The sequence below is a fragment of the Netta rufina genome, assembly GCF_964035555.1.
Source record: "Netta rufina genome assembly, chromosome: 4".
NCBI lineage: Eukaryota > Metazoa > Chordata > Aves > Anseriformes > Anatidae > Netta > Netta rufina.
The window spans coordinates 40,470,608-41,047,323 of NC_140127.1; positions in this window are offsets into that span (position 1 = coordinate 40,470,608).

A 576,716-nucleotide genomic window follows, 5' to 3' on the forward strand; every position below is an offset into this window, starting at 1 on the left:
AGCATGTCTTCTGGGATATTATACAGAGTGCAAATACCATTTGATTGAGACGTACTAAGGATCACGCTCTCAAGATTAACAAGAAGGGCTAAGGCAAATAAAGAGCTCCACGGTATGGCACAGTTCAGCAGCGTTAAAAAGATGGAAGGATTATCAGAACGGATTAGCTCAGCAATTAGACTGTAAAAGAAAATACCCAGTCAGTTCATATATTTACAGAACCCTTGGTTCAAACAAAGAAACAGTATTGGAACATGAAAACCTACAAGCCCCAAATTGCATCATCTCTGTCACCAGTGCACACAATGTACTGCAAGTTCATAAATACCAGCAAAACACCAAACTATTTTAGCATTATTTGAAAAATCACCTCTTCAAGGGTAGATCCTCTTTGACTGTGAAAGTGTTTTGGAAAATGGTACATATAATACTAACAGAAGGGACGGGAATCAAACTCATCCTTAGTGACAATACAATACATGGCAGAAGCAAAGAAACTGACAAAAGCCCAATGAAACAAGAACATGATCTCAAAATTTTCACATCAAATGTCAATAAGTATAGAGCAAGCAAGTTACTTTGGTCATATCTTCAAAAAAGATGGCATCAAGTTTGATTGAAAAAATACATCAGTTACAAATACTACACCAAGGTCTGAAGGAATGAAAGCACTCCTGTGCTGAAAGACACAGGAAAAAGAGACCTCGTGGAGAAAGACAGAAGGACAAGAACTGGTACTAGAGACAGCCTATAATAAATAACACTTTACCTGACATACCATCCCCCTGTGTAATACAGAAACAAAAGTGCCCTGCTGGATTTTCATCTTTTGAAGAACAATATAAATAAGTGAGAAACAAAATAAACAATTTACTCAAGATTATAAAGGCAGTCTGTAGAAGAGCATAATGGAGAACTTAGATACTCAGGAATTAGTTTCTTCCTTCTTGCTGTCCTGAATTTGAGATTGGGAATCAATGCATAGCATATAAAGAGAGAACCAGATTAAATTACATAGATGGTCAGCAAGTAGCAATCCTACCATCAAAAATTCTTTTGCTATAGTGAGCAAGGAGCAATTTGTACATGCAAAGTTGCAGGTACGCAAATAAAAGTCCTATTAGTCTAGAATTATATGTCCCTCAGGTGTGCTCAGGAATAGCCTGATCAGTCAGTGTTGTTGGAAAAAAAAAAAAAAAAAAAGCATTTCAAATCCAGGAAACTCACATCACTATTTAGCTGATAAAAAGCCCATGTTGCAAGGAGGTAGCTCTTCTTACTGACCTTTTATTTTCCTTTCCTTTACACTTCATGCACTCTTTATTAGTTCCATAATAAAATAGGCTTTTAAAGGGGCAAAGCATAAGGATTTAGATGTAGTAGATAAGTTTTTTGTTTGTTTGTTTGTTTGTTTTTCCTACAAATTCCCTACTGATCTTACCAGGAGTACTGCAAATGCTGTAAGGGCAAAGGATGGCTGATATTTAATCTGCTTTCCGATTAACATAAACCCATGTGATTTTTTGTTTCAGTGTTGAACTAGAATTGCTACATGCTATTGTACTAGTGACATCCATCAACATTTACTTTGTACAAGATGATTAAGTGCCTCTGTAGAAGTTTTGATCTATGCCCAAGACATATCTAGTCATGTATTGAATACCCTTTTTTATTATTATTATTAATTGTATTGTGTACTGATTACCAAAATCATAAATACAGAGACATTTTATAAGCATGAATGCTTATTTTCAAACCAGTGCTACCAGACAAATATTTCTGGATTAGGTATCATAGGAAGCTTTGGTTAGGGATGCCAGATTTGGCTTCTTTCTGATCTCAATCCACAGTGAAGCTCCCCTGTGTATAAGCAGGGGTATAACAGTGGCAGTCTATACCTCTGTGAGCTTAAGTAAAAAATTAAAATCACATCTTTGTGCTCCAAAAAGAAAGAGAATATAACCAACCTGCAGAAGTTTTAAAATATTTAGGTTATAATGATCTTCTGTTGTGATGTGTTGATGAAAAAAATGTTTTCCTGATTAAAAAAAAATAATAATTCTAATTTAAAAAGACATACTATTTTGTTTGTGTGTTGCATACTATAAGGTATGCCTCGGAAGTGTTTATCAAACAGCATGTCACACAGTACTAAACCAATTCTTCATGCGTATGAATATCTGCCTCATTTATAGTCTTTGAAGTGAACCCTAAGGGAATATTCATATACATACCCTAATGCTGATTATTTTATCAGCCACAGGAGCAAAATGTGCTTTATCACAAAGACAGCAATTAATGCAAAAACAAAAAGCCCTTCACTTTTATGTCTGATGTTGAAAGAAACTCAGTTACAAAATAATTAATGGGAAATGTAAGCTTCTGTAATACACATTGTGAATATACGCTCTCTGATGCTTTGCATAAATAAAAAAAAAAAAAAAAAAAAAAAGTGCTCCATTAGGATTACAAAGGAAATATGTATTTTGTTTTTCTTTTCTGCTGCTAAATATTGTATGCATATTATTATCCTTTCATGTGCCATACACAGCTGCACAGCTTTATGAAACACACAACCTATGGAGTAAATGACACTGCAAGGCCATCCTGAAGGCCTCATACAAGTAATGTTTAATAAAAGAAAAGACCTTAACGCTACACCAATCATTCAAAGTTTTCTCCTATGGACCTGGATCAACATTTTGTTATTTATTTTGTCTATAACACTCTTTTATCCCAAAACAGCCAGAACTCTCTCTCTCAAAAAAAAAAAAAAAAAAAAAACAAAAAAAAAACTAATTAAATGTTTTCAAGTTTCTGAAAAAAAATATCTCTGTAGCTCATACTTTATTTACTGCTGTTTGGATTTTTTAAATGGCTCCTTAAATTGCCCTAACTTTCTTTCTTCTGAAGTGTCATCTGTTCTGAAACAAATGTCAGCCCAAGGACGTAAACTCTTGCAAACTGAAAATTAGATTCATATCAACACGGCTCAGGCCAACCACACACTCCTGTTTGACAGAGGAATGGTGTATCATGCTGCTTGGTTTGCTGGAGAAATATTCATCACACATGTAGCAAAGTGATAATTTGAACAGTTCTTAGTAGTCTGTCTCAGGAAAACAAACAAACAAACAAACAACAACAAAAAAAAAACAAACTAGCAAAAGTTACAGTAAAGCACTTCACTTTCCCTATTAGAAGTCAATGTTTACAGTGGTCTTTGCCTTATCAACGAAGTTCCAGTGGCAGTAACCAATTTCTGGGAACATCATACAGGTTTTAGTAAACATTTCTATTTGTGATTGTGCCTAAACTCTGACCATCCCAAAGTCCCACTGTGCCAGAGTCTGCACATCACAGATGTGTTCCAAAGAGTTTACAGCCTAAGAGTCAAGTCATGTTTGCCCAACTCATGCACTGTGCATCTAGTCTCAGTAAACAAGGATTGTTGGGCACTTGTAAAGAACACCCCCAGAATGGTGACTCTTACTTGTAGACCGTCCCAGAAATCACTACAATTGATAGGTCTTCAAGTGAGTGTTAGGTCTTCAAGAAGCACTTTTGTGACACTAACGAGGTTGATTCTTTTCTGTTGCTCTTATTCACATACCTAATTTGCTTGAGATGTACATGGATTTTTACGAGTGAAAAAAAATATATATCCCTGCTCTTCTTATGCCAAACTAAATACATAGATAGGCTGTTTTCTTCATGATTCCACGTCTTCTTCCTTTGCCCAAAGTGCAACACTTAAATCTGAAGAAGAGTTAAAGCAGGGACATAGGAATACCATTAACCACTACAAACATGACCAGGGAGTTTCATAGGCATCTACAGATTTTCTTCTTATGCTGGCTAGAAAACCACCAGTTTCAGATTTTATTTTCCCATGGTTCAGACCTAGCATATTCTTATTCTTATTCTTATTCTTATTCTTATTCTTATTCTTATTCTTATTCTTATTCTTATTCTTATTCTTATTCTTATTCTTATTCTTATTCTTATTCTTATTCTTATTCTTATTCTTATTCTTATTCTTATTCTTATCCTTATCCTTATCCTTATCCTTATCCTTATCCTTATTATAGAGAGTGCCCTTAGTAGTAATCTGTCAGAACTACTGGATCTGTTCATATCCAAGTTCGAAGAACCTTGTTCTCTGAACCAGCATGCCTTTTGCTGATTTACAAATATGCTTGCAAGGCTGGCAAAGTTAATTAAAGTTAATAGAAAATTTTTAAGCAAAAAGAAAAAATAGAGCAGTAGGAAAAATTAATTAAAAAATGATCTATCATCTGAAAGCTGCAGCAGGGACTGCATTCTCACAGGGGATACAAATGACTGCCATTTTATACTTTAACTTCTTCCAGACAGTACAGCACAACAGACTCATCAACTCTGTCCGTGTAATATCTTCAGACTAATGATTGGGCTTAGGTTGCTAGCTAGGGATTTCCTCATTCATTACGCTCAACATATCTACCAGGTCTCAAAACAGCACAGACATTTTTTTTCTTCTCATCTTCGGCAGAAAGGAAGTAAAGTTCTGTCATTGTGGCTTAGCACAGGCTCAGATGTCCTTTCCTTCCTTAGCTTACTTACCTTTCTTAGATCTACTCATCCTCTGAGAATTTTAGCATGTCATCAACACTGTGTCCCTTTATCTGTCCACCTGCATAACACAAAGGCCCACAGCACACAGAAGAGAAACAATTCTCTAATTTTTGTAAACTGGTTACGATATCCAGACGCAATGTAATGCAAAACTCCAAAATTCTTATGACACTATTTGAAACTTTTTGCTGTCACAACAGAGTACTTATAAAGGGTCAATCTGTATATACATAAATGCTATGGTTAAATACAGAGAATGCATTTCCAAGATTATTTTATTTTAATGTAAAAGCACCCATTATTATGGCTGAGAACCAGCAGTAGCACAATTTATCACTGCTTCATCCAATACTTTTTTTAGGCCATGGATAAATCACTTCTGTTTTCCAGAATTTATCTTCTTGGGAAATGAAAGTATTACCTTGCAGAACTATTGTAAAAATCAAAATCACCAACAGTCTCATGTTCTTAAGATACAAAGTATCTTAAGTATAAGTATGGAAGTAGTAGGTATGTATCCTGACTCTATTCCTTGCATGGAAATTGAATGTTGGAATTGAATGACCCTAAATAGGACCTGAACTTTCTTAGTTCCTCTAAGAATCAGGCTATCCTTGTTTTACTATGAAACATTTGCCTAATAGGCAGAATGTCTTCCTTTCTGACACGTAAAAAAATAAAATAAATAAATAATAAAAAAACATTAGAAAGAAATACCAATCTGGATTTGAAAAAAACTAAATATATATATATTATGTTTATATATATATATTTATATTTATATTATATATATATTATATTATATTTATAATATATATATATTGTAATATATATATATTGTAATATTGGTGACTCCTTTCTGTTGTTTCAACACCATTAGTCTGGGGAATACCCAGATTCTGTCCAAATTCAGCATTTACCTACTTTTCCATCAAGCCCTAGTGAAATGGTAGCTTGGGAAAACACAATCAGATCCTCCTCTGTATACTGATAAGAAACACTTCATATATTGCCAGGCCCAGGTAGAAGTTTTCTTCAATAACCAATGGCATATATCAATTCAATTCAACCAGAAATGAAAGAGATACAAACTTCATTCCCTGTCTTTGTGATGTCAAAAGGTTAAGAGAAACCAAACACATTCTTTTTCAACGGAGAAAGAGAACAAACTTTCCTCAGAAATTTTCAGCTACATTGCCTCATCAATTTCCCAACTTTTATTGTTTCAACCTACTCTCCTCAAAAACAGAGAAGTATTCATAGCATAAGCATCCTATGTATTATAACCATTAAAATACTGTGTATTTCTCTTCTAAGTATAACACCCATGCTGAAAGAAATTAAGAACTGAGCTAGTTAATCTGGCACAATCTTATCTCCTTTCTTCTAGCTAACACCAGTATAGTATGTGGCAAACCAATTGTAAAGCTAAATTTTTATGGTCACCAGAGCTGAGTCTCCCCCTCCTCCAACATTCTGGTTTTAATCTACTTGATATGGTTAAACACTGCTTAACTATAATCACCAATGTTAAATTTTCAGGTAATTTTCAGGTAATTCAACATTTGATTACTTATTCCAAGAGTTCACTGTATGCTACACACCCCTCTCAGTAACACTCAGTCACTGGAAAATAAAGAGTGCAAGATTTTCTAAAACAGTGAAAACGAATTTGTGAACTAAAATAAAAGAATTAGTTATAAGAAAGTTTTTGCAATACTTATTAGGCTGTAAAGAAGCAAAAATCTTCCATGTCGTCTGGATTAGTTTTAAGAAGGATTAAGAAGGCTAGTTCTATAGTACACAAAGTGAAATTTTGTCACTTGCAGAAAAAAAAATCTCATATTTCAACACTGAAATGAAAGCATCACTTCAATAAAGAACATTGTGTTTCTCTGGCACCAAAATGCCAGCCAAATTCTTGACAACGCTGGGGAGAATATGGATGCTGTCAGAGCATTTTTATTTTTCCACCCTTCTATCAGCAATTTCCATATGAATCCATTTTCTAACTCTAGGCAACAACAATGCATAATGTCTTGAATATAAATATACATTTTGTTGATAAACAGCAAGAAAATATAAAGAGGTTTCATATGTTTACACAAATATATTGCCTGATACCCTCATTAGTTCAAGTCATCTCATAACCTATATACCATGCTGTAAAGGTCAACGAAGTTGGAGAAGAAGGGGAAAAAAAAGAACTGAGATAAAGTCCCCTATAATAAATACATTGGATTCATATCAATGAGTTCTTACCAACTACGACTGTACAGGACTGAACTAAAGAATATACTGGGTTACTTCCCCACCCAAGATGTATCACCCTAAAATTGTATCCCAAGTTCTTTTTCTTTCTTCCTCAGAGTTCATTTTTCCTTTGCATAATTTAATTTCAATTCTGTCTCCTACCATTCCACTCAACACACAAGTACATGGATGACCTGGGCTCTCTAGGAGGAACCTCTCTAGGTTCTAAGGAGGGAGTTTATTTAGGGCTGATAAGAAACTCATTGAAGCACTTGAATTCACTTCAATTCACTTTTATTCTTTAGCATCTTTTGCATATTATTTGTTTACTTTCAGAAAATATTACTTTTAAAGATCAGAATCACAGTCTCATGTAAATATTCCAAAATGAAATGGGTTTCATATTTCTCATCAGTACAAATAATAACATTTTTGGTCAATTATATACAGACAATTCAATCATCATCCAAAAGGAAGAATTAAAAATAGAAAAAAATAACATTATTTGGAATAGCATGTCTCAAGACAATATTTTGAATGAAGTGATAGCTCAAGAAAGACTGACATGGCCAGATTGATAAGAATACTCTTAAAAGCTATCATAGTGTTAGATAATATAAAAAAATAAATAAATAGAGTAGGTTGTCCATTGCAAGCATTTTGTTTCATAGCAACAGCAACTTTCAACTCCTTATTTTAAATTTAGATAGTAAAGCTGCAGTATTTCAATCAGAGCAGAACAGCGTTCCAGACCATATTAAATTATTTGTATTGTTGTTAGACACTTAACTCCACAGTACTTTCACTGAATGAAATACTTATCTATATCATACTGTTTAAAACAAATCAAATGTGTAAGACAATACACAGGAAGTCATATTAATCTATTATGTTAAAATAGAAAATTAATTAAATATCAATTGAAAAATGTGCTTAACGCTATTCAGAATGAAATGTGATTATTTTACATTTAGTATTGCAGTAATAGTAGCATGTTTCTAGTTAGAGTACCGTTACGAGTTTCAGATTGAGATAAAATTCTCAATTGATGTGAAGCCATCATAGCCATACTTCTTCACATTAGCAGAACTTCTACACATCTCAATTCAGACTGAATTTTGAAGCCATCAGTAGACTGCTCACCTGTTGAGAAAAAATCTTACTTCTAAAAATAGTTTTCAACTACCTTTGAGCTGTTCTTGACTGGCTGATGGGGTGAGAGGAATATGTTATTAGTCTGTACCAGAAATCTTAAAGTAAATGAGTTTGACTCAATCACAAAGCTACCTTAATTCCAGCAAGACAGCTTTCCAATGTTTTGCTGGTACTATTTAAGCATCAGAAACTCTATTCACAGACTTTGCTAGAACAAAAATTTAGCCTTTGCCTCAGAGACTTCAAGCCTCCGTTCAAGGCATTACAAACTACAAGAAATTATAGGAAAGAAAAGATCATGGCCCTTACAGTTCATCCAATGGCACAACTTTAGATGATATATCTAACGGGTGTTCTAAAGGTGAATAGGTATTCTAAGAAGGGATATTTGTAGATGTTTTCCATCCTAGACAAGAAACTTTACTGTTCAACTTGCCATGCTCTTTTAATGAAAGCATCTCTAAAGCTTGATTTATCATCAAAGCTTCACATACATCAAATTTATCTGTGGATCTGCTTCAGGGAAATTATTTGTGGAGTCTAGCTCATTCAACAGAAATGTGCCACTTACTCCTTTAAAAGAAAAAAAAAAGAAACTATGAGTTAAAAGGGAGATGGCATGCACTGGTAATCCTGCTGATTTCAGGGTGCATGCAATTAAATGCATTACCTCATGTAAGCAGAGGCCTATACAAGTGTCTGAGTACAAACATCTTCACATAAATAAATGTGCAAAATCAGGAACTTCAGTTTTGTAAAATTAATACTTTCCTTTGATTAGTAATAAATGCATTGCTGGCATGTTTAATATGATTCTTTATTCAGATAAATTACCATTAATTTGAAAGCATAAGAGAATTAAATTCCATGAAGGAGGCTATAGGTCAAAATTAAATATGTATTGGCCTATTTCTGTTGTTTTCTTTATACTCAGATTGCTTAAGCAGATACAAGTAGTCTCTGGGAAAGGAGAAATATTAGGAGAAATAGTTGAAATATAGCAAAGCACACAGATATAAAAAAATAAATTGTGTCCATTTCAATTACCTTTTTGGCTGTCATTAAATAGAGCGAGAATATGGAGATTCTTTTAAGGCACTACGTGATACTGACACTTTAATTATGTGTATGTCCTGTCAGAATGGCAAAGCAGTTAACACACAGGTGACACCAACTTCGTCTTTTCTCTTATATTATGTCATTAATAAATGTAAGTTCATGTAATTAGGTCTGTTTCCATGCTCACCAGATTTTACCAATATTAAAATATGGTATGTATCACTACTTGCTTAATACAAGTAAGCTCATGCTTTCCACCTAGCACTTCAAGAAACTCTGACTAAGTATTGTAAAGGGTCTTTGGGGGTTACAATATTCTAACTAAAACAAGTTACCATATTTCTAAAAAATACCAGAAAACATCCTCTACAGCAAATTAATCCCTTTATTACATTACAAACCTAACACGTTAGTGACCAGGTGACTTCCAGAAATAGCAATGAAATGGGAAGGTATGGACAAAGTCAGCTTTAATAATGCATTTTCAACTCTTGCTTATGTACAGCATGCATAAACAAGGTAAATTAAAATCTACATAGAGAACAAATGTGTTTATAATAAAATTTGGGAAGTGTGTCGATATACTAAAAGCTGGCTAGATCTCTGACAGGCATGTACTTTCACAGAACTCTTATATTGCAATCTGAAACCTTTAATGTCTATGTATCTTAAGACCTCATTTCAATGCATCCTAAAGACAGTCCTTGCATTACCTTGGTGGATCTTTTGACTGGGCTTTTGAAGTATAATGCAACTAATTAAAGTGGTTAATTCCACAGACTTGCAAGTACCACCAGAGCCTTATCATATCATGTCTTACAATATCAATACTTCCATAGTTTTCTTCCTCTACCCAGCTGAAACTACTGCATAAACATTCTGCAGCACAACAAAACCTGCAAGACTTATGCTGTAGGAAGAATTTGCAGACTATATTCTGCAGGACTTATGGGAGTGCAGAGCTGTGAATATTCCACTTCTTCACCCATCTACTATCAGTAAGACTATCAGTGCCTTCCAGCCAAAAGGCAAGAGCTGGCTAATAGTGAGCAATGCCATAGATGTGCCAAAGGGCAATGAGTCAGTATCAAAATCTAGGCAGACTAATACAGATTGCTTTGTTACTAGATTCTGACTGTATTAATGCAAACCCATCTTCTGGAGCCTTAAATAGCTCACTGATTAAGTCAAATTAAAAAGCAAACTGAAGGAGAGGAAGGCCTTTGTCTATGGTGCTGCAGAAAAACAAGGCTCACCAAAGGAATGAGTAAGATGCTTCTCAAAATACTGTAACCAAAAAAAAGCAATACAGTGTATAATTCTCAAAATACTTTTCTAAATAAGAATTGTTATCTGAAACTAATATTTCACCCACCACAGCTGCAGATATTCAAGATGAATAATTCCCAGCTCCCTCAAGGAAAAAGGAAAAAGAGAAGAAAAAGAAAAAAGCAATATCTAACTTCAGGTTCTTCCAATAATTTCTTCATCTTTGGAAAAGTCACACATTTATACAAAACACATATTTAGTTTTTATCTTTCTTTAATGGAATTTTCTGTTAAAGCTACTGGAGCTGGAAACTAGAAGCAATTTCCATAAATTTACTTCTGCTTCTTTTGAAAACAAACAAAGCAATATTTTTCTCCTTGTTATATATAATTTTCTCTCCTGGCTATCTAATTTAATTTATATAACTATTTTTATAAGTTCTTTTTCTCTTCATATTGTAATAAAATGGAAAATCTATTGTTTTGCTGTATAGCCTCTCTTAAAAGCTCTTATTGTTGTGTTAAATCAATGCGTATCGAGGCTAATCTCTGTAAGTGGATTTTCTCTCTCATGCTTCTATCCTTTTTCTCTCCGTTACAGCTCACTGATCAACTTCATGATGAGAAAGGTAAACTGCAGAAGAATACAGCCTTGTCCACTCAACATCCCAAGGGTTTTCACATTTCACACAATCACTATGCAGAAACAGAGCACGGAACATGCTCTTCTTACTAATAAGAGTATCTTTGTCAGTTCAAGGTCAATACGTGCTTGCTTCAAAGATGATCTGGAATTTCAAACAGCTACTGAACAACCTATGAAGTCTATCTCGGAACAGAAGATTATACAGCCAAAGAGTTTAAAAGACTGGGAAAGGACCAAGAAGTGACAGATCTATAATGACAGAAAGTGCCTACTATCAGTAGGCAGTTGCCTATCAGTAACTGCCATGCTTACAATTCCTTCTGTTCCTCTTTGCATCCTCTCACATTAAGTGACCCCACCTGCTCACACAGTTCCAAATACCAGTGCTCCACAGACAGCTTCCCAAGGCCAGTTTTCTTTCCATAACATAAACCACTGCAGGCAAATCAGCTGAAAAAGTTATTAGCATTACAGGAAAGGAGAAGGAAAAAAAAAAAAAAAAAAAAAAAAAAAAAACTTGACAAGGTGTTTGGTAGGTTAAAAGACAGCAACTATGGGAATGAGTGTTCTCTTCCCAGTAAGGCTATTCTCTTCTTGTCTGTGAAACAGTGACACCATCAAATATTAAAGAAAGGGATTTTTCAAATGTAGTGTTATTTAAAATACCAAAACTAAACTGAGTGCAAATGAGAAGAATCCAATGCACTGGGACTCACCAGTACCATGTATTGCCATTATTTGAAACAAAGAGTTGTAGTTTAATCCTTAAGGCTTTTGGCTTGTTTGAATTAATTTGATCGTTCATTGAACACAAATGCAGGTAATAAAAGCTATGTTTTATCTCAAAATAATTTTACCTTTTATTGTAAAGAAATTGATTATATATGCCTCAGACTCAAAAAGGCACTATCACACGTAAATTTAAGAGTGACTTTTGCAAGCGTGGACAAGGCATTCACAACTAAAGTCTACAGTTATTAATTTGTTCAAAATTATGAACACCTTCAAATATTTTGCTAAGTCAGTTCTTTAATCATCAAATCCAGCACTTCCCAGAGCTCAGTGCTGACCACCAATTATTCATGGGTATCAAGGTACATTTAATTTATTTCTGAACAATGTAACTCAATATTAGGAATGGAATATTACTATTTTTCCCGTTAATTTTATTTTTAATGTGTAATTTTCAGAAAAATAACTTGAACTTTTAAAAAAATATTTTAGAATTTGTCTGTTTGGAAATTGATATTAGAATTGGGAAACTTCTGTTTCCACTGTGGTAGATTTGAGTGCTTTATAATAAATATCTCACAAAACAAAAGCCAGTACACCAAGAACATTCACACCTATATCAATGTCTATCAACAATTTTTTCTAGCAGGTGCTCCACTAAAATATATTAATGAATGGCACACGAACTGGTCTTTTAACATATAATAAAATAAATATTTAAGAGGGAATCCTAACAGAATTTAATTACAGGGATTAGATGTCATTCATGAAGAGGCTTTTATTATTTATTTGAACAGCAGATATTCAATGTAACTCATTTAATCATGTCTATAAGGTTATTTAACTAGCTTAAAATGTGAATTAAATTAATCCCATATTCCATAAAAACATCTTAATTAAATAATTAAAAGCTACCTCTTCTAAGCTGATTAACAGCATTGAAGAAAAAATAGTTTGATAGTTGAAAATCATATTCTGGGGGCAGCATATTAACTATGGAGAATTTATATTTTAACTGATTAAACTCACTACAGGGATCTAAATATTTATGATTATTCTGGGAATGACACCACCATTAATGGCTCTTAAACTCCTATGGAATGACTAAAGTGTGCTTGTTAACACAAAATGCTTGTTAAGCAATTCTGAAAATGCAAATGATGCTTCCCAAATGACATTTTCTTTTTTCACTCAGTTTAATCCCCCTGGAGCTAATACAGGTATAGTCAAATAATCACATATAGGGAAAAATATTTTAATGCAAACATATATTTCAATATTTGAAATTGTTCCTCTGAAACACTTTTTCTTTGCTTTCATTCTTGGAAAATAAAGAACAAGTGAAAAAGCTACTGATCATCATTAGAGCTGCCAAGGAAATTTCTAGTAAAATTATTTAATTATAAAAATATCAAATTCATTAAAGCCTTTGGTGAGTTTCAGAGCGTCTAGATTTATTATTATAGCTATTATTATTTTGACATAAAAGAACAAAAAAAATTTAACCAGATTATACAAAAAATGATTATTCAGCCAAAATAAAAATATTGAGAAACTAGTAAATATTAAGTTACATAAAGAAAAATAGTTTAACATTAATCTTGAGTAATCTCAGTGGTTAATGAATTTGTCTGTAAAGTGGATAGGCTAGTGCTACCAGCCCTGGCCCATATCCTTGAAAATTATTAGAAAGAAGCTTGTGAAAGGAACCTTCTGCAAAGGTTTATTTACTTAAGGGATAGCTGATGTCAAAATGCCCACAACTTCATGTTCTGCTGATGATCTAGTCAACATGATCATTTGACTCAGATTCCCAATCAAGTAAACTCTTGATCACATGTATGTTGTAACCACATTACTCTTCTTATCATCAACCACTTAAATTTTGTTTTAAACTTTTTTTTTTTTTTTTTTTTTTTTTTTTTTTGTTAGTGAAGATTTAACAGAAACTTAGCATTTCTGCATAGCCCCAGCCATACAAATTACCTTCCTGGCAGAAAGCAGCAAGATGACAGGCATCCTCTTAAAAATGCAGTCTTATTCACATTTCTTGAACAAATTGATATTCTTTCCCTTCCAGTATTGATCACCATGCACTTCATTTGTTAGCATTCAGAGGCAAAATTATTAACACTAGACCCAGTTAATCCTCAACTGCATTTTACTGAATTCCTCAAATTAACCTTTAAGGAACTTATGGGCCACCATCCCAGATAGCACTAGCACTGCAATCTCCCTCCTCTTGCCTCCCCTCACCCTCAGCTGAGAGGCTGGCTTTTCCTGACAGTTGCAAACAAATTATTTGTTCCTATTATTTGTTCCTCTAAGTGAGCACACACCTAACAATCAAATGAAACAAAAATAAATAAATAAATAAAACAAAAAGCACCACAGAATAATGAGAAAAATAGGGGGGTAGGGTAGGGTAAGGTGAAGGGAGAAAAAAAAGAAGGGGGAAAAAAAGAAAAGAAACACCCTCTGGCACTTTTTATACCAGGTAGTAAATGTTATGTTCCTTAAATACGAAGCATTCAAGAAGCAGCACCAACTACATTGGTCGATGTTTGTTACTGTATGCTGTGAGTTGTTTCAACCAAATATATGAGATCTACAATGATACATCCCTATATCCAACGCACAAAAATTTCCACTGCCCTCTTTTCTCATGGTCAGATTCTCTTTCTCCCTGCACATATCCACCCTTTGGTCTGCTCACCCCTACACTCCATGAACTCTATGAGGCTTGATAAATCATGATAATACTTTGATTTAAGAAAAAAAGTTAAGCAGGCAACAGAACTGATATCTAACCGATAGAAACATAATTTGCCTGTGAACCAGTATGGAAAACATCTTACTAAGTCCTATTTCCAAACAAACAGCAATCCAATGAACTCTAGTATCTAATCCAGTGAAGCTTGGTATCCTATAGATTTGTGCCTGTGGTTGATTGACCTTGCTGTTTATTGAAGATGTAAGCCCCAACTCAATCTCTTTCTGAGCCTAGGACATTTATTTTGTTTTTACAGGATAATAAAGTAATGCAGCATCTGTCTCATTTGAGCATGTTATCCACCTACTTATTTTAATATTGTTTTGTCTCTGAGACCTTTATCACACTGTCAAACATGGCCAAAATAGATGTGTATGGCTGAAACACATCTAAAAATTATCAGAGACAAATACTATATGACTGAAAAAATCTTGTTTCTCTAGGAAAACAGACTGAAATTACCAAAGGAACATTGTTTCTACACCTTCTCCAGCAGTAAGGTCATCTCAGGTTCCTTCTGATTCTGAAAACTTTTCTCCATGTTTTTTCTCCATTAAGTATTTCACATCCTATTAACTCACCAAAAATCATATAAGCTAGCTCATTTTGATCCTACTACACCATAGACCCTAGTTAAAATTTATGCAAAAGATGCCAATTCTTGCTCAATTGCTACAGTTCTTAAAATTTTTATGAGTTAGGGATACTTTTTCTAATGTTCCATTTCAACTTATAATATTTTTATCTATAACAGAGTCCATAATGAAAAAAGGGAAATAATTCCTTTTTGTTCTTAAACATTTATTTAAATCAGTATCAAAACCATATGCAGAACTGTGGTGGTTTTACCGTACTAGGCAGCTAAACACCACAACTGCTCTCTCACTCCCCTGCCTTAGATGAGGAGGGGAAGAAGTAAAGTAAGTAACAACTCATGGGTTGAGATAAGGATAATTTAATTAAAGGGAAATAATAATAATAATAATTAAGGAAAGATTATTATTAACTAAACAATTTAACTAAAGGGGAAAAAAAAAGGAAAGGAGGAAATAGAGGGGGAAAAGAAAAAAAGGGAGGAAAACAAACAACCAAAACAAATAAAGGCTATGTGGAAGTGCAGAAGAAAGAAATTACTCTCTACACTTCCCACAAATAAGTGATGCTTGACCACATCCTTGAAGCAGGGCCTCAACGCACGTAGCCAGTGTTCAGGAGGAGGACCGACATTTTCACAACAAGAGTCCACCCCTTCCCCCTTCTTCCTGTTTCCACATTTTATTGCTGAGTGTGACACCACATGGAATATCCCTTTGGTTGGTTTAGGTCAGCTGCCCTGGTGATGTTTCTCTTCTCACTTTTTTGCCCACCCCCTAGGAGGGTTAGAGAGAGTCATGATGCTGTGCCAGCGCTGCTCAGCAGTAGACATAACACTGGAGTGATAACACTGCTGTTCTAGCTACAAGTGCAGAGCACAGCACAGGCTGCTGCAGGGAAAGTTGACATCCCAGCCAAACCCAGTACAAGTACATACAAGATTTTCGTTAAAAAATGGTATTAAAATCTTTAGGAAGTTTTAGAAGAGCTACAGAAATGCTGACTATCACCTGCAAAGCAATAAATAATAGACAAACTGTTATTAGCCTTAAGTACAATCTCCAGTCTTACTCCTAGCTTGATAAAGCCAGAGTGGCAACTTTTCCTCATTTTCACAAAGCCCCAAAACTTTACTTCCTTAAGAAGAAGAAGAAAAACAAAACAAAACAAAACAAAACCTCTAATTGCATAGTAATACTTATTGTATCTTTCAAATCAACTACCTACCAGAAAGCCAATTAACAACACGTGGTAGAAAAAAAATGTACACAGATCTGCAAGGACTACTTTTGAATGTGGAAAACTTGGTCAGTCTCATGAGAGAAAAACACAGGGAACACTCTCTCAGTAAACTGAGTAGCAAGTAAAGACTACTGAAATTGTTTCAAGCTACTTATGCTGCTCTTTAGCATAAATGCTCATAAATCTCATAGACTATCCTTCATTTAAGCAGAGCAAAAATGTGAATGTTTAATTTTCATGACAGCTAGAAAAAAAATGATTTTATGATGAATTTCCAGCTTTTGAGAATCTTTTGGACCTTTACAATTGCATAATTTGTTTTCCATTTCCTTTTTTTTATTTTTTTTCTTCTGTCTTCAGCTTACAAGTGCTGCATCTCAGGATACAGGGATTGTAAATTCAGTTCTCCTTGTGCGTTTAAATACACGGTTTAAGAAAAAAAAAAAAAAAAGAAACAAAAAAACTATGGATCCAGTGACAGACATGAAAAAGTACAAAATATCCCATTGCTCCCTTTACGGAAGTAGTATAACATATGGTTAGCGTGAGGCTTTTCTCATCAGCTCAGAATGACGCAAAATGATCCAGTTAGAGTCAATTTGCATGTATAATAACAGAGCAGAGTGTCTACAGATTTGTAAGCCAAAAGAAAAAGTATTTGCAACTTTGGGAAATGAAAACTTCGAGTTGCAGACAGCTTTAGCTGATCTTAAGTCCCACACAACTACTAGCTAATTCTCAGTAAGGCATGCAGGGAATTTAACAAGCAATTCACATCATTATCAAAACTTGCTGCTAACTCTGAGTCCTTATATGCTGAAAACCTACCCTCTAGTGTTTACTAATAGCATCCACTTAGTATAGCAGGTGAAATACTGATTACTTAATTTATTTCTTAGTCATTTTGAAAACCTCCCACCACATTTATTTTGCATATTCTGCTTTTCTTCATCTTCTGATGAAGGCCACTGAGAAATCCTCAGAGATAGAACAGGACTGTGGCACAGCAAACAAGCATCACAGCATGCATACATTAAAGGGCACTAGGGTGCAACACAAAACTCTTCTCAACAGTCCATTTACATACTGTGAACTAAATACAGTCACTGTATTTGTATAAGAAACTTCCACCTACCCCTGCAAGGCCAATATGTGCATACTCGAGAGCACGCTTCAACCTTTGATTGCTTTACCATCTAGTTTGTAATTTCACTGATACAAAAATAAACCAAACACTTCAGAAGCATTATATAAAGTAGAGAAGGGAAGAAATACTTTGCTACATTAAGATTTAACAAGTTGCTTTTCTGAACAAGGGCCAGATCCTGCATATTCTATACTCCCTATTATATGAAATAAACCTCAATTTGTTATTAGATGAAACTAAAATCCAATTTATTCATTATTTCATGCCTTTCAGGCTCATATAATCTCGATAGTGGCTTTCTATTCTCTTAGTAGTGTTTAGATGTAAACAGCATTTTGTCAGGAATACATACTGATCAGAGTTTTTGCAAATAATGAATAAGGTGACCTACAGAGAGAAAAGAAATGTGACACTTTCAGTTTGATGCTGCCTCTTTCAACACTGCCTTACATTAGAAAAGGGAACAGAAACCGTGATGTGTGATGGGTTGTTCTTATTTCATCTTGTTTTATGAAGACAAGCATGTAGAGACTGATAAATAAATAAATAAAACATTCTCAAGAATTTTCAATAGTACTCACATCAATATAGCATTTAAGCTCTTCTCAGATAAGACTTTAATGGATTTTACATAGTCTCTAGTCTTTTCTAGTCTAGTCCTTTCCCTTACTGCAAAAAGCAAGTTGTGGTTCTGGTCATCCTTCTCAATGATTCTCTTTCTATAGAAGCACTACCTTTTTTTTCCAATAAGCATCTAAAATACAATACCAACCTTCCTAAACAAAAATTTTATTGCTTACTTGAACCATACTTTTAGTAATAGATGCTGAGGTACAGCTCACATACAGCAAAAATCCTTGTTTCATTTTCTCTATTTCCTAATTTTAAAGAATCTCACTAGTTCCTCTCACCTCCATCTTTTCCCCATGGTTAATGATCTTATTTTATAATAGAGTGGGAAAGATCTGCTTACCTACCAAACAACTAGTTTGCAACCTGGCGTGTTGCATAACAGAAGATGCTTAGCAGATTTCTGTCCTTCCCGTTCTCTGGATGTTTAAAAAAAATAACTCCACTGGCTTGCTAAGCAGTGTAGGGATCATGTAAAAGAAGATGTGATCAAATGAATACCTTTCAGGGACCATTTGCCACCAAACTTATTTTATAATTCATCTGCTCTCTGATACCAGGAGTTACACTACTCTGTAAGGTACAACTGTACTTTCAATGCACTACTTAAATGTTAATGGAGTGCAATTGCTCACATCCATATTTTAACAGGCTTAAGTACGTCAGCTCACTTACTTCTGGAGAGAAATATATCTCAAGATATAAGAAAAAAGTCTATCAAAGAAATTCAACCGAGAAGTTAACTACAAAAAAAAAAAAAAAAAAAAAAAAAAAAAAAAGTGTAACATTGGCTATTTCCATGTGGACTGTGGAGAAAAGTAAAGGCCTTGAGCTGTGTTTGGTTTTATTTATTTATTTATTATTTTGGATGTGGACTTAAATACTTGGCCACTTTTCAGTTGTGCTCCCCTTCTGGAGCAGTCAAGCAGAAGATTGCACAGCTTGTGCTTTCAAAACTTTCTTCTGCTTTAGGGATATGTGAAATGTTTTTCTCCTTCTATATGGTGACTTTTTGTTATGCATAGATTAGACTAGAATATTTCAACCAATAAGAGGTAAAATGTGCATGACTTGCCTACTATTTTGATGCTACTTGCACGTGTTGGGCTTTCAGAATAGAGACAGTTGTGGATGTAGAAAAACACACACACACACACGCATATAATATGTACATGTATAAACACACAATATCAAACTCCGTAGCAAATTCAGTCAAAACTTAGGGAAACATTTTTTAAATTCTCCAATACCATCAACTGCAAACAAGTCCACCATTTTATTCATTGGCCTCTCCTTGATACAAACATTTGAGACAGTTAACCAACCACGGCAGGTATCACAGGAAATAAATGGCAGACTGCCTCAGTAACAAAGCTAGCAACAGAGGAGAAGCATATGCAAACAATGGGTATGGGAAAAAAACTCAAGGGAGGCCTTATCGATTGAAAAAAAAGAAAGTGAGGCTAAAACTTCCCATCTTGCTTCTCATGCTCAAAATCAAATCAAGTTTCAGTAATCAGACAAATCAAGTCACAGATGTACAACTGTAGTAAGCAACCAGAGACAAATTTACAATGTACAATTTTACTAAGCAACATTAATAGTATCAGAGGTGAAGATGACCTGGTTAATATATTTTTTTTTCTCTATAATTATTACGATTTTCTAAAACTCCTTCTCTCATAAGCTTAGTCAATCTCCTTTTCTTGTGTGAGAAGACAATAATTCCCTCTCAGTGAGGACTGAATACATTGAGCTATCTGTGGGTGAGGGCCATTTGAGGCACCTATTTGAATTAGTGACATTGCAAACAAGAAAAGGCAATATAAAACAGACATGCAATGCTTAGAGAAGAGGAGTCACCTGACATCTCAGGTTTTCTTGTATGCAACAAAATCTGACAATCTTCACTGAGTATCTCAAATGTGGAAAACTAACTTCAGAAGAATTTTTTGTTTAAAATACGTCAGGTCATTATGGTGTACAAGACAAGTGACAGAGACCCAAGAGTATCAGAAATTTAAAAAGAGCAAAGTGATACAATTATACCAATTCAAATGGTATCTAACCATTTGAAGTCATGGCAGTAAGTGGCCACATGGACAAGATACTTCATGAAAAGGGAAGAACAGAGAATTTATAAAAATAAAGTGACTATCCAAAGAACAGAATAGCCCAGTTAACCTTACTGTATAACAATGTTTTAAACTGTGCAGCACAAAGAACAAATTAATATTTTTAAGTCTGAGTACAGTGACCTAAAGATCAGACCATCTATGTGGTCTGGGGCACACGTAACACAATTGCTAAAGCTGATGAAGAATATAAGAGAAAAATGTAGAATAACAACAACAACAAAAAAATCATGAACAGCAATTCTTCATGCAGCCAAATCAAAAAAAAGCATAGATGTGATCCTTAGACACTGTACCCAACTGAAGTACTTGCTCACTACTTTATAGAATTACTTCTTTATTGAGTGCTGAAATCCAGTTTCTCTCCAAGGTCCAAAGATTTCCTATTATGTAAGTATATAATAAGAGATAAACTGCAAAGGATGTATAAAAAAGTGTTTGGGTATTGCTTTTTATTGATGGGGAAATATATTTTGAAATGCTGAGTATTTCTCTTCTAAAAAAAGGTTTGGAAAAATCTCATTTAGGTTCTTCCTCTGCAGGCAGAAGTTGCTACAGGTACACTAAAGAAAGGATATTCTTAAAGACAAATGCCACCTTCAAGTAATATTATCCTATATAATCAGATATAAAAAAAAAAATACTTTCAAATGTAATATAGTACTTTGGAATACTGAATATTTTTCCCTAAGAAACTGTGTAATTCATTTTGCAGATGCTTCTTCCTCTTGTGAGTTATTGTGCTCAACACAAGAAAGGAATTACTTTTCAAACAGAAGTTAGTATCATGAGCTTCGCTACTACTGTAAGGATGGAACAGGTGAATGCATGTGAATGTGCTTTCTGCATATGAGTTTGAAATCCAAATATTTCTGTCTATAACAGAGATGGGTCCGACTGATAATCTCCTTACAAGTCACGAGACATCTATATCATTCAATGATGGGAACTATGAAAAGAAAGAACAAGATTTGCCTTTACAATGTAAATATTGTGATTCATCCAGAGAAATTCACACCTCCACATACAACTTCAAATACTTTAACTCCTGACCTCACTGAAGCCTCAAGTCACAGGGGAGAAAGGGGAAAAAACAAGTACTGTTTCTTGAGATTTCAATAAATTTTTACCTAAAATGTTTGGATCAGACTTTGAAAGGCATTTTGTTATCTAATTCCCATTAGTTTCAAAGTGGGAAAAACATATAAACACATTTCAGTGTCTGACACATTTCATATTTCTATTTTTAAATTATTTTCTTGCTGCTGGTTGTGTACACACTATTTCCTTTTTTTTTTTTCTTGTATCTCCAGTGAAACAGCTTTTATATTTTGCTCTTTTGTTCTAGTGTGTTAAAGGCAACAAAAAATCCCCCCTCCTCCCTGCCCCCCTCCTTCGGCTGCAGGGGGTAAAGGAGAAACAAGAGTACTCAAATAGGCTGTTAAAATATTAAAATATGCATATCAATTAATGACAAATGAGAAACTATTAACATAGTGTTACCATAATTATAGATAAAAGTAATAAATGGTAGGATACAAAAAGAGCAAATCTCTTATCAAAACATTTTGAATTTTGCATATATTACGCTATGTACATTATACTTTAAAATTTCTGCTTCCAGAAGCAATGGCATGTTCCTTACAGCTATATTTGAAGTAGGACTGAATATCCAAAGGGGCCAATACATGGCAAGATTATCAGACAAAGCACATAACTAATCATAAACCTTAAAATGTTAAAAAATAAAAATGCATTGTTTTCTCTTTGTGTATGTATAAACTTTGTGCTACTCAAGTTTTGCTGAGGAAAAAAACACATGCACTGAAGGTCTGATTTTGCCTCCTAAAATAAATAATAGTGCAACAACCCAACACATTATACAAAAAAAATGCACAAAGCTACCCTGAAGGCATTACCTTGTCATTTGAGTTTGAAGATATTTATTCCCTCAAATACAGGTTTGTCAGAATCCAATACTCTCAAACCAGGCTCTTTTAGATATTACACACATGAAAGGTATGTTTTACATGTATATCAAATTTGCTTGTTGGAAGACATTTGATGTTACGTGGGATTTTGGTTTTGAGAAGTGATACAGCAATGTACCGAAATACACGAGCCCAATACAGCAATTGCAATACGCAGCATGGCCACAGCACCAGCGTATTACCAGTGCCAGTCTCTGTGCTCACCTTAACCACCTTGGGTATCCCTACCCGGGGTGGACCACGCTGGTTGAGGCCAGCTCAGGCTTGGAGCTCTCCTCAAGTTCAGCTGCTGCCAGAACAGGCAGCACAAGTAATCAGGTCTGGGCTGAGACCCCAACCCTGCTCTGGGTAACTCAAGGAGACATTTGAGCTCCTGTAAGAGCATTTCCACCACCAGCTGACCCACTGCTGATAGCTGTTTATAAAAACAAAGGCCACCCTCTGGTCCCCTCTGTGTTGAAATAGTCAGCTTCTTTGCCCCAGCTGAAGTCAGTCAGACACATCCTGCACTATTCCCTGAGCCACATTGCCCACACCCATAGTAGATTCTAAAGTGGTGATATTTTCCAATAAAAAGCAAATGGTTAAAAAACAAAAACAAAAACAAAAACAATTAAGATAATAAGTCATAACATTAATTGAATTTGAACAAGGAAAAACATTCTTAAGAAATTTTTAAGTAATTCTTATTCCTTACTAGCAGCACCTCAGTTATTTCTGGGAAATTAATTTATATCATATCCAGCAATTACAGTTGGTTTTCACTCTCTCACAGCTTACATACTTCTGGACAACTGCTATCAATTATATGCAACTTCAGCTGTCAGCTGCTAGATGAGGTTACACCTGTGTTTGCTAACTTGAAAAGCATTCTAATATCAGGAAAGGTCTCCGAGTATACGATGTACAGGCATTGATGTTGCTTTTTTTTTTTTTTTTGTCTCACGAGAACTTAAACACAAGGATTTATAAAATGTTCTCATGTACTTAGTAGGCACATCTAAGGGTACTCTGCCTTGGAACCAGATTGAAAATACAAGCAAGGAAGCTACACAAGGGTAAGTTTTACATCTGTGTCAGGCCTCCTCAGCGGAAAAAGTTGGTTGTTCTGTTGTCACAGAGAACACTCAGTGTTATATAAAGAAGTCACAGCTGTCAGGCTTTCCTTTAGTAAACCTGCTTTCCCACTGCCATAAACAAGGTACACAAAAAGGTGGGAAAGTCTACACGTTTGGATTTCAGAAGCCTTCATGGGCCTTCGTGGAGCAATTCTGCAGCCAACAAGCCTATTAATATGTCCAGTAACTCCCCTGAGGTAAGTTAGAACCTAACCCAATTAAAATGTAATAATAATAATAATAATAATAATAATAATAATAAAATTGTCCCTTACACTTCAGTAAAGATAGGGGCTGCAAGAGTTTCAAGTACTGTGCAAGTTCAAGGTTTGAATCTTCAATATTATCTAAAACTTCAGGCAGTGCAAAGTAACACTGAGTACTAATTCACTGAGTACTAATTTAAACAAGAAACAGCTCTAGTTTCATTTCAAAAGTTTCATCTTGCTATGTAACCATTATAGGCTAAAAGCAGAAGTGACAGACCTTTTTTTCTACAGGGTCAACATGAGCAAGTAACAGGTCATACTAGCTTTATTTTAAGCTCTTTGTGTTAATGCATACAGAAGTTAAACACAAAGGTAAACAGAAAAGTAATACACCAAAGACTGCCTTATATAGAGAGAGTCCTGGGTGACAAGCAGGAACAGATTGGTAGATGGTAGATATATTTTCAGAAGCTAGTACTGTTTGTATAATAAACCTGAGATCATAGAAGAATAATCTTTCAAGAAAAATAAGCTCATGAAAACTTTTTATGATGAGAACTATTTCATCATTTCAGATGAGCCCTGTGATATTACCCTCTCTATAATTTGGGTAAAGCATTGTGGAATCAGTCGCTCTTAATAAACTTGATTCAGAAATCCTTGTATAACTGTAAAAAGATCCCTGTCTCTCCTCAGCACATGTATTTATTTAAGTTTACAGCACTTAAACAAATCAACAAGAGTACAGATACATTTTCTATAAATTCAAACATAGGAGAAAGGACTAAAAATGATCTGGGGTACTCAATGATCAAATGAACTTTCCCAAGTTCAGTCTGTTCTGCCCCTGGATGTAGCTGGTAGGCAATCTCCCTGTGCTTCACTCGATGCCTCAGCTTTTCCACCATTTTCTCCCCCATCCTAGAGAGATGGGAGTGAGAGAGCAGCTCGGTAGGCTCTTAGCCAAACCTGGCTTCAGCTTCACCTTGTTCCTCATCTGCAGGTTGATTTTTGCTGGATACTAGAACATTGAGGATAATCACATGCAATGATAGAGGATACGTTTAGTACAGTAACCCCAGTAAAAATGCATTTCATTACACTTCTTTTTAGAAAAGGGGAGGAAAACACATACAATCCATGTTCCAAATATAAAATTAGATAATATGGTCATCATTTAAGAATTGTCTGCTTCTATTACAATACGATTTTATTACTATGTTCTTGTCTATGGACATATCACCATTGGAAAGAGGCAAACAGTTTAAAAAACAGTTTTCATTCTGTTTAAGTTCTTGTTGTGAAACTATCAGTTGTCTGAGCTGATGCCAGTAATCAGAAATAACAATAGTGGTTGCAGAAAAGGAAGCGTCTGTTTCAGATGGATTGTTTCTGCCTGCCAAAACCTGATCAGAAATCAGGCTCATGAGGATATTGTCATTTCCAGCAAGTATGGGGAAAATTTTGTTTCTCAGATGGCATACCAGACAGACAAACAATGAAACCAACCATCAGCCAGATGTTTGCTAAGAACACACAAGTATGAAATTTCTGACCACAATCAAAGGAAGAATTTCTCTCACAAGTTCAGAACAAAATGGCATTTAACTGTCCATCTGCCTCAATGAGCAAAGCCATTGTCTCATCCTGTATTTAAAAAGATGTAAACACAATCAACCCCTCTTTCTGAGCCCCATCGCACCTTGCTGGGTTTTACTCACTTAAACCATTTGGGCATCTAGTAGCTACTGAAATTAAGTGCCAACTGTCATTTCTTCAGAGCTCCTAAATTACAGTATACGAAAACAACTTCAGAAAGCAAAATCAATAACATTTATCAACCTTAGTGGAGTCAAATACTTTGGTGAAGACCGACTAAAGATCTAGATCTCAGCTATGAGACAGATGATCTCACCTTAATGTCAATGTTAAATGCTCACAATGTTTATTTAACGGTAACAAAAGAACAGCTAAAACACTGCCAGCTATTTTATCAATATCCTTTTAGAATAACAACACCTGTGCTAAGAATATGATGAGTTAAATTAAATCTTCTAAAAATTATTTCTCAATACATAACACTATGCTGTTATGTCATTGCACTCCAGCTCTGCTCTAATACAATGATTTTTAATATTGTATTCCAGCCCCCCCCCCCCCCAAAAAAAAAAAAAAATGCAGCAAGGGCAGGTTTAGGCATTCAGATAAGAATTTTTTGCCAGTCATGCAGATTAAAAAAAAATAATAATAATAAAATAAAATAATAAAATAAAATAACAGATATATGTCACCTATGTGCCGATCACATCAAAGTGCACAAATACCTTAAGGGAGGGTAAAAAGAGCCAGGCTACTTCCAATGGAGCCCAGTGACAGAGCACAAGGTAATGGACACAAACTGGAACACAGGTGGTCTCCTCTGAACATCAGGAAGCACTTCTTCACTGTATGGGTGACAGCGCTGGCACAGGCTATGCAGTCTCCTTCCCTGGAGATCTTCAAGAGCTGCCTGAACATGCAACCTCCTCCAGCAGATGTCCACAAGAGGTGCCTTCCAACATAAACTGTGTTATGATTCTGTGATTTTATGTCAGACACGCACACATTCATGCATGCATCTCAAATATCAGAGGAATGGGCTTATGGGTAAAAGCATATAAATATAAGCTGACATTAAATAAAGACTTTTCTCTGAAATAGCACTAAAAATAGACAAATGAACACATTTTTATCACTAATAAAATGCAACTGCTGCACCTGATTTGGAAGATTAGCTAGAACATTTGTGGGCAGCATGCATCAGTTACACATTTTTAAATAATGAAACACTACACACAGTTGGCTTTTAATTTTCAACAAGTTTCTTAAATCATTACTTATTATCCTATTTATGGTTCTTCAAAAATCAATGAGGGGTGAGCACTTAATTCACACAGCAGCATCATACGCAAACACACTAACACATAATTAGCGGGTCAGTTATACCTACAAAGTAGGCATATGTGCTTTAGCTATTTGTAATGCCAGATGTTTTACTAGCACTTAACAGCTCTAACCGTCTTTGGCCTGATGCATTAAAGTTTGAGAGTACATTTAATGTCAATTCTTGCTTTGAAAATGCCAAGGAGACTGGTTGAAGAAGGGTAAAAGAATACAAAGAATAATTTCCAATATAAGGCTCACAGAACCTTAAAAAAGTAGGTAGAGGAACTTTTATTAGTTTTTTAATGTTTTGGCCAATATAGGTGACAAGAACATCATGAGCAAAAGCAATATTGCTCTGAAATTATGTTGGTATTAGAAACTGAGTATCTTGCATTTGAGCTCATCATCTTCAGATACATTGCTGAGCATTTTTTATTTTGTGCAGAGACATCAGTTGTTTTTTCCCCTCCTTTTTATAGTTTTTCAAGCCCTTCCAATGTGTTTGATATATCCTTCCCCACTCTCAGCTCTTCAGTCTCGTATCAGTGAATTGAGAAACACAAAACTTATCCTGAGACTACCTCCTGCTTCATAAAAATAATAAATTGGCATAATCTAGGTATCAATACTAACTTAAGTATTTCATAGCAGGCTTTCATAGTTTCTACTGAACCAAGGTATGTTTCAATCATCACAGGTTTATGGTGGTTTATCACAAACCATTTTGATGGTTTATCACAGGTTTATAACTTAGGATACATCAACAGCCTCTGTTTCAAAACTGCTAGCTGCTTGCTAACCTATGATTTCACATAATTTCACTATACTGTGCTAAAGGTACAATGTCTAGTTTTACTGATTAAGATACAATAAAAACTAGGAATATAATCTATGAACAAAACCCATAATCCACTGAAATTTCCACACTCACCCCTTCTTTTTTATCTTTTTTTTTTTTTTTTTTTTTTTTTTTACAGGGAAGATATGGGAATGAATGTATTGCACACACAAATTTGAGGAGTGTTTAAGACAAAACTGTAAAGGCTTTATTACCTGTATTAGCTAATTCTGTTAGAAATTTAAGAAATTGAACTTCAAAACCAAAATAGGATCTTCAAGCAAAGCATCCATCTTCTGTCAAAACTATCTCCTCCCCTTAAAAAAACTTTATTAACATGTAAGCAGACGGTCAAAAGTATTGACTTGAAGAGTAATAAAGAGCTACAGCTTCAGGTGTGTCTTAGATGTTAAACTTTACTGAAGAAATAACTCCCCTTTGGTTTCTCGCTTGGTTGCCTGAGACACTAATTCTCAGCTCAAAAGATTATCTCACACTTCACTAGCTCTGGTACCTTAGTATAATCATCTGCTGTGAACTCTTTCTGCACTTCACAGATACACTGCAGGGAACAGAGCAGTCATAAAAGATAAAAAAATAAAAGAGCTATAAAAGGCCACAGCCAGTTTAATCATAATAGCTACTGTTTTCTTTAGATTTCAGACATACTTTCCCAAATTTTATTTTAAGTATTATTCAGGATCAATATAGATAAGAAGTCTAAGAGTTTATTTTTTCCTATTCTCTTGAAGCAATTTCACAAGTCCTTGCAAGGTCAGGCACTGCACTTAAAAGACAACAAAGTTTCCTCTTTAACTGTAATTAATGCCACTTGATTATCAGTCAACATACTTGAAAACAGTCATGTTGCAGGTGTACACTATACACACTGTGTTTACTCAAGCAAATTTGTATCTATATGTATCAGCCTATGCACTGGTGACATTCAATTTAGTTATGTAGAAAGTCTTAATCTGTATAAATATTATTTCTAAAGGTTATGGGTTGATATACTAATACAGTTTTCTTATGCTGCCCTGCTGACAGAGGAGTGCACTATAACCACGCTGAAGAAGGACAGAAGGCTTATGCTGAGATCAAGCAATCAACTTATCAGACCTGACTGTCATTCTCCCATTTATTTAATCACTGCAAGAGTATAGAATTATTCAGCCTTTTGGTACACTGAATACTTTCTCTGTTTTTTTTATTTTTTTTTAAAGAAAGTACCAGTGCGTAAAAAAACAGAAATTCTCTATGATTATCCTGAGAGATTCAGTACCTGAGGCACCTGAATGTCCCACAAAGCTGGCAAAGCTCCTCTTGGCATAAAAACCACAAGGCTGTATAAATTAGAGTTGACTGATTAAGAGATATTTTTATTTTTTTTAATGACACGGATAAAATAGCTAGAACTGCAATTTGTTAAGAGATGTACATGAAAAGCTCATTTTCAAACAGGAATTGTATCAGTTACTACTTTTATTTGAATAAAATACCTGATTCCTCAGGTTAGTTGGGAATTTGGGCTGAGTATTTTTTCTGATAGGAAAAAATGAAACCTAAACCTTCAAAAAAATGAATATTACATTTATAGTAGGAGAAGGGACACTGATCTGATCTGTTCTGATCAAACACAGAAAAACTAAAATCTGTTCCAAAATAATTAATATCCTAGTTTCAAGATATGGCAAAGGAAATCTTTATGATATGGCAGTTTTATTCTGGTGTTCCATTTTCCAGGGGAAAGCTATTTCTAAAAACACCTAGGTGAAACTAAACAACATTCATAAATGTATTTATGTTAATAGCACTGCCATAAATCCCTTTTTATTGTTTCCAATGAAACAAAGATTTTTGTCATCAGGTATATGGTCTCAATTCCCATTTTGTAGCTTGACTGTACCTTCCTTGACCTTCCTCTTCTAAGAAACCTATTTATTATGTATTTGCATTAAGATCTGGATTTTACCTTATAGACTTATATTATTTCCTTTACAGCACAGTAAGCATCAGACCTCAAGCCCACAGCCAGTTGGACTCATGCTAATTCAAATTTGCAACACCTTACTTCAGAAGTGCTGTCTTTAAAAATCAATATTCATAGCATTATGAATATAGATTATAAATAGATAGTATCAATGAAAACTATTTAGTCACGTTTACCACACAACTCTGTAAGCCTGAAACAGTATGCAAATGTAGAGGACATCTAAGGGCAAAAAATCAGATGCAGCCTTTAATAAATGAGAATCCCTTAATGTTGCACAATAATTTCAAACTAGTGCTTGTTTAGACTAGATAGTCTAATAAGATTTTATTTCTTCAACTGCTGTAATTTAATTTTATGGAAAATTATCTCCAAAGCCAGAACCCAAAATAAAATTAAACATGCAGAAGTTCTAGATAATCAGAATAAAATTGTTCTGAAAAAAACAATTATCTAAATAGTTTAATTCCACTGTGTATGGTGTATGGGTTAAGTTCTCATGTGGCTCATGTGTGTTTTTGTTTTTTTTTTCCCTGTTTGTGTATTTCCAAGCACCAAGCAGTATGGGGCCAGAGCACAGCAGGCGCTGAGCTGTGACTCAGAGCAAGTTTTGTCTTTTTTTCCCTCCCCCCTTACCTTCAACAAATTAAAACAGAACTCCTCCGTGAAGAGGGCAACAATCAACTATGTAGGAGCAAACCCACTGTTACATTTCTTTCCCACAGTCTCACATAATATCCCTGCCTGGTATATTATGCATGATTCAGATGATTTGGGTACACAAGAAAAATTCTTATCTCCTTTGGTTCTTAGGCAAAACATAACCAGTATCAAAGCCTGACTTGGTGGCAGTAATTCAATTAACATATCTGTTGGTGGGAACTAGAAGATTTTGTTCACTTTGCATTTATCATAAATAGCACATATTCAAAGATTTTTGACTAGGAAAAAGCATAGAAGAAGATGGAATGGGATGACCACATAATTGACTCTGCTTTTTATAAGGTCCACGTGTAAGAAAAATAAATAATTAAAACACTTCAGTTTCCTCACGTCTTTTCCAAAAGTTATACATGAAAAAGAGCACAGCTGCAGGATAATCTAGGCTGAAATCTTTTTCCTGTGACAAAGGCTTCAGAAAAGATATTCCATGCAATTTTTCAGAGACACATCCCAAGTGTGAACGCTTCGTATTCTCCAGTTATCATAATATCTGCATGCTTAATTCACTAGTCACAACAGCAGATTGGATTCTGAAAGTGGGAAAGTTACAACCTACAAAGTGAATGCAGTTGAATCCCTTGCCACTAAAATCAATAAGGTAACCAGTTTTAAAGCTGAGCTGTTTTATTACATAGAAATTAAGCTTAGTTAGAATTTTTGTCAACCACCACAAAGAGCTGGGAAATACCAAGTACTTAAAGGGAAAGAGTTTGGTAGCCTTTTTATTTAATTTATCAAATTATTCTACACAGATATACAGATTTTCCAAATTATTATAATGTAAGTGGAATATTTTTTTCAAGGCATGTAGAGCTATACCTGAAATTGGCTTACTTTGAAACTATAAACATGAAAAGCACAAAGAAGTAGAATTCACTACTGGAATTAAGAAACTTCACCTTATACCTGTGCAGTGAAGCCCACCTAAATACCAATAAACCACAAACCTCATGTGTCATTTATACATGTATTTAGAGCGACAAAACTGAAGCTGTTTAAGAAGCTCTGTTGTTATTTTTACTGAAAATAAAAATAAAAATTCTGACTCTTTGTGTAGCACTGCCTGTTAAATATACAGGGTTTCTTTTACTCAGAATTCTACTCAGAATTTGGAGGACAAACAAAAATGCATAAATGCCTACACTTGTATACTTTGAACGATTTCACCCATGTGCTATGTGTAATTTTAGAATTTTAACTCTTAGTACCATTGGAGTCTTCAGTTTGTACATCCAATGTGCCACAGAGAGAAGATTGCCTCTTCCTCCTCCCATGTTTTGTTTTTGGTCTGAAGGTATCTTTCTATTCTCTTTTATGAAGTATCGATATTCCACTGTATTCCACATCCAAACAAAAATAATTAAGATGTGCTTCCATTTGGTAGAAAACACAAACATTTCCATGGGAAGACAAAGAATACAGCTATTTAAAACTTTATACAAACCCATTTGTGTCATATTTCTTTATTTGCTCATTTTAATCCTGTTATATAGCACTAGCAATTTACAGCTCTGTTTTCAACTTTGATGGCTACCTGAATGCATAACAACATTAACACTTTTATTCACATCTCCATGTTTTCAGGTTTGTCACATAGCAAAGGGAGAGAACACTTAGGCTCCTGTCTCCCAGAACACTCAAGCTCTTCCTAAATTTAGTTGCTGCTGATTGCATTGCTTGCTTTCTTTGCCTCATTAATTTCTGATATCTACTGCATGGCTTACTGAACAATAACATATGCTCTCTGATCTTCCACTCTTTCCTGCAACCATTTCAAGTACACCTAGGAGGAGAAAACTAATTTGTTTGTAGGTTACCTCTGGAGGAATTGCATTACATTTGGCACAAGTGTGAATACTCAACTCAAGGCTAAATATTGTCTGGGCAATTTAGTGAAATTGATTTTCATCTGAATATATTTGATCATCTTCCAGTGAAAGATAGGTACATATCAAATGTGGTTGAAAATATATATATCACTGTTATTGAAAACTACCTTGCATGTATGTACAAGTAATATATTTTTCAGTTATTACTTTTTATGTTCAAAGACTGAAGTCATTCTCACAGTTATCACATGACTTTCATTAAGAGTTCAGCAATGCATAGCCAAAATTTTGAGGATTTCCTTGTTCCAGCAGCCAAACCCCTACATTGGAAAGGAAACTCTACAACCCAACTGAATTTGATACACTTTTTGTCAGTGGAACAGGATTTACTATTGCATCTCTACAAAAATATCATTCAATCAGAAAAAATATATTTTTGTATTTAATGTGCTCACAGAAAAGGCTTCATTGCAAGCATTTGTGAGAAAACTGGACTTTCATAGAATCACAGAATGGTTTGGGTTGGAAGGGTGTCGTGGTTCCGCTCGAGTGGGCAGCCGAGCTCCACCACAGCCGCTCTCTCACTCCCCCTCCTCAAAGAGGAATGGGGAGAAAATATGTGAAAAGGGCTCAAGGATTGAGATAAGGACGAGAGAATCACGCAATAATTATTGTAACGGGCAAAACAGACTCGGCATAAGGAGATAGTAAGATTTATTGCCTACAACTAACAAGCGAGAGAAGTGAGAAAACAAAGAAAAAAAAACAAAAGCACCTTCCCCCCCCATCCACCCTCTTCCACCTCCTCCCCCCGAGCGGCGCAGGGGAACGGGGAATGGGGGTTATGGTCAGTCTACAGCACTTCTTCTCTGCCGCTCCTTCTCGGCCACTCTCGTCCCCTGTGCTGTGGGGTCCCACCCACGGGATGCAGTCCTTGATGAACTGATCCGGCGTGGGCTTCCCACAGGCAGCAGCTCTTCCAGAACTGCTCCAGATATGGGTCCGTACCACGGGGTCCATCCCTCAGGAGAAAACTGCTCCAACCTGGCTCCCCTACGGGCAGCAGCTCCTGCCGGGTCACCTGCTCCTGCGTGGGCTCCTCTCCACGGGCTACAGGTCCGGCCCGGAATCTGCTCCGGCAGGGGTCTTCCACAGGCGGCAGCCTCCGTCGGTGCAGGGCCACCTGCTCCACCGTGGTCTCCTCCACGGGCTGCAGCGTGGAACCCTGCTCCACCGTGGTACTCCATGGGCTGCAGGGGGACATCCTGCTTCACCATGGTCCTCACCACAGGCCGCAGGGGACTTCTGCTCCGGCGCCTGGAGCACCTCTCCCCCTCCCTCTACACTGACCTTGGTGCAAGGCTGTTCTCTCGCTCCCTTGAGTCTCCCGGCTGCTGTGTGGCGCAGCGTTTTTTCCCTGTCTTAAATATGCTCTCACAGAGGCGAAAAACAACATCGCTTATTGGCTCGGATCTGGAAAACAATGGGGCCCTTCCCAAACATGGGGCAGCTTCTAGATCTTTCTCACAGAAACCACCCCTATGGCTCCCTGCTACCAAAACCTTGCCACGTAAACCCACTACATTCCACCCCTCGCCTCTGTTAAAAGCATATTTAAGACTACTCACAACATACTCTTACTTTACAATTATCACAACAACCTTCACAAAATTCACTTAAATCAAAACGAAAAAGAATTCACCACACCAAAATAAACATAACATCATCACAGCACCGACAAGGTGGACATTTTACACACACACCACCCCTCGTCCCTTCACCACACTAATATATCACAGTTACTGCTTTCTTAAATTCTTCACAACTTGTACATTCCTAACAATCATCCTGCACATATTTTTGCCCGTTACTTCTACTAACTATCATCCTTATCTCAAATTCCTTCGTGCCCCACGTTGGGCGCCAAAAAAGACTGTCGTGGTTCCGCTCGAGTGGGCAGCCGAGCTCCACCACAGCCGCTCTCTCACTCCCCCTCCTCAAAGAGGAATGGGGAGAAAATATGTGAAAAGGGCTCAAGGATTGAGATAAGGACGAGAGAATCACGCAATAATTATTGTAACGGGCAAAACAGACTCGGCATAAGGAGATAGTAAGATTTATTGCCTACAACTAACAAGCGAGAGAAGTGAGAAAACAAAGAAAAAAAAACAAAAGCACCTTCCCCCCCCATCCACCCTCTTCCACCTCCTCCCCCCGAGCGGCGCAGGGGAACGGGGAATGGGGGTTATGGTCAGTCTACAGCACTTCTTCTCTGCCGCTCCTTCTCGGCCACTCTCGTCCCCTGTGCTGTGGGGTCCCACCCACGGGATGCAGTCCTTGATGAACTGATCCGGCGTGGGCTTCCCACAGGCAGCAGCTCTTCCAGAACTGCTCCAGATATGGGTCCGTACCACGGGGTCCATCCCTCAGGAGAAAACTGCTCCAACCTGGCTCCCCTACGGGCAGCAGCTCCTGCCGGGTCACCTGCTCCTGCGTGGGCTCCTCTCCACGGGCTACAGGTCCGGCCCGGAATCTGCTCCGGCAGGGGTCTTCCACAGGCGGCAGCCTCCGTCGGTGCAGGGCCACCTGCTCCACCGTGGTCTCCTCCACGGGCTGCAGCGTGGAACCCTGCTCCACCGTGGTACTCCATGGGCTGCAGGGGGACATCCTGCTTCACCATGGTCCTCACCACAGGCCGCAGGGGACTTCTGCTCCGGCGCCTGGAGCACCTCTCCCCCTCCCTCTACACTGACCTTGGTGCAAGGCTGTTCTCTCGCTCCCTTGAGTCTCCCGGCTGCTGTGTGGCGCAGCGTTTTTTCCCTGTCTTAAATATGCTCTCACAGAGGCGAAAAACAACATCGCTTATTGGCTCGGATCTGGAAAACAATGGGGCCCTTCCCAAACATGGGGCAGCTTCTAGATCTTTCTCACAGAAACCACCCCTATGGCTCCCTGCTACCAAAACCTTGCCACGTAAACCCACTACAAAGGGACCTTAAAAACCATCTAACTCCAACCCTCCTGCCATGGGCTGGGACACCTCGCACTAGATCGGGTTGCTCAAAGCCCCATTCAGCTTGGCCTTGAACACTTTCAGGGATAGGGCATCCACAGCTTTTCTAGACACCAATCTCCTTCATCTTCTTTTTATCATTGACGTACCTGTAGAAGTCTTTATCATTTTCAGTGAGGCATATCATTTTCACTGATATTTTCATGACCCCTGAGAATACCACTTTTCCCTGTTTTTAACTGACTGGTGTGCCAACATTCCAAATTACTATATTGCCTTGCAAAATTGCTCATATCACCAATTTTATCTACAGATAGATTTTCTGTTGATTATATGCATAGAAGGAACAAGTGTACCAAGCTCTATGTACTCAATTTCATCCTCTGTCTGTAAGTGTAAAACTTTGTGATAGATTTTTTTTTTATTATTATTATTATTTTTAATGACTATAAACCTGTTCTTATTTCCATTCGGCTAAAGTCTACTAGCTTGTTTTATTTCCTTATGTTCCTTTAAGTTGAGATCTGGCTTCTTAAGAGGCATTCATCTCCTGTTTTGTCATTTTGTTCTTTCTAGCAAAAACAGCCCTCATATATTTGCTTTCCTGAAGCCTTCTAGGAAGCCCTTGGTTAGCAGCAAATACTACCTTGTCACTTTTACTGAGGTTACAACTCTGTAGCTGCTGTGTATGCAAAACTACCACCAAGTTCGGTGGTGTTCCTTTGTAGCAAAGGCTGCTACAAAGAACAGTGTCCTCTAAGAACACCAGATTGTAAACAGATTTATTATATCAAGGTGTCACCAACAATATAGAGCCCATTTTTGCTTCTGCCTCTTCCCAAGGCTGCAAAACACATCCTTATTTTTGAGAGTACAAAACCAATGTGTGAAAACCAACCAAGAAAACAAACAACAAAAAGACAAAAACAAATGAAACTCAAACCCAAAATAAAATCCTTGGTTTTGTACCATCACGGAACACAAAATATACTGACATATAAATACTTTTACCAATGCCAGATCCTTGCTACAAAGCAAAATTTATGGGCCTCCCAACACAGAGTATGCTCTCTCCACGAACAATCTACAGTACAGTTTAAATTGCAAGAATAAGGAATCATCCAGAAATATTTTCCATGTTTCTAGAGGTTTGGCCTGAAATTTTATTAAGGGTTGACATCTGGAAGAGCTGAGTTTTATCTCATCTTCATTGTTTCAATGATTTGTTATCACTACAGATGTTAAAACACCACTTTACTAAAAGCTTAAATATATGCACATGTTAAACATGAAAAAATGCTCACCAAAGCAAAATCCCTTTTCAAAATAAGATTTTTATATTTTTTTACAAGAAAAAAAATCACACTATTAAAAGGGAAAGGATGATTGTGAATTCTGTGATCATTTTTGACCAGAGCATTAAGATACTGTGGTCGTTTCCATAATTCATATATGGACCAGAATTCTTAGAGTTAAGTGCAAAAAGCATATAGTGTTGTCCATTCTCTGTAACTGAAATCAATAACAAACTTCCTCCTCAACAACTGATCACATTTGAACCTTAAAAATGTTCTTCATTGTCTCACTTTATGAAAGGGAAACCGTCTCATACATACACAAATCTAAAGCCTGTTAACCAAGAAATGAGTAATAGGAAAACCTAGAACAAGATGGTCTGAAACAGATGTTGAAGAAAACTAAAGCCTATTTAGTTCAAGAAAAAATAATTATATAGCACATAAAAGAAAAAAAAAAAAAAAGAAAGAAAAAAAAACATATTTTGTCATTTAACTCCAATGCTGTTCTGATACACATTTTTATTTGATCATTTTACATATTAAAATTACTTTCTAGTTAAAGAGGAAGAAAAAACACACTTAGATTGTTGTTCATTTAATGATTCTACAGTTAGGCTTCTAAAAATTTAGACCATGATGTATGATTCTAAATTAAACAACAAAACTAACTTTGTATGCAATTCATTCCACAATGTTATAACGAATTTTTTGTGAGAGTATGTTCACCTGATTATGACCAAAGGAAGTGACTGAGAAAGCTCTTGACCCCTCTAGCACTCAAGAGCTGACTTTGTTAGCAAATTCTTTCCCCTGAGCCTCTCTGTGACAGTTACAAATAAATTGCAGGTTGGATTCCCACATATACATGTCTAAAAAGCTAAAGGGAAAGTCAGATAAGCTCTATACCACTAAACTACTGTACAACCAAAGCAGTAACGACAGCAAAAAGACATTATTCAAGCAGTGTCACTATGCCTGAGAATCTAATAGTGCTACTAGACATACTGTTGAGGAAATTCCCATCAACAGCATGGAGTATTTTTCACACTTCTAAAAGATTTTGCAGTACCATTTACACTCTATGCAGCAGAAGTTTTAGTCAAAAGAAAGAATACAGTATGTGGGAATAAGGAAAAATCCTGATTTATTTCAGCATGATTTGAAGTACTGCCTGCAAATCTTGTAAATTCTACCAACTTAGCACACAACTTAAAATCCATACAAATAGAGCAAGAATGCTTAGTTGTATTTTCCATCATGTGTCATCAGACTATCATGTAAATTTTAATTTACGAATCACTACTGTTATCAAAACACAAAGCTTAGTTTTCCTGTTTTCATGTCAATCAGAAAAATCCATATTGACCCATAATTTAAGCACATTTAATACAAAAGTAACAGGAAAAAAGAATACCATTTTTCAGTTATTTTCTAAGCAAAGTTATATGTTGCTGTAAAACACAGCATTACAAAGTATAACAGCATTAACAAACTTTAAAAAATAATATATTAGAAAGTTCAACTTAAAAGCATTGAGAATAAGGGAAACGGACATTTTTTCTTGCTGTCACTTCCCTTATTTCATTTTGTTACTGTTCTTTATCTGACCTACAAAGAAATGCTTTTGTAGCCTAACTAATGTCATACCTTAATTAAAGTAACTATTCAGTGAACTTCTTGCCATTACCATCTCCATCATCTCAGGGAGACCTCTCTGTATATATAATTCACAGAATGAGGAATGAGAAATGGGTTGTGAACTGTGAACACTGTACAGCCAAGAAAGATTTAGAGCCAGCAAAAGAATGACTGCAGAAAACATTTAAAAATATTTACAGAGGGGATAGCAAGTCTGTTCTCATAATACAAAAATTAGCTGGCACTCAATGAAATGGGCCTAGGTTTTAGGAAACTTTTTTCCCCATACTCCACAACTGTTTGTAGAAGCATTGGCACAGTTATTTTTTACTGGAAAATCTTTTTAAATGTTCAAAAGTAATTACATCAATTCATGAACTATGAACTCAATAACAGTATTCTGTCCAGTTTCATATAGACCTCAGATTAAACTAATGTTAACTACTGATACGAAAGTAGCAGCAGCTTCGGCTTGGCTTTCCTCGTTCTTTGTCATGTTTCACTCTTCACATCTGAGCAACAATGCTCTCAAGGTCCTGTTTTGTGTAATCCAATAATCTTATAATGCATTCATTAAAAGCTAAAAGTAGTAGTTAGTAGCTGAAAGTTAGTAGTAGTAGTTGAAAGTAGTAATTAAACAATACAAAACATACAAAAATATTATTAAAGATAAAAAAATGCCATATACATATACCTTTCACACTTGCTTTTTTCATTCTGTCACAAATAATATTATTTAATGATAACCATGGTACCTTACTACATACACTGTATTATTTTGTACTGGAAAAGCTCAAAGGATCTGAGACAAGGCAAAATACTGGGTACCCTATACTCAAAGAAAATCACTTCTGATTTCTTTGTGATTTACACTTAGTGTTTCTTACATGTTTCTTGTCCTGTAACAGCACACATTTTTACACTCAAAAACTTGTTAACATCAAAGGGGAACATACCATGTATATGGAACCAATAATTTATTGCTCTTAAGTTCTAATGACCTATTCAAAATACAACAACAAACAGCTATTATTAGTTCAGTTACCATAATACATACACCTAGAATCCACCTTAACTGCTAAATACAGAAAAGCCTCAATTAATTGAAAAATGAATTTTAAAGCTCTTACTGGTAGCTACCTTGTTTTTTATAGTGTTTCTCTGGCTCACACCTGTGATGCCCTCCAGGGTCCAAAGGCTGCCAATCCTCTGCAGGAGGCAGGTGGGGGTGGCACAGAAACAGCAAGTTTTCATTGTAGTGGCAGGGCCACAGGACTTCTTTCTTGGTATCTGCTTGGGTTTATCTAAATATGCCTTCTGAACTCTCTCTTCACTGATCTTCAGTTGAAGTCTACACAACCTGGTGGTATGCATTTTCCTTTTTCCAAGTACAGAGTTTTGTACTAAGCAGGTCACTTAATCTTTCTTTCCATTCCTTTGCTACAAAATGACATTAAAACACTACTTTTTTAAATCTATTTTGTATATATTTTGTAAACACTTACATGTATGGTTCCTAATGTGGTGTTTTCCCCTTACAAGTCGGGTTCTGATGTACTAGTGTCATACAGCTAATAAGTAATTGTCTGGGATGTATGTGGTATGCACTCACATCTTTCTCGCACACAATTCCTATCTAGTCTAGAAGAAAATATAGATTCACATATCTGTAGGTTTATTTCCAACTTTTCAGGACCTATCACTTATAAATACATTTTTCTATAAAAAATAACAGCCATCAAGACAAGGCAGTTACTTTATCAAAGAGTCATTGAGATCAAAAAACTGTAAAAACATAAGCCTGAGATAAATAGCATTTGAGTCCTCATTTGGTAGTTCATATTCAAAATGAGGACCTTTGTTCTACCTGGATTCTATGCAGAAAGACTACAAATCTGTTTTTTTCAACATGCTCTGTACACCTGCAGGTATGAGTGGTTTTCTGATTCTCTCTACCTGAAACAAAATTATCTAACTAGCTCTGAAAGATACCATAATTCTCTTTGAAAAGATGGACTAAAGCCAGCATAGGGGTAAAAGACAGATCTCTGTGCAAGGTACTGATTCACATGAAGTAGGAAGCTGCAGATTCTTGTTTAGAGAAATATATATTGGCAAAATGATTTGTATCCATTTGTGCATAGCTACAGAGGTATTGTTGAAGCTTCTACACAGTGTACTTACACCCATTTAAGTCTTACTGGATTTACAACACCGATCAGAGAACCTTCAGAACTTAACTTCAGATAAGAATTAGGCCTTAAGATGCCTATCAAAAATATCACACCTTTTACTGCTACCTTTATGGTGACTCATCTTTCTTGTTTCCCTATTTGTTGCAATCAATGTTTCAACCCACTTCGTACCCAACTCTCTCTTAGAGAGCAGCAGTAATTCTAGGACCAGTACCTAAAGAGAGGAGGGTTTTCTATTCTCCTTCCCCTCCCTTTCACTCTCAATTATTTGTTTATTTATTTTCCTCCCTCAACTAGATAAATAACTCATTTCTGTTCCTGGTTTATTTTTCTCTTTCTCATAGCTCCCTAGTTAGAATTTTCTATTTTTCTGACATCTAAGGAGGATGAACACTGGTACACATCAGATTATCTTACTTAGCTTTTAAAACATTGAATAGCTCAAAAGATTGCTAATGGCTAGAAGTTTTTTTTTTTGTTTTGTTTATATGCTGTGGTTTCAATAGCAAATCATGGCTGTGATGGCCTTGAATCAGTTTTATCTGATGTCTTTTTCATGAGGATACATAATATGAGTTGTTGAGTTCAATGTCAGTTTTTAGAATGGGAAATGATCACATCCAGCACTTCTGTTTTCATTCTTGGGGAAAGGCTGATAGCAGAAATAAAAAGCAAGGGAACGTTTTACAGGTGCAGAGATCCTCAAACCAGCAAGGACTCCTGTTACTAGGTCTACATGATGCTGTGTAGCCTAGTGTCATGGAAAATTACCAGCTTTGTCCTAGAAGAGTTCACTGTTATAAATACATCAAGCTGGATTTATTAATCATTAACAAAGGTATGCTTTTCAAGACCTAATGTGAATCATAAGCTTATGTATTTATCTAGAATGTACATGTACATGTCCAAGCCTGAGTTAGTGCAGGCAGAGCTGTCCTTATTTTGGGGGAAAACTGCCTTTGGATCTGCTTCACTAACCATAGGCAGCAGTTTCAGCTCTGGTTCTGTACTCATTGGGACATAACACACCCAACAAACAATAATGAAACCTTTCCTTCAATAAATAAAACATGTGTCTTCTCCTTAAGACACATGAAAGAAAAATATGTTGTTAACCGTTACGTACAAATGGGCTGTTCAGATATCTGTTCACTTGCATAGGAATGTACTGGATTAAAACAAGGGCCCACCTAGTTCATTGTCACAGCTCCGGCAGCAAGAAGTGTCAGACATTAGGAAAGAGCATGAGCCATGCTCCTTGCTAAATGCTTCCAGCAGTCTGTCATTCCTAAACTTCTAAAGCTGAAGGCTGCATCTGAACACTTAAATAAACAGCTACCTAAACACTACCTTCAAATATCTGACATCCCTCTTTTTTAGATTTAGATATATAAAGAGGCACAAACAGCTAAATTGGTAATTTATATTAAAACACATACAAAGACCAATAACCAGGAAACAAAGAACATCCAAAATAGTTTCTTAACTTTGGAACAGAACCTAAATCAAGAGCTTGGTTACACCCCACAGACTTTTCCCAGCAAAAATATTCCCACTCTGAATATCTGCCCAACAAAAAGGGAACTGGATTACCTTAATTAAAAAAAAAAAAAAAAAAAAAAAAAAAAAAAAAAAAAAAGGGATAGTCCTGTTACGGGTCCAGCTGAACATTGTGGGGGATGGGGGGTGGGATGGGGGGTGAGGAGGAAGGCATGTGTGTGTTAGGTTTTCTTTTTCTTCTTCTTCTCCCAGGTAAAGTTAACTGGAAGAAGGCACTTTATTTAAAATGGAGAAAAACTCAGACCTCTCCTGAGGAGACAGTGTGTGAATAGCTCACAGCTGCCTTAAACCTTCCTGAGATATGCATAAACTACATTTTTATTAGAGCTGGATTATACTAGCTGCTATCCAGGAGGTTCAAATGCCTAACCACTGGAGACAATCAGAAACACACAAAGATCTCTGCATAATGAACATAAATATCCTTTCAAACAGAAAATCATAATCTACTCTGCTGTAATCAAGTCCATATTGTTGCATAAAGAATTTTAAGCAGAAGAACGATAGGACAAGAAAAGGATGAACAAAAGAAAATCTGATGTTTCTTCACGATCACTCTATTTCAATCTTTTTTTTTCTTTTTTTTTTTCCCAATAAAATAGTTATATATGATAATTTATTAGTAGGAAGTTTCATTTGTCTCCTAAGTATAAATTTAACACTAACAAGGTAGTATTTCATTGTATTTTAAATCAAAACTTCTCTCATGAGTTTCCAAGTGGGTCTAGAATTTGAACATGCATTTTTGAGACTAACTGGTGCCTGCAAAGCATACAGATATTAGTGCCTACTGCCAGCCCTCTGGAAACAGCTTTGATAGAGTTTAGCATCCTTTAAAAAAAGGTTGACACCAACAGACATCAGATAAAACTTTAAAAAAAGGTGCTGAACATCAGCCCAGATAAAGTACTGGATGCCAAAGATGTGTGGAACAATTCTTTATTTATTCTTCTTCATCCATTACCTCATCCCCTTTTCTGCCACAGAACAACTTAACTGGTGCTGTGTTTTGGCAAGTGACTTTTCAATATGTATTTTGAATTTTACGTGCCTCCTCTGCAATTTTCAGGAAAAAAGATGCAACAGGAAATCTAGGAACAACTTACAGTAGAAAACGTAAGGACAGTATATAAGGACTACTTTGGACAGTATTTACCCCTCTTCCTATAAACCTATGCCCTGAACATTTTGAGAAATCAAAAACGTAGGAATTTATATTATTCCAGAACAGCATTTGGTTTATTGGCAGCAAAACCCATTCAGAGACGTTACCTTGACAAGATCCCAGGATCAGGAATTAAATAAAATAGAACTTACAGAACTTAGGAGGTGTATTTGCTCTAAGAAGGAGTACTGCTGCAGAAGGAATGCATTGATTGTTTTAATTCACTGTACAGTAAAATAGTCAGAAGAGCATTTGGAAATATATATTTGAAATGCCTCCCTATGACCGCCCAAATTATTTTCACAAAAATCAGTTATTTATTAAATTAAACCAATATTTCATATTCACATTTTAAGCCTATGCATCTCTCTAGTGTGTGCTATTTATGGGGCACAATTAAATGACTTCTCTTTCCTCACAATTCTGTTAGTATATCCAAAAGATATAAAGACTTTCTAGTACCCTGCATAGCCTTTTTTAGGATAGGTAGTGATAGCTATATCCAAATATGCAACTGAATATTTACAAAATAATAGCAGCACTGTTTATTCACAAATATTTAACACTATAGGCATGAAATATGTCAAACATTTAAAAGGAAGAAAGTATTCAATTTTAGGGAACAGAAACCTATCAATCATTTTCCTTCAGAAATTATTTCTATATAAAAGGTTAAAATAAAGCCCTTTTAGAAAGACTGTATTAAAGAAAAATGCAAACCAAAGCATATAAGCCCAAATTCGACTTCAGGTCAAGCTATTAAGACACGTAAACCTAAGTTACCTCTAGGTAAGTAGGGTGCATTTCAAACTCCTGAGCAATCTATCCATCAATAGTGGTGATATTTCCACTATCTTATTTATTAACAAACCCAAAATTCAAATAAATAAAGAGGTGTAATACTCTACAGTTTATGGATTTTGAGAGGAAACTGGAAATACTGCTTAAATGAGGCTTTAAACATATTAGGAAAAAAGTGGGAGAGAGAGAGAAATTTTGGCTGATGCACAAAATAAAAATTTCCTGAGAGTGGGACAAACTGTGCTTTATTTTTGTCTACCAAGATAAAAACTGAAAACATCATCATTTAATTTGTTAAAAACAAAGCACCAGGAAATATTCATTCTAAATATACCAAGGCACTCTTGGAGTGGACAAGGTTGAACTGAATGACATAATACATATTTTCTGATTCTAATTTTTTTGATTATGAAAATATTGCATTTAAAATGGAAATGCAGTACCATTGGCATGTACAGAGCTTAATAATTTACTATCAGCTTTTATGCTGCCTCAACAACTCAGTATATCATTTCATTAGTGCATTCAGATCCTGGCAGAGACTAACCAGCAGAAAGAAAAAAAAAAAGCACAGTTCTTCAAGAACATAATAGCTATTTACAGCCAGAAGACATAAGCAAAGAGCAATAAAGTATAGCAGGTTCTGCTTGTAAGGCAGAACTCAGATTTGAGAAGGGGAGGAGGAAGAAAGATGCGCACCATGTCTTAAGGAAAAAATAAAGCAGTTTTAGATGTTACATGACAAACTCAGATGATATTAATTGATTCAGGTCTGCTATCTTTGCAATGTTGGCTTTGACTACATAAATGTAATAGAAAACTGCATATGCAGTCTGCAGACTAATTTGCAGTCATTTAAACCCATCTAGTGCTAATGTCTGTATCACTGAGGGAGATCACATACATACAACTCAATATCTCACACAGGAAAAAAAAAGTTGAGAGAAAGAAAGAAAAGAATGGAACAGAGGATTTAGGAGGAGAAAAAAAAAAAAAAAGACTTCTCTTTTCTTGAATCAACCCAGAAAAAAACAAACAAACAAACAAAAAACAACAATGGCATACTTAGTACAGAGAGCTGGAAGCCTTTTTAAGGTGCCTACTAGCGCTACCTAAATACAAGGGAACACGGGTACTACTTAATGTACCATACCTTGAATATTACCAAAAACACACTTAGTAACAGCAGTACAAACCATTAAAACTCTTTCATGGAAACATCCTGACAACAGGTTAATGAAAGACAAAGGCTGGATACAGCTACACAAAAGCTACTATCTGATAGCTAATACCTGATAGCTACCTAATATCTGATAGAAATACCGTGGTATTTCCATTAAAATACACAAAAAGGGAAAAATATTTCTTAAATAACATACTAGTACTAGTATGTACCTGTGACAAGGCTCACTAGGCTCTGAGCATGCTTTAGCTCTGTTTTCACATATATGAAACTGTAAAACATCTTCAACTATGGTCCTCATTAAACTCCTTATGGAAAGGAGTTGAGCACTGTCAGCTCCATGTTTACTTCTTAACCAGGCCATTTTGACAGCCTGGGGGGAAATTTTCTGCTTCATTCTCCCCTGCCATTAACCAGGCCAGGGAGTAGTTTAATCTAAACATTTGTTAGAGATGACTAATCATGCTGCCTGGGTCTCATCTGTCCAGGCATGACTACACCATGAAAAAAGGAAGGAATACAGATCTATGAGGGGAATCCTCAGTGGCTAATTCAGAACATCTTTGTATTATCCAAGTTGCGTAAAAGGACTAGGGTCTGCAAGCCACAGCACATTTCATATTCCTTACCTCTTTAACAATCTTTTTTAATCATAGAATTCTATGTTTAAATCTGTACACTTGGATTTTTTTAATGTAGATCTCCAAAATATGCATGACAGGTAGTTAGGCATTTGCTATCAAAAATGAAAATAAACAAACAAACAAAACCATGAGAAGTACAACTGTCTAAGTGACAAATAACAAAAGACTAGGTTGGTGGCATTCCCTCTCACTGAGGCATTCATACAGCTTCCCTGCAGGAAGTACTGAATCCCTAATACTGACAAATCATTTGCATTTAAAACACACATTCCCTTATATTCAGCAGACTTTCCACATAAAGAAGTCCAAATTACATAAAGATATCCAACATATTTTGACACTTCTCTTTATAGAGAGTAACTACAAAAAACTTTAACAGAAGCCAAACACTTCCATTGTCCTAAAAATTGTTAAGCAACATCACTGATCGCCTGCGTTTGTATGCTTTCACTGTAAAACCACAGCACTTTTTGACTATCTATTCTCATTCAGTACAGTGGACAGAGTTTATTATCCCATCTTTCAAAAATAAATGGTGTCAATGAAGTGAAACAATGACAGATTGTCAAATACCTATTTCGTCTATATAAATTATACATCCCCCTCTGCCACCTGTAAAGGCAGTGCTGTACCTTCCTGAAAGCATGCATGTGACACTATTTTTCAGGAATAAAGCACGTGCATGCTTTATACCCCAGCAGTCGACTAACTAAAGAGGCATCCTCTGGTGCCTCTCTGCTCTTGCATTCAAGAGAGCCTTCCTGCAGGCTCTTTTTCTACCCTTTCTAACCTCATTCCCCTTTGCACACAGACACACATTACATTAGAGACCAGAGGGCAAGGACTAAACCCCTAAGTATGCATTGAATTAACTCATTTTAAATTTAGAGACGCATGGACATACTAAACTATATAAGACTTGGTCTCAGGGGCAACATTTTGTACTGCCACTGTGTTCTATTTTCACTGTAGTACATCTCTAAATGGAAAGCCAGTAATTTTGCTTAGTTCTAATCTGATATCATAAACTTTAAATTAAATGGAAATATTTAAAGTAGGACTCAGAAGAATAGAATAAATTTTTAAGAAGTGCATGAGATGAGCCTATCCTGAGATAGGTATTATTATGTAATTGAACATCTATCAGGGCATTTGACAGACTAAAACTTTTTAACAATCTTTTAAAGTCAGGGTTATACTTTACTTACAGTTAAGTGTATTCAGCTGTAAGGCATGGAAAGTTTGAATAGCACTCCATCAAATAAGAGAAGGTGGTGATTTTAAATAGTCATATATGATCATAATGCATATATATGTATATACGCGCACATTTAGCAAACACACATATATAAACTACACACACACACATGCACTTTTAAAAGCTGAGTTTTTCTCTGGAGTTCCATAGCCACCAGATTTCCATAACTGTAAGCAGTCCTCTGCAAACCAGATAGGAGAAAACCCTCTAACCCTCTGCCTCATTTGGAAGTTTTAAGCCTGCTAGGCTGCAGTTTCAAAACTGCTCTACCAGACAAAAGCAAGCTTAAAAACTGGTGATTATAATGTCACAGCTGTGGCAACACTCAAGTTAGGGCTGAGATGGTGCTTCCATTCCTGCTATAACTTTGTCAGAAAATAACAATTAGTGCTGAAACTTCTCATGCTTGATCTCACTACAAATGTTTGCATTGATAGATTTTGGTTTGTTTGTTTTAACGAAGAGTGAGTATTTGAAGGGGTGGAAAATAAGAAAAAACTGTAGGCTGCATATACAGCTTTTATTCTATAAAGACTGATATCCCATTTTTTTAAGCCATAATAATGTCAAATTAATTGTAGGCCACATTCTGCTTTCATTGTTAATCCTACTGTACTTCGTTGACTGAGCAGAATTTAGACTTTTAATTTCAAAACTGGAAAGTGCCTTCAGCACTTAAGTACTATATAGCGTGACATTGCGCAGTTTCTTTTCTCTGCTCACATATGCCTCATTAGCCTTCAGAGACCTTCCCAAATCCTAAATCCATATTCAGTCTGGAGTGAGTATATGAACTGAGAGTTAGCTGGAGTATTTTGAATGACTGAACTGAATTTTGAGGGTATAAAAAGATCACTTTCCTCTTCCAAGGATTCTCAGTTAGTCTAATCCCAAGTGTTTAGATCGGGTGAGAGCTGCCTCACATTTGTATGATGCAGCCCACAAGTTCAAGTTCCTCTCATAGAAGGGTTATATACTAACGATATCTACGAAGCAATCCCATTGACTTCAGGATCCGTACTGCCCATCCTGTAGTAATAGCCTCCACTCAATACTAAGTACTTATGCAGATGAAATGGAAAAATTTCAGCATATCCACCCATCACCATAACATTGCATAATTGGTAAACCTAGTGGCAATACAATGAGAAGTAAAAATCATATGAGAATTTCTCCCAAAGAAAGCTTTTGCAAAGCATCATACTAAGTGCACAAATTTACTTAAGTAAACAAATTCACTTAAGTGCACAAATTTAATTTAATTTTCAAATACTAATATTTGCCACAATTTTTATTTTTAATGTAATTCAAAAAATGATACATCAACACACATCAATCACCAAAAGTAATGAATTCTCAGCTCACGAGAATTTTATAGAGCTTCACTTTATGACTTACTACTTTACTTAATGTTATCTACTTGCCATACAAGTATAATATTAATAGCTTCTAATTATACATACTATAATATCCATGATTTTAAATATCACTACAATGTTATCTCCCCTGTAATTTGCATCAGGTTCACTGATTTATGGACTCCTGACCCATGAAACTACAGAAAAGTATTCAGGGACATCTGTTACCATGCACACATTTCAGAACAAGCAGGGAAGGACTATTCTCTGCAATGTTACAGTGACTACCATACACGAAGGAAACACAGCATCCTGTTTGCACAGAAGTGTTCATAATCTATTAGGTGTTCAGTAGTTAAAATTCAGAGCTATTTGTACTGCTGTATAAATAAAAAAAGCAACCAGCAGAGTTATTCTTTAATTAATCTTTTAAATATAACTTCAGTTTATGTACATATATATATATATTAATATTTATGCATTCATGTGGTATAGTTGTAAAATAAAGTCCTTCATTGCAGTACATACACTCAGGGGGATGAATATACAGTTGTACTGGGAGAAATTAACTGTGAATTTCTTGACTTGTGTATAATAAAATATCAATTTAAATGTTAGTTTAATATTCATATATTTGATTCTGTAATTGTTTTAATTGAGAGAGACCAATTAGTGAGGAAGAAGTGCCTATTAGCCCACAATAAAAATAATACATAGAAGTACTTCACTTTGTAAAGATGTCTCTGTTGGCTTTTATTGAAATTTCCACTTAGGGAAACTGCTGTTGTTTTTAACCTGCCTTTTTAAAGCCTTTTCTGTTTTTAACCAAAGAACTTGTCATTAATTATACCCTAAAATTGGGGGAGCTTTCAGAGCTCTACAATTTAAATTATGTCTTCGTAAGTAGATACAAAAATAAAAAGAAATTATTATTGATATTTTTACGTGTAAATGATCTTCTGCTAAATTCTTCATTGCTATTTCTCTTAACCTCTGTTAACTTACAGAGCAGGCTATTAAGACATAGCAAGCATTTAGAGTCCACAAGGAGGTATTATTATATGAAGAAACACTTTAAGAAACTTTTTGAGTATTTTTGTTTCCCACATAGCTTTCCTTGGGAGGAGAGAAAGAAACAAAAGCAAAACTTGTCCTTAAAATTTATTCTCAGTTTTAAATAAAAATATTTGTAACAAATAAAATGTATATTAAAACAAAATGTAAAATGTTACGTTCAATGCATTTATGGACTTACCCAAACACTTCCTGCCCTTTGAACTCTTGTAATGTTTCTACTGCCAACAATTCACCAAGTCAAAAAGAATCTATCCTACAGGAAAAATAGAAATGAAAAACACTATCATCATTTTGAGAAAATAAGAATTATTGATAGCACAAATTAAGACCAAGTAGAATCATACTACTAAATCCCTAGGGCATAAGGATGAATACTGACTGCTGTAATCTTTGCCAGTGTCTTCCTCCTAAAAAAGGATTTTCTATAATGCATTATTTGGATTTTTTAAGGGATACCTTGAGATTTAGATGATGGGGAAAGAAAGGGTAAATATGTACAGGACTACCATTCTAGCAAATACTTCCATCACATGGGTATGTATGTAAGCACATGCACACACACACACAAATAGAATCTTGAGGAAGGCCATCCGAGAGCCAAAAAGGCCATTGTACTAAGCTAATTTCAGATGACTGTAAAACGTCATGACTTGCTAATTAGCGATGCTGTAAACAGATTTATCTGTGACAAGCTAACTTAATAAATCCCACTTCACAGCATGGGATGAGATCTTGGAAGAGACAGCAGAGCAGACTACAGAATGCTCTGTGTCATGTTTAAGTAAAATTATTTTACTATTAAATGCAAGCATTTAATGCTTTTAAAGAACAAGTATCTTTTCTTATAACATAGCTCTAGCACACCATTGGCACCTAGTAGTATCATCATGATTGATTTTGTATCTTAAAGTGATCACTGCATTAAAATTTTATATGGAGAATAAAAGGAAGGCAGGTTTTATAAAGGTTCTTTTAAGTTGCCTTGGGTTGTTTTCTTGGTTAAAATATGTTTACATGTAGGGCTTTATTCAACAAAACCATGTATACTTCTGAAATATGATAGTCACTGTACACTGATGGTATTGAGTAAATGGAGACACTGAAAAGACATCTTAAAGAACACTAGTAGAATGAGAGTAGAACGCTTCTCAACTTGAAAATGCAATGAAGAGAAGGATGACTTGATAATGGGATAATGATACACAATGCATTAAAGTCTGTTTAATTGAAGGTTTGCCATGACCAGTGAATAACATTCTTTGTAAACGTCTTGAGAAAAAAATAATACCCTGCTAAAAGTAGAAAATGATCAAAAGGAAGAAAATTGTAAAGGAATGAAAATTAGTAGACTTTACATACTAAAATATAATGGTAGTTCTATGAGACAAGAATGGCATACTGATTTTCCAAATTAGACTGGTTATTTAATTGTACACTTGAATATGCCAAACATTTTTGAATAATATTAAAAACAATCACAAGTTTGATGGAGAATAAAAATCATCTAAGAATTATACTAGCTTAAAAACACACATGTGAAACAAAGATGAAAAAAGCAGACTAGCAGATAGCTTTACTAAGTATACAAGTAATCATCTGGTTCAAATCTGAGTGCAAGTTTGCAAAAATATTTTTTATTCAAGAGTTGTTGGTATCTCATGTTAGAATTTCATCTATAAGAACTGGAAAAGAAGAAGAGAACCTTCTTACGACATTGAGCAATGAGAAATATTATCAAATTGGAAAAATAGTGATTTTTAACATATATGCTACACACAAAATACGACACTAAAAATGGAATCACACATATACCTTCCTCTGAACTTGACTGGGATCATTTAACAATGTAGTATTGTCTACATGATGATATACACACACAACATATGATCACACAGCAAAATGTACCGTTTTTGGTTTTGCTGTGACATGCTGCCAGAGAAACAAATTATTTTATTTCTTATAGAATAGTATTTGGAAATGCTAAAAAGAAAGCTATATTTGAAGTACATTGTTAAAGACTAACATGTACATAGAAATGACTGATTTTTAACCATTTCTTTATTTAAGTAAGTCAGGACTGGGATCTGGTAATCACTGCAGAGGAACAAATGATGATTTTTCTACAGTGTCTTATAGTACTCAGGAAACTGTACTTCAAGACAACTGATGGGGCAGCGCACAGTTTTGAAAAGGCACAGTTCCGAGAACAACCATGAATTTGACTGGGAATAGGTAGGATGATTGGCTAACCAGATCAGGACATGATACGAAACATTAAAAATAACCAGGCAGGAAACCAAACACATTTTAAGAGAGAGAATCTATGTGTCTGTTTGTATGTAGAGAAGATAAGTGAAGGATAACAGACAAAGAGTGGCTGAGGGAGCTGGAAAAGAGAAGGCTCAGGGGCGACCTTATCACACTCTACAGGTACCTTAAAGGAAGCTGTAGCAAGGTGGGGGTTGGCCTATTCTCCCATGTCCCTGGTGACAGGACGAGGGGGAATGGGCTAAAGTTGTGCTAGGGGAGGTTTAGGTTGGATATTAGGAAAAACTTCTTTACTGAAAGGTTTGTTAGACATTGGAATGGGCTGCACAGAGAAGTAGTTCAGTCACCATCCCTGGAGGTCCTTAAATGGCATCTAGATTTAGCGCTTAGTGATATGGTTTAGTGGAGGACTGGTTAGTGTTAGGTCAGAGCTTGGACTAGGTGATCTTAGAGGTCTCTTCCAACCTAGACGATTCTGTGATTCAAATCTGACAAAATAGTAAACTTCTCTAAATTTTCTGTTTAGTTTTAGAACTTCACTTTAAAACTTCAAAACACCAGAAGGGTACATCCTGCAAAACCGCCAGAGAGAGAACAGCATTAAAAGAAAGTTATCAACATGAATGCAATCAGCTTTTGGAAATCTCTTTTTCACAAGGTATAACCAAGGCCAAGTGGTTAAAAGGATTAAAAATAATAAGGCAAATGCACATAAATAATGAAGGAATCCAGAATTACAACAGCAACTTAATTCATAAGTGTTTATTTCAAAACTACAGGGAATCCTTCATCTTCTAAAATAATGTTGTGTTGGCCACTGTCTGAAAGAGACCTCTTTAGCCATAATGTTATTTTCACATGAACAGCAAAATAATACCATTTCTCCCAGTCAGATGCTGAAGCAATGGCACCATTAAAGAAAAAGATTACTACTGAGTACACATTGCTGTGCTGCAGTACAAGATCCAGTAGTTGGGCAACTACTGAAGAACAGCCAGGTTTCATCCTCTACAGACCTACAAAGCTATCTATAAACTTTTTACGTACTGTTGGCAATTGACATTGTTACAGCACCTGGATCACAAGCTATGGTGGTTTTTCTCAGGTGGGGAGCCGAGTTCTACCACAATCACTCTCTCACTCCCCCTCCTCAAAGGAAAAAAGAGGGGGGAGGGGGATAAAATACTATAGAAAGGGCTCAAGGGTTGAGATAAGGACAGGGAGATAGCTCAACAATTACCATGACAGGCAAAACAAATTCAGCATAGGGAGATTAACAAAATTACCTATTGCTACCAAGCCAGAGAAGGGAGAAACAAAGAAGACAAACTAAAAACACCTTCCCCTCTTCCACCCTCTTCCACCTCCTCCCTCTGAGCAGCAACAAAGAAGACAAACTAAAAACACCTTCCCCTCTTCCACCCTCTTCCACCTCCTCCCTCTGAGCAGCACAGGGGAGTGGGGAAATGGAGGCTGTAGTCAGTCCCTAACGCTTCACCTCCTTCAAGATCACTCTCTACCCCTGCTTCATGTGGGGTCCATCCTACGGGATGCTGTCTTTCCTGAACTGATCTTGTGTGGGCTTCCTACAGGCAGCAGCAGCTCTTCAAGAACTGCTCCAACAAGGCTCCATATCACGGGGTTGATCCTCCAGGAGCAAACTGTTCCAGCACAGGTCCCCCACAGGCAGCCACAGGCAGCAGCTCCCCCCAGACTCCCTGCTCCTGCGTGGGCTTCTCTCCATGGGCTGCAGCTCAGGCCCAGGGCCTGCTCCTGCAGGGGCTCTCCATGGGCCGCAGCCCCCCTCCAGGCCACAGCCACCTGCTCCACCATGGGCTCCTCCACAGACTGCAGCATGGAGATCTGTGCCACGGGCTGCAGGGGGACAGCCTGCTCCACCAGGGGCCTCTCCACAGGCCACAGGGGAACTGCTGATACATCCCTGGAGCACCTCCTGCACTGACCTTGGGGGCTGCAGGGCTGGTTCTTACTCCTCACTCTCCTAGCTGCTGTTGCTCAGCACTCAGCATTTTTGTTTTTTGTTTTGTTTTTGTTTTCCTCCCTTGCCTCAATCTGCTCTCACAGAAGCAGAAACAATGTCGCTTATTGGCTTGGCTCTCACCAGCAGTGGATCCTTTTGGAGCCAGGTGAAACTGGCCCTTACTGGCATTGGTCAGCTCCTGGATTCTTCTCACAGAAGCCACCAGTGCAGCCCCCTGATACCAAAACCCTCCCACGTAAGCTAACTACAACAGCCTACAACCAGACTGCTGTTGAGGCTTAGATTTGATTTTAGTTTCCAGAACTGTAAGTAGGAAAGATACATTCTCCCATCTGAGAGGATCAGTCTGATGCAGCACGAGAACAACAATAAAAGAAACACATTTGGTAATTGTTCTGAACCTTGTAACCTTTACTCAGCTTTGGATGTGGTTCTGTTGCATCTAGCCAAAACATTTTTCAGGATCAGGATAGTAAGATGATCAAAGCAGTCGTGCTATTATCCCAGAAACCCAAACTGCAGCAGAATGGCCAGTTCATGTTCACTCAAGGATCGTCAAGCTATTTCCCCTTGAATAGGCTTTAAAATTTGCAGACCTTTCAAATAGTTCCAAGTAACAGGTTAGGTTGGATTTGGCAACAACTGATAGAACAGTATGACCTTTATATCAGTTAATCATCTGCTTTCAAAATGTATGTTTTGTATTGATTGTTAGAGTTAAGAGTTTCCAAATTGGGTATCTAAAACTATGCTCTGAAGGTTGAGATTTTCAAAAGCACAAGTCTGTTTTAGGTATCTGAATAAAATGTACTAAGAAAACCTGTATCACGACTCTCCACAAAATGCATTCCAATACAAAGAAAAACAAAACATACTAAGGTAAATTACAAAATGGCAGAGGATTGTACTGTTTATAAAGAGTTTTATTCAAGCTATTTACTCATGTAATCAGAATTTATCTAACACCTACTATAGGATAGTTTTGGAATGTGCTGAAGCTGTTTTTGGAAAAGTGCAGAAAAAAATTATGCCTCGGAAGGCATAATTCAGAGCATTCCTTTTCCAGTTAGAAGTCTAATTTTGTTTTTAGTTCAAGTATCTTGAAGAATACAATGCAAGATAGTTGAGATTAATAAGACATTAATAGTATGTAAATTTATTGCAAAGTGCATACAGTTCTTGCATGCCCTAATAAAACTGGTTAAATAGCAAACTAGAATAACATGACTTATGATTGCTGTTTGTCTAATTGGCTACATACAGAATGGAAGTACTTCAGGAGAGAAAAAGGCAGATATAAAGTACCTATTAATTAATCCAGCATCAGTTAAAGACAAGTTCCCCTACAGTGTATTATTTATTAGCATGTTGACTAGCCAAGATCGTAGGTATTTCAACTGTTCAGTTTCAAAGCACTTCCACTATGGGGAGCTTCCTGGCTAATATATGACATCATTGCAAAGATTTTACTCATCACATTATAAGACAGCTGTACGTTATTGCAGTATATATTCTTGGTGATTATATTCTTTCAGTTCCATCACTCTCCTTACTGCCTTTAATTATTATCTATCATAAATCATCTTACAAAGCTGAGTGAGGGTAGAGGGGAACAGTTTGACAATGTTTCACATTCTTAAAACCACATTTTACTCTACATTCATACAGTGAAAAAAATCAGATAAATTAGCTTAGGAGGCCATCTATTGTGTTTCATGGATATAACTGATTCTTCAGGGACTTACAGATCCAAAAATTAAAACAATAACAAGACAGATTGAATAAATATAGAGACACTTTAAATTGAGTTAAGTTCAGGAATTCGAACTGATAGGACAAATTTTCTTGTAATATGTTTTGTCTGGAAAAACAAATAGTCCTTGCTAGCACTTTTGGGAAGACATTAAATGCAAAAGACCATAAAAAATATGGTTTACTTGGGCTTTTCTTAAAAACACAAAAAAATAAAAATAAAAAAAATGATCCTCTAAACATGTTTTACTAAGAAAGGCAGGAAATAGACTAAGAAATTGTCTATTCTACAAAGAACAACTTTTCTCAGGATGTATGATAACATAAAACAATCATTCATCTTTCCTTAGCAGAAACCCATCACTATCCATGTAACACAGTTAACTATTAAAAGCTGAAATTAATTCAACCCAAACATTCTGCACAGAGTTCCAAACTAAATAAAAGTTACAGAAAAATGTCAGAAAGCAACATGAACTACCATCTACACTAATCAGTTCAGGATTTTCTGCCCTGTAGTATAGAGCCTCCTCAGCAATGAACTGACTTACCCTCATCACCAAGACCCAGCCTCAAAGCTGAATGCACTAAGATTCCAAGATTTCATCTAGCTGTCAAGAACATTTCTAATTTCTAAGAACCCATTGTACTTGATGAAATGAGCAGACATTCAAATCTGATGGCCAAACAGTAAATCAATGGAAATATACACACACACAAAAAAATAATAATAAATCAAGAGACTCAGGTGCATGTTTAGCTTTCATTGGTTCACATTTTTCAACTTCAAACTATGGAAATCAGGAATTATTTTATTAATGAGTGTCCACTGTAAGAACACAGAAGTTATGATACACCTCAGTTAACTTTAATCACCTAGGAGCAGCAAGCAACTGAAGTTAGAGTTGTCCTCCTTGTAATTAACAGAGAAAGAGACCCCCCCCTAGAGAGGATAAGTCACCTCTCCTTGCTTTCAGTTAGTAGCTTAGCAGAAGAAAAGTCAAATTCTGGATGTGTTTCCAAGCGATTCAAGGACTTAAAAGTATTACTTGGCTTATTATGAAGAACAAGGAACTCGTACAAAATCTGGGCCCAAGATCAGCTGTTACTGAGTAAACCCACCTTCATCCTTCAATACCTGCAAATACAATCTGATACAAGACACCTACAAGACAGAAGATGTGTGACAGCTGTCCATAGCTGAGGTAATTCATCAGGAAGTTGAGCTCCTTTTGGTAGAGCTCCTACCAAAAACATATTGATGGGAAACTGTATTTGCCTTGCTAGATCTCATTTCTGAAGAACTACAAGGAATGACATTCCCTGGTAATTTTTAACATCTTCAAGCAATCAAGTGGGCTGATCAGAAACATTATGAATCTCTGTTCCAAGTGTAAGACACATCTCATAGATATCTCTAGCACATACTGCTAAAACTAAAACAACCATGCAACCAGAACAACAACAAAATCCCAATTGCTAAAATAACACTGCACACTTGCTCCCCTAGGATGAAAGAAAAGAAAGAAGAGTTGACCATACAAATTGATGCACAAATGAAAGATACTCTGATACAATAAGGACAAGTGAAATTAAAAAAAAAAAAAAAAGTTAATCTTCGTATCGCTTTAATCTCTCTCTTGCAGTATCTTTCAGAAATATCACTCTTCCCCATCAGAAATATAAATTACATTAATGGATAAACTATCCACTGTATCGTATATCGATTGTATGAGCCTGCTACAGTAAAAACATAAAACATGATACTAAAACATGATACAGGCACTGGCTCTAGAGATTCCCACAGTTATTGCACAACATATTTGAATACTTCAATGTGAAAAAAATTAACATCTTAATAACTAATTTTAGCCAAGGAAGAAAACATGTAATCTGCTAGACTACAGGAACAGAGAAAGGATAATCTAATTCTTCCCCTGCCCCCCAAAAACAATCAAACAAAAACCCAAACACATTAATAAAAACAAACCCAGCCTCAGACAGAAAACAGAGATTATATGTATGATGGAAATTAGTGCATAGTGAACTAAACCAGAAGGTAGAACAGCATTTTGAGAAGCAGATCTTTTCCAAGCACAGATGTGCTACTCTATACCCCAAAGCATTGAAAACTGAGAATGGAAGAAGTTGTTTTCTAGCTGCTAGCTGTGCTTCCCCTGATCCGATTGCCTTCTTGTCTAACACAGTCTGCATCTCAGCAGAGAGCTTCTAGCTACTGCCAACCTCAAGTGCCCTTCATGAATCTCTTTTCTTTCCCTCCAAGAATTCTGTCTCACATGTTCGTTCTCATGGCAAGAGGTGACTGAAAAGCTTAAGCCCAGAAATGGTACTATAAAAAGCTTTGTGTTTTTGTTCCCCTCCCTCACTGCCCTGCTCCTCCCCTCATCTTCCCATCCCATTGCCAAAGTCAGCATTCAGCAAGCATAAACACCAATAGTTTATTGGTGGGTGACAGAATAACAGATCTTCAGATGAATTTATTCTTCAACAAGACCACACAAGATCAGATATTTACTTCTGGGACTATACAGGAAAACAACAGAGTAATAACAGCATTTTCTTGGAGTAGGTTTTATCTATCCTTTTAAACATGGTGTCATTCACACAAAACCTTTAGGCTTTACAACATACATGTAGAATACTTATTGAGCTTTATTTTTAGATTTGCTTGGCTTGGGTTCTGTTACCCTCACAAAGTGCTATTCTTGACATAGAAAAAAAAAAAAAAAGATATAATTACGATGCTTAGCTCAAAATAATGTACTGGGATTGAAAAATATATCCATGTATATACTAAACGCATTTTTCTTTTCAAACTTTTTTGTACTAGTATATATTTAGTTATAAAGTATAGTCTTAACTTTTATTTTATCCCCATATTCCTCCTTTCTATTTTAAAGCAAAACTAGGTGAAGAACTTGGAAAAATGCAGCAGAAAAACATTTACTCATAATAACTTTCTGCCGAAGTAATTTACATTAACACTGAATCCTTAAGTACTTGACGGTACTCTCTCGAAGAGATATGCTGCCATCTATTGGTAATGAAAATACACTATCAATATTATTTGAGAGCTTGGGAAAGCTAATGCTCTATTAAAAACAACTTTCCTGCATTTATAGATCGCTCATGAAAACAACAGTTCTTTCCTTTCCCTTTGCTGCTAAATACATAATGGCTAAGTAATTTGTATGGAATCATCTGTACAATGTATGAATGCTGAACGTTTCACAATGTTTAACACTTGAATGAAGATCACTCAACTTCTGTACACTTATATACATATAGTCAAACCATAATTTTTCTTATAGATTTGATCATGTCAAAATACATTCAGCACTGATCACAGTAATCAGCCAAATATATGCACATGAGGCTAAGCATTTGACTTAAAAAAAAAAAAAAAAAAAAAAAAAAGGCAACATAAGTCATCCTAATTTTCACCAAGAAAACTCTGTAACGGGGGATCTCCAAACTAATTCACCCTTCCATGATACTATGCAGTATTTTAGCAATCATCACCATGAATTCTGTGAACTGCACTGAATTCCTGACGCTGGCTGCCATATTCTTTATGCTAAAAGCGATTATCTGCTGCAGTAAAAGTTATTTTAAATGAGTAATTGTTTCAAAAAAGGAACTCAAGAGTGTTATTTCTTTTATTTCTTATATAGCAGACCCTGTTTGCTGCGTGCCTTCACTTTGGTGTTTTTGTTGCTGTTTGGTTGGTTTCTTTTGTTGGTGGTGGTGCTTTATGTTTTTCTATTTTTTGAATCACCACAACACACACACTTTCAGGGAACAAGAACAGCAGCTGGCAGCAGAGATCCCAGAACACTTAGACATTATGAAAACTACATGCTCAAAATACCAATATTTTTTTTTCTATCGCCAATAGGTTCTTTAAAACTTATTTTAGGAGACAAAATAAACATCATCTGTTATCTCTGAGAAACTGAAAAGCCTGATCCTTATAGTCACCTTTGCTAAAGATGAAATTTGGGAAATACTTTCAACATAAAAATGTTTATTTTTTTTAATAATATATTTTATTGGGATGTGACCAAGAATATTACACATCATTCAGCATAATTACACACTGAATACTGAACTTTAAAAATGTATTGTTCTACTTTAGTTAGACTTCCATTTGGAAAAATATTTGAATCTTCATTTTGTTTTCTCTGTGACATACACAACAAGAAGTTAATCCTTGATACACTGGAGGCTGTAATAATTTTCAGCTGGTGACAATCCTCCTCCACTACAACTCATAGCTGCTCAAGTGTAGCGCACTTTCTGCTGTAGTGTGTTCTGATGCTAGTGCATCCATGAAGGCAACCATTAGCCTAAGCAGAAAACAGTGAAACTTGTTACTTGAAGTTATTAGTGTGTGGTGGGGGTGAACTGCACTGGCCCTGTGCTGACAAAAAAACCTGGCTGCATCTACTCTTCTCTGTGCCTCATCTGGCATCTACTCTCTTCTCCCTCCCATACACCAATTCTAAAATATGTAGATGCATTTTTTGTCAAAAATCTCACTATTTCACACAGGTGCTGATTGCTACTTACTTCAAGCCTGTGTGCAAAGGCTAAATTCCTTGAACTCAGATCCATCCCAGCCAAAGACATTCCATGCTCTGAGAGGCTGAACTGTCAGTGCAGTGGAACAAGGGGTGCTGGGGAAGCCTGGAAGAAGGGAAGGGGGTGAAGCCTTCTCCAAAATAACAAACACAGTAGAAAATGCATTCCAGGATCCCCATATAAGAAGATTATGTGTATTTGTTTGTACTCTCACTATAACTGTTAGCCAATGTCATATATAGGCATACCAATTATTTCACTGATTGAGACCCCGTCAGCTACTTTGTGCCCAGCTGGTTTTAATAAGATCATGAAAGACTGGATATTATCACTTAAAGAAGGAAAAGGAGCATACAATCACACACACAAAATGTAACACTGTTTAATGAGATTTTGGTAAAATAAGGTACTTTCTCAACCTAGGAGGCAAGGGTTCTTTAAAACCATTTTTCACCCTTTGAATGTGTGCACTGCAATTTATTATTACAAAGCAAGATAGGGGAATCTTATTTGATACACTTCATTGTATTTTATATTAAAATTCAGGAATTCTAAGCCTTTTTAATGCATAGAAATGCAAAAGAATTTACATCTTCTACTTTAGTAATCAGCCATGTTATTGTCTGTTACCCTTAGCTGAGTCTAATGTCAGAAGTAATACCCTTATCAATGAATCATGGGGGACCAAAACAGCATTTTTTACTCATGCAAAACTACCATTGAATCCAATGTCTAGAAATTACTGTACACGTAATACGCAAAATTAAACTGTGATCTAAGATTTCTGCCAAAATTAAGCCCAAGAAGCATACTTACTTTTTAAAAATACATTATTACAATCTCACGATTTTTAAATATATTTAAGATATTAAAATCCTTTGTTACCAACGTTAAGGGGATCTTTGCTTGAATCAGACTGGTCTCTGTTTTCATTCTAACTTTTTAATCCCATTTAAGTACTTTCTTCAATGAGCTTTCTATTCTGAGACTCTTCTTTTATAAAATACTAATTGATACCGCAAAACTATTTGGCACAAGATAACATCATTTCTTCAGGGAAATTCACCTTAAAAGTGAATAAGAACTGCAGGTCAGAACTGAAGGATATCAGTGTAGTAGTGCCTGCAAAATATAAACTGACTTTCTGTATTATAACTGATTCTAGAAATCAATATTAACTATCTATCAATATATATATATAAAGATAAAATCTTTGCCAGCAATAAAAAAATATTAAAAAAATAAGACATGCTGGGAACAAATGCAACAAAGAGGTACAAAACATACATAAATTGCCAAAATAAACAGAAATTAGAAGGCCAAGACACAGGTCCCATCTCACACAAGATGAAATATTGGTCACTGTTAGTAATATCAGCATGCTTCTTTTTTTAGGGACGTCAAATGATGTTTTATTCCCTAAAAAACTTTTAAGAGAACAGATCAAATGGACATATTTTCAAAGCAATATATGTGGAGGATTAAGGGAGGCCACGGAGCTTTGAAAATGTTCCTAACTCACAGATTCTATTTCTGATCCACTATTTTATTTTCTTCTTTCCCCTGAGCCTTTTTTCTCCCTGTCACACCAACTCCTTCTTTATTTGGATTCTCTTCCTTTATATTTTCTCCCCACCACCAACAATTTGGAGTTACTTGTCTCCCTGTTGCCTCTTTTTCCTTTCTGTTTAATCTACCTATTGGCTGCCATGCTGTACTTCCCAAATTATCTGTGTTATTCGGCATTTGAAAGCATTTCCAGATTAATGTTTCAAGCAGAAGGGCCCAGCAGCTGGAGGCAAAAGGAAATCCCCCTGAGAAGGTCAAATAGTTCAAAATTAGTTTATTTCTAGTGACTTCCACATACTCTGCTTCAGCTTACTGTCACATTGCAAGGAGCTGGTGTATGCTCCAGGCACCATTACGATAATAGAACACAACAGAGATTATTATTATTTATTTTTTTTTACCACTGTGGTGAAAAGGCTACATCTCAATGCTATTTTGGCAACTCTTTAAAGCAAGAAGCATGAATTCCTACCAGTAGTTATCCTTCAGTTTTGTTGGCTATCTCATTAGGACTAGGGCTTTTATTTTTTCTTTATTTTATTATTATTTTTTCTTCTCTCCAATCCATGCATGTTATGTGGATGTTGATTCAAATTGCTTATTTTTTTTTCTACAGTTAATTATCACTCTTAGCTGCCAAATGTGAAGAAGAAATCATCAGAAGTAGAATCTCAATACTACTTCATAAATATATGTGTATTAAGTCCTGAAGGTCACATCTAAACTACGTGGCAGGATGCAAGGCATCCATGGTCCTTCAGTCCAGGAAGATGTTTTCTCTTCCTCAGGAGAGTTGCTAATTCCCTCTGAACTTCAAAAATTTTGATTTCTTTCCAGCAGAAACTGACTGAGAGGGTGAGTGATCAGGATGAGAGAGGATTTCAATCAAGCACCAATCTATATTTTCAAAAGACCATAATTCAAACTAGTTTCAGTGGAAAACAGGCTCTACACAAGCCTTTGGTGAACTACCATCCAAATATTGCAGCAGGTTAGTTATCCATAAATAAGTAGGTAAAGCTTATACCTTCAAGCTTTAATGGGAGTTTTAACTCAAATGTTTCATAGCACTTTTTTTTTTTTTTTTTTTTTTTTTTTTTTACCATCAGCTAGGCTACCCAGTAATGTTACTAAATGCATTTTTCCACTTCCCACATCAGGCAAAGTATATTATGATTAAACTACGCAATTAATTTATTATTTTATTAACATTTTACCTCAAAATCAGGGTTCTTAATCCACTTTCCCCCTGCCCCCCAACCCTCAAAATAAATAAATAAATAAATAAATAAATAAAAGGAATGGATGAGCTATTGCATTTCACAGGGCCTTCACGGGGTTTAAATACACTGGCCACTGAGGGCTTTTTAAAGCCTTGGTGGGTGGGAATGGAGAATTACCTACCATGATGTTATTAAGTTCCCATGCTTCTTCCATGACTCTTAAAATTTAACTTGCCAATGCTTTCTATTTTAAGCTAAAGACCACGTCACAGCACTGATTTTTTCAGTATCATATTTTAACTGGTGAGAACAATCTCTAGGCTGATCGGTTCTTTCTTTTTCCCCAGAGAGACTACAACTAAACAAAGGTACAATTTTTATTTTAGTCTGAGCATGTCCACTGACAGTTTCAGTTTCTTCTACTTTCTCAAGCAAAAGCAAGTCCAGTTACTAATTACCTTTCATAGAAAAGATGAACCTACACCAGATCTGCAAGGGCAGAGGAACTACATCCCCCTGGACCTTCCTTTTCCTCTCCATTATTACTCTCAGTGTACTAGGAATAGATAAAGGTTTGATAAACAGTTTTGATATGCTCTATTATTGACATGGAACTGGACCAAGAACACAGGACCACTTCTGGGAACACCACCAATGTGATCTTGCTTTCAATTAGGATTCAGCAATGGTTCCATTTAAAATAATGGCAAAGAACCAAACTGATATGCTTTATCCCATCTCTAGACTGGGCAGACAGCATCAGTCCCCATGTTTTTTACCTGACTCTAGGCCTTCTGCCTTTTTTTAGAGCAATTTATTTTATTATTATTATTTTTTCCTTAAATTTTATTCCCCCTTTCTTGCATTCCTCTGCTTTAAGATAATGCCAGAGTGATGATGTGAAATACCATTCACCTTAGCTGAGAACCTCTGGTAAGGTATATTTTTTAAATAAACAGGCTGGTAAGGGAGCAGGTTCTGTAAAATACTAACTTCATGTTTCCTTATAGGATGGACTGCAATTTGCAAACCACATTTTAATTTTTATCTATGTTGAACAGTGTATATATTTGCAGTCATCACACATCAGACAGATACAGAGTGACAAGCAAACAGGTTAGACAGCATTAGATTAACATTGTGTAAATAATTCATTCTTAAAATTGGTTCTTGATCAACTCAGCAGCTTCATTTGATCTTCTCAGGGAACTGAACAAAACAGAAAAGTAGTTTCAACATTAAGTTGACTTAAACATTTTTGAAGTTGTAATCTTTTCAAAGAAAACTTCTTTAAGTGAAAAAATAATGCCATGCATCATCTCATATACTTCACAATATTTATACTTTCAGGAAAAAAGAATTACATTGCATATGAACGTGAAAGACAAATACTCATTTAACTCAAAACTTTTGTTTTAATGAATTATTCAAAACAAACAAACAAAACAAACAAACAAACAAAAACAAAAAAAACTAGGTTACTCAGTTCCTCCTGAAAAGTTCACAAATGCATAAGCTAAAACTTAAGAGCTGAGAGGCTATGGGATGTAAAAAATTGCAAAATCTTAACTACTGCACAAGATCAGGAGCTATTTCTATAGCATTGGTTATGATTTTCAACCTGTTTTATTTATGTATTTAATTCATAATAATTGAGATTATAGCAGTATATTTGACTGCAGATCATATATCAAGAGTTCATCCAATACATCTCTGCAAACAGCAATAGTATTTGCATACCATAAAAACTATTATTACTTATTGATACAATTGTATGCAAAATATTACATTACTTAAATAGCAATATTTATAAATTAATTCTGAAGTTCATTTTATTCACAAGAATATTTTCCAAAATACACTTACAGAATCTTCTTACCACGAAGGCATATAAATATATAAAATAAACCATAATAACTTGTTTTAAATACTCTGTTTTATAGCACACATGGTAAAATAGACTTTCTAAACCAAGCACGGTTTATTATAGTTAAATACATCTGGTAAAAAAGAATGCAGGCCATACTCTAGCAAGGCTTATGTATAAACAAAGGAGTAGAAAGGTAATTTTATGTCTGAATAAAATATTACTGGGATAAACACTGATATATCATATCCCCTTCTGATGTTCACTTTTTGAAAAGAAATTGAAAAATTAAAGATGGTGTTAACATAAAAATAAAAAAAGAAGGAACCTTAAGAATTATTCAATGATTGGACAAAACATCTCAAAGTGAGAGAGTGAAATAACTCTATCTGTTTATCTTATCAAAAAGAAGACTAAGTAGCTACTCTATTCCAGTGTGTAAGTACATTCACAGGGAGAAAGTATTGGGTGCTGAAGTGCTCTTCAAATCTAGCGGAGAAAGGCCAAGCATTAAGAAAGGGCTTGACATTAAATCCAGACAAATTCAAATTAAGAATAAGTCATAAATATTTAACAGTGATGGTGATTAACCACTGGTACTACTGAAGCCATTTTCCTTCTCTCAGTAGTTTCAGGTTAAACCTGGGTGCCTTTTTGAAAATATGCTTTAAATAGAGAAGTCACTGGTCTCCAAATGAGGCTATATGGGGGAAGTTGCACAGGCTACAGAACAGGAGGAGACAAACTAGATTTTCTTGCCTTACGTTCTGTAAATCATACTGGCCTTTATCCTAAGATCTCCCTATAGGTGAGTCCCTACAGACTTCAAAAGCTACTTTTGTGAATGTATTAATGAAGTAAGAAGCAGTTTTCTTCCAGGGAACTCTCTGTTGAGAGAACTGAATATGTTCCTATTTCTGCTATAGGACTCTGTGAAAGCCTTTCTCCACTAGCCAACACATACAGGGCTTTGTCCACAGCCTAACTACACTCTTTCAAACAAAACATAAAATAGACATTACCTGTACAACAAGCCAGGTCAATAGCTTATGCCAACACAAGGGTGAGCTCACCTTTATGACATTCACTTGAATTCACAGAGGGTTAAACAACAAAGGGGGATTAAAAAAAAAAAAAAAAAAAAAAAAAAAAGGAGCAGAATTCTCCCCCAGTACAATTTAAGATCATCTTGATATACACATTTCTACATTTTGTAATTAAAAACAGTTTTAAAACACATTTTCAAAGAGATGTCAGTGACATCAAGAACTAGAGCATTAAATACAAGACAGACTTTTACCAGTGTCAATCTTTTTTTAAAGAAAAGAACTTTAAAGGGGACCAATGTGAGAAAAGCAGACTCACATGCAATTACTTCATTCCTTACCCTTCCACATGACCTATCAAACCACAAGAGGAGCAACTAGAGGAGTCACGTGTGTGTGCACTTGTTCAGAAGGCTACTTGTTCACCATTATTGCATAAAAGCAGTAGAACCTCTTTTAAAAGATTTACAAGACTGCCAGTGCAGTGAGAGTAGCAATGTATTATGGCCAAAATCTTTTAAAATTGAACTTCTGCAGGGGTTTCAGCCATCATTAGATTTAACACAGTCCAAAGATAAACAAACAAAACCAAAATGAGTCGCCTCATTGCCAATACCTGATGGCAACTAACTCTCTCCATTCAGCAAAACATGATCTGTCAGGATTCACATTTCTTTTTTTTTTTTTTTTAAATGAGAAGACAACAACATAGGAATTTCCCATTCCTGATCATCTGCTTTCTCTGTTGGATAAAAGGTTGAGAAAGGAGGTTAGCAAACAACCTGTGTTTGTATTTCCTGGCATTCTCCAAAACAAATACACATATACTTAAGGCTGTAGTGATGGGCCCTATGTCACTAGAAAAATAAGCATTGTCAGTGTGCCTGAAACAAATCCAGACTAACTATTGCACCTCTCCAGTAGTACATGCTCATTTTGATTATGATAGTTCACCCTGTATAACAAATCTGTTTATATATATCTTATATATAAGATATATAAACATATCGATATGATATATAGATATATAAGATATATATATATCGTATCTAAGATACATCTTAGATAATGAGATATATGTAAATATAAATAAATAAATATATGTATATAAAAGATATATATATCTCCTGCTAATACCATTTCTTGGGACAAGAAATGACAGGAAGGCTTGTAAGGCTCACACATGTCATTTACTGTCAATTGGGCTAGATATTTGGTACCTCATACTTGTTTCCACATTGAGCAGTGGGGTTGTGCTACTGTGCTTCAAGGTCATGGATCAAAGATTGTCCAGAGTAGATTCCTTCCTGTAGCATACTTCAACTCCCCTCTGACCTACCTAGGTTTTCTTCTCATAAAAGGCTAAGCATATGGGCTGGGATCTTGTCCTAAGACTGAAGTCAGGCAGCAGCCAGAGTCTAACTCACTTGTCAAAATTTTTTTCTGAGCCTAGCATTCCAGATTGAGCTTTATAAAATAGGCATGTTGCTGTGAGTTGACCCCAGCCAGTAGCTAAGCATCACACTCATTTTCCCCTCAGCAGGACAGAGGAGAGAATAGGAAGAGCAAAAGCAACAAAACCCATGGGCTGAGATAAACAGTTTAAGTGAAGAAAAATGGAAAAAAAAAAAAAATAGGGATGGAAAGACAATCATTCACAACCTCCCACCATCATAACAATGCCCTGTGGCAGTCTGAGCAATGGCAGTCTGACCAAAAAAAACTCCCCCGGTTTTTATTGCTGAGCATGACTTTATACAGTATACAATATCCCTTAGGTCAACCTGGGCCAGCTGCCTAGGGTTACATCCCCTCCCGGCTTCTTGCCTGCTCCCGGATTACATGCTGAGGGAGCTGGGCAGAACAAGAAAAAGGCTTGATGCTGTGGAAGTACTCAGCAGCAGCCAAAACACTGGTGTGTTATCAACACACTTTCAGTCACAAAGCTGAAACACACCACATGGCTTCTATGAAGAAAATGAACTCCATCTCAGCCAGACCCAGAGCACACAGGTGCATTTAGTCTTCAGCAGATAAGAGCTGGAATGACCACCTCAGCTCTTAAGGTCTCGCCATGAGACTCAACTGAAAACAAGAACTAGGCCAGAACAATAAAAAAAAAGTTACAAAATAAAAATAACAACAGGAATTATTTATATATCCAGGAGAAAATATTTTTCTTGACCTTCCCAGTAGCAAATCACTCAAGACTTGCTCTGCAATAGCTTTGAAATGAAAGAAGGTGTGGGAGGGAAGATGAAAGTAACTGAAATTCCACACATTTTTCATCACTGTCATTTCTACACACAGTCACTCTATCAGCAATCCCTTGTTCTCTCTCATACAAAACAGACTGCCAAAGTTTACTTTCCTTCAAACTCTTTCATGGCCACATATGGCAGGTTATGACATAAAAACGCAGGGTGAAAACATATTGTTCATCAGATCTGGAACCATTAGCATTATTATACCATAAATAAGAATAAAGAGTCTCTAGAGAGGACAGAAACTCCTTTTTTGTTTGTGGTATGTCTCTTTCACAGATGAAGGAAGGGCTTCACTTCTTCTGGCTGACAATTGTGTTCCTTTTTCATGAGCATTAAAATTCACTTCAAAGTTTGAATAAGGATTACTGACCCTTCTACATTGATAAAAATAACAAAATGTCAGTCAGACACCAGTTTATTCACACAGGTACAGAAAACTTTTTTTTCTTCCTAACCACACTGCACAGTTTTATTCTTTAAGCTAATCAGAATTCAAACAGAACAGAAATCAAATGTCATTCTGCTACACTAACATCCATCAACCACAATGATTACATCTACATCAATCATTTGATATAATAGGCGTAAAGTCATTATAATAGAACGTTGTCAAAAGATCTGGAATTGGTCTACTATTTAGTATTCCATCATATAGTAACTACAAGATGATTTCAAAGGCAGCAGTGCCTCCTTTGAAACTAAGACAGCTTACTTCAGCATTTTCCTGGCAGCAGACCGTTATATTCAATGACAGCATTCTCTATGAAGAAGCAACATTACCAATTTGAGTTTTATAAAAGGGGGGCATTACATTTCCTGTTCTAGCAGTTTTTAAACTAAACCTGACAATTAAACAATTACATCACTTTTGCATACACAACATGCAACATACTAAAAAGCACCTTATCTTGCAACAGAAATATTGGTTATATCACATATGTGGAGAGAATTCAAGTAGATTTATTCCAGTGTCCCCTTTTCTTTGCAAGACCCATTGACTTCGTCTCCTCCAGCATCTGATCACAGAATCTTCTAGGTTGAAAGAGACCTCAAGATCATTGAGTCCAACCTCTGACCTAACACTAACAAACCTAAAAACTAACAAACCTCCACTAAACCACATTGCTAAGCTCTACACCTAAAAGTCTTTTCAAGACCTCCAGGGATGGTGACTCCACCACTTCCCTGGGCAGCCCATTCCAATGCCTCACAACCCTCTCAGTAAAGAAGTTCTTCCTAACATCCAACCTAAAACACCCCTGGCGCAACTTTAGCCCGTTCCCCCTCATCCTGTCACCAGGCACATGGGAGAACAGACCAACCCCCACCTCGCTACAGCCTCCTTTAACGTACTTATAAAGAGCGATAAGGTCGCCCCTGAGCCTCCTTTTCTCCAGGATGAACAAACCCAGCTCCCTCAGCCGCTCCTCGTAGGACTTGTTCTCCAGGCCCCTCACCAGCTTCGTCGCCCTTCTCTGGACTCTTTCGAGCACCTCCATGTCCTTCTTGTAGCGAGGGGCCCAAAACTGAACACACTACTTGAGGTGCAGCCTCACCAGAGCCGAGTACAGGGGGACAATCACCTCCCCAGACCTGCTGGCCACACTGCTTCTTATGCAAGCCAGGATGCTGTTGGCCTTCTTGGCCACCTGAGCACACTGCTGGCTCATATTCAGCTGACTATCCACCAATATTCCCAGGTCCTTCTCCACCTGGCAGCTTTCCAACCATTCCTCTCCCAGCCTGTAGCTCTGCTTGGGGTTATTGCACCCCATGTGCAGGACCCGGCACTTGGCCTTGTTGAACTTCATATAGTTGACCTCAGCCTATCCAGATCCTCCTGCAGAGCCTTCCTGCCCTCGAGCAGATCGACACACACACCTAACTTGGCGTCATCTGTGAACTTACTGAGGGTGCACTTGATCCCCTCATCCAGATCATCGATAAACATATTAAAGAGAACCAGCCCCAGTACCAAGCCCTGGGGAATGCCACTAGTGACTGGCCTCCAGCTAGATTTGACTCCATTCACCACCACAACTCTTTGGGCCTGGCTATCCAGCCAGTTTCTAACCCAATTAAATGTACACCAGTCCAAGCCATGAGCAATTTCTTGAGGAGAATGCTGTGGGAAATGGTGTCAAAAGCCTTACTGAAGTCAAGGTAGACCACATCCACAGCCTTTCCCTCATCCACCAAGAGCGTCACTTTGTCACAGAAGGAGATCAGGTTCGTCAAGCAGGACCTGCCTTTCATAAACCAATGCTGACTGGGCCTGATCACCTGCTTGCCCTGCAAGTGCTGCGTGATGACACTCAAGATAATCTGCTCCATGAGTTTCCCTGACACTGAGGTCAAACTGTCAGGCCTGTAGTTTTCCGGGTCTGCCCTCCAGCCCTTCTTGTAGATGGGTGTCATGTTTGCTAGCCACCAGTCAACTGGGACCTCCCCCGATAGCCAGGACTATTGATAAATGATGGTGACCAGCTTGGCCAGCTCCTCTGCCAGTTCTCTCTGTATCCTTGGGTGGATCCCATCTGGCCCCATCAACTTGCATACATCCACGAAATGTTGTGTAAAATCTCACTACTTCATTCCCAAGTACCGGTTTTCTGAAAAGGGTAGTGCTACCTGAAGGTTTCATACATGAAAACTGTGTAATAGTATTTCAAAATGTGAAGTTCACATATGGCATCAGAACACATCTTCTCAGCTTACAAGTCAGGGCAGTATTACACTTTGTGGTGCTAAAAGATAACTAAAAATTCCACATACCAAATATGCATATTGCATCCAGGGCTGTGGATAGTCAGTCTGGAGTAAAGAGAAGAATGTCCAAGCAGTGCAGAAAGCATGCCCTTTCTGAACAAAATGGAGAATGTCAGAAAGGGAGTAAGGCACTGGCACTTTAATCAGTTCTGTTGAGGCCACACCTCAAGTAGTGTGTTCAGTTTTGGGCCCCTCGCTACAAGAAGGACATGGAGGTGCTCGAAAGAGTCCAGAGAAGGGCGACGAAGCTGGTGAGGGGCCTGGAGAACAAGTCCTACGAGGAGCGGCTGAGGGAGCTGGGTTTGTTCATCCTGGAGAAAAGGAGGCTCAGGGGCGACCTTATCGCTCTTTATAAGTACGTTAAAGGAGGCTGTAGCGAGGTGGGGGTTGGTCTGTTCTCCCATGTGCCTGGTGACAGGATGAGGGGGAACGGGCTAAAGTTGCGCCAGGAGTGTTTTAGGTTGGATGTTAGGAAGAACTTCTTTACTGAGAGGGTTGTGAAGCATTGGAATGGGCTGCCCAGGGAAGTGGTGGAGTCACCATCCCTGGAGGTCTTGAAAAGACTTTTAGGTGTAGAGCTTAGCAATGTGGTTTAGTGGAGGACTTGTTAGTGTTAGGTCAGAGGTTGGACTCAATGATCTTGAGGTCTCTTTCAACCTAGACAGTTGTCGTGGTTTAACCCGGCCGGCAGCTAAACACCACACAGCCATTCGCTCACCCTCCCCCCTCCCTCTCTGGGACGGAGGAGAGACATGGAAAGTGAAGCCCGTAAGTTGAGATAAAGACAGTTTAATAAGACAGGAAAATAATAACAAGAACAATAATAATAACATTAATAATAACAATACAATGATGATAATAGTACTACTAATAATAATGTGTACAAACAAGTGATGCACAATGCAATTGCTCACCACCCGCTGACCAATGCCCAGCCTAACCCCGAGCAGTCTGGCCCCCTCCCCCGGCTAGCCACCCCTATATAATGTTTAGCATGACGTCAGATGGTATGGAACACCCCTTTGGCTAGTTTGGGTCACCTGTCCTGGGTCTGTCCCCTCCCAGCTCTTGCTGCACCCCCAGCCTGCCCGTTGGCAGGACAGAGCAAGAAGCTGAGTCGTCCTTGACTTAGTATAAGCACTGTTGTGCAACAATTAAAACATCGGGGTGTTTTAGCACTCTTCAGCACTATCTTCTCATCCTAAGCCAAAACATAGCACTCTTCTCATCCTAAGCCAAAACATAGCATTCTACCAGCTACTAGGAAGAAAATTAACTCTGTTCTAACTGAAACCAGGACAACAGTTCTGTCATTCTGTAATCAAAGGCAAAGATTTAAGTAAAAACAACCTTTCTGTTCTTGAATCACCTTCATGACCACGGAGATGCTTAACCAAGCTAATCTTCTAAAATTATGTTTTCTTTACACAGCAGGATTTGCATGAAGAAAAGATGAAGACAACTACTAAAATAAACAAGAAATAATAAACAAGGAAAGACAGTCCTTTACATCAACCACTACAAGAATGAAAACCCTGGAGATCTTATTCCATTTGATTTGGAAAGCAGACTTAAAATGAAAACCATTTAATGTTAAAACAAAATGAACATCACAGATCAGTTATACAACATCTCCTAAGCTTTTATTAGTTTAATGGAGTTTTTTTGAAAGTAGTATGGATAGTAGTAATAGTTTCCCCCAGATATAGCGGTTCACAAAATCAATTCATAAACTTATATGAGAGTTTGATAGAACATCTGTCACTGCTGAGCTTCCTCACAGGCTATTTGTACCTTGACCCCCACTGGCTGTTGCTCATCTATTCATAACAAGAATCATTCATAACTGCAACCCACACCAATTGACAGCACAGAAACTTATAATCATATGTAAATCCTGTGAGCTTCAAACCAGTCTTCATTAACATGTAAAAGCTGTTAGTGTCTTCACAAAGATGAGTTGGAGAAACCGCATCTCTGTTTACACTGCTTGTTATTTGTACTTCCATGCAGACATCTCTGTCCAGTCAACTACCTACCCTGAGTGCAACCATAGAACCACTTTATTTGGTAATTAGAATACAGCAATAAACCTGACCCAAACACTGTTTTCTAACAAATAATTACTTAGATCAAGCTCATAGATCACACTTATGAATAAACAAATTTTAATAAATACTTTCTTTCAGGCATGATACTGTAAAAGCGCACAAATCATGTTTACCATGTACACATTTAGAGTCTAGCTGGCTTACAAATCAATGACAATTCCTTTAATCAGTGTAAGTTCATATTTGCAGTAAGTGCATTACAGATGTTAGTCTCTTGGGAATCAGAATCCATCACAGCAAAATCCCCACTAATTTAGAATGCAAATAAAACATTTTCTGCCAAAGGCCATGATACTATTAAATAATTGAATATAATTGTAAAATTATCAAGTCATATTTTAAAAGATGTGCTTCCATTACTAAACAATCTCAATCCATGAAAATTCTTTTTACACACTTACTATGACAGTCATATTTTATATATAAATAGCAATGGCAGCATTGTATATATATCCACAGAACCATCAAGACTTAAATGGTGAACATTGTATATTTACTTGGTGTTTCAGTGAACATTAAGGTTTATAGTTCTCTGAGGTAAATATTGACTTTGGCTTTACTTCAGTCAATATTTATTTCTCCTTTCAATAAACATTGATGTTTGCCTCAAGAGAAGTCAATACGCTGTTAATGTACATTACTTGAATAACATTTGGGAATTCCTAAACAAATGAGTCAAATTCAGTGAATCAAAGGTAGTGGGACCAGGAGAGACCTTACAGGTCATTTGTTTCAACTTTCAGTCTTAGCAGAACTATGAGAACATTACATGGAACACTGCTATGAACGATCCCTTCTTTAATCTTCAGCAAGCTAGTACCACAGCTAACTCCCCAGCTGGTACAGCTCACTGTCCAAATGTTTACAGACACAAACTTTATCCTACACCCTTCTTAAATGTTTCCCAAGCTAGCTATGTAGACCATAACTGCATTTTCTTATGTTTTCCTTACATACATGTTTTTTATGTTTTTATTTTATGTTTTCCTATCATACACAGGTTACAAGATATTTTTTCTTCCTCTCTGAAAAGTATCACTGGAAAGGAAACATAGGTATGACTAAGAGATACAGACTTGATCAGTTGCCTTCCAATTCATTTTTGTTAGCTTCCTCAGACATTTTGAACCAACTCACACATAACAGAATCAGAAATGGGGAGATAGGTTGCATAATGGACATCAGAACATTTCAAATGCAGCCTGTTGTTTCTTACTACTTTTGAGAAAGAAACTTCACTGGGACGTGAATTAGAATGCTCACCTTCACATCTATAACATGCTTTTAGCACTTCAGAGAAGAATGACCAGTTTGTAAAGGTCTTTTTTGCTTTCAGCCCTCACCTGGAAGTGGTCTCAGAAAAAGCAGTAATCAACTGGCTGTAATATAATACCTCACATGGCCCTCATACTCTTATTTTTTAGTAGGTTGGGATCTTGAAGAGAGACGCTGCTGTCATTGTGATCAGCCTTCTTGCATGTAAATTTAAACCAAAAAAAAAAAAACAAAAAACAAAAAACAACAACAACAAAAAACAGGATTTGAAAGAATACATCTCAGAGCTACAGATGAACTCTAGATAAAAGTAGGTGCACAGTAAGAAGACAGCAGCAGGACCGTCTGTGCTGTGTTCATTCCTTGCATAACTACTGTCAGATTCCCAGAACTGTCAATCCAAAAGTACTAAACCTTTTACAAGTCAACCTTAAACCTAATCTTTCACCTATCAGCCTTTCTCAAATACTAAATTCACAGTAAGTACATTAGGAATGAAAATAACCCTCTATTCTAATAACTAGAAACTGCCAATTAAATCCATAATGTATGGACATTTTCCCCTTCCTTGCCCTTTTTATGCAAAATAACATTGTAGGAGGTTGCATGCAATACCAACATGTTGATCATTTTAATTATTTCTGGGTATTTGTCCATACTGCAGTAGATTAATAGTCTGAAAATGATTTATTCACTCACTTGTAAATTGCATCTTGATGCATTCACAACGTTAGCATTCATAAACAAAAGATCTAAATTAGAGTTCATTTCCAGTAAAAATGGACCAGCTTATCTTCAGAAATTATGAAGGTGCAGTTAAATGCACTTTTAAAAAATTGCTCTGTATTTGCATGCACATGTTTTGTGCCATTTTATGAATGTGAGTGAAAGCTGTTCAAAACTGTTACAGTGGTAGGCTTTTACTTTTTCTCAATACCTACAGTCCTGTGCTAGTATTTGCTTTCCTTCTAAGTTGATCTTTATACCATGCTTGTGATTAAAGACAACTTTATCCTAGGATGAAGGCATGGGGTTTAGATCTGGTAGAATTCTGGTCCCTTTCGCTGGTGGTAATATAAAACATGCTTAATTTATTTTAAGTTAGTTAAACATAATACTAAGTTATTTTAACCAAATTTCAACATTTTGTACCCATCTGGAAAAATGCATTGATTTTTGTCTGTAATGATATATCTCTCACATTCAGGCACACAAATTGGCAAAACACTGGTGAATTTGCAAAAATACAATAAGCAGCATACACTACAGTGAGCCATCGAAAGGTAAGAATCAGCCTCACACAATTACAATTGCTTCAGGTTGAGTTTTTAGTTTTGGCTCTTGCACCAATAGCTAGTGCTACTCCCTATAGTTACCGTCTTCAAAAATAGAGAGGAAATAAACACCCTTCTCCTTCTTCACCTGAATCAAGTTTTCAAACAGAAGTTACCTCAGAACCAAAATACCTGCATGGCAATAATATATTATGACTGAAATTGTTCGTTGTCCTGCTGATTAAATAGCAGGATACAGGTTAAAATTTATTAATAGCCAGGATAAAGACTGAAGTCGAGAAATTAGGCACTGAGCTTCAAAGTTATGTAATTTTAGTTGTATGCAGGAGATATTTGAGTTCCAACCACAGTATGAATTACATAGGAGAGGGTGGCTGTAAAAAGCACAGACAAGGGGAAACAGTTTTAGCCTAAAGCCTATTCCTTTAGAGAAAGTGATTGAATCTGGTTACTCAATAAAAACATCTCTATAAATGATATAACATAGCCCCCTTCCTTATTTTTTCTATCTTTAGTAATAATGCTGAAAACAAACAAACAAATAAAAAAACCACACAGCTACATTTGAATGAAGTGCAACCCCTAACTCCCTTACAAACTACCGTTAGTTTAAGAGCAGTGGTGTTTCTTCCCTGTTGATTCACTGTTCCTTTATTTCTAACACATTTTACTATCTTTAGAAGGTCCTGTCACTGATTATAGCAGTAGTATCCAGTGAAATCTATTAGCTACTCAAATAGCAAAGCAAAAAAATTTCAAGAAAGCAGGGTATGTCTGCTAAATCACTGCTTTGAATAGGAAACTCTCATATACATTTATTCCCATTGAACTTGTCTTAATCTTGTTTCTTTCATTTCATCTGGCCATTCCTATTCAAGACCAGAGTTTCTCCAAATGTTAAATGATACTGGGTTTGTCCAGCAACAATCAGTTATACCGAAGACACTCACTACAGTGGAACTCCTGCTTCTGTCCTATAGCTGAGATAACTTTTTTGAAGGAAAATATTTCTCACCCTCAAGTCAGCCAAAAGTCAAAGTCAGTCAGCTATTACATTTCTTCTGGTTGTGGTTCCATGACTGAGTGATAATCAGGTGAAACAGATCTTTGAGATATCTGCTATAACGCTTACAATCTGGACCATTTGTCCTAGTCTGGCATTGTTTAATTCATGCAAGGGCTTAAATTTGCTTGATTTAGGTGAAAGGAGACAAGTGTCAAATCCACTGGAACTGGAGATGAAAGTTATTTAGCAGATATCCAAAGCGAAACATCTGTTCTTTTTACTTATTCTTGTTTGTTAAATAGCATCTACATGAAAGATGTGAACAAACATATCTAATTCCAGAGGAATATTTGTAGTAGCGTAACTTTTTTTATTTCCTATTTAAAATATTATTGTATATTATTTATTTTCATATTTGATGAAAATACTCTATTTGCTTTCACCTGCAATTTAATTTTAATGGTGTTTACTATGACAGAAATATACTTCATTCAGTCAATACACTTTCCCCCATGTTTTAATACCCTGATTTTTAAGTACAGAATATTTTTACTTTTTCTTGCAACTTCAATATTCCAAAACATCCATTTTACACAAAGCATTTCACCAAGTAATCACATGAGGCTGCTCCCTGACTACTGGCTCTATTTTTTATTTTTTTTTTCTAGATAAGTGTTTTATTTATTACAGCTCAAAATGCTTCATTTTCACATTTTAGTCAATTTCTAGGCTTTCTAGTCATCTTTAAAAAAAAAAAAAATGTTACATTTATATTGTTGGTTGATTTTTATTCACACCTATGCAAACATATTTCTTATTGAATTGAGTACTTTTTTGTTGTTGTTGTTTGTTTGTTTTTTAATTTCAGGAGACTATGCCCATGCCTGATACTCCACAACAAGAAATAACATTGTCTGCTGCTCATAACTTGCACTTTGATTTGTAAATTATCTGGAAATACAAGTACAGCGATATGTGCCACACAAGTTGGATCATCATGCTATCTACAGGTTACATATTGCATATGTGATTCATCTTTTTCATAAAAGCATTCAAAATCAAATTCATCCACTAGTTACTGAATAGTGTTTTAATTAGAGATTATATTAATATATATTAAGTAATACATACATCAGCATCAACATTTTCTGTTACCCTTAGTAACATATCCAAACATATTTGTGAATATGTGCATACAGTTGCATGCTAGAAACAGCTGCATTCAGAGTGCCTGGCAGAATGCTCTGTGAGGAAGTCACCACTGTGAGGCAGGAAGGTCCCATTGAAGGGACTGATCCCACTGAAGGATCTCCTAGCAGAGTCCCTGCCATGCTCTACATCAAACATCAATGGCAGTATAAAATGGAACTTCTTCCATCAAGGCCTGCTTGAGAATTAAGATTTCCTGGCTAATCAAAATTTGACATAATTTTCCACTCAAAATACTTCAAAAGGTCCTCACAGAAGTGGGGAAGTACAAAAAAAACACTGATACTCAACTACAAAACTGCAACAACTTGCTGAACAAGTGCTTACTGCACTTTTCTCTTGCACTCCTTTTTTCTGCATTTCCAGGAGTAAGTAGCTATGCAGAGCTCTTCACTGTGATTAACTGACTTTTCAGCTCCTAAGATATGGCAACCACCCAGAAGGTGTGGCCCTACCATATAACACAGTAAAAACACATCTAACTGCTTTAGATTTACACAAGACATCTTTATGGCTGGACAGTAGCATTAGATTTATTTGTCCCTTATAAAAAGTGAATGTTGACAGTAAAAGCTCTCTCCCATCTGTAGTCTCCCATACTTACTATATAGTAACATAGTTTTGAGGAAAAAAATGGAATAAAGAGTAGGAAACAAATGCAGAAATACTAACTTTCAACTAGCCAACAGTACAAATAGGAATTGCACTGTCTACATTTTCTATAACACATGAATAGTATTATTTCAGTGAAGAACATTCTGCGTAGTTAAAATGAAGCATTTATAGAAAGTGTTACGTCAATGACTTATGAGCTTAAGTATACAGACTCATTTCTCAGACTTCATATAGTATTTTTCCAGCTTTCTTGACTATCAAAATATGCTACATTTACTGCAGAGCTGTGTATTTTATTAAGGCTGCATCTTTCCCATACATGACTGTGGCTTTAAGCTTAATAGTTAAAAAGATATTCAGTAGCTTACACATTCAAGAGCTCATACTACCTTCTTGCAAGTGGATTTTAAGATAAATACCGGTAATGAGAGTAGAACAAAGAGGTTAGCTGTATCATTAATCTTGTCAAATACCCTGCACCAACAGTCAAGAGTTATCAGACAATGGAACAGAAGGCAGAATAAAATACTAGTTTCAGCTTTACCTGTGATAATAGAAGATTCTCAGCTGAGAATATGAGGACAGAGATAAGAAAGGTTTGCATTTCTTCAGGAACTTTTTAAAGTGTGATAATATTTAGCTAGGTAGATTGCATCAAAATCAGTGCACTTAATTTACATATACCATGAACAGACTATGTTAAGTAAACATGCAGAACGTGTGTATAACATAATATTCAGAAATAAGCCATCCACAAAATGTTTGAGAAATTGTGGTGTTAACAGCTGATTTTGCAGAGCTCCAGTTCTTCTCTTTTAAAACCAGAAAAAGGAACACACTAAAGCAGAAATGAGCAAAGCCACAGAGTATGGGTGATTGCAAACTACACTGGAATTTGAAAAGTGCAATGAGCGCAGGATCAGGCCTCTACATGGCCTATAAAACTAAATACTGTTAAGGCCATCTTGGTCATTAATACTTGTCTATGAAAAATTAGTAAGAAACCTAAAGGTATTTCACTATTAATCAAACTGACCACTAAAACTGATTAACACTTCAGTAGAGTGTTTGCTTTAGCAACCATCATAACTGCCTATAAACATATGTGTATATACAAAACTTTTTTAAAGAAGAATTTGAGATATGAGGCTGTTTATATTCAATTCAGAATTATTTTGTCAAGTGTTTTATACCTCAGAAACTTACCTTAGGCATTACAAAATGCTCTTTGCATCTCCCTAGTGTTTTTTTTTTTTTTTTTTTTTTTCTTAATCTTTATTGCCTCCATTAAATAAATGAAAAGTAGTGAGCTACCATCTCTTTTGTACAATACTTGCTGGTGTAGTGATATAAGACTTGCGCACTGTGTACTATTATCCTCATTTTCCGTGGCATGCAGTGAGAAAAAGGTATTGTTGTTTTAAAGAAAAACGGTAATTAAATGAGTTCAATTGAAGGGCTAGCTGATAAAATAAGCAGATTGTAACTTCCAACTAAGGTGTTTCTCCAGCAACAGAAAAGGGAAATATGCATTACAGGTTTTTGCGTTGAGGAAATAATTTATGATCCATTCCATTTTTGACAAGAAATGCATGCAAAAGCTGTATTTATTACTCACACAAACTCCCTTAACATTTCTAACATGTATACAGAAGGTACCATAATGCAGAGCATATTCAGGACAATGTTCCACAAAAGAGCTTTGAATGAGCAAGACCTGCAACAAGAAATTAGCCGTAGTAGAACATATACTCTCTATAACTTGTTTTAAAACATTGGTTTTGAACAATGAACATAATAAATACTATGTTCCTTTTCAATTGGGCATTGAATTAGAGGCTCCAGTTCTATTAAAAACACACCATATTTTACTTTAGCTACAACTATTTTTGTATTTTATGTATTACAACTTCTACATTGTTCTAGAGCTTCAGGTCAAGTATTCAATCCATTGTTGCCACTTAGCAGTAGGTAAGAAAGCATTGTTTCTGTTTCAGGAACTGCTGGAACGTTGCAGAGCGAGCAACAGGGAACACTGATGTCTAATGTCATCCCTTACGAACATATTGACATAGAATAATAGTATTTTCCTACCTTTATAACAGTAGCCTACTTTGTATGAATGCAAATTACCACCGTGAAGCAGCATTTCCTGTTTCAGCTTGGGGTTTTAGTTCAGCTTGTTTTATTACTACTCAGAATATTGTTTTTTCAAATGCATTCAAAGCTGTTTGCTGTTCTGTGAATTCTCTTAAACTGTAAGAACAGGAAATTCACTATGATGCAACTGGAGTATTGTATATAGTGACACTTCCAGTGTTTGATTGTATTGCCCCTTGCAGCACAGAACCAAGTAAAAAGCCTTATATCATCAGTTTTTGGAATGTTATTATACTTTGAAAACACAAATATAACTGCCTGATGCTTTGTTCACCTTTTAAAGCACTCAAGAGAACTACATTCAGATATATAACATCGTGCCCTTATTTTATATATTCAGCATAGATGTGTAGAAGAAAATAGATTAACTGAATTTACCTAGCTATTGGAAAAAAAATTTCCTTTGCACTACAGATGAAGGCCAAATGTCTGCATATTAATCAAAACCTGAAAAAGTATCTGGACAGACTCACTGCACTTGAACACTACAGATTTTAGCAGGAAAATTAACGAAAAGCTTTGCCTTTGTAGTGAATAAGTTCAAACAAAGGAAGCGGACGGAAGGGAGCACACAACACGTGTGCATCAAAATAGCCCATAACAATAGAGTTCAGACTCATTCTCGGAGATAACATTTTCCCATGATTGCATCACCCAGCTCTCTCTGCTACCATATGAAACAATCACCTCTAATTCCATTTCTTCTGCCAGGTCTTCTGTTATATTCATGAAGGCTAATAAAAGTGGTAAATGGAAGAAATGAAAAAAGTAAATAACACACTTCTGTTCACTATTACCTCCTATTACCTCCAACAAAATATTTTATTATGACAACGGAAGTACAGTAGCTTGTGCTGCTTCTTTTTGTTTTTCTATTTAACTAAATGCAAATACTCATCTATTGAGCAGATGTATTAATAGTCTCTCTGAAAGTAAGTATGAGCTGTTAATAAAACCTGGTTACACATTTTAAAACAAAAATAGCATCACATTGGTCTTACTTAATGCTTTGAGAAAAATCCTAATTAGAACTATGGGGGAATAAAATCCTTCTCACAACATTTTTGACTCAATTCATGGTTTTGATTATCTGGTATTGACCTAAATTAACCTACACCCAAAATGCAATTGAGCAAAATGTGTAGAGCCTTGCTTTTCTGTAGTGGCATGTAATAACACAACCTGTGGGTCTTACTTTCTGTAACAGTGTCTAATTATAACGTATATGTTATGCAGACCATGTAGCTAAGATCTGTTTCATGCTTCCTATCTCCTTGCTTTTCACTTCTTCCACACTGTTCATTTTTCTCCCCTGAACTTAGACTTCCCTTTCCAAATCAGTATATAAAAACTCCATTATGTCGATGCAGTTATCTTAATGGATAGAAAAATTACTGAAGCATGAAGGTGGACCCTGCAGAGACTGCAGTGATTTGGGACTCCTTCAGCTTTTTTGCAGCTACACATGCACATTGTCTTGTCCCTGCTGTGACAAAGTTGGCTTCCACATGGTAAAATCAGGATTCATGCTGTTAAGAACAGTTAGGAAGGCAGGCTGCTGAAGCTACTCCACAGGAGAACCAGCAAGGATATTTTCACAGAAACTAGCCACTGTCAGAACTGCTAATTTCATTTTGCACTGATACTCTACTGTCTTCTTAAATGACCAAGAGCAAAACTAAAATAAATAAAGACATAGTAAAGATGCTACACTCTGTCCTGCACTTTCACCCTCCTGTGGCAGACACAAAATTAGGCAGTGCCGCTGTCCTCCAGTCCCTCCTCTCCCTTGTCCAATACTCTTATTTCATTTATCCCATGCAAAAGGCCAATCTTTTGACCTTTTTTTCCACATCAAGTATGAGATACCATTACATAATTTGTCAAAAGAAAGCTGGAAGTTGTGACAGCCGATGCTTTTAGCACTTCAGATAGACAGTGGGAGCTGGCTTTAGTTTCTTGTATCCAAGAGACAGTTAAAATGCTCAGTACTGAGGAAGGCATACATTTTCACTTTTCTTTTTCCTTAACAGCAGAAATCCAGGGGACCAATTTGGAAAGCTGAATTTTAACAACTAGCCATCCACCACATCCCAATGCAAGTCTTGCCATGTTATCATCAAGGTGAATGTGCTTGTTTCAAGGTTGTGCTGAAGTGGTCAAAGCTTCCTTCAGTGCAATGCTTCTCAGCAGGCATTAAAACAAAGTTTCTCTCAACAGTTTCATAGAAGCGATGTTCTGTTTTTTCTGTAACTTTTTTGTTACAAGTCCACAGTGTATTTTCGTTAATTACATGAATTTCTCTTCCCCAGAGAAACCTTTCTTATGAGTCAAAACTAGCTAAATGGAAATACTCACTATGGAGAAAGCATCTAAAATTCCTGAGCAAAATGGAGCACAGCAAACAGCGTAACTGTGAAATGAACTATAGGTCTTCTTTTCTTAAGAAAGGCATGTGACAAATCACTTGAAGGAGTCTGTGGAGAAGTAGGTGGGCCTTTGACCTCTAAGTTCTTAAAAAATGCAGTCTTGAGTTTATGTAAGACCTTTATTATTCAGCTAACACGGTTTCACATTTTGAAAGAGCGAGCTTTTCTTAGGGGAAGAATGAGATTAAGGGTGCAACCACAATTAGAAGATTACATATTTTTTGAATGTATTGTCAAATTTTCACTTTTTTTCAGAGCACTCACATATAACTACGCATTATTGGATTATACAGTACAGATTCTTAGTAAGGCAGGCTATGAGACTCATGTATGAAACTGAAAACAATCTGAAGCAGGTTCGATACACAAAAGTGATTTTATAAATGTTGCCTGTGATAGCACAAGGCAGCAGTCAGTGACCCAGAAGATTTAGGCCACTCCTTTGTGTTTGCAACAAGCATCAGCCATGCAAAACAGTCTGTTGTAGAGATACATTTCATTCTTAACATTTGACTTATTCAGACATCTGGAGAGTAAAATGTATGCAAATACTGATTTTGAATGCAGTTATTGAAGGTAACACATAATAACCATTATTTACAATGAAAATATAAAAACTTTGAATATCATCCTTTTCTACTTTGGTACAACAGACTTTTTTTTTTAAACAACAAGGGCTACATGTACTTAAAAATTTCTCATGAATCAAGTCTAAACAAGTCACCTCAGCTTATGTTAAAACAACAAGAATTATATTAAATTAGAACCAATATTAATTAAATATTATTTGATTTCTCTGTTCAGCAGACAATGAAATAAACTCTACATTTTGTTTCAGACTAAGAGTCTACTAAACATATGGTTTTATTCTCAAAGAAATAAAGCACTTAGGATCATTGTATCCAGCTCTCCACATCCAACTTGCTCTTATATTCCCTAATGATTTATTACCAGACTCACATACTTAAAATACCTAATTTTAGAAAACCAGGGCCAGAATCATTTGGATTAGAGTTGTTATTCTATTATTTTTTTTGTCAAAAAAAGGCAAACTTTAAATCCAAAAACATTGTCCACAGCTACCCACACTCTCTTCTCTGATGCTATGATTCTTATACTCATTACAGAATCGCCTTTTGAGCCACTGAAGGAACAGTCCAACAGCAATCAATCCCAGTCACAGAATTTTGTAGCATACAGAACTACTCTGTTAGTAGTGTGTGCTTTATTTATTTATTTATTTTTAAATAGGTTTTCTTCCCCCCTATGTACTGGATGTAATAATTATCCTGCAATGCACATGTCTCTGGTGGGACAAAAGAGAGCATAAATTGACCTCACAAACAGTTCTGGCATAAGATTCCTACACCAAAAGGAATCAGTTCCTTGTTTAATAGTTGAGAGTTCATCTGCATGAGAAATAACATATTCCAGTAAACAGCAGCACAGAAACTGCAATATAATAGCAGGGCAGCTGTGAGTGGCCAAAGTCACTTACTGTTAACTCATTTACCTGGCTGACATCACAGCCACCTGATTTTCAAATAGGATTAGGATCCCGTTAGAAGGTGTAAATAAGAACCTCAAGGAGCTTGCTCTGTAGATGAATAGATGGTAGAATAGAAAATTATGTGCATTTTAAGATGTAGATGAAGATGAAGATGTCTCTCCAATGGAAAAAAAATAAAATAAAATAAATAAATAAATCTATAGAAACAGAGAGCAAAACTCTCACCTACCATATCTTAAAAGACTAAACCCTGATGAGATCTATGTTCTACCTCCCACCAGCTAACCTGTCCCAGAGTTAAAAGAGTCTAAACCTAACTGATAACCCATACAAGACAGGACATTCGAATGCATTTAGCTAAAATGAGCTAAAACAAATTTCACTCTCCCTTTCACTCACTCTCAGGAAAATTCTACAAGAAGCTAATGGGATATTATCACCTACTGCAACAACAAAGGTAGGTCATGAACATTTCTGAAAGCCCTTCCTTTATTTCTGTCATCCCGTTACCCTAATTTCTTGTGTTTATTTAAAATTTTGTTTTACAACATTTGTGCCATGTCTGTAGCATTAATAAAATTCATTCTGATAAGAAAAAATAATCTGAAAAGTCACACCACAGAAACAAAGGTTACTTCCTATTCCTCCTTTCAGTGAGGAGATATATATATATATATATATATATATATATATATATATATATATAGTGAATGGCTGTGTGGTGTTTTGCTTCTGGCCAGGTTAAACCATAACAATATATATTTTAAAGATTATTTTACTATGTATTGGTAGAAAGAATTATCACTCACTCTGTTCACAAATAAATCAAACATCACCCAGAAGTTACAAAAAAAAAAAAAAAAAAAAAAAAAGTCTTCAAGTGTATCTGTTAAACGCTACAAACTACTAAGACATGCTTGAAAGTGAAGTGCTATATCCTAAAGGTTATTTATCGCCAGGAGAGGAGAAAACATGCTGTGTGTTTATGCCAGACTGGCGAACGAAGGCTTCACAGATTATAAATCTTTAGTTCCACACATGAAGTACTCAAAGCCGTAGTCCCCAACCACAGCAAAAACAAGAACAGTTAACATAAGGCTAAACTAACTGGGCCTGGACCCAGTAGGAATACATTAATCTGCAGAGTGTGTCTTCAGATAGAATGAAATGAAGAGAAATCAGTAAAGAAAACAAGCCATTTATAATACACTGTGAAAAATCACTAAAACAATAGCTTTTGGAAACCTTACATCTGCAGAAAACCTTCTGGGCCTAAATCCAATACAAACCTGTCAGAGAATATTGATGAAAAATGTGCATTTACAATTGTAAATAAAACATGAATATGGAACCTGTTCCTAAATTCAATTTTTCCAGAAAGGAAATAAGGCTTTTTTTTTTTCAGACTGTTATTCAGTTGATTTAATTAGACACTGTTGTTGGTAAACAAAATTACTTCAGAATGAAGTCCCCCATAATAATCATTGACAAATCAAATGGACATCAAAGACTTACTGTGTTTAGTCGCTTCTCTCATAATAGCTTATTGAAAATATCTGTAAGAGTCTAGTATTATGAAAACCACCTTCCCAGAAGAGAAATATGATCAAAGCAATTGCCAGATGGCATAAGGCCAGCCTTTCATATACTACACAAGGGATTCTTTCAACTTTGTCTTGAAAGACCCTCTGATGCTCCATTCCATATTCTAATCTAACTCTGCATGTGAAAGGTTAATGGAGTGCACCCTTAATACACAGGCACATCTTAACATAGACTAACATAATAAAAATACATTTTCATTAAGGAGTGTTCTCTTTTTAATGTATTAAAGTAATAACAGGCCTGACACCAGTACACTCAAGCAGCTACTCAATGCTACAGATGCTAAGCCTCAAAGAAAACTTCCTAATTAGACTCATTACATCAAATGCTCATCTGACACATGCCAGTAAATATATTCACTATCAACCTGTACAACTAGATGTCCATTTCTGAGTGGGCAGTAGGCAGTTGGATTATTTATTTATTTTACTATTATTGATGGTGAAAATAACTTTTTATTTAAATAGATACCAATTCAGTTTCCACAGTATGACTTTCAGAAAGGATTGGATCAATCCATGTAGCATTGAGTCTCAAACTAAAAGTACAAAGATGGCAAAGAGTACAGGAATGAGGACTTAAAGAACTCCAGTAGCAACACCTTTCTGGATAATTCAAGCAATAATGTGACATTTTGATGAAAATATATATATGAAATCAAATGTCAGATTTGGATAAGGAAATAAAAAAAAAAAAAAAAAAAAAAAAACAACCAACCAACCAAAAAAAAAAAAAAACATAAAATGACGGCCAGTTCTCAAGAATCTGCAAGTCAGCTCAATACCCTTTAAGTCTCCTTCCTGACAGCAACTCAGAAGCTGGTTAGTTTCCTGCATGGAAAAAAAACTAAAGCAAGAACAGAAATTAAGTTCTAGTGCAAAATAGTTTAGAAATATGGTCTGTGGGCTGAATCAATAGGAAATTATGTCTATCACAGTCAGCACTAGAGGCAGTACAAGTCACGGGAGTGTGTCATTGTACAAGGCTACACACATTATTAATGAGGTAAGTTTTCATTTCCTTGCTAGTGCACTTGCATTTATTTAAACATTATAGACAGATACAGGAAAAAAAATGGCTAAATAGAGAAATACAAACACATTCCATTTTATCAGTTATTTTAGATTACAGTTAGTAACATTTAAACTGCTCAAGCAGACTGCTCTAGTGCAGTTTTCAGAGGACTATTTTGGTTTGTTTTAAAAATGAGTAATGGTAATGAGAAAAAAGTGGTTTGTTTGTTTTTAAATGTTCTCTTCTTTTATGTGTATACATTGTCAGGCAGAACAATTATAAAACTTTCTTCATGTAATTTCAGGGAACTGAGATGCAATAAGTCTTCAGTTTCCATCTAACTGTCCTTGTATCTAACTTGCCACCCTTTCATACAAGGAGTTGAGAGACTCCAGGTTGACCCCTGAGAATTAACACATCAAACTGCATACAGCTACGAGGGTTGACCTTGTGGTTAAAATCAATGTGAACGAGACTTATGCATCCATCAGGACATATAAGAAGAAATTTCTGGCTTGGTAAAAAACAGAATCAATACTGTAAACAAGTCTCAAAGTATGCACTTCGATTCCAGGACAGGAGGGGATCACCACATTCAGTCCAGTCCCAAGCTATAACAATCACTGTGTAACATAATCCTTTTCATAAGGTAATCAAACCCCTTCCTGAGTGATTATGTTTCTGCTTTGGTTGAAAAACCATTCAGAACATAACTGCTCTAACAATTAGAAACCTTCTTTGATTTTCCTGCTTGAATTTATTCATAGCCAGCTTACATCCATTAGTTCATGAACCAATATTGTCCTTTATTTTAAGTAGCTCTTCTCCTTCCCTGGTGTTTACCTCCCTCATGAATATAATTTCATTCAATTACATTTCTTAGGACTAATTGTTTTAAAATGAGAGAACACACTTTATAACACCATCAATGGCATATTACACAAGGAGAAAAAATAACTTCTTTAGCAATTACACATCCACAGAAGTTGAAAAGTGCATAGTAAGGCAGCCACAAGCCTATGGAAAATTTGTGTTACTCCAGGACATGAGAAAAAAATTCAAAATAAAGGTATTAAAGTTGATAACATGAGAAGCTTTAGAAGAATACTGGAATCAAAACCAGTTCTTATGACACAAAATATATTTATTCTTCAGCTCTCTTTTATACAATACTTTTCCAGAAGGACTTTCAATCAATTTATGAATCCTTTTAATGCCCATTTCCCTGAACTTTGCAAAGTTAGGTGAAAAAAGACAAGTTAAAACAGTAAAATAAAATAACACAAGAGCCTCAGGAAAATATACACACACACACACACACACATATACATGCAGAGTTCTGTTTGTTTTTTAAAGGCTAAGGACACTTTTTAACTTCCACTGGGACAACTTTTACTGTCACTTTGGTACCCCTTGATAGTTCCTATAAAGGTCAATCCAAATTGTTTGTTTCTTGATCAACTCACAACCATGGTAAAACCAAACCACCTTTTAATAAAAGATCTATTTATTTTGGGTAACAGTTAGTCTTCTGCTTTGTGACTCATCTGATGCACTACCCTGTGGAAGAAAATCTTTATAGCAGCATTTCAGAATCACATACTGCTTAATTTCAGGAAATTGTATGTTAATAAACCCAATCATTTCATATATGGTAAAAAAAATATGAAAAATTACTTGATCTAGAGAAATGCAAAATCTTTGTATGCTTAGTTATCAATTTGTTCCTATTATGTGCAGTGTGAGAACAAATGGAATAACAATTCCAACACAATTTTCACATTAATAATTGAAGAACATCCAAGAAGTCACCCTACCATTTCTGTAATATGAAATTCAGCTTTCTCTTAACTTTCTTTCTGTTTAGTGAAGTACACTACTAGCTCCCTTTTACCTGAAGTATGAGCTCTTTCAGTAAGTACAAGATCCTGCATCAAAGTCTTCTAAACTTTGATAAACTAAATATTGATGTTTCTAAATATTAGAGTTCTAAAAGGCTCCACTGTTAGGGTAATGAAGTGCTGGCTACTTATTTTTATTTTGTGAATTTTCAAGCACAATTTCAACAACTATTGCTAGAAAAAAAAAGAGAAAAGAAATTCACTTTCCAATTAGAATATGAAACCTCAGTGGCATCAGTTAACTATTCTCAGCTCTACAACATACAGGAAGAAATGATGATTTTACTAAAAACTTAATTCTATATACACACTATTATAGGTGTGCAAAGTATTTATTTTTATTTTTTTTTACTTAACAAAAGTCACAAGTTACTACTTCTCTATAAAGACTGCCAGACCTAAACTTTCTGCCTATGTTTGTGGTGTTATGAAAATACACTTCATTAAATTATTCTTTTAAAAAGACTAACTATTCTTCCACCTGTATTACTGTAGAAATACAAACCATGCAGATCAGATCCATATAAGATCCAGGTTCAAACTCATTCAACTGAAGCATATGAGCTTGAAGATTTGATTTTGTCCATAAGGGAATGTGCTTTCACATTAAGAGAAAACTTCTGTTTGCAGAAGTCTCAACAAAAACTATAACACACAAAGAAAAAATAAATAATAACATACTTCCTTGATTTTGGTCATAATTCTTTTAGCCACTCACTGATACTTGCTTTTCTTAACAAAAGAAACAACACTGTGCAGTTTTGCTTTGTATTTTAAAATTTGTAAAAATTTCACTGTAAAAGTACCGCCGGTCATTTTAAAGTAGTTTATCAACAATGAGTTCATGTAACTATTTAGTTCTTCTGTAAATTATGTGTTCTAAAATATAAATCAGCTGCACTCAGCCAGTTCATTTTCTAGAAGAAAAACAATGAAAATCAAAAGATTTGATCATGGGAAACAAAACAAAGAAACAAAAAGACTGAAGAAAATAAAAGGCAGACACCTATCTTCTTTTGCTACCAAAAGAAAATGATAATAAAAGAACACCTGCATTTACCTACCCTGAAAGGAAAGGCTCTCCTTGTTACTGAAAAAAAAATAATAATAATAATAATAAAAAAAATGCTTTGTACTACTATGTTTTTAATACCACCACACACCTTTTTTTCTTCTTATAGTTAGGGAAAGAAAAAACAAATAGGGAAAGAAAAGTGAGTAAAACACTGGTAATTTGTTTAGCTGGTGATGCAGGCCGTTCTCTGATCAAATTTTGTTTCCCAAAGGAAGATATCAGTTTTAAATTACACAGCAAGCAGGCAAGAGAAAGGAAGCAAACAATCAAAACCTTCCCAGGAGGGGTAAGAATAAGGCAAGAGCTCCAGAGATCCTATTTAATAAATAAACACCTTCATTTCTGTAAGTTAATTTCACCACAGGAAATAAGTTTAGTTTTAATTATATTGCCTTATGTCATGTTTTATAAAGGGTACATGAGGCTCATTGACTTTCTCTTATTAAAGCCTTTACATGCTGCAGAGATGTTGCATGTAGATTAAGTCTCAGTAGAGCTCTAGCAGAGTGCACGGTGATGTAAAATGCAATATTTTTATTGTTATCCCACACCTGTGACAACTGCTGAGATTAAAAACAAGATGTTGTTGCAGTTGACTTTTTTCTCTTTCCAAAAACAAAAATAATTAGACAAAGAAAATATAAACAAATACCTGTTTATGCACTGATAAAACATACCATCAACTCAAAGCCATGGTTGCACAGTTAAATCTAAGAGGTTATGTACATGTAAGAATCAAACATCCATGTAGTGATTTCTGTAGCTTCCAAAAGATGAGAACACATCCCTGTAATGAACACAACCATGGAGCAGATGAGAAGTCTATTCATATGCCAGACTGCTGCTTATGTAGGGAAGGCATGAACTTCTGCTATCGGCCTAACACTTCTCAGGATTAAACAATTATTTTAGAAAGGGGTAAAACTCTTACAACATTGAAAATTTCAAATGAGATGTAAAATTCTGAAACTAATCCTTCATGTTTTTCTTTACTTTGCTCTATAGGACGTTCACCTATTATCAAGATAGATTATTTTTATTTTTTTTTTTCTATATCCATCTTTAATTCCAATTTTAAAAGTTTGCAATTGAAAATTAAATAGGTAAAGTATTTCTTAACAAAACTACCAGACTATTCCTACAACTCAGGAATAGAGATTGAGCAAGACATAGCTGCACACATTCCCTTTAAAGCAGTTAGACAATACTGTGCCTTGGGGATTCTATTATTTTATCAGTACTGAATACTGGAAAGGAAAAATACTATTTCTAGAGAACTTTGTATTAACTAGAAACTAGTCATCATCTATGCTTGTCTTGAGAAGGAATTCTGAGGTTGCAAAACTCTGATGAATTATTTTTTTCACACTTCTCACAATATCTGCTCATAAATTATTTTGTTTTCACTTAGATACTTTAAGGCTTGATTGCTAAAGATTATGTAAACAGAAATCCAGCTAAAAATGTTCACAAAAACTCTGCATAGCTTGAGGCAAAAGAGTATATATAAATAACAGCAAAACACTGTTTAGTGTTTGAGGAATCGGTTGTAAAGGAAGGCTTGCAAGTGACTGCATTTTATTTTACCAGTGCAGGATCACTAGGTATAGAGCAGACACTCCCTTTTTATCACTGTTGAGGCAAGATTCCTGAAGGTCAGCCTTGCCAATAAAAACTAAGGTGAAGAAGGCATTCAGTACCTCTACCTTTTCCATGTTCTGAGTCACAAGGGCCCCTGTCCCATTCAGCAGCGGTCCCACATTTTACCTAGTCTTCCTGGCAGGGAAAGCTGCTCCAACACCTGCTGGGCAACTTGTGTGCTGCCGCAGTAGCTGAGAACACCTCTGGCTGGTCTGGTTCTTTGCATCCTTGCATGAACTGCTGCATGTAGCATTTACACTCCAGGAGCTGTGCACCAGCTGCAGGTGAAAGGGTGCTTCCCCCTCCCTAACCAAGGGGCAGCTGCAGCAAAGGCTGCAGGCCAAGGGCAGCTGACCAAATTTGTTCAAAGCTCCTAGAGCTTCAGACCCTTGTGCCTCCCTTTACCTCGACATTATCTAGCACTAATGCCAAAAATTATAGAGAACTCCTTGGTTATTTATTCTTTTACTTGCCGGTTTGGGGAAAAAAAAAAAAATTTCAAAAATAAAGTTTAAGGACATTATTTTCTGCTACATATTGAGAATCATGCCCTATGCAAGCTGTTTTTCTTTCTTTAAACAGAGAGTGCTTTCACACCACAGGGCATGATTTTAGAAGTGCTTATTATTTCAAAAAACAAAACCACTGGAATCTGTGGTGCAAAAGTAATGTACAACTCTGTATAAACAAATGGAAGCTGACAAAGTAGTAGGTGTTTCCTAAATGTTAAGACATAATTATTATCTCCCCGGAGACAGAGGAAAAACGTGTGGAAACGTTACCAGATCTGACACTTACTTACAAAACTGCAAACAGATTTTGTTAAACAATGTTATGCAACTTAAGATAAAGGATGTTCTGCACTTGTAGAGCTAGGCATATGCCAGTTTTTATATTATTTTCAAAACAATTTTGACTGCGAACACATCAGTATCCTTTACGTTCAATTAGCATCACCCTCCCTTCATTTGATCTGCAAATTACAAAATTGAACAGTGTTTGCTGGCATTATTAATTCTCCCAAGAATGAAGAGGATATAAACTCATTAGATGTAATAACATGAAATCCACATAAATGAATGCAAACATTTTTATTATTTAAAAAGATAAATTAGAGGTTTTGGAACAAATATGCTGTCCTTCACCATTCAGGAGGATTACAAAGCAAAGTCAAACAAGGGGCTAACAAAATCATGGTACTTCATAGTCTTCATGTCAAACAAGACTAGAATCCACTGGAATAGCATGAAATTCAGAAGCCTTTTGTCACAGTGGAATGTTGTGCACTGACTGGTACGTGTTTGCAAATATACTAAAACTTAATTCTTACTGTCCATAGAATTTACCATTGAACACTTCAAAGACACTAATGGAAAGCCAGCTGGATGAATAGGAGAACGTATGTAACCCAAAGTACCAGCAGGACTGGGACAGTGCAGCTGGGCTTGGATTATGCAGTGAGAGTAAATTCAGACGATGTTTATACATATTTTTAATGTCCCAATTAATTTCCCATTGAGACATGACTTAGCTTTAAGATGAGCTGCACAAAATTCATCTGATTTCCATACCATATGTAATGTATGTTACAAGAGAGAGACTAGGTTATGCTTCATTACTTTAATTACTTTCCCGTTCTACAACATGTACAAGCCTACTGTTCTTGTTGGTGGCATGGTCTAGAGAGGACAGTTGGGAAGCTGAACTGCATTTCTACTTCTGTTGCTGAAGCATCCAGTAACTTTGGAAGTTTTCTAAACTTTTATTTCTAACAGAACACCTACAGGCGTCACTGAATGTTTCTAGGCATAATATCAGGTCAGCTAACAGTTGTATCCCATAACTACTATTGCTAACATGTGGCAAGTACTCCAGACTCAGCTAATATACACACAAAAAAGGCCTGATTTACACCTTATTCACAAGTCATATTGATGTAGATTGGAAAATAAGATAGTGAAACCACACAGATACAAAAACAGTGGGAAACTAGAGTAATGTGTTTTCTCCATCCATGCTTTTAATGACCTCCTCATACACAGCACAACAGATAACACATTTTCAAGTTCACTTTTATACCAATGTATTCATGCATATAAGCATAAAGCAATACAAGAATAATAATTTTAAATTACAGCATTTTTATGATATAAAATTAGGCTTCTATCACATTAAATCTTTGAAGTATCAAAATGGTATAATGTGAGACTTTTCACCAGAGCAGAATTTTCAGATTATATTAGCATTTAGTGTTTCCATTTTCCAATAATGGCTGCAAGCAAAAGGAGAATATTCACATTTCTAAGCTCTTAAATGCCACAATAATCACGCAACTAATAGTGGAATTTAGATTTTAGCTGTAGATCTAGTAAAAATGAAGGAGTGGAAAAGCGAAGCTTCATGGAAAGTAAAAATCTCTCAACAATTCGTCGCTGTAAGAAAAAGCAGCTACTATCACTCAGTAGCACTTTTAAAGCATTGCAGACAACTGATTTCTTGTTGCCTCCTCTACGAGCACAGTAAGGCACTGGCAGCCAAAGCAACACAATCCTTGTCTGCCTATCTTCTCACACCCCATCCAAGCCCTTTTATTGTGCCAATATATCCATTAATCACGTAAAAAAAATAAATAAAAGAGAGAGAGACTGAAAGAGAGAGAGAGGGAAAGAAAGAGGAAGGGAGGGAAATTGATCTGTCTGAAAAACAGGCCAGGTCCCTTAAAAAACAAGAAAAGCACCACCAACAAAACAAGGCAAGTGACTTTCAAGCAAATCAGCCCTCCCAGTCAGCCTACATGACAATGACTGAAATACTTGTGCCTCCACAATTGAAACAGCTTTTCATATAAAGGAGACAGCTACTACTATTACAGAAATAAAGATTACTGTGAAATTAAAAATGTAAGTGATATCAAGTTCATCATGTTCTCAGGATCTAAATTCTAAATCAAGATGCCAACTTGCAACTTGGAAAGAAAATTGTCTGCATATAGAGAATAAACTAATAAAACATAACACATGAGAATGTTTTGGTGTTTTTTGTTTGTTTGTTTGTTTTACAGTTTTAGTTTGCTATTTCACATTCAGAAAAAAAATATATATTACTTTATTCTTAAATTGGGTTTAATTGGTACCATCAGGCTATCCAATGGGGTCTAATTTTACTTTGCATGCATGTAAATAGCTGCAATATGCAAGACTGATTAAATCTCAGATTGCCTGGTAGATTAGCCAAACACTCGTCCAAAAAGCTTTTAAAATATGTTGCCTTCATATTCTGTAACTAAGCTCTTAAAAATATTTTTGGACAGGTAGTAGTAGCATTTAATGGCCACCTATCAGTGAGAGCTACTGTTTGTGAAGGGGATCATGCTTTTCATTAGGTATCAAGGTCTTGGACATCGCTATTGTCTACTATTTTGTAGCTAGTAGACTGGATGTAGTTTTCATTTTTGTGAAACATCTTGATGATAGCCAACTATATGTCTGTGCTCTACCTATTTGGGTCATATCTGCCCAGTATCATGTCATAAAATGTTTTCACATTTTGAAAACTACTACATGACTGTTTTTCATAAAGCCTTTTGCTACCAGATCCCACTCTACTGATGTCAATGACTAACATCCCTCTCCCTTCCTCAGCTCTTCCATTTGTTGTTTTATAATTTATGAATTTCAACAGGAACATTGTCTATGCAAAAATATAATATTCAGCAAGTATCTCCCGCTGCACGGTGTGATGGTTATAGCCTTAGCTGATGTCTTACTCCACATACAGTGCTAAAATCATAGGTAAGAAAGAGGACAGAAGAATTATATATATACTGGCAGTCAGCAACATAGTGTCTTAGCTAAGTGTCTGCATTCTCCCTTACACTTCTGCTCTCTAGCTCCACGAATTAAGAACTAGTACTAGATGAAGATACTGGAGATCATAATGGAGTACAGATTCTGTATTCTTACACTTAATTTCATCATCAACATACACGTACCTAAAACAGGAACCAGAAACGCTTTCACATACTGTGAGTTTGCAGAGAGAAACTCTGGAACAAGTACCAGCATTAAGCCACATGTGCACAAAAACACAACCCCCAAAACCTAAAATATTAATAACTTATAGTGGCAACAGAAGACAGTGTGCCACTTGTAAAGGAAAAAACATATCTTTCTTAAAATGCCTTGGTTCTTCCACCCAAATGCCACAATTCCAAACACTTCTGAATCCCAAACAAACAGCTCCTACACAAGAGCAACAATGCCAAATATTCACTAGGTCTGGTAGAAAGAAAATAATAACAGAAGGAGTTGCATTTCATAAGTGTTATTTTACTAATTTGTAAAAGCAAAAATTCTACAGATGTGTCATTAAATTATGTTCTCTTTGGAACCATGCACAATCCTGGCAAGAAATAAACAATACATTTAAAGTCATTTAATTATAGCAATATTAATTTCAAATTGGTTCCCAGCATCTGCATTGCTAAGAGGCATCTGAACATCTCAGGTAGCAGCAGCCAAATAGTTATCAATATTAACCACTTCTCCATCACTGTTATTCAACAACTTGCACATTCTACTAGTCAACTTCTGAGTGAAACGAAAGGCATGTTTTTCTTAAATTTATAATTGTTTATTTAGCCAACTTATGTTCCAAATGGAAATTTATAGTACGATTCTTCTGCCTGATGCTGCATAATGAGACAGCGGAATAGTTAGCAGGACACTCATTTGGGATGAAGAGGTTTAAATTTTGAAATAGGTCAACTAATGGCTTAATGCATGGCAACAGGAAATTTGTCTCTTGTGACTTGGTCTCCTGTCTTTGAAAAAGGAAAATATTTACACGATCCATTGAACTGCTCTTTGAAGCAGAGTTTAAACACCTCACATTCCCATCCAACCTAATAGCAGGGCTGATCTCTTGAGATGTAGCACATTTTTCACCAAATACCACCCTTATATAGGAACATTTCAACTTGCAAAATATCAGTGATGTGCAACATCCAGGGACCCAATCCACAAAGCTCACTTAAAGCAACTCTGTGTTGTAGAAACAGTACCTCTTCATATGATTTATGGGAGAGGTACAGCATCCTAAAAGGAAATAATTTTGTTATTCCCCCTCCCTCCCCAAGAAAAAAAAAAAAAAGAAAAAAAAAAAAGAAATAAAATGGGTCAATAAGAAATGCCTGATTAATTTGGATATTTGACTCATTTAAAAATGCTTTCCTATCAAATGCTTGGTGGCAATCAAAACTAGAACTTCAATAACATGCCTGAAGAACAACAGACATCAAATCTGCTATTCTCAGGACTGCTGTGAAATCACTGAATATTGTTTTCAGTGCAGCATAGGAAGAATGATGTGTAAACTCTGAAAAACTGCTCACAAAGATATGCAGGTGTTGTTTTCATGCAAATCACGTTATGCATGGCACAAAAACAGAAGATCATTTTAAATATTTGAGAGCATCTAACCAAATTGTTCTTCAATCTCTACATAACTACTTCCAGAGATTACAGACCTCTTAAAAGCACTATAACCTCAAACCATCAGTAGTTGTACAGAGCCTGAAATGTAATGGCAAGGTTCAGCATTAAGATGAACCTATTTTTGCATTTGTTGCAATGTAAAGCTAATAAATGAATACTGTGAATTTGGTGGCAGTGAGAGATGCCATGTTATCTGACAGATTAGCATGTGAAGTAAATGAAACTGTCACGCAGAAATGTCTGCTAGCAGAATCAAATTTAGATTTAAAATGAGCCCTGGAAATATCTCTTAGAAAAGCTTCAACAACGATGAATTCACTGACTTCCCAGAGGGCAGGAGGTCATGTATTACACCAAATCAATCAGCTGTGCCCCTCCACTGAAATACAAGAAATGAAGAGCTAAAAGTGACTGAAATAAAAAGAAGTTCTTAAAAGAAAGAGTGAAACTCTATAACTAGGGTCATGGGTCACACCATTTAAAGGTAGAAGCAGCACTATTCCAATGAGTGCAAGAAGAGGTCCAGAGTGATCCATTTCTTTCGGAAGATCAGAGCAGTCTTGTATGCTGAAGAAACCAGACATAATGCCCTTGTTACATATAACATTCAGAAAGCTCTCATAACTTTAGCAAACCACTATAGAACCCCAAAATGTCTGCAAACAGAATCTAACAACTAGTGTTCCTTATTCACTAGACATAATCATTTGTTTTCTAGAAAAGGTTACTATATCTTGAGCTATATATGGGTAAGAAATAACACTGCAAAATTCCAAAATCTGAGCTTAATAGAAGGATTTCCCAAATTCCTAACTAGACAGAATAAACAATGAACACAGAACCCATAATAAAACTAATAACAAACTACCAAGTTACTACACGTATCACCCAAATCCCTGCTGCATCTGAGGTGACTGAGGTTACTATAAGAGTATAACCTATTTGGGATGAATCTCCAGCAAGAGACTGAGAAAAAGGCCTCCCAGGTCTGATGGTCACTGGTGTCTATCTGGGATTTGAAACAACTAGGTACATACCCTCAGACTGAAGGACACACATGTAGCCCCCTTCAGACTGGAATTCACTGGAACCAACCAACTAACTGTCCATTATAAAAGCCTGTGTATAGTGTATATATATCTATATCTGTGTATATATATCTATACACAGATGGGTAACTCTGATAAAGCTCCCTGCCCCCACAAAAACTTTTTTTTTTTTTAAAAACTGTCCAAAATCCCTTACTCAACCTAGCATAATCTGTTTTCGAGAATTCCTTTAAGTGTTCACCTCCTCAAGTATTCCCAGAGCAAAGCATACCTCTTTTCAACATTTTTTTTTTCTTAAACTCTTTTAGTCTACATTCTTTCCCTCTCCAAAGAACACAGGACAGAGATTTTCAGAACTGTTTTCAATACAGAATGCTGGGCTATTTGAAGAATTAAAGTGATTATTAAAAAAAATAATAAAAAATCTATGCAATTAGATAGCTAAATTAAGACTTGTTCAAAAGGAATTAAACAACAAAATATATTAACCTGTCTGTAAAGTCCAGCAGAACTCATTGTGATGGCCAACCAGAAAACACAGGATTTCAGCATAAAGCATCAGTGCTATCAGAAAACCACCGTAGAGGACTACAGTGTAAACAGAAATTTTCACTATATTCTGAGTATGTGCAGGCTCATATTCAAAAATCATAAAGCCGTTTTGAACAAGCATCTTAGAGTTCCTCCTGTGGCACACCATAGCCAGCTACAGTCCATCTGCTCTATAATACCTTTAATTTGATTTTTTGGGTAAAGAAGAAGAAAGTAGGGTGCAGTGGGGAAGAAAAAAAAAAAACACAAAACACAACACACAAGTGACAGAAACATGCTGTCCAACAGAAGCCAGTGTTGCAACAGCCTCTGCAATATTATGGCAAGACAGCCTAGGTTGTACAAGCTCCCAGAGTGCCTCCTTGTAGTTCTAGGTATTTAAGTAGCAGAACACAATCTTTCTTCTTTCATCTTCAAGAATATTTGGCCTTCGAATTTTTCCTGCAATATTAAATGCAAAATAGAAAGACCTAATTTAACTGAGAGTATGTATGAGAAGAACCACCGCTGTTCTCAAGATATTTGTGACTACACCTTAACCAATGATAAGTGATTTTCCAGCATTTTAAAGCATGACAAAGTTAATTTGTTGTATTTTTCAAACGTGGAAAAATCAAAAGCAGCATTAAAAAGAAGTTGAAAAATCTGCATATGTGTGCATAAGTCATCACAGTTTAAGTCAGAATTATCTCTTCATCTTCAAAGATTTCCTTTGATTAAAATAACAACCCTACATAATTCTACTGAGGCCTGAGTGGAAAGCATACATCAGTTACAAATATTTATAAACGTCTTCCCTAAAGACCACCTTACACTCAATTAAAGTTAAATAACCTAGATACCTGAATGATCTGAGTTATGAATACTAAATAAAAAATTGCAATCTCAAAATGAATACAGTAAGCTGTGTGCTATTAATGGTCAATTTGTCTATTATTTAGCCGTTGTTTCTAAATATCATCGCTCAATCAGCTATTCAAAACTCATACTGATTTATTTATTTATTTATTTTTTTTATGAGAACTCACCACCATTAAAGAAATAAAGGAAATGAGGAATAGCTCTCCAGGATCCAATGTATTTTTGGGTTTGGATTTAAAAACATATGCCAAAAATTAATGAGGCAGAAATGGAAAATGAGTGGGTAAATTTTGAAAAAGCTTAAAGTGAAAGATATTATAAATTGCTTTTGTAGTTTGCTGAAATAAGTCAAGAAAAACACAGAGGTAACAATACACTTGTGCTCAAGGTAAACTTTAGTTCAAAAATATCTGATATATAATTGCAATTAAGAGATCTGGCAAGAATGCTGTCTGAAGGTTGTATATTCTAGCTCAAGTTTCTGATAAGGAAATTCTGGGAAGAAAAAAAAAGCAGGCATATTCAATTTAAAAACCTTACCTTCCTAGTTTCATCACCAATGCATTTTATTTACCTATGCTACCAGTAAATCAATAAAATAGGTAAATAGACAAATCTGACAAAGCATTTTAAAGACTGAACTTCTGTCAGATTCTGCATAACATAAAATCTACTTATTCTCAGAAAATAACATCACATGAAGACAAGTGTGAGAAATAATCTCTGCACTACTGACAAACTTACTTTTTCTGTATTGGACTTGCTTGGTGTGATCTGATTGCCTTGTGAATATGAAGAGCTCTAAGGGCGTCCAAAGCAAAAGAGAGTCTTGAGCTTTTGAGACAGAAAAGTCTCATCTTATGGATTTTGGACAATTTGTTTATGGAATAAACAGGACACATGAACTGATATTAAACATTCCTGATAGGTGGTATTTATTGTCTTTTTCCATTCCCTTCTATTTCCTATATAAATGTACACAAGTATGTCACATCAACCTTCTGCTTAAGGAACGTCATCAAGATTATAACAAAAAAAAAAAAAAATGTAATTTTTCAGAATTATCTTGACTGGGCCTTATGAGCCTCCATGAGCCTCATGAGGAAGAATATCACAAGTAAAGCATCACTCTGCCCTTCTAGCAAGTCTCTTCAAAGTATAAAAGTGCAATAATATCACTGGAAAAAGGACAGAAGTCTACCTTATTTTTTTATATGTTGCTATGTCAAAGTAGAGCTGTTCTTTACGAACACAGTCTAGCATCATATCCTTAATTCGGAAAAGCAATTGGGATTCAAATAACTTTCACATACAATTAGACAAATATAGAGATATGTGTTTTCTTGATATAGCTGAACCTTCTAAATCCTTCCCATTAGGCGCTTCAATCTTCGTCAGTTTTCACAGTATCGTAGTCCTAAAATTCTTCATCAGGTTTTCCTGAAGGATCTCAACATAGAAAAGATCAGTCTCTCAATTTGAGAAACTATACAGTAGTAACAAGAATGTGGGTGTGTTAATCACATGCCCACTGAAGCATGAGGCAGCTCCATCTAGAGAAACTCCAGAGCAGTGGTAAGTCCTTGTGAAGAACAGAATTTCTGGTCAAACAGAATTTCATGAGCAGATTGCCAACACTAGTAAAGTTTACTTTTCTGAACAGTAAAGTATAACACGTAAATTACGAAGTTCAGAGTAATCTTATTTGGTTGGTCAAGTGCCAGTCTTGGAACAAAAATAAAAAATGAAGGCCCTAAAATTCAATTACTTGTTCAACAGCATCAGATCATGTATGTATTGCCGATATTATGACTAATGTCTCTGCAATTGCATCTATTTTCCACGAAGCCATTTAACTGGATCTAAAAGTTGGCTTCACAATTAGAACTTTCTCTCTAACTAAACAAATATTATTTGACTACTAACTACTGGATTGCTGGCTTGTGTGGGCATTTCAATCTAAACAGATACTTGGATCATTATAAAACATGTCCCATCTCCGCCCCCCCCCCCTTTTTTTTTTTTTTTTTTTTTTTAATTTTTATTACTGTAAAGTTTTGTTACAAGGTCTTATCCTTAAGCAAAGGGCACTCTGTAACTTTTAAGCACTCTTAATAGGTACACAAATGGAGTATTCACCTGCGAATCTAGTTAAATAAAATGGCTTTTTCTTATGTGGACACAATTAACACTTTAGACAAAGTTAAACAGAAGTTTGCACAAATAAAGATAAACGTTTTGTAATAGATTTGAAGTACTTTCCATTTTGTAGTTACATATGTTATTTATCTAGCCTTCTTTCTGCTTCTCACCAGCTATATTGATTAGATACTGTTGATATCACATTAATGTTTTCCATACAGGAGTATGTGGATAGGGGTGGTGTTATGTCATTAATGAATAGCATAAATAGCATTTCTACAGTACTGTCAGCATGATTAATACTTATAACTACAGTTAGCAAAACGACCTGTGATTTAGAAGACTTACTTTTTAGGCTAATAGAGTAAACTTTGTTATCTGATGTAACAAACTAATTTTGATGCCAAAAACTCAGCCTTCATCATTTTCACCCTCATTGAACAATACTCTTTATGTGATATTTAGATATCCCTAAAAGCTGTTTGAGGACACTGAGATTGACTTCCTAGAAATTCCTCAGAGAGGAAGTGGTTAGCACTCAGATATATGAGGGAAGCTACCCTAAACAAGTCAATTCTATAACTAAATTCAATAATTCAATTATTTTACTAGAGAATTCAATTGGCGGAAAGTTTTTGGTGGTACCTCTCTACAAACACACAGTCAGATACAAAAACAATCACACAACAGAATGTGAACACCCTAAACTGTGATAGAGTCAATTAAGCACTGCAAAATAAAAACAGTGGTTCACTTAGAACTGAAGAAACAAGTATCTTGCTTAATAAAATAATTCAAGTTTTATACAACATCTTGTTCTATGCAGGAATGAAAATAAGAGCTTTCATATTCTTAATTTAAAAGAAGAAAACTTTCAAGTACCATGAAAATCCAGCAATACAGTGGTTAGAACATAGGAATAAAAGCTTAGAATGGATGCCTCAAAAATCAGTCCATTAGATTGAGTCTCCCTAGCCTTCAGGCCAATCTGTTATGTAGATGTAAGTCCTGCTCTCTCTTCCAGAGCTCCATCCCCCATTTGATAAATATTCCCCATCAAAATAAACAGAACAATCAAATTTCTATCAAACACTGGATTGGGGGGGGGGGGGGGGGGGGTGATGAAAGTTCAGGAACTCTATTCTAAATACATCGTTTACATTTCATTCATTTTTTGTCTCTATTTTCCCTCCAAACTGGTCACAGTTCCAAATAACAGAAGTATATTTGCAGAGGCATGCTCGTCATCTATGAGTTCTTTACAAACACCAAGCTTCCCGAAATTGTCTAAAATTATATAATGTTCTCACATTATCCCATATTTTGTTGTGCATTCTATATTTAAAAAAAAAAAAAAATTGCTATAGCCTCCTTTGAAGTGCATCAGTTACTATAGAAACAGTCATATATGCAAAATCTAAGTTGAATCCACTAGCATAGAATAAATATATATATACACCATTTGATTTAATAGCTTGAAATGCATATTTTGGTGGAATAGTGAAATGTAAGAATTCATGTGTTGGCTAATATTCATGTCTCAGCTAGGATCAATATTGGGTACAAATAGTCAAATGTTAAAGGATGACACTAAAGAAACATATCAATGTTTTGCTTAATCCCATCTAACAATACCACCGAATTGTGTATTCTATTGCACTGCTCTTGAAGTGAGAAGACTTAAATGTAAAGATTCATTACATTGCAGAACTCCAGATGATTTATCATTTGAGTAATTTGTATTAATTTAAAACTACCAGATCAATGAAAGCTTAATAAATTGTCTTGTGATGTTAAAAAGGGACGTATTGGGTCTATGTTATCAACATTAATATGTTTAAATTTTCTTTCAGAGCTTTATATAAATAAAAAGCAAGGCCAGGGTGAGATTTTGCAATTCATTTTTCACCAACTCCTTCATGAGTTAATATGTTAGATTTACTTCTTTAATTTTTTTTAGGTAAATATATAGACATAAGCAAACATAATGCATGTTTGCATGGATACGCATGCACATGGATATTCATGCATACACATTTAGGAAGGAATTCTCACCTGTTTGTAAATTACCCTTTGTCTTTCAGAATTATAAAAACTCACAATTAATTGGCTTCTATAAGATCCCACAGCTGGTTCAAATTGGAATCGCACTCAGTGGCATCTTAGCTAGTTCTCCTTTAGCAAGTAATTACTACAATGATTAGAAACATACACTGAAGACAAAAAAAAAGGCTCTTAAGAGCTTGCTCCAGCCTTCAATACTCATGAGGGTTTTTACAGGTGACAGCCTTTCGAACAGCCAAAATCAAGGATGACAGCTGACCTTCCAGCCAAGAACCGTGCTAAAGAGGCTTTGATATCATTTCTGTGTGCACTACCAGACCCCTGCACTCCCCAAAACCGATGCACTCCTGTTTCACAACAGAATATAAATGGCCAACCTCACCCTCTAGTGAGTACTGTTTCATCACTCAAACCAGCCACGCTGAAATTTTCTAAACATATTCCATTGTTTGTTTCACTCAGGAACTTCTCAAAGTGAGACTATTAATTACTATTATTTGTGCTAACGCAAAGAAAAATATCCCATTGACTTCAAAGAGCGCTGAATCAGGCCCAAAGGACTTATATGGGATTTAGTTTATTCCTGAACTCTTAGTGACCCTCTGCACACTGATGATTTAACCTACCTTGAAATTATGAATGAAATAGGCCAAGGTTATACTTTTAAGGCCTTTTCAAGTTGAAAATACAATGAAAAATTTCATCTGTGCTTTGATCAATCATTTGGACATTTTCTGAAATCATTTCTGGGTCTATATTATGCCCTCTATTTTATTATTATTATTATTTTTACATCAGTCCATTATTTCTGAAGCAGTAGAGACAACTGTGAATATTATATGCTGATTAAAGAAGATGCATTCATTGTCATGCAAATGACAATGACTTTAAATTTTAAGATTAGGGAAACTGATAAAAATAGAAGGGCATAATTCAGGAAACAATTATCCACCTTAGATGAGGGAGTTCTACAGATTTAATTAAAAAATACAGAATGTATTACTGTCAATTAGAGAACACCCTGTGCAACTCATTAAGGCCCTCTCCCTTGTGCAGGTGACAAACACTTCATTATGCATGGGAGAAATGAGGCAGAACACAAAGGGACTAATGTCAAATTAAAATGGGACTGACCTGTTCATAGCACAAAATTATATTATTCAAAAATTAAGAAATATGGACAAAAGGGATGAAACAAAGAAAAAAATGCATAAGGAGAGGTCTAATTTGTTTATGGAGCAGTTAGGATGGAGATTTAGTATGGTAATTAAGCTATTATTCAATGACAAAAAGAAAAAAAGAAGCAATTACTAAAGAAAGCCCATGGACACTTGGCCTAAAAAGATACATAACTTGGTTAGAAAGAATGTGGAATAAACAGCTAGAGGACTCTTTTTTTATGCTGTTGTATTCCAAATCAAAAGAAACAAGTTAGTCCTGTCATTACTTCGTCTGTCACTTTACTGATCTTCTCCATATTTTTTTCTTGTTGGGCTAAAGTACCTTTCAGAGCTCCTGTGTGTGCCAGTAGAGATGCCTTCACATAGTTTGGAAGTACTTCAATATAAATGGAAAAAAGGATAAAGGTGAATGCTGTAGGTCCTAAAATGCACTAAAAAGCATTTGTGCCTTTATTAATCTTTCTGAATTCCTTTATTCTTGGACAGAAACTAAATTTGCAATGGAGTCTTTTCTCAGTATGCATCTTCAGTATATCTTAGCTAAATTCCACAAAAGCAACCATTTCCAATTGAAAGTATTTTATTAATATTAAGATGAGATTTTCCACTCCAACATATTTCCAAAGTAACATTTCCAAAGCTACCCTAGGTCAATAAACAGCATGTGTGTGTGTGAGTACAGCATTGAGGTAATAATTTGTAAAACAGAAGCGATTGTCACACAAGAAAACAAGATCCGGTGCAGCAAACTCCTGATCTCAAGCCCTTACATTTTACGCCTACCTTTTAAGTTATAACTATTGCTGTCTATTACAGAATTTAAAATCAATGCTAATTGCTTATAGTCACTTACCTATTTTGACTTAAAGCTGTAAGAGATTACTTTGGCACTTTTTTTTTTTTTGTAATTCACTTCTTCTTTCCAAAGCTATTTTAAGCTTTTTGGTACCCTGCTTGGACAACTGCTGATAGAAAAATATCTGCTATATACAGAGTTGCACGCAATCTGCCTAATTTTAGTTACAAACTCCAATACACAGCTATGCAGGCAAAGGAAGAAGGGAAAAGAAAATAGTAAAAACTTGTTTGCTATGAACAGACATATTAGCTAAATTCCAATTAAAGAGTCAATTTAATTATACAGGGAATTGAACACAAGCGTCTAACTGCTATGATACCACAAAGGAGCTCCTTCTCCTTCTATATACTCCAAAATATCAGATACAAATCAAAAGAAATCAAGGGACAGTAACACACTTAGATGTACTCAAATTCAAGCATAACGAAACTACATAAGTGGTGTCAAAGCTGATCTGTTTCACTGTAATGCTAGTTCAGATACTAGCCCTCTGCACTATGCAAGAAAGCTTCTTAGGAAGTCCTATAGTCAGGCTTCTTAGGAAGTCCTATAGTCAGGAACAATTAACTGAGTTGGAACAGGGGAGGGAAAGTTGTTCAACTTTCCTTAAGACTTCTCTCAAACCAAAAGCTATTATTATTTTTTTAAATATAAAAATGTTAACAACATGGAACAATTCTGCAGTATTGTACAGCATTTTCCTGAATCTTCGTCAACCTCCATATAACAATAGTCAGATTTGGCAAAACCACTTTAACTTTTCAAGCATAATGAAGGTCAGGTATAAACCTTTGCTGCATATACCACAACAGCTATTTTGATGATACCTCAGGGTCAAGATTCAACATCTCATACCTCTTTTCTTCAGTGCTAGAATTTCTGTAGCAACAAGCCTTGTATCCCTCTCTTGTTAGAGGTATAATAGACAACAACTGGAAAGTCAATCTTCAGTTTACCTCAGTCACGTTCAGACTGCAAAAGGGAAAAGGGTCAGCGTGAACTGGAAGCAAAGCAATGCTCTTGACTAACTTCAAGTCAGTTACTTAAACAGTCAAGGAAGCTCAGTATTTTCAAATGACCTTTGACCATTAATAAACAGATTGGCATCTAAAAGAAAAAAAAAAAATCACTTTTCTTAGATGACTAGTATGAATGCATGCACTTAGATGTAGCTATACCTTTCCTCTATATACATTTTCCCTGCTCTGATAGAAGTATGACTCAAACTTACCATAGGCATCATATCAAGACTACAGCTGGTTCTTACATGTGTCCCAAGAAAAGCTGAGGTTAAGCTCCTTAAACAGACTATGTACGTAAGCACTTAAAAATGAATATTTGAGCACACATTGCTTAAGACAGAGGGAAAAATGTATTATTGAATGAAAAGCACATCTAATACCAAAAATATTACTCATTTCATTGCAACAGAAGTTTCCTGGGCAGATTATTGTAGTGGATATCACACTTCAGCAAGATCAAACACATATAACAAAATATTCAGAAAAACAGTGATCAAATTCCTTGATCTGCCATATTCCAGTCAGTGTTCTGGGACAATATGCTTCACTCCTAAATACTGTCTCAGTAAACAGCAACACTCAGGCCAAGTTTAATAAGTACTTCAAAGTTCATCATAAACTGCTACCTAACTCTGGTGAAATTTGACAAAAATCCAAAGTGGCTTGATTTAGCTCCCATCTTCCAAGAACTGTATCACTGAAAAGTTTCAAATTTATATTTGCTCCATCACTGTTTAATCATTTATTCCAGGTGACTTTAAAAAAGAAAGATGTTTTCTTGCTCCAGCTAATTACTATAAATGATCAATTACTTTATGTGTAAACTAACAAAAATTCTTATAATCTTAGTTTCATTTATTTATATTTAATGAAATTTAAATGCATAGGGATTACAAAAAGGAAGCTTTTTAAAACACTAATTAGGGATGCAAAATTCATAAATGAATTTGCCACTTCTAACTAGGTAGAATTAGCTGCTCACTGCATTTCAAGTAAAAACTAAAAGCAACCTTTCTTTCTCTTCAAAAGCATAATGACTTCAAGCAACTAAAAATTGCTCCTGAAAGCTTTGAACAGTTTGTGGAGGTCTCAAGTAGCCCATTCTGCTTTATTTAGTACAGAATAATATTTTACTTCTTTACCACAGAATAGTGTTTTATACCACCTCAACACTGAATGCTTAACTTCCAGATCTTGTTTTGAAGCTAGGTAATAAAGCCCTTGTAATAATTACCATCCTTAGGAATTTTATCCATCTCACTCAAAACACACACCCTTTCTCTACTGCAGACATGCATCTCTCATGAAATTTGTGGTAGGCTAGTTTGGAAGAATTTTGTGTGCATCTTGAGATAAAGTATCCTAGTGCCCCCATATACAGTATTGAGGTAACTGGGAGCACACATCTAAGGACTGAAGTTATTGGGCATGAGGGGAAGGAGGAGGGTCACCGAAGTCCCTCATTTTTCTTTCACAAAAAGGACATATGCCATAGCGCTGCCTTTCTGCACTTGATTAGACAGACAAAACACTCTCCTACACTATCTGTCTTGGGCCCTGTACCATGCTCAGGGTCAGTGCCAAACAAGACCCCCCTGCTTCAGTTTTAACTCCTTTCTCAATACATGCACAATTCTGAAAAAATCTGCAGGCACAAACTGGCTTAAGAGGAACTTGCCAACAACTTCTTTAAGTCCCTTGGTCAGACTACTGCCCAGGATCACTTTCCTTTTTGAAACAGTTTGTTCACAGATAGAAGATCCTGAGTGCCAGGGATGTTTGTAAATGACTTATTTGCAAGTCACATAGTTACACATGCTATATTTTCTCCAATAAACTAGTATTAGTCATGTAAATATAGTGCTTTATGACATTTTATTCTGGAAATACCATATATTTTATGGCTTGGTACTGACATAAGTAAACTTTATTATTGTGAGTATATTTCCCTTGGAAATATAGGCTTCTTCTAGGCTTTAGAAAAATCATTGTTTTGTTTGTGTGTTTTAAATTTGTATGTTTAACAATGCTTAAGCATTTGTTGTTTATATTTCACCAGGGGAGGTTTAGGTTAGAAATTAGGAGCCTTTTCTACTCAGAAAGAGCAGTCAGGCATTGGAACAGGTTGCCCAGGGAAGTGGTGGAGTCACCATCCCTGGGGGTGTTCAAGGAAAGGTTGGACTTGGTGCTTAGGGACATGGTTTAGAGGGTGACAGTGGTAGTAGGGTGATGATTGGACCAGATGACCTTGAAGGGCTTTTCCAACCCTAATGATTCTGTGCCTTTTTAACAAGGATTATGGAGGTACAGGAACACAAGTCTTTTAAGGTCTGTTAAAGACATTAGCTGAAAATTAGCTGAAAAAAGGAGTTTGGAGTGAGAAGGATAGAAAGCATGCAATGCAGGCTTCTTCAAACAGTTAAGGGTAGGGACATTCTTTGGAAGTGCAATTGGCTATCTTCCCATTTATGTCAAATGCAAATTGATCAGTTTGGATTAGGTACAATTATTCAATTCATTAGTGACTCCAACAACAAGGTGAGGGTGAGAAGAGCATAACATACTATAAAATAAAGTATACTTTTAGCTCATAATTCAGATCTGGAGTCTAAATGCCTAACAGCTGATGCCAAAAACACAATTACAGGTCTGAAGGAACATCAGTCAATATAGGTAAGAAAAAGAAGAGAGATGAAAAATACAAGACAATACAAAACAAGTGTTGCAAGTATATGAATAGGAATCTTGATCTAATCAAGGCAAGAAGAAAGCAAAGATAACATGATTTCCATTCAGGTATCTCATATACCCGTAGAGAAGACCACCATATGCAATAAGGGTTTACCCATGGTGACTTACTTTCCAAGCAGCCAGCTGCAATGTGCTACAGTTCTTATGACAGTTGCCAAAGCAGAGATTAATAATTTACACACAACAATATTTTTTTAATCTAAGGAATCATTATATCAGTAATGTGCTTTTATTTTGCAAAGAATAGCATTGCATGGTAGCCATTGTGAACTATGATTTGAACATGAAATTATGGATCTTGTTATATTAATTGTATAAAATGTTTTTTAGAAAAATATTACATGTATCTCTAGATACATTTTGGTTACCAGTGCTGTTTTTGATTCTGAAAAATAATACAATTCATCTTGCAGAATGTATTTGACCAGGTTAAATAGTATTCAGAAAGTAAAACATGCCTCCCTTTCTCAAATGTAGAAAGATCTGTTTTACACTAAATTAAGAATGTTTAGACTTTACAAGGGATACAGAATAGGACCCTAACTCAATCCCATATGCAAAAAAGCACAATGCATATTTATCAGGGAAAATTGTTTCTTCCCCAGATGAACACAATTTCTAAAGGGGATTAGGAGGTGTTATGGGAGAAATATTGTGAATACATTAATTGAACACAAACTTGCCCTTTACTTCTTGACACTTCATTTTGAAAACATCAGGTATGTGTTAATTAAGATAACAAGTGACCCATATTTTTCATCTTTTGCTTTAATGACTGATGAGAATTTATGAACTTTAATGCTATTACTTCACTGATGTAGAGAGTTAAATATATAATAAAATAAAAAAAAAAGGACAATACTCCCCCAATTTAAATAGTAAAAATTAGGAGTAACTTTTAAGAGACTAGTCCTCCATCTTGTTTCTCTTCTTGCTGAAGAGAAACTGTATAGGAATATTTTTCTGTATAAGACTCTGTTCATCTCTTTTCAACATATTCCTAAAAATCAAGTCCAATTCCACAGTCTGGGAAGCAGGTGACAATACACCATCTTCATAGAAGAATTACCAGCTCATTACATGGTTTTGGAAAGACTCTGAACTCTGAAAGACTGGAACTAGTATGCCTAAAAACTGCTGTACTAAAATCGTGTATACATTTATCTGGCTAAAGTTTTCATTATGCAACAGAAATATGCCTCTCTTCTAACTCAAGTATTTAAAAAAGCCCATACCAGAAAATGACTGCACATTTATCACATAAAAAGAACACGCCAGTTATTTATGTACTTGGCCTTTATTCCTTTGACACTGTTATTAGCTTATTTATCTCAGGAAAGAAGAAAGGGGAGTAAGTTATCCGTTTTTCAATCAACAATGTAGTTTAGTACTTTCTGTAAAAATAAATAAATAAATAAATCAAAAACAAGGCTTACATCAAGAACAAGTATTCTTATTTTTTTACATAATAGGTACTTCAAAACAACAATGCATCATACATGCTTTACTCACAGAGTGAAAGTACCAAGTATTTTTCCAGTGTTTGTATTGCTGCTTCAGATGTATGTCTAAATACTGAAGTTCTCTGAGTTTTGTAGAACTACATGGTTGTTGAGCTTTCTGAGCTTGAAGGCAGACAGGCCATTTTGAAAGCAAACCAGCATAAAGTGGGGAAAAAAAATACCTCACCAACAACTTTGATTTGCTTTTATAAGATTAGTGTGCAGTAGTTTACTGAGAATCATCATTGGCTCCAAAGCAGGTAACTCAAGCTAACGCCTCTCAGCAAAACACCAAAACACTGTGTTTTAAATAAGTTTGTACTAAACCTTATCCCAAGCTGAGACAAATACCAAGATTCAACATGAACCATAAAAACACATCCTATTCTGTATTTGTGTTTTTACAGCAAGTGGAACATTTGGATTTTGCCTTTTCTTTAAATGTTTTAGTATAACATAACACTGTGCAGATACATTTAATTGTGCCCACTTGCAGCAGCAGGATTTAAAGATCATTGCATTTTTTGATGTAGAGAATTTCTTTGCAACTTTTAATTATTTTCTGCAGACATAGGCAGATCATAAATTCAAAGTTATATGTAATACTCTTATAAACCCCAGGTAGAAATGATATCTTACCGCTAAGAGGCTCTTTTACACTGTGGAGCATGGAATAGCTGAAGCAAAAAAGGGTAGCCTTCATCTTGATGTAGTGAACATTAGTGTTTCCCCTTGCCCTTTTCATAATGACCACTCTCCAGATTAGCTCCAGGAAAACAGTCACATACCTTATTAAACCATCATAAACTACATTTACAAGTCATTTGGCAAACTTCTGGTCTCTGTAGACCTTTGCCTGCCTGTATTTCTCAATGATTTGCATATTGCTAATCATTACACTCAGCACTGGAGTTTTCTTTGTAATTAGTTCTTTTAAGTGCATCAAAGCTTTAGAAGACATTCATTTGACAGTTTTCTAATTGCTTTTTATGTTGTCATCTTTATGGCAAAGGAGCTTTACGATCTTAAACCTCTAGAACATTTTAATTTTTCCTATAATATTAAAAGGCTAAGAACTGTGATCAGATTAAAAAAGTTTAACTAATGTGAAGATATGTGAGGTCTCACCAATGCATCAATTCAGTCAGTATCAGACATTTTTAACCCTAGCTGTGACTGTCAGACTATACAGAAATACAACAACCCAGATCTTGCCATTCAAAAGCACCAAGTTGCTTTATATTTTTTATGATCTAGACCAGATTAATTCTAGGAATTTATTATGCATACTAGTAAAACACATGGCCAGATTGTTACCATTGATTCTAATATTAAATGGCCTTTTCTTTCCTCAGTTGCCTGTTCTTTTTACCTGCCATGATTTTTCCTTTCCTTTGCAGCATTTGCCTCAGTTGTGTGTGGGCTCTCCCCTCCATTATTACTCAGTGGGGTTATATTATTCAGTCTTAATAAAAGACCCCACAAGCCTTTCACTCCAGTAGCACTAATCACTTTTATCATTCTACTTTCAACCTTTTTATTAACAAAGGCTGTGCTGACATTTGCAATTCAGCAGAACAGGAGATCAGTAGATCAAAGTAGATCAAAGCAGATGGTGCTGAGCACACTACATTGCCATCCTCACTTGGAAAGTTTCAGAGTTTCACTTTAGATTACACAAACACATGTGCTGTGCACCACGCAATCCAAACACACACTTGGCTCAAGGCAGTCTGAAGGAGCAAATGGTTTCAACCTCATATTTCCATTACAAATAGGAGAGCATTTGGTGAGCTCTGACATTGTATAAAATAAATAATTTCACACACTCGGTATGAAACAAAACCTGCTTTTCGGACCAAATAATGAAAACTAAACTGGGATAGGCAGCGGACAACACTTCAAAACACTTTCTCCAAACCGAAGTACTAACAAACATGCAGGCACACTAATATAACACCAGTAAAACATAAAAAAAAAAAGAAAAAAAGAAAAAAAGAGGCTTCCAGATTGTAAACATCATGACTGTAACAAAGAGATAGATACATAGATACACTACTATTAACTCATGTAATTTTTGGTGTTGATTTGCTGTTTTGGAAGTTTAACCTAAGGCCATAAACCTTACATATATAATGTGTGTGTGTGTCATGCTGGCCATTTTGTGATTTTGGTAATGACTATTACATAAATTTTGAAAATAGTACACTTTCAAGCTTATTGACTTATTCAAACTATTCATAATTGCTTTACTTTCATTGGCGTATCTCTTATTTGACTATGGCAGTTATTTTTAGTGGTAAAAAAAAAAAAAAGAAATCTCCTTAGGACTTAAAACACAGTTGCAAACATTGAGAATTATAATTTTTACTTTAATAGAAAGTTATTTTCTTTTGCTCCATTTTCTGAAGTACAGGGTAAAGCCATCTAATAAAAAAAATGAAGCTACAAAATAAATTTGCAGCTTTTTTAATCCAAGTTTTGATTCATCCAACTGTTTCAATCTCTGCTTTTCAGTTTAAGAGGAAAAAAAATCAGCAGTATAGACTGCTTAGTGTTGCTATTTTTGAAATAAACATTGCAGATGAAACTCATTTTTATGAGAGGTAGGTAGCTGACACCCAAGAGCAAATTAATTTTTCTCTTCTTCAGTAACTGGGAGACTCCAGAACTTCAAGTTGCAAACCAAGGCTGCCCCTGGTTCATCTGTAAAGTCTATCACAACTTGTCAGTTCAAGTATGTTGTGAAATATTCTAGATGAACTTCAAGAATATTTAAAAGCTTCTAACATTTTTGTAGATGGTGGCAGATGAACCATGGAAGCGGGTTATATTCAGGCAGCTAGCGTGAACCTGCAATTCAATAAATCTCATTAGTTCTAGTGACAATGTTTGCTAAATAATTTATCTCTGAACAAATGAAAAGCTTTGGAACTTACCACAACAGCTTACCAGAAATCTGGTATTGTGTCATACATAATGTTTTTTACTGCATTGGTACTATTAAAATAGTTTTGCACAAGAATCCTAAGTAGGATGCAACTCGTTTTCTGTTCAGGTCAGCTCATTCTGACCTTGGTGGATACAAAAGTGAAGTCTTTTGTTTGCCTGATGGCATTCACAGTCACTTTGCTTATTTCAGAACCTGTAGCACTGTTTTCCCATTTTTAATTTAGTTGCTATGGTATTTTCATAGTAAATCTCAAAATGCATGTGGTTTTATTACATGTAGATAACTGATGTTTTCACCCCCTCCTACCCTCCCATTTTTTGTTGTTTTCAGAAATGTAGAATATAAACAATTGTTACAGAGATTATTATTCATCTGTTCTTTTTTAGATAGAAAATAAAACACGGATCTTGTGAAGAGTATTTTATTTTTACAATGTCTCTATGTATAACTACTTTGACAGAGCAAAAACATGCCTTTTTAATGACCTCTATGTAACAACCAACAGTATGTTCATTGCATATAACAGATCCAAGTAGATTACTTACATGTGAAGACTAGTATGAAATTGAAAAATGTCACCCATTTTTCAATTCAGGTGTTCTCAGAAGCCTGCATTAATCACAATTGCATAATAGATTACTGAAAATGTTTCAGATCCCCTGAAAGCTATTTGCAAGGGTTTATCCAGAGTCATAAACATCTAATTTGTTGATAAGGTGTATCAGAAACCATACAAACAGTTCTTCCCCACAGTTTAAAATTTTATTCAATAGTAATAAGAAAATTTAGTCAGAGTTAGAATGTCCTGATACTTTTCTTCTAAACAGAAGGACAAAGAAGGTTTCAACAACCATTAAATAAATTACCATAGTACAGTAATGCTATTACTGAAATAATACCATACATGAATAGAAATTTGAATGTGAGTCTTACAAATAACTTCAGATCCTCTGGATATTTCCAGTAAGATCAACCATAACCTAGAACAGATCCACTTGAAAGTAAACATTTTCTTTTTCTGACTCATATGCGGGAAGATGCACCATTGGCATGTCTACAAAAATATAAAAAATTGACTTAGTCAGAAAAGAATCCAAAATTAAAAGTCCATGGTTTACTAAAATGCAAGAACAACAACAGACCCAGATTTTCAGCATTAATCAGAATAGTTCCATTGAGGTCCAATTTATGCTAGCTAAGAATCCAGCTTTCAATTTAATGATCTCATTGGTAATGAAGCAGGAAGATGGGTTTACAAAAATCAACAGCAAGAAAACAGAAGAAAAAAAGAAAGAAACACTCTGGCAGCAATCCAGCATTTATAACTGAGCTAATGTTCAATTACTGTGAAACACTTTATGGAAATAAATGTTAGTTCTACATGAATCCCAAATTAGTTTATTACAATCAGTGCTATTAAAATGATTAAAATAAAGTGTTACTAATATGCCAAACAACTGTGATGGCAGTTTCATAGAACTAATGGTTAATATCTATCAGAAATAAAACCTTTTTTTTTTTTCCTGTAGTAACTAAACATAATGATGTGTCTAAAGCATTTGAAATTATGACATTGATGATAATTTTATTTAGCCTTAATAGGAATGAACTTTATGCAATTGTAAAATACATTATCTAGAGGTTACTTAAGTAAAAACAAAACTACTCTTACTAGCTGCTTTTTGTCAGCATAAAAGTACATGAAAAATCATTATGCCATCATTACAATCACTTTTTTTTCCCCCAAAACACAAAGTGTTTATGATTATATTGGTTTTGCTTAGAAATGTATTGGTTATTATGTTGATTTAATTCAATGGCTTAAGCATGATTTTCAAAACCTGAAATGACAAGTTTTTTTAAAAAATTATGTACTTACACGAATATACACTATTAATAAATAACAGTTCATCTTGACAGGGGGCTAGGGAGGGAGACAGACATGAAATCGTGTTAATCTGTTCAGCCTCAATATTTGAGCCTGAAAGGCCTGAAATATTTGAGCCTTTTCCAACAGAGAATAACAAATTTTGGTTAGAGCATAATGTGTAATTTTATTAGCAAATATGTTTACTAAGCAGTGGTACAGATTCCACAGCCAGTGATGAAATTTTCCTAATGAAAAAGGTTTTATTAAAAATATACACATATAGAACTTAACAAAAGATGTTAAACACCGCACGTCTATGCAGTCAATGGTTGAAGCAGAACTATGAGGACAATACCTACATACATCCATTCATATTTTTTTAAAGATCTGCCTTTGTCACAAAAAAATAGAGACTATTAAACATTTACTTTCCTATCTAATTTGGAACTGTGCAAATTTAAATACCATCCTTTTTAGTGTGTGCACAGAGTTCACAGCAAATATTTAAGACCTATTTGGACATCTTCAGAATCATTTTCATCTCCCTGGTAGTAGATGCTACTAGGATCTGTTCAGATAACTATTTCATAGTCTTTTTTTTTTTTTTTTTAATAGCTTTACTCAGTGTAAATACTGCAAGTGCTCTGGTAAAGAAATGTGACAACTTCTGGCCTTCAACAGCCACCTAACAAACCTTATCTCCTATGGCAATTTCTTGGTGAACCATGTTTTTAGTCCCTTGCTCTGATATTTGAACTGTAGTTTCTTGCTGCTTTTACTTCCACAATTATTTTAACAAGTACTCTTACTTTTTTTTCTTCTTGACCTTAAGAATTTTCATTCTGCCATGGTTTCTTCAAAAAGCAGCCTTTAAAAAGTTACCACATGAGCAAGCATGAAACCTTTCCCCCTTTGCTGAGTGGAAGGTACTTCAGAAGTCTGTGAAACAGATGAAAAAGTGACTAACAGCAAAACTGTACCATTTTTAGACAAGCTCTCTGAAAGGACAGATGTCTTATATGAGCCTGCTAAAGTCATAAAAACAAAAGTGACATTAGATAAATACCCTTCTTTCAGCAAAATTCACTTCCCACTCAATAAAGAGATCACGTGTTCACTTAAGCCATCATGAGCATCCCACATAAGAATTAGATGAGGATGGCAGATGGATGAATGCATCAAAGTTTCCACAATCTTCGCATGCCAGGAAAGTCATGTCTAACCTTATACCACAGTCACAGTTGATTAAGAGAGACTGGAAATGACTACAGAATGAGACAAGTTGTTACAGGTGCATGACTGGGACCTCAGTGTCCACAGTACTGATTAGCAAGTCAGTGACATCCCACTGTTCCAGCATGCTGAAGGAGCTGAGAGATATGGGCACTGCTTTCTGTAGGCATTGGCACCAATTGTGAAAGGTGAATTTCCTGATCTGTTACCCTCCCTTCTCCTATTAGTATACCAACCTCACCTACTTTGTACAGCATGAAGTACCTCTAAATTTTTTCCATTCTCTGCAGATTATTAGTTTCCCTAGGTGATGAAGAAACACTTAGTTCTGTGTCCTGTGGTTTATTTTTAAAGCCAAACCACATTCACTGACAGGTTAACAGTTACAAACAAGTCAAAACCAAACAATTTTGAGGGAATCTGAAGTCACGAAGACTCACCTTTTTAAAAGGCTTTTATCCAAGTGGTGTCTTTTGCATTAAACAATAACTGAATAGAATACTTGCTTCTTGAAGCACCAGCTGAAACTCAGGACCCCCAGCTTGCAGGTAATTGCTAGTCTACCAAGTCATACCATCTCATCTGCTCTTTTTCATATTGTAAATTAATTATTTGCTGTGCATTGACAGATTGAACAGAAGACACATTTCTGCTACTGAAGCCCATCCATAACTGCCAGTTAACATACTTGACTGGAAAACAAGAGATGTGATTCTCTGCTGCTTCAGACAGAAAGTAAATCTCCACTTTCTGCTGAATTTTGTAGATGCTGAAGAAGGTAATCTCAGCACCACTTTTCCTTGACTTGGAAAGGTTGCTACGATTCAGCTTCCAAGACAGGAGGAGGGTGAAATGAACGGATAGACTGTAAGCCTAAAGTCCAGTCAGGAAAGTGCAAGATTTATTATCCCAGGAAAGGTGAGCAGGCATTGAGCAGGCTGTCATGCTCCACACCTACCTGCAGAGGCTGAGCTCTAAGATTATCTCTTTCAAAGACGTTTCCCTGTCTTTAACCACTGTTCATTCAAGATGTCAGAAACAGGTCGTAAAAATGACCAAAAAGATAATTTTGAGCATCGTAGACTTAAAATAAATAAATAATAAAACCAGACATCCAATGGCAGCAAACCAACTTCTACATCTTTTTCAAATATCCTCTACCAAAAAACAAACAAACAAACAAACAAACAAATTTTATTAAAGGATTGAAGGAATGATAAATAAATACAATACAGAGCATAGCAGGCTCTTCAGAAAGTCTAATTCCTGTATAGTGGAAACTACATGTATATTCACACAAATACATTTTACTTATAATGCAACAATTATAAGTATTTTTTTTAAGTGGTTACAGAAACAAAGATATATATATATTAATCTTAATTGCAGGAAAGGGTAAAAAATCCTACAATAAGTATCACTGATAAAGTGTGAGAGATGGTTTACTTATGTGTTTGTCTACATCCTCAGATTTTGTGTCCCGTCACTAGGTTTTATGTATTGCTTTTTGTAGTAACAGAATACAGAACAATTCTAAAATTGAGTTAACCAGAACACAGTACACCTGATCACTGTTAGCAACAACTGTATGTTGGAGTTAAAGAACTCTGTTTCCAGACAATATTCAGATCTAACCAGTACAATCTATTTCTAAATGCAGAAAACACAATATTTTTTCTTCATGCTTAGTGCTCTTGAAGTTTAAAATTGCCTTGTAAGACAAGTGTAGTATACTGAAAGTGATTGCAAATTGCCAGAATAGAAGATTCCAAGTACACTTCAAGAGCTGTTCAGACATACCAAAAGCTTTGAAAATTGTTTTTCATAGAGTTGTATTTATATATATATTTTTAAACAAATCATATTCTAGGATTGTTCTCTGAGAAATTTACACTACATATTTTCTAGTTAAAGACTATTAGTACTGCATAATAATGAAATACATAAAGTACTGGGGTACAGAAAAATGGACTTCGAAAACTGAAGAGTTTTCAGGATTCAAAGTATCCTCTACAAGGAATCCACTGGGGACAACTCAGACTATACTGAAAAGATGAGTTATTTTGTAACACATAGAGGAAAAATGAATTAAAATGAATAGTCATTAGGACAGATTTTCAGAACAAAGCATTTTGGCCTTAATGTAAAAAAAAAAAAAAAAGAGCATATATATGAAATAACATTCTGTAGTGTTGAAGTTCTCTTTTTCCTCTTCCCTAGTGGTTTTGTTCAAAATGATATTTAGAGAAAGTGTTTCATTAAATATAAGCTTCTCTTCCCCCAAATCCAATTTTCTCTCAGTCAACACCAACATCATTTTGGGAGTTGTGATTTTTATGATTTTTTTTTTATACCTTGTTATTGGTATAATTCATATGACAAGCCACTAACATCAGAACATACATTTGCCATTCTTATAACAACATTAACACTTAAAAACAGACCATACCTCATCTCACAGAGGAATAGAAACAATAGCACACACTCAGAAAACAGAACACAAAACACTTTGTATGGAGACAGATTTAAAGGTAGAGGTTGAACATAGCTCTCACATCTCATAGAAATAGTCCAAGCAGTAGGACTTCAGTCAGCTGTAGCCCAGTAAGTACATTTTTTGTCATTGCTAGTAGACATTGCACAGACCCATGCCATGGGTTGGCATGGTCTTGCTCTGGCTTTAGCTGCAATAACTGCTAAAGTGGGCAAGTGACCACTGTGGGCACTGGCTCCAGCAGAGCAGAGGGCAGGGAAGGCCTCATGCCCTCCAGGCCAACCCTGGGGAATCAACACAGCCCCATACCACCTGCAAGGTGCCGGTGCAGCTTGCAGACCTCACCCAGAAGCCAGGGAGAAGGGCACATGCTGGGATGAAGAAACAAACACAAGCAACTGAGAGCAAGCAGAAAGGGACAGCTCTTCTCCCACCCCACACCGTCAACCTGCAGCTGTGACACCCCTCACACCCATCATACTCATAATCATCAGCCTTAGGAAAGTTGTTCACAAGGGTGAGCCAGACAAACACTAGGTATGCTCCCTTTTGCCTATATTTTCTGTGTAACAGTTCTTAATCTCCATTCTCCACCTCCTCCCCTCTAACACTCCATTCTCCTCCCCCCCAGTTTCTCTGGACAATGTTAAATTATTACTACTTCAAATAAAGTTTCTTTCAAACTACCATTTTCTAAGCTATTAAAGGACAATGGTCTTTTGCGTCCTATAGTGAGTAGCATTTTGTACCAAAATAACCAGTAAAGTTATTAGAGGGAAAAATATGTTTTTGGGTTTTTTTGTTGGTTTTTGTTTCTTTTTTTTTGGAGTTGCTTCCTGATGGATCATGTGGCAGAAGAACTTCAACTTACCTTATTCCATTTTTAAATTAACTTTACAGAATTAAATAACAATGAGGAAAAAGGTACCTATACTTTTGAACATTAGGCAAAGTAGAAATTAGCAGCAATCATCTTGAGACACATTGTTCTTTTTTTTTTTTTTTTTTTTTTTAAATCAACATCTTTACACTTAAGAGCTAACAATCCATAAAATTTTGATTTATTACTGTTGAGGAAAAAAAAAAAATCTGTTTAAAAAAATAGGTTGCAATGTCAGGTTGCCAAATTGTTAGAAAGAATTAAGATAAAATCATAATAAATCCATGGGAAACATCCTTAAAAAAAAAAAGTCTTTTAAAATGCTAGCATTGTGTTATGTAGCATTAGTAAAATTGTAATTCAGAAATTGAGAAAAAACAGCAAAAATCACCATGTAAAGTATTTGTGTATGGAAAAACATTCTGGGCTTTCAGAATCATGAAATATTTTAAAGAAACAAATGAGGGGAAAAAATAATTTTATACAATTGCAATAAGCTTTTCCACTGTGGAAACTGTGCTATTCTCAGCAGTAACTGAAAGTAAAAATAATTATTTCTTGCCAAAATAAATTCAACTTTCCATTTTATCATTCCAACAGTTTTATTAACAAGATAACAGCATTTTTTCTTACAACTTGGAAAGCAGAACCATGCGAATTAATAGCTAATTCAGATTTAAAATTAATGAGCTTTACTGTGTTGATTTTTTTCCATTTTCTTGAATAGTATTTTCTTTAAGTAGTCTTTCACATAATGCACAATCTTATAAGTCCCAATTGAGTAACAATGAAGTCTCGTTAGTCTTTGTCACCTCATAATCATTCATGCTGCATTTTAAACAAGCAACATAAATTGCTGCCTTGGGAAATTATTTTGGAGTTATGGAAGAAATATGTGCCAGCTTAAGTTGTAGTTTGTTCTTGTAAAGCATTTTATATTAAAGAAGTTTTACCATGTGTACAGAAGTGTTTTCTCATTATGAATTTTTTCTGCTAAATGTGGGTTACTTCTCACATACGTTAAAACCTAACTGCCTACCTACTTTGTAACAGCTCTATTTAAAACCAACATTTTTCACAGAGGTGATAATGTCATATATATATATATATATTCATTTTTTTAAAAAAGTAACAGCTCTTGCAGTATGAAACTGTTCAGAGAAAAAAAAAATCAAAAGAAAAAAACATACAGAGAAAATTCTTCATGAAAAAGGAGTTTCACAGGACAAGAGTTTATTTTGAGGGTTTCCTTTAATTTTCCTCATATTTCACTGTCAAATTATCTCCTTCTGGCATTTTGACAGCAAATATAATGAAATCAGACCCATGTTTGTTGACCTACCAATTAAGCAAATTTGACAATTAAATGGAAATTTACCTCCAGGCAGAGGGCCAGCACAAATCTTACATACCACTTCAACACCATTTTTGACTCTTTGAGACTAGATTGTAGCTAAGTGATATGTACGTCTCACACTGCATGGATTAACCCTTAATGGATGCTGTCATTTACATGAGGATTCACGTCTTATCCTTCAACAGCACGCATATTGCTCACTATTTTGTTATTAGCTTTAATGCTACAGGGTAAGAACGTGTTTTTCCAAATCTAACTACTCCTAAATGTGGAAAGTAATCTACCACCATATATGATACCAGCTCACTGTAAATAGGGAAGGCACTTCTTTGAGTGTTGGAGCAAGAGCAGCTAGATGGCGTTTTTCACAGAGGCAGAGCCAGAAGAGTAATTATTCTTTTGTTTAACACAGAAAACACGCAAGGTGAAGGTGTAGTGTTGCAAATTCATAAAACTTTTAAGCAAAAGAAGCATTTGCTTAAAGCTTCTACAATCTTGCAGATCATCTAAGACATGCTTGCATCTTAGCAAAAGTAGCTTGAGGTTTATGCACACCCTAAAGATATTTATCTCATAAAGATAAAAGACTGAGACATTGTGCTGTAAAAAGATCCCTTTTGGGGATTCTTTTCCCTCAGTGTTTCCTTTCCTATACAACAGTACAGCTGAACAGACTAGCTGATTGCAAACATGATTTGTTGGTTCTAAAAGAACAGAGCCTTCATCAAAAAAAAAAAAGTCTTAAAACAGACCAAAGAAAATGAAGAAAGCCCTATGGTCTAGATGTATATCTCCTTTTATTCCATTTTAGCTGAGATAAAACTCTTCATTTGTAAGATCTGAACTTCATAGTTTATCTTTTGACAAAAGAAACAGTTGGCAGTGTTGTATCTCAAAATGGTCTTACAGTCTACTTCAGTGAAAGCTTTACATTAAGTACAGAAGTGTTTATTGAAATAGAAATTTCTGTAAACTCAAATGCACAGTTGTATTCTCTGATGAAATATTTAACCCAAGATACAGCTGCTTTAGTACCCAGCTGAATGACTCCAATACTCTAAGCCTAATGATTAGCTTTTTCCTATGGAAAAAGAGAAAGGTGGGTTAGATACCATCAAAGTTCTTAATGCCATACACCATCCCAAGCACTACAAGGATTGTGTGTCCTGAGAGACAGTTGTATTAGACATGCAGTTTTGTTACAGGAATCTGAACTGCATGTCTTCAGCAGTAAGATATAGGCCCCTGTAGCCCAGAAGTTCAGGTTATGACCTATGTTTCCTCACAGAATTTTATTTTGTGGAGCCTAGGTCCCACCTCAACATGCAGACTTTTGGGTATTTCAGTCTTCAGCAGCTAACTCCAAATACAGTAATACTACCTAAAACTCCTGGAGAAGTTCTGCATTCCATGAAGATTCAAAATGTTTAGAAGACAAGCTGAATTCTGAAATCACTTATTTTCATCTTGGATTTACCCACTTAGAGATTACTTAGATACCTAAAAGCCTTCATCAATCTGAAAGCATTAAATAAAAAAAAATAGTGGATGCTTTTCCCCCAATAATCTGAAAAACAAAAAGGTAACAGTATCAGGTAACAGAAGGTAACCCAGTTTAACATGCTGATTTGGCAGATCCTGTTACTAAAGCTTATGCAAAGGTGAGTTTTTATACCAGGAAAACTACAAAATCCCATTTTTCTGTTTAACTTTTCCATTTAACATCCTAACATGGTGGTTGTGGTTTTGTAGACTGTGTTTATTTTTTTATTCAGCTACTTAACGTAGGCATGAGAAGCAGATTGAAAAGTCTCCTAATGGAGATATCTTCCACCTTTAATCACTCACAGCATCAAGACAACCTCCAGCTACAGACAGTGATACCAGCGTACATGAGAATTGACCAGGAGGAAGCTTTCTTGATGAAAACTGATTTTCTGTGTCATCCCTTCCCCTTGTAGAAAACAAATATAAATCAATGAAGTATGTTATTACAGAGTCATCTGGGTTGGAAGAAATCTCCAAGATCATCTAGTCCAACCTCTGACCTAACACTAACAAGTCTTCCACTAAACCATATCACTAAGCTCTAAATCTCAACGTATTTCAAAGACCTTCAGGGATGGTGACTCAATCACTTCCCTGGGCAGCCTATTTCAATGCCTAACATCCCTTTCACGTGAAAACTTACAAATAGAAATACATATTTTCACCTCTCATTCACCTATGAGCTTTTCTTTTGCCTTCACAGGAGATATAGGTCCTTAGTTCCTTCTCAGTCCTTAAGGCTTAAAAGGTAGAAGTCAAAGCTTCAAAATAAGCACTTCCAGTTCTGCACCAGGGGATGTGGAAAGGCAGAGACTTTAAGATCCCTAAAGCACAACTGGAAAACTTGACCTGCTGTTAGATTCTGTGACATGGATTTGGGAAGCTCAGAAAAAACTAGTTCTTGACTTAACTCTACAGTGTTACCTGTAACTGTAAGAAAAAGCCAAAGCTCAGAGCTGACCCTCCCCAGCCTCATTCTGTGAACACTTCAAAAAAAAAAAAAAAAAAAAGATTTCAAAAGCTTACATTTCCCAGCAGAGCAACGTTGATTGGTTAGAAAGCAGTTAGATTTTTTATTATTATTATTTATTAAATAGAAAATTTATTTGAAGAGTTATGGTCTTGTGAGGTACTTACTTGAAAGAAAATGTATTCCATAAGATGGTTCAGCTGGACAATTCCTTTACTGACTGTAGTCTAAAGGATCTGTTCCTGACAAAAGTGACATTAGTTATGTCACTCCTATATTCTTAAACATTTGCAGAAGAAAATTTTCAAAGAGATAAGTATCCCTCTTGAAATGTCTGGTGAAAGAGGAAAGAAGTATCTTTATACAAGAATTTGCAATTATTAATTGGCTTCACTTTTAATTAGTTAATGATCCAATTCAGCTGTGATCAAAGCACAACAGCTAGATAATTCAGGATAGAAAATGAAGTTAATTTACTTAGATGTGATACTACTTTTCCTAATGACTTTACTTCAATGGAGTTTCAATTAGTTATTAGGTTATTTTACTCATTAGTCCAACAAGATGTCTGCAGGCAATTAACATGTCACTCCTCATGAAAAACAGAACATGTTTTTTTTTCCAGAGGGATGTCTAAGGTTTTCATTACAGAGATTGAAAAGAAGTTTATGGAAAAAAAATAGACATTTATTTTTGTTTACAGAATTATAGAACATCCTGAGTTGGAAGGAACTCACAAGGATCATTGACTCCAACTCCTGGCTCCACAAAGGACACCCTATATCTGGGAGTGGTGTCCAAACACTTCTTGAACTCTGTCAGACTCAGTGCTGTGACCACTTCCCTGAGGAGCCTGTTCCAGTACCTAACAATCCTGTCAGAAAAGAAGCTTTTCCTAACATCCAGCCTGAACCTCCTATCACAGCTTTACACCATTCTTTAGGTCCTATCCCTGTCAAAGAGCTCAGTCCCTACCCCTCTACTCACTTTATGAGGGAGCTGCAGGCTGGCATGAGGCCTCCCCTCAGTCTATTCTGCCCTGGGCTGAACAACCAAAGCGCCTCATATGTCTTGCCCTGTGGAGCAATTGCCATCTTCGTAGCCCTCCTTTGGAGGCTCTTGAATAGTTTTTAATTTCCCTCTTACACATTTTGGTGCCTTGAACTACACACAGAACTGGAGGCGAGGCCACACCAGCACACAGCAGAGTGGAACCACCACTTCTTTGACTGGCTAACAATGTCATGCTTGATGTGCCCCAGGATACAGTTGGCTTTTTTGATGCCAGGACATTCTGTTGAATCATTCAAGTTGCCATCAACAAAAATCGTCAGAACACTTCGCACAGGGCTGCTCTCCATCTTCGTGTCCCCCAGTCTGTACATATATCCACAGTTGTTCCATCCAAGATGCAGAATCCAGCACTTGCTCTTGTTGAACTTTATGTTCTTGGTGATTGCCCAACCTTCTAATTTGTCAAGATCTCTCTGCAAGGACTCTCTACCCTCAAGGGAGTCAACTGCTTCTCCTACTTAAGTATCATCTGCAAAATTACTCTATATACATGAGTCCTGCGTCCAGATAATTTATGAAACCATTAGAGAGGACTGACCCTAAAATGGATTCCTGTGGAACCCCAGAAGTAGCTGGCTGCCAGACTGATGTAACCTCATTTAACCCTTTGATCCCCTTTTGTATGGGGATGACTAATTATTTTTTCATGTACAATTGGAAAGAGCCTCTTTTTCATACAAAATTTAGTTTTCAGTTCTGCTTGCCAGACAAGGCTTTGCCTTACCTAATCAAACAGACAACACATACTTTGAACTAGAACACAAATCAAGACATCTAGTTTTTATAATCCAGTCATTGTCTTAAGCAGCTGCATATCGCTAAGCAGTGATAAACCCCTAGGAACAGTTCAAAAAACAGAAACTATAGCAATTATTCAATCAAAATTTATTAAAATATTGAATTCAATGGACACACCATTCTCTAATACAGCTATAAAATTAAGGATTTTTTTTTCCTAGTGAGTAAAGATTTCCTCCCCCCCAAAGCTGTGTATTTAACCTCTTCATTCCAAAGTATTTTATCTTTGGAATTTTCTAAGTGATAACAATATTGCTATGTATTCTACCATTAATATCTGGAATGATTGAGCCAGATGTCATTTGCAGCCATAAGCCTAAAATCATCAAGAAAAGGTTGGTTACTAACATGTTTCCTGAGCACACACTTTCAGAAGACAGCTTCCAACATATCAGTCTTTATATTACAATCTCTCCTTAGAAACAGAAATACAAGCTCTTTACTTTCTCCTTAGCCAGAGGCCCAGGTCATCTAATTGCATTCCTCCAACAGTGAATAGGAGAAAGGATTTCCTTTCTCAGTTGTTTATTTATTTTTATTCTTACAGTAAACCCTAACTAAAAGCCCTTACCCAGTGATTCATGTAGGCTTCCCCATAACGAGCAGCATTTGAGTGTGAGCAGTTTCAAAAATCTGACCTTTGTTCCTTCATTGTGTGTTCAGTACTGATCTCTAATCACACAGCATGAGAGGTAGCTCTAACATTCTCCAATTGCCATACTGCTGTAGTAATTACGTACATACTAAATCTCACTTCCACACCAACTTGTGTTACCAAGCTGAGAAAATAAACCCCTCTCTTCAAACCTACCTATTGCATGGTGAACTACAGAGATTTATATTAGTTAAAAAAAATAACACAAGGACAATAGCAGGTCTTTTAACCTTCTTTCTTGATTTAGCATTTCTCAGTGGTTCCTAGGCTCTAAAGTACTCAACACGCACAAGACACAGTGCTAGAAAGTAGGATAAGTAAGGAAAGGGGAAAGTTTCAGCTGTGGATTTGCAAATCTTATTGCTTACAGGATAAACAATGTAGATTACCCAGACATACTGGCCCTGGAGAAGTCAGGCAGAACCGCTTACTGGAGAGAAGCAATATTAGCTTATCCTTCTAAATGTATTTCCCAAGAGACAAGACCCCACAAGCTTCATCAGCTTTGCAAAAGTGCACAAGAATGGGTCAAACCAACTCAGAGGAAGAAAAATGAGCCTGACAGACAGTACTACTGGGGAAGACAGCTGTGGAGACAGCAAGGCTGACAGGCTTTTTTTATTGTTTTGTTTATAATGGTAGTTTGATAAAATAGGACAATCAAATAGAAATGCACAGTCATTCTCTGACTCACTGAACCCTCTTCTCTTATTTATGGTGAGATATGAGGTCAATTCAGACAGGTTTTAGTTGATGAAGAAAAGCTGCAGGGAGGATTTGCTTGATTCCAAGAAACAGCAACTATCATCGTATTAGAAAATTAATTGCCACATCCTTAAAATCTAACAAGTTCCCAAAAAATCTGATCTCTAGATACGCTTAAAAACAAACAAACAAAAAAAAAAACCTCCAATACAGAGTATCTGACTTAATTTTCTAGACATGTATTTAGGAGGGATCCTCTGCTTTTGGCCCAAATAACATCACACTATATCCTGTATTCAGAGAATTCTTAGTTTTATTTACCAACAGAAGACTCATACCATTATGACCCACCTGCAGAAAGTCAAAATTTCAGAAGTTTCTGGAAAGGTGAACCTACGTTGAAGATTTTTCAGGAATCACAAGACTAAACTTTTTTCCTCTTGTGTGTCCAGTTCAGATATAACTGTCATATGACCACAGCAGTAAGAATTTACATTTAATTCTTTCAAAGGAATTGGCTTAGAGTCAGAATGGCCATCTGTGAAATTCCAAGTAGCTATGTGCTCAAATAAGTGTTTAACAACATTGTCATGCCATCAACATCCTTTAAGAAGTCTTTACTGCATAAAGTAATTACTACATTCTTCAAGCAACATTTAGTACCTTGCAGGAAGAAAGCGAAGGTTTAGCTTTCAGGATGAGAGGACTTTGAGTATAAATGATCATTTTGAAGAAAATAAATAAATGGTAATCAAAGAGAAAATTTATTGTCTAGCAGCTAAGCGGTTAACCACCATGAGGAATTTCCTGATCCTTTCTGCCCCAAGTGCTTCTGCAGGGGCTTTAAGCTCTTAGGAACAGCACGTGCATTACTATTCCTGAACTTTAGACCCAACAACCCTATCTGAATATCTTAGGTTCTCTCCGTGGTGCAGAATAACCATCAGATTCCCCCCTCTTTTCCCCCCCCCCCCCCCATCCCAGACCACTACAATTGTGGTTTCACAAGCATTTCTTCCACAGGCAGATGATTCACATCATCTTCTCAACTGGCCCCATACATCATTATGTAAGGGCAAAGGGTCAGTCAGTTAGGGAATGATGCTAGTTAAATGTAATCTGACAAAAAAAAAAAAAAAAAAAAGCATTTTCAATGATGTGCTGAAACAAGTGTACTTCTACTCACTCTCACTTTCTCTCAAAAATAAATCAAACCCCCTATGTCTTCTCCTCCAGTTTCTCAAAAGACAGGGAGAGAAAAGTGGACTCTCTGAATATGCACCTTCCAAATATGGAATTTTTTATTAACCAATTTCTACCTCAAGCTAAAAAGAGTCAAATCTAAATTTTCCCTATCTAGAAGAATACCTCAACCACTCTGCGATAGCCACTTCGAAGAATTTCAGCCAAGTAGCAAAGGTGATCTCCTTTGGAAAAGAGCCCTTACACTTTGAAGTGTTCAAGTCTTATCTTAAAAATGCACTAAATAAGTGTGCATGGAGTCCCTACAAAGTCTAAAAGCAGGTTGGAAGTGGTTGTCCCTACAAAAGAAACAAGTAACATCACACATCTGTCAAGACTAGACAATGACTGAAAAATCCTCTCAGGCACTTATCTCTGAGCAATTGCTTCTGAACAGCATGTAGTGTCATGAATACAGTAAACAAGAAAGCCGTAAGTAGAAAATGAGTTCCAATATCAAAAGCCCCGTCATTATGAACTCTTTGGAAGACAAAAAGAGCTACGTCTCTCTTTGATTCTTTTTCCACACACACAGAAAAGTAACCAGCAAGAGGGAACAGCCAGCAGCATTATTTTGGACAGTTTCTAATCCTGCAACATTTGATATGCTTAAGCTTTCAGTTAGCTCAGGCAGAGAAAGCTAATTATTAAGTTACTACAGAAAACAATACAAGAATACAGCACTCCACAGACACAAAACAGACACATATGGATACGCTCTTCAAATGGAGAGTTAGAAAGGAGCATAGAAATTGATAAACCAAGGGTGAGCCTTTTTTTTTTTTTGAGGGAAGAGGGAGAGAAGAAGAAAATGATATATTTGCAGATAAGATCAGACCTGATTTGATCTTTCAGACAAACTTGTCACAGTAAGTTAACACTGACAAAGCAGCTCAAATTACAAAGAAAATAAAGTTTCTTTAGCTAACCTTGAAAATTCTGTATGATAGGTAAAATTCCCTGATTACAGAAATTAGAAGGAAAAAATTACAGCTAGAAAACCATTAACATTCAGCATCTAAGCAACTGTCTGTTCTTAAGAACACAGTAAAAACTGCACATTTTTAACCATAAGATTTAACAGGGTGAGGAAGTATTAGGGTGGCTCCTTACTTCTTTCTATTCTGGAATTCACCTTTCTACTTTACATTCATACTTCATGGTTACACAGAGATACAACATACGAAGGCTTTCCCAAGAGCAGAGTCCACTGACATGGTATTTCCTCATGTTTGCTTTTGATTAAAGCTATTCAACATTGAAAAAGTAGTCATTGTACAGATGCTGTATGAATAACTTCAGCAGTTTTGAAGACATCAGTAAGGAGTAGTGTTGAAGCTAGTCAATGAACAGATCACTGAATTCTTCAATTTATTAACTTTTTTTAATCAAGGTTCTACCAAATAATAAAATACAGACAACAAAACAACTGGTAGAAGGACTGCATCAGAACTCAAAGAAAAAGCTGCATGGTACAAACAAAGTAAGCTATCTTCTCTATTGTATCTTCTCACTCTAAAAGTGAACCTGGATCAAGTATTTACTCTCACATAGGTTGTGCATCACCAAGTCACAACAGCAGCTTTATCAGTTAACACAGAAGTCATGTCCTGTAGCTTCATTTTGAAACAATTTCAAAGTTATTTGGAAGTGAGTAATTATTTGTACCTAATGAAAACTTATTGTCTTCTGGAAGTAGGCATATCGATTCTTTCACTGATGGACAGCTTTTAATTTCTAGGATTTTTGTGGGAGTTCAGGCAAACTCAAAATATTGTTCTAAACTAAGCCAGGTTTCTCTGCTACTTCTTCCCTCTGCTCCAACATGGGTCCTCCATAGGCTGCTATCCCTTCAGGGTGTACCTACTCCAGTACGAACTCATCCACATCCCACTGTCCCTTTGGTAAAATAGCTCCTCTGCAGAGAGCTCATTCATGGCCTGCCATCCCTCTGCGTGTGTGGGTTGCCTGCTCAACCATGGAGCACATCCTGTTTCAGCCTTGGTGTTCTCTCTGCTGTTTCCCACTCAGTTTGTTCTCTCCTTCTCTCCCTGTCCAGTGTTTTCTGTTCTTTGTTAAATCCCTTCTCATGGAGGCACCAGCAGCTTTGCTAATGAGCTCAACTGTGTTCTGGGCTAGCTCCACTGGAGAGCTAGCTGAAACCAGCTGTGTTCAGCACAAGCAGCTCCTGGCATCTCATAGACATCAGTCCTGCAGCTCTCCCTGCTTGCAAAACCTTGTTATGTAAAACCAATACCAATGTTCATTACCAAAAAAGCATTTTAGTAGGCTTTTCTTTTATATTTATATATATATATATATATATATATATAAAAATACAAGTTTGATGCAATACTAGAAATAGTGCATATTACTATAAGTTTAGCAAATGGATAACAAGGCAGACCATAGGACTTAAGACTCAAAAACCTTGGAAAATAGTCACCAGCTGTGAGCCTATTTTCCCTGGGTCACAAACAGACTAATTTAATGCAGTGAGTAATTCATATATAATGAAATCTAGTTTATATATTTTTTTCAGCTTAGTATTAATACACAACATTCAACCTCTGACTGCATTTTAAGACTACAGGTGGCCAACCCATTTCCAAGAAATCCTGATGCAAGGACAAAAGGTGAAATCTGTTTCCAAACATTCACGTTTTTTAGGCTTTGAGTTATAGGCAATTTTTACTCCAGAGATAATCTAGCTCTCCACCACAAGACCTGTGCATGAATTACTTCTTTTAGAAATCCCAGTTAATCTTTTTCATTATGGAAAAATCTCAAGGTGCAGACCTAAATCTGATAAATCTTCTCGTCCCATTTCTGTACATTTTATACATTTTCTAAATCATTCAAATTTTTTTTGTTGTTTTCTATTTTATTAATACTCCCCTCATATCTCAAATCAGTGAGTACAGTATTATGAGAAGCATTAGGTATTTGCCTACAACATCAAAAGAATGCAAGTTAGGAGACTTAAAAAAAAAAAAAAAAAAAAAAAAAAAAAAAAAAAGCAGAAGAACCTGTTGCTTTGAGCCAGTCATGTATTTCAGCAAGAAACTCTACAAGCAAAATGGTTCCCTCTGCTCACTCTGGTTGTGGGAACCTCATTTCTTGTTACCAAAACCCTATGAATAAAAATGAAGCTGAGTCTCTGACCTTTATCTTCTACAGAGGACCATAAAAGTCTTTCATCCTGTTCAACTCATCAAAGATACACTCAGAACATTTGACTAAATCTGACAACAAACCAGGTTCTGTAATAAAATATAAATCTGGTTATATTAATATAAGGCATCACAGGCCTTCAAAAGAAAATCATTAGGCTGCCTTATGAAAAAATCAAGCACTTAATGTTAGCGATACCAAAATTCTGACTGTAACCAAGAAAAAAAAATAAAATCAGAAGTTTCTTTACAACAACAGCTACTTTCAAGCACAAGTTTTGGAACAGCACCATTATAATGAGAATATAAACTACAGCAAAATTTCAAATGACTCTAAAATTATATTACGTTAAAAAAAAGCTAAGAGCTCTAAAAGTAGATTTACATGCATGTATAGCAGACAAGAAAAAGAAACCACAAAACACTTAAAACACAAAAGCCTATATATTATTCATTCTCACTTAATCTTATGTACTTCTCTCAACAACCACCTTTCATTTTGTTTTTGTAAACTTACCTGATGCTAGCAGCTCTCTGAAGAATTAGCTGGGTTTGCTGGGAAACTAGACACAAGCTGGCAAGCAAGAGTACTTATTAATTAGGCCCCACCCAGGAAAGCTAATTGCATTAATTGTGTTAATACAATTAACTGCATTAAGTGTAGGGCAGAGTAAGGTTTCTAGCCAGGCACCTCTACTTGTGAAAATAGTTAATGTATTTTCAGGGGAAAAGAAAAAAAAAAAAAAAAAAAAACAGATCTGAAAAATAAACAGATTATCCTCTCACTCTATTATTAAAATCATCTTCATGTGTATTCTGTAGATGCAGACCAGCTTATCTATCTAGTTGCAATTATCTGTCAACAGGTATCTTTGTACTAAAACATAAACTTTGTTAGGCTTGAGAAAAATGCCACTGTGTTAGATATATCTGTGCTTCACCAAGTCTTGTGATATGATGATACTCATGAGAGATGAGTATTCTTAAGTCTTAATCTAACTAGAGAGGTGGAAGAGGTGAAAGAACAGTTAACTAAGGAAAGCTCAGGAAAAAATATGACACTGTGTTGTACTGAAAGGCAAAGCATAGGGCCAAAAGGAGATTAACAGTGGAGGTCCTCTAGGCTCAGCCTGGTGAATTGATCTGATGTAAAATTTTCACTTGAGCATGTAAAGCAGAAGAATGGCAATGACATGACTTGATGATTCAAAACTATCAATACACAAAATGCTGAATATTATCAAAATAAAAGAGTGCCTGAGAAGTAGTGGGTCAGATTTAGAAGTGCAAAGTGCAGTGTTAAAAAAAGTGCTATTAAATAATATGAACAAGGTCCCAGAGTTATGAAAGGAAACTGAGAAGGCTTGGAGTATTTATCTTCACATGCTGAGAAAATGATTCATAAGTACATATTACAGAAAGATGGCATTAAGCAGACCTTCAGTAAGATGAGTGTGAAAACGTAATAGATTAGACCCTAGAACTGTGCTTTCACATGTAGTTTTAGGTCAAACTGCATCCACCTGTTAACCCATCCACCCATCAGGGCCAGGCTGGTTGAGGCCTTGGCCAACCTGATCTGGTGAGTGGGTGGCACCCCTGCCTATGGCAGGGGGGCTGGAGTAAGATGACTTTAAGGTCCCTTCCAAAGCAAGCCATTCTATGATTCTATGATTAACACCAGTTTGCTAAAATGCTAGAAATTTTGAAAACAGGTTTTAACAGGAAAATACTTTTCAATAGCTTTCACTTCTGTGTTGTGCATATTTACAACTTTCTTATAGTAAACACATTTTCACTACACAACTACTTCTATCCTGTCACTTACTCTTCCAGAAAAATTAAAAAAAAAACCACTTTCATACTGCAGGAATGGCAAATGGTTCTGTATGAAGGCTCTCTAAACTACCCCTTCCAATAAAGAAGCATGTTAATGTCATATTTTAGCTACTGACAGTTTCTATTTCACCATGGCTTTTGGATGCTCTGTCTGTATAACTCTATTATATCCGTCCCCTGCACCTCAGCTCAATTCTTTGCTATGGCACAAGACAGAGTATTATCCTTCTGAAAATTACCATCAAGCTTTAAATTTCAGGGCTGTCATATGCAATATCTTGAATGCAGGGATTAGCAAAAGTTTCTAGTGAGGTTCAGAGACAATACCATACAATTTTTATCAAAAAGATTTAACACAGCATTTGGAATCTTTCTTAAACTTGCTTTCAAATAAAACCTTACAGGTAATAAATATACTAGGGTTTTCTTACATATCAGAGGCAAAATGAGGAGTACATTTTTCCGCACTGGGTTACAACACAGCATTAAAATGTTACTGTGTTTTAATACACAAAGGTATACGTATTTGCTACTAATTTTTCCAGAGATGATTTATCATTCTCTCTGGTGTGGCCCTAAAAGATATTTTATTCTTTAGCACCTGACAAGAACAATCACTTCTCCAGGCTTTTCTACTCAGGAAAGCTGGCATACAGTCAGCCTGAGTAGGGCTTTACAGAGCACTAACTGGTCTTCCTAATTGCTTGCATGGATATTGTTACTGCAAAGTACAAAATAATAATAATATAAAACCAAAAAAATGAACAAAAAACAAAACAAGCAATCAACAAAACAAAATCAAAACAAACAAAAAACACAAACCAAAACAGAAGTAGTTTAGAATAGCTGATTAAGTTTAAATTCTCACCATATCTGACTGTGTTATTAACTTACCAAGAATATGATTCATTTTTCCTTCCCACAAATGAAAACAAAACAAAACAAAACAAACAAACAAACAAACAAAAACTATGATTAGACAAAGGCTTGTAGTTAGCAATATTCCTGTATGCAGGCTGGAACCTGGCTGGAACTAACTTACTAACTTTCAGCAAGAGGGCATAGGTAGTCTGTATTCAAAGCCAGGTCTTGCATCAATCAGAGCCCACAACACTACATTTCACTTTTGGAGTTTAACTGCCACTTGGGCACCCTGACTTTTTCTGGAGGCTTTTCAAGCAGCTTCACAAACCACAGTGGAGCACAGAGAATTGTTTCTACTTTTTCCCCCCCTGGGTTGTTCTTCATCTTTACTACATTTACTACACTGCTCTCCTTTGTCACCATATCTTATCAAGAATCCATATCTCTATTTTTTTTTCTTCCTTTGGAGCTTAAAAATTAAATAGTGCAAAATGCAGCACAAATTATAAGAATGAGGGCTGCTCCCCCTTCTTTACTTTTTCTTTAGAGAGCAAACACAGTCCTCAAATTAATGTTCTTCCATTTGCTGATACAAATGCAACTTCAGGCATTAAGCAGATGGCATTACACACTCAGTGTTTACATGACAGCTGCATCTCCTGAGATAAAGGCATCTTCTTCCCTTCACTACTCACTAGCCCCTTTTTTTCCCTTGTATAGGAAGCATCTGGATCTGACTGCTTGATGAGCTTCAGTTATCTTTCTGGCTCTAACAATTAACTCTTTTCTACCAGGCATCTTCAAACGTTTGAAGGCTCTAGGTTTGGAGAAGTTTTGCTTCCCGTCACAAATGAGAACTGAGAGTTTTCAGGCACTTGCTAGCTGATAATAATAGAAATGTTCAGGGAAAGAGGTAAGATTTTTATAGAGGTTACATGAAACTATCTGTATCAGCCAAGCCACGATTAGCGAGGAGAGGCTGAAATGCAGATTACTGGGACCTTCAATGATGCATAGAAATACCATCTCTTCAACCACATCTTCTAAAAAGCATTTCCCTCTTTCTCATAAAAATAAACTTTGAGAGGATTCATAAAGATATCACTTAAGCAGATACAAAAACAAAACAAAACAAACAAAAAACCAAAAGTGGATATGTTAATCAATGTTTTGTGTTTTTTAACATTCTTATGGCTTTGTATGTATTTTACTCTTTCACTGCCTCTGGATGATATTAGACGATTGCTGCACATATATATGAGAAAATTACTGCAACAAATGTGTAGCTGACAATGAAATATAATTTTACTGAAATATAGAGCAGTAATTCAGTAATTGTATGTTCTAAAACATGATTTTTCTGTATGTCAATAACATAAAACTGATGAGAAAAACAGAAGAGACTGATGTGTGGAGTTCAAATTCATGAAGCTTTAACAAATTTCAGTGAAAACCGCTACAGTAGTACATGTACCCTCAGATGGATAGAGTGAAAGGAGAAACAAATCTCTTGTTAGTCTTATGTCTAAGGTGAATTCTCTCCTGATTCACTAATGGAATCAGAATTTCACTATCTTAAACAAAGATAATAACATAATAATTGTATTGCAAAACTAGCAACAACAACAAAATTAAAAGCTCCATCCTATCTGATGGAGATTCCCACCCTGATGGATAATGGACAGATAATCAAAACAGAGATATCCCAGCACTAGAATAATCCTCATGAACATGACCATGGAAGAGACCCTGCTCTTAGATACGTGATTTACCAGGATGCCTCAGCTGATGTTTAGCTCTAAGCACAGTGTTACATTCATCCCTATGCAGAAAAGCCTTTAAGCATAGTCATATGTTTAAATATATTCGTAAATCACGGCCATAGCCAACTATCATAGAGCATCTGTTCTTTGACGCTGCCTCAACCCTGTCTAGCTCCCAATTTTTCTGTTGAATATAGGAAATAATTTAAGTCTATGCCAAGACTTGTTTTCTAGAGTTATTTGTTACCAGGCTGCAGATGGCTAATGTTGCAATTTGTAACTCGTACAAAAAAACCATTTTACCCATTGCATTTCTTACGCTATATGCTCTGTAGATCAGAAATACATGATTTCTACCTAGACCAAGACAGTTTTGACCCTGATTGGAGCTAGAGAAAACTCCTATGGACTGAAAAGTAAATGGTAATAGGAAAAAAAGATGTTTGTATTACTGGCATACTGTTGTGATATGTGTTGTCAACCTGTTCATCAAGAAATCATAAAAACAATTGGGAACACAAGTTTTGGGGTTTCAGTTACATAAGTAATATCAACTAAATTAATTTGTTTATTTTACATTTAATTGTAAGAAGTCAAAAGTGATAAAAATAATTATGTGAGGTAAATTTCTGAGACTATAATGATGGATTAAAGATACAGGGTCAGACTGACAGGTGATATAAATTGTTGAAGTAAATGGAGCTATGACAATTTCCTTTGCTTAGAATTTTTCCCATATATTATAAGTTCCTGATTATAAGATCAAAAGAAATAGAACTATTAGGTTTAGTTTTAAATTGAAGCGGCAAATGTTATGATATTCTTGGTATGGCTCAAGTAGCTGTCCTCCATACAGACCTTTTCATATCTTAAAAATTTTATGCATTATATGTAGATAAGTATTGCCAGAAGCACTTTCTATTACCAGATTCTACTGTAATGAAAGATAGGGATAGAATTTGGAAGGAGACATTCATCATATTTCTTTCTTGATTTAGTTAATATAAAATCTTTTAATGTAGCACTGAATACCAAGACTAAGCTTTTACATTAGCAGCATCGGTACTTTATATCAGGACCTGCTTAAGAAAAGGTATTATTTCTCTTCATAATTATTTCTTATTAATATTGCTAATATAATTGTACAGTATTTTAACAGAACTCTCCTTGATCAATTTTAAAAGTAGGAATGAAACTGCAGGCTGAAATTGTTCTTTATAACTAGCTTTCATTTGAAGTGGAAATGAGGGATTTTCACTGACCTCATTCTCTTTGTTCTTGTGGTGGTGGATAGTCATTTCTGGGGTGTGGATGAAATACTGTCATTGCTTTTGGCCCAATACTGCTATCTTTACGTTGATAGTATTCATTTGCACAATTAATTACAGTGAAGTGCTGGGATTTCTAACAGAAATAAGGTGCCAATGAAAGGCTAGGAGAATTAAGCCCTGCTGAGACTTGAAATAGAAAGTCTAAGTCCCTGAGCTTACTCAGGAAAGCCTTTTGAACACACTTAAGCCCCACTAAAGTCAATTGCTAGCCATAGTCCATTTCTTTCTGAATTCGTAAAATATGAAAGTTTAAACCAAAATCTTAACTATAAGTTTTAGGAAATGTATGGGTAGGAAATATACAGCTGAAGTAGCCCCGTATCTAAACTAGCAGAGAAGGGACCTCATCCTGTGCATCTTTCCTTTAAATTGCTTAGATATGTAAGGAAATGATAGAAATGCAGGTAACTAGATGTCAAGAAGGCTTTCTGTATGTCTGTCTTCTGTAGGTCAGGAGGCTGAAGAAGCTCCTCAAGACATTTCCTTTAAGATTTTTTTAAAGGAACTTAATTTAACAGAAGTTACAAATAGTAATAACCATGATGGTCTTTGTATATAGCTAACACTATTAAACTTTTTAGGGTTTTCCAACTCATAGCCTTGAAAAGCAAGCCAGAGCAGCAGCATTCACATTCTTGTACTTTCCTATTAATTATTCCTTCTTTACTAATAATTAATGTGTGCAATAAGTTAGCTTTAGTCACATCTCCTTTTACCCTGATTAATTATCCTAATTATTTCTGTATCTCTGTATTTTTTACTGCCATAAACAAGACTGATAACATGGGTGGTCCAGTTTATATGCATTATCCTTTATTGCATATGATGCATGGAGTTCTGGGGATAAAACTTGAGTTGACCTATTTATTTTAACAAGGAACAAATTACTCGGGCAAATCTCCCATTCAAATCAGTAGGAGTATTGCCCGAGTAATGATTTTATTTCAAAATTAAACTTTTTTTCTTTTATTTTCTCTTGAGGCTGCCCTTATGTATATTGCTGGAACCAGATGTATTTACAGTCCTCCATGTAATCCTTACTTTGTAGAAGTATAGCAGTGGTTGAGGATAAGTGTTAGCCACTAAGTCCAAATCAGTCAATTGTTAACTAAATACACTGTGTAAATACATTTCTTACTATCTACTGCATTGCTTTTTGTCAAACCCAAATGAGAACCAGGGGGAACATTTGTGATGCTATATTATTTATATATTAATAACAAACAATCCAATTGCCATACATTACTTCTAACAAATATTTAAACCATTACATTATGTCAGTAAGTTTATCAAGTTTATATTGTTCAACAAATGTTGATTATTACTTGTGATCAATGGTACAAAATTAAAAGCATAATTATAAAAGTGTATCATATATTTGTACTATGAAATTATATATGTTACCATATTGCTGATCATTCCTCACTAATACACCAGTTCCTTACTTTGAGATATAAGAGAGAAAATAAGCCCTTATTTTCAATATGTTAAGAACAAATTCTGAACAGAAAGGAAGCATTAAGCAGATGGTTATTTATTTTACTTTTTCACAGCAATGAAAAATTACATTAAACTACTGATGTTGAAAAAATACAACTCAAAATTGGGAAATAACATAAATAAACCTGTCCAGATAATCTTAACTCAGAGTTCCTTTCTGTAAGCTTTATAATAAGGTCTTCAACTATATGATCATAGCATGCATTTTTATGTCAACAGATTTCAGACTGTGAACAAGATGGCTGATGCCCAGAAAATATTTGTGGATGTCAACTAGGTCATGTTATCTTCATCACCTTCACCTTACTTTTTCAGATATTGAAAGCTATAAAATTAATTGGTATGGAACTGGAGGAAGCTAAAAGGACATTTATTTGCAGAACTAGTTAAAATGATTGGATTAAATTACATTGCACACACACAAAAAAAAAATGTTTATTTGACAAAACCAAAATGTTTCTTCGAAGGTCATTAACTTTACAGAAGACTTGGATAATAAATTCACAGAGTACTTTTTCCTTTTGATGTAGCTGAAATCTTTTGTTCTGAGCTGCTTAGCAATTCATCATGCAAGTTTATAATTTCAGTTTTACACCAAGACTGAAACAGCAATCTGTTTTCCAATGGGCTTTATTCCTACAGTTAAGACAATGTAATGCCAACTTAGAAAATACATTTTATATCATCATCTGTCACACAAATACCTTATGATTCAATGCAAGTGACTTAAACCTGATTTTTGAAAGGAAAGATGTTCCTCATACTTTCAGTGCTTATCTTGTCACAGCAAAGTTTTCATTTGCAATAATGCAGTATATTCACAGCTTCAACTGAGACGAATAAAAGTTGGGCTCTGAAAAAAATAAAGCGATGGACTATGAAAATCTTCATGTAGGTCATTTAAGATTGGAAAAGAAAATCTTAATTCTGGATTTTTCTAAAGTTTGTGTTTTCTAAATGCAGTTATGATTAACAAATTGTTCTTATTTAAAGACAAATAAAAATGAAAATGCAAATATCCTCATTTTGAGCCATTGGAAAACAATGACAAAAAATTATTGGAACCACAGTGATCAATGGACAATTCCATTCTAATGATTATTCATGTCTGAATTGTTTATGGCTAACTTCTAGAAGGAGAATCAGTCTCAGGTGATTCAGCTAAGATTTAAAGGACACTCACATGACAGCATTCAGAATTTTCCTCCCATTTCATATACTAAGCTCTTCTTCTCTGCTTGGGCACCTTCAGTATGTAATCCACACAACAGCATTTACATCCCATATCAAAGTTAAAAATACCAGATCAAATTATTTTTCTTCCCATTGTACTTCCTGCCTCCAGCATTAATTACATAAAAATGATTACAATTATTTATTAATTATAAGTTAATAATTCCGAGGTATGTGGAAATATCAAAGCCAAAAAGGTGTACAAGATGATGCTGATTTTAAGCTTGAAACCTGTATTCAGTAAGTGGTAAGACAACTATATTGGGGCACCTCTTGCCAAGCTATAGCTATTTGGACATGACTGTTCATTGCCTCTGTTATTCCTCTGACCAGAATAAACAACCTGTTGTGGACTCAATGCCCACAGAATAATAAACAGTGGGTTTTCTTGAAGTAGCCTTGATAATCTATGGCTACATTTACATTAACTATTCAACTGGACTTTAGGCTCCTTTATGACCAAAGATTTTTCATTGTAATTGACTGATAACAACCACAATTAAACAAACAAGCAAATCACAGAATCACAGAATCACAGAATTTCTAGGTTGGAAGAGACCTCAAGATCATCGAGTCCAACCTCTGACCTAACGCTAGCAGTCCCCACTAAACCATATCCCTAAGCTCTACAAAATCAATATATAAGTAAACAGGAGGAAAGCATCAGAAATATGAGTTATTCTACCAAAGCAACACTCCTGATAAATTGTGTTGATAGTTGTTTTTTTGTTTGTTTGTTTGTTTGTTTTTTGGTTACCTACAACGTGTGTGAGTGGCCAGCATCAAGCAATTAAAAGTGACAGCCGTACGAATTATGCTGTGTGTTACAGAAGTAAAAGGTTAGCAGTCCGAGCCTGAATTTCCAGTACTCTGATGTCTGCCATGAAGATAATTTATGCAAACAAGTAGTACACAAGCAGTAAACATAATCAGCAGGAACTTGTCCTGCTTTTATTCATATAAAAGCCTGTTCCTTTATTTCATCTGTCTGTTGGTATTTGTTTTTGTTATCACAATCCACTATTCAAAAATTACATGATAAAGTGCCTGTTCCCTGCAGATTCAGGCTAGTGGGACAGAAAAACAGCTTTGTTTCAATTACTTTTTTACTGAAAATGGAAAAATGAATTCAAGGTCTTATATATTACACATTTAATAGCAGGGACACTGAAGTTCAGCAAGATTATCAGATAGCTACAGACAGTACAGCTTCATAAAACAGAACATAAGAACAAAACAAATGGAACTTTTGTTTTGCTGTAATAGGATTTTCTGAAATTGTTTTGCTATCTTCCCTCAAACTCTCTCACAAAGTCAAGTCCTCTGGTTGCTTGTTTTGACCAAATCCTGCAGCTGGTAGCTTTCTACAGAGGAGCGTGAAGGTTTGTGAAATGTGAAGCAGTTGTGCACCAGACTATTTCTGGAAGAAATGGAGAAATTAGAACCTTGGATGATCAGTGACAAGCAGATAGGACAGAGGCACTGTTTTAACAATATATATAAATTTTATATGTATATATGAAAGAATAAATAGTGCTTGTGTGTCTGTGTCTGTAGAATGAAAGCAAACCTCTCATGCTGATACTGCAAAATCTTTTGCTTTCCTTACCAGATTCACTTGGAAATGATTCACTTCTACCACTGGGTAAGTTTTCTGATCATTTGATGCACTGACTCAGAGGCTCAGCTGTGCAATCCAGATAATTTAAGGCAAGAAGAGAGAATGATAGAGCCAAAAGCAGGAGAGAAAGAAAAAGGGAGTAAAGAAAGGAGACAATAGCAATTTTCCTTTTACCGGAGTTCTTCTGTTAGATCAGATCAGCTTTTTTGTTAGACTAAAATTTAAGAAAATTTATTACCTGAAAGACATTAAGAACTCACCTTGAAGCCAAATGGAAGATAACTATAATATGTTTCGCTGTTTTGTTTGTTGGTCACTATCTTCAGAGACAATATCTGCTTTCTTAAGCTTTCCTTTTCACTGTTAAGGACATTTTTTGTCTTTGCCATAAGGTTTTCCTGGAGTTAGGAGACATCATAGGAGTGAATTCAGGGAAGGTTTTTATGTCACTCACACTGATGGTGCTGAACTTTGGAATAAGGTCATCAGCCCCTGAGAATGTTCCTGATTGAGCTCTACAAAGCTGCAGAGCCAAGGCTGGAGGTCAGTAACATGGTGTACTGGCTAAAAAAGGAGTCAGCATTAGCACAAGGGTAAGCTGCTTGGTGTCCATCAAAGATGGACAAAGATGGGCAAAGATGAGAAGACCTGAGACTCACATGTACCCTTCAGAATTGTGTCAGTGATGGTACTAACACCATGAATAGCCTTGCAGTTAAAGAAGAGCTTTATTGGAGAAAGAACATGCAAGTGGAGAAGAGGCCAACAAATTTGAAGGAAATAGGTCAAGGGTTTTGAATAAAATTGAAATAAATATTTTCCAGTGCGTTTGATACATAAAGTGAAAACAAAGGTAGTTTTTCTGAAGTGCACTAATGCTTTTCACATGAAGTCTACCTTCAAAAGGTGCTGTAGATATATTTAAAGCAAACCATTTATTGGAAAACACATGAGGAAAGACAAAGGAAATCAGCATCCACCTTTTTCAGAGCAAATGCTTTCTCAGCAATTTGAACCATCATTTTTGTGCACTCAGAGAGGGAAATTTAATCCAGTGTCCTGAAGCTGCTTGTTTTTTGTTTGTTTGTTTGTTTGTTTGTTTTTAACATTGTGTTCATAGTGAAAGCAAGTGATTATTAAGAAAACTGATTAATCAGTTGGCACAAGTTTATGGGAAGACTCATTACAGCTGACACTCTGGGGATGCCGTACTGCTGCTGTAGTGCAGGTTTCAGAGCTCAGGAAGCAATAGAGAGCACCAAAGAGGGAAGCAAAGCAGTTTGTTTGCTTGTGCCTATATCAAAATAACTTTATTAGCAATAATTAATAGCACTTCAAAAATAATAAAGTAACAGTTTCAAACTATAGCAGTCATAATTTTCTAAATGAGGTGTGTGTGTGTGTGTGGCAAAAAGCCTGGCATATTATTACATTCCTCTAGCATTATGGTTTTCATCATTTCTTTGAAATCCATACCTTTCATGTACAGTTCATTAACACTGATCAAAGCATATATCTTTCTAATAAAGTCAATTTTTCCTTGTAATCTTTTGTAGATGTTTTATTTCACATAATATTTTGGACGTTCTTTATCCTGATCTCACTTTTAATTTGTGGCTACAGTCCAAAATGTGACAGTATATAAATGACATCAAGGTGTACTATATATCTCTCTACCAATGACATCCATAGCAACCTTCTTACTCTACAAGGCAAAATAATATTTTTATAACTGCAAGTAAGGTACTTTCAAACTGGTGCCTGCACGATCAGCTGTTTGTGCTAAAATATATAATTTCTTTGCGGTATATAAGGTTAACTTCCAAAAGAATTTTCTAACTTGAAATAAAGATATTGAATGTACAAATCTCAGTAATGAATGAAGAGTTGCACCTCTCACTAAGTAGCAAGGTTTGAATTTAGTTTGAATTTTATATAGGAATATCTGCTTTGCACATTGGAAAGACTGAAACGTGGCTATTTAGCCCCTACATCAGGTGCTGATTTATTTCTGATCCTTGATGAGGATGGTGGTTAAGAACATCTACATCTTTTAGTGATGGATTTCAGTAGGGATGTGGGATATGGTAAATGTTGTGAACCAACATCTCTAGTAATGGAAAGTTAAAAATTAAAAATATATATATATATTTAAGTAAAAGTAAAAAACCAAAAACGTTTGAACTGGGTAAGATGAGGTCAAAAGTGACAGAAGAATTAGAAGACAACACTCTGGAGGTTAAGTGGATGATGATAAAGAAAAACATATTAGGAAAGAATAAAGAGATTGAAAAGCACACAGTCAGATTGGTTTTCCTGCTCTGTCACAGCTTTCTTCACTGACTAGTTCTGTTACCTTCTCTGATTAGGGAAAGATCTTCAACACCTTGTTCTACAAATTTTCTGCTGATTTCAGTGGCACTGCTGATATGTAAAGCTCTGCAGCTCAGCACTAGAAAAGATAACAATAGGCTTGATTTACTCACATTTTTATTATTTAAAATTACTTAAAGTTTCATTATTAATAAAGAGGAAAGAGAAAAAATAAATAAAACAACACTTTTCCAGGTACAGAATGAAAGAAAAAATAAATTTTGTGAGTCCAAAATTCAATAATTATTTACTGTTAGAAGAATTGTTTATTCATTTTGAAACAGCAACATTTACTGATATAGGTAAGCCGGAATAATTTTTCAGTGATTCCTGAAGAATCTAATTTATTTTTTTAGAAGGTTTTTTGTTGTTGCTGTTATGCTTTACATACATTAACAGCAACCTTAGTAGAGAATCAAAGGTTTTACATCCAGTAATAAACTTCCCAGTTCCAGATTATTATTCTGTTGTTAAAATATATAGTATATCATTGAAAGGCATTAGAAAGGTTTCTATGCTACTTCTCTTTAATATCATTGTAAATAACAGTGTTTATGTGTCAATTTAGGTTGAAGCTTAAATTCTCTGCTTTGTCAGTGGTAAAAACACAACATTTTTTGAGAAGTTGTTTAACATTAATATTTCCACCTACTTCACCTTTAAAACTGTGCACTCATGGAAAAAAACTATGATAAAAAGAGAGTTATTTTGGTATGCAGTGAGGTATATAAACTCACAGAAGATCTTGTAATATTTAAAACGTAGAATGTGCAGCATGTATATTTACTTTATATATATGTACTTACGTACCTAAAGAATTGTTATGTCTAAAAGCCTGTGGATATGAAAAAATACAAAGACAGATAGAGTAGTGAGATGTATTCAATAGCACTGATTACAGTTAAGACTGAAAATATTTCAATGATAATACCCAGTTTTACCATGCTAATAACCTTCTAAGTGTTTCTCGTAAAGGTTTTCCATGCATGTTTTCTGCCTGAAGGGCTGTGTTATTAATTATTATTACTGTGTTTGAATAGAAAAAATGGTCTACTGTTAGGTTAAGAGTGCAGAAAGATACCTTCCATCCCTTAGAAGAAAATATTAATCACATTTTCAAACCAACTTTCAAAAGAATGGCTAACATTTGAGACTTCATAACTGGGCTGAGTATCATCTTATATGTAGAAGTTAAAGATGGCAAATAGCAGGTCATACAGATCATAGTTACCAGACACATATCTAGGTTGGGCTAGCATACTTTTAGGTTTTCAGAGATTAACTAGCCATCTCAGCACTATGGGATACTTCCAGCCCTGCTGCCCTTTTGTGAAGAAGCTCTTAACCTCCTTCATACAGACAACTGTATGCCTCATCACATGAGATGAGGAACTTCTCTCTTTCTTGTGCCATTCTCCTTAAATTCAATGTGACAGAGACACAGAATAGCTCCAACTTCAAAATCTCCATATCCAAGCACTTGCTTTATGCCTCCAGAAATGTGTGGTGTTTTTCTAAGGCTGCATCACACACTTTTAATTTGTTGACAGACTTATCTTTCATAAGAGATAGTGAGAACACTTCAGTGGGCTGGGCAGCTTTCTCATTTCTACTAGTGACTCCCTGCATGATCAAGCAAGAACAATGTCTTGCCTTGCTGGAAGTCCATTTAAAGTTTCCTGCTTTGGAAGAAAGTTCACACACGCTGATCTTCAATAGGAAAAAACAGACTTATCAACTCTCCAGGACCGAAGAGCCTGCAATAAAGTCACAAAAATATCAGAGGCTGATTTTATTTTTAACAGTGCTTCTGTTTTCTCTGGTTTTGATGCCATGGCAAATACAGTTCTTAACAATACATTAATTTTATGTGCACCACTGTGCTTTCCTTTTTAAGTCCTTGTTCTTCTGAATTTGGTATCCTACTTGGCCTCCTATCTCCAGCACCAGAGAAATCAACACCAGAAGATGATTTTTGCAGGTGAGGCAATGAATTCCCAAGGTCAGAAGCAGTAAGCTGTGCAAGTTCAGGTCAAAGAAAAACAAAGTCTTCACTGGATAGGACAAATGGCTGGGAGTACTGGCTGTCCCTGATCTGCATTATTTTGATATCATGGTATCTTTTCAAAGCTTGGGTTCTACTTTTATTATTATTGGTGTTATTATTATTAGTCAGCTGTCACGCAGGGTTCAGAAGACTATCCCTTGAAAACTACAGGATAGATGCATGGAAGCTATTTAACATGGACAGAGAAAGGAAAGAGTCCAGGCTCATTAATGCTTTTATATGTCTATACTCACTTCAGTAGACAACATCCTCTATATCTCACAACTTCTGTATCCAAATATTTAGAAGACAGAGACCTCACACTTCTGAAAATAATCCATCTCTCAGAGTTCCTGACAGTGCACGTAATATAAAAAAATATCACTTTCACTGAGAACTTAAAATGGGCATTCAGGATGTGGTAAATGATTTGCCTCTAGAGTGGGAGCCTGTCCCTCTTGATATATGACCCAGGCTAGGAACTTTCAGTAGTTCCTACCTGACATGGAAATGACAGATGTGAGTTTTAACCTCAAGGTAATAAAACCAAGAGAGAAACATAGTTGCATACAGAACCTCCTTTGTAAATTCTGCCTCATAAACAGAGATGTAAAGAAGAGTCACAGCCTTATCAGCAGTGCCTTGACTAGTAGACCACTTTATCATAGCTGACAAAAGGCAGAAGAGAAGAAACTTTGCTCCTGGGCACGTGCTGGACTTTCCTATTGCTATAGTGTATGTCCTTCCAGAGTTGCAGGAGGCTCAGTCAAAGCGCTGAAGCCCAATACATCTCACTGCAAAGAACAAAAGACATAACCACATCTCCTCATGCTGTTTGTAGTAACAGCTGGGGAAAGAATAAATAAATAAATAAATCAGATGTTAATGTTTTTACTAGTCCAGCTGGCTGGTAGAAAAATAGACATTTTAATAATTTTAATAATATTCAGAAATGTGCAGACAAATGCTGAAAAGTAAAATAAGGGTATCAAGATTTATTTTCAGCCTTTCTGTTCACTATATTGTGTGCCATCACACATTATCTTTTATTATACACACAAGTCTTTTTAGAACACTGTCTATATATTTTTTGCAAATGGGAGACAGCTCCTTCTAGGTTATTATTTTATTGATATAGTGCTGTAAATGTATGCAGCAAATGTCCATAAAGTGTTGTTTCAGTAGATCTACTTTACTGTGGGCTTTTTCCCAGGTGATTTCCCCAGTTCATGCTTACCTAATCATATTTCTTCTGATCACAAGTCTTTGATAATCAAAGCCCTAAATGTGTTTGTGTCTTTTGTTCCTGAAAAATACCTCTTTTGTGATGCCTTTTGAAAGGATAAGTGTTCATCCTGTCCTTCACTGATGTTTACTGGGGCCTGACCCACTGGGTTCAATCAAGTCTGTCTTGGATTACAAGAAATTCAAGGAGGACCCTTTAGGAGGACAGAGGAGTTGCTTTTGGCAGAATCATTTGCGCTTTTCAATATTTTATGAAGGAAAATAAATAGGCTCACAAGGAGGACAATGTACTTTGGCACATCCACATATTACAGTCCAGTCAGAGCAAATATAATCTACTTGTCAAGTCACTATACAGTGTGGTTTCATAATCATGATGATCTAAATAATTGACCCATGGAGAAATGACAGGGGTTCCTTGCAGTGACAGGACTGTTTAAGTAGCACTATGACATAAGTGAAAGTACTAGCAATTTGTTGAGCTAGTATGTATGAGCTAGCAAGTATGTTTCAATAACCTAACACTTCAGGCTGCTGTCAAAATATACCTATAAATAATTTAAGTATGTGAACAACAAAAGAAAGCACAAAAATTAAACTATGTTGGAAGGAATAAGTCATTACAGAGATTTTATATTAATAACAGATCATTATAAAATTAATAAGAATGAGGATGGGAATAAGTTATTAAGCATAGTCGTTAACTGAACATTAAAAGTGTGTTTGGGGGTCAGTGGATTTGTAGCATATTTGAAAAATGTGTAGCATATGAGGTTAATTCTATCTTTGTTTCCTCCAGAAACAAAGTTTATCATGCTGTTATAGTTTTGTTCATGTGTATGTTAGGCTGCTTGTTGTCTCACAAATTGATATAAAGGTTAAAGTTCCTTAAGCTCCTACAAAATTCAAGGAAATAGTCAGTCTGCAAGTTTGGTAAGTTCCTCAACTCAGGTTTCATCTTCTATTTACACCTTATTAAACACATGAAATCCCTACAGGGCAGGGCACACATAAGTGACCCAATTACAGAAAAACTGGAGCTTACCAGGCTTGAGACACCAAAGCCAGTCAACAATGAACAAACCTGTAGGAAACTAGAATTCATAGTCCTTCCTCACAGAAGTAATTTTTCAGTCTACTCCCCCTATGACCATGACCTTTTTAATTTAGTCTTAAAACCACATCTTTCAACTTAGAAAGATGAACCACAGCTATGATAGATGTTATACTCCTGAAACACCCTTTTCTGTAAGTAGCAACAAGCATAAAATATTCCTTGCCAACTTGCCTGTCTGTTGTCTCTTTGTAGAATTTCCTGTTCGCCAGATAGTCTCCACCTGTAATTCTGAAGCATAGTGCTGGGTTTGGTTCCCCTTCTGTCCTGTCCTTGAATGTGTTAACATGTCTTTTAGCTTTTATTCTTTTCTGCCTTTCGCTCAATTTACAAGGTCTTCCTTTCTTAGAGGAACAGCTAGCAGTTTCCATTCAACTGACAGGTTTCCTTCACAGTTTATGTGGAAAACAACTTTCCACCCCTCTAAACGAATCCCCCACCTCCCACCCCCCAGCCAAAAAAACCAAAACAAAACAAAACAAAACAAAACAAAACAAAACAAAAAAAAAAAAAAAAAAAGGAATGAAACCTAGATTTTACAATGCTGTGATCTTCAAAGACAGCATCTATTAAATCTAGCGTAATAGCAATGGCCATAGAAGGATCTAACTGGTGCCATACTCTTTTTCATGCCTGAATATCTTCTTTCAAATACATTCCTCGTGTCACCATGTTGTGTTATAGTCCTTACTAGAGAGAGAATAGCATGGCTCAAAGAGTGATTTGGGAATGGAGAAACTTACTCAAAACTTGGTTGAAACGTTATATGAAGTCCATGATACCCAATATAAATTTCTGGGGCTGCATTAACGTAACAGAAAACTGAATTACACTTCAGCTGTAGTGAGAAACTGGAGCTCACATACTGCTTTTCTCAAAAAGAATTTGTTTTTCTTCATTTTGTTTTTCTTCAACCCAATGCTTTTATCTTTGATTACACTTAGTACAGCACATGGTGAAGACAGCTACTGTATTCCACATCTAAATAGGAGACAATTCATATACAGCTAGAGCATAAATTCAGATCTCCTACAACTTAAAATTGAATTTAAGCTGAAGAGGAAGAACAGAACTGGTCCTCAGATAAATAAATATATGCCTTGTTCTCACTAGTCGTGTTTTTTGGCTATCACATGGGAAGACACTGGATAGTATGACACGATAAACAGACAATAACCAGAAGTACTAACTGTATATGTAAAACATATAACAGCAAACATAACATATGTATAACAGACATAAACATATAACAGCAAAACGGATGCCTCCCAATTACACAGCATGCCTTTGCTTTATTTCTTTGAATGACGTTCTTCATACACATATGTCTAACAGATAAGAAAGGAGGGATCAGGAATGGACCCAATGGGCTCTTGTGGAAGTAATGCTGCAGCCAGCAGACTACTAGTGACTGAATCACCACACACACAGATCCCACTACATGGGTATACTACCATTGTGCTGCTTTAAAATTCAGCCCTGCATATCCAGTCCCGCAATTACAAGCCAAGGATCTGCCTTCTTGCTCCTTTTCATCTCTTGCTATTCCCCTCAACAAACTTGACAGAAAAACAGACAGATTTATTTGATACAGTGCTAGATTGAGCTAATGTGACTCTTGTATAGTGTTTGTACTGTAAATCTAAGCTGACATTCCAGGAGCAATACAATGATGCTTTTAATTAAATTTTCCAGATAAGGGATCCCCATTCTTTTATCCTCACCTACCTGAGGAATCAGCTACCCCATTGTGATACCTCTGTGGATCTCAGGAAATTGTAAATGCAGCATACATGTATATTTTCCAAGACTCACTGATACATTTATACCTTGCACTGTCTTCAGCACATAGTCAGCAAGTATTTAATCTGAGTTCTTGATGGTTAGTAATGCCATTAAACTGCCTCCTTCTGCTGTGCTTTGGTGTGGAGCAAATGGCAGAAGGGTATGGATGAGCTACCCAGGTATTCAAAGAAAACATGGGAATTCCTGGCTAGACAGACTGAGATGAACACAATTGTTTTCACCTATTCCCTTTATTCTCCTGCCCTGAAGAATAATCTTTCCAATATCTCTCAATTGCTGAAAATGGCTGTTGTGAATTCTCTGAGAAGGCTCATTATTTCACAGAGTGTTTGTTGCTTTTCCCACAACTCTTTGCTTTAATGCCTAATAACTAAATAATGTCATCAGGTATATGGACATAGCTCCCACTGGCTTCAAAAACAAATAAAAAAGGGAAATTTACTTCATCTATGTAAATGAGGCCTTATCATGCTTTGCGATAGTGGAAGCACTAAGGAAGTTAAGCTAACAAAACTCTTTATAGAAGGCAATTCTGCTTAATGCAAGAAAGAAAAATGACAGAAATTGTGAGGAAGGGAATAAGAGTGCACATTTACCCCTCTAAAAGGTTGCAGCCATAAAACCAGTGCTTAATTCAAGAAGCTAGATACTAAGTGAAATAAGCTGAATATCAAAATAAAGTTTATCTGGCAGTAAACTGATGAACTTTAAGAGTGCAGTGAACCGTGTGCCTTCTATACACATATTAAGCCAAAAACCTTTCAGTTAAACTAACGTTCAAGGTACAATTCAAAGACACAAAAGCAAGAAAATGCTCAGGATAGACTAGAATTAATGATTTTGGGGTACTAAAACACAGTTTTTATGACATAACCTATTGTTTCTGGACCTATTCAGTACCAGTGGCATTAGCTTAGGACTCTCAGAGGAAAATAGCTTGACTGGGGAAAGAGACTTTCTATTAAAGACGTTATATTATAAAGGCATTTATTATAAAATTGGTATTTTGAATGACTTCAGTTTTTCTAAGCTTTAAAATAGTGCACCAATGTGAAGAATTTAATTTCTAATCATCAGCTCTCTGAACAGGCTGAAAATTGAATGTTTATTGTTACCATCATGTTTACCAGAGAATAAAATCCTCCACCTGCTTTTAGTTTCTCAGAAGACAAAGGAGATGATGACATTATTTGTAGGTTATCTTTCTTTTTTTCTTCATTTGCACTCATGACTTGTTTGCGAATCTTTCTGTTTGAAACTGCTCCTTTCTGCAGACATACTGCAGCGTTCATTATAGCATTTCATTAGGGTCTGGTATTGTTCCAGATACTTCATGTTCCACACAAGGAAATTCCTTACTGCAACTACAGAGGCTCTCTTTCTCCCTCTCTCTTCTCTGCATCCAAACGTCTCACCCAATATTCTTACTTATAACATCAACTATTACCACAGACCTGCTGTTTTACTGGGGTGGGGTACCTCATTCATGAGATTTTCAGTGCCAAGTAAAGCAGAGTGGTCTAGTAGTTATTGTTTCTATGCCTACAGAATGTGAAGAAATACTTATTGTTTCAAGCACACTTCCATAGGCACCCACCTGTGATCTCTGTCAGAAAAAGACTACCAGAGTAGCTGGCTCTTTGCTTTTTCCTCATACAGTCTGTCATGCATTCTTAGGAGCATGTGAATGATGAATGAAGGTGGTAATGCCATTTACATGCCTAGATCTTCAGGATTAAGCCTTGCTTCTGGAAAGAAGCAGAAATGGACAGTACTGAGAAGGCTTAAGCAAAGTTGTATCTTGTTCTCTCAGCTTTCTTCTGCACTTATGCTCTATCTCAATTAGATAAACAATCAGAAATGTTTTCCCTTGATGGACAGGAAACCTGACATTGTCTCTTTAAAATCTAAAAGACATTTATTCTTAGAGACACCTTTGTGCACAAACGTACTTAACTGGTAGTTGTAACAGAATAATTTGTGTGTGTGTTCAGGAGCAGTGATGCATGTGGGTGAGTATTTGTCTCAAAGATCGTGTCAACTAATACACAAATATCTTCAGTGGAAACAACGTGTCTGAAAGCATTTACAATTAATTGCTTCTTCCTGATACTTGTTGCACTGGCCTGAAAAGTTTCTAGATTAGATTTCTGCTAATTGAGCATTCAGGGAGAATTTTAATGTGACATCAACATTACTGACATATTGAACAGTAATTTAAGCACTGGTAAACTTGGGAATAGTCAGCAATTAATATATACATGTCTAATTATACAGTGGTAAGAAGCAATATGAAGGAAATTTTAAATTGCTTCCTTGTTATTCTTTGTTTATTTTTTGTCTGTGCCTGTAACAGGAATACTGTAGCATGATTCTCTATCTCAAGTTTTCAAGAATCTGTCCTGATGTCAGTTGGAGGGCTGCCAAAAATAATATATATATATATATAAACAAATTAAAAACAAAAATCTTAAAGTTATCTTATTTCTACAAAGTTTTCAACAAAACTGTATTTTTTGGAGGGGGAGGATAACAAGTCTTTCATGTAGAATTTTCAGTGTTGGGTATTTCTAATCATATGGATAAAATTATCACATTTCCTAAATACTAGGCATATTTCAGCAGTTTCATGCCCCAATTTCAGTTGTATGGCCCAATCTTCTTCATAGACCATATTGCCCCAGTCAGTATATTTAATTTTTAATAACATACTATTACTGGGAATCACAAAATATACTGTCATCCAAGGAAGAATAAGTAGAGAGAAAAGTAGCTTATCAGACTGGCAAATCAGTCTCTGGACAGAATGGCAGGAGGACGAACCTGAACCAGAAATCCCAGAAGGAAAGTGTTGTAACACTTCCACACATAAAAACAGGCTATCAATGCTGAATAATAAAGTAAATAAATAAATAAAACTCCACTGTTATAATTTATTTTCACTGAAAAGCTGTCTCTCATGTGAGTAAATCATCTTTTATAATAAACTCTAGATGTCACCCAGATAATAGGTTCCACAGAAGAAGTGATTGTTTTTCAGTGCAGACACTCCCAGGTTTTATTGGGTCCTGACATTTTCAAGTATGCTTTAACTCCAAATCTCATTATTTGTATCATATCCCTATTAAAACTTTGACAGTCATGATTTTCCTTCACATTTTTAGTTCCCTCAGTCTAAACAATCATAGGTCCTCATAAACTGAGATGACAGGATCCTAAAACCAGCTCTAATTAGAGTAATCTTGTTCTTTTACTAATTTAGAAGTCCAAACAGCAGTCTATCATCTTATGCAAATTGCATCATGTATGGAAAAAAACACCTCTGTATTAAAACAGACCTTATTGTTATTTTATTAATACTGTCAGAAACGAACAGCATTTTCAACCAGATAATTGCACAAAAGTTCTAGCATAAAATTAAAAATTATAAACAAGTATGTAGCTTTTCAGATTTGTACTTGCTTTAGCAGTCATCCAACCACTGCAAAATGCAAAAATATTAATGAAATGAAAACTAAATTGAATAAAATATAGTTTAATTTAAAATAGTTCCACAACCAGGCTGTACAAAGGAAAATTTCTTTTATCCCTTGCTTTGATGAATCTGGCCTGTGATCTTGTGAGCTTCTAAAGACGATCAAATTGAGCAGAGAACCCCATGAATCCTAACACAGCACTCTGACTGATGTCCTTAATGAAGACAGTATGAGGTATTTAGACCATCTTGAGGACAACTGCTTCCATCTACCTACTGATATCTTCAAACAGCTCTTTACTCAAGATACACTGTGGGGCAGCTATTGAAGCACTCATCTAGTAACATCCCCTTCTATGAAACACATTAAATTTGCATATTTTGCCATGTCTCGGAGTATGTCTGTCACTAGAAAGGTTTTGTTTTATTTTACTATTTTTTCTTACTGTTATTTACTACTGCTTTTGTTATGATAGTTTTACAGAGGAGAACTAAAAGGAAAGAAACAGCAAAACAAAGAATAAATGTCATTAAAATAATATTTTTAGTACTTCTCTCTGTATTTCTATTACCAGCTGTAAAATTATTAGTTTCACCTGAGCATTAATTTTTAACAGAATGAAATGGGTACATTTAACAGAATGAAGCGGAATACAGGCCAGCTGAGAGGCCCTAGGCAGCACATCCTCTTGCTGAGAAGTGTTCTCACCTGCACAGAGCCCTGCCTTTTACAGAGAGGAGCTGCAGAGGCTGGAGCATGGTGTGAACACTGACTTCTGCACCGATCAGGTTTGGCTCCACCTACCAACAGCATTAACAGTGCAGCAGGGCTCATTCAGAGCAGGTAGATACTGCCTTGTCTGGCTCTTTCTGCGCATGCACTGCTTCCATGCAGCTCATCCAAAGCCATACGTGCTGCTCACCTAAGCTGACAGCACAAGCTTGCAGCTGGGGCAGGAGCCACATACCATGTCCTGCATCCAGCACTGACTGCTCTGTGGGAGGACTTTGAGGCTCATTTGACCCAGCAACTTTACCCTTTTCATCACTTCTTTCTCAAGTTTCACTGTCTCTCCATTCAAAACTTGATTCAGCTGGACACATACAGCTTCTGAAGCTTGGGCTGATAAGAATCCAAGTTATCTCCCCCCCAGAAAAGAATAATTATGATATAATCACACGATTATACAGGTTACACTTCCCAATTTTTACTGTCTTGATTTTACAGTGATGTTAGCATTTTGACATGAATTTTGGTTTTGAGTAAGATGTAAAGACACCATTTTGGAGGTAACAGAGAACCATAAAAAACACAGACAAGTCCTGTTACATAAAATTTCTTCTGAGTTACCACAAAAGTTTTGTCTTCTCAATAACACAATCACTTCAGCAGAGTACTACAATGAAATGAAGATTGCCATCATATTGGAGAAAGTTTTGTGCTGACATGGAGTTTCATACATACAACTGATTTTCCTTTCTTGTAAAGCTACTGTGGCACATTATGGTAAGCAATATTTAATTTAACACATTCAATAAAATATCCTATATATCTTTTCCTTTGTGACATCTTCCTTCTTTTTCAAAATGACACCTTTTTGTTCTTTTTCACAAGAGAAAAAAATATTCAGTCCTGCTTTTAATGAGTGCGGAGAGTGAGTTTTCTATTTATCCAGCCCAGATTTATGCAAAATCCTTGCAGAATCTATGTAAAAATGACACTATCATTTACAGTGTGAGACCTATTCATTAAACAATGAAAGAGGTGCAACAGGCGATATATTCTCTGGAATATAATTTCCTGCTGAAGCATACACCTACCTTTAGACTAGCCAAACTGTTAACAGTCCCTTCTACTTGAACTGTGAAAAAGTAAGACTGGAAACACCGAGTAAGCGTGGCAACTGTAAAGCTGTTATTAGCAGAAGGAATTGGCAGGAACATGGTCATTGCTGACTTATCTTGACTCACAGATTTGGTAAAACAAAAATGTAAAGCCTCTACAGACTTTTTAAGTGAAGAGAAATATAAATATATAATTACAATGTAAGCTGTGTTATTTGTTTAAAAGTGCTGCTAGCAATCAATAAATAATAAAATGGGGGTATTGCACATACCTTTTCCAACAACTTCTAAATTATCATAAATTAATTCTACTGATGGCTTTTTGCAAGCTTCTTAGTTATGCAGCAGGCATTGTGTAACATTACAAATTCACTTTTGTGTGGCTCTTGATTTTTTGTGGGGTGGAGAGGTCACAGAAAACTTTGCTAGGTTTAAGATAGTATCATACAGAAGTTCATTCTAGGAGCACTTTCAATATAGCCTTACAGTTCTAAATAGCTATAGGGGTTATATTTCAAGGCAGAATATAATGCTTATTAGCAAGAACTTCAAGTAGCACTGTTACCTGCTGCTACTAAATTTCCTGTTAGAAGGAGGAGATCATAAACAGCACTCTGGTATATTTCACTCTATCTAGTGGAATTCGAATCTAATGCTTATCTAGGCATTTTATTTTCCAAAGTAAGTGTTTACCTTTTAATAGGTCAGTTACTTACATATATATGCATACAGCCCCATTCTTCAAAATTTTATCATATTGAGTAATGTCTGCATTGACTTCAGTGATGTCACTTGCAGGGTTCAGTAATATTCACTTTTGAAGAATGAATACTATTGAAGACTGTCAGTCTTAATCAGCACTTTATTTGAGAAGTAATTGTTATGTAACGGTTACCAGTGTGTGTGCTACTGGGAAAAACTTAAAAGGGAATCAATCTGCATATGCCTATTTACTCCTTTCAGACTTTCCTGATTGAATATGGCAGCCACATTAGGATCAATAAATTCTGTGAATTTTCTGAAGTATTCTTGGCATTCATGCCTCTAGGTAGATGGGATGTGGCTGACTAACACTGCTCACAGTGTATAAATTTTGTACATGGGTAGCAGCACAGATCTTTTTCGTGTATTTTGTACTTGAAGATCAGTGCCTGCGAAATACAGCATTAGACTCCTAATATATATGTCTAAAGAGACGTATAAGAAAATGTGGCAAAGCTCATCAATCTGTCAACAACTTTATTTTGAGAAAATAAAGGTCAGTGCAAGGCCTTCTCCAACACTGACACCCTGCTCAAAGGCCGTAGAGAGCTGCAGATGGGCACACAGGGGAAGTGTGCTGTGAAGAGCAGCCCCGCTGCAACCCTGGCAGGGCAACCTGCAGCCAGTAAATGCAACGTTGACACTGACTTTGTATTAAACAAAACAAACAAACAAAGAAACAAAAACAGCACAGGCCCCAGGATTTTTCTGGATTCTTTGCTTGTCTGCTGCTTTATCATGTTTAGCTGCAATGAAAATTGTCTAATGATCAGCTGTCTGTTAGCTGAACTATGGTAGCTTTTGCTTAGCTTTTACAACTGTGTGATGCAATGCTTATCATTATACATCTCCATGTGATGTGATGCTTATTGCTATATAATCTAGAACACCAAAGATTTGTAGCATAGGCCCATGTGAGTACTCTGGGACAGGCCTGTGAGGGGCCAGAAAATGAATGTTCACAGTTTGCTGAAAAAACACACCAAGTGAGTGTGAAAAGAAGCTGCAGCTCCTTCTCCATGTCACATGTTTGGCTGAGAGGCAGCAATGACGTGGTGGAGAAAAGTGATGAAGAAATGGACGCAGTGAAAATAAAGCTTGACTGCCTTCTACTTCCACAGTCATATTGCTTCTGGAGGGAAAGCAATGCAGTTCACCAGGCCATAGGGAAATGGTTGCTTTTTGTGTAGGCAGAGATTCTGAGACTGTACTGTTAGACCTTCATCTCTGTTCATTGCTTGATTGCCATTCCTCAGTCTCCAATGCTTGTGTTTTGCTATAAGATCCTTACAAAACACTCAGGCTATTTCATTCAAGCCACCATTTGAAAAAAAAAAAAAAAAGAAAGAAAAAAAGTGCTCCTTTTTAAGTTTAATCTAGGAAAGGGAGATCATAACAGATCCTTTACTATCTACATGACTTAAAGTCCTCCAGTTGTTCAAAAAGAAATGAGATGGATGTCTTTAAAGTATTCAACTTACTCTAAAGCCTCATAAATGAAACCACTTATCTATTTTCAGACTAAACAAAAGCATTACAAAATTGCAGCCTTCCTCAAGTATAATATGAGGTGTTTTCCATGGACAATCCTGCAAAAATATTTCTTATTCAGGGGACTATATCTCACCTTCAGGCTATTCAACCAAAGAATTACCATGTACCAACTGATATCTATATATCAGTTGCGCTAGCTGTATTCTCTTCTCTTCACAGAAATTCAGTTCTTCTTCACATCCTTTACAAAATGTATACAAAACACTTCTTCCAGATGCTTGTCTAAAATATTTGTGGTGAATTTTATTTAACCTCTACGTAAAGTGACTCAGCCAGTCTCAGTTTCTCTCCTCAGTTTTCCTCTGCTCCACAAAAATAATAAAAACTCATGTATGAACCCAAGACACCTTCACCAATTTTCCAGTTCACCTATTCAGAAACAGCAAAATGTATTGTACTCAAACCATACTGAAAATGAAAGAAACAAGAAAAGACATGATACTAGTGCTGGAAATGACTGCTAAGAACTGGTGAAAAGATAAGATCTACGAATGAAAGTATATTCAATGAAAAGCAAGCTAAATATTTGCTGAGGGATTTACTACTAGGATTAAGACTATTTAAGATTATATAAATTTGACGTTAGTTTTGCAGAAGCAGAAGCATATTACATTAAAAAGAACTTCATTGTTCTCTTCTGTAAGACTCTTCTAACATAACTCTGTTCATCACTGTGGATGATTAAGATAACAGGCTTTAATTTCTTGCAGGAGAGAGGGGAATTTCTTGCAGAAGTGCCTTGGAATAACTTGTGCTGCTCCTGACAATAAGGAAATAAGGGTAGTTTTGGCCATGTCATTTGATCTTGTGGCAATACCTTTACTTTACCTCGGGCTGATGGGAGGAGATCATAAAATGATAGAATATCCAACTTTGAAGGGACCCACAAGGATCATTCAGTCCAACTCCTGGGTCCCCAAAGGACCACCCAAAAATCAGACCATAGGTCTGAGAGCATTCCAAACACTTGAACGCCGGTAGACTAAGGAAGAATTAAAGCAGAGCTAAGAAATATTGCCTGAAATTTGAATCAAGTGCTGTAGGCAGTTTCATTCGAGTTTGAATATTAGTTTACATTGTGAATACGGCCACCCTTCCTTTCACTCAATGTTCCTCAACTCTACTGAGCAAACATTTCCATCTTTTTCTGAGTATTACAGTAAAGACTGTGAGTAGGCCTGGAGTACATATGCCTAGCTGTCAGAAGTTGAAAAAAAAAATGTGGGAAATGGCAAAACTCTGTTGTTGACCCATTCCCTGCCCAAGTGTAATAATGCTAGGACACTGGAGACACCTTCTAAAACCCATGTACTTCAGGTAGAGTAGATAAAATCAAGAGAGACATCAGTATCTATTTTTCATTGTACACCATGATGTGAAGATATTTGAGACAATACTAAGAGTTAAAGCAAGCATCAGAAGCAGTCTCCTTCTCAAACTCCTATCAAAGACTCATAATTCCCGGTGTCTCACTCTGGTGTCTCTGATACAGTGCTCAGTGGTACTCTCCTTGATAAAGCCTGACTTTCCTGACTCGTGGAAGCTCTGAAACACTCCCACAGTCAGACCTTAAGGCTATTTACCACTGCTTTTTACTGAGAAAGGTATGTGTGGGTTGCTGGTACTTTGCAAGAGAGAAAAGTTATAAAGAACTTTTTGTCTCGTACCAAAGTTGCTGAAGAATTTGGGCAAGAACAATTGGAATAGCTTGCTCCCACTGGGCCAGTGTGACTTCTAAGGAAAATTATTTCAAACAAAAAATAACTAACAAATTGCAGCTTTAAAATTTCTGGAATGCTCAATGACTCACAGTACTTATAAAGCTGTAGCAACTGCTCGTGGCTACACAAATTTAAAGCAAACAATTGTCATTTGCAGAACTTGCATCAAGGTTAAGTTTAGTAATAAACATCTGACTCGCCTATTTAGAGGTATTGTTCTAAACAATGTAAAATGCCTTTCCTATGTATGATTGACTTATAATTAATTAATGTTAAAACACTTGTTTGGCTAGATATTATGAATGTAACAAAAGATATGGGAGAATCTTCTTTTTTCTTATTTTACTTAGAGTTGCTATCATTTTTATTTTAGTTATTAAACATAACTATGGCACCAACAGAGATTTGACTGTCATCATCAGGAATTCAGTGACTGTTGTCATAAAAAGTTAAGCCAAAGTAAATACATTACTCTTTGCAATTAGGTGGAAATTTTTATACTTATGAGACATAACAGACATAAAGCTAGGCAAGGATGGTAGGACATAGTTTATTCACGACTGCATGCTAACTTAAGAGAAAACAATGTAGGGAAAATTCAGTGAAATATTACTCTGAAGGCAGGATCTACTGGGTTTATAAAGAGCTACAGCTAATTATCTCCCCCCAAAACCTGAAAAAAAAATGCACACACAGTATTTTGCTAATAGATTAGTTATGTACAGTTATATATGTATAGGTAAACATGCATAGACATAGTACCTGCAATGAACAGCTGAGGATAATTTGCATTTGGGATTGATATAATTTACACTTATTTACACAATTTACACAATGGAAAGATGACGAAAATGAAACAGAGGAAACAAAAAGGCATATTTTATGATGAATAAAAAGTACTGAACTTTTGTAGATATATACATATGCCATGTAAATAAGCAATAATGCATCAACACATGAGATGTTAAATTTCTAGCTTTAGGCTCTTTCCTCCCCAGAACACCCTGTAGATTTGGATACCCACAAGGGGTTTATGTGTATATGCACATATGCTGCCCATCCCTTACTGCATTATATAAATGAATTATGTGGCTTTTATGCTACACAAGAGCTTGTTCTGCCAAGAGCTCTATATGCATATTTTGTATGTGCAATGAATTACACAGACTATTTTGCCATTGTTGAACTGCTGAGGGGAAAAAATGATAAATGTTAATGAAAAATTCAATAATATAAATAGACACTACCAAATTCAATGGGACTTCTGTCATATTCTTCACTAGCACCAAGATTTCAGCTTTACTCTTTACCATGGGCAGACACAGGAATGAGTAAAGATGCTTTGTTATTCTCCAGTTCAATTTTTCTCTCTTCAAATTCTTCTTTTCCTCCTGTACTGCATGAATACTGGCACCCAGAGTTTAAAGAAACTAATCCTCATACCTTGAGAATACCTCTCTCATACTGAACTAGATTGCAAAGCTCTGAGCTGAGTTGAAAAGAAAACAGGAAAGTGAGCCAACTGAGAAATAGATTAAAAGAAGGAAGGGGAGGAATTTTCTCATAAAAAGGGCAGTGACTGTGCATTAGAGCACACACCACATTATTTCCTTTGTATGTATAGTGTATTTTAATAAGTTGAGGTGACGTTATTCGCAGAGACACTGTAGGAAGGTATATTAGTTACTGTAAGGAATTTACAGAGTGGTTGTGTATCTCTTAAGCCTTCTCCTTTTAAAAATGCATGTATATAGATACTTCAGGTTTCCCGTGTATTTAAACATTTTAATCCTTTTAGCATTATTATTACCCATCTTCAGAGCTTTCATAAGCAGTGAAAGACGTATGCACATTTCTGTTTTCAACAGTTTGGCAAAGTCCTCACTTGCTGCCCTAACTTTATGTATAAACTTCTGGTCCCCTGAAGGCCTAATCCAAAGATCTTCAAGTCAGCTGAAGGAGTCTCATTTGTTCCCATGGGTTACACAGCAAACTCTCTGTGAGGACTTCAGAACACAGATCATACTGGATTTCTTTTTCTCCTCTGACAGTATCTAATTGCAACCTCCTCTCTGAAAGCCATGTGCCTGACATTCCTAAAATACACATTTCCTCATTTATTGACTAGTGCTAATACTTTGGTCTGTTTCCTTTGGAGACCAATTACATTGCTCAAATTTAAAGTCTCTATCCTTCACTTAGAAAGACTGTTGACATACTGGAAAGAGTTCAGAAAAGTCTCACAAGAATTATCCAAGATCTAGAAGATCTATTTTAGAAAGAGCGATTATTTTGGTTAACAAAGAGAAAGATACCAGATGAATTGGTCCTGATCTGCAGAGACCTAAACATGGATATGATTTTTGACAGTATCAGACTCCATAGTATGCCAAAATTTAAAGACTGGAAGTTTAAACTGAACAAGCCTGTTTATTTATACCAGAAAAGGCAAGGGGGGCCTTGGAATTATTTGCTTAAGAGTATGCACACTCTCAATTTCTAAGTGTTAAAATCAAGCAACAGCCCATAGTCTGTGCAGGGGTAATGTCCTGTTGTGGAATCTTTTAATGAAATTCCATCACCTGCACATGCAGAAAATCTTGCATACATCTGACTAGGTTTTCTCCCCACCACCCTTTTTTTTTTTTTTTCTTAAAAAAAAAAACAAAAAAAAAAAAAACAAAAACATGTAAGTCTTTTAACCTAGATGCACATTTTTTTTTTTTTTTTATGCATTAACACATCAAAAAAATCAGCAAACATTCTAGTTAGGCTTCATTTTTATCAATTTCACATTCACATAAAATCTGTTATCTGAAGTTTTTATGGTGTTATTTGAAGTTTTTATTGATAAAGGAAATGATGTTGGGATCAGTCCTAAGCTTTAGGGATGAAAGTACATCCTCTTATTTAAAATCACAGGCATTGAGTCAGTTTGTTATCTGTCAATATAAATCATCTGTGAGTGTTATTCATGGTGTGACCTCTTTTTTGAAATACATAGACAAAACCTATTTGTCAATCTCCTCTTTTAACCAAGTGGGTTATGGAGACTGCTTTTAATGATGTAATGTTTTAGCAAGAGATTCTGTAGGATGCCCTCAAAGTACTGTGCTTGCATTATACTTTGTAACTACGTGTGTCATCCTTATACTATCTGGCACTTCCTTTTTTCCATTTTGTTGAGTAGCCAGGGGGCTACTTGCAATATAAGCATTATTCAACATGAGAAAGAAGGCAGAAAATAGGGCCCTTGTGTGCAAGTTAAGCTAAATTCTGGCCCATCGCTTCTAAGAATTTTCTGTCTTACTACATAATATTCTTCACTTTCATCTTTTTCCTTTATATTGAAAATTAATAAAAAGTAGCTTTTTAACATTTTTTTCATCCATCTCGGAGTCTTCTCATATACAATCTCTTTGTTACTATTCACTGCTCTCTTTCTGTTCTCTCTAGATATTTCTAGAATCCTTTTATATTTCTTTTACTCACCTAGGTAGCATTGTTATATTTGATTTTGCTTTCTTTGCTTCACTTACTTTACGTTTGCTTTGTTTGCCAGCCAGATTCCACCTAGTCCTTTCAATCTATTTGTGTGTTAGTTTGGGGGCTGTTTGGTCATGTGTTTTTGTGTTTGTTTTTTTTTTTTCCTTTTTTTTTTTTCCATAGGGTGAAATGAATAATGCAAATGACTTTGTTGCTGCCTAACAAAAAGAACTATGTAGCTTTAGGTCTAGTTCTTTATTGCTTTACTTACCTCCCTGCAGTGAGTGGCGTCTTTTGATTGACTTTCATCAGTCTTTACTTAAGCTAAACAGCTGAATTTAATTGACTGCACTATTTTATTAAAATGTATCTTGATTTAAATAGCTTAAGAAACAAAATAGCAAATGACAGTTTCTACCAATCATGTCTGTTTTCCCAAAGAAATGGCTTATTTATTTTAGAGTGAGAAAAGGAATTGCATGTTAAGGCATAGATAAAAGCTATTCAGATTCATATACTGTCTTGTATTTGAATTTTCTTTCGAATAGCATAGCTTTAGCAAAGAAATATATAAAAGCAAAGACAACATTGTAAGTAATGTACAGTAAATGCTAAATTGCCGTATATCCATTATACAGCACATCTGGCATGAATGCCAGATTTGTAAGCAATAACTCTTGTGATTAAAACATCTTGATACATTACATTGCTAATATCCTATTCCACAACAGTGTCTTTCAACTAAAAGACTCAGAGTGCTTTATGAATAGGAATGTAAAGTAGAACCTGGCTCCAAATATTATTGCCATTCAGAATTTAGTTAAATGATGAAGTAGCTGGAAAGTGTCTTACTCAAGATCCAAGCAAGTTTTCCTCTTCTATGTATTCTACCCATCTTTGGCAAAGCCTATGTACCATTTTGAAATTCACTTTTAGGAATTTACATTTGGATCCCTTCATTTACAGTGCATTCACAAACTCTTTCCTCTGTCCTTTACCCACTATACCTGATCATGTCCCCATTACCAATCTCTTAGCATACTGAAAGGTATCAAAATGCCATAGTCCCAAAGTTCCAGTATTGGTGAATCTTTCTGGAATTTCTGAACAGATGACAAATACCTTACATAAGGATGTTTACATAGGGATTGAAGCCTTACAAAACTCCAGTCAGGCTCGGATCAGTAAACCCTTATTGAAGAGAAAAAGAGAACTGTATCATTCCCAACTTTGAAGAATAAATAATAGTTCTCTAAAATTAGGTGAATATATTACAAAGATATTTGGGTCAATGCATTCCATTGCAATTTTTTAAAGGAATTTCTGTTTGTTTGTTTGCTTATTTTAACATAGACAGCTAGTGCAAGCTCCATAACATTTTAATTTCATGTTGAAATGTTTCCCAGCAAGCTTTGTGTTTTCATACTATACACAAGAATGCATGCAGTTTTATTCCTTTAACAGATCTTTAGTTCAGCAGCATACAATTGAGGCATATTTGTGAGCACACAGCACGTATTGGCTTGAACATTAATATCACAATGACATCATTTGCAAGTAATGGGGATTTCAGTTCTGAACTGTGATCACCTTCTTCACTGAGAATCCTTCATAGACTTGACTTCAGGTGTTTGGTGTCACGCTCAGGAATGAATGCAAAATACATCTGCCCATACAAGCTCATGCATTGCAGAAATCAACATTTGACTATAAGCACAGATTAATTTAAAATGTTTACCTTAAAAAGGAGGGGAAGGGGGAAGTAATTCAGGTGTTTTATTTCAGTAAATTAATAGAGATGTTGTATGTATACAGGTAGGATGTCAGTAAAAGACAAATATGGTAACAAGAAATGAAAAAGACACCTTACAGACAGATATATCAGCCAAGTCAAAAGCTTCTTGGTTCAGTAAAAGCTCCTGGCAAAAACATTTAAGACAAATTTTAAAAACATTATAGAAAAATGTCCTAGCGTACTTTATAGGAGCTGCTGGTTAGTGATGTATTAGACCTCATTTGATTGATTTCTGTTAAGATTAGGAACATACAACACACTGGCTTGCAAAAGGAAAACTGAAATACATAATAAAATAATTTATACAGGCTGTATATAGAAAGCAGTTTTACTCATCATAGAAATAAATCTACTTCACTGTCTGAAGCTATCAATTAAAATGGTAGCCATTATTCATGAAAATAAATACATAGAGTGTTATTCATGACAGGAGAATGTATCATGTATAAGTGGTCAATAAATCATTTTAAAGGAAAAGTGATATGGAAGGCAGTGGCACTTAAGCTTTCAATTTTCATTAAAATTGTAGCTGCAGCAAGGTATTCACCAGAGATTCAGTCTCTGCCACACAGTCCCATGTGAGGACTCCCTGCTGTTCAACACTGATCTCTGAAGTTTACACAAAACTCTATCCCCTTCTCCTGGACTTGACTCTGCTGAGTTCCAAAACCTTCCAGAGACACCGGAATGGGACAATGCAGGGCTGAGCTCCCCCATACCATGTATACAACTCCTGATCAGTTTTGAAACTTACACAGCTTTGAGTGTCAGCCCGTAACAGGCGCCAAATTTGCCAAGGGGAGCATGTAAAAATTTGCATGTGGACTAGATGCTATTAGTAAAATAGGACAACAGAAGGAAGTCTGTTTTACAGCATATTTAACTACATTTTCTTGTTTTCCTTATCTTCTTCTTCTTCCTTTATCAAAATGTCCTTAATCTGCCATCACTGCACCTAACTGTGCTCCTCTTTAAATCAATAGGCCACCTACTCTTATGTGATCACACTGTCATTTTCAAAACAGTTAATTCTACTTGCTTTGTTTTGACAAGATTTCCAACAGAGGTTTAATTTAGTGGCAGTTAACATACTGGCAACTCAGATCCTGCTAAGCCACCATCTCAGGCATATGCTGTGTTTCATACACAATATTACATGTAATATCATGACAAAAATATCACGTGTATAAAACTAACCCAATGCCAGTTATAGAAAAATGTTGCAAATAAAATTAATACTGCAATGCAGTTACATACCAATTGATCTTCTCACTCCTCCTCCAAACTTATCCCAGGGTAGACAGACCTTTTCCTTTCCCCAAACAGGGACACAGATGGAATGGCAAAGCCAGACAACCATTATTCTTTTGCAGTTCTCAAGTCCCAGAACCATCTTATTGACATTGCAGTGCAATCAAGAAGCTCAAAGGCTGAAATAAGTTGTGTCAGCCACAGAGCTCTCCCCTTCCACCTCTGCTTTGGGAGGCACAAGTGAGTTGCATAGTCTCCATTTCCTCTACTGATAAATACTGCTGAAAGCATTTCACAACAGGACTTGAAAATCATTCATGTAGGCGAAGAAAAAGAACGCAAAGAAAATGACCACAATCTCAGTTTCAGACTGGAATGAAAGACCTGATTTAGTCAGTGAGAGTTTTGTTAATGTCTCTGTATCCTGAATATATGAGTTAAATGGTTTATGGCAGTAAGATCCATATGGTAGCTCCCTTTTTGGCTAGTTATCAAGGCAATCATTTTTCAGTTAATTTTATTCATTGTCTTAATCTTTTTTTCAGGCTTAAATTTTCTACCTGACATTAATCTTCCTTTAGATTTCCATTTTCAGAGGTTTTATTTGAGAACAGGTTTTTTGTCTATGGATTTTTGCTGCTTACAGAGACAATTAAACTGCTGATGATAAGTGCAACAGTATCAGGTTTTACATGCTGTACTGACAATAGATCATCACAAATTCCTCCATTGCAGTTTACCTATGTTGTAAGCTATTGCCATTTATTTACAGCATACTCATAGCACACTGTTGTTAGCCTTTTCTGCATTGACCTTCCAGCTCAATGAAAATGGTTTGTTGGAATAAATTAGATTACCAGTTATGGTAGTAGAAGTTCAACTTCTCTGATATTTGCTCAGCTGCTATAGAGGCAGATAAAACTCCAAGTGATTTTTATTTGTGCAGGCTGTATATTGTCATCTAACATACCGACCATGTAGCTCTGCTGTAAAGCTACTCACATGATCCATCAATGTTTTAAAAATACTGCAACAAGTTTCCCCTTCCTAGGCAGAAAGCAAATCTTCAGGACAAAAAAGTTTCCTGGTTGGTTTCTGTCCATGAACCTCTTGTGACCCCTTCTAAATTCAAATTTGCTGTAGCATTCAGATAGAAATCCATAAGACTATCCAAGAGCAGAGATGATAGGAATGGAGAAGCAAATAGCCAACACTGCACGTTAGGAGATCTGTCTCTATATAGACCACAGTAACTGCCACCTAGTGAAACTCAACTTCTCCCTATTAGGATGAAGAAACAATGGTTTGGAGGAAGCTGGTACCAGCTGCTGTGGTGCTAGGAGTTTTAGTCACTAATTGTAAAACATTTCCTAACCCTTTTATATAGTTTTAATGTCTTATTTCTTCTACCCAGTAAAAATACATGTTTCTGGACACTGGATCTCTCTCTTTCAAATAGTGCTTTTCATTAGGAAGCAGGAGATGGCAAAAGCACCCGCACTGAGCTTAGACATACCTATTGCTTTAATTTATAAATATGCAACAGATTCATGTGCCCACAGAAAAATAAAGGCTTATACTTCATATTCAGTATTCTGTTTATCACACATTTCATAAGTATAAATATATGTGTAACTATGTGTATTTGTTTTCTCCAGTTGGATAGTATCCATAGAACATCCCAGTCTCCAGTTCATTTACGTCTAATGCAGTAAGAGAAATGTAACTAATAACATGATGACATGCAAGTTATCTTTAAAAACACAACAACAACAAACTGCCATTCAAGATCACTGCAAGTAGTGATATATCAATTAATAGAGGCAAAAGTAACTCAAAGTTTCACTGTTTACCAGCAATTTCCTGAATTGCCACTTTCTTCCTCAACAGTAGTCCTCGGAGTTTCAGGTTATAAAAGGCTCTACTCTAAAGTATTGATTCTATTTTGTGATCTCATTTTTTCTTGAATGTGGGTTATATTTAAGAGAACATGGTAAATTGGCATATATGGATGTTGGAAAAGAACAGTGCGTAGTTGTGGTCTAAAGACAATCTCACATGTAAGGGGTTATTGTACAGGTAATGGTGTTTTTGATGATGTCATAAAAGGAACAAGAAGGTTGGCACAAAAGAAAATCTCATAAAATGAGGGTGCCTGATGTCCTCTGCCAGCTGGATGAGGCTGGAAAGGGCTTGGGTGATTATTACTGAGCAGTTTGAGTAGATTTGTTCTGGTTTGGCATTTGAGGTTTTGGAAATAAAGCAAGCCCTGAGGAAGGGGATGCAAAGAGATGATGTATGGTAGGGGACTTCATTTTTCATTGTACAGCTGGTAAGCCTGCACGGTGAGTTACAATTAGCAATAAAGTCCAGACAGTGCTTTACAAATCATGAGCTAGGTGAATCCTTTACTATCAGAAGAATTGAATACCTTCAAAGAAAAAGAAGCCTTCAATGAATGCCTGCTGAAATTTAAATCTTAATTCATTCCAGCTATGCTTGGGCCCCTTTTAGTTTCTCTTTCTGTGAACATTCAAGAAAGCAATCATGCCTTGTAGAAACCAAAATTTAACTACATGGGTTCCATATTCATATCAGATGAAATACATTTTTATATGGAATGGAAAAATAATTGAAACAGCAAGGGGGACAAGGGGAGATGTCTTGGAAAAACCTTATCAGAGCCCTGCAACTGCTGCAACTGAGCACCCACAAAAAAAAAAAAAAAGCCATTCATATAGAAAGAAGCATATGTATAGACATCCCATAGGACAAGCAGGAAACATAATAATATATATATATGCAGAAATTTCCTATATGTTACATATATCTACACCTATACAAATCTATATAAATTACATACATTTTGCATCTGTGTTATTTTAAAGTTGACCTATAAATGTTTGGTGGTTTAATTTTTGGATTTTTTTCTCCTTAGAAAGAGAATTTCAGAATGATTGTGGATTCCCCAAAGTCTGCTGCAAATAAGTGCCAATATTAATGACCAAATGTACATATCCATGAGCACGACTGTCAAGGTGATTACCAGTGGTCTTTAAAAAAGAATTTTAAGATAGTTCCATATGCAATGCACATGGTGAATTATCACCCCCAAGGGCAGCTTCACAAATTGGCTAACTGTGGTGTCTCATTTGAATGTACAAAATGTCAGAGAACACACAAACACTCAAGCCTTGTTATTTCAACCGCAGATAGCCACATAACTGGCTGCTACTGAGCAATGGCTATTTCCTTTAGAAGTTCAATACACATTTTTATCAGACAATATTTCTTATTCTGAAAATACAATAAAATAAAAGGTAGTATTCTATTATCTGATGATAATATACTTCTAAAATAAGACCTCTTTATCTCATACATGTATGTGTGCACATCAAGTTTGAATGATCAGGCTAGAAAGCTCCATTTCCTCCTCCCTGCTTCCATACAGGAGGTGTCATAGAGCCAAAAATAGTAGTTTCAATTATTCAAAAGTTTCAACAAAGTGAATAACACATCGATTCTCCTGTTGCTTTCCCTCAGACTTCTTGGTACTGGGAACAAGGATTGTGCTGGCATTGCACACTCTTTCTCTCAAGCAAAAAAGGATTGCAGCTGTGTCCACCATTATCATGCAGAAAGAAGCAGTAGAGGACTATGATTTCAGATTTGAGGGCATGGATTTGTGAGTTTATGAGTGCTTTCAGATCCTGCTAATTCCAGAGGAAGTAGGAAATGCCTAGCACTCAACAGGAAGTTGAGGCCTTGTTCATGCTAATATCAGCTTTTATGTTTTAACATAACTTTTATGCCTGTGCAAGCACACAGATGAGATTTTCAAACCTGAAATTTTTTGACTGCAGATGGATTACTGTAATTACATCTCACTAAAGCAAGGACAAAATACTCCTTTCTTAGCTATGAAGAAAAAGGCTATAAAGGGAAAAGTTTTTTTCCATGCCAGAAAATGAATGCATTCCCTGGACTCAGTCAAATTCTGAAACATGTGTTGTCAGTATTCATGACTAGGAAAAAGACAATGAACAGTGTAGATACCCAGTCAACTCTTCCTTTAACCGAGTAAATTGCTAATCTGAGAACTTATTTCTCTTTAACAGGGATGACCTGATGAACATAGTCATTAAGACTTGAGACAAATTGCCAGGCATTGTACACTTCCTTATTGTATTGGATCTTTTATTTAAACTATTAAACTGAAATCACTTGTATACCAGTTAAAAGAATACCTACAGGGTGGTGGGGCTAGGAGGAAAATCATTCTTCCTATTTATTGAATTTTCATATTGAGAAAAACAGCTATAGGAATTGAAAGCACATTTGTTGGGGAAAAGAATTTGCTAAAGATAGAAAACACAGTGGGGCTTTTCTCCAAATTCCCTTGCTGATAAATGAACACTAATGCTTAAGCCCTTCTAATGAAGACAAGTTTACCATGGAATAAAGTCGTCAATGATGAGCAGAAAATAGAGCATTTGTAAATACAATGTAGCAGAGAATGATAAAGCACATCCAATTTATGCAAAGATGTGCTTGCAGCAGTATGATAAATAATATCCGCATAATCAATTACTGGAAGAAAGACAGACTGAATAAATTGTTTTCTGGCAATTTATGGAAAACAAGCCTAGCACAAAAAGGACAATTTGACTTTAGTCTTTTAACAAGATTGCCTGACGAGCACTAAAACCAAACTTACTAATGATTCAAAGGACACAATATTTGTAACTGCCTATTTTCATTAGCAATACAATAATCTAAGTAGGGCAACAACAGAATTCCTATTTTATTATTATTATTTTTTAAGTACGGTATACGATGTAGTAATAGAAAGATGCACATATGACATTCACCATACCTGAGATTCTCTGGTTTAAAAACAGGCACATTGCAAGGGGTGGGAGAGGAAGCAAGAAAAACATATTTGAGGCTCATCAGTAAGTTATAATAACGGGATACCATAGGTATTTGAATTTGGTAGAGTAGATGTGCATTTAATAGTCTGATCCTACACTCACTGGTCTTAGTGATGAAGTTTTTATTGAGCTGTGTGGCATAGAAGCAAGCCTTCAGGGAGTTTTCAGGGTAACATTGAAACAGAACTGAGGAAGTTGCAATTTATAAAACCACTCATTTTCAGAGACATTTATTTTATGATCCTAGATATTTCTAAGATGCAGAGAGTGTTTCTAGAAAACATCAGTAACAGTTTAGTATACTGAGAATATTAGAATGAGTAAAAACAGACATTTTGTATCACAGGACTAGATTTGGAAGACAATGTTACTGAAGAGAAACAATTCTCCAATTCCCCCAACTGTACACGAATCAAAATAAAATAAAAATTAAATAGAAAATATCTGGGAGCTGACAGCATATAGAGCATTTGCCTGTAAGGGTATTCAAATTTTTGTTAAAATCTGCATAAAACAATGAGATAACTAACTAACTAACTAAAAAAAAAAAAAAAAAAAAAAAAAACATTTAGCAGTTTATGACCTTCATTCTATGCAGAACATTAAAATTCACATAACCTACAGATTCACTTTCCTTATAAAACATTCAGTGATGCCTGTAGCACTACTTATACTATTAGTAAATAAAATACCGGTTTTATTTTGATGTCGATGTCATTACAGCATTATAAAAACCTCTCTCTTCATTCATCCACAGACAAGGTACATCCAAGTTCCAGCGGGCTAAAGTTTGTTATTTGTCCTACTTATGTGACACAGCCCAAACTTCATCAGCTAAACAGATTAAAAGAGAAAATCAATAGCCAGCTGATACAATGCTGAGTGAGATTGTTGATTGTGACTGAGAAGATATAGTATGAGATTGGACTCCCTAAAATTTGCTGTTGACTTTGGGATTTCGGTAGGTGTTTGTATCTATGCACATGATGCCATCCCTCTGTTTGGGACTCCGTATCAAATTTGATTTATTGGCTGTACAATTTGCATGTTTCAGGGTAATCATACCTTGATTAGCCATGGTCTGATTAATGGAAATACTTGGATGTTCAGAGGTCTAACATCTCCCCAGAGGTTTTGCATCAGCCCATAAATCTTCAGGCACTGGTCAGGCCTCACTGCCTACAGCGTTACTTCCTGAAGTCTTTATGCCTAATTCAGGACTTTAAGACTTCACTGCACAAAGATTTATACACTGAAGCATCCTCATGTTAAGATTTATGTACTAAAAACCTGAAAAGCAGTTGCTGTTTTCTTCCTGACCTAATTAACAGTTATGCACAGAGACAGAGGCTGTAAAAATCCTGAGAGTGGAGTCAAAGCAAGCCAAGCAAACACCCAACACAAGTCCCCAGGGAGCCTTCATAAAGGTTAGAAAGGTTTTGTGTTGGAGAAGCTATGCCTTATGTAAAGCGTTCATCTGTGAGACGGTTAAAGACTTCTTGTAGATTGGAAATGACCACATTGAATATTCAGAGTGTATTTACCTTTCAGTACACATGCAGATCCCTGAAATGTTAGAGCTTGACCCGTCACTAAAAAAAATGTGATTAAAATATACTAGAAATAAACTGTAAATATTTACATCCTGAACTTAATATACTGAAGTATAACACCATATAAATTAATTTCTGAAACAAAATAGTAATAGATAGTTCATTGTTTCACAATACTGCTTCAGTGTTTAGGATTCAACTCTGTAATATTAATAGGAAAAAGAATTTCAGCTTCATAGAAATATCACTTGCATTTTCCAAGTGTTATACTTGTGCAAATGGATACAGCACCAAGGCTAGGAAAGTCTTACGCAGAAAACAAGGATCTAGCCCCCATTGAAGCATTAGCAAAATTTCCAGTGAAAGTATATATTCACATCATTGTAAGCACATAATATTGGAGACATGGTCTAATATGCTGCAGTGAACCTCAAATGTAGACATAAAGGCACATTGATATTTCTGGATGGCAAAATCCCTCCATAAAACATGGGGGTTTTGTGTGTGTGTGTGTTGTTTTTGTTTTTGTTTTTTCCTTTCATTTTGTTTTTTCTTCACAAGAAAAAAAAATGTACCTGCTCTATAGAGTTGCTTCCTCAGAGAATCCTCCATTTCTAAATGCAACAGAACCCCATTTTACTAACTGTCCTCAGAATAAATCCTGCATCCAATTTTCCCTTCTAGTCAACCATGCAGTGTCAATGAAAGGCTTTCCTGTCACAGAAACTACAAGAAATACGTGTATTTTCATTTTAATAAAGAAACTGATACTGATTATAGAGGAAGTTACAAAAAATACTTTAAACCTTTATTGCTATGTTTCTCACGGTAACAAACTGAGTCAAAACAGAAAATATCTGATGAATAGATTTATGTTGGCATACCAGAAGACTATTAAGCATCCTTGAGAAGGTAAATCCTTCATTTTGATTTCACATTGAAGTAAACTATGGACATCACTCCCTTCGTAAACAGCAGAACTTTGTATGCAAAGACCTTAATTAGCATGGAAGCATGGGACAACCTTTTCTGATGCAGCCTTCTCTCAGTTTAGATCTATGAGGGAGTATCCTCTAGGGTCAAGAATATGCATGTAGAAAGAGGCAACAAGACTGGGCTAAGCAGAGATGAGAGGCATGTACCATTACCTAACCAGCACGATTCCAAATTTCCCTAGAGGTGAATCTAATCTGAGGCTTCTAATTGTTGTAGCTATTCTGACTTCTGATTAGAGTTACTAAGTACTACAGAACATCTTTCATAAGGAGTACACACTCATGTTGCTCCCAGACAAAAGTCCAAGCTTCAGTCTCCACTTAGATCATACTTGTGAGTGTTTGTAAAAAACATTATCGAAACTCAGGGGGACAAGACAGGCAACACTCATTCCAGGATGAATTTCCAAAATCCAAAGTTTTCAGACAGTTTAATGTTATAAGTTGTTCGTGCAAGAATTAGAATCAAACTCTCCTACTTCACTGAAGTAATCTAGAGAAAATGCAAAAATAAGAACTACAAACATTTGCAGCCCTCTGACCATATCCTTTTTTTTTTTTTCCTCCCTGCCGGAGGGCTACCTGAGCAAAATGTTAAAAGAAACATTTGAGTTTGAGGGCTTACCAGAGCCATCCACTACCCTGAATTTAGAAAGAAAAAATAGGAACAGTAAGTTGTCATTAGCAATTAAATACAGTTATCAACATGAAATTGTTGGTATATTTATTTTATTATTATTATTTTATTTTATATTTTGCTAGATAAGATCTATTTTTAAAATGCTAATAACTTCAAACTGACAGGAAATTGTACAAAGACTACATCATGTGAGGAATAGAAATAGTTCTACCTACAGTACATTCACCTGTGAAAAGCTGTGTGTATGCACTTTGCTGGTTCCCATCTTGAACAGATCAACCACAGAATTACTCAGGATGAGAAAAAGAGGGAAAAAAAGAGTGGGAGAAGGAGATATATTTCATGAATAAGACAGCATTAGTGTTCTAATAAACTTATTTTTTTATTTATTTCAAGATAACATCAATGACTAACAAAGGCATATTTAACATAAGGCACATGGGGAAATAAATGAAAGTAGAGAAGTTAAACATTGATTTCCTTTTATGTAATTCTGATGATGAGCATTAATCCTTTTTTGTATTTCTCCTCTAAACAGATACATGACCCAATCGTTCACAGCCCTACGATGTCTTAAAGACAACCTGAAACAGACTACCTGTGAAAACTTGGTGTGCAAGGAAATTTTAAGCATTAAAAAAATGTTTAAAAAAAAATAAACAACAACAACAACAAAAACCTTACTGGCTTGAAGTACCTGGAATAGCATGAATGTTGACTAATTAAACGCACTGAGTTTTTGAGGTCATGGGTGTCTCCTACCAATAAATGTCTGTGAAATTGCTCTCACAATATAGATGAAAAGAGATCTGATCATCCTAAACCACAGGCAGCATACAGTCATGAAATCAACCACCAATCTTTCAGCTGCAAATACTGTAAGAGCTATTAGAAGGTAGTTTTCTAGGTCACCTGTCCTGTATGGAGAAGCAGCCTGTTAAGAAATGCTGAAAGACAACCTTGAGTACCCTTCACCCAAGTTGCCTTGTGTGTTCCTTACCCGCAGCCAGGGGTCTGAGCTCAAACAACATAATCTACTCAAACTTTAACATTCCATTTAGTGTGAATTTATAATTGAAATCTTATGGAACTACAAAAGCTGTATTATTTTTATTAAAACCAAGTACATTTATTACAATCTGAAACTGCAGCAAGAAGATTTTGGGTTGAATATTTCATTAATGTAATTTTTCTTTTTTATTTTAAAAGAAAAATCTTGAGGAAATAGTGTTCATGAAGGCAAGGTCTTTAAGTCCTGCTTCAAGAAAGTACACAAATATTACAAATACAAAATTGTGACTTCAGTGAGACATTGTATGTAGTCCAAGGTAAAGTTCCACACAAGTTGCTTTTCAGAGCCTAAACCTGAGGAAGACATTATTAATTGTTTGAGAAAATGCTGTATAAATATTCTTCTACGTGCCTTGTCATATATTCCAGTATAGCCTATTCTAACACGTGCTATTCTGACTTCCTGACTACATTTTTTTTTACTAAGGGATGCTTTTAATTATTTTTTTTTCCTTTGACCACTTGTGTAAGTGGTTACACAAGGTGACAATGACATGATTAGCTACATTTTCACTTGCTTCTCATGTCTAAGGAGTTGATGGGCCTAGTCCACTAGCACAAGGTACCTCTCTCTGCTGCAATTTGCTTATAGTTAAGAAAAAAAGGCTTAGTGTTTCTATTGCAGCTAACAAGATATGCCAATCAAAAAAAAAAAAAAAAAAAAGTCTTAAAAAAATATCTCTGACAGTTCAAACTAGGAAAGTTTTCCACAAGCAAAAGACTCTCTAATGCATGCAGAAAACTGAAGAGATACTGAATGTGTAGTGCCTGAAAGATTTTCAAGTGTTGCTACAGTCTGTAGGAACAACCAAGTGTTGTCCCACATGGGGATCGGTGCTATGAGCTATGAAGTTTTTGTCAACTCTTGACAATTTTCCTTACTTCATAATTCTGAAAAGCATGTCAGATCGTTCCTTGCAAAATGGTCAAATCGTATGCACTTTTTATAAATGAAAGAACCAAGAGCACAAGAAATTTAATCTAGTATTTGTGGACTTATTTTTACAGGTAATGGAAAAGAAACATGAGGTCTGGAACATTTTGGTCATTTATGAAGAAAAGCAGCATATATTTTCTGAAAAATAAAAACTGAAAGAGAATATCCCTCCAGTGTTAGCAACAGAATGAAAGAAAGCATTGCGGTAGATGCAGACCCAAAGAACTATACAAAAAAACAAAGCCATTACTTTCAAGAGCATATCTCCCCACTTTTCTTACTGCATGGAGATTTCTCTATGGAGAAGTGGCTTGGATAACTACATACAGAAGGGGCAAACTTTGCTGGAGAATTTGTAGTCCACAGCTATTTCCAATAAAATTATATATAGCCAGATACTGCACTAAAGGAATTAGGCAACTTCTACTTATAAAATCTCAAAGCAAGGAAGAATTTATTAAACGTAAGACTAAGCATTTTCTAAACAAGCTGTGGAAATGAAGAGCTCTTTCTCTTCCCTCTAAACTGCTTTTGAAGTGTTTTCCTACAGAATTCCTGCAGAGCGTGAGAACTTCTGCACAGAGCACACCTCAGTGAGGCAGAAACAGGACTGAGATTAATTATTTTAGAGAAGCAAACAGCCATTCACAGAAAATCTAGCACAGTGCTCATGCTACCTAGTCACCAAGGTACAAAAGAAAGTGCCACTTCTCATTATGCTGGAGGAGTTGTCTGTTCTTTGTACATTGCTCTAGCACAGTGGGGCCTGGTAATAAGCACAGCTCCTAGGAGAGACTACAATATAAATAATAACGAGAGCATGTGCTTTAGTGTAGCTGTAAGAGCTTTAACCACATTCAGAGCATCTTTTTAATTGGCACAGTTTTGTTACTTTTAGTGAAGCTACAGCAATTTAAACCAGCTGAGAATCTGACCCAGAGTGCTAAGTCCTATTGCGAGAGTAAAGTAACTTGAAGAAATAATAGCCTCAGAAAATTTGATGGTCTGAAAGAATACCAGTTTTTAATATAATCTTTCTAAAACAATTAGGAAGGACTCCAGTTTTTAAGAAAAACTAGATATGGGCCATTTTATCATATTATATATTAAACTAATAATATTCTCAGAAAACTCAAGGTTTTTTATCCCCACAGTTGCTCTTAAGTTTCTGGCCAGTATGATTCATACACAAGCAGTATGTTTTTTGAAAAAGTAGTGACAGTCTGAAAATGGATTAAACAGACAGAAAGGAAGACAACTTGAACACAAAACTTGCAAACATTTATGTGGCTAGATCTCTACTCAGATCCCTTTGCAGAACTGTGTCCTTTGCAATTTGCTTATTGAGAAATAAGTGCTTGTGGGGATTTTATAAGAAATATACTCATCAATTTTGCACAGTCCCCTGTCCGGCAGTTTTGCTTAGCTGTTGTCTGAGGGCTTCTTGCTTATGTAGTATCAGATAATTTTCCCCATGTCCTATAAGCAGAAAGGGTATCAAAGATAGTATATCCTAGTCTCTACCTCAGCTGTCTTTAGGCTCTGAAACTTTTGATTTCTCATAATGTCACAAGTAAAAACTGAACTTGCCCCCTGAATTTCAATGGCTACTTAAAACATTTTTTTTTCTTTTACTGCTAGGGTTTCCAGGATTTTTGCTGTTTGATGTTGAGAAGTATGGACATGTAAAGAAAAGATCAAAGTACACTTCTGGTTAATAAAACTCAGCAAAAGTTACTGCACAAAATGCTGGTAAAATTAGACTTCATCAAAGAATCACGGATGGCTAAGGATAAGGGGAAAACATTAAAAATCAGAGTAGAAAAAAAAAAAAAAAAAAACAGAAGAAGGAAGTAAAAAATAGTTTTAGAAGAGCATGATGGAAAGATGTTAATCTAATTTCATATTTTCATTTCACATTTGTTTACAGATAAAGTTCTGTAGGGTATATGAAAAAGTTTGTAGCTTGATAACATTGATGGTGGTAAATGAGCATGCTCTCAGAATGACAAAAAATAATCTCAATATTTATGATTGCTACTGTAATTATTCATAGTTAGATTAGATTTTAAATTATGGAAAAAATACAGTCTTGTTTTCAGGAACAATAGCAATAAGATCTTTACAAAGTAAGACCTTTAGTTATAAACTTTAAGCTTAAATGCCTTATTATTTTTCTACTATAGAAAAAGGAAGGAACTACTTTAAATTAGACCATTTTTCCTTTGTAAAGAGTTCATTTGACAGGTTATAAATGAGAAAGCAACTGCATGTTCCATATTATACTAGTCCTACTTTGTCTCTCAGCATTGTCCAATATCTGTTTCAAGCAGCAACCATTGCTTTAATGGATATTATCAAAAACTATAAAGTTATCAAAGTTATCAAAAAATAAATAGTTAATTAATAGTCAAAAAGTTAATGAATACCTTGTTCCATAGGAAAATTATGCATCTAGCCCTCAGAGCTAAGATACACCCTATATAGTTGATTTGAAATCACGCTTATAGTACAAGTCACTGTCAACTATAATCAATCTGGAATCATACTTATAATAGTGGAAGTTACTATCAGTTTTCCTGTTATTATTGTAAATGACCAATCTTTCCAAGAGTGGTCTTAATATTTCCTGGCAATGACTTTCACATTCATTGCATTGTTTAAGGTGTGATTCCTCTTACTTGTTTTAAATTTCCATTTTAAATTTGAATATATTCTTGCATCAGAAAGGAATAACCAATTTTCCACCACTACAACAATCCCAGTCCTCTAAACCTAAGTATTGTTGTCTGTATTCAGTAATACAGAATGCCACTAATAATTTTGTCACCCTTTTGTATTCTACCTGGTTAATCCAAATAGGACAGGGAGTTGATCTATAATAAAGTTCCATGCTACTATTGACCAACTATTCTACCTCTTCATGTGAACTGAACTCTCCTGGCTTGGCTGTTCCAGGGCGCTGTAAAGGAGTTTTCTTACACCTGTCCAAAAAGATGTTAAATTTTGTTCTAGACAAGCAAGACACTGCCAAGTGGAATAGATTGCATCTGACAGGTGGAAGCATTATTGAACTAATCCCAAAGGAGCAGTAAAGAGATGTGAAAGAGTCAAGTCCTCCTCTGTAACCATCACAACTATTTAAAGAGTCCAGTCCACATAGAGACCATGGAGGAAGAAAAACTATAAAATTTGCACAAAAGTGCAAAGCACAAAAAAGCTTAGGATGATGATGCTGAGCTTTTTCTAGAATCTCAGAACAAGAATTCAGTGACATTAATAGCTCAGGGGTCTTCATCTTGTCAGATACTGGTTGAGAAAACCAGTGGCATTCCCCTGGAGTGAACAAAATTTAAAAGCACACATAGTCCCAGCCTTTCCTCTTGAACTGCCTGTGCAACCCGCTGCTGTGGGAGAGCTGAAAAGAACAAGTGAACATGAATATGTCTTGTCCATTGAGAAATTCCTTCTTTCTAGTCCAGGAATAAACAACCTGTCAGATTGTAGAACATGCCCAGGCAACCAGCAGTTCCCCTAAGAACAAGACATATGTATACATATATATATATATATGTATACATATATATATAAAAGAATAAGGGAAATTCCACTATGTGGGGGGAAAACAGCCTACAATCCTTCTTCTGGGGGAGCTAGGACAATATGCCTTGAAGACTAAACAGTTACTGCTTTGTACTGAGATGGCTCTCCTCTCCCTCATTGGTTACTTGTGGTAGGAAAGATAAAATGAAGAAAAACTTGAGGCAGTAACACAAATAAAAAGCTGTGGGCATTTCCTTGCAAATCCCTTCCCTGCAGAATTAACATTCCTACAATCCGTCTATCCTGTGTTTGTCAAACAAAAGCTGCTACTTTGCTGTGTTAGATGGAATAAATATTTTCCAAGTTGAAACAGTAGATGTCAGCAACAGAGATGACCACCCTGATGTATCCTTTCATTGTGTTTTGAACGTTGATTATAATTGCTATCACTCAGTGAGAACCAGAATGATGAGATGGGGATGTTCTTACTTTGATCTTTCTTTGCACAAATTATGCAAAAGAATCACCCAATGTACATGTGTGAATTTATTATTTTTTAAGATTAATGTCTAACTAGTGAAGAAAAATGAGAGCCAACTCCCTAAAATTCATGAAGCACTGACACAATTTCCAGAAGACATCACTGAGATGAGGTCACCTTTCACTTTCAGATTCACTGTTGTGGATTTAAAGTATTTTTAGTGAAGTTTGTGAAACTTCTCAGGATTTTACTGCCCACTCACAATCTATGAAAACAAATTGCTTTCAAACAATTGAATAACTTGCAATATCAGTTTCTATGAGTAAAAATAAACAGAGCTTTGTTCTCATTTGTGCAGGTTCCTTGGAAAGAATCTTATTTAATGGACATTGGCAATTTGAATTCCAATCCCCTTTACTTCCTGGTGTGCAATCACAGCAGAAACAGGATATTATTAACCAGTTACTCTCTGGAAATATTTTAGAAATCAGTTTTAGATCTGACATATTTTCAAGTAGCTAACTCAGATTGTATTTAAAGTCTTTCCTTACCTTGCCATGTATTTGCTCAGCTCGAGTTCTCATTTTTTTGGTGCCCCAATTTGCTTCCTTCTTTTCTGGTTTTCACATGCAGTGCATTTCATGTTCTCTTCCATTTCTTTCTTCCTCCCCCCTTTTTACTCCTTCCTTTTCTTTCACCAGTTCTTTGGCTTTCTTTGTGACTCCACTTCTTCCACTCCATCAATCTATTGATTGACAAGCCAATGTATAGCTTTGAAAGGGTCCTCTTAAGTACTTTCAGTACCACAAGACCTGCCAGGTGTATACAAGGCATGTTCATTTTAATTAAATCGTCATTGGACTACTGGAATTTCTGACGTGCTATGTCAATGCTTTGTTTTGCTTCTTCAGAGACATAAGTTTGCCAGATAGAGGCAATTCATGTATATCACAGTAATACCCATCAAAACTGTGGTCTGTATCCTGAACTGTTCAAATTAGAGTCTGCTGCCAGATTGTTTGAAAGAATATACAGGAAAGTACACAGCTGTCGCAGTCTCTTACTAAATGAATAATGCAATATCAACATCTGTACGATTTTTGAAATGCTAAATGTTCAGATATGAAGTCTCTGCTGAGGACACAGATGGTAATGATGTTGTTCTTGCAGTGGTTCCCATCAGAAAGAGACAGAGTTCCATAATCACACTGGACTGTTAATGCCTGAAACAATACTTTCCTTTAGCAGCACTAGCTTTCAGTGCATCTCAGAGTGATAAATGCTTGCTTTGTGGGTTGCATTTAATTCCAAGCTTTGTTAAGCTAAGGAAATCCAGTAATGAATATGGACGTCTTCAAGCATGAATACAGATGCCAACACCAGCTGATAGCACTCAGCAGGTGAATTTAAACTGACAATCCAAGTTAAGGTAGAATAATTAAAATAAATCTTTTATTCAGTGAAAAAAAGTTTAAGAAAGTCCTCTGTTTACCTCGGCAAAACACAAATAACTATGCAAACTTCTCCTTTATGCACAACAGTATTATTTCACAGGACTATACATATTTTTCTGCTGTTTAAAACACATCAGTACACATTGCCTAGTGAGAAACAAGAAATACAAATCATCTCTGGTTTCAAGCAAACAAACATAACTGTTTATGAAGTGTTTTAAGGTAGCGATGAAAGAGAGCACCATGTCTTATAATTTATTCTCTGTCTATTATTTTTTTCCAATCAATAAAAATTGTGTTCCAAATGCATTGAGCAAATACAAAACAGTACTTTTGCTCAAATTAGATGATGTTCCTGGAGTCAGAAGAAAAGCTAGAAGAAAAGACTGAAAATCCAACATAAAATTAAGCAGAGCTGAGAGGCAGAGGAATTATAAGAGGCTAATAAAGAAAGCAATGACTATATGAAACAAGCCTCAGAGAAGGCATGATGTCACCAATCAGCTCGTTTGGACAGTTGCAGACTGAACACTTGATCCCAAACACAACTTATCTTCTTAGCTGGGATAGGCTCTCCAGAAAGATCAAGGATTATTTTCTTTGTGCATTGACACAGCTGAGACAAGTTTAGCAGAAATTTTAAAAACTAATCAACTGAAGACGAATATTTGAAAGGCTTAAAAGACAGGGGAAAATGTCAAGATGCTAAACCAGAAATTCCAGGAAGTCTGTGTAGGCAGAGACAGAACAGAACGCATTTCAACAAATGTTCTTGATTAACCCTATAAGTAACTTAATAAATTACAATAACCCCCTTTTGTCTGTTTATTTTTTAGGAACAGATGAGAACTTCAGCCAAAAGAAACCTGATGCAAACAGCAGTCACCATTCCAATTTAAATGCAAGAAGCACCATCTTCAGAGACAGAACTACTCACCTCTGTAAATCTTGGAGTTCCTAATCAGTAGACCTCTTGGAAGGGATGGAACATGTGTATTCCTACTAATGTTCTCTAGAAAAATCAGAAACGGATTTTAAATAAATCATTTTTTTTACTTTTTTTTTTTTAAAGAAAAGGAAAGTCTTGCATCACCCATACTGCCATCTTTAGGAGTTGCCTAACAGCTTTGTCAGTCTCATCCTTGCATTATGCCCAAACTAATTGTCCTCTGTATCCTGTGAAGACAAGGAGCCACATGCTTCTTCGGCTTCCTGACAGAGATGTTAAGAAAAGTGGATTCCTATGTTCCTTTTGGGTATTTATCTTTGGGTTTGGCTCTTTCAAATATCTGAGTTGCAGTCCAGCAGAAGGCTGGCTTGCCTCTGGGATTGGTGAAGCCACCTAAGCAAAGCTTGCAGGCCAATGTGCCTTTATTCCTGCAGCAGAGAAGGAATTTTCCTATTCCTAGAAGTCCCATTTTGAAAAAGAATAATTGCTATTAGAAACACTGGGGGATGAGGGGACAGACAGAAAGACATAGAAAAGAGTGGCATAACAGCTTCCTAAAGTCAAGAAATCCTACAGAGCCTTGGAGTAGAAGGTCCTGGGGGACCATCAAATGGGTTCAGTAGTTTTATCACCTTATAATACCCCATGGATTGCAAAACTATGCACAAAATCCTCAGCTATAGATTTAAGAGTGAGAAAGTTTGTATAAAACAAAGCCTCTTAGGTTATACCATTCTTTTCCAGGAAAAAAAAAATAAATAGAAAAGAAAGGAAAGGAAAGGAAAGGAAAGGGAAAGGGAAAGGGAAAGGGAAAGGGAAAGGGAAAGGGAAAGGGAAAGGGAAAGGGAAAGGGAAAGGGAAAGGGAAAGGGAAAGGGAAAGGGAAAGGGAAAGGGAAAGGGAAAGGGAAAGGGAAAGGGAAAGGGAAAGGGAAAGGGAAAGGGAAAGGGAAAGGGAAAGAAAAAAGTATACTGCTCTTCCCATAGGAGAAAGAGAAGCATTCTTAGCCAAAAAAAAAAGAGGCAGACTGTGAACTCCAGGATCACAGAAGCTGTTATAGCCAAGATTAAAACCCGATGAGAGTTCTCCTTAAGTAGAGAGGCAAAACTCAGGACCTCTGTGCTGTAAACTGAAAAAGAACTTCTGCTACTGAAGCAGCAGATAGGGATAAAATGCCCAGACAGGGATTCACATGTTTTGAAACACAGAAAGCAACTGATGAATGTACATCTTGATGCACAAAACATTAGCATTTTGCACATGCATGAACATAAGCTTCAAACCAAGCCACAGGGGGCCTTAGCGACTTGCCCAAGGTCAAAATATAAAGCCTATCTAAGGCTCTTTGATTGTGATTTGCTTTCTAATGTAGATAAAGCTCACATGCAGAGGGAACTGAAACACTTTTCAGGCATACAAGAGCTCCATCTAACTAATTTACTATTCATGTATACTTTAAAGAATCTGATCCCAGTAGATGTTTGTTCACATCACAAAGCTACCACATATTTTGAAATAATCTGTTAGAGTTGGAAGACTCTGTAGAGGATAGGCCCAGAAATCCAGAACTGAAACAGGAGATATGTTACAAAGTAGGATCAAAGGATACACTGACAGATGCGGTCAGTAGGCCGCGATGGTGTTTCTGTGCTCTGGTAATAGCATGAATCCTGGGTATCTTGTGTCGATACTCATATGTAAAGCATTTATCAAAGACTTAATAATGGCATTAATATGGTAATACAATTTCTACTCTTTTGTGGAACTTCTTCCTAGGAATCTTCTACATTTTCCCTCTATCTCCTTCCATTGCTCAGTTTCTTAAATAAGAAACTCCTGGTATCTACTAAGGCACATTATCACATGATCTACACTATCTGGTACAATATACTCAGTGCAATAAGGGGCTCACTTTTCAGTAATACCAGCATACTGAAAAAAAATAAAAATAAAAATTAAAAAAAAAAAAATCTGAGCCAAATCTAGAAATGTCCCCTTATTTTTTAGCTACGTAGTTAACTCCAATTGAACACTCATTGGAAATTCATTCAAAATTACACATATTGTGAAATACTTTGCTGATGTCAGTCAGCAGCCTCACTGCTGAACCAGTTCAACTATGTGTCCCAAAAAGTGCATATAAGTTCATGCATACTGTCTGTTTCCTAAGAACACAGAACAACACACACTTGTCTTCTTGATTTGGCTGCAGGTGGAGCAGACGCCACTTTCTGCTGCACCTTTGCTGCCCAATTAAACGAAATAATACTGTACAGAAGAGAATATAAGCATTTTCCGTAACACCCTAATGCTAAACCATCTGACAGTTGTGGTGTTCTGGCAGTTGTGGAATGTAACTAAACACCTACCTAAATATCTAAGTATATTTATGTTTCCATAGACAAAGCACTTCCCTAACTGAGGACGCTGATCCATAACAGACAGTGATACTACAGATTGCCAATACAAAGCCAAAGAACAAATAACCTGTTTGGAAAGACTATGATTTGTAGATCTAGGATCTTAGGAGAGTTTCAGCATGTTGAAGAACCTAATAGTGAAAGAACAAAATGTTTTATAAAACCTTAAATTATGTAAAATACTGAGATGTATTATCTGAGGCATTTTAAATAAGGGCATAATAAAGGCTAAATACTTCTGAACTGTCTCAGAAAAATTAATCCTTCTTAATTCATGCACCATTACTAGACTCTGATATTAAAATGCTGCCTGCCTTTAGGATGATGTAGTTAATAATTATTCACTTGTTTTAATTCATATTTTATGTACCATGTATTTTTACACAGCCCCAACAGTGGTGGCATCCAACAATTAAAAACAAGCATAAATTAAACACTCACTTACCAGCAACTATCTTCAACTAATTAAGTAAAGGACCTTCTATGATAATTAAAAGTTCCAAATAAGCTAATAGATCTCCTAGAAATCTTTAAAAAAATCTAAACTTTTCAATAGTACCTTTTTGGCAATGCCATGAAGGCATGCCATGTTAAACCTGTTGTGAAAATAAGAGCCAGATCATTTTGTCTCCCTGACAATGACTGGATTCTCCAGGACTCCACAGCACCATCCTCCCAGCACCATTTTAGCAGTAGTTAGTGTGTTAAGGCCAATGTCAGAAAAATTATGCTCAATTTTTTACCACTGGCTTTCTGAACAACTCTGGGAAAGAAAACTGGTATTTTGTATGCAAGTTCTTTGTCTCACAGAAGCACCACGGTGCTAAGTCAGGGAGTTAGTTACAACATGATGTAGAAATTTCAAGTCTTCTGTCACCCTTATTGCAATCACTATAGTACACTTTCCTTAACAGAGTTTATCCTCAAACATATTTGAGGATTCTAGTGTGGGTAGAGATCAAGAGAGAGAGAGAGAGAGAGAACTTGGGGAAAAAAGCAAACAAACGAAAAACAGGTACCTTTCTGGGATGGAATGGCTATAATAGCACCCATCATAGTTATTAAATTTTTGCGTTCCCCGAATAAGCAACAGCATGCAGTGTTAATCATCAGAGAACAGATAATGTCAATACACCCAGCATTCCATAGGCTTTTCTTGTAGCCACACATGGCACCATGATGGCACCTGAAGAGAGGATATAGGATTTATAAACCTCTCAAGCACTCACACTCCTACATCTAGCACAGGAGGAAAAATTGCCAGCTATAACCCATACAAGAATATGCCGTGGGGAAGAAAAAATAATAATAATAATAATATTTTTTAAAAAACAGACTTCATGGCAAATGGCCTCAGGAAAACAGAAGAAAAAAAATAGAAATTCAGACACTGTTCCAACAGATTTAAGTTACATAATTCTTTTAGGCCTAATTTTGGACCATACTGGTCCCTGGTCATCCTTCCAATGAGAATAAGAGATCACGGCAAAGATCCAACTCCCAAGTAGCTGGGTCTTAAGCTGATTGGGTTTGAAAAATAAAAATCAATACTACCTTTACCTTAGAATTGGCCACAAATCTTGATGCCATGAGCTACCTCCTGCTGTACAGAGAGAGAATTCATTGTATTAGCATACGATTGGTGAATATTAAATTATCAGTATGTGATATAAATACTTTTCATGAGTATGCTATGCTGCATAACCCATATTACAGACTGAAATCCTGGAACGTATTCATAACTTGGTTGCAGTGGGAAACTGCAAACTTAATAAAATATGTAAGAGTGCCCAGGAAACAAGATTCAAATATACAATAGAAAAGTATGAGTATAAAGTCCTGATATTTTGAAAAAATACCAGTGAAGTATGCTATTGCTTTTAAAGTCCTTTGACTTTCCTCTGGCAAAGCTGCTATCTGCACTACTCATCGATATTTAGATTTGAGAGACATGTGAGGAGCATATCTATATTAAGCACCCTGTCTAGGGATACCGAAATACATTTATATCAAGAAATATTTAGTCTCTTGTCTAAATTATTAGTAGAAATTTTAAACAATTTACCACATTTCCTTGGGTAGCCAATTAGAATACTACAAATAATTAATTTGTATCATACTTTTTGATTACCTCTCATGCATGCAAGGAGATACTTTTCAGACATAAAAGACAAGTGTATTCTTTTAAGAAAAATGGTCTAATAACTTAACAGCAAAAATAAATTGCTCACTTAGGAGCCATGTAGGTTTCTCTCCAGTGAAATTCTGTATCAATCTGCTTCACATGGCAACCACCACACGTAGGCAAAAGAGTCCTGGAAATTAAATAAATCGTGCCATACAGAGCAAATAAAACCAAACAGTTCCATAGCACAAGTTCCATAGCAAGATGATGATAAAGCCAGATTTCACAGTGTTTCAGTCTCTCATATACTTGTTATATGTCCACTGTCACATACTTCCCATCCTGAACTGTACTCTATAAATCCAGTTTTCACTTTAAAAGTTACAGAAAAAGCCTATGCAACAGATTTGATTTTGAAGGGTACATATACATACAGACCCATACATCCAGTGTTGAAATAAAAAGATTGTATTGCAATTTAAAAACCAACACATTGATAAATGTCAAAAATATTTTCATTTACACATTCTGACCATATAAGCAGTGTTTAATTCCATTTTAACTTAATTTATTTTCCAGAGCCTCTTATACCTGACTTATCTTGGCTTATTCTGATAAACCAAACTCCCTAGGTCCCAGATCTGGTTTATCTAATCTAAGACACCCTGCCCAATTAATTCTCATTTATTTTGCAGAAGGATTTATTAGCTGGAGCATAATGACACACTTAATGCAATTCCTGGCCAACTCAGAAATCAGGCACAAGAACCTTGTATCTCCCTCCAAAAAGTTATATAGAAGCAAGTTTTGTTTTACCAAAATCTCTGTGGAGAGGTACTCTCTATTGCTGGTTCCTCTCCACAGCTCTCTCACCCTTCTTTTCTAAGCATACCTAGTTCTTGTTCTCTTTGCATCTACACCAGGCGGATTTCCTCTCCTTTCCCCTTGCAGCCAGGAACAGGCAACATCTTCACTACAAGATCTAAGTTTCATTTTTTACAAAAAGGAAGGCTGAAAAAACTCTTCATAGAACAGCAGTGGTGAAAAATAAGGAGTCTATATTTACCTGCTTGAACCTGGACAATTTGGGGCAAATTTTCAAGAGAAGGCAAAGGTCACAGCCCTGATACAGCAGACCCTCTTTGCCAAACTCTGATTTGACAGTAAGATTTCATAATTATTTTAAATTCAGACTAGCAAATATTTTTTCTATGGCAATGAGCACATACTTTTAGAATTTTCCAAAGTAATTCTGCTCAAGTAGTTATAGAGAGGCAAAATTTGAAGCAAATGAAAAAAGATTCTGAATATTAAGTGTCCAGTAACACAAACAGGTACTTCAACATCCCATACCCAGAAAAGTTGACCTTGAAAACCTTCCTACACAGACAAAAGTAAATCAAATGTTCTTACATTCTGCGGCTTTTAATTTCTATATCAAATGAACAATCATTCTCCAACACATAGGGCAGATGTACTGGGGATGAGCATGCTGTGTACATTTCTGCACAGTGCTATTTCATGAAGACATCAAACACTTGGCCCAAAGAGAAAAAAGGCATCAAACAGTTGTTGCAACTCTCTCAATGGAAGAACAGCAACATTACTCAAAAATTTAGTATCTGTAGTTTATTTTATCCTCTTGTGCTCAGGCAGGTGGACGTTATAAAAAGGACTCAAAGCTAAGGTCACACAGGGAGCAATAAAGCAAGGGTTCAAATACTGCTCTGTGCCTGTATTTCAGGCATTATCTATTATTTTAGAGGGACAAAAGAGGACACCAACTCCTTGTCTGCTCTTTCATGTCACTGATAACACTTCAAGAAATGGTGTCAGTGCCAATGGCAAAGATACATTTTGTAATGTGGAAGCTGTTTCGCTAGGAGACAGACATAGGTCATCAAGCTGGGACTCACATGAACATATTAAGGGATGTTAATGCAGGGAGTGAAACCAAACAATTTTTTGACATTTTTAAAAGCTATTAAGTTTCTACAAAAAGGAGAAATGTCATCTTGCTGTCAAACAATATGACATTGTTTGATACAGCTAAAAAACAACAACAACAAAAACAAACACAGTGTCTCTCCCTGTGACATCCCCACCACCTCTCCTTCCAAAACAAAAGAAAAACACCCACCCTTCTATCTGGCTATGAAATTGCATCAAAAGTTACCAAAGACACATCCTCATTTGGAAGCAGCAAAATTTGGTCCAGGGGTATCTATTTTAAAGTACATGAAAGCCTAATAAGACTGGGAAAAGTTTTGTCTTCTTGCCTGAAAATTTTTCAAAGCTCTTATTTCCTTGTCCCATAAAAGAACGAAAATGACTTAGCTTTCTCTCTTCCCTCCTCCCCGCCGCCACGTGAAATTATAATGTAAACAGAAATCAGAGTGATTCCCATTGCTTCAATTCAAAATCACAGCCATTATCTTCATAATATTAACAGGGCTAAACATTTTTTATAATGTTCCCCCAAATTCATATCTAAATGTAATCAACAGCTTTGCTCCTCTGACACAATGGATTTACATAGCAATAGCAAACTTCACCTTTGCAAGGTAAAAAAAAAAAAAAAAAGTTTACTTAGACTTGGCCTAAGATTGTGGAGTTAATCATTACAGACACTAACAACTATCTATCTACTGTATCTACTGCACATTTTGGTCACCCAAAAACACACACCAAAAATTCCTATGTACAATGGTGACATGAAGAGCTTGAAAAGAACACTTAGAATGGCTGGAGTAAAATGCTTATAATGGGTCATACTAAAAGAAAATAATATTTTCATTATCAGTATAAAATAATCACTTAAGACTGGTGGATGTATTGAAGAAATACAAGTAATTAAATCTTTTTTTCTTTTTTTTTTTTTTTTTTAAAGAAAGAAAAAAGACATTTTCAGCACAATAATCCAGTCAAAAATGATATCCTTCCTAGATTCTATCTTAATTTCATGCATAATGAAATGAATAGAAGATTATCATTCCATTTCAATGGACAAGTGATCAGGCCCTAGATACCCTTGCTGTAGTGAACTTCACTACTGAATTTCAATGGAGGGAACTTTACAAGCTGATGTTAGATACTGTTCTGAAAATTGTTTGGGGACAAGTTACTCACACAGCAATGCTGTAACATTTCCCCAAAGGAAGGAAAAAATCATATTATCACTTAAATTAGGAACTTTATATCTCCAGCAGCATAAGGTGCAAGCAATCCAAGGTAACACTTGCACCTTGGTCTCCTCTGCGCTAATGTTATCAGGATTTCTAGATGGTTCTTTTTTCTTTATCTTTAAATGAAGTAGGGACAAGATGTAGCACTAAGTCTTATACTTCAGACTTGATCTTTTTAAAAGCTGAAAGTCCTGAGCTGCTTTAGGAAAGTAGAACCACAGAGTTCAGAAGGCATTCTTGTCAAAAACCTCTACATAGCAGACTTCCAATACGACAAATCAGTTCTTGTTCTTGCCATTGTTCTGCACAAGTCACTGTTTTAAGATCACTGAGGATGTTAAATAGATTTATGCAGGTGGTTTTCTTCACAAAATTTATTAGCTAGAATTTGAGTGGGTACATTAGGTTTATGAGATGCATTACTGCCTCCAGTGGTGGGGAACATTAAGAACAAGCCCAATAGATACCAAGGCAAGTTTCTTACCTCTGTAATGTCACATATCTTATGTTCCTCAAGTTTTCTGCATTTTTTCACTCCTTCAAAACCCAATAAGCAACATTTAAGTAAAAACACTACACTTCTTTGAATCACAGGATAAAGTTCTTCCTCTTTGATTGCTGATCACTCTTGTGTAGGAGGTCATAAACATTATCTAGAAAATAAAATTGCATACATGGACCACCTAAACATGCTATGAGATGCATCTTTGAATCCTAAATAAGCCTCCAATATTTTCTTGGAGGTATGTTCTGTGTCATGTCAGGCAGTACTGATGCTTTCACTCACTCTTAGGCTTTCTGCTGGGAAAGGAAAACTAGACTGCAGTTTGTGTTCTGCAGTATGTCCACATATTTAACAGGAAAAACAGCAACTGTTTTTTTTTTATATATATTTCAACTTCCCAGTTGGCAAATATTCTGCCCAGAGGGACTGCCACCAGGGTTTATGCCAACAGAAGTAGGAATTAACTGTGATTAACAGTTTCCATGATTAACAGAATAAATTCCCCTTCCTACAAATAAGAGTCTGGATTCTATCAGAAAGGATATAGCACAGAAAAGCTATGACAAAGGCACATCATTACACTCAGGTGAGCTGGGGAAGTGACTCTTCAGAGGAGCTAATCCTGTTAACTGTGGACACTTAGCAGAGCTCCCAGCACCGTCTCCTCCTGGGACTGTTCTCTGCCACCCAAGCAGTAATCCTCCTCAGCTCCAGGCTCCTGCTTCACTTCCTCTTGCTCCAGCCTCTTGTCATCTCAGATCTAGTCTCTAAAAACATAACTGAGCTAGAGCTCTCCTTCACTGTGATTGAAACACATCTATAGTATGTTCCTCAGTAAAACTCCAGAAGCAGCCTGTATGACAATGGGATTGCATTACGTGCACAACTACAAAAAGTCATGCCTTACTGTTCTCAGTGTAAACTACATTCAGCCTTACACTCTTCTTTCACAAACTTTGCTGTTTTGGTGACAACTTCTCACCTCCTCATATTCAGCAACCATTTCTGCCCTTCACAAAATAAAGCCATAGTACAGAGTGAATGATGAAAAATCAGAAAACATGAGTGGATACACTTTTCACCGATTCAGTTTGCCTGGCTGCTTCTACCTCATCTAAACAATGAGAGAAAATGTCCTTTACAGTTCCTGGATAGAGTTCATTCTCTGCAAGCAGCCTCCGTTTTTCCTTTGCAGGGAGAGTAGGAAAGGGTTACATGTTATACTCACTCAACTATTTCAAATTCTCACTTTGTATATCTGATTGGGATACATATCTCATGTAGATTCATTCTAATCTCATCCATGTTCTTTCTTTATTGTAGCCACAAATTGCCCTATTTCAGGGAAGCTGAAGACATTCTTTTGACATAAGTCTACTCCTCCAGAAAATGCTCTACAACAGGGACAGGCTGTAGACAGCCTGGAGAAGTGATTTACTTCCCTTGAGTAGAAGAGAAGCTTGGAGAGATGTGCCTCCTTGCATGTTCACATAGATTAGGTAAGGTACATGCAAGTAGCAAAATTACTTCTGCTTCCTTCCCTCTTCTGAATCCTACACTGAGTATCCCATAAGGCATTTACTTTTGGGGAGAGTTGATTCATACACGTCAGCTGTAGGCCCTACTTCTATATTTTATGAATGATTAAGAGCAAAGCTCTAGCATAAATGTTTGTGTTTTTTTTTTTTTTTTCCTGCCCTCCTTAGCTTTTCTCACTATCTCTGTAGCTATTCATAAATACATACTTGTTACTAGTGGTACAATACTGTCTCTCTGACATCCACAACAAAATTGATCTGGGTCATAAATCAATAGTGCTGTGAAATGCAAGAATGCTGAGCTCTCATAGAAATCTCATCCAAGTTATGCTTTACAGTACAACCATGCATGCAACTGCCATGATTGTCATCTAAAGCTTGTCCTGAAGCTTAAAACCAAATTACGTTAAGTATTTCCTTCCCCACCCCAACTAAATATATAGACATATATTCAGGGCTTCCCATTAGTGACAGAGCTGGGTCAATATCACTCACAAGAAAACACTTACCTAAGTGCTACAAGTGCTAACACTCTCATTAAAGACCTGAGCTCACAGAAGTCACTGGCACCCTCTCAAATGACTTCATGCTGTTCACATCAGGCCCTGAAGTACCTCAGGAAACACCTATAGTACTGAAAATTACTGCCATTTCCAGTGAGAGCCTTGTATTGGTTTTACATAAAGTATTTATGAGAAAATATTGAACTGTATTTCACAGTGACTCAGTAAATAACTCATGTCATGCTCGGTGCTTTTGGGTGGTAATTAAAGATTTAAGGCATTCAACAAAAATGTCATTGCTTAATTAAAACCAATAAAAATATTTCCACATTAAAATATTTGCTTGTTGCCACTCCGACTTTGTTCTAGGTGTACTATAGGATTTTTGTGGCTAATCTTACTTAAAGCAAGCACTAAGCTATTTTTCCCTGGATGAAAGCTTTAAAAATCATATTGCCTTAATCTTCACCATGTTAAGAATTTTAATGTGAATTTATTCTTCAAATGTGTGGTCCCATATGCATTATTTAACTTCATTAGAGATAATGGGCAAATTGATACTCACTATATTTTCATACTGCTTGTATTTCTTTGTTGGAATTGTGGAGCTATAATCTGGTTATTATCAGACAGAGCATTACAGACTGCATCAGCCTCTGACTGGCTCCCAGGTCCCTCTCCAGTAGTTCTCTGGTCTATAAAACCTGTGCATACTGTTTCTACCTCCAAAGCAGCAGAAAAGTGACCTCCCTCCTCCCCGTCCCCCCAGGCAATTGACTCAATAAGTAACATTGACTGGTGAATTAACCTTGCAGAGGGCTTAGTTTGGTCACGTGCTGAGCAACCACATACTCATTAACACAAGAGAGACAAAATGCCAGAAAGGAAAGAAAAACCCTGAATCCATATGTATTGTCTCAGTGAGAAACATTAAGTGGCATTCTGTCATGACACAACTTCAAAGGAACGAATTACGTGTCTAAGATATCTTCATATGATGCATTAAGGATTTCTGAATAACAGAAAGATTCGGAAGCATATTCTAGATAACCTAATGGAAAAAAGGTCACATGGACCTTGATTTATGAGATAGAATGTCTATCCCTTTGCCTACTAACTCCTATTTTTTGGACTACTGCCATAAAATTATAAATATACATTATTTTAAAATACCTCAGTTAAGTATTTGTATATCTTCAGTTTGGTCTCTTTCCTCCTTCTTCTTTATCCTGGATGAACAGTATTTAGCCATATTCTGTGCAAAGAAAATGACAATTTCTACAAAACAAAACTTTGCAAAACCTTCTTAGTGAACCAATATATTTTCACAGAACAGATGGATTCAAAATGTAATTTTTTCACTGTATCACAAAACATTCTTCCAACATAGATATTTGAGCTAGATCCATTTGGGCTAGCTCCAGCACCATCATCAGTCTAACTATTCCAGTAAAACACTTAACTCCACTCAGCTGAGTACAAGTCAGAGACTTTCTTGATGTTCAAATATCCCATCATTGAATTCCTGTTCTCTACTACTTTTATTCTCACATTCAAAGAAGTTTAAGTAATTAGTAGGTTAGGCTTTTCTGTGTGTGTGTGTGTGTTGTTTTTGTTGTTGTTGTTTCTTTGTTTTGTTTTTGTGTTTGTTTGTTTGTTTGTTTGTTTTTCCCCCTCTAGCGTAACTGTGATGGCAAATTCAATCATATCATGAATTTTCAGGTGTAACATATTCTATATTTTAATTTCAGCTAATAAAAAGTTAAAGTATTAGTAATACCAAATATTTTGGCTGACCCTAGAATACCATATTTCCACTTTAAATGGTGGTATACACATTTTCATTAATTCACGTCTTTGCTTCTTAGCATCCTAATTTCCTCATAGACTTCACTTTTTCTATCTTTAAGAAGCCTCTGATCTGTTCTGCACCTTAAAATATTTAATCTTTTCTGATTTGATATAATCGTTTTTGGTGGGTTCTTTTGAAGCCTCCATTGTATTTATTGCTTTGCTATCTCTCTTTATTTTTACTTTCAAAGAGCTTTCTTTGTTCAGAGACAGACTTTACTACATTACTTTCCCAATGTTACCTTCCTGGCATGTTCATCTATGAGAGGTTTGCATCCTTTATTTTTTAATTTGAGGGGCTTTTAGGCTGCGCCAGCTTTTAATACTTACCTTCGTTCTATGACATCCTTTATTGCTAAACGCAATGAAGATGTGTCCTCTTGTATTTGGTGTCTGTACCACTGTTGCCTCTTGAGATCACTCCCACTTCAACAAAGGTTAAATAAAGAATAGCCTCTTCTTAGAACAGTGGAACAAGAACCACTTGAAATGTTAATAAAACATCTCTCTGCTTTGTTGTACTGTGCTATTGATGAGTTGATATACAGCTAGTTGAAGTCTTTTATGTTTTGCCAATTTTCTCTGTCTCTTAAAATCCAACTCAGAACTATGCAAAGCACATCTGTTTTACTAATCTAAGGAAAAATACAGCACAGACTACTGATGGCAGCAAGTTGGCCATCTAACCTATCTGCATACTGCAAACTGCATACTCACACCAAAAACTTAGGGGTATGGTAGTTTTCTATCAGAATTTTTAACAATAAATGGTGACACGCAACCTTTCAAGAACAACATGATTCTCTGATTCCCGTGGACTTTCTTCTGTATCTTATGTTTCTGATAATTGTCAACATCTGTCTCTAGGAACTGACGTGGAAGGGTTTATTTGTTTCTGTTGTTGTTTGCAGTTTTCATAGTATATCAAAAGCATCATCTAGTTTGAAACCAGGCAACAAAAGTAAGTCAGATGCTGAGCCCAGAAGTTGTCCGTGCCTCAAAGTCCATTACAGAGCAGATCATGGCCATTTGAAAGTATACAAGAATGTAACTTCTAACATAGTGGTACATAGCATCATTGCCTCTCTTAGATACATAGATTACATTCTTCTCTGACACAAAGATTTATCCAGAGGAAAAAAATCCCCAGCTGATTTATTCATATAGCATTAAGGCCTGTTTTTATGAGCAGCTAAAAAGGGATTTAGGACAACACAGGTTCTATACTGTCGTGGTTTAACCCGACCGGCAGCTAAACACCACGCAGCCGTTCGCTCACCCTCCCCCCTCCCTCTCTGGGACGGGGGAGAGAAATGGAAAGTGAAGCCCGTGAGTTGAGATAAAGACAGTTTAATAAGACAGGAAAAAAAAAAATAACAAAAATAATAATAACAATAATAATAATGATGATACAATGGGGATAATACGAAAGTAATAATAGTATGTACAAACAAGTGATGCACAATGCAATTGCTCACCACCCGCTGACCGATGCCCAGCCTAACCCCGAGCAGTCCGGCCCCCTCCCCCCGGCTAGCCACCCCTATATATTGTTTAGCATGACGTCAGATGGTATGGAATACCCCTTTGGCTAGTTTGGGTCACCTGTCCTGGGTCTGTCCCCTCCCAGCTCTTACTGCACCCCCCAGCCTGCCCGTTGGCAGGACAGAGCAAAGGCTGAGATGTCCTTGGCTTAGTATAAGCACTGCTCTGCAACAATTAAAGCATCGGGGTGTTATCAGCACTCTTCTCATTCTAAGCCAAAACACAGCATTCCACCAGCTACTAGGAAGAAAATTAATTCTGTGCTAACTGAAACCAGGACATCTATCCACCCCTTATTCCATACCATTTATGTCATGCTCAGGTTACACTCTTTTCCATACATTCTAATTAGTCACCTATAGTAATCATGGTAGTGATAACATACAGTATAATATACTATTTAACATGGTGCAATTCAGTTCATGGGCTATTCTCACCCAGTATTAAATCTCCTTGAGGTACACACCGGACCTCTCCGTTCTTTTGCATCACCCACCAAGTATATCCAGGTCCCTGAGCGAAAACAATTCCACGAATAGGTTTGCCTTTTCCTGAGGCAGGAGTAGCCCAGACTGTTTTACCCAGCATATTTTTTACATGCACTACAGGAACTTTATCCCCATCTACAGTACGTAACAGGTTTGATTGGGCAGGTCCAGCTCGGTTGGTAGATCCCCTAGTATTGACTAACCAGGTGGCCTTTGCCAAATGCGTATCCCAGTTTTTGAACGTCCCAGCGCCCATTGCTTTCAAGGTAGTCTTTAACAGGCCATTGTATCGTTCAACTTTCCCGGAGGCTGGTGCATGATAGGGGATGTGATACACCCATTCAATACCATGTTCTTTGGCCCAAGTGTCTATAAGGTTGTTTCGGAAGTGAGTCCCATTATCTGATTCTATTCTTTCTGGGGTGCCATGTCGCCATAGGACTTGCTTTTCAAGGCCCAGGATGGTGTTCCGGGCGGTAGCATGAGGCACAGGATATGTTTCCAGCCATCCGGTGGTTGCTTCCACCATTGTAAGTACGTGGCGCTTGCCATTGCGAGTTTGAGGGAGTGTGATGTAATCAATCTGCCAGGCCTCTCCATATTTATATTTCAGCCATCGTCCTCCATACCAAAGAGGCTTTGACCGTTTGGCTTGCTTGATTGCAGCACATGTTTCACAGTCATGAATAACCTGTGCTATAGCGTCCATGGTCAAGTCCACCCCTCGATCCCGAGCCCATCTGTATGTTGCATCTCTACCTTGATGGCCTGAGGTGTCATGGGCCCATCGGGCTATAAATAATTCACCTTTATGCTGCCAATCCAGGTCCACCTGAGCTACTTCAATCTTAGCAGCCTGATCCACCTGCTGGTTGTTTTGATGTTCTTCAGTAGCCCGATTCTTGGGCACATGAGCATCTACGTGGCGTACTTTCACAGCCAGGTTCTCTACCCGAGCAGCAATATCTTGCCACAATGCAGCAGCCCAGATAGGTTTGCCCCTACGCTGCCAGTTGTTTTGCTTCCATTGCTGTAACCATCCCCACAGGGCATTTGCTACCATCCATGAATCGGTGTAGAGATAGAGAACTGGCCATTTTTCTCGTTCAGCAATGTCTAAAGCCAGCTGAATGGCTTTCACTTCTGCAAACTGACTCGATTCACCTTCTCCCTCAGCAGCTTCTGCAACTCGTCGCGTAGGACTCCATACAGCAGCCTTCCATCTCCGATGCTTCCCCACAATACGACAGGACCCATCAGTGAACAGGGCATATTTCTTTTCATTCTCTGGCAACTGGTTGTACAGTGGGGCTTCTTCAGCACGACCCACCTCCTCCTCTGATGATATCCCAAAGTATTTGCCTTCTGGCCAGTCCATGATCACTTCCAATATTCCTGGGCGACTGGGGTTTCCTATTCGAGCCCGCTGAGTAATCAGTGCAACCCACTTGCTCCATGTAGCATCAGTTGCATGATGCGTAGAGGGGACCCTTCCCTTGAACATCCAGCCTAGTACCGGTAATCGGGGTGCTAGGAGGAGCTGCGCTTCAGTACCGACCACCTCCGAAGCAGATCGAACTCCTTCATATGCTGCCAATATCTCCTTTTCAGTTGGAGTATAGCGGGCCTCAGATCCTCTGTATCCCCGACTCCAAAACCCCAGAGGCCGACCTCGAGTTTCTCCAGGTTCTTTCTGCCAGAGGCTCCAGGTGGGGCCGTTCTCCCCGGCTGCAGTGTAGAGCACATTCTTTACATCTGGTCCTGTTCGAACTGGCCCAAGGGCTACTGCATGGACTATTTCCTGCTTGATTTGTTCAAAGGCTTGTCGTTGTTCAGGGCCCCATTCAAACTCATTCTTCTTGCGAGTTACTTGGTAGAGTGGGTTTACAATCAGACTGTAATTTGGGATGTGCATTCTCCAAAACCCCACAACACCTAGGAAAGTCTGTGTTTCTTTTTTGTTAGTTGGTGGAGACATAGCTGTTATTTTGTTGATCACATCCATTGGGATTTGACGACGTCCATCTTGCCATTTTATTCCTAAAAACTGGATCTCCCGTGCAGGTCCTTTGACTTTATTTTGTTTTATGGCAAAACCGGCTTTCAGAAGGATTTGGACTATTTTCTTCCCTTTCTCGAAAACTTCCTCTGCTGTGTCACCCCACACAATAATGTCATCGATGTACTGCAGGTGTTCAGGAGCTTCCCCCTGCTCTAGTGCAGACTGGATCAGCCCATGGCAAATGGTAGGGCTGTGTTTCCACCCCTGGGGCAGCCTATTCCAAGTATATTGGACTCCCCTCCAAGTGAAGGCAAATTGTGGCCTGCACTCTGCTGCTAGAGGGATGGAGAAAAATGCATTAGCGATATCAATTGTGGCGTACCACTTGGCTGCCTTCGATTCAAGTTCATACTGAAGTTCCAGCATGTCCGGCACTGCAGCACTCAGTGGTGGCGTGACTTCGTTCAAGCCGCGATAGTCCACTGTTAGTCTCCACTCGCCATTAGACTTTCGCACTGGCCATATGGGACTATTGAAAGGTGAATGAGTCTTGCTGATCACTCCTTGGCTCTCCAATTGACGAATTAGCTTATGGATGGGAATCAGGGAGTCTCGGTTGGTGCGATATTGCCGCCGGTGCACAGTTGTGGTAGCAATTGGCACTTGCTGTTCTTCGACCCTCAGCAACCCCACAACAGAGGGGTCCTCTGAGAGACCAGGCAAGGTAGATAATTGTTTAATGCCCTCTGTCTCTAAGGCAGCAATACCAAAAGCCCACCGGAACCCTTTTGGGTCCTTGCAGTATCCTCTTCTAAGATAGTCTATGCCAAGGATACATGGAGCATCCGGACCAGTCACAATGCGGTGCTTTTCCCACTCATTCCCAGTCAGACTCACTTCAGCCTCCAATACAGTCAACTGCTGAGATCCCCCTGTCACTCCACAAATATAGATGGGCTCTGGTCCTTTATAGCTCGATGGCATTATAGTACATTGTGCACCGGTGTCTACTAAAGCCTTATACTTCTGTGCGCGTGATGTGCCAGGCCATCGAATCCACACAGTCCAATAAACTCGATTGTCCCTTTCCTCCCCCTGGCTGGAGGCAGGGCCCCCCTAATCCTGGTCAGAATCTTCCTCGTTTCTGTGTTTGAAGGACTGTCTGCTGGAAGTTGGAGCAGCAAACTTTTCGGAGAATCCCTTTTTCCTGATTGTTTTCTTTTGCAACTCACGTACCCGTGCCTCTAGGGTCGCGGTAGATTTTCCATCCCACTTTCTCATGTCCTCTCCATGGTCTCGTAAGTAAAACCACAGGGTGGCACGGGGTGAGTACCCACCATATCGTCTTCCTTGTGTGGGTGAACGCCTACCCCTGACAGCTGAGACACTGCTTTGTACAGGTGCGAAGGAGAATAATCTCTCTTCAAGTTGGTGAACCTTTTCAGAAAGTTTCTCCCAAGTGTTCTCCTTTGGTCGGTGGGCACTGGTTGGTTCAGGTGGGGAGGACAATAGATTCTCTTCAAGTTGGTGAACCTTTTCAGAAAGTTTCTCCACAGCTGAGACGCAGGCCTGTAAGGAAGAGGAGAGACTTTCTTCGTACTGCCGGAGTTGTTTAGCCGCTTCACCCACTGTGGGTTCCTCATCCTCTTTCCAGGCCATTATTGCCAATGAGCTGGCATATGATGATGGTGCACTCCGTACAAACTTCCGCCACATGGGTCGTGTACACTTGACTTCATCTGGATCTGTGGATGTTTGATTGAGGTCTGGATCCTCATAAATCACTTCCCGTACGGCTAATTCCCTCAGGTACTGGATTCCCTTCTCCATAGTGGTCCACTTGCCTGGTAGACATAAAATATCTTCCTTGAAGGGATACCTTTCCCTCACAGCTGAGAGGAGACGCCTCCAGAGGCTGGTGGGTCGTGCTCCATCTGCAATTGCTTTGTCAATGCCGGCGTCTCGAGCAAGGGATCCCAGCCGCTTGGCTTCCCTGCCGTCTAATTCCACACAATTGGCTCCAGAGTCCCAGCACCGGAGCAGCCAGGTGACAAGCTGCTCACCTATACAGCGACCAAAATCTTTTCGCACATCTCGTAGCTCGCGCTCGTTTAGGCTTCGGGTAGTTACTGTTGCTCTTTCGGCATCCTCATCTTCCTCCTCCTGAATCCTTGACGGCCCAGCGTCGTCATCATCTTCGTCATCTCTATACTTAGTTTTGGCAGAAGCCTTACCTGGATTGGCAGAAGACTCTCTGCGTTCTAAACGACTTGAATTTCTGTACCATATTTTCACCTTCTCTACAGGGGCAGCTTGCACTGCTACTGCTCGTTTCTCTGACTTTGTTACAGGGTCTGCCACAGGGGTTGGAATGCCCTCTGCAGGGTCAACTTGCACTGCTACAGCTCGTTTCTCTGACACGGCCACAGGAGCTGGAGCGGCTACAGGAGCTGGAGCAGTTGCAGGAACCGGAGCTGTAGCGGCTACAGGAGCTGGAGCTGGAGCTGGAGCAGTTGCAGGAGCTGGGACTGGAGCAGCAGTAGGAGCTGGAGCTGGAGCGGCTTCAGGAGCTGGAGCTGGAGCGGCTTCAGAAGCTGGGACTGGAGCAGTTGCAGGAACTGGGACTGGAGTAGCGGCCGGAGCTGGAACTGGAGCGACTGCAGGAACTGGGACTGGAGCAGCTGCAGGAGCTGGAGCTGGAGCGGCTTCAGGAGCTGGAGCTGGAGCAGTTGCAGGAACTGGGACTGGAGTAGCGGCCGGAGCTGGAACTGGAGCGACTGCAGGAACTGGGACTGGAGCAGCTGCAGGAGCTGGGACTGGAGCGGCTGCAGGAGCTGGGACTGGAGCGGCTGCAGGAGCTGGGACTGGAGCGGCTGCAGGAGCTGGGACTGGAGCGGCTGCAGAATCCACCGTAGGGGTCACAGTGGCCGTTGGATCTGTCACAGGGTTTGGAGTGGCCGCAGGGTCTGTCACTAAGTTGACAGCAGTATCAATGGCAGCTCGATAGGCATGAGCCAGGCCCCAGCACGTTACAATGATTTGTGTTACTTTGGAACTGCCAGAATCATTACACCTTTTTTTCAAGCATTCTGCCAGTTTTTGAGGATTTTGCCATTGTTCAGGGGTGAATTTCCAACACACTGGGGGTGCCAACTGCTCTAGATGCCTGCCCATATCCACCCATACTCCCTGCCACCCACAACTATACTGCCTCCGGGCAGATCTCCGGATGAGCTTCATAAGTAGTTGTTTAACTTTAAGCAGAATCTGAAGTGCATTCATGAGGCAGAACAACAAGACTATGGTATTCTGAGTATTCCAGAAATATTCAATATCTTGGAGAGTTATTGTAACAAGCTCAGGGGATAAGAGGGTGGTGAAGGAGGAAGGCAGAGTGACCCAGGAGGATACAGGGGTGGTGAAGGAGAAAGGGAGAGTAAGCAAGTAAGGAAAAATATCCTCCCCTTTCCCCTCCACAGATTGACTCTCTAATGGAGAAAAACAATAGGTATAATTGCTAATAGTTCCCAAGATGCTGTTTCCAAAGTACAGAGTCCACGATGTTACTGAGTATAAATACCAAGTTAGAGTCATGACCAGATATCTTATCGTCTCATAAGCCATTGCTATAACACTTAGTACCATAATGGTCTGAAACCAGGGCCCGGAGAGGAGAAACAACACTACAGAGAGCAAATACGGAAAATAATGTACTATAATACTCAATTTGGAAAACAGGCGCAGCAGAGTTGTGATTAAAGCAATCAGCATCATGACAAGTGACTATTAAGCAGGTCTAATCCTTACACCAATTTTAGTTTAACACACTCTGATCAGATCTGCCGTTATCTCAACCTTTCGGGCCCCACGTTGGGCGCCAAAAAGACTGTCGTGGTTTAACCCGACCGGCAGCTAAACACCACGCAGCCGTTCGCTCACCCTCCCCCCTCCCTCTCTGGGACGGGGGAGAGAAATGGAAAGTGAAGCCCGTGAGTTGAGATAAAGACAGTTTAATAAGACAGGAAAAAAAAAAATAACAAAAATAATAATAACAATAATAATAATGATGATACAATGGGGATAATACGAAAGTAATAATAGTATGTACAAACAAGTGATGCACAATGCAATTGCTCACCACCCGCTGACCGATGCCCAGCCTAACCCCGAGCAGTCCGGCCCCCTCCCCCCGGCTAGCCACCCCTATATATTGTTTAGCATGACGTCAGATGGTATGGAATACCCCTTTGGCTAGTTTGGGTCACCTGTCCTGGGTCTGTCCCCTCCCAGCTCTTACTGCACCCCCCAGCCTGCCCGTTGGCAGGACAGAGCAAAGGCTGAGATGTCCTTGGCTTAGTATAAGCACTGCTCTGCAACAATTAAAGCATCGGGGTGTTATCAGCACTCTTCTCATTCTAAGCCAAAACACAGCATTCCACCAGCTACTAGGAAGAAAATTAATTCTGTGCTAACTGAAACCAGGACATATACTTATTCGCAATTCATAATACACTAGAATTATTTTCATTCTCACTCAAGGTCCTCTAATAGAGGCAAATATATCAATCACTGGGACTTAACACTTGTGCATCTCCCAGTAGATGATCTAAGCTACTGAAGTCAAGAGACTGGGAGAAAATTTTGGCTTTCGTGTTAAGGAAATTTAAGTTTTATAACCCTGATGATTTTCAACAACAGCTAGAAAATAAAAGCATCATAAACAAAAATTAAAATAAAACCTAAAGTGAATGAATAGTTTTAAGACGTGTAGATTTTCAAGCCAATTCCACTTCTAGGAGACACTGAATAAATGGTTTATGGCAATAAAATCTGCTGGGACACAAAAAGATGCTCTTTTGTCTCACCTTTTGAAGTACTGCTGCAAGTCAAGGTTCACACATATTCCCTGTGTTTCTCACGCAGTTCATACTGCAGGAAGAGTTCACCTTCTGGCACCTCTCATCCATGATTCCCTGCTGGTCCACGGCACAACACAGACCCCTTTCTTTCCCGAGGCAAAACCAGAATTTGCAGGATTTTGCACTCTTGGGTTTTAGCCCCAGGAACTGAAATATTGTTTGTGCCATATGGGGGGAGAAAAAACAAACAAACAAAAAAAAAAAAAAACACATGCACACAAAAAAACACTGCAACCTCTCACTCCCCACTTATCCCCCCCCAAAAAAATGAGTACTACTTTGGATAAGTTCTTGGTATGCTTTTCAGGAGAGCAGATTCACATCCCCCTGCCCATCTTAGTTTTACCACCAAAAAAAATAAGTAAAAAAAAAAAATTATAGCTCTGTGTCATGCTAAAAAATAAATGAAGTTGGTGCAGTTGCCTGGACAATACTTGTATGCACCTTCTTTCCATATAAAAAGGATCTTCATATTATGTATGTGTCAGCCAGCCAACCCTCATTTATAATTTCAAGGTCTGTTACTATTTTAAAGACAAGATCTGTGAAATAAAGAATACTCTTGAAGTTGTGCTGAGCTTTAGCAACTGTGTGGAAAATATAAAGTTTCTAAGTTTAATTCTTTGTATGGCTGCATCTCAGCATTTTCTTAAGTAATATTAAGAAAGGTTACCTACCATATTAGTCCTGATTTTTAGAAAAATGTCATCTTGGGGAAGGTGAATAGAGGAGAGTAACATCAAGATGAAATTACCAACAAAGAAATCCTACTTTCACTGAAATAAGCCCCACAGATATTGTAATGTAATTTCTTGTTAATAAATGCATTATTAGAATTTTTCCACAGAAGAAATCTCTGAATTTTAAACTCTCATAGATCTTTGTTCAAACTGTGTATGACAGAAACATTTTATATCAATTACATATTTCATTTTCACAGTTGGGTGAAACAATGATAGATTCTGGGTTTATTTCCCAGTAACTCAGAAACAATGATTAAGATTATTAAAACTCTTTCCACAGTACAAAATCTTGACAATGTAATGTTACATGCAGATCCATCAGGAAGAGGCCTTTGTTCACCTCACTGATGCAGTGGGGGTTTTACTTGTACCTGGCTGCTGAGATCCAAGGTTTGAAGGAGTGAGAATTTACACAGAGACTTTCTGAACCATGGAATATTCTTTCCCTCCCTCCCTCCCTGCTCACATAACCAAGATTTTGAAGTTGAACTGATGGGGGTTCCTTTTAGACCTCTTCTGTCGCTATTAGAGAGCAATCCACACTGCACAGCAGCTTCCAACCCTGTGCACTAATTTCAGCATTAGCAAGTTGCTTACCTTCCGCAGACCTGAAGGTTACACAGATTACTTACTAAGAGCCCAAGGGCTACATCCAATCTGCATATAAACCATAGACATTTAATATGAGTGCTCAGAACCATATTTGGTTGTACTTTATCCTTACACATTATGCAGATGGAACATAATTCACTGTGGTTCAAGTTCATTAGTGGCACCAACCAGCAGTTCTGCTGTTTTGTCCCCATCCTTCAGTTACAGGAAGAGGGCAGCTGGAGCCCACATTATATGACTCAGCAGGTCTTGTTTGGCCCTTGGGCTGCACATTACATGCCCCTGCTCAACTGTTTGATGTGCTGAACAATCTCCGATTTCCAACTGGGGATGTAAACTGATAATGAGATTGCTTTTATGCTCTAAATCTCAGTGGCATTATCACAAAGGCCATTTTCTGGTTTTTTAAAGTTGCCTGAAAGGGAAAGGCAAATAAGCAGTAGAGGTGAAAACAGAATTGTTGTGTAAGTTACAAGGCAAACACAAGCTGCTGATTCAGCAGAAAGTGCAAACTGGTTGCAGGCAAGTAGCATTTTTTTGCTTTTTTTTCTGATACGTGTCACATTGAGTATTTGTTTAAAATCCTGTTCAGGTGAGGTGGGCAGGCACAAAGGATGTTGCATTATGTTTCCACCAGCATCTTGGGAACAACACATAAATGCTGTAAATGCCTTGCAAACATTAAAATAGCATAGTAGGACATATGATCATTTTGTATACGATCACAGTATGCCAAGAGATCTACATCAGCAACAAAACCAATGATCTGTTAAATGCAATATTAAACAATCTAGCAGCACTTCTCTTTCCAGGTGTTATGACAGTCCATAATTACTTCTCTGATTCTCACTTAACATTCGTGCTATAGCATCATTTCTGGTTGTCAGGCATCGTGTAATTGTATTTTAAAATTTGCTAAAGAAAGATAGTCTTGAGAAACCATAAGCAGCAGGGGCCAAATTTTAATAAGAATCTCTGTTAATGTCACTTCAACAACATGAGACCCACTATTTTAATCACAGGGGGTCTTTAACACGCCTTCAGGGACACACAGTTAAAGCCAAGAAAAATGTCACAATTATCCACCGACTACAAAGAAAGAAAAGTAATGAAGTTGTTTAAGCATTGCTAGAAAATTATACTCTTAATTAGAGCATTTGAACATTTTATACTTCTCACTTCGGTAGTGAGCAGTAATGACGTATATATTTATATCGGGGGTAAACACACAAGACACTGACCTTTACTAAAATTAACTGGTAATGAGTCTGTTGCAACATCCCTGAACTCCAGAGACAAGTCTGTGCTGTCCTGCCAGGCTGGCCACGCTGCGTGTCTCCTTGGTCCGCTGCCACCTGCCCTGTCACACATCACACTTATGTCACACAGGGAGCATGTCAGAGAACCCTTCCCTAAACTATGTGCATCCTTATCCAGCGATGGCCAGTAAAGCACTAGAAGAGATCTGTGCTTCTCTGCACACAAAGGTATGTAGGAGCTAGGCAGGTGGAGTGATACACAGCCTAGTTAAGTGAACATGATGGGAAATTCCAGGTGGCTTCAAGGGGGACATTAAAAGGTACATGCCACAAAACCACACTCTTCTGGGTTTGTTCTTTTTCTGCTCAGTTAGAAGCCTATGTGATGACTGAGACAAAACTTAGCAAAAGGAAACTTGAGTTTTAAATGTCTCCTCTACGAAGGGTCTGTACAATCAGTAGTGAACCTTCTAACTTCTTTCACTGAAAAAAAAAAAAAAAGAAGAAGAAAAAAAAACTATGGCTTTTCACCTGCACAAAACACTGCACAGCTGTAGTAGCAGGGCATGAATTGCAGTGAAGTATGCATTCCTACACAATGCCATTACATCCTTGAATTCCACATTTATTTTAAAAGTCCTTGAACAATACTGTGAGGAAGGAGGAAAAATAAAAAAATAAAATAGTACCATATTGAGAAAATGTCTCCCAAATTCTTCCAAAACACATAGAGTATCAGAACACCAGTATGATTAAACTGTATGGTATTATACTGACCACTGCATGTTGCAGGTGAAGTATGCCATGCCAAGTATTAGAGAGCAAAGTGTACACAGCTGAGAGAAAATAAGGATTGGGCAGCAATAACCAGCTACCTCCATGGGTCATATTTGCTTCATCCTTATCTAATCCCTGTGCAAGACCTTAACTGCTGTTTTGAAGTTTAACACGTCCTCCTGATGAAGACTCTGTCTTTTCTTATGTTTTGACACCCATATGATTTCTATGGGTACCTCAATGTTTGCACTTTTCACTTGCACATATGTTGTTCCAAGCTGGTTACCATCTTCAGCTTTATTAGTACCAGATGTACACAGCTGAACTTGACCATCTAACTACAAATGTGTGACTGGTTTGTCAAGCTTTGACTGACAGAGTCCATCCTGAGTTTCCAGAAGCCACTAATAAAAACTGGAATGACCCACCAAGCAAACATCCAGGAAAATAAAATTAAACTGTATGAGAACTCAGTGAGTGCACATACATTTTAGATTGATGAAGGGGTTCTTTCAAGAGTGATGTTGGTCCTGTGTCTATACTTGGTGTCCCATGACACTCAAGCCCTTCCCCTCTTGGTGGAAACAGGAAACATAGAGCAGCTGGCTCTTAAAGCATGCCCAGTGGATATCAGGCAACCAGTGTGAAATTCGTGCTGAAAAACACAGCACGGATGCAGGTTTAGGAACGTAACAGATGAAATGAAATCTAACCTCACCCCCAGATAGTAAAGAAAATGCATTGAGTGAGTTCAGCTTCCCCCACACACAGAGAATGAATGAAATGACTTGACAAAACTGTATTGAAGGGAGAGAATAAATGGGAAGGTAAACAGAATAAAATATTCTTTCTCATTTTTGATAATAGTTCCAAAAATAACAAAACTAACAATCATATCACAAAATGGAGAACAGTATGTAGCTCAGTAAGGAGAAATACTGTCACCAAGCAAATCCAGGAAAGATATTGTAAGGAACTTATTCCCGTTTTGGTTTCTTTCTTCTGAGAACGGGGTTACCATCTAGAACACAGTTAAGAGAGTGAAATGACTTAAGAGGTTATACACGATTTGAGGATGTACTGACCTAATCCCTGGTCAAGCTGAAAAATCCTCCAATTTTTTATTTATTTATTTTTTAAATCCCACAGCACATAAGGCAACTGTGGGCCAGGTTTGGAAGAGGGTAAGCATTTTTTTTAATATATTTTGTACTGATAGAGGGAGAAGGACAATGACTTGGCATTTATTTGAATTCCTTACATCACAGATCAAATCCACAAATATTCATAAATGTCATTCTACCAAATGCAAGACTGCTGAGCAGAAAATATCTCACTATCTGATAACAGTACTACTTGTTTAATTAATGTAATGGAGAGACAGGACAGTATCAGACTAAATAAACAAGCTGCTAATCTTAATGGGAATGTGTTTTGAAAGTGAAATGAACTTCTGATCTATTGATGACTTTCATTATTCTAAGAATAATGATGGCATACTCAAAAATACTCATGTGCGCAATTTTGCTTTGCTTTCTTTATGTAATTTTCTTTACAAGCCCATCTAAGTTATTATTTATGTATTTATATGGTGCTTACCTTTGTGGAAGAGAGTAACTTATAACCTAAGGCTGCATACTATCAGAATAGATCTCAACTGCATACATCACACAGAAAACTACAGCATCTCCTTCAGCTTTGTGCAACACATATTTACTCAGGTGGAATTTAATTAAACTGAACAAATTAAATTTGACTACTGACTCATTTCAAAGCATTGGAGCAGAGAAGTAGACAGTGACACTGGAACAATTTGCAACCATCTAGGACATCACCATTTCTCATTAGCCCTTTATTAGCCATTAATAATTTTGTGAATTTAAATTTGATTTGTACAGTGTAACAAGTAAGTTGAGAGGAAGCATACCTATTAAGGTATGCATTTCAAGAGGTCCCTCAAAATGTGGAAATACCAAAGTACACACTTTTTGACAAGTATAAGGAACTGTTGTATTGGCTAAAACATATATTATTTCATTTTCTTTGATTTACTAGCCTTTCCTTCACCTACTAAACATAACCTGCTGACCCTTTTTCTATATCCACATTATACAAACTGAGGCTAGAGCACTTTGTACACACATTTATGTTCTTATCAAATTATAATTACAGAACTTGCAGAAACAAAATTAGTATTCAAAAATTCCTTTGCCTCTTTTGAGTTTGTATTTATGTCTTTGATTGTCTTTACCAGTCAGATGCAACTCAAATTGAAATCATCAGTGAGCAGTTGTAAAAGGTCAGTACAAAGGCTGTTTGATTAACTGCTCCATATACTGAATCTGGTGCAACCCATGTCAGCTTCAGTACCTAAGCAAAATTTCCCAATCAGTTGATTTGCTTAATTCTTGTACAGGGCCACCTCACAACCTGTGGCATAAACAACTGATAAATGATTTTATGATTCTAACCTGTGATAAAAAGCCTCCAGTGAGGAAGGTCTTCCAGCCTCCATGAGTATTTAATTTCAGTGCTTAATTATTCTTACATTAGAAATTCTTTCTACTTAAACTAGTCTCCTTTGATGAGGTCATCACTGGACATAACTCATTCCCTTAGATCTTGAAAAAATCTTTTGTATATTTGAAAATTGTTCCTGGGTCTCTTTTACAGTCCTTTAGAAAAATCAACCCCAGTTCTCAGAGAGCACCATCTTCTGGATGGTGCTTTGGAGCCCTCTGAACCTTCCCCTGATTCTCTCTTGCAAAATAACCTGTCATCATACTCCTCTGGAGCTGGGTGGCTCTGCACAGGATTGGAGGTTGGGCTCTGATCCTTAGTAGGGTCTCTAGACACCTTCAAAATGCAATCACTGCATTAACTCTGTAGTAACTGAAGAGCACTAGGTACTGATGGGGGATGGGTGCAAAAAATAATCCTGATATGGTATATCCCCATAATTTTCAGCATTGAACAACATTAAAAAATAGAAAATGTTTCTAAAATAAGCATTTGGAAAGCAGAAGGAAAACATAAATCACTGTGATTGCTAAAACAAGTGAACAATAATGGATGAAATTCAAAATGAACATCAAATAGCACAGAATATTTCAATAGAGTAAACTGGTGCTCAGTAAATGTTCACAACATGTGAATAGCTGAGGATGGTTTTTCTTTTACTGAAAAAAAAAACAAACAACTGTATAGAAATGAATGCAGGAAGAAAAAGCAGTAAGAAAATTTACAATCAAAGCCAGAATGGAAAAAAAAGACTCAGATTCAGCCCTATCAATAATATAGGAAAAAGGATATGTTCTTGTCTACTTTTAAAGATGAAGAACATTTAACTGACAAGGCAGACAATACACGATGATTTCCAACATGATTTTGTTCTTACACACTAACAGAGCTATCTTCAGTATGGTTTTACAATTTCATGTGCAAAAACATAGAAGTCATCCATACAGATATATGAGAGAAGCACAGAGCTACTGTTTTACATGGTGGAGGTCTGTGGAAAACCTCTACGTCTAGTGCTATAATTCAAGAAGCCAAGACATACTCTCATTACATGAAGAAAAGCCCATGGCTAACCACAAAAACTGTAAAACCAGGTTATTTAATTTCAATTGCAATTTATCTGTGCAGAAAAAGCCAAATGAGGACAGACTTGAAGAGCACAGCCTTTTGTATAAGTTTCCATGCACTTTGACGACAGGAAGCTAATAGAGCTATCTCTCTGTTTTGCATGAATAATACTTGTTACCAGGTTAGTTTGATTAGATTTATGCATCGTTCATGAGCTAAGTCTCATCGACATCAATACATGTGCTAAGCGTAAGCTTTCCTGGAACAGTTTAGACAACTAATTTGCAGGCAATTTTTTGTGTGAATTGTTTGGTTTATGTGTTCTGAGATTTGGATAGTGGGTGGTTGCTAATTCAGGATGCACTGTTTCAGTTTTCATATTGGCTGACAACCTTCTTGCAAATAGTAACAAATCCTCCACAGCCCCCCACTGAATGTCCAGGAGGAATTCTTAGATGCATAATTGATCCATCACAAATAATTAAAACATCTGAGACATGTGAACATTTGTATGATTAACCAGAAGATGCTAGAAGGCTCATGACTGATGATTAGTAGCTCACTATGGAGCACAGCTATTCAAAATTTGACACCTGTCCTCAGAAACAGACTTGCATTTATGAATCTGATCTAAAACATTTGTTTATTTTTGAACCAGCTGTGGACACTATCTTGGAAACTATTTTTACTACTACATCGAAGTGCACAAAATAGACAGTGCAGATGCTACAGTCATAGTGTCTGGCTAGGACAAATCAACAGATTTTATACAAAGCTGTACTCCCTTTGACAACTGCTGAGATTTGGACAAAGACAGTGAACAGACAGTTAATAGATCTTTTGAAGCTATTGAACAGTTAACTAGGCAGGGTCTCCATCTTTTTACTTTCAATATTAATGACATAAAGCAACATAAAAGAAGCATTCCAACTTTTTAAAATTATGAGCAAGTGGGAAAGGGGCACGATAATACCTGTGAATAGATACAGAAGGAGTTAATACAATAGGCTACTTGGCTTGAATAGACACAGCCCAGTGAACACTTTGGGAATAAAGGAAGAATATGGAATTATTTACAAATAAAAGAGTGCACTAATGCAATTGATAAGCATAGATGAGCTCTGAGAATTAAAACATTGGCAAATGTTAATCACTAAAGACAACTGCAAGGGTTATGAAAATACAAGCTGTACAAAAACTAGGAAGCTAAACAATTGAGCCCCTTCCTAGATTCTAGAAATGTCACTTTTCAACTGTGCGTGCTCTCTCAGAAAGCTATAATGTATTCAACAGTGAAAAGCATACTTATGTAATGCTAAATAGTGTGCAAACAGTTCAAGTGAGCATTTACATGGCACTTCGCCACTTTCTTCCTCTGAAATGCTTAAAAATTAAAGTCCTATTCTGAGAAACACTTTATACAGCTTGAAACCAGTTCTATTCACAGCACAGTTAATTGGGCTACTCAGAATAAACGATGTCTGGTTGTAAATACTTGCAGGATCATCCCTAAAAGAGACAATATGACAGGTTTGGATCTAAATGTTAAATGTTACCTAATCAAACACTCAAAAATTATCATAATAAGTCATTCAAGCAAAGTAAAGCATGACTAGATGAAATTACTTAAGATATGTTGCATGTATAAAAATAAATTATTAATTTAACCCATTCAGCTTGGTACAGGTGGCAGAGTAAAAAAAAAATAAAATAAAATCAAGGCGGTCATTTAGGATTCAAAACCAAATGAACTTTAATGCAATGGACTTTATTCTGATAATGCTTTTATCATAATATTTGGACTGTGCAAGGTGTTTAACAATCTTCCCACCAAATCCCTCTGTCTACCATTCAACACCAAAAAAAATTTAGTGTGTTTTTTTCTTTCCAATAATATCTCTAGTTGTAATTTTTAAGGAAAAAGTGAAGACTTGGCTGTCTGCCTTCTTGGACTTTTCACAGTTCAAATTAGGAACGTATTATGCACATTAATGTCTTGGAAGATAAACAGGTTTGTTAAAGTCTCCTTCAAGGTTTACAGTTTACAGTTTAGAATTTAATCAGTTATTTCCCCAAGTTTATACATCAGAAAAGACATCACAAAAGCAGTGATAGGTAACATTTTCACTACTACCCTCACTGACAAATTCATGTTTATGTATATCTTCAAAATCTATCATCTGTGTAGGGTTATTTGCTACCTTTTTTTTTTTTTTTTTGGAAGGCATAAATATTTTTTTCAGTCGATTATTTGTGAACAATGTAAGAGATACAGCAAACCTATGATTTTCCACATGGTATTGGATGCAACACTTAACATTGTTATAGCCTTCAAAGATTACCAAGAAAATAATTTATCCACTTTTTTTTTTCAAAATATATTTAATTTTTCTCTGTTCATAGACTTCATGTGTAGTTATTTTCCTTGCCTTCTCCAATGTGTGGCAGGTTCCTTTTGTCCTTTGTGTGTACTTCACTACAACAGTAGGTTAAAAAAAAAAAAAAAAAAAAAAAAAAAAAAAGGAAAGTGTAACTATAATCCCGCCCCCCCAAAAAAAAGTGTTTTTTTTTTTTCACTACTTCTTCAGAACAAGTATGACTGTAGTACAAGATTTCACACATATTACACCCAAACCATTTCCAATAGATTACTTCTGCAGGGGTTAAACAGTAGTCAATTCTTATGGCATCATTCTCCTAGGACGCCACCGCTAGCTGGAGTGCTAACTAATACACTCTTGGCTATCTACAGATTCATTGTATTGGTCTTGAGGGACAGAGTGTATGTTTCAACATCTTCAGGAGATGGAAAAATGGTTAAAACTGTTGTAGAGATTATTTCAGCATAAGACACATCTACTTCAGATCTTATTTCTCTAACTCTTTTGGAGGCCAATGGAAAAACACCTGCTGAAGAGGAAAAATGATTGTTTTGAATTTACTACACTCAGCAACTATTCACAGCTGCTGAGCACTCCAGAAGCTGACGAAGCTCGCATGCAAGAGGTAGGAATACATTGACAGTTCCTCATCAGTTGGCAGCAAAACTTCCACCCTTCCACATCTATATCTTGTTGGTGAGAGAGTGACTGACACAGTCCCTTAACTGAAAGATATTAGCATATCTTTAGATCAGTAAAAGTCTCTGTTTTGCCAGTGCTTTCTTACTGCTGCTGTCAACCACCACAAGGATCATAAGTCTCTTTTGTCTATATATTTTATTGATGGACACGATAACCACAACATATACACTTTCATCGTTCAATAGGATCAATACTCCTTTAATGTTGCTTTAACACTGATTTAAAGTTGTTTTATCTTTGGAGTTTCTAGTGGGAAAAAGATTCTCCAACTAGTTATAGATTGAGTCCTTCATATAACACAGCTGCGATTTTCCCAAGAGTAAATCCAGAGCAGAAAATCTGGCTAAATTTTTTCTTGACCAAGTATTGCATGATCTCACTAAAGTATCAGGTTAAGTCTATAAAATACAGAATAACATTTACATTAAAAAGAAAGTGCTACACATTGATTTCATTGACATCTCTGTTGGTTACTCTTTCTGTGACCATGGACAATTAATTTACTTTCTGTTTTACTTCATTTCTGTATTGTGAAATGAGTTCTTAAGAAACATTCAGTTATTGGTTATTGTAGGTTTTTGTGAAAAGAGGACTGGAAAAAATGGTTTATGTTAATCAAATGAATTAAATAGGCCTGCATTTTTATACATTTAAATGCCTAATTTAAATCCTGTGCTCTTCAGAAACAGTAGCGGGGAAAAAATGTTTTTTGATGTTCAGTCTTTTCAAAAGTATGTTCAGCAGTGTCCATCAAATATGTAATTGAATAAATAATCAGGAAAATTAGTAGAAATAATCAAATTCTTCTTCCGGTAGAAACATTTCAATGGGTATTTTGCCATTTTTTCTGAATTTATCCACCTCTAATTAAAATGCCTCTATAAGTCTCGTCCTGTAAGTCTTCAGCCTCAGAAACTAGGAAAAAAAATCAGTTGACCCTACAACGTATGGTGAGGTACCATTTTTTTTATGGCCTTCAAAGCAAAATTTTACAGGCCTTGCTAGGAGAGGGGGAAATGAAAGAGTATTCATTTCCAGAAAACTTGTCATCTGATACCTATGGCTATATTTATCTGAATCTATGTCTAGAGTGTGGGGCAGACCTGCACTCTTACTCCATGATCATCCAACCAAATGCAATACAGCTCTGCTCCAGGTTTGTACTCCTGGTTTTCTTCTAAAGAAACGCATGGTATAAACAGGAAAAAGAAGCCTTTTTTTTTTTTTTTTTTCCTAGACACGGCTACAGAATGAGCATGCATTTATTGCTTGGATTTTGATAGTCTTCAAAGCCTGCAAAAAGGTATGTCTAATGGTAAATTAAACTATTTAGTTTCATGTTTTATCATTTTTTTCGGGCTCTCTGATCCAACAGCATTTGAAAATTTACTAATAGGATAAATATGATTTAATTAAATGTGCAAATGATCTGTGTCTTATTAACTTCCTAAAGGGTTACTAACATCATGAGTTAGATCCTTGGAAATCAAGAGCAATCAGTTCATTTTCAGGAGGTAACTAACCTAGGTGATAACACTGAAGTAGAATATTCAAATAAGAGATAAATGCAAACTTTTCTGAATTTTTCCTTCCAGAAGCACTTAAAATGAATATAATAACAAACAGAGAGGACTAAAACAAAAGAAAATCTTACTTCAGAATTATTAGAGGACAGAAAAGAGAGGATATTGCTTTTTGGAATAAAGCTTATTCTTCTGTGAAGCAAAACCATGTAAATAGTTGCTACACAAATACATCTGGGCATGGAGCAGACATATCCAGCACAGACATGTAGCTTTTTTAACACGTTCCTGCATCTGTCATCTCTTAAGCCTCTCCAACACAGGTCACATAGAGAAAGAAGCAGATGTCAGGAAGGAGTTTCATTTACATCTGCTCTTGCCCAGCACAGTCTCCAGCAGAGACAATATGTCACCAGCTTAGGTCTGAGCATTTTGGCTGCTCCATTTCTGCCTGGAAATGATTGGACTATTACACAGGGTTTGGAAGCAGCTCCTTCCAGCCACCTGATGAAATGATATTTTGGGATGTTGATTTACATTGAGATTAATCACAATCATGACCATGGAAAACTGTTATACAGTGATTTCATATTAACATTTATTAGTATATATGAAGTCAAAGAAGACAGAGTTTGTATTTTTGGTATTGGGTAAAAGTAGCCATACTGCTATTATTTATTGGCTGCCTCAGTTAAATGATTAGATGGTTATTTAATGTAGCTAGGTGGTAAGCCTTATGTCATTATAATTATTCAATTGTTACCGTCCTAAATAAAGTGGACAATTTGGATCAGGAGCCTGAACATCTGACAAGCTGTGTGGTGTCTAGATCCAAAGTTGTGTTTTAGCACTCTATACATATGTGGGCAGCTGCACCATTTCAGATGTAGATCCAGCTTTGGGTTGGAAGACACCAGGCTGGTTTGAACACTTCCTTCCAAAGTCTGGCAGATTTCAGTGTGATGGTTTTCAGTTAGGTCCATTTTTAACAAAAGCAAATGCAAATGAGAAGCTACCCAGAAATAGCACTGCATATCAATTTTCTACATCAATTTATAATGCAGTGGAAACAGATGGTACATTCAGGCATTGTCAGAGAAAGCCATTTGGGTTTTGGTTACTATTCCTTTTTTTATTTTGATGGTATATTTAATCTATTTCCATAGCTGACATGTTTCAACACCTGTATAAATAGGATACCACTGTGAGAACATGTAAACTCATCTCGGTAACATATGCAGCTTTCTGAATCCTGAACTGATTTCCTGACCAATGGCATATATTGTAAAGACTACCTCTTTCTGATGGTTCTCAACACCATTCACTTGGTTTCCACTTGGAGAAAGAAAAAATAATTTATCAGGGACCATGAGAAGCCATTTCCAAAATCATGAAAGGTTCTTTCTATTTTTAGAAGCCATGCTTTGTGTTAAAGATGAGTCATTGGATCATTTATTTTTACATTGTACTCCACAAAGTATTTGTATTCTACATTTTCTACAGTATTTATATAAAAGGCTAGTATGGTTATCTAAATTCAGGACACATATCTCAGAGAAAAGATTAATTCAGATAGAGCTTGGGGCAACACACAGTTTATGCAATTTACCGCCACTGCTTTCACTGCATCTTTTCTGGTTAATTCAGCTGCAGTAGAAAAAGTGACCAATGTTTTTTCAGTGGAGGAGGGGGATGCTTTCAGGGTTGCTGGGACATAGACTGGTTTTGCATAGTCCTGAAGTAACTCGCTCTAGCATCCACAGCTAGTCAGAAATTCCCCAGTTAAAAGCTTTCATCGGAACTTGTTCATTTGTGAAGAGATTTAGTCACTAAAATCCACAAAATATCTTATGCCCCAAACAAAATTTCTGGTCATGATGAGCAAAAGCAATGCAGAGGGCCCAGCTGTCTATTGTTAGCACACACAGAAGCTGGTTTAATTCTGTGGAATGAACCTTAGTTTTCCGTGTTCCAGTGGTCCTCACTTGCTGTTCTCTCCCACCCTCTTCAAGTCTTATCCTACCTTGTATTCAGTAATTACTTCCTTGAACAAATACTTGAATTCCAATCTCAGTAAAATGATAAAATTACCAAACTAGAAAGTATTTCATCTTCTTGATCTTCTTTCTACCCTCAAGCCCACAGTATTGAATCTTTAAATTACAGAAATTCTCTCAGAACAATAAAACTATTTCCCTTTAAGCAAAGTTTCTCATTATGCAATAAAGAGAAAATAAATATACATCTTCTTGAATTGTTGACACCAGCTCTAACAGCATAAGATTCTGAATATCCCCTCCACTGCATGGTATTTTTTTTTTTTTATCATAAACCATTTTTTCTTCTGTATCTATCATAGATAAATAAAGAGTAATGTGAAATATTGTAATAATTCTTACATCATCTAAGACATATAGCAATTTTGGGAACTCAGAGAGAGGGTCACAATAGGTTGAGAATGACATCCTCAAAAATAAATCCTGACAACTGGAAAGAAAAAAAAAAAAAAAAAGAAAGAAATAGAAAATGGAAGAGTTTTTATTCTGTGCTCCATAAAGAAAGGAGGGAATAGGATTTAGTTCAATAAAGCACATGAAAGGGGGAAAAGATATGACTTAACTGAAACAGTGTAATTAAGAAAAGGATCAAGTAACATTCTGTGGGGTATAAAACAAATTATTTAAATTTTATATGACTTGATTCTCCCATTCTGTAAAACAGGGAATATACTTTCTTATTTACTTGTATTTTTACAGCATGAGGTCTCTACAGCAGGCTCTATGGAGCCTGGCATAATCACAGCTGCAGTCTCTAAATTCTACAGTATTAATCCATGAACCTTAACTGTTATGTATTTATGATGGCATAGCCTACTGGATTAGTACTGCTGGTAACACCACTAAGTTTACCACCAAAATGTTTCAAGTGGGTTTCTCAGTATAGACAATCAGTACAGAAGTATAGAGAGTACATTAGCTGCAGTGTGAAGACATTAAATCTCACTAGATGTGTTAACCACAGAAACAAAGCATTGCCTCTCCTTGCACAACCACTCTTTGAGACAAAATAAATAAATAAATAAATAAATAAATCTATTTACTCCCCAGGGAAGTATGTTTCAAGACAGATTTACCTTGAGAAGTAAATCAGCATGCTATGTTATTTCCACATATCAGAAAATAGATGCGGTAAAAATCTTTGTTTACATATCTTAATTACATATCTGATATTTACAGATAAATAAAATAGACACAGATCAAGCATAAATCAAGGCAAATCATATGTTTATGTTCATCAATTGAACATATTTTTTGTGAATTTGTTGATAACCTATTATTTCAATAATAAAAAACAAGTAAAAACTTCCCGCAAAAGATCAAATTCTTCTTCTGTTTACTATGCAAATAGAAGCGAACTGCATTTTCCATTTCTAATTAAATCTCTACCTGTTCCTCAATCAGGTAAATTGCTATTAGCTTCTTGCAAAGTTATTTTGGGGACTATTTTGAACAGAACTATTCTGGTTGCTATAATTAAGACTTCTAAAATTAATATTTAAATTTTATAATTGCTGGACTATGGCATCCTGAGAAATAATAATTACCTGTCTGATTGCAAAGTTGAAGTGAGCTGTTATGTGCATTTGACTTTCTTTAATCTTGCAGCCTGCATCCCTGTTCACTTGAACAATGTTATTAAGTTCTGAAGCTGATTACATGGGTTGGTTTGTGAGTCAGACAGACAGCCCTTCAGGCATCTAAAAATAATGTTCTGTTTCTTTTGTTAAGGGAAAAAAAATGCCTGTGCCACTTTAAGCAACCTGAGTTAGACCTTGGAGTGAAAGCCAAGCCTGGTCCAAGCAATTCAAAAACCTCACATCAAACCTGAAGTTCTTTTTTTCTGTGCTAAAGGCAGAGAGCAGAAAATTCTTGATCTCACCAGTTGAATGTAGAGCTGAGATGGATGTCAGTAACTCATCAAGTCTGTCTCCAGTTCCCGTCTTTAGGTCTGAGACTCTCTAGGCTTTCATAACAGCAGGGAATTTGAAACAGAGAACACAAGAAATTATTAAAGTAATTGCCCCAAAATAGCAAATAACTCCATCATAGACTATTACCCACAATGATGTTACGTTAGTGAATGGGAAAGAGTTCAGTGTTCACATATAAGTCAGAATGACAACATACCTGGCAAACAAGAGGAACTACAAATAACTTTAAGGACAAAATACCCTGAGAGAGTTCAGTTCAAGATAGAGTATGTGTCCATTACCTTTCATGCTTCTGTTTAAAGGTCTTCAAGAAAATACTGTACTTCCCCAGGTGCATTAAGGAACTGCTGTTATGATTTTGTTTCTTTTTCTTTTTTTAATCCTTGATGAGAAGCATGTTCTGAGCCAAACGTTTTGATTTCTGTATTCACCCAATTCACCCAAACATGAAAAGCAGACCAATCTACAGAATAGAAGAAAAGGCAGAAGAGGAAAGAAAAAAACCCATTCAGTATAGCACAAAAGGAGAAGCACACCACCTCAAGAGCCCAGTTCTCAACATTTAAGGTCTGGTCTCACCCTCTCTAATGTGAAGCAACCTAACAAATGTTTGTTAGGCAAAAGCTGATTAAGACTCAGCAGAGAAAGACAGCTTCCCCTGCAGTGATTGAGTTAATGCAAGACTTGAATAGCCCTCTAGAAGCTTCTCTCTATTGATTATATGAGAACCTCGGACAACTACACTCTTAATTAGGATCCTCAATTAGGTACTTAAAATTTGGTGGGATCAATGCCAAATAAAGCAATTACCCTCACTTTCCACTTTCCTCACTTTTTTTTTTTTTTTTTTTTTTTTTTTTACAAGTAGAGTACAACATCACGTCTTTTATTTCCTGGGAGACTCATCATTGAAGATACAGTTCCTAAACTGAAAGCAAATGTGCTGTGTTTTTCTTGGTTTTGTTTTGTTTTGACCTTTTTGTATCATACTGATTGAGGGACCTTTGAAGAGCTAAAATGGTCTCTACAATACTATTCTTTTTTTTTTTTTTTTTTTCCTTCCCCTCCCTTTCCTCTTTTGCTGAAGGATTTACCCCCATTCTGTCTTTCATTGATTCTGTATAAAACCACAGTGACAAAGTGCAAGGAGACAGAATCACCTTTCAAAACCAAAATTAATACAAGTAGGCAACCAGATTTACAAATAGTCTCCAGTGTATCTACTTATGTCCTACCCTCACCTTCAGTAAAATAACTGTAGTTTTCTCTTACAGTAAAGTAGTTCTGTTGCTCCATGATTCCAATTGCTCATTAGTATTTTCACTGTAGCTTTCCTAGAAGACAGTGATTGGAACTGAACCATCATTCATTTCCCCACCACGTATTTGCAGAATTTCAGAACCATCTTACATTTATTTTGCTTCTGATTGCCCGTTTTATGTCCTATGCTTATACCATAAGTTTAATATTACACTGTGTACTATTAGTTTCCACGTTGCTAAATCATTAGATAGTGATTCCATACATGACTAATTATCAATCATTAATTTGAACAACAATTTGAACTATAGGTAATTGATTCTTTAGAAAAAAACTTCATCTAACTGTTTATTTATTTACATATGATTTATCAGTAATGTAAGTTATACTTTCACATGAATTATTACAAAGATAATATTTCAGAAAATTCCTTCCTCAAATCAGAACAGTATTGCAGAATGAAATTTGTGGGTTTAATTATTCCAAAATCATGCACTACTTACAATATTCAACAATTGTCTGTAATTATGGGTGCATAGGGGTTTCTCTGCTTAATTCAAAATGCCCTCATGAAAGTCAAGGCATTTCAGTGAGAGAAGGACATGAAATGTTACAAGATATGCTGGAAATAAAGCTTTTCTCATCTGATAGAAGGTAATATAATTTTCAAATTGAAGTTTCATTTTTCTCCTGTCTTTAAAAAATGCAGTTCTATTTTAGCAACCATAAAGAAACATTTACAGGTACAGATATACACATATAGAGTGATTTATTTGAAGTGTAATATGTATATCCAGAAGAATGGACGTGGCAAGAGTATTTTACTGACAGTCTGTATTATGTAAGCTGGTTAATACCAAGAAAATAGTCCTGCCCTGGTCTGTATGGGTGTGTGGTGTGGTGTTTCTGGTAATCATGTTCAGTTATTTTCTGAATCCAAAATTAGAAGCACCCATAATATTTACGTAAGATAAAGCACCTAGTGAACTATTAACCTTTTCATTCTAAGAGAAAGGGGATTATTCCAAAAAGTGATCACAGAATTGCCTTTCTTTTTATTCCCAAATAGGATATCTTTCTTGCTATAAATACAGGACCGGTGATCAGAATCAACAGAAAGCTTGAAGTAAATATTTTCTTCAAATAAAATTTGCAAATCCATCACTTAACATTCAGTTTTCCCTCAAATTAGGAAATAATTGTTCTCAAAGCTATAAATTATTCATAAATAGAGATATCTCTGATCTTGAAGTGTTCCTCTTTCTAGTGTTCATGTTTCTAGTGTTCATCTTCCCCTAATGTCAAGAATGCAGACTGACATGGGTTCATCTTTTCTAGCAAGAGAATTTGTTTTCCTATGCAGTTCTGTTCATCAATCTTTTCAAAATAATAGCTATGCAGCAACAGTATATTTAGAAACAAATTTTCCTAAAGGGATTATTTTTTATTTGACAACCTGAAGACTGCACAGTTGTGTGCACACGTGTGTACACATGCATGTATATTACCTGCATACTTATTTCTAACTCTAATAACAGAGTTGAAATTTCCCCTTTATAAGCTTTTGTTCAATAAAAAGAAACAAAGTCTTTTATAGTCAAGTATCAATGATCATTTGGAACCATTCAAGCCATACTTTTAAATCCTGATTAGTGAGAATAACATGCCCAAGGAACAAAATTGTGATTGCATTAAGTAGAACTGACAGAAGTCCTATTAGAAAATGATGCACTCCACTATGTTTTCCTATAGTGCCACTTTTTAAAACAAAAGCTCCCATATTTCTTTTGTCAGTTGGCAGCCAGAAACTGAAATTCATCCCAAATGTCTCTGTACTCAATAAAAAAACTCCTTTATTATAAAGATTATACTGCCATCTATTGGGTGACATTACTATACTATATATATATATACATGAATGTATATAGAAATATATATATATATTTCTTTGGAGTCAGCAAGGCGTGGAGCTTTGTTAGCAGTTAGATTACAAAAACCTTTATTTAGGTCTTACAAAAGGTCTTACAAAAACAGCTTGGTCCCCTCTTAGCTACCACTATCAAATTACATAGAGTGACATTTTAGCAGAGTGATAAACTTCAATGACATGTCAGAAAAACACACACACACACCACACACCAACAGAAAAACGCACACACACACAAACCCCACTCCTTAATACTCCCTCACATCTTATGAAGATCTTATAGAGATGTTTTCACACACAGTATCTGCTAGTGGAACCGCATCACTTGCTGCATTGGAATAAAAGATCTCATTTCCATGTAAGTGGCAATCTTTTGCAATACAAAGAGATTCCTGTGATATATAGAGACTTCACAGATTTTTTTTTTTAAAGTAACACAGTGAAGCTTCAAAGAAATATTTTGCCAATCTAAGACTGATTTTTATTTTCTTATAAAAATTTAATTGAAGTTCTGATTTCTTTTGTGACATCCCTGCTGTATCTATCTATATATTAGGCATATGAAATGCATATTTTTATGGAGAATCCAGGTGTCCAAAGTATAAGCATTGAAAACTTACAAATTTTGATAGTTGTAGCTCAGTCCTTTTTTTAGTAGGACCTCATAGAAGTAACTGCATATTGTAGAATAAATTAAGCAAGCTCGAAAAGTGTCCCCGTGCACTATCAGTTCTGGCAATGTAAAGCCTTTAAAGCATTGTTCCACTACAGAAAATAGACAACCAGAAACAGAAAACAAGAATGACATATCTCCTTCTTTGACCTCATCTACTGCCATATCTTTATGACACTCTGACTAATCAGCTGTCTTGTTTTCCTTTGTTCTTATCTTTCTGAAGAGCAAGAAGTCCTTCTACCTTTTGTGGACCAGGAAAAGATTAGCTGACTACAGCAAGTATCGTGCAGATAATCTCTGTCATTGTTGATGCATAGACCACTGGTAACCAGACAGACTTTTTGTGTCTAGAACAGACTTGGAAGGCCAGGTGAAACCAGTACCTCTCTATTTTTAAACAGAAGATATTTGGTCCATAATACTGACATGCCAGAAAGACGGTACCTCACAATGCTAGTTGGACAGGCACTACGGAGAGCAGAATTTCACTTAGCAACCTCTTTGATTTTTTTATTACTGAGGTTAAACCCAGACAAGTTTAGCTAAGGCCAAGAGGAATCCTCACAGAATGCACCAGATTCTTTTCTATCATGGTTGGAAAAAAACATTTCTTCAGGCTAGTGTTCTCCTAGGTGAGTATAAATGCTTCCCATTACCATTAATGGCGTAGAAAGGATAGCTAATAATTATTAGACTAGCACTCAGATCTTTCCTCTAATTATACTTCTACTACAGCATTTCTACATGACCTTGGGCCAAACACAAAAATCCATCTATGCTTCAGGCTACCAGTGGTAAATGGAAATAATGATATATTTGTCCCTCAGAGCAGTGTCATGAGGTTAAATTCAGGTTACTGTAAGAGTAACATTTGTTTTCCAGTATTAAAATGATAAAAGCCATTATAAGTCTATTGGAGAAAGATTAGAAAGGAGTTTGACTTTCTTTTTTTATGCTTACTTTTTATGGTTTTTATGTTCATTTGAAACATCATTTGGAAAAAAAAAATGTTATTTTTGTTGTTGTTTTTGAGATAGTCTCTGCTAAACAGCAGCAGCAGGAAAATTTGTGTGTGGCAAAGCTCCTGTACGAAAGGAATGTGCAGTAAAAGAAGGCAAGCTACACTCTAGCTCTGTGGAAGATTACAGAACTTACCTACAGAGATACTGCTAATATGAACTCAGTGTATTTTGAACAACTAGAATTTCACTGTTATTGAAGGGGAAAAGTCTCTTGATGACAGCAGTGTAAAATCACAATCTCTGTTAGTTCCAGTGGTAAAGAGAAAATGAAAGAGTGGCTCTAGTGTATCAACGGTATGTTGTGGTTTTCTCGGACACAGAGTAGGAGAATTTACAGAGAATACAATTTACATTTGCTTTAATACTAACTTAAACCCACAGTGTAATTTGAGTTACCCTGTAACATGCTTCCAGTGTTTCCACTGCTCCAAATAAATGTCCTTTTTTATTCAAGCAAACACATATTTTCCATATGGATCCTCGTCTCTTTCCACAATATCTTTGTATTAGTAAGACTATGCAATTCTCTAAGTTACTGATTCTCTAAGGTACTGATAAAGTTCTTGCTTTGACAAACTCTTGGTTTTCAGTCCCACAGAATCTTGTTTATTTCATCCTAATTTGGCCAAATATCTATTGGTTATAAAGTAACTGTACCAGGAGTTATGTTAAAAAGGAGAGGGAGAAAAAAAAAGAAAAAAAAAAAAAAAAGGTATTTTATTTTCTCTTTTTCTATCTAAACCAATGAAATTATCTAACAGAGATGGGACATTCTTCTAACAGAAATTAAAATCACAGAGGTCTTTCTTTTTCTTCTCTCTTTTTCTTCTCTTCAAACCCAAGGGCTACAAACACAAGGACCACTGCCTGCTGAGGCTTGTATTTGGCTATTTGTCTGCTATAGAACATGCTACTTGCAACCCATAGTAATAAAGCAAATTCTAGCTTTAAAACTGGTATTCTGAATGGTTGATTTCATGCTATACAGGCTATATGAAGACAGAGTTGAAGATAAATTTGCAGATAACTGTTCAATCTCATTTCTGCAGCAATTCAATCTGGGGATAAGTACCAAGTAATTTTGAAATATAGAATCATTAAGGTTGGAAGAGACCTTCAAGTTCACCTGGTCCAACCTCACCCTACTACCAATGTCACCCACCAAATCAAGTCCCTAAGCACCAGGTCCAACCTTTCCTTAAACAACCCTAGGGACGGTGACTCCACCACTTCCCTGGGCAACCCGTTCCATATATTTTATTCTAAATCTCCTGGATCTCCTGGAGCTGGAATCCTACTTTCATTTGTACTAGAATAGAATATGTCAATTAATCTATTCACTTAGCAATACTAGAAACATAAATGATTCCTTACCCGTTAAACTGGCATCACAACAGTTCTTTGTATTCAGTCTCTGACCTGAATGGAACATATGAGAGAACAGCATATGCGAGTGTGATGTGCTAGAGAAATTCAGTATTGGACTAGTACATTGGGCATAGTTGTCATGACAAAGAAAGAATTAACTTCTGGTTAACCAGCAACTAAGCACCATATTGAAAAAAATATATTTTGCATGTTTGTGTTCTCTTCATCATACCATTATTCTGAGGTTCAGAGAATTAACTTAAATCACACGGTTCCTCTAGGGGCCACTTGGATCTCCAGCAATTTGTGGTCTGGCTTTTTAAAGGACTGAAGACCAGTAGATATAACTAAGTCAAAAGTATTTGCATTCTGAATGCAGAAATGATGACCTAAAATTCTGCCTTTGCTAAAATGGCATGAGCCAAACTCAGCAGCCAGCTATTTCAGATCTGAAGACCTAAAAAAAAGAGAGAGAGGAAAAATAGAGAAGACTACCTCTCAGCAAAAGCTTTATTTACAGTAACTTGTATCTGACTGCTTGGGCAAGCAACAATGCCAACAACTGAGGGAATGTGGAGTCAAAGTCATCCTTTTGCATGTATACAAAGTGAAATGGAGGGCAGCATTTACAGTTAGGAAAGGTGTATGTGCTCAGCAGCTGTTTTCCCCCTACTCACTGGGCTATAACCAGATGTGGAGAAAGTATATATTGTTTATTTATATTGCATTTGTACTCAAACAACTGTTGTCTCTCCTACAGAAGAGACAGGTGACCTGACTGTCCAGAAGGCCAGATCTGGCTGAAAGGTCATAAGCAAGACCTGGCATGCCTAAAAATTCAGATCCTGTATGCCTCAGACCAGATTTCTAAAAGCAGTGGAAATCTTATAGTTCAAGCCTCAATCATTCTGAGCCTCAGATTCTCATTCAAGAATGTGAATAGCAACATAATAATGAATAGATATGGAACATGTACAGCAATAGAAACCATGGAAATTCAGAGCAAAATATAATTTAGTATCTTCATCAACCTGAATGAAAAGATTGAACAGCAACCATCCTGTGATCTTTGTTTCATTAGATGAGATACTGAATTTGTAGTAAAATTTAGCAAGATATAGCATAATTAAAGAGCATACCATACATCTTAAACACCAGAGATGATGCAGCTGGAGAGCAACTTTAATTCTTAATTATGATCATTTCTAATATTTTAGTGGTTGAATGTATTCATTTAGCAGAAAGTTTGGGGATATTTCTGAGAGGGAAAGGAGCTATTTTAATAATTCACATCCATATAGATGCACTCATGATGCTTCTGCTTACCTCAGCTTCTTAGCATACCCCTCTCTTGATTTCTTTTCTTCTTTCTCTTTCTTTCCAGTGTTTTTCCAGACTCCTCCTTTTCTTCCAAAGCTTTCACTTTTCAGTCCTGGTAACCTGTAGTGAACACAAGTAAAACAAAAATGGAATCACTTTTAAAATAAACAACCACAGTGACTTTTTTTTTTTTTTCCTCCAGGAAAACACAAGTAAACCAGAGATTGAGGGAGTTCATCTAATAGTACCAGCTCTTTTTATCTACTTTTTATTTCAGTCTATAAAACGGTATTATGGATGGAAGGAGATAACTTAAATGACAGAGAGTTCTTGATATAAAGCCTTTTTCTTCCTTTTGTAGCAACCCCTCAGAGAAACAATAAGTGAGGCAAAAAGATAGAGATTTTGTTTTACAAAGTCACTAAAGTTCAACTTACAAAAAACACTTGTTCAGTTATGTAGTACAGCACTCCTCCAGAGAAAGCAGAAACAAGACGAGACAGCTCCTAGTTTACAATAATGTCACTGAAAATAGGAATTATTTTGTAGCTTTTATGTTTCCTGGGCCTAACCAAATGTCTCTAACTTCCAATTTCATTTGTAATGTGCACTGGATCAGTCCCCTTTCTCCTTTTCTTTCCCTTGACAAGCACTAATTGTTTGTATTTCACACATTCCTGAAGGACACACATTCTTTTAACAGCTGAAAGGAGACATGTATTTCAAGCTGGGGTGAGAGGAGGAAAACATTTAGGTTATTAGCCCCAAAACACTTGGAAGGCCAGAGTCAGTAACACAATCATGCTGATAATAAGCAGAGATCATGGCAAAAGGGAACAGAGGACAGCAATTTGCCAAATCCCCAACTCCACCCACCCAGCAGCTGTTCTGGAAACCCACTGTAACAATTTTATAGCCATTTCTGTAGGTGCCAAATGGTGTTTAATAAATATAAATAAATTTATTGAAGAAGAAGCTTGTACATAAACTCTGTTAGATTTTCAGTCATATTTTCTGCCAGGCCAATTTCTGATGTTACTTCAGAAAATTCACTAATTCCACTGCACACTATAGATCTCTCCAAACCTTAAGCTATATTTATCCTTTACAGAGTCAACTTGGGACAGCAGAATTATTATAAGGCAAGAATGAAGCCATGATGACTAGAAAATAACATTAAAATCATATTCTTGAAACACAAGTGTCACCACTGACATAATTAATTTAATTTCAGATTAGACTGAAATTCCTGTTTATTGTATTTGCTCCAAAGATGTTGGTTTTAAAAGCAAAGAGCAAGTAGGTGGTACGTTGTAAATGCATCATTGCAAGAGAACCAGACATTTTATATAGTAGTCATTGTGAATTACTGAATTCAAGCAAATGGCTATTCCTTCTCATTAAATAGGCCAAATCCAGAAAGTCTTGAGCACCCATAACTTCTGGAAACTGTGGATGCTTGAACTGTTCCCTATTTGGCTTGCTCTCCTTTGAGTCCTTTGCTGAGTGTCCTCAGTCTCAAGTGAAGCAATCACTTGATGATGCTCGGGAGCAGCACTAGGGTTCCCAATAGTTGAATTTATAGAAAAGGCAACATTCGCACAGAGTATATGAATGATTAGACAGCATTTGGAAAGTTCAGTGCAGTTTTATATTTAGTGTTAGAGGCGTCATTGCAAAAGCCCCATTTGTTGAATGAAGGAAGCCTGGCTCTAATAATAACAAAATAAAGCATTTGCTACTTAGCTTACATCTAGGTGCAATCAAATTTTTAACATCAGCTTTCTATAATAATACTGTATGGCATACAATAAATATAGCAAGAGATAGTTATGCAATTATAAGTATCTATATATTTGTATTTTGTTTGAACCACCGCAACAACTCTTCATGTTCACGCCAATAATATTCAATTAGCTCTAATGAGTGTAAGTTTTAATGCTTAACCCAATGCCTCTCTAAGGATAAGCTTGCAAGGAGGTGTAGCTACTAGCTGGTAATATATAACACCATCTGATTAGGAGAAATTATTTTCAAAACATATCTGCCATAAAAAGCTAAAATGAAGGGTAAAGTGACAGAACAACTGCTGCTAAATTCTATTTTCAGCATTGTAATTGGGATAATATACCATAATTTATTTTAATGAGTTACAATTAAGAAATGGTTTCTAGGGTTGCATGTAATTTCTTTCAATTATTAGTTATTAGTTGTTCATGCATAAATGTGTTTTAATATTGGCTTATCTGAGCTATACTAGGTGATTAAAGCTGTTCAGTATATTAACTTTTCGTTTGCAGAGTTGTACACTGCAGGGGCAATTCTAGCTCAAGACATAAGAAAGAGATCACAGTGACACTTGGGAGAAATATTTCTTAAGTATTACGAAAAAATATGTAAAGCAATATGGGAAAGGTGTCAGAGAAAATCCTGATATGGTTAACACTGAATTTTGCTTTATCTAACTGCAGCTACAGTCTAATGGCCCCTGTCTTAATAAAATATTTAAGTTAACCTGGTTGCAGAGTGAGTTATTATACTACATATTCTTTCACTTTATTAGGATAAAGAAATATTATCATGGGAGGCTACGCTAACAAGCCTAGACACTGCTTGTATTGTTAAAGAACAGGTTTACATCTCAGAGGAGTGTAAAGACCCAGAGAAACTGGAACCTTTTTAACTGAAAAAACATTCTACTTATCTTATAGAAAGCAGTCTATTTTGTACTAAGAAGAATGGCTTATAACAACAAACAGCCTCTCTGTTATCAGTCATTCTCATATAACACAATATTCATTGTGCTTGCTGTTAACTGAGGGGGAAAAACAAAAAAAAAGGCACTGAACAATTCTTTTCAGAAGACAAACATTAACCTGACCTGAGAACAGTGCATCTTAACCTCATCAGTATGACTCTTATGGGAACCAATGCACCTACTTACATATTCATTCATAGAAAAGTTCATAACTACGTTATGATAAGAGATCATGGCATAGAGAAAATTCTTTTTTTTTTTTTTTTTTTGATTTGCAGTATTCTGTCAGATTATATTTATATTCTTTAGGGCTTTATGCATCCAGAAATTTAAGAATAATGAATAAATCTTTGAAGATTTGCTTTGTAGTTCATTAAAATTAAGTAAAACTACTTTAAGAAATATTGGTATTTCTAACCACTGTGCGTATGTAGTTTTTGCTGAATTTTAAACCACATTTCTTATTCCAGTCATGTTTAGCCATCAAAACAATAATACCTAACTATAGTTAATAATTATCTCAACTATCATTCAGGACATTAAGTAACACATCATGATTTACAAACCCCTCTTAATTTCAAATAGTCTTTATGGCAGTTGGTTAATAAATAAATGTCACAAAGTCTTAAATATTTATAAAATGTAGATTTCTTTAATTTGTAGAGGTTAGACCAAAAAAACAAAAAATTGAAAGTGTGGGGAAGGATTAAAAAAAACAATTATTATGGAACAAATTCAGTCCAAAAATATGGGGTCAAACTTTACTATGATCATTGGACTCTATTTGAATAATGCAATAGTGTTCCTTATCTGTTAGATTCAGTAGCCTCTTGGCTAGAACTTTTTGAGTTTTGAACTCTTTAAGGTTTTGAACTCTCTGAATTCCTTATAACAGTTTAGCATTTTTGCCTAGGACGATCTTCCTGGTGACAGATTATGTGAAACAATAGCTACTCTGTTGCCTTTATAGTAGAAAGGCGCTGAAAAAGTACATTAAATTTCATTTGCTGCAGCATACCACCTTTTTCTCTTGTAGAAATGCATTCACTCTTTGAACTCTCAAGTAAGGAAGGTTTTTGTTTGTTTGTTTTTTGTTTTTTTGGTTTTTTTTTTGTTTTTTTTTTGTTTGTTTGTTTGTTTTTTGTTTTGTTTTGTTTTGTTTTTTTTTGTTGTTTTTTTTTTTTTGTTTTGTTTTGTTTTGTTTTTTGTTTTTTTTTTTCTTTAAGGAAGGAGGAGATAATTCCCAAGAAGTTTCTCAAGCTCTGTTAATTTTCAAGGAGAAAGAATTTTGAAATGGAAAACAGTTACTAATCATACTGTTGGAGGTTGATTTGAATCCTAACCATACATCAGACTTTTAAAAAAAAAAAAAAAAAAGAAAAAAAAAGAGAGAGAATACTTTGTGAATGGGAATGAGAGGCATGAGATCATGTATGGAAAGGAACAAGGGGACCTTTCCCTGTAAGTTTTTTTTTTTTTTCTAGAACATTCTCAGGCATTACTTTTGGTTTGCTGGAAGATCTCCCTCTACCCAGGAAGCTAGTTGTACCATTACCCCATTTCAGTAGGTCCTGACCAGACTGCTCCTTTAAACTCCGCTGAAAGGCTTGGTACTTGAATCATTTTTAACTATCAGACGAATTGAACAAAAAATAAGAAGCTAGGGCATATTTCATTTTACTGTCTCTAAACAAACTAAGTTTTGTCTGGAAAAGACTGCTGTGATCAGCACGAAGGTTTTATGCTTGCTATTTCTCAGGATGTCGAGGATGGGTTTCCATGAGGATTCGTTGTTACTTGTTTTTTCCTTGCAATCAAGCAAAGCCTATTTTGTACAGATACAAGGTTGACTAAATCCCTCTTAGACAGCAACACAGAGTACATGAGCAACACAGCACAAGGAGTATTACAGTCTGCATAATAAATTTATTGAGGCCTTTATTTTCCTGTACATTTAAATCTTTTCTTCTCCCGCTTGAAGATTATATTCATCCTGAAACATTACCCTTCAAGTGTTAAAATGACAAGTGCTGATGAAGGTAAAGCTGATCAGCTGCAAGACTCCCACTGCTGAACATTATAAAGTTTCTGTTGTTCAAACAGCTCAGTTAATTATCCAAATGTGAAGGATATCAGGAGGGGACCTGCTGAGCTTTACAGCTGACTTCCAGGGAATTATCCATAATAGAGCTGTTATAAGAAAATTGTGACAGACCCAACGTACAGGGACCTCTGCTTACCTCTCTTGAGGATTTGTGCAGGACCTTATAATCAAACAGGGAGTTAGGAATTTCCTCAGAATAAAAGGAAAGCTACATTTTGTGGGGGAAAAGCAGTGCAATCAGCCTCTCAGTGTTTTATCACATAAACCCAGAGAGGATTCCAGAGTCACACATGTTAATTGACTGCTGTAAAGATGACTGCTATTCCTCTGTTGCCAGTGACTACTTTCTCAAATTTAGGTTCTTAAAATGACTATCATGGCCTGTCCATAGTTAAAAATACAGTTCTGGCTGTCTCTATGCACATTTTTTTTTGAAAAGCCATATGATCTCTTTCAATAAACACTCATAATGGGTGTTCAACTGCCTGTAAATATTTTAATCTGTTATAGTCAACATTTGTGCACCTGGCACAAACAATCCCACAGCAAAAAAAGTCAGAGCGAGGAAGCTCCAGTGAATATTGAAGAGTATGAAAGAAAGAGTAATATTGAGGTGAATTGGGTAAACATGGAATCTGCTAGAAACAGTCCCTAAAAAACTCAAACCTTTGATAAATCCACACACACTTGCTGATACTGCAACAGCTATGACTCTTGACTCTCTATTTCATGACCATAGTCAGTTGGTCTAAAACAAAAGATCTCTCTGTTCCCTCTCTTTTTCAGTCTTCCCTCCCAGAAACCATAATTTGTGTACATAGCACAATGCTGTACAATGCTAGATAGCCCAGGGACTGAAAGCAGAATAGTAATATCATCTCATCTCACTTAGCAAGGACAATATGCCTTTTTGTTTTGTACTGTTCCCAATATGCACTCATCAGTATAGCTGCATGGTATTGCATTCACCTGTGTCGGCATTCCCTGGCTAGAAAAAATGGCATAGCCTTGTGATTAAGTTTTGCAAGAAGAAACTGAAAGCGTCAAGGAAGGTCCTAGTGAGGAGTGAATACTTGAAAACTAACAGAGTCAGATTATCCAAAGTAAATAGTTAATATTCCATGTCATGCAGAGGGAAATAATACTATTACCATTTCTTACACTTAAGCTCACTGTTACAATTAAATAAATCTTTATGAGACACCTATCACCATAGCATCTAGATGCCATCAATTCATAATTTCTACACATTCTTTTTTTTTTTTTCCAGAAATAAAGTATCTCTCTGTGAAATGTTATTTAACTTTAGTATAAGTTCTAAGTAGGTGAACCTAACAGCTTCTATAAAATGATGTGGAGCAGAATGAGTGATTTTGGGTTTGATAATATCAGTGAAAGTTATGCCCTGCACTTATTACTACAAAGTCATAAGTGGGACGGTATAATAATGGAATACTAATGGAAACCACATTTCCATAATTGAGATAATCCATATTCTGTAGTACCACAGGTTAATTTGCAAAATTAATTTGATGTGATAAATGGGTATAAAGTTGTAAGGCAACTATTCAAAGCCAAAATCACTGAGAAGTTTCTCTGCTATAACCATTCAATTTATTATTTTTCTTCCTTCTTTCTGTCTATACTTTTTTTTCAGACTAGGTGATTGAAAACTACATAGATTTTGTTACCAAATCCTTCAGTGGTAAGATTAGAAAAAGGACATCATTATCCTGGCCACAAGCTGGTTTAGCTATACTAATTCCAGCTTGGCCACTTGTGTCAGGCACATCATCTTTCACTGAATCTTGGGTCATGGACCTTGACTCAAGAATCAGCACAAGGTTCAACATAAGCATTGATGGTGTTGCCTGTAGAAGTCTTATGCTAAATCTAAGAATTTAGTGGAGTTCTGACATTTGATAAATTCTTCCCAGTCTGCTGTCCCATTCTAATTTTACTGCTTTCATTTACTCATTGTATTCTGTATACTTCTGCTTCTCCTGACAAAAATTCAATCATGCAAATGATCATATTCCCCACCAGGACAGATAATTACCTCCAGATGACCTCCAGAAAAAGAGTCTCGGATTAAGCCAAATCCAAGCATCATCAGTGAAATGCATCAGAATTTGGTAGGCTGTGCTGAATACTGCAAACCTCAGAAGCCACAGTACCACTGTTCCCTTACATAAACATATGCTTACATCTACTTTTGAACACAATTTGGTAAAATAGCGTAACATGAATAGGATAGTGACACATCAAAACACAAACACAAGAGTTTGGCTCAACTCTTTCTGTTTCTAAAACAGTTTAATCTGACTCAAAACTCTACCTCTACCTCAGAGTAACAGATTCACTAGCCTGCTGACATGGCAACTCCTCCCTTATCTGTGGTCTCATCACAGATCAATGATGAGAAGGAGACACAGGTCTCCAGCCAAGCCATTGCTGAGCACACCTCTAACTATTACCATGCATCTGCATCCCCATAATGACAGGCCCAATGTATTTATCTTATTTTCATAAATTAAATTGTTGAGAGCAGGTCTACCTCTTTCAGCCCACAGCTTGACTGTCAGCTTGACTGACTGCAAGTTCTCTTCTTACAGAAAGCCCCTCAAGAATAATTGCAACAGCATGGCAAACGGTTTTAAAGCAGTGACTTCTCTAGCAATAATTCCCCTTGTGCTCATGTTTATATTCTTATAGGAGTACTTTCCTTTGCTTACAGCAGTCTCTTAAAGGCTTCAGTACTGCTTAACCTTAAAAAGTTCCCAGCTGCTTGTCTCTTCTTGCTGTATCAATTTCACTCACTACTTTTTTTTTTGTTTTTAATTTAGTCCTAGCAAATACCTGCCTTCCTTGTCCTATGAAATTCTGAAATTATACCTTCTTTTTTTTTCTTTTTTTTTTTTTTTAATAGAACCCCCTCTTGCCTTCAGTGATATGCTTAGCTTACTGCTTTCCTCTTATCAACCCATTCATGTCATGTAACTCAAGATGGTTGCAGTGCTGTTTTTGTGACCATGAAATTAAACTTATTCTAACAGGAATGTATGCAAAGTCATTAGCGTTTTCAGCAAATACATCTTTCTTTTTGCTCCTTTTCTAGAAGTAAAATTCTTTATTGTAATCTGCTCCCTCTCAACTATTATTAAAACATCTCATTTTCAGGCATCTGTGTAAGTAAACAGGATCTTCTGAAGCAACAGACAAGGTTTTTCATGAGAAAGAATTGTATGGCTGGTATATTTCCCAAGAGACCACACAAATTATTTCTAAAATACACCCGGTATCCACCATCAAGGAGAATAAAAATCTAGCAGTTTCTCATGAAACAAGGTCTCTTGAGGGCCAGCTCTCAGGGCTGCCTCTCTGCTGTCTAGCTAGTTTTTCATACTAAATTCCTGAAACTGAAATTGATTTTAATCAACTTTTTTTCAACTCATTCCACATTCACTCACTCTCTATTTTTATTTATTTATATTTTAAAGTCCAGTGGTTTTGAGATATTGCCTTTCACATTTATAACCTCAAGGGCATTTGAAGTTCTGATGACATTGTGATCACTAGACTTTAGATGACTCTCAACTTTTCTCTTATTTATCATCCTTGTCTTATTTCCCAGCAATATTAGGAGTAAGTATAAAATAGCCTGTACTTTTACTGGATAGTCCACAAAATGTATCAGAACAGAGTTGTTGTATTACCTCCAGGAAGCGATACCCTTTCTTATCAATTCCATAATTGCCAGCCCAGTCAATATTAACTAATTGAATTTCCAATGATTAATGATCTATCCTTTTTATAGGCTTTCCTTATCTTCTTCTTCTTTCTAAGTCTTGCCTAGGAGGCCTATACCAATTTTCAGTGATTTTTAGGTTTTAATTTGCCTATCTTTCATCCCCATCTAAACTGTCCCTACTCAGGTGTCTAAACTACATATGCCATTTATTTCTTTTAGTCAAGTAAGGTTTAGTCAAGTAAGGTTTAGTCAAGTAAGTCAAGACATATTGCCATATGCCTTTCTGTCCTGCTGTGTCTATGTCTTTTACTACATATATTTATCAAGGAATTTCAGTCTTTATTACATTTCTTGAGACATATGTATAAAATGGATATTAGGACATGTTTAGGTACTTAATTAACATTCTACTTACATAGAGGTGTACTCTTATCAGAAAGCTGGCGTACATTCCTAAGTGTCACAAAAAAAAAGTACTCTAAAAATGTGTGTGCTCTTGAATAAATGAAGTATTTCAAAATGCATGGTTTTACTGAATAGTCTCAGACAAATGAAGGCACTTATTATTCAATAAAAGCTATAGATGGTCTTCTGATCTGAAAAATCTGACACTACAGTGACTAATATAAGGGTGTTGTATTTGAAAACAGTGGTTTCAACAGGTTTGTGCCTCAGTTTATTTGGGTGCATAATGGGGTTGAGAAAACTTTTCTACTTCACCTGTAATGTTACATCTAAAATTGCCCTAAAATATTGAAGATATTTCTACATGACAGCAGTGCTATTTAAAGAGCCAATGACTAATATAAATAAAGTAGTAGCTGTTATAATTTTGAATGATTACACCTTAATCAGATGTAGCAGCTGGAAATATCTGACCACATCATGTGTTTACACTACTTAGTCCTAATTTTACCTAACGGCATGAAACAAGACCAAGCCATAGGCAAAGACTTCTTTATCTATGAAAAATTCCATTTCATTCACAAGGCCAAAACGTGAAAGGAGACGGACATTAAGTTTGTGCTGCCATACATGCAGCAAGCACCCTCCGTGGTCACCCTCTTTGTCTCCTTAGTGCTGCATCTGGACTACTTCAATCAATGAATTGGTTCATTTTAACATGTGAAACTCAAGCAATACAGAAACCTGAAATCTTGAGACTACAGGTTTGCCTCTGATAGAAATCTTTTGAACGTCACTAGAAGATTTAGTGTTACTTACCTGAGCCACTTACGTAGCGTCACACAATGATACCTTGATTTGTTTAGCTGAAAGCTTTGATACTATTTTTATATCTATCACCTTGGAAACAAAATGTGAAGGGGGGTTGTTCCCTATAAAACGGGAGAAGTGCTGGATTTATAGCCTTGAAGGCTGACATGCCATTCACAGTCATTGACATGTACAGTTCAGCAGTAAAATCCTGGAGCTTTCTTTTACTGTTCTGACAAGACACCTCACTCCTGATCTGGAAAGAAATTACAGACAGTGCCACACAGATCTTCCCACACACACCATAATGTCTTCCCAAGGAGAGTGATACTATCTGTGCTCTTTTATTGTAGTTTTTGTGACGTAGGTAAGACCACTAGTTCATACTTGTTAAAGTAATTGGTCAAAATGTAAGTTTAACAGTTCCGCTATAAAGACTCTCTATTAGATTTGCTATAAATTAAATGTTCTAGAATAAATCTAATGCTGGCATATCAAAATTTCATATATGGCTCTGCTTTCACCATCAAATATGATGGTAACAGGAAAAAAATATCTGGTAATTATGCACATCATCATTAGATTCAGACTAACAACCACATTTTAAGATATATTCAGTCCCCAAAACTCAAGCATTTTATTTTGAAATCATTTTAATGGCTAATATTATTTAACGGAGAGATGTCTGCAAGGTTTGCTTCTATACCTTCTTTACAGTACATAGCAGGAGAGTACATACAGACATGCAGAAAGGGGAGGAGTCATCCCACAAGATTTTGTGCTGTGCAATTGGATAGGCTGAACCTAAGGGCTTGCTAAATTGCCAGGGAAGTCTCACCTCAGAGCTTTTAATGGAGATTTTTCACTTCTTCCTTCTGTTGATGCAGCAATGAAAACAAGGCACTGTTAGATTCATCCTGTGCCAGCCTTGGACACATATTCAGTTACTTGCAGTGAACAATCTGAAACATAAAACAGCCTTAAGTTTTAAATGGAGTGCTAGATCAGCCCTTATAGAAATAGTAAGAGGCTAAAAGAAGCACAAAGATTAACTAAAAAAAAACTTTTGCATATAGATCACTGAGTTGTCTTTTAAATACTCACCTCACAACAGAGTATATTGCCTCCATAAATATTTAATACAATGGAGGACATATGAAGTCTTCAGTGTTTAAACAGTGCCATCAGTAGCATTTCCAGTTTTTTTTAAAAAATAATACTAATACGGGAATATTTATTGAAACTTCTGTGAACAGCTAGACTGCTAGCAGCCCTTGCATACATACATTTCTCTTCATAACCTGAAATTAGTGTGCAAAAATAAGCAAACTGCTTTTTGGCTTGACATTTTTGATTGGTCAAAAATATTCTCAAACTTGAGTTGAGCTGACTATTAGGAGCAATTGCAAAAGAGTATAGAATAGTGATTGGGATCCCCTTGAGCATATAAACACAGACCAGTCTGGGTACATGATACACTCTGGAATGAGGTGTATTGCACTGCAGAACATTTGTTGCCAGGTTAGATCATTTTTACTGACACATACAGTTAAGTAACAGGAGACGTGATTAGTGCTCTAATAATCCAGCTGCCCTAAAGTAAAGCAACAAAAAAAAGAGTAGACTAGCTGCAGACCCAAATTTTGGAGATGATTTGAAAAGGTATTTAGTTCCTTTAGTGGATCAAAACCTGTGTTATATGTCAAAAATCACTCACAAATATCACACATATATCAAGTAGTCACTGTATTAACGGGACTAACATGCCCTTTTTTTCTATGCTAAAACACTTTTTTATCCCCTAAGACCCACCAGAATGATGAAATTCATGCAAAAGTACTTGTTACTAAACACTTATATTTGCAGACAGCAATCCATGCAGTTCTGGAGGCCTCGCAGCAAGTTAATGAGGTTTGAGTATTCAATAACAGATAAAACTGACCCAGAGAAACAACAGAGCTGTCAGGCTGTCATTTCTAACAGACAGCATAATGAAACCTGTAACAGAGGGCAGTTAAGAATAAACGCACAATAATGATCTGGTTGGAAATAACAATCTACAATCATTTCCCTTATTTAAGGATAGCCCTTCCTAACTCAGTGAATTGTTTATGTATTTATTTATTTGACAGCTATGCAGCAAAACCAGTAACCGCATGGAATAAATGTGTATGTATTGTAGCATTTTTGCAGGCCATCATTTCATTTTAAAGACAAATTCTCCAGGAGAATAATTAAACTCCACGCAATTCAAGTATTACAGGAACAGTAGGTCTTGCAGGGCTGAACTATATTTAAATATATACTGTTTGAATTTTGACCTCAGTGCTCCCAATTGGAAGATGACAAAAAATAAAAGTACATAATTGTTGAATATCAAATCTATTGTTTGGATCTACTCTGGACACACAAAAAAAATTGGCTGTTCATTAGAGAGAAGATGTGGAAATTGCTCTCCATCAGAAATGAGCTTCCCTTCAAGAATCTGAGTCTAGGGGAAGAAATGAAACTGAACTCTTCCTCCCCCAAAAGGACAATCTGTGTACTTTTCCTCAGGTGTGCCTAGCATTAAGCAAACGTTCCAGTGGGTCCTGAGGCATCAGCTCCCCTATCATGTCTCTATGTGCTTCTAATGAACCCAGAATCCAGACCACCTCAGACAGTGGCAAAGCCTAGGTGTAGGTTTCCGAGCCCCCTTCTCTGGAGGAAATGTAGAGAGGCAGGCCCTGAACACAGAGAAACTGGGAGTGGCTGAAGCAGAACCTAGTGGTTGCTTCTACGTAGTGACAGTCATTATAAATATCCAGCATTTAATGTTCTGGGGGCTTTTATGCTCTCTTTCTCTTATTCAGCATACATTTGCAACAAAAGAAAATGAATAGAAGCGGTTACAGCATTAATCTAATCATTTCTTGCAGTAAATAGATATTACCAATTCCATTTTTTCACCACAGACCGTTAGTAGCTCACATCACTGACAATAGATAATAATGCCCTTCAGCTCTGCTATAAACTAAGAAACCATCTTTGTACAGCCTAATTCCTACAACACAATTAAATCATGGAGAGACAATACTTAATGTAACAGAGCTACATATTTAGTTGAAAGCTAATTCTTCTAGTGCATAACATAAGTACATTCAGACATTTTCAAAGCAAGATGCAGTCCTCTAGTCCCTCAGCTTTCACTGGAGTGAATGAAAGACATGTGGACTATAACTGAGTACCAGAACTGTGTGAAGGTATCATAACTTATGGGGCTCAATATCCTTCTAGGACCATCAATAAAAAGACACCCTTGCTGGTTATTCTCACATTATATAGAGTCAAATTGGAAATAACAGATTAAAACCATTATCACTTACTAATATTATAATTATGACTTCCTGTAGACTCTGCTTTTAAGAGAAAAGTACAGTTAAAATCTGTTTTAATTTAAATAAGTTATCTGAAAATTAGCTGAGAAATATAGCTAGTCTGCTCAATATTTGTGTGTTCTTTGTACAGTTTTTGTATGTATTATGGCACCTTCTTCCTGGATCCTGTAAGAATGTCAGATTTTATAAGCACTTCCCTACACCTGCAAATATCAGAGATTAGAAAACAGATGTGTGATATCTTTTTATATCTAAGGATGTCTCTGTACTTTCTACTTGGCTTAATGTCAAATACGATATGTAATTATGATCTTTACTTGTGCACAAAAGTATTTTAGAAAGATGCAGTTTGTTTGGTTTACATTTTTATTTGCATTATTGTTATAAAATATCTATTATGCATAATGGTACGTTCAGCTGAAAAAACAACTCCAACAATTCAGAAATATTAGGTTTGGGATTTGGTGTTTTTTTTTTTGTTGTTTGTTTATTTTTTGGTTGTTGTTGTTTTGGTTTGGTTTTCTATTATTGGTTCAGACACACACATTCAGGTACATTGGGACTACTGTCAGAAAACTGTTCCCATATCCCTGGAGCATCTCCATAGAGAAGTCATAGAACAGTGTATGCCACTGTTGCCAGAACTAGTCATTGGCTTTCATTTAGCTGAACTGACTTTCCCTTCGATTAAAAATAATAATAATAATAGAATATTGAATTGTAAATATGCACTGGATAAAGGACAGTAATGTCTTCCTACTCACCTCTGACTGGAATCCATACCTTCCTTCACCACATAAAGGAAAAACTTAGCTGACATTTTCCCCTACATATAGGAACATCTGCAGTGTTCCCTTGCTCATCAAACTTTTACATGTAGTAACAACTTTAAAAAAGTGTAGACCTGGGTTTCAGGCTATTGCAAAATGCTAAAATAGCTACTGAGAGTACGAAAAGTCCTTTCCTCCTACCAACAGCTCATGCAATTTGTTAATTAAGGCTACCAAGAATATTTGTGGGTCTAATTTCACTTGTTCTGAAATTGCACATTTAATCTTTGAGCATGTTAAAAATAAAAAAGTACAAAAAAAAAAAATCACAAAAAATGAAGCTGCTAGAAGGAAGATGAATAGGGCCCTCTATTTTCTCTCTCTCCTTTTAATCCAAGGTTTAAAAATACAAAAAAACTTAGATTCATATCCTTCCTCTGTGTGAGATGACCTACCATAGTGATGAAGGATGGGCTTTCTAACTAGACTTTATGCTAGACTGAATCATTCACAAATGCACTGATAGACGTTACTTTGTATGAGCTGCTTCTATTGGATCCCCAAAATGAAAATGCTATAGTCAGGAGCCTAAGAATTTTTCCTAGTAGGAGGCATACGATGGGTAAAAACTGCTGATAAGAGATCTGAAACGTGGTCTTCTATTTCATAGGAGAATATCTTAAGCTATGAGATATTGAGGAAAATGAGGATAAATTATCATTTTCACTCTGGCAGTTTTGTGAATCTAGTCCTTCATTTCCTTGACTTTTATTGCAACTGTTGAAACATTTCTCAATATTTCAAAATACTGTTTCAGCACTGCATTCTCACTGCAGCATTTTGAAAGTGCATTTTTGAGGAACAAATAATGTTCCTCAAATAATGTTCTCAGCTCAACTTCTGAGAGGTTTGATTGCCCTCTACTGTCATTATCTCATATAATGTAAGTCTCCAAAGTTATAGCATATATAATTTGGGGTGCATAGCAGAAGATTATTAAGTGTATTCTTTAAAGCTGACTTGAGAAATGATCAAAGAGTTTTCAGTATTTTTTGAAGGCAGAATGATATTGTTGCAGTAAAAAATAAATAAATAAATAAATTGTCATTCTGATCAAAACACCCCATTTTTTAAAATAATTGCAAAATAAGCAATGAGGCAACATCCTAATTTCATAGCTATTAAAAAAAAAAAAAAAAAAAAAAAAGCCAAAATTATCCTGAAATGCTGTGAAAATGGCATCCACCTCCTAGTAGTAACTCTGATAAGGTACTGAGTATCACAGGAAATTAATTTTCACTTAACTGAAGAGAACTGTACGCTATCAGTGTTTAGAAAGATATGGAAGTGCTTAACTATAACAACAGAACATGTGGATGTTCTTCCACCAGTATTAGGATCACCTATGTGTCTATGACTATTTTCCTTTGTCCTCTCCTCTTCTCTCCTCTCCTCTCCTCCTTTTCTCTCTGACATATTTTCCATGATATTCATATTCTCCCTTAAATAAAATAGGAATTAACCTTTAGCTCATGCTCAGGGAAAGTTAAATTTCCATGTCTGGAACCGGGCAATTGCACAGTCATGCATGTCTCTTATAAATACAGCATGTCTCAGAGAAGAGAAAATGTCCTATGTGTATGTTTTTGATTTTTTCTTTTTCCCCTGTAAAATAATATTGGTAATGCAACAACAACAACAAAACAAACAAACAAACAAACACACATGCCTTTTAAGATTCCCACTGCAACAGATGATATCATTTCAGGGAAGAAAACAGATTCTTTTAAGGTCTGTAGTTACTTCCTCTTTAATACTGACCTAACTACATTAAGTTCTGGTTGCTACTCCAGGTCTGTAATCGAGGTTGCATCAAGGAGTTAAAGTGTTGGGACCTTTTCTTCTGCCATAATCTTAACACAAAAAGGAGCATTAAAATTCACCAAAGGGCCTTTTACCTTGTTTTGAAAAAAAATCATTCTTAGAACACTACTGTCACTTTTATTTTAAAATATCATTTCTAGAAAGGTGAGGAAAAAAACTAATTGTATTGATCTTGGTGTTGGAAATATGAGTGAGCTATGAATGACAGTTTGAGAAATCCAAATCGATATAAAAAGAGAGCTTTAAAGATCATTTAATTGAAGTAGAGTAAGTAGAATCTTACATGGTTTAAATAATGTCAACAGAAAAGTTACTGTTTTCAGCTCAGTACACATGATAAGACTTCGAGAGTCATAAGCACCTAATACCATCTCAGGAATTTAGTAGTGGGTAAAGATTAAAGCTTACTGTCTCCACAGGGTGCTGAGCTCTTGATTCATGTTTCTTATAACATCAAGTCCGGATTATTGTAATACCCTGTTTGTAGGCCTCTTTGATACAGTGGTTTGCTGTTCACGAGTTTCAACATGCAAAGATTATAACAACTCCAATTCTCAATGGAAATGAACTGTATCAACATCCTACCAGACTTGATTGCCTTTTTGTCAGATTTAACATTATTTTTGAAACGTGTTACCTATGTGCTTTTGGAGCATTTTTCAACTTTTTTTTTTTTTTTTTTTAAATTAACTTGATGATTTCTAATTTTCTCTGCTGCATATTATGGTGACCACTGGATGTGCTCTCAAAATAATGTGGAATATAGTTAGAGAAGCTCTCAGACTGAAATAATATTATAAACTCTACAGAATAAACTTGTTAATGCGTGTTTTACTAGTTCTCTTGCTCCGTGTTCCCGAGTGTCTGGCTGCAGTGAAGATACATTAAAAAGTTGAGTATTAAGTAATTGAGTCTTTTAAATATACCTTAAATATTTGAAAACTATAATTGAATAACGTAGCAGACAATACTTTATGAACCTATACAAAGTAGCTATCCCAGCTATGTATTCTAATACATCAAAGAAATAAGTTAATGAGCTCCTAGTACTACTTAAAATTTCTGAAAAGTCATAGAAATGGGAAGAGGTAATAGGAGATTCGAGAAAAAAAATAATACCAGTTGGTAATAGTGGTACCTTAAAATAAAAAGAAGAGAGTAATCTTTTTAATTATCATTCACTGTATCTATCCATCAAGAAAAGAGTATTAAAAATAAAATCAAATATTTGGGCTTAATTTCAAAGAATTCAGCACTCCCATAGCTAATGTGAATTTCATTACAAAGTCTTATAGTTAAAGAGAAAACAAAAATTGAGTAAGTAGTAACCAAATCAACATGGACTGTAATTCTAGCTCCAAAAAGAAAGAAATATATACAACAAGAATGAGAAAAAGAACTGAGTAAAATTCACTAGGAAAAAAAAAAAGTTTATTTAACAATTAATTACACTCTTTCAGTGGATTGAAATGTTACAAAACCAAAAACTGGGAAACTACAGTGTAAGTCCTTTTTTTTTCTCTGCTATATATGAAAAATAAGTAGATAAGCAAGAAAAATTTCATATATAATGTCACAGAATTTAATGTCAATTATCTATAAATATCTGAAGGTATAAACAATTTTGCACATAAATTATTCAGCTTAGTCTATGGGAATGTAATTACATTTTTGCTGAAAATGAAGGGAAAGGAATTATTGTAATCATTGCAAATGTCTCACAAAATGACAGCAGCCTTGCACATTGGAACGGGCAAAATACTAGACACTGTGATGTCTTGAACAGTCTTGTGTTATAAGAATCGATTGAAAATTAATATATAATCCCAGCTCTAGCATCCAAGGTTTTGTTACAGCTCTGAAGTTTCCTGTTCTCAAAAAAAAGACTTATCTCTCCAAAGCAACCTGAAATATTTTCCTAAGTAGTACGGAGTATTGCAGGTAATAAAAATTGTAATATTGTTGAGATTTTTTTCTAAGATAAACAAAATCTGACATTAACATGTATCCTTCAGAAACAGAAAAGTTGGAACATTTAAATATCTATTGCTAACCAACAACATCATTTGCGGAGGTATTTTCCTTATAACAGATTTTTTTTTTTTCCTAATGACTCTATTTTCTGTTTTCAGAGTGTATGATATTGGCTAAGATGCCACCGTGCCATTGTGAGGAAAAGAAGACATTGCACTTCTGATTTTTCCTTGGTCTTAATTAAAATGTAGGCATATTTCCAAGACCGCATGTACTATGAAGAACACGAGGTTTCTTTTCTATTCACACGAATAAGAGCCTATTCCAGTTTGTGAGTCTAACGAGTCTAATGAATCCGTATAAAACTGAAAACTGTGAAGTGCTATTTATATAATATGAAATAATTTGACTATTGAAAACATTTCTAAATATGTACCCACCTGAAAAAAATGCATAAGAAATGAATGTGTTATATTGTTTAGTTTTTATAAGAAAAGCTTCCTTGTCACAATAATCAGCACAAAAAAAGCTTGAATCTTGAGAAATGTTTTTCATCCAGCTCATATAAGTTTCATTCTTAACCAAAATATACCTATAAAGCTGTGAATATACAATTAAGATCCACCCAGAAAACAAAATAAACTATTTTATTTTGCATTATGTGTGATGAGAAGGTTGTGGGCCATAACAAGTCATGACATACAAGTCAGATGATTTAGTTCTAGTTTTGTACATATATTTACCTGATTGCCTTACAGCTTCAAGTTTTCTTGGAAAAAGTTCACAATGTTGGTCTCAACCACAAATACTTGATTTTAATTTACAGATAAATACACACTCCTGGGGAGGGAGAGAGTCACATTGTAAATGATTCCTATTAGTTGCTCACAATTGGTGTCATGACATACCAATATAATCTGATAATACACACATAACTACAAATCTCAACTCTTCCACAAACCAAAGGATTATAGTTAAACCAATCTAAAAATTATTTTTAAAAATGCTTTTACTATGTAGTAAATGTATCTATTCCATATGTATCTGCAAACCAAGAACCTAGTGACAGCACCATTGGCTGAGTAGGAAATTATCCACTTCCCTACCTATGGCTGACATGTATGGAAATAACTCTAAAACCTCTGAGAGTATATTAACTGACTAATGTACAGGCAACATGTTAAGAACATTCTGTTTTCTTTAACTTTATCCAGTCAAGAATCTTCATATCCACATTTAGAAAGCTAAGAAGAAAAAGGAACAGGCAAAAAAAACAAACATTACTTAATAATAATAATAATAATAGCAGAATAAAATTTAAAAAAATGAGAATGAAACTCTATTGAACAATCCTGCATTCTTATTTGTTTTGAATAATATTTATCATTTTAAGTAACCACTAGAATTTAGTATTTTATTCATGACATTTTATTCATTTTATTCATGGCAGCTCATCAGTTGTATCGGAATTAATGGAATCTTAAAGCATAGTCAGCCTGGCCCCACTAAAGTCAACAGCAATGATGCCTTTGATTCCAGCATTAAGAATTTTACCCCTGAGGTAAAATTTTGCAAGGATCTAAAAATTCTGATGGAACTAGAATAGAAAGGATTGTAAATTGCTAGGTGAGAATGGGTAAAACCAAGAATATCAAACAGAAACAGTAAATGTGACTGTTTTGCTCTTACCTCACTGTCCCTATCTGCACATGTCCTCTCTCTCTCAGTTCATCCCACTACTAATGGTACCATCATAAAATGAGACAATGAATTCTCTAAGACAGCTTCTGCTTCTATATTATTTGTTTGTAAAAACCTTGATAGAGTGGGACCCTTCTCTTTGGCTGCAGCTCACAGGTACTAGAAAAATACAAATAAGATGACTGTAACTACTAAATTAACATCAACTTTACTACTTCTAAAGCTCTAATAAATGTCCCCTTTTATCAAGTGCTATTATAAAAGTAAACCTGTTAAAACATTCTCAAAAATATAAATAAACAAATTATTTTAATTAGATACAGATGGTCAAATACACTCTTAAAATCCAATTTTCTGCTAGCCAATTATTTTATTGTCAACTATTTAGACTCAACTTCTTTTATTTTCTTCTCTTCCATTTGCAATCATTACCTGAGAGGCTGCTTCATCTGCTTTATGATCAGACTTGTTTTCCTTTCCAGCAATTGCCATGTAGAAATACCTTCCTTTATTCCAGCAAGTTGCCTTTAGCATTCTAGTCTTTGCTTTCCCCAGATCATGGTAAGCATTCTCCTATTCTAAATAAGAGCTTTGGTTCAGACCTGTGTAAGTGTTGCTGAAAATTCAGATTCCAGAGAGGCTCTGTACATGCCCTGCCCTGTGTGTAAACTATGATTAATACTTTCAAGCCTTTACTCTTTCCACTTCAGAGGTAAAATTTAAATATAACACAGAAAATGGTATGCTGATTATGGTTTGGGACATCACAGAAACATAATTTCAATTGTTCTTTTCCTAAATTGTAAGTGCAATATAATGATACTTTTTGTACTTATTACTAGAGAAGTGATTTTATCATGGGATGATTAAATAACTGAATGATCGTATGGGATGATCGTATAACTGAAAAGGCTTTCTTTTGCCCAAGCTGCTGTGGATGGCACACTGAAGTCATGTAAAGTAAATGCTCTGATGCCATCAGCCTAAAGGCACTAAGGTCAGGCTTCAGTCCACAGGTTCAGGCTGACATGACAGCTGTTGTGTACCATGCAAGGTTTCCCCAGGAAGAAGGGCAAACATTGTTATCCATCATGCCTCTCTATACAGATACATGCAACTCTCTCACCCTCCACTCCTCACCACCATTTCAGTGAAGCCAGTGTGTAATCCCGACTACACAGAGGTGGAGGGATATGGCACAGTGTTTCATGCAGTTTCAAACATGCAGACTGTTTTCAGTACAATTGCTTGGCTTCTTTTTTTGCCTTAAATAGCTATACATTTTCTCATTGTATTAATTCCTTCAAGAGTGCTGTCTTTCTAAATTGGTTTCTCTTTAAAATACTAATTCAGTATGACAACCTCAGATTTACACCAAGGTAACTTAATACAATGTTTTTGCTAGTCAGTATACAGATTTGGTGACTATGTCTCATCTGCAGACAAGCAGTTCCTCCATATCGATTTTCTGGGGAAATACTTTTTTTGTACCTCTTATTCCTTCTTTTTATTACAACACAGATTTCCTTGGATGTTTTTTCATCTTTTTCTTTTTGCCAGCTCAACTGTTTTTCTTTGCTATAGCACTGAATACATATTTCAAAATTGCTTTCATTGACGTGTCTGCTGGATCTGCTGCTTACACAAATACAGGTTATTTATTACCTTCCTGCATTGAACTGGACAACCCCCTGAGTTACAATACATGTTTTTTTTTTAAATGATGCCTATGAAGTGTCTTTCAACCAAAGTGTTTGAAGATCTGTCTAAATGTTGATCAACTGACACAGAAGTTGACATAAAACAAAAAAAAAACAAAAACCTACACAATAACAAACAAACAAAACCTCACTTAAGAGTGGTGTGACTTCTATTACAGTAATTTACAAACTAAGTATTCCACCGGATCTTTCAGGATTCTGTTGTTGTTGTTTCACATAACATGATACCTAAAGTTTTTAAAGTGAAAAAGAAAAGATAGAAGGAAGACAGAACCCTGCCTGCTTGCCTTGTCTTCTTGACATACCTCAGAAGGTACATGCTTGCTTTTAAAAGAAAACAGTAGGCTCAGTGCTAAAAATCCCAATTAAAAAAAGGAATCTCCAGGAAGCATTGTATCAGATGCATAAATCCCAAAGAGAGGCAGACACATTCCTGTCCTCACCACTTCCTACAGTCTGGTTACACAGCTTTTCAGCTGGATGTGTCTTGCATGGATGTGTTAGTTACTCATCTTTCTTGCACTGCATAGAGTCAGCATGACAGTCTCCTTACAGACCAAACCCCTAACTGAGGGACACAATGACACTGCATACTGTTGCACTAACGACCTTCTGAGACTTTATCATTTAATATTATTTTACACAACTGCATTCTGGATTTGTCAGCAAGATAATTTACTAAGGGTCTCTAACTTTGAAGTCAGTGCCCAGCTTTTTTATCATTTCAGCTGCCAATGCTTTAAGTGATGTAAATATTAACATGAACTGCTACAGTAAAGGAAAGCCAGAAAGGCAATGGATTCTTCAGCCTTTTTCTGATAATTTTTTGCAGTTCTGAGGGAGATTGCAATTTCAAGTCCTAGGCAGAGGCAAAGCCTATACCACACACAACCTATTGCTTCCTCAGCCAGCAAACAGAGAGATGAACAAGTTATTGGGAAGAAGCAATGCTATCGAGCTCTTTAGACCAAATCTCTAGTATATATTTCACAATATATATCTTCTTCTTTGTTCATATTGCCTCTCTTATCATTAAGAGCAGTACTGAGTCTGAAAGCCTGGCAATACACAGACACTTACACAAAAAGAAACCACCCTCCTCAACAACTAACACCATAGTATCTCTGCTAAAATCTCTAAGTTCATGAAACAGACCTTCTTGATTATCCCCTTTTTAATTCCACACGATAGTTTGCCTTTGCAAAGAAAAGGTAGAGACTTGACCCCAAGTGTTTTTACTTTAACAGAACTCTGATTATTTTTTTCCTATTCAGTTCAAATATAGAAGCAGATGGAGTCCAACGTTCAAGTCCTTTGGAGCCTAGAAGGCCAGATCCGTAAAATGGAACTAACAGTAACTTCATGTGTGCTTTGATTTCAGATTTTTCAGCAGAAGTTATAAACTGCATGTACATATAAGCACTACAAATATCCATAAAACAATGAATAGTTTCATCAGCTCATAAGGTAAAGGAAAAACAGAAAACAAAAGTGCTGTAAACAGTTAAGCAGTGTTGTAAATGAGCACAGGAAATGTAAAGTACTCACTGGCATTTAATCCTGTAATCATTGAAATGCTTTGAGACTCGGAATGTCTTCTGAACAATTTTTTAAATCTTAAATGTCATGATGAAAAAACAGAGAACGCAAATATTGTAATTTTACTGGGAGCACTACATTGGTTAGCACTGGTAACAATAATGAATATTAAGACAAAAGGAGGAAAAATGTTGCATTTATGTGCATGGATTAAATACATCATTAAGCATTAAATTGATTTATTTTTAATTACAATTTTCAACAAATTTACCAGCCACTTACAGGTAAGATAAATCAAACTATATGTGACTTACCTTTAAAGTGGACAGAGACTTATTCCCACTCAGGAATTTCCGTTAAGAATTATTGCATATTGTGTCTTCCAGGGGGCTTAGAAATCAAAAATACTGCAGTGTGTTAAGGCAGCAAACATTTTGGTGCCAAAGGATGCGTTCAAAAACTATTCTAAAGAACATTCTGATATAGACCTTTAATTTAGCTTAGCATTCAATCTGTAGGAAGCCCAAATGCTTTTGCATTAACACACAATTGCTATTTACAAAGAAGGGATCAAACTATAATATGTTAAGGACATTTTTTCTTTAGCATTTTATATCCAGAAATCACACCTGAAACACACCATCAATTTTTTTTTTTTTTATATTAATGCTACTGAAGTAACAGATAACAAAACACTCTGATGTCAAAAGTCATTTCATTTTTCCATCAAGAAGAATGAGGCCATCTCTAAACATATTAAAATATTATTCACTTTGACAATAAAACTAGTTCCAAGACATGAACTATTGCTGTATTAGAGAAGGGAAGCAATCAGTATTTTTCATCTTCTAAGAATCTCTATAATACAAAAAATCCATCATGTCTAATGGAATCGGTAAGTACCTGGAAGGCAAATGTCTTTTCTTATTTCCAGTGTGAAATCTGGTTTGAAACAAGCACTTATAGTTAATTCACTTCTCTAATACCCAGAAAAGTTTGAACAGTAATGAATGAATATTATCAACATCGTTTTTTGAAATGACATTATTTTTTCATTATTATTCCACGGTGTATTGTTGTACTACTGAAGACTCCTAAAGGGATGCATATGTGGCTACACTTAATACTCAATAGTACTTTGAATGGTAGTATTACCAGATTTCTACCTAAAGCAGACAGTTTATCAAAATTGTTAACTGTTATAAACCAGTTGCTATTATATTTTTTTTCTGCTAATCTAAAATACCAGTTATTAGGGTTATTACAGTCTATAACACTAATGACAACATTTGTGCTAAATATATTGCATTCTACATAGGTATTTTTAAATGTGCCTCATGTCAGATACCAAATCAAGCAATATGGGTGTTAAAAATACAATTCCATGCATTTCATTATGAAAAGCTTCATTTTGACTGAGTGGTAATCATCACTCATGAATTTAATGAAACATATGCTTAAAAAAGAAATGCACAGGAATGATGAGTAAATTTTTAAAATTAGTTTTTATGTAAAAATCAAGAACTTCAATATTTTAGCTGTGACAAGTTGTACAAAAGATCCTTTCTCTGACAATATTTAAGTTGCTGTTGCTGTATACCAGCCATAATAGTTCAGTGATCATCACAGAGGCTATTATAGTTTTGTACTTAGTGTAGTGTAATCGCTCTAACTTTATGCATCAAGAGACTGGATTATTGTGATGAAACACCTCCTTGCTGGGGAAAGACAAAGTTCTCCATGAATTTGGGACAGTTACTTAATTTTTACTTACCTCTAACTCAGTCAAAATATCCCCTTGGAAACGTTTACTTCTTCACTGAGGAGCGACATATGAATCCAACGAATTCACCCTTCCTTTGATCCTAATAAAACACTGCTTTGTCACATATCCAGTAGAGTTGAGTTCCATACCTAAGACAGAAGCAAGCCTACATGAGACTTTTGCATTGTATTGCTTTCACAAGCAGTGGAATATAGCTAAAGGCCTTAGTTCTCTCACACTGTAGTACTTAAGTCCTTCATAAGATAGGGAAAAATACTATCCTGATTTAATTTACAGAAATTGTTACAATTTAAGTTTACCATCAGTTTTATCACCAACATTAATTACTTAAGTCCCTGTGACTTTGGGAATGATAATTGCAAGTAGGTTGCATTTCACACATTTAATGGGGATTAGAACATGAAACATATTGAGATTAGAGAACAGGAAGCTGAATCCTTCTGCCAACACTGAACCACAGCATACATACATCTTCAGGTTGATCTATGAAAAAGAGTCTTGTTCAGGGCCTTTCAGTTCCATTTTTATTATCTTTATGGCTAGCAACTTTCTGTCACCATTACTAAAGCAAACAATTCATTGCCACCTAGAAATAAATGTCATAGTACCTAAATATCTACAGCTCCCTGAAGATCATGAGTGCAACCAACTCGTGATCTTGAAACAGCTTCCTTTTTACCATCAACCAGAGCTGTATTTGAAAGGACATAAATACACATGTGCTTCAATGTCCTCGTCAAAGCCTCTAAGCTATCTAGCCACTTTTTTTTTTTTTTTTTTTACAACTTGGGCTTTTAAAAACAGTGCAATATTTTTGAAAACATGGGTGTAAATTAATCATTTTTATGGTGTATTGAATCATGATTTTCTTTAATTTAAAATTGCTACTTTCTTTGTTTGATGCATATCATTTTGCAAATATGCTTTGGTTAATGGGACTTTACAAAGTGAAAAATTAATGATCAGATTTGTTATTTAAAGACCAGTAGCTAATGTCTCTTTTCTGTGTGAAAATATAAGCACAAAAGCACAGCATTCAGACTAAACTCTTAGTTACTATGGTGATATCATGAAGCATGGTAGAAAATGTTATTTTAAAGCATTCTTCTATTTCCTATTCAAACAGTTAGTACAAAGTATTCTCAAGTATATTTAGTTAATAGCAGATCAATGGGTTTGTTCCTCTCCTGCCAGGCAAACTATAGACAAAAAGGAATCATACTGCTTAACAATATTGCTATGGGAGACTGGATTAAAATAATCAATATGGCTTTTAACGCTTGCTTTTTGTTTTAAATAAAACTTTCAAATTCCAATTCTTGGATTGTCTCCTGCCAGTAATTGTATTGGATTACATTATAACTATTATTTCCCATAGAAACTAGTTGTTGTAACTAAGAATTACTGCCCTACATCAGACGCATGTCCATCTTCTCCGACATCCTGTTTCTTTCAGAGTGCCTAATCATACATGCCCTACCCAAAAAAAAATAAAAAAGAAAACCCAGGAGAAAAAAGTTATTGTGATAGCCTCTAAGTCCATGCTATATAGGGCTAGCAAAAACATTAAGTATGGTTCCAATACGAGAAAGATGTTGTGTAACTCACCATGGAGCTGTCAGATTAGCCTTAACTCCCAGTTATTTTAACTACAGAGATAATCTCAGGTAGAAATCCAGTGTCTAAGTCACATAAGACCTGTTGGAATTATAACTCAAATAGTAAACACAATGAAGGGCTTATTCCTTTTAAAATCAACATGAAATGTTGATTTGATTGAAATCAAATGAAACAGTACACTTCACATAGAATCATAGAATCATAGAATATCCTGAGTTGGAAGGGACCCTTAAGGATCATCAAGTCCAACTCTTGACACCGCACAGGTCTACCCAAAAGTTCAGACCATGTGACTAAGTGCACAGTCCATTCTCTTCTTAAATTCAGACAGGCTCGGTGCAGTGACCACTTCCCTGGGGAGCCTGTTCCAGTGTGCAACCACCCTCTCTGTGAAGAACCCCCTCCTGACGTCAAGCCTAAATTTCCCCTGCCTCAGCTTAACCCCGTTCCCGCGGGTCCTGTCACTGGTGTTAATGGAGAAAAGGTCTCCTGCCTCTCGACACCCCCTTACGAGGAAGTTGTAGACTGTGATGAGGTCTCCCCTCAGCCTCCTCTTCTCCAGGCTGAACAGGCCCAGTGACCTCAGCCATTCTTCGTACGTCTTCCCCTCCAGGCCTTTCACCATCTTCGTAGCCCTCCTCTCAAAATAATCAAGTAAATTAAAATTGTTGTTATATATACACGTTTATTGTGACTAGCATGGCACTGCAAGTTTGCATTAATTCTGAACAATGAAACGTATTGGCTATAGTCACAGGTATGGTAAGAGACCACAGTTTCATCAGTGAAAAAAAAAAAAAAAAATCTGGTGTATATTCCCTAAGGACCTATTCTTCCTAATACTACCACTATCTACAAAGCAAGTATCTCATTGCTGCGTGGTGATAGTACTGCCTTATCCTGCATTATCTGACTGAAGTGACAACACTACTAAACTGTTCAGTGTTCAAGTAACCATCTCCTATTAAACCTTTCAAGGAACAGGGCACTGATTTATGACAGGAAACTAGCCACCTAAACTTGACAGGTATTAATTCTCACTATATGAGTTACATATTCAACTATATATATAGGTAGAAAGAGATTAAGAAAGTAGCAAAGCATGGCACTTAGAGTAATGCATCATTATAGAGTATCATGTTGATTACTAGTAAAAACAAACCTAACAATTTAAAAGCAATTTTCATAACTTCAGTTCATGTGTGACACCAGGAAAGCTTGCTATTCAGAAAACTAGAACAAATTATTCTTGCCAACATAAAATAGAAAAAAATAAAAATTCCCAAAGAAGGTTAATTTTTCAATAACATTATTGCGTGCATGGTAGTTCTTACATTACCAATTGACTATCCTCTCTTTTAGGTTTTGAAATGCCACTTAAGGCCTCTCTTGCAAGATGCATGAATAAAAAGCTTGCTGTATAACAAGTATGCTCTTTCAGTTATATATGCCCAAATCTTTGACAAGTGGTCTGGAAAGAGTACAGGGATGCCATTCAGATGTGCAGGGAGGGGATCAGGAAAGCCAAGGCACAGGTGGAACTGAATTTGGCAAAGGATGGAAAGAACAACAAGAAGGGATTTTATAGGTAAATGTACCTAGTCAGAAAAGAAAGGCTGAGAGTAGGTGTACCTCCTCTGACAGATGAGAAGGGAAAAATAGTAACAACAGACATGGAGAAGGTGGAGGTAAGCTCTTTGCCTCCGCCTTCACTGCCAGTCAAGCTTCCCATGTTTCTTGTTTCCCTGAACTTCAAGGCTGGGGCTGGGGGAGCAAAGCCCCTCCCACTATAAGCAAAGAGCAGGTTGGAGACCACCTGAAGTTTATGGGGCCCGATGCCATGCATCCCAGGGTCCTGAGGGAACTGGGTGATGGAGTTACCAAGTCTCTCTGCATCATATTTGAAAAGTCATGGCAGTCAGGTGAAGTACCTGGTGACTGGAAAAAGGGAAACATCACTCCCATTTGTAAAAAGGGTAGCAAGGAGGATTCAGAGAACTACTGTCTGGTGAGCCTCACTTTTGTGCCTGGAAAGACCATGGAACAAATCCTCTTAGAAGCAACATGCCTCGTATGTGCCTTAAGGCAGGAGGATGTGATCTGAGACAGACAGTACAGTTTCACCAAGGGCAAACCGTGCTTGACCAATCTGGTGGCCTTCTTTGAAGTCACCTGTAATTTTGGGGATATCTCTATCTGCAGTTGAAAAAGTGGCCATAATTTTAAGGTTTTTCATAGATAGACAGACATATATCTAGAGAAAGAAAACAGCTGAAGATTAATCACTGAAATGTACCAGTTATAGGAGACACACTTACTGATGACTTCCAATCAAATGATATTTGCCAAGAAAACAAAAAAGGAAAAGAAAAAAAAAAAAAAAAGAAAAAGAAAAAAAAAATCTTGTCATTTTTGAAACACATCTTTTTACAACGAAATTTTATATATATTTATGTGTTTACACACACATGCTAGAAACTATGTTTGCTTTCATGAGTCAGGAGACCAATGTTAACTTTCTTTACTCTGAGCAAGACCAAAAAGGGCTAGGACTTGGTGCTCCACCCTGACTGAACACTATGCCTTTGAACCACACAAAGAGCAATAGCAGCACCTTGGTCTCAAACCCTACTGTAGGCAAGCCCAAGATTTCCCAGTTTCCTCTGCTTGGCCAAAAAAAGGCTGCAATAGAAATGCAACAGATCTTTTCAGGTTCAGGAAACCTTTTTTTTCTCTTCCTTACTATCTAGAGGGAAAATAAATCTTTGTTTGCTTCCAAATTCAGCCTCCTTGAGCTATACCTGAAGCAACCACCATGTTTGGAAAAGAGTGAAAAGTATTGAATAATCTATCACGTGACCCAAGATTAAGGTCATTTGAACATCTCACGTATTAGAGATGAGGTGCCTCTTATTTAAAAATTATTCCTCTAATTTATATTTTCTAAAAATGATCTGGTTTCAGAGACTGGCCCTGTTACTTTTGTTCATATTAAAGCTTGATTTTGCAAATTACTGAAGACTACACAAGGCTAGACATGTCATGTGCTTAATTTTCAACATATAGCTAGCAGTAGTGATTTAAATGTCATTACTGATAAATATGGTTTTGTGTGCCCTTCTGTCTTAAGTCAAAGATCATCTAGCAGCCCTGATGGCTACAGAAAAAATAAAATAAAATAAAAAATCCACTAAACCATTTCTGGACTGAGACCTTTAATTTGAAAACAATATCAGAATTGTTTTCTGTCAAGTATGCGACCAAATTACTTCATTTTTATTTTTGTTAGATGAATGGACAAACATACTGAAATTATTAGACAAGTTGTTATTTTCTGCAAGAATATTCACAATGCTCTGCTGATTTACATTATGATGTTCTTAAAAAGCAGGAGTAAACTGTTCATAGCCTCATTTTCTAACTAGTCTTTCTTGGCTTCTTGGGAAACAGTGCTGCACAGGTATTCTTTATAGGCAACAGATTAAAAACTAAGGATAAAGTTTGTCAATGTTTAAATATCTGTTGTTTTACTTGTGAGGAAGAACAGACACAGGGTAAGAAAGAATACCTTCAATGCATTTAAGCATTTAATTCTACAAGACTCTCTTTATAGACTCCTATTTAGATTTACTTAATTTTTGGTAAAACATTTGCTTACAGGATATTCCGCAGACTATTTTTTCACTAAAATTTGCTTGGAGGAAAGAAAAAAAAAAAAAAAAGCAGTCATTATGCTGACTAGTGAAGACAATTTCATTAATAATTTTCTTTTTTAAATTAATATCAAGCACACATATAAGCATCCTGACAATACTGGCCACAGTGATGGTTTGAAGAAGCCTATAGCAGCTAATCTTCCAAAAAAAAATAAAGAAAGAACTTTATGATTGATATCTTCCCTTGGCCTACAGAAACAGATCATTATGATTTGGCATTTCATATATCACTACAGACATCAAGGAATAACAATATTTTGCTGGAATGTATACATACATGGCTGTACATTCATGTAGTGGTACATGTCGCCAGGCTTTTCACATCTTGTCAGTTATCACTATAACCTCTGTCAGAACAAACCACACAATTTTAACAATGAATGATACAACCAGGTATAGCAAATTCCATTTTCTCATCCTCTATCAAAGTTCTGATTTGTTAAATGTTTGTGTGTGTGTGTGTGTATATATGTATGTGCCGATATTATATACATACACACAGGTAGCACTAAAACTATGAAGTCAACTTTATTCAGATATTTGATGTATGCTATGCCAGGAAGCATTATGGGAGAAAGAAACACGAGACTTAAGACAAAACTGAGGAGTGAGATGAAGGGTCACAAACACCAAAAATATACAAGCATTCTTTTACTAGAAATTACAAGCACCTTGCTGTAAGGAAACTGAATTTGTGCTCTAAACTCTACATGATATGTATCTACCTCCTGTGGTTCTGCTATAAAAGTATCCATAAAATGATGAAATTTGGATACAGGAGGTTGATTTGCCTTTTTCTAGAAAGCGCCATAGAAAAGAGTTATATATTGTTTGGGTAGATTTATCCTGTTTTATATTGAGAAGGATGCTATTTTTTTACTGTTATGTAACCAGTGGAGCTTTGGAAATTAGTAGGCACAGGTCATGATGCTTTAAGCAATGGTTCAAATAAAACAAAATTAGTTTTTCTGCTAGGGTATGACCATGTGTTACTTATAACAGGCCTCACAGAGAAATCAGCCCTTATGAGGAAAAGCTGAAACATTCTACCAGCCAAGCCATTTAAATTCTAAACATTTACTAGAAGACATAAAGGTCAGATATGTACCAGTATCTCTAGACACATTGATATGTTATCTCCTTCTCTGAAGGAAAAGAATTATCAGAGAGAGATTGTAGATGAGAATCGGAAATTAAATGCAGACACTTCTAGAAACTGTATCCGGTGAAATCCTGCCCATGGGATGGTATCTTCCCAACCTCAAGTTCCAAAATATCTGCTGCTCAAAGGGGAATACTCAAAATAAGGCAAAAATCATACTATTCTTGCTGAGCATCCTCTTATTCTTAAGATGCCAATTATGTGATCTGTTAGGTTCACAAAAATATTTTGGGATATGAGTAATAACGAGTCAACAGTCAGGGAGTAAGGATGCTAAAAGTTCATCAGAAACAGTGACTCTGATAGTGGATGGATAATTGGGATTCCACTGGTTGTTGTTGTTTTTTTTGTTGTTGTTTTGTTTTGTTTTGGTGGTGGTGGTAGTTGTTTTTGTTGTTGTTGTTTGGTTGACTGGTTGTTGGTGCTTTTTTCCTTTTTAAAAAATATACAGAATGCTGTCTTACTTTGGAATAATGAAAACCAAATGAAAACAGCACAGTTAATTTGATTCATTTCAGCCTATCTCCAAAGCTTTGTTTCTCCAATCTGTTCAGTTTCTGCTATTGGTTAGAGTTGATCTCCCTCCTAAATTAACCTTTTTGGAGGGATAAATCTATTTATAAATGGGAAACAAATCAAGCAGGCAGGCAAAGTAGTGTTTCTGTGATTGCTGAGCTGTGACAAAGTTTTTTATCTAGGAAAGAGAAAAGGACTACGATAAACTCATTTTAAAATGCCTACAGTTTTTGGTGCAAACACCAAATTAAGAGAGAGATATCCACTAGCCCTGGCACAGGTTTGGCTTGATAATGACTGGCTAACACAGGAGTGGAACACTAACAGGGAGAATGATGTAGCCCATAATAACCTATGTTTAATAGTAAAAACATTTGTGTAGAAGCAAAACATAACAAAATAACCCAGGGTTCTGGTTCTTCTTCAGAACCTGCTAATCTGCTAGATTCAGCCACACAGTAAGAAGACGGTAACTTTAAATATTGTTAGCAAATCTGAAAACACGTAGAATCCCAGAATCATTAAGGTTGGAAAAGACTCTAGGATCACCTGGTCCAACCATCACCCTACTACCAATGTCACCCTCTAAACCATGTCCCCAAGCACCATGTCCAACCTTTCCTTGAACACCCCCAGAGACAGTGACTTCATTACATCCCTGAGCAACCCACTCCAATGCATGACTACTCCTTCTGAGAAGAAAAGGCTCCTAATTTCCAACCTAAACCTCCTCTGCTGCAACTTGAGGCCATTTGCTCTAGTCCTTTTGCTAGTTACCCATGAGAAGAGGCCAACCCCCAGCTCCCCACAACTTCCTTTCAGGTAGTTGTAGAGAGCAATAAGGTTTTAGGGGTGAAGGACTGGAGATAATACAAATAGAGAAATTTGAATTTCATGATTCAGTCACTGCAGGTCTTAAAATCATGTCTAAGTTAAACTGCAAGGAGGATGAGACCTACATTTTAGCAATTAGCACAAACAAAAGAAATTAATTTGACTGATTTTCTTTTCCAGCCACTTCATCAGAACTTCACAAAATAACTTCTTTAAGGTAATTTGAGCTGACCTTGGTTTGCATTGGTTCAAAGTTTGAAAATCCAAAAACCTAACCCCATAATCATGTCTGATTTTACCAGAAAAATTAAAAGCCCAGTAATTAGGGCAGACAGTTGTATAGGGAAATGCTAGTTCCAGGGTTCTGCTATTCCATTTCAATACGAACTATAACCTAATCTTCTCATAACCCTCATGAATTCCCTAAGCAAAGGAACATGAATTATTCTTACATAAATTGCAGTCAGGCTCTCCTCCTTGAGATGTTCCATCCCACAAATAAATAATTATTATTTAGGCAGTAATCCAAATAATGGTCTCACTAGAGAGAAGCGAATACTAAAATCCTTGCCCAGTGAAAAAGGGGAGTAAAAAGGAAGACAGGGGACAACATTTATTGGTTTCTCAGCACTGCTAAGAAAAAAAACCTTGAACACCCTTAATGAAAACAGAATCTTTGGCTCTGTGCACAGCTGTTGTTCAGATGAGTTCTTCAATTTTTTTCAAAAGTTTGATGAATTTTTGGAAAATCTTGGCATAATATCTGATCTTTGACTTAAAATGCTTTCTGAAGGTTTTAAAAGGGAAAAAATGATCTTTTTTTTTTTTTTTTTATTTTTGGGGGGAGGGGGGAAGGTTCTCTGAGGATAACTTTTATTGTTTTGCCAGGTCTGTCTGTCATTTGGAAAACTCAATTTTAAATGAGTAAAGTGACAAAATTGTAAAGAATTGTAACATTTCCAGGTCAATATTTAAATATCATTTATATCACATATAATTTCAATAGAAGTTAAATAGAGAGTATTTTCAAGTGGTTCATATATAAATATACAGAAAAGTAAAGCAAGCTGATATTTTAACAATTTAAAATACTTGTGTGTGTGATTACTAAGAACTGGAGGTATGGCATATGAAAGTCTATATTGTGATTTTTAAACTGATTAAATCCTTTTAGTATAAGAGAAACAATGCTAATTTTCAGAGACCTAGACTTCTGAGGATTTGATAATACTTCACAGAGAAAATATTTTTTTTACATTTAAATGCTCACTTTCCACTTTTCTTCTATAGGAAAAAAAAAAAAAGTTCAAAGAAAATATTTGAGCTGTTCCTTCATAATCTCTATTCGTACATAAGTTCTTTGAACCTAAGCTATTGTGTCTGGGTCTCACCCAGTGGAGCTTTTAAGTTATTTGATCTGGAACTATTTGGTTTTGTGCCTCATGGACCAAGCCCTCTGGACTCATCTGACCTTAAAAAAATTGCTGTTGACTCAGACATCCTTAATTCGTCTGTCAAATCTAGCAGTAGTTTGACTGAAGTTAAAGTTAAATCATCCTTTACCTAAGACAGCTTGCTGGAATCCATGCGGTCTAATTGAGGCACCTTTTTAATAAGAAAGACCCTTCACTAAGCTCTTCTTAACAAACACAAGTAAAATGCATCATAAACATGAAAATCCTTGCATGTTGTCAGACAAATTTATGCAGGCATTTTAAAAACCATGAGACAAGGTGTTCATAGATAGCTACATTAATAAGGGCTAGTACAACTCAAATTTGCCATTTCCAAGTAGTTATTTCTGAGATATTTCATGGAAAAAAAATCTGATCATAATGTATACAAGATGACATACTCTCGTCATGTCAACAGAACACAAAAACAACTAAATAGGCATGACCAAATTTTTAAGTTTCATGTAACTGGAAGTGATTTACTAGAGGGTCAAGGATATTTGCTTTTCCACCCATAGAAATACTGGCTAGTATAAAGCAACCCACTAAGTTTTGTGGTATTGCAGAAGCTTATACAGATTGAACTTGCAACAATCCCAAATGAGCTTGAATATGCAAAAAAACAACTATTACAAAAGGAAAACAGTGGTGAAAGGTTTGTTTATGAATTCTGTAAAGCGTAGGGAGATGAATATGGTTCTCATTCTATCTGCAAGATGTGGTGGTAATGCTTGAAATAGGCTGTGAGGATTTTTACAGCAGACAATGATCAGGTACTGCACAATGGTCACATCTAAACAGCAGCCCGAGCAACAATCTTTATTGTGCCAGTCATATTCAGCCTTTCTGCCACTCATTTTTGGAAAGTGTGAACTGATGCTAAGCTTTTTGGATTAAAGGCATTATGGTAAATAATGAAAAAAAAAAATAGAAATCAGTAATGCACAGTAATGGAGTGAAATGCCATTATATTGCAGAACTCAGTAAGCACCATGCATTCAAAATTGTTCTGACCTTAATGTCATACTCCTAAAACAAAGATTACAGGTCATGATTACATTACCGTCCTAGGAGCAATTCTGGAAAAAAAGAATAGCAGTCTGACTACTAGAATAGCATTTGAGACTGACTTGGAAGACTGTCTCACTGTAGGATTTAATATATTCTTTAGAGGTATAAACAAGTAGGTATTTGGAAAAAAATGTAAAGTGATGGTATTATTTGAGATGTTTACTGGAATAAGATACTCAAATCTACTCTCCACACATTTAAAATGATGTAACAAAATTTAAGAGAGCACTGCAAGAAGAACAAACTGCAAGAATGATTTAAAGGCTGGAAAATCTGCCTTACAGAAAGATTTAAGAGGTTCAATCTATTTAGCTCATCAAAGTCAAGCTTAAGGGATCTATAAGAAGAGACATGGAAAGAGGATATCGTACACCAGAGGGCTTTTCCACATAGTAGGCTAAGATACAACTGTATGCTTTGGCTGGAAGTCAAAGCTCAACAAATGCAAATCAGAAACAAGGTATGTTTTAAGCAGTAAGAATTACTAACTGGTTCTAACTGGTTGGGAAATTTAATGGGGGGGGGGGGGGGGGGGGGAGGGGGTCTGGTTTCTCTCATATTTTAAATGTTTAAAATAAACCTAGATTTCTCCTTTTGTTTCCTAAAAATATGATCTGGCATCATTTGATGTTGAGCTGGAAGATTATGAGCTGTCTGAACACAGCTCCAGATTTATATTGCTCCCTCTCTGGTACAGCAGGGGGGGACAGCTCGTGTCTAGTCTGTTCAGCATAGGGAGGGAAAGTTCTGGTCCATCTGCAAAATTCTGCTATAGCCACACTCGTTAAATGTCCCTGTGGGTTCAACCAGTGAATTGAGTCCTTTACTAGTTAATAATAAAAGTTCTTGGTGAACTTATCTGATCTTCTAGATGAGATGAATCTCCAGAATAAGCCTCCAGAAAATGCCTGTTTTTCACCGTTATTATTGCTACATATATAATCACGTTATTTAAAAAATGGAAAGCAACATGCGTGTAGGGTGAAGACTATTTTTTAGCCCAGATAATATTTTAACAGAATAAAATTCCACATTAATTAAGAAGCTTTACTGACAATATAGTTTAAATTGCCATGCACTTAGCGCACTGCTATATGCCTAGAATATTCCCTTTACAGTGCTCTTCTGGGTCCTAAGGTTGATAGTTTCAGATAGTTTCCAAAAGAGAGGAGGAAGGTTACAAAGCATCCTGAGGTCTTTGTTGGGAAGATTTTGATGTCCCTGGGCTCCTTCTGGGCTCACTTAAGTTTATTTGTGTATGTTTTTCTTGTCACAGTCTGCTTCCATCTTAGCAATGCGCAGCTAAAACATGAAAACTGCAAAAGATTTTTCACCTCCCCAGTGAACACAAAGGGCTTGGTTGCTTGTTATGCAGGGACCACCAAGGTCTGCCAGGCCATCCCCAGAGCCAGAGACAGCAGAGAAAGCAATGAATGATCAATTGCCCCCTTGACAATTGGTATGCCAGCCAAAACCCATCTACATGTAAGCTTAAATGGAGCCATGGCAAGCCAAGACAGCCATGAGAGCTGGTACTATCACGTTGATTCAAATCCTGTTGCGACATACTAGGTAGTGGCAAAAACTGTTTTTACTGGACTACATTTGAAGAGACTACAGAATGACTACCTTAGCTGTAGACATCAACATTTCAATTGACTGCATCACCCATTGAAATTATCAACATCTGCAGATTTTGTAAGTTTAGGAGCAGATCACATCAAGCACTGTGTAGAAGAAAATGATATCATAAAGGATTGAACTTTTAGGTGCTTTTAGGACTCCTGCTGTTAGTCCTAGTTTGTAATGACCTGATAAAGAAGAAAGATGTTAGCTTGTCTTGCGCAACCTTCATAACGGTCTTGGTTGCTAAGTTTAGTTAAATACAGAAATACCTTCTCTTGTTATTTGTTATTGTTTTTGTTGCTGTTGTTTAAGCAATTTATCACATAATCTTCCATCTAATTTCCACTAATAACTACTTTTGGTTCCTGTAATAGAATGCATAAACCCCTTACCCAGAAAGTTGCTCACTACTCAATGTTACAGCTTTAGCTGATCACAATTAGTACTCAGTATGAGTCCTGAACTGCAAGGAGTCCTAAGATTCATAATTTTCATCACAGTTGGTATAACTGTAAATGCTATTATTCATATAGAAAAATTAGCCTTTAAAGGTTTGCAGCTGTATTACTACTTTCTGAAATTTAATCAGTGCTTCAATGCAAAACGTATTAGTGCTCTGAATGGCAGGGAACTTCCTCTATCAATGGGGAACCTGAATGGAAAGTAGCTGCACAGAACTTCTACCAAAAGGAAATGTTAATTTACATTTAGATCTAAATACAGATTACTTCACATATTTCCCACAATAACAATTCACTTTTAGTATACTGCAAGTATACTAAATGTTTCTCCTTCCTTTGGTTATTGTAGATTTTTTTTATCTGAAAGTAAATAATAATCAGAATCCTTCATTAGCTGTTTTTGAGGACCGTATTCCTTTTCAGGTGATACAACTTCAGTCTTTCTGATAATCTTCTTCTTATGAACCTGGTATTTAATGCGTTTCATCTTGCCTTTTTTTTTTTTTTTTAATACAGGTACTCAAGTATCAGTAAATTAGAATTCAAAGCCAAGTACTAAAAAAAGATGTTTATTGGCAGTGTCTGCCATACTTGAAGGAAGGAAGGAAGGAAGGAAGGAAGGAAGGAAGGAAGGAAGGAAGGAAGGAAGGAAGGAAGGAAGGAAGGAAGGAAGGAAGGAAGGAAGGAAGGAAGGAAGGAAGGAAGGAAGGAAGGAAGGAAGGAAGGAGAGAGCCTTATTATCATTATGCACCTCAGGCAGGATTTATATACTTAACTTGACCTGATAGCAACTGAAAGCTTTCAGGAGCTCTTTGAATTTGGCCCTGTAAAAGCAGCAATAAAAAATTGCAATGGAATATTAAAATGCATACAATGAACATCAGAATTGCTCCTAATGTTTGTGTTAAAGACTTACATAGTTGAAGGTCACTTAGCACAAAAGTTTCCATTCACATTAAGTTCACAATCTTTGTAAGAAAAAAATGGGAATGAAGTTAACATAGGTAGAAAATCATGAGCATAATGGATAGGTAGGCCTCATACGAAAATCCATCACCAGCACAGTAGGTGAGAAGCAACTGTGGGGAACACACAAATGGGACAAGAGACTGTGGAGAGCAGTGACAGAAGCAGTATTTTCAAAAGAAAGCAAGCATTCTGCTTTGTAGCTGCACTACTACCAACTAGATTTTTAACAACAACAAAAAAAAAAAAACACATTAACATATTTCACAACTTTGGGTTCTGCTGTTATGTCATTGAACACTTCACAGGTCAGAAAAGGCTTCAGCTTTTTACTTTTACTACATAACATGCATTTTTCATACGCTTCAGTTGGCATCCCACTTGCATTTTCAACATAGAGTTTAGAAGGTGGTATCCTTTGAGGGTAGATTTTACTCTCAGCAAGTAGAGTAGGTTTACGCACATATTCCAGAAAAGGCAAAGATTAAGATCATTAGCTTTTATGAGAGGGCAAGATTTTACTGAAAAGCATACTAATTCCTGGATACATACATCGTAACAGTGGACTAGAAAAGCATGAAAAAATATAAAAATATTTCACAGCACTGAGTGCTGACAACCAGCAGAGAGCTGCAATTCACCAGAACATACCTCTCTGCATGTGAAATTATCTTCAAGCTCAAGTATACAATTTACAGAGCAAAAGTTGAACATACACACGCACATATAGGGAGTCAGCTACTGCTTCACTTTCTTTTTATTTTTTTTTTGCTTCCTGGTATCAGATATCAGTCCTGAACCTGTGGAACCTGACTGTTTAATTTTAAAAAGTTTTTCTTTCTTAATCCTAATATCAATGTGTTTGTGCACTATTTAGAGTGCTCCTCAGGAAAACTCAATAGTCAGGCTTTTTTACGAATAGTTCAAAGGGACATGGGTGCAAACCATTTTGCATTTCATTATTTCTTTACCTCATATATTGATTTGTCACAGAGGTGAGAAAACACCCTTCTGTGAAATAAACATTAGAAAAAAAAAAAAAAAAACACTATTTTTTTCCCTGATAAATCAGCAAACAATAAAAAATCACAAAGAATATTTGATTCTTCAGAGGATCAAGCTTGTTCTCATTAGGTTTTCTAAATCTGAAAGTAAGAAGCATAGCAAGCCCTATACTTAAAATTTCTGCAAAGTAATAGCAGAGTGCAGTTTTTCTAAGATTAATTTCCATCTGAGTTGGAAAAGACATAATTCTTGTGGATCAACCACATAGACCACAGCTAATAACTGATGAGTGTAGGAATAAATGGACTTGTTTTTTAATGTTGCATTACAGTTGTTTGGTAAATGCCTTACAAAGACCATTTGACTGAAAAGAAACCACCAGTAACAGCATGATGCAACAGTGTTATTCTCATATCCTCCTCCATAGCTAAAAATTGATATGACTCCTGGCAGTACCAGACAAGAATTTATCGAAGATTTTTCTTTTTTTCTGGACCACTAAAATACTGCAAATGGAAACAATGACATATACAAGGAAATCACCTTAAATCTAATCCTACCTCCCCTAAACCAAGTACCGAAACCCTCCTTGATTCCAGAGGCCTGATACCGTCCTTTTTAGAGACAATGTAATATAAGGCACCTTGCGGAATTAAATACTCCCCAATGAATACTTAATGATAAAAACTGCTATTCAATGAAGGAAATGAAAAAAACATACCATAAGGAATGAACTTTTAAAAATTATAACTGAACAGGATTAATTTATTTCAATAGTTCTCAATGGACTTTTTTCCCCTCTGTGTTATTGCCAGTGCCAGAACCATTATTTAAGAATCGCTACATTGAAAGTACATAATTAAAGCCTCTATTATGCACCAGAAACGGTTTGTGCTTTACTTCCAAGTTATAGGATTATTGCCATTTTTTCTCTTAATTAAGCATTATATGTTAATTCTGCTTTCTTCCCTTAGTGCCATTAGCATATAAATACAGGCACCAACTATATCTGCAATTCTCTATAGAAGATTAAGTTTTTAAATTCCAGTGGACTAATGATTTATTAAAAAATAAACATGCTTCATGAAATTACTCTTGCCCTAACATTTCCATTAATAAATGCACATCTAGAATAGAAATGATTCTAAAACTAATTTGGAGAAGATTGAGAAATGAAATTTTAAATAATTAAATGTGTATATACTATTTTAAATGTTATGCTTTGTTTAAAATGTATGCCTTTGGTTTGGAAGCTATTTTCTTTTCCATTTCAAAACATTCAAGAAAACTACAGTTAAGCATTTCTTGGTTGATATTTCTTCTCTTTTGTAACAAATCAAAATATGAGACAATCTAGTCTCATTAATATTAAGTTTTATACCATATTCCTCTAGTATGGATCACAAATTGCCCTCCAAAAGGAGAGGGAGGTTATTCTCACCTAGGGAGATCACACCCAAGAGGAAAAAGCTTCCAGAGTGTCAAGAGGTCCACAACCTGGGGACTTTTGATTCAGACTACACCTTTGGAAAAAGAGCCTTAACTTAAAAGAGATTTCAGATTTAGCCAATTTAATCTTCTGTAGTAGGCCAAAAGTCAGGGTCTCTGCTGTTGAATGTTAACAGCTGTTGGAAAATTGGACGGGGTGATGTGATATTTGTTAACCCATGGGGAATTTCTACATCTTCTCTTGCCTAAGAATCATATGGTGAACTATTGGCAGCTGACTGGAACAGAACCTTTTTTTTCCTCACATTACAAACTTGAGAAGTTTGTTACTGTTCTCTGCGACATTCACATTCTTTCCCATGCTAAATTGTCTCACATGGACATGTTGTAGTGAGGTTAACGCAAAATTCATTTGGCCAGATTGCACAACATTTTGGCACAGTTGCAGAAGCTAATCATATCTTTGAAGGACCTAAAGGAGTTTTCTGCATGGCCTTTGCTTAAATGTTCTCTAACAGCTTCTCTTGCAAGCCTCGAACAGGAATGCCCTACAGGCTCTATAGACCATGCAAACAACGATGTATCCCAGTGCCATATAAAGACCAAATCAAAGGGACTCAGTGCTGAAAAAGTGACTTGGAATCAAATTGTTCTAAAGATTTGACCTCTAAGAAGTGAGATTTAGACCACAGCAAAGCTAAGTTAAATTTTAGCTCTAAATGAACTCAAAATTTACCAGTGTTAGTATCTCAGATCAAGAACTTAACTCCAGTAATTAGTATTGATAGTTGTAAAAAAAAAATGACATTAAAGTGCCGTCTTATCCTATTAGATATTCTATTCTATTCCCATATAATATAATACATAGCCATGTTAACAAGGTTTTGATTAATTGTAATCAGAAAAGGGAATTAATACCCTCCACCCTCCCCACCCATCATTTTTCACTGAAGACATTAACTGAAAATACTACCAGGGAGAGAGGCATTGTTTATAACGTGGTATTGTAAGTATATGCATTTTGTATGTCATAGATCTGTGTAGATGTAAATTGTAGCAGGCAATACCTTACACTTAATAACAGTGGTCTGGAGCAGAAAACATCTGGCTGCAGCTAATGAGCTGACATTTTTCAACCCCTTTCAATGTTAATAGCACTGAGCAAAGGTTATGGTGGAAGGCTCTCTGCTTTACTTCATAATGCATTACAGGGAATTCTCTTTTATGCTGCAGTGCCATTGATGTTCCAGCCTACAGTGTAGTTATTTATATTCTCACATACAGTTCTCTTGTGCAGCATTATTAATGGCTTATTATCATAACATTTAATTTTAATTATTTTAAATACACCACTATTTCTCCAAACTTACTGTTTCTCAGAAAGCACAACATAAATCCAACAACATAAAAATCCAGGAAATTCTCAACAATCAATAATCCTGAAGAGCCACAATGGCAGTCATAAATATGCTAATTTATGTCATTATGACTTCTAATATGCACATTCTAAGACTGCTAGCAATGAGAAGCCTGCTGGTAAAACAACAAGAAAAATGCCTTTTGTTTGTCCACCTGTCTCACAAAATTTTTACAGGAGATATAAAATATTGTAGTGTTGTTACTTAAAAAAAATAAAAATCTTTATCCATTATATACAACAAATGAAAGAAGGACTACAGAAAATATTAAAATAGAGAAACGATGAATAGTGTAAGGTTTGGTGGCAAAAATAAATAAATAAATAAATAAAAATTACTTTCTGGCAAATCAGAAGAAATTTCACTTGGGGAGTTCCAGAAGAAGCAGAAATTCCTATTGGCTTTCAAAGCTAAATCTCAGGTAAGAAAATGTAATTTTGTTCTGTGCTTTCATTTTATTCTTGTTGGAAAACCAAAATGAAACAAATCTTATGCACTGCAATAACTAGGATTTTGGTATGAAAATCCTGTTGCTAAAAAAATGTTTTCATTAAAAAAGAAACAAACAAACAAAACAAAAAACTGTCAGGAGAAAAAAAAAAAAAAGTCTTTAAAAATTTGTTGAAAAGACATTTCCTTGTCATGGAAAGGGTAGTACTTAGTAAAGGATAGACAGACTTCTGCCCATAAAAAGAATGATCTTGATGAAACTGAAACTTCTGACTGTACATGTGGGAGATACTAATCTCAGGCCAAATAACTGCATCTGAATACAAAAGACACTTTTCAAAGATAACTGCTGAACGTAACAAATGAACCTGAGGCACTGCTAGCCAGAGGCAGATGAACAAAGTGTTCTTAAAAAGAAATGTTTGTTTTGTGTTTTTGTATTGTCATGTTGTCTGTAGGCCCCCATTTGATTGAATTGGACCACTCAACTGATATACAACCTCTCAAATGAGACACCAGCTTAAAATAACTTCTTCCAACCTCAGCTGACCCTAACAATTTATCCTTGTTTTTAGATGGATACTCATCAGCAAAGTATCTAACAGCCTTCTCAGTGGAGTAACATAAGAAAGATACTAGCAGGAAAGACGTTTCATGTGTAGTGTCGTTTCATTTAAAAGTATGGTGAGTATGGTGTTCAAAAATATTTGTGTGAAAGCTTGGCCTCAAAGAATGATTTTTCATTTTCTGAGAAATAGGAAGAGCAAAAGTCATCTCATATTGACTTACCTTGGAGAAAATTCTAGGGACACAGTTAAGTTTCCAGCTACTACAGCTACTAATGTTTCCTTCCCCTAATTCCAATGTTGCAGTAGTAAAGTTTTTGTACACACACACACACGGAAAAAAAAAAAAAAAAAAAAAAAAAGCATGTACATGGAACTCTTTTGAGGGTTATTATGAGATTTTGCTAATTAGACCATCAAGAAGAAAATATACACAACCTCCATTGCATATACAGACTGACCGATCTTCACAGGCCAGAATTTCAATTTGCCATGAAAATTAGCGCATTTCCCAAGGAAAACAAAACAAAACAAAAAAATAGAAAGGAAGGGGAAAAAAATGAGTCTATTTGCTAACAAAAAAAAAAAAAAAAAAGAGAGAGAGAAAAGAAAGTGAAAAAGAAAAAAGAAGAGTAATGATCCTACCTAAATTCCCTTTCCCAAGCTGTTAACTGTAGCTTACCAGCAAATTAATTTTGGAGAGAACTAATCCTCTGGTTTCTCAGGCAGATTCAGATGGAGTTATATGTCATTGCTCTTGATAGCTGGGTCAAGTAGTTCATACCTCTCCACTCCAGGGTCACTGAGAAACAGTAATTTTGCTTAAAATGTTCAGAAGCAAAAATTAACCTATCCTTGTTCAAGATACCACTTACAGGTAACATTGTGATTCTGCATATACAGTTTTTAATGAATACATGAACTGAAAAGGTAATTAATTTATTACAAAGGTCTATTTTTATAGACTATGGTAATGGCTGAAAGTGTAAAGGTTTTTTTCTAGTTTAAAGACTTTTTTTGAAGATCAAAAGCAGATTGGAAAAATGATTTCTGTAAGAAGTAGTAGTCTTCTGAAGCAATGTCATTTACTTTTAGCCATGATGTGATTTCCTTTGGATATAAATGTGCTGAACCTCAATCAGGATGCAGAGCACCCAGTTAAAGGGGAACTTCAAAAAGCCATGAAAAAGGGAAACCTACGTAAAGGTTCACAGTAATTTCTGCATACAGTTCTGAAAAGGAAAGGGCTTTGTAACATGAGTTCTCAATTTGCAATTTAAGGTGCACTGTTCATCTAAGATGCTTTTCTTAAGACTACTTTTTGCTTTAAGACTCAGACAAAAATTAGCCTTTAGATGTTTTCTCTTTTTAAAATTCTGTTTCTTCTTACATTTCAGAAGCCTGAAAGTCTTTTAAAATAGGGTCTTCTTTATGTAGCTTTTTGGACAAAAATAATAGCATCTAACTGTATCATTTTCCACATTTTTAATATGAAACATTAGAAAAGTAACTCACCTCTGTGGATAAGAATGGTTAATCCTTCAAGAATATGGATAAATAAAACTGAGGAACAGCAACAATGAGTCTGTAAAATTAACCATATCCTATCTTATTTTACACAATTTAAATATTTTAATACATTTCAAATATCTTTCCAATTATGAAAAAATAATGTGTGTGATTTTAATAAAGTACTGGGAAAGCCTCCAGGAGGTACTGAAAGCATAACAGAAGTCACATGCAAATGGAGCCCTGTGACTTTGTTATAAGTATATGACATATTTATAATAAACATAAAGATTTTAAAAGAATTTAAAAACCTGTATATAACTGCAATTTTCATCTCAGCAATATTTTAAAAGAAATAAAATAATTCGTCTAACAGAGTAAAATTTGCAATGACAGAAAACAACAAAGGAAAAAGGAGAAGTAAAAAAAAAAAAAAAAAGGGCGGGAAGAAATGCCTAAGAGCAAGTCCCTTTGGCAAAATATTGACACATGTAATCAAGTATCAGTAGAGGATGTTAATATGGTAGCTCATACTCTTGCTGAACACAGAAAGAGTGGGCCTTATAAGATGAATTAATGCAAGACAAGACAGTCACAGACTCCAGGAATGACAAGTTGTCAGATTTCTCTGTTACAGCCAGATCACATGCTTATAAAAGTTATAACTCAATTCAAAGTGCAAGAAACCACAAAGAATCAACAATGTAATTTATATGCTAGCAACAGAAAAGACACCACACAAGATAACACTGATATAGAAAAGATGAGACAATATTGATAGGAGCAGTAGCCCTGTACAGCTGTAACACAGGAAAACAAACTGTAACAGAGAACAGACTGTGGAAAATGTAGCAAGGCATCAAGCCAAAGGAGGAACTAAATGTCCAACATGACACGGGGATGTAACAGGTGTTACAAAAATCGTATTTTCAAACAGCACTTAGGTCACCGAGAACAATCCATGATGGGATACAATCATTAGATAATGATCTCCTGGGAGATAATGTCATTAGTACGGACCACAGGGACAACTGTAAATAGAAAAAATATTACACTTCAGGCTGTTTCAGTGGAGAAGGGGACTTCTTCATTGGCAGCCTCTTTCTGTCCCCTTTCCTAACACTATAATCACAATTATGACCCTGTGTGCTGCTCACGAGGTAACATGGGATCATGCAGAATTGCAGTTCTTTCTGGGAAACCACAGAGATTCTTGCAGCAGTTACCATAAACGTCTGATCATTATTCCCCTGAACTCTAACTCATGTGCGTTCCCACAACCCTGGCCCCAACATTTAGGACACACCTAATGAAAAGATTGATCCAATACAGATGTAACCAGTCTGCTGAAGAAGCAGTACTTGAGGAACCACTTAAAAGCTGACTTGTTTTAAGAATAGAGATAAAGCAGGTTTGCCATAATTCTGCTGTGAAGGGATGTTAGTTAGGCACTCCATGGTTGTTTCTTATTTAAGATAAGGGATCTTATCCCTTGTGCAAATCATTTTAAAGCTTTTTGTGCTTCTGGTGGTATCTCAGATTCTGTTCTCCAGACATGTTAGGGATTGAGAGTGCTCCACAATGCTGTAAAGAGACTGGTTAGTATTTATGTGTACTGGGTCTGGCTGGAATGTTAACTTTCCCGGCAGCAGCCCATACAGTGCCGTACTCTGTACTTGTAGCTGGAACAGCAGTGTTATCACACCAGTGTTGTGTCTACTGCTGAGCAGCAGTGGCACAGCATTGGGCCTTTCTCTAACCCTCCTAGGGGGTGGGCAAAAAAGTGAGGAGAAAAACATCACTAGGGCAGCTGACCTAAACCAATCAAAGGGATATTCCATACCATGTGGTGTCACACTCAGCAATAAAAGGTGGAAACAGGAAGAAGAGGGGAGGGGTGGGCTCTCGTTGAGAAGACGTCGGTCCTCCGCTCGAACACCGGATGCGTGCGTTGAGGCCTTGCTTCAAGGACGTGGTCAATCATCGCTCATTTGTGGGAAGTAGAGAGTAATTTCTTTCCTCTGCACTTCCATATCGCTTTCATTTATTTTGTTTGTTTGTTTTCCTCCCTTTTTTCCCCTTTCCCTTTTATTTCCCCTTAGTTAAATTGTTTAGTTCATAGTAGTCTTTATTTAATTATTATAATTATTTCCCTTTAATTAAATTATCCTTATCTCAACCCGTGAGTTGTTCTTTGCTTTACTTCTCCCCCTCCTCATCTAAAGGAGGGGGAGTGAGAGAGCGGTTGTGGGGTTTAGCTGCGCAGCACGGTAAAACCACCACATTATGCAAGTCATCTAATATCAGGGCTCTAACAGAGATAAAAATACAGAAAATGAATCTTCCATAATGATTCAAAATACTTCTGCACACTTTTCTACTCTTCCTAGCATAGGGGTCTAAATTCCAAAAAGCACATTCTGAAACAAGCACAGCTCCTCCTTGATGTTCTTCCCATTCTACTTGCAGAATGTCCTTCTCTGTGTTTATATTTTTCTTTATACTTTAAAAAACACCAGTAAGAGTAAATGAGAATATCACACACCACTGCTTTGTTGATTAAATACATAGCAGAGAGCTTTGATAATCTACTTCTGGTTTTGAGTAAAGAGGACAGACCAAAGGCAATTATATCTCTCTTCAATCTATAAAGCAATTCTAGCTATACAGTTAGTGAAATTCATTAGTTATATTTTAAAATGTCCAAAAATGATTCTTGTTTTCCCCAATACATTGTCGTATTTGATACTTTGTTTTGACATTTTGAATTACACACACACAAAAATGTGATTTTCTAAAAGGCAGGGAAAAGCATGAAGATGAGGAAGCATGGATGCATTTGATCATTTTTAGTTATGCAGCAACTGTTTAAGTATATTTTTATAGAGTAATATGTAGATGAAAATCTAAAATTAATATTTTTAAAGATGAACGTGTTTATACAACTAAAATAATAGCTACCAATATTGAGAGGAAAAAAAAATACATTTTAAATACACATAAGCCAAAATTTCACATTTAGAAGTAACTGTTGAAGATTTCAACACAGAAAATAGGAATTATTTCTGTCTGAATATGCACTCTTTACATCTGAAGAAACTAAAAGATAAATCAGTGTGCATCCACCATGGAGTGAGGCTAAAGTTTCCATGAAACAATGAAATGAAACATGAGGTTTTAATTATTAGTTGGCTCTATATTTTGGCGTCAAGAAGAGAGAAAGCTGAATAGTCCTACCTCATAATGCACGTAAATTCATGGGGTCAGTCTTGCAATGAGATTGTGAATTTTAATAGCATTGTTTTGCATTTTAGGACGGACATTTACAGAATGGAATTAATATGATTTTTGTATTGACGTATTTTTAGGTTTGGAAAAAATACAAAGAATACCATGATGCAGAAGATACATATTACCATTGTCTTCCTAATAGCTGACTTGCATTATATATTTGAAACAAGTATTAATATATATCAAATCTACTCATAAAAAACTCTCAACCATGTAAAGTTTATAAGTGGTTCTTGTGAATTTTAGAAGAGTTTGGTCTGCTGAGCCTCCTTATAAACACAAATTTAGAAATAAGATAAAGTGTAATAACGTAAATGTTCAGGAAGTAAAAATAGAGGCATGAAGAAGAAAAAGAATGGGGAGAAAAGGAATACAGAACCAGTTACAAACTATGCTCAGCATAAATAATTAAAAAGATAAAAGGAGAAAATTGCTACAGATGAATTATATTATTATATATATATATTGGAAATGGAGCGTTTATCCATATCACAAGAACAAGCTCCAGAATAAACCGAGTGCTGTGGACATCAGACTTTATGATGGCAGTCCTAGATTATTATTAGTATCCAACCACTTAATAAACTGATATATGATTAATATTCAAACAAAGATTTAAAGTTTGAGTTCTAATTTTTTTCTGATTTTCTACCACTGATGTTAATCCTTACAAATTGCATGTCAATATTGAATCCAATCAGCATCATACATCTCAAGCCACTGAATGATCTCCCTGTTCTAAAACAGGACAGCCTCCAAAGAGCAGCATTTCCAGTAATTACGGTTAATGATGACAAGAATCATATTTCTGCTACCGTCTCACCGAAGTATAAGCAAAAAAAAACACAGTTACAAAAACCTACCCTTTTCCTCCACTCTCTCTTTGCCTTCTTCAGCAAGTGCTGCCAAGACTCCATCATCTCTTTATCTTCACTTTTACTTCCCTGTTCATATACCTGTAGATTTCAAACTTCTTTGCTGTTCAGAAACATCAGTAGTGGGGGAGTATTAAGAGAAAACAGTTGAAGAAAATTTAAATCCAAATGAAATCTTGAAGACAATCTTCATGATACAGTACCATACAAAAACTAGTACCTTCCTAAGGCTTTGTTCTGTGACTGCCACCTGTGACCACTGGTAGGAAGTGGAACAGTCTGTACTGTATTCATCTTAGTTTTAAACACCAAGGTGAAATGGGGTCTGCTCATGCTCCTTGCACCTAACCCTGGATAAATATTGGTAACTGAGTTGTCTATTCTCATGCATTAAAACCAAACATTTCTATGTGCTTTCTTTAACCTGGATTTTTTGCTAATGGCCATTTGAATTAGGCTAGCAAACATCAAAGCATACCAATGGCATGATCCCTAGAATACAGTAATAAAACACACCAGTGATGTCCAGCATCCCAATTGAGAGCTAAAGCTACCATTAGCTGCCTGGATTCACAGAAGACTGTGTGACATCAAGATCTATGTAAAAGTGGATTCCACTAACCTTTTTTTTTTTCCAGAAAAGCTGCCTGCTAGCAGCAGGGTGGAGGGGAGAGAGCACCTCAAAACCCTGAAACTCCTGAGAGAGTTTTTAACACAAATGATGGATTAATAGGTCCCTTTTCATGGGACCTAATACTAATACTGCCTGAATACATCTGCATATGTGAAAAACTTATCTCAGTCTTACACCAAATAAAAGCTAATTCAAACTGTTAAACAAAATGCAGTATAACATTATTTCAATGTATCTGAAATACAGCTTTCCAGTGGGAAAATCTTTTTGTTTTTCCTTATGGGCCTATGAAAAGGTGAAAACCTCCTACCTTGTTTCAAACACAGAGGTTTTAAATACAGAGGTTTTTTTTAAACACAGAGGTAAGCCTCAGAACTTATGAGTGCCCACTGACCTAGACAGATCTAAATCTCCAAGCCCCCAAGGAATCTCTGCTAAAGATTATTGCTTTAAAAAGAAATCTGAAACTGAGAGGAACTATTAATGTGCTTCTACTCTGAAAATGAATAAAATCCTGTAACCATATTCACATTTATAACATCCATTTACATATCAACCATGATCTGTGATGACTGCAGCCCTAGTGATAAGAACTGAGCTGACACCTGAATGGCTTAATAAGAAAAAGGCAATTTTCTATTGCCATAGCACACTCCTTTTCCTTTTTTAAAGATGAATTATAAATTTGGAATTACAATAATTTTTTTGAAAAGTGTAGACATTTGATGGAAATGTTAATAAAAAGTGTAATGTTGGGTTTTGGAACTGTAAAAAGAGAAATGAAAATAGAGCATAAAATGGGACTAGCTCTGCTGACAGAAAACAGAGAAGCAGCTGCAACAAATCAGTACTATGTAATGCTATAATCTATATACAGTTTTCTGGGACACTGAGGCAGAGAAAGAGAAGTGCTAATTTATTCTTTTCCTTTTTGTTCAACATGTTCATTGCCATTTGTCAGTATATGGCATGCATTTTCTTCTATTTATTTTTTGCACTCTGTTGCTAGATACAGTATTGATTCAGGACTGCAGTTTACAGCTATCTAGCTTACTTTGCTATTAGGTGAAGAATACTTACATGTAAAATCTGTTCCAAACAATTTCAAGGTAGCAATATGCGTTACTGTAATAATTACTCCAGTGTTCAGTAATACAACAGGTAGCAATTAACCATTTTTTGCACTGCTGGAGTGTTGTACAAAGCATTGAGGATATCACTGTAATTTGGCATGTGCTAGCGTATTACCCAAAACTGTGGTTCTAATGTGCATCTGCTTCCATTGAAAATAAACAAATAGGGAATGGGCACAGAAAGAGAGTATACACTTGACGTGCTAAAATGTCTAAGGAAATTATTGCACATAAAAAAAATCTGGTGAGGCTAAAGCAAAGGACAGTTTTCATTTTGCATTCTTTGCTACCGGATCCAAAACACAGCTGTTGAAAGGAGTAACTCTGAAAGTAAGAATAAAATTCATTGGACCACACCAGATTTGAATTTGGTTTCTGCTGGTATTGAATATGCTGATGACTGATAGCCTGGAAGAGTGTTTATGAAAGTAAAGCACACCCCCCTCCTCAAAGGTCAAGGAAAAGCAACACTATACCTATCCTTTCTCTCTCTCTCTCTCTCTTTTTAACCTTAAAGACCTGCAATTTTTTTCACATTTTTACAGATGTACATTTGTAACTTTCCTAACAGCCTCTCAGATAGTGGTTGAAAGACACTTGCATTCCATAGCACTATGCTATGCAGTTTATGCAATGATTCATAGCTAGGAGGAGAATTCCAAATTCACATGGACAGTGGATCTCCACGACTAGCTCAGAAATACAAGACCTTACAACCCTGAAGTTAGTCCTACATCTGCAAGGGTGTCCTTATCTTTATAACCTAAACCTGGAAAGCTGCAAGGACAGACTTGGGAAAGAATAATGAATTATATCAAAAGCATTGAAAAAAAATATTATCTCCTTTGTACTGTGACCTTCATCAGTCATTCATAACTACTGCAGCTGTTTCCAGCTCTCTGCTTTACAACCACACATCCCGGAAAAACATGTCTTGATTTAACATGAGATCCTGCAGATGAAATCAAAGAGCAGTACTGAAAACATTTACCTAATTTGCAGTATCTTCCACCTCAGAAAAAAAAATCTTTTTTTTCCTGACAATTGGTTTCCTTCACAATACAAAAACAAACAAACCCACTCCTTTTTGAACATCAATTTCTGCTAAATAATGTTCATTCGCAATTTAAGCCTTGGGCTCTTTACTGCCTCAGGCAAGCTACAAGATGAGTCTTCTTATCTCCATTTTACTGATCTGTTCCTTGTTAACATTCTAAAACAGAGAAAACATATTTGCCTCCAGCTTTCATTAAGGAGCCATATTCTCAGCTCTCACAATTTTTCTTTGCATGCTTTTTTTTTTTTTTTTTTCCCATTTTGGCTTTTTCTTTCAATGTATCTTCAAATCATTCTATTTCCTCTTCGAACTTACATTTCTATAGTATTTATATCACCATCTTTATCCATATAATCCACTTCTCTGTTTTGTTCTCATTTCCTGTACAGCTTTCTTTCAGTCTCTTTTCTGCTCCTTTTAGCCTTCTGCATCAATCACCTTCTCCCTTCTGTACAGAATTCAGGACCCTGAATTCCTGTCAGGACCCTGCAGACTTAAATGCACAACCTCCACACATCCCCCACCCAGCACTAACCTCTCAGGCTCACCTCTATTTCCCACACATTTGCACACACGTGCACACAAGATTATACACAAACACAGGGATTCCTTTGAAGCAGAAAGACACAATAACCATTTATGTCTACGAAACAATTTACTTTCACCACACAGATTCTCCATCCTGTGTGCTTTTCCTTCCCAGAAGTATAAAAAGGGTGCGTAGAGAGAAAAATCAGAGATCATTCATTCTTTCTCTGAAGAGGCAAAATCATTAACTCTGCTTTTCAGTTTCATGTGCTGGTTGGTGTTGGACCAGGGGCATACACATTAGCCACAATTAGATAATTAGGGAGAAGAGGCACATTGTCAGACTACGTATAATTGTCTATTCATGGGGAACAAGTAAAGTGAAGACGTTTTAGAAAACACTAGGGCTAAGTGAAAGAAACAGCAGCAGCTGCCACTTCAGCAAATGTTTTCATATCTTACTTCCTGAGTTCATGCATGTTTGCACTCCAGCATCCTACTGCCATGGGCCCCATCCACAATTAAGATCAGCACTTCTATATAAAGTGTAGACAGGCTGCCATTCAATGATTGAGACTGTTGCCTAGAAGACCAGTAATTGCAATGATGAAGGTGACTGCTAGTTTCTGTTCTGGAAATGCCAATACTGTTACCATTTTTAGACAGACTTCTATGAAAAGAAGACATTTGTTTGCCCATAAAAGCTTCCTCTCTTTTATAGAATGTATTTGTATAATTAATTTGAGGTAAATAAGTTACTTGGGTTTTTCTCTATGCTGTTTTCCAGGCTTGTAATAAGCTGAGATACCTCCAATCACCTTCGCTGTGTCACTTATTTTGACAAAGTGTAATAGAAGTTATTTGGATGAAAGAGAGTGAACCAAATTAAAACTGGACAATCTAGTCAGCTGTGACAGGTTTCAGCATGCCATGCAGAATAAAAATAATTGGAAGTAGAAACAGACCTATTTTTCCCTTCCAAACTTCAGAGATGTCCAATTGATCTTCTAACTTAAAAAATATATATATAAGAAAAGTAAGCTGTCAATTACTGTGTCATCTGTCTCTGTCAATTGTAAACATACTTGCCATGCATTGCTACAAACAGCTGTGCAAGATCAATCACTTCATCCAGGACTCCTAGGCCAGTTAAGGAATCTCATGGATGGAAGAAGGGTTTTTATTTTTTTCTTACAGTAGAATGTAGTGCAATTATATCAGGTGTTCAAAAACTTGTGTGTATTTTTTAGGAGAGTAAGTGGAAGTAGCATATTTCTATGGCACTTCTCCAGAAAATAAAATAAAATAAAATAAAATAAAATAAAATAAAATAAAATAAAATAAAATAAAATAAAATAAAATAAAATAAAATAGTTGTTTCTCTCTTGCTATAATCTTTAGCTATAATCTGTACTTGAGGATAAGTTTTCATCTAATAGGTCCCAAGCACCAGGTCACCTACACTACAGAAAAGTTCTGCAGCATATAAGAGAAAAAAAAAGTTTCAGATTTTACATGAGAATAAAAGAACATGTCTATTTCTACTCTAATTTAAACCACATGCCCTGTCCATGAGATAATTTAAGTGTCTGCTTCATAATTCACTTTTTTAAAGTTGACTTGGGAATTCAGATGCCTGAATTTTAGAACTGAACTGAAAAGGTCTGATTTTTACAAACTGCCTTTTCACTGAACAGAAGTTTTGTAGCAACAGAAACAAAGAAAATTCCCAGGCTTGTATAGATCAACTATTTGATGCAGCTGCTAGAATTTCTGAAGGAGGAATATGTTCAATAGATACTTCTGTTCTGCAACTGGAACAGCAGAAGAGCAAACTTCCATCCTGGTAATGTTGAAGAAAAGTAAAGGAGTTGTAGCTAAAAAGGAAGTATCTTCAAATAGCTTGAAAAAACCTTTAGCCAAGACTATTAAATGAAGTAGCTTAAGAGACTGATAAATCATTAATGATACTCTTTAAAAAAATCTTGGAATATTAAAAAGTATGCCGAAGACTCCTGTCAACATCATCCTAATATATTCACCTTACAAAAGAGATTGCTCTAGGGAATTACAGATAGATCATCCTGATGACTATCTACTATAAATTAGCGGAACTGGTATATACTAAAACATTAGAGGCTAAAGTCAGTATGAGTTAATTAACCAGATGACTGGATGGAATGTAGTTAAGGTGTATAAAACAAGAAAAGAGAAGGTAAAGCAAGATCAACTATTGCTTATGTTTTTCAGGTCAAGAACTAGAGGCATCAAATGAAACTAGCAAGAGGGAGATTGACACACACAAAAAAAAGTTATAACAAAACCTGTAGTTAAGTAAAATAACTTCTCAACACATGATTTTATGGGTGGTAAGCTTAAATGGGTCCCCAAAAAAGTAAACAAATTCAGAGAAGAAAAACCCAAGAAGCTCAGAAGTGGTATCATAAAAGTGGTATTCATAGAACTATTTATGGAAGTGGTATCTTCAGCTCTCTAATCTCCAAATTGTTGAAAATGTAGAGAGTATCCAAAAAAAAAAAAAAAAAAAAAAAAAGAAAATTGTTATTTGCCTTCTTATACTCATCCCTTAAGCATAAGATATTTGATTTTGTCCCAGACACGGGTTACTGAATTGGAGGGATCTTTGATATGGCCTTTCTTGTCATTCTCTAGCAATCAATCACCTACTGAAATGGTTGTAATACAACAAAAGCCTGAAAAATACAGATTACACATAATACTTCAAAGATGACAGACTACACAGAAGGCAGTGTAACTATTCAGAAGTTTTCATAAAAGAATGTTTAGCACAGGTGAAAAATGAAAAATGCCTTTGTTCATGTGTATAATATAAAGAAGAAAAAAGAGAAAGAACATAATATACATTCTTGGAAAGACAACCATGTTAAAGAATACAGGTTCTACATTCATACTTCCATAAGGCTGTGAAAATATTAGAAAAGGCTTGAAGGAAGATCACCTAACTGTTTGCAGAGCTGGGAAACAGGACTTATGATATGACACTTTCAGAAACTCAACATTATTCAATGTACTGAAGACAATGCTAATAGATGGCAGTGGAGACAAACCTGCATATATAAAGGCATCTGGTTATGAGGAACTTCACATACTTGCTAATGAAGACAAACCAAGCATTTGAAATTAGACAATTAATAAGTGCCAATTTCTTAGCTAAGAGGGAAACTGATACAGATCAAGTTTACAAGGAAATTCACAACATGCTTATATATTTTTGGGGGCTTAGAATTCATCTCAAGCACCCCCATCATTCTCCTAGTGTTTGATGCCTCTGGCTCCCTGCATCACCATGGATCTGCAACACACAGCTGCTTGACTGCAATTTGTTTGCTTCAGTTGGACAACAAACCTTGCTGGGAGGTTTTCAGAATTGGCTATCATGTGGAACAGTTAAAGGGGGGACAGAGAGAGATTGGGGGAGAGAGAGAGAGAGCTTTATTCCTATTTCTGGAAATACTCTACTTTCTATGCTTAGAAAGAGTGGGCTGGTTCTGGCCTTGTGGTCTGCAAGCTGATGAGTCCTATGTTCATCCTTTTCACCCATGGACTTTAATAAAAAGAAGGTTGCCAAACATGTGACTTCAATTTGCCAACAACAATATTGCCAAAATATTAACAGCAATTATTGCCTGTTCTCTGCATCACTGTTCAACACTGTCATCTTCTTGGGTGAAGCTTTTATATCTGAATGCTAGATTTTATCTAAGTGGGATAGGATTTATTTTGCCTGATGCACAATAAATTGGTCAAAGGTGGAAGCAGGTTATTGAAAGGGATGAACCAGGGCTGTGAGGTTGTTTCATTGTTGTTGTTGTTTTCTCCAGTTCTTCTGGCCTTTCCAAATGGTTACAGTCTATATGGCCATATTTCTGTGCAAAAAATAAATTCCAGTCTCCTAAATTGAGGGAATATTCCTTACACATATTCCAAACACCTGCAAGGTAGGGGTATAAGCACCCTCTCCTACAGTCTGATTTCCACAGAAAGAAAACGTGAACATGTAAGTCAAGCAGATCAGCAACAGATCTCATTGTGTGGACAATCAGGGGGTTATCCTCAATCTACATATAACCACGATCAGGTTTGATGTCAGGAAGAAATTTCTCAGAAAAAGTGTTTCCAAAGTGGAAAAAAAAAATGGAGGTTTAGAATTTCCTCTGTAGTACAGGCTTTAATTCCTTGCTGAAATCATCTCAGTATATCTCACCTAACTAATTTTCTGCCAAAAGAGATGACACAATGGCACCAAATCTCTGGGGTCTGCTGTCTCTAGTGTCCTGAGGAATTAAGTGTTTTACTCTCAGATTTCTGGGCTTTATATAGGGTTAACCATAATGACTTGTGATACAAAAGAGGCCAGATTAGATAAAATACTCCTTTCTGGCCTTAAACTCTACAAAAGTATTTAAATATTATGTAAAATTAAAGCTTTACAAATAGCAGTCAACACTGGTGTATATCTATAACCTATATTCTGTGACATGGCTACCCAATTTCATCTTAGTTCTGCAATGTTAGCTTTACTGAGTTTGAACTGTAGCAGCTTGCTTTCAATACCATAGCCTTGTTTGAAAGTCTCAACAAGACAAAAGACATGATTTTTCTCTTGTTTAGAGAAAATGTGGAATAGACTATAAATGGAGTGACATGGAAACTACTGAGATTGAATAAAAAATAAAAATTGAGATTGAATTAAAAAAAAATACTTAATTCTTAATTCCTTTAGAGGATTAATCTTAGCAGAGTGTTTAGATTTGGAGGCTTTATAAAACAGTTTCAGGCTATGTGGGTAGCTGTGGCTTTTTGCTTATTTTTTGTTGGATTAGGTGGTTGGTTTTTTTGTTGTTTGTTTGTTTTGGTTGGTTGTGGTTTTTTTTTTACATTTCTTACCGTTCCTACCATGAAAAAATAGAAAGCTAAAAGTAGGTGCTGTCTGCTTTATTCAGAAACATATTCACAGAGATGCAAAGTATTAGCTAGCATTTACAGAGACACATAGTGGAGCCTTTGGAGCTCAATGCTTCTTAAATGCATGTCACATGAATATTCAGATGTGTAAATTTAGGGTCTTTGTTACTTTTAGTAGATTGATCTATTATTTGAGATCAAGGCAAAGATCACAAGAAAGTCCTATCAAAATATCAGACCTTTTATATTATTCTTGTACAGAATATACTGAAGGTACTCATGTCTGTTTTCTATTCCTTTTGGCAGTTTGCTTTCTCTCTATAGGAAAAGTAAAATTTAAATTTCTCTTAGTTTTGTCATTCCATACACTTTGATAAAGTGTTTCATCAGCCAGGCTTTACAAATAACCCTTTGCAGTTCGAAAGGGGTTTTTGATACTGTAATATCAAAAGACCAAACCCACCCAGCAGTAAAATGCAGCTAAAAGATTTGAGAAGTCAAACAGATTCAGTGCAACTCACATGTTTCATAATTACCTAGCCAACTGTGTAATATATTCAGGCCAGTGAGAAAATGGGAAGGATTTCTACCTATTTCATAGAATAATAGAGTGATTTGGGTTGGAAGGGATCTTAAAGATCATTTAGTTTCAAACCCCTGCCATGGGCAGCGACACCTTCCACTAGACAGGTTGCTCAAAGCCCCATCCAGATCCATCCAGCCGTAGAATATACTTCTCTTCCAAAAAGACCTAGGACCCTTTACTATCCCTTACCCCTCCTTTCTCACTCCTCTTGTCTTTTTCTTTCCCTCATAATAGAATACACACAACAGTCCTTTATGCTGAGGATTTTTACCTGTCTGGGTGAGAATATACTTTTCTCAGTTTTTCTACAGTCATTCTTTCCAGGTGGAAAAATTCTTTTGGAAAAGCCAGTGGGCAAGCTGCTCACAGTCAGCCATTCAAAATTTTCAGTGGGCAGGAGACCCAGCTGTTTAGCCTCTGTACCATCCTATTCCACAAAAGGAGATATAAGACTTCCCTCACCATCACCTCCGGAAAAAGAAAAGCTCAGTACATTTTTTGCCATTCTTTAGCACTCTGTTCTTCTGTAACTGAAAGGGATTATAAACCCCTGCAGCACTCCCTTTTTACTCAGCTATATCACTTGGCACAATGAAATACATCAGTCCTCCACACAAGCTCTGCCTTATCTATGCTTAAACTAGCACAGCTACGATGCTACTGTTAGAAATATAAAATGCAATGTAAAACAGCCAGGTTTCTCCAGAGTAGCATTTGGGTGTTGAAGACATAGCATAAAACAGGACTGCAATGGCGTGAATTTTCCAAGTTTAAGAGAAGAGTACCTCTTTCAATGATTACCTGGCTTGGCTAAAGAAATGATCTGTAGGTCCCAGTGGTAGTGATAATGTTTATCTTCTGTTTCCCAAATTACTCAAGGCACTAATTAAGCTCAACACCTAAACATATAATATGCAAGTAAACTTTAGCTTTAGATACACAGAGTTCCCCAAACCCTAGTTCCAAGATATATATATATATATATCCATATATATTCTATATATGCCTTGTGTTTCAGAGTCTCAGATGCCTTCTCAACAGGATCTTGTGCAAATGAATAATGTTGCTGGAATGATCTGTTTCAATTAGGAAACCCTCTTTAATTCTTTTCCATGTTAAGAAGCTGGTATTCCAAAAAGAACAAACTACAGAAAAGATGTGATTTGCAACTGCACTTATCTGTTAGTCAGGCAACAAGCTCATCAATGATAATAAGCAAACAGGAACTAAAGATCAGAAAGAAAAACATGAGAAGTGAGGAGATGAGTAACATCTTGAAGAGCAATAAAAGAACTGCAGGGAAAGTCCTAATTACCTAGCAGACTATTGAGAGCCCTAAGAAAACTGAGGAATAGGAAAGATGGTAGTAAATTATATGTTATTATTCTATACATTGTGTTTGCATAGCATGAGAGCACCCTTCAGCAAAGAATAAACCCAACACAGAAGTGTTTCTCATGAGCACTTCATGCAATTATATTTTCCAAATAAATTATAAAATCTCTTTGAGAAATAAGTATGTTCTAAAAATTTAAATCCTTAAAGTTAACTGAAATTTCAAGGACTTTGAAAATATAATGTTTAAAAACACTGAAAGCAGAAATTATTGAAATTATATCAGTCATATTCTGTCCTTCCTTTGCTTCAGCCTTATACATATAACTGTGGCATAACATTAATAAAAAACGCATGGCTTTATCAGACAAGCTTGTTAAAACTAATTTGAGATTATATCTAATCTAAATGAAGATTATTTGTGGATAAAATGAAATATTTGCTTCAGTCTCTGGTCTTTAGCATCATTTACTGAGACTTTTATTTCTCAAGGTTGAGGGGAGTGGTGGAAATGAAAAAGGAAAAATAAAACCCAAAATTTTCTGAATGCACATCAGATCTGGAAGTGATTATGAAAGCATTGCTCTTAGAAAACCTAGAGTTCGTAATTTGAGAGGAATCTCTTCCAGATTAATATTTCCTATGTCTGACAGCAAGATGATGTTCCTCCTGTCTCAGGCGGAGAGAACCATTAAGAGCAGCAGCACAACATTAAAATACTAGTTGGCATACAATAAGTTATGATTTTTCCTGTAAAGAAGTTACCAAAGTGAGGCTAGTTCAAGCAGAACTTTCCTCTGAGGGGCAAGTTTGAAGTAGGAAGAATGCTGTCAAGCATTTGCTCCCTGTAATCCCTCTGATTTAAAGGTGTTCCTCATACACCTATATGAAAACCACTGAAGTAAACAGAAACATTGCCCTGTATTATTTAACATGTGAAGTTTGTTCATTGCATTTTCATTACTGTTGAGAAGCATTTTGACCAAACTTTGGCAGTATTAATGACAACGAGAGCTTAATGTGATTTTTGATGGAGTAGATACTTCACTTCCACAGCACATGGCTTCTGGGTATTTTAAAATGATAGTTTCTATGAATAAAGTCAGAAGCAAGCAGGCAAGAATTACACCATTTTATACAATAGTTTCTTATCTGCATTCTACTAAATGGAAAATGAAAAGAAAAAAAAAAAAAAGAAAAAAAAAAAAAACAACCAACCAACTCAAAAACAAATTGGTACAATTTAAAAACAACTTCCCAAAGTACCTACTACCCTGAAACTGAAGGATTGAAATCTACAATGCAAAATTAACACAATGTAATGACTTCTCTTGCATTACCTTACGAAGGCATCCAGGAAGAACCAAAGGTACATTTTGCCAGCAGCTTTGCCATAAGCGGGGTAAGAGGAACATTGTTATCAAAAGTATGTTTTTTGTTTTGAACTCTGAGGTTGAACTCCTTTAGAAAGCCAGAAAACCTTGAGTCTGATGTAATTCTGCTCCCAGTTTCCCAGCTGTATTTATTATTAAAAGTTCATTGTGAATTTTCAGCAATTCAGTTATGTTATCAGAGGTCTTGGAACACTTGCTCTAAATCAAGTGGAATTAGTTCCACATAAAACTTGAAGAGGTCCAAGACTATTTGTAATAGTGTTCTACGACCCGAGCACTCTGAGGCTTCCAGTATTCAACTAAAAATGCTGATTAAAACCCTTTTAAGCCATTTTTTTTCCTTACTTGTGAGAAAGATTTACATAGTTTTATCTGAATATACAATCTGAAGCAAGCCAATTTCAGAGCACTATGAAAACATTACCAATTCTCAGAACACTCCTCTCAGGTCATCAGTTATCTAATTTCCCTGATTTTGCAGATGGAGAAATTGTGCTACTGAGGAGTTACAGAACCTGCTTGAAGTCATGGAGTAAGATTGGCAGAGATGGGATTAGAAAAATTCTCCAGCTCTCAGAGCTAAGGTTTGTTCATTCTTACACACCAGAAAATGATGAAGCAAAACTGCCTCACTTTGAGTCAAAATACAGGAACTGGTATGATACAGCAATTAGTGAGTGCACAGCTGAAACCTTCAGAGGAATGGATGCTTCTGATCACATGAAGAAAACAGATCTTAAAGATATCTGGAAGTGTGAAATTCAATATTTATATGAATAGCAATCCTCATCAAAAGGAAGCTACTTCTGGCAATCATCATCTGAAGAATGATGATTAAAAAAAATACTTTTTTGCTATGCACAGACAGATTTGAACTTGTGTGTATACCACTGGCATTCTCAACCTTCCTAAGGCCCACACATCACAAATCTATATCTAATCCTCCAGATACTGCAGTTTTCACTAATATAGCAATTTCCACTAATGGAGTGACTGTGTCTTAACTGAACTCTTACAGCTTCACACCCTGTTCTGGGCTACCTGTACTCTGGGCTATCTGTACTCTTCGTTAACTATATTATTAGTTAACAAAAACCTAGATTCATAGTATACTTCTAGAGCCAAATACAAGCAAGACATGGACTGACACTGTGACAGTAACTTCAAAAAGACATGTAAAAGAGCAACTGGTTTTCCACATAAAAACATAGGCTTCAATGCCTTGTCTGGTTTTACTTCCTCCAGTGTATTGCAGGTGGTCAACGGACAGGATTTCTGTGCTTTCAGCTATATTAGAATAATGAAAATATTCAAATGAATGTTCTACTCATGTATAGAGTTGGAAAACAATAAAATGTAAAAAATAAGTTCTTCCATGAATGTATTAATTGGGCAGAACTTGAACAGACTTATTCTTTTATCCTTTAACTTTCAGGAGAGTACTTTTTCCTTTATCTCTCTCCTGAAAGTTGAAAGCATTATTTCCTTCTAGAGAATTGAATTAGAGCGTGGTTTGTGGGGTTTCTTTTGTTTGTTTGCTTGTTTTTTTGAAAGTAGGTGATGGGAAAATTTCACTAATTGTGCTGAAAAGAAAGGTCTTTACAAGTTAAATTCTTCACATTTTAAACTGTGTATATGTATATATATTTTTAATTGTTTAATTTTTAAAAGAGTTATGAATTTGTTTTATGACCCATAAGGGACACCTGCCAACAGCAAAATGATTCTCAGGACTCTGAGATTCTGTATTTTAAAAATGTTACTAGCTAAGCAGCTCAGTAGCTAATTCTTTTTATTTCAGTGATATGAGACATGGACAACTACACAAAATGTTTCTGACAGAAACAGTTTCTCTCCAGAAATTAGGAATTTTATAGACCATGCCATGCATGACCATGACATTGATGGAAGGAAGCTCTTTGTACTGATGAACCCAGTATACAGCACTGGGAAAGTTTAATGGCCATTTCACCTTATGCAGCTATCAAACATTATACATGTAATTTTTATCATGACCAATAAAACCTATTTCCAGTCTGTTGCAGATGGGCTCTATTTAATGGTCAGTTTCCTAATGTCATCATCTTTGCTACTACTGTGTAAAACGTAACGATAATTCCACTGCAAAGAGCACAGCATTACTGCATGTAGATCAGATTATCTGGGTCAATTTAAATGTTATTACTGGGTCGATTAAATTGGCCTAAGGCACCATTGATTTAAAATAAATCTCCATATTGTTTTATTATACTGTGGAATATACATCATTTTCAATAAGACTAAAACAAAAACTCTGTATAAACTATGTGTAGGGGATTAATCATAGGTTTATGGAGTTGTCACAGACTGCAGTATGGGTAAATAGAAAATAAGAGAACATTATCAATATGAAATCTAAAAGGATTTCATGTTGTATAATTCAATCAATGACTGATTTAGATTTTGGTGGGAATGTAAACAATATAGAAGGAACAGTAAGGTGGTTATTCCTTTTTAATTGAAAGATCATTGCAAAGTTTAAGGGTGGAAAAAGAAAAATTTTAAAGTATGTTGGTGTTTTTTTTTTCCCCATTTTCTTTCTTATTCTTACCATGTACCAAAGGAAGACACTTTTCAATTATACATGAGGGCAGAGTTTAAAACTGAAGAAACTAAGAGCATAGAGTACTTTTACAGAAGTCCGTTCAGCCAGAAACTGTAGTTTCCTAGAAAGTATAAATTTAACATTAAATTAGACATCCAGCATAATTTGTAGATGAAAAGTTTAGAACTGGAATAAATTTGGTGATGAGTCAGACGCTTAATTTCCATATGATCTTATTGAACTGCTTTCTCTCTCTGCACCACCCCGGAAATAAACTTCTGAATTGTTGGTTCCAAAGTAAGCAAAAGAAATTAGGTACATGCATAGATTATATTTACAAACAATTCTTTGAAATTTTTTTTGAAAATTAACGCCCTGTACACAGCCAAAGTCCTTGCAACATTCTTCAACATATTATTTAGTTTTTTGTTAATTACCCTGTACTCCAGAAATACTGCTACAGTATCAAACACTGCCTACATGTTATCCAAAACAAAGAAAAAAAATCATTGGTCCAGAATGCCATATCTGATATGTATGGAATATAGAACGCACAACTAATAGATCTTTTAATGTACACATGGATAATTAAAGCTTATTGATGCTTCAATTCACTACCTCCATTTCCCTGGAAATGACATGACTTTATCATTAGCAAGCCCATTCTGAAAATTAACTCATAACTTATTTTGTCATCAATTAAAGATATAGGTCTAGAATTAAAATATTTTTATCTATTGTCAACAATTTTCTAGTGAATTAGACACAAGAGAGAATATGAACAGCTGTGCCTTAAATATCATGCATCCATGGCATGCCCATTTTACATGTTGCTGTATCTGGAAAGAATGACTTTGAAGTCACATGAGAAGGGCTACCTGGTTTCTTTGCCGAATTGGTAGAACAGCATCATGAAATTTCAATCAGAAGTCTTAATCACCCAGTCATCAGCAAAATTAGTCTCACAGAAATCTAAAGAAAGAGTCATAAAAATCTAAATCCAAAAATGCTATTATTGCACAGGCAGTTGTAGTAACAGTAATAGAGAACTCCAGCTTGTATTCTGTGAGGGGAAAATGGCATTAGCATATGCTTTATACTCTTATATAGGTAGTTATGATTGATACATATCTAAATGGTTATAAATATATATCATATATTTATTATATATGAAATAAAATATATAAGAAATCATTTCTTATATTTATTATAGCTTAATTATGTTATAATGTAACTTGATTTTTTGTTATATACATTTATATTATAAATGTAACTCAATGTAGTTACATTTATAATGAAATTATATCAATATGCTTGTTATATTTATATTTTATACAGATAATATATGCAATGAGTAAGAGAATATAAAGAAAGCATACATTCGATCTTCCCTCTTTCCTATTATAGACAAGTATAACATCACTGCATCACTTGTTTCACTTACCACAGTATAAACAGAAGCCTTCTAGGTTGTAGAGGAATTTTATATTATCCAGAAAAATCTCTCTTTCCCTTTCCTATTCTTCCCATTATGTCACTACATGTATTACAGAATACAGTTGTGCTGATGCTTGCTAAGTCAACCAAGAGATCTCTGTGAAGTAAGCATTACAAACTCTCTGGTTGGCAGAATTACATATGTAGCTTAAAAAGCATAAGGACATTTTGTGAGATATCAAGCACAACTATAATATTTGACCTGTGAACTAAATTGTTTGCAGATAAAAACATTTGAAATCTTTATTTACGTTGCAAAGTCTAACTCTGTTCTATTAGGAAATGGAAAGGAATGGATCACAGTTTAATACACAACTGATTAACTGAAAAACACATTTTCCATAATTCAAATCAGGTACTTCCAAAAGTTATGTCTGGATATATATTTTGATTAGACACTGGTAATATATACTGCTTACACAGTCAATATTCAAAATTAATTTACTTCCTTGCGTTCTTTGAAATTCTTTTTAACCATGTGCATTTTGTTTATTTTCTGCCTGACAAGCCTTGTATTTAAAGCATATGCCTCTTTAAATTTTGGCAATATTGAGTCATGGATTTGTTTTTGTTTTGTTGTTTTTTGTTTGTTTTGTTGTTGTTTTGTTTTGTTTTGGTTTGGTTTTTTGGTTTTTTTTGATTGTCAAATGTGCCTAGAAATTATGAAATACTTACGGGCTTCACCTTTGGATTCATTATTATTCTTTTGTAAACTTACTATAGCGGTAACTAAGTATGACAATTATTTAACAATAATTAATATAACTCTCTTCAACAGCAAACACATTGTCATCCAACTCCTGCCAACACAGACAGTATACATTCATGACACCTAGATGAATACATTTAGTTTTTTTAAAAAAGATACATAATTACACTTTTAAAAGTATCCTAAATGCATGATTTCAGTCTTCTTTTGGATTCAATACAATTTTCTTTATATATACTATAGTTAAGCTTTAAAATACATACTTTGCAACTAAAATTTTGAGAAGTGATAAAAAGCAGTCAGAAGCCCCTACAAAGAAAGAAGAGAGAGAGGATTCCTCTAGCATTGACATCCTAATTTAAGATCCCCACACTTGATCAAGACAACTGCCTGTATGTGGTAGGTCTTCCCTTCTCTTTGGAAAGAAAGAGGATTGCTTTTTGATTTGCCATTCACAATGCTGCTATTGCAGACTAAGCAATCTTAGTTAAATTACTATATTTAATATATTCTTGTAAAGTAAATTAGAATTCTAAAGAGCAGCATGTGTGTTTTTTACTCCCTTCTCACATTCTGGGACTACTGATATTGAAGAATCAAGTCAGAGTAAACTTGAGTGCAGAAATCCAGAAAATTTCAATGTAATACAAAATAAGAGCTTTTGAGCATTCTTTGTTGTGCAATAACCCTGGATCTATTAGGATCTTATGTTTCTCTGTGTCTTACAAAAAAGATGTTCTTGGGCAAAAAGTAATTCAAACTACATCCATGCATGCCTGGACAGTCTTACAAAAATCATGAACTGAACTGATCAAATGTTGTCTACATTGTTCTCTACAATTCTGTGAGAAGCCTGCTTAAAAATGATTTGGCTTGCATAAGTCAATGAGGATAGTTATTTTAACAGAGTCATAGCAATTAACATGAATGGGCTTCCACTCATTTTGTAACAGAACAGAAATATTCTTTACTTTTGTGACCCATGAGTATTTAACAACATCACAAACACAAGTGATGTACTAAAGTACTAAAATGAAGCCATATACTTTAGATGTTCACAGTTCTGCAACTTTTTTTTTTTTTTTTAATGTATGTGTGTGTGTCAAAACGATGTGCTGGCATAATACAACTTTGCATACTAAAATGGCTGAACTTCACAGAACAATAAATAAATACACCATTTGAAAATAGCATGCTGAATGAAAGGGGTATAAACAGATAATCCTAAAACAAATTCTGAAGATCTCAGACAAAAATTCTACTAACAAGAGACTGTAAGCTATTGTCTTTGAGAAAGTACAGTTTAGTCAAAGATAGCAGGCGTCAGGTGCCACCTGCCTTTCTCTTCAAGAAAAAAAAAAAATACTCAAGCTGCCACAGATTTAGTACGCATCAAAAAAGATCCACTTTGTTCAGGTAATTCCTGTAAAATATTTATCATCCTCAGACCCAAATCTGCTAAAATCAGATCTTTCTGGCCTGTCCTCACACTATTCTAACTTTTTTTACTGGTCTGCCAATCTTACACATCTTTTGGACATCCATTAATTGAAATGCAACATAGTCAAAACCAAGCTCCTATTTTTTCCCCTCCCAAGTCCTCCCAAGTCCCTTTTTCTATACAGACACTCTGCCATGTGTCTGTATAGATGTACTCAAATCTTTCTGAGCCACAGACGGAGCTTCATCTTTGACCTAGCCCTCTGTTTTCATCCAAACAGCTTACCCATCAATAACTTAGTGCTTCTCTCTAACATGCAATATTCTCCAAGCCAACATTTCACTTTGTACAAATACAATCCTCACTTCTGCTACTGGGGTCTTTCCAAATCCTTTTAAATTATTCTATTTAGATAATTTTATGAGTCATTGTTTTTTGAAGGGATTTTCTTTCTGTCACCAAAGCAATGCCTGCTTTGTCTTGTTACATCCAACATTTTTCACATTCTTCAACTATCATATAAATTAAATTGCTAATTTTCTTTTTATTTTTCAACATTTACTGTATATCTTACCAGCCTCAGAAAGACTTTTCTTATTAGCACCCACATGTTTTCTCCTAGTCTATTCCTCCTATATGGGAGAACCTTTATTAAAGTCCTCAGAACTACCTCTTTATGACCCTCCTACTTTGAATTCTTTGTCTGCTACAATACCTTTACAATTTTTCGAGCTGAAAAGAAATAATGATTCATCTAGTAAATCTAACTCACCACTCTGCTATTACTGATAACTTCATCGCCTGTCTCCTCAGTCACTCTGTCTCAACATTTTGTTTATAAACTCAGTGGAGCGGAAACTATACTATACTTGTGTAGCATATCCTCAATTAGCTTGAAAGTCTCCAGGTAACTAATATAACCAATAAATATTGTAGCAGAAATAAGACCTACCTGGGAGCACAGTAACAAGCCATGTAGAAACTTCCGTACTGATCTCAGTCAGTGGCATATGGCCCCTCCAATATATCCCTCTGAAATGTAATAATTTGGAGTGAAATTATGGCTCCACTGAAGTCCATGTTTTTTATGACTACTATTACAGTAATACAGTAATGTAAAGAATATCCAAATATTAAATTAACTTATGAAAATGGCATATATTTTATTTTCCTCTGTTCTGCAGCGGGTCTATTATTGTACTTAAAATAAGCTCACTATGTCAGACTGTTCTAGTTTTCATCCTCGGTTTCATAAAAGAGCTATTTCTTTTTCTTTCAGGTTTATGAATCTGATAGCTGTGTGTCAATTTTGAAAACTTGATAGATGCCTTCAGTTAGAGGAAGAGATCAAAGGGAAAGCTGGTGGGCCTGCAACGGGGTGAGCTCATCATGGAAGATGGTGCTGAAAACCATTGTAGCCAGAGTGCATCAAGGGCTGGCTGCTCCCCCAGGGATGGGGAGCCAGGACCAAGGGGGACCCTTGAACAGGGCCCAGCCTCAGACACAGCCATGAAATAAGTCCAGGCTCTAGATGGCGAATCATGTCAGGAGCAGCAGGCAATTGGGCCAGAGACAAGGCTGGAGACACAGCTACCACCTGGTCCAAAGTCCATGCAGGAGACAGGGCAGGAGATGAGCTACAGTGTATGTGCTAAGGGCCTGTCCAGGAGGCAGTCGTTCATAGCGTAGGTCAAAGGTCCACTCCGTAGAGATGGGTCAGCACAGCTACAACTTGTCTCAGGCAAGGACTGAGCTGAGCTTGTTGAGGGGGAAGTCAGGTGAGGCTGATATTTAGTGGTCATTGTTGAAGTCAGGCACCCAGAGTTGCTTTCTGTGTCTTCTTTTCTTTATTGCCTTTTCTTTCCTTTTTCTACCAATTGCAGACCTAACAAGCTGAATATATGTTGCCTTCATTTCTCCTGTGAATGACATCACGTGTACACATGCATAAATAAAACTTAAAGGGATAAAATACTGGAAGTATTTCCAGTAAGTTCGAAGAACACAATTTAATACTGTATTGGATATGACGAGCTGTCACGTGGCCTTTTAAAAATCTTTTTCTTAAATAGATCTCCATCTGCCTGAATCTACAAATGAGTACATACAAGATCTGTCTTGCATTCATAACTTTGGCCATTTACACTTACAATTCTGAAATCAAAATGCTAATTTGCTTGCACAGCTGCCCATCACAAGGAGAAATTCTGGGTACTACTGAAATTAGAGGGAACATCATTCAGTGGAGCTGGGATTTCAGCCTTGCTTCTTCTCTGTTCTAACAGCTTTATCCATGAACATCAAGGATGCATTCAGAAAGCCTGACCAACACCTCATTTGGAAGCTGAATTGAAAATAGAACAGTAACAGAAACTTCTGTATTTCAAAGGAGTTTTCTGATGTCAGGTAGGTTGCAGAGAAGTCTAACAGTGAAAAACTCACTGTCCTTGTTCTTTTACCTAGCTTAATGCAATGGTTTGGAGATTTATTTCTCTCTTATTCATGCTCTATGTGTTTGTCAGTCACATTTTCTTAGTCATTAACCATTCATTCGCTATGCTGTAATTTATTATGTTATTCATTTTACAAGACAGCATGCAAGGTTTTTTGCTTGTCTGTTCAAGTCAGGCATAATGCTTTATGCTAACCTTCAGAAGTCATACTGAACTTGTCAGGAATATTTATCATCTGAGTTTAAGAGGTTATCTACACATTTTTCAGTTTTTGATATTGTTCATTAGTTTTCATTTTCTTTCTTTCTTTTTTTTTTTTTTTTTACTGATCTTTCACCATCTAGCAAGTATGGTATTTCTGATCCATATGACTTACATTTCAGACTTGAACAGATCAAAATAAGATCAGTAGAAGCTGTTTATTCATTTTTATTGGTTTATCAGTTCTAACAAAATCACACTGAGTGAAAAGTTTCCAAGAATTTCATGTAATTGTAATGAAACAGTGTTGCATCAACAATGTATAGTTTCATTAAATTATAGATTGACACATAGTAAATGAGTGGCACCATTTAATTTTAACATCATGTTATTAAAAACTTTTTTTTTTTAAGTATGTACATACTCAGTTTATAGTTTAGCAAGTAGAAATAAATACAATACTCTTTAGCCTGTGAATTTGAAAAAAAAAAAAAAAAAAAAAAACACATACATTTTGATTTTGTGTTAATAAAACCAATATATACCACTGAAGTAGGATTAAACCCAAAATGTGACATACTATTTTCCAGAGAAATTAGGAACTTCTTAACTAAAAGAAAGTTTATTCTAAAAGAAAACTGGGTACTTCGGTGCATATATTTCTTTAACTTCCAATGGGCTTTTTGGAAAATTAGGTCACTAAGTTATCACTTTTATAACCAGTTTTAATGCAACACTTTCCAGCATTTCCACATATCTCATGCCCAACACTTGAATGCCTAAATGCATGTTCATAAATTTTCACTATCTACGTTGATTTTTCATTCTGCTGTTTAATTGCATCTCAGCTTGACCTCACACTTGAAATGCAGTGTATTTTTATTTAAAAGTATCTCAAAAAGAAGCTTAAAAAAAGGTATCCAAGGTAGACAACACTGCTTTCATTTACATAATTTAAAGTTTGTCATTAACAAATATCACAGTTGCTTCCTCTGATTTTGTCCTTGATCAAATAGATAAGTGACACTAACTATTGAACAAAGTACTGGGAAGTAGAATATGTCGGCTATACATACATACATACATACATACAGTAGCACTTTGAATCCAGGTAGATTTTAGGCCAAAGGGAGAATGCAAATATTACTGCAAATAAAATTTGTTCATTTCCTTCCCTTCAGTACGGACTTCTTCGCTTGCTTACTCAGGTGAGTCAGTGTTTTTTTGTAAGAAGCTTTCTTATATACAAAATTCTCACAAATGTAGGTGGAAAAGTACTCACTGTGAAAATGTTTTATGGACATTAAAAATAATAAAATAAAAGCCCAACACATCATCATTTAAAGGAGAGAGTCAAACAGTTACAAATACTCATGAATACAATTAAAATATTATTAATATCCATAGAAAACTTCACCTTATACAGGAAAGACTGACAGAAATACTGGACAACCTATGTTCATACAGGCTGTTCTTTGCAGGAAATGGGTTAACAGTTGTTTCCACTGAATATTCAAGCAATGGGAGATAAGAGGTTCACTGAAAATCACACCAGAATAATACACTGAATATTCAACTGCAGAGTTAGAGATCGCTCATTAGAAAATTTCCAGACCAACCCATGTTTTCACACAACACAAGTATTAATTCATATATGTAAATGCTATGCTTACCAATACACCAATAAGTAAAAACAAAACAAAACAAACAAAATTAATAAATATGAGTACTTTTTATCACAGAATAGTGAAGGTTCCAACCTGGAGGTCAGCTGGTCACCACTCTTCCAAGGGATACTTTCATCAGGTTGCCCAGGACAGATTAATAAAGAGGGTAGCTGTAGTCTTAGAAATTATTATTAAAATATTAACAGGTGTGACAGAAATTTTATCAGAAGCGTTCACACTTACTAGGAGAAGAGATTGAAGATTCTTGTAGGCCACCACTACTAAAAAAGGACTCACTCAGACCTAGAAAAATTTGAATGCATCAGATTGCTATACTTAAAATGGTATTTTTCTCCTCTTTAATGTATTTAAAACATTCTTTAGCTAATTTCACTTTTGCTTGCTGGGCAGTTCTTACATGCTTTGTGCTGACTTCCACAGTTCTGAAATCTAAAAGTACTGCCAAAAGAATAACTGATCCCATTCTTCATCTCAATATTTTGTTTTGTTACAGATACTATACAGAGCATCAAGAAGCTCCATTTCAGATATAGGAAAACCTCAGTCTCAGTATGGCATTCTGTCTTGGAATGCCCAAATATTATATGATATAAAACAACAGATGTGGAACTCAATCATTTATTCTTGTTTTTAGTTGAGAAAAGAGTTCTGGATGTATTATGGGGGTCACCAGTTCCACGAATCACAAAGAGGGAAATTTCCGCTGCTTTCTCTAAAAAGGATGAAAATTTAATTGGTGATTTGAGTAAGGGTCTTAAGAATACAACAGATGTGGTTATGATGGTCAGAAACCCCTCTCTATTTAAAAAGTAAGAAGGTCATAAATAATTGATAAGGAAATAACAACAAACATGCAGGATTAGAAAATGTGCAGGACAACCAGTAAAAACTGTATTTTTCTCTCAAAACTGCTAATCCTAATTACCATCAGAATTATCTTCAAGGACCCTCTGTATATCATCACAGGAACTTGGGAAGCCAATGGAAGCTTGCTTCAGGGATCAAGTCTTATATGAAAGGGTGCAGAGTGGGGAAGAAGGTTGCAGCTCTGAATGTCTATAAATAAAAATATATATATTATTGTTAGACTTCACACTCACTGTTATATAAAGCCACAGGGGACATAGCAAAGAAATTAGCCCAATATATTTAAATGTATATATGATTTTTAAATTCCTGCTTTCTGAGTCTCCCTGTTAAAGGTTCAGTGATTAGAGTTCTGGCTCAGTTATCTGAGCTTCTGAATTCAGAGCCAAGTTCATTACCTGAGTGACAGTAGATGGAGTCTGCATAAATAAGAGAGGAGTTATCATTGCAAAGAGTGTAATAGCTACTAGTTCCAGTCTTCACTTTTAAATTAAGTGTAATAGGCACTCTCCTCCAGAACCACCAAAACAGACTCAAAAATGCAACCTAAATGCATTTGTTAAAATATCTTTGATAACAGCTCATTATAAATCCAAATTCAGGATTCTAGACAAGAAGTACCACATTTTTTTCCATATGGGACCACTTCAGATAGTGTATGTTGTACCTAGGAGTATAGCTACCATAGCTGGTAGTGTGACACAAAGCACTTTGCCTATATTGAAGCTCCACTAAACCATGTACAGTTAAAATTGCAGTTTTATTACAACATATACAGTACTCATACACTATGCAAGACCTCTGCAAGGAGAATTTAAGCCCATTTATGACAGTATTACATTATAAAAACTGTTCTAATAGTGGAAGGCTTGATTCAGTTCTTCACTTTAAGCCCTAATGCACAACATTTGTAACTGTTCATATTTTTGGTGTATTCAATTACCAATTTTATTATATCAGTGCCCAGAAAACCCCAGTCATTACTTTGAATAAGCAGTCATATAACTGACTTTAGATGGGTCTAGATAAGAAATTAAAAATAATGATGACTGGATTTAAATAAGTAATATGTAGGCTGAACCTAATTCTGATTTCAATTTCATTGACTGTATACTAATTTAACTACATAGACTTAATGGAGGTATTATGATTTACACGACTGTCCATAGCCTATATTTCAAACACAGATCATAATTCCATGCTTCAGTGCTACCTATTCTGTGAGTGTGACAACGAAATTCAAATATCTATATAATTTCTAATGAAAAATACAGACAAAGATTTTTTCCTCCAGCTCTGGTATTATGTAGCCTATCTATAAAAACAGAATGATTAGGATCATAATTTACCTATCATATATAAAGAGTAGAAAAAAATAAAGAGTAAACTTAGAAATAAATCAGGAGAAAAAGCCCTTTATGGTTATGCTTAAAATACGAGCAATTAAAACATAATCGCTTTAGAGACAGAATTAACACTTTTTGGCTAAATTCATAGAAAACTGACTTCCAATAGGAAAACTTTGACAAGTAAAATTTCAGCTACCTCTACTCTGAGGTCACTACTAAGAATGAAAGAGAAAAGATGAAGTGATCCCACCCTGGGGAAAAAAAAAATAAAGAAAAGAAAAAAAAAGTATAACTTACTTCTAAAGAATGAACAAATGAAAAATTTTAAATGAAATGTTAAGTATTATGTTTTTCATCATTTTTACTTGTATAAAATAATATACACCAAGATATGCTTTTCAGCATCACTTTTTTTTTGTCTAGTGAAAGTCCACAACAGCATAAGCAAAGATATGGCTAAATAACATATTTACTACTGACCTAGCTATTTTAACTTCATAACCCAGGTTATCCACTTTTAATTTCTTTCACTGTAAAGTTCCTCAGACAGTGATAGGCATGCGTTGGCACAAACAGATGAATGGAAAAATGGGAACTCAGAACCCTGCTACAGTCAATGTAGCAGCTCAATCTCATTATATTAATCTTTGTGCAACATTTATAGTTGTCAGGAAGAGAGTTTTTTCCATTTGCTCCATCTGGCAAGCTATTTGTGAGTTTAATGGACATGCGTTCCAAATCTTCTTACGCCTGTGGCCATGTTTAAATTCATCTGCCTCAGTGGAATACCTAACAAGATAACAAGAGCAATTAAAAAAAAAAAAAAAAAAAAAAACAGTTTAATGAATCATGAAGCCCAGTCTTCGGGGTTAATAGACTATTTACCTAATCAGAATGCTTAGAAAACATATTTTTTTTTTCAGTTTTTTTTATGGTTATTAGCTTTCTCTTTGGATTTTTTCCTCTATTATTTTTATATCAAGGATGACATTTATTTTTATGTAGTAATAGCTGGAGCATAGAGTGGTCTGGATCTGATTATTATTCTCTCAAGATTTATAAATATATGTGGCCAAAGAACAAGGATGGCCCACACAGAGTTAGAGCAAAGATACACCCCATGAAGTCAGTGGCATTGCCCTCCTTTTTGGAAACCTGCATCATCTCTAAACCCCAAAACTTGTTCAAAAATATAGCATAATATCCATATTACATTATGTTCTTCTACATTTAGAAGCCTAAGGGGAGGAGGATTTTGCATCTTACCATCCCAAACAAGAAATTTGGCACTTGTTGCAATGAAAACTATGTTAGAAGTGTACAGTGTGGCAAAATAAACATACTTCATAAATGCATATGCCTAATAATTTGGAGAGATCCCTAGATTATATAAGAAGAGTACACACAAAACTGTAGTCTAAGTATACGTTGATATAAAGGGGGAAAAAAAGTTTTTTTAAAGAGAGAAAAAAAAAGCAACAGAAAAAGAAAGGAAAAGTGCACTGTAATGACCTATTTTCATAAAGCATGCCATTTACAATAGCAGCAGTGATACTGAACAGTAATTATTTTTATAATTACTAAGCTTCAGTGGTAGGTAGCTGATGTATGCAACTGCAAATAAGACTGCATTCTTGAATCAAGAATGTTGTCTTGAATCAAGTTCCAACTACAAGTAAAACAGATATCTTTTAAACATTTAAGGTCCATAGTTTCGGTTTTACACATGTACATGCCCATTAACCAGTTTTAGCTTCAGTAAATCTCTTGCAAATGAATTTTAGGTTGAAAAATCGATCTTCCTGAAACAACTAATTGTAGTAATTGAAATTAGGTATTAATGTATTTCTATTGATCCTGTTCGTCACTGCTTTTGTTTTAGCAATTTTGTGTGCATTAGCATAATAAGATTAATAAAATTAATATATTTGGAAAATTACAGTACCCCAGTAACTACCTCAGATACAAATTGCGTACATTTCATCACCTTCATTAAGTCTGTAGCCATGTGTGGTTCAGAGAACTAGTAATTAGGCAGTTCATGGGTAGTTTACTGCATTTTTCCAGTCTACCTTTGAATTGTTTTATGCCATCACCTCATATCTTCATGGAGTAGTTGTAGCCTTTGCATGCTGACATATCCCTTTCTCCTTGGCTGAAGGAATGAGCTGTATGAAATTTCAGAAACAAAACCATAGTCTTAGAAATCACTACTGAATCACACAGAAACTAGATTACTTCATTTAAAAGCTTTCTTTCTAATTAAATGTTGCTGTATGTAGCAATGAAAACTGTGAACATCTGTGAAAACTGTGAAATCACTATGTGGCTATCAACAATTAATGAAGTAAGAGAACATTTTTATTTTCGGTAATATTAACATAAAAGTATTTGTGCATTAAATAAATAGACTTAGTAAGCCGTTGAGTATATGAGTAGTTGTGAGAAAGGGATGTCACATATTTGCAGGAAGCCAGAAATAGGCAAGAGAGGAAACTGTAAATTCTACTTGTACTCTTCCCTCAGACCAGGGAGCCATAATCTGCCTAGCCTTTTGCTTTCCATCACTCGGTGCTGTGTAGATGCTAGTTATGCAAGATGGCCAATGCTACAAAATATGGCCACAATGTCCCTGCTTCTTTTGCCTCAGAAAAGTGACAGCAGCTCCATGGAGGCTTTCTGTCATTATTTAACAGCACCATCTCTCTCGCTGTGGTCTGCAGTGTCATTTACAGAGCTAGTAATGAGGGATATTTTATACCTTTACTATCCTAAGCAGGGAAAACCAACTTTCTTGGCACTGGAATGCAACTTCAAAAACTGTATCTCAATCCTGTTTCAAATTTGCTTATAAGCCATTCAAGCCTTTTAGGAGGAACATACTAAAATTCATTATCACTCTAGTAAATCATATGGCATAATGAGATTCAGATAGATGGCAGGTTTCTACTTCACACACTGATGATAAAATCCAGGTTTTTCCTACTATTTCAAAGCTTCTTTTAAAGACAATTAAAATTAGTATTTATTGAGAAGTGCAAAGAAGGCAAAAATCTCTCCAAAGCACATAAGAAAGTTATTGGTTTATGGGAAATCTACTCATGTATTCAGCACCTTGAATGTGTTCTTGCCCATCAAAGAAAACACAAAATGAAACACTTTCAAACAAAGAAAAACCATGTCAGAACAATGTATTAATAGTATTTACTGTGTACTAAACTGCAAAGTAAAGCAAAGCTTGGAGGTTTTAAAGTCTCTCCTTATATTTAAATGAAGTATCTTATATATATATATCTATCTAAAAATCCATACATAACAGTTACTGTAAATGGCTTTAAAAAGTCCGTTAGCTATGTTAGATTATCCACACAAACAATTTTAATCTAGTATACAAGGAACATGGCAGTCATTTAGAATGGATCGCCTGTTAAAATACTGAAACATTCACTTTTCTCAGACCGAGTTTCAGTTTGCTGCTTTCAGCCATTCAGAGGGTCTACTCTTTAAATACGATGCCAATGAACTCTTGAACCAAGAAACTACCTGCTACAGAACTGAATGCTGATAAAGTTAGAAGAAGCCCTTTACTTCTTAAAAGCATTAGACTTAAAAGCAGTAGGCTGAACCCAGGCCAAACCTGAAGCAATCAACAGCTACCAGAACACAATGGCTATTCTGCAGTCACCTCAGTCCCTTGAACACGTCCTAGTCTAGCCATCAAAATAAAGATACCTACAGGAAAAAGACAGCACCAATAAAACATATTGCTGTCTTAAGCTGCATGCCCAGCAAATATGATATGCATTGACTGACCTTGTCCATCCTCGAGGTTATCCTACTAGCCTGAAACCAAAGGACATGAAGCAATGCTAAAAGAATGTCCTTTTTGTCTGGGCTGGATCTGTACAACTAAAAGCAGGGGACTGTGTCAGACAGGCCTTCAGGCTCTTGCTCCACCGCTTTCAGGTGTGTGTGTGAGAGAACAGGAGAATGGGGCAGGAAGCAGGCAAACATTTTTACTCACAAGCAATTATTAGATATCCTACCTCATCAGGTACCTTCTCTCTACATCTCCTCTGGGAATAATTAGTTTCATAACACATTCCAAGTGATTGCAAATAACCTGCGCAGTCATATTCTTTTGATCTCTGCTTAGCTATCAGTTAGGCGTGCTGCTCTGCTTACAGTGCTGAGAGATAACTGAAAAATGTAAAGAGCCAAGCTTTTTGAAAGGTGTAAGGTTTGGAATTTGTTTTGGCAGTTGGGACCCAAAGCAGCTAAAGCCACTAGGGCTTTAGAAATTCATCAAATGCAAATTGTCAGCTCTGGTACACAGAAGGTTAATATTGTATTTCTTAGCCCTGGAGTGATGTATGAAAATTTACAATCAGTGACTTCAGGAAACCCATCTAAGCCCTGCATGTACATTTTTCACTTCACCAGCTACTCTGGTGGTAGCCAGTAGATCTAATTTCAGCAAGTTTGTGTTCCTGACAGCAGTCACATCAAATTACAGAATCTTCCAGACTTCGTTGGCACCTTCATCTCAGCCCTTCAATCAAATAATATGCCTGTTGCCTTCATCATGCAATCCTTAATTATCTGAAAATCAGCCGACTACTGCTTGTGCCAGCAAAGGAAATGAGGAAAGAATAGTGTTCTTTCCAATGCACATGGCTGGACACCCTACAGAGACATCTGATTTGATTGCTAGTAACAATATTCCATTGATGTTCTTTTTCATTTCTATGACTTAAGGCCCTTTTCCTAAAGAATTGCTTTATGCATGCACATATTAAAACCTGCATGATTTTTTTTTTTCTTAGTGACAGAGATGCTGTGAATTTTAGTTCTGATATTCCAACAGCTGATGCTTGCTGGATAAGTATGATGTGTCCCTAGGACCAAGTGCATTGTGTTGAAAAAAAAGATTAGAAGGATGGGTGAAGATTGTTTACCAAAAAAGAATTCCATGCATAAATCTCATGGGAGACTCAGTAAATATCTTATCCTAGTGCCAGACAAAGGTGCTCTAATTTCCTGGAATCAGATACAGACTCCGAAGGGGATCAAGGTCAACAAAGCAAACTAGGCAATCCATCAACAACCTAATTATATTCTATTGACCCAGAAGGAATTCCAGAAGCAATGCAGATACCTCTAGATGCTGGAACAGTATCTATCAATTCCTGGCCTCTGGGTCTTGTCATTACCTGACATCTCCACTGCTAAAACTACTCCTTAGGAATCTTCTCATTTCTATAATCTGGTTATTTAGACTGAATGCCAGTACCTAACATAAACTGCTCTGGGCTAAATTCTAGCAGGCTGCATCATAAAAAGGAGTTTGTTCCTTGTAATATCCTGCCTCTTATTAACAATGTAAAATATATATTATAATAGGCCTTCTTTGGAAATCACACTGAAAGTTACCTACGTATTTACAAGCATTTTGGGAAAACTAAGCCAAAAGGAAAAATGGAGGATTTGTCTGCTTAGTTATAAAAGTAACAAACCTCACCAGCTGAACAAATAAGGAAGGATAAAATAAAAAATCAAATAATAAAAAATAACTGTGCATAGACAAACTGACAAGTCTCAGATATCAGATATATAACAGATCTCTGTGTTTGTTGTTGTTGTTTTTTTGGACTGTTATATTAACACTCTAGGTTCTCTTTTGGACAGGGGTCTGATCTGTGTGCTGTCCATAGCACACAGGCCATAGACAACTACCCCACTTGTGCACGGTATCAATTACCAAATAAAAGTAATGAAACTCATGCATGAGGAGTATACTTTACAAACTATTCTTCCTGGTGGCTCCCTAGAACTGCTCTTTTCAAGGATGTCCACTTGTACATTACGGACAGCTGAAAAAAAAAAAAAAAAAAAAAAAAAGAAACAAGAAAACTGCATTGGAAATATAAAAAGAAATGAAGTATAAGAATTGTCTTTCTCACAGTCTGATGACTTTTCAGGGTGAGGGAAGTAGAAAGTGCTATTGGCAAGAAATGAATATTAAAATATAAAACAAAAGGTATGGTAGGTCAAGTCCCAGATCTGTGAAGCACTGGGAGCATGAACTTTAAAAAGCACTCAATTGTTACAACTGTATTGAACTGTATACTGTGCATTTCTTTTTGTTTACTGCCTCATGCCACGAATATTCCCTAATTCCAAATCTCAGCCACATGCAGGAAAATATATTTGTGCTGCAATCTAAATGGACTAATAAAAACAACATTCAACCATTTGGAACTGAAATATTCATGAGATACTCAGGGAACAATGAAACTCAATTGCTTCAGCTATCCTAAAGGAACAAGAGTCAAGAAAACACAGGAGTAACTAGAAACTGTTCCACTGTGCCTTCAAACTTTGTTCTTTATTTTTATTTTGCTCCTCTTACTTCAAATCAAGAAGCTTCATTCCCATTTAGTAGATATTACACCTGGCTACCCAGCTGGCTCACATCCATTTATTTAAATTTCGGCCTGTGCAGTTAAATTACTGTGAAAGCAAAATAGGAAAATACTCTGCCTAGCTGAGTGAACTTCCTTTGCCTCAGTATAGTCATAGCACCAGATGACGAATTTGTGTGTGTGTATCTGCACAGGAGTCCAAAAGATGTTGAAATTAATTTTAAAAGTTTCCTACAATCCAATGCTTAGGGATAACCCCAGGGAAAACAGACTATCCCTTGCCTTTTATAAATAAACTATATTACTGTGTTGATAAACAGCTCTAGGCTCAAGTTACTTGGGACACTTGCACTGGCCAATTCCTACTTTACGGAAACACACAATCCAAATAAGAAAAACAGTTCCCTCCTTAAAATCACAAACAGTATAACTAAAGTATCTGACATCACTATTCAGAAATCTGAGCCAGTGCTATTCTTGCCAGGAATTGAATGATTCTAGGAATGCCGCATGCTGTGGGCAGTTATCTTAAACTACTGCAGCTCTGTTCCTCAGACCCGTATGACTCCTGCAGCTGAAGAGGACGTTATCTGTGCCTCTTCAGAATCTGTCAGCCTGGCTGAGCACAATGCTGCAACTATTTATCATCCTTTGTTCTTTGCATCTAGCTAGCTATCTGTAATGGCAAATGTAAGTGTCACCTATCCTTCTTAATGGATGTCCTTTTTCATGAGGGAAGATGGAACACACCAGCAGCAGGTCATGAGAGCTCCCCATGTCTCCCACTTCCCAGCCATAAACAGTTATCTCACACTTCTCCTCTTAACATCATACTGTAGGTAGGAAAGCAATCGAGATAGAAAATACACTAGACAATCAGCCTAGTAGCTCTGTAGCTCTGGAGAAGACATTTTACAGAATGACGACTAACCTTTCAGTCAGCCATCAGTCTACCTGTCAGGGCTACCCTTGATACCAGCACTATGACGTCCCCTTCCCCAGGTCCTTTGGTGCCACAACCAGCACTGCCTAACCACAACTTCCTGAAACATACAGGGATAAAGGTTCCTGTGGCCTTGGCCAGACAACTCCTCCAGCTCCCTCCTGCTCCCCAGAGCTCACGTCCGGCACCTATTCAGCACCTCAGCAGCCCACTCTACCACCTTAGTGTGTGACCAGCTCACTGAAGCGCTAGACGGACCTTCCATACAAAGCCCCCAAAGGTGTTTAAAGTCAGGTAGTATTAACATCATTCAAGGAAACATCTCTCAACTCAACATCTGCTTCAAATTGCTTAAATTCTTACCCACTAAAAGACATTTCAATAGCAAGAAAAAAAATTGATTTGCTATGAATGATTGTATACTCAACTGTTCTTTTGAAGTAAAGAAAGAGCCTGGGGGGAGGAAATCCATAACTTTTTGCTCAAGAAAATTATTTTTTCCTATTGACTTGTTAAGTGTCAGGTTTTGACAAGTGCTTTAATGTCAATGACCATTTCTTGCCAGTGTCAAATGCCTCCTGCCAATTCCTTACAGGTTTCAAACCTTAAATAGTCCTCACACAATGTGTACTGTTCAAAGAAGTCCCATGGATGGAGAATACAAATATTAACTGAGGATTTGGAAACTGAAGAACTAAACAGCAGTAGCTTACCTAAGATTTATGTGCTACACATTTCCATTTCAAATTGGCACATGCTTACAGCAGTACAAAATAGGATCTCAGTGTTTTTGAACCAACAAATCCTTGGTAAGTTCTTTTGGTTTTAATCAACTTGCTCACCCTTCATTTGCATAGTTTTAATATGTGCTCTTAAACATCCAGGTGTCATTCAAATTTCCAGATTATAAACTCAAAATGAGTTTTTTGGATCATACTTTGTTCTGCACCGTCTCTTTTACTGGATTTATACTTAGTGTTTTCTAAACTGTTAAGAAATCATTTTGGGATTTCAAAAGCATATGAAAGACCCAAGAATGTGCGGCCTCTCCATGGAACATTGTTTCCAAAACAAAGCCATGTAAAACTGTTCTTCTCAATTTCACAACTATTTGAGGAATATTATGATTTAAAAATATAAATAAATAAAAATGATCTTTTTACTGTGAATTTAGTCAAAATAACTGCCTACAGTCAGTTTCACCACTGACACAAACACTAAGAAGAGGGGTTTCTTTTTGTTGCTGCTTGTGTGTGAGAGAGAGAAAAAAAAAACTGCTGGAAAATGGAGTTTAAAAATGAAAAGGACTTCAAGTTACCATATTGACAATACAAGTTAAAAATAATAATAATAAAAATACAAACCTTAGGTTTCCATTTTTTGAAGGCATTCTGGATTAATTTTATCTATTTAAATAATTAACCTACAATCTGTATCTGTTTGCAAGTGTGTTTCAGCACTGCAAGTTTAAAACACCTGGAATTATTATTTTTAATGTGTTCTCTATCACAGAATCACAGAATTTCTAGGTTGGAAGAGACCTCAAGATCATCGAGTCCAACCTCTGACCTAACGCTAACAAGTCCTCCACTAAACCATATCCCTAAGCTCTACATCTAAACATCTTTTAAAGACCTCCAGGGATGGTGACTCCACCACTTCCCTGGGCAGCCTGTTCCAATGCCTCACAACCCTTTCAGTAAAGAAGTTCTTCCTAACATCCGGCCTAAAACTCCCCTGGCACAACTTAAGCCCATTCCCCCTCGTCCTGTCACCAGGCACGTGGGAGAACAGACAAACCCCCACCTCACTACAGCCTCCTTTAAGGTACCTGTAGAGAGCAATAAGGTCACCCCTGAGCCTCCTTTTCTCCAGGCTGAACAAGCCCAGCTCCCTCAGCCGCTCCTCGTAGGACTTGTTCTCCAGGCCCCTCACCAGCTTCGTCGCCCTTCTCTGCACCCGCTCAAGCACCTCGATGTCCTTCTTGTAGCGAGGGGCCCAAAACTGAACACAGTACTTGAGGTGCGGCCTCACCAGAGCCGAGTACAGGGGGACGATCACCTCCCTAGACCTGCTGGCCACACTGTTTCTGATACAGGCCAGGATGCCACTGGCTTTCTTGGCCACCTGAGCACACTGCTGGCTCATATTCAGCCGACTATCCACCATCACTCCCAGGTCCTTCTCTGCCTGGCAGCTCTCCAACCATTCCTCTCCCAGTCTGTAGCTCTGCTTGGGGTTATTGCGCCCCAGGTGCAGGACCCGGCACTTGGCCTTGTTGAACTTCATGCAGTTGACCTCAGCCCATCGGTGCAGCCTATCCAGATCCTCCTGCAGAGCTTTCCTACTCTCAAGCAGATCGACACACGCACATAGCTTGGTGTCATCTGCAAACTTACTGAGGGTGCACTCAATGCCCTCATCCAGATCATCGATGAAGATATTAAAGAGGACCGGCCCCAGCACCGAGCCCTGGGGAATGCCACTAGTGACTGGCCTCCAACTGGACTTGACTCCATTTACCACGACTCTTTGGGCCCGGCTATCCAGCCGGTTTCTAACCCAACAAAGCGTGCGCCAGTCCAAGCCAAGAGCAGACAGTTTCTTGAGGAGAATGCTGTGGGAGACGGTGTCAAAAGCCTTGCTGAAGTCAAGGTAGACCACATCCATAGCCTTTCCCTTGTCCACCCAGCGCGTCACTTTGTCATAGAAGGAGATCAGGTTCGTCAAGCAGGCAATCTGCCTTTCATAAACCCATGCTGACTGGGCCTGATCGCCTGCTTGCCCTGCAAGTGCTGCGTGATGACTGTCAAGAGGATCTGCTCCATGAGCTTTCCTGGCACTGAGGTCAAACTGACAGGCCTGTAGTTTCCCGGGTCTGCCCTCCGGCCCTTCTTGTAGATGGGTGTCACGTTTGCTAGCCGCCAGTCAACTGGGACCTCCCCCGATAGCCAGGACTGCTGATAAATGATGGACAGTGGCTTGGCCAGCTCCTCTGCCAGTTCTCTCAGTACCCTCGGGTGGATCCCATCCGGCCCCATCGACTTGTGCACATCCAAGTGCTGTAGCAGGTCACCAACCAGTTCTTCGTGGATAGTGAAGGCCACATTCTGCTCCCCATCCCCTTCCACCAGTTCAGGGTACTGAGTGTCCAGAGAACAACCAGTATTGCCACTAAAGACTGAAGCAAAGAAGGCATTAAGCACCTCCGCCTTTTCCTCATCTCTTGTAACTAAGTTTCCCCCCGCATCCAGTAAAGGATGGAGATTCTCCTTAGTCCTCCATTTTGTGTTGATGTATTTATAAAAACGTTTTTTGTTATCTTTAACGGCAGTAGCCAGATTGAGCTCCAGATGAGCTTTGGCCTTCCTAAGTTTGTCCCTGCACAGCCTCGCAACATCCTTATAGTCCTCCCTAGTGGCCTGCCCACTTTTCCAAAGATTATAAACCCTCTTTTTTCTCCTAAGATCAAGCCACAATTCTCTGTTGAGCCAGGCTGGTCTTCTTCCCCGCCAGCTCGTCTTTGGGCACGTGGGGACAGACCGTTCCTGCGCCATTAAGATTTCCCTCTTGAAGAGCGCCCAGCCTTCCTGGACCCCTCTGCCCTTCAGAACCGCCTCCCAAGGGACTCCACTAACCAGTGTCCTGAGCAGCTCAAAGTCAGCCCTCCGAAAGTCCAATACAGCGGTTTTACTGGTCCCCTTCCTGGCCTCGCCAAGAATAGTGAACTCCACCATTTCGTGGTCACTCTGCCCAAGACAGCTCCCGACAATCACATCCTCCACCAGTCCTTCTCTGTTTGTGAAGAGAAGGTCTAGCGAGGCACCACCCCTGGTAGGTTCACTAACCAGCTGTGTCAGGAAGCTATCTTCCACGCTCCCCAGAAACCTCCTAGACTGCTTTCTCTGGGCTGTGTTGTGCTTCCAGGATATGTCAGGGAAGTTGAAGTCCCCCACGAGTACAAGCGCTGAAGATTTCACAACTTCTGTCAGTAGAACTCACCTATGAACAAAATCCATGTCTATGAACAAAAAAATAAATAAATCAATCAGAATCTGGCTCAGCTAAGCCTGCTCAAATTTGTGGTCAGTGTCAACAAATTTAACTATTTATATTTGAAATTGTATTTAAGAAATATCATAACTGAAAAAAGACATATAATTTAAATGTCAGCTATAAAAACAATATCTTATAATTCACGTGAACTGCACAAACTGACCAATCAGAATTGATTTATACAGGAAGAAGGTATAAATTAATGAATCACAGAATTTCTAGGTTGGAAGAGACCTCAAGATCATCGAGTCCAACCTCTGACCTAACGCTAACAAGTCCTCCACTAAACCATATCCCTAAGCTCTACATCTAAACATCTTTTAAAGACCTCCAGGGATGGTGACTCCACCACTTCCCTGGGCAGCCTGTTCCAATGTCTAACAACCCTTTCGGTAAAGAAGTTCTTTCTAACATCCAACCTAAAACTCCCCTGGCACAACTTAAGCCCATTCCCCCTTGTCCTGTCACCAGGCACGTGGGAGAATAGACCAACCCTCACCTCGCTACAGCCTCCTTTAAGGTATCTGTAGAGAGCAATAAGGTCACCCCTGAGCCTCCTTTTCTCCAGGCTGAACAAGCCCAGCTCCCTCAGCCGCTCCTCGTAGGACTTGTTCTCCAGGCCCCTCACCAGCTTCGTTGCCCTTCTCTGGACTCGCTAATTAATTAATGAAAAAATAATTAATGAAAAATTAATTATAATACTTTAAACAACTTTGATAATAACGTTTTGTTACCCTCTAACTTTCTGTTGTAAAATTTATTTTTTGAGTTCCTTATTTTGGTCAGAGAGCTGCTCAAACCACTGAATTTCAAAAAGATCTTGAGTAATTCTCTGTCTCACAAGCCAAATGGGCTTGTGAGAGACAATGAATAAACCCCCTGATATGAAAAAATTCATAAGAAATTAAGTTTGTGCTACGGCTCTCTCCTTTGCTGCACAGAAGTTTCTAGCATACAGTGGTTATATTAAGCCTTTATCTACCGAGTTACTGGACCTTTAGCTTTGATTCTGTGCTATAGATGATACGTTTGTTTATTATGGTATCTTTCATTATTTTCCTAAGAAAAAATCATTTCTTCTTTGCAACACACATAGAATTGTAAGATACCTGTGTTGCAGGGTAAAAGTCAGACACTCTTTCTCTGCCTCATATCAGTAAATCAACTCAATTAAACCATGATTAATGTTTAGCTCAGTGTAACATAAATTTGTCTAACACCTGATACTATATAAATCAAGATGGCTGAGCACCAACTCTCTTAAAACACTGCACTCCACACACACCACACACACCACTCCCAATACAGGTCTGCTTTTTCTATCCAAAACTTACTGACAAGTAGTATGAAGACCCAGAAACATTCATCATGCTCTTCATGTTTGCTACCAAACACAGCAAAAAAATGCAGGCATACATATATAGCTACAATACAGATTACAATTTATAGGAATACACTTTAGACTTTACATTCTATTTGCAGTTTCCTTGCATGATAACATAAACAACACTGAACGAACTGGAAGATCGATAAATCTGTTCTTTCAAAATATATATTCTAGATACATCTCAGAAACTTTTATTAAAATTTCTCTAAGTTTGAGTCATTCAGATATTGTGTTTGACTAAAGTCATCTCTACAAGCAATCATGCCATTTGTCTCTATACTCAAGCAAGAAATGGTACGTGCTTGGTGAGGTGACTTAATACATGTAAACTCACTTTTGAGTATTTGGCAATGCCAACCAGGAATGATGTGACCATGTAAACTGGCTCTTCTGAATAATTTTTATATGAGTCAGACATGCAGGAGGAGCCAGCGTGTTAAGAATTCACAAATATAAAAATCAAAACCTGTCACAACAACTTGTGTTAAGAATTCAGTTTTTCCTTTAGTAATACCATGCTACCGTGCTAAGTTTTTTTAACGTGTGAAGAATAGACAAGGTATATGTTACATTTTTAAATGTACAGATTCAATCTTTTGATCAGAACAAAATGGGAGTATCCATTTTGGTAGATAATGGTTGCTAACATTTGGTAACCTCTGAAAGATTTAACTAACAATGGCTGCAGTAATAATACTGCATAATAATAAGTCCATAATAAGTCCACTGATCAAGAAAAAGCATTTCTGGAATTCTAAAGTCATTCTGAAGTAATTAAAAACAACAACCAAGAAATACATAGGCAATTTATGGTATTAAAAATACTGGCTGATTGCCAGGGAATAGCTAGTATTATTTTTTGTCTATTTAATCAATATTGACTACATAGTTTAAAGATATGTATTGTTCTGTTCTATGCTGTATGGAAATAATCCCATGATGTTCAAGCACAGTACTTGACATAATGTATAGTATTTAGTATTTGTGGACAAGCCATTCTGTGCCATTTCTGTCATTTAGCATTGTGCAAGATATAGTTACAAATGCAAAACTACACTTAGAATAACAACTGAAACTTAGACTTGCACAATGGCAGACATATAAATTGCCTAGACCTCAATTATTTCAGAAGATTTTTCTCAAAATGTCTAAGGGTGTTTACCAGTGTCCACATCCATGTTTGAATTAGATATACATTAGGTAATTAGATATTTGAAATAGTCATTAGCATCGTTAGCTGGATCCCTGTTCTCATAAGGCCAAAGTAGCTGACAATTGTTAATAACTAAATATTTCATATGAAAAAGGATATGCAGACATAATTGCAGCTGCAACCTCATAAGACCAGCCAAGCCTAATTAAGTGTCAAGCTAGAGTTACAAAAAGCTTATGAGATATCCCTTAAAAACGACAACTCAACTACAGTACTACACAGGCAATAAAACTACCTCAGTAGCAACAGTAACATGACTTTTATGTAGGTTTGTGAGTGATGTTATGAAAAAGACACAGTTCATTCATGTTATTCGTAATGTGTTACTGAAATTAAAGCACAATTGAAATAGTCAACCTGTAGCCAAGAAAGTTTTGTGGATTATTTCTTCCTTTATCGTTATGTACTTAAAGTAGATAATAACCCTTTATCTGTTTTTCCCTCTCAATCAAACATGAAGGGCTCTCATAATTCTTCTTTCCATTTGTAATTATTTATATTTTTTACTACTACTATTTTTTATTACTGTGTACTTATTATTAAATGAGTCAACAAAACGCCAGTTTTCTGTATACCGTTTATAGGCATAGACAAACTATACAGGTAAATGAAAATCAGCACTGTGTTAGATATTCAGAAATAAAGATGGACAGGAAATATTACTGTCCCATTAACTTCCTGGATTTCAAACAGTTCTTCATTCCACGTTACACAGACAGCTCTTTCAAGGATTTGTAAAAGACTCACCAGAGTGAAAAGTCTTTTTATCTAGCCTTAGCCTGTCCTAGGCACAGACTGTATATATTTCAGAGATGATGTCAGACTCTCAGGTATCACAATGTATTAAAGCAAAAGTTTTACTTTTAGGAATAAAAGATGTAAGGATGATACAAACAATGATACAAACACATTTTCTGTTTTGTTGATCATCCAGCAAATACACACCAATGTTCTTCATAATTTATTTTTTAATTCAGCAATGACTTTTTGTCATATGAGAAACAACTCTCAAAAATAAAAGGCAATTAGTGCAGCATTATCACATCTCTATTTCTAGAAGTGGCTGACCATCTTAAGTTAGAACACAGATTCTTTTCTCACTTATTCCACAGAGGTCTGTCAATTTCAATATATTTGTCCTGAATAATATATATATATTTTTTTTTAATCTAAAACTGTAATGGTATTTCAACTCAATTCCTAGCACATTACTTACCATGTAGAGCAACAGAGCTATGTTAATCCTTGCTGTGGTAACAATGCAGAATTTTCTCAGATTTTACTATTAGGAGACATTAAACTCTTCAAGTGTGGCATGCTAATCGTGTTCTAATTCTTCATACATCTCTTTTGAACTTTCCTCCATTCCTCTCCCTGAATCTGCTGACAATCCCATGCCACTGAATACAATTGCAGTTCCTAGAACTGTTCAGGATATATTTTATCTTGCTCAGGGACTCCTCTTAATAATATGAAAATATACACAGAATATCTTAAAGTGATTGGCAGCCAGTCACCTTTTCCTCAGCCAAGAGAGCTATTTAGTATCTTCTCTTAAAAATGCAAGAAAACGCAGAATTTTAACACTGCTTTTAACCCAATCACAGTTCTGATCTTTCTAGTCGAGCAGTGTTGTCTGTGCTATGTGTTCGTCAAATACCTTTCAGCCAAAGGGATGAAATCCCAGACTTAAACAAATTACAAATGAAGTTTGTTTGTTTCAGTAAGATTATTTTTTTTTGTCATTTCATGTTAGCTTTCTGATATTATGCTTTGTTGTGCCATCAGTTCAAATGGGAAGACATGACTGAATCACTGGCATAATATAGCTCACTCCTACTCATGCTTTGAATAAAGCTATTCAGATTTGCACTTCCACATAGTAATGACTTTTCTGCCTTTGCCTACCTTCAAAAGCAGATAGGCTGTTAAGCTCTTGAATGTATTTTTTATTTAAAGAAAGAAAGAAAGAAAGAAAGGAAGGAAGGAAGGAAGGAAGGAAGGAAGGAAGGAAGGAAGGAAGGAAGGAAGGAAGGAAGGAAGGAAGAACATGAAAATCAGTTTGTTCAGCTTTTTAGTATTACACTTGTGTTCAAAATACAGTCAGTGCTATACAGTACTGAAAACAATCCTTCATCTCATAGTCTGAGCTGAGGAATCAATGTATGCATCCTACAGGATCCTATTACCTGCTAAGATAAAGGCATGCATCACCTCTTCCTCTCTACTCTCACTGAAAAGGGCAAGAGCTTGCTCTAGCTGGACTGCTAACTGGACTGCAGTCAGAGACCTTTGGTGATGCTAGACCCCATAGTCTAGCACTACCAAAGAGAGGGAATGATTTAAAAACAAGGGAGTGCAAGTGGAGGCAACATGCAGTGTTTATGCATTAGCTCAAAGACATTTATTGGCTTTCCTAAAACATTACTTCCAAAGAGAGAATGCCATCTGATTTTGAGAATCCTTGAAAAGATGGTGGGCAATACCCAATATGATGTCAGCTGTAAACTACACTACAACACAGAAATAGAAATTTTGATTTCTACTGAATACCTGAATATATTTCTACTGAATATATTTTATATTAATATCAAATAAGAGAAAAAAATGAAGTGTAGACGTTAAGATGGAAACTGACAAGATCCGTTATTTACACGTACGTGTTGAATTGTCTTCTATTTTTCTGTATATAAGTTTCATTTTACTATTGATGAAAATAATAATAATAATAATTTTCCTGTAATGACTACCATAATAAAAATGTTTTCAGAGGCACACAGGCAACATTTCAGATACTTAGCATATAGACATCATTTACAGAAGGTGCTTCTAAATGTCTGACATCCTAAAAAAATGTTTCCCATTGTCTCTTTAGGCAAATTGATTAAATATGTTGCATTAAAGTCTCACTGGAAAGAAAATTTCAGTATTGTTGAATATTTTTAACTGTTCTATATTTTCTGCGTATTACTCAGCATCCTTGCTATCACCTATTTTTGCACAGATAATTATGAAAAACAAAACAAAACAAAAAACTATGGAGAATATTTTTCAAATTTTAGAAGCAACTATAAAAAATGACAATGTTACCTGGATGCCAAAAAACGGCAATGTTATCTAAATGTCAATCTCCATTTTTAAATTCATATTTTGTATTTTTAAGTAATACAATACAAAACTGTGGTCACTTACTGTGTAATAATCTAAACAAGCTGCATGGCAAAAATCCTCAAATATTCTGAAAAAGGTATTCATCCACATCATACATAAGTAAAAACCTCTAGAGTAAAGCAAAACCAAACAAAAAGCCCCACTAACCCACACCTCAAACCTGCTTTCTCCCCTCACACACACAAAAAAAAAAATCTAGCAAAAAAAGTTCAGAACATAGGAAAGAATACATCACACCTTGAATTAGAAATACAACAATGGTGTTCCAGCAAGCAAAGTCACTTCATATATTTTGAGAAATACATAAAGGAATTGATTTAATTACTACTAGTCTCTTAGAGTCAAAATTGGCATTCTGTAGTGCTTTGTAAGCAATGTGAGCATTTGAACAATGTGTTAAGTCTCTGAATTAACTAAACTTCAGCAAGAAGGTGGCCCTTTCAAATAATTTTGTTAAAGCATGAATTGAAATACAGCAATGTCAAAAAGATATATTGTATGTCACCATTCTGTATTACATGCTCAGCAGATATTCACTGTGTATGAAAATACACATAACATTTACTGTGCTACAGGAAGCAGGCATACTTAAAGAGTCCTCCTTCCTCCAATGTGCCACACTATTTTTCATCCTCTTTTTTTAACATGCGGAAATTACTATAGTTAAAACCTTCAATTTCAAAATCCCACAAGACCTTTTAAGAATTAAAAAAAAAAAGAGAGAGAGAGATTAATAATTTTAGGCATCATGTGTCATACTATAGATACATTATATTTTACAGACAATTGAGCAATTATTCAGGAGCTCTGCAATAGTTTTAAATGTTTTGCTTCACTAATACATATTAGAAGAAAAAGTTTACATCTTTCTTCATTGGCAATCTTATACTTACAGAGAATCTTCTCTGAGGCCATAACCAATAAACAAAAACTAACTTGAATAATTTATCCTTAAGGGTTTGGTGATATCTACCCCCACTTGATTTACAGTATCTCTTTCACAAACAGGCTCCCTTCATTTTTATCTCACCTGAATACAGATGCAAGTTAAAGGCAAATATTTTACTAATATCACTAGGAAACTCTTACAAAGAAAATACAATCAGAGCCAAGTTTAAATTACTAATAAAAAACACGTTTGCTATGTGTACTTTACCAAAAGTTTGATTTTTTTTTAAACAGATACAAGGTTGCTAATGTTATGAAATTATGCCCATATGCAATAAAAGAAATATATACAACTCACACTGATTCTAAACAGAAAGTACAGAATGGAAAAATCTGAAGTATCTGCTTGTCTGGTAGACATACCAATTCAGTAAGGAATTTATACTTATGAGAAGTTTGGAGTTGTATAAAATGGATTTTTTTTTTTAGTGAATTATTAAAGTTTGCAACATTTTTATTACTGTGAGGAAATTTAATTCACATTTTGCAAGCATTTCAGTGTTCGGTCAAAACCAGACCCTGAAACAGAGCAATAAATTCTCTACTGTCATTCACTGCCTATCCAATTACCAAGCTTCAATCTAATTCTCAGAGGAGTAGGAAACATGAAAGATTGCTCTGTGAATGACTGATTAACATGGAAAAGATCATTTCATAAAGATTATATTGTATTTCTAACAAGATCAAAAGTGTGCTCTAAATTATTGTTATGATAATTACCTTTGGCAGAATTTGTCTTATTGTTAAAAAGCAATAATAAAAGTACCTTAAGAGGCAGAATAATTACAATTAACTGCTGTAATTAATAAGTTAATTCTCAAGAAAAAAAAAAAAAGATTCAGACTGTAGGAATTATGTAACTGCTGCCATTTAACTTCTTACTGTAATACAGTAATACTGTAATACAGTAAAATATATTTTAAATCAAAGATGGTCAACAGCTCTAAACATTTACTTTCTAAAGGTAAAAGAACCAAATCAGTTCAGCCACAAGACCATTTCATTTCTGCTTCACAGGACTGGATTGTCTACAACTGAATGTCAAAATATACATATGCAGTGCAACTGAGGAGGAAGGAGGGAGAAGAGTGCAGAGGCTAATATTGGTACATACAGCTTTTGTGACTTAAATTCATAGGTGTCATTCTGAAATCTTTCTTCGCTACCAAAGGTGTTTTGCCATCAAACTGCAATTCTTTCATTTCACTGCATGATCAAAAGAGATTCCACAGAGAGATTTAATCCTCTATTCCACCTTTAAAGAACTTGTGCCAGAGTTTGCAATTTGATACAATTTAAACAGTGAATTTCATGAATTGCCTTAAGATCTATTTTTGTCTGATGACATATATTGCTATTTCTGACTGATCTTGAGAAAGCTTAAAAAAAAAAAGTCAGAGTGGTTTCAGTCATGTTTTTTCAATAAACAGTTTGTTAGAGTACTATAAGTATAAATCAATTCCCATACTACCTGCATTTTACTACCAGTTGTAGATGGTAGTAAATTACACAACAGAACTCTGTGTCCTTATTGCATAGGAAGTCATATACATTGCCACTTTTCTAAAGATAATATACACAAAGAGTTTGTATGATGTCACAGCATATGAAAAAGACTTGCTGCAAATAAAAAACAGCTTATTAGCATCCCTGACACTTCTTGATTTGGGGATTCACTAGCTTTGAAAATGGCTTCCTCAAAAACTGAATACAGAAACACTTCTACTTTCTTAGTCCTTCAAAAAGAGGAATCTCACTTTTTCAATGTGAAAACAAGCACAATTTCTACTGTGTTTTTAATACTTGAGTAAACGTCTTCCCAAATACTCTGCAGTAACTGCTGAATTGAATGAATGATTTTTTAAAAGCATCACTTCTTGGATATGGTAAATCAATACTATAAGAATGCAATATTTCTTCAATATATGTAGCACTAATTAAATACTACATACAGAAATCATTCCACCTCTGGAATTGCACAGAAGTCATAACTCTAGTCTCCATTTAAGAACTCAGAAATTGCTAGTAAGGGCTAGAGTTCTTATTTTAACTTGCAAAGATGCTGAAATTTAAATAACATAGTAAAATATAACAGGTTGATGCAGCTTTATTTTTTGTAATTAATTGTATATAAAACCATCTGCATACAAAGAAGGGAAGACCAACGCAAATAAACTCACATTCTCAAATTAATTTTCTGTGTATTCCCCACATGATGCTAAGGACAAACTGAAACTTCTAATGCTAGAAAGATGTTAATGTGAGAACTACATACTATAGTACGTGTATAATAAGATACAGAAATTAGTTTGATAGACTCTGTATCCAATAGGCAAAAAGTAACACAAGTATTGAATGTCCTGTCTCTATTGCAGAGAGAGCAGAGCAAGGTGTCAAATGAAATCAGAGGAAGATAAAGAGATGGGCAATTCTTTGAATGCATTTTAAAGTTTGTTTGCTGTCTTTTTGGTGACAGGCAAGATCATGTTATCATTTGTGTTTTTATCAACATTGCCAGAGTTACGCAGTTATCTCTTCCATGAACTACCGCAGTGCTGTAACAGCATCCTAAGCAGACACCCCCTACAGGAGCTTGGAGAGCAGACATTTTCATTCCATGGTCCCAGCAGATAGGTGAAGCCCAATGCAAGAGACAAAACCCAAGAATTCAGAGACTCTAGGAGGCCATAGTTAGAGGCTGAACTCCGCCTGCTAGCCAGTTTTATTATCTCTCTTGATAACACAATAAGGGCATCCCAAGATCTATTTACAAAATATCATCTCCTTTCAAGGGATGCTCCTGTAACTCTGACAAGCACAAGCAGAAGAGCATACACCTTTACAATTCATGAAAATGCAGCCCATAGCAAATGAGGCAGAGGCATAACTGCAAGACAGTGGCCAAAGAAACAATTTTAGTTCTATGAGATAATACTCAGCCAGTGATGAATTTATCCCACCCTTCCCACATGCTAGCAAATGCCCTGAAGGAAATCAAAATTAAGAGAACTGGGTTTGGGGTAGCTTTTTTTCCTCTGTTTCCCTGAAGTTAGGCATTGCTAAATACAGGATTTTTAAATGTTCTTCTGAGTTAAAGTGTGAGTATTTTGGTGATGGAAAAAATATTTATATATATTAAATAATTCTCTTTTTAAAAAATTAGATTACCAGTGTCAACACACCTAATTTGCATCCAAAATCTGTTAGGTCCCTTTCTTGCAAAAATCTCTACAAGTGAAACCAGTGAACTCTTCCATGGTTTTATACTTTGAACTAACAACAAACAAACAAAAAACTTTTCACAGCATCCAGATTTATCCAGATTTAGAACAACTGGTCTGTCTAGAATATACGTGCTAGAATTAGAATAGTTCACTTGGAAGGAACCTAAAAAATAGTCAATTTCAAATGCCTGACCACTGCAGGACTAAACAAAAGTTAAAGCATACTAAGGCATTTTCCAAATGCCTTTTGAACACTGACAGGCCTGGGGCATCAACCACCTTCTCTAGGAAGCCTGTTCCAGTGTTTCACCACCCTCACAATAAAGATATGTTTCCTAATGTCCAGTTCAGACCTGCCTTGGTGCAGCTCTGTGCCACTCCTGCCCATCCTGTCAGTTACTGAGGTGAAGTGACAGGCACCTCTCTCTCCTTTTCTCCCCCTCAGGAGTTGTTGCAGAGATCAGGGAGGCCACCTCTCAGCTTGCTCTTCTCCAAACTATGCAACCCAAGCGTCCTCAGTCTCTCTTCAAAGAGCCTTCCAGCTCTTCTACCAGCTTTGCTGCCCTCCTCTGGCTGCATAGATTAAGAGAAATTGTATTGATGGAAAAGTAACTGAAGAAAAACAAGCATTATTCAAGTCCTTTGGACCTTCACTATCCATTTATTACAAGGGTACAACTATGCCTTAGAAGAGGGAAAATTTCTGAAAAAAATATGGACGAGGACAATGCTTTATAAAAATATAATTTCAAATGAGTACAATGTAAAATAGTTTTTCAACTTGAAAATATTAAGTGTGACACAATTATAAGCTTCAGCCCATTGCTTTTGCAGAAGACAATGGTGTACCTAGGGTACAAAGCATACATACATAGTCAGGTTCGCTTTAGTAATAGAGAAGGAGATAGGTGAAATATGCAAAATAAATTCTCCTTTGTAACTCCTGTTTCTTTGAACAGTGCTTCCTTCTAGAATAAGCTAATTGCATTAATCCATGTCTTTTATTGTAAATTTAGGACATAATGATTTTAAAAGATAAAATGTTTAATTGTACATATTTTTCCTAGCTTCACTTTTTTGTAGACAGCTACAAAAACCTGTGGCCATTATGCTGTACAGATTGATTTGAAACTGAAGCAGCAATTAATTCAATAATAACAAAAAGGAGTATTAATTATCTGCAAGAGTCTAAACTCCGCTAAATGATTATTTTCACCATAATTATCAGGGTATACAGGCCACTGATTATCATCAAAAGCAATTAAGAACATCCCAAAACACCACAGAATCAAGGCATCACAATAAACCTTTCAGATTATTTCTACAAGGCTGTGATCTACCCAAGGGCCTATGAGAGTTACAGTGGAGAGATATGGAGAGTGCCATACCTGAGCTTTAAACTCATGTCGGAAAACATACATCCTATCTTCGCTATCCCCCACTTCAGAGCAGGCCAAATTACATGCAGCCTGACCCTCTTGTTGCAGCAATCACAGGTTAATATCCCAGTTAGGATAACAAAAGATATCTTTCTCCTCTTAGGCAGTGCAAGTGAAATGACTCAGAATATCATAAAAAAAAAAAAAAAAAAAAAAAAAAAAAAAGCCTCAAAATATAATAAGCAATAATAAGCAATACAATACTTTCACACTAACATAATTTCTATGTTAAATTATGTACATTAGCCTTAACAATCCTCTTTATAATGTTAGTGTTTACCTTAATATTTGGTCCATCTAAGGCTATGTATGTATAGGTTTGCTGAAGACTTGCATTACTGAGAATCAGCCATGCAAAGAAGGAAAAGACAACACATATGCAGAACCCTGCCAAAACTTTTCATAAACTGTGCTTATCAAAGCTGAATTCAAGACATGGCTCCTGTTCCGCTCTGCCTCAGCTGGAAGGCCAACGGTCCTGATGTTCCCTCTCCGAAGACTCACCATTAACCTTTTGTATTCTACAATCCATTTATGTTATTTCTATAACTGAATCCACCAGTTAGAGGTCAGGCCATCCAAGAACAAAATCTCTACCTATACACTAACAAATGAGTTAAGTACTTTACTCAATTTCTACTGACATGACTCGGAAGTTCCACGCAAATGTCTCAGCACTCCTGACTTGGAAAGGAACATTGGAATTTCAGTACTTGACCCAAAATAATCTAGCTTCCAGATCTGGTGATAATACTTGAAACTACCACCAATATTCAACACTGCTGACATGATTTATTTATTTTTTTTAATATTGTTTTTTCCTCAGTAAAATTTTTGCGAATTAATAGATTTGGAAGTAAAATAAACTAGCTGTTACATGATAGATGAAGTAGGTTATGACAAATATGATAAAAGTTTAAAAATCATAAAGGGTTCTCTACAGGTGCTAATTTTACTACTTGAATGAAATTAATAAGACTCTCCATAAAACAGCAGGAGATCCTTAGATTACATGAGTAATCAGCAAGAAAATTTATTGTGGATTCACGAAGCATGAAATGTTTGTGTAATGTATGCAAAAGTGGTACTTTATTCTCTGCAGTGAACAGTTCTGAGTCCTTATAATAGAAAAATATTTAATAGTTTGAAAACTCTTGAGGAATAGTTTTTAAAAGTTGTTCAAGTGTGATTAATTTGACTCATGACAAACTAATAGTGAAAGAAGGACCACCTTATTTTAGTATTCAGTTTAATATACAATATTAAAATAACTATATAAGCTTAAATAAAAGATATGGAGACAACTGAAAGTCCAACTTGATGTCCAGGGAAGTATGATTTAGGAGAGTAAATTTCACAAATTAGCTAGTACATTAATTTGAGACACTAAACTATTTTTTCAATGTGGTATTCCCAAAACAGCATATGGGCAAGAGATAAGTTTAACATTTGAATAAAAAATAAATAAATCTAAAGACATTTTCCATTTTATGCAATTATACCCATTCTGTTTCTTTAAGAAATGCCTTCTTGAAGGTTCCTTTGCAAACAGAGTGCGCTGTTTGTATTAGCATATTGATTTCCATAGGTGTCAATGGATTTTTACCTTACACCATTTCTTGGCCGTTGTACGTATAATGTGCTTATTTTACTTATCACTGTAAAACCCATGTATGTTTTATGAACCACTTCAGATAAAGCTCTAACAGTAGTCCCAGATAGGAAATTCTACCCCATTTGTGCTCTTAAATTCTCAGCAAATTCTGCCCTCTGAGAAACAGTGTATAGCCCAGGTTTTATCTTTTTTCAAAAATCTGTTTTTGTTACAATGCACCATGGAACCCTGATTTTGTGTTCAGTACTTCACATTTAATATTTATTGATTGCTGTAATTAATTGTTTTTGTTTTGTACTTTTGGGTTTAATTAAGTGGACTAAAAGTGTCAATACACTGCGGCTGTTCAACTGACTCACAAATGAAACTAAATAATACTTTACTGTGACTAGTTATTAATGTTCTGTCAATGAAACAAGCAAGGGGACTGCATGGGTCAGGGAATTAGTAATAATAACAGAATACAGAGCCTTTCATTTTTAGATTAACTGCTCAGTATAGATTAACAGTAGCTAAAATTAATGTAATCTAAGGATGCTGAATTACTTACATTGCATGTGTTATGTGAAATGAGATTACTGATAAGAGTTTAGTTCTGGTGTCCCCAGCATGAAACCCATCACCAAGTGGCATCTTTTGCTAAGTACATTTCCACAATATGGTGCTCAAGGCCATCATCTATTTTTGCTCAGGTCCTGAACAGAGGTGAGCAAAGACAAATAAACAGAAAGAAAAAGAAAAACAAAAATAAAAACAAAACAACAAAAAAACAACACTGTCACATGCCTTTTGAGTTGGATCTGTGTCATGTTCTGCATGCCTACAGTGTGGGCAACAGCAATACAGTGTGGATATCTTCATTGACAGTTCAGTAAAAAGTCTCTGTACCAAGTTATTTGGGGACTGACCTGCAGTGACCTTTGTAAATGCTCTCTCCATTACAGAGCTGTGCCTATGTAAACAGACTCATTTCAGCAGAATATGCTGCACTTGTCGAGTTGAAAAAAGGAAGGCTTCTATTTCCAGAGCTTTGGCACTTCTTAGGAATATTATATTAAAGCATACGCAAAGAAAGAGACTATCTTTGTTAAGCTAAATATGTACATCTTCTTTGATGGCAACATACATTTGGAGAAGCAGAAAAACCTGGCTCAGAATATGAATTAAAATTCAACTTCCCTCTTTAAAATATGAGTTGCACGTCAACAGATGTTAACGGTTCTAATATATCAATCTATTCTATGCAGGCTCTGCTACAGTTATCATTTGAAAATCATCACATTGGTTCTAATATCCAATTGGTTAATTTACCCTAAACTGTGGACACTCATAATTTATTACCAAGGCTTAAAGTTCAACTTAACTTGTCAGTTATCTAATGACTTCATTGCAGGCTATCCATGAAGCTACTGGCATCTTTGGGGGGATCAATATGCTAGCAAAGAATTCTTTCCCATTGTTTTCCCTTTCCCACATGCAAGACAATTTGTCATTTACCAGCTTCCTTTCAAACTTCCGAACCTTTCCCCTTATCAAAAGACAGCACTTGACTACAAACGTCCCCAGACGACTTAATTTTGAAAAAGCTGGCTGACCTAGCTCTCAATGTACCATAATATTCTCGAAACATTGGAAATATTCCTTTTTGCCAAGGATTAGCATTTCCATGCGTCTTCTTTCCAAATACCTTATCATACTAAGTCTCCTTTTAAAATTACTTCAGCCTTATATCCCACTCCCTCCACACACACACACATACATATATGTATGTATATATAGGTTTACTGGGCCTTATCTGATGCAAGATTTACTGCAATCCCTTCAGCCATGTTCTCCCTGACTGGAGGCAAATGTCTCAGTAATATTTTATTTCACTGTTTAAGCACACATGATAATTTTGTGTTCTAGGAAAATAAAATTAGACCACCGTCAATAATATAGCATGATGTTTGCCTTATACAACATTTATAAAAAAGATAGATAACACTGCAAGATAAGATTCAATATTTTTTAAGAATCTATAGTTTGGAATAATATTTATGTTTTCCTTATTCTCTGCAAATACAAATGCAAGACATGAATCATGCCCTTTAACACATTTCCCTGGGTTTTCTGAAACTAGATCAGATGGAACATTTCATCAGAATCCTTGAAATCATGCAAACAACAAACATGAGCATCTGCATTTTAAGTATTAACTGCTAAAGCACCATGAAAACCTCGGCACTGGCAGATTTGCTCCAACTCCTCTGCCAAAGGGTGGGCTTCATATTCTTTATCCTGAAAGCATTCCACGGAAGAGATGAATGTGAAATTTAGCTTTCATAGCTGAGACACATATCCCAAAATGCATTACTGTCGTTTAATTTAATGCTGATAGAACCATAGTAATTTCTATGCTACATTGTTTATATATGATTTAAAGAGAATATTCAGTAGCCCAAAATGCAAGTAATTATATGCACTATTCCAAAACCATCTCTCTGAGTCCTTTTAATGGTATTTCAGCATCTGCAGAAGTGACATTACCTACAAACAAAGAGAAAAACTCTAAATCATGATGGGTCAAATTCCATTTTTTCATGGCCATTGCTAAGGGACTGATCTTTATCATTTGACTTCTTTGGCCACATTTCATTCCAGATGCTCAGAAAAGAAAAAAAAAAAAAGAAAAAAAAAAAAAAAAAAAAAAAAAAAGAAGGTTATTTGCCAAAAAATAATCCCATTCAATCACAAAGTCTAAAATACGTGTGTTAAACAGACAGTAAGCTGTTTACCTTTAACCACTTTGCAGACTACTCCCTTTCAGGAATCTCAGCACTAGGCAAGGTAGTACAAATGAAAGAATTCTTCTGTTTGAGTTCTGCCAGCCTGGTAAATATGGAAAAGGTATTCACAACAGTGCTATGTCCAAAGTACTCTCTCTAAAAAAAAATGTCCTCCAGGAAGAGGACAACAGGACAGCCAAATGGTACACACAGTGCCCCTGAGAAAGATCAAGACTTTAAAAGCAATGGCAACTAGAAAAGTAAGCAGAAAAACCTGAATTGTGCATATAAGATAATAATTGGAATATAATTAATATCTTGGCAGAGCGGCAACTTTTTCCTTTCCTGCCCTCTTCTATCAGATACCAAGACTTCTGCGTGTGTGATATGGTCAAATTAAAAACTATAGTACAAGCACTAGAAAGAAAAGAAAATAGGCCTAAGGGCTGAGGATTTTATCAGCAGCCTGAGATTCTAGTCTCTAAAATCCCCAGGGCCACTTTGAAAATCTCAGCCTAAATGTTTAGCTGAGTTACCAACCACTTTTCTTTCGAACTGCAAATCCCAGTTGTTCTCAGAATTTCCTAATGCATAACACACTTATCCATGAAACATAAGCTGTGGCTAGGATGAAACCTTTGCCCTGCAATCTGTCCACAGATAGAAACTGTCTGCCAATATACAATAGCACTGGCACTGTTCAGCTCACACTGCATGTAGGAACCCCTCTACTTGAGCATTTCAGAGGCTTCAGAAACCAGCTTTGCAAATCACCTTCAACAAAGTCTAATGTAAAAAGCATTGTCGGCCTATTTCAAGTTTTTTAATGTGATGTAAAAGAATGTGAGGTGGTTAAAAAAACAAAGTGCCATGGAAAGGAAGCAGGCATTCTAGATAAAAGTACTTAAGATTAATTTAACATGCACAGGATTTCCCAATTAAAACTTTCACATTAGCACTGCATTTTAAACAGTTAATCTCCTAATGAGACATCCCCAGCAATGAGAAGTGAATTGCAGGACTGAATATGGCCCTGAGGCCTGCATCTGGAAAAGGCTGTACTTAGTAAATGCTGGATTTATGCTGCTGTGTCCAATTCTGGAAAGAAAGAGCTGCACTGCCACCTACTGTCAAGACGTCTTTTCCCATCAGGAGCTGCTGCTAAAAGAAATCTTTGCTTTCACACAAAACGTTGAATGCTGTTGACCAAAGCATGCACACAAAATAAAATGGTGTAACTAAAACTTCATGTATACGAAGTTTAGATAATTTTTAACGCTGGTAGCTTGGAAGGCCTATTGTTTCTTTTCCTCTTTTTTTTTTTTTTTTTTTTTCTCGTAACACAATAAAAGCAAAATACTGTGCCGAACATATGGGAGAGACTATGCAAAAGCCCTTGCTTTTTCTTTTTCTCTCTCTCTCATTCTCAGATCTCCATTGTCACACCTTTGTATCCTGGCTGAGGAAGAGCAAGACCTGCAGTCATCTCAGCTAATGATACGCTGACTGCCTCACCCAAAAGAGGTACTTTTTGGTTCACTTCTTCCCTTCCCTTAAGGGCCAAAGGCATTACCTCTGTGAAGCATCTGATCTCCAACAGTCTAGATGTGAAGGAGCCTCTCACAACAGCCCAGAGCACTGCTGGGGAGATACGAGCTTAATTGAAAACAAAGTTTTACTGCGGTTTCCTCTCGGGGTCTTTTTTGACAGCTGAATTTGCAAATCAATTCACAAGTTGAGAACAGCTACTCCCTTTCCTAGTAGACATATTCACTACCAATTGCTCATTAAACAAATTGTCAGAAATAGCAAAAAAAAAAATAAAAAATAAAAAAATAAATCAGAATGCAAAGAAATAAACTTACCTAACAGTGAAATAGGGAGGACAGAACTCCAGGATAAATGTATGTCAGATGTGCTATCTGTAAATTGTAGCTAAACTGAAAACTGTTTATCTAGGATTTAAAATATGGTAGATAGTAAGTGGGCATGCACTGTGCTCTTCTCCTTAATTTTATATGCAAGAATTGCTGTCCTCGTACATACAGTTGTTTGATAACATTAGAGCACAGAGCAATTGGAGCTGCTGCTGCTTTTGAAAATCACAGAGCTGCATGTCATCTGAAAGCACCCTGGGGTAAAAAAAAATCTCCAATTCAGTGTGTGTCAAAAGGTGTCTCAGAAGACTGAAGTTGTGAGCACAAGCTCAAAGAAACATATGCCCTTCCTACATTACCATCAAAATAAGTCCAAAACAAACAACAGAGCTTAATTGCATTTTCTAAGGAACAGATTATTTATTTATTTATTTAGAGCCTGTAATAGACAGGACCTGCTGCAGCTACAGAAGTGGTGAGATTCACTTAGTTAATACGTGGGGAAAAAGAAAAAAAAAAAAAAAGAAAAGAAAAAAAGAAAAAAAAGAAAAAAAAAAAAGCAGACATCCTGACTATCTCTGTCTCCTCTGCCTTCAGGCCTAGCAGTACTCCACATTTCAAGTACCATACAAAACAGCTTCTAAATTTGTGTCTCTCTATTCTGCCTTTTTAAAGCCATAATATGATCATGGCACCAAAGGGTTTATGTGTTTGGACCCTAGAAGAGAGTTGTTTCTTTTAAAAGACAAAAATATTGTACAATAATTCTTCAGAAGTCTTGTCTCCAGACATTTTCACATGAAATGTCTCCTGTTATTTCTGACTTATCATGAGAATAGTTCTGAGAAATTCTTTTAGAATTCCTACTCTATTTTTCACCTAAAATTAAGATCTTGTGCATCATCTTAGTTCAAATAAACTCAGAGCTTTTGTCTCCACTATACAGCGGTAGAATATTTTTTTTTTACCGTCTTGGTAGAAAGGCAGCATTTTCTTCCCACTAGAAACCCTTAAAACATTCTCCTTCCAGCAGCAAACCCACATGATAAGTTTTGTAAGGTATATTATGTTGCACTAACAAATAAAGTTGTACTTCACCTATTCCTTAAATTCCTTATACACACGGTGCTTAAATTCAAACTAATGGAGCTGTTTCCACCAGGAATGGTACATATTCCCCTCTATGCTTTCTGTAGCTGCTGTGTTGGGTTCAGTCCTCAGCTGGCTATGTCATCATATACTTGGCCAAAGTTAGTTATGATATGTTTCTATGTTAACAAAGATTTTCTCCAGGAGAGGCATCTAAGCAGAACTGTAAAGGCTTGATATTTTATAACAAAACAGCTATTTATGCACTGGTTAATCCAAAAGCATCAAAAGCATTTTGGATTGCTACTGTGAACTGAAAATACTGAAATTCTTTCTGTATGTAGTTCCACTGCATTTTGTCTTTTCTCTTTTAAATTTCCTTCCTTCCAAACTGACTCTTTGGATATCCTTTTCCTTGGTATGGAAAAAAACTATCAGTATTTGAGCTGAACCTTCAAGCCTACAATGTTCGGCTGAGCCCATAGTAGGAAAAATAAATTACCCCTTTTTTTAAAGAGACTACAGTGAATATGAGAATCAATGAAGGGCTGAAAAAAATTCCATGGGAAAATCATGAAAATTCTTTGGCATATGAACAACTTCCAAGAAAAACAATATATATTGTTTTCTGCTGTTACTATGTTCGGAGGATGCATTCTGTTTAGCAAGTTGCTGTTTTCAGCACTGGAAAAACAAAGACCAAAGGCCAGAACCTCAGAAGTAAATGTTCTGACCGGGTGGCATGTAACAGAACTGCTCCTGTAACAAGCAAGAATAAGCAAAATCCTGGTACATTGCAATGCAAAACCAGGACTTGTATTGTTTGCAGTGAACACAAGAACTTGCTTGATGAGCAAGCTTCATTAACATACAGCAGATGCACTGTTATACAGGCTAACAGAATAAACCTCCTGCTTTCAAGTGGAGATACAACCTTGCAGAGCCCCAGTGCCACTTCCTAACAGACATGGAAGTAAACTCAATCCTGACACAGTACTGTCCAGCTTCCTGGTGATGAATGACAGGATGTCCAAATGATAACAGGGCAACTCAATGAGCAAAATAAAGACACAACTCTCCAAAGTAAAGAAGCTTATTTTGGATAGATAGCAATATATTTCTTATACCTTTTTGATGCAGATGCGTAAGAGGGTGTAGGACATTAGTTCCCAGGACAGCTGTTGGTTACTCCCATTTTCCTGGAAGGTCAATTCATTACCATGGCTTCTTTGTTCCACATCCATCAAGGTTTCTTTGTCCTGCCAGGTATACCTCATCAAGGAGGTGATGTCTCAGCTGAGTTTATTAGGGATGTCTTGGGGCTCCCAGCTAAATTCCACCTTTGTTGTGGCTCAGCCAACATAAAAATAGATTTGTTAAAGCAATGTCTTCAAGTAAAGGTGGCTAGCTTAAACCTTCACAGTTTAAGGAAATACACTTTTGTTGTTACTGCTTGCTATGCTGTAAAGTTGTTTGTTTTTTTTTTCTCAGGCAGAGATGAAGTCACAGCATACTAGCATTTTATGTACTAGTTATGCTTTCAAAGTACTTTGGCCTGTTTTACAACAGTGGATCTTACACGGTCATCTAAGGAGCACTGCTGCTGAATCTTAGATCAGTGATCCTCAGATATCTACTAAATCCTTCAACTAAGTGATAGAACAGTTGGATTTGAGTTCAATTAATTCTAATCATTGTATAGAGTCAACAACCAGACCTGTTTTTTTAAGATTTACAGCTATGTTTATCTGTAACAAAGTTTATCTGGCTCTTATTTGGGTAAGCATTGGTGCGAGGTTAGGCACAGAACACTCAAATTTTTTATGACTGACTTAAATAATTTCAGATTTGTTTTCAAGTGAGCCACTTCATTTCCAAGTTCCTTTCTCCTACAGCTCCATGAAGCTGCATGTGACCCATTAGGCAGGCATTCTGCAAAGGCCTCACAGCTCACAGCACAGGACTCCAGAGCTGCTGCAGAAGTATAGCCATAGAATGCTTTACTAAGGGAAAGGAAGCTACGCCTCTGTTTACTTGCCACATGAATTACTACACTCCTGGCTGATGTTTCTGCCAGGTGAAGAAGAATTTAAAAATGATGCAAACTAAAACATCTCTCAGACTAAAAATAATTAAAAAAAAAGGCCACGGTATTCAAACAAGATAAAGAAGGGAGACATGGGAGACATAGACTCTGAAGATATATTTCTCACCCTCTGAAACAAAGATAAATATTTCAGAACCCACAACATTATAAGGTTAAATAAAGTTTCTTCCACATGGTTAATTGTGGAAGAATATTGAGTTTATTTTGCTTTTATGAACCAGTCTAGGATGACCCATCTGCCATCTTAAATGCACTAATGCAACCCTAGGAAACTTGTGTGAGTTACAAGGCATGAGTACATTTTGGAAAACAGAGTACTAAAGGAGCCACAGAGTGCCAAAGACCATAGGACAAGCTCTTTATGTGTCATTTCTAAACCTTAAAACTGTTCTATTATTATTGAAGGAATCAGGTGGGTATCCAGAAAGCTTACCAGAATTTCTTCTAGGTAAGTTGGGCCTTTTCTTTGATCTTATCACGAGAAAGACAACAGATATTCTGTGCTGTGCCATATGTATGGAGATTACATTACTTCAGTAGCATCAGACTTCTAGGTTCTTCAGCTGAACCTAAAGGCTTCTTATGCCAGAGGACATAACAGCAGCCAGAGGAATTCAGTGGGTCTGAAGGGAACAGCACGTGCGGGAGGACACACAGACAAGGCCTGCTTCTGAAGGGCCTGGGTGGAAATAGAGCTTCTTGGTCTGCTGGCAGCAACGCCTGGAACAGGTAGAAAGGGGCCCTCATAGCTCTCTGATGATAGCATGATGATGAAGCCCCATCCCACAGCCATGAACCTCAGCCAGGCCCACACCCTGATCTTGCACCTCACATCTTTATTTTAACCCATAGTGTTCACAATCTACATACACACAATTGCTTTTAAATGTCTGCTTATCATTCATAGACTACAATCATGTTTTAGAGGTGTGTAGGTTTTCCCACTTTAGCAGCTAGTACTAGCAAGAAAATACATTCTATGTTTGAAGAGCAATGGAGGGTTTGTCCTCCAGCAAGAAAAATAGCCAGGCTTTCCTTTAAATAATCCAGGTGTCCATCACACTATTATATGAGCAGGGTTTCTAAGTAGTTGTACAGAAGAAATGTTAAGCATAATCGAAGATGAGTTTAATCCCATCATATCCTCATATAATTCTCTTTAGGATTAGTTTAAGCTTTTTAAAAACAGTAGATCAAGCGCAGTTAGGCATTAATTAACTCCATTTATTCATTTTATGAAGTTCTAAAATGCAGTGTTTTTAAAAATGAGACAAAGAAGGATGTTGAAATGCATGAACTCGTATATTAAAGATATTCCCATTGCTGCTAAAGCACATTTAACCAAAACTCACTGCAATCCTAAACCAGAAGTAGCTATCAGGAATTAAAGTTCAGTGACACTTTACTAAGTGTCTCGTTCAATTTTTTCATTCTTTTCCTCCTTCCCCCCCGCACACACACTTACCTACTTACCTTCCAAAATCATGGAAATAAATGTATCTTCTGACAACTCGGACGAAGAAGTGCTAAGAGAAAATCTGTCCCAAATCTGCAGGCTCAGAAAGTTCAGGAAGAATCTGGACTTGTAAATTCTATCTTTATTATTATTATCTTTATTAACATTTCATATGGGTTTGTAAATAATGTGGTATTCTTGTACCATATACAGGAATGGGCATTGTAGCTCTGACAGCTACCTTGACTTGAGGCCACCTTTGCACTAACAGGGTTTCCCAACAACAATATATCAACAAACACTCCTCATGGAGATACCATTTTTTTCTACCAAACTAGTAAATTACTGTGGCTTAAAAAAATAACTATTTTTTTTGGCAGCAGACATGTCAGATGACAGAAATATGATATCTGTTTAACAGTGTGCAAGAAATAGCAAGTGCATGAATAGTTGCATTGCATGTCTGTATCAACAGCATTGCCTTTGTTGGCCTCATGCAAGTCTAAAGAAGCCACATTATATGAGGAGTTAGAGGAGACCAGAATCAACCTGTGCTTGGGATATGACAAAGAGCACGTAAGCTCTTGTAGGAAGTAGCTGTCAAACTGTATTAGATGCATTGTCCCACTGAACTATACACATAGTAAATTTGTTTTGTATCCTGGTCCTATGTCTTCTTTTGGAAGGGACAAAATCTTTCTCACAATACCACATGCACATAGCAATATGAGAAAGGAAATCCCTAGTTCTCTGCATCTAATGTAATTAGCACGTTTAATATGGAAGTTACTATGTAGTGATGATCAATTATTAAAAATACATTAATTTCTCTCCCTCTCCATGTGCTAATTAAATCATGTGCTTTCAGAATTTGTGGTGCTATTAATGTTTCTCATTTTGAAAACGAGCCATTCTTGCCAACGTATTAGCCACTGCAACTGTTTTCAGATGGTCATCATGGTCATCTCCTGAGAGGTATGAGATGACAGATGCTTATGCTCAGTGTTTTCTGTTTTCTCTTGTCTTTACTTATTCTCTTGCATGCATTTGCTTGTCCTGAATCATCAGTGTACCAGCATTACAACTAAGACCACCAGGTTTCCACTGAAGTTAAGGCTCCCATTAATTCGTTTATTTTTTTCTTTTTTTTTTTTTTTTTTTAATAATTTCCATATTAACTTGTATACAAGGCCTTAAATATCATAGTCTTATTGGTATTATTTAGAGTTGAAAAAAAATCCAGAAAAAGTCTATTTTACTGGTGGCTATATTAAAGACTGAAGAGGTACCTCGAAACCATTTCTTACTATAGCATCACAAATTGAACAGCACTTGGTACCACTAAGCAATAGCAAAAGGATTTGCAGATATGCATTCAGTTATAGATGCATCAGGACGCATTTGGGACTTATTTCTATCACTTTCTACAAACATTCAATGGAAAACATTTATGTTCACACAAATATGTAAAAAAAAAAAAAAAAAAAAAAAAAGAGAGAGACAGAAAGAGAGAGAGAAAATGATGTGAATAATCATATGGCCATACAGCTGCCTAAGTCCATATGTTAAATGTGTTTTTGCACATTTTGAAAGCTTTTTGTGCCATTATGGTTCATCTGATCACAGTAGAGATGAAATGTTATGTATTCAATATATTACTGAAATTTAGACAGCCCCAAGAACTGATTAGCTTCAAAGCCAACTGAACAACAAAAAAAGAGCTTGCAATAGATAAAAGATAAGTGTGCTATTACTCAAATTCAGTTGTGGTGGAGACTTTATGTAGCCAAACTATAATTTGCAAAGTCAATTTGTAATGTGGTCGGGATACTACAGCTAATAATGATTTCTAACATTTATTTCAATATCTGAATTTATTCCATCTACAGGTTTGTCTTTTAATATCATACTATCCACATGTTTCAGATATTACTATTCTATTTAAAATTGCTTAATAAATATATTTAATAGAAACTGCAGTCAAAGGATGTATTAACTGTTAGCATTCCTTAAAAATGTATATATTTTTTTTATGCATTCAGGTTGATAAGTTTGAAATTACAAGACATGGATTTCCCATCACAACTATTTAACAACCATTTTATGAGTTGTTCAGATTAATTAATGATGTTAAACTTTTCATTAATAGTGTAGCAAATATATGCTGTAAAATGGATGTATTTAATTTAACTCCATTTTGCTCTGTTTTCTTAAATCAATCCAGTTCTGTCAAACATTAAGCTGACAATATCTTTGTCTAGTAATTGCTATTTAATAAAAATAACATAAGATACAATCTTAGACCTCTATCCCACAAAATATGTCAGCATGCATTTGAATTTGAGTACGCAACTATTTTCTACTGAAGTCACTATGGATGCTCACATGGCTAAATTTAAGCCGGCTACCAAGTGGTACACTGGATCAGGGCCCAAAGATTTAAAGGGAAATCAATCCTTTGAAAGCCACCAAGAAACCTGAGTAGGGAAAGCCAGGGCTTTCACTTACCAAGATTTAGGAGAACAGTCGAAGATGATTAACTGGAATCAATTTGCACACATTGTATGCACTATATTCAGATCACACAAATTACTTCATATTAGCAAATCAATACTTGCATTCATTGCAAGCTCTACAACTGATTGCCCCTTGCACCTCTGAAAAGACTACAGAGCATTTTTATGCATTAATCATTCATATAAGGATAAAGGCCTTCTCTAGGCATAGAGATTAAAATAGATATTTATAAATATACCTTTGATTAAAATAAAAACTAAAGTAAATAGTACTAACTAATAGCTAACGTGTCTTGCAAACAGTCAAGGAAAAATTACAGTAGGCATTTGCAGAACCCTGTCCTTTTACTGAGCAGTGTGTTTAGTACATTTCCCCATAGCAATCCAATCCAGTTGTAACCAGTGATAGACGTAAAGAGATCGAGTGAGCAATATTTGTTTATTTGGAAATAACCACCTAATCTACATAAATATTTTAAAACAAAAAGACACATTTTTAGGCAAGTATCTAGTTGGAATAAATTGGCAACAATACCTAAAGGCCTGTCTGGATGGGGAGTGTAATAGAGTGAGGAGCTGGCTGGAATGAGAATCAGGAAATATAGGTTCTAAACTAGGTGCTGTCAGTGTGAATATATCCATTTGTAATAAAATAGGTAGGTGCAAACTCATTTTATTTGCTGGCAGAGTTGTCCTCAGCTGAAAGCAATGTGATTGTATTACCAGAGAGCTAAGCTGAGAGCTAAAAGCAAATTCCTGCAAGTTCAGGTCTCAGGTTCTGTGGTTATTCAGCTTTCAGACTGGATCCCTCTCATCTCTCACCTCCTAAGTGAATTGGTTCTCAGTCTTAGAAAAGTCATCTCATCATTTTTTTCCCCTCCCACTTTTTGTATCTTACCCACTCCAACTGAAAGCTCTGCAGAGCAATTCAGACATGATCTCAGTTGGGACTTCTGGATGCTTCTGTAGTATGAACGCTAGCAATAAATCAGGAGAGGATAATGGAAGTGTCAACTGAGTCTTAAGTATAGCAGCAGAGCTGTAATGTACTGTACTATACTCTACATGTAACGCTATTCTTCAAGGAAGTCTTTGCACAGTATGGTTTATTCCACTACAAAAATAAATGTATTCATGATGCATCTCCAAGTATTACCCAGCACTAAAAATGAATCACAGTAATGTTACCTTCACTTCCCTCCAACAAGATGATAATACTTTTTGTATGTGATGCCATTCTGTATAGTTTTTGACAAACTGGAAATACTTTAATGAAGTAATAAGACTGTACCAGGAGCATATGATTTACCTTGAGGCAGCAGTATATAAAAAGAGAGAGCTGGAATAAGTAGGCGATTCAGTCTGTATCTGTTTAGCTGTGCCTAACTGTTCTAGATTCCAGCAGACACTTCCTTTGCTGCTTCTCCTATTCACCTTGATTGGTAGTTTCTAAGAGGTTCATGAGATGCTGCAAGATGTGCAGGAAATGTCAGCAAGTGTATGTACCACTAACACACAGAAAAATCAGATACCAATGACGCATAATTGTTAATTCTCCATGAAGGCAGTATTTCTTTTTCAAAATCTAAGATACATAGTTAATAGTAATCCCATGAATTTAACTACAAAGAGCTTAAGTAAATCATTAGTATTTTCTATGTCATGCTGTTCTGGATTACTGAATACTTGCACAGCCCACACTACTCTTTGACAGGTTTGGCTGATATGATGTTTCACGACTTTTTAAATCCATCTAAATATCAAGTGTTTTCCTAAAACCTCAATAAATTCTGCCACGTAGCTGTTTCAGTTATCCACTAATTTAGTAATGTTTGAACTAAACACATTTATCAGTCTTTGTGTCCTCTTTATGAATCAATGCCAACAGACCTCTCAGTATTTGTCAAGTTTTGTGCCTGAATATCCTGTAATTTTGCCAATATTTTCTATGTCTTCACAGGGATATCTGGTGCATTCCCTTAGCTCCCACTACTCTACAAAAACATCTTCCTCTCCCCTACTACTGATCACATCTATTAGCCCTCTTGGCAGAAGACCTTCCATTTTCTATTGCTAATAATTCCTGAATTCTGATATATGATTCTTCTAAGCCTGCTTCTTTGTCAGCTTTTGATCGTTCTAATTGCCTTATTATCATCTGCTCTCATATAGTGATAAAGACTTTTAATGTTTCATGTGCTATGAAAGAAGGAAAAAACGTGAGCAAAATCACTCTTTGTTCCTGGAATATTACCACCTCCACAGTTCATAATCATTAGGGTGAAGAATCCATTTTGGCCCTCTATTATGTCAAAGTTTTATCCTTTCAGTGGCCCTGCTGTCTCTTTGCTATTTTGTTCGCTTCAGCAGCAAAATGAATTGATCATTGCTGTTCCTCTTGCCACCTACTATTTCATATGCTACTTTAACATCACAGAATAATGATTTATACGCACTTCTTTATTTTTTCTATGAACTGTATGTCACATGAGGTTTTTTTTAATATAGCTTCTCTTGTATTTATGTAAGGAACTGAATAATAATAATAAAAAAAGCATATCACCATTATATTTCCCAGGGCCTGAACTTTATAATCTGTTTTAACATCCTTTTCTTCTTTACAAGAACACATTTCACAAAGCAGGGATTTAAAAACATGAATGAGCCGCTGCAGATTTTCCCACCATTTTGTGCTGTCCTTTGAGAAGTAGCAATGACTGCAAATAATGTAGTCTCCATCATCCTCCCAGATATGCCACCTTTGAATTTCAGAATTCAGAATCATCTACCATAAGCTCACACCACAAGTACCATCAAAATCCTAATTTAAAAATAAAATAAAATAAAATAATAAATAATAAGTAATAAAAAATAATAAAATAATCCGGATAACCTTCTAGTTATTGTGCAGCCCATTTAATCAAAAAAGGAAATAACATTGGCACATGGGATTTTTTCCCCCTCTTCGTTCACCGAAACCAAAACCAAAGCATGCCAGCTTCCACAAAACATTTTCTCCAGAACTCCTCAGGTCCACAACGTAATTGGTGCTCAAAGCAAAAGGCAAAAAAAGATCAGAGAGAAAGAAAATACTTCTGCCCAGGTATAGTCCAAATCCACCCATCTCCAGGAGATTATCCTAACTATACATTACAGGAATAGTCTGCCTATTGTCTAGTGAGTATTTGTTTACAATAATTCCAATGTTGTAAACAAGAAGAACAAGATAACAGCACTGGCTCTACCGTGCTGCAGCAATAGCATTCACTGCTCAGCAGAAAAACTGGGTACCAATTATCCTCTTTGTTTTCAGTCTTGAATGCACGTAGTCTAGAGAGTATCTTAGAAATAGTGGGATGGTTCTTCTTCACTGTCTGCTGTTGAAGTTTTACAAGTCTGAAGAAGGGACATGACTCTGGGTCTTCCATATCCCAAGTCATCTTTCTGGATATTAGTCTCTGCCATCCCTTTGTCAATCTCTTATTTTGTATCTTTACAAAAGTAAATGTGTAATTTGGATAAGAGAGACATGAACACTATATGGTTTGGTGGTTATAGCAAATACCTACAAGACCCGTAATTCAAGTATCTATTTCAATAGAAGATTAGTGAACTTCTGAGTACAACGGCATAACAAGGTTATGATTCACTAGGGGTTTAAAAAAAAAAAAAAAGATCTCCAATAAATATTCATACAATAAATTGAATAGATACAAATTTTAAAATCCTTTCTGGTATAGGCAAAATGTTTTCTGTCCACTTTCTAGCTATCTACAGTAACCATATTAACAAGGTCTGTTGCCAATACAGGTAGATATTGCATCTTTTCTTGTAAAACAAAGCCACATACACACTTAAAACGTAGAGTTTTTGCTTTAGTTGTAGCTGTTGTGGTGTGTTTCCTTTTAATTTCTACTGATAGCTCAGTCAAATAAGTTTACTCAACCTAAAAATTATGGTGCACTTTGAAATTTTGTTGACATTGTATTCCTTTGTTTAATTCGTTTTGTTTCATTATGTGAAAGAAACAGTTTTCCTTATGTTTCCTTATTGTCTGGGTGCCTATGTGGAATAAAAGCTGCATCTTAACTCTGTGTTTATAAACAGCTGGTTCTATTCACTCGATATGAAGAATCAGTTAGATGCAAAACATTAACAGAGCTGTCCATTACTAAAGTGAAATTTCTACAGGTTCTGTTATTTACATTGCAGCAAACTGTGGCCGTTTGCTTTCAATTAAGAACAAAGCATTCCTTCATGGCTGAGAAATTAACAGAGAAATAACCAGTACACCACTCAATGCTCCAACACTAGCCTCTGAAACGTCATTTCTATGCATCTTCATGTGAATGAATTAGGTAATTTCTATTGGTCCAATGTGAATGGCCCGTCCATTCTGAAAATCTAAAAGAAAACATGTAATTCACAAAACTTGTATACTTTTCCCCCTTATTCTTCTACTGAGAAAATTTTATGGTTCACAGCCCTGATTCTCAAAAGATACCTAAGACACTTTCAAAGAGAAGCCTCAGAACTAAAATTCATGACCCTACAGGACACTTGGTATCACAAATCAAGCAGGCAAGATACAGAATTCCCTCACCTTTTTAGCATATTCCCTACAATGACTACTTCTCCCTATTTCTGGGAGTAAACTCTGGGTCAGACTGCTAGAAAGAGGGGGTTTGAAGGAGAGAACACGTATGCGGTGGGGCCTTGCATGACAGTCTCTTTACCTTACTGCACTAAATAAAATCCATCACAAGAAATTCCAAGCAAGTATTTACCAAGGTGGAAAATTAACCTGAGAGCTATTCAGAAGTACTAATTTCTTGTGGATGTCCTAAAGAGAGTAAACTTTAGAGGACACAACCTTGAACAATAATAATGAAGGAATGAGGAAGAAAATGTGTTGCTGTGGGTTAAAGAAAAGTTGCAACTTCAAGTCTTGCAGCCTATTCTTCTTCCTGTGTTTCCCTTGTTTTGCTACTGTGTGTTTTAGAGTCAAACTATCATATAATGGAGACGGGCTCATCTTAGGATCATCATGTGTTAGTCTAACCACCAAAAAACATTTAGATTGGCGGGGGTGGGGATGTTTAATGATACTGCAAATCATTGATTTTATGACTAGTACACACTTACAGATTAATAGCAAAAAGGTTAAACATTAGAAGGTGTGTAGGTGTAGAACGTAAGATGACAAACATTTTCAAATGCATCACATTGCAATTATGAGAAGAAATCTTTGATGTTAAAGGCTAAAAGCCAGTACATGTACTTGCAATTTGGCAGTTACTTTCAGCAATTCCAAACACAAAAATTGCATTGTTGTCACTAAAATTATTTGGCAGATCAATTTAATTACAGACCCACATGAACACTCCTAAACTGGCCTGCAACAGGTTTCTTGTGATTTAGCTTAAGTCAGTAAGAAATCTACTTAAGGCAAATCAATGTAAGCCTTTTGTAAAACGATGCAGAAGTAGCTATATGAGGGCTTCGGGACTGTAGTTAAATTGATTTATTTAAAAGTAAGTTCAATTAAATGGGTGAAGCTTTTGTATGTTGACAAGGCCTAAAGGTGTGACACATTGTCTTGTCTGCACTGACTCCATACCTACTTTTTACTGTTTATTAGATTTTTAATCTTGTTAATGTCACGGCCTTCTTCTGGAAAGGCAAAATGCCAACTCTGTGTATACAAGCTGTGATCTATCAAGAAAATATTTTTTGTTGGTAAACACTTAAATACCCACCATGAAATCTCTAAATAAACTTTACTGAGTAAGGCAGCCACAAAACTGCCTAGTCCCCTTACCTGTTAGGAAAGTAAGTTGTCTATTGCTCAATAGACAGTTTCCTTCCACACTACAAGGAGGAAAAGTGCCTGGTGTCTAGCAGTAGGCCTCCTGATAACTTTGGACACCACTAGATATGATGAGACATTTACTGGTGTTCAGAGGCCAACAGACCTGGGATGAGAATACAGCTCTCAAGTAGTTTGCTCTTACAGAAAATCACACCAGTTGGATTCTGCAGGACAAAGCATGAAAATTAACACAGTCATCATTTTAAGATACTGTGGTATAATCTGAATGCCAATGGACCTCAGGCAGTCAGGACAACTCTCTCTTAGAGCACCGCAGCAAGCGTTAACAGGCTGCTTGCTATATCTGATTACACTTTCTACTAGTGTCCAGCCCTACTAAACAGGAAACGCACGCAAAACTAAATTACAAGAAAGAACTACCTGCTATCTGATAGCAGCATAATGTTCATCTGGTGACAAAGATTCTGCCCCACAAACATAGTTATCTCTGAATTTTCTTGCTGGATTTTTCCCCAGATGACTGCTTCCCAACACAAAGGGGAATAACCCCTTTGTGATTGAGAGGTACCACTCTAAATTTTTAAAAAGTAACCATCTCCACAAATACAGCCCAGCTACTACTGTATTTCCCGCAAGTAACGAGAGCCTCAGTTCTCATGAATATGTGGAGGTTTTTAGGATTTACACCAAACATAATACAAAATCAGAATGACTTGGAAACAGTCCTATGTTTTACTTTGTCCCTTTAAAAAGGCAGACTTTAATCATGAAATGGTGATCGTCAAATCACCCGACCTGGCTATGTGGAGTGAGAGAGCAGTTGTGGTGTTTAGCTGCCCAGCACGGTAAAACCACCACACCCCCAGACCTCAAATCTGTGGAACAATCTCTTTAAAAAATGGAACTGAATGCTACCAGGTACATTTGTTTGAAATTAAATGACAATGTCTTGCCATGCCAGCAGATTTACTGAAAGATTGCTGTTCCATTTCTAGGTATACTGTCATTATTATCACATTATTCTATGCAACAGCATAAGGAATAAACAGTCTTCTAATGCGAGGTTAAATTCAGAGGATAAATATAAGGATGTATTCCAACTAGGGCTGCTGTGGTTTTGTAAGAAAATTAAAATATTCCTCTCTTACATCTTTAATAATAGATAGCCATGGAGCCAGCTATGCAGGCAGGGGAGGGGGGAGGGACAGGAACACAGAAACAATTGATCCATAGCTATGCCATAGATTGTAAATTAACAAGTATGACCATATTTTAAGGAATATATTCTAAGTAATAGCCATTTATAGAGTACTGTAAATGTATGCAATACATTACAAAAATCTAGAGACACATTCCTTTGTCCAGATTGCTTACAAGCTACCAGTTATAAATATTCTAATCAGGCTTTTATACCTCCTCTGTCAGTGTTGCACTGGAGTGCCTTTCTATTAGTCCATTAAGCTACATGACTAGCATTTTTCTGTCTTTCTGTCCCCAGGTAGAAAATGGTATGTATTTAAAAATAATTAATATTTTATTTTTTATCTATGATGTGCGTGCACTTTTACTAGCAAATGCAGGCAGAAAAATATATATCCCATTTTACCGTGTTGAATTTAAAGTACTTGACAAGATTTTGTATTAAAATCAGTATATTTATATGCTGAACTGGTGGAGAACAACAACTAGAAATGCCTTGAGAAATATGTTTTATACCCTTAGCGACAAATATTTTTCATTATTCACATTCCAGAGTAACCACTGATGTACACCTTGGATGGATGTTTTTTATATATTCACTATTGGTCTGACTTTGCTTCAACTGGAAGTTTTATCACGTAGTGTAGTGGGACCAGATTTGGGCCACCGCGTAGTGCAGCTGCAAACTCCAGACTCAGAAGACAGTGTGAAAGCGTAAGCACACCAGAGAGCTCAGGAGTCCCTGACTGGCTGCTCAGGGACCTAATTAATCCACCCCAGTTCACTTCCAATCTGATGTAGTTCTTTGTTCGCCTCTGTATGTATGAATTGAAAACTTTCTTCCCGCTACGTCAACTGCAGTCACCAATAAAAGCGTGCTGTTCCTCATAGATAGTAGCAATTAACTTTACCACAGCAATTCTTACCACTTACCACTGTTTACAATTGGCTTGGAATGCAAAATATTTCAAATACTAAAATATTATACTGAAAGTGTCAGCTTTAACAAAGAGAAAATTTACACCGCTTCCCACACAAGGTTACACCCAGACAACATCTCTGAGTTACCGAACAAAATTCTATGCCTATATTATATTGTATAATTATGACTATTAAAAGGCCACTACTTTTTCATTGAAATCACTTACTTCTCCTTTCCTTTCCCAGATGTAACCATCCAGAGCCATTTTATAACCTTTTTTTTTTTTTTTTTTTTTTTTACTCAGTTAATTCCAGAGTACATATTTTAATCAGATTTATTAGGAAAATGATGATACACCAAAAAGCTTTTTATATTAGGGAGACAACCTAAATGGTGTTTTACTAAAGACGCTACTAACTTCAAAAAAATTTGGAACAAATCTGTACAACTGTTTTGGCATTGCAAGGAAAACATGGAAATTTAATGTTAAATTTTGAAAAATTTACATGTCAGATTAGTTGTCAATAATAATGGATCTTTTCACCTATTCATTATGTTCCTGGCATTTGCTTATGAACCAGTCACCCAAAGACACACTATACAACCTCAGACACCAAGGAGACAACATATTATCACTGAGGAAAAAACTTCTAGTCAGCTGTCCTACCAGATTTGGTAAATGGTAAATACAAAATGTATTTCTGCTCTATTTTTTATGTAGAAATCTTCCTTTTTTCTTTTTTCTTTTTTTTTTTTTCCAAAAAAAAAAATAGGGGAAAGGAAATGTTGTATAGAAAAACTGTTCTATAGAAAATCACAAACTCTGCAGCAGAAAGATTCGAAGAGCTCCATTAGCAAGAAAGAGGTTTTTAAAAGAGAGGTCTGAATTTTGCAGCCGCCTGAAGTTCAGAGCAAATATTACTGTACCTGGAGTATACCTACTCACTAGCCTCACCCTCAAAACCCAGCAGTCATCTCTCTTTAAGTTAACTTTGCTAAATTTTGTATCTATGGCTTTTAAAATGGCAAAGTTTTGAACAGTATTCCTCCTTCACATACTAAGACCTGTTCACAGAACTATAATATAGTCACATATAATTTATTCTGAACTTGGAAAGATTAATTAAGCAGATTTTCTTTTATTTTTTTTTTCCCCTACACCTTTACTACCTCCTATGCTTATAGTAACCTATATTTAAGATCATCTCCTGTCTCTTCCCTCACCCCACTCTGCTCCCTACCCCATCTTCTAAGCATCCCTGTGACTCTTCCACTACCCAACAGAAAGCATATGTGATGCCTAAAAAGTTATTAATGTGCTGACTGGCCAGCTGCCTGGAACCAAACAGAATATATAACAGTTGAGTTGTTCCCGACTTTCCCTCAGAGTACAAGGAGGACAAATATTTTATTTTTCCTTCTTTCGTCTAACAAGACAGAACTCAAAAAATTCTTGCAACTTCAAGACTTGCCTTCCTTCAAATTTGGGTGAACCTGGTTTAAAAGCTACAGAGAACGGATTAGCAGAAAAGCAGATAAGCAATCATACTGCTTCATGCCTGCCCTCAAAAAAGAAAAATGAGGAGAGTGAGCTTTCAAAAGTTCAACAGCAAGTAAAGGCAACAATTGAGTAGCACCTTTCTAGCAGAGGAAACCAGAAGAATTCCACTGTTATTTTAAATGAAGAAAACTTTTTTATCTGAATGATTATACTCAGAGTTATCTGTTTCAAAGACCAGAGATCACCTAATCCCAACAGTAAATATTGCAAAAAATGTATTAGCAGGAAGCTAGTAGAACAAACTCTTCAGTACTAAAATATTATCATTTCAAACCAGCTACGCTTGTAAGTTTTAAGTCTGCATATGTTTAATATGGATCTCGTTCTGTTAGGACATCTATTCCCATCTATTCCCATAGGACAGCTATTTTGTGATTACAAAGTAATCACAAAATGAAAGGGCACATCTAATCACCAGACATGGTTTTGTGTTTGACTTCTAATCGGAACAACAGAGAGAGATTTAAGTCTAGACATGTTAAAATGAGCCAGCCAGCATATGAAAAAATAAAAAGAAAAAATCACTTATCTGATACAGAGATAAGGTCCAGACCAATAGTGGAAATGACAGGGTTGTTAGGAGACTGACCTAGGACACCAGGACAGCAAAGCTCAGCTAGTGGTTTTCTGCAGGTTTCTTTTATGCCTGAAGGTAAACCACTGCGACATGGGGCCACCAGAACATTTATTCCACTTCATCAGGAACAGCTCAGAGATAAACAAACAGTACTTGAATAACAGTACACTTTAAATGTTTTTGTTGCCTTTAAACATTTTGTGCCTCCTTAAAAAATAGAAAATACTGTTTGCCTGCCATGCAGAGGTTTAAAGAAAAAAAATTAGAAAAAAAAAAAAATCTATGTATGCAAAGCACAATCATATTTCAGCAAAATCCTCAACTAGTAAAAGGAATTAACTCCTCAAGAGCATATTTTAGGTTGCTTGTAGGGTTTGATTATGCAATTTATATTCAAAGAAAATTCTCCTTCATTTAGCCCAGGTACACACTGGATTTTTGAGTTATAGGCAACTTTGCAACTCAATTGCAAGTAAGGACAAAATAAAAAAAGCTACAACAAAGAGCCAAGTACAAACATCTTCTAACCATATTGACATCAATGGGCCTGATGAAATTCTTAATGAAGAAAAATAGCATTTTTAACTGACTTTAACTAAATCTGAATTTTTATCAGTCATTAGCACTGGCCAGTGAACTGTACATACATCTTTAGTCCTGATGCTAAAACAGGGACATATAGACCAACTTTGTATTGAATGTACAGCAAGGCCACAGCTCTGAAGTGCAAGCCATAGGGCCTTTCCTATCAGACATGTAGGTCAATACCTTGCAAGACTACACTGGTCACTAGCCAATATTAATTGAATTGGCTGTAAAATATTATTAATTATCTTACATTTGACAACCTACTGTCAAAGACTGTTATAGGGAAAAAAAAAAAAAAAAAACTTAAAGATTCTGTAGTAGAAAGATTATTTTACAGCTATAAATAAAATAATTTTAATATAAAAAAAAACTAATGTTTAATCTTCTTGTAATTGGCTTTTTTTGATCGTATTTTGACCATTTTCAAATGAAACACAAATCTGTGCAAATACTTCAACAAGACAACATGAGTAAATCACATTGATATTTCGTTACGGATGTTTTAATTCCAAAGTTATACTCAATCAGGTGACAAAAAAATATGATATTCTAGAAACTAGTCATATATGTATGAAAATACAATTGATTATACTTCAGAGAGAATACTTAATATGAGATTTTAGATTTGTGTCTATATTCACAAAATCAACTAAACCAAGACAATATGAGAAACAAGAAACAAACAAATAGATTTCTTCAATGGACACAAATTCCTCTGGTGATTATCTTGGTGATCAAATAAATATGTACAGTATTCAGCAAAGTTAAAAACATTTTTCTGTTTTGCCAATGTGGTCTATATACAATTATAAAGATGCATAGGAAATTTAAAAATGCACATTAATAAAGAGTTTCATAAACTCTTATTCAATAAACAGTTTCTATTACACTTTAAAACATTGTAGATTTCACATTTGGGCTGGAATGTTTTTATTTTAAAAGATAAAGGAGAATTTTCAACCTCAGTTCAATTCAATAGTGTATTTTTGCAATTACACTCCAAAAGCTACAATAATTAAAACCATATGCAGAGCAGAAATGTCTCATTTTTTATGTTATATTACTTCTTCAGCATTATTATAAGCTCAGCCTGCCTGATGTGAGTCTAATTTTCTACTCAATCTTAGGCTGAATCCCACTGGGAAAGTGAGATATTGTGATTATTAAGAAAACCAGAGAAAGAAGAGATTAAAGACTCCCTGCTAATGAGCAGAAGAGAAAAGAAAGAGATGTGCCAGTCTACAGTGTAGTACCTCTAAACTGAACTGCCAAGCAATTAATAACAATAGAAAATAAACAATTGTTGATCATAGAGAAATTTTTAGATGCTCACAGATAAGTGCAGAATGCAAGAAAATCCTGTTAAAAAGAGGAAACACCAAACCAGCCACATTAAAACTTAAATTTATTATGTTTGACTACTTTCCTTACATCCGTTGGCAGAATTAATACAATATAGACATCTGGTATATCCATTAAATATTTGAAAAAGACAGATGAGTAATGAGGTCCAGTAAGACACTGCTAGCTTTATTAATTTTATAATCTACCTGTCTTATTAAAATAAGGAAGAGAAATCAGTTTCACTGAGAAGAATGCAGTTTCACTGCGGAGTAGTACCCACCAACAAAACCATTAAATTGATGGAAGTTGTTTGATGTACTTATTGGGGTTTTTAGCTTTCAGAAGTTCTCATTTACACCCCCTGTATTCTCAGGATCCTAACTCCATCAAATATAGAAAAAGCACTTTTATTACAAAGAAAAATCTCATTGAAGGTTGTCTATAATGCAAATCCTTTAAAGATTGATACTACCATATCACGTAAAATATGTCTATTTCATCAGGAGATCTCAAAAGCATTTTACAAAGGAGGAACTTCTCCATTTTAGATATAGAAAATGAGGGAGAAGAATCAAACAGGTTGCTTCAAATTATCTAGTATATTAATATTGCAGGGGTATTAGTTGCAAATTTAAATTCGCATTTTACAAAGTTGTAGTTGTAAAGGAACACAATGAGCTTGATGCTACTTAACAGAATTACCACAAAGACTGGTGGAACTGTAGACCTACATACATCTATTTGATGCAAAATATCCTCAAAGTAAATTTGAGAACCTGGAGAACAAAGAACTTTCTGACCTTGCCACATGCAAATACAAACTTGTCTGTGATTCAAGGAAGGTAGAATAAGCAAAACTACACATTTTTCTCAGTGAAAACTACATCTAGTACAGTATGTCTGTCAACACCTGTTCATTTAAAATTTGTCTGGGCAAAGTGCATCACAATTTTCCATCACCTTTCATAGTACCCTTGAGACTTGTTCTAACTATCAAGAAAGCAGCACAATTAAACCCACAAAACTTGACTATGAGCACTAAAAGAATAGCAACAAGAATAACCAGGTTTACATAATAGCAACACCAGATTGTAAAACCAAAAGAAGCCTTTGTGGTCACCAAAAATTAGTACTCCTATGACAACAAAACCCACAAACACATACTGACAAAAAAAAAAAAAATGTTCTATTTCCTTTAAGCACTTAAGGACTATACAAGTCACATTGTCATATTAGAAGCCAGTAATCCCACCTTTATAGTTCATGCAGTCTGTTATGCTGTAAGCATTCCCCATGTCTTTGCTTTGTTTTATATCCAAATGTGCTTGTCTCAATTTTGCCATGTTTACCGACAATCTGTGTTGCTCTGTCAGTGACCTAGGTTCTTTATGTTCAGCTCTCTCAATCTTTCCATTATCTGCACACTAACAAACTAACAATGTTGTTTATTCCAGGCCACTGATGAGCCCTTCGAACTGCACAGCCATCCCTGATCAAGACCACTGGACCTATGCCTGCCTAATGGCTACTTAGCACTCATTTAGCTTCTCTTCATGCATGCAGCATGTACTGTGATGATTTTATAGTTCTAGTTACTTAATCAAAATTCTTTGCCAACCCAAGTCTCCCTTTGCCATAAAAAAAACCCTTCCTACATCAACAACTCTTATAACTATCAATCCAAACTGTAATCTCAACAAAAGAGTGTTATTCAGTTTTACAATATCATTTCCATAAATCTAACTATTATCATTACCGTTATTTCATTCTTTATAATTGAGTCCTATATCAACCATGCCATTATTGTGGCCAAGATGTATGTCAAAGTGACAGGCCTATAATTAGCATTGAAGCCTCCTTCACCATTTCAAAATGTTGGCTCAGCAACAGATTCTTTTCATCTTCTGGAATTTTCCAGTTCCAGTTTTATTGAAAAGCAATGGCAATAGTCTACTTGGATCCTACTGTTTTTCTGTAACATTTGGACACTTACAATATCAAAAAGCTGATATGAAAATGCCAACTTTTAGCAACCTGTGCACATCATCTTCATTAATTGTCAAAACAAATTATTTCATCTTCAGCAGCATCATATGGCTGTAATACCTTCATTGGAGAATCAGGATTCTGTTTCACTCCTAACTTTGTCTTTTACACATGAACCTGTAACATGCCCCACCTAGGAAAGGAGGCAAGTGAGACAACATGGGAGAAATGGATTGAAGTAGACTGCTGTCCAGGCAATGAAATGGACTACAGCGAGAGAAGAATACTGGTCTCAGAGAACACAGAGAAGGCAAAGGAATTTGTTTCCTACCCAGGGTGAGGACTACTGAGGAATGCTAAGGGTTTTAAGGGAGAGCAGCATTTTAGCAGCTTAAGGAGAAAAATGTGCTGGCACAAATGAAAATCTTAAGCCAGACCTGTTCAAAATGAATCCTTGCAAATCCAAAGTCTTCATCTAGCCTAATTATTTCTTTCTTATCCTATCTCTATCTAATTATTGACCACCTTACAACTCCTTTGTTACTCTTAATGCTTATCTACTTCTGCTTAATCAACAGTTTCCCTAGCAGCACTCTCTTCTCTGCCTCTTCAATCCATGTGGATAAGATCACTGAATACCATTTAACTTGGAATTAGTTATCTTAGCTGAGAAATGTATACAAGTTAGCACAGAATTCAGAAAGGTTGGTTAAATATGTAGCAAAAATGTTGATTGACTACTGCTATTTTTCCTGCATTATTACCTACTTTCTGTCTTTTCCAGCAACAAACTAATACCATCTTTATAACCTATTCCTCTTAAAAAAACTTCTTAAAGTTCTTAATTCCAATGACCACAGTTTTCTCCTTGTGTCCTTCTGCTTCCTTTACAAATGTCTTCAATTCCTAACTTCTCATTTATATTCATTTATTCATTGCTATCAACTTCCTTTTTTTTTTTTCCATTTGTTTCATTATATATTACAGCTGCTTTCTCTTCCGCTGTAAGCCAGGCTAGATTTTAGCTGTTGAAAATTTTTCATTAAAAAATGCCAATGAACTGACCCTGAAACATTTCACTACTCAAGACATCCCTAGCTTGATAAAACTTTTGTCAAAACCAGTGCAGGAGTCAGAAAGAACTCAGCTTGAATGTCTTGGTACTGCTGCATGGCATGCACCCTGCCTGGGCTCCTGGCTGAGGAAAAGATCCACCGGATGCAACAGCAAAGAACAAAAGTTTCTAGTTACCAAAACTGAAAAATAAAAGCAAACAAACAAAACAGATTTTGATCAATTGAAACCGTCACAAATTGGAAAGTCTTCTCCATTTCTCTTTACCTGCACCCACCCCTCCACCTCATATGTTTTTGGCATTGTGAGACTGTATACTTCTGATCATAAATAATATTAATTTTGATATTTTTGATTAATTTTGATAAGTTCTGATAATAAATATTAAGTAATTCAGTATTCACATTTTTTTGTCTTCTGACTCCTAGCCATTCCAGCTATAAACCTTATAATGCTCAAGCTCATATTACTGCTTTTTACTGCAGCCTACTTACTTACACAGCAAAATAACAGCCATTCTTCATCTGACTGCACCAAAGTATCCAGAAAGATTTTAAAACTGTTTTACACTGATTCCTTTTTTCCTATCAGAACAGAAGTCTAACACATAACACACTGCAGTCTGCTATTTCACAACTGTTAAAGCTGGTACAACTTTATCCTGTCATGATCCTAATGCTTTCTTTCTAATCCCTCTCCGTCCTACCACTTCTTCCTCATTCCAAAAGCCTCTCCAATTTCATGGTGAGCCAGGAAGCCAAAGCAGCTTCAAAACAGCTACAACTGTTCCGTGTTTTTGCAGGGTGGTTCCTAGCAGGCAGAATTTGGGGTGGAGGACCATACTGCAAGCACCCAGGAACGTGGCGGGGAAGGTGGAAAAACAGGCCAGGCTGATAGTTGGTGGAAACAACATGAACTGTTTCACTTCAAATTCTCAGTACTTCAAGGATGAGGAAAAAAAAAAAAAAAAAGGAAAAGGAAAAGGAAAAAGAATTTATCTCTCAAAGTCTTTCAAAACAGACACACCTCAGTTGTGACCATAAAATTACAAAATCACAATGAAAGTAGTCTAGATCTTAGTACATGCTTGTCTACATTACCACTGTTTACTTAGTTATCCATCACTCACTCAATTTCAACATATTGTATTTTTAAATTTGCTCATCTAACTCATCCACTGTCTCAGGCAGCTATGGGTGTCTCTCCGGGTGAGAGTGACTGACAGGTGCTGTGCAGTCACATGTGTAATGAATGTCACAGACAACACAAAAGCCTCCTCAGAGAATGCCACTGGGAGAGACAGCTTGTCTTCTGGCAGTTTGTAAATAGAAACCCAGTGGGAGTTACATGGATGCGAGTTACCAGTCACTTTATTCCTGACTGCTCTCTACGGGAATCAAGAGAATAAACAAGTACTTTTCATCACAGCACTTTCCATCCACAGTGGAAGACAGTGTCTATGCAAAACAGACCATTACAAAGGCTAATCTCTCTCTCTTTCTTTTTTTTTTTTTTTTTTTAAATCAACATCCCAATCGTGTTGTTATGGCTGCACTTATGGTCAAATACGTATCACAGACCTAGATTTCCACAAAATATATTTTTATGATGTACCTCTCCTCTTTCAAACAGACCATACATGCTATACACAAAATGGTGGACAGATTCACAAAGAAAAAGTCCTTTAGAGAAGCAATAATATGAGCATGGCTTCTCCTGCTTATTTTACTGAGTGTCACCTGCACACTGAGCAGATAGTTTGCCAAGAGCACGCCCTTACATCCATGCAGGAAGCATGCTTTCATATGAGCTGTTCCTATTCAGCAGAATGCACTCTATTGTGTATTTGTCATGATCCCTGTTTCTTTTTTGGTTTTTGTTTTTGTTGGTTGATGGTGGGTCTCTTGTTTTTATTTTGTTTTTGTTGTTCTCCCTACTGTACCTTTCTAACAAGACAATAGAAGACCAAACATGAGCAGCAATGCCCAGAGTGTTATTTAGTGAAATGTAGATACCAGGAAAGCCTTGGAATGCATAGGCAGTTGTCTTTTGGTCTGCAACTCCCTAAGACATCCATAAGAGAACTGTATTCAATAAGGCTATGCTCAGGAGTTGGCACCTGACATGACTGTACACCTTCAGAAAAATGGTTGTATCTGTAAATGCTTAAGAGACAAAAAGCCAGCAGGTGGCACCCAAAAACATGTAGTGGTGCCTGGATGAGAGTGTGACCAACACATTTTGTGCACTAGACATGGCAGTATTTTCTCTCTCAACAATATATTGTGTACAGAACTGGAAAAACAAATAAATAAATAAATCCCTATTAGTCAAAGACTCTTATTTTTGACCATATTTCAAAGAAACGTGTATGAACACTTAATCCCAGATAAAATAATGTCACATCAATAATGACATCTCAAAAGTCAGATTCACATAACCCAACCAGGAAGAATTATGTACTTCCTTCATCCAGTTGCGTTTTCTTCTCTTTAGAGTACTGTGATTTGCCCATGCACAGGAGATTTTCATGCATGATGACATTTCTCAGATCTCAAGAGGGAACAAATTGTATCGTTCTTCAGTGACAGGTATATGGTTGTATGAAATTGGTTATTTTTTTTCTACTGCCGTCAGAGCTCAGTGGAGAAGTACTCTAAATATCTGCAGGCAATTGTCTGTGCCTATTCATGGAATATGATAACATTTTTGCTGCTTTCTTTTTTTTTTTATTATTATTTATTTTCTTTCAACATGTAGCCATTTGCTCAATTAGCTTGTGTCCAAGCTCAAAATTGAAGCCATCATCTTGCACTGGTAGACATTTAGCCCTAGTTTATTAATCATTAAAACAAGTTTTCTTCAATTTATGAAAAGGCTTCTCTAATGGTCACCAGTCTTCTATGTCAATAAATAACAAGAAGTCAGTGCTGCTTGTCATTCCTTGAAAGACACTGAATCCAAGTCTGCCACTTTAAGCACTACTCTCATTATTTATTCTCTTTCTTCTACACAGCCTGTTATCAAAATAGACTCCCTTTCATATTTCGGTTTTTAAAAGTTTAAAACTCGACATTTACAGGCTTTTTTTCCCCCCTAATTAGACTTCCTGGGGAAAAAAATAAAAAAAATAAAGGAAAAAAATAAAAAGAAAAAGACAAAAAAAATTGCAAGACTGGATCATATTGCTAAAATTTTAGTTGCTACATTTTTGCAGTGCCTTCCCAAGGCTATACCCTACAATTTACTGAGGACCCTATATATGGGTCATTAAGAACAAAGCCCATACTTAATACCTGGCCATCTGATCAATCAGACTCTAAAAAATGACAAGACAGACACTCAGAGCAGCCACAAGAATAAAGTAAAAAGAAAAACAAAAAAAATAAAAATAAAAAAAAAAAAAAAAAAAAAAAGCTTACTGCTCATTTAAGTTTATTTTTTTGTTTTCTTAGTATGATCTTCAGCATTCCCCCGCTATCAGGGCACAGTAAGCACAAAAAGCACAAAAGTATATCCCTTTGCACCACCAAAATAATAATTAAAACAAACAAACAAACAAAAAAAGTAACAATAGAACTCTCAATTCAGATATATACTGTACATTGCTTGTGAGATATAAACTCTGAAATGAAGGCTTAATAAAAATCCATACAATCTTTCAAGACCCTTCCTACCACAAAGTCAGTGTTGCCAAAGATGTCTCCTGTTAAGGGAGAAAATGCTACATGCTCAAATTTAATTTTTAAGTAATACTTTGTTCCCTCTAAATGACCAGATGTGATATTTCAGAAGTATTCTATCTTTTCCTCCCTACAAGAATGATATAGTTTCCACTGCTAAATTGGTTCTGTTCTGTTGCTTTTATTAAATTAATTACACTGTATATGTACCCAAATAGGCCTAATTGATTTTTATTATTATTAATCTCAGATAATGATATTGATTGAATTAATAAATTGATTAATTCATTCATTTGATACTCGAATAAATAAATGTAATTTTAGTCGTGGAATTTGTTACCTGGTTTTACAAAGAGCAGACCTCTTTTGAATAAGTCAAACCCAAATTTTACAGTCCTGATTAAATTACTCTCAACCATGAGGAGATCATTTTCTTCATCACTGAGTCAGAGTACTGGCATAACCAGTTAGACGCTCAGATTTCAAAGGTAAGGCTCAGAAATTGTCAACCTGTATAAAATTCTCACATATTTCAGATTTTATGTTTTGCAAGTTAGATTTAAAGATTACTGCCTCAATTACTCTGCTGCTTTCATTTCCTATAAAATTTTAATTTAGTTAAAGGTGAAACAAAAAGATATTGAAATATTTATTTCTATTATACAAAAAAGAGCAAAGCAACCACTGTGTTTTTATTTCCTCCTTCCCCTGATTTTCACGATGCAGATTCTTTCATGGAGAAATCATTCATATTACTATTATGCTATATGCTTTGCTTATAGCTATAAATTAAATATCAAGTACAAGTGAACTGCATTTTAAACATTAATTAGATATTACATATCTACTGTACAGTGGATGGCAAAAAGGGCTCTCTGTTGGTCTATTTTAATTCATTCTGGCTGACTTAATTACATGACTTAAAATAATTTTTCTTTTTTGCAGCTGGATGGTAAGTCTTCCAAAATTTTGCCTGTTAAATGAGTTTTAAAAAAAATCACTATACAGTAGCGAATTCAGAAAGGCACAGTATTAGAGAACCAAAGAAAAGACATCATAATTGGTTAATACCTTTTCTATTGATGAGTCCACTATTTCGGAGGGAGGGGAGGGGGGATATCAATTTCATTATTCTTTTCTGGGTTCCTGCATTTCAACAAAATTCAAATTTCAAAAACCCTACTATTTAAGGTCACTTAATAGAAACACAAAAATCACTAATATACCTATATATTTATACGTACATTTTAATCACAGTTGTGCATGAAAATAAAGTTATCTGCTTGCTCTCATCCTTGTGGAAGAATTCACATTCATTCCTAAACATCCTGCTGAGCTAAGTATTCAGGATATCTCCATCTGTTCACCAAAAAAAAAAAAAAAAAGCCTTTGAACAGACACCTACTTGGGCATGTGGATATTTTCAGGCTTTGATAAGCAACAAGTTTTCACTATTGACAGTGAAAGTAGCTCAAAGACTGGCTCCTTCTTTACCCTGATGATAATTGCTAGCTGTGGCTGAACATACCACAACTTTTATAACTCTTTTGATGTGAGAAACAGAAGAGCAGCATGATCGAGCATGATCAAAAGTATGGCATGGTAAATTTTACTTATATGTATTTATTGTATGGAAGGTTTGGGTGCATAATGAGGGAGATTTATTTTTTCTCAAATGGAAACTGTTACAAGTGCATAGGCTTATAAAATTCCAAAATGGAAATCATTTTTAAAAGTTACAGAATGTATAAGGCAGATTATTTTTTAATTATTTTTTAAGATTTCTTAAAAAAAAAAAAAAAAAAAAAAAAAAGTTTTATTAGCCTTCGACACACAGTAAATTATATTGGTGTCAGAATATTTTTGCATGGGTTATAACCATACATGAAGTGTTAATGTGGAAAAATACTTTCTTTTAATCAGATTTTTATCAAAGTAGAGTCCTTCATTTTAAGATGAGTGACTATAATTAGATGGTTCACTAACTAAACCCTCCTACTCTCCCAGTTTTTGATGCAACTGTAAGTTATTTACTCATACAATAAGCCCTGCCACCAAGTCAATGAGATGCACAATAATGCATCATTAATTCATGCTAGATTCTGTTCTCTTCATATCTGTTGCCATTATCCTCCCACAGTACTCAAGCTAATTCTAATTGATGGTTTCCATCAGCAAATTAAAAAACAATATACTCCAGACTATAGTGATGAAAAACATACAGAGTAAAACAATATGTTCTAAGAGAACACCATACTTTGTTATCTTTATGGTGCAGAATGAAAGACAAATTAGGGGAAAAATGCTGTGCAAGTCTTTTTATTGCTTTTATGATAATAAGAAGATAGTTCTTATTTGTTTGACTGGATGGCACAAATTCATTGTCCTGTTACAAATTATTGATTTGGTTGAAAATCAGTAGTTGCCCGATTTAACACTTACAGGTGTTTCCTTCTGATAGTTTACATTTGCAATTTAAATTGCATTCAGACAGTTTAAATGACTAATCCTCAACTTGTAGGCACACTCCTCTTTGGAAAATATAAATCCAGTGTCAAGCACCTTTCTTTGTTAAATACATTATTGATGAAAAATTCATTTCTTGTCCTGATAAATACTGAATCAAAAAGTTTTTTTCTGGGACAGTAGAAGTGTAGGGGGAGAGGGTGGGGGTGGGGAGGTATATATAAATTGCTTTACTAGGTGTTTCACAGTAATCCTAAATTAATGACATTTTGTTTGGTCTATGTACAGAAATACCTTTATGCTCTTGCAGGAAAGGGAGAAAAGAAGATGCAGTTTATTTTGAGCAAATCTGCACCATGCTGGATCCTACCTGGTCAATAAATAGTTTAGATGCTGTAACAGATAGCAGAACTGCAAGCCTACATGGTTCTCACACCAAGACTGGTATTTGTTGTCAGGAAGTAATTATGTTATTATGAATACAGAGCATGGATCCTTATCACTCACTAACAAGTGCAGGTAAGCAGGGATGCCAGAGCAAGTAGCTGCTCTCACCTGTACCCACATACCATCCTCCCCAACCTCCAATGACTAAACCTGTGCCCTGTTGCTGTCAGGGTCCCCACGGCACCAGCAGGCTCTGTGCAGCTAGACCTGGGGCTTCCACTCCACCTCTAGGTGCCATTTTAGTTCAGCCCTGTGCCTTCAGCCTGAGCTCTCGCAGGTGCACCCATTTCCAGCTCAGCCACATCCATGCCCTGCCCAGGCCAACCTCACGGCTGGTCTCCATCCTGCCCTGAGGCCACCACCAAGGAGCTCACCTGGGGGCTGGGGCTTGGGCTTCCCCGGGCTGGAGGTGGTGGGAGGGCCCTGGCTGCCCATCCCAGGGGCAGCCCTTGCCACCAGACCCCCAGGGAGCAGCCATCTCTTTCCATGGCCCTCAGGTAAAACAGGTTTATAGCGACTCATCAGCGCCCATGATGAACTGCTTTCCAAAGCCATATATGTCAAGTTGTTCAAAAGAGTTTATTGAGGCTGAAGTTAATCCATAAATCACTGGTCGTAAAGCATGGCCAGAAGCAGCAATAAACCTGAGAGAGGAGCTGCAGGTCTGTGCACAGTCTGCTGCATCCTGTGACTGAGAGTGCACTAGGTATAACTGTTCAGGCCAGCCCTTGGTAGTACCAAGGATAGTATTTTTTCTTCATTTTCTTCACCCCACCCCCACCCCCCCAACCTGATCAACTTTTGCATGTAAGCATGCTAATTTCACAATCTTATGGTATTTTGAAAGGATCAGAAAGCAGGCCAAGCTCAGCTTTGTGTAAGTTACCTACTGCCAACACTAAACACTTTTGCACAACAAATGTGCCGATGCAATACCACGCGTATTATAAGTGAACTTTTATACCAGAAGTCCCACCAAGTGAAATAACATTTTTATTCTAATTTCTCAAGATAACTTGGTGTTGTTTTGACCTTTATTGAAAAGGAGCAGCAATCTCTTAGATAAAGCAATTTACCTACCACCTCTCTGCATAAGAGCTGTATCTTCAGCAAATAATGCCCGACTCCAGGAAAAAAAATATAGAAAAGCTATCACATGACTCGTTCCTCCCTACTAAATGCCCACTCTCTGTCACTCCAAAACTAGGCTACAGCAAAATCTTAAATTAGCCTTCCATATTTCACAAATAACTTACCAGATGCCTTCTTCAAATAACAAACCTCCCTGTGGTGCAACTTTTAAAATCATAGTCATTAAGGCTGGAAAAGACCTTCAAGATTATCTGGTCCAACTATCTCCCTGCCACCACTATCAGCCACTAAACCACGTTCCTAAGCACCAAGTCCAACCTTTACTTGAACACCCCCAGTGGATTCCACCACCTCCCTGGGCAACCCGTTCCAATGCTTGACTGCTCTTTCTGAGAAGAAATGTCTTCTAATTTCCAACCTAAACCTCCTCAGTGTCACTTGAGGCCAAATTCTTCATTTGAAGTCTTGTATGAGGAATAATTTAAGGATTTGTCCCATGCACTACAAAGTGTACCAATGTTCAGTTTTAACTCTAAGCATCTCCAATTAAACCATACCTTCAGTAAATAAAATACCTGTTTTAAAACTCATTGATCTGACAACTGTTCCTCCTGCAGTCCCAAACAATTGGAGCAGGACTTCTTGTGCACAAAGAACTGATGATTCACTGTGCTTTCTTGGCTACTCTGTATCCACTTTCTTTGCTTTTTAGTTTTGCAACTTTATGTTAAGCACGATTTATCCTGTGCCACATATACCCAGAATATTGTCTGGGAAGGAAGTAGTGCTATTTTCATAGCCCTGGTGAGTTTGTCACCTCTCTGTATCATAGAGCAGAGCGTGTATGATGGAGCATTCAACTTCAGCAAGCCAGCAATGAGAGGCAGGCAGTTATTATTGACATTAGCATACACTGCTGTGATGCACACGAACCCAATCTCTTGACCTTTTTCAAATATGAATTCAGTGCCATGTGGATATAACCTGCAGAGTGACATTACAACCAGACTCCATTGCTCCATTCATGAAAGTATGATCCTAAGAGCTGTAGGTGAATGAAAAGGGAGTAAAAGCACAGTTGTTACCAACCCCAGTCTCCACCAAACCAACAGGAGAGCTCTAGACTTACAGAATAACCAGCAGCCAGCCAAGAGGTTTGAGCAAACACCAGCAGGATGCCATTCAGAGGAACAAATGCCGTTTCTTAAAAAATAGATCATAGCCTGATAGGGAGTCTACAGCTACCAAGCCACACTGTGAGTAGCTGCAGGCGTTGATTCTTCTGTCAAAGTGCATCAAAGGAAAGGAGGGGCAAAGGGGAAGAGCACTCTAAAGGCTTCCAGAGACAGAAGGTGGTCGTTTCAGGTTACTGCTATTGAAAGGAAGTATTGTGCATGTGCCATTCATGTTTAGTACCCAATTAATATTTTAAAGACATTCTCAAGCACTTCTTATGATTTTATTATTTTTCACTTCTACTGTTTTAATGCCCTCTGAGAACCTTGAAAATCCAATGTCTTTCCCCATTAATTTTGTCCTTTTCTGTTTGACACACTCATTTATCTGAGTTTCTTAGCAAGGCTTAAATTAAAATCTGTTTCTTTTCTTCTTCTGTCCTTGTTTGCGAAGTGTGGTTTGCTCCATATGCAGGAGATGAAATATCTTAAAGCAAACAGCATATCATAGGAAGGAGCTCAGCAACTGCAGCTTTTAACTTCCAAGGGCATCATCAGGAGATGAAGGATCTATCCCATGATGAGGTACATTTAAAACAGTAACAATGAAACACTGAATAATGAAATAAAAAGATATTGTTTGGAGACAACTTGGGTCCAGGCATTCTGACATTAAAATTTAGATTGCAAGCCCAAAACATCAGAGCATACAAACTTAGCTCCAGTAAACTAGGGCATCCATTACAGAATTGTGGTGGAGACACCAAAACCAAAGCTACAGTCCTGAAAGCCCTAGCTCATCACCTGCCTAACTTGAAGGTACCTGAAATCTGGATATATTTGTTATTTTAAAAGTTTCTACTGTTGTTTTTTTTTTTTATCTGACAGATGCTTACTATAACCAGAACTGCCTCACTTAGGAGGAACTGATACTTTTAAAGCAAACTAGCATGCAGCAGATCTTCATCTGTGCCTACAAGGGGCCAAATCCAACACTATCTTTCACTGTACAATCAAAACACAACAACTTGGATACTTGTTGAGGGGTTCTGTAGGTACCCGCTTTGGCAAACAAATTACAGGGCAAAGCTCTCCTAGTAGTCAGTGAAAAGGGCATTTAAAAGCAAAAGGTAGACTTAACTTCATTTAGACTGTATTCCTCCTGACAACCATGGAAGCCTAACTAGATAATTTTTTTCGGTAAATTAAATGCGTATAGTGAGGTGCTAATGCCAAGTGGTATGAACACTTTCCCTTTGTCTGAGAATGCAAAGAAACGGTGAAAATAGCATTCAATAACCTTTCATTCAGTAACACAGACCCTCTTCTCCGGGCTGTTCATATCTTGTAGCCACTGGCTACTGAATGTTATACAAATACTGCAGTAAGAAGAAAGATAACACTCCTTCTTCAGACGTGCTCAAGCTATGTGAGTCATGGTCTGTCTTATACTATCTCTTTTCTCATGACTATTGAATTACATATTGTTGATCAGCTTCAAGAGCAAAGTTAAGATTGCTGTTGAGATGGCAGCCCTACTCAGATTACTTTATGATTCACTTTACTTTCCTGGTGCTGAAGAGACTATGTATGAAGAAAAACAGCAATATGACTATCACCCCTGCCTAGTTCTGCTTTTAGAAATACACTGACACACAATCACTTCTTAGAAAAGTTGGTTAGAAGCACTTACCATTAGGATATATTTCCCTAGAGTGGAGCTGGTGTAAATAGAGATTGCACCTGCTTACAGGTCTGCATGGCATAGTAAGGGGTAAGAGTGTGGGATTTCATGCACATCATTTATTTTCTTCTGATTAGCGTAGCATTTTGCTGTGTTCATTGTGTAATTTTTGGATGACATTTGAGCAATTTAACTCTCCACACACAATACATGGGATCACAGATTAGTTACCCAGGGATCTTTGTGCAGCAAGTACCTTGCAGATATTTATATTCTTTATCATAGCTACCCACAGTGGAAACAGTCACAGCCAGTAATCATGCTGTCAAGAAATAGATGACTATACGAGAGCTAAAACATGGGTAAGAGTGAGAAAGCTGGTTTGGCAAAACAATAGAGGCAAAGAAGAGGGCTGTTAAGGATTGCCAAGTTATCCTGAAGCATATATTCTTTGAAGAGGATACGGATTTGTTAATCCCAGGTGGTCAAGAGAAACAGCAGAATAATTTCCATTCATTTCACATGGTAGCAGTATCATGCATTCTCTAAGCCAGTGTATGATAAAGTAACCAAATATCAAGAGAGAAAGAGCAAGGGAGAGACCCGCAAAGGATTAAACTGGAAAAGCTGTTTGTTGATTACCCTCTTCCTTGGATCACAAGGTCTAAGTAAACTATAAAACTTAAAATTCCATAAACACTTTGGAAAGCGTTTGGCTTTCTAGCATTCAGATACAGATCATATTTCATGTAACCTTTGATTTCCTCTAGACTCGGGGATCAAGAATAGAACTCTGGCATCACATAAATTTGCTTTACAAGTTTTCATACCTCAAAGGACGTTGCAGAATTATAGCCCAACCCTTCAGTGTAGTGAGGGAAGAATGCTTTACACATGTCTTTTGCTTAGCTTTCCTATTCTGCTGAAAATAAATAAATAAATAAATAAATTGCCTGCTTACCTTTGTTTCATGATGCAGGTGGGATATCACCAAACTTCATGCAGTCTCACCTTAGTAAAACTACTACTCTATCTTTTAAAAGTCAAACTCACAAATAAATCAACAGTTCCCCATTACTATTTCTACTAAATCATTGAAAGCTGTTGATATAATCATCTGTCATTCTTTTTCCTATTGCCTGCATCACAGAAGGGTTTAAGGACATGTCATCACCTTAAATGTAACACAACAATAAGGATTTAATACGTCTTTTCTATAACAATCTTTGGTCCTGAAAAATTAATCTACTAGAAATAAATGTTCCACAAAAGCCTGTTATTACTGTTTCTTTTCCATAAGATATTTTTGAGTAGTTAATATTTCCCTATATTCCTTATCTATCACCTACTTTTAAAAGCCATTATAAACTTCTAAATGTTTTTTAAATAGTTGAGTCACATTTTTTCATAACCTTTCCTCGTATAGTATGTTCTCTTTCTATGCAGAAAATGAAATTGAAGCTGTACCAGCTACTATTGTTAGAAGGGGTCCACATGCACTATATTGTATAGGATTTCATTCATGCTCTTCTACTTGCAGGTTAGGAACTGTTGCTGCAGAAATGTTTTGTTCTTTGGGAATTAACTGCCCTCCCTCACAGTGAAGACTGGATTGACATGTTCACACAAATTTAAGCCAGCAGAATTCAAATAGAAAGGCAAGGGGAAAAAAGCCAAAAGTGACCATTTTTCACAAGTGCACAAACTGAATTTCAGTGCATGGCCTTCACTCCTCACTGCTCTCTCTTATCTCTGCAAAGGACTCATGTTGTCTAAATGATTGTTATCCAATCTTAAATATATAACTTAAACAAAAATCTGCTTGAAGTGATAGTTTGTTCTATGTGAATAAACACACAGGTTGGTTTCTATCTATCTTGTCCTTTCTTAAATAGAACTGAAAAGTCATTTATTGAACTTCATTAATGCTCTTCTGGTAGCACAAGTAGGAATGGATGCCCCCTTTAATGATCCCACATTAAATCACTGTGTGAAGAGCGGAATAGCAGAGGTGAACACCAGCAGGGCGCATATATCTAGACATCTGAGCACTACATCCCAGGTATCTCATGTCTTTCTTGGCCTCTAGAGGCATATTCCATTAGCCAACATATTTATCTCACCCATCTTGCTTGAAATTACAACTTGAAATTAGTTTTTATCATGAAACACACAATAGAATAAGATTTTTCTTTGTTCCTGTTTTGAAATGAACACTTGAGAATACTGACTTTTATTTAAAAACAAAACAAAAACAAAACCTTCATCAACTGTGGAACTAACGACATCTAGTCTGATGCAACTCTACACCCTTGTGACCTTCTCAGAACAACACAATAAATCTTGACTCTTAACGATCATCACACACAAAACCACACATAAGGCAGCAAGCCAGCTGCTGCTACACAGGAGGTATAACACATCAGTGCTACCACAACCTTTCCCTCACTAGTGATGGTAACATCTCTTCTCTTTGCATTCCTGTTGAGACTTGGACCTTTCCTTGCAACCTGATTGAAACTACCTGGCTGGGTTCAAAAGTTATTGGAGAGTCTGAGGCACAGAAAGAGAGGTCTTAAAACATCACTTCTATAAGAAAACCTACTAAAAAACCATTTATAGATATGAAGATGAGAGTTCAAAATGTGAATGCATGCACACTGGGACCTTAGAAGCTAGATATAACTCCTGTCTTTTGAAGATACAATATATTTGAATTCTATATTTAGATGAAGAAAGGACTTCTAAAAACAGTTTAGGAATAACAAACACTAAATATAAGAACATTCTATTTGAATCTGACCGACCATTTTGCCTCCAAAGCACCTTTACTATATCCAGAGAGGAAGGATTCCAAAGAAGATATTGCATATCAGGGCTTGGCATTGAGAAGGCTGCCTGGTCTAATCTATGCCTTCTTTCTCAGGTAAGTATTATTCTGCATGTGATGCTCTTTCAGTATAAAATAGAACAAGAACAGACTGTAAAGGCTTTGACATTCACTATGCTTGCCTTTTTTTTTTTTTTTTTTTTTCCTTTTAACTAGTACCCTGTTTATGAAGATACAATTAGTCCGGTGGTCTTATTTGTAGACATTAGGTCAAAAAAATAACAGGATATATAGGGTTTCATGAGACTTGGGTTACCAATATGAATATCACATTCTGCATATTGTACTCAGGTGCAAAATTCTACAAACCTAATGTGATTGTAAGATTATTTGATGAACTACATAAAACACACATTCATTTAAAAAAAAAAATCATTAGCAGGTCATGGATAATTCACAGGTAGAAAAACTGATTAAATCCCACAGCAGTTATATACAATGAATGGTTTGACCTGCTCTAGTCAGTACATGAGTATTGCAGAAGTCAAGTATATTGGCTTGTTCCCGACCCTTCATAGATTTTTGCATATATTATTCCAAGTATTCCATAGATTAGAGCAAGAAAAATATGTTAAGTTAGCAAGCTTCTGCAGAAAAATCTGCAATTACAGTGATTCGCAAGCCAAATTCTGAAAATCCTTTATAGGTTCCATTAAAATTTGCTTCAAATCTTTTCTTGAATAAGCTATGGAATACAAAACCAATGATGTTCTATATTTTTATTGGAATTATTTCAGGATAGTAGTTTACAGGTGCTGTTTTGAATCTCTAGCCAAATAAATTATTTTCAGGTAATTTAGAGTCCTGTTCCAGTAGAGTTACTCTATGTGAGTACTCCTATTGATTTCAGTGGAACTTCTATTACACTATCTGCTATGAAGTCTTATTTCTTTCTCATTTAAAATCCTCACTGCTGTGTTTGCTCATTTCATTTTATTATTGGTTCAAATCTTTGTGATATTAGAGTAACATATCCAGAGCAAATCTGAAAATGAGAGAAACTGCAAATCAGAAAGCTAATGATAAAGAAGGTCACTTAAAAAGAGAAGGCTTACATATTTTATTTGAAGGCTGTTAGGTCTAAAGACACCTAGTCAGTAAATGACACTTAATCTTTCTTAACTCTAATATACCATATAATCTGATTTGTATCCATTGTTTTTATAGAAATCTCTTTGCAATGTAAGCTTAATGCTCCTTAATAATTAAAATTAGTTAAATGCAAAATAGACTACTTATAGGTACAAGAACTGATTATGTTAATTTAAATTATAAATGCTTTTTCTTCAGTGTGATCATGTATTTTGAAGTCTTTTAGACAATCATGCTTCAAGCACATTTGGCACAGAATATATGAACTGATAACTTTCATATGGTAATACGTTTCCCATTTCATGTAAATCTTTTTTTTTTTTTAAACCTGAAAGTATTTATCTTTTATTCATTACATAATCCTCTTTACATACAATGGCTATATAGAATATCAGTAATAATCTGGTTCACCCTTTTGATTGTTTTAGAATTTTCTGCAGACGAAAATTTGATTTTCATGTTTTCTGGCTGCAAGGCTTTTGATATTTTCCTTGGCTCATTTGCTGCTCACACCCAAATCATGAAACTCTGATGCAAACACATACAGGCCGTGATTCAGTAGAGGTACTTCAAACACCTGCATTTAAGGCTGTCTGTGGCATAAATGTGCCTACTTGAAAGTTGAAAGCTAGGCAAGCACTTATGTGCTTTGCTGCATCTTGAAGAAACCTAGTTTCTTATTCAAGGCCATATGAATATGCTCTGAGATAACAGAATGTTAATAATCACACTGGTCCCATGTATAAAAAAAGAGTTCATCGAAGAATCAGATCTTTATATATTATCTACAGGCTATTTGCAATACAATCTGTGGTATTTTTCCAGCTTTTCATATTAACACTGTTGTATCAGTAGTTACTGTGCAATATATTTGAAATAACTAATTGCTAAGTGCTGGACTCTAGGATGCTTTAACAGTACAAATGGATGCTTGAGTATCTGAAAAACCTCAGTAAAAACAGCAGAAATGGGATTTAACACCTTTCATTATAGACATGCATCTCTAATCCAGCCAATTATTTCTTCTTTATAGTTACTAGAGAAATAGGTGCTTCTACAGAATTATTTATTTCATGGTAATGCTGGATATCCCCTAAAACACGTTTCTCGTTTCTCTCTGCTGACAACATAGTATCTATGGCCACGCTCATTAAGGCCATAACACTGCAGATGTCTGGTAGGAGGTGAGATGATTGCCATCCCAATGTACCACTCAAGTTTTTTTCTTAGGTATGATAGACTCAGGAACGCCTAGCACTACCTGACACTTCAAAGAGCACTCTTCTGACAGAAGAGGATCCATTAAGGTGGACAACACTTGAAGTGGTAATTTTGTGGTAGTTCCTCTTAGTGCTAGGCCCTAAAAGACAACACTACCTGAAATAGCTTTTGGTGGGTTACTGAATGCCTCGTAAGTGCTTGCATGACAGGAATTGCCACAGCATGTCACCCTGCAGACTGACAAGCATCTGAGCAGGAGGTGGCCATAGGGAGACCCTGAGACAGAACACCCACTGCTAGGCGGGGTGAGGTGGTCCCCGAGGATCGCTCCTTCACCAGTTCCCAGCAGATCAAAAACACGGTTGAATTTCTACACTTGCCAAAGATTTACTATCTCTATAGCTTTCTTTGACATCTACCTAATACATTATCACTTAGTACACTTTCCAATAGAGATGATTAACTGTGAAGCTGAACAAAAAAAAAAAAAAAAAAAGAAGTTATTTGCATCAAGCTCTGTCCTGCTGCTTATGGAGGACAGACAGAACAGAACTATGCTTTCACTCCTTGACTTGCTCCAGTGCGTGGCCTGACTAAAATAAATATAGAGAAGGCTACCATTACACAGCAAAAACTATCAGACTTTGGACTGACCTTACAACACAACAAGAAAGTAAAATGATCTGAACAGTAACCAAGAAAGCTCTACTATGAATGAAAATGGAAGAAAATAGGTGAGTGTGAACTTTAAAAAGAGTCAATTTTTTTCTGACATTTCCTTAGTTCTGTATTTTACGGTGGAAAAATTCTAACTTATATTTAATCCAAAAATCCAAATTAATGACTCCAAGAACACCAGTAGAGTATGCTTACATATGAACAAAATTCAGAAAATTGTCCTCTAGGAAGATGTCTGTTGACCCAAAACTTTGAGAGCTCTTGAATATATAAAAATCTTTAGTGCTGAGGGAAGAAGCATAATCTGCAGTCCAGATAAAATGAACTATTAACACTAGTCCAAACATCACAACTCCATCGTATTCATTATCCTGTAGTCTATTACCAATAGATGCTAGATGATAACATAGACAAGTACATCAGAGGCTTCCTAACCATTTGCTAGAGGAATGGTGATTTGTCCGGCAGTCAATTCTATCAGAGCGACCATAGTTTTAGAACTTTTTTTTTTTTCTTTCCTAGTGCAAAAACAGCTCACAAAGATAAGGTCAGTCTCTTAGAACCGAAATGTCAGACAAATCACCATCCACCTTGCAAACTGTGCTCCTGAAGGACACTGGTGTGATTTGTGACTTGAAGAGCTGTTTTTTACTGTTCATATTCCTGAGAAAATCACTGTGGAGCTCATCTGTTCCAGACCCTGCACTGCCAACACAAGGAACTCACAAAAGGCATGGCCACAGAATATGCCGCTCTTTTGTTCCCAGAACAGCACCTTCCAGAGGTCAAAGGAAAACAAGTCTGATAAGCTGATGCCAAGTCATACCTCACTGCAGAGATGGCTGACTGAAAGGGATAAAGTCAAAGATCTATTTGAAGCTTGGATCATCCAGGACATCTTCCACAGCCAATTTCTCAAATATAATGTAGGAAGAGAAAAACCACACTGCCTGGATGCAGCTTAAGAGACTGAAAGGATTTCTGGGACTGTTTGCTGAGAAGAAGAATACTTAGCTGAAGGCTCAGTCATTGGTTGATATGAACCAACTTTCAAATGTGAATAAACAAATTTTTATCCATTTCTTCTCCTGAAATTAAGATAATTATTAATATGGCTATTTAAAAGTGATTTTTTTTAATAGACCGTTATGCATCCTGCATTGCAAACTAAACATTCCTTTAAAACTGGACTAAAATCTGGACATGTATAAGAAATTAGGTGATACTGTAACAGCTGTCCCACTTTTTAATTCCTAGGTTCCCTCTCATCCGTAGGAATGAGATTCAGTTTAGGGTGTCTAAATTCTGCAAATGTATCATTACCAAACTTACAAAGATAAGAAAGGTCACCAGGAGACTAGGTGATCATCTAGATTAGTAGAGTGAAATGCAGCTAAATATTTGGCCAAAACAGGGCTCCAGACAGGTCATGAGCAGTGAAACACCATCATCACACTTCCTTAAGAGAATGCTCACAGGCCGAAGCAGTAGGGTTCAGGGGGCAAGCGTTTGGCAGCAGCATCTTGTTTCATGCTCCTAAGTGCATTTATGGTATTTATGTGACTGAAAAATCATTCCTGTCCTTCCTAGCACTTAAAAAAAAAATACATAGAGTAAGCCACCTACAGTAGGAAATATTTCTTACCTGAATCTGGCCTAATTCTGTCTATTCAACAGACAGATCAAAAAAGGCTAGTTGTACCTTTAAAGTTAGTACCAACATTACTGTCCAATATTCACTTAATTGGGTCACACGCAACCATGCCAACTGACAAGCATAATTTGGTTACACAGAGACTGTTCTGATTTTGCCCCTATTGTATTTGAAGCAGATATTTCTGTAAAGGTCACCAGTTTATTGCATAATGATAAGGTGCATCAGTGCCTCCTGTAAGAGACATAGCTAATATCTGGTGGATTCTTTCTCAAATTGCCTGAATTTAATGTCTCTCTGTGGAGGCAGAAGTCAGCCACTTCACCACAGCATCTGAAACTGTCACAACTACAAAGTTTTTTTTAGACTTGTAAAGCTCTCAGAGGGAAATATCATCGTTATATTACAGATGGAGAACAGGGGCACAGGGAAATGGAGATGAACCAGTCTATGCCACAAAGGATAGCTGAGCCTTAAACAAAAACTGACCCTAGATTATTAAATTCAAATCCAGTACCTTAGCCACTGGGACCATCCTCCCAGCTGCAAAAATAATTGCATATTAATTAAATAAAAGCTATTAGATGTGCAAGTCTTCCTTATGCACCCATCAGTGAGATTAGCAGGTTTAAATATTGTGTGTCACTAATCTTCAGAGAAGAGTGATTTAAATATATTACCTCATCATATATACAGACATCTTTTCCATTATCATTTTAGCAGACTTTAACAAATGGAGGCTAGGTGGAGGATAGGAAAGTGTGTGTTCACATTAAAACCGCTTTTCTGGGAGTCTAGAAAAGCACTGGCTGAGGATCTGTTTTCAGTATCTTTGATTTCAATGTACTATTAAAGGTTTTCCCACCTTCTTTTATATTTAGGCACTTTAGCTGTTAATACATCATCAGGTTTCAATCCCAATAAAGTTATCTCATGAGGTCTGAAGTAATTTAATTATTTCCACTATAATTAGTTAAAATTAGTTAAATAGCGATCTTTGAATACAGGTACTTAAAAATTGGGTATTTTTAGTTCAATTCCTCCCTGGCAAAAATATAAAATTTTGAAGCCATCAGAGTTGTTAAAATACAAACACACGTCCAAAATAAAGCTTGTGGAAAGCCTAATAAGATATATCTAAAAAAAATTCAGATCATGGCTATTGAAATATTTCCCTGACAAAATCAGCATTTCAGCCTAGGAACAGCACCGATTAAAACGCATTAAAGATGGATGTTTCAGCAAAATTTGGTTTTGAAGTTTTAATAATGAGAAAATCTCCTAAAACTTCACTCTTGACTTTGTAGATTTTTCTTGTAAAAGATATTAAAACTCAACAACCGTAAAGGAACAAACTATAAACCAAATAATGAGGACACAAGCTGAAGGTACTTGACCGAAGAAGGTGGGGGAAAAACCACAAAGACATGGCTTTACAACTTCATTTCTAGTTCCTTGACTTTCCAGTTACCAGCATTACACTGTAGAACAGCCTGAGGTCTGCACTAAATTGTGCCTAGCTGCCTGTAGTCTGGAAAAGCAGGTCTAGCTACAGGAGACTGATGGAATGCAAATATCCTTTATGATAAGCCTTTCATCTGACAGTTTCCTCTATACAGAGAAAAATCTTGCCTCGGCAGTAAAACCAGCTTTAAAGGCCTTCTGTGAAGGGAAGTTAGTGAAAGACACTGAAAAGCAGTGCCCTCTGTACAGGCAGACATGACAAGGACACTGACATCTCACTCACAATAAATGCAGGAGGGTTTAACCAAACAGTCCTCCTCTTCTTTTTGCTTTTCTTTTTTTCCCCTAAATCAATCATTTTGTGTCAATCAATAGGTCAATCCCCAAGCACAGTTTTAACATTCTAGGGAAAGTAATTCAGCTTATCAGTGTTGCATACATGCGTTTGTTTGTTTGCTTATTTTGTTTTGGTTAGGTTGGTTGGTTTTTTGTTTTGCTGTTGTTGTTTCTTTGTTTTGTTTTTAACTCCTGGTGTGTTTTCCTTTAGGAGTTAGCACACTGTAACAGCAATTAGTATATATGCTTAGATACTGTCCATGTATAACATAAAAATACATGTATTAGTTACCTTGTAAAAGACAAACTGAGAGAAAATGTTGAACCACAGACAGGATCCCGTTTCATTGTTAGCTATGGAAAAAGTGGAAGCGGTTTTTGCCCTGTTTACATTAAGTTTTTAATCCATCTGTAAGATACTATAACATAATTGGAGAGAAAGCAAATGCCATTGCCTAACCAAAAGCAAACTAAGTTAGAATAATTGAATTGAATTTCCATCCAATCTCCCTAACGGGTATCCGCACCATAATTTATGAACATTTCATTTTGAAATATTTATTGCAATTTTTAAAGGTGGATTGGTAAAGATCACTTCAGCTCTCCACATTACTTCTCTAATGCTCAAGCTTTAATTGAGTTTATCCATCAATGTCATACACTGTTTGGAGAATGGATGCAGGGCTAGAACTGTTAGCACTGTGTATGGAAGGGCCTTTGATTTAATTAACAATAGTATCTCTGTAGAGAAGTTAAAGGCTATATTCATTCTGTTCTAATAAATTGGATTCAGGCTCATTGTTTGGATAGAGTGTGGTGAATGATGTTCAGGTCTATTTCTTAGAAGTGTCTGGCATGAAACAGTGATAGGTTGCAGCAGGGTTGTAAGTTTAAACCATTTAAAAAATGATTACCTTACCTTATTAGAAATGAACCAGTAGTACTATGCTATGCATTTCTCAATGAAACACGATTGTTTTCATGGCTGCTTTCACCTGCAAGGATGACAATTTAGTTTAAAAATGCCACTGCAAATATAGGTATGGACTTCTGTCTTGAATGCATGAGATGCTATTTGTTGTTTTTGCTTTGGCAGTCAACTCACTGGAAAGGCAGAGTTAAGATAATCACTCATGTGAGGTATGTAGTCAAAGGAGACCAAGATACTTTGAATGTTTTTTTTGATGTTGCCAAATGAGCCTCATTCAGCTTCATCATTTTCACTACACTTTAATTTATTTCACATTTTGTACTCCACTGAGCATCTTTAAAATGGTAGGTTTTGTTTGCTAAAAACAAACAAATAAAAGTCGACCACATTCTGGTTGACATGTAAAGCGTAGAGTTGAACTTGGACCATATGATAAAGAGAAGGTAATGCACACTTAAGTTCTTGGTAAGTACAGTTAAAAACCCAGCACAGGTGGAACTGTTTTCCAATATCTGATTAAGGTACAGAATGCAACACTAAAGGAGTGCATGATAAAATGTATCCTCTCCTTTTCAGAGTGACTTCTATCTAGTGTCAGAGAACTGTATTTTGTGAGCCATATAGTTATTGAAACGCCGTTAGAATATACTTTCTGCATCTTAGGTGATGCCTATACATTTTGTCACTTTAAATAATATGATAGAAACATGTAGGAAATAGTGCTCTAGAGGCAAAAGAGAGACACTGTCTAACTAAGGCCCTGTGCTCAGTTGAATTACACCAACTGTGAGAGTGGTTCTTGAACACTCAACAAGAGTTCAGATAACATATGTAATCATAGGGTTAAATCCATGCAAACATATTCACCTCAACTTTATTTGCAACTAAATCTATAAGCAAATCTTCTGAGACTAACAATAAATTTCTGCCCTGGAATGCTTTTTAAAACAGTCAGTAGTGACATAACAGATTGCAGCAGGGAACAGGCAGTACCAACAGATGACAGAAGCAGCAGTAACAGCAGCAGCAGTGGTTGTTCTAATTTTAATCCAGAAATCTTATGTTTTTATGTCAAACAATGAGGAGCAAGAACCTTGCAGAAAGATAAATGGAACACACTATTTCTGAAGTAGAAATACACTGATCAGTACCAAAAGGGAGGATTGGTGGTTTTAAACAGAACATGCCAACTGAGAAAAGAGCAAGAACCAATGCTAAATGTTTCAGCACGAGCTGATAGGAGATTCTGAAGTACTGATATTACCTTTTATCTTCCTAGACTACGTGAGCTAGCAAATAAGCAGCAGGACAACATCAAAACCAAAAAATACTATTCAGTAGAGAGGACAAAGATCAAAGTAGTCTTTAATGTATTTTATCATTGTTTCCTACTGGTAAGTATTATTAACTGGAAGCATAATATGAAGGCATGAAAGCAAAACAGTCATGCATCTTCCACTGAAAGACCATCACATAGAAGTTAATTAGAGCATCTAACAATGTACTAGCATAAGTTTAAAGAAAGCTGAATCCTCTGTGAGTGGTTCGCTTTGTTTTGCTTTCACTTGGAAATAAAAATAATAGAACATAAGATGTCACCATCAATAAACAGAGATGATTAAATGTCTCTTATTAAAGATGATAATATTTCACATACTATAGAAATACTATTTGAATTCAGTAGTCAGATGAATAATCCTCAAGTCAGGCTAAGCACTGCTCAATTCAATATAGCTGTAATGAAGTAACAGTAAGAATTATCCATGTAAAAATTCTCCCCTGATGGCAAAGTAAGGTCAGTTTTAGTCCCCAGAAAAATAATAATGTAATCGCTGTGCTGCACTTAACTACCATGACACCTGAAACAGGAAAAAGATAAACACTATTTTACATGGTATTCCATAGACTCACTTTTCTATGGGAAAGGCACATGGAGAAATCATAAATCTATTTAAATGCATGAAACTAAGGAATGTTTAGTATCTCAAGCAGTATAATCAAACATTATACATATATTAAAAGTATTTTTTATTGTCAAAGTTTACCTTCTTGTTGGCTGCACGTCTCTTCCTCTTTTTTGAAGATCGTTGACGAAGCATTTCTTCTAAAAAAAAAAAAAATATAGAAACAGAGATATGAGAGACTTTTATCTTTTTTAAATAAATGTTCCATGATTCAGGAAGGAAGGAAATGATTAAGGTCATTATACACATTTATTTAGGGAAGATCTTCAGGTAATGTAAACTATCCAGAGTCATGAAAGGGCCCATAACAACTTCAACAAGATGACTTCCCTGGTCATATCTTTGTAATTCAAGGTTTTTCAACTTTGTAAACCTGCAGGCCTTGAATTTTTCCAGTGAAGATGCAGATCTCCTCACAATGTAAACATACATTGACTTTGCTTTGCTTTCCCTAATTGCCTTTAGCAATTTCTTTGAAAACAATCCACGGATGCTCATCCATTCATTGGATGAGGTCCAAAAGGTCCAAACAAGACTAGTATCCCAGTTACAGGCTCATCAGGCAAGCGATCTCCAGTAACCAGACTGCTGGTGCTTTTTTGAGACCTTTTATTTCAGTTCACTCCTTTACTCCCCTCAGGACACTGGACTGTAGATACTTTAAAGTTCTAGTATTCATTGTTTAATGCATATTTTTCATACAAAAGCCAGTTAGTAAATACTGGCTTCCACAAGGTTCAATCAATCATTATTTTTCTTAAGGAAAAATGGAGTGAGGAAGAAACACAGAACAGGCTGCCCAGAGAGGTTGTGGAATCTCCATCCTTGGAGTTATTCAACACCCAACTTAACATGGCCCTGGGCAACCTGGTCCAACTGCACATGGTTTTAGCTGAGGTTAGATTAGATGACTTTTGGTAGTCCATTCCAACCCTCTTGATTCTGTGACTGTGCTGGAGGTGACATGACATAGGTGTGTTAGACACTCCTAAACATTCAGCAACTGTGCAATATTTCCATTGTAATTTTCTAGTGATCTTCTGGCTTCCATGGCTTTACCTGTTACAATATTTGTGCTGTCCCATTGCTATACATGTCCCATTGCTATAAATTCACCCAAACCAAATTTCCCCCAAAATAACAGCCATGGTAACTGCTCTTCTGGGTTAAATTTAATTTGAGCAAAATTGTATGTGGATCATTGTCCAGTAATTAAATTCACTGTCACAGGTAGAGGTCAGAGGTGCAATAACAGCAATAGGTAGATAATCATCCAGTTACTGGAAATAGTGGTATTTTTAATGGGCTCAGCGTAGCTGCCCAGAAAGCAAAATACGTTCCCTGAGGGCTAGAGGATTTGGGCTTCATTCTTCATAGTTCTGCTAATATTCTTAAGGTAGCATGGAAAGACTTGGAATAGGTAACAGAAATTTCCAGAAAACAGTCCTAGAAATATGATGCCAATGAAGCTCCAATGAAGCTTATAAATGCTGTACTTCAGAGCCCATACAGCACAAATTCAATGCTCATGCTGTGCTACATTTACTAACACCAGTATCATCTTGTCTGCAATCTGGATACTCCTAAGACATAGAAGCCACAGTCAGGCACCTGCCTGCCTTTGCACATTAATTTTCATATAAGATGTCTCTCTATATATATATATTTAATGGAACTGTATCATAACAAATTGAGTGATTCTGCCTCTACAGAAACACAATGATTTAGGGCTGGCTTAGTGTTGAGCATGCACACGCAATCCCAGTGACTGGAAATTTTTTCTTTCATTTCACTAAGTTGCAGTTTAGATCACATAAGTCATACAAGTTATGTAAATTCACCCTGATTTAAAGTTGCATAAGTTGGATTCATTGTTTTCCAAAATGTAATGCCACATTATTTGCAAATTACTTTAATTCTTTGTTCCTCAATGCACAGTTTTGCATTTGCTCAGTGATAGTTATGTACCTTATGATTTACTATTCTTAGTTTCTTAGTTTATTTACTAATCTTAGTTTCACTTGTAAATAATACCATAATTATTTTAGATTTTCTTTCAGAAACACTGAATAATAAGGGACTAAGTGTTTCACAGACAAACGAAAATTGCTGAAAAAGAAATTTCCTCTGAATACTAGAACGGATAGCATTGAGATACACTCATTCTAACAGAAACAATAATTACAACATTGATATTTTATAATGTTTCTTTATTAATTGGGATACCTGCTGTTTATAGGTACATGACAAAAACCCTTCATGTCTATGGACATGCACATGAGTCTCAATATTCTTCTGCTGTCTGCAAGTACAGTTTGAAATCCTGAGGCCTTTATCTGTAGTAGCTAGTTTACCTGAAAATAATAATAATAAAAATTGGCAGTTTATCAGCTTGCTAAGTTAGATTGCTATGTAATTCAAGGTCCTATGTCAAGACCAGTGTGGTTCCTCGTGACAGATTTTTTTTTCCTGCTTACTTCAAAAAATAAAAAATAAATATCCAGACTTAATAATTCTGTTAGAGGTCAAGACTGAGAGGCAAAGCACTCCAAAGGGTATGCAATAAAACAAAGGTATATGTTGCAATGCAGTTCGGGTCCCTTAGGCACAAAATGGATCTTTGAATGCTGCCTTGCATGACATGCATATACACTGATCTTTTTCCTTTTCTTTCCTTCTCATTTGTTGTTGCTCCCCAGCCAAAAAGACCCACTTTCTTTCATGTGAAAAAAGCCAAACTCCGTGACTGAATCAGTTTTCTCCCACAGCAAATAAGAATGGTGGTATCAAAACAAATCTATCTACTCCGGCACCATCTCCCCAGTGACCCTGGTACTGACCAACAGTGGATATACAGTTGAAGTATAAGAACAAAGTGAGCATATAGCGGGGAGAACAAAACAAAAAACAAACAAACAAACAAAAAAAACTCAGCTCAGGGATAAGTGACTTGCATCTCAAAGGCTTCTAAAACCGGAAATGGTGACTGATGTACACTGGGCATTCAAATCAGGAGGAACTGAGACTCTATCAAGCCCAATGGAAAACTGGACCAAGAACCGAATTAGTAAAAAACTTCCTATTTTAAATTTTGTTCTTCTGCTCTGCACTAAACATGGATAAGATACATGAAGCAAAAAAACACATAAGATCACTGTGATGATAAATTCATTATGGTTTGTGAAGCAGTTCAATACTACCACTACAGAATATAACAAATGAGCACACAAGGAAATTAGTAATTTTGTACTCTGTAGGGTCTGGATGGCAAAGTGAATAATGCTTAGAGTCATGTACCATATAGTTCAGTATAAAAAAAAAAAAAAAAAAAAAAGAATTAACCCCATGGTGAACACTGTACAACTGTGTATAAATGCATATATAAACCATAAACCATATATACATATAGAATGTAAAAGGCAGAGGTCCTGCAAGAAGAAAAAAACTCCACAAGATCTGGCAATTAAAACCTTTCCAACTGTACCTTAACTGAACAGCTAAATAAAGTCTCTATAGATTTTGTCCTGCATTCTGACATTCCAAAATTTGATATTCTATTTTTTTGCACTTTTTGTTAATGTGTTTCTCTTTGTTGTTTTTTGTTTTTTTTTTTTTTTGTCCCTCCCCCCCCCCCCCGGTGTACTCAGGTTGACTTCATCATCTTCCATTTAGGTTCCAAGACTTTTTAATGTACCCAGTAAAATAATATATTATAACAATATAAAACTAGGCACTCCTTTTCCTACAATTGATTCAGAAACAAATCGCAATAGATAAGCATAACACTATCTAGTGGCTTCCAGAGAACAATGAAATTTACTCAGTGAAAGCTCAGATACTTAAATTCTGAAGAGCTAAAGTGTTAGAATACTAAGCAGATGACATCTGTTTTACACACACACACACGCAAAAAAAAAAAAAAAAAGTTATTGGGAAGATATTCTCCTTTATTCTCTGATAGGTTATTTCAGCATATTGTTTAATTCCTTAGTAACACTTTAACAGGCATAGAGAAACCTCCAGACTACTGAAGTCTACTTAAGTGTTATGTCAGACCCTGCACTGCTTAGACTCTGTGGAACATGCTACATGCAAGATCAGTTTATAGAAAGTTGTCTTGGTTTCAAGGCAAATAACAAGTCATACAAGTCACCAAATTCCCAAAGAAGATCTAAGATGAATTTCAGTCCAAGAAGAAATGAAACATTGCTGAGAGCAATGACAAGCAAAAAGATAGCTCTCAAAACAATTTTATATGAAGAATATTGAATCCTTATTTTATTTACAGATATTTTGAAATTTGCCTTTGAATGTGTTTATGTATACACTTCCCATTTCCTAAATCACAGGAGAGTGTTTTCCCAGGTTTTACTTGACATGTTTATCTTCTCTGAAGTCTTGCTTCACCCCTCAGGAGCTACAACAAAAGCTCATAACAGCATATTGCAAACTTTTAAAACTATTATTTAGACTGTTTAGGAGAAAAAAAAAAAAAAAAAAAAAAAAAGAGGTTATAAGAAACCCTACTAATCAGGAAGCTGCTGGGTGCATTATGATTCCATATTTGTTCCTGTAAGATGTCCAAGTTTCACTCCCAGGGAATACAATAAGTCAGAAATAGCCATACAAGGCAGCAGCATCTTCCCAACCAGCAGCAACACAGAAAGAAAAATGAAAACTAGTCTTCGGTACACGAAGAAGCTAAGCAGCACCATCTCTGTGTGACTCTCATTCTGATACAGCTTCTAGCACTTAGTAAATATTTGTTTTACTGCCCTGCTATGGTCAAGTGAAAACTCAGGTTGCTACTAAAATGTCACCAAGCAGTGTTTCCAAGGATATACATTTGAAAGCTATGTCTAAAGGTACAATCGACTCAGCTGACCTTTCCATGTTACTGTTATTAGAATATTCATTCTAATAGGCTAATGTAGAAAGCTGCTGCATGTGTCATACCATACTTCTACCTGCTTTAACCTTCCAGTGTAAGTATTTTTAAAAGCACCAAAATGTCAGTATCAAAATAAATAAATAAATAAATAACCCCACTGAAAAACTTTGGCTATAATGAAATCTATGAGCTTTTTCATTTGCTTTCACCTGAAAAGCACTGATTAAAAGACTGAACTACAGCTCTTTGGTAGACTGCATCTAAATGATAGCACAATGTTGCAGTGGCCAAAAAGGACCTTACAAAATAAGCACGTACATATTCCTAACAGGTATCTATGCCAGAGAATGCAGAACAATTTACAGATAACACTGAACCCAACTTTAAATGATCTAGCCTGGGCATCCAAGTCTCAGCAGCATGAAGCTCTCGCAGGCTAATTTATTCTGCTGAAATGTAATTTATCTTGACTCAGTGAAGTCCCAATGAAATAAATGGTGCATCTTGTCAAGCAAAATGGTGTTCAGTGTGCAAGGGGCATTAGAGGCTTTCCTTCTGTTCATGTAATGCCACAATTGTGTTTCAACTAAGACATCACCTCTCCATCCTTTGCCCTATTTGATGTCAAAACTAGCCCTGATCACCACATGAAGAAAAGAGGATGGCTTTTAAGAAATAGAAGTCCCCTTCTATCCATAAAATGCTTGTTGTTATACCTAGTAATCAACACTTAAGAACATGCACATTTCAAAAACATTACTATAGAATCATTATCTTCTACAGATGGCTGTGGACATTCTCTGGTTTGCTTAGAGGGAAGCATTTTCTGTGTAAATGAATTGCTTCTTCTTGAACTGTCAAATGTATAAAGCCTACAAAGCATCTAGAAATGATCCAATAATAGCATATTATCTCATAAACCCAACCTTCATTAGGAACAATTCAGGAGAGCATTACGCTGTGTGTAGAGTAATTTAAATTGTGACTTTCTTGGTAGAATAATAGAGGTCTGGCATATTTACAACCTGTAGGTAACAAAAAAGCTTTCAGTCCAAAGGTGTCCCATAGATAATTTAAATAAATACCATTTTGCAATAACAAATTAAAGCTTGAAGACTTGGAAATCCTGCCTGGTGACCAAGTTTAAGAGTTTGTGTGCAGGGAGAGGGGTTGCTGGCCAAGGCAGGAAAGCAGACGTCAATGACTTTATCCCACTTTCATGTCTTGGAATTTTAAAGTTGGTCCTGAGCCAATTCAAGGAAAACATTGATTTCACTAGGCCATCACCATATATTTAACTCAAGTTGCTAGTCGGTACTTCACCAGAAGATGTAAAATATCACACAGTGAAACATCAGTCTCAGATTGATACATGAAGATCTTCAAAAGGCAAGCACTTGAAAATGTCTCAGAGATCAGACTCAACCTTCCTTCCCCAAAACTGAACTTCCAGTCTGAAAAATACACTGGATTACTCTTTTCCGTGTATGTGATATGATCACTTAGGTTGTTGTCAGTACATCTTCAAATGTAAGAAATCCACCTCTTTGCTAAAGAGCAAGGATGAGAAAGCATTCAAGACTAAGGATCTCAGGAAAATCAGACTGCTCTCGGAAGTAGTCAGCTGCTGCCGTGCACCTCCCCAAGCTCAGTGCCAGGGAAAGTTGTCAAACTGCAGCTGGGACTTCTCACAAATGCTAACCTGGAGTGATAGCCTAGGTTATACAGCCCAGTCAAGTCTATGCTGAAGCTCAGACACTATAATCCACGTTACCTTTCATCATTGTTTTTTCTTAACTCTGAAGTAAAAGACACTCACTTTTCAGCATGAGAAGGCCAACAGTCAGATGAAATAATGTTCATTTCTGGGCAGTGTGCATTTGCAGTCCAACATTTGTTTGGCAATAGATGGTTTGTTATTCCAGACAGCAGTACAGGTTTCATAGACTCTCAGTAGGCCACAAAACATTGATGTCCAAGCATAGACAAGCCCAGGATATCAGATCCTATTAACCGTTACATTGTTGTTCATAAAATGCTCTCAGAAAACTTTTTTTAAAGGGTCTCTTGAGTTTAGCAAATTAAAATTGCTTTCATCCTCTGAGACTAGAACAAATAGATTCACGTTACTAAGGAAACCTGTCTGTGCAAGCGCATAGATAAGAAAATAGAAAGAAGGAAAAAAAAAAAACTTAATCCATTGTTAATAAGTTTATTTTCTCTCATATTATTTGCGGCACCCACCAAAAACGCAACTACGTTGTTACAAAGGCAGTCACTTGGATGACCTACATAACTCATTCATAGCTTTGCTGCTTATGAATCTTTGAAGCGTCTATCCAAAGAAACGTCAGTAAAATATTTACTTCCCACCTTACTATCCAAGGTTCTGCACTTATGATAAATGCAAGTTGTACCTTAAAGTAGCCAGAATTTCAATACATGAGCTTTTCAATACTGAATGAAATTGCTGCCGCTTTCTTCTTACAAAAGCAAACTGCAAGATCCCAAAACAGGGACAGACTATATTAAATCTCAAACATTCCTTAGGCAAATGTATAAGTATGTAATGCGGATCAAAGCTGAATATATAAATCCAAGATGTGAAAAAGAACAAAATATGCTCAAAGTGCTTAAAATCACTGGTGGACAATCTACCTGCTTCACATCTGACTACCAACTAAAAGATAAAGAAAAAAGGGCAAAAAAAAAAAAAATCTTTTCATACTACAGAAAAGAAAAAAAAAAAAAAAGAAAAAAAAAAAAACCTCAGGTACCTTTCTCTTAATATGCCAGAGCATATCTGTGCAACCATTGATCAATGTATATATAAGAAATATATGCAGTTCCACCTCTGTACCAAGAACCAGCTAAAACACTAACATATAAAATGAGAAACATTGGTATGTATTTACAGCATACCTATATACCACCATATCGTGTTATCTACTGAGAAAAATATTTGTAGGTATAATAAAATATATTTCACTAGACTAAATGCTATCATGGATAAAATCATCAAGGACTCTTGCACATAATTCCTTCTCTGAGTAATGTAGGATGGTATAAATTTGGAACTATACTGGCTGATCTAACGAAAATGTAATAATACTATTTCTAAATCTGTTCTGCTTGTGTCCTGAAGACCTTTGTTGTTAGAGCAAAAATACCATTATCTCTGCCTATATGTCTACCATTTTTGTGTAATACAGCCGTTGAGATTTGATGAAAGCTCTGTTAATTGAACAACATACTCAACTACTTAAATTGTTACTCAGTTTCTCAAAAAAGCTCAACTTGAAAAATCTTCCAGAGTCTACCTCAAAAACATTGATAATCACCTCTTACTATCTGTCTGCCAGAATATGCATAAGGTTTGTGGGCTTTCTGTCAAACAGTTATTGAATTTGTCCACAATTAAAGTTGCATCTTAAATGTCTGTGAAAGCAGTTCTCCAAATCAAAGAAATACAGAAAAAATGAATCCACGTTTATCATGCAAAATTATTTCAAGTAATTTTGGAAGAGAAGCACTCAAAAGAATTCCAATCAAAATGCAATAACTGAACACACAAGCTACAGTATAAGAAGGAATAGAATTTTTAAAACACTTGCTGAACTTGAATTGAAATAATTGTTAAGTGCTTTTTAGAATATTACACAGAACTTTAGTCATCTCATCTGAAAGATGAAATGATATACCAGATATCAATACAAATTCAGAGTAGGGAGGAAAAAAAAATGTGCCTCAGTTGTCTGTGTGAATTTAGACGGAGAGCATTTTGTGTTAATTTTGCTGGAAAACATTTTGTATTAATTTTGTTATGTAGAAACAGTTTATACATTGACCCTGTAAAAGCAGGCTTCTAAGTTTATGAGCTTTGAGTGTTTGACTTTCATCTCTGAACCTTTTTGTTCTCACTTAACCACTGTGTGTTGCAAACGTGCTTGACATTGAGCAAATTAGATTGTATGACAGTCTAACAATAATCAGCATTTAATTAAAAGTCAAACAATGCCATTTATACAAATAAAGCTCTGGGTTACCTGAGGAATGAAAATGTTCCAAGTGCAGGGTATTGTTTTGGCTCTTCTTTCTATTGGATTACTGTTGGATTAGGAGACCTCCTGGGAAGAACAAATTTTAAGACACAGTTTTCATGACAAAGATGTTTGAAACACAACTGTTAACAGAACATGAACTAAGAGGCAGCCATTACCAGTAGGTCTTGGAGTTACTGAAAGAGGAGGGTGAAGACAAAAAGAAACATGGCTCAGTTGTGCAGATGAAGAAGCGAAGAACTGAACAGATAGTGTTGAAGGAGGTGTAGATAGGCCAGGTAAAATGATAGGAAAATAAAAGTTCTTAGTTTAAAGGGAAAGTACATTGTACAAAAGGTGTGTAGCAAGAAGATAGATATGTAAATATCAGTAGATATGCTGGAAGTTGAATACAGCACAGCTTTAGCCAGGGGATGAGGAGAACAAAGGGATACTGCAGAAGAGAACTCATCAAGATTTGGCACTTCCCAGAATTTTAGGGGAAAAGGAGTAGGTAGAACAGGAGACAAAACAAAGCTCTGAGCTCCAGTGCCTGGGAATATGGTTAAGGATATGTAATTGCTTTTTTTTTTCTCTATCTTTTTTAACATGACAGCAATACTTTCAATTCTAAATCAGACTAAAGATGAGCAAAGTAGGTTGGTATGTGTTATATGCACCATACTGCATATGCATACCATACTATATCCACAAGGTTGTAAGTAGACCTGATACAACAAACTGCTTAAAACATTTTTACTAGAATGGAATTATCTGTAGCCTCTCAAGATAGGATTAATAATGGCAAATTAATTTATGCTCCCTCTAAACCAGTAGGCAGAGACATTAGCAGCCAGTATAGTCTTGATAATGTCTGACTTGCTTGTCTCCAGTGCAATAAATTTAGATGACGTATCCTCTATGCAAATTAAAAACAGATATCTGATCCAAAAGAAAATGATGCTGTAGGAAACAATTTGTAGGGCTCTGTCAGGCCATACTGAGTAATGCTTCCTGTGCTATGAATTCATGCAATATGAAATCCATCTAAATCAAAAGCATTCTCTTTTTTGACCTACAGTGAGTGATACAAGATTATATAAGTGATACGACTGGTAATAAGTGTTGTAATTGTCCACACTTATTTTGGATTAAAATTCCAATCAGTGGCAAGGTTAGAATAGCATATTCAGTGAAGAATTTTATACAGGAATTAATCATTATAAGAAGTAACAGCACATGATCTCTAGAAAGCTCAGAGGTTGATCTTGGTAAAGCATGCAGTCTCAGCTGCATACGCCAAATGGAGTGAAAATATTGCAGGCACAAACTGTTGCAATGGTTTTGATAAATTCTTTCAACATAACCCCAAAATTCTGCAAGAGGGACCCCTGTCACCTTGCCATCCATCTTAAAAGGGTTAAGTAAACTGCTTCATTTTCAGAAAAAAAAGGAAAAATAGATTAAAAACAAACAAACAAACAAACAGAGGTCTCAGCTATACAGAGATTCTCATGGCACAGTAAGGGCTATAGGGAAAGTTATCGAAGCACAATACCCGTTCCCAGACTCTCTGCACCATGCCAACCCTGACGTTATTTAGATGAGACTGAAGGACACTACCATGGATCAGCTGGCTACAGTCCCTAAAGGACCATATATCAAATAAGCACATCCAAAGCACACTGACATGTCCCTCCTTCTTGCCTCCTGCATTGAGGACAAGTACAGGAAACAGTACAGTACCTGAGAGGTCACCTTTCCAATGCTTTCATGAATTCTAGGCATGATCCACCCATTGATTAAAGTCCTGCTGCATTACCTGAGTGCTTTTCCTTCTTAAATTAAATTTGCATTGCATGAAACGATCAAAGCCAGCACGCACCCCAGCAAGGTTCAATGCATGCAAGTGTATGGAAAGTAGGTATGTCTACCAGAACAAGAAGAATAATGGAGAATCACATTTTTCATACATTAAGGAGGAAAAAAAAAAAATAAAATCTCTTAAAAGTCTGATTTTGCATGCACTGAGCAGCTCCTTGTAGCGAGTGGCACCTTACTTACAGAATGCTCTGATTCTACTGATGTCTCAAGTGCTTAAGGCACTACCATTTACCACTGCAAGTACAGCATTCTGATCCAGGGTGGAAGAATTAGACTGTAATTTTCCAGCACTTAGCTTTGCAAATCTAGACAAGTGCACACAGTGCTTCTGTAATAAATCAAAGGCTAACTTTCAAAGAAAGGAGGTGAGAAACAGGCATTTCAAAACTGAGAAGACTCTCCAATCAAAACAGAGTATCTATAGCCACACTTGAAGCTAATGTTCCCAGTTCTCTTGCTAGCCCCACCTCAACAGTAAGTTTATCAGTAGTTCTGTGGTGGAGAATGGATATTAGTTATGCTGGGACAAGAAGACAAAACTGTCTACTTCCCAAATGTTATATTTGGAGTTAGAATTTCAATTGGATTCCAAAAGGAAATGAACAAAAAGCAGATTTTTGATATTAAACGTGCAAAATGTTACATATACTGATAAAAGCAAGTACTCTTGTCTCCACTACATTTCAATATTTATTAATCAGCTGTGAGCACACTGGCATACTGTCTTGCACCTTGTAGCGGATTGCATGTCCTCAAACTGCAGAATCTAGCTACAGGCTGAAGGTATTACAGTTTTCATGTCACCACAAGTGATTACATACACATAATTCCAAACTACTCGTACATTACTGCTGTCCATTATATTTAATAAATGTATTTTAATTAGGACAGACTATTAAAATCACTTAATATTGAAAATATGACTAGCATTTCAGATATATGAATGGTTGTAGAGAGTAACCCTGAAAGCCTTCAGAGTCAGGAACTTGTATTCAACAATGGCAAAGAGCCAAAAAGAAATACAAAAGCATTAAAAAAATAATAATAAAACAAGAAAAATACATATGCTACTTCCTTGAGTACTGAAATCAAAGCCTTCAATGGATGTTGTACTGTTGGAAGGATTTGTTTTCCATGAACTTTTCTACTCTCCTCTTGAACCAACAAAGTTTTAGCATACAGAGTTCTTTACAGCAACATATTTCACAGGTTGTTGTTACTATTATTTTACAGCTTCTTCTATGTATTATTATATTTGAACCTATTTGGACAACTACCTGGAATCAAAGCAGTTTTAAATCCAGCAACATAAATCAGCAAGGCATTTCAGACTTGAAGCATGAACAGCCTTACTCACATTATGTGCCTGCTCTGTTAACTTCATGCTCAAGTATTTTGCTAGTATACAACTGAAATTTCATTTGTATGGATAATGCCAGAACAAGCTGTGCCTCTGGACTTACATCCTGCAAAATATGTACTAAAAAAAAAAAAAGCCTTAAGTCTTCAAAAAATCCTATAACCAAATGTAGAAGTGGACATTTAGTTACCTTTCTATATTTCATTATATATATTTTTAACACTGCCAGTGGATTATTATTATTATTTCAATAAATGGACATTTGCTGTTTTGGAATGGAAATATTGCAACATCATAGTGCATTAGAAACCAAAACTGAAATAAGCTAGTCACTTATAACAAACATAAGTGACTGCCTTTGCTCTGGCTGAAAGATGAAGAAAAAGCCAATAGTGCAAATGATGAATAGGGTTTTGATCAAATCCTTATCAAGGTCTCTTACATCTGACCCATTTTTAATCTTAAAATGTCCTTTAGGATGTTATATGAAAAATTAAATGCTTTAATAAAAGATTACAGACTTTAATTATAAGCTGAAATACAATAAAATGTATGTGGATGTAATGTGGAGATTTTAGCATACATTTTGATGTTTTTAAGTCACAGATTTTAAGATAGTACAACATGCAAAATGAAAATAAGTTTATTGTATGTGATACCATTACCATACACATTCAGTTTTAAAGGGATCCTGGACTGACCGAAGAATAAGTACAATCAATGCAAGCTGAAGCAATTTAAAGCAATTTGGAATAATATAATTTATAACATACGTTTGAAAGGGAGAACACCACTAACTGAAATGAACACAAACAGGTCTTGTGGTCCAGTGGTATGGAAAATCTAAAACACATTCATATAGGATTCTTTCTTTCTCTCTTTTTCCTGTTAAAACACCAAAAGAAGAGGTGCGGAACTGGTACTCAAAAATCACAAATATTTTACATTCAACCACAGATGTCCAGTTGTAGCCAAATCAATTACTATAGCTCTGCAGTAGGGTACACTAACATAATCTGGTCTAACTTGCATTACCTTCATCAAGTATATCTTTGAAGTGTTTTTTGGTTGCATGGCACTAATGTTGTATCAAGATGTTTACAAGAACTAAGTAAATTCATATTCATATGATGGGAATTCTGGATTTAGATAGGCATCATGTATAATTTATCCATTCATGGTAAATGTGAGCCATTTGGCTAGATGTGATGAGGCTGTGCAGTCATATATTTTTCACCAGTGGTGATAAAGTGTCTCATTGTTGACAAGGAGAGGAGTTTATTCTACTTCCTCTCAGGACGCTCAAATATTTACAGCCTGTTTCATTTACATTTAGCATTTCTTGAGTACAGGCATTGTATAGTAATAAAAATTCACCTTGCTCTCCTATGAAAATACACAAAAATCCAATGAAGATATGAAGGTTTAGAACTTCAGGCTGTATCATGTCCCTAGTAAATAGGAAAATGGTGATTTTGCACTCGTACATACAGCATTAGGTCAGTCACACAAATGCAGCACCACTACAGGAGCTCCTATCAATTAGTCAGACACTATTATACACCTGCTACTCAATATTCCTGTCAAAACTTGGCTCTTTCAGAGTTTTATACATCTGATCGTAACAGTACGTGTCCCAAAATGATTGAAATTGCAGCTTAATATCAGAGAAATCAGAAAAGTTACAGATACTCTGCAAACCTAGAACTGTCAGTTCAGAATTATCATTTTTGACTTATTCAATACAAGATTAAAGCTGTATCTTTTTTTCCTGTCTAACATCCTAAGTAATGACATATACCTGAAGACAGTGACAGCACAGGGCATCATCCTTGACAATTCAACTGATTACTTACTGTTTTCACATTGGAAGAATTTCTGTTTAAATGTACTTATCAAAACAACTATTTATAATCTGAAAAAAATATATATATGTTTATGTTACCAGTAATCTTGATGACCAGCAACAATAAACTGGTATAATCCCCTTGAAAAAGTTAACATTGTTTAAATCTCAACAGTTTCTGAACTAATATATTTGGAAGCACCATAACATACATTTACCTCAGGTTAACAACTCTTTTGGATCCACATTGACATTCTAACACATGAATTTAAATTTCCAGAAACTATACAAAGCAAAACATGTTATTGACATGTAACTATGCATATCCAAGTTAATCTGTAGGTTTTCAGGGAAGAAAAAGAACTCTCAAGGGAGCCTCAGCAATCCTTCAGTATTTTCTATGGAAAACTTCCAGTAATTTACTTTACACAATATTTTCCCATCTATCACTGTGTTTGAAAATGTTTGAGACAGCTGCTGATCTCAACTGAGTATCTGACAGAAGCTAAAAATCAAAGCATAATATCAAAGCAATTTGAGTAACACTCTTACTCACATATGCTCATTAGAAGAAAAGATCATTGCCTCTCCAAAACTGGAATCTCTGAAAAAAAAAAATGTGGGTATGCAAGTATCTGCCTGTGTGGGACCTACCTGGTGGGATTAACTACCCATCATATTTGAGAAGTCTTGGCAGTCAGGTGCAGTCCCCAGTGAATGGAAAAAGGGAAACATCACTCCCACTTTTAAAACTGTAGAAAGGAAGTCCCAGGGAACTAGACACCAGTCAGCCTCACATCTGTGCCTGGGAAGATTTTGGAATGTGTTTTTCTTGAAGCTATATTAAGGCATATGGAAGACAGGGAGGTGATTCAAGACAGCCAACATGGCTTGACCAGGTGCAACTTGTGCCTGACCAATCTACTGGCTTTCTATGATGGAGTGACTACATTAATGGACATGGCAACTATCATCATCTATCTGGACTTCTGTAAGACATCCTTGTCTCTAAATTGGAGAGAGGTGTGTTTGAAGGGTAGGCTGTTTGGTGGATAAGCAATTGCCTGAACTGACACATCCTGAGAGTAGGAGTCAACGGCTCAATGTCCAGGTGGAAAAATAATACTGAATGATGTCCCTCAGCGGTCTGTACTAGAACAAGTATTGTTTAATATCTTTATCTATGACATATAGACAGTGGGAATGAATGCACTCTCAGCAAGTTGCAGATGACACCAAGCTACCTGAGTGCCATAGCTGATATGGTAGAAGGAAGGGATGCCATCCAGAGGGACTCTAAGAGGCGGGCTCAAATGAACCTCATGTAGTTCAGCAATGCGAAGTACAAGGTGCTGCACCTGATTCAGGGCAATCCCAAACATCACTACAGACTCAGGAATGAACAGATTAGTGGTGTGACACCCAACAGATAGTGGGTGACATTGTTAGTAAGAGGATGGTTGGACCCGATGATCTTGGAGGTCTATTCCAACCTTTATAATTCTATGATTGAGAGCAGTCCTGTGGAGGAGGACTTGGGGGTACTGCTGAAAGAAAAGTTGCATATCAACCAGCAGTGCACGCTTGTAGCCCAGAACACCAATTGCATGACCTGCAGGTCAAGGGAAGTGATTCTCCCCCTCTACTCCATCCTTGTAAGACCCCCCCCTGGAGTACTGTATTCAGCCCTGGGGCCCCCAGTACAAGAAGGACACGGACCTGTTGGAGCAGGTCCAGGAGAGCCACAAGGGTGATCAGAGGGTAGGAGCACCTCTTCTATGAAAAAAGGCCAAGAGAGTTGGGGTTGTTCAGCCTAGAGAAGAGAAAGATCCAGCGACACCTTACAGAAACCTTCTAGTACTCAAAGGGGGCCTATAGAAAAGATGGAAAGGGACTCCTTATCTTTGCTTCTTGCATATGAAGGACTTTTCAAAGTTCTAATATTGCACATTTAATCTTATTCCAGACAGTGGACACATGGACATAAGGCAAATATGCTAGAACAAAAATCATCACTCTGTGAAATTTTCTGGTTCGACTGTCAATTGCACACAGTGGATTCCCATAGTTATTTCAATTTTGAACTCTGTCATTTTAAAATTGATGTAATATCAGCCCCTTTTTTCCCCTGAACTCTCCTCTTTTTTTCAACGTATTTGTCATTCAAAACAACAATAAGTCCCTTCCAGTTTCAAAAGAAAACACAAAGAGATAAGTATGAATTTCCAATTTTCAAACAACTCAAAAAGGACAAGAACCAGAATTTCTGACAACTCTCAATAAAACAAGTCAGTTATCATCAAAATCTCTTTCAGAAAGACTGTACTACATTTCCATGATAAACCTTGATTGGGACACTCAAAGACATTTACACAACAAATATATTGAGGCTCTGTGCTTTTCGTCATGAGTAGTTACTATTTATCTTACTTGTTACTCATAGATTGAGCCTACCTATGGCTTTCATTCTCTACTGCAAAAGTCAGTTTCATTTTTTCTATATATTTCTATCTATTTTTTCTATAGTATTGGTTTCACAGTTGCTGGCAGTGTTACTCAGAAAATTCCCACCTCATTTAGAAATGGACACAAAATTCCCATTTTCCCCTACTCAAACCTGTTATTATACTTTCAAAAGTGAAGAACACTTCACTACACCCTCTTAATCTTTTACTTACTCCTTCCATGTTACTTCAATGTTACCAGTAGTTGCATTCCGGATAGTATCTCCTAGCATACTACTCCTCTCTTTAATCAGTATCTTGAGGAATGTTTCTTAGAAAAGCATAAAAGAGTAGAACATTGCAATTTCTCATGCATGTGGGAGCCATATCAATTTGCACCTTAGTTTGCTGTATGTAGTGCTGAGATACCTGTATCCAAAAAAAAAAAATGTATTATTTCATTAATAAAGTTGCAATGAGATTCAGTTTGCCAGTGAGCACCATAACTGTCACTGCTCAAATTGTATCTGCAGTGGGAAGATAAAACTGAAAAATGACCCCAGGTAAAAATGTTGATGATCAGATAATTAACATTTTAGTAGTTCCCTTTCAAGGATACCTTGTGACTCTTCTTCCACAGATTTTTCTCTAGTGCTTTATATAGATCCACTTAAGGGACCATGTGATTAAGCAGGATTTGGGAGGTCCCACTGGCCACTTCAAGCTCTGTTTTAGCATCAAAAAGAAAACCAAGGCCACCTATACTGTGTTGTTTAATTTTGTGACCAGGATTTCCTAATATTTAAGAGAGGAGTTAGAAATACAAAAAAAAAAAAAAAAAAAAAAAAAAAAAAAGTTTTAAACAACCAGGGAACAATGAAAAGCCAGAAATGAAAATATGCAAAGTGAAGTAAAGAGGATTTCAAATCCATTTTACAAAGCTGCATCTGTTTTGGCAGTTTATTAAGCTGCAAGGCAAGAGATTTTATTTTTTTTTCCTTGCTGAGATATTTACCATAAGCTAAACAAAATTATCACAGTGTCTCAAGTCACTACCATGGAGAGTTCAACATCAGCATTCCAAAACAAGAACATTACTTGATTGATTCATGGAGTGAAAGGCTGAGCAAAATCAGATCAAAATGGAAGCCATTATGCAGAGCTCAGACCTGTGGAGGAAACTTGCAAAGGGAAAAAATGGGTAAGGATAGTGAATTAATAGTCTTTGCATATTGGTGGAGAAAAGATAACTGAGAACTTGCCATTTCTGAACAGCTTCCAGGCTGTGATGGTGTGCCAAATAGATAGCATGTAGCTTTGAATCTTTTTTTTTTTAATTTTTTTTTTCTTCCTCAGGAGGAGATGCATAATTTCATCAGGGCTTGAAATGAGATATGCTTTCTGTACAAGGCATCAGATGATTGAAGCAACGTGTAAAATAATGATCTAGGGGCTTTATGCTTTTTCTGAACTGATAACATGAGATAAGATCCCTTCAGTTGTACCATTCACAACTAATGAATTCACTACTGGAATTGGTAGATACATGGGAACAGAAAGCCCTTCATCTCTCAGCTAGGCTCCCATTGAAAACAACTCTCTCAGAACCACCTGCCAGCTGCACCAAACTAGGTTCCTTAACACCAAGACTCCAAGAGACTTTTTTCTTCTAATTAAATCCTCCGTGTTAATTTTTTAGTCATGGAATAAAGTAATCGGTGTACATAATACCATCAAAATAGTTTGGTAATTCAAACTGGACATTTACTTCAGTAGGTAAAGTCCGACATTAAATTATTTTAATGTCACTGAGCCATGCCACTGCTCATTCTTATTTCACACCTGCAAACAGAGCAGCTATGCAGGACAAAGCACAGAAGAGGCTGAGGGAAAGAGACAGAAGCAAAAGGCGAAGTCTGCTTGCCTGACTCATGCAAACACTTCTGCAGAAGTCAATAGAACTACCTTTGTGAGTCAGGTAAGCAGGATATGACCCCGTGCTTTTTCCCCTTGATATTTAGAGAGAAATCATTGCACTGTGTGTACCACAGCTAGACCCTAGAATAAAAGGTATTGACCTTTAAGAGCTTGTTCCTAATTAAAGTTACCCATTTGAAATCACAAAAATAGTTTTGACACCTTTAGCTATTCATGGATACTAACTGCTATCTGAAAAAGCACCAAAACACAGGCTGCAATTAAAAGTTCTTTAAAGTTCTGTTCTTTTTAAATGCAGAGAAATCTGCACAATACTGTTAAGTTTTCTTTCAAGTCCACTGAAAACATTTTCAATGCTGTGAAAGTCTTTCTTTTATGATCTGTCTACACTAAAGCTGAGAAAATAGTCCATTATAGAGTTTCTAGGAAAATTCCAACAATTTATATGGTGTTGTTCCCACATTCTCCCCCACGCTCCAAAGAAAATTAACTCTGCAACATAAGGTTGCAGGATAGGATGTCACATCTCTAAGAATCTACTACATATGGTTTAGCAAACTGAAAAGTAAGCTATGTCATGACAGCCTTCCCACAGCACTTACTTTGTTATCACATAATGTCTTTCTACAAAATAAGATGCTCAGAAAACAAATCAAGCATAAGTTGCTGTGCATTCTCCTGACAATAAGTGCAAGTCCCTCCAATATTTTTTCATGATCTGTGTCATCACAGGACCTTCAGTTTCCTGTTAAAAGGCAGAGCTGTGCTCTGGCTCTTCACAGAATTTCACTTTTTTCATGTGACCTTCTCTAAGAAGTTGTACCCCATTTTTACCCCATCCCACCTCCCACCAACAGGAATTTTCTTTTCCAACCTGACAGGATTTTTTGAAACTTTTGGATTTAATATCTCTGACTCTTGTCAAAAACTGCATGACCAAGGAACAGAGAAGATCAGCAGTAATCAGTAGAGTCATGTCAGGCTTCAGAATTCAGATTGTATTTGAAAATCACAACTAAATTAAAAATAACAATAAAATAATTTTATATATATATATGTGTGTATATATATATTCCAGAAAGGAGATTGGCATGATTCAGCCTGGGAAGCAACAGAGTAGCAGAAAGCTGATGTGTGAAAAGGATACTCTCTCCCATCTGAAACCAAATGATTAGAATGTACTGGGTGTCCCTGATATACTACACCCATCCAAAGAACAGTAACCCATTTTCACCCCAAAATGACCACCATAAAAAACTTTCTATATGGCCCATTTTCATTGACAACATCATTGATTTTGTTGTATTTACATAGTAATGGAAAGCATATTCACTGGTCACAAGAGGAATAACTAAGAAATCACATTCAATGACAGAGTGGAATAATTACCTAATTAAGTCATAACTGCAGGAAATTAGGCAAATTCATAAAATATGCATGAATAATAGATCAGTATATTTTCCAGGCTCCAGCTCTGCTGTTTTCATATGCAATATGCATGCTGAAAGGGGAAAGGAAAAAGTAGAGTGAGAAAGCAAGTATGAGAAAGGTTTGTGTGCTTCATCTGCTTTTGCAACAGGGGTCCTGTTACTTTGCAGTATAGCCTTCTGGTTACTATATTTTTCAGAGAATCTGGGAAGCAAAATGTTTAGTCTCACCTACTTAGTGAAGGCATAGTCAAATGAATGCCTGAATACCAACTTTAAACCTGCTGCAGACGTTTAAATATTATTCTCCTTATTAATGCTATTTTGCATTGCCAAGAAACACAAAAGAAATAAAAACCAGAGATTTACTAGAAAAGAAGGACTATGAGTGTCTTACACTGAAATTCCATTCAAAAGTCAAGGTGACAAAATCATCATAGAAACTTCTGGATGGGAAATAACAGTTAGTTGCCAGGAAAGATGTTTCTTCATATATGAGAAGATTATTTTGCATTTAACACAATACCCGCAACCCAGTGTCAATAAATAAAACGAGTAAAATCATAAGAAGAGTAAGAGGCGTTCAAACAAGTGTCCCTAGATACTATGAGACTTTGGGGGAAGAGTCGAGATTCTGCAGTCCTTTTCACATCTAGCACACCAGCAATGCAGAAAGAGTATATTTTCATATACTTACCCTTGGAAATACCACAGTACATCAAACACAGAACTTATCTTGAAATAACCAAGATATTCACCTTGGATAAAGAACTTAAATATGCTTATAGTAGATTTCCAGTAGCTCATCACATCTATAGTACAACCTAACTTCATTTTCTCCATTTTTATGAATTAACAAACTATCTATATTTAAAACCATTATATCCATGAAAATATCCCAACAATTAAAAATGCAATTCAGCTAATTCAAATTCCATTTTTATCAAAGCAAGTTCAGTAAACTGAAAAGTTGGTAAAACCTTTTCTGGAGCCCTCAACTTGATTTCTGAGGCCTGTGGATTGCTACAAATATGTGTCTTGCATTTTCAGTGCAAGAATCAAGTATACAATCAAGTAAATCTCCAGATACTCAAGGAAAGTGCAAACCTAGGGCTTCAGCAATATAGCCTTCACACAAGAATATTGATACAAGGAGAACAGAAATACTGAACAACAGCAGGCTTCAAAGAAGGCCTCTAGCATCTTTTTCACTTTCTTTACTTTAACCCTGTAAACTAATTTTAGTTGTTCTTCCATGCCACAATCCTTGGGTTGCAATTCAAGTGAAGGGCACGACTGTGTGGAAGATCTCTCTGTTAAACATACTACTGGGTTCTACTTTGATGGGTTTGTTTTACAGGCATGGAAGCACTGAAGTTGCTACTAAACCTTTACCCTGTTGTTACTTGAGTTTATGCATGAAACCATGGTAAAAAAAAAAAAAAAAAAAAATAGCCTTGTGAAGTGTTTTCCTACCTCTCTTATCAAGTACCTTACTGATTGCTCATGATTGATGGGGAGAAGGTTCAGCAGGTGTTAATGGTTTGGTTAACGCAAGTGGCACAGAGGAAGGAAGTGGCCACAATTCCATCAGACTTGGTTGCTGTTAGCTGTGAAAGGTTTCCTCCATGGCTGTGTGTATCTGTGTGGATGAATTTGTATTGTAAACTGAAAACAGAATTTCTGTAAGGTGTTTGTACTAAAAATAGTACAAGTATTTGTGATCATTGCTTATGGAAATTGTTGTTTATTTAAACTTTCATGTAACAGAATATATAGTCAGGTGAAAAAGAACTTCAAGTGGAATAATCAAACAAAATACTACAAACTGAATTCAGCATCAGGGGAAAATATCTTCCAGTGTAATCTAAAACCTATCCAAATAACTTCATATAATTATGAAGAGAACTTCATTTGCATGAAAGACTTAAATCTGATTTTGAAAGTTAGTAATCAAACAAAGTCATCTTAAGAGCACAATGACTTCTTTTGAGACACAGGAAATGCAACCAAGTCACTTAAATAGACAACAAATATGAAACTGATTTCTAATTAACTCAAATGCAGACCCACCTTTCTGGTGTCTTCTGCTTTGCTGAATTCCATGTTGTCATAGTCATTTTTATAACATGTTTATACGAATTACTCCCTGCCCTATATTTAATTCATTCTTCTTAGAAGCAGATCCTGAAGGGAGCAGGCTGGCATTTCTGCTTACATGGTGCCCCAGTTAAAATAATCAGTAAACCTAAAGAATTTTAGGTTTAAGATTGTTAAGATTGGGTTTTATATAATCTCCTATGATCCATTAATTTTTTGGGATGTACACAACTGAGGTGACAAACACATTTAATAAAAATATTTGTGAATATATACATGTGGAGTCTGGATACAGAAGAGATGACCTGATGTTGATTTTTTTTCCTTCCAGTTTCATGTATACTATTTTTTAATAGTTATATTATTCTATTTCCCCAAATGGCAAAATTCCTGTAGCATATAGGAAACCTCAATCAAATTTAAAAATGTATAGGAAGCATTTAAATTTATTCGTGTGTGTGTGTGTGTGTGTGTAAAAGTCTTTAATAAATTGAAGTGAAAGAAATAATTGAATTAATCTAATACCTAAATTAATATCTTCATCACACAATCCAAAAAGATAGCTAAGATGTCCACGCTCTTTCAAAACCACAGTTTCCAAGTGAAAAAAAAACAAAAACTTACAGAGCATGCACAGTTTGTGCATAAACATATAGTTCCAGCAGTGAATCCTTTTCAACAGAAAAGCTTTTCTTTGCATAAGATGTTTTCCAGGTTAAAAAAAAAAAAAAAAAAAAAAAAAAAAAAAAAAAAAGAGTATACATATTACCCAAAATTATAAAACAAGTCAAAAAAACAAGCTAGTTGTGACTCAATTTGATAATATATTTATATTCAATTTGAAATACATATAAATCTGTATTTGTAAATCAAAATATGATAAATTCAACGCAATCATTTATAAACTAGCAATGAAAGACAACTGAATCTTCTGATATAATTTTGTTACTAAAACTGTCACAGAAAATCATAAAAATCCTGCTAAAGAATCTCTTCAAGTTTTAGCAAAACTTCAGTCTTAACGCAAATTTTCTTTTCAAAGGTCATGATCTTTTTTAAAATCCCATCTTCTTCTCACTACCATATTGACGAGCCTTTTCAGAAAACATTTGGTAAAACTGATTCTTTTTCCTCTTCAGACAGAGCAATGAAGTTTTGTGAAGTACAACAAGAACCCTTGCTCCTTTCTAGGAGATTCTGAGCTCTTCTGTATGAATAAAACTTTTTTATCTTAATCAAATTTGTGAAGGCTGAGCAGGAACAGCAATTCAGACATCTATCTTTCACCACACCTCAAGATATTAAAGTTGAAAATCCATCAGTGTCTTCAAGAAAACTGGCTGGAAAAATGGGGCCTTCTACAGTGATAATTCAAAAAAAAAAAAAAAAAAAAAAATGTTTGAGAGCTTTTAAATACAGCAAAGGATTAAAAACTGGATTTAATTCCCCTCCAGCTTAACTAAACAAATACCCTTTGGAGCATTCTTTGGAGTAACAAGGAAATAACTGATCTGAAGCTCAGTGAATTTTCTGGAAATAATCTTGTTGTTTTCAGTAACAAATGTGTACAGTTTCAATACTTGAAACCAAACCCAACAAGGAATTCAAAGGAAATATGAACACTACCAGAAAAACAGCAAGTTTATTGCCGAGACCATGAATATGCCTGAGGTCAGGCATTCAGAAACACAGGAATGCACACAGGAGATGCCCTGGTGCTTGTGCTGCATCACAAACAGCTCAGGTCATGCATTTCTGGATTACATTTTTCTCTGAAGTGAAATTTTATAACCTCTTCCTAAAGCAGCAGTCAGAAGTGATGATTTTCTGACAGTGAAATGTGACTGTCACAAACAGCCCTTTCCGAAGGCAGCACTTCTAGTTACAATGTACCACATCAAAGATGGCAGGTTTATAGAGGAAAACATTGGGAACTACCATACTTAAATATTGTGACACAAACCACAAATTTCTCATGTTCAGGTTTAAACAGGTGTTCTTTTCACATAGTACAAAGAAAAACAGTCTGCAATTAACATGCGTATCATATATGTGTATGCATACATAAATGCATGTGTTTGGCATGCATTCTGTTGTCCCTGTTACATCAGTAGGGTATGAATTATTTACATTAGTTTGTCAGATTGTCCTGTCTTATTTCACCAAGACAAAAGTTAAAAAAATAAAAATAAAAACACACATGTATTATATTACATATGCTACCTATTAGTATCATTATTTATTTGTAAGAGGCCAGTTAGAAAGATGGAAACATTTTTGTAACCAGCCTCTGAAAAAGAATAGCTTTTTATGTAAGAAAATTCCAAGTACTACTATGGGAGTTTCCATGCTTTTTGTGCAAAATATCAGTTATACTCCACAATATTCTATTTGGGGGGGCTTGAATCTTTGGGGAAATTTGCTTCATAACAGCAATTTTCAATAAACAGTACAGCCTTGTGATTCTGGTATGAACCCACACTAGTGAAAGAAGAAACTTCTTCCAGAATGAAAAAGAAAAGAAAAAATACTGTTTCTAAGGTTTAGGGCTAAAGTATATAATAGAACACTGGTATTTAAGTTATTGAAAAATGATTATGCTTATTGTTTTGTAAAGTGAATACTGTTTAATAAGAGAAAATAATATTTGAATATTTTAGCCAATGGATTGACTAAATGTTTCTGGCAACAAGCCAATATCCAATGTACTAAGCCAGCCAGCCAACACTGTATCGCCTCTTAAAGGACAAGCTGGGGACCACAGTAAATTGCACTCAAGAGCAAGAGTGCTACTCACAGGAGGTAAATGAGTTGTATGTACACAGCCTGAAAGAATGAAGCTAAACCTTATTAAAAAACTTTGAAGTGCTGTCAGATGAAAGAAACAATGGCATTAAGTTTAATGGCATAAATAGAGAATAAATGATAAGCAAACTGGACTACCCAGGATTCTTTAAATTGTTTGAACTGTTTAAGTGAAAGTGACTGAATAATACTATGTCCAATGTTATTAACACAGCTGCAATATGCCTAAATATATAAAAAGCATTCTTTTATTTTATGTACTCTTCCTTGAAGATCAGATTTTTCAAGTGATAAATCCAAATAAGCTTGTTTTTTCTCCTCTCTCGTGATTTTTGTTTAGTTCATCTTGAAATTAACAGTCTGTAAATAACATTTATTGCTTTTAGACAAATTGGAGAGTTGTTAGTTCAACCAGAAAAGTGGAAAATTGATCAACAATGCAATGTAATCAATTTCAGAACATTATTATTACCACTCCTGATGACCTCAGAAAGTCCAACACTAGAGATGATCATTGGAGCATTAATCTGCTTGGTCTGCCTAGGATTTAGGATTTACATTATTTAATTAATAATTTAGTGGAGGACAATGAAGATGATCATGGATTCATAGAAATGTTCTGGCTAGAAGGGACCTTAAACACCATCCAGTTCCAAACCCCCACCCCGCCATGGGCAGGGACACCTCCCACCAGACCATGTTGCTCAACGCCCCATCCAACCTGGCCTCAAACATCTCCAGGAATGGGGCATCCACAGCTCCTCTGGGCAGCCTGTTCCAGTCCCTAACCACCCGCAGAGTAAAGAGCTTCCTCCTACTGTCTAATTTGAATCTACCCTTTTTTAGTTTAAAGGCATTCCCCCTTGGCCTGTCACCACACTCTTATCAATGAGATCTTGTCAATGTATATAAATATCTTAAGGGAAGGTCTCAAGAGGATAGGGCTAGATTTTTCTCAGTGGTGCCCCGCAACAGGATGACGGGCATAGGAACAAACTGAAACACATAAAGTCCCAGCTGAGAATGAGGAAAAAATTCTTTACTGTGAGGGTGACAAAGCACTGGAACGGGTTACCCAGAGAGGCTGCGGAGTCTTCTCTGGAGAGATCCAAAGCACAATCCTATGCAACGTCCTTCAGGTGACCCTGCTTGAGCAGAGGGGTTGGACTGAATGACCTCCAGAAGGTCCATTCCAACCTCAACCATCTGTGATTCTATGAAGGACCTGCTAATGAAAGATTTTAGCTTGCAGTCTGCCAAAAACATCTCTATAGAGAATACCTAGAGAAGTTTTTGTTCCTAACCTCCACCATTACTGCTTGATTTATGCATTCAAGTATGAGGGATTTTAGCCCTAATTAATTTTGTCCTATCTAATGGAACCGCACATGGTTCTCATTACCCATATAGACATCTAATCCCAATAAGCTCTTCATCTTCTTGATAACTCATGGCAATAATTTCCATAGGCTTATTACATATTGGGTAGAAAAATATTCCTTCTTAATCTCTGTCACCTCTCTCTACACAATCATCCCTTAACCTTGCACAGTCCCATAACCAATCTTCTGCATTTCAGAAATCCATTGCTTGGCATCCAGGCCCTCCTGCTCCCTCCAAATTCATCTGATAAGCTTCACTGTCTCTGGCTACCGTTTCTTCTAATTGACCAAGCTACGACCCCAGTGAAGATATCCAACATGTTCCTTTTCTCAGTTTATCTCCAACATTTTCTTAGAATCTAACCCAATGGGGCTTCTACATTCCACAAAGCAATCACACTTTCCATTCACCGATTATATCACCACATGCATCCTCAATTGATCATCTTTCCATATGTCTAAAATCAATTATTACTATATCTTTTTCACCTTTCTTACTACTGCAGAATAAAATTGTGACTTGACTCATACATGACATTTCATGAATTCCTCCTCCAGAAACTCATCTAGCTCTACTGAGTTTATCCCATACATTCCTGTGCTTATTCCCCTTTCTTACCTTCATTTAATGATTTTTCAGAGAAACTTTTTGAAAGTCTTTGATAACGTGCTATATTTGAATAATAGGTTGTGACTGAACTCGGAACTGCAAAGAACAAAGCAAGCAAAGGAAAAAACAAAGCTAACGCAGTGCATAGAGAACTGTTATTGACCTTACCAACATTAGCAATGTAACAGAAAGTAAAAGCTGCAAAAACTTCTAACTGGGACTGTTGTACATTAAGCAAGGCTTCATGGAGGATCAAGTTTCTAGTTTCTCCTAATTTTCATCCAGCATAAAGTTTCATTTATGTGGAAAAGCAAAAGAACCAATCCATACAATATTGATAGTCCAAACAGAACTCTATTTTGCATGGGCCCAAGCTTGCTCTTAAAAATGGTGAGTACCAGCCTACAATTCCAGTTGATAAAATCCCCTTCTCTTTCCTTACAGTATTATGTATATTTCTGGCCTCTTTGCTTTCCTGAACAGACTACATTTTTTATGTTGTCCTCTTCCTCTTTCAAGTGATTGGTCTCAGTAATTAAAACTGAACTTTGTCACTCATTACACATTACATGAAAAGAATATGGTTGTGGCAAGAAACAAGATCAAGAAAGCCATAAGATCAAGCATGACAAATGTGAAGGTTATGCAGGGATTCCAAGAACAGCAGAGCAGAGGAGGAAGACTTGAATTACACCGTCATCCAAGGAAGCAAGTCATAACAGACATCTGGGTACAAACAGAGAGCAGCACTAATTTACCACTTTACTGCCTGGAATTCAATTCTTGTAAATTGAATAGAGCAAGCAGAAACCAACTACCGAAGTCTTTATGGATCATTCATACAAAACTCACTGCTTCTCAATTTCCACTACTTATTTATTTTATTATTTATTTTTAGGTGTTCTTATTTATAGAAAGTAAGTTTTCTATTTCAAGAAAAAAAAAATTTTTAGATAATAAACTAAAAAAAGTTTTAGATAATAACCTAAAAAAAAATCTTCTCTGATTGTGGGGTGCTAATTGAAAGAGTAAATCTAGCTCAAGTGTTTTTTGTTTTGTTTTTTTTGGATGATATATCAATTTAGTCAGTTTTAAAAGACAATTAAAATATCATAGGCACACTTTAAATTATAGGTCCTGCAAATAGGGCCTATACAAGTAGACCAAATAGACCAAAAAACATTTTACAGACATGCTTGCTGACTTTTTTTCTTCTCAAGAGACATGCAGTTCAAATTAAGAAAATACTGTAACAGAATTAGCCTGCTAATTTTAAAGATTTCATTTTGCCTTTAGGACATACAAGCAAAGAAGAAACCTATTTAATAAATAAAGAGTATGATTCACCTTGGTTAAATTAGCAAAATCCAGAAAGGCCTTGATGTTCTGTATTAAAAGCAGGTAAACCTTCTGAAAGCCACAGTAAAATACTATGCATCAACAAAGCTGGACCCCATAATCAAATAATGGATTAACCGAGATATATTTAGAACTTTATGTGCACATTATGTGCACAGCATCATTAGCTATAGATGGTCTTTGCAGAGCTATGTAGGCTTTGATATGACCTCGTCTGGCCACTCACTAAAATGTAATTATATGATTTTGTCACAATTACCTGCGTGTGTGTGTGTCAGTTACAGGATTCAATTACAGATGAATAATATCCAATTTTTTTTTTTTTTCTGAAGAGGTTAAAGTGTTTGGTTTTTATTTTTAAGACAAATTTATTCTTTAGATCTGTAATAAAAGAGTTCATTTTTGTACATGAGCACATGAAATCTGGCTTAAGGTAGATGTAATCTCATTATGACTATTACTATGCATCTTGGGACAGTTTGAGGTATAGTATTTCAGAAGTGACATGATGGGTACTAAGTTGCACACTGTGATTGCTGTCAAAATAACATTAAAAGGCCAAAGTAGAGAACCACTCAGCATTGCCAATCCTTGTACCAGACATTGTGTTGTTTTTTGTTGTTGTTGTTGATTTTATTTTGAAGTTTAAATTCAAAACTGAAAGTTCAGCCACAATAAATTCCCTATTCAGCACAGTGGAGCTGACCATCAGGAAATCTAACTATCACAGAAAAAAAAAAATTCTGCTGTTCATAAACAAAAAAAAAATTGAGCCTTATCCTCCCTCATTTAACAGCACATGATCAAATTTTAAATGCAGACTCTAAACCATTCACTAAAAATATCTATGCAAATCACGAAATCATACCTGTAGGTAACAATTAAAGCATTAAAATAGCTAGTACACAGAGCATCTAAAGCTTAGTGTACAAATGTTTTCTTCATGCGATTTTTAACTCCTACCAAAATCTATTCTGTCCATCCTTTATATTCTACTGTTTCCGTTAAGAAAAAAGATGAATCTCTCCTTATAGGATCTGAGCTAAAACTGCAGTATTCAGCATGTGAAATCAGTCATTAATATACTGCTTCATCATAAATAGGATTTTACCAAGAAAGTTGAAAACGAGACTAGGGCCTTCTTTTCTTCCAAGTATTTAACAGCTAGTAAACCACCTCAGAAATATTTCCTGTAGAGGAAGACTAATACCAAGATTATGGTACATAATCTTGCACAATTATTTTGATGTTGATTTTATCTGAGCTACAGACTAAGTGTTCTGCACAAAGGCCAAAACATGAAGTTTGTTGAAGTCTGTTAAAGGACACAAATTCTCCTACTGTAGTATTTCTGTGTGGGCCCATTAATACCCATAACATTAACCACAGAAGAGAATACTGCCAAATTAAACAAAGGCTAGAGCAAACTAGCTTTTATGGAGCACTTTTAAATTTTGATGGACTAAACCAATCTTATCCCAATTAAATGATATTGTAGATTTTAAAGTGCTGTCAGTCGTTTGACATAAACATAAATATTGTTACAGCAACAGACAAACATGAGCTAGAGTCCACTCTTCAAAAAACAATAAATTAGTTTAAAGTAAAGTTAAAACATGGCAGTCTGTAGTAGCTCAGTTTCAAAACAATAAACCATCTGCCTCATTAAATCATCAAGAGCACTCATCCTTTCCTTCCTCTTGGCTAAATCTGTTCTTCTCAAAACTGTTGAGCTGTAGCCAGGCCTAATTCACCGTCCTTTCAAGAGCTGTTCCTCCTCTGAATAGCTGAGCATCGTCAGCTGGCTTGCTCACTTAATAACTGCCACCCTTCCCTTCTAACTGGAACAGAGAATTTCTTTATTAGTTTCATACTCAGGAAGGTAAATACCATCTGTAGAGGGAAGGGGAAGTGATGGATGTTGTAATTGCCCTGCCTATCTTCCCCCGTCAGAAAATAAATGCCTTCACAAAAAATAAGGAATACTGCCAGTGATACTTTTCCTGATTGAGACTAGTGAGCATCTCCCCTCTAGAGAGACCTTTCCTGTTAGGTTACTCAAAAGGCTATGAATTTTCCCTCGTGAAAACTCTAGCAAACATATACAAATATGACCTTATTGACAGCAATCTTTATTTTTTGTTAACCAGAAACAGATTTGCTACACAGTCATGATCTTAGTGAAAAATGAGACAGAACAGACAAGTATTTGATATTTCCTAGAACTCAAAATTTGTCTTATTTCTTCCTGCAATAGACTGAGATGATTACATTAGAGCATGTAACCTACAGTAAGAGTCAAACAAGTCCCATAGTGGTAAATCCTACCTGGGAGCTGTGAACAGAATAGCAGATGGCTCACAATCTTAATTTCAATTTCAAAACAATAGAAATATAAGAATAATTACCACAGGCACTAGGACAAAAGCACAATAATTATTAGAGGCAGACAGTAAAAGGTATAGAAAGGAGTTTTGTAGGGAAAAGTCCAGTAGAGAGACTTTGGATTTTGTTGAGAAGAATCTAACTCCATGTAAATGCCAGAGATGATGTTTGGAAAGAGCTACAGAAGTCACAAGGTGCACACTTTGCCTGAGGGCAAACAACTTTCCTTGTATGTTTAGGACAGATATTTGTCTAATACCTGTTTTAAAAATTCTAGAATCACTGATTCCATTTCACTGGAAAATCTACACCAATGTATAAGTATTTTTACCAGTAGAAAGCTTAGATTTGTTTTCAGAAGTATGTGTGCATGCCAAAAAGTGGACAAAACACATAACAGGATGACTTTCCCAGCAGCGAGTGAAGAAAGCAGCTTACTCTGGACATTTTAGTTTGTACATGCAAGTATGAGGTTTTCTACCTCAAACATGGCATTGGTGATGCAGATTCAGTTTGTAATTTACTGTAAACCCTATATTCTGATGAATTAATGCCCATTTATTCTTATTGAAGCACAGCATTTATCAGCAGGATGCAACTTCAAAAGGGAAATCAAACAAACCAAGAAAAATTGAGCCAGTTTTTAAGAATAAAGGACTTCTAGACCTCAGAAATAATTGCAACCCTACCAGGCTTGACACCATGCCCAAATAGAAGAGTGATTTCAATGCCAACAGAGAATTCATTAATAAAACACTTCAGAGAACTGGACGTAGGATAGATCCTGCCCCACACACAGACACCTCCAGTGTGGCAATGCATCACTCATTAAATTCCACAAGTAACATTTCCCAACCAGTCTTAACCTAACTTTAGAGAACTTTTATTTTGTTTAGTGAACAAAATCCTGTTTAAGTATTTTTGCTAGCTCAAATAATTTTTTTTTTGGGGGGGAGGGGGGAAGAGGGGGGGTAGATTAATCAAAATGGGGTGCACTTCCAGTTCCTCCTTAATCTTTTATGATGCAGAAAAGTCACGCAGGAAATCTGGATCACTTTTAGAAAACAGCAACCACTGCCATTGACTTGGGGGATCTTTGCATGGTTTTTATACCACGTTTTATCTCAAATTTTGCTGTTTTCACCAGAAAATTTACAGAGCTATTTTACTCCAAAAATGTCCATTCAGCCTGGGATGCATCCTTCCCTCCCTCTCTCCATTTATAATAACTATTGTGTTATTTAGTTACATAGTCTTTCCTTCATGATACTTCCAGTTCCTTTTTTCAAGACAGTGATAGATGCATCTGATAAGTTGTAGGAAAGTAAACTTGACAACATTTTCTACTTCTAACTCAATTTCTAATCTGTTTCTACATCGACTCTTTTGCTCCAGTTAACAAAAAAATGATGTCTCTGACTTCATATCAATTTTAATATTTACAACCTGTCAAAATGATTCACATTCCTCACTGAAGTCTTAGCTCAGGTGTTTCATTGATCAGGCCCCAACCCCCTTCTTTAATATGAGTCTTAAATCAATCTCTCAGAGCTGGCAACATCCCTCACAGAAGGTAACAAAGACAATTTTAGTATAGATAAAAGCAAAAGCAAAAGACCTAATTCCTATTTAGCTAAGCGTTGATCAGCAGTGACACTTTCCTGAAGTTTCAAGAGACCTCATGTAAACAATCAACTTGCAGCAAGAGGAAACACCACGACAAGAAGGTCTTTGTTGTTCAGTGTCGGTATCAGATCGGATTGCTCCTTGCAAACAGGAGCCACAGGGGGCTGGCTGCCTGCAGACACCATGCAGATGTGAGCAGCCTGTCTGGTCCCCCGCACCTCTGCGGTCCTGGTTTGCTGGCAGAAAAGGCAAAGCCAGATACAGGTCACAGCACCCCTCCATGGGACAGCTCTAAATGGAGCAGGATGGGGCTATTGAGCTTCAGAAATAACGTTTCTCCGAACATTAAACATTATGCTTGTTTTGGGAAAAAAAAAAAAAAAAAAAAAGTACAAAAGTACAAATCATTACAAAATTAATTCTTTCTGCAAGCTCAAAGTAGTAGTGCATTGCCTTAATATGGCTTTATATATGGTTTCAAATTCTGAAAGACCCAAGCAGAAAGACTTAAAAATACTAGGCTCTCCAATCCTGAGAAAAGCAGCCGTGCTTTACAAGTGCTAAATGCTACATACAGCTATGAACTCAATGTCAATGAGAAATACGAGGGGGAAAAAAAAAAAAAAAAAAAAGTGATTTTATGATTCCATTAATCAACATGCTCCTTACAACCAGCCTTATTTCATTAACATAAACAGATAAACACACATATACATATCATTAAGTTCAGAAGAAAGGCTAGCCTGTATAATCTTGCAGTTCATCAGGTAAGGTCTTCCATATTCAAATGACCTCAGAGGTTTTATAGGGCCTTGATTATCACAGCTGCATTAAATATCCTCAAACTCTTAAATCTTCTCCTTCAGACAATATAGTTAGGCCAATTTCACATTTAATTTCTCACTCTTATGAAGTTCGACTTTTCCACCTCAGCATACCTTAAAAATTGAAGACATTCTTTGCAATAATACAATAACTTCTTTCAAGGATATGAGAGATAATTTGATGATCATTCTTTAAAGCAGTAGGTTAAACCTTTTTACTGTGAAGTTGATGGCATAAATTATATCAATATATAAACGCTCTACAGCAGCTCTAATATCATTTTGTAACACTGACTTCTCCCAGTTGGTCTGCAACTATGCTGAGGTAAATCTCAAGGTCAGAAATTGATAGCAGCATCTGTCTCTTCTTTCAGTTATTACCAAGGAAGAACCTTCTGACTGATTTTTACAGTAGGAATTTAATAATTTTTACAGTAGGAATTTTTACAGTAGGAATTTACTAATATAATATATATATTAGTAAAATGCATGCAATGAATAATGGCTCCTATTTCCAGAGGTTGATGGACAAAGATTCATTTGACTTTCATATTGAAATGTCATACAATATGCGCTTATACAACTACATTTTCCATTTCTATTTTTTTATTGAAATGCAAATGTTTTCTTGTTTAGTGGACATAAAACAAGAATAGTGATAAGATCTGTTTTGTCAACACATTTGGGTGAGCATGCTGTTGCTCCTCTGGGTAATTCTTTAGATTTCAAGCTACTCACATAAAAAAGCTATTCATGTGGGTAAGCTTTGAGTTATTGTCAATACATGATTTCAAGATCTGGGGACAAAAGAAGTCAACACCAAGTGGCCTGAGACTTGTAATAAAATGGTGGAAGCTGGTGATACAAAGGCAGAGCAAAGGCAATCTGGATTGATTAATAAATTCCTGAATTTGCAGCTGTTACAGAAGACATTTCTTCAGGCTTCCTGCAGTTCTTAATCAAGATAAGCATCAGCAAGAGGCACATTTGCAAAAGCATCCTAAAAACGTGAATAAATAAAATGGTGCACTTGTGTTTTTATACATGCACTAGTAACTATCTTTTAGTAACTAGGGAACTCCCTGTATGATAGCATAGATATTGTTTAGACATCTCCTGTGGAGATTTGTTGTCTGACAATACAGATTTTTAACATTTCCCAGAAGTCTTAGTAGAAAACATTGTGAAATGATTGTTCTATACCTCTTGCTGTCACACTTCTCTTCCATTCTCCCCCACACCCTGAGCCCCATTATAGAAGAGAGCTGTAAGTTTCAGAATCACATAGAAGTAGCTGAAAGTTGAAAACTTCCTTTCCTTACCTTCCTTCAATTGCAAGATATTTGGGCTTTGTGTTTCTAAACTTGAAATCAAAACTGCTCCCTTGATGTGTCTTTTATGACGTTTCACCCCAGAGCAAACACTACTAGGAACAGGGGACTGTAATGAAAATAGTAACAAACTGCTAAACTGCAGCAGTGCTATCAGGCATGATTGCAATGGGTTTAGGTTTGAACAGGGAGTTCTTATCATCAATCTATCTACAAACTTTAAAGGCGGTTACAAAGATGTTTACAAGACGTGTTTACAAAGATGGCAAAATATCCAGCTGCACCACAAAATATCACATAATAGTATAGCTGTAGTCAAAAAAAAAAAAAAAAAAAAAAAAAAACACTGACAGAAGCAGTACGTCCAAATGTAATGCAAAACATTATCACTATCATTACAATGCAGTAGTTATACTAGGACCAACATGCTCGCATGTACAAACACATGGAGTAGCATCTGATCATAAGATATTAAAGAAAGGATTTTAAAGGGATACAAAGAAGGAAAAAAAGATTAAAGGGGAAGGTTTGTATTTCACTTTAGGTGTCACAAGTCCTCGAAACTTGGAAGAATTTTAAAGCCCTCATATTAATTATGCTTATAGCATAACAAAGGAAGCTGGACTAATGGTCCTTCACAAAGTTGGTATATTAATTTTAACACCTGTTCATACTAAAGCATGAGTGGTGTTAGCTGAGAAACTTATGTTAAGTACTAATTTATTTTTTATGCCAACATTAAGGATTTTTTCAATGTTTAAGTTATTACAGACAGTTACCAAAAGTATTTTGAGGTCTGCTTTGAAGTTGATAACAAAAAGGATTCTTACCTTTCATAAAGGTTTGATTTAACATATACATAAAGGCAGTATAATAACCCAAAAACGTATTTGTCAAAAATAAAACATTAAAGTCTGTAACAATATACAGTACCTGTAGTAACAGCTACCAACGTCTACTGAAACTTCATCAACTGAAATACATACGGCGAAGTGAAATATAATCCTCTCTTCATTCAAGATGCCATTTAAATTCAACTGTTCTGGAAACCTCATGTCTGCTCATTCACAGTGGTAAGAATTCACAGCACATTCATTCTAGTAATTCACATTCCCAGTACAGGGGGAAAAAAAGGAGAGAGAAATAAAAACATCTCTAACCACCATCATAACTATCACTGAGCTCATTTTGCTCAATATTTAGAAGATTTAATTCCTATTTGATCCAGTATACACAAACAGGAGAGAGGGAGAAAGACCAACATCACTGACAGACAGCTGGACAACATGAAAACTAAAAACCTCTTTGCACATATTTCATTTCAGTCTCAGAGGAACTTAGTGCTGGTTTGGTGAGCATTAACTACTACTGCCACAGAGCCAAGCACACAAATATTTTTGTTAAACCAGTATTCACTACCTGCTGATACAGATAATTCTAACAACTAATAAAAAAATGCTAGAAAATGCACACTTACTCTCAGAAGTTCATGTGTGTGCATATGGCATGCATAGGTAAAACTGTTTAATTCTTTTCCTTTAATCCCATCACACTAATAACATTCATCGCTGATTCTAGTCAAATTCAAATCACAGGTACCTTACAAGTCTAATTTACAGTCTCAAGTGCTCTCTGAAATCCACCAGTGAATAGTCTTTACTGTTCTTGTTAAAGAAAGGTAGAAGACAGATTTTAGTTACATACGGTACCATGAAATGATTTCATTTTTCCGTTTGGAAAGCACCCTGTAGTAGAGTTTTTATGAATGGACTTTCCTTTGTTTCAATCCTTAGAAGAATTAACTTGAAAATTTACTTTTTTTTTTTTTCTTAATGCATTATTAAAGGATATTTCCATAGAATAAACAAATTAGATACCTGAAAACAACACAATATGCACAGGTTAAACTCGTTTACACATTTTTTTTTACAAAATTTTACACATTTAAAGTTACAATTTTAAATTCATGTCAACCAACCAAAGTGACAGCTGAGGAGATTTCACAGTAACCATCAGAACATCAACCTCTCAACTTCTCCAAGATAGACAGAGGAACTTAGAGAACCTGTTTATGAATAACAAATGTTTTTGCTTTTAACATACACAGTTTTGCACCAAACATTATCTCTTACGATTTTTCAGAGGAAAGACACCTTCAAGATATTTGGCAAAAATCTTCAAATCTCTAAATTTCAATTCAAACAATGCAAATTAAATACTGTTGCATTACCTAAATTCCAACAGAATAATTTACAGGAAGTAAAACTGTAAATATTTAACATTATTTAAGTCTAAATAGTAGTTTTATTTTTGCAAAATGTCATCTTGGATTTGGGAGAAAAAGTCTTCATTTTGATGAAAAAAGCTCAAATAAGTGAATTTCCTGAAAACATCTTCTACTTTCCCTTGAAGTGGTAGTATGTCTGACTAGTACATGGAGTTTTCCATTTACCACAGAAAACTTATGATAAATGTTCCCCATTCCAGACTACAACTGGAACTGGTGGCTACAACTACCACTACTCTCAGGAGTTGTCATCACCTGTTTAATAGCTAGAACACAAGTCAGAGAAGATGAAAGTGGTGGGACCTCATTTTCTAAGCCCCTCTCCCAGCCTAAAATAAGAAGAAATTCATCCTTATTGTTGCTGTTAGAAAAGCTGGTTTCTCTTTCAGCACAGGCTCTCATAGGATCCCATTCTAGGGCCTGGTATTCCGGACTTTACTTTTAATGTTTAGACTATCCCACTGTAGTATGGAGGCAATCTCTGATGTGCCCAGTCAAGGTTAGAAATTCAAAATCTTCATTAAAAAAATTTACTGTTTTACCACACTGATGCATGGTACGCTGCCTTTACTAATTAAATTAATAGCTACATTTGCTTACTAAGGAGATTAACTTCTGCATTGCCCTCACTAGATGGGTTAGTTGCTAGGCAGCTCTCACTGGAGGTTTGGCACTATTCTCTTATCTCTCAGGACAAAGCCTGCTACGCATCTAGGAGAGCAAATGCTACACTGCTCTCACTAAGAGCATTCATCTCCGTCTTTATATCTCAATTGCTCTCCTTTAATTATTTTAATCACTTGGTGCATTCTGGTGTTGCAAGCCTATTTAATCTGGAGTATATTTTGACTTATGTGCTACAGAGTTGCTACCATTTTCTCTCCCTTGTCAGTTTACAACTTCAAACCTCATTCCAAGTCATATGTGAAGGTCTTGTGCACCAAACCATGCCATGTCTATTACTGGAGTTACATTCAGTCTGATATTTAAGCCCTTCTCAATATTTTTCTATCCACTGGTCTGTTCATTGTCAAATATTTGTTTGTTTACTTCATTCTTTTTATTCCACACTTCAGTTCATACCTAGGAAGTCATTCCTTTTATTAACAGCTGCCTAGTGCCAAATCCCTAGTCAATTCAAGCACCACAATTCCAGTGACTTGGCTGAGGGTATGATCTACCCCGCCAACAGTCAGGGCCTCTCCATCACGCAGATGGACCTCCAAGTATCCAGATATGAGTGCATTAAAACCCTTATTTCTCCCAGTGAACAATTCCACATACAGCCCGCCTCCCTGTTCCAAATCAACAGCTGGGGAAAATCAGCTTAGTTCCCCAGATCTCAGCAAAGCTGAAGACATGACTCCTAATCTCCAAAGCAAGCCAAATCAAAACTAAGAAGGAGTAAAATCTTCAGGTTTCAGCTGCAAATAGATTTCATTCCTGGACTGTGTCATTTACTCTTAATAAAACAAGCACAGAGCTTAAATGTGATGTGTCAACGTTTCCAGTGGCTCTAGCTGTGAAGCAACATAGTGACTATGGAATGAGAAGAAGCAAATCATGGCTGAAGAATATAGTCCGTTAGTTTGTTTCTGTGTTTTGTTTTTAAATTACCAAAATTTTTATTTTAAAATTTGTTCTTCAACTGATTTGCAATTTTTATATAATTGTGTCATGCATAGTTATGCCAGCCGGTGTTTTGCTATTTTGCTTTTTACCAGACAGCTAGTTTTCTCCATCTCTTTGAGGATTCACTGTCTACTAAATGTTACTAATGTAACGTAATTATTCCAGAAAGCACTATGATTTTTTTTTAACAGGATGACACAGACTCCAGAGATTGAGACCAAAAAAAAAAAAAAAAGAAAAAAAGAAAGAAAGAAAGAAAAATCCCCTTGTTCAATAAAGAAATAATTAATATTCATTGTAACAAATATTTGAGCACAGTACAATTAAAACATTTTATAAATAATTTGCCTACCATTTTGGCTTTTTTTGTTGTGAGGGGTGGGTAGGTTCCTTGTGACTAAAAATAAAGTCTAAATCTCTAAGGAGCACTTTTTTCCACAACAAAAAATAAATAATCTTATCCTATCTATGGACAGACACAACAGGGGAAAAGTTGGTCAATTTTGTCTCTGGAAAGGTAACAAACATGGAGATTTTATGGTTAGATTGAGACAAAAAGGAAACTTGAAAAAAAAGATCATGGTAACGCTGATTTCATAAGAAGATTATATCATGCTTTTGCTTTTAAATAAAGGTTATATCATGGCATTAGATGTCATCAAGGACTTAAAGCTTCTTTTGTTTTCAAGAAACTCAAAAGCAAAAAAAATGAAGCTGTCAATTTTTTATGTAAATATCAAACTGATGACGACTTCAGAGAAAAACATAAGGTAACCACTTTGCTTGAAGGCACCTTTATTTCTTATAAAATGTCAGCGTCTTTTGACATTTCATGGAAAAATACTGAATATTCAAAAATTTGTCTCAAAATTTACCTGTTCTGGGACATCAGTTTGAAAGATATTCTACTAATGATACATTAGTTACTGTGAAATATTTGAGACTGACATACATAATTTACACTGTAAAGTCACAGGAAAAAAAATGCAGGGTTTTTTGTGTTTTTGTTTGATTTTGTTTTTAAATCTCTCCTTTATTAACACGTTAAAAAGTGCAGAGAGATGTGCAAATATGTACAGACTAGAACCTGCAGTTCCAGGAGAAATACTGCAGTTTCTGTGAGTCTAAACCAGCCAGGACAGAAATTCTGTGAATATACAAATAAAATTATGTTCTGTTTGAGAAAATTAATATCAGAAAACTTCATGATCTCTGTATGGGTAAAGATATGACTATCATAATGACTGTAATTGTAATGCTAATCCAGCAACATGCAGATTCTGGATACGCTAATATGGTCTTTAAACTTTGCCCCATTTTAATATCATATATATGCTATGTTATAAAAACAAACTTTTGCTAATTTTTATACAGACAAGCAAGTTTGTATTCATGGGCTTTGCTACTTAAGACTTGCAGTTGTGACAAAAGCAAAACAAAACAAAGAAAAATCAAATGACAAGTGAACAAGCCAGGCTTGTTAACTTTTACCTTGGTAATACAACACAACAGTTTAGAGATATCCAGCTGCTTCAATTTAACAGAAAGATGTACAATACATTACACATCTTGAAGGGCTCAGAAATCATTATGGTAGAACTGGTCTAAGTTCTGACTTTCATAAAGAACATTTTGAAAAGTGGCAGATACCAGATAACTCTTTGTTAATGTTAACTCTTCATTGAATGGTTTGGGCTGGAAGGTACCTTAAGGACTACTCAGTACCAACCCCTGCCATGGGCAGGGACACCTCCCAGCAGACCAGGTGGTCCTCCTTATATCTAATATAAACCTACCCTTTTTTCATTTAAAGCCGTAACTCCTTTTCTGTCACTACAATTCCTGTCAGAGTCCTTCCCCAGCTTTTCTGTAGGTCCCCTTTATGTACTGGAAGACTGCAATGAGGCCTCCCCAGATTTTTCTCTTCTCCAGGTGGAATGACCCCAACTCCCTCAGCCTGTCTTCACAGGAGAGGTGCTCCAGCCCCCTGATCATCTTCATGGCCCTCCTCTGCACTCATTTTAATACGCCCGTGTATACGTATATTTCCAAATGTCTTTTTTTAAACAGCTCTTTTGATTACTTATTTCTTCCAAAAAGACTTTTCCCAGAGCTGAAAGTTTGAGTGCAATGATAAAGCTTGGAAACAAAAGAAGCTAGAGCAGAAGTCTCCCAGAGACCACTGAAAGATTCCTCAATATCTGATTCAGTTTATGACTTGGCTCGCGGCTCAATGAGAAACTATAAACTGTTTTCAGGTTGAGAAAGAATGAAAAGCTCTTGTTCTAAATAGATGATAAAAGATCGAGCATTCAGAGATATGCTCTGCAGTACTTGGGAATTTCTGCTTGCTAATAGCAGCTTTCTTTATTAAAAAAATCAATAATTTCCTTTTTTGTTTGTTTGCTTTTTAATTTGGCTTCCTGTAAATGAGAGAACTAAGCATTTAAATCAAATCTGACACCAGTGAACAGAAGTATTACTCCATTTTATGCAGACAGATTTAGTTATCACCCAAGCAGATGCAAAGAAAACATACAATAGAGAGGAGTATTCTCTTCCTAAATCAAAGCTGTTTAGCATTACCATCCTCAAAATGGCCCCAAACTTACAAATCCAGGAACTGATTGCTGGAATGTTTTCTGCACAATTCCATGAAGGATGCTATGAGAATCTTCCATAAATTTGTCTTTCAAGAGGAAAAGCAAAAAACGACAACATCCACTGAGAAGGAGAGAAGGCATGCAAGAAAGAATTTCAAATAATATCAAATGGGCTTCAAGAGAAACAAATCAGTTATTGGAGAATTATTTTTTTTTATATGGAAGTTTTACCACAAGCATTCATCAAGATGAAACTGTCAGAAAAATGCACAAGACTAAACTTGGGGGAGAGGGGGGGGATAATTAATATTCAGCAGAACATTTAGGTTAATAAAAATAACATCTACAAATATCCTCAATCAATCGGAAAAAAAAAAAAAAAAATTCTGCAACTTGTACTGCCTTGAGCAGAAAACTCACAGATTACTGTGTGTCCCCTGACATGTTCTGATCCTGCCTGTCATGACATCAATTGAGTTAGAGTTTTGTGTGCATTTCTATACAGGTATTTAAAAGTAGTGCTATTTCTGAGTTAATATGCTGATTTCAGTCCGAGCTTGAGAAGAGTTACCACTGACCCAATTCAGGCCAATGGCAATTAGATAGTCAAGACTTGCATTCTGTACTCTCCTTGCTGCTTATTTTCACCCCAAATCACTGCTGATGTCATTCAGATATTTTAGTGGCTATAGATTTTGGAATAGACGTATTACACCTTAAAACTTCACCAAGATCAGATGATTATGTACTTTTAAGTGCACTATGCAGGAAAAAACTTGCTACACCTAACATGTCAGAACAGCATTTTATGACACTGCCTGAAAGATTGGGCATATGCTATCTTTTTAAAATTATGTATAGAACTTCATAAATCAAATGGCAGAGTGGAACTTTGTTTATTCTCAGTAGTATACAAGCAGATATTTTTGTAACAATATTTTACCAAATGTATAAGAATATCATGCTGACACAGTATTTCAAGGGAGTCCAGCGAGGCAAACAATGTGACAGTAAAAAGAATGCAGAATATATGTCAGAGCAAATAATTGATGTAGCAGATGATAAAACCTAATGCAAATACAGCTTTTACCAGGGGGAAAATAGCACAAGAATGTTAGTCTCTCAGAATTAGTATTATTCAAAAAGTATAAATAGTAACTGCACTATGCCATTTGTGGCATGTAATGAAACATGATAATGTACTGAAATATAAGAAGATATTTAGAAGACTCATTAGGGTTGTTTGGAGTAAAAGTAGCTCTATAAACTGGTTTATATTGTCCATTGAAAAGCTTCTGAATGTGAAACTTCTTTGGCATTATTATACTTGCAAGATTATTAGAAGAAACTGTCCTCATCAGTTGTCCTTGTTTGAATCTTAATCATACAAGATTACACAGAGAGAGCTTTTGTTATAGGCATTCCTGATGTAACTCAGATTGAACAATTTTAGAAAAAGCTTTATTTTCGTTATCGATATTCAGGGTGACAATCATATTTGGATCCATTATTTTCTTTCCTTTTTTTTTTTTTCTTTTTTCAGCACAATGATTAATCACCAAGGATTTGTGTCCAGCTTGCCCTAAAACTCTCCAAGTCTTTCTTGCATTAAAGTAAATAGAATGATCCTAAACAAAAGACATCTCTTTTTTCCATGATACACTTTCGCCACTACAAAGGCTACTGATACTATTCTGAATCACAACTTCCACCACTTACAACTAAGGTAACATCTTAGTATGAGCAAGGTAAATCTACAGATGACCGCTGAATATTATAAAGAAATAATCAGAACCTGGATTCACAACATTTCAAGTCACAGGCCTAGCCTCTTAACCACTAAGAAAAGCACAGATTGTTGTCAATTTGTTGTATAATCACAGGCAATATTTTAAAGTATCTTCTATATTGGAAATTTGTAAAAATATATATGACAACTTAGGTGCTATTTTCCCTTCTTCCTGTCAATTTTAACTAGGACAAATCAAAAGGATGTTACAGGGGAAACAAACATTTCTGAAAGACAAGCTACCTCTGCTGAATGAACAAGAAAATTCATACTCTCACCAGCAAGGACTTAAATGGCATCTTTACAGCAGAGAAGATATGATCGATCTATCTATAATTACAAAGAGATTGACAACTTTATCTGTAATCCATACACAACCTGCACAGAGAACTCTCTCTGCCTAGCTACCAGCCTCTTCTGTTTAGCATGGAAATCATGATATTATGAACTATTTGGCTGTTGATAAACAGTACAAATGAAATTCTCAAAACTGGAATTTTTACCAAAATATTTTGGACAAACTGTGTTTTATTTTAAAAAAAATCATCTGGTTCCCAGGTTCCACTACATATCATGAAAGAGATGGCTCAGAAACCTCTTCACAGTTTAACAGTAACTTAAAGGCTGGCTACAAAGAGAATGGAGGCCCGCCACAAGGAGCCACATAGAGATAAGGAGCAAGAGGTACAAACTGTTGCTTGTAGAACAGGAAGAAATTTTGTATTGATATATGTTCTGGGTTTTTGTTTGCTTGTTTGTTTTTTTAAGTGAGAATCACTTAAAAATGCCCTGGAACTGCCCTGCCTTTCCAGGAATGTGGTAGAATCCCCATATTCAAGGTTCTGAAGGTGGGATTAGACAGTTTGCTAGATAATCTCATCTGTGCTCCCTTTTCCATGTATGGTTGGACCTGCTGAACTTTCAAGGTCCCTTCAGCCTGGACTCCTCAAAAACATGTACCCCATGAATCCAGTTCAGACTATAGGAAATACTTTGCTTTCACTTACACTCTATAAGTTATTACACTTGCAGCATCTCCCAAAAATCTCAAAGTAATGGACAGCATACAAACTCATCAGAAGTTATCCAAAAGAGACCCCAGTCTAGTCACTGTAAGGAAAAGTATCCGACTGTAAAGCCATAAAAAGAGAAACTGTAACATTATTTCAGTATCACCTGTTAAAAGAAATTTGGAAGAAGAGATCCCAGGTCAGATTTACCCTATAGAGGATGGATATAAAAGGATATATAGGCCTTCTTTTTATTTTTAAAAGGAAGACTTTAAAACTGATCCCTGATTCTGGATCTACAAACTTGTAGCTCAAGTAAAACTTCCAGCTCTACACAAAACCCTACTCAGAAGAATCTCCTATCATCAGTCAATAGGAAGCCTGCAGGATTAAAACATGCAGGATTTGGTACTGAACTTCATTGCCAATGTATTGCTTTCTCCTTGCTCACTGTTTTAAAACAGTCATGCTACTAAAATCCTTATTTTAACTTTTTTTTTTTTTTTTTTTTTTTTTTTACCATTTTTAAAGAAACAAAATGTTTTAGTAACTCTTAGTTTTAGATAAAACGAAAGCCAAGCAATTTGTTATACAAGTTATTTTCAGGTGTCTTATTTCTTATAAAAACAGCAACAGAAATGAAATTCTTCCACTCCCTTTAATCCTTCAGATGTCTTTGCATCTCCTTATCCTAGGAAACAGGTGACCTAGACCTCTAGCAAAATAAGAGCTTAACTTCTCTTCCCTGACACTGATCTACTTTATTTTCTTTGGGGATTCATCAATCTGATGTTATTTCTCACTGCTTGACTGCATAATAAGTTCACTTTAAAGATAAATATAAGGTTGAAAAGTACAATCTAACAATCATAAGTGTTGAATTAATTTTATTTCAATGTATTCCTTCTTTTCAACACTAAAAAGGAAAAAAAAAAAAAAAAAAAAAAACCATTTTCTTACCAGTGAACAAGTGTCACAGCTGCTTAGAAACAGTTACTCACATCTTTGCAAGCAGTATTTTCTATGCACTTTGTGTCCCGTTAAGATGATCTAATTTATGAACTGAAGGAACTGTTATTCAGAGTGCTCAGTCCCTGTGCTACTTACAGTGTCAGACCTCTCAAAGCTACTGGTGACTGAAATCTCACTGTAACAACTGACATTTCATTTAACCTTTTTAACTAAAACAGTCTATCTCTGTGAATCTCTCATGCCACATAGAAGCAAATCTTCACCTTGATACTGAAACCTGAGCCTACAAAATGACATGTCTGGAACTTTATGAACTATACCTCTAAGCCATACAATCTGTAGGGAGCATTAAGTGCGTGGTACTAATTTGCAACCAGTATGCTCAGCCTGGTGATAAAGACAGCTAGATAACGCTACATTCTTTTATAAGATGATATTAAGGGACATGAAAACAGAAAAAAAATCACATAGACACACGCATCAATAAAAAATCTTCATCAAAAGTTTTAGGCAAAAACCGCTAGCACTAGAATCTGTGATTTTCCATCCATAAAACTGGGATCAGAAACCACTTTAATCTTCAATCCTCTCTGATTTGAAGACAGTATCAAATACTGAGTACGTGTTTATGAGAGCAGAACAAGGTTGGACTCCCTGCTTGGGGATAACACTTGCTTCATTTTAATTAAGGAATACTTTGCCCAAGTTCCCTAGGCTAATAGAAGTCTAATTGAAGTCAATACTAAGTCCAATATGTTGCCATATGTGTAATCTAAATTCACACCCTAAGCTCACCTCAAGCAGATGAGAATACTGTGGCTAGACCTAATAGAGCTTGCAAGGGGACATGAGCAGTTCACATCCCTTGAGATGTCCAACCTGCACTAGCAGACTGTGCTGGAAGCTCAAAATAGAAAAGAAAGGTACAGCATCACAGCAAGTCAGCTGCAGCGAGTGAGTTCAATACGCAGTCCTGTGTACAAAATAAATAAGTAAAATAAATCAAGAATTCCCAAAGTCCTCCCATTTAAAAATAAATAAATAATCCGAGCACAAATAAACAAACAGAAAACCAACTCTGTTTACAGCTGCTTACTGAAAGAAGGCTTTACAGTGCTTCGGGTAGGCAGCTCTGAGGTGATAAAGGCACATATCTGTATTGGTTTCAACTGTCAGCCCTAGAATCTAATTCAAATAGCAGCTCAAATATTAGAAGAGATTGCCATCATCAAGAGAGATTGCCTCAACAGTCTTAACCTCTGGAGCTTTCAAAAGAATGGACAGTGAATCAAAATAATTATTCGTCTATCACCTCAGAGACCTGGGTACAGAAGTGTGAACCTGGAGCACAGAAGGCAGGTAATGAGACTACTATCTGATTTTCAGCCTCCAGCGTGCTCTAACACCTCTCTCTTATCCCCCCTAACCTTTCCTACTTTTTTCATGGTGCTTTTATTTTGGTTTGTTTGTTTTTCTCCCCCAAATTAAAGTGAAAATACAAGTGGTCAGGAACATCCGATATCTAATCCTCCTTGTATGATGTCCACGGCTGACAACACCTTTGGAGCAATGTCAGATGTGGGAAACAAAACTTCTCATTAGAGATGGCCCTAACACCATCCCAGATTTGCACAGCCTTCAACACAAAGGTTGGAATCTGAAGCACGATCTGGATAAGAAACTTTCAGGAGGCCATTATTTTACTACTGGTCTGTGTCAAACATCTCAAATTCAACCTGAGGATTTAGAGAGCAGGAAATAGAGCAGAGAGAGTATTTTCTGAATGGAAGATTTGGGTGCCCTTTTTTTCCTGACTGATACACCTCTTGCCAAGCACCTATTACCTGATGCTGGTCAAAGGCCAGGTGAAGTAGCACATAAATTATGCAGCCATCTACATAGTGATGGTGCTTTACAGCTAAGTACGGACATCTCATTTATGCCTCATTAAACAAGGATGTAAGTACTATCGATATTTAAGCTTTTTTTTTTTTTTTTTTTTTTTTTTGAGTAAGTAAGAATTTGCCCCAAAGTAACACAAGATTTCTTATTTGCTTTTCATTCATAGTTAAAATATACTTGTCTATTTAAAATCAATTAAGGAAGCAGAAATGAAAAGAGCTGACCAATGTTGCATGAAACAGTGTGAATGGCTAGGGAACATGTGAAATCTGGAAATTAAAACTAGTATCTGCTCACTGGCCAACGGTGAATTTAAATCAACATATGGTGTATTCTTTCACAGAAACTGTAGCCAGCCTAAAAAAAAAAAAAATAAATAAAAAAATGGCAGCTATGTTTAATATTTTAATATTTGCTTTATCTGCTGTTCTAATCATTCTCTCTTTTTTAAATTAAATGTAATGTTGAAATTACATTTAATTTAAAATTAAAATGTTAAATGTAACAATTATTTTTGCCCATAATGAAATAAACCATTTCACACTTGTATCACACATTTTCATTTCTGAACAAAATGATTTTCTACTTTAAGGTTACTAAAATTGAGGGGACAGTGCTTTGTAGCATTCTTTAGCTTTCATCAAGTATTTTTTAAGTGGCAGCAGCTGTATATGGAGCTATTCTTTCAAGATCATATTTTTCACCATGCACAACAAATGCAAAGGAAGATACAGGGAATTTATAATAAGTTTGAACATATTCCCTTCAGAGTACATCAAAATGACTAACACAGATACTTACATAGCATTTTTGTAATACTGTCAATAAAATCAGATACCATGATAAATATTTGAAAATCTAATTGTTCTGCCTGAAGTTCACAAAGAAAACAATTTATGTATTTAATTATTTTAATCTACCTATTCTTCAGCTCCTAATGCACATAAAATACATCTTTCATGATAGTTCCACAAGCTCATGTGAATTTTTCTGAAATGCAAATCTAGCCTTACACAAAAAAGAAAGCTGCCCAGTATAGTCTCTAGGTAATGCGCAACTTGCATGAGAAAATCTAGGCAGTGTTCATTATGAAAACCTGCCCGTTAAAGACAAGAGGCTTGTAGGAATTGTGTATTGTTTGCAATACTAAGTAGGACTGTATTTAAACAAGTGCATGCCACCTACAGACCTGGAGCTCTTGGCAAAATAGCCTAGGGTCTTTCTGATTGCAGCACAAAGGCTTGCATCTGGTTATTGAACGTCAAGTACTTATGCTAAACTCCCAAAATAATAAACAGATAGAGAAAGCACAAGAGAGAGAAAGAGCAAAGGAAAGAGACAAAGGGAGTCAGAGAGACCTAGTATCATTGCAAATTCTAGCTTGTCTCTCTCAAGGACAGCCTAAGCCATACCAGATTAGGCACCACAGGTAGACAAAATGAATCCAACCCTAACTACACATCCAAACAAACTCTTCACTATTCCTTTCAATGACTTCACAAACACTGGAAATGCCTTGGCTGTCTGTTAGGTTCCCCTCTAAAAACTGCTCTTCTCAAGACCTCCCACTCATGAGGCTGCCAATCTCACCTGTCAGTGAGATCTATGGGGACAAAGGCAAAAAGAAAAAATGAAAAGGCAGAAGGGAAAAACCCTCTCTACCGCTTCACAAAATAAATAAATAAATAATTGAAAACAGCTGGGTCAATAATAGTTCAATTCTCAAAGATTTCATTAGAAGCTGAGACCTCTCACCCTTCTAAATTCAGACCTCAGACTTCTGAGACCTAGAAAATCTCTGTAGCCTATTAGTAAGCTACATAATATCTAAAGAACAAACATAAATATATCAGCTTTTTGTCAGAGATAACAGCCTGCACTACTTTGATATGAATAGCACAGAAATCAGTTCTGAAGAATATAAAACAGTTGAATTCACTAATAGCATTCTCTATTGGGATATTTTTATTACATTTTTATCAACACACCATCACAAGCTAGTGAAAGCAGTATCAGCAGATAAGAACTATTTGATATAAAAAGATACATTTTATATTGCATATCTGATATATATTTAACATTAGCATAGAACCATCAAACTGGTATTTGTCAAAGGTGCATTGGGCAACACTTCAACAAAGAAAAAATAGAGAATAAACAGAACTACTATTATTATAAATCCTAGATATTTTTGATAAAGAAAACAAACCTGTATCACCAAAATTCAGTCAAGATATATAGGTAAGAGTCATCTAGTAAGGCAAAAAAAGAAAAAGGAATATTGAGTAATACCAAAAACATCTAACTGTTTCAAAGTCCATGGATTTTTCTATGTATGTTTGATTTACCCTTGCTTATTGTAAGTAGTTATGTTCCAACACCTACAGCTGCACTCTCAATAATATTTCCAGAAGAAGGAGAAAAAAAGAAAGTAAGAGTTTTGTCTCTAGTAACTCTGCTGTTTCTTAAAGCCATATCTCAGACAAATATGTAAAACTGCAGCCATACTAAATGACCAGTTCTAATAATCTACTGGGAGCAAGACTCTTTCAAATCCCCATAACGTATTGACAAAAGCAATTGCTGGGTAGGTCATTCAATTCACAGGACCTTTTCAACCCCATTGAAAATTTCAGAGGGAAAGAAAACAAAAAACATCAAAGTCTTTGTATTTGGTATATAGACCTTTTCGCTAGTTCAAGTTTAAGACCTTTTTAAAAATGCACTGTCAGCAGCATAGCTTTTAAGGGTAAAATGAGGCCTTTAAAGCAGGTATCCCACTGTGTATTCTACCACCGTGCTGCCTGTGGAGTGTAAAAAACAAGGGCAAAGATGGGACTGAAAGTCTCAAGCACTCTCTTACAATAGCTTTCATCTTCTCTTCCAAATCTGTAACCTTTGAAGACAGAAGGAAATGCAGTTAATGCGTTTACAAATAGGCTGCAACCTGCTATGTTTTTAAAGGAAAATCACAAAGGGCACAAATAGCCACTGGAATCTCATTACATTATTTAAAGGCACACTTTCAGGGTTGGCACCATAATTCCATCTGTTTGAAAAGTTCATACACTTTCTCAGTTTCTTTTAATGACTTAAAAATGACTCTTCATTTCTCTAAAACTGAGAACAATTACAAAGGTGACTGATGCAACAAAATATCAAAAGAAGCCTGAGACAAGTTACAAATCCATTCTTTCCCTTCATCTGTTGCTGAGAAAACACTGAAAATTCAGCTGACAAAATATCTATCATCTTGCACATTTATCAACACGGCCCTTTAAAAATGCTAAATAATCAATGAGGAGCAAAAGCCAGAAGTCCAGAACTCATGAATAAGTGTGAAATAAGCCAGTATGTACAAGCAGTAGAAGGAAACATAGTTTATAAAGAAAATGACTGTATATGTAATCCTTCAGCACTCCCTGAAAATATTAAATGAACATTAGGCTCTGAAAAGCTGCTGGAAAGCATACAGTAGCCTGACAAGTTTATGCTTTTTAAGTGTTGTTTCTTTTCTATTTCAGGATATAAAATCTATATGGTAACTTTTTTATTAGTATCATTACATTTTTACAGCTTCCCTGATATTTTATTGTTTAGTTTCCTGGAATTCTTAAAGGACAGATGATTAATTTGAGAATTCATAAGCACCAACATTACAATATCCATTTTTAAGATACTAATAGTAATACCTTCCAGCCACACAAATTCAAATAGAAATAATTCTCTCAAGAAAACTAACTAAATAAATAAATAAATCACGAAGCTCTTTCCTAACTCTCTATTACTGGCATCTAAATTATGCCTTGGAAATGTAATCTCCAGGAATAGTTCCACACAACTAATTTGAAACAGAAGAAAGACCACATCGTGTCAACAAGGTGACAAAATAGTTTCATTCTTCTCAGAAGTGATGGTAGTGCACTGAGAATTTCTACCTATTCTCATTGACTTTCAACCCAATTTTTAACTATGATTTTCTACATTACAGCTGTTTTTGGACAGTTTTGAATTGATTGCCTTTAAGTATTGGTTTAATACATCCCCACAGGTAAATTTAGTGATGGTGGGCTAGTTGTAAATTCATCTAGTTTTACTTTCTGGATGATCTGTAGACTAATCTAAAGTTAAAATGTAATACAATATGATTTGAGAGAAGCAAAATCTGTATTACCATTAGAAGTATTCTGAAGAATTAGCCTAAAGGTAAGATCTTTATTTATTATATATGTTTCATTTATGAGCTTGCGTTTACAAAATATTTGCTGCAGGGAACTATACAACCTAACAACTTAAGTACACTTTGTCAGGAGTGAGATTGGGGAAAATCTAGCTGAACAGAAGCAAGGAAAAGGGCATACATAGCGTACAAATGGCCACCAGAGACTGACAAAGGATAGTCATTCAGTTTCAGAGTCAATGAAAGCCATGAATTCTCTTGGGTGCTCTCAGTGGTCATCAAAGGCAAAGATAAAGAATACAAATAATGACTGCAGGTTTTAGGATGTTTTGAAGCTCCAACCATTTCAATAAAAAACTCTCCAGGCTCTCAACATTACCTCCCAAGTTGGGTCCACAAAATATGTTTCCTACCCCACAGAAAATATCTGAATTAGAAATATGTTGTCCTATCAAGGCAACACCAAGAATTTTCAAGCAAATTAAAAAAAAAAAAAAAAATGTCCTCCATATACTCATACGAGCATCAAGAATGCATACCATTCCATTTTGTTGCAACAGACACAAATTCAGGTTCCTGTTCTGGCTATTTGGATAAGCAACAGAGAGCTTCCTAGGAAGAGAGCCAGGAGAGCAAATAAAAATACCAGTTCCTCGGTATTGCAATACTTGCAGCTGAATTAGGATAAGTTTGTTAAGGACTGATTGTTTTGTAAACTTGAGGATAATTACTGATAGACATTAAGAAATAAACATTATAAGAAATAACACGTACTGCCAATCTAGTAAAGAGTCAGACTGAGGTTTGAAGCTCTACTCATCTCTCTCTTTCAAATATTCCCATTACAGAAATCCTTAATTCTTTCATAAGTGAATTTATATATAGTCAGTTTCAACAGCAAGGACTGTGGCTGTAAACTGTTGTCTGGTCATCCTTAAAGCACACAACCCTTGGGAGGCCAAGTGCTCAATGGCATGCAGTACCATGGCTTTCCTCCAGGCCATGGTCTGCCTGCACAAAGCACGGATGAAAGCACAGGAGCAGCTACAAACCAGTAAGACAACTCTGCAGCTAGAAAAAAAGGTGTCAAAAAGAAGTATTAGACTGACAGCATGGAACTTCACAAGTCTTCTTTGGCCTACTACAAACAAAAATGTTTGCAAGTCTATGTGAAAGTTCTGGCAATCCCCAGCACTACAGCTAGTGCTTTACTGTTCAATTGGATAAAACACTCCTGCAGTATTCTTGTGAAGAAAAAGTGGCAGCCATAATACGCTTGCATGTCTTTACTTTTGAGAATGTGTAGCAATTATAGATATATATTTTAACCTGCTTTTAAACAAGATTGCTTTCTATAGTGGTAATTTCTGTATTTGGATTGAAAATGCTGATTTAAATGATGCAAGTTTCAAAACTCCTGTTGACTTCACAGGGCCATGGTTTCACCACTGGGACTTCCTAAAATGCATTTTGCTGTCAGTAGATACCATTAAATCTGCTGACTACATATGTACATTGTCTTATTATTCAGTCTTAGCCTTCTGCTGTGCATTATAAACCCTGCAGTATTAGTCAGAAACAGTTACGGAGCAACCATGGCAACATACAAATAAAATGTGAAAGAACAAATATTTTTCTTTTCATTTTTATATTAAAGTCAAATTTACTTGAATATCATTCTGGTTTATAGGTTAATAAAATACAAGAGAAATTAATTACTAACGGAAATAAATATTTATAATGCAAACACCACGATAACAACAATTTCTTAGTGGAAGTACTTGCCCTAAAGGGCAAGAGATATGCCAACCTAATAACCTCACCAGGGGTTATGAAAAATTTGCACATTGCCTGACAGCCTAAGGTAAAGTCTTATGGTAGCTCTTCAAGTGGATAAAAGAGAAAATGGAATGCATTGCAAAGAGGTACCGTTTATCTAAATCAATGGAGACATTTCCTACTGCATTGACCTTCACTGCATCTTGAAGAGTATAAAAAGCATTAAGGAACATTTTAAAAACACCCAGGGGTTTTCTTTATCTCGTTTTTCTCCCTGATCAAATAAACTGGAACTCTTTATTATAGATATCTCCCATATTTCAAGTTAATGTACGTCTCTCTGCAGCACAGCCACCTAAATAATCTTAACACTTCACGAGGGTCCTGACAGCCTCCCAGAAATGTCATATTCTTCCCTCGATGACCATCCCTCAGAATGATAGCTTTGCAATGTCCCTTTGCACTGACACTAACTGAAATGATTATCCTTAAGATGACCAGAATTGAGCTACAAAATGGAAGGACCAATGTTTAACATCAGCACAAGTGCTTAAGAGAGGAGAACCGTGAGTATGTAAGCTGATATGGTATATGTGATGGAGTTCAGCTCCATCTGTTCTTTTATTCCAGTGTTTATTAGAAATAACTTTACTGACAGAATGGCGATCTCTGTCACCTAGGAGAGCAAAGTAAACTGTCCACTTCTAGTTCTTACCTCACAAAGACTCAGAAGCAAATCAGGCAACAGTACAATCAGTTCCTATTAGCAGAACTTCAGCAAGCCAAAACAAGTATGATGCTAAGTCTATATATCACCTTAGCACAACTGAATCACTCTGTTCAGTTAATCTCTATTTATAGAGGTGTTCATGATCAGAGAACAGTATGTAGACAAAGCATAAAGATATATTGCATTTACAATCTTTATACAGCTTTTCTCTCTCAACTGCTTAAAGTCATTCCTCATTAACTAGGTTTTCACACCAGAAGAAAATGATAAAGAAAGCTCTGCACACAGACTGTAATAGCATTTCACCCATAGTGCTCTTCTTATCTGTAAGACTCTACTAAATTAGAAAAGCTCAAGTTAAAATAAAAATAATAATAATAATTAACCTAAAAAGTGAAAACTCCACTGCTCCTTATTTGTACTTAAGGCAACATACATTACTGTGATAAGCAGTAGCCTCTAACTACATGAGATATATTCTTTTTTTAAAAATTAGCTTAAATCTCTGTGTGTTCCATCCGGTAATATAAAGCAGTTTCACTGGGGCATATTTCTAACATGAAATATGGAATAAAGGGTGGAGGTGGGAGGAGAAAGAGGAAGGTTGAATTACAATAATTTCTCTACCCATGTTCTACATGTTCTCCTATACATGTTTGTTTGTTGTTTGTTTGTTTGTTTTGTTTTAAACCACTCTTCACTTTTGCCACTACAACATTCTGTTCATGTTGAATTCAATCAAACCTTTCTATACTTTCTTTTTGCTTTCTGCATAAGCCCCAATTTTTATTTTTTTTTTATTTTTTTTTTTTACCTGGCTCCACACTTCATTACATTTCTTATCTTTCTCCAAATCTGTCAACAGACAGATTTGTGTTTGCTTTTAAGTAGAAAACTGGCCCAAACTCTAAAATTAGATCGACACCTTTCTTATAAATAATGCACGAAGTGTGTAAAGCATTGCCTTGTAGTTTTAGCATCATGAGAGTTATTATATCAAAAGTAAATTTTATCAAGTATGGACATGTGAAATCCAAGCCTTTTTTTTAATTATTCTTTTCACATATAAGTTATCAAACCTACATGCATGCTTTACAATTTCAGGTTCGATACATCTAGCTGTAGCAGTTTCTGCATACCATTAGTAACTCTACCTCTGGTACATAGTTGTGATACTTATTTTAGTTCCGTATAGTTTTTCTTCACTATTCAGCCATTTTTCTTTATTACATTTCAACAGCAGCAGACTTATTTCTGAAAAGTATAAAAGATGCATGTTTTCTGTTTAATAAGTAAACTGCAGAGAGCAATCATAATCATTACTCAGATCACAAGATTATTCCATAAAACTTGACAACAACAGCATAGAACAGCAGTAAAATAAATACAGTTATCAATAACATTTTTTAAAAGCCATTGATCAGAATATTGGATATACATTGCCTCGAGATTTGTCATGGGAATTCATGTTTTTCATCCATAAGTAACAAAACAGCTCCTTTTAAAATTCAAGGTGAGGAACTGCGTGCCTTGCCTGCTTATTTCACTGAGTCTTCTGCATCTGTCTTTAAATCCAACACACTGAGGAGTTCTCGGATTTTATCCTCTTCTCTTCTCAAAATTAATGTGAGTCATATAAAGTACCTGACACTGGTAATCATTCCTTTATATTTAAAATATATGTAGCTAGAACAAATGTATGACTCACTTGGCCATGTTCCATAGCTGTGCTACTGTACCTGAATAGCTCTGCAGCTCTCCACCTTTTGTACATATCGCACGCTTTAAAGCTGTCTAGTGTAACAGATAAATCTGGGCAATCATGCATTTTGTAATTTCTCCTGACACTCTCAATTACATTTTGGAGAGCCTGGAGTACAAGACTTCCAGCAGTTCCCTCAACCAATAGCATAAATTTTGTTAAACTGCAACTGAAAGCTGTGCAAGATTTATTTGCTGAGCGTTTAACTCTGGTTACACCGTCAAAAGCAGGAAGTAAAATAGCAACAGATTTCACTGGTAGTAATTAATTTGTTATTTTGAAGGGAAATGGTGAGAACCAAGCCCAAAAGACTAAATTAATACAATCACAGCGCTGAAGCACTTTTTTTTTTTCCTACAAATTAGCGTGAAGTGAAAACCACCCATGAGAAAACCTGTATGTATCTTTTATATATTATTATGATGCCCTGCTAATGTTTCTGGCAACAGGCTAGAGGTCAAAAGCTATGAAGCCAGTATTCTGAAACACTATCTGACAGCAGATAAATTCCTGTGTACTTAAACATTCCTTACCATAGTACATGGAAAGCTGAATTGCTAAGGAAAAAGGAAATTAGCAGATTTTCATCTTTGCATGCAAAACCTGGTGTATTTTGAGAACTCAGAAATTGGCTCCATTTTTTTTTCTCACACCATTTCAATGGAAAAGCAGTTCTTAGGAACAAAATATGAATGTAGAAACCTTCTATTACCATACTAGAAAAATAGCCAAAAACTACTTCCTAGAGTGGTTCTATGTAAAAATTTGCAACACTGCTTTTCTTCTATTGCTGACACACACCAGATCTTGGTTACTCCAAAGGGACAAATATCAGAGAAATGTGTTTTCAGAAGAGAAATATCTGTTCAGTTCTCTTCCCACAAAGACTGGGAGTATGATTAAGGGAAGGAATTTTATTTTATTTTATTTTTCTTAAGGATCAAAGTACTAATTAGACTACAGACTAAACTATACTGAAGAGATAACTGACACATCAGTTTATTTGAAATGACAGATCAGTGAGAAATGGGAGGCATATTGTTAGCTGATCTTATATTACCTACAAACTTGATTTTTCACTAAATTTCCAATTTATAGATCTGCCCTTTGGATAACCACATTCTCCTCCAGGCAAAACCAGTCTAAATTAGAAAAACAGATTAAAAATTCAAGGAAGTCTTCACCCACATTAAGAATCAACTTGTGCCACCAACCTCAAGTGAAGTCAGTACCTGAATACTTGCCATGGAGTATTAGAAACAGGATGTCTTGTGACAGAAAAAGATGAAAGGCTTGGTTTTGAACATCTAGCCTGAAATCCTTCTGCTCTGGTTTTCCCCCACTATAAAGGATAATAGCACATACCTCCCATAAATAACCACCAGGATGATACAAGCATCCATCAAGAGGTACTTGTATAACTCAGTGATAAGTACTTTATTTTTTAATTACAGAAGTAAACCACATTCTGGTCCATGAAGTGTACACTCAGTCAGCACATACCTGGCCTTGAAATAGTGCCTTTCTGATGGAAACAACCTGTAGGTGTGTACTAAGTACTGTATCTATCTGGCTGCCATGAGAGAAGGATGAGAAAAGCATTGCTAAAAAGAGTAACAGTAAGTGGATCTTCTTTCAGCATGTGGGTGTAATTAAACCCAACATGGAGAAAGGAAGAAGCTCACGCTGTTTATCAATTGTTGACTATATAAAACTGTCAAAGTGGTGCTCATGACCAGATTTCTCCAACCCTTTCCTTTTTCACGTCATATACTGTTTTCCCTTCGCTGTACTTAAATTTTCATTTCTCATCTTCCACACCTTTTCCCCATTTTTCAGTTATTGAACTCATCTTCTCTATTCTTCTTACTTCTGCTTAACTGCTGTCAAAAACCCTAAATGACCAACAGTTTTATTCTCTGCCTTTCCCTTAAGCTCTTCTCATCCTTTCCTTGAGAAATGTAACTCACACCTAAATTCATGTGCAGGATGTCAGCAGCCTCTCAAGGTTGCATCTAATTTTTCTCCAGCACATTCCGGTGAACATAATAGCACATCTAGTCTAGGCCTGTTTATTTACATGACAGAATGTATTTGCCAATCTAGTAGGGACACGCTATTTGCAGGAGATGCAATTTCCTCCCCACTGTAAACAGTTTAGGTCTTCTAATGTGAAACCAATAAAAGTTATTGTTTCAGCGTAGGACTTAGGTGATCTTGTTATTGAGTATGGTGACAAACTGTCCACAAAGTGCAGCCTGGGCTGCAGGAACAGAGCACTTTCTACATTCTGCTGAGTTGTTCCTTCCAGGAGTAACAACAACTGTCAGTGATTAACAAGGAGCTGGTGCAGATTCAGCACAGTTGGAGGCCAGCAAACCACATGCTGCAGCGGCAACTGCAGTAAGTGAATTCAAAATTAGATTCAGAAAGCTTTAAAGAAATGGAAGATAGGTGAAAAGAAGAGGAAAATTCTAAGGTATTGTAACCAGATTTTTAAAAAGTTCTTAAATTCAACTTACACCCAGGTTTGAAGACATATCTCCAGCAAGCTTTACTCACCCTCTGGTAGCATACATTAACAACCATAATCTTGGCCTTCAGTGGCAGTAAATTATGCTCATATCTTTTCTTTTTTTTTTTTTTTTTTCTCTTTCAAGAGCACTTAGATAAAAATATTTATAGCACTCTTTCTTGACAGGTTTGCGTATCGTGACTAATTGATATAAATTTGCCTTGGAAATAAATGTGCACTCACTGTGATAATATTGTTTTAAGTGTGTATCTTAGACCATATGTGTGACAACTTTTTGGACAGAGTTATATGTTATCACAATTCTTCAGTTTTCAACAAAAAAAGAAAAAGAAACAGACATTGACAGAAAAGAAGAATTTCAGGACAAGTATTTTCAGGTTCATTGGCTTAAGTTCTGTAAGCAATGCCTTAATTATAGTTCAGCTATAGATTGTTATTGATAACAATCATCACACATGGTATTTGTTTCTGATATTCCACTTGCTTGAGAATACATGCAAAAATTTTTGCTGTTTACATATTTACAAAAAAAAAAAAAAAAAAAAGAAATTACACAAATGACAAGTCCATAACAACCCCTCCAGCCACACCCAGGTTTCAGGCCTGAAGAATGATATCCCAAGATCTTCCAGGAATCTGGGCTGTATTCTGCATGAATGCATATATGGATATAATATATATGCATATAATAAACTTTTATATATTATTTAAGAATATAATGATAACAACCTAATTCATGCATGGAATTCTCGTTACAAAAATTAAGCACTGCTGTTTTCTCTGCCTTGGCTTTACAGGTATGTTGTATGCAGAATGTCTTGCTAATGAGCAGTACTGAGAAAAGCACAGTATATACCCCACATTCTCCATTTTCTCTTCTTTTCCTCACTAAACAAAACACAAGATTTAGACAACAAATATCACTCTAAAACTAGAAATAAAGAAATGACTAAGGAAACACCAAATTAAATACACTTCTATATCACTTTATTGTAAGCTGATTACAAACAAGTGTCATATAGAAAATATTTAGAAGGGAAACACTTGGAAAGATTACGTGCTATTACATTTATTAAGCCTAGAAAGCAGTTACCTTGAAAAAGAAATACAAGATGGCACATTATGTCCCAGCTCAATACCATAGCCAAAACATTCATTGAATACAAAAGGGACTATCTGGAAGGAGAGGCAGTGTTGCCTCTGCAGCGGGTACATACAGTGCAATTCCAGTGACACCACCAAACACTGGGCCCAGTTTGAAAACCCCAAATTCAAAAAGGATGTTGAAAATATGAAAGAGATGCAGAAAGGAACCAGAGGAATGACTCAAGATCTGCCTCTACCTAACACATACTTACCTCAATCCGTAATCACTTCTTACAGTGCAGGCTCATGCTATAATTTCATCACAAGCAATGAATACCTGCAAGCTGAGATTTCTGATAGCAGAAGGCACTTTTTTCTAACAGGTAGTTATAACAAAATCCAATGGCCAGAAACTGACAGCTAGATAAGTTCACAAAAGTGGGCATTTTTAATAGCGAGGGGTAATACTAGAATGACTTTTTCAGGAATGTACCTCATTCTCTGCACTTCATAGACTCTGAATTGATTTTGAATGTCACAAATTCACACCATGAGGTATAAATTTGCTACAGAAACAACTGTTTAAATTGCAACAGAATGGAATTATGCAGAGATTGGACTATGAAGAAGGTCAAATAACGTAGAAGGTCATACTGGATGCCTCTTAAAATCTGCCAGTTAGTCCTGTGTATTACCTATGAAATGTAAATATTAAATATTATTCTTTGGTTTGGAAGAATGTAATATCTACTTGCAAAGCATAATTAGAATGATGCATAATATTACATCTATCGTTATTCAGCTAGCATTTCTCTGCTAGTACAATAAATAGAGTAAGCACAACAATTTCTTATGAACATTAGACTGCAAACCGCTGTGAAGCCTACACTGCACTGTTTTCAGCAGTCTTTGCGTATTGATTGTAGTTGTCCAAATCAAATTAATGCATACCTGTGGGAACCTCTGAGATTTTTAATGCAGGGGATTTGTGGTAATGCTTTCAAATTTTGTTTCTGTTACCTTAAGACCATCTTACTCTGCCAGACAAAATACCATTCAGTCTTGCCAAATCAATTAGCCTCATTTTGTTTTAAGAATCTGTAAGTGTTAACGCTGTAGTCTTCTATTCAGATATCATCTAGTGCTTATATGTATACCACCTAGCTGAGCAAAGCTCTCACACCTAAGTGCATATCACTCTAAAAGGTATATAAAAAGATAACTAAAATAAAAATATCAAAGCCAGGCACTTTCTGCTTGTTTTCAATATCCTCTGCTGCTGACCATGACTTTGTAACCTATTTAATATTTGCTAGCATTCTCACAAGAGACCAATAAACTAAAACACTATGGCTCTAAAGAACCCCAAATGTCATCAATCCATTTGCTGCATTTAAAAGGAAGAAAATACTGGAAAGCTTACGTACATAAAATTGTGGCCTATATCTGAATTTTCAATTCAACACAGGACAGAAATCAAATTGATTTGAGCTCTTCTTAAAAACAAACGAGGAAGGGGTGGGGGGTGGGGAGTAAATACATATATCTACTAGCATCAGACCACTGTGGTTTTCCATTTGCAGCCCAGAATCAGGTTCTAACGATAAATTCAAAATCCTTGAAAATCAAGGAGTAGAGCAAAATACAAACAACCCATCACTATGGAAGACAAAAGAGACACCATTTTAATGATACCCTGGTATCAGCTCAGTGAACACATTACTTTCTATGAGAGTTGACATTTGTGTGTTCCTTTTCCAGCTTTCAAAGCCACAGAAGGCATCGCAGACCCCAGACCGCACCCAGCCAAACACTGCTGTTCTGAACCCTTTGGCCATGCTGGAGATGTGCCAGGAGCCAGAGAGAGACGTATATCTCAGAAGTACAGCAGTCATCTTTTACAGCTTGGGCTTATGCACGCTACTGCCAGACATCATAAATCCAGACAAAAGAGAGTCTGAGATAACCCACATAAAGAACTGCTCATTGAACTCATATAATCTATACTGCAGCCAATGAGCATGGCAGCAGGCTATTAGGCGTGAACTCTACAACTGCCGTGTTAAGTGCCTGCAAGCTCTCAGATGAATGCAAGCAGGGTTCAATTTTTTGTGCAAGACTTCAGCATTAGACTGCCTGGTATTGGATTTTGAATGCTTTGGACTCTCTATGCATTTTTTGTAAATGTTACTTAATATGCAAGTGCTGTGAAATTGTACACTAACTGGAGAAACAGTGTAATTTATGGGAGATATGAGCAATTTTCCTATACTCAGCTAGACTGAAATAGCAAGCTAGCCTTTTACCATATGGCTTATTCTCAGCCATCACATAGCACAGATCTCATTTTTTCCCAACCAAATTACAGGCTTCCACAATCAGCACCCTGTCCACGCCTGACGATTTTCTTGGTTCTTCAGATTTTTTGTTCTCTCACCATGAAACTCTGTCACAATGAAAGCAATATAATGCTCTTCATCTTGCATTGCTTCACTGGACAACCAGTTACCAAATAAAAGATATAAGAATAAACAGAACAGAATAGAGAAAGGCTACAGAGTAGTGAAAAGGTAACATTTACATCCCTCCATAGGAGTACAAACATCTCTGTTGTCACCCTTGTGCTCTGCTCTACTCCTGTAGCCACTAATCAGCACAGTGTTTTCTCTTCATGTTGGTCAGACTCAAATCTCACCATGACAGGAAATGAACAAATATGTTGTCCTTCATTTTGAATTGATCCTTCTCAAATAATGTATGATCAAGATGTCTCAGGAAGGACTAATCAGAGAAAAAAAGCAGAGAGAAAACTAAATCTAGAAGGTAAGAATATGAAAAATGAAGTAAACGTGAATATGAAAGATGTAAATAAGAAAATGAAAAAGTAAATAAGAATATGAAAAATGAAGTAAATTAGTAGGCCAAAGGATAAATGCAGTCAAAGAACTAACTGAAAGAATACCCATCTACCTTTCATGTTTTTGCTGTGGCCTTTCTACTGAAGTGAAAATAAATAAAATGCCTGAGTAGTGCCATTATTACAGTTTTTCCACTCTGCTTTCTGCTCTGGTTAAGCCATGTCTCTTACAATGAGTAGAGAAAAACTTTGTATGGAAACATCTCACTTCCCACAAGTTTCAACAGGAGTTTGTAAGTACTGTGCCTTCCTAGCAGAACATGTTGCAAAGCAGACACATTAATTATGGAGGAGAGGAGGGAGTGAAGAAGATTCCTCTTCTCTAAGCCAATGAAGGACGCAGTGTCCCAAAGGCAGAGTCAGATTTTGCAAGTACATCAGTAGAACAGTGTTTGCAAATCCAATCTTATCCTGGGCTGCATGAAAAGAGGTGTGACCAGCGGGCCAAGGGAGGTGATTGTCTCCATTCAAGCCACCCTTGTGAGACCCCACCTAAAGTGCTGCATTCAGCCCTGGGGCCCCCAAGATGAACACGGACCTACTGGACCAGAGGAGGGCCAGAAGGACGATCAGAGGGCTCTAGGCAGATCTTACAGCAGCCTTCTAGTACCTAAATGGGGCCTATGGGAAAGATTGAGCAGATCTATTCCTTCTATAGGTCCTTCTCGTTGATTCCCACTAGAAATTACTACTGTTATCTAGGTCTTATAACAAATAAGACAATTATTACCAACACAGGCAAAGAAACCATGGCACAGGAGTATTCAGCACTGACATTTGTATCGACAAGCAACCAAAATCCATTGTGTTTGTAGGTCAGCTTCTGCTATTGCATTTTTCATTGCCTGTACTTCAATACAGACCTAGATGTTTAGGCTGGTCTGTCTTTTGAAAAAGGTAAAACACACAGAAAACTTTTTTTTTTTTTTTTTTTTTTTTTTTTGAAGTAGCAACATTAAAGAAGCAAAAGAAGCTTAAGGGGTTTTGCTATTATTGAATCAAACCACGGAATCATCATAAACTAGCTTTTCCCTGAGTATTTAAAGAATTTGAAGCTCATGGACATTGTTAAGCACTGAGTGTTCACTACAAGGTACCCTGTAAGTGGACTGAGAAGGATTCCACTATGATCTTACTATAAAATAAATTTGCTGGTTTGGATTAGATTATGTATTATCAACAGGAAATAACTTAGGAGATGCCACTCACCCCCACAGTTCTGAGTGACCTTCCTTCTGAAGGATTAAGATTTGAAATCCAAGAAGCTAAAACTACACTACTACAAAACTTTTCAGCTAACATGACTGAAAAGTGTAAAAGTCATTTACAAGACAGTGTATTTTCTGACCAAACAATGGTCTTGCCTTTGAATTACTTTTTGCTAGTTCTGAAACAATTTGACACTAATTTAAACTAACTTCAATACTGAATCCTCTTCCTTCTGCTCCTCAGCTGTCTGAGAAAAATCTGTTTGGTGATGCTTGTATTCTTAATGGCAGCAATGAGATCTCTCTATAGCTGATAGTTATCCAATCTGCGTTCTTGCGGTATCTCTGAATGATTGCTATTTCTTAGTTTCTTAGTTTCTCTTTCCATAGAAGCTTGAGTTGTACTCTCCAGCACAAATTCTTAATCTGCTCATCTCCAAAATTAAAACTGTAGGAAAAAATAGGTCATCTATTCACATATTCATGACTATTTAAAGTTTGTCAATCTTTTGCTCATAAACCTGCCTAATTTTCCTGCATGCAGTTCATTTTAATGCAATATTATCTATCAAACCATAGCTGTATAGTATTTTTTTATTCCCTTTGTTGAAGGAACTAGGGAATTTAACATTTTTTTTCTTTTAATTATGTCTAAAATTTCATCCATCATTCATCATCATCTCAGTCTGTTTTTCTTTTATGAAAAGTGATTGTATAAAAAACTTGTAACAATACAATCCCGCAGGCTTGAATTATACTTGCATAGAATTATTGATAAGAACAGTGTAACTTGTCCTTGTGATGAAACACGTTTTTTAGAAACCGTGCTTATTCATTTATTAGTAATGATAAAAACTGCCAGGAGCTGTATTTCTTATGCCTCTGTGTAAAGAATGAACTGCCTCAAGGCTAAACATCTCCTACAAAATGTCTTCTCCTCTGGAAAGTGGCAATATCTTTATGTAAATGATAAAAAAATATTCTGTGGATCTATTCCTGTATTTCTTGGAATAAAAACATATATATATATTTAATTTTCCTCACCGATTATAATACTTCATTCATAAGAAAGACCCCCGTAATGCATCAAAGTATGCTATAAATCCCACCAACGTAATAATTCAGAATAATTTCTAGAAAGCATGGACTATTGCATTATATTATGGCAAAAACTGTCAAAGTGTACTGCATGATGGCAAAAGCTGAATCCAGTACAGAACCAAAGAATCACTGTTTTTCAACAGCTGCACTGTTGCCTTCAATAGATCTAAGACAGTAGGAAAGCTGACCCTTTACCAAATATGCAATATCATTTCATAGCTAACCTCCCCAATTAGTGTACATAACAGCTGAGCAAAGTTTCCCCACATCAGAGTTAAAGACATTAGTGCTCACATAGAATTCCTCAAAACAACTTGGAAGAAACAAAATGTTATGTTGATTTCTTTTATTATTATTATTTATTTTATATATAAGTACATATATGACCTTTGCCACCTCCTATTTTGGAATCATATTGCAGATTAATATTTCTTCTAGATTTCTAATGAAGACTTCATCAGGTTTGTATGGATTGCTGTTACATTACAATGGATGCCTCTGCAGAACTGTACACATTCCCATTTATCATCATAAGATGTTTTTCCATCTGCAGTTGACAGCAGAAGAGCTAAATGTAATTATCATCACTATACTGAGATCAAATCAAATAGCCTGTTTTGCTCATATCAAAGTCAATATTATTTCATTTTTAAAATAAGAGTTCTCATGACAAGCTCTCCTATTAAATTCACTGCATAATCTATTTGCACAGAGGGTAATGTGTCACCTAGTAAACACCACTTTCTGTACCCACAACTTGATAGCAACGGTGATAGTTATAAATAGACTTAAATATACTTAGATATAATATACTTATAAATAGACTTTCAGACTTAAATCTGAAATACAGAGCCAAGGGAATCAGCAAATCTGCCTGCGGTTTTTGCCACTCTGGTTAACCATTATGTACAGGCATTACATAAGATACTCAAAAAAATATATATTAAGTACAAATTCTTCATGCAGCTGTCAGCCAATTCCCAAGCACAGACTTAACCTCAGTATGTTAAGGGCTTCTCCCAACCATCATGTAAATCAATAGAAAAATATTTCCCTGAAGAAAGAACTCATTTATAGAACTAGTGTTCCATATTACAGAATATAAACATGTCATCCACTGTTATCAAAACTCATTAGACAACATAAGCCAGAGCCAAACTGGTTAGTCTTATTGAAACCATACTCTCCAGCAGAGCTTTGTCCCATCTGAAAATTTCTGACCAGTTCTAATTATACTTACCTTTTTTTTTAAAGACCTTTTGAGAGTTACAGTGGAAAAGCACAATATTAGAACTGCCTATTATCGTTATTCAGCTCTATAGTCCTTTTCTCCAAAGGCTATGGGAAGAAAAAAAAAAAAAAAAAAAAGAAGGGCAGGTTAGCTGTAAAGAAAGATGTGCATTCGTATACCTAGGGAAGAACTGAATTTAACTATGGCTTGCAAACTGCATCCATAATCCAAAGAAAAGTACAGTCAGTGAGGGAAAAGATGATCCAGTGGTTAGTCACAGGCCACAATGCTGAGAGCCTTAGATAAGACTTCCCACTCTACTTCCAGTTTTCTACTTGACCTTGCTCAGCTCGCTTAACTACAGCAGCCTGTATCACACGGCATAGCCTACAAAGGGAGATCAAAGCTGGTTAATTCCCATAGGTACAGGACCTGACAGCCTGAACAGCTCAGACAGCCACACTGCACTCCCAGCAGCCTGCACAGAACCAGCTCTGTGCAGAAGCAGTCGTAGTCCACCTCCGAGAAATACTGATGCTAGTACCTACCTATTTTCCTGGTATTATGGTAGTAACTAAAATAGAAGAGCTCTATAGTAAAATCGGATTCTGTATCAGTTTAAAAGGTAAGGAGAGCATAATAGTGAAAGTATCCAGTTTCTCACTGTTGATATACAACACAAATCTATCCCATTTCTTAACTCATCTTGAATTTCTCAACAGTTGTGCTTCTGTCACCATTATGATCTCTTAATAAGAAGTTTCTTTAGGGAAAGTGGATTTCTCTTCTTAATTGACAGCATTTATTTGGTATTTTAGAGTCAAAGGCGAAGATGCTATTTGCAGACCTAAAAGAGCAAAGACTCCTGCAAGAGTCACTAAACTGCAGTAGATGTTTTTGTGTTTTGTTGTTGTTGTTTTTAAAATAAACAAAACAAGAATATGACTCTTAGTCCAGTATGTTTAAGCCCCTACTTATTCCCTAGAGTGCACATTCCTTCTATACTACACAACTTATGTACAAGCAACAAATATATATATATATATATATATATGTATCCTACTTAGTTAAAACACCATCATTTCAAACAAATTAGAACCATAGTATTTGTTGCTTATTTACAAAGTTTTCCTCTATGGGATGTCATACTTGTCTATATTTTTCTATCTAAATAAATATACCTACTAAATCCATTGCATTATTTATAAGCAAAGGAACGAGAAAATCAGGTTATGGTATTCCTTTTGAATAGATTTTTACTGTAGTTTCATATATTTTATTATGCCATGGCAGTATCCAACGCCTTCCAAGAATAAAATTTTTCATGGACTTGAATGGAATTATACATTTTGTTTTTTCCTCTCGGACACTGAACTCAACAAATAACTTACCCTAAGCTGCTGAAACATAGTATTACCTGAAACGCCATAATGTGTAAAGCTTGGCAGAAGCAGCCATTTGGAGGGTTTTGAGTTTGGTATCTTGGCCAAAATTCAAGAAGCTCAGTGATTACCAGGGACATTAAAAACCTGTTTGTAACAACAATAAAGAAATAGCACAGGCACATGAATGTTTCATGGAAGCTAGGCCTAGCTTGAGAACAAATCTCCAGACTTCCTCAGCAGACCTACTTTCTTCATACCAGCTTCAACTCCACATCAGGCCTCCACTATACAGGGAACTATAAGATGCCTATATTGGTATCTCCAGGGTTTGCCTTTGAGACCAGGAAGCCACATATTTTGATCCTTCATCATGAGCATGGAGGAAGGCCAATCAGAGCACATAATTCTGGTGATACACTTTGATATAAGCCAGAAGTTGGACATCTCAGGTAGATATACAGGAAAGAATAAATAAGTAAATAAAATACAGTCAGAAATCATGAAATTTCCAATCACCACTCTTTCCTAGCAACAGGGACTACGAGAAATCAAGATGAGAAAATTCTTACCAAGTTGCACCAGCCAGTGCAATGCTTTTGCCTGGGCTATACGATCAAACTTTCAGAAAACCATAGGCTCGGGCAACATGCACATGTGACAGGGCAGAGGAATGTCAGCCGGAACTGCAGCTGTCTGCTTTCCAGTTACCTGGTGCAAAACCGGGATCTCTGGAGCACAGTTCAATATGTGAAGAATATTAAAAATGTACTGGTAGTAAATGAAGACCCATTTTATTACAGGGCATTTTAAAAACGAAGTACCCACTTCGTAACATGAAGTCTATGAGACTGCAGTCTTAAATATTGATTTTGTATTCATTGGCATTGACAGAAGCAATTCTGCTTTTGCTGAATGTAATAAATATGGCTTTAAACAGAATAAGGCCCTTTCAGCAAGAAATTTTACATCTATCTGTTTATAAGCCTAAAATTAAAACCGCTAGAATTGAAAAAAGAAAAAAATAACCAAGGGGGTTTTCAAAAATTTAAAACTCTATCATGCATAAATGGAGCTCATCAGAGAAAGTAATTTCCCTGCAGAAAACACTCCATCTTTTGTTTTATGTAAGTTAGCAACATGAATATTTTATTCTTAGTGAAACTGCCATTACCCCCTTTGCATTTCATAGCTTTGCTTGGTGCCTGAAATAAATAGGCCTTTTTTTTCCCCCCTACTACTTTGCTGTTCAAGCCTATTTCCATTACAAATTTTGCCATAGCTCACTAGATATGAGAGTCTGGGATTTGGCATTAGCAGAGACTATATCCATTGTCCCTGCCTACCATCCATTCAACAAAGAGGAAGTTAAGAAATGTGCATTAAGGACAAAACACTGCATAGAGGGTAATTATTCTCAAGATATCCATCATAATTTGGAAGGCACACTGACTGTCATTGTCTACAGGTAATTTAGTTTTTTCTCAGAACTGACTACTTTCAACCCTGGCAAAATTTTACAATTACAAAGAAGGCAGTAAAAATACCTTTATTGCATATCCACATTAAAACAATGGTCTAAATGAATACCAAGCTGAACGTACCAGAGAGAAGTATTTCAACTCCAGGATGAGAATAATAAAAAGAATCAGTACAATAGATAACACATTCCATTGCTAGGAGCTGTTGCACAGAACTGTGAGCAAAGTAGGCTGCACAAGAATACAGACGCTATACAAAATTGTATTTTAAATGAGTTTCATCTAGAGAAGCTTAAAAGTAACTTTTTCGATCAAGTTGAAAATTTACAGAAGATAGACTATTTGACCTATATGCAATTCCATTATCATTGTAAATTCTCTTCTTTGAGAGCAGTTTTATTTTTAATTTTGTTACTTGGAATGTGATAGCCTGAGTGACTGGTTTCCACACTTAGTGTTGTTAGCAGTTTTTCCAGTCATTTTTACAGGTGTTTTTTGTTGTTGTTGTTTTGTTTTGTTTTTAAGATTTAATATTTCCAAAAATGGTTGCATCATGTATCAGATCTTCCACCTAAAAAGGAATATACCTGTTCTAACTCCTGGACCTACACAGTGTCTTTACACTGCACCAGATAAGCCAGCCATGCCTTTCAGTCTGTTGTATGTAAAAAAGGACTAAATGTATGCCGGCTACAAATGACAACATTTGAATTATGCTGCAAGGCAAACGGCTGGCACGTTTAGTCAAGAGAGGAAGAGTCTGTAAGATAAAATTGCTTTCCAATTGCAATACCCTAAGCCAGCACCAAAATGATTTGCCTTCTTAGTTAAAAACTATGAGAGAATGAGAGACACTGACTAATTTATACCAGTACTTAAAAGCCATCCAGTAAAAAAAAAGCATTGTGTGTAAAGAATATTGATCTCTGAGCTCATCAGTGAAGATACTACTTTCTGTACTGCTGAAGTCCAGAAAACTCAGATCTGATACATCTCCAGAATAATTTTCAGTTCAGCTATCTGATTTTTGTCTTCATCTTCTACAAGAAAAATGTAAGTATTCCAAGCTTTGTAGCACGTGGGTGTGAAAGTACACATGTATGTGAGGATTCAATTCTTGCAACAAAGACATACAGACAAGAGTACCCCATGCTTAGATAGCCTGAAGTAAAAGTTCTGAAAAGAATGTATCAATGTTTGTTCCCTATTATATAAAGGTCTAAAAGACAATTTTTTTTGTGTGTGATTACCAGCAAACAATAACAGACAAAATTCATCACTTACTGAAGTCATTATCTCAGCAAGTAGTAAAAGTTTGCCAACATGTAAAATGGGAATTTTAAAACTAAGTCAGGCTCAAGATTATGAGAAAAAAAAAAGAGAATTTGACTTCAGTAGTCACCTTTTAGATATTGCAAAATCACACACTTAGTAGAACTGCTCAGTTTACATGCAAGTTATTACCCATCCCCTCTGAATCCTTCTCAGAATTAAGAAATGAATTGCTGATCACATAATTTAACTCTATGTTTGGAGTTGTGGTCAACATAATTCACTTACTTTGTTAATCATTACTTCTTTTTTACTGTAGTTTGTTAGTGAAATTAATTGCATATCTGCTTTAACTTACCTTATGAGATCCTAATTCAGTATGTATAAAAATACTCTGAGTTATATTTCAAATGATATTCTATATTGACCTAAAATAATTACCAATTGTTTATGGATTTTTGGATTTATGGATTCTTGCATTTATGAATTTTTGCTAGTAAGCCTCACGTCTCCAGCTTTTCCTCTCCCCATCTACTCCCATTTGTCTTTGATTCTATCAGTGTCCTTAACCACATTAGTGACCACAGGGTTTATCAAAGTTACTTCATTGGAAATGCTAGTAGTGCTATATAAGTAGCAAATCACTCACATTTAAAATTGTAAAAAGAAATTTGGCAACAAAATACACCAGAAAAGAGCTGCTTCATTCACATCAAAGCTATATATGAGTTATAACTAGGGTAGGTCATTCTTATGAACAATGCTAAGGATATTCCAGAATCTAAATCCTGAATGATGGTGACAGAAGTTATAGCTGATGACATTTATAAATTAATAAACGTTAAATAGAACAAGAAGTTTGAATCCCTTTAGATAATCTGTGAACTTTGTAGCAGTCCTCATGGTCTTCTGTATTTCAAAAATTACAAAGGCTTTTAGGTCAAATGTCCCACTCTGCAGCAGAAGTTGTATTTGGATTAAAAATCTAACTTTCTATTTGCTGACAGAATGAAAAAAAGAAATATTACATTTCTTTCCAAATATTAGAAGGAAGATCCCAGACAGAAACAATAAACAGCCAAACATCTTTCATGGCTGAAGTTGCCATATTAGCTTGCTTTTAAAGACCCTATATAGGAGTGTTTATCATCAGTGACCATAAAATCTGGCACAGCAGTGCTTTTTGACAGAGATGATTTTCTAGTTCCTTCATACTCTGATTCCTATGTTGGACTGCCCTTTATTAATACAGCCATAAATCAGTGTTATTACCTGGATTTTAATCTAAAATATATAAAAAAAAAAAAAAAAAAAGGCGTAATTCATAAATAGAACGTTGTGCTAATGCTCAAATCTCTCACTGAAAGCAACAGAATTTAACTTTGAAACCAAGTGGTTACTCATCTTGTTCATTAAGCCATATTTTGAAAACAGTTTAATCTTTTTATCAGGCTCTCATTGTTTTATTCTCATGCCCTGTTATAACATTACGTTTAGCAACAAATATTTCACACAACCTTTCAGCTGTGTTATTTTGAATGTAAATATTGGGCAGAAAGGAGCTAATGCAAGGAAATAATTTTCCTAAAGAGTTGGATTATTTCCTAATTGTTTATTACAGATGTATTCTCTTGCCAAAAATCAAGAATTAAAATTCTACTTTCTTGAAAGCTTTAATGTTATGTGGATCTCTGAAGCATTTATATTTAATTTCACAGCAGTGTCACAATTCAAGAGGTATTTTTAATGTTTGCAGCAGTCAATTGTTGATTTATTTTCTTCCAGGCAAAATGCAAATAATCTCTTAAGAGGTTTGCTTGCAACATTGTGTTTGAGTTAATATATTTGCAGTGAATAAATTAAAAGAAGTCCAAATATGACTTTTTAAGGTCCTCCTGAATTTCAAATGTCTATTCCATTCTTTAAAATTATTTGGAAGTTGTCCTTCAAGAAGTAACTTGGAAGAAACTTAATCGTGACCTTGGACCTTCTCCAGTATAGGTTATATGTTAACCATGAACTTTAAGGGTGGGGAAATAAGCAGCTCTAGAGACCTAGCACCTCTTTGAGCTCTCCACCAGAAGCCTGTTCTTGGCTGTGAAGAACCCCTTGTAAGCCAGTAGTCCCAAATTACCTGAAGGGTAATTGCTTCATGGAGCAGTTCAGAAAGGATTCAGATGCTAGAAGCTGTCAGAGCATTCACCTCCCCACTGTATTTTAAAAGAGTATCATAAAAAATTATTCATTGCCATCTTTGGTGTAGTCAGAGGCTGCTACAACCAACACAATATCGCTTGAGATGTTAGACTTCAGAGACACCTAGACACCAGCCTTAGCCCAGTGCATTACAAAGAGAGGGAGCAACCAGACCAGGTCCTCAAGGGCTCAGGCAACCAAATTTCTTTGCTGGGATGTAGACTTCAAATTCATGGTTCCCAGGTCTGACCTACACTGGAAGAAATGACAGCTCCTGCCTGGCCCATAATTTCTCATTTCTATAGAAAAGAGGGCCAGTCAAATGGAAAGAAAGAGGTGTCCCTCGGCTTGGCTTCATTACCTACCCAGGGTGTCAGTGTAAATTTACCCAGAAACTGCTGGGGAGTCCCAGATACCTAACTGAGCCCACTCAGAGTTAAGCAGCTCACCTATAACTCCTTACCACCGATGCTCTTTGCAAGTCTCCAATTTATCCTGCTAAATATCTGTGCAAGACCTGATAGAACACGAAGAGAAGAGGTAGAAGTCTGGATTTTCAGGAAATACCAAGCAGGTCACCTTTGGGACTAGACTACAGTACATAATGATAGTTAAACTGGCTACAAACCATGTTTAACAAGCTAGAGCAGCTTCCTAGGGGGTATCAAGAACTAAATTTCCTTCAGAGATAACGGGGCTACAGAGGACATTGATTTTTTAGAGAACAAAAAAAAAATGTGAGAACAAATCTTTGGGTAGCTTTTAATATAAATTTTTGAAGTGTCATTTACCTATAGAAAACTGCAATAGCAGTTGCTTTTCAATAAAAAAAAGTCTTTTGACAAATTATCAATGAACATGCAGGAGCTATTAGGATAAGCTTGGCATTTCAAATAAAGCAAGGAATAGTAGTAGGAAGGTTTGCATTTTCTGCCATCTCTGAGTACATTAATAAAATGTATCTAATTTTTAACGAGTTTCAATATTTGTTTTGATGGTGCTTTCTGAGAAGAATTATTTTTTGTAAGATTCATTAACATCTGATAGTTATGTGCTTCACAAGAGGACTTTTTTTTTTTTAACGGTCAACACATCTGACAATTATCATCTCCATCACAAATATTTCAAATATTTTATTTTTTTTCTGCACTATCTTGCAGCTCAGAAAAAAAAACACTTGAAGCTCAAACCTCTTCAGACTGGAATCAATTAAATTTGGCAATTATATTGAAATAAACAGGATGGAGTCTTAATGTAAAAATGTTGTAAAGAGCAACAGGTATTGCTGACAGAGATTTTGGATTTCAAATCATCTTGTATCAAATTAATCCCTAGTAAATTATTTTTTCCAATTTAAAAAACCTGTTAACTATGTCTCTAAGAGACTAAAATTTGTCTTTGGTTCAATATATACATAATTAGCTATTTGTTTTATTTTTAGAATCAATTAATTCACTTCATGAAAAATGTTAGTGTTTTCCCATATACCTTTCATCCAAGAAGACACTTTCTTTTATATAAGTTGTTTTCTATTTGGAAATGTAATTATCTTTATAAAAAAGATAGATTAATGTTTGATAGCCCAGCCTGATTAATTGTTACTGCTTAGAGGAAGGAGAAAAGATTATTATGGGAACTATGCAAATAATTTGTTAGATTTTTTTTTTCCCCAATGGAGTATATTATTATTTTGTATAATGTATTTTCTAATGAAGTCAAGATTTAGCTTCACTGCAATTTATTCCAGATTATTAACTTTATAACTTTGACCTTCTATTTCCATGAACGTTGAAACTGTATCCTGAAAATCAAATTACAATTTGGAGTTTACTGACCAAGAAGATTGCATCAGGAAAACTGAGCCTCTTACAACTTTTCTGGAATAGTCTAAATGCAAGTTTGCGCCTGGGTGAAGCTAATTCATCTACAAATGAATAACCATGGGTGAATGATTGCATTTATTTATTGCATTGTTTGCTCAACTCTTACTTTGATCTTTATTATAAATAATAAATTTTATTAATGATTCTTTAAGAATCACATAAGTGGAAAACAACCATTCAGTGCTCCTCAGTGTGGAAATACACTGTCTGAAGTAGACTCTAATTTCTTTATTTTACTTCCTTCTTTCCTAACTTTTCCCAACATCTGCTACATAAGAAAAATAGTTATTTTTGAAAAACTTCTCTACCTTAGTTTTATGATAATCATAACTACATGCATTAGAAAAATACAGATTCAAAATTCTAAGTGTTGGTTGTAAGTGTAAGTGTCTATTATTCTGCTTCTTCCAGACAGGCAAATACGTTCACCTTAATATCACATATGGCATTATTTAATCTTTTTCAAGGTAATATAATGACTATATCTATTAAAATCCAATGTCCTATATCGGATAGTGTATATTCTTATCTAACCAGATAAACGTTTGGCTGTAAGGAATCTGTAAGGACAAAATATATTTTTTGGAAAGTTAATTTTTCAAAACCCTCCATTTCCATTTAGTGCATCTTAAAATACAATACAGAAGCTAAGAACGGGTAAGTCAGACAGAATTTGCAGCAGATAGGCTTATGTTAAAACAACTTTCACAAAAAAAAAAAAAAAAAAAAAAAAAGTTTGCAGGGAAATACGGGAAGAAGTGAAAAGTGAAGAAAGAATTTTTAATTTTGTTCATATTCTTCTTATCTGTGAACTTTTGAGAGCTCAGTGCAATATAACATCTCAACACTCTCAATATTCACCGATGTAGAACTTTCTCCAGTGACAGCCCAGCACATCACACTTTCCAACCTTGTCTCCAGCCTATCAAGATCAAGGAGCAGATAAAAGGGGAATGTCCCTCCTCCAAGAAGAAGTGCCAATATTCATAAAACAGTACACCTGCCATTATATGAAGAATCAGCAGCTTCACTTCAAGCAACATGCAGTGAGATTACCATGCAGTTTTATCCGTGTGTTCTGCCATTTTAAGGTATTACCAAAGTTTCAGACTCATATATTGTAATTCTGATTTGTGCTAGGATCACTGAAAGTATGATGCAATAGTAAATATTTCTGACCTGGTAATCCAAGCCTTATCTCATATCTAACGGATTTATTTGGCCTTTACTGTTTCAAATACATTTCTATTGAAGTCTGATACCATAGCCAAATGTTGTGACACAACCTTCATGCTTGTGTTCTGCCACAGCACCTAAAACTACTCCAAAAACAAAGTAATTCCTTGCATGAAAATTGTATCCATCTCCTATAGCAGGTGTCAAGATCCTCAACACCTATTTGAACGGGGTGGTTTATTTTGCATCTGTGCAAAATACATAGGACAGCATCATTGTAAGGGTTAATTATCTCACCGGAGTCCACATTTGTTGTTCTTTTCATTCCCCATCTAACTGCAACTTTACCCTGAAGTTCTCATGCTATCCTCTAATTGACTAACATTTTCTTGTTATCTTCTTGTATTTGAATTACAATTCTGCAAATAGTAAAGCACTGGGGCAGAAAAAGTGTCATACCAAATTGTGCCTCAAAAACTGAACTGTTCACAAATCAAAGAGAAAGTTATTAAATACTGCGAATTAATGAGAAAAATCCACACATTCTGCAAAATTTTAGCTGAGTTTCAAATGGATCATGTCTGTATCACAAACACTCTTTTTTCTTCCTCTGTCTAACTTGCAGAAGAAAACTTCCAGCTAATTCATAGTTTGATATGTATACACAAAGAACTCATCAAACAAGAGTTGAAAGTACATTTAGTTCAGAGCAGGTAAAATGACCTCCCCTCCCTTTCTTTCCTCATTCTTCCCTTCCTCCCTTCCAGAGAACTGCTGACAAGGACTGTCTCTTCTCTGGTGTGTATTGTAGAAAGCACACTAAGAATTCAATCTTAATCGGAAACTTCCGGCATGCCCAGCTTTTAGATTTCTAGCCTTCGTTGCTTCAACTTCCTTCCAAATCTTCCTAATTCCAACTTCTATAGCTGCTGCTTTTCTTGTCCAAGTTGCCTAACGCAAAACATAGCTATTACAGTTACTTTACTCTCAAAACTCCTTGGGTCTCTTCTTCTGCTAAAAGACTGGACAGCAAAGAATGACTGAACTACATTTTTTTCCCAACATTGATCCCGTCATTCAAAATAAGATTATCAAACTTTAAAGCATTTCAAACAAAATATTTTTTTTTTTTTTACTAACATCATTGTCAATCAGACAACATCACGCTGTTCCCTGTTTGCTACCATATTTAGCGAAAGACACAGCACACCTGACATTTCAATTAAATGGGCTTTTTTTCTTTTTTTTTTTTTTTTAATAGGTTAAAATGGTAATATGGACAAAGTTACAAGTATTTACAATTTGTCTTTCATAATCTCCTTGATAATCAATGCTCTGTTTTTTGGAATTGCTCTGACATCTTTTTGTTTCATTTCTGTACTGTGACAAGTGCTCCACAGATTCCCAGTGACATTATTTGCCAACATCTTGACATGATGTAACCATGATGGCTTTGCAACACCCAGTGCTCTGAAGACTTGGAAGAGCATTTTAGCTGACATTGTAACATCATGTCTGTGGATTCACAATGACATGTTCAGGAGACTATTCTGATCACACAATAAAAGCTTACTGGAGTGATTAGAAAATTTGCAACGCTATAAATTGTAATAAGGAAAAATAACTAAAACTATTGAATTTTTAACTCAGCTGTTTCCAAACTTTTTTTTTTTTTAAAGCAGAAAAACTTTACCTATGACTAGTCTATGAGACCAGACTTACAAACCAGACCAGAGTACTCAAAATTACAGCCCTGAACTTCTGGATGCTACAACAACTGGAGTTAGGGATGAAGATTTCCATTATTGTACATGTTAGTCATTTCAGAATGGGATTTCCAAGAGGTACCATTCACAAAGAGGTACTTCAGATCTATGTTCAGAAATGCCAGAGGGAAGGAAAAAAACTTTTTTTTTTTTTAATGATACATGTGCTTTCTTCTTTTATAAGAATGGCAGAGGGAAAAGCTCAACTTCTTTACTACAGCTTTACCTATAAGACTTAAAGGTAAAGACTATAAGACTTAGCTTTACTTATAAAGCTAAATTGTGTTTTGTTTGTTTATTTGTTTTGTTTTGTTTTCAGGCAAGGCAAGTTAAAGGAATGAACCCACAACCTTTAACTGAACTGTCTTATCCCCGCTTGAGGAGTAGGATCAAGGAGGTGGGAAGAAGGAGTGGTGAAAGGCACTCATGAAGCACTTGCCTGCTTTGGTGGCTCTGCTGGTGTAAGAACAGGGTCTGCTAGGCAGGTTCTTTGCAAATTTGCTGGATCAGCCTAGTCAGGTGAGGTGGGTGAAGGTTACTTCATTTGTGCACACAGAGCTACCTCAACCCATGAAGACTAAGGGTTTCTTCAGTATGCCCCCCAAAAAAATTGTAGGTATCTGGAAAACTTGTAATCAAAAACCGCTGTATACAACTAGGCATGATCTAAGCAAGGCTTTTCAATTCCTTCTTAAGGTCATAATTCCAGACATAAGACACTAAAAGCAAGTGTTAGGTGGGACTTAAGCCCTTAAGCCATTTTTGTGGCACAAGCTCTAATTGCCTATAACTCATGCTGTACTATCTGCTTAGCACATAAAGCTTGTCTATAAATACATAAATGTTTTAGAATCCATATTTCTGTCTACGTATGAGTAAATGAAATTGGAAATATGGTACAGATTTCTGTGTTTGTTTGCATGCTCCAGATTCAGAAGAAGAAAATACTTTAAAGTGGGTTATCTGTTTTGGTGGGCTTTTGTTTTGTTTTTGAAAAATGAGTCTGCTTCTAAGCTCTTAGATTTATGAGAAGACACAGTTCAGTGTCTTAGGAATAGCAGTCACAAACTCCAGTGCTTTTCTTAAGCTGCATTAAGGAAAGGTCATCTCAGCTAGACATAGCACTAATAGCACTGGCATTAACAGTATTTATTTGCTCTCTCAAAAAAAAAAACAAAATCACAACACATCATTTTCACTTATGTTCAGTTAATCTACATATCCCTAAGAACTGAGTATCTTGTGTGCTGCTTGGCACTTTGCTGGGACAGCCAACAGTACTTAACTGACACATCTACTACTGTCTTGTGACTGCATGCAAAATAATCTGGCAGTAAGGTGTTTTATCCAGAAAAGTGGTATATTGATAGTTGCCTAGCTTCTCTCTCCAGCTCTTGGAATTTATGGAAGATCACAGTAATAATTCATTGCACTGCGACTGAGAGTCCATCATGTATTAGAGCTCATCTCTTCTGTGATTTAAAACCACCTACATGAGTGCTTTAGAGCTATTTCTGAGATTCCCTGAGCTGTTCTAGTCTGTATGAATCATGAAGCCAGTGAAAGTTTTATAAAGTTTCACTGTTCTTTTTTTTTTTTTTTTTCCCCTCAATGTAGAATAAGAGAGCGCTCCTGCCTGGGTCTTTTGGGGATACATGGAGAGGAACAAAGCTGAACCATCTGGGTCAACATCATTCTCTCTTCTGACACTTACTTCAGTGCAACATGAGGCTGGGAATGCCAGACCCAGTGCTTGTGTATGGCATGGGATCAACCCTAGGCTGTGTCGTAAGTGTGTTTAGTCCACATAGTTTACAGACAAGGAGCAGAATAAGATGGATACTAGACATATTGATGGGCCACAGGACACAGTCTATGACTATTCAATCACTAAAAAAGCACAGTGTGAAATAAAGCCATCTCAAAAGTAAAGCAGTCTGTTCCCAGACACGTTACACATCCCACTACAGACGGACCATCCTGGTTGGTAAGAGGTGCATCACAAGTGGTTAAATCTTCTAATTTAACCCAGGAAAGAACCTGGGATCTAGAACCAGATCCCAAGAAAAGTCTTGGCATCACTAGATACCCTTGCTTCAGATAACTGACTGCAGCCAATACCTGACATATTTTGCTCATCCCATGTAATAAAGAACATGTACATATGATATGCAGTAAAATATTGTAATTTCATAGCAATCAAAGGAGAACTACAGCTGCACTTCAGAAGCAGAAGCATGTCTTTAGGGAGGTTAGAGAGATAAGATTAACCTGCCTATACATGTCCACAAGCATTTTCTCCCTCTATAAAAACATCTCAATAATGCCAAGTTAAAGACACAGTGGGAAATAGATTTTCTTCTCTATAATCAAAATGGCCCTCTGAGCTTTAGCAGCAAAGCCAGTGGGCTGAACTTTCTGCTAATAAAAAAAGCTACAGTATTAATCACGACTCAGACATCAGCCGGAGAAGCCAGCACATTGGTGTGTTGGTGTCACCGTCACAAAGCAGAAGTGTAACTCACCAGGAAAATCTCATTGTAGCAGGAGTGTTTTTAATAATACTCCAACTTTCTCCACATCCCCTTCAAATCTAAACTACACAGTGGAATTTGTTGTTGTTGTTTCAAGTCTGTAGGATTACTTTTCCCTTGTCCGTGCCTAACAGCACTCATGCAGTTATAATTACGTGTAGTTAGATACCACCTAAAAAAAAAAAAACTCACAAAATTGTGCTTGTTCATCTCTCTCATGCTCTCACGTGTACAGAGAAATGCAAGTAGAGCAAAATCCATTTTTTTTTCTTTAAAAAAGGGTGTGTGTCTGTGTGTATGTATGTGGCAGGAATAACTCTTTAAAATGGACATATCTACTATGATGGATTCCACTGTTATATCATCTAGGGCAGCAAGAAGCTAAAATCCAAAGAAAATAAATGTATTTCAGTCATGTGAGCTACCAGAGCCGTCAATGTAACAGATTAGCTCTTTTCCAGAGAAGAAACTGAGATCACCCAGGAACATCATAAAAGGACACTATGTCTGGACTTCAATAGGCATAGATAGATAGATAGATAGTACCCAGCAAAAGCATAATCACAGGATGGTGTTTTGTTGTTGTTGTTTGTTTGTTTGTTTTGTTATTGTTGTTGTTTGTTTTATATACAATAAAACTACAAAAAAAAAAAAAAAGATTGAATAGTTAACAGCTAATTGTAATACTCAACAGTATTTTATGCCTTTTTCATATGTAAATGGCATACATGCGCTGCAAACAATGGCACAAGGTAGCATCCTGCAATATGATGCTGACCAACCACAATAGCTGGGGAAAAAAAAAAAAAAAAAAAAAAAAAAAGCAGGAAGGAGGGTTTCCAGGTTCTCCAATGCTTCTGGCACATCTTAATTTCTCTTTCTAATGCACAGGAAAAATGAAGGTACTTGATTCAAATTTTCAAATAAAAAACTTGGGATATTCCTAAAAATGAGGTTTGGTGATTTTCATTATCTCAACTGAGTCTACCTTCCAGATCTGTGTGTAATTTGAATCACTGCCCCAAAATTGGAAATTCCCAATTTAGGCAACTAGGAAAAGTACAAAATATAATAAGACAAAATATTGTGACTGAACCAACCACGTATGCTTAGAAAGACTGGATGCTTCCAGGGAATACTAATAGCACGTAGTTTACAAGCACCTCACCAACTGAAATTCCTTCATGAAAATTTAAGGGACAATTTAAAATAGCAATAAAAAAAAGAAAGGAATTTGCCATGGATTATTCACAAATAGGAAAGAGGCCTTTATTAGTCAACTTAATTGTTCTTTCAAATTGCACACACAGCACTCTCTGAGTGTTGTTTTCTGCCATCAGTCACTCAGAGTGCACCTGTGGGCAACCATCCTGGCAGAGCTGTTAATGCTGCTCTGCTATGGAGATGATTGCCTCTTTTCTTCTTGTAATCATATCCACTGACATGAAAAACAAAATCACCTAGAAAAAAAACAACAATAATATATCTTTGTTTTGAATTTATTTTCCCTTATTATAAATTAACACTGCTGCAACCTACCAGCATTTTTTCAAGTGAAGTACAAGCAATGAGCCTTCAATCATGCACACCATGTGATTTGCATATTTGTACTTCTTTAAAGACCTGGACAAAATATTAATGTGACAAGCAAATGTAAGGTAAGAAGTAGCCAAGCATGTTAATGCATTAATGCACCGATCCTATTTCAAAGAGGTAAGATGACACTTTTGGACAGTTCAAGTAGATGACTAATTCAGAATGAAAATAAAACCTTTGCTCTGATAGTTTAAGTCAGAGGAGTCACAGTAGACATTAATAAGTCAAGAACCATATTCGTACATTTGTCTTACTCTCTATCTTAAAATTCCAGCAACAGGGGAATGCAAAACACACTTTAAGTAGCAGACAGTAAATGAAACAAAGAAGTAGATAAGTAGATGACTATAAATGTCTCCCACCTTTATCATTGCTGTGTTGTCTGAGAAACTGAGTCATTGTTTATGGCCTGTGACATGTACTAGTGTGAAAAATGCTAGTTTTTCCTCACCAAAATCTACACATTTAGCTCAAGTATAGTACAAAAATGTCCATGTTTACATGAAGGTATAATCTAAAGAATAAACACATTCTCTGTAATTAATCATAGATTCTCCATTCACTGTTCATAATCACCTCAGCCTCAAAATACCTTTGACAAGGTTGCTTTGACAAGCTTGCAAAGCTGCTAAAAAAAAAAAAAAAAAAAAACACTCCATGGTAGGCTTTAGCAAAGCCTTTGGGGAAGTGAATGACACTTGGTAAATATTTTCTTCTTTTTACTTTTTAAGCTTCAATACCAGTAGGTCCTAACATTTACACTCAACCTTAGAGAACTTTTGGCAGTTTTGAAACACTTTGTACCAATAAAGGACAACAAAAAAGATGCACGCTTTCTGCCCAGCCCTAAAAGTGGGTAGTCCTGATTGCCCTTCTTTTACACTGACTTCACACAGCTGTGACTGTTTATTTCACTACAGTTAGTCTCAATTACTCTAGCTCAACTGAGATAACAATCAAATTACCCATCCAGCTGGGGCTGCAGGATACTGTTCAATTACCTAAGGTGGCAACTGAATAGGATGCCGGGGTTAAAATTTTTGCTTTTGCAAACACATGGGTAGATTTTATTTGCATTATGGCACTGTCAGGAACAGCATTTATGTCTATACTAGCAAATTTTACAATTTCTGGTAATATTTCTAGGTGCCAGACACTATTAAACTTTAGCAGGATCTCAACCCAGTTTCTGCCCCTCTCAGGTATTACTCTCCCAGGCAATTCCTGGCCGCAGCAGCAAAGTAAGAACATTTGGGGACCACTCCACATAAGCAACGTGTGTGCACCCAACATGGGTTGAGGACTCATGGGCTCTCCTACAGCCTGCAACAACCCCAGGTGTTTCCTCTTAGCCATTTAGACAAAGCCATGAAGTTTCACAATGCCTTGATACCTTATAATGAGGTACTAAGTGCATCTCATCTATAATAAATGATTGTAAGGAGGGCACATGCTAAATTTCAACCTACCAGAAGGTTATCCAAAAGCACTCGAGTTAAGGTATGTAACAGCACAGTAAATTCTGACAGAAGATTGAAATGTTGAAACAATTTTTTAAAGCCTTCCCTTAAAATAAAGCTCCCTTCCTGGCTCAAGAAAATTGAGTAATATTTCATGTCTACAGTTATTTGTGATGATGAAAAGGAGTTCATCTGCTGACAACCTGTCCCTTATACATCAAGCACTGCTCTAACAGTATGAGAGAAGGAAGACAGTTAAGTGTAATTCAAGTGAAAAAAAATCGTCTCTGTAATTCTAAAATAAGGGTTTATTATACTGCATATGCATGCCCATAAATTGCTGTACCATAATTAAAAGTTGTCAAAACATGAGAGTCTTACTCCACCCCCATTCCCTCCGCCTACCCCCATCCCACAACTTTTCACTATGTTTCAACATACTGAAGTAGCAGACTTAAAAATCCCCCAGACAGGTTATAAATTTATCCTCACGAGAGCTAGAATTCAATTACATCTGCCTCTGAAAACCAGGCTTTTTAGTAGAACACAACACTTGTGAACCAGCACAGAAGCATTTTCAAATCAAAGGTTTCTAGCTTGCTGCTTAAAGTTTGTTTTCATGCGTTTCATTTTTTGGCTAAGAAGTCAGAACTTTCTGTAAAGAGCATGCATTTCTCACACAGAAAATAATTCTAATAAAGAAAATAGTTTCAACAGAATATTTTGTGCCTCTTCCACAATGAAACCACGCTGGTTTGCCTTTTACAAAGCAACAGCATGAAACCTCAAGCTTCAGAGCTAATCCAGTAGAGCAGCCTCAACCCCAGTGAAATTTAATCACAGAAGGTGCCCAGCACACCCACAATGACCAACCTCACATTATTCATTTAAATCAACTATGCCCTTCCCCCCCCTTGTTGCTTCCCCCACAAAGAAAGGGGGGTGAAGGAGGAAGAGAGGGCCCTTTTTTCATCTTGGTGGAGCCTTCTACATGCAATGCATTTGAATTACGCTGTTTTATCTTGAGTGACAAATCTGTTATACTTCGGCTGCACCAACATCTTAGACGCATGCTATTTCTTTCATTCATTTCCCTTGTGCTTTTACCTCAGTACCTAATGCGCTGTCAGAATCCCAGAATCCATCCATAAGTATTATGTGATGAGTAACTGCTGTACATGCAAGCACACAGGAGAAATGAGCTTTCCTTTTTTCATTGCAATCATTTACATAGTGAATACGATCCCATATAAATTACATCCTGTCATCTCTTTACATTTGATCAGCTGAAGGATCCTTCTATCAAAACTGGGGGAAAGAAAGAAAAACTACCAACTATTTGACACTCCTTCATCCTTAGAGTTTGAAGGCTTGTACAGCTTTATATTCAAACTGCTATACTTTCTGATGGTTTCTCCTCTTAGAGGAGGATTCCTTTGATAGTCAGACAACTTCTATTCCTCCAGGCTAAAAATCTATTTCTGCAACTTTCTTTAGAAAATCAGAATTTCTGTATACTACAAGTGGAGAGGTGTTTAAGTAGTTACAACCTGACAGCAACGCCTTAGTTGTTGGAGAACTGACAAAGAAGTGCACTTCTGGAGGCTGTGAGAACTCACAAAGCCTGTATTACTGACATGAAGCTTCCTACTCTTAATATTTCTCACATTAACATTGGTCTTCAGCCAAGTTCTCAAAAACTTTAACGTGGAATTACACCTTGACAGGATTCATCCTAAATCACATCTTTGTCTACATTTCTTAATACAAAAAAATCCACTTTGCATTAAAGTGACAAAAGGGTATGATTTAAACTCTTAGCATAAGGCAATTCACAGCTGAAATAACTGAGCAGCATGTCTTTTTCTGTGCAGTTTTTACAAGGCATCTGAAATTGATGACTAATACTGAATACACACTCCATTCCATTAAAAAAAAAAAAAAAAAAAAAAGATATTGCTAATGAATATTTTACGGTGTCTTTAAAATGGGAGAGGGGGTAGAAGTGTTTTTCTTAGTGCCATTACCAATCTGGGCTTTCTCAGACAAATCTGCCACAGAAAGTTCACTGTCCTGAGAGGTTTAATGGAAATTATGGAACAGGTTTTGGTTTTGCATGACATTAATTCAAGAGTCTCAAAAATACTACTGAACACCAATAGGTTGCCTTCTTATTGTACTCAGTGCCATTAGCAGCACAGTTCAGAGGATGAATGCAGTGAACAGGATTTGGCCCCCAACATTTTCCATTATCCAGATGAACAGCTCTTAGCACACAACCAGAACAACAACAACAACAAATAAAATAAAATGAAATAAAATAAAATAAAAACATTACTTTTTTCCTCCTCGAAGAAACACTTTTCAACTATGATCCACTACTTTTTTAAGAAAACTAGCCAGTTTGCCACCCAGCAGGTTAAAATTTATCCATGTAACTATTGAAGTAGCCTTGGAATGAAGAGCATGTAAGTGGGCTCTCTTCAGATTGTAACAGCACCACAATTAGCCCCTACTTTTTGCTCGTTCCTTAAGCAGAAAAAAAAAAAAGTACTTATCATTCTAATCATTGGAAAAGATTATTCTTGCTTTAGCCATTACATTAAATCTAAAACTCCACCTGTTCTCCATATACATGTAAATATCAATCAGTTCCCACAGAAACATGAGCAAGGTTGCTCTCACATACCCTAGCTCACGTGAGCTGTCTTAATAATTCAAACTCCCCAGCACAGATGCACAAAATCAGATCTCAAGCATGCACCTTGACAGAGAAATCAAATATTTTAGTGCTATAGATTACTTTTGAATGGGAAACCAAATCTGTGATGAGCCAACAGCTGAAGTATCAAGTTTACTTCAACTAATACTTAGAAGACAGGATGCATACCTGAAGTTTGGGAGGCCCCTTATGAGAAAGCAAAAATGGATTGCAAATAAAGGAGCTGCACAAACCCTGAGAGGGACGATATAAGAAATTAAAGTAATAAATAGATAAAAGCAATCTGATTCAGAAATTGCATTTTCATTAATTAAAATAATAAGACCTAATTTGAAAAGATTAATTGATATTCCCAAGGATTTAATGTTAATACCAATGTAGTTGCAGAAATTCAGAAATTTTACAGCGTTTAAGAATATTTCCCAAATGTTGAAATTTTTAATTTTTTTTTTTATCCATAAATGAGCATCAGTTATTTATCATCAATTATTTTCATATTTAAATTTAAAACTTTTGTTTTAGTGAGGCATCACAATACCGTGTGACCCAGCTCACCAAGCTCGACACAAACTCATGTAAGAAATTAAAATGAGAACTTTGGTAGTACAATGATATAAGAATTATTCAAATTACCCAAAACTGCTCAAAATAGAAACCTTTCAAGGAACACCATTACTGGTGATCTGATAAATTTTCTGATCATTGAAAGGCCTTAGTTTGTGTTAAAAAATCAAATCAAAAATCAGCCATGACCTCCATTAAGTTTTCAAGCACAACAGCCTTATTTAAATGTATTTTATTTCAAAAGCTCAGTTTCAGGTTGAAAAAAAAAAAAATTAAAAAATAAAAAACACATACACAGAAGTCTTAAACTATCTTCTCAAAAAATGTCTCTTTTTTTTTTTCATTGAAGTAATGAAGGACCAGGAAAAAAAAAAAATACATTTCCTGGGAATTTGGAAAGATAAACTGCATTCTTGAAAAACAAAATCCCCACAAACCTGTGGCCACTAAGCATTTATATTACCCTTTTAAATCAACATTACTAGCAGATTAAGTCCTCTGAGTTTAGGCATCAAGGCTTCTTTACAACTACACACAGCATGATACTCTTACATCCCTCTTACAGGGATGCTACAACACAACCCTTCGGAGGAGAAAAAATGCATATTGCTTTACAATGCGCTAGACAGAAATCATCAAGTCATATATCTATATAACAATATGCATAATAGGAAGATGCACTTCATGAAAGCACACTCATTTTGTTTGCTCAGCTCTGCCCAACTGATGTGATATGTCTTGACAGGCAAACTAATACAGTCAGCTTTAGAGCAGGCCTCCCCTGTATTTCTGTCTGTTCTGGACAGAGTGTTACGGATGTTTCCCTGCTAGCTCTGTTAGATCAGTTGGGAACCAAACACAGCAAGATTGACTCCTGCCTTTTTAAAATGTAAGATTTCTAATTTTACAGCTGTTGTTGAGAACAACATAACAAATCTTGTAACAGGAACTTGACTGCTCAGTATTATTACTGCATTTGTTTTACTGCTTTGGTTATCCTCCTATCATCTAAATTATTTTCCATTAAAATTCATGCCCTCTGCTACATTAGGTTACATATGATCTGAACTGGAAGTAGGCTGCTGTGACATTCAGAAAGACTTTTTGAACAGCAATGGCATGTCTTTGGGCAGAAAAAAGACTGTAAAGGAAAGCATGCATCAGTAGTGCAGCAGAAGACCGGCTCACACGTTGAATGAATTTGTGATGAATATCATTCAGAGGCTCGTACAGGCAATCATGCATCCACCATACTCTGCTCGCTGCTTCCCGCAGCCCCCGTCAGCCTCATTTAGGAGAAACATCTTAGATGATAACATTGCTTTAGATTGCTGGTTCACATAATGCACATTTTTCAAAGTATCTCTTTCTTGCTTTAAATATTTGAGTAAATCTGCAGTTTCCTGACAGAAGAAGATAGATCAGGCACACAGGGGGGGGGGGGGGGGGATTAAAACCATTTTCTTCACACAGCTTTCAAGGTCTTCAGGGCACTAAGAGGCTCTAGTGACCCTGCCCAGCTCTATCTGTGACCCTCACACCCCCGCCCTCGTCCCCTCTCAATCCTGGCTGGGCTTTCCACACTGATGCTGGACCTGACCTATCACCTCACCTTGTTGGGTGCTCCCTGAGCTGCTGGGGAATCCTGTCTTGGTCACTTGCCATAATGGAGTCCCAGGAGACCAATCTGTGGCTGCTGCCCTCCCTACATATGCAGGGGTCATCCATAACTACATCTCAACTTCCACTGCAGTCAGCCCCACTTCTGCTGCTCTCTGATAGCACTGACATGCCTTTCATCTTAACATGAGAACACAAATTTTCTTATTAATTAATTTTATCCTGGAAAATAGGAAAAAAACACTACTACTTACAGAAAAATATTTTTCCTACAAAGGTGTGACTGATAAAAAAAAATTCAAGGTTAAATTTCTGGTCAAAATCAACAAAGCAGTTCTTATACTACTACAATAATGCATTAGGCACAAGCAGAATTTGCAGTTAAGGTTTCTGTATCTCTGACATGTGGCCAAGTCACTAACACATCAGCTGCGTGTCCATGCTTTTGCTCTCATACTCACAAAAATTTCCTGTACAGGTATAACAGCAAAGACATGCACAGAAAGCTGATTTGATACCATTGTGAAATTTGGTATTTTAGGGGCAGGGTTTGTTTGTTTTGGGGTAGGGAGGGAGGTTTGGATCTGAGACATTTTAAAAGTTCTCACAAGATGGAACTGGGAGAAAATGTCCTTAATTGGTTGGGGGTTAATAATCCAAAGATTTTAAATGAAAAATCAGCAGGAAATCAGCCATATTTTCAACATGGCTGTTGAAATGTTGAAGTCATGCCATTCAGGCAGATTTTTTTTCTTGAAACTGAGTCCTTTTCCTGTTTTGATTTTCACAAGTTGGTGAATTCCAATTAAGCATTTTTTCATAAAAACGGTTGGACAATTTCCTTTGAGAAATAGTAACACTTTCTGAAAAGTCACCTTTTTATTCAGTGACTCATTTTCCATTCACACTCCTTGGCATAAAACATCAACATGTATCTGCAAATGTTACTTCTTGGGAGAGTAGTATGGGAGAATCTGGAGAATCTGTCAGCTACATGTAATGCTATAATAGACAGGATGAAAGGAGCCAGAACAGTATCAGGACAATCCCAGTGGAAAGACACAGCAACCCTCTAGATTGTAGTTTGAGAATTGCCACTTTGGAGAACATCCAGCTCCATCCTTTGAAATCATAACAGTATGGAAAATATTCCAGACTCCTCTAAGACAACAAAAGTAACAAGACGTCTATATGATCTATTTACTCTTTGGTCTGATTTAGAGAAATAGCTCTTGACAGTAGGCAAGTTGATAATAAAAAGTGAAGCTTTCCCACTCTTCTTCTAAGCACATCTTTAGATGTCTCTCTCTTCTCCTCCCATTAAGAGATAGATCTAAAGACTAAACAGGAACTGAAGAAGTGGCAAGATCTAACGCCTGTTGGACTAAATACGTAAATTATGAAATCAAGTCTCAGAACTGGAAGACCCTAAGTCAGAGTACTGGTAAATCAAGAAAGTGATGAAAGAAGTGTTCACCATTAGAAAGGATGCTGATTTTATCCGTGACATTTCCAGCCCTCAGAACTCTACAATATTTTTCATATAAGATCAAAGAAAACGAATTAATATTTGCATATGGCTTTGCAGTAAATTTCTTTCCTTCTATTTGCATCTCTCTCACTCCCCAGCTTCAAACACTGGATAATACTGAAGTCTCTAGTTTAAAAGCAACAAAAACCCCTCCGCTTCAGACAACTAAAATGCATATTGAAATTAATGGGAATCATTTGATTCCTTCCTGTGACAAAATAAAAATCAGACATTTTCTGGAAAAGGCACATCTTTAATCTTCCAGGTGAAACATGAGAGTAAAGTAGTGTGGTTTCCTAATGAAAGCCTTTTTGTTATTCTCACATTTTTCTGCATGCAATTTTTACAGTGTTTGTTTGTATAACTATGAATTCGCTTATGTTGTTTGAATTTTTTAACCAAGTATTTTGCTTTTATTGTAATACAATTTTATGATAATTAAAAAGAACTTGTCATATTTAAATATTTTCTGCATGATTGGCATTAAAACATTCAGTGCGAGGAATTAATGAGAATACTGAATTAAATATGTCACAAGCATCCAATTTTTTAAAACTCTACATATCACAGACAAAGCAAAGGAGTTATTTTGTCGGCATAAATGATATTCAAAAGCTTAGCTGTCTCATTATAAGGTGCTTTTTAATATCCAAGATGGGCTTATTCTTTATAGCATTGCGGCCCCATAATGAACCCATTCCTCCCTTTATTGAGATGTTTACATTTTTCTGTTGCTTAAGAGTGAAACAAACCCAGAATGTGTCCTGCAACCATTAACGAATGCAAGTGGCTTTGCATATGCTATAACTGTTGCCTACCTCCACATTAAAAAAATAAAGTGTTCCCAGATCTAAGCATACAGTCCAGCATTTTTTGAGTCCCTGGTGAGGCTGCACTAGCAAACATCAGCAACCCCACTTCTCTGCCCAACCTGGTTTTCATGCAGAAAACAAAAAAACTCAGTCCTATTCAGCAGAAACTGAGGTGTATTGGTCTAACGATCAATGATCAGGTGAACACCTCAAGACAGTCAGAACTATTGTAAACATAAGAGAGGGTCAAGAACAGAAAAATTACCATGAACGCTGAAAAGCAGAGTCAATAATATTCAGTTTGGGTCCACATAATAATCTATTATTACTAATTTGAGTCTAATATTGAAAATCTTCCCAAAAGGAGGTTACAGGATTAAAATAATATTTTATTGATTTAAATCAAGCTTTTAGACAGTCAAACTTTACACTTGGTCAGCTACTTTTCACTTGTTGGAACAATCATACACACCACTCAAAGTAATGCCCATTTCTCCTCACTGAAGGCCCTCAGAAAAAGCATCCACAATAAAGCATTTTACACCTGCCTCTGAAAAGTAAACCATCTCAAACAGAAAGTAAAATTCTTATAACAGAGAATCCAACCAGTTTTATTTGTTTGTTTAGTTGTGATATTATGTATTCCCAACTAAGAAAACAAAACACCTAAAACAAGGACTTAGCAATGTGGGACTATCTTCAAGGAAGAGTAAAGGTCAATACTTACCAGCTCAAAAACAACAGGCAAGGAGCTACATTAAGACAATATTTCCCACGTTTTGAATTTTTCCATGAGCATACTATGACCATTAATGACTGCAACGTACTGAGCCTAAGACAGAGATTGATAATGATAATAGTTATTCTCAGGCTAAAGGTACGGATGGAATTCCTACACAAATAAGAAAAAAATACACTTAGGTTTTACCCAACTCCAGTGAATGATCAGGGAGAGTTCCAAACAAAAGTTTTTCTTTTAAAATTGGTTTGTTTGTGGTGTTTTTTATTTTTCTTTTATATACCACTGGCTTTCCAAAAGTATGGATAAGAATTAATGCCTTGTGACAGTAAGCATACAGGTTAAATCGAAAATCCTATTACATACCTATGAAAAAAGCAGTGGAATGACATAAGACACAGCCTTCAGCTCCTAACAATCTAGGAGGAGTTCATGTTCAACCATTCAGAAAATCCAAATTCTATGTAATTCTGCTAAATTTCATCTTTCTCATGAATCTCTCAATGATTGCTCTAAGGAGACTGGTAAGGAAGAAGGGTCATTAGGTCCTTTTTTTTTTTAATGTTACAGTAGGGATATTCATAGCAAAATATAATACTTGGCATGACTGAATATGATGAAATATAATGGGGTCTAATGAATTGTCATATTTTAACATCTGTTTTGTTAAGCACAGCAAGAAACCATCTATTTCCTTTGTATATGAATGTATGAAAACACTGGTATAGTATTGGAATATTTTCTGTGATTTAGTCAGCAAGCAGTGTTTGCCTTCTAAAGGTTGATAATGCATAGCTCTTTCTAATATCTACATTTAAGAATGATCAGAAGTAGATATCATTCTGTAGGACAAAATTTCTCATTTTAAGTGACTTTGCCAGACAACCATTCTTTAGACAGACTTAAGAACACAGTCAGGGGTGTTCTGGTTATGAAAACATTTATACACATGCAGGCACACATGCAAATAGGAAAGAAGATTTTAGACTTTCAAACCTATTTACAGAAAGTCAGAAGTATCTCTCTGTCCACATTACAGCCATTTGGGCAAATGGAGGGTTGAATGATATTTACCTAACATGCAGCACAAAAAAAAAAAAAAAAAATGAACAAATAACCTTTTAGCCACTCAGAGGTCCTTTAAGGCTACCCCTTGCACAGCCAGCCAGAACAGGGAAGTTGGGCAGGCACCACAGCAGATGCTTTCACCACAGAAGGACTCTGAAATCTGACCGGTGGGTTTCCATGCCCCACGCTGCTGCAGAGCATTGTTGTGCTGGAAGGTGTTAATGGTTACCAGCAAGTGTGCCTCCGATCCATGGGAAATCACAGGCTCTGCAAGCTGACGTGCATGCTAGCAGCCCTTTGTTCAGAGGAACTAAGTTCTTTATTGGAGTAAAACAGCTGAAACAACAGAAAGCAATGTGGAAAGGCCCAGGGGATTGATTGAAAACGTAGGGTCCTGTATTGACAGGAGGTTGATGTGTTGGTACATGTAGGCAGGAAACCACCAGGAAGCCAGAAAAACAGCTGTAGGCCTGGCCTTGAGAACAGAAACAGACTTCCTTGGGTACAGGATTGAAAGGAAATTAAGCCTGAACTAAGAAAACTGTCCATTATTATTCATTTCTGCTGCATTTAGGAAAAGAGGATACATTCACTGAAAATGAATGAGGGACGCTCAAATGCCTGATAAATGTAAGCAGTTCCTCCTCCCCCAGAAGCAAACTACTAAAGCCTAGCTAGCAGAAGCAAGGAGCTGAAAACAACAGTTCACAGTGTTCAGCATACAATGAAAGGATAAATTCCTTTAAGAGATCAAAGGACGGTTCAATTTCCAGTTGAACAGCAGTCAGAACTCCTTGCTTTCAAGAGCTGAAAACACTTGGTTCTTGGTAGTTGCTCCTTGGAATAACTTGCTCCTGGTACCTGGTGATCTTAAGGGTCTTTTCCAACCTAAATGACTCTATGGTGACTCTATGCTCTCCCTGGAGCAGCCAGTAGCAGAGGCAGCTCAGGGCAGGCGGGTTCCCCCACGCCACTGCCGGTCACATCCGTGGTACCAGCAGCTGAGAGGCAATTTTAAGGACTCCTCACAATTGTCTCTATACAGCACCACCCTATATAGACCAGCAATGGTCTGTATCACACGAGCATGCATCATTCTTGAGCTCTGTGGTCTCTCTCCCTCTCTCACCCCAGTCCCTAAGTAGCTCTCTTTAACTTTTGGAGAATTGCCACCACCTGTGCAGCTGGTGGCCAGGCCCAGGTACCGACCATGAGCAGTTCCACCTCTTCTCATTTCAAAAGCAGAGGTCAAGCTGGGCATGAGACACAGAGAGTAGTATTTGCAGCACAAGTACAGTAGAGGTAATTCGAGTGAAAACAGAGGTCTCATTTACATACAGGCTTAGATAACCTAATAGAAAATATGGACAGCTTGGTAGCCAGGTTTTTTTGTAACTTCCTGGGGGAACTAGGCATTCACCAGAGCCACTACAGCAACGTACCTGAACAGGCATAGCACATAAAATTAATTCTGCATCTTTCTAAGCCTCCAACATATGCTTGAGAATACAGGCACAGAGTGGTAGAGACCCATTACAGACTGATTACATTCAACAAACAGCCTCTTGGCTCAGGGATGTGCATGCTGTGAACAGAGACAGGCTGCTGCCCCACACCACAGTATGGTTTATAAATGAGAACTTTGTAATGAAGATGGATTGTTCCTAAATCAAGTCCTACTGAAGGCAGTGACCAAAGGTAAAGTTTTCCATACATGACTTAGGTATTTGCAGACAGATTTATAAAAGATTTTCACTAAGTGGATATCAATCTTCTGAGGTGTTTTATAAACACCAGTATGGGCCCAATACTTCAGAGCAACTGGGGCTTTCCAAGTCTCTGCCATCATTTACAACCAATGGGTCTAAACAGGAATACACTACCACATTTTTTCAAAGGCATTTGCAATGCACCTAACATATTATGTTTCTCCATACTGCTCTAAGATACAATATTAACAGCCACAGCAACCAGCAATTGAACACACGTTTGTATTGTAGTTGTTCATACTTGATATGAAAGTAATATCTAATCTAATGCCAGATGATGAACTTTATGTTCCAAAACTTTATATCTCCCTGGTTGGATTCACTAAGAGGGAAGAAAGGCAAAAAAAAATGCTGGTAAGCCTTACACTGGATGTATTGTTGACAGCACAAGAACATGTTTATTTTTGTTATTCCTTCTGGTGCTCATTATAAGCACCACACTTTTGGATGAGTTATGGCCGAAGTGTCTAGCTATCAATAAAACATGGGTTTACAGAATCTGTAGCAACATGAGGCATAAGCACAGTAATCTCCTGTTTACTGATGGCACATTATGTGCCATTATTTTTATTCAGCCCTGACCATTAGAAAATTAAAACAACTTTGATCACTTTTGGAGATTCTGGGCTAAGATTTCCATTTGTAACTATCAATTATTTAAAGTATAGTTTTAAAGGGCTCTTAGAGCTTTTTAAAAAAATTATAGTAATTTAAGCAGCAAATGCAGATGATTACAAGTCTTCAGCTTTATATGGAATAAAAAGTCTGTATAAAATAGTCACATTGCCATCTACTGACAGCTCTTTATAAAAAGACTTGCTCTTTTCATTAACTGCCTGACTATATACTTAATGTTCTCTCTCTTAATGTAAAGTAGTACAAAAAATTAGGGACATACAATATATGTTGTTCAATACATCCCACTGAAATAATCCCACTTCTCTTCAAAACTATTTCAAACCATTCAGGCTTTCACAGTTATATACTGCAATTAGATACGTTTATTAATGGCATTATTGCACAATATTTCATAGGACGTAAAACAGTTTTCAAGAAAGTAACTACAGAAGAGTATGTTAATAAATCTGTGCTATATGCACAGTACATAGGGACTTCCTAATAGGATTTCCATAATAACGGCATTTATCTGCACAATTTATAATACCAATCACTGGCAAGCACAGTATTGTTATTATGCAAAAAATAGGATTTCATGTTAAGGACACATCTTATGGATTAAAACAGAGGTGTCACTGATGCAGCTGTGTATTCAAAAAGCTTTTATCTCATCTTTATACGAAAATATATTTTGGCCTCTGCCTTAATGACTTCGTTATTACAACAGCTACATGTACTTGCACCTTCAGACTGGATCTAGCCCTCATATCAGTTCTACCTCACAGCATTCAGTGAAGCCTAAAATCATCCTGTAAACAAACTGATGCAAAACTCTCTCATGAAAGCAAATATACAAAGTTCAGGTTTCCTCACTGCTATCCAACCAGCAGGATTAATCCTCAGCACAAACTGAAGGCCATCCTCAGCTTCTACCTGCTTAATTCCCTGCAAAGAATTTCTGTGTGCTCTCTGGTCCATAGCATATGGTGATTTTTCTTCACCCTTGCCTCCTAATTGTAAGCTCACGTTTGAAAGAAGGCAAAAAGGAAGAGTAATCTACCAGGTACCATATAACCCACATGATTTGCACCCAGTTTTTCTGAGTGCTAAATTTGCCATTTACAGAAGTTTCATTTGAATTCTAAATCCTCTTTAGCACTTTGGTTATTTCTTACACCTATTTGAACACACTATCATTTCACCTTTTGTGATTGGCCCAGAGAAGATGACACACTGTTGAACATTGGGCATTACAATACACTATTTAGAAACTTTGCACTAGTGGTAATCTTGAAAGTGCCTTCTAAGTACTTTCTCCTTACCCCAACCAAGGCCAAGGTAGCATGGAAGCCTACCTCCGTGTAGCACAGTAGGTCAGGATCAGGGAATTAATCCAACTGCTGTCACAGTCCTCACACTGTTACTCAATTGGTAAACAAAAGAAGTATTTTTGAAGACACCTTAAAAGTACAAATAAAACAGAGGACTATCTGAAAGATATCCAAGTTAGTTTACTTATAAGGAGAATAATAAGCAGACAGAGGTGTACAACAATCCAGAGTGAGAGTTCACAGAACACAGTTCCTGAACATTAACCCCTTGCACACACAACCTATGAAAATGAAGCTAAGACTACCAACAGAAATACCTATCAGGAGCTCTCTTGCATACTTATGCCTTATTTCACCTTGTGTAAACTATCCTCAAACATCACAGTATCTTGAAAGGACATCCAGAATGGATTACATAGAGCTAATAATACATGTTTATCACACATATCCCAGTATTTCCAAACATTTTATTTTGCCTCTTTTTCTGGGATCAAGCAACTGCTTTTTAGAGCTACTGAGCCATATCTAATCATCGCTCACTGATATATCTGTAATAACTAGAATACCTAAATGTCCAGATAGAATAATTAGTATGCACAAGGTGTGAAGAGGAAGGCAGGCTGCTGCAAGGTAATACCACGTTTGGCTGAAATTCATTTTGTTTACAGATAAATAAACCAACTGCCAGGTTTATCACTCTGCAACTTCCTATTTTGTCTTTTCATCCATCGGTAACTGCCAATATCACCACCCTGAAATCACCCTGAAACAAAGCTCTTGCAACTCAATGATGGCAGAACAAACTGTTAAAGTCATACTTGTCTCTTCCTGTAAACACCAGGTTTTCTAACAAACTAGAAATATATTATACCAAGTTCATAAAATTGCCCATTGTAATAATTTAGAAGACAGCTTTGATGGAGCCTGAGTGGAAATCAGATCTTTAGGAACCAATGAACATTCACAAGCTTTCCTTGAAAGGAGCCATCCACTCAACTTCTTAAGGAATGAAGAGAAATATTTTCCATTGCTAAAACAAAACAAAACAAAAACAAAAACACCAACAAAAAAAAGCAACTTGTGAATTTAAATGTAAGCATATTTTGGAGCAAAAATTGTATAATCCTAAAGGGAAAACTTGAATCATTTACTTCAGTGAGATTGTGATGGAGAAACACAGTAAGATAGGATACACATAAACATAGGATACACATAATATTTCTTCCCTTAGAGAGCTCAAATATGAACTTCAGAACAGGTGTTAAAGTTTTTTTTTTCTGTTTTGCCTTTTTTATTAAACAGTATGTGATGATAGCTCTCACAGGAAAAAAAAAAAAAAAAAAAAGTAAAAACACAGATCAAGTGGTGGAAAGCTGTTAGTCAAAGACAACACTACTTGTTGGCTGTATTTTCTAAGCAGAATAACCTGAAATTTAGCTACTCAGGCTCTGCTCTCCATACGATAAATGGGAATGGCCAAGAAGCATGCAAAGAATGTAAACAATCAATTAATACAGTTCAGAAGTGAAATTACTTTCTTAGTAATGCAGAGAACACACAACAGTGATAAATTACTGCTTTAACATTGTAACAGCATCTGTTGCACACAACCTTCAGAGCTAAGATACGGCCTTTGATCTGCATCACTCACACAGAAAATAGCAAGGTAATCAGGACCCATGTAGGACAGTACACAGTTATAGAGGAGCTATATAAAAAAAATACTCTCAGAGAATCACATGTTTTGCGTTGTTGTCTTTTTGTGTGCATGCGCACAGGAAGCATGCAGGTTGTTTTGATTTGTTGTTGTTTGTTTGTTTTTAAGATAGGATAAACATGAAAAAATCCAGCTCAGAAGACAAGCTGGAATTTTTGTTTCCCACTTTTATATTTGTAGTACATGAATATATACAAATATGCATACATACAAATATGAATGAATGAGGGAATGAAACAGTTAATGATGGTGGACATCTATCTTTTTGACTGATATGAGACAACCTTTTTCAGCTATTTAATTTTAGAATAATCTCCATATACTTAAAAAACAACCAGCAAATTCTATGGTGTCAGAATTGTCACTTCTGCAGTGCAGAAGGTCACGTCATTCAGTACAGCATCCTGGGAGAGCCTCTGAATTAAGAGATCGGTCTTTTAGTACATATAGCTCATTAAAAGCTAATTTGAAAGTCTCAAGGTTTCAAAACCACCAACCGTGGAAAATACAAGTTTGGAAAGCATTTAGGATTGGTACAACCCCAAGGGACTTGCGTTTCTGCTTTTCAAGAAATCACATGATCATCTCCTGTGCTTAAAATTAAAAATATTGCAAAACATTGCAAAATTAAGCCTTAAATAACATTTCTCCAAAGACGTTATGAACAAAGATGTTATAAAACTTTTCAAGACAAGTGAAGGTTTCATTGTGTCCCCTTATCACCTGGATCTGCATATTCAGATGAAAAAAATCCAAAAGAGTCAAATAACTTTTAAGTTGTTCACAGACAAAAATATAACTCAGCTTTCAGAGTTACCCATACCACAGCACGAAACACCTTTGGCAGTGAACTGAAGGTACAAGCGACAGGACGTAGCAGTATAACTGTCATCCTCAATGTCTTACAACACCAGTGGCCAGGGCACATTTCTGAAGGCTGCAGGGGGGAACAAGATATTTTAAGAAGAGAGAGAAAAATCAAAGGACATTGATTCTTTTATATATTGTCATTGAGTAAATCAGACTATTTTGTTTGTTTGTAAGGTCAAGGTATTGGCATTTTATTAAGGATCATTAGCACAGATAAGAATTAACTGTTACAGGGTGATTTTACCTTTTGAATGGCTAGTTAAAAATAAAGCTCTGTAGAAAAGAAGGATGCTGGACTGCCAAAAGAACTCAGTTCAAAATATGCTCCAATGTCTTTGTTACAATGAAGGCCTTGAATATTGAATAGCTAAAGAAGTTCTAGTTTTAGAAAACCTTCTCAACTTTGTAGTCCAATCATATTTTTATATATGTATATCTATATATATATTGCATATAATATTTTTAATTATGTCACCATTATTTAGTGAAAAAATTAGTCTTATTTTCCACTAATGACTTCAATCCAGATAATACCTTTTTTTTTTAATTTTAAGCTTGTGCTCAAGTGCTTAATAAAGTAGTTCCATGCTGAAATATTTAATTAAATTACTGCAGACACATTCAGAAACTCAGCTTCAAACATTTCAAATATGTAAATACTCCTAAAGCCCAGAGTGAGGCTAAATAGCTAATGTTTGCAATACTATCTTTTAGTAACCTTCTTATGCGCCTGGCACAGTGTGTATGACTTTCCATATTCAGTGAGCATGAAACACCCTGCAACCAAGGCATACATACCGTTGTTTTGAGAATGCACCATTCATACTAATAAACTCTGCTGGAAACCACAACCATCTGCAACAGTTTACGTTGTTCATTATGTGACCCAGTGTTACAATTCTGCAATCACGAGTTTGACCCAGGCCCAAAGAAAGCAACTACAGTCAGTGCAATTAAGGTCCCACTGCCATCACTGCACTGTGCTGGCTAGTTGATGAATGAAAATGTACTAAAACCTTTTCACCTCAGATTTTGCTGCATGTAAGCCCCAAAAGAATCTACATGAGATATATCATGTTTTTATAAACATTTTATGCAAAGTTTAGAGAAAAGGTGAGACTGCATGACCAAAGATACTAAAATCATTCATTGCTTATTTGTTCCAAGACAGAGCAGATAAGGTCATGTTAACAAAGGAGTGGGAAAGGGAGTAATAAATGAGAAATGGAACAAAATTCACAGTCATTGGTTTACTGCATCAGCACCAGCTACAGCACCTTAGTTATAAAGGGGGGAAAAAATCATAAATGCACATAATTCACCATCCTATGTTCAGTTTGGTAACCAGGCTGTATCAATTGCTGTTTATTAGAAAATATGAAAATGTGACAGTATTGATATGTCCTTCAACAGTGTAGAAAGTATCACAAGTGTAAATGAACCCCATACAAATCTAAGCCCTAACTTCAGAACCACTAATCTAATTATTAGACAAGGTTTATTATTAATATTCTCTGTATTGCAGCACTTTCTCAGCTACATAATACAGCCAGTGCAAATCTAACATGTAAGCCATCTGCCAACTCAGAAATCATGCATCTTACAGCCTGAGTTCTTAGAAGCAGTGATAGTCCTTATGACATGTTTTTAATGAAATAATGCTACTCTTGTCAGGGGAACTGGAAGAAGAAAAAAAAAAAAAAAGAAAAAGAAAAAAGAAAAGAAAAGAACACATTGATTAGATACGTGTCAATCGTGTCATCCTTCAAAATACTGCATCCCAGAACTGCAGGGGCACAGTCTTAAAAGGCTGACAACATAACATGCTTATTTGAGATCCGGTCCTGAAACCAATGCAGCTGAGCATTGACCAGGCCATTCTTTGTGCAGAGGAACTAAAAATGATGGGTTGTGGATAAATTCAGTGTAAAGATATCAAATGATCACCCAACAAATATATATCTTGAGAAGAAAGTGTTTGCTCCCCATTTATTTCTACAAAATTGCAAACAGCTTTGATTTGTACTGTACTCCAAGCCATGCCAAGAAACATGATACACAACAAATATGAACCACAGACATGTTTACCCTCTGCCTCTTATGCTTCCAGATGTCTCAGTTTTACATGCCAAACCACCTCCTCCTCTCTCAAAGCCCTACCTCTAAACTTCTGAAAAGTTCTTTTCCTTACTCCTCCACAAGCCATAATGTAGAAATAACACATTTTATTTGGAAGGCATGTTTTAGAAGTATTTACTGGCTATTTCCAATTTAAAAAGCAACCATGCTGTTATAAACAGAAGAGCTTATAAGTGTTTAGGTGTAAAATGAACCCAAGTGACAACAGCATTCTGTTCAAATATGCTAGAAACATTATGTTTAACTGTAATTCATAATGGATAGGTGTTCAATAAATATTTCTGCTTTGTACTTCAGAGACAAACCAGTATGTCTGAGGGACTGATGAAACACTGTATTAAGTCAGGAAAATGTTAGCTAGCAGCTTCTGAAGTCTGACATTTTAAAAATCAGCAGGTCCAGATAACTGAAGCGTTTTAAAAGAACCAGCCAAGCATCTTTCTAGGCTGTCAGTGACTTCTGTCACAGCAGCAAAGCTTCAGAAGACTGAAGAGGAGGTAGAGTTGTACCAGTCTGACAAGATGGGACTTAAGAAAATCCCACAGTAATTATCATAGAGTAAAACACTGAGAAGAGCAAGCAATTCACTTCTCCAAAGTTAATTCTATGTACATATATAACTCCTGTGTACTCAAATCTGAAATTAAGGGTCTTGTGGTTTATATCAGTCAGAAGCCGAGACTGATGTTTGAATCAGAGCTCTGGTACAAAAATACTCCTTTACAAGGATGTATCAAATTCTGCTTCCTTAAATGTAGGAGAAATGAAGTGAACTGAGTTGGTTACGTCTCTCACAGCGTCAGAACTCCTCCATTCATCACGTCTCAGAAATTTGCCTTGGAAGAATACTACTTGCATATGTTCAAGTTGCATAAAATATTCCTTCTCCATTTTCAAGTTCTGTCTCTGTTCCCTACATGAGATATTCCAACCACACAAACATGCTCCTTTGATATCAGTAGTCAGCCTAACTCTCTTCACACAGAAGAACATCTGGATTTCTAGCTAGCTGCCTTCATTTTGGTTTAAAATGCACTTAGCTGTCTCATAGCTACCATAAAGTATAGGATGATAATTAGATCCTCCAGCTTTTCCTGCATTAACTCAACTTATACTACTATATTCAACTAAAGAAGGTAGTGGTAAAATTAACGTTCACTGTTTTCAATATATTTTATATTAGCCTAATTGACAAATGATCCCTTTCCTCATCAAAATAAATAACCAAGTAAAAATTGCAGCTTTCTCTGCGGTGAAAACACATAAACATTTATTCCTTGAAATGACTCTGATATATTAAAAGCAATCTATAATTGTCTAACAGAAGCAAAAGATCCCAAGGTTATTTAAAATCGCACAAATGGCACATGATGGGCAATGTCAGTCTCATGGGTTGAGCTGACTCTCTCCAAAATAAACCAAACTAGCAGAGAATTTGAAGTTTAGTGGTTCAGGACTGTACCTTAACTGGGCCTAATCTACACAAGGGTGATTTTGGAGCAAGCACTGAGCGGCAGTAGCCTTTAACAAACTCAAGTTAGATAGCTTGAGAACTGGGAGAGAAAGTGGTCTGTTTTCACGTCCTGCTTTATTTTAGGTTGCCAACTCAGTCCCCTTTCCACCTATCCAGAGGAAATTCTACTGTCACAGAACATGAGGCCAGTAGAAGGGAGGACTCCAGACAGACCTCACTGCAGCCTTTCAGTACTTAAAGAGGGCTTATAGAAAAGATGAAGAACGACTTTTTACTGATCAGAGGTTAGGAAGAAATTCTCCACTCAGTGGGTGGTGAGGCACTGGTACAGGCTGCACAGAGAAGCTGTGGCTGCCCCGTCCCTGGAAGTGCTCAAGGCCAAGCTGGATGGGGCTTTGAGCAACCTGGTCTAGTGGGAGATGTCCCTGCCCATGGCAGGGGTGGGGTGGAACTAGAAGACCGGTAAGCACCCTTCCAACCCAAGCCATTCTGTGATTGTTCCAAAACAATCTTGGGGCTGGTGACAGCCCTAAATCCTCTGTATCACAAATGTGAGATTTAAGAGTATCACATTTCAATCAGAAATATTCTTATGGCCACTGTTAAATTACTGATTTTTTTCCCCTCCCTACTTGCCCCATCCTCTTGAAATATAACTTTTGCCAAGCTCCACTCTGTCTATGTAACAGGGTTCCACATAATAATAATGATATAAGGATTTGGTTCATACCAATCAATTGCGATAGAAACTCAATCACCAATCCATAAAACTATCCAGTGAATAGGCTATATTGCAACTGAGTCTGGGTTCAAAAGTGAGAGGTAAGAATGAAATTAAACTGATGGAATCCACTGCCATGTGGACACATCAAATATTGAGGTGAGCAATATTCTACAAAGGCTTGAGCCTTTAAAAGGAAAATACTCAAATTTGCACTCAGAAAAAAAAAAAAAAAAAAGAAAGAAAGAAAAAGAAAAAGAAAAAGAAAAAGAAAAAGAAAAAGAAAAAGAAAAAGAAAAAGAAAAAGAAAAAGAAAAAGAAAAAGAAAAAGAAAAAGAAAAAGAAAAAGAAAAAGAAAAAGAAAAAGAAAAAGAAAAAGAAAAAGAAAAAGAAAAAGAAAAAGAAAAAGAAAAAGAAAAAGAAAAAAAAAACACCATTCATTTTCTCATTTTCAAAGGCCCCAAGTAGTACTAACTTCTGAGGGAAAGCTGAAGCTTGTCTCCGAACCATCCAATTGACATGGTTTGGTCCATACCACTAAGGACTGAGTTGTCTTGCCATTGTTTTTTCCCCTAAGAACTGCATTGTCACGTCCTAAGGAGTTTTTGTTTCCTGCACTCATTGTGGGAAAACGTCTAGATAGACCACACTGCTGAGACCCTTGCCCTTCTGTCTTACCCTTCTCTGAATGCTTTTGAAAATATATCTTAAAAATGAACGAATCCTGTCTTTATATCCTATTAACTTTATGTATCATTTAATATCCAAAGTATTTGTGAAATTAGGACTAAATAAAATCAGATCTGTGTATGAGAAGACCATTAAAGCTTAACGAGCTATCTGCTATTTCGTGTGGATGGTCTACCCAGAGCTGCCAGGCACCTTTCTCACTCACAGTACCTAATTTGAGGTAATAGGTATTTGCCCAGGCAGGCAGATCTTAAAACAAGCTAAAACTAGCTTAGGCCAAGAGAAGCCCAGGCAAGTCCCGACACCCCACATTTGTCAGGTCAGTACAAAGTCTAAAGTCTCTTCCTATTAATGGCAAAAATCACACATATAATACACATACAGCAAATATGAAGGCAAAATGGAACAGGTCAAGTATGAAGACAACATGATCACACAACCAGATAGAATACCAGTGGTTCACAGACTGATAGCTTTATTTCTTTTAAAAACATTTGTTTAAAATAAAATCTAGATATCTTACCACACTTTCTGAGGTAGGGCTTGAAGCAAAAGAAAGTATTACTGTATGGAGTTCACATAAGGATTTCAAGGCATAATAGGCAGCACAGAAAAAAAAAATAAGGTATGTATAGGAGAAAAGAGCAAAGAGAGTTCAAGCATGGTATCCTTTAAAGAGTGAGTAAGAGACAAAAGTATGCAATTTTGGAACAAATTTAACATTACAAAAAAAAGGGGGGTGGGGGGGGGAAGGAGGGGAATGGAATTCTCTTTCCACTAAGTGTTTGACATATTGACCTTGTGTATTTTAGCTTTTCACAATTTGTGTTTGTTTCCCGAAGTCTGCCTTCAAAAAGTTATCTGCTTTTACTGTCTTGGAAAGCACAATGGAAAGTGTAATTGCTACAAACAACTTTCAAGTTCAGCCACGGCCTGTATGACACCATGGCTCAGGGTGCTTCTCTTCCAAGGAATTTTTTGTGACTGTTACGTTGTGAAGCCTTTACAGCCTTCCACTGCTAAGTGCTTTAAAACAGGCCCCCTTCTGAGTGCATCCTTAGCTGTCGACAGAAGCTTTAGAACTTTCTTTTAAATGAAAAGGATATCTGCAAGCATTTACTGAGAGGCTGAGCTCAAGCATACATTATAAAACTAAGGAAGTGCAGAATAAAACCAAATTACTAACATCAAAGATTCCAGTTTCCCTCTTCTGACAGTAGTTCCCAGTGATAAATAACCTTTGCTGCCAGGTTAAAGCTGGGAAGTGGCAGCGAAGAAGGGAGGGATGCAGATCAAAGCTAATGGCAGCAAGGCATCTGCAGGCCCTTTGAAGTCCTCCTCCACTGCTCTTGTCCAGCACCTGTAAGGGCAGCAGTGGTGGCGGCATCATGCCCAGGCTGCTAACTTCTGATGCGAGGAAAGAAAACTCTCTGTGGCAAGAACAAGCAGGGCTCTTGGTATGAGCCTGTGCCAGAGCTCAACCACCCCATCCAGCGCATCTCAGGGTAAGACCGGACAAGCCCAAGAGACTTTGGCCACTCTGCCACTACACTAGCAATAGCTACCTGGTATTCTTCTGAATGAGCATTTATACCTTCAATGTTTCACTCACCAGTTACAACCCCAGTGGGGCAGAAAGCAGAGAACCTGCTGCACCCAGAAAGCCACCAGTCTGAAACCAAGCTGGGAAGCAAAGAATGCCTGCAAGGAGACTGCTGGCAGGGAAAGAGCTGTTTGTAAATCCCTTTTACTCCTAGTCTCTCTTTCACATCACTTCAAAATTTCCCTGTTCAAAGCATTAATTATTCTAATTAATATTCTAATAAACATGGCTTTCAGCTTGAAAGCTTTATCATCTTCTTTGGGTACTCACTATATAGCAAAGGAATAAATAGGTGTGACCCAAAGCTCTTGGCTGCCAGGGGTCGTCACAAATGCATTACGCTTATTTAAATTGCTTTTAAAACATTTTTATTCCCACACAAAAGTGTAAACAGGTAAGAGCACTGCAGGGCAACTCTTCCTTCCCTAAATATTAAAAACATTACAGAAAAGTAAATTCCACTGTAAGTAGATTCAGTACTCACTTTTAAAATGTTATACATGAACATTTCTATTGGAAGCTGGGAGTGGAGAGAAAAATAACTAGACACTGCTGACACACTGAAAGAAACTTGTCACAGCAAAGCAGTTTTAGATGCCAAAGTAGTACCGGCAAAGAAAAAATGAGTTGGGGGAAACAGCAGCTTGTAGACCTTTTTTTTTTTTTTTTTTTTTTGGAAGCTACTGAAACACAAACCATGCTGAGCTTAGAAAATTCTACAAACCTGGGTGAAATTGAGTCTGACAGCTTCCTAGGTTTAGTGCAATTACAAACTTTTCTACGTAGTATTCAGCTAAGCAAATGATAGTACAAAAACTACAACAGGAAAAACTGAACATCCCTGAACATACACAGACAGTGGATAGTAAAATACAGATAAGAACTCATATCACAGAAAAATACAAACAAATATTTTTGATGTCTGAACACTTGTGCAGATGGTAAAATCCACAAGCAATGGCCACTAGATGACAAGATCCACTACAGAGGCAGCCCTCAGCTTGTTCAGGTAAAGAAAAGCAGCATTGAGTAATAATTATCAGACAAAGGACTTGGAATGGAAAAGGGGTCATTTCATGGATGGTAGACCTTTCAGAATTTTCTTCCCTACTCGATATGTTATCTTTCTGGATTTGTATGTCCAGCTATAAAGGGACAACAAAGGGACAACATTTCCTTCTCAAATATTTTTTTGTTTGTTTTACCAGAAAATGGCATTTTAAAGAGAAGTCCAATTTATTGGCTTATTACTGAATTTCTCAGCTGACAAAGATGATCTATTCTGAACCCCCCAAAAAACAGTTGTTGTATAAATATGTCAAAAAAAAAAAAGCTATGACAGCGTCAAAATAAATCAAGGACACATCCATAAGACACTGACGAAGGTTGCTCTACAAATACAAATCATTATCAAGGAGCAAGACATGCAATCAACACAATATCCAACCATCAAAATTAAACCAAAGTTCAAAAACAGTCGCCTATTTTCACTGACATATTTCCTTCACACAGTTCTGACAGGAGGTGAAGAGCAGTCAACCTGATCTGAAAGGACACAACGAATGGTACTTCCCTTTAGTGAGTACTTAACTTATGCAGCAGAGAGCAGAAGTCATCAAAGCACATCTTAACTGCCAATTTCAACAGGCAATGTGAGATTGATCTGAATAATGAACTGCATTGGGTTGAGTGCCACTTGCTCACATACTAAACAGAGGAAAACAGCCACATTTTAACAGCTGTTGTCAGACTTACAGGAACATCACCATCTCAACAAACACTTCTTGCCAAATTCACTACTTTAATTGACTGAGGGATGAATGCTACGAATAAGTAAATTGCATTGGTGGAGTGCTCTGAGGCCATTCACAAATCATCAGAAAGTGACGCTGCCCTATTTGAAAAAGGAAAACTACAAAGACCAAACTGATGATGCTAAAAAGGGATGAGGCATTGGAAATACAGGACAAAATCTAAAACAATAGTTCCATAATATTAAATAAATATCTGGTTCAGACTTTTGCTCTTTCTTTAGAGTTTGAAAATGCAGAGAGATTATGGCCCGATGTTAGGTGGACAGTAATGTTACATAGAGCAACAGCTCTTAAATTTCATATTAACAACCTGTAAGCCTTCCTCCAACGACAACTACTCTAGTGAGCAATGTCCTCCAGTGGTAAAAAACCTGTTAGTTCTTGCTGAATTTCAGACCCAAAGTGCTAGAAATGTCTTAGGATCATTTTTAATATGCAAGGACCATGAGACTGCCATAAATTTGAATATAAAGCTGACATTAAATATAGTGAGATAGTGGAAAAATACAAGCTTAGGACTAACACTAGGATGAGTTCATTTTGATTTGTTGGGCTTGGAGGGAGGGGTATCATTACTATTTTCATGATTTTACGATTTGGACTCGCATTGCCTCCGCATAATTTTATGGTAAACTCACTAAAAAATATATGTATATGTACAGCCCTCCCCACTGTAGGAAAATAAAACACATCTCAGTGGGTATCTGAGCATTTCAACATGATAGCTACTTACCATCGCATTTCTAAACTTTATAATTTTAAAATGGATCGGTTACTTTCTAACTATTACATAGCTAAAACTAACCTTTTGCTTCCACTGCTTCTTTCTTGTACTCATTCACTGTGGCAAGAGTTTCTTCATGAGCAACATTGCCTCACTCTTTCTATAACTTGCATCTGAGAGCAGGCAGCCTTGAGCTGCTCTCGTCTTGCACTTCCTTGTCTGCACCTATCCACTGCCTCCTGCTTTTTTGTTTGATGTTTAATATTTTCATAATCCCTTACCAAACCCTTCCATTTACATTTTGAAGACAGGCATAAGCCAACTGAGTGACTGCTGGGAGAGGAGCTGTTCCTGCACTCGTCAGTCCCTCTCCTTCCCAACATCACATTGCACAGCTCCAGCACTCATTAGATTCCTCCATAACTCAAAATACCTGAAAAGCCCAACAGAAAATCAGCTCCACAAAGAAAATGGCAAACTGGTACAGCTGATGAAATGATCAATTTGATACTAATGCTGGCACAAGATAAGCAGCAGGACCAAGTACCTAAATCACCAAGCAGCCTCAAATTCACTTTTCTCAATGCTACCTACCTACATGCTTTGGAACTGTGTCCCACCTCTCTGTTTTTTGCATGGAAAGTTTTGGTCTTCCAAATCATTACCAATCAAAGACATGACAAACACACCCTTAGCACCCTTATAATGGTATTCAGTAGTGAGGAAGCACAAGCCACAGAGGAAGAGGAGGAGAGGGATGCTCTTTCTCTACTCTGCCACTGCTCAGCATGGAGGTCTTCAGCAGCCTTTGAACATCACCAGTATTCTTCCATTGCCCCAGCTGCCAGTTTGTAAGGCCAAACTGGGCAAAACTGATTTTCTTAAGCCTCAGTTAACAGCTGGTTTGGATTATTTTCCTACTAACAGCTACAGATTAGCATTTAATGACTGCTTTAATGATCACCCTAGCTGCCTAAAACATTTTGGGGGTTGTTGTAAATCAAATGCACTTTGCCAGACATTTATATTGAAGTAAAGTTTTTAAATAATACCTGGAAAAACAACGTTGTCATATCAGAGTTTGATGAAGACTACACAAACCCTTGGTCATTTTATATGAAAAAAACAGGAAATGTTTCTGTTCATGGTGAAAACTATTCCCATTCCAATTATGTTGAAATTTAGACTGGATGAGATACACTGGTACATTAAATACGGCAAGTAATGAAATAAGTATAAACAAATGTCATGTTAGAAAAATCAACAAAACTAGCTAGAATTAATATTGAGAAAAATCATTAATAGAAGGGTAAGTAATACAAATGCATGCTATCATTAACCACTTTTCATAATGAAACTGTCAATTATATTTAGAGACTTTCTTATAGTAACAACGTATTTTGTAAAAATTGGAAAACAAAAACATTGAGGTGAGGAAGACAGTTTTCTAATTAACAACTATTTATCTGAAAAAGCATATTTTTAATTGCATCCTACTATTAAGAATAAAAACTTCCAAGAAAATAGGTGAGTTGTCACCCAAAGCTGAACTTTTATGCATTTGCTGAAAGCTGTCCGTGATGAATTAGGTACATAAACTTAGAAGGAAATACAGACAGCTACACAAATATGAATTGCTCTGCAAGTATAGACAGCAATTCAGTGACATGCACTGTCAATATATGGAAACACTGAAATCTTTTTGGTATATCATATTTGGGCACTCACAACAGAACATGTAGTTTCTAAATACCTCATCACAGTCAAGTATGGAGCAAATGAGCGGTAGAATTTATTACCTAAAACTTTTCACACATCTTCTCTTCCTGATGGAAAAATACTTCAAAAGTCCCAGTTAAAAAAAAAAAAGTCCATAATGTGCATAGTCTGGAAAAACAATGAAGCTATGGAAATATGTAACCTATTTCATCTTCAACATTAGCTTATACACAGGAGAATAAAAATATCAGCACAGGAAACATCATTTCAGCTGTAATAGCAATTCTTCCAGTCAACAGATTTGGTAATGATCCCATATTTAGAGCTTTTCCAGTTTGAGTTATTTTAATATTTTCACCATCCTAGGGAGGGGAGTTATTATTTTAACAAAGCAAAGCATCTTTCAGTTCTTACAGTCAACTGTTCTTATCATCATGACACTTGAACACTGATTTAAAATGTTTGCTTTGCCAGTAATGAAATCAGGAGGAGGATGTTTCTAATCTTCCTTTGAACTGTTGATTAAAATACATACACATATATATATATTTATATATGTAGGGTTTTGATGGTTTTGATCTACACTCTTGACACTTTGATCCCCCTTTACTTTGAAGATGGTTCAGAAAAAGAAGTTTCTAGCATATGCTCAAGTACCATTATTTGCATCAGAGATCCAGAACTACTATCAAAAGATATGTCACTCTAATACAAAGGGAGACAATTGTTTTAAATTGATTCACTTTCACACAAAGTGATAGCAATCAAATGTTTTAGAGTCCCTTAGGCGGCATTGAGTTTTTCCTGTTATATAATGCATTATGTCTGACAATTCATTGTGGTTCCAAAATTATTTTAAAAGATGATTCGAGTGGCAATAGTGGTAGAAGAGCAAATACTTTAAGCATTACAAACTAATAACTTAATTTTGAGTCATTTTCATGTACCAAACACAAATCTAAGCATCAGTTCAGTTTTTCCTCTTGTGCTCAACACCAACTGCAAAATTACTTCCATCTTTGTGGCTGTTTTTCCAAAAGCTATCATGTTGAAGAAGCTATATCCCTAGAATTTCAACCACTGTTTCTAAAAAGCTGACAAGCAAGCGTGGTCTCCAACCAGGACTGCAATGATTCAAACAGGTGATGCACACATTAAATAGCCAACTAGCTATCTGTCTTCCAACAAAATGGACCTTGCTTACCATAGCTCTGCACTGTGTTTAGTTGTAAACCTAGACATGACACCCAGTCAGCACAAAAAGCAACTGTGTTCTTGTGTAAGAACAATTCTCCTGCCTAAAAACAGCTAGTGAATTACTGTCCTTTTCATTATAAGTTTATTCTATATGATGATAATATGGATGTAACAAGAAGGAAAAAAAATCCAAATACCATACAGTTGCATTAAAGGATGAAACTGAAGTCAGATTGGGTACAAATCACCTGCAGAACATGCCTGTCTGGGGAGGGGATGGACTTAATTGCAAAGATATGCACAAAATAAGTTTGTATGAGAGAATTAACTTCATCTCAAGGCTTCCAGAACAGTGTTGCAGGGAGAAAATCTGTGACTTCCCATGCTGTACTGAAGTATTGACTTTACTGTGTTTCTGAAGCTTGGACTCAAAGGGAGACAAAAATGGATTAACGAACGACTGTCTATAATTTTGCTTTCATAAAACTTTTGTTCAAATTTTGCATGAAGACTATGCAAGGAAAAATTAAATACTTCATTTAATGTTTTATAATAATATATTTACTTGGCACTATCTCCATCTTAATTACTTCTGTTGTGATTTCCCCCAGATCTTCCTTCAAATAAAATCCCAATTTATACACAAATACATAAATTATTCTCAGATACCATCTTTTTTTTTTTTTTTTTTTTTTTAGCTCTTCCAAAAATGTGTGTGGAAAATTCTTTGTGTTACCCATCCTGGTAAAAGCAGAGGTGAAGCAGGCCTGTTTTCTCACAGTATGCGCCCAAGCAGTCTGAGGACAGCAGCACCAGATCCTTTACAGCCACTAAGAACTGCAAGGCGGTTGTGAATCAGTAACTGTACAGCATCCCTAAGCACAGATCAGCTAAATCTATTTCATTTCATGCTAACCTACCCTATGAAACATGTAATTGGTTATGCCTTTTGCATTATTTCCAATCGAGCTCAGATTTGCATTGTAAACAAATCAATTTGCCACTTTAATTGTTTAGCTCTGAGTCAACTTACAGGGCTGAGAGGGCAGACAAAACATAATAAATGGCTTCGTGTCCTGATTTTATCACAAGGAGCAAAACTAAATAACTTATGAGCCCAGTCAGTTCTATTGAGTTATGAACTAGCTCTTCCTCCAGAGTAAATTAAAATTCTTATTGCATACAAAAAGCCTAGTGAACACATTTTATTACTCTTGGAGGGAAGTGCAGAAATAATGGAGGTAGAGCTAAGGTAAATATATAACCTGATGCCTCTCCAGTGGATTGTTTGCTAAACCTTGTAATTTTATGCACTGGTATTTGAATGTTGTATTTTCTGCCTTTGTATTCAGAGGGCTCAGTAGAAAAACATAAGTTGCTGGAACATGGCAAAATGAGAGCTTTGTGATGATAGAAGATGCTACTGTAAACAAACAATATGTCCTAAGAGCAATGACAATTTTCTGCTACATTTTCCAATAAGCAATCTCATCCCAATTCAGGAACAAAGGGTATGTTAGTTAGCATTTGGGAAAAGAGCAGAGAGCATAAAGTAATAGAAACTAGGTAAATGGAAATATTATGGAGTTTAGACAGAATGGAAGCTGGCATTTATTCTACAGTAGAAAATCATAGTTTTAGAAATATACAACTAAATATAATAGTATATATGTAAAACAAACAGAGGAACACACACTTGAAATTATTACCAGAGAGCAATGCTGAAGTCCCTAAATGAGATAAACATACACAGAGGAATGTTTGTCATATGCAGTATGAAAACAAGCTACAAAAAGGTGATAGCATCATTCTAAAGAAAAGTTACAGGAAGGCAACAGGCTAAAATTCACCCCCCTAGCAGCAAAATTCTCATCAACTTACTACATGTAGGATTTTGTGCACGGAAGAAAACTTTTGCAATAATTGAAATACATGGACTCAGTGATACAGTGACAGAATAAGCTTAAACTTTATCACTTATCACTGACATTTGAACAAAAGTAATCTATTCCAACTTTTTTTCCCTGCAACGATTAAATGAACTTAAAGTCATACCATGCATGAATGACAAAACACACTTTAAGTTATTATTTAATAAGTGACAAGCCACATGGAAAAAACAGAAGTCCTAATTTGATTCTGCAAATGGGAAAGACTAGTGCTAATCACACAAGTAAAATTTTCAGCACAGTAAAATCTTGGAAGTGACTGGACAGAATTTAGAATAGAGTTCTTGAGAAATACTTCATAATCATGTAACTAATGGGACCCAAACATCTAAAGTTGAAGATACCAGATTCAAACTGAGCAGCAAAAACCATTCTAATCTTATGATGACTTCAAAAATAGCTAAACTGAGCAAGGAGAATGTGCATTAAATAAAAATATCACAATTATATAACAATTCAAGTTCTGTTGCATAGATTACAGAGCACTCTTAAAAATATTTGTAAATGGAATAAATATAAAATAAATAAATCTTGCATATGGACTAAAACCCAAGCAAGCCTCAACAGGAAAGAATGTTACAGACACAAACCTACAGAAAGTGTCAGTATCTAAGGAACAGAAAGCCTGCTCAACAGAGAAAAACATGAAAGCCTATAAAACAGAGGAGGACAAACCTGGACTGGAAAAGAGGAGAATAAAGGGAGATTTGAAGAGCACCTTGCAAAGAGTTTTCAGGGTAAAAAGTTTGAAGGTACATCAGAAGAAGAAGCCAACAAGGGACTCAGAGAGACAGTTCGACAACAAAAGTGTGAAAGAAGCACCTTAAATTGCCAAGGCAGAGAATTCAGTCGCTGATTTGCACTGGTGATCCTTGCTGAAGATGTTGGGGAGGTTCTCAAAATCAAATTATTTCTTGTAGCAGAAAGCTCTAAGGAGCTAAATCGGCTAGGAGAACAAAGCTCTAAACCAGATGTCAGGAAGTCTAGAAGACCTAACAGAATTCACCTGAGAATACTGCAGATATTCACAGTAGTAGAATTTTTAATTTTTATTTTTTTTTTTTATTAAATAAACTTAAATGCCATTGGAGTCAAGTTTATTTTATGAACAGTTTTTCTGAATGGAAAAAGAAGCCAGCAGTGGGACACCCAAGGATCTTTTCTAGGGCCATTTCTATTCAAGTACAGTTAATAAATTCAACATCAACTAAACAATCAGTTCCAATTTATTAGTGACCAGTGAAAGGGTGTTAAGAATAAGACTAAGCTCTCAGCTGGTCAGCCTGCCAATGGCAAGAAACATCAGCAGGACACTGCAACTATGAGTGGGCAAATTAGTAGGAAGCCAACTCATTATCAAAGACCATATTCAGGGAAAATAGTCTAACCCACACTTACGTAATGCTCACCTCAGAAGTGGAAATTAGAACTCAAACGTCTTGGAGTCACCCTTGCCAAATTGTTCTTTCTGGAAAAGCTGACTCACTGCACAGAAGCAGCCAAAACAACAAAAACAAACAAACAAACAAACAGAAGACATTGGGCTTAGAGTATTGGGCACTAAGAGTGCTACGGAAAAGACAAAAGGATTCATATGTTTCCACATATAAATGAATAAAGTGTGCAATGTTGGTCAAGGTCAGTTCAGTAGCATGCAGTGGAAGTGGAAAAGTATAAAGGAGGCAATGTTTAAAGGGTTGGAGCAGCTGACAAGAGGAGAGAGTAAAAAGGCTGGAGAGAAGAAAGTTGAAGGGAAAGAGAATAAAGATTTACAAAATGCAAGCAACATAAAGAACTGTATTTCCTTACATCTTTGCAACGCCACAGCTAGGGGGCACTTGGTGAAACTAAAAGGGGATTAATTTTAAAAAGATAAAAGAAAATACTACTTTACACAGTGGCTATTAAATTTCTAGGACTTGATTTTACAGGAGGCTGTAGGAAGATACTATGAGGAAGTTCACAAAGGAACGAGACATTCAGGGACAGCAGGTGCATAGATCAAGACTCAAAGTACTAAAAGGACATAAATGAATACTAAAAGGCAGGGATGTAGCCTCTGATGTCCCTGATACAACTCCTAGCACTAAGGCATTAACTGCAGAAAGTAAGTTGGCTTACATGCTTTCCCTTAGGTAGCATCTCTTTCTGTCACTGCAGGAGACAATACAGGCAAGGAAAATTCTGCACTGGAAATAAATGTGTTTAGAGAAATACAAAACAAATTTATAACAAATTTAACTTCAATTCAGCCTTCATTTTAATGAAAAGGAGAAAGGATTTTGCAATCAGTTTAAGGATTGGAGCATATAATCTGATACAAATAGTCTCATTTCAAATTAGTGATATCATCAGTATAGCGAATCTAGTTGTGACACAAAGACTGATTGATTTTTGGGTTTTTGTGGTGGGTGTTTTAGAACAAGACTCTGCTGTCTTTGACATGTCCTACGTCAATGGTGGGATGAGAAAGAGCAACCTTAGCAGGATCTGATGCCCCTCTTAGGTGCTTGCAGTCTTCATCAAACCAAACATGAGGATAGTATCCTTCACCAAGCAAGACAGACAATACATCAACTGATAAGACAGCAATACACATGAAACATGATAAAAAAAATAAATCATGCTCTCACAAGTGGTTTCAGGTATAAATTCTGATGCACTTCAACCATAACAGTAGAGATGAGATCTTGACTCTAGAAAAAGCTTGATGCTGTGTTGAACTTGCTTTTAAAACTTGTCTGAGGAAGAAAATCTTTAAATAAAACCTGAAAATAAGTCCTCACCACACATTTACTACAGATTTTTAATCAGCCTCTGTTCTTTCCTCTGTCATAAAATCAAAAAGAGGCTATAGGTTACACTTCACAAAAACAACTAAGTTTGAAAAAAGAGACTATATATAACTTTCTTGTATGCTCACACAGCAAAAATACTGCTGTGTTTTCAATACCACAGTAATTTAGGATGCCAAGTCCAAATTTTACCAATCGTTTTATCACTCCTTTTTGGTTTTGAAATTCTTCATGAGCCTACCACACATGCAGAGCTGTTTTCTCTATTTTTACCTCATACACAGTCATGTTAGCTATGCCTGCACTACTTTAGTGTTTCCTAAGAGCTGAGTAAAGTGAGTTATTCCTTCAAAAATCCCAGGTGTAGTATCCATGGAGGAAAAAAAAAAAAAGAGCCTTAAGCAGTGAGCCAGGAAATGCTAAACAGTTATGTCCGTTGCTGTGAACGGGGATTACATGCTCTTGTAAGATACTTTTCAGATCTCAGGTGGTCCATTAGTCATTCTTCCCAGTCAAGATTTCCTATTTGACTATTTTGAAAAGACCAAGAAAAAAATATTTTCATCATGTTCATCTTGATAGCATTTTGCTTATACTAGCACTACAACATTACTGAAAATTAATTCAGACACAGCATAACATTGGTGTTACTTCATTTCTTAGCCCTAATTTCTATTCCACATCAGTATTTAGTTTGTTTGGTTTTCTCCTTATAGCCACAATTAGGACAATGGATCAAAAGTGTCACAAAGAGCTGTTCTTCAACTGGTACATGGCTATTACCACCATATATTGTACTATCAATAAAAGGGGCTAGCAATAACTGTTATTTCTGAAGAAGAGTCAAATAAGCTCTCTTTATAGTACAGCCAAGAGCAAGATGACTTCACTAATAGGTAACAAATTGCTGCTCAGATTGGAGCCAGCTGTCTAGCAAAAAAAAAAAAAAAAGGATCATGCATTGATGTTTCGGAACGCCTGCTCTTGTAAAATGTTGGCTGGGTGCAGCACTGTTTATATTCAGCTCTTCTGTGTGCTGCATTTGAGACAAAATGATAGCTACTATCTTAAAACAGCTCTAAAGTCATTTCTACCGTGAAATCATAACTGGGTTTTATTTTGTTGTATTTTATATTGTTTTCAATTAGGACAGTGAAAATTTACAATCCAAAATAAGCAGGTATGCCAGTCCAGCATTTAAAACAGCAGTCTCCAGAAAGACTGTCAGCTCTTGCATTTATTCTATTCTACCTCAACTGGCTTACATCAGATTTGCAATGACAGAAACATGAACACTTTCCCTTTCTGAGGCTGTCCCATCTTTATGGTCCTACAGCCTGATAAGGAAGGGTAGAAAGAAAAGTGGAACAGAAAGGGCACTTGTTCACTCATTCCTCACCACTCTCAGGCAGTTCAAGCTGACTGCATACTGGCAGACTTTCATTTCCCAGGTCCTTAATTGCTTGCCCCAGCTGCATCTCTCTCAGAGGCCACCTCATTCCTTGTAGATGCCTAAGCAGAGTTATCAAGTTTGAAAGGCAAGTGAAGGGAACAAAAAGCACCAAGAGATTTGACTAACTCTCTTTGTGCCTTAACCTGAATGCAGATTTTTGTCTCTTATCTACTTAAGCCTTGCCAGGTGCACAGCTTCCTCTCTCATTGTTCCTTCTTCATCTATTCCTCCGACAAGGAGGTAACAGGTTTGCTCCATCCCTGTGCAACCCCTGCAGTTGGCAGTCTGATAAAGGATAAGCCATCCTGCTGGAACCTCTCATCTAGCAAGCTAGCATCGATATGGACAAGTTTCCATCTAGCAGGAGACAGTAGCATTTTCATGAGGGAGACCAACTAAACAGGAATATGCAGCAACCACGTTGTCCCCCTCCAGCACTAATGCTTGTTTCCTGTCCTCAGTCCCAGATTTTGGAAGCTTAGCTTGTGAAACATACACTTTTCATCATTTTCTGAATAATTAAACGAAAATGCTTTGGGACTGCTCACTATAGATGTTCCAGCAAGGTGGTGGTGTTTTGTTTTTTGGGGGTGGGTAGTTTGGGAGGGGAATATTGAAGATCTGAGGACCAAGCCAATAGTATCATTTATGTTCCAGTCAAATGTATGAGTTAGAGAGGAATAAACATTCCGCTGAAACATGGGCACAGTCTCTTAACTACAGCCAAACATTTCTTCTTCTAAAACATTTTCTTTTATATAAGATGATATGTGGACATATGTCAGTGACATTACAGGCTTAAATCAAAACGAAAGGATAAGATAGCCTGAAGAAGCTACACTAGTTTAGTAACTGGTGAGGGTCAAAGAGGTTACAGACGTGCTGCTGGCTTTCCATGTGTATGGCTCATGCTTGCCAGAGGAAGACAACTCCTGGCAAACCACTCACTTTTAATGAACTTCATTTAAGAAAACAACTGTTCTCCAGAAACGTGCCCAAAAAATGGGTTGTCTGTTCACATTATTATTTTAGTGTTCACAGAAGTCACATGAATTCATGGCTTCATAGAAAGAATTTTTTTTTTTTTTTGTAAAGACAGTGACAGTGCTCTGCATATGTGGGCCAGATCCTGAGTTCCTGCATGCCTAAGTATTCTGCTGGTGAGCACAGGCCTCATTTTCATCTTTACTTATCGCAGCATTTTCAGGATAAAAGGAGTGCCATTTTGGATTCTTACCTATTTTCCTTCTATTTTTCCCCTCATTATTACAATATCACAACCGTTAGCATAATAACTCTTTTCAGCACTAGAGGCCGGGAGTTTAAAGACATGTATTATTCTCTTTTCACAGGAAAAAAAGATGAAGCATAGGAAAAAAAAGACTGGCCCAAGGCTAACCAGATTCAGTGGAGGTATGTTAATGAAAAGTGTCCCATGAGAGGTTAGATTTAAGCACCAGATTTTGTTTGCATGTTTTAAAAAACACAGATGCAAGACCTAGTTACAGATCCATAAACTATATTTACAATAAAACTTCAGGGAATTTCACACATTCCTTACAACAACAGAAGCATGCGTTTTGTCAGAAGACAGATTCAGCAATGAATTGGTTTGTCTTCACTAAAACTGAGGAATCAAAACCCACCTGTTTTGCCTGTCCTGTATCTTACCAGTGGCAGTGAAAGAAAGACGAAAGCAAATGGTAGTCAAATTCCAATATATCAGACTCCTTATCTAAAAAGCTACAGAATATCATTTCAAGCTCACCAGTACATATCTGTAGAGGGTTCAGGTGTCAGGGTTTTGTTGGGGGACTGCAGGGGTGGCATCCATGCAGAGAGGCCCCATGCTGGACACGGCTGGCTCCAGCGGCGCCACAGCGGGGATAGCCATGGGCCCAGGAGGCAAGATGGCGGCAGCTGTGAGAGAAAGTGCTTAAAAAGGACAAAAACACCAAGTGGCAGTGAGGAAAACGTGTGAGGAACAGCCTTGTGAGCACCAGGGCCAGAGAAGAGGGAGCAGGACAGAGATTGCCCTGCAGCTGGTGGAGAGGACCATGCAGGAGCGCTCCATTCCGTTCAGTGTACAACGTGACCAAGAAAAAAGGGTTGGAAGTCCAAGCCACCATTAACAACCAATTAAAAAAAAAAATCTTTTTGATGGATATATGTAAAGGATGGCATTAGTAATTATGCAGTCTGATGGTATTCAAGCCACATGACTCAATTCTTTCATCGTAAATCCTTGACTATTTCACCAGCCTTCTGCCCCTCAATTTTTCCTATATTCACACTAATAAGAGAGCCAAATTTGCGCTATTTTAAACACATATGGGATTTCCTCACAGCAATAGAATTCAGTATTTACAAAAGGAAATGCTACATTGTTAAAAAATAACGACCTTTGTGTTCTACAACATGGGGAAGTGCTTGAGCATTTTAAATGAATAACATTATAAAAGATACCAAGGACTGAGGTTACTGACGGTTATCCATTATTTTACAGAAAAGTTGTGAGGAGGAAGTGAACTTCTGACTGCAATTTTACAGTCACTTGTTAACATGCTAGACAAGCAATTGCAATTAAAAAAAAAAAATCAAGGAGATAAAGGATTATTTGAAAACGTCACCACTTTCCTAAGCTAATGGGAGAGCTAAATACACACAGAAAACAATTGGGAAATATCACATTTGCCTTGCACATGAGAGGCAAACATGGAAATAAGACATTTGCAATAGATAAGCTATTAAAAGCATTTAAATGAAAGTGAAACACTGGGAAACAGCAGAGTATGATGTTTCTGTCCTCTGACTCATCAGATCCTTTCTTCCTGCCACACCTCCATGTTCTACAGACTTCTTCCATCTCTCCACCTGACCCAAAAATATCAAGCATTTCAAAGTGCCTGAAACTAAATCTTTTACTCTCCCTGAACTTGAATTTGTTGGCCTAATGTTTATGAAAGATCTTACTTCTTGAGAGAACAACATCTAATGATATATTGCATCCTTCTAATCAATCTAAAATGCAGTCACTTATCAGTAAGCTCTTTCTCGGACTCAGTCATCACCTATTTGCCACCAGGAAACAGGATGCTTCTTAAGATTTATCCACACTGCAGTCGTCGCCTTACAAACATACCTGAAACAGCTATTCAGCTGCGGCTCTGCTAGCTGTGTGGCTGTGCTAGTACAAAACACAGCACAGGGTCAGACTTAGCTATCTGCAGTGGCAAAAGCCCCCAAGCTACTCCTTTTTCCAAGGCAAGCTCCTTTTTCCAATGCACATCTGCACGAAGGAGTCACAGTAGGGACTGCAAATGCAGACCTGCTCCAAGAATTTATACCTGCAAAGAATTCTCTTCAGAGAAAACAGGCAATTAATTCCCTAAATCAAAATGGATCCCTGAGGATCTGTGCAAAGGTCAAGAAGTTTCCTTTAGTTTTACGCTATCCACAGCCTGATAACATCAAGAGGTTCTCAACAGCATCCATAATTTCAGAAGGGGTTTGCGTGTCACAGAAATGAAGAGTTTGTAAAAACCTTTCCCAAAATATGATCATTAGCAAACCAGTAAGATTACTGCAGCCTTCAGAGGGGTAATGTTGTAGAAACCAACTGCTCTACTTCCCCAGTGCAGACACTCCCATTAGTAATTCTCTGAAAAAAGGACAGATTGGAGATGGCAGAAACATTAACCCTTACCAGTGGACACCCGTTCTCCCTTACGTTGGGCATTTCTGATAATTCTGCTGAGGGGAGCAACGACTAGAGAGATTTTACTGACTTAACCAGAGAAAAAAAAAAAAAATGCCAATGGATTTAAATAGTTTATTTGGAAAGCATAATCACACCTAAGCCACATCTCAGCAAACAAAAAAAAAAGTCTGGTTTCTCCTCCTACCCCCCATACTAAATACAATACTGTCCAGTGCAATGAACGCCAACACTCTGTGTAGTGATTCTCTGTGTTGCTAGAGCCAGAAACTTGATACAGTCACCACCATATAAAAACACTTCAAGTATTTTGTACATTCAAAACGCATATAATAAAACTGGAAAAGATCGTCTCAATGTAGTACAGTATACAAATAATTTCAGAGAAACAATTGTGTGTTTTTCTGCCTCCTGGGTAGTTAACACTGCTTTTAATTTCATCTCTGTCATTTCATATTATCATCTGGAAAAGCTCATGGCCAAGAGTTTGCCCTGGTAATAGCTGACTGTTCTCTTTGATATCATCACTCCTTGCTCTTTATGGACAGGCCAATATTCATTGTGATTAGCAAGGGACAACCCTGTCTATCCAGATTAGTCATGAATACTTAGCAGTTCACTCCATGCATCATCACTAATTGCTGTAAAAGTCTGGAGTTTTGGGTATGTTAAAAAAAAAAAAAAAAAAGACCATAATTTTCTCTCCCCAGGGAAGACAACAATGCAACTATGCTTTGCATGGATTCATCACATTTGGTGAGAATTTGTTTCAATTGCTAATTCTAGCAAGTAATACTTTATTGGTCAGGTTTTTGACTTTTTGCCTGAAATTTAGTGTTCCACGAACCTGTACTAAAATATTACATTCTAAAAACAGATTCAAAATTGTCAGGTATTGTCAGGTAACTCAGTTATTCCACTACTTAAGCTACAGAACCACACCTCTCTAAAAGACAATAAACCTAAGCAAAGTTTAGTGACAAGCCCTTCTACCAAGTGGATGAGTGTGTTTGATAACATGCATGCCTAGTCCTAGGAAGATATAAAGGCACTATTTCTACTCCCAGTTTCATGTTCCAGAAAAAAGGGAGGCATGATGGGCAGGGTGTTAGCAAGAGCAAGGGAAGAGGAACACGCTTAAATGATATACTTGATTTTAGCTTCCCCCATATTTGCATGATATTTTTCCAGAAGTTTTATCTTTCCTTAAATGTTATGTTCATCAAATTATCAGTTATTTTTCTTGTCTTCAGAGACATTTTCAAAATAAGCATGTATTTTTAACATTTCATTTTGCTTTGGATTTAACCAAACTGTTATTGAAATGAATCTATGGTAATTCTCATGGATTTGTTTCAGATGGTGAATAATGCACTTTACAGAAAATGTGGCCATACAAGTATAGCTAAGTAAAGTAATACCAAGCTGATATGAACCATAGATTTTAAAATTCTTTCATAAATGTAACATTTTACATTATCATTCATTAAAAATAAAACATGTAATCAGGTACATACCATTTTACCCTAGGACAGATCTTTTTTTTTTTCAGAGAATGTTTTTTCCAGACTTTTTCCTGCAACAAAAGAAAATTTGTGTAAGACTAGATTTATAAAATTTTATCTGCCAGAAAAGTACTTCTGTTGATGGATACAACCTCCTCTACCAAGAACTACCTTTCTCCTATAAAGTAGCACTGGAAATCACATTGTTCCATTCATAATTCCTTCATTTCCACAAGGTATAGCAGGTAAACAAACATAAATGCTACTGCGGAACTGTTACAGATTTTACGGACACTAGGTTTGATGCAGGCAAGAAGGCGAAGTGGAAAGTTTTGTACTAGTTTCACCCACATGCCTTTTCTGTTACCCTTCATTTGCCATACTTGACGAATACCTGAACTCTACTAGTTCATGCCAGAAGCTCCAGTTCAGGCTGAAACTCTCATCTGGCATTCATTTTTGGCTAAAATTCAACTCTGATCTTAGAACTAATATAGCTAATAAATCCTACAGTCATCAGTGGCTATCTCTATATCAGTAAACGGTCCAGAAAGAGCAAATATCAAGAGCAAGTTAGCATGTACTGAAGAAGAAAAAAGTTTATTTTATTTTGAGTCTAGCTCTAATCTGGTCCCATGAAGCGAGTGCCTGTTAGCCATTAGGGCACACTAGATGCTCTCCTGAGTGCATCCTCCAGTTTAGGATTATCCAAAAGGACAGTTCTGACACCCTGCAACATAACACAAACCAAAGCACAGGCAGCGGAGACAACTAAGGGATTCCCTTCACAAATGTGTTCCTTATTAAAGCACTTAAATAGACATGCTCATGATGACCTAAAAAGAAACATTATATTTATTTGAAAATAACGTAGATTTATGCACAAAGTAATTAAAGTATGGGATTTTTTTTTTTTTTTTTGCATTGGATATGAACATCAACTAATATAATGGTAAGAAGCTAGCAAGTCACCTTCCATCAAGACTTAATTTAGCTTGGCTTTTTGTTGAACATCTGGCAGATACAGCAGAGGAGAAACACTTCTGAAAATGTCCTCAGTCAACCAATACACATGATCATCTACAGAGAACATCTAAGAAGGATTTGTCTGTCCTATTTCGAGTTTTGACCTGGAGCTGTCACTATTTAACATTCACTATAACCCCACTTTGATTAATATTGTTAGACTCTAAACAGAAGAAGATATAAGCCACATAAGTGGAATATTTAAGATCGCTCTGCAGCTCTTCTGCAAACCTGGTAATGAAATCAATCTGCTAATTAACTAGTATTATTCATTTCCCTACAGCCCATTAGTGTGCTGTCACTCTAGCACCTATATATCATATTAGGTTTGTCAGATTGTTTGTTACTTTGTTCCACATTTTTTAAGAAGACCCACTGTGGACATTAATACCATACTTCAAATCCTCCATGGCAGCATGCATGGGTATATTACTGATATACTCATTGCCTATGGTAATAATTTATAAAAAGGCTAGAAAAACTTATTGGAAATTCAACGTACTGAGATTCTTACAAGTCCTTCTATATTATGATCACATTCTTCTGTACATTCATTCAGAAATCTTTATAGTGGATCGGATGCTAAAATACCAGCTATTCTATACAACTATTCAAACTACGTATTTCTAAGAATATATATGAAGTTTATATCCATGCACAAACACTATTAAAGTTAACAGGACATAGGAGTCCAAATATACAAACCAGTTTGAGAAATCACGGCATTAGACTTATTAAGTGAAGAATGCTATTTTTCTAATGATCATCAATGCAAATAACCCCTTAAAAACATGTTTCCTAAAAGATCTTTTAGCTTTCTAATCTCTAGTATTCCTAAATGGCCTAATATGAATTTAATACATGAGATTTAAAATAGATTTTGACTTTCAGTCTAAAACATCTTCTAGTCATCTAGGAATTTTAAAGATATGCACCTTCAATTTTTTCTATTGACCATAGCGTAGTTCTATTTTAAGGCATTTTAATTGTGAATGTTCGGATCATCAGCGTGATACTACTGTAAATTCAGGACTAAGGATGTCTGAAAACAAAATTCAGTAAATAAAGGCCCTAAATGTCACTTCTGCATTAATTCATTGTTAAATCTGACTGTACGTCTTGCATGCAAGAGAGGTGAAACATGTACACTCCTACTTTTTTTTAAATCACCCCCCACCAGGGTCTAGAAAAATAACAGCTGCAATCCTTATCTGATTGTTGAACAAGCAGTCTATGGCAGTACTTAGATCCATTAAAGAACAAATACATTCAAAAGCTCAGCCAAAGGTGTCACTTTAAGAGTTCACATGATGTTTACTCTTATTATTCCTCCCTTTATGGATGGAGGAAACTCAGTAAGAATAAGTGGATATCCAGGACTAATATTATTTCAGTTCATCTCTGCTCTATCTGCAAAAATTAAGCTATACCTTAATTGCTGCTTATGTAGACAACCAAATGCCCAGCGCACCTGTGCTGAGACTGTTTATGTCTCTAAAGCACATTTACTCATACGCTATCACTTCAAATACAAGTCAGCTTGTAAAAAGTTCATTTCCTCTGTGGTCAGTTCACTAGCTGAGGTGCAACTTTGGTGGTGTTGGAACTACAGGGGCAGCAGTAGAGCCACAAAGACCTCTTGGCTGGGAACAGGTAAGGGAATGTTCAGCATGACACACTCTTTCCCTTCTTCCCTCTCCATGCCTTTTCCTTTCTGCATCCAAGCAGAGAAGGTCATCTCCTTGCTGTTGCCCGCACATACATTTATTGCGTTCAAGACTTCTGAACAGGGAATACAACTCTGTCTCACAAGCTGACTCCCATGCTGGGAGGCACTGTTTTTTACTGACGGCGCTGGAATCTAAAGGCGACGTTTTTTTTTTCCTCATGTAATAAGACTGGCAAAGTGCCACCTGGCATCCAGAGGTCTGGTCTGGGATTTAGGTTCCAATTCTTGCACAGTGGGAGAGTTCCAGTAAGTCTGGTAGGTTAGAAAGAGTCAAACAAACCCTTGTAAGTCAATAAATTGCCTGGTCAGAGGCTGAAGTGGGAAAGAACGCATCTTATGCAGCTCTTGTTATTGCTCCTGTCTGTTCTGTAATTCCTGATTATGGGGCTTCTAGTCAAGTTCCCCAGGCAGACCTGAAGATGGGGGTTTGGCCTTCACACTTAACAAAACTTCCTAGTAAATCAAGAAACATTAAAACATCTCTGATGCACTCCTGCCAGGTATTTGAAGCATACATCCCACTTGGATACAATGGTATAAATGAAGTTCCAGCCTTCCTCCATAACCATTATTACCTATACCACAATGTTTCTGTTTCAGTACATGCAAATATTGTCAGTTCTTATTTCTACAGTTTACTAAAGTGTCCTAGAAGTGAATATAAATTTTTAGATCTATTTTATTTCCACAGATATCAAGAGACTTTAGATTGCATTAAAATAAATAAATAAAAACCAGTCTCAATTGTCTCCAGTTTCTCCTAGAGTCATTTCACAACGTATCTTTAGTGCCAAGGAAATGTTATCTGCTCAGTTATACAATCCCAAAGGAGACATGATTCTCTAGCTTTTCACTAGGAAAACTAGACAAGGTCACATATGGAAGGAATGAGAGGTGGAAGGAGTGAAATATATGGCTATGACAGACTAGATAACTAGTAGAAGAAACTACCAACTCTTAGCTATGCTCTGATTTTGCAGTGTTGTCATATGTTACTTATCTTGCTGTAGAAGATAAAATATAAATCTGCTTAATCATGAAGACAGTCTAAAGTTCACTGGAAATAAGGCACTGTATAGTAATTTCCACTACTCGCAATGGTGTAAAATATCTTCCTCCAGGTTAGGCTTACATAATGCACAGCAAATTCACATTCACTTAGAAGTGAATGGGTGACTTGAACCAAGGCTGATTTCAGTGAATTCATTTCTGAGACAAATAACCCAATTGAGTATAATGAGTCTGTGAAGCTGCCTGGAGTAAAACATATGAGTAAGTGATTGCATGATTGAGGCCTGAGACATTAAGAAACATACTGCTGCTACCCGGTAATAGTGCCATTAATGCAGCCATTTATTGGTTTATTTTTACTTAGAGCAGGAGAAAATGCATTGCCCTTCTGAGACCACAAGAAATCAATACATTTTCAGCTTTTAATAACATGATCTAAAACACTTGCTATAGTCTGCAGTGAAATCTGTTGTGGGTGTATGATGCCATTTATTCTTCTCCACAATATTATTTGCATTTTAACAGACACAAGCAAAGACTTTACTGAAGCAATAATTAAACTTATGCTACACTGCCTAAAATGAAAATTATGTGCATTTTAAAAAGCCTAAAAAGTTTTTTTTAGCATCTTTATTTTCATAATAGAGACAAATAGTCACCAAAATGTATGCGTAGTACAATCGCTAACTCACAACAGCACCAAACATAGTATTAACAAGGTGCCATTGACTACACTTACACTGTAAAAAATGTAAAAACATCACGTATGTAAACCCATGCTGAATCAAATGCCATTTATATTTATTGGAGCATTTGACACCCTACTTTGAGGAGATCTGCTGTTACTTATTAACATTTTATATGAATATTAATAGGCTGCAAATACGAAATTGCATGACTTAGGAGCTTGATTATGATATTAAGCCATAAGTCTCCCGACCAAAGCATAACAAGTACTATCTCAGGAGACAGTTTATCTTGGACCTTCAAAATGAAAGAGGCACCACTGACTCACTCAGGGGAATTGCTTCAGAAGCATCATGCCTCCATCAGCAGGAAAGGAAGCGCTCCCTAAGGTCAGAAAAACGGGATTCAGTAACTTCAGTGCACATCACTATTCCTGGCCAGCAATGCCAAGAGCTTTAAAAAAGTAATTTACATTCAATTTTATTCAAGAGTCTTGTTATTCATCATTATTCTCACAATAGCCGGGCTGGAACTCACAGAAACATCATGGATGAATCGTTAGGAGTTCATATGTAAAGCTGTCTTTTGGGGGTATTACATTTTAAAAGATGCAAACTTAAATATATCAGTAGTAACCAGGTTCACCTAGCTTAGAAAAAAAGAATTCATTTGTAATGAATGTAATTCAAAATAAAAAGCTTAAAGAGCAATCATAATTTCTGTGACTATGATTTCATTGATTGAGGGTGATACTACAACCTTCTCCTCCATGTGCTTGGTACCCACTGTTGGCAGTGTGTAATCTCATTCACAACTTTTATTTTTGATTTACAGCATAAGAAAACAACTCTTTGCTTATGGCCAGGACATTGATCCTTTCAATCACGCCAAGTCAAGGTTACAGATGTTTTGCACGTTGTACCTAGTATTTTTATCACCATTGTTAGGACTCTGTCATTGTATTTCAAGAGCATGTTAGGGTTGTGTCTGAGAGTTCCTACATTTTTAGCATACAATTTCACTTTTGTTTTTATAATTAATCCCTGGTACTTCCCAGAATGTAACTGGACAAGTTCATTTTGGCCTCTCTATCAAATTATGAAGGCTTCAGTGCTGCAAGTTTCATCAAACAGAAGGAAATCTGTGGGACTCCACACAGGCACAGATAATGTGCTATAGGAATGTATTTAAAAATGGGATTGGAAAGAGTTGTTTCATCTCAAACAGAATAAGGTTGCTGCTAACACTGTCCAAGCATGTGTGCACACACCATCACCACCCCCAATTAAGAACTACCTCACCATCAGTTTGCAATTGAACATCACCCATAATCAATCAGCTTAGGCAGAAACTCGCTCAGCATGTTGACTTCTGTGAATCCTAAACCTTTGGTGCCAATGAGTTAAAGGGGAGTGCAGCTGAACCACAATCAGTGAACCACAGATACTAAAACATTTACGAATATAAATTTGAACAGGGGTGATGGACTTCAGAAATCCAACAAAATACAACCATCCAATGCTTCTCATTACTGCTTAGATAGGGGTTTGTAAAGATAGTTTTTTCCACCTGCCTTTGCAACTTCACAGTAACAGTGGTTCTCCAGTGTGGTACTGAATTAGGAGGCATTTTGTTTGTATTGTTAGAGCCTTAATTGAAACAGTCAGAGAGAAATGTCTTATTATAGAGGAGAGACAATGAACTTTTTTTTTTAAATAAGGCTCTAAGGAGACTCAGTTTTAATGATGCTTAACACGATGTTTTAAACCACACAGTACATCTACACGCTATTTCTTGTTAAATGTTGGTTATTTAACGGCAGGCTGGCACCAGATTGCCTGCTGTGGATAGTTAGGGCTGGCTTGTACAAGTTCTGACAGTTTCAACACTGATGAAAGACAGCGTCAATTTTGATTCTTACAGTATTTCACTTCTTGACACCTCCTTTGTCAGACTACTGTTTATAACAGATGTTCTTAGCGTGGCAGTAAGTGTAAACAAAAATACAATCAACTACTAAGCTATACATTCTGACATCACTAGGAACACTAGCTAAGAGACCAAGATTATGAAAAGTAGGTACATCTGTTCCTCATAGGTGCTTAACACTTAGTGAATTTTGATACTGTTATTAAAATATGGAGGAGACTCTAATCATAAAAAAAACAAATGTTAAGAGTCAGCAGTTGAAAAGAGCCAACAGAACACAGAAACCCAGAAACTTAGCCATATATTGTTTGCTTTTTTTATATGGTTAACATTAACGAACATTGATTATGGAAAATTTTGAAAAAAGAATTAACAAAACATTTCCATTTAAGTTGCTTAGCCACAATCCAGTTATATTTCAAACCAGTTCATTACAGTTCTTCTTCAATAAATTCTCTCCCCCATTAGGAGAATTTCCATATTTTTATTTGCAGGGGTTTTGGTGGTTGTTTTTTTGGTGGTGGTGGTGGTGGTTTGTTTTGCCTCCTTCAAAATGACACCACAAAACTTCCATAACATTAGCAGTTTTGTTTTTTTTTTTTAAACTTTTTGTTGATTGATGTGTAAATAGAAGAGATGGTGGATGCCCCCATTCCTGGTGGTATCCAAGGCCAGGTTGGACAAGGCCCTGAGGAACGTGATTTAGTTGGAATTAGGTGGAATCCCTGCCCATGGCAGGGGCGTTGGAACTGGGTCATCTTTAGTGTCCCTTCCAACCAAACCATTCTATGAAAGCAACAGATCCCACAATCCACCTACTCCAACTTTTCCATGTCCCTTAGAACATTAACACAAGGATTGGGTGCACTGAAATACATAGGAAATTATGATTTTGATGTCAAGGAGGTTCTGCAACTTGGGGAAATCACAGCTCACTTTAAACACTACTTCTTATGTACAGCTCTCACTGAAAACACTCATTGAAATTTAGTGCTAGTGAGCAGTCTAGAGCAATATAAAATAAATGGGCACGAAGATGCATAACATGCATTGGACAGATAGAAAATATGGGTATTTCGAAACTATTGTTGATATTTTTGAGTAAATGTATATAAAATAAGAAGTCATTCCTTGCAAGACTCATCTACCGTCATAATGCTCTCTCCAGAGATGACAAGCATTTTGCAAAGTGATTCTTTTGTGCCCTTCTATGATAAGGGCATAAACAGCACACACTGAGCTCATGTGAAGAAGAGGTAGAAATTTTATCTGTAGAAGACGAAAACAGGAAGTAAATGAAATGCAATCTGATACAAAGTGACCGAGCATTGAAACTTGATTCTTTCCTCTTCTTTAATAGCAAACTTTAGGGCAAACTCTTAAAAAGTCAACACTAATTCTGCCAAAATACCGTTTCTTCTCTAGCACGTGGCAATTTGATATGCATGGCAAACTTCTGACATTCAGACAAAGAAAAAGTGGGGGTTCAAAGACTAATAGCACAAGTCATGGACTGAAAATTTGAACTACAAAAGCTCAGAAATGGTGACAAAATGCAAATAGGGTGACTTTAACCCATCTTATAAAGGAAGAAATACTTAGAGTTTTGTCTTTTTTTTTCCCCCCCTCCATAGCCCGTTTCTAAAATGTAGCCTAAAGAAAGAGGAAAAAGGAAATCTGAAATGTTCATAAGGTGACTCAATCAACCATGAGACATATTAGCAGTGATAAACAAGGTTGTCTAACCAGAGCATTAACCTTCAGGAGAAAGAAGTAATAAAATAATCTAAACCCTCCAAACACATCAGTTGGTATGCAAATCTAATAACCAGTTGCTTCATTATTGATGCTGACATTCCTTTTGTTGCTTCAAGAGGGAAATTTGCATTTTGTGGTAAAAGAGCTATCTATGGGCAGTATATAAGAAGTGAAGCATCCAGAAAAATCCATGCAATTATCAAAGGCTTATATAATGAACTAAACGCAGCATAAAGTAATGAAAGTAAACAACTCAGCTTTCATAATCAAGGTCATAAGACATACTGATTTTTTTATATTCATTCAAAACCAGGGTAAAAAGTGATATACTAGAACAAATAAATTATTTCCAGATGACTAGTAAAAAAAAACATACACACCATACCACAAGAAAAATCACAGCCAAACTTCTCACTTGAAATATTTCAATCTGGAATACCTGTAATTCTATGTAAGAAAGAAAGCAATCTTAATCTAGAAGCCCACTAGAGTACATACACAGTACTAACCAAAAGCAATGTTTCCAGGGGCTCAATACTTTTCTCCAGTATGGATTAAGGCTTTTCTAAGGCTTTGCTAAGGCCCTTGTGTGCTACAACAGTGATGCCAATGGAATCTGACCAACTTCAAAAAATAACATGAAACTTCTGTTAGTTTGTTTCCTCCACGTAAGTTGAAAAGTAGCTGGGGCAGGGATGAGATACAGGGATGATATACAATATATATGCATGTGTCTTCTGATGAGGGATGCTTATCAAAGAGGCACTTAAACAGCGAGAACACTTGAAACATTCTCTGCTTGCATATGAACAATCTTACCCACTCAGAGCATATAGCAGGTTCGCAAGCAATATCAACTTCCAATTGTTGAAATTTTAAATTAATAAATTAATTGTTGAAATTTTAAATGTTGTGTGTAAAATTTGCACACAACAAAATTCATTTGCAAAACAGGTTGGAAGATATCAATCCTTTTACCCAAGTATTTAGGAGGAAATGACCAAAGGTGTCTGGATAGGCCTTGTGCTTGTAGATGTGCATCCAAATAGAACATGGGTTCTGGAAGGTGTCCCTGCCTCTGGCAGTGGGGTTAGATTCAGGTATCTTTCAGGTGCCTCCCAACCCAAAGCACAATTCTTACTGAAAAGCACACTCAACCTGCATTAAGTACCTGGCAATATGAACAAAATAGAGTTACAAAATTAGGATGAGGATAAAACCCTTATACTTCCACCTCTGGGCATTCTGATGTTCAGTTCATTTTCTAGGCAACAACTCCATGAGCAAGACCTGTCCTTTTCAAGCATTACCTTCCTCACACATGCACATGTGCAGATCAGAGGTAAGAACATCCACTGTTCTTCCGGTCCATTGCTCCATTCTTTCCAAATGCCTGTCTTTTTTTCTGCTTAACATCTGCTAATGCTTGATACAGTTACATTTTTAAGTAACCCAGCAATGGGTTCTCTGTAGCTTTTCTGAGACCAGCATTCCACATTCTAAGGAATATCATTGTCATGGAATATTTTTTTTTTTTTTTTTGCTATTAATCATCTTTATTGTTATTTTTTCTGTAGTTAATTTAACCTTTTTATTTTCATTATGTTGCTCTGAACCACAATTTAAATTTCTTGTTTATTCAAGCATTTGAGATGGTTATCATATTCTTTCAGTTACTATTTTCCTGACTACTACATCTCCCTATTTTTGGCTGTTGTCCCTCACTGCCTCCAAAATCAAATAAATAATCTGTTGAATTTTGCCTGTGTGAAAAGGGCACAATCAAACCATTTAATCTTTTCCCACTAATTGGTCCCTTCAATCTCCAATCTCTTTGGTAGCTTTTCTTTCTGAATTCCTTCCAGCGTATTCACGTTTTTGTTGTGCCAGCTCCAACAGTGCTAACATATGTAGGCTAATACATGAGTGTTTACACTTGGAAAAACATACATGCAAAAGATGAGTACAAAATAGAATGAATTTAGAACAGATTCTGGACAAAGTCAGTCACACACTAGCACACATCCTCTGGAGAGCACCCAAGTGTCCTGGAATTAAACTTTATCCTAGGAAACAGCTGGAAATTAGTATGTGGCAATATATACCTCCCTGAATCAATAGCGGCAACAGAACAATGCCTGTTTACATTGTACAAAGATCCAATCTGAACATTTCCAACATTTTATAATTCTCATATATCTATATACTTTATTAGTTTAACAAAGACAGTGTCAGATATAAGAGACTACAGTATCCATATTTGTAAATTAGACAATAAGTATATTGCACGTTGATACAAAAGCATCTTACATTGATGTGACACAAGGTGAAGGACTTAATTTTGAAGGATTGAAACCGCCTATACTGTTAGTTAGGGAAAGAGGAAATAGCTTTCTTCTAGGTTCAATCCACTGAACCTGGTACAAAACAGATTTAGAATAAAACATACTTTAAAATATAGCTGACTGATAAGCATAAGTCCTTCCAGAGAGGACATTTAGTAGCATCTCTGTAATCACAAGGCTTTACTTAAGATTTTTCAGTTTGGACATACCAATGAAATCTGCCATGGTGTTTGCCAGGTGAAATACAGAGCCTAAAACAATCTCTGCTAACAGACACTCTTCACTTCTGCACGTCTGACCTTCTCATCCTGAAAAATTAATTCTGCTAGTCATAAACAACCTTTTAACCATACATATGCTCCACCTTAACCTTGTGGCGCCTCCAGGTAATTCTCCATGCTGATTTGTTCTAGTCTGACATCTGTGTGCTGGGATTTAGGCTAACCTTTTATACTTCCATAACAGATGCTTCATACACTCCAGTCAGGGATTTTGTTAATTGCTTCTCCAATGGTGAGGACATCTCAGCTGCAAGGGATTAGGAAAGATTCAGGAAATCAACAACAGGTAAATTAGAAGTGGATCAGATACTTCCCCATTGGAAAAAAATGTAAATGTTAAAAGCTAAATTTGATCCTCATGTTCATGCATGCTTTCAAAATAGGATTTGTCAATTTCAGATGCAAAGCAGCTCCAATTTGATATTACTGACTTTGTCTAGTTTATATTCTGAAACATTAAAACTGCAGAAATGACCTGCCAAGTATTGATGTAAGCTTATTGACAAAACAGAATGCTTCACAGTAAGGGCATCATCTCACAAGGCTCCACACAGTGACTCTGTAATTACTGTTTCAGGCTCTGCATATCAGATCTCTAGCATACTGTGCTCGATTCACCAAAAATAAAAAAGGAAGAATTAGCTGATGTAAGTAGGAATAAATTATCTGAAACAAATAATCTTTGAGAACTCACAAAACCAGAATTATTCTAAAACGATCAGTTACACTTCTTTCACTAAGGTTTAGAAATAATGGGTAAACTCAGCAATTTATTTAAAAACTCACTAAATCCTTATCCAGTAGAGCAGATTGCTACCACTTGCTCTAGAAAGCTACAACAACACAATAAAATAACCTAAAAAGGAGCAATAGAGCGTAAGAGAATAGTCTTCTCTCTAGTATTCAGCATGAAACCAGAACACTTCAGTGTGCAAAATACACACACTTCAAGACAGGAGAAGGTCAGATCTGTCCAAAGCTTCAGTTTGGGCTGGACAAGCAGGCAGCACTGTCAGTTATTTCACAACAGTGGGGGGACAAACAGCAGAAATAGATAGCAGGTCCAACTAGACCTGCGTACCTCAAGTCCATAAATCACTTCTGTATTTGGTTTTCTCTTCTTTTGATTTTCACTGCCATCTGGTATGTTCATTCTACATTCCCACTTACTCCCCACTGTTGTTGTCAGCCTACCCATGCTTTACAGTTTGCCTATTCATCAAGAACATTTTCATTATGCTATTCCTTGACAATAAAATAAAATCTTAAAAAGTAAAGATTTTATTATTTTGTTATTTATTATTTTTAATCATCTGTGAAATGCAAATAACTTCTCTAAGTCTTTTGTGAGTGGACATTACACATCTCTCCTCCTGGTGAACAGCTCTAACAACTGAGTTGCCAACAATCTCCACTCATCTGGTTTTGTATCTTTGTTGGCCAACCCTGTTGAAGGGCAATCTCAATCTCATACATAAGTCTACCTCCGACAAAGGTTAGAGCAGGCAAGACAAATTAATGCTGCAAATGTTTCAATCAAACTGCTTGCTTTCACCGTCTTTAAAATGAAAATTAACTCTGAAGACTGAATAAGAAGTCAACCCGTTGTGCTATGAGGAATCATTTCTCTGTATAAATAACAGGCAGAATATGGCTCGTGTGCATACATCAATAACCCATGGGTGGACTGGCTGGATCCACAACACTACCCAGCATTGTTTATTGAATCGTGCAAACTTTGTTCAATTGCCCTATTTCAGAAAGTTATTTGGAATTCCTTCAGGTTTTTACCCCTATTAATATTCATCTTCAAGAATGATGTCTTTAAATACCAATAACTGTCCCGCTTCATCCATAATTTATGAACCTCTTCTTAACACAAAATCCATAGGTATCACTTGCTGCCCCTTGACTCCAAAAATTAAAGCCAGACAAAGCTGTAGTGAACAGCACAGGAATATAACTGTCATTTTCTGTAATCTCAAAGAAACCTACAGTTTAGATAAAGTTCATATTTGTTTCACATCTAAGACAAAAAGCTATTAAAGGTACCCTGTGGCTTCAAATCCATTTTGTTTATTTTATTTACATTTTAACAATGTTTGACAAGGTAAACCTCTTAAGAAATTTTGTATCATTTGTGAGAAATGGTGCTGAATGTTAAGAAAGCAAGTATTCTGAGCCATTACAAACAATTCCCTCAAAGGATATTTTTTTTAATTACAGCTGTCAATCAAAACATGACTTTGTTCATCGGTATTCGAAGACTAGCTTTCAAAGGGAAAAGTGATGTTAAAAAAATTTAAAAGCTTCATTCAAATAAAGATAACACAGAACACTAGATAATCAGAAACGTTTCAGAGAGAAAGATGCAGGTCAAGTCTATAAACCAGGCTGAAAAATTTTTGAAGCATTTGCTAATATGCACTCAGGTTACCTACAAATTAAGAGACATTGTTCCAGTTGGTATCTTCCAAATCTAAACAGCAAATTTAGTCCACTGCATAATGCAGAAAATATTAATTACATGTTAATAATAATTTTGAAAGACAAGGAAAGATATAAAACATAAATGAATAAGCCTCCACAATTCTAAATAGTGTCAAGTATAAGACTGCATATTTGTATTCACCTTTTTTTAAATATTACCACAAAAATATAGTAATACTTATGCCTGGTTGAGTGGAAGAAACTCACTACAGACTGAACTTTGCAAAGATTCGAAGTGTATTTTCCCAAATAGCTTCATAAGGTCACATCTGCACAGCAGCACAAAGGCATGCAGCACAAAGATCCCTGAACTGACTAAGACCTGAACAAGTCATTCTGCACTTTCCAGCCCAAAAAACACTATTGTTGTTCTTACAACACTGAACAGCAGCCTATAACAATAGCCCTACCACCTGGCCCCATGCTAACAAAGACAGAGTTCCCGACCTGAAATGGCCTGTACCCAGACCAGAGTTTTCCTATCTGCAAACCTCAGCACTTCCAGTTTCAAAGTCAGCATGAGCTGAAGCACGAGTACCCACATGGCAAGGTAGATGTTCTCACGGCAAGAGAGCCTCCAAGTCTGGTGGTGATGCTGGCAAACCATGCACTGGGGGGACTCCCTGGCTGATAGAGAGAGATGAACCATAAGGAGGCAGCTGTACCAAGGCAAACTAGTGGACAAGTCTTGTTAATGGAAGCACAAGTGAAGAAACAGTTTGTTATATGCCCACATAGCTTACCCTATAAAAGGTACCAATATTTGTGCCCATAAAACACAATTACTGTTGTCATAAAAAAATACTATAGATCAAGAATAGAGTAGTTTAACGCCAAACTGTTCACTTCAGCTGGTTCTGTTACTATTTTAATAGTAATTCCTAGCAGAGCACCAGATAGTCATGTTTTTCTACAATTTCACCATTCTAATATAAAATCATACCAATTTAAGTCCTCCATCACAGGTATCATATGGTCTAGATTCCACTTTCAGCAGTAGTTAACACAGAAATCAATATATAAGTTCCAAATGTATGCATGCTTAAAATAAGTCTAGTCAGTGAAACTGTCAGGAAAAACAGTTTAATACAACATTAAAGGGGTAAAAATTCAGGCAAAGCTGATGTCTTGTACTGGTACAATGAGTCTTCTAAACTTTTGATGGTCTATTGACAATAATTTGTTTGGCCTGCTCTGTTTTTACAAATACATATATGCATAGAAACATTATACACATACATACCACCTGCTTCTCATTTTAAAAAGCGCTAAGGATCTGAAATCCTGGTGCAACGAGACTTGGTAATTGTAGCCAACTGACCAAGACAACAGGTCATTCTGTAATTCTAGTGCTATGAATTAGGTTTTGGGTAGTATATGCACCTGGTCTATAACTACGCTTGCTAAAAAAGTAGGTTTAAATTTTACATGAAGACTAATTTGTAACGAAGAGTGGCTGAATGATATATCTACAGATTCTTTGCTCAGCCATCAATTCTTTTAGAAGGTATTGCTTTTGCAGATCATGCAACTGCAGAGTGAGTTTCACCATTATAATGGCCAATTTTCTGTGTTGTTAGATTTAGGCTATCAAATGTAAATAAAGTCTTGTTACTCTGAAATTTTCTCAGTGTCTCCCCAAAGGCAATCCACAATGACTTCTTTCTGAGAGGATTAAATGTAACATTTTTCAATCTCCCTCAAAACATTTTTTTTTTCTGCTTCAGAGATATAACAGTCCACCTGACTGAGCTGTTAGAAAGGGATATTCTGGAGCTCACAGTGAACCAGGACAGATTCCAACCTGGAAGGCTATCTGTACACACATGCACAGAAAGCCAACCAAATTGTTCCAATAAAACTTGCACGAAGTCAATTTGTACGATGAACAGTGATGCCATATCCTGTGATATGATTAGGATCAATCTGATGGGTTCCTTTAAAATGAAGAGCAATATTTAAGGGAGTGAGTCCACCACACAATGCTAGTATGTTTAAACTATCGAGTATTTCATGGCTGGTATGCTTTAAGTATATTAACAAACATAGCGCATCCTGTCTGACTTTCTTCTTGATATTAGCTAGAGCTGAAAGAAATATAAAAGAAAAAAAAAAAAAAAAAAAGAAAAAAGAAACCTCTACGCTATATTTGGCAGTTATGCTAGCAGTAGGCTCCATAGTCCCACACCAGGGACCACAGACAAGTTTTCACCTATATCATGGAAACATCAGCATTTTTTCAGAGCTATGTCATGTTGGCAGGAGCATGCACCAATCCACAAGCTGCCATACACCCCAAAAGCAGACCTCCAGAGCCATACAGACACACTCGAATATAAAGTAAAAACACACCAGCCCCACAACATACCAGGCAGCTTTGCCTCTTGCAGCTGCTCTGACTACACAGATCTAAGTGTCACCCAAACACTTTAAAGTGGCTCCTGTGAACAGGATGGGCAGAGGCAGCATTCATGGAGGTCTCCTTCACTGTCTCGGTAGCAGACATAACCATCCAAATCAGGGTTACTCTCTGTACTTTCCTCCTAGACACTGGTCCTCAGTCAGGAGGCCATCAGCTATCCTTCAGAAGCTCAAGGTGACCATCATCTTTCACAAAACAAGGACAAGTGTTGGTGTTACAAAGGTGTCAACATGCAACCAAGCTATGTCTTCTGCTTCTAGTGGCTACATATTGCTCAGTAAAAGTCTAGACAGACAGCACACACAAAATGAGTTATGTTATTCACGTTGGTAGACTGAGGAACTTCTCAGTGGCTATCTTGGATAGAAAGTATTTTTTTCCTCATATGGTAAGAGCATTTATGTTGCCATTATCAACAAGTATGCAAGTTTCTAGTTTCATTCCTGTTCACTGAAATTCTGGTTTTAACAATATCTACTGTTTGCAGACAGCAGTAAAATTAGAAAACAGACGGGAGCTGGATCAGCTCATCAATACACACACCACTAGTGCAGAGGGATGAATGTCGGAGCTCTAGTAACTCTTCACATGACTTTGTTCCTAATTTCAATATGCATATTCTATGGTGCATGGAAAAGTGCATCTGTAGGGGTACAGATATTTGTTTTCCCTTTTCTGGTCTCCATTTTCTTTTCCCATCCCTTCTACTTCTAACTAAAAAAATAACTCCTTTTCTTTTCCTGTTATTCTTTGCTGCACATTTTCCACTTGGAATATTTTTCAATTTTTTGTTTAACTTCACACCACAAAAATAAATAAATAAATATATAGATATAGATATAAACGCTTTCTTCTACAATTGTCAAATAAACCTTATTACAGCAGGTACAAAGTGCTATCTGCAGAACTGCTTTGTTTCCACTCTGTTTCACAGTCTAGAATATACTTAAGTTTCCTTCTACTTTGGTAAATTGATTTTTGTACAGTATGAGGGGATGTGTTCTTCTTTCTACTATAGATTTAAAGAAATACTACACATCACCTTACACTGAGTAAAAATCAATTTTCTACCTGTAGGTGATTAAACTTTCTCAGCCCTGCTGAGAAGGCATAGCTCATCAGGTTTAAGTTCATAAAATGGTTCATTTTACTAACGGCAAAAATAAAAGCACTAATATATTTAAACACATCACATGTTACAGAGTTGTTAGTTTCCAAAGGTTACCTGTAGTTTTATCTATCATATTTAATATTAAGCTTCCTCCTCCTCCTTTTTGTAAGCTCAGTCGTTATCAAGAGACTTTGGTCCTGGTAAAACCCCAAAACACACTGCATCTGAAAAATGCAAAGCAGTTCCTCTCTCCCTTTCTCCTAGTGATAAAGGGCATCCTAGAAATGAGCTGCATTAAAAGCTCAGATCTGAATCTGAGTACAACAGAAAGCCAGCTGTTAAGATTTGGCTGTAGACTGCTGCAAAATTACCTCATTTGCAAAGCTTGCTATGAGGTGAGGCAGATAAATGATAACACCACAAACTACGAAAAGGCAAAAAGCTTTATTCTTCATATGTCTGGGTCTGACTTAAAATTTCATATTGAATATGCAACTTTGAACATATATTCATAAACATTCACTCCAAGCAGATCTGCACATGCAGCATTTTAATATGGGGAAAGCAGCAGTAAGCTATTTCCCTGCATGATGGTATAGAAACAAATTGTTTAACATTTGAGTGTTACTAAAAGAAATGGCCAGGAAAAAAAAAAAAAAAAAAAAAGGTTCACTTCTGGCAACGGATGGATTTCTAGTCAAATGAGAAAAACTTTTCCCTGTCAGTCAATCAATCAGTGCGTAGTTTATTTTAAGCTGGTGATAATATGGCTGTGGAGATTAGAAAGCTAGTGAGCTACAAAGAAGATCAAATTAATTTTACTCAAATGAAAAAAATAAAAACCGTCAATAAGCAAGCACAAAATTTAACCCTCTCTATCAAGTTCAGAATGGAACAACTACACAGAAACATCATCTAATATCTATGTCAATAAGTGGAAATAAATGAGCCAGCTGAAAAGCAGGAATTATGTGCCACACATCTGAGGTGGATGAGTTGATTATCATGATTTCTTTCGTTATTTGACTAATTAAAAGAACTGTGAAAATGCAATGTGAACAGAAAAAAATACTGCATAGACAGTCTCAGGCAGAACTTTCAAACTTTGGTCCTTAAGTTAGCTGCTGAGATGTACATTGAACACTTTAAACATAGTACCCTAATTTCCAAATCAGGTAGGTACCCACAAAGTGTACAGCTGCAACAAAAGGTGTGAGCCCAATCCCCCTGAAAACAAAACAATTCTGATTCATATTCCTAAATCTGAGCTTTATGTCCAGCACTCATTTGACAAATTTGGTCCTCATTCATTTCCCAGTAAAAAAGCAACACATCATATAGGAACCAGTTAATAACATCCTTTGCAATCTGTATGGGAGGTACAATGCAGTCTGTAAGGGAGATGCAAAGATGATTTAGGAGCTTGCAGTACCACCCCACACATCCTTCAGGTGTGTGGGCACCAGCGTTAAGGCACCCAAAAGTTGATGATGGAGAGAAGTGCAAAAGAGGAAAGAAAAATTTGGGGTACTTCCTTCCTCCTCTTCCTTGAAGAACTGGCTAAAAATTTCTTTCAGTTTTCCATTAAAAAAATGTGCTATATTTTTGATCAGCTATATCTTCATCAATATTGATTAAAAAAAAAAAAAACAAAAAAAAAAAACATTTCATTCCCCAAGAGAGGATCACAGCTAAAATGAGACAAAGATTATTTTAAATGGTGGCACAAACCCCAAAAGAAAACATGCCTTTCAAATAAGAGCAGCAGCTTTTAATTTCTGAATTGTTCAGCCAAGCATACACATTCTTGTCTGATGAAGAAGAATATAATTACCTAGGGGCATGTCAAAAATAACTGTTGCTTTTCCCCTCCTGTCCTTTCTTGGAAGAGGAGAGATTGGTGAGCCAATCAAGAAATTGAAACTGACATTTCACAAACTGATAGTCATGTTACTATTTATTTATTTTTTTGTTTGCCTATTTAGAGTGAGTACAGCTATCAGGCATATACACGGAGAATGTGACACAGCCTCCAGCAGTATCTGAACTAATGCTTAAGAAAATTAATTCCTTGAAAAATAAAACAAGAAATCTCAGGAGGTCATTGTGCTGTCTTGCATCATCTGTAGTAAAATGAATGCCTTCAGTTCTGATATAAACTATTTCAGCCACCTAACTTTCATTTTTAAGACATCTCATATTCACTAGTTAAGAAAGTTCAAGTTCATCCTGATTTGAAATAGACTGGTTAAGGGAAATGCAGCAGGCTTGTTTATTTCTTTTCTTACTTAACTTTCACCCGTTATCAGCAAAACTATTTTGTACTCCTTCCTCACTACAGAACAGGATGTTCACACAACTTCTTTTAAATAAAACATTTCCAAAAGGATTAGTATTTCTCTTATTGATCCAGAATAACATACTGCAACAAAAACAGATTTTGGATGTCCTAAATATTCATCTCCACGCTCTATTTTTATGTTCTGTTGTTTTTCTTGTACATTAATTTTTATTTTATTTATTTATTTATTTATTTTTACAGACAAGGACCCTAATTCAGTGGTCAGCTCCAGAGTTCCAGAACTCTTGCCCACTCTATGCTTCAGATTTAAATAAGTTACTTTATATTACACTATTAAAACAGCTGAAAGCCTGGTTATAACTTACATTAGTTGAATTTCCAGAATGGTTCATTTAAAGAACAAATTTGTAAGCACAACAGCCTTGTCCTACAAAACCGTGAAATATGAAGAAGTGTTTGCACAACTAAATTTTAATCCTTGACACTAAGCCTCAGCATACATGTGTTAATACTTCCATTATAAAGACTATCTATCAAGACACCAAGGATCTGAAGTAAATATTGCTGTTTTTCTGTTACAAATTACATCTTCCCCAGGGCTACCGCAAGATTTTCCAAGAATTATAGAGAACCTTTTCAGTATTCAAGATATAGGATTATTAGCAGTTACACTGTAGTATGTTCTAGAAAGGATGGTTTCCCGAGTTTTGCTCTAACGTATTCTACTACACAGAGAGATGAGGGGTGGGGGTACCAATGAGTATTTATAAAGTTCTTCCTTTGATATTAATAAAAGTTCAAGTAGAAAACCAATTTCTTTTAAAAAGTTATCATGAATGAAACACTATTTATGAACCATTCCAGAGAAATTCAGAAGTTCTGGAAGTGTTGACCATAGCCTGTCCCATTGGTTGAGGTCCACAGAGAATTGTTTGATCAGTTTGAGCTCATACACTGGTTCGTTTCCACATGCATATTTTATTTTACTTCAAAATGAGGACCACCCTGATAACTAGTCCCTTCCAGCTCCTTTGAGTTTTCAAAACCATTCTAAAAATAAGCTATGAAAAAGGCAATACTTCTGTGTCCTGAAATACTTTTAAAGTCCCTTTGAAATTTAATAGAAAATGAGCGCACATTTCGAGTAAGTATATAGCACTTCCTTATGCATGAGTCAACAAATCTTACTAACAGTGGCCTTTAAGGTAATAATTCTCAAAAGACAGTCTCTGGACATTCTTAATTATTGAAAATAAAAAAAAAATACAGACCTTTCTTTATGACTGACAAAATACTCTTGTCTCTGAAGCTGAAAATGAAGTTAAAATTAATTTTCTTAAATATAAATTGTGCCTTGATAGTTATATAAATACTTCCTTTACCTTTTAATAATTCCAAAAATAGTAAATGGATGTGACATTAACACACTTGCTATATTAAGCAGAAGTCATATTGGTAATTCCCAAAATAAGTGAAAATTTATTAAAGATTCCTACGATGATGAACAAAACTACTACACTTGTTAAGACAGTAGAGATCATCCTTAGTTCTGAAGGAACAGGCAAGATTTACTTGATTTAGAAGCAACACTACAGCAATAGTAACAGTCCAACAAAACCTTTTCTGGGCAAAGTGTTCTGAAGGTCTGAAGAGTTTTGGGTGCTTAAAGAAAGCAACTTCTAATATCACAACCTCAGGCAGTTTCAGAACCCCCCACTCTTATGATACAGAATATTCTTCAATAGGATGTGTAACGTGGGAATACCCTAGCTTGCTTCAAACAATTACTTTGACCTAGTCATTGGTGTGACATAGGCTTTCTGGAAAGAACAGAAGACTGCTTCTCCCCACTCCGCAGCCCTTAAAAAAATGCATTTCCTCCATTAGCAACCTCTGAAATAATGCCTGAATGGCACAAAACTGTGCATACACGCACTTTTTTTTAGTACCATTTAGATGAGCTGAGTTGCTCTTAGCACTCTAATCATGGCAATGTAGAATTTATTTTGAGAAAACCTTATTGTAATGAATGCTGAATCCATAGTTCATGGCATGAGATCCATTCTTCTCTCAAGTGGAAAAGCTTTGCATTTTTCTTAGTTTCCAACTCTGTTCTCAAAATAAAAGGCTAAAAAGAAAAGAGATGTCTTATTGCAACTCCTTCCTAAAAAAAAAAATAATAAAAAGTGTGTCATTCTTGACCAACAACTCTCAGCATTTCATAGGATATTTACAATATCACTAACAAAAGCTGAATGGCTTCTGTGCCACAAAAATCTCTGTAGCCTACAGTCATGCACTTCACATACGTACAGGCACCCACATACATCTTTCTCAAAACAAAGCGATATTAAAAAAAAACAGAACTAGATGGAAGTTGCATGTAATGACAGTTCATTTTAGGTATCTCATTAACTTTGGTCAGACTGAAGCAAGTTAGTAATGACCTCTAATGTATGAGCATAATGTAACTAACTTCATAATAAAATTGTTCATAAAAATCATCAATTAAAATGCAAGAACACTTTCATTTAAAGCTTACAGACTCTGCCAACAAGTACAAAATTTTATCCTGATTTTATGAAATATATGGCCAGTATTACACAACAGCAAAGAATCAGCCTCTCGTTTCTCTCGTTGCTGAAATATTACTGTCATATTCCAGTTCATTGTAACGATATTTAAACCTTACAAAAATTATATCATGTGCTTTGGTTTCTACCGGTAGAAATGGAAAAGCAGTTTGCTTTCATGTTTTGTTAAAAACAAGTCGCACAGAATTTTCATCACATTCCTTCTGACACAAACTCAAAACGCTCATGTAACTCAATAGTTAATATTTGCTTTGTGTTTCAAAAATCTGATTTACTGAGATGTTTCTAAACATAGTAAATAATTGAAGAAACTGCAAAGTCTGCATGTGGAAAGGTTCACAAGAACCTTGAAAATTCTTTTGTTGCATTATTTAGAACGGTTATAAATGTCAGGTTACTGTTCATAAAGGTACGTCTGTTTAGAATGGCATTTGCAGAATAATGTTTGCAAAAGTTCATATGAGTATTCCTGTCAGTGCTGCTGGCAAAGATTTCTTTTCTTTTTTTTATTATTTTTTTTTTTCTTCAAATAAATTCTTTAACATCACTGGTCGCTTTAAAGGAGATGCTTCATCTTTGCTGTTTTCAGCTGTATGTGTCCTATGGCAGGTCAAAACATTTCCTAATACTGTAACTTATTGTCATTTTTGCGATAGGTCTAATCAAGTAACAGGATTCTCCATTGCATTTTATGCTACACAATTCTGATTAGAATACGAGGCCTCTACTCTAAGGGGTTTCAACTCAAAATGTAAGAAAAGAAGATGAAGACAGAGAGCAATAAAAGCAAATAAAAGAATTTGTCAGGAAGTATCCAAAAGCCCCAAGGAAGATTTTATTTAATTAAAAGCACTGAACATATGGAGTACAGTAAGTCATAACAAGCACTCTGGGCATTAGGTTCAAAGCGTCTGTCCAATCTACTGTTTTCACCATGAACTTTTTTTTTTAGTGACAGAAATTGTTATTGCCTGTCTGATTTTCACCTAGTAATTACAATCATAGAAACAAATCTTAGTTGTTGAAAGTGCCATCTCAACCATTACTTTGAAGTTTAGTAAAGATTCTCCAGGAGAGAAAAGTAGAGAATCTACAGGAGTTGAACACTTAACAAAACTACTTAACAAAACTACCTGCTCTTTTTAGAGATGCTGTACATACTGTTCAAGGCATTTGAACTTCTTATGACACATATTTGTTGTTCAAGGGCAATTACTCAGAACATAGTAAAACATGCTCTCATGGCAACTGATCAGATCAAATTAAGTGAAAAATCTGACTCCCAGGCTTACATCAGGCTAGCCAAGATCATGCCTAGAAGGAATTCATTAAGGAATAAGACACTGAAAAAATAAGCAGCTATAACACATCATTGACTGCTTTCTCATATTCTTCAGCACCACGTCTCTTGCAGGCCTACTGAAATGACAAAGCATGAACTAATAATAGTCAAGGTACCTGCAGCATGTGGTGCTTCATACAGATCTTTTCCAAGTTTACTCTCATTGGACCTAAAGGATGGGTTCAACCATTTACTAGAGAACAATATTGTATACAACACAAGAACAGGAAATAACGTTTCATTGGATATGCCACAGAAACAACAGATTTTTCTTTAAACATCTACACACGAAAATATGACAAATACTTGAAATGTTGAAGCTGTACCCTAAAATATGTTGAAACAAGAGCACCCTATAGACATTTCAAGCAAGGCACTCACTGTGATTGTTGTGATCTACAAGAACCTTGCTCCACCATCCTCTCTTTCTCAGTGAAGATTTGCCTCCAAGCTTTGGCACAGCCTACATATTTAAGAGGAAGACAGACAATATGAAAGGTATCTGTGAATCTGGTGGTTTCAAGATTGATGATCTAATCATCCTAAACTGGCAACAACACAAGTCCTGTAATACAACTTCCTTTTCCTACTAGGAAACTATGTGTTTTTCCACTGTGCAATATAGAACTGTTTCATACATATAACATTAAAGAATAAATGATAACCATACAAAAAAGTTAGTTGTTTTGAACCTTTGCATATAAAATATTAATATGACTTAGAACTTAAGGCACTGCTTAGTTACTACACTATTTCAAAATATGGTTGATTCACAAATGAAGAAAAACTGTCAGATACTGGTCACTGGAAATACTTCTAATCCAAAAATTTGACTTCATTCTAAAGTAAACAAAATAGATATTCTGAAACCTTACTTTTTTCCCCACGCTAGAGGTATGTATGAAAATCTAATTCTCAAATTCAATTTCAAATTTTATGTTTTTCTTTTTTTCTGTTTTTACTACAAAAGTACATTTCTTCAAGATCTTTCCTTTTAATTTCTTCTATTTCAATAAGGTCTGTTGTCACATAAAGCTGCTGGAAGCTTTTTTTTTTTTCTTATTTGTCAGAGTGCTTTCTGTTTATATTTCTTTACTGCAACAAAGCAAACTATTTTTAAGTAACATTTTTCTTCATATGATCTGATAAAAAAAAATCTCCTGATAATAGGTTTTCCAAGGGAAAAATTCTTAGCTGTGTAACTCCATATTCATACAGAGAACACAAGACAGATGCCCTAGTAAACATCTTTCATAAAATACCCTAGTTCTGTTTGCTTTAATAAGTGAAATAAGAATTACATAAATAACAAAGGGAAACTAGAAATTTTTGAAAAGGTTAACGACCTTTTAGCCTGACTTAATCCATGACTTCTCAGCCAACAATGTCTGAAAGTGTGATGTATGTTGCACTATAAAACACGAATTGTTATCTATTGAAAGCCACTGAAGAAGTAGTGAAGCTCCTAAAAGCAAAATTATTGTCAGTAGTAAATATGAGACATGCAGTATGGCAAATAAAATTCATTAAGCCAAGTTCTAAGCTACCAATATTGTATATACTCTTTAGACATTTGTAAGTTTCAGCAAATGCAGTCTGATATCAGTTCTGCTCCAGAAGTCTGAGCAAAGCTTAAGAAGTTATTAAAAACATGAAATAGTGTACGCATAAAGTGAATAAAAGCCTTGTTTCCAGCCAGACCCTTGGGTACTTGACAAGAATCACAGCAAAATATCTTGTTAGAGTTCACAGTAAATATTTAGGGCTTACTCTGATCTCTGCTTCGGCAATGTAAAGCACCTTCATATGTATATGAAATGAAGTGTTCCAAACGTATGCTGACCAGAATCCAATGCATAACGCTAAGGATGTTTTAATCTTGTATGCCACAAAAGTATCTCAATGCCCATATTAAGCTTCACCAGTTTCAGAGTTCCCCATAAAGCCCAAGGCAGGCCCATGATGTTCCTTCAGGGTACTGTTGTGCATCTGAGAAAATACCCTTCTATAAGCTTATGAATCATCTCCATTATGATTTTCACAGTCTTTACAAGACTCAACGTTTCATACCATTTACAATGCCGAATCACAGAATCGTCTAGGTCGGAAGAGACCTCCAAGATCACCGAGTCCAACCTCTGACCTAACACTAAGAAGTCCTCCACTAAACCATATCCCTAAGCTCTACATCTAAACGTCTTTTGAAGACTTCCAGGGATGGTGACTCCACCACTTCCCTGGGCAGCCTGTTCCAATGCCTCACAGCCCTCTCAGTAAAGAAGTTCTTTCTAACATCCAACCTAACCCCACCCCCACCCCCAGTGCAACTTTAGCTCGTTCCCCCTCGTCCTGTCACCAGGCACGTGGGAGAACAGACCAACCCCCACCTCGTTACAGCCTCCCTTGAGGTACCTATAGAGAGCGATAAGGTCACCCCTGAGCCTCCTCTTCTCCAGGCTGAACAAGCCCAGCTCCCTCAGCCGCTCCTCGTAGGACTTGTTCTCCAGGCCCCTCACCAGCTTCGTCGCCCTTCTCTGCACCTGCTCAAGCACCTCGATGTCCTTCTTGTAGCGAGGGGCCCAAAACTGAACACAGTACTCGAGGTGCGGCCTCACCAGAGCTGAGTACAGGGGGACGATCACCTCCCTAGCCCTGCTGGTCACACTGTTCCTGATATAAGCCAGGATGCCATTGGCCTTCTTGGCCACCTGAGCAAACTGCTGGCTCATATTCAGCTGACCAGTACTCCCAGGTCCTTCTCTGCCAGGCAGCTTTCCAACCACTCATCTCCCAGCCTGTACCTCTGCTTGGGGTTGTTGTGCCCCAGGTAAAAACAAAACACTACGAAACAGTATTATCTATTACAAAAGATATACAAAACACTATTATCTATTGTAACACCAAGAATCAATGTAAAAATAAAATCCTATAACGACATAGGTTTACTTTCTATACTGAGTACATCTCAATAAAAAAAATCTACTTCGTAAAATGTACTTACAAAAAATATATATAATTTCCTTACCAGAGATGATCATGGACAATCTCCTTGACTGACAGAACTAGATTAGAGTCATTTAAGTGAAGCATCCAAAGATGGGAGAAAGATTTAGAAAGATTCCTTGATGTAGAAGGAATTCTCCAAGATGTAGAAGGAATTGATATAGAAGGAATTCTCCAAGCATTAATGGATTTCGAACAAATAAATTAAAAAGAATAATTCAATTAATGGAAAATAAATATAGGGAGGCATTAGCTGTTCCGCATCTGTTTATTTTGTCTCATCTGAGAAAACAATAGAGAAGCATGACGATACTGCTCACCTTCAAATGCTAGTCCCAGTAGACTATTCTAGACTCAATATGGTAGAAGAAAAGCTTGTGAAAAAGTTTTAAATTCTTGGTGCCAACTTCTAAAAACATCATTTTATTCTACCTTCCAAAAGATCCATTTTCAATTGAAAATGAAATAAAACAACCACGTAGCTTTTGCTATAAAAATATTGTAAATTCTTTCTTCGTCTCTTATGTGTCATCGAAACACAAAAGCTATATTTTTGTAATTGTTCTCAGTAACGATCATCACCTATTTCAGAGTGCCCCAAAAGCACTGCTTGGTTCTTTATTTTCTGGAAACAAACTAAATATTACACCACAAAAATTCAACTCCCCCTATAAGTCAGAGGTAGTAATAACTACCTAAAGGGCTGCATCAACAGAGGAGTGGCCAGTAGGTCAAGGGAGGTGATTATGTCCCTCTACTCTGCCTTTGTGAAGCCTCACTTGGAGTGCTGTATGCAGGTCTGAGGATCCCAGCACAGGGAAGATGTATAGCTGTTAGAATGGCTCCAGAGGAGGGCTACGACATAGGACCAGAGTACCTATACCAGGAAATCATGTTTACCATGTTTTCTTAGCTTTGTATTTTTATGTTTAAACTACTTGTTGCTAAAACTGGAGAAATAGAGACCTCTCATCTCCGCATTGCTCCAAAAGGTCTAGGAAACTCAAATTTCAGTTGAATCAAAAACTTTAGAGGTAACTTGCTATGAACTAAAAAGAAAGCATTTGGGGTTTTCTGCTCTGCTCTCTGGTTTCGTTACCCCTACTGCTTTGGATTCTAAAGAGGAGAGAAGTCCTTGCTGTCCTCATTTCACCCACCATCTTTAATTTTGTCAGTGACTTTAATTATATTTCTTCTTATAAGCTTGTCTTGCCTTTATTTTATTTTTAAAGAGATAAGAGCTTGCAGCAAGGCTCCCTAAAAACTTTCAGCTCTATTTTTAATGCACACAGTAAAGTCAGAAGCATACATTAAAAAATACAAAGAGTAGCTGATTATTAATTCTAGTTAAAACTATTACTGAGAGAGAATCACTGATCAGAATTATACTAATTAATTTTACATATTCAGTGATTTTCTACAAGAGCAGCTTTGTGAGTACTTACAGTCTGTCAGGCTTTGCTTAATGTTAAACCCTCACCTTTTGTGCTTGCATGCTTTACGGTATTGTAGAAGACTTGTCGACAAAAGTAACATTTAAACTTTTAGTATGTGTGTGAGCTAAAATTGGAATTACTTCCTTTTGACATTAATTACTGCTTTGGATCACTAAGTAGGAGAAATGTTTATTAATCTATGTACAAAGTTCTCTTTAAGGGTAATCATTTCATCACTTTGCAGCATGATTCCAAAAACACAATTCAGCACTTGACAGCTTTTGTTAAGCTTGTTTTTGATAATTGGATACAGAAGTCGCTTGTGGCCATTTGGATGGAACTATTCTAGTTTCATAGAGCTTTTGAAAAATGATCAGACTTAAACACATCACTCATTCTGCTGAGCCAGCTTGACAGTTTTGATAGCGCATTACAGTAGTTTATATTTCATTTCTGGAAGATTTCACTAGACATCTCAGAACTAGGCTACCTTGGAAGCTCAAGTTCCAGTGGGCTCAGACTTTGATCTCAGGTCATCATTAGTTAATGCAAATAACCCATGGCGAGTTCTTCCATATTAACATTAACTGGGAACTTTTGAAGTACTACTTTCTCACACCCTTCTTTATTTATAACTGACTTGGACAACTCAAGAGGCATCTTTGTGAACGACCAAGAACTATTTCTCCATCATTTGATTAATAATTAAATCAAACAATAATTAATGGGTATGATATTTGTTTGATTAAAAGCAAGCCAGCAGTAGCCTTGTGGAAAATGAAGTTGTTTGCATTTTATTACAGAGAAAGTGAAAAAGAAATGCATATTGTAAATTCTCTCTGTTCTTTTCTCCTTTGAAATGGTAATAGCAATGCAATAGGGAGAGAAGCTGGATCAGGACTGAGCAAAGAGAGGGAACATTATTTGTGAATACTCTATGATGTACAAACCAAGTTGTGACTTGGTATTATCCGCGCCCTTCTGTTTAACATCTTAAAAATTCATAGGGCCAGAAGTGCCAATAGTCAAACAGTAACATTGCATTTCCATCTGTCTACCCACAGAAGGGAGAAAGACATTTTATATTTCTCAAGAAAAACTCAGAGAAAAGTAATAGTGTAATGTGGCTCAAAAAGCAGCAGCAATTATTCCATTCCTCTGAACAGATGTTCTGAATGGGCCAGCTTTACAAACATATTTCATCAATAGTAATCTGACCTGGCTTGATAAACGAAAGAGCATTTATGATCCTTTCCCACAGAGGAATGCAAACACCCAAGAAACAGTTTTCTACATACTAAAATAAAGTATGCTTTTTGAACTGCAAGTAAAACTAAAAACAGTCCCATGCAAGAATCTGCTCAACTAGTCCACTCAGTTTGATGGAAACATCTCCATGTCATACTAGATGTATAACAGGATTTTGAACTCTAATCTTTCCATCAAAAAGTCCACTCAATATAAAACAACGTTGATTTTAACATGCATTTACATCAGCTAACAATCTTAACTCAATTTTTAAATCAAATCTCTTCATTTAGACTATTTAAAAATACAAAGTAATATATATAAAAAAAAAAAAAAAAGAAGGAAGGAAACTACTCTATTCTCTTCAGGATTTTCAGTGTGAAAATGCTTGTGCTAAACATTTTTCTCTTGTTTGGTGAACACATGAAAGACCAATGCCAAATATGAAAAAATAAAATACCTAAAAAATGTGATATGCGGTAATTTACTCTCAAGCAAGGTATATAGAACTGCATCTTGTTGAAATTGTTCAGACTTATGTAGCACATTTCTAAACAATCTGGATGAAAAAAAAATCATATATTAGCATATACTTAAAAAAAAAAAAATAATAATCTACCAAGTATGACCAGGAAAGGTTATTCTCAACCACCCCAGACTGCTGCCTGTGTATTTATTTATTTATTAATCTTCACTTCCCACCACCCACACCTCCCTTCTCATGTTTAGATTACATTTAGGCAAGCACTAAGTTAAACCACACAGTTTTATGCCCTTTTTTTCCTCTCCTCAACATAACAGTACAAGCCTTCTTTGGAGCAATTTGTAGAAGGATTATAAAAAGGCACAGGCCACCCTGGCCAGTCCTATCATTTCCCATCTCACTCAGAATAATGAAAGCTAAAGACTAAGTTTCCATCAGAAGGAACTGTTTTCCTCTACCAGGAGAAACATGGGTAGAATAATGCATCTTAAAACTTGAGCAAAGTTAAGCTTGAAATTGTTTACCTGATACAAATAAATTGCCTAGGGATGATGAGGACACAATTAGGTCCTCCAAAAACATTAAAGCTGCTATTATCAGCACAGGATTTTATCAGATACTACAGACGAAGCTTCTGATATCAAATCCTACTTCTCTTTACCAACAAATTATAGAAATATTGTTATTTGATTATTCTTCTCCATGGTACGTACACTGATCTTCGGTGCTTGGTGAGCGTCAGGAAATAAAGCTTTACCATAACGATAAGGCAGACAGTTACTTTTCTCATTTTTATGTGGAGATAAATAAAGCTCAGAGAAGACAACTGAGTTACTCAGTTTAATCTTAAGAATCTCATGACAGAGCCAAGAGCAGAATATTCTTAGCCCTATGTTTGGATTATAATAGCAATCATTAATTTAGTTGTAACATTTACACATACTTAAATTTTGGCAGTATCTGGCTAAGATATTATGCAGCAAACACTTGGAGGATGTGTAGATCACATGTCTGGATGATTAAGGAGGAAATCACATTCCATGCTACCAGACACTGCATCAATGGGGCAAACCAGAGGGACTATCAGCCGACCATGAAAAAAAAAATCTTGGCAATATCCACTGCAATGTTAATTAAAAGGAACAGTAAATTAAAATACTGTCCCTAAACAGTTAAACAGTAACATAAGTTAATAATAAGTTAAACGATCAATAACATGAGAAGACTAGTAGAGGGTTTGCCAGCATGCTTTGTAGACTTCTGGTACACAGATCACAGCTATGATTTTATTTTCCCCAGGAAAATGAAATATAGTAAGTAGAGGTGACAAGGTATTTTCAGCTATGAGGGACAAGGGTTTGTAAGTCTGATGAAGTGTGAGTGTGTGAGAGACATTTTAAATCTGTATTTCAATTCTTAAGATTCAGTAGACAGAGTCTTGGATGTCAGCGTTTTGTCCCAGTTGCAATGTGTTTGCAGCACGTAACTGAAAGATGTGAGCAAACTGTAACTCTGTGATGTACAAACATTCCCAATATTTGCAAGAAAACAAGGTCTTGTTCTTTGTGAAATAAAAATCAGGTTGTTTAATAGAAAACAATTATACTGGGCAATGACACAAAGATGAATAGATTTCAACATGCCTTAAATTTTTAATGTTGAATTTTGCAGTAGCAAATCACTAGCATTAAAAATTGGAACTCACAGAATCACAGTTTGGTTGAGGTTAGAAAACCACCTAGTCCAACCCCTTGCCTCAAGCAGAGTCAGCTACAGTAAGGTTTCCCAGGATCATGTCCAGTCAGGTTTTGACTGTCTCCAAAGTCATTATTTCCTGTGCTTCAGTCTCTTTCAGTGCCCCATTGCCTCTTGCCGCATCACTGGATACAATGAGACAAGTCTTGCTCCATCTTCTTTACTCCCACTGATCTAATATTCACACATATTGATGAGATTCCTCCCAAGCCTTCTTTTCCCCCAGGTGAGCAATCCCATATCTTGGCCTCTCCTCACATGTTCAATGCTCCAACACCCCAAAACATCTTTATTGCCCTTTGCTGGACTTCCTCTGCTGTCTCTATCTTGTACTAGTGAGACCCAACACTGGTGACATCACTCCACGTCTCACAAGTGCTGAATAGAGAAAGATCATCTGTCCCAACCTGACTGGAACACTCTTCCTAATGCAGCCCATGAGGCTGGTAGCCTTCTTTGTTGCAAGGGCACGTTGCTGACTGATGTTCAACATAGCATCCACCAGGACGTTTAGGGCCTTATCTTTAAAAGCTGCAGGAGGTTATTCATCCCCAGCTACAGGACTCTGCACTTCCTTTTGCTGAACCATTTCTCCAGCCTGCTAAAGTCCCTGTGTTGAATTCCACACACACTACGATTTGATAAAGCTTCTTCACATTGCCCCCAGTCATTTCACCAATGCTTTTATTAAGTAGTAGCAACATACACTGGTATACACAGCGAAGGTTTCTTTACATTAATTTTATCAGTACTGTATTGCTGTCTACTATTTAAAGCATGAAGATGAAAATTTTCTGCACCTTCGCAATAGGTCACCAAAATCTTCACCACCTTTTCAAAAATCCACTAAACTGTACAAATAGGGTGGGATGTACTTAGCCTCTTGCATCAGGAATTTTTCTGTAGAACTGTGAAGTCTTTCCATGTTTACCTGCCAAGTTTTCACTTATCAATCTCTCTTGGTGATTAAGTATGCCAGCCTGGATGACAACTTCAGTATAAATAAACAGAGTATTTTCAGCTTCTCTCACCCTTGCACAGAGAGTTATTCTTAGTGTGAGATCAGTTTGAATCCCTCTTAAATAAAAACATAGATCTCAACACATACTTAGATATCTTAACAGAGCACTGTACTTTTAAGCTAATATTTTCAAGCTGTTGAATAATCACAGAACAGCAGCATTAGTTCAGAATAATGCTTTTAAAGGGAAATTTGAAAACTGTCTAAAAAGTTATGCTTGGACATACTGAAATCACAAGAGTGGATTTTCTTCCAATACAGACTATAAGCATGGGCAGCACTTCATAGCTTAAAGATGGCTTCATTCTACATGGGCTCTAAAGATGACTAATGTCAGTGAAGCCCAAGTGGTAGAATCACAGAATCATCAAGGTTGGGAAAGACCTCCAAGATCATCTGGTCCAACCATCCCCCCAGCACCAATATCACCCACTAAACCATGTCCCTAAGCACCACATCCAAATTTTCCTTAAACACTCCCAGGCACAGTGACTTCACCACTTCCCTGGGCAACCTGTTCCAGTGCCTGACCACTCTGAGAAGAAGTTTCTCAGAATTTCCAACCTGAATTTTTCCTAGTTTCCAACCTGCATGGATACCATGCAGTTAACATTAGCATCCTAGTAACTTGCATAAGATTAATTTAGGACCAGCCAATCAGAAGTAGGCGTATCAGAAATTACAAAGTCTGACTAAGAATTGTTAATACCCTTATGATAAAATTCTTAGAGGGAGCTTCAGCGGAATCAAACTGAAAAGAGAAAGGTAGATACATGAAAGTACTGTAGTCACTCAGTTTCTTCTTCCTGTAACATTTATCACCACAGCAGATGTGTAGTGTAGGAATGCTTTACACAAACACAACACTTATCTCTTCTGATAGAGTCCTAGATCCAAGGTTAGCATAAAAGGCATGTAAACCATTTTGAGAAGTCCTAGAAGTTCTCTGCCTGTTTTAACTTTTTACCTTTAGCTCCCTAACTCCCTAATAAAGTCTACCTGGAAATACAATGATAATGCTAAAAATGTCCAAATATACACACAAACTTATCAGCTTTGTAAGAAACAGTACCCAACAATAATCTTTCCTGACTGGACCTCATGTCACTGCTGGACCCTTTCCTGCCATTAAGTTAGTTTAAGCAGCTGATATTTTCCTTGAACAGTTATATTGTAGGTTCACACTTCTTGGGTTCAGCATCAACTCTTTCTCTCCAACAACCTTCCAGTGAATTTCTCAGCTGATACGTATTTGAAATGGAAACCTTTTAGCTCTGATTTGTCACTACATCTAACCACACTCACAAGTAGTAGGGAGAGATGACCACAGTGAATTGGCTACAGCTTCATCACCCATAGCTGCCGGGTATAAATCAGCTGTATATTGTAGACAGCAGCGGAGAAACAGATAAAATAAAGCTCTGTTTAGCCACTTTCTCCCTCTTCCCTGTTTCCTTTTCCCTGAAGGCACACAAAATATTTCCAGTGGAAAATATTTCCAGTGGAAATCATACTCCAAGTCATAACATTACCAAAGCAATTAATTCTCGTCTTCTGAAAGCAGATTTTCCAAGTGCATGTCATCATTTTTTTTCATAAATAGGAAAGCCTATGCCTTTGCAGAGGAAGAGATTGCTAAATAAGAGAAAAACAGTAGATGAAGCTTTTAGAAAGAACAGTAAAAAGAACTCATAAAAAACACAGCACAGAAGAGTTGGCAAAACTGCCAGTTATCCTCTTTCATGTCTGGGATATTATTTTTACTGCCAACGCAGTTTTGTTGTGTGCTCTGGCTGAATGCACCAAGTGGCAGCAGAGGTAATAGTCCTGAGGGAGAGCTTTCCATCAGTAACAGCACCTCCAGAGGTCTGAATGTTGGGCTGAGACCCAGATGATGCAGGACTGACCTCCATGGATGATTTATTTGTTGTTCCTAATGAGAAGTGACTTACAAGTACTACATTTTATTATCATTATTTTATCAGGAGTTTAGCCTAGGAGCTTTGACTGGCAAGGGAGGCTTTCTTGGGCTGAAACATTACTTTCATAATACATCTGAAGCATTTGCTGATGTAAATTGCTCCATATTTAAAAGGCCATCTATTTTCAGGTTGGGGCTTTTGGATTTCCTAGACACTTTTAGATAAGTCCCCTAGTTATTAAGCTGGTATTAAAAATCAGTACAAGTAATGGAGATTGAATCTACTCAGTGGTGGTACTAACACCTTTTACCCGGTAGAGATCAACACCACCAGTGTATACTTCTGCTCCAGGGTGCTGCAGTGCCAGGCTTGCAGTTTGCAAGGGTGGTGGTCACACTTCACATTGTAGGGAAATAAGACCCCAAGACCCTGCCATAACAGACTGTAATATCCTGAAGTATATCCTGAACTGCTCCTGCATTCACTTTAAATGTTAATAGTACCATCCAAAATTTCAGGACTGCATGATTAGCAAAAAAAACTGCTACTGCAGGGGAAAGTACAAATGTCATTCTGGGAATATTTTAGCTACCAATTCTTTTTCATAAATGCATTAAATAGCATTTTGTAGAAGGTTTTAGAAGAAACGTATACAACAATTAAGGAAGTTTTACAGTAATTTCACCTGCCTACATAAAACCATAGTATAAGATGATAAAAAAAGGAAACAAAAATGCTAAATTTTAAGATAACCTTGTCCTATTTATTAGTACAATCCACTTAATTTTATGGCATTTATAATAGATGTTAAAGTCTTATTAGCATAATAAAGAATTATAACCTGTAACAGTCAAGATACTAAATTACTGCTTTTGCATTTAAGATTTACATTGACAAATACATTGACCTTCACATTATGTTAAGCTTAAAGGTTAAAATAATTGCATGATTGTTGGCTTTGTCTTGTTGGATGCAAAATTTCCTCAGAAAGGTCTATTGAAGGACAAAAGATTGATACAAATTGGAGGGAAGAAAATTATGAATATCATGGGACAACTCACACAGAAAATTTTCCACAAGCTCAAGATTACATATACCCACAGGAACAGAGAATGTGAGTGGAATATAGTGAATTTTTTTTTTCTTTTTTCCTTTCTAGGGATGCTCAGCTGAGAATGGCATTTTGGGTAGTGACATTTTTTTAAGCTTTACCTTGTACTGACCACAGCGGTAATTCATTTGTTATAGGTTTTAGAAAAATGTTTTATTCATAGAGATTTCAACACACTCTCTTACAGCATCTTTTCTGAAAGCTTGAGATTGCTTTTCAGCTGGAAGTCCCACCAACAATGCATCGCACCAAAGAGATGTTATACAAAAATATACAAAGTTGGAGGAACTCTAACACAGGATTCATCACCCAACCCTTTCTGATGATACTAATACAATTATAACAGCTAGAATAAATAAATAAATAAATAAAAGGTTACAACACCTTGTAAAGCAAGCTTGAATTTGAGAATGCTAATGATTCACTACAGCCAACCACAGTCTTGGTAACTTAATCTCAGGGATCAAAGTTATCAGGATCAACTTGCCATTGAAGAAAATAAATCACCAAAAGTATTTTGCTCTTCCACTTGGGAGGGTTGGGGTGGTAGGATGACAGAGCCTTATTTCTGGTTCAGTTTAGGAATTTTCCTCATATTGTTATAGCCATGAATTTGAGAGGCCCATAGCAACGCAAAGAACTGGAGAGGGAGGAGGTCATCCTCTTCTGTAGAAAGCAAAGAAATGGGAATGATACAAAAGGCTTCCATTTCTAACCTGATTCAACTTGAGCATCCTTGTGGCAGTAGCACCTTCCCTCAAAAGCACAAGGACAGATCTGCTGAAATTCCCTTCTATACAGATTTTCAACCAGCTCTTTCCTTTGGCTTGCAAGCAGTATGCTAACCTGGGTGTTTGCTGACTGATCTGTTAGGATGATGTTAAACTCACTGTGCATTTTTTACTGACTGCCTACAATATGGCATATTGATTTTGCCTTTCCCTGGTTCACTTCTAAAACCTACACACTCAAAACTGTTACTTATTTGAAGCTTTCTGCTTCTTCAGCCCTGCTCTGACAGATATCTGTGTTCTGACACCATCTGCTATCTTCATATTCCATCACCGAACCACAGGCTAGCACTTCTGCTGTGACAGCTTTTGAGGTGTAAAACACACTTCTCTTGACATCTGCCTCAGCTCATCCACCCTCCAACTGAAAATATTCTTTAGAGATACTTTACATTTTAATTTCTCTACAGGATACTTCTTCACTCAAAGGATGCCAGCTTTCTGTGGTTTATTGTCTTCCCCATTTTGAAGAGAACTCAGTTTTTGTATACAAGCTCAGAGTGCAGTAGGCAGGGATCACCTGATGCATAGTAGGAATGCTACTTGTTACTGTGTGTGGCTTGTAAAGGCATACAGAGACCTGCACGTCTCTTATAGGTGTAAGAAGGTTAGATATCCCAACACTTTTGGTTGCAATGATGCATTTGGGTTAACAAAACCATCTGTTACCCTAAAATGAAAAGGAAAATACCAAGCAAGCTGATGAGATGTGTTATGGTCTACTTGACTAGGAAATGGAAGACAATCCCATCTGAAGATCCACCTCTGCACATAATCAGTCTACCTAGCATCTTTACCTTTCAAGTTTTGATGGCATTCACCTCATTTCCTCACAGAAGTCTTAAGAGTTAATTAGTGCTGTAAAAGCAGGTTGGCAATTTAGAACTAAGATGTAGCTCGTTCTCCAGCCTTTAATCACCATGATGCAATAAAGCTATTCCAAGAGCACAGTATGTTTTAAAATTACTTATCTTACTACAAAATAAACAGGTACACCTTTACAGATGGAAGGACTGAGATTTGCTGCTATTTCTTTTCAAACTATCTGGCCTTATGAATTTCAACATAACCAGATATATACAGAATATATTAGAATTAGGTTGTGGAACTTGCGTAATAATAGGTAAGAGGACTTACAAAGGAAAAGTTTCAGTTGCTAAAGATATAGTAAAAGAAAAAAATCTAACAGAAGTATCAAAGTTATAAACAAGAAATCATGGCTAGGAACTGGTAAACTCCCATCTTCACTAAATGTGTAAAGAAAATCAGTATTTCTGAATATCTTTCTTTTGTCTCTTTTCAAGTATTCTGAATAATGAGATAGTTTCTCTTAATAGAATGCTTCATTTTTTTCATATTTTTAAATAAGGATGAAAAACAATGTTTCCTACCAAATTGGAGTAATGTGACAGAGTGCAGGCTTGAAGAAAGTTCCTATAGATAAAACAGTCTATCACAGAATCATAGAACAGCTTGGGTTGGTAGGTATCTCAAAGATCACCCAGGAAGGTACCTCAAAGAGCACCCCCCTGCCATGGGAAGGGATGCCACCCACTGGATCAAGTTGCCCAGGGCCTCATCCAATCTGGCCTTGAATACCTCCAGGTATGGGGCATACACAGCTTCTCTGGGCAACCTGTGCTCCAAGTGAAAAATTTCCTCCTAATGTCTAATCTAACCCTCCCATCTTAGTTTAAAACCATTCCCCCTTGACCTACCATTATTTGACTAAGCAAAAAGTTGCTCTCCGTCTCTTTCTATAAACCCCATTTAAGTATTAAAAGGCTGCTATGAGGTCTCTCTGGAGCCTTCTCTTCTCCAGGCTGAACAACCCCAGCTCTCTCAGCCTTTCTTCATAGCATAGGGCTTGAAGTATGTAACAGGTTGTTTTCATTCAGCTCAAGAGTTACTATTGCAATTAATTTCTTACAGACTTCTTATAGGTCTTCAAACGTATTTAACTTCTAAACAAGGTATTTAGCAGTCTGTGTTCACACCTTGCCAGAAACAGTCATCTCTAGTTATGCAGTTTATAACACATTTTTTATTAAGTATATTGATTTCCACCTCTCTTCATTGCTTCAGTTTCCTTATCACCTCTCTCTTTGAGTCTTCCCTTGCTCGTTTTTCCTAGCCGTACCTTCCAGCAAAAAAAAAAAAAAAAAAGTATGTATTTTAAGGAATAAAACCTTTTTTCTTCAAGGTTCTACATTTGTACTTTTTATTAGTTCTTGTCAAATATATTTCTAAAGTTTATGCTTGCCTAATGCACCGTCCATATACTCCTATTGTATCCAAATTAAATATATGTTCTGCATCAAGAAAAAGCAAAATAACCATGTTTTATGCTTTTTACACAGCAGGCCCAGGGCTCTCATAATAGTATCTGCAAATAGTCTGCCTATAATAATTCCCAACTGGTCTAAGTGCATGTATCTCGCTAAAGTACTTCCTAATTTACCTGCCAGCATGCTGACAAAAATCTCTCCATCAGCATTTATTAATGAAATAGATCTGTACTGTAAGCAGTTAGTCAAACTCTCTCCTTTCTGGCTATTGCTAGTTTTTACTTTGTTCCAAGAGAAGCCTCCTGCTTAAAAGATCAAAAACTAATCTCTCAATGCAATAGCATGTTGTTGTGGTGCTTGTTTTGTCGTTGTTGTTGTTGTTGTTGTTGTTTTTTGTTTGTTTTGGTTTTTGCTTTTTTTTTTTTTTTAAATAGCCCTGTAAAGAAAGATACAAGAGTCTGTCTGTTACCTTGTTTAGCTAAGATCCTTTCACAAACATCCACACAGTACTTCATAATGGAAGATTTTTTTTAATTTCTAAATGAAAGGAAGTAAATATTTTAGATAGTATAGTTAAGTGTTGTTCTAATTTATCTACAGCACATAATTCAAAATAAAAACATACAAAATCATGTTACCTTGTGTGAAGTAATTACTACTTGTCTTTCCAAAAGTTTTATACTTTTTTCTTAATATTTTTAAGGCTTCCCTCACATCCCACTGTAGCTGTAACTATATTCACTATATAGTATAAATAACTATAATATATAAATACTATTATATACATTTAATAACTATATTGTTACACATTTATGCCACACTTGCACATAAGTTCTCCATTACATACTTAACCACATCTAAGACACTTCTGTTTGAACGTACAATTTTTCAGATTAATATTGTAGTTTGTTCTATCATTTCCCAAAGAGATTCGCTAGCTCTCTAGCTTTGAGGAAGAGGATCTATTTGCTTAGATTTCAGTTCCAGGAGTGAAAAGGCCTATTAGACACTGAGATCTTTAAGATTTTTTAAGAGGGGAAACTTCACTAATAAAATCACCTATAATTACACTCTACCAATATGCCATTGTATCTGAGATGAAGGAATTCTATGATAATGAGTCAAATAATGCTAACAAAACTCTGCTTGATCCATAGGGCATTACCACAGATATGGTAATGTTCTAGTCCCATATCTTATCACCTGAAACTATAAATACATCCTGTTGTTATACCTCTTACCTGTTTCTGCATTCCCCCAAAGGTTTAAGTTCACCTCCTCCACCCTGCACGATGCTAATTCCTCTGGCTCCATGAATCCTGGGCTGGCTGTTCCTTGAAAAGCCAGCCAACTCCCGTGCAGGACCCCACAAAGCAGGCATGCAAAGGACTCTCCCCCACACACCACTTCCTATCTCAATGCCACCCCACGGTTTTCCATCTCTACTTCCTTTCCATCCACTTCCATCTCCTTCTTTCAGAATGTGTCCTTCCTACCTCCTTCTTGATAACAATCGTGGGAAATGAAATATCTTGTTGTTGGTATAATTACTTCATTTTTTCTTCCTAGCATATTACTGCTTGGAGTAACGTAAGTCTTCTTAAACAACTTTAATCTCATTATTTTTCTTACCTTTTTCCCCACATTCACTTGGGGATCATTTTGCCTTTGGGTTTAGCAGACTGGCAACCTGCACTTGGTGCAATCTCACTATCTATGTGGAAAAAAAATTGAATTTTTCAGGTTCTCTTCCACTAAGTTCAGTTTCAATGATTGAATCCTTTCCTTTTTCTTCTTTATGACGTACTGCTGATCTTCATATGTTCAAAAGGAAAAAATCTCAATTTTATATTTTCTGTTTCAAGACAGACTGTAATCTTTCTTAGGTCTTTCTTCCTCAGTGCAGTTTATGACAGGTCTTGAAACACCGGTACCATATGTTCTCCCAGCGTAAGATCAGAAAGCTCTCTCTAGCCTTTTTTTTTTCTCCCCTCCCCTCTTCCTATCTCTCATTCCATCTCTCTCTCAAGGACTTTTCCACTAAAAATAGTGCAGCCTTCAAATCTTTTCCTAGTTTACCTGAATTGAAAATAAGGACGATAAAGAAAAATATCATGTCCTCTAATTATGATGAGCTTTGTAATTATTTTTTATTGTAGAAATGCATAAGCCTTGCTTTAATATTTAAGAAAATCTTTCGTATTATTTTCTTCCACAGTTTTCTACAGTGATGCAGAACCTTTTTCTTATTTTAGGTTATATATTTTGCAAAATAAAACCAATATTTGCAGAGATTTATTCATATTTATCTGCAAGATAAATACTTGATTTTTACCTTCAATTTTTAACCTCTTATTCAGTTTTCTCAAGCTTCATCTGCTACAGATTTCAGGGACTTGACTAAAGCGGACCCCTTAAAGCCCTGCCCGGTATTAGGGACTGTCCTGTCTGCCAGCTAGGCACACCCTGCTTCCTGCTGTTCTGGACGTTTTTGTGTATCATGGAAGTTTACCAGAGAACAAAACCCAGACCCAAGCATGCACCGGAAGACTTCTTAGAAGTTCAGTGGCAAAAAATGCCATGTGTATTTTCCACCATGTAAAATAAGAACCGGTCCTAGGGCCAGCATGAAGACCTTGTGTTCCATCTCATTTCACATGCACTGTGCTTTCTAAAACTTGTTTTCACTAACATGGAGGTCATGTTCGTAAGTGTGATACATTTTACATTGCATGCGTTAATACGGATGCTTTCATACTAACAGTAATAATTCAATGAGTATCCAAAGTATCAAAGGGGGTAATATATATAGCTCTGGACTCAAAATGGTTTTGTGTAAATAGGGAAGATTTTCATGAATCTCAATACAAGACCGTCTCTCAAACTTTTCCCTCAGATTTAGCTAACTGTATTCCTTGAACATAAATTTACCAGTGCTTCAACATACTTCAAAACGGTACTGTAGACGAATTCAGTGACCGCAACCCTCCAGGAAAAAAGCACTGCAAACTTTTAACAAGTTTATAAAAAAGCAACTACTTTTCTAACAACAAATTAAAATCGGAAACTTTCATTTCCTGCAAGTTTTAACCCTGCATTAAGCTTAGCACAAAATTTTATTTGCAATGCCGGTAGACCTGTAGCAATTTAGAATAACATTTTATTATTATAGTCTAGAAGAGAAACCACAGACCACTGACCTTTAAACAGGCCTATAATCATATACTTTTGCTACTATCATAACTGCTAGACTTTCTGCCCTGCATGCCACCTGATATCAAAATCATCCAGTTCTTTCATGGAACTCCATATGGGTACATCTGATAGGTCAGCAAACCCTAAACAGACGTCAAACCTGCAAAGACGTATGTCATGTTAGACTTCTGCAGTTATGTTAACCTCCCTTTCAATGTCACCAGGGGTTGCACAGGTTCACTTTGTGCAAATCCCATTCAAAGATCAGTCTGTAAGGTGACTGTCACCACATCTAATTCATGCAATGAAGAATGACACAAAAACGTGGCAGAAACGTGTAAGGAGCAGGTGGTCCACCAAAGCCTCTGCAAGCACAGGTCCTTGCTAGACCTGCTGGCTCTGGTCTAGAAGCACATTTGAAGCTACACCCTGCACAGACACAACCCACGCCTCACAAAACAGCATTTCTCACCATGGGGAGCACACAGCTTGCATCCAGTGCACAAGCTGCAAGTGAGACAATGTGGCACACATCATCAGCCAAGGCACCTCAAACCTGCTTGTGAACTGCAATCTTGCAAAACTTGGGAGACAAAAACAGGTTCCCCTTTCCCAGCTCTAGGCCCAACACAAATGTTATGCTTGGCAAGACGACACATTCAGTTCCTTAAGACAGATCGCTTTAGCTTTATAGTATGTCCTTGATAATATGGAATCCGTGATCCTTAAGTATAACACATTTGAAAGCTCTTGCAAGAGAACTGTGTATTTGTAACCTTAAAACAAACAGCATTTTAGTGACATTTAGTGTCACCAAAATGAAAAATAATTGCTCACCACCAGCTATAAATTATGTTTATATTGCCAAGGGCAACATTTACTAGAAATTGTAAATAGCAAGTAAGTCAGAAATCACGTAAATCATGACCCCAGCTAATTAAATTCTGCATCTAATGGAGTGAAATTTATTGACAGCTCACTAAAATGAATTAAGAAAAGCAGCAACTGCATTTGTTGAAAGTAATGAAGTGTTGGGGCATGTGTATGCATTTTGTTGTTGCTGCTGTTTGTGGGGTTTTTTTTTGCAAGCACTTAGGTTACTATAAAATTTCTTTGGCCACACTGCTAACATATAACAGCCAATTACTACTCTTTAATCAGAGAGACTATCCCCATTTATTGAAAAATAACCTATTTGCACTATTGTTTCTATTTTTTATTCCTGCTTATGAAATTGTACACTTATTAAATACTGAAACCTAGGAAGACAATAGAGAGATGTGAAGTTAATGATATGCATGTACCTATTCACATGGTATTAGCTTTCTTCAGTCATTTCAGTATTCCCATCCTCTAATTTGTAATGAACTAACATAGACATCTGTGTTATTAAAATAGCAAATAGCCATCACGGTGGGAGAACACGTGTTCTCAGACCTGCACAGAGATTTGCTATACCATTACCAATTCATATTTTATCTTTATCTTATCGGGCCCAAAGAGTCGTGGTGAATGGAGCCAAGTCCAGTTGGAGGCCAGTCACTAGTGGCGTCCCCCAGGGCTCGGTGCTGGGGCCGGTCCTCTTTAATATCTTCATTGATGATCTGGACGAGGGCATTGAGTGCACCCTCAGTAAGTTCGCAGATGACACCAAGTTAGGTGCGTGTGTCGATCTGCTCGAGGGTAGGAAAGCTCTGCAGGAGGATCTGGATAGGCTGCACCGATGGGCTGAGGTCAACTGCATGAAGTTCAACAAGGCCAAGTGCCGGGTCCTGCACCTGGGGCGCAATAACCCCAAGCAGAGCTACAGGCTGGAGAGGAATGGTTGGAGAGCTGCCAGGCAGAGAAGGACCTGGGAGTGATGGTGGGTAGTCAGCTGAATATGAGCCAGCAGTGTGCTCAGGTGGCCAAGAAGGCCAACGGCATCCTGGCTTGTATCAGGAACAGCGTGACCAGCAGGGCGAGGGAGGTGATCGTCCCCCTGTACTCAGCTCTGGTGAGGCCGCACCTCGAGTACTGTGTTCAGTTTTGGGCCCCTCGCTACAAGAAGGACATCGAGGTGCTTGAGCGGGTGCAGAGAAGGGCGACGAAGCTGGTGAGGGGCCTGGAGAACAAGTCCTACGAGGAGCGGCTGAGGGAGCTGGGCTTGTTCAGCCTGGAGAAGAGGAGGCTCAGGGGTGACCTTATCGCTCTCTATAGGTACCTCAAGGGAGGCTGTAGCGAGGTGGGGGTTGGCCTGTTCTCCCACGTGCCTGGTGACAGGACGAGGGGGAATGGGCTTAAGTTGAGCCAGGGGAGTTTTAGGTTAGATGTTAGGAAGAATTTCTTCACTGAAAGGGTTGTTAGACACTGGAACAGGCTGCCCAGGGAAGTGGTGGAGTCACCATCCCTGGAAGTCTTCAAAAGACGTTTAGATGTAGAGCTTAGGGATATGGTTTAGTGGAGGGCTGTTAGCGTTAGGTTGGAGGTTGGACTCGATGACCTTGAGGTCTCTTCCAACCTAGAAATTCTGTGATTCTGTGATTTACTTGCAACACACACTAAATTCCAACCAACCCATCCATTGAATAGTTTAAGTATTAAGCCCCAGAACAGAAAACACAGAAAGTAAACATTCTGGCAACCTAAATAAATAAATAATAAAATTTTAAAAAGCCTGAAGGGAGAAGGGAGAGACATATTAAAGAAATCAAAGTAAGAAAGCAAGAAGGTTACTGCTCTGAGGTGTAGGTAACGATATGGGGATGGATTACATTGGGGATGGATTAAATTGGAAATAACAGATACATAAATGCAAAGAGGGCTAAAGGAAGAAAAACGTGCAGTTGACTCAATAAAGAAACGTGTTACTGACAGCTACACTGGACAAAAATAGATAATTTATGGCACACAAAGGGCATTACTAAAGCAGCTACTGAGATGCTAAATGTAAGAACTGGATGTATCCTGCCAAGAAAAAAAAAAGTAGATAGAAATACCCAAGGAAACAAAAAGGTGTTTCCAAGGTTAACAATAGGTGAATAGATGTCACTACCATCTGCGCTAATTAGTAAATTTGAGGATTTGTAGACAACACTTTCAGAGATTGCTCCTATGCAGCTGAAGCCAGCAGATTACCACCTGAAGTCATCTAATTACCTGAATAGACTTTTACATGAACAGTGATGGCCAGCACAGGAATCGTGTATAGCCACCTTTGATGAAGCTACACAATGAATAACAACTATGCCCACAGATTTTTTGCACAGCAAGCTGGTAAATTATTTGAGAATATTTTCCACTGTGTATGCCTTTAAACACTGAACATGACTGATTTCTTCTTCCAGATTTTTTTTTAAAGTTTTAAAACTCTTGCATCCATTTCATTTGATGTTTAGATCATTAATTCATTGACAATACTTATCTTCACTAGTACAAAGTGAAGGTGCAAGTCGAATGCATTCCCTTTAACAGCATATGATACCACACTTTTCTTTTGGCCTGCCTCTTCAACATTGAGCTCCAGCATAAAAACATTTCATATTTTGTTATTCCTTACACGTTCATAGTTTTCTCTTCACTAAAATTACATTTCTAATGAAGACGTTCCTGCAATAACAGGCGTGCCTTAAGTGCTAAAGCAGAAGCACTTCTGTGTGTTGCCCTAAAGCTCTTCCTCAGGAGAAGGAGAGCACTTCTATCACAACACTCAACAAGAAATGCTGAGGGTGAGAGGCTTCAAAGCTCCATGGACACCAACAGCAGAGACTCCTTAATCTAGGGTTGTGCAATAGGCAGCAAGCATCTCCCCATCAGGATACATGGCTGTGGTCACCAGCCACTACCATTTACAGCGTCAAAGAGCAACAAAATAAATAAATAAATAAATAAAAGATGTATGAATCTTAAAAGAACTAGTTTGGGTTCAGTTGTAGCACATATTTGTAGCATACAGCCACATATATTTCACTCCAAGTCTCCAGGGCCATTTCTCTGTTTATAGTCTGTTATCCCAGTGAACACCGGCAGAAAATGCAATTCAGTCAACAAAAAGATGCCCAATGACTACTTTAAATCTGTCATATGGTTCTTCTGACAAAACAAATGAGACTCCTAAAGAAACATACAGGTTAAGCAATGAAACCATTCCCTTCAGACTTGCAATAAATGAAAAATCAATTAAAGTACCTCAAACACTGCAAGTCTGGATTTATATCATTGTTGATCAAAATCAGAGAAATTGACCTCGCACTCCATTCTTGAACCCACCTATGCCACCAGGCTTAAGCATGTATTTCATGGACAAAATATAATAATTTTATTTCTCCTTCCTCAGACAGGTTACATGAAAGCATATACGTAAGAGAAGTCTTTTTTTAAAAAAACTACAGAGTATTACAGAGTTAACAGTGCAGTTTGTGACAGAAATAATAAGTAAAAATTTGTCTGTATGGTGTCTCACCCTATACCAATCATCAGAACAAGTATTGCATCAGTTTTTCCAATACATCTTTCAGGCCAAGTATATATGTAGTTAATTTCAGTTATTTAAGACCTGTACAAAATTCTAAAAAAAAAAAAAAAAAAAAAAGTTAGAGAAAGATATTCGGATTACGGATATTTCTTTTTAAAGTCATACATAACTACATATAAAAATTTGGAAGGCTGCTTAGCAAACCAGGTTTCTGAAGATATTTTAGGAAGACATTTCCACTTCAGATGGATGTGCTGATCTGCAGTATCCTCCTTCAGAGTGCAGAGAGCAGGGCCTGGGGAACACAAGTTTTTGGATGGTGCTTTAGAAGTTTTCTAAGTACCATATTAAGTAAACTTTCCCTTCTGTCTCTCTTTGAGAAGAAAAAAAAAAAAAAAAAAAAAAACAGTAAATGAGTAAGAGATGATGAAAATATGAAATCTTCAAAATCCTTCTTACTATTCCCAATTAAACCATCAAATACACACACACAGGAAAAAAAAAAAATAAGTAGTATTAGACAGGAGCAGTTAACATGCATTTTGATTGGTAACTAGTAGAAATTTGACTAGAAAAATGCCAAAGATAAAAGCCAATTAAATGTAATACACGTTCACTTCTTTGTGTGATAATATATCACATAATATTTCAGTCATACGAAACAAATGCCCAGCTATAGCTCTTATGTAGCTCTTATATACTACATACAGAACCAGAAGCATGAGCTATTCTATACAGGAATATCTTGAACTGTTTCTTGGCTTGCACGCAGAACATGTGGGAGACAAAGGGATATGTTCAGCCTCTTTTCAGTGTTTTGTGGGGACAGGACAAGGGGCAATGGCCAAAAAATGGAGCACAGGTGGTTCTGCAACAATATGCAAAAGAACTTGAAAGAACTTCACAGTGAGGGTGACGGAGCACCGGAACAGGCTGTCCAGGAAGGTCATGGAGTCTCCTTTTCTGGAGATATTCAAGGCCCGTCTGGATGCCTACCTGGGCAACCTGTTCTAGGGAGCCTGCTTTGGCAGGGGGGTTGGACCTGATGATCTCTTGAGGTCCCTTCCAACCCCTACAATCCTGTGATATAGAAAATCTGGGTACCTACTGCATAGTTGAGAAAAAGTTGCCACTTTTTTCATCAAATCTGATGTATAAGGATCCCTTTAAGTTGCCATCTTCACTTGTGAATACGGGGTACAACACAGCTGCCCCACATGTTCCTTCACCCTGACGTGGCAGCATGACCAAGCATTTGGCAAGCCACAAGCAAACAGTGGCCAAGTGCAGGTGGCTAAGGACATTATGTCATGCCTGTAATAACAGAAGTAGATGAACAAAGTCATCTTGTCTAGAAAGAGTTACAAATGCTTTGTTGTTCATAGGCTGGAAATAACCATATGCACTACCAACAAGATACATGACCTTAGCTATAAATATACACACACCCCTTCAGTGTATGCGTATTTATTTTTCTTTAATAGAAAATCCTTACTTCCAAACCCTAAATCCCAGAGCATTGCACAGCTCGTGGTCATTTTCAGCTCCATCAGCATCTCAGAAAGAGCCATAAGTTCAAGGGAGACAGATGCAAGTTAAAGAACATTTTTTAATTGCTTGTACCACAAGTAGTAGTATAAGTCATCCACAGCCAAATAGATCTGCATAAGTTTCTGCATCATTTGAAATCCCCCACTTGAAGATGACTTCTCTTTGAAAGAAATTAGAAACAAGGAATCAAATTACGTTATCATATTCCTCACACATTAATTTCCTTAGACCAACTTAAAAAAAAAAAAAAAAAAAAGCTAAACAAGATCCTGCTTTACTTCTTTCAGAATTTAAAGGAAAATACTCTTATTAGTTATTATAAACACATCATGCCTTCCCAAGATCACCAATGTGAACAGAAAACAAACTATTCAAATGCTAAACCATGATTCTCAAATGCATACACAAGAGGCTGAAAATTTTGAAGAACACTGTAGTAAGATGCCTAGATCTCACAATTAAATGGGAGTTCAGCACCTAATTCCTCTAGATTGCTTTGTAAAGCATGTGTTGAACAATCACTCATCAAAAAACCTTAAAATCTCACAAGCTGCTCAGAAATACTTTACAAACAAGAGGAACTCAATTTAGATGCGTTCATGTCCACAAATAGTTCTACCACCTCCATACAACCCTACACACCCTATCAGTGAAAGACAAGATCAGACTTTTCCAATTGCTCAGCATATGGTATACAGAGAAGAACCACAACAAATCAGAGATCAATTTTTTTAACTGCTTTTATCTTTGCTGTATAGCATAATCTCTTGAGTTAGATAATCTTGTCACTGACTTTTCCATTATTTACATACTTAGTGAGCTGCAATTTCTCCTGACTATTACTATAATCTTTTGTTTTAAACAGCTGTAACTGAATTTTATGTTGGTAAATGATAGAAAAAATAATTAAGGCAATGTAACAGAAGATAGGTGAATTTGGTTAATTCCTGAACTGTCTCTCTGAAGGGAGGCTGTTTAAAATGTGCAATTAAAGAGCCTCACAGTAATTTCCAGTCCCCACAGAAATAAGAACTCATGGTAGAGCTTTCAAATTACCTTTTATGCAAAGCTATTTACATTTTATTATCTACATATAAAAATTATAGCCATTCATTGATAACGACCAATTTAAATACTCTGACATATAGAATTGCTTCTCTTGACTTTGTTTGTAGAATTACAGCAACATGCAACAACTGAAATTAGTGACAAGACATGATAATCAGAAGCATTTGCAAATGTTTTGTAATGCCAGAAGTTTCCTCCATATTGCTGTCAAAGACAGAAAGTGGTCACATTCTTTGTTTAGTAAACTAAGCCTAGTCAGACCTTTTCCTGCAAGAAGCCTGCATGCCTACGCTGATGGCAAAGACACAGAAAAACACTGGTCCTGCAGCCTGATCCCAAACGACCTCAAAACATCCCCACAGACATCTCAAATGCTAGCTTTGGAGAAACTGGGGAAGGAATGCTCTCTCTGGACACTGGGCAACAACAGCAAAGGAGTAAGCAGTGCTTTGAAGAGTTACTGGGCTATGTCAGGGACCACGGTTCTTGTCTATTACTGTTCATTTTCTTCTACCTTGCCTCCCACTCTCAGTTTTCAGCAGTCTTGGGACAGAGACCAGAAACAAGCAAGTCATCCTAGCCTGATCAGCTAGAACTCCAGTTAATTCTCACATTACAAAGTGTTGTGGCTCCCATATTGTAATACAGTGCAGGTAAACCGCCCTCATAAAACAAGCTCAAATGGAACAGGCAGAACTTAGGAACTCAGCCAACTGATGAATGAAACTGTCCCCAGGCGACAAGACCTCTGCAGCAGTCCGTCAGCAAAAAGTAATTTATTGCAGTGATAAGCTTTTTGTCCCTTGCGTAATGCATCTCACACAAACAAATTTGCAAAGAAAGAAGCTGAAGGACAATGAAAGAAATGGTGTGAGGTTTTGCATTTTACTGAAAACTCCCCCAAATCAGTCTACTACGTCCAAAATCATAGCGAGAGTCAAAACTTTCTCCAGATGTCATGTAACACTAGTACAGTCATCTTCAAACTGCCTTTTAGTACACTCATCTTATCAATATATACACAGAGAAAGGAATATTATTTACTTGGGACTAAAATATTCCAAGTTACATTAAATAACGATCAGTTTTTTGCCTTCTAGTAGAATCATTTCCCGTAGATCCCATCAAATAAAATTACAAACCTCATATTCAGGTCCTGCTTGGATTTTAAGCTGCACATTTCCATATTAACTCAAGAAAAACAGCTAAAAAAAATCATTACTATATCACTTCTAAAATTAAGGAAAAAAAAAGTTCTCAGTTACTTCAAGGTTACAGGATGCAGTAGAAGTTCAGAGATTCCGGTGACTCCTTTCACATATTTCCAAGAAAACCCCGAATACCATTCTGCTCAATGAATTTGAACAGGCATACTTGAGATCACTGTCAGTCTGGAAGTAACAGCATCAGCTGAACAAAACTGTGCTCCCTGGAGCTGGTTTTCAGATATTTTTCTTTGCGTTTATGTGCGCAAAGCCCATGCTACCAAAGCAACTATATTTGCAACAACCACAAAGTACACCTTTCACTCCTCTTTTCCTAAACACGAACTTCTATGCTTGCAATGATTTCCCCTTACAGCCTTATAGAATGTCCAGAATCCCTTTTTACCTTTTCCATCCTAGGAAAGTAGTGCAGTTCAGACTTCAGAAGGAAGAACAGTTGCTCCCATCTGGGCAACTACTGCGTGGCTGTTTGTTCTGAGATCAGAGAACAGAAAGTACCTTTTAAAACTTCAACCACTGTCTTCTCTGCAGAGAACAGACATCTTTCCGAAGAATAAATTAAGCATTCAATTAAACTTTACAACAGGTAAGTACTGTTCTTATTCTTTTGGGAAAATATGTTCAATAATGCTATTGCAATCCCCTGCAATTAACTCCAATAAGCCACACCGAACTGAGAAATTCTGTTCTCAGCTCCACGTTCAATATAAACAACACGTTTTAAAAATGAGAAAAATTAAGTATTTGTTATTTCTTCAAAAATACTAAAAGATTAATGCAGAATACTGGCACTACACCAGACCCCGTTCTGTACCTGCAGCGCTAGGTCGGGTGACACTTGTACTTCTGTGAAGAACCCTGTGCACCAGGGCTTCCCATCTAATTTCTGATCCTTTCCTTCCCAGATGCATATACATGAATCCTGTGGTCTTTCTAAATACAAAACAAAGCTATTGAAATTCACAATAATGTGTCATTAAAGAACTGATTCGTCTCCATGGATGGAGAATCTAATTTAGGTTAAATAACTATGTTTTTGAAATAGCTTCAGGATTTATTGTTTTTAGCATGATAACTCATCAACTACAGGTTAGCTTGGAGGAATTTAAGCAGAGAAGTTAATTAACAATAATGTTCTAACTGCCAAAAACTACTATATAGGTTCAGTAAGTATTCTATATACATATGAGCATAAGCTAAACATAAATAAAAAGATACTGCTTCAAGACCACTGAACTTGTTAGAATTCTGAGCAATATTGACTTAGATATTTTAATCATCCAAAATGGTTAAAGGCAACAATAGTCTCCAAAGATAGAAATATTCCTTTAACTTTCTATTAAAACTTTGACCACAGTGATTCAATTAAGGCAGCACATGCACCTCTAACTTCACTGGGGCTTAAGTGTTATGCTAGAAAGTAGCTGATGTTTTGAAAGGAGTTCTCCAAGTGACTAGTTTGACAAAGTAAAACAAAAAATAAACAAAAGCACTGAACCTATTTTTACCTGATTTAGTAGTTACTTATTTATTAGGACAACCTAGGATGGAATTAAAAACAGAAGCAACAAGGTTTTTTGCCTGAGCATAATTCAGAAAAAAAAGTATTTGATATATCAATAGAGAAACATGAAACATGTGTCCTATTACAATATCAGACAGCAGGGGCACACTTAATTTGCACAACAATAGCTGAAAGTTCCAATTTTACAGCAATAAAATGTAGATGTTGCGCTGGGTCTGCCTGAGCTGGAGTCACCTTTTCCCTGCAGCAGCCCACACAGTGCTGTGCTCTGCACTCGTAGCTGGAACAGTGTTGTGTCTATTGCTGCATAGTGCTGGCACAGCATCAGGACTCCTTCCAAGACCCCAAAAGCCAGCAGGCTGGGGGTGGGCAAGTGATGGGGAGGGGACATCGCCAGGGCAGCTGACCTAAACCAACCAAAGGGATATTCCATAATGCCTGATGTCACACTCAGCAATAAAAGGGGGGGCTCTCGTGGGGGAGGGGGCTGTTCCTCCTGAACAACCACTACAAGTTTTGAGGCCCTGCTTCTCAGGACGTGGCCAAACATCACTCGTTGATGGGAAGTAGAGAATATTTTTTTTTCCCCTCTCTCTGTGCTTCCGCGCGGACTTATGGTTTCTTTTGTTTCTTTTTCTCCCCATTCCCTTTCCCTTTAATTAAACCTTTCTCATATCAAACTTTGAGTTCTCTGTGTTGTATTTTCTCCCCTTTCCTCTTTGAAGAGAGGGGGAGTGAGAGAGCCGTTGTGGTGGAGCTCGGCTGCCCACCTGAGTAAAACCAACACAGACGTTCATTTCAGACAATTTTTCTTTGTTTCTAAACCTACAGATGCTCTGGCCTGTATGACTATTATCAGGTCCTAGCCCTCTTGAACTGCAATACTCTCGATAGATCTTACACAGCCTCTGCATGCAAACAAATCATTGCAGGACTGGTCCTTTTTCACACTAAAACCCAGTTGACTGTTAAGAAGTCACAATAAAGACTCACAACAAAGAACTGATGGAAGAGTAAACAACAAATAATTTATAGTAACTTTGAACTAAAGCAAGCAGTTCAGAAGACCAAGCAAACAAACAAGATGTACCACTTGGGTAGTTATGAAAGTAAACACTACTCATGTAACCATTACAAGATTGAATCCACAAAACATTTATTAGCAGGCTAAATTTAATAGGGAAGACTAATTAATAGGAAAGCAAAAAAGTACATGTGTATATATGCTGGATACAGCCCGTGCTTACTTGACCAACCATGGTACCGTGACCAATCTAACAGATAATGCATTGCTGAAACAGCACTTTGAATCACAATCATAATATTATTTTCCTAGTTTGACTTTTGGCATCTCCAAAATGCATACAGACCTGTAAAACAGACATGCAGTAGCAGGTGAGAACAGCTTCCAGCTTAGCACAGCTCTAAGTAGTGCCTCCAGACTTTCCGATGGGATGCTGGTAATTGGTTGATCCTGCAGGAACCTCTCTAAGTTGTTCTCTGTTGGAAATTACTTACATTCAGAAGCAGGATGGGAAACACTACTAATTGGCTTGTCTATTTAGAGAACTGGAGCTGGCAGCCAAAATTATTGGCAATAATGTTACTGTTAGCTTCAACACTTCCTAAGCTTTCAATCCAGGAAATATTAAAGAGGAATGTGTTAGAGTATCACTTCAGGATTATCAGAACACACATTTTACATCTCTGGACAGTGGAAAAATATCATGCCAATTTTCCACGGCTCATTTGGCATCACCAGATTTTCATGTAATTTTCTCCAGTGAAAAAACACCAGATTTTTCTCTGGTACAATAGTGCAAATAAGCTGAAGCACAAGATACAACACCCCTTGGTTAAGTTTTTTGGCCTTTGGTGAATAAAGATTTGCAGCCTGATTGATGCACAAGAAGCCTGCACATGCCTACCCTACTTTTTTTTTTTTTTTTCCCCTTTTTTGGAGGATGTGTTGGTGGTGTGGGGGTGCACATCTGTTTGAACCTTCCCACAGAATCTTGGATTATGAGAAAAAAACGTGACAGATGGTTACAAAGTGAGAAAGATTAGATCTGGAAGAATGTGCTTTAAGATGCAGGTTCTCAGACAGAACTGCTGAGGCAGAATATAAGATATGAATAAGTTTAAACTACTTTTACCTCCCAAGAGAATGATTTCATGTGACAGTGTATTTCTGCAGTACAAAGGTGCAACTGCCGCAGCTGAAGGGCTGCATTTAGTACAGTTACCTCAGACACCAAAAACTCTCAACTCCCATCACTGTGGATTTCAGGATGGGAACAAGGGAGTTGTACAGCTGTGCAGGACCCTGTACTGATACTACTCTGGGAGCCCTGAACTAGTACTGGTATGCCAAGCTGCACTGAGAAACACAGAGCAAACATATTTTAAGTCTAAAACAGCAATCTGCATTATATTACACCTAACCACAAGAACTGCCTGACCTCAGCTACACACATCCTCATCACCCCACCCTCTCCCCCATGATGAATTCTCCATTCCTAGACAGCTGGAACACCTTGCCACCACCAAAAGCCATGGAACAACCCAGTTAGCAGCAAGAAGCCAGCCATGGAAGCTGCATTTAAGATGTCAAGATTAAGGTGATTTCAGTGGGAGTCGACTGAAATCCTGAAATTAAACAAAACCATTAAGCCAGTAAAATTACATGTCAGTAGGTGTGATAACTGTCAGATGGAGGGGAGGAAAGGAAAAAAAAAAAAAAAAAAAAAAAAAAGGAAAGAGCATAGATAAAAATTACAGCTTGGGTGTTCTGCTAAAATGATAAAATGTGTGGGAAGGAACTGAGAAATGAGCTCCAAAAATGACCTAGGTGAAAAGAAATATATGAAGAATGTAATTCTGTATGACTTGAAGACTTGGCAGCTAATTTTCAAGATTGGATAAATTGTCTTTGAGCAATAATTTATTTTTTATTATTTAAATATAATTGAGAAGCCACATAGCAACTGTGGTTAGCAACTCAAGAATAATACACCATTACCTGAAAAGTGCTCAAAATATTATACTTCGGCCTTGCACTGTAAAACTCTTTAGATAGATATGCACAGTTAGATTAACAGGCCAAGGTCATCTGTGCAGATCAGACATAATGATCCAGCACGTACTGATTTAGAAAGCATCCTTCAACTGACACTAGACAACTCAGAATACATAGACACGGGCTGAAATGTTTCAAAGAAAGCTATTTTTAAAGACTTTTTATGCAGTCACACAGGAGGTTTAGAAAAGGATAAACAGAAGTATAAATTCACATATCAGATTCACAGACTGCAGAATAGCCTATTTGGATCAGAAGAGGCATCATTCCATCAAAAAAATCAGCACTGGTAATGGCACTGCAACTCCTTTTATTTTGTGCAAGCCTTCAAAGTTCCTATACACCCACATCTTCAGAAACAGCCTCAGAAACCTCTGAACATTGGAGCATAACAAGAAAGCTATATATGGTGAAGCCTTTGTATGTGTGTGAAATTACATAAAGATGATAAAGAGAGTTAGAGGGAAAGAGGATTGCTAAGGTGAAAAGTGGGCATGGAAAATGAAAGAGATAATCCACTTTATTTTTGGTGTTTGCTGCACTCACGAATTTCAAGCCAGTTTAGAAAATAACGGACCATATTCACTCACAGCTAAGGAATGTGGGATTGCCCAATGCAAGAGTAGAAAAGCAAATACATTAAACACTTCTGTGAATTTATTTATACAGGGCCTGTTAGGACAAACATAGTTGTTGCAAACTGAAAATCCAGTTCCTATGCCTTATCTTTTGACCCAAGAAAACAAGACCAAGTTAGATGCTCAGCCTGTTCCCCCCCCCCACCCCCCCAACTGCAGAGGGAAAAGCCTTGCTCCGTTGTGCTTGTTTGCTGTCTGATCCTGTGACTCCTGCATTGTTGCTGTATAAAGAGCCTCTGAGCTAACCCTAGATGGAGGAAACTGTTTAAAACTCTCATACTGGAAGCGTAACCTTCTTTCTGAGTAGCCTGATGGCTTCTGCATAAGAGGACAGCAGAGGTGGAAACAGTGTTATATCCCTTCAAAAGAATCACAGAATCACACAGAATCACAGAATTTTCTAGGTTGGAAGAGACCTCAAGATCATCGAGTCCAACCTCTGACCTAACGCTAGCAGTCCCCACTAAACCATATCCCTAAGCTCTACATCTAAACGTCTTTTGAAGACTTCCAGGGATGGTGACTCCACCACTTCCCTGGGCAGCCTGTTCCAATGCCTCACAACCCTTTCAGTAAAGAAGTTCTTCCTAATATCTAACCTAAAACTCCCCTGGCTCAACTTAGGCCCATTCCCCCTCGTCCTGTCACCAGGCACGTGGGAGAACAGACCAACCCCCACCTCGTTACAGCCTCCCTTGAGGTACCTATAGAGAGCGATAAGGTCACCCCTGAGCCTCCTCTTCTCCAGGCTGAACAAGCCCAGCTCCCTCAGCCGCTCCTCGTAGGACTTGTTCTCCAGGCCCCTCACCAGCTTCGTCGCCCTTCTCTGCACCTGCTCAAGCACCTCGATGTCCTTCTTGTAGCGAGGGGCCCAAAACTGAACACAGTACTCGAGGTGCGGCCTCACCAGAGCTGAGTACAGGGGGACGATCACCTCCCTAGCCCTGCTGGTCACACTGTTCCTGATACAAGCCAGGATGCTGTTGGCCTTCTTGGCCACCTGAACACACTGCTGGCTCATATTCAGCTGACTACCCACCATCACTCCCAGGTCCTTCTCTGCCTGGCAGCTCTCCAACCATTCCTCTCCAGCCTGTAGCTCTGCTTGGGGTTATTGCGCCCCAGGTGCAGGACCCGGCACTTGGCCTTGTTGAACTTCATGCAGTTGACCTCAGCCCATCGGTGCAGCCTATCCAGATCCTCCTGCAGAGCTTTCCTACCCTCAAGCAGATCGACACACGCACCTAACTTGGTGTCATCTGCGAACTTACTGAGGGTGCACTCAATGCCCTCGTCCAGATCATTGATAAAGATATTAAAGAGGACCGGCCCCAGCACCGAGCCCTGGGGGACGCCACTAGTGACTGGCCTCCAACTGGACTTGGCTCCATTCACCACGACTCTTTGGGCCCGGCTATCCAGCCAGTTTCTAACCCAACGAAGCATGCGCCAGTCCAAGCCAAGAGCAGCCAGTTTCTTGAGGAGAATGCTGTGGGAGACGGTGTCAAAAGCCTTGCTGAAGTCAAGGTAGACCACATCCACAGCCTTTCCCTCGTCCACCCAGCGCGTCACTTTGTCATAGAAGGAGATCAGGTTCGTCAAGCAGGATCTGCCTTTCATAAACCCATGCTGACTGGGCCTGATCGCCTCCTGTTAAGAACTGTTAATAGACTCAAACACTACCCAGGAAGACAACTAAATTCAAACACCCAACTTCCCCAAGGGCACAGGATTTAAGACCCAACCCTATAACTCACGTATGGGCAACATACAGAGTTTTTGGCTACCACACAATTGCACCCTGTCAAGCACTGACATTCTGCTCCTGGAAACACAATGAAAAAGAGACCTTCCAGGAACTTAGTCCAGTCACAAAAGTATTGACACACTTTCTTACAAAAAAACAAACAAACAAACAAACAAACAAAAAAAACAGCATCAGTGCATCAATCCTTCACTTCACAAGTTAGATACCTATTCTTTTTCACTTGTTGAGAAAATAAAAATTGGAAAACATATATATTCACACATATGCATGTGTGTCTGCTGTTTATGTCTGAACCTACTGCTGAAGGTTCTGCACCAATAGATGACTTCATCCCACTTGTATCCAAGGAAATGGAGCCACATTTATCCCATCAGACATCTCACTATGTTCTGATGTGGCTGGTAGGCAACTATATTGCTACAAGGATAAACGAGTTAACTAAAATAGCTCTGGCTTTTATTCCCAGCTGACATACAAAGCTTTCAATGGGCAACTGTTCTACCTGTTCTGAACAGGAGGTAGACCAAGTTCAGTCCTCTCTTCCACTTTATTTGCAAGCTTGTATCAGACATGCCATCAATATAACTTGCTCAATCAACAGAAAAATCCCAATAACCTCATTTCTCCATTATCTACATGTTAAGCAAAGCACATTTCAATTCTCTCAAAGTCTAACCAAAATCAAAGTGACATAGCACTGTTAAACTACTAGTAGACAGGGAAAAGAAATTGAGGGAGGTCAATTACTTCTCTCTAAGCATTCCTTACTGCTGAGCTTGTTCAGTAGATCTGAAATTACGTGAACCTTTTAGACTTGAAAATGTTTATTCTTCTCAGCAATATCTGCTTAATCAGTTCATACATGTAACTTTCAAGTATGTGTCAGTTTCTGAAGACCTGAAGGATACAATAAACAGAAGCATTAAAATATATCTGTTTCAGGAAGGACTCTTGAATAATCACATTGACATTGAAACTGGGAAGGGATTAAATTCTTTGTGTCTCGACTTGAATCCTTCTCAATTCTGGGGGAGAAAAATTGCAGCTAACATCAAATCTTGTAGATAGAGTTAGCACATATTAATAGGTGTAAGTACTTCTCCTGATTACCAAAAAGATGAAACTTCACTGGAAACTCAAGAATATATGGACAAGCTTCTATCATGAAATAAGGAAGATGAAGAAGATAGAGAAAAGGCAGTCAAAAGTAAGAGCCAGTAGGAAGAATTAAAAATGGAAAAAAGACAGGCAAAAGAAATGAGGGAAGAATGCCAACTGTTGGCAGCAGGACACATTACCAATAGAGGGAGGATGAAAAGAATATGCATTTACTAAGAGGTCTGCAATGTGCATGTTCTTCAATGCAAAAACATTCCAGTCTAGTGATATTAAGGCTTGGTTCATTTCAGTGAATTGTAAGCATGTTGCTGGTGTTTATTTAAGTTTCCTTCAGCTCCTTCTTGCCATTTTCCCTGAAGTCAAAATATGGCATAAATTAAACCTTCTAAGGAATTTTTCAGTTCTGAAGTATGCTGTCATCTGCTCCCTGGTGGGAATTAGACTTGATTAGTAGACCTGGAGGGCATGCTGCAAGGCACTTCAATTTTTACAGCCTGTTACACAGAGTGGGGATTGGATCAAGGTGAGATTAGCATACAGGAAAACAAGTTAATGTTGCAGAATGGTTTTGTTGATCCCTCTACTTTGTATTGCTGATGATGAAGATTTGGAAAACATTTCTGTGTAAACCAATCACAGACACTCATCCTGCTGAATCATCTCTGTAGACCCAAATGGGATATCCTGTGGAAGATCCAAAATGTTCCTGGAATCTATAAACCATAGACCAGGTTTTATGTGAAAGTATAGCACTGTAGACAGATGATAAAAAGTGAAAAAAAAAATAAAGTCCATCTAATGACTACATTGTTTTGTTTCTTTTTTTTCAGTTTCTTTTTTTTCTTTTTTTAGTTTCAGGTCTTTAGTATGACCTTTCAGGATAGCATTTGCTATTGAACTGTTGTTCATCACTATTAGCGTGTTTTTTTTTTTCTTATTTTAAGTAAGCTATCAATGCTCAGCAAGCCTTTATACTCAAAGGAACTGATCTGTGGTGCTCAGATCAGATGTTACTATGCTATTACATTCAAAATAGGATAAAAAAGTAGAAAAGTCACCTGTATCTTGTGCTCCCCACTGACCATTTGCATCCACTCCACTTCCCTAAAACTAAATGAAATTACAAGAGTTGCCAAGGAGAATAACTATTTTTTCTCACCAGTGTGAAAAGAGGTAAGCGTACAATGATCAAATACTAACTTATATGCATGTGTGCTCAGTTTGGGCTCAGAAATGCAAGGCAAGAGTCCCCACTTGCAGGGAGGTTTTTGAGCATCCTGCCCCCTTTCACTAGTTTTAAAAAGGATTGTTTCATTTACACAGGACCACTATACCCCAGGCTTAAGAATTTATCAATTATATATTTATACATTGACAAAAAAAAAGGCTGGATGAAATTATCCCTCCAACACTAACACACCTTTATAAATCTAGATATCTAAGTATTAGTTTCTCCAGGAAATTTCCATTTAACGTTGCATTATGAATAGAATTACATCCAGCAAACTAATCAGTCTTTTCCAAAGAAAAAGATGTAATTAAGAATAACAGTAAAAAGATTTGACTTATTCCCAACTTGAGCTAAATATTCCCAATGCATTTTAAGCTTATTTTCATTCCAACACTAAGGCTTGCCACAAATCTGCAACTCATTCTCTTCCAGCAAGATCACCTTTTATTTCAAAGGATTATTTACAGAATTAGGTGAGTTATGTGGCTCACATCCAAAACTATCATCTTGAACACAATTCCCCAGCTGCTGCCCAACTGGAAAGGCACCTACACTTCTCAAATTTAAAAAAAAAAAAAAAAAAAGTCTCTACGTCTCTAAAACTCCATTCCTTCAAGCATCCAGCATCATCTAATATTGGCCAGTATTATGCAGCCTAGCATTTATTTTCATGTTGCTCTTAAATATTTATACCTTGAAATGCAACAAAGCACAAACAGTAAGTTTCTGACTTAACCAGATTTACTAAGTCCCTATTCACTAACCAAAACACATACAATATTTAAAACTGATTTGATATAGACCAATGACAATTTTTGCTAACCATGTGTTTTACAAAACATTTTCCTCACTTTTCATTTAATTTGTGCCTGCTCAAGAGATTTAATCAGCTGAACTAATTTAATGAGGCAAAATGAAAAATCTAGGATTCATTTTTAAGCATCAGTTTAAAGAGGAAAAAATGTTTTTCAACAGCTTTAGATGGAAGACTGTGCAACCACTGCAGATGAGGGGGAAAAAACGTGCTATCCTGGAGAAAAGAAAATTTAATCACAGCGAGCACTGATTTATGAAAAAATGATTACATTCTTAAGGCTGTGCTTCTACCCTGAAAGTGAATACAAAAATAATACTGTGATATGCATTGGCTACTGAGTCTAATAAAGACAGCCTGAAGTTTAAGAACAATGCAACCTGACAGTGCCACAAGGTGTCCCTAGATTCTCAAAGCTGAACTGCCTTCTGCCCTCATCATCGCCAACAAATAGAAGACAGTCCACTGCCATGGCTATATTTTGCTCCCTTGGTCTTCTGGGTTTTTGTGTTGTCTATTAATATTGAACATCTTATTAAGTCACCTAGTAAGCAATTAGCCAGAGACAATATAAAGAGAAACGGAGAAACAAACTCTTTAATATACATGTCAAAGCATTAGGTAGCCATATTACTGCTCTTGGGACATTGCCAAGGCCTCAACAAATTTAATTATCATTCCTAAGTCTAGATTCACATGTTTCTCTAGAACTGCGATCACTCAAAGGTCACTTGTGAAATCATTATGGAGCATATATCTCATTACAGTCTGTGAAACAAGTTACGCTTTCCCAGTAAACCTAGGTAAAAATATATACGCACACACCCCAAAGAACAGCATGGTAATAAAATCTGACAATCTGACAATAAGAGAAAATGTATCATTAAAAAAAAAAAAAAACTAATAATGTCTCCTAGCACTTCTTAATCACAGCTACTGAACTGTTGCATCCTGAAGAACGTGGCTTGTTTTAATTATTTATTGGGAGTTGATGGTTTATTTGGAAGAAAATGCAATTATATCCTGACACTTTAATCACTATCAGTTTGTTTTGTTCCCCTGCTACTGCTAAGAGGAAAGTTACCTTCCTATGGAAATTCTGACATTTCTGTAATTGGTTTTGCAACTCTTCCAAGAGGCTGTAAAATATTTGTAATATTAAATTTGCCCAAAAATTTAAGTTACAATATTATTAAGATTGATGGTTAATAACACCAATAAACTGAACCTCAAATGGATTAAATTTCTTTTCTCCTTTCCTGTTAGATATGTGCTATATAGTCTTTGGGAAGCAAAATCCCCACTGATGGCAAAGATGGAAATCAAGCTTTGCCCCTTTATAGACCCATCCAAATAGCTCAACATTGACAAAGAAAAAAAAAAAATAGAAAAATAAAGGACTAGCAAATCAAAGGCTCTTTGAATGGATGAGAATTCAACTCCACTGAAGTTGAAGGGAATTTTGCTAAATTTAGCCTTCAGGTTAGAGGCTTGCTCTTAATAGTTGATCAAAACCAGGAAAAGTAAGTGACATTCTCAGAAATCTGTGGAAAGCATTAGCTAGTTACAGTATTCAGAATATTTCAGAATATCCAGTAAAATATTTCTGTGTGTGTTAACAGGTCAATTCAATATTTACTTCCAAGATCAACTTGCTTCATTCAGAAGTTTTAACATTATTTATACACAACCACATGATGAACCTGCTAGCCATCCTTCAAGGAGTGCTACATGTGCAAGCATAGAAGTAGAAGAAGAGAGGAAAACAAAATGCCATAAGCAGCTGGACCAGATCACAACACCGTTTAGGCTGACTTCAGCTCCCACACAAGGGCATTTTCATCTTCCTCTTACATTACTTAGGAATCTTAATTCTAAGATGTTTTTCAAATGAGAAGCAGTACTGGTTACAAGGTCACTCCTAAGTGACCTAAAAAGTGTCTTTCCCATTACTGAGCCAGAGCTAACAGACCACAATTTTCAGCAGGGTTGATGCTCTGGCTTAGTGCTGGACAAGTGGTTACACAGCTCCCTGGGCAACACAGTGCAAGCTCAGGGCTCCCTGAGGAATACCCTGGAGAGGGTTTCTTTTACCCTCTCTGAAGAGGGTAGAAAGCTTGCAAGAGCAAATGAACTAAACATCAAGTGCCATGCAATTTGACACCACACCTGAGAATGGGGACAAATGCATCTATTCAATCCAGATTCTCACCACCACAGCATAGTTCAAGTGTTAAGACACCTAAATGCATATCTCTACCAGAGCCAGACTATGTGGCCTTAAATGCTTACCTATGCCAATCAGCAGGGTAAAAAGTGATCTGGGGTTGCGGGAAATTGAGTGGTCCAGACACTCAAATTCTCATTTCCTAGAAGCAGATGGTGTTTGAACAGTCAACAGTTACATCAAATAAAGCAAAATCAGAAGTGATTTTAAGTTCTCTATGTTTAAATCAGACAGAGCAGTGGGAAACACACATGGGTGAAACTGTCAACAAGAGAAGCACGTGCCAACCTAAACAGCATGAACAACTCAAATATAGCTGACTTAAAATATATTTAGCTAATACTGAAGTAGCAATAGGTAATTCAAAGAAAAAGATGTACTTGACCAAATTATCCCCCACAGCTCATAACCACAGCTCTTGGTGCCCTTGGTTCATCAGTGTTGTGGAAGACATTTATTGACTATTTTCCCTTCTATTGCCAAGCTCACCAGGGTTAATGCAGTTAGTTACTCAGCACCTCTGATGCAGCCAGGACAATGTTTGACTGAAAAATGCACACATTTTAACAAAGCAAGTATCAAACAGCTTAAGGAAATAGTGACAAGAACTGCTTTCACAGTGTCACAGTCAGTAAACACACAATGACAACTCTGCTCTTCATATCCTACAAGGGCAAAAGCTGAGGTGCTGAGTGTCTGCAGAATCTAAATAAATTTAGTCATAGAATTAGGTAACACTTCACCAAAAAAAAAAAAAAAAAAAAAAAAAAAAGGCAGTGACTTGCTGAAGTAAGTTCTCACAGAAGTGATAAATACTGACATACAGGCTTTTATTGGAGAAAAAGAGTTCTTTTCCAGAATGCCAGGTGAAATCCTTAAACTATTTTTGTTTTCCCTAGGTCATCTGAGACCTGAACCCCATGAACCCTGGCATTCAATTCTTATGCCCCGAGTCTGCTCCCTGAGTCTTGTTAAACTAAAAATCCACACACTCGACTGAAAGCCAAAATGTGTGCACACACCCCCACCAACCCTCACACACACAAAAGAAAGCACTCCTTTTATACAAACCTGACACCTTTTTTGATGCATACTATATGCCTAATGTAGAAAGCAAATTCCCTTTAGTTGAGAGCGCACACACATGAGCTTTTCCATAGGGAGATCTAATCACTGGCATACACTTCTGTGTCCATCAACCTATACTTGCATAGAGCCTGTTCAGGTAAATTAGAAAAAAAAAAAATCAGATTCCACTCCTTAATTTTCCAGTGTTCATACAGGTAAAATTCATCAGGTTTTCTTAACACGTGCACTAAAAACTTTGAAAACATGCTGAACTGATCAACTTTGCTATTAAAAACACCTTTGTAATTGATGATGTTTGCCTATGGATTGATGGCATTCCACCGGAGCTTAGAAAATACTTTATTCTGAAGAAAGGAAGCCATCTTTAGCACAATCACAGTGAGGTGGAGGGAAGGAAATTAACTTCCTTGTGATTTTTTGATCCTGCTTATTTAGTCACATAAATCTTGTGCCAGACTTATCTAAATCCATTATAAGACTTGGTCTATCTTTTAGCTTCATTTTTTCATTCTAGCTTTCATTTTTGAAGATTACTTTATAATCTACTTTATTATTGCTCTTATTAGACAAGACAATTATACTGCCAGGTGCGGGTAATTTCTTATAACCTGCTCTTAGTATTTCCAAGGCCATCAGTTCCTGAAGCAATCCAATGAGCTCAAAAGACAGACATACAATATAGAAAAGGCAAAACAACCTGACTTTGCAAAAAATAGATGTTTTGTAAGATATTGTTATTGTACTATGGCTAGTGCAAGCCACTACATCTAATTCCAGCAAGAATTAATACACATCCATTTACCTGATTCAAATGAAAGGTTTTCAAATTTATTTCCTCTGTTTGCTAATACAGTGAAACATTAAAAATATTTAAGCTTATTCCCAGTTGAATAGTATGAAATATCTAGGTCATTCACCTGCATGCTATTCTTAATTACATAGCTCTTGGTACTCCCACTGAAAGAATACATTCCAGTTTACACCTATCAGTAAACTGCTGAAATAGCATGCACTAATGAACTCCAATTAAAAGGTTTTCCAATTAGTTTACAGCTTTCATTTAAGTCTCTGTAGCCGAGATCAGAATAACAAGGATAGACACAGGAATGCACACTAAAAGAGGAAAATTCAAATCTATTTCCTGCAATATGGCTCTCTTTACAGATGTGAACATGTGTTTTTGTTCTTAATACTCTCACTATAAAATGCAGTATGCCATTAAGAAAAGAATTTGATCAATTAATTGAGTATATTCAGTACCTATTTTCTAATTAACATAGATTAACATAATTACAACATGAAACGATCAAATGGTTAACTGAATTAAAAGTGTAAGGGTAGAAACTGAATGAACAATCTGTAGAAACTGAGTTGACAAGAAGGTGCTTATCTGTACAACTCAGAATTTTGAGATAGGGACTATACCACTGATGAGCTTCTATGAACAACTCATCTATTTCAAAAACGCCAAAACCTTCAGAGAAGAAAGGTGTCCCACTCAGCCCATCAATTTTTTTGGTTTTGTTTTGCTGTCTGATTTTTAAATACAACACTCATGAATGTGGCGTTATGTTACCACACCAGAAGTAAAAGAATAATCAAGATACTGACCTCTACCAGAAACCGAACAGTCATAATCTCAGATTGTCATTAATCCCCTGAACTTTAAAGTTTGGTCCCGAACTCTTTGATCCAAAGCTATTCTCCTAACATTTTTGGCACAGTTCAAAGTCAAAGGAGGATAAGACCTATTTTCTAGGTGTATTTCAAAAATTAGCCCAAGCTGGTTGAAGTCTGAAGAGATCATCACTTTTTTTTTCTTTTCCCTTTTTAATCAGTATGATAATTTTAGTATCTCATGTTTAAATAGACCATTTCACTGCAGTTGTCAGACACTTCTCATATGGAGCTACTTCCTTTCACCTTCCATGAATTCAGCAGATCCAGACCATCAAAAGAGCATGCTTTCACTTTAAGTTTGCCTTCATATTAATGCATCTGTATTTTGCTGTAAGAAACATCTGGGACAACTACAGACAGCCTTTCAGAAATATGGTAGCCCATATGGCAGAACAAATGCCAAGAGAAAAAATAAATTCTCTTGTTATGCCCATTTAGTTTTGCTTGTAGTTAAAAGCAAAAATAACAAAAGGTGTTTCTATATCCAACACCCTGATTTACTGGCACTGTGTATCTCTAAGCCAGAAAACAAAAACATACTCCTCTTCCTGGCCTAACCTCCTAATACCAATAAAGGACTACAAAAATATTATTCTATCAAAAGATGGTATTCAAAACCAAGTCTAGTATTTACCATTAGAAGACATCATGCTCTTCTTGTGGCATTTCCCAGGCAGCAAGTTCAAAAAGCAAGCTGGGCCTTTTGAGTCTTAACTATCCCAAATGCCACCCCAATCTGGTGAATCCTAGCACATCGTTGCTGTTGATATTTTATGCAGGTCTGTTTGAATGTGTGCCTCAAACCTAAAATCTTAGCTACATGACAAACCATAAAAGACAGCTATCATAAGGCATCTCTTCTACAAAGACAACAATATGCAGGTTTGGAAGGTAACTCCTATATCTTGCAATGTACACACATTATCTAGAATTCAGAAAACAGTTAGTAGGGGCTGGTGCCCATGTCTCACTTGCTTCTAAGCACTCACGATGATCCGTTTCCTAGGCTGGAGCATTCTCAATTTATAATAATCAGTTCTGGTCTAAGTATACATTGCATCGTGTTAAAGCTTTACCTAGACTACACAAGTATCACAGATGCTTTAACTGAGATTAGAAAGCAAATTTAGATAGTATTTAAACCCTGTTCCATCACTACAGTAAAGGTAACACTTAGCTCAGTAAAATACAGGCTTGCTGTAAAAGAATACGATACAACCAACTAGTCACTTTTTTATTTTTACTGTAATGACTGAAGTATTACATTTAAACTGAATGTGCATAAAACAGAAAAATAATCAGGTTTTGTTCACAATTTTAAGTTGCAGGTACATGGTATATCATATCACAGTAACACCCTAAAGACACACTAGAGAAAAATATTTTACTCCAAGTGGCAATCCTGAGCATGCAGCTCAGGCACTAGATTTCTTCATTTTATGAATTTCTGTGTGAAAGTTATAGCTGTAACAGATCTAGCTGTTTTCTCTGGGGAGGGAGGCATGGTAAGAGCGTATCAAACAGCCCTGAACAGGCAGCTACATAACAAACCACTGTACAAACTCCGATGCTCAGAAGCATCCTTGTAGCAGAGTTTTGCCCTTGTTCCCTTTATGAAAGGGAATTAATAGAAGCCAGAGATATACTTTAGTTGAACATTTTTTTATGAACTAATTTCCTTATGGGCTCACAGCACTAGGAGAGGGGTGGAGGGGGGAACTGCATCAAAAATGCAACTTTCTCCTGCCCAGCAAAATATAATAGCAAGCATATAGGATATTTCTAGATAGTTCTTTATAGGTCACAAACAAAGAGGAAGGGTGAAGGCAGGTTTCCCTAATAGCATCATGCCAATCAAATTCCTGTTTCAACTTAAAGCAGCAAGAATTTAGTGTCTCTTCACTGACTGTCAAGACCCGAGTAGACATCAAAATTTCACCCCAGCTTGCTGTAATTATTTTCCTACATAACACAGATATTGGTGAAATACTATAACACTGCTCAGCTACTGCACTTCTCACAGTGAACTTCTAGTACTTTTTAGAATAGTATTTGAGCCATTTGGCATAGCTGTGTTCCTCTCTAAAGAGAACTGTGTACTTGATAATTTTAATAGTAGCAGACATTTTAATGTTTATGGTATTTTGTGCAGAACATTTCACAGTTAATAGAATGCAACAGCAGACCTTTCTCCTTAAAAGGCTTTGTAAACTTTCTATGTGTCTCAAAAAATCATGTTGTATGTTGCATTATATTTTTGCATAATACATTATGCCAACAGTTGTTTAATATCCCTAAAAATATCCCTAAGTATCCTCAAGCAGAAGTTAAAAAATGCAGTCTAAGGAACAACTGGTTGGTCCTAGAACTATACAGCTCACAATGCAGCTGATTTTTCTGCAGATTCCCAAGACAACATTTTGAGCAAGATGAATGTGTCAACCTTGACTGGATTACTTCAATTGCTGACCTTTCTGCCTGTACAAACTTCTGTGGACTTGTTAAAGGCTTCTACTACAGACTTAACAAGATGGGGTATTAATTGTAATTTTGGTTTGTCACCTCCATTCATACAGACTTATCTGTCAGTCCCACCCTTCAGCTGAATGCAAGCAAGATCACCATTCGGGATTGCCTGTAGGGCAAAAGAAATCAAAGCAACAGGTCATGAATAAATCTTGGTACTTCCAACAAACTTTGAAGAAGAAGAGTTCAAATGCTGACTCAGTACCAGGCCTACTTTGGTTTGGGAATACAGCAGCTGACAGAGAGGACCCTTCTCTCAGCACAAACTACTGATCTGTTCCCAACTGGATTGCGCTATTCCCCTTTTCAAATTGCTACCTCCATGTTACACCACTCTCAGGCTTACAGAGGCACAGCTGACTGAACTCACCCTTCTTATTAACCCCATTAGAAACCAACAAATGGCAGACCCAAATTCAGCCAGTCAAAATAGAAAGATAACTTAAAGCAAATTCAGAACCACAAACAACATCAAGGTGCTGCACCTTAACTGCAGGCTGTGCTGCACTGCCATCCATGAGAAGTGCAGAGTCCAGAGCACCAGTCAACAGGGGGGCAGCTGAAAATCAACTCAATTTCCTCACAATTTAAGTAGAGGTCGTCCTAAAGCAACCAGCCTGAAAGTCATGGTAGGCAGCTAATCAAAACCAGAAATTGCTTCCCTGGTGTCAGCCCAGATGGAAGAAGGAACCTGCATGTCATTGCCCCAAATAGCTAGCAGGAGTTTTATTTCTGTGCAACGGCAACTTAAAGTAATACATAAACAGAACAGCATGGGTCCAAAATTTTTGCTCTGTAGGATCTCTCAAAGGACTTGGACTAGACTAGAAGAAAATTCCATCCATAAAATTGTGTTTACTGCATGAAATAAAGGTAGCACGAGATACCTCATGCATCCAGCAGATACTGGAAAGGGTATTGTGAACTCTGCTGAAGAAATAAAATAAAATAAAATAAAATAAAATAAAATAAAATAAAATAAAATAAAATAAAATAAAATAAAATAAAATAAAATAAAATAAAATAAAATAAAATAAAATAAAATAAAATAAAATAAAATAAAATAAAATAAAATAAAATAAAATAAAATAAAATAAAATAAAATAAAATAAAATAAAATAAAATAAAATAAAATAAAATAAAATAAAATAAAATAAATAAAACAATTGTAGGGAAGCAGGTATGTTATCTACTACCATTTATAACATGAATCATTAACACATTAAAGACACACGAAGCTCTGAAAATGTCTGAATCCTAAAATACATTTTTGAGGGTACTGTTATACCGTTCAGTGTACTATAACGATCAAAAAAAGGATATGCATTGTTATTCTACGTAAAAAGAGTAGAGGATAAGGTGAAAGATCATAAAGTCATCAGATAAATCAGCATTACACTCAAGTAGTATATGGTGTTCACCTGAAGATTCATTTCAAAAAGAACAGATGATAGCTGATGAATTCAGAGACAGATGATAGATGTGATGAGAAGTGCTCTATGCCCAGATGATAGGGAAATGAAAAGATTTTGAAAGAAATATAATAAACTGCACAGAAAATATAATTTATGAATTTCTATTCATCTTTTCTTGCAAAGCAAGACTGCTCAGAAGTGGGGAAAAAAAAAAAAAAAGGAATTTTCAAAGCAACACCCATTAATCATTCTCTCTTCTCTACATCGGGCAATTAGTCTGAAATTCATTGGTACAAGGTTATGACCTAAATGACAACAGCAGAATAACTAAGTGGTCAAAGTAAATTTTTATAATCAGTCAGGAGTAATGACAAATAGAAACCACCTACTGAATAGCAAGGTCATCCTTGTCCTGTCCATGAGTTTATGGAAGAAAGTTTCTTCTGTCTTCAGAAAACAGCCAATTTGACAGCACAAACACGCTGTCTCAGATGAGCATGACATTTCTGCTGGAACTTGGGTGGTTAAGGTATTAGCCAGAGCTCCTGCCTATGTTCTCCCGCTGGCCTACTCTGCTCTTCAGTAATGAGCAGAACAAAAACAAAAGCCTTAAAGCCAGCCTTAGAGGAGCGTTTTCATGCCCACATTAAAATGCTATAATCTTTAAGTTGGACCTAATAGTGACCTTCACCATTTGATTGTTAAATACCCCGGATACCTAAAGGTATGTCTCCAGGCATCCAAAGACCTCCAAGGTCTAACCAGACTATCTGAAAGACCAATAAAAACCCAAGGACAAGGCAGAGGAAGTTCAGTATCTATCCTTTGGATACACATCATACACACCAAAAAGAGAGCACCCCTCACATTGTAGCAAGGCCACACCATGTCCTCAGAACCTGCAGGAGCCAGGAATCCTCAGCATCAAGGCATACACCATCATCTGCTGCTCCCTAAAGGATGCGGAGCCAAATTTGACACCATAGCCAACAGGGAAGGGGCCTCACCAGCCCCATCCCATCTCCCTCAAGTAGGACAGGCTCCGAGATGGCACCTAGCTTCAACCAAAAGCCCCAGCCACAAGACAAGGTGGCTCCAAGATCTAACCAGAAAGTCCACAGAACAGGACAAGTCCTGAATCCAGCCAGGGCGACTAAGGTCAGACGGCCCAGTGATCACCAAGCAGGTTTCACAGTGAAGAGCCACATAACGGTGGAATGTACCTGTGCTTCCTAAGTCAGTAGAAAGGTTGGGGTCTGGATCAACAGGACCCCAGATGCATTTCGTCTGCTTTTCTACTTGCTAGGTAGGACTAAGAGGAGTGACTTAAAGCCACTATTGTCTGAGAAACCCAAACAAGGATGTATGACATTCATTCTGTATTTCCAAATATGCAGCTCTATGATCAACGTGATCAGTTCTCTATTTCCATTCCTCTCCCAGATATTTATATTACCTCAATCTCTCATCTACAGACTTCAACAAATTCATTTTTCTTCCACTTCATTGTGAAGTATGAAACAGCAAAAGGCTAGACTTCAAGAAATTTCACTAAAAACACAATCTAAGATGATTTCTGATTTATAAGTACATTTTGAGCCCTTTTCAGCCACTTAGTATTCACATGCTGACTGCACATTTCCTTGCTTTCTTAGCTGAAAAGCCAGATGTTAGCAAGTCAAACGCTCTAAATACTTCCATTGCATCAATAACACTACAGTTGCAAACCAAACATGTTATCTCATCAGAAGAGATAAAGTTAGCTGAAGAAAAATCTATCATCTATAAAAGTATGCCAATTGGCATTAATTATCTTATAACTTCTTATAATTGTGTTAATTGAGTCTTGTATCAGGCTTTCCATTATCTTGCCTGGATTAATGTTGGTCTGACAAGCCTATAATTATCCTGGTCATTGAATTTACCCATTTTAAATGCAGCAGAGCATTACCTTATTTGCAATCCTCTGGAACCTACCTAATATTCTGAGGCTTTCTGAAAATCAAAATTCTATTAGTTTCTTCCTACTGCATATTTAATTGCCTGGTAAGTATTCACAATTCAACTTGCAAGTCTTTTTGCACATTTTATAGATAGACAGATATATTACCCAACATACCCCTTAATGATTTCTTTTAGCAAGACACTGACCTCTGTTTTACTAGTTGGCTGGTTTAATTTCCTATTATTCATATTATTCTTGCATAAATGTCTAACTTCTGAGTTACTGGCTACTTCTTTTCAATAAATATCACAAGCTTCTGTCATCATCTGTTTTGACCATAAATTAGCAGAACACCAGCATATGCATGATTTCAAGCACACGATACAAGAAATTAGGCTCATGAATTTTCAAGAATTTTACATACATTTAAAAGTGGGGAAAAAGTAGTAAATTTGTCCCTCAGTTATAAATTTGCTTCCTTGAAAATAAGCACATGTAATGTGGCTTTGATATACTATGGAACCAAAACTTAAGGTACTTGACTGAAGTTTCCTCTGATATCTGTAAAAAGCTAAAATGGTGGCACCTTTTCCTTCAAATTCTGGAAAAAAAAAAATTGCATTCCTTTTCAACCAGGGACAAAGGCCTTTATTATGTAACATCAGGAACCATTTTAAATTTGTTCAAATTTTGATGAAAAATTGTGCATGCATATCCTAGTTGCTTTGAATACAAGCATTAGCAAATAGTCACATTCCATTCAAACAGGATTTAAAAAAAAAAAAAAAGGTTATAAAAATATTCAGTCATTATCCGAGCAGTTTTCAAACTACCTTCAATTGTAAAAAAAAAAAATATGATTTTGGTCTAGTTTAATTAGGACCGGTTCCTATCTGAGGCTATCAAGGTAGAAACTTAAATACATCAAATATTTAGGAGAGGTCTTTGCATTTGCAGTTACAAAAAGTATTGTAAGAAAAAACAAAGTAGTAAAAAGCTTTTAGAATTTTTCAAATTAAATAGTTAATTCTACTGTCAAAAGTATCAACTTCATGGACTTGAGACCAAAGTCCTGTACAAATTTGAACAGTTTCCCACCTACCTAATGTGGACAATTCCACACACCACAGCAAACACCTTAGAGAGCTGTTTTATGTCATTTGGTCTCAAGCAAATTATTTAATGACTGAGTTCACTTTAAGAGAAAGTTCACATTCATTATATTTCTGCTATATCCTCTTTATCATTTGGCTTAGAGACAGAATATTGTCAAGCAATAAGTCTTCTCACTATCCCAGAAGCCCAGGCTCTCCATTGAATAACACTGTTTACAAAATATTTCTGGCACTCTGAAAGAATTAGAGGCTCTCATTTAAGTTTTATGACAGAGAAGCCAGAAGCAGCATTAGAAGTTTTAGCTCTGGAAGGGACATCCAAATGCCATCACAAATTCTAATCATATGCTGCATGGACATCTAGTCTTGTAAGCATAAGTGTCTTTTGGCAAGGAGAAAATCCTTGAGTAAACAGCACAACCTTGCTTTCACATCCAGCATTTCCAGTCAGAGCGTTTCATTTCAAGCCCCCTCACTTTCTTGCTTGCCTTTAAGTCCTGTGAAAAATACTGGTATATTTTTGTCTCCTCACCGCACAAGAGAACAGAGGAAAAAAAAAATCACTGATTTTGTTCACAAAGACAGGTCAATTGGAGACTACACCGAAGTTTTCAACAAGCTAGGAAAACTATTTTAATATCAAGTACATGCCAGCTGGAATTGAGAGTTGCCCCTAGGTCTCAGTTTGGGAAAGCACTTCAGCAAGTGCTCAACCAGCCTCATCTCAAGTTTGATTTCAGCATCTTTGTAACACCAGTTTCAAAGCAACAGAAGCATACACAGCCCCACATCACCCAATATCCAGCAAAACATGTTTTATTCAATCCCATGGGCTATCTGATATTTTCCATGTGATTAGACACACGCACACACCCAAGCAGCCAACAGGTGCCTGCATGCTCAGAGCCTCCCAGTGCAGCAGCAGCTTACAGCCGGTGCCTTCCCCTTACATGGCAGGATCAGAGGACCAGGAGCTACCCCTGAGAGCAGCACTGCTCTTGTCAGCACCCAGCTCTACGGCGCTACTATTGCTGATCTCCTTCGGGATTTTCTTCCCTTGCAAGGTGTTTTTCCACTGCTGTTGAGCTAGTCACCAACATACAAATATTCATTTTCTGTTTTCACTACTAAGCTACACTTAACTGAAAGGAGATCAGTCTTAACCCTCTACTTCTTCATCCTCAGTTCATCTGGACAACATGGAAAGGTGTTCAGTTCCACAATATCAATTGACAAAACTGATATTAGCCATTATTACCCTCCTGTATCATTAATTCTTTCTTCCTGGATCTTAATAATTCCGTGACAAAACTTTGTCAGCTTTCTACTAAGCAGTATTAGAACATCCATAGTATTTTTCTCAAGTACTGCAAGAATTAATGTATTTTGCTCACTTTTGCAGGAGCTTCAAAGAAATAACTATTACAGGTATCTATCTCCCTACAACACAAAATGAACTAAATATAATGTTGTTAACGCTTTTCTTTTTAATCCCACGCCTCAGTCTGTTGTGTTTTTCCAAAATCCTCAAAACCTTAACCTCCTGTAATTACATAAATTCAAGCTGGTATACCTTTGTTTGCCTTTTTAAAAATATATTTACATTATTAAGGTTGCTGAAGATATCTTCAAACTCTCTGTTCTGATGTCAAACCTTTATACAAGCAGCCTTTAAAACGATCTTATAAATCACCTAAAAAAAACTCGAGAGCGAATTTCATAGCTGGGGAAGATATAAAAAGACAGACATGGCTTGCCTGGTTGTAAGGGCTTCAGCACATCAACCAGCCCCAAAAGTTTCAGTCCTTGGATAGATGAAATCAGAGCAGATATGCACACAGTGACTCTGAGAGGAACAGACAGCTGAGCACCTTGTAAATCCTGAGCTTAAATATTTGTTTTTACATACTGGAAATCGGATGTTCTCCAGTAACACATGCTGCAGTCTAGAAGTTATTATGTAGACATGTGACATTGATACCTTTAACACTGCACTGTGAAAGTTTCACCTTCCCCACTCACCACCACTCTCACACTCTTGTTCACACTCTTGTGGTCTTCTCAAAATAAACAAAGACAAAAAATATTCTCTCTTCGGGAATAATAGAATAAAAAAACAGATGCAGGGAAACATTATGTTGATTAATATGTATTATGACTCCATTTTACAATATGTAATATTATGGAGAGCTCTTCCTATACAAAAACTGCCTTTTTCTTGTGGTTGACCTCACATTCATTGCAGCTAATTTTGTTACACATCCCAGCGATTAAAGCTATAGTCACAAGGTGCTCCTTTGATTTCATTAATGCCAAAGTGCCTCAGGGTTTTGTTCAGTACCAGTACTGTGAGACTTGCCAGGAGCTTAATAGTCAAAAACATTTAGCAGAGTAGCCCAGGGACTTGATACCAGGAACACTCCATGTGATGAACTCTTCTTGGTCCTCATTTAGCACTAGTAGCAATTATAAAGCTATAAAATTACCATGGCTTTTTTTTTTCTTAATATTCATAACATTTAAAATAACAGAGAGAGCATAACGTCATGAAGGAAAACAAAGTTATGGCTGGGTTTTCTTGTATCACCATTTAAGTTGTGCAGGCAAGTTCCTTCACACTCATTTCCAATGGGGGGAGGGGGAAGAGAGGTGAACAAAAAACAAACTAGCTTCAAAAAAAAATGCACTTCTGCTAAATAAAGTTTTGAAGGCAGAAGAGGAAGGTTAAGTGCCTTAACGTCCACTTAGCTCGGGTTTAGCTCTCAGTACAGCAAGCATTCCACCTTTAAAAGAATCACCCGGGGAGAAAAGTAAAACAGCATGACTATATGTGCACATTTGGTTGCTTGAATAATGGTGGGGAGCCTCATTAATAAAAAATGCACACAAAGATAAGTAATTAAGAAGAAAAATACTGACATTGCTCCTAGGTTAAGTGAAATTGCCATAAAATATTCCTAAACAGATTTTAAAGCTTTCACTGGGGTGAAAGCAAGCTTTTCATTTGTTGTTGTTGTTGTTTAAACCAAAATGTGATCCACATAAAAACAAAATTGAAGGTATCCATTCAACCATACTTGAAAAAATTCAGAGAATCACATAGTTGCCCATCCAGTGCTATAAAGCCATTATTTTTAATCAATTGCTGTATTACTAAGCTCGTTTTGAATCCTCACATAAAGCTATTGTGTAGAAAGCCTTGATTTTTGCAGTAAGCATGGAGACAGGATGCAGACAGAATATAAAGCATGGATCCATTTGATAATCTGACTTCCCTAGCGGGACAGCAGTGCTTCCATTACCACACATATGAAAAAAATTCTTCCCTATGCACATATTGTCTTGACAAAAACTAAAGCGATTGTTTTTTGTTTTTTACATGCACAAAGATAAGCAGCGACTTAAAAGCTGTTGCAAGTGATCAGTGGCACATTGAGTGATCTGCATGTGCAGACATGAAGGACATGACTACACCTGAAAGCTTTCTCCCCTGCTGTTCTATGAGTGTAGTTCCACAGTCAAAGCACACTACCAATTGAGAAAAGCTGGGGAATGAGTCCCAGATCTGTACTGTCATCTTTGCCAATTTACAGCAACCTGCCACCTTTATTTCTGTGACAACTGGAGCCATTCAATCCCATGTCATCTTGAGACAATTTATTCCAAGTCTACTATTCTGTTTCATTTGACAACTCTAAATTGAAATTAGTCCAAGAAATTTGTCTGGAATTTAATTCATGGATGTAAAAATCAAGTGAAAGAAAACTCAACCCTATTAAATATACTTATATAGGAGAAATGGAATCAAGTTTATGAGCTATGACATAAGAAGTTTGCAGCAGTTAAGTGTTTGCTGCAGAATTGTTCCTTCTGAAATGTTAGGAAGTTGTTCATGTAGAAATAAGACAGCTTCCAGGTTCAGAAGACAGAAGATAAGAAAAAAAAAAAAACACTCAAAGATAAGCTAAGTGGAAGTCCAGAAGTCAGACATTTCAGAAGTGTAAAATTAGTTTGTTTTTTAAGAACTATGCATGGATAATAATAGTCTTACTACAGAGACAGGGATGTGACTGGCCTTGACTATTAGCTTAAGCAATAAATTTCAGTCACAGCTGTTTCTTGCAGAATACAGAAGATACAGTCAGCCTGTGTACGCATGTGTGCAAGAGTGAAGTGACAGCCTTCAGCATCATTATATGTTAAATTACTGGCAAGTTTAACAGTACAAGAGGATGATACATTGAATTTAAGTCTGTTGATGACATTTGGTTACCCTTAATTGATTAGTTTCTTGGTACTAAAATAATCGCAGGGAGAAAGAGGGGTGGATGAAAAAATGAAATTCATGAATTATATATCTTCTCCACCTTCTCTATTATTTCTTTATTTTTCTCCTCCTTTTATGAAGAGAAAGAAAATGACTTCTAACACTGAATTAGAATAAAATAGGCATTAAAACGCGCTGTCTAGCTCATTACATCCTCATACTGCAAGCTTTTTTCATATTACAATAGGTTTTTAGTCAACACTTCTACCAAGAGGATCAAATCACAGTCTCCCATAGCCACCCCTTAGTTCTAGTGAACAACTGTCAACAGAGATACATTATTTCCAACATCTTGGTCTTTGAAAGTACTCAAAAGATTTGTAGGAATATATTTGATCTATAGGCTTTGGGCAGAAACTGCTTTGGGCATGTGCTGTTCAAATTGGGCAACGATTACTTACCGGATACATTAATGCCCTACTTGAGCAAAGGGTGCATTGGTACTAGCATTGTGAATTTTCCACTGAAACAGCTATTTACTGGCTGTTTCCTAAAAAAAAAAAAAAAAAAAAAAAAAAAAAAAAAAAAAAATCAGTTAGACACAGCTGTTTGAGAACAAGCATATGACAAGACAGGGAGATAAATTTTCTGTTATTATAGTCTACGATAGGAGATCAGACCAAGAAAGGAAATCATAGCACTGTTATGCACTTACTCCCCCTGCCTTGAAAGTGGAGTAAAATCAACCACCTCCCTCCCCGCCATCCAAGTAGAAAAGTGGTTCCAGAATTATGCTGGTTTCAAGGTTTGCTTTCTTCTGTGTGGATTGCACCTAGGGAACTGCTACAGATCAAGCGATCTGCCAGCATCTCAAAAGGAACAAAGGCAGCCATGCCAGGTCTCTCCAGACCTACTTCAGTGCCCAGCTTGCCAGGCCAGCTTTTCCATCAAATCAATAAAACCAGTCACGTAATCCGTAGAGGGAAAACATTTACTGAGAGGGCTGACCTGAGAGAGACATGCAGTCCCTTTATTGAAGTCTGTAAGGATCAGAGCCCCTGGCAAAAACCACTTAGAGGAGAAACCTGGTAGGACTCTGACAGATTGGCTCAGGTATGGCTCTGACAGGTTTTCTGCACCCCTGCAGACTGTGTTTGCTGCAGTGTCTCAACTCAAAGACAGACCTTTTCTTGAAGGGACATGGTGGAAAAACTTTGCCTTCCCCTTAGCATCCTTCACTTCACAAAAGTTCCTCAAATTCATCTCTCTGAAAGCATGTTTAAATTAGTCTAAACAGACTTGAAACTGGAAACCAGCTAGACTTCTCCTGTTCCGTTCTATTGAAGAATTAACCACTTCTGAAATTTACCGCTTTCTAGGTCACTTAAGCACAGAATTAATAAGACAGACCTAATATTGACCTGCATGGTTCATAAATGGTCTGTCATTTATGCCCACTATGAATCAATAACTTTTATCCTTTTGCTTTCCATCCTTAGAGCAGTTGAGCTGTTCCAACATTTTCTGCTCATATCAAGTGTCAAAATGACTAGTGATTTAGTTCAACTGCTTCTTCAAACTTTGTAGGCTCCCTGTTCTCCTTTGCGACACTTCTGTAATTTTCTTACCCCTACAGGCAAAAACATATCAAGAATTTCTCCACAATACAGATAAACATCTCCTCTTCCCCCTCCCCCAGTATTCCAGTTGGTACTGTTCCCTCTTTATATATAACGTGCAATTTTGTTTTTATGCATAAAATATATATGTATAAATATGGATGGATTTTTTAAAAGGATTTGAATTATATCTGTAATAACAGTAAACATAAACTATTATGCAAGTATTGTATGGATGGACTACAAAACTGTAGAAATTTTACCTTTTTTTTTTTTTTTTTTAAAAAAAGGTATTACAGCTGCAGTTCAGTATCTGGTGCCCTGAAATTTCACCAGTTGTGTAACAAACTGACACCATCCCCAATGAAGTATTCACTGTTCCTCCAGGCCCTGACTATTTAAGGGATACATGCAATTTAAAATACGTAGGTTTTCCTGGCCATTAAACAAAACATGTAACTAAGCATCAAAAAAGAAAAATTATTGCTTGCCTATATCAGCTGCTTTTGTCCCCAAAATGATAAATTACAATCCTCAAGTCCCATGCTGAGTCAGAGAATGCGTTCTAACCCACTGCAGCACCGGCTTTTTCTGTCCTTATACGCTGAGTTTCTTCAGCACTACTCGCTCATGCACATGTTTATGATTAAAATATTGGGGAAACTGCAGATTAAAAACATCCTAGTACGTTATGATTTAATAAATTTAATGTGGTTGTATTACATTGGATTGGAGTGACTCCCAGAAAACACGCTTTTAATTTATGAGCAGACACAGGCTCAAACACCACGGATGGACGTAGCAACTACACAAGTTACATTTCTGTGTACTTCCAAAGCAGTTAGAATCACAGACAAGCTTGAGCTGGAAGGGACCTTAAAGATCATTTAGTTCCAACTAGTTGAAAGAAGCTGGAGAAGCCTCCGCCATACAAATGCCCCCAGAGGGGCCCTAGAAACAAAGCTGTGAGAAAGCCAAAAGAGACTGCAGTGAGGGGAGTCATACGTTTTTAAATAACAGATGAAGGCTTTGAGTTCAATTAAATCTAATACATGTTTACACTCTTTGGATAAAGAGTATTAAAAAAGCACGAGTCTTTGTCACCAAATTCTCCTCCTAACAGAGACAACTTGAAATCAACATCAATAGCACTAATCTTTCAGACTGATTAACGTTATAGTACATAAGACAGCTGAAGAACACATTTGCTCTCAAATCCATCCCTCATCCATTTTTTCACACTAACTGTGAAACAAAACGAATACTTTTTAAGACCAAGTTTAACTGACTTACTATGTTATCTTGATTACATCACTCATTAGAATTAGACAACCAACTCTCATAAGCAGTCAGAGCTGTATGCAAACTGAAGGAAAAAAAAAAATCAGATCCTTCACCAAGAGGGGAAAAAAGAGAACGAATCAATACAAACAAAATACCTATTGAAAGGTACATATGTGTGTTTCTCATTGACATGAAAACCAATCTAAATGAGAAAAAAATAAGGTATAAAAATGATTTACAATATTTTCATAAAAGCTATCAACTAGTATTTGTTTTTTTTTTTTTTTTCTTATTAAAACCCTCAATTTGGTAAAGCCTGGACAATTATTTTGAAGCAAACAGTACAAATATCATATAGCAGTCTTGACTTTAAGAAACTGTACTTTTTTTCCTTCATCAAGGTAAGAACACACCTACAAGCTCCCTGTAGGCCTTCAAGGATTTTGCCTGCTTAAAACTTTAGCAAGAATATTCAAAAGTAAGATATCACCATATTAAAGAAATAAGAACAGTTTGGCAGCATTTTGGTAGCAGAGGTATCGTAACTGGGGCAGTTCTTAAAAAATGCAATACAGACAAATCTGTCCTGAAGCAAAGCCTCCTTTTCTCCAACTGAGACCACGCTAATGGGGCAAATCAAATCCCACACCCATGAAGGACCAGTGGTTGCATACAGCAAGAATCTTTGCCTTGCAGATCTGCTTGCAGCTACTCTCAATTATTTTGATGGCTGATGGGTGCTGGCATCCAGTGCCCTAGTTTTAGCCTCAGGCAGGGGTAGCTCTTCCACATTCACCAGTGTTTATGTAATCTAGTGTTTACATTTCAATGAAAAATATGGGATTTGAAATAGGTAATGTGTTTATGTACTCAAATTTTGTCTAAGTATTTTGAGAAGTCTGTGCAAGCTCAAACCTGGACAGAGGTAGAACTTTCAGAAAGATTAAGAGTTGTTTCTGATAAAAAAAAAATACATATATATATATATAATACATATAATATATATAGTATATATTATTTGTATAATATATATATTATTTGTATGTAAGGATTATTCAAAATAATGACGTTTCTCAAAAAAAATTATAGGACAAATGCAAAACAGCTTGAGGAGAAGGTTTGAAGCTTAACAGCATTTTAAGTAAATCCAGACAGTTTCCTGATCTAATAAGCTTTTTGAACAAAAACACTGTAACTTTTAAATCCTACATCTACTTACTATATAATGGTAAAGTACAAGTGACTGGTTTGCTAATGACACAAAGTGATAAAGCATAGTGGGTCCTGAAAGGTAAGATCCCTGGCTCACTATTATTTTCAAATCATTTAATTTTTCTTTGATTCAAGTTAAGATTCTTTGGATCCTACTCACAGCATGAAGTTCCCTCACATGAGAAGAGAAACTTCCAGATTTTAGGATTTACTGCTAAAAAAATTAGTGTTTTTTTATTATTATTATTTATTTTTAGTTTTTTTGCTTGTTTGTTTGTTTGAGATATATGGGCAAACTTTACAGGTAGAAAATGAACACATACTATATATTACCAGAATATATACTATATATGAAAACATGCCAGAAAAGCAGTCAAAGAGCAAGTCTCTTTGAATCATTTCTTACTGGCAGAAAAATCAAACTATCAATTGAAGTTGTATGAATTCATACAAATCAAAATACGTCACAAGGAATTGACCTTAGGTAATGAATTTTAATTAACACAGAGCTAGATTAGTGCTTAATGGTGACAGTTAATTATTCATTTTTCGACGTTGTTAACACTCGTAACATTCAAAAAAAAATAGAAGACAGATTTTCAATCATGTTTGTTTATCTTAATGGATGATGCCCATTCTTCCTTCAGATTGTGTTATGAGACCCTTCAAGCAAAAAGGCAGAAGAGATTTTCTTTGCATTGTAGGAGCAACCATGCTTTCAGAGAAGAGGACAAACTACATGACACCTTGATTTGCTTTCTAGAACTATTCAACATGCTGGTTATTCTAACATAATCAGTCTGCAAGGAGCAAAAGTTTTCTTGTACACACAAAGTGACACTAGCATCGCATTTTGCGAACAAAATGAGTGGGAGGGCTCATGCTACTACAAATAATTCAGCAATAACCAGTATTTCTACAGTCCCAAGGACAAAGAAAAGGGAGAAAGAGACCAAGCTTTTCAAAATGATTTACATTAAACTTAGGCAATCAACCCTCCAGGCAGCTTTGCAAAATGAAGCCTAAAAATTCTTTTTATCTTAATCTTTCTTTAAAATTCTACCCAGAGGAAGAAATTCAAGGGTACCTTTTCTGTGGAATAATGCCATCATTTATCATCCAGGCTGATATGCAAACTGACAAAGGATATGGAAAATCTCTTTAGAAGATATGGGATAAAATCCTGGACTCCTTGAAGTTTCCAACAAAATCTGCATGACCATTCATTGGACAATGAATTATTTCCCTAGACTACGATTACAACATTTCCTTTTGCAAGGAAATCCTAAAATATAAACTTGTAATTCATGCAGCTATTTTTACATATATTCTTTCTAAGATTCATTCTCTAGAGCACATATTTCCCCCACCCACAGGAAAATATTCAAGATTGATGTTTTTCAGCGCACATATATCTTTGAATGTTAGCTTAAAGATTAAAATACTTGGCAACTGTAGTGTTTGATTGTGTTAAAATAAATCGCCCTTATAATTTTTAGAGTAGTATATACCATTGATTTAACTCATGCATTGCTCCAACCCACTTGCTTATATCTACCACGCATATATTTTATACGTTACTGAGATTATCATTTTAAAGTAGCAGAATACAATTTGAATCTTGCTGGACATTAGAACTAACACTTTATCTTCCATCTTGACTACCTGCATCCCTGAGGAACCTCCTGAATTATTATATGTGTAGGTAGAATTATCAAGTTCTACTACAATCTATAAGATTTGTGCATGAAGTTGAATAGAAGGAGAAGATTAGCACTGTAAAAGGGTGCGGCCAGGCATTACACTGGGTG